The 526,492-nt window shown below is 42.9% G+C and overlaps 4 protein-coding genes and 3 pseudogenes across 7 annotated transcripts; all 7 read left to right on the top strand.

Moving 5' to 3' along the window:
- Nucleotides 1-12,892: 12,892 nt before the first annotated feature.
- Ranbp17 (RAN binding protein 17) lies at nucleotides 12,893-326,714 on the top strand. 3 transcript variants are annotated; one of them, XM_085829032.1, is made up of 29 exons: nucleotides 12,895-13,285; nucleotides 22,104-22,250; nucleotides 33,134-33,224; nucleotides 39,542-39,708; nucleotides 41,578-41,643; nucleotides 47,845-47,949; nucleotides 49,517-49,682; nucleotides 52,348-52,421; nucleotides 55,173-55,292; nucleotides 57,067-57,213; nucleotides 58,060-58,232; nucleotides 61,100-61,293; nucleotides 84,000-84,105; nucleotides 91,669-91,804; nucleotides 199,875-199,934; nucleotides 207,800-207,873; nucleotides 208,815-208,895; nucleotides 218,137-218,200; nucleotides 218,281-218,389; nucleotides 233,837-233,940; nucleotides 239,351-239,439; nucleotides 247,222-247,329; nucleotides 252,823-252,905; nucleotides 271,825-272,039; nucleotides 273,284-273,422; nucleotides 295,378-295,544; nucleotides 319,735-319,833; nucleotides 321,611-321,738; nucleotides 325,633-326,714. In XM_085829032.1, exons 1-29 carry the CDS (start codon nucleotides 13,268-13,270, stop codon nucleotides 325,727-325,729), a joined length of 3,327 nt encoding a protein of 1,108 aa, XP_085685158.1. In that variant the 5' UTR covers nucleotides 12,895-13,267; the 3' UTR covers nucleotides 325,730-326,714. The 3 variants fall into 3 exon arrangements, with proteins under 3 accessions (XP_085685159.1, XP_085685158.1, XP_021031482.1); XM_021175823.3 differs by lacking the exon at nucleotides 199,875-199,934; XM_085829033.1 differs by lacking the exons at nucleotides 273,284-273,422; nucleotides 319,735-319,833; nucleotides 321,611-321,738; nucleotides 325,633-326,714 and having other exon boundaries at nucleotides 12,893-13,285; nucleotides 295,378-295,538.
- Nucleotides 132,903-133,858, top strand: LOC110304429 (putative acidic leucine-rich nuclear phosphoprotein 32 family member C pseudogene; annotated as a pseudogene).
- An 8,750-nt stretch (nucleotides 326,715-335,464) lies between the features above and the next one.
- Nucleotides 335,465-337,759, top strand: Tlx3 (T cell leukemia homeobox 3). Its single transcript, XM_021178113.2, has 3 exons — nucleotides 335,465-336,026; nucleotides 336,385-336,628; nucleotides 337,549-337,759. Exons 1-3 carry the CDS (start codon nucleotides 335,465-335,467, stop codon nucleotides 337,757-337,759), a joined length of 1,017 nt encoding a protein of 338 aa, XP_021033772.2.
- A 16,850-nt stretch (nucleotides 337,760-354,609) lies between these two features.
- Nucleotides 354,610-355,539, top strand: LOC110305992 (copper chaperone for superoxide dismutase pseudogene; annotated as a pseudogene).
- A 23,826-nt stretch (nucleotides 355,540-379,365) lies between these two features.
- On the top strand, nucleotides 379,366-389,521 carry Npm1 (nucleophosmin 1). Of its 2 annotated transcripts, XM_021178462.3 has the most exons (11): nucleotides 379,366-379,540; nucleotides 380,828-380,907; nucleotides 381,233-381,352; nucleotides 381,531-381,624; nucleotides 382,062-382,168; nucleotides 382,456-382,517; nucleotides 384,999-385,056; nucleotides 385,293-385,376; nucleotides 385,955-386,056; nucleotides 387,951-388,025; nucleotides 389,175-389,521. In XM_021178462.3, the coding sequence occupies exons 1-11, from the start codon at nucleotides 379,483-379,485 to the stop codon at nucleotides 389,211-389,213; spliced, it is 879 nt and encodes a 292-aa protein (XP_021034121.1). In that variant the 5' UTR covers nucleotides 379,366-379,482; the 3' UTR covers nucleotides 389,214-389,521. The 2 variants fall into 2 exon arrangements, with proteins under 2 accessions (XP_021034121.1, XP_085685160.1); XM_085829034.1 differs by lacking the exons at nucleotides 387,951-388,025; nucleotides 389,175-389,521 and adding an exon at nucleotides 386,838-387,135 and having other exon boundaries at nucleotides 379,367-379,540.
- A 4,855-nt stretch (nucleotides 389,522-394,376) lies between these two features.
- On the top strand, nucleotides 394,377-425,467 carry Fgf18 (fibroblast growth factor 18). Its single transcript, XM_021177853.2, has 5 exons — nucleotides 394,377-394,802; nucleotides 394,963-394,999; nucleotides 407,724-407,904; nucleotides 417,777-417,883; nucleotides 424,506-425,467. Exons 1-5 carry the CDS (start codon nucleotides 394,771-394,773, stop codon nucleotides 424,770-424,772), a joined length of 624 nt encoding a protein of 207 aa, XP_021033512.1. The 5' UTR covers nucleotides 394,377-394,770; the 3' UTR covers nucleotides 424,773-425,467.
- A 69,401-nt stretch (nucleotides 425,468-494,868) lies between these two features.
- On the top strand, nucleotides 494,869-495,754 carry LOC110305557 (small ribosomal subunit protein uS2 pseudogene; annotated as a pseudogene).
- Nucleotides 495,755-526,492: the final 30,738 nt, after the last annotated feature.

Consider the following 526,492-nt stretch of genomic DNA (forward strand, 5'->3'; position numbering starts at 1 on the left):
CATCAGTCTGCACATTGTTGTGTCAGGGCTGTTCCTCTCCAGGCTGGCAACTGGTGCTAAGCACTACCTCTTTCTTCCCTCCCTATCTCTGAACCTTTCAACCACACCCCTCCTCCCTTCCCTGTCAAGCCTGCTGCTTTTATGAAGCATTCAGCGGTATTTGATACCTAGACCTCAAGTGATCAAAGAAGACATGGTGCCAAATCGAAGAAAAATGACACTCACCCTCGGAAAAACCAAAGTCAATTCCCTTTCCTCCCTCTTCCGTGAGCTTCCCCCTTTTCCCTTCTGTGATCTGGCCTCATCTATCACACTTAGGCAGAAATCCATGCGTCTCGTTTAAGTCACTGTTTCTCAGGCAACAGCTAGGTCACTTAGCAAGAGTCTAAAGCAAGCCAATACAATATTCTCAGAGTAATATTTGGCCAAAGGTTACTGGGCCAGAGTAACTTAATTATTCTAAGAGGACTCACTTTTGCTATAACTATTGATTGCTATGAACTAATGAAAAAAAAAAAACAAAAACAAAACAACGATGCTATTTATTAAGGTCTCCGGCTCCCTCGGAAGCTCTCACATACGGATCTCATTTTGTCGTCATCACAATTCAGCAACGATTTTCCTAACTTACAGGAAATTTTAAGATCAAGTTGGTGAGTTTACCTGAGGTCACTTGCTGGTGATGTCAGAGTCAAGCTTCAAATAAGGATTGTGTTTTCTTGCTATCAATTGTAATGTAAAATGTATCTGAGCTAAGGGGTATGTGTGTTATCTGAAGGTTGTAACTCTCAGATAAGTTAGTGTCCCAACAGAAAGGTCCCCCACTTTGTCACTCAGAAGATGAAACCTGACCACTTGCCTCCTAAGATTCCAGAAAGAAAACAAGGCTGAGGGACCCCTATTGAAGACACGGAGACTGACATGCCCTGCAGGAATGGCATGCTATCCCTGGACACCTTTTCCTCTTTGCTGGTTTTCCTCCTTCTTACCTCGTGGTGGGCTATCTGCAAAGGGCTCTTACTTTTCTGTATTATTATTTTCATGACATCTCATTCCTGTCATAATCCTATCTCCAGAGGTTCACAGATTCACATTGTTTTTAAGTCTTTTCATTCAAGTGAAATACATAATCAAAACCAGATGTCTGGTATATTTATTTCTGTCACTTTAATGTGTGTGTGTGTGTGTGTGTTTATTCAGTTGCAGAGTAGCTTCTAGATCACTAAGGAATAATATGGCTGGCCTTATGACATACCCCTTCCTAGATGTTTGCATCTTTGTGGCCCCACCCTCTTTCTGAGTTGCTACATAGTTTCTGTTGTTTTCCAGCTTCCAGCACCTCTGAAGTTCTCCCATTTGCAACTCAATGGAGACATCTCCTCTTCCCTTTGTCCTTGTTAATTCTTGTAATTCCTTCAGTGCCCTGTTAGTGGGATTTGAGAACACGTGAGAACACATTTTACCAATATCCTGTTTTATTACTGCTTAGCAGGTTCTCTTAGAACCAGACCTTGTTAAATCATGTCCCAGATCCTCACTAGATCCTCAGAAGATGAATAGAGGCCAATTAGCAGGACCACAGATATACTCTGGTATTTCATAAAATATATTTTACAAGTTATTATTATTTTTTGGCTAAGACAGAGGGAAGGAGGGAGGAAGGAAAAAATGGAAATTCATTCCCTATAATAATTTTTTAATCACATATGATAATAAACTTTATACTTTAAGTAATTTTTCTTCATTAATATGTCCCAGGCTTCACTATTAGGTGGTAAAGCAATTCTATTCTCATACCAATAACTGTCTTGGGATTTGGCTTCCAAAGCCACCCAGGAGGCAAAATGCACAATTGCACCGTCAAGAACACAGTCTGTTTTAAACCCAAAAGCTGTCCCTATAAAACTTGCATCCCAGAAGACCATTTGTGAATTTTTAAATATCCTATTTATCTTCTCTAGATTCGGAATCCGATACCAATGTTGGCTTAAACTTATTGGCGTCAGATTTGGAAATGTGTTAGAGGGAAAGGGGGTGGGAGAGGAACAGACACGGGTATTTTTCTGAAAAGCAGAGGTTCAAGGCTGCAATTCATTGCCTCAGAAATGAAACAAAGGTCATGGCAAGGCAGTGGTGTTCAATGCCTGGCTCTGTGCTTGGTAAAGTCTCTTCTCTTTGTGCTTATGAGCCCTGGCTCAGACTGTTCTGGAGAGGGGAGTGGTGGGTTACAAAGTGTGGTTTAGGACTCTATTCCCAGCCTGCAAACTCTCTGTCTGGAAACTGTGTTGATTCGTGTGATCATCTGTGCCCACCCTTCCCCCACCAAAACAGCAATAACATAAAACAAAATCCCGTGAGAATGTCTGTACATTCAAGGAGCCAGACTTGCAGGTGAGCACCCGTGTCTGAATGGAGCACTAAGGCCCTGTGCTGTGATCATAATTTGACTTGATCTCTGGGTTAGTAAGCTCCCGGAGGATCTGCAATCCTCAGCCATGTAGTCAGCTGCCCAGAACTTGGTTCGCTGCTCCACAGATACAATCATACAAGCATAAGAAAACTCCCGGGCTGGTGAGATGGCTCAGTGGGTAAGAGCACCTGACTGCTCTTCCGAAGGTCTGGAGTTCAAATCCCAGCAACCACATGGTGGCTCACAACCATCCTTAACGAGATCTGACTCACTTTTCTGGAGTGTCTGAAGACAGATACAATGTACTTACATATAATAAATAAATAAATCTAAAAAAAAAAAAAAAAAAAGAAAACTCCCTAAAATAGAATGGCACTATATGACTTCACTGAGAGACAGGAAATGTTTTGGTGCTTATAAATTTCAAAGCAAAAATGGAATTTTTGTACTTCTTCTAGAGGTGTGCAAAATCACCTAAGATTCTATTTAATGACATTCAGATGGAATTAAAAATAAGAAGAAGCAATAAAAGATAAAAACAACTTAATATATATAAAGTAGGTCTACGCTAGACTAACATTTTTAAAAGAGCAGACAGAGTACATAATTAATTGGGTGAAAGCTGGCTTTGGTGTGAGAGTCAGAAATATCTATCCTTTGATAAACAGATGTGTGCAGGCTGTAAATCCTCGTTGCTTGATAAGTTAGTGGAAAAGACTTTGAACGTCAATGGGAAATCATCCACATTAATTTGGGAGCACTAAAAAGCCATAAGAAGGCAAAATAAAGTTCCCCATACAGTTGTGTTTTCCTTAAAAGGATAAAGAAGCCAGAGCAAACAAAAACTTGGATACTTCTCTGGAAGGTTGAAGAAAAACAAAGTTTTACAGCCCTATTTTAGTATAATTCTTTCTTGAGAACTAAGGCTCTCCAATCTCTTACAGGTTTTCCAAGTCCTAGCATATGCTCTGTGCCATTCTGAAGTGTTCATCAAACACTCAACATGGGATTCCAGAAACAACTGTTAACACATGGGACAAGCTCAGCTCAACAGTTCCCTCATCACTGGGGATCCACAGGATTTCTCTCTTTCTCTCTCTCTCTGTGTATGTGTGTGTCTGTGTGTCTGTGTTTGTCTGTGTGTGTCTGTGTTCCTGTCTCTGTGTTTCTCTCTCTCTCTCTCTCTCTCTCTCTCACACACACATACACACACATGCACTATAACACACATACATATATTCAGGATATGATCACTTCACTTAGTTTTCAAAAGTCCTCTACAGATGCCATTTTCCCTCCTACATCACATTTTTGACCAGGGAACAGTCAAGGCTACAGAAAGCAGATTCTCAGAATGAAATATGGCTTTATAAGCAACACTTCCCATGTAGTAAGACCAGCCTGCCCTAATACAGCATCAGAACTTTATGTACTGTGAGCAGGTCTTGCAGCACCCTACAGTGAAGTATGTGCTGATGTGCTGAATGAAATCAAACCTCCAGAGAATTACACGGTTTGCATAGTTTGGTCAGGGAGAATGTTTTTGCTTATGATCTACATATTCAAAATAAAAGCTCGAATTAGCTCTGACCTGCTATTATGAATGAGTTCCGTTGAGAGAAACAAATCATTTTGTCCAGAGGGACAGAACCACAGTGACACATTGTGATTCCAGAGACCCCAACACCAGTGACATGTTTATCATTAATGATTTCTCAGAAGGCTAAGTTTTCCTTCCAGCGTCTACTTTGTAATTTTTTAACTCATTAAAGTTCACCGATGATCACTTTTGAAGCTCACCCCATCAGTTTGCAGAAAACTTCTACTTTGTTTCTCTCCCTTGATTCAAAACTTCTCTAAGTGAGCTGAGAGTCCCTCAGATAAAAATGATGGGTCTGAAAGACATCCTACATGTTAGGGACTCAGACTTTCATAGTGATACCAATACAATGTTCAGGAAGATGTGTTGAAAGACAGATACCACAGGGATCCAATCATCCAAACGTGAAATGCAGCATAGTCGAAAAAGATTCATGTATCTATTGCCAAAGGAAGTAAGAGCAGGAGAAAAACCCTGATGTGGATTGAGAGAGTTAAAAATCATTTTCTAAGCCGGGCGTGGTGGTGCATGGGAGGCAGAGGCAGGCGAATTTCTGTTTGTTTTTATTTTATTTTTTATTTTATTTTATTTATTTTTTTTTTTTTTTTGGTTTTTCGAGACAGGGTTTCTCTGTGTAGCTCTGGCTGTCCTGGAACTCACTTTGTAGACCAGGCTGGCCTCGAACTCAGAAATCCGCCTGCCTCTGCCTCCCGAGTGCTGGGATTTAAGGCGTGCGCCACCACGTCCGGCTTTTTTTTTTTTTTTTTTTTTAAAGATTTATTTAATGTTATATGTAAGTACACTGTAGCTGTCTTCAGACATACCAGAAGAGGGCATCAGATCTCATTACGGATGGTTGTGAGCCACCATGTGGTTGCTGGGATTTGAACTCAGGACCTTCAGAAGAGCAGTCGGTGCTCTTAACCACTGAGCCATCTCGCCAGCCCCGGCAGGCGAATTTCTGAGTTTGAAGCCAGCCTAGTCTACAAAGTGAGTTCCAGGACCGCCAGGGCTACACAGAGAAACCCTGTCTCGAAAAAAAAAAAAAAAAAAAAAATCATTCTCTAATGTGGCTTTGTCTGGCTCCTGATTCAGACAAAGCAGATAAATGTGAAGGCATTGGAGAAATCTGAATAATGCCCAGCTACTAGATGATACTGCAAAAAGTTTGTTTTTTTTGGGTTTTTTTTTTGTTTGTTTGTTTTTTGTTTTTGTTTTTGTTTTTTGTTTTTTGAGACAGGGTTTCTCTGTATAGCCCTGGCTGTCCTGGAACTCACTTTGTAGACCAGGTTGGCCTCGAACTCAGAAATCTGCCTGCCTCTGCCTCCTGAGTGCTGGGATTAAAGGTGTGTGCCACCATGCCCGGCTTGCAAAAAGTTTTAAAGCCTATAGAGCAAGTATGATATGTGTGTGATATTTAATACATCATATATATTAAAAAATAATCCTGAACATTTAGACACACCCACTAAAGCATTTATAATGCCTAAAATCTGCTTTCTGTTATTGTTGTTTTGCTTTGCTTTGTTTTGTTTTGTGAGATAAGGTTTCTCTGGCCTTGGCTGTCCTGGAATTTACTCAGTAAGCTAGTCTGGCCTCGAACTCAGAGAGCCTCCTGTCTCTGCCTCTCAAGTGAGTGCCACCACCACCTGGCTAGGACCTACTTTGTGATAAAGCAACAAAGGATAAATTTGGATGTGTTTGCTTTCAGTCACCCTGACAACCCCCCTGGGGGAATGAAGAAGGATCCGTTAATTCGGGGTCACAGTCTGAACTTTTGGTCCTTGCTGCTGTAGGTGTTAAGGGCACGGTCCATCATGGCAGAAGTGTGGGCTTGAGGAAAGTGTTTACTCCCTAGCAGGTGGAGGATAGAGAGATGTGGGAGACAGAGGAGGGTCTGGGTCCCAGGGTCCTCTTCAAGAGGATGCTCTCATAGGATTCAAAGACTTTCAACCCAGCTTCATTGACCAGTTTCACCCCTAATTCCAATCACGCTGAGGATGAAACATTTAACACATGAACCTTGGAGTGTTTATCCAAACAGCACCCTAGTATGTAATCAACTGACTAATTACATTGTCAAGTCATTCTCTATAAGGATATCTCACCCTCCTTGGGCCCTGACCCCCTTTGATAGAGCCTACCCCCTCCACATAAACACCTCCCCACATACTCAGTCTCTAAATCAGCTAGCTCCTCTCTACTCCAGCATAACCGCTCTTCTCATACCCGTTGGGATTCAGATACAAATATGTGTATATTCCAGTCACACCAACTCAAGAGGTCAAAATGCTCATAGACACTTGAGCAGATGTCAGACAGGCAAGCAAACTGCGTAAAGAGAAGAGAATGAAAACCCACTCGGGTTGACTTTGTTATCCTGAGTCAGATCTTGGGGCACTTCACTGTGAACATACTTAAAACACACACAGTACAGAGTAAGACAGGGTACAATTGGAAATAACCAGTCCAGTCAGTCCAATTTCTGGTGCACAACAAAGCTTAAGATATGACTATATAGGAAATCTTTTACAAGCTGGAGAGATAGCTCAGCAGTAAAGAGCACTGACTGCTCTTCCAGAGGATCCTGGTTCAATTCCCAGCACCCACATGGCAGCTCACAACTGTCTAACTCCAGGAACTGATACCCTCACAGGGACAGGCATGCAGGCAAAACACTGATGCACATAAAATAAAAATATATTAATTGCTTAAAAAACAGAGAAAATCTTTTAGTACATGTGACCATGAGGGTGGGTTCTATAGCTACAAGGCCTAGAATCTAGTGTGGACTCTGACCATAGCACAGGGGTCATCAGTCCATAAAGCGACTGCTCCTCTAAGGATGGGTGACAGTTTAGGGAGGGAAGAGTCTGGGATAATCACTCTGGGGAACTTGGGTGAGGTCTGCCTCCACAGGTAGCAAAAAGGTCACCAGGTCATTAACAAAGTTCACTCTCAGCTTTCTAGACGAAATGCAGGCATTTGGGTTTTTTGGTTTTTTGTTTTAAAATAGTTAACTTTTTATTCTTTGTGAATTGCACATCATATATCCCAATTCCACTCCACTCATCTCTCCATCCCTTCATACCCACCCTCTGCCCATGCAACCTCCCCATCAAAAGAAAAAAAATCTTGTGGAAGCTGTAGTGTGTCACAGTGTGACACACAGTATATATACCCTTTGTCCATATATCTTCATTTGCCAGTGCTCATTGCAATGAGCCTTTGGTTGGGTTTGAGGCCTCTGGTTTCTGCTATACTATCATTACTGGATCTTCATCCCAGGATTCTCTTGGATATTTGATTTTTATCTCTTCCACTGAGGCAACACTCCTGCATGATTAACATTCCTGGTTTCTCTTAGTGCTTTTCTGTGAGTACAAGGACTTCTGTGTCCCAAACAGACACTCTCCTCTTCAACTTAGACTCTGATACCCCAACAAGGACTTCTCTCACGTGTAGGTACTTTCCTCACTCTGTGGAGACTTCAATATGGAAGAAAGAAAGAAAGAAAGAAAGAAAGAAAGAAAGAAAGAAAGAAAGAAAGAAAGAAAGAGAGAAAAAGAGAGAGAGAGAGAAAGAATGAGTTTTTAAAATATCCAACACAAGGACAGAAGTTTGTCTTTCCTGCCCCTAGCTGCTGGTGTGCTTCACTTCGCTGCTATATATGTTATTGAAAGTAGAGGAAGAATGAGACAAGCCTGTTTCTCTGCAGAGGAATGATTAAATAAATAACTCATAGTAAATCCATACAGTGGCATCTGATAGAGGGGCTACAGTACTGATGATGGATATTTAAATATATTCTCAAGCAGGAAAGTCAAGGTGCAAAATGGCATCGTAGTTTGATCTGTTATATAAAAGAAAAATGCCGGTGCGCATGTGTGGAGGCAAAGTGCTGCATGGAGAGGTGTTGGGATGTAAAGACTGGCCATCTCTGAGGGATGCTATTGTTGGCAACCTTTGTTTTGATTTTAGACAATTCTGTGTTGTTACAACTTATGCATAAATTATTAAATTCTTCCTTAATTAGGAAAATGCTAAAAAAGCCCTATACAGTAAGTTATAGCAATTTACAATTGAAAGGGATTAGTGAGGGTGTCTACACAGGTTAACAATTTTTAAGCTCTTCCATATGACAAAACTCTATCTTGTGAGGGGACCACTGGGGGACATGAGAAGGTGCTGAGGAGTTGGCTTGCTTTCTCTCTCTCTCTCTCTCTCTCTCTCTCTCTCTCTCTCTCTCTCTCTCTCTCTCTTTCTTTTTTCTTTTTTCAAGACAGGGTTTCTCTGTGTAGCCCTGGCTGTCCTGGAACTCACTTTGTATACCAGGCTGGCCTCGAACTCAGAAATCCACCTGCCTCTGCCTCCCGAGTGCTGGGATTAAAGGCGTGCGCCACCACACCCGGCTAGGAGTTGGCTTTCTTGGGCTTCTTTAGTTTTCCTTCCCATAAGAAACTTTCCTGGTTAGCTGGGTATCCTCACCACACTGTTGGACAAGGTTAGCCTTAATTTTTAAGAAATGGTATGTTTTTGCCTGTTCAAGGCCTATTACCATGCAAAGTACCTAAATGTATTTTACTCTGAATTAATTTTACTTTAAAAACAATTATTGTTGTTATGGATTGATACAACCTAAATTAATTTCATAAAATTTTTTTAGAATAATTTATTATGAAATAAGGCACTTGAAAAACTGGTATGTCTATTTGTGGGGGCAAACATTTGTGCATAAAATAGGCTTTTGTTACAATAATTTTTTTGTCTAACTTTTTCTGTACATTTTATTTACTCCATTTCAATGTAAAGACACATTATTTTTTTTAAAGGTGTGTGTTTGTGTGTGTGTTTACATACCCATGTGCATGCATACTATGTTTTAGTGAAAAGCATTGTGCAGCCAGGCAGTGGTGGCACACGCCTTTAATCCCAGCACTAGGGAGGCAGAGGCAGGCGGATTTCTGAGTTCGAGGCCAGCCTGGTCTACAGAGTGAGTTCCAGGACAGCCAGAGAAACTCTGTCTCAAAAAGCCAGAAAAAAAAAAAAATACTGAGACATTGAAATGAAACTTAGGAAATAGGAGCAAGAGACTTTGGGGAATAAGAAAGAGCACTAGAAAAAGAAAGGGTAATCTCCAGGAAGCTCACATACTCAGCCCAACGGAAACTATAATAGAAAGCCTGCTTCAAAGGAAAACTAAAGCGAGAAGTGAGTCCCCAAAAGGTGTCCTCTGATCTCTACCCATATACTATGGCATGCGAATGCTTGCGCCACCACCAAGAAAAAGTCGTCTTTTAAAAACGGAAGGATGAGCATACTGAAAATGTCACGGTTTAGAAGTTGAGTGGCAGGCTGGAGAGATGGCTCAGTGGTTAAGAGCATTGACTGCTCTTCCAGAGGTCCTGAGTTCAAGTCCCAGCAACCACATGGTGTAACAGAATCTGATGCCCTCTTCTGGTATGTCTGAAGACAGCTACAGTGTACTTATATAAATATAATAAATAAATTTTTAAAAAATCTTAGACGCTGAGTGGCAGATGTGAGGATCCATGGGCTATGGATAGACTGAAAGCTGAAGGTCACGAGTGGGTCACGAGTGGAAGCCACAGTCAATCAACTAACAACAGAGTGCTCTGGAGTAGAGTTCCCACTGGAAATGGCATAACTACAAATTAGGACAAATTGTGTACATACTTTATTTTGCATACTATATAGACATAAAATTTGTCTATGTTTATGAATATGAATATACATATATTCAACAATTATAGCACACCTATATGTACACATACTACACTAGACAAGTAGAAAGACTATATTTAATGGCTTAAGGCACTAGGGAGCCACCAACAAGAACAGAGCTTAATTGGCCACAATCCTTGAGAGAATAAAAGCACTGTCTCCAGCCCCCCCGCCCCCCTCCACCAAGCATTTTCTAAGTGGCAGCCAGAAGCAACAGAGACGCATAGCCAGTCAGTAGTGTCAATACACTGAGAGCAGATACGATGCTAGAGAAGGGGAACAAATGACTCTGAGATTTTTTTTTCTTTTTTTTGAGACAGGGGGTTTCCCTGTCTGTCCTAGAATCCACTCTGGAGACCAGGCTGGCCCTTGAACTCGGAGACATACTTGCCTCTGCCTCCAGAGAGTTGAGTTTAAAGGCCTGCACCACCATTGCCTGTCTGCCTTTGGGATTTGAGACACAAAATTTTAGAGAGAGGAGTGCACAGATATGAACTTCAAGATGTATTTACACAGTCTTTGACAATCATCAGTTCACTCCTAAGACATACTTGCAAAGAGAAAGACTTCAGGAAAGCTACTGTAGCTGTAGCACCTAAGGAGTTAAAGAAAGCTTCCAGCAGCTGCACATTGCTGGCAATAGACTAATGTCCAGGCTGTACAAGGGAAATATACCAGGAATCAGTTAAAAGACCTGGCAAAGATCATAGCCCAAGAGTAAGGATAAATTGAAATAAACCTGTATCATAGCCTAAAACAAGCATTACTGGATGAAGAGGAGCTCTTCTCTTATTTGCTTAGTAACATAAAAATGCAGAATGCTAATATAGCTCAAAGCCTCTATAGTTTTTCTTCTACATTATTTGAATTAGATGAGACATTAGACTAGGGGAATAGCTAACACACAAGACCAGGCCAAATACTCAAAATGGAATGACTCAGTGGTTGAGATATTGGAACTACTGTATAAGAATTCTACATGTGATCAAAATATTAAGAAAATAGTAAAAAGGAAAAGAATTTGATCAGAGTCATGAAAATTATTTAGACAGTAGAGGGACCCAAATGAAAAATTTGGAATTGAAACTATAATAAGTAATCAATTTAGAAGGGGGGGGGCTGGAGACATAGCTCAGAGGTTAAGAGCACTAACAGCTCTTCTCAGAGGTCCTGAGTTCAAATCTCAGCAACCACATGGTGGCTCACAACCATCTGTAATTAAATCAGACACCCTCTTCTGGTGTGTTTGAAGACATATAAAAAAATTAAATAAAAAAAAAATTTAAAAAAATTTACAAGATGTTGTATAGCAGTTTAGACATAGTAGAGTTGAATTTCTCCTGAATGGGCAACAAGTCAGTAGAAAATATCCAGTGCATATTAAGCATGTGCGTATGCACACACACACACACACACACAAGAAATATGGAGAACAGTTCAAGAAGAATAATGTAGCAAAAAGTTTTAGCATACATGTAACACAATGAAAGAAAGGAGAACAGGACAGTATTTAAACAAAATACTGGGGGTTTGATCGGTGGCTCAGAGGTTAAGAGCACTGACTGCTCTTCCAGAGGTCCCGAGTTCAATTCCCAGCAACTACATGGTGGCTCTCAATCATCTGTAATGGGATTTGATGCCTTCTTCTGGTGTGTCTGAAGACAGCAACAGTGAATTCATACACACACACATACAATCTTAAAAAAAAAAATAAGCCGGGCGTGGTGGTGCACGCCTTTAATTCCAGCACTCGGGAGGCAGAGGCAGGCGGATTTCTGAGTTTGAGGCCAGCCTGGTCTACAAAGTGAGTGCCAGGACAGCCAGGGCTACACAGAGAAACCCTGTCTCGAAAAACCAAAATAAATAAATAAATAAATAAATAAATAAATAAATAAATAAAATAAAAGAAATACTGGCTAATATTCAAAAACTGATGAAGATGTCAGATCACACGAGAACAACTATTAATTTCAAGTAGGATGAATATAACACATAGACTTAGTGACAAACTCAAACTGGTCAAAAACAAAGTGAAAGAAAAAAAACTTCAATTACTCTAGAATATATTATCTAAAGGTGCAATAATTAAGATTGATGGCTAACTCTTCAACTGAAACAATGTAAACCAGAAGACAATGAAATATCATCTTTAAAGTATCAAAAGATTAAAAAACTAAAGCCCAAAAGGCTATTATGGAATTTTATACCCAGCAAAACTACCTTTAAAAATTGATGAAATGAGCTAGGCATGGTGGTGCATGCCTTTAATCCCAGCACTTGGGAGGCAGAGGCAGGCGGATTTCTGAGTTTGAGGCCAGCCTGGTTTACAGAGTGAGTTCCAGGACAGTCAGGGCTATACAGAGAAACCCTGTCTCTAAAATCCAAAAAAAAAAAAAAAAAAAAAAAAAAAAATTGATGAAATGAAAATGCTTTCAAATTAACAAAAGCTGAGAGAATTTGTTAATATACCTAAGTTGTAAGAAACATTTCAGGAAAATTTCCCCTTAAACACAAAAATAGGCTGTCAAATAGAAGCATTGAACTCTGGAGAAATGAAGAACACTGGTAATGAGCAACTCCTATTCAATATATCTGCTCAATAATTCCTATTCCTATGAAATAATTTGGTGTAAAATATAAGTTCATGTGAAAGTGTAGACAAGGAGTTACAGACAAGCCAGAATTTTATAATTTTAATGCCTCATACACAATGTCAGCTTAACTTACTCAAAAAGTTAAAAAAATAAACAATGGGAGTTGGGCATTGGGAAACAAGAGTTTAAGGATAGCATATGGGGGGTTAAAGGCTGTGTGTTAGAGGACAAGAACATCTGTGCAGATGTGGGATTTGGGAGTCATGTATTTGTTTCAGAGTTCTGTCAGGAATCAATATGGCTTGTGGTAGACTTAAGATTTATTATTACGTGTATGAAAGCGATGCAGGTGCCGGCTAAAGCAGTTGGATCTCCACAAGCTGGAGCTACATGCAGTTATGAACATGTGGGAGGGTGCTCTCCACTGCTGAGCAGTCTCTTCGCCTATCTACCACAGATTTAGGAGCCAAAGTGGGCAGTAGCACACACCACCTATGCCTGCACTCAGGCTGCATGCAGATGACTGTGACTTCAAGTTCGAGACCAGCCTGGTTCACGTATTACAGTATTCATAGAGAGACCGACGACCCAGTCTCCAAAACTAAGTTGGTAGCCGAGGAGGTCCGCAGTTGGGTCGTGGTGGTGAGTTAAAAGTTAAAGGTCAGAGGTCAGAGGCTCACTCTGAGGAGGCAGCGGTTGCAAAAGGAGCGCACCGGCGGTTGGGCGGAGGAGCCCGAAGGACACGCCCCCTGCTCCCCGCCGGCCCCGCCCAGTCCCGCTGCGGGCTCCGAGCGGAGCGCGCCGAGCACTGGGAGCGAGCGGCTTGGGGGGATCCCGAGGCGGCCGGGCTCGCGCGGCGCCTTCGCTCCCCCTCCCCTCGGCCCTCGGGCCGCGCGGCCTGCAGGCCGCTCCGGGAAGATGGCGCTGCACTTTCAGGTCAGTGCGCCGGGCTGTGGGCCTGGAGCTCCAGGCCGCGACCCCGAGCTCAGCCCCTTGCCTGGGAACGGTGTGGGGCGGGCGCAGAGGAGCCGGCTACGCTCGGCCGCGGAGTACGCTCTGGTTGGCGCGGCTGAAGCGGCGTCCCGGCAGGTGGGAGCCGGGGCGGGGGCCGCCATCCGGCCCTTACGCCCAGCCCGCGGTCGCTGTTCGTCCCGGGAGCCTGAGCTCGGAGGCCGGGACGGCGGGAGCCGGGCAGCGGGGCCAGAGGACTGTCATTGGCCGGAGGCGGGCGCGGGTCGGGGCGCGGCGCGACCGGGAGCGCGCAGCCTCATTGGTGGAGCCTCGGGGCTGGGCGCCGGCTACGCTGGAGGGATGCGGGTCTGTCCGGTGGCTCCCGCACTCCGCCGGTCTTCATCCCACAGAAGTGTAACTGAGCCTCTCCGCTGTGCATCTCCTGTGGCGGAACGTTTTCGGGATGCAGGGCGACGTCAGCTACCACCCTTGTCCTTTTAGCGCGCGCGGTAATTGCTGCACACGTGAAGACTGTTATGGTAGAATTAGTCACGGGATATCGCGGGAGCACAGAAAGGGGGCAGTCCATCCGTAGGTGGAGTGGAGTCTCCACTTGTTACTGGGTTCCTACTGATGGTACTTAAAGCCTCTGGGCGAACTCGCTGCCTTGTACTCTCAGGGACGTGGGACTCTAGCGGGAATTGTAGGAACTGTATGTAGATACCCAGGTAGGGAGGAAAGAAAGACTACAGACTAAAGACGGTGTGGGCAAAGCAAAGAATTGTGGAAGACCGTTGCATACTGTGAAAATCTGTTCTTGCATCCTAAGATTGATTTGAAAAGTTGTGGATGGCAGAAGACCTTAGAGAAGTAGGCGGGATCTTGGTGACAGTGTATCTGAATGCCACCTTCCCCTTGTAGATTTACATGGATCCGATGGTCCCATGGACTTATTACTTCTAAAGTAATTTAGAACCAGTAAATAGACCCACATTTTATCTTTTTTACTTACCGTTATCTTTTTACTTACTGTTTTGTTTTGTTTTATTTTTAAGGGTTCCCCAGCTTGGAATTAGCTATTTGTTATCACTTTAGTAAATAGATGTCTTGTGCAGAACTCTTGCAGGAAGAATCACAGTGATTACTTACTGTGAATCGGAAATAGATAATCAGATGTTCATAGTGCAGGTAAATCAGAAGGCGTAGAACAACTTTGGAACCTTAAGTGCAATATTAGACAAATGATATGTTGGTGCCCAAACTGGTCGTATCATTCCCAGAAATATACACTAAGGTGACATTTTTAAGGCATTGTTTCAGTGTCTTCTTCACACTTGGTAATTATGTAGCTCCATGATGTAACTGTCCACAGGGCAGTGCTGCATGTGTAGACTTCCAGTTCCATGCTTTTACCCTTAAGGCCTTGCTTGCCTCAGTTTCCTGGAAGGCAGAGGAAGATACCATTCCTAGAGATTCAATCATGATCATCCTAGTTAGGGAGCAGTAAGAGACAGAGCTGGATGATCTTTTCGGAGGCATTCTAAGTGGAGGATCAGGATGAGGAAAGATAGAATTATTATAGTATTATGACAATGATGTTGGTAAAAAGCTTAGTGTTTTAGGATGTCAGCTTAGGACTCTTGCGTGTTTTGCTTGATGAATGGTTGTGGAATCAAAGACTGTTAGTGATGATTTAGCCCCCCCTTGGGCTGGGTGATCTCGAGGTGACTGAAACACACACACAATGGTATTGTGAAGAAGAGTGATTTGGGAAAGGTAGGCGTCAGTGTGACGAGTGTGGCAGTCGCTGGATTACTTTGCTCTTCAGTCTTCACCTTCACGTTTGCTACATCTGTCTGTAGTTCCAGTAGTGAGTCTGGGGAAGCTTTGGTTGCTGTGACTGTCAGATTCTAAAGCTTGTGCCAACTCCACCGGACAAGTGACTTTTCCAAAGATGTGTCTTTTTTTTTTTTTTTTTTTTGGTTTTTGAGACAGGGTTTCTCTGTGTAGCCCTGGCTGTCCTGGAACTCACTTTGTAGACCAGGCTGACCTCAAATTCAGAAATCCGCCTGCCTCTGCCTCCCAAGTGCTGGGATTAAAGGTGTGCGCCACCTCTGCCCCGGGGAAGATGTGTCTTTTAAGACCCTCACTACTTACCACTCATTCCTAAGCAGCCTACGGAGAAACCCAGGGCATTAGATTTTACTTAGTTCCTCTAACACCTACAGAGAAACAGTTTAGTAGAACTGTCTAAGTAAATTGGTTTGAACCTGGAGTCTGCCAGATTGGGGTGAGACACAGTTCATAAAACTCCTTCTGGCACCAGCGGCCGATTGAGGGATCTAAGGGTCTGACAGTTCATCAGAAGCTATCAAATTCTGCCAGGCACGGTGGTGCACACCTTTAACCCCAGCACTCTGGAGGCTGAGACAGGTTGATCTCGATCTCTGTGATACAGAGCAAGTTCCAGGACAGAACAAAATTTCCATAGAGAAACCCTGTCTCAGAAAAAACAAAGCAAAACAGAAAAACCCTATCAAATGTATAATTGTGAGTTGTTATAGGGAAAGAATACAGATTAAAATTGGATTAAAGGGAGGATACACAGAGGATAATCTTAATCTATGAAGGTTCTAAAATGTAGCTTCTCTTTGCCACAGGGTAGGATGCTCTCCTGGCTCCCATATGTGTGTGCCACTGCAAGACAGTAAGGTTTAACCACTCTTTAGTACCTGCAGTATTTATTGAGGCCTCATTACTTAGGCATGATTGATAGTTTCTGCTTCCACTCATAATTATGACCCAAAAATCATCATTAGAACCCTGAATCTGTGGCTATCAGGTGTTGTCAATGCTTGTCCTAAACAAAACAAAACAAAACAAAAAAACAAAAGAACAACCCAAAACTGTCAACTATGACATAGATTATCTACCAGAAATTGAGGGCAAAGGCCAGACCTCTTTTTGGACAAAGCCACCTTTTTTTTTTTTTTTTTTTTTTTTAATAGTTATGCATGAGGAATTGAGAGAGGAAAGCAGAAGGTAGCATGGAGCTTGTGACTCTGGTCTTAAAACTCCAACACCACTCTACTGGAGAGGGGCACATGGAGTAGAAATCTGCTGGAGCCATGTGTAATGGTTTTTGCCGATCCAGAGCCATGTGTAACGTGGTTTCCACAGTTCTAGGGCCATGTGTGATGTGGTTTCCACAGTTCTAGGGCCATGTGTGATGTGGTTTCCACAGTTCTAGGGCCATGTGTGATGTGGTTTCCACAGTTCTAGGGCCATGTGTGACGTGGTTTCCACAGTTCTAGGGCCATGTGTGACGTGGTTTCTGCTGTTCTGGGGTTACTTTTAGTACCTTTCTAGAGGGTGTTGTAGACATACAAGAGGAAGTTAAAAGTAGGCATTGGACATTGTTGGCAGGTGGAGATAAAGGATGGCCCATGGTGAGGGAGATGTGCCTGGTGAATCATGGCTCTGTGATCTTGTACACCTTACATGCATGTACTCTGTCAACTTTAGGTTTTTTAATCTGAAAAATGAGCACACTAAATTTATGTAGTATGTAGGAGTCTAGTTTTTAGAATTGGCTTAAGAAAAGATGAAAATACTCTTGTAAACTGTGGAGCACTTAAACAACTATTTTGTTGGTGTGGTGTCTGAATATGCTTGGCCCAGGGAGTGGCACTATTGACCTTGTTGGAGGAAGTGTGCTACTGTGGGCTGGGCTGCCTCCTAGCTGCCTGAAGACAGTCTGCCTTTGGATCTAGATGAAGACCTCTTAGCTTTACCAGCACCATACTTGCCTGGATGTTGCTTTGCTTCCTGCCTGATGATAACAGACTGAACCTCTGAACTTGTTAGCTAGCTCCAATTAAATGGGGCTTAAATTGTCCTTATAAGAGTTGCCTTGGTCATGGTGTCACAGCAGTAAAACCCTAACTAAGACAGTTGGTACAAAAGTATTTTAGTTTTGCGTTGTGGAAACTTGTCATTTGATACTCTTTAATGTGGTTATGTTGTAAATCATTTTACTATGCATTTCTCACTGTATGCTTTTTGCTAGTGGCATTACATACTGTTTATTTTAGATTTATATTATGGAAATGATGAAGGCAAGCAACTTTGAACAATTGTTTAAAAATTGTCTTGTTTTATACTGTGTGTACACACTATGGTGCTGTGTGGAGCTTTATGGAGCTTTATTTACAGCTTTATGGAGTAGGTTTTTCTTTCTTTTTACATGGGTTCCACCACCTGCTGAGCCATGGTTTTTCTTGTTTGAGTATAAAATGGATCAGTAACAGCAGCATGTAAAATGGATCTCTGCTGTTGTTGGCTCAGGGATTTCTAATGCACTGATGCAAAAAAGTATTGAGAGCCCTAAAGTTGAGGAGAGCTGTGGTTAGGTCATCAGAACGTAACAGTGATTTAATGGAAAACAGCCACTGAAAGTGATCCTCTTACAACTACAGAAATTGCAGAGAACTCAGTGTGGACCATTCATGGTTGTTTAAGATTGGAAGAAAAAGCCGGGCGTGGTGGTGCACTCCTTTAATCCCAGCCAGCACTCAGGAGGCAGAGGTAGGCAGGCGGATTTCTGAGTTCGAGGGCAGCCTGGTCTACAAAGTGAGTTTCAGGACATCCAGGGCTACACAGAGAAACCTTGTCTCGGAAAACCCAAAAAAAAAAAATAAAAAAGATTGGAAGAAAATTGGAATGGCAAAACACACACACACACACACACACACACACACACACGCGCACACACACACAGAGTAAATGGATCCTCACGACCAGATGGAGATGCTTTCAGAGAACTCTGTGGATTTGTGGCTCTCTTACTCTTTTTCAAGTCATTTTGTTTTTTTAAATTTCTTTTTAAAAACTTCAGTGAATTCATTTCTTGATCAGATTGTACCATGTGACAGGAAAATGACAATTCCTGATGACCAGCTTAGTGGTTGGACTAAGAAGTTCTAAAGCACTTCCCAGAGACAAACTTGCACCAGGAGAAGTCCATAGTCACTGTAGGGTGACCTGTCCAGCAGGTCCAGTTATTCGAGGGTCTCGAGGGGACCTTCTCCTAAGAACCAAATGGGAGGGGGGGGGGAGAAAGACGGAAGCAGTCTGAGTAGCATCAAGGTGTCACTGTATTCAGCAAGGTTCAAGGCTTAAATGCACAAGCAAAAGGGGAAATACTTCTCAGCAGGAGGAATGGGGCAGCGGAAATGCACAAGCAAAGGAGGAAGTACTTCTCAGCAGGAGGAATGGGGCAGCGGAAATGCACAAGCAAAGGAGGAAGTACTTCTCAGCAGGAGGGATGGGGCAGCAGAAATTTTTCTTTTGGCGACTACACGGGAAGCAGGAACTTGGTGGTATCAGGGTACATCTTGTGGTCAGGCGCTGACTTAGGGCTGGAACAATCTGTGGTTGTTCTCAGAGCGGTGCATTGGTGGCCCGCTTTTGACCCCCTTTTCTTCTGGGGCTGGGGGAGAGGCCCAATTCAGAGATCAGGACAATTGTGTTGTCTTAATAGCTCCCAACAGTAGGGTAGTCTGCTACCTAGCACACTATCAGTTGAATCCTACCTAGTCAAACCACTGTATTTGAGAAATGTGCTCACCAAATCCATTCCATGCACCGAAAGCTGCAGTGCCCTCAGCATTGGCCATCATTTAGGAAAGATCTGCTTCTCCAGGGCAAAACTGGACTGCGCACTGCACAATCACAGCATCAGGAGTTGAATCCATTGAGCTTTGAATTTCTCCCTCATTCACCATGTTCATTGTATCCATTTGACCTCTTACCAATGACTACCACTTCTTCAGCACCTTGACAGTGGGTTGTTGTTGTTTTTTTTTTTTTTTTTTTGAGACAGGGTTTCTCTGTATAGCCCTGGCTGTCCTGGAACTTACTCTGTAGACCAGGTTGGCCTTGAACTCAGAAATCCACCTGCCTCTGCCTCCCAAATGTTGGGATTAAAGGCGTGCACCACCTCCGCCTGGCATTTTTTTTTAAATGGTTCCTATTTTGATTAATAAAATTGTTATGATTATTTAACATTCACAATCCAAATCTCCTTTTGCACCAATGTAATACTGGCTTCATTGTTGAAGGAAGAGTTAGTTCCAAGTGGCTCAGGAAGAAGCCTTCAGGGATGCTCAGCTAACAGAAGAAGGAACAGTTTATAGGAGATAAGTAACCTCAAAATGAAGACAGGAAAGAAGCTTGATTTCAGAATGCAGACAAGAGATGAGGAGATAATTTATCTGTAATTTATCACACACACACACATATATATATATATATATATATATATATATATATACATATATACATACACACACACACACACACACATATATATATATATGAGTATACTGTAGCTGTCTTCAGACACACCAGAGGAAGGAATTGGATTCCGTTACAGATGGTGGTTGTGAGCCACGGTGTGGTTGCTGGGAATTGAACTCAGGACCTCTGGAAGAGCAGTAAGTGCTCTTAACCACTGAGCCATCTCTCCAGCCCATCATTTATCTTTTTAAAATATTAGTTTTCTAGGTCTTTTGTAACACATTGCCACAACTGGGGTGGCTTAAAACTCCAATTTGTTCTCAGTTCTGAAGGCCAGAAGGCTGAGACAGGGGGCAGATGGCTTGCTTCCATCTGGAGGCCTTTGGCCTAGCTTCTCATAGTTTTTGGCAGCTTTAGAACTTCTTGGTATTAGATATGGCCTCCCAGACTCTGCCTGTCTTCTTATGGCCTTCTCCTCTGTATCTTTTTGCATCTGAAGCCCCATCTCCTTTCCCTTTCCAGAGAATTCGTCTGGGTTTTAGAGAGACTGGTGAGAATGACCATCACAAGCATGGCCAACTGCCATGGTCCCGAGTGTTTCCTTTGCAAGGAGTTTGGGGAGGGGTGCAAATGGCACTTTAGGGACGGTAACATTTTCAAGAACATTTGGTGTTTGGGCCTCTGTATTTTACACTCACATTTCATAGTGCTCCACGAGTCCCAGGCAGGCACTCATGTGTCCCCATGTGTTGGTGGGTTCATAGAAGGAACGTCCTGCTTCATGACTAATCCTTAATGTTTCTATGCAGTTTGGGGAAAGTTCAACTTGACAGGAAAGGGGCCAGTGCCTCCCACCTGTCAGAGAAGACTTTTGCTAACTTTGTTAGAAATTTTGTATGTAGCCCACGATGGCCTTGAATTCTCGGTCTTCCTGCCTCAGCCTCCTGAGTGCTGGATTGTAGAAATGTGCCACCATGTTCTTCCTCTCCTATAAGGATGCCAGTAATTGGGTTTAGAGTTTAGAGCCCACTCCAAATCTAGAATGATTTTTATCTAAATCCCTTAACTAAGGATTTATAAAGACCCTCTTTCTAAAGATTATATTCATAGGCTCTGGATCTGTCTTTTCCGGGATATAGACATCTACCTTCCAGTGTTATTACAGTCGTAAGTGTAAGGTAAAGTATGCTGTGTGCATGCCACTCTGCTGCCTCATTTAACTCTGACGGACGCAGTGAGCATGGACGGTACTCATGCCTCCTCCCACCTGGGGTCACCTCAGGTAGGCACCAACATGCCTGACACTGAAGCAGTGAGCATGGACGGTACTCATGCCTCCTCCCACCTGGGGTCACCTCAGGTAGGCACCAACATGCCTGACAAGGTCCTGCACTTTAATGAATCAATTTGAGACTTCATCTTTGCGCTCTTTAGCAGAAAATTCCCGAATCTTGGCTATGGGTTGTAGCACAGATAGGGAAGTGGGGAATGTGCAGGAGCTAAGGTGGAAGGAAACAAGGGTGGGCGCCAAGGCCGTCTCAGGTCTGCTTGTGGATTTGAGGGGTGTGAAGCTATAAGCTGCACACAGAAGTTCAGGCCAGAATTGAACAAAATTGGCATTTCTTTTGGAATATCCCATTATGTTCATTTGGCTACCTGTTTTTTAAAATCTCTGCCAGTATTTTTGTCAAGTATGTAATTCAAGTTCCAAGTGAAATAATTTGTTTTAATAAGTGGCTTTAACAAGATTCTCTTAAGCCAAGAGGGTGGTCGGACTCACTTTGTAGTTCGTCGTTTCCATGTGTTCTAATTATAGATAGAACCAGTTAGTCTTTGTACTTACAAGATGAAAACCTGTACTTTAGTTAGAGTGTTGTCGGAAATTCTGTAAGATCAGAAGTCATGCCATGGTTCACCTGAAGCACTGAGTTCAGAAGGCCCAGACTAGCACATACAGAATTAGCATTAGATCTTTTGTATACGTGGTAGGGTTGAGAGCAACAAAAGAGCTGTTGGCAGCTTGTGTGAGGTCTTTCTCCCCACCCCATCTCTTTGCCCATTATCTCGCAGCTGTTTACTGGCCACTGTTTAATGTCTTGAAATGAGTACATTCATTTTATCTGAAGCCCTGTAAATGCTGCTGCTTTGCCTGTGCTGCCTTCTAGTCCATTCTTCACTTGGCTTACCCTTTAGGTGTAAGGCACTCTTTGGTTTTGAGCCTTTTAGCATATATGTACCTTCTTTCAGACATAACTTTGTTAACTTTGTAAAGGAGGGGATGCTTCTCCTTTATGTGTAGTTGCATTGTGTAACTCATTTATAAGTAAATAATTTGGGAAGTAGGGAATGTGCTTCTTTTGCATGGTATTAAGTGAGTGGTATTACTGCTGAGTACCTAGGTATTGCATGGATGTATAGAAGCATTATTTCTGTATCTGTTGTTTTTGTGTTTAATTATTATTTCTTCATTTAAGTCAAACGTCTTTCTTTTTTTCCTCTGAAGAGTTTGGCTGAGTTGGAAGTGCTGTGTACTCATCTCTACGTAGGGACCGATCTCACTGAAAGAATAGAGGCTGAGAAAGCACTCTTGGAACTGATTGACAGCCCAGAATGTCTCAGCAAGTGTCAACTTTTACTAGAACAAGGATCAGTAAGTATGCGATGGGTGGCTGACCCTGACAGGCCAGTGTTGATGATAATAGCGGTGGTTTAGCTGCGGTACTCAAAGCTTTTGCCACATCTTGTTGTTGTTGTTGTTTTCTGTCAGCGGGGTTAATCAGGAAGAACTGGAAAAGCTGGGGAGACATACAGGAAACAGCCACAAAGTAGAAATAGGCATATGGTGAAATAGTTTTTTTTCGTTCTTCTTGCCCTGGTTTTATGTCACATTTTATATGTTTATTTTAGCAGTGCTGGGGAATGAACCAAGGCCTCTTACATGCTAGGGGAGCTCTCTACTGCCAACTTACATCCCTAGCCCTAACAATTACATTTCAGAAATAAAAGAAAAAAGAAAAAAAAAAAAGAAAAAGAGAAAAAACAACCTGAGTCTCAGGGTATTCAGAAGAGTGCTCCTGCTTCTTCATACCTGCACTGTAGATACTCATAGCTCTCCACTCAGCAGCCAGCAGCTACTGAGGACCATACCAGACTACTGACTCGTGCATCTATGTGCACGAATTAAAGTGTGCACTGTTAGAGAGCCAGTCTGAAATGAGAAGGAGAATATACAGAGAGAAATTGTTTGCAGGAAAGGTGACAAACTTTTCATGAAGAGCCATGTAGTATTTTAGGCTTTGTCAGTATTTCATAAGTATTTCTATAACAATAGAGAAAACAAATATTCATAAAATTTTGTTGGTAAAATTGAAAATCTAATCATATACTTTTTTTTTTTAATTAGGTATTTTCCTCAATTACATTTCCAATGCTATCCAAAAAGTCCCCAATACACTCCCCCCTCCAGTCCCCCACCCACCCACCCCCACCCCTTGGCCCTGGCATTCCCCTGTACTGGGGCATATAAAGTTGGCAAGTCCAATGGGCCTCTCTTTCCAGTGATGGCCGACTAGGCCATCTTTTGATACAAATGCAGCTAGAGTCAAGAGCTCTGGGGTACTGGTTAGTTCATAATAATGTTCCACTTATGGGGTTGCAGTTCCCTTTAGCTCCTTGGGTACTTTCTCTAGCTCCTCCATTGGGGGCCCTGTGATCCATCCAATAGCTGACTGTGAGCATCCACTTCTGTGTTTGCTAGACCCTGGCATTGTCTCACAAGAGACAGCTATATCTGGGTCCTTTCAGCAAAATCTTGCTAGTGTATGCAATGGTGTCAGCGTTTGGAAGCTGATTATGGGATGGATTCCTGGATATGGCAGTCTTTAGATGGTCCATCCTTTCTTCACAGCTCCAAACTTTATCTCTGTAACTCTTTCCATGGGTGTTTTGTTCCCAATTCCAAGAAGGGGCACAGTTTCCACACTTTGGTCTTCGTTCTTCTTGAGTTTCATGCGTTTAACAAATTGTATCTTATATCTTGGGTATCCTAAGTTTTTGGGCTAATATCCACTTATCAGTGAGTACATATTGTGTGAGTTCCTTTGTGAATATGTTACCTCACTCAGGATGATGCCCTCCAGATCCATCCATTTGCCTAGGAATTTCATAAATTCATTCCTTTTAATAGCTGAGTAGTACTCCATTGTGTAAATGTACCACATTTTCTGTATCCATTCCTCTGTTGAGGGGCATCTGGGTTCTTTCCAGCTTCTGGCTATTATAAATAAGGCTGCTATGAACATAGTGGAGCATGTGTCCTTCTTACCGGTTGGAACATCTTCTGGATATATGCCCAGGAGAGGTATTGCTGGATCCTCTGGTAGTATTAGGTCCAATTTTCTGAGGAACCGCCAAACTGATTTCCAGAGTGGTTGTACCAGCTTGCAATCCCACCAACAATGAAGGAGTGTTCCTCTTTCTCCACATCCTCGCCAGCATTTGCTGTCACCTGAATTTTTGATATTAGCCATTCTGACTGGTGTGAGGTGGAATCTCAGGGTTGTTTTGAGTTGCATTTCCCTGATGATTAAGGATGTTGAACATTTTTTCAGGTGCTTCTCTGCCATTCGGTATTCCTCAGGTGAGAATTCTTTGTTCAGTTCTGAGCCCCATTTTTTAACGGGGTTATTTGATTTTCTGGAGTCCACCTTCTTGAGTTCTTTATATATATTGGATATTAGTCCCCTATCTGATTTAGGATAGGTAAAGATCCTTTCCCAATCTGTTGGTGGTCTTTTTGTCTTATTGACGGTGTCTTTTGCCTTGCAGAAGCTTTGCAACTTTATGAGGTCCCATTTATCGATTCTCGATCTTACAGCACAAGCCTTTGCTGTTCTATTCAGGAATTTTTCCCCTGTACCCATATCTTCGAGGCTTTTCCCTACTTTCTCCTCTATAAGTTTCAGTGTCTCTGGTTTTATGTGGAGTTCCTTAATCCACTTAGATTTGACCTTGGTACAAGGAGATAGGAATGGATCAATTTGCATTCTTCTACATGATAACCGCCAGTTGTGCCAGCACCATTTGTTGAAAATGCTGTCTTTTTTCCACTGGATGGTTTTTGCTCCCTTGTCAAAGATCAAGTGACCATAGGTATGTGGGTTGATCTTAGGGTCTTCAATTCTGTTCCATTGGTCTACTTGTCTGTCGTTATACCAGTACCATGCAGTTTTTATCACAATTGCTCTGTAGTACAGCTTTAGGTCAGGCATGGTGATTCCACCAGAGGTTCTTTTATCCTTGAGAAGAGTTTTTGCTATCCTAGGTTTTTTGTTGTTCCAGATAAATTTGCAGATTGCCCTTTCTAATTCGTTGAAGAATTGAGTTGGAATTTTGATGGGGATTGCATTGAATCTGTAGATTGCTTTTGGTAAGATAGCCATTTTTACAATGTTGATCCTGCCAATCCATGAGCATGGGAGGTCTTTCCATCTTCTGAGATCTTCTTTAATTTCTTTCTTCAGGGACTTGAAGTTCTTGTCATACAGATCTTTCACTTCCTTAGTTAGAGTCACGGCAAGGTATTTTATATTGTTTGTGACTATTGAGAAGGGTGTTGTTTCCCTAATTTCCTTCTCTGCCTGTTTATCCTTTGTGTACAGAAAGGCCATTGACTTGCTTGAGTTAATTTTATATCCAGCTACTTCACCGAAGCTATTTATCAGGCTTAGGAGTTCTCTGGTGGAATTTTTAGGGTCACTTATGTATACTATCATATCATCTGCAAAAAGCGATATTTTGACTTCTTCTTTTCCGATTTGTATCCCCTTGATCTCCTTTTGTTGTCTAATTGCTCTGGCTAGGACTTCAAGTACAATGTTGAATAGGTAGGAGAGAGTGGGCAGCCTTGTCTAGTCCCTGATTTTAGTGGGATTTCTTCCAGCTTCTCACCATTTACTTTGATGTTGGCTACTGGTTTGCTGTATATTGCTTTTATCATGGTTAGGTATGGGCCTTGAATTCCTGATCTTTCCAAGACTTTTATCATGAATGGGTGTTGGATTTTGTCAAATGCTTTTTCAGCATCTAACGAGATGATCATGTGGTTTTTGTCTTTGAGTATGTTTATATAATGGATTACATTGATGGCTTTTCGTATATTGAACCATCCTTGCATCCCTGGGATGAAACCTACTTGGTCAGGATGGATGATTGTTTTGATGTGTTCTTGAATTCGGTTAACGAGAACTTTATTGAGGATTTTTGCATCAATATTCATAAGGGAAATTGGTCTGAATTTCTCTATCCTTGTTGGGTCTTTATGTGGTTTAGGTATCAGAGTAATTGTGGCTTCATAGAATGAGTTGGGTAGAGTACCTTCTGATTCTATTTTGTGGAATAGTTTGTGAAGAACTGGGATTAGATCTTCTTTGAAGGTTTGATAGAACTCTGCACTAAACCCATCTGGTCCTGGGCTTTTTTTTTGCTTGGGAGACTATTAATGACTGCTTCTATTTCTTTAGGGGATATGGGACTGTTTAGATCATTAACCTGATCTTGATTTAACTTTGGTACCTGGTATCTGTCTAGAAACTTGTCCATTTCATCCAGGTTCTCCAGTTTTGTTGAGTATAGCCTTTTGTAGAAGGATCTGATGGTGTTTTGGATTTCTTCAGGGTCTGTTGTTATGTCTCCCTTTTCATTTATGATTTTGTTAATTAGAATACTTTCCCTATGCCCTCTAGTGAGTCTGGCTAAGGGTTTATCTATCTTGTTGATTTTCTCAAAGAACCAGCTCCTCGATTGGTTGATTCTTTGAATTGTTCTTCTTGTTTCCACTTGGTTGATTTCACCCCTGAGTTTGATTATTTCTTGCCATCTACTCCTCTTGGGTGAATTTGCTTTCTTTCGTTCTAGAGCTTTTAGGTGTGTTGTCAAGCTGCTAATGTGTGCTCTCTCTAGTTTCTTTTTGGAGGCACTCAGAGCTATGAGTTTTCCTCTTAGAAATGCTTTCAATGTGTCCCATAAGTTTGGGTATGTTGTGGCTTCATTTTCATTAAACTCCAGAAAGTCCTTAATTTCTTTCTTTATTCCTTCCTTGACCAAGGTATCATTGAGAAGAGTGTTGTTTAGTTTCCACATGTGGGTTGGCTTTCTATTATTTATTTTGTTATTGAAGATCAGTCTTAGTCCATGGTGATCTGATAGGATGCATGGGACAATTTCAATATTTTTGTATATGTTGAGGCTTGTTTTGTGACCAATTATGTGGTCATTTTTGGAGAAGGTACCGTGAGGTGCTGAGAAGAAGGTATATCCTTTTGTTTTAGGATAAAATGTTTTGTAGATATCTGTCAGATCCATTTGTTTCATAACCTCTATTAGTTTCACTGTGTCCCTGTTTAGTTTCTGCTTCCATGATCTGTCCATTGGTGAAAGTGGTGTGTTGAAGTCTCCCACTATTATTGTGTGAGGTGCAATGTGTGGTTTGAGCTTTACTAAAGTATCTTTAATGAATGTGGCTGCCCTTGTATTTGGAGCATAGATATTCAGAATTGATAGTTCCTCTTGGAGGATTTTACCTTTGATGAGAATGAAGTGCCCTTCCTTGTCTTTTTTGATGACTTTGGGTTGGAAGTCAATCTTATCAGATATTATAATGGCTACTCCAGCTTGTTTCTTCCTACCATTTGCTTGGAAAATTGTTTTCCAGCCTTTCATTCTGAGGTAGTGTTTATCTTTTTCTCTGAGATGAGTTTCCTGTAAGCAGCAAAATGTTGGGTCTTGTTTGTGTAGCCAGTCTCTTAGTCTATGTCTTTTTATTGGGGAGTTGAGTCCATTGATATTAAGAGATATTAGGGAGAAGTAATTGTTGCTTTCTTTTATTTTTGTTGTTAGAGTTGGTGTTCTGTTCTTGTGGCTGTCTTCTTTTAGGTTTGTTGAGGGATTACCTTCTTGCTTTTTCTAGGACGTGGTTTCCGTCCTTGTATTGGTTTTTTTCTGTTATTATCCTTTGAAGGGCTGGATTCGTGGAAAGATAATGTGTGAATTTGGTTTTGTCGTGGAATACTTTGGTTTCTCCATCTATGTTAATTGAGAGTTTGGCTGGGTATAGTAGCCTGGGCTGGAAATTGTGTTCTCTTAGTTTCTGTATAACATCTGTCCAGGCCCTTCTGGCTTTCATAGTCTCTGGTGAAAAATCCGGTGTAATTCTGATAGGCTTGCCTTTATATGTTACTTGACCTTTTCCCCTTACTGCTTTTAGTATTCTATCTTTATTTAGTGCATTTGTTGTTCTGATTATTATGTGTCGGAAGGAATTTCTTTTCTGGTCCAGTCTATTTGGAGTTCTGTAAGCTTCTTGTATGTTCATGGGCATCTCTTTCTTTAGGTTTGGGAAGTTTTCTTCTATAATTTTGTTGAAGATATTTGCTGGTCCTTTGAGTTGAAAATCTTCATTCTCATCTACTCCTATTATCCGTCGGTTTGGTCTTCTCATTTTGTCCTGGATTTCCTGGATGTTTTGAGTTAGGATCTTTTTGGATTTTGGATTTTCTTTGATTGTTGTGCCGATGTTCTCTATGGAGTCTTCTGCACCTGAGATTCTCTCTTCCATCTCTTGTATTCTGTTGCTGATGCTCGCATCTATGGTTCCAGATTTCTTTCCTAGGGTTTCTGTCTCCAGCGTTGCCTCAATTTGGGTTTTCTTCATTGTCTCTACTTCCCTTTTTAGGTCTTGGATGGTTTTATTCAATTCCATCACCTGTTTGGTCTGGTTTTCCTGCAATTCTTTAATGGATTTTTGTGCTTCCTCTTTAATGTCTTCTACCTGTTTAGCAGTGTTCTCCTGCAATTCTTTAATGGATTTTTGTGCTTCCTCTTTAATGTCTTCTACCTGTTTAGCAGTGTTCTCCTGCAATTCTTTAAGGGATTTTTGTGCTTCCTCTTTAATGTCTTCTACCTGTTTAGCAGTGTTCTCCTGTATTTCTTTAAGTGTGTTATTAAAGTCCTTCTTGATGTCCTCTACTATCATCATGAGATATGCTTTTAGATCCGGGTCTAGCTTCTCCGGTGTGTTGGGGTGCCCTGGACTGGGCGAAGTGGGAGTGCTGGGTTCTGATGATGGTGAGTGGTCTTGGTTTCTGTTATTAAGATTATTACGTTTACCTTTCGCCATCTGGTAATCTCTGGGGTTAGTTGTTATCGTTGTCACTGTTTAAAGATTGGAGCAGACGCTGTGTTCCACTCACCAGAAGTCTTAGGATCCTGTGGCGGGTGTTGTGGGTAGCTGGCGAGTGTCAGCCGACCCTGCGCCCTAGCTATCCGGTGCTGGTCAGACCGGAAGAGGCTTGTGGCCCTACTCAGGCCGGTTTTCTGCTTCCCCAACCAAAGCAGTCTCAGGTCCCACGTGATTGGACTGGAGCAGAAGCTGTGTTCCACTCACCAGAAGTCTCAAGATCCTGTGGCGGGTGTCGTGGGTAGCTGGCGGGTGTCAGCCGACCCTGCGCCCTAGCCACCCCTGTGCTGGTCAGACAGGAAGAGGCCTGTGGCCCCACTCAGGCTGGCTTTCTGCTTCCCTAACTAAAGCCTGAATATACTTTTTTATGTCATACTGGTTAGCTGATAAAAAATAGAACAGTTCTTCCGGGGGTTAATTGAGGTTTAAGGTTGGTGTTTTCTGTTATTAGACTTGAGTGCAGATATTCATAGTTAATATATTCATGCAGATTTGTAATGGAATTCTTTAGACAAGGCCTCACTGTGTAACCTTGGCTGACTTGGAACTCTGTGTATAACAGGCTGGCCTTGAATTCACAATAATCTACCTGCTTTTACCTTGAACGTGCTGGTATTAAAGGCGTACAATTAGCTAAAATTTTACATCATTGAAAATCTCTTCACAAACCTGGGTGCTGTCAGATGGCATGCCAGCAGTTTTTAGCATCTGTTTTGCAGTGTATGTGCCTTGAGTCAGTTGGCATTTTTATGCTTGTCGAATTAAATTCTCTTGATATTTTCTGTCTTGCCTATCATTATTGCAAATTAATAATACTCTTCAATTAAAAATTAGGTAGAAGGTCCTTAGTTGAATAGCAAAATGGATTTTCAGATACAGAAATTTTCTTTATATTTGGATCCCTGGCTGTGTGCTACTGGCAGTGTCAGTGGAGTTTAGAACATTTACTGGTGTTACTACTGATGTTAGCTTTTCTCAGTGTAGGAACTGTGAAGTGGCTTGGCAGTGTGTGACACACAGTGTTCATTGTTGCTGGAGTGACCCATCTACCACTTATCCTGACATCCCTGTACGAGTACTAAGGAAACATTAGTTAATGTTTCCTCAGCTCCTTTAAAAATATTCTGGCCAGGCGTTGGTGGCCTTTAATCCCAGCACTCGGGAGGCAGAGGCAGGCGGATTTCTGAGTTCGAGGCCAGCCTGGTCTACAGAGTGAGTTCCAGGACAGCCAGGACTACACAGAGAAACCCTGTCTCGAAAAACCAAAAAAAAAAAAAAAAAAAAAAATTCTGGTCTATAGTTGCACAGATTCTTCATAAAAGGTAGCAGTTCTTGAATTACTTGCCATTCATCCCTGACTTCTAGAATGAGTGGATGGCAGGAGTCTGTAACATTAACCACAGGAACACGTTTAGTAACGTCAATCCATCTTTTGAAAGTTAACACTATATCAGGGTCCTGTTGGCAAAATCTTGCTGGCATATGCAATAGTGTCTGGGTTTGGTGGTGATTTATGGGATGGATCCCCGGGTTGGGCAGTCTCTGGATGGTCCTTCCTTCCATCACTTGTGAGGCAATGCCAGTACCTTGCAAACACAGAAGTGGATGTTCACAGTTATCTACTGGATGGAACACAGGGTCCCCAATGGAGGAGCTAGAGAAAGTACCCAAGGAGCTAAAGGGATCTGCAACCCTATATGTAGAACAACAATATGAACTAACCAGTACCCCCAGAGCTCGTGTCTCTAGCTGCATATGTAGCAGAGGATGGCCTAGTCAGCCATCAATGGGAGGAGAGGCCCTTGGTCTTGCGAAGATTTTATGCCCCAGTACAGGGGAACGCCAGGGCCAGGAAGTGGGAGTGGGTGGGTTGGGGAGCAGGGTGGGGGGAGGGTATTGGGGACTTTCCGGATAGCATTTGAAATGTAAATGAAGAAAATATCTAATAAAAAATTGTTTTTGAAAAAATAGAAAAAAAAAGAAAAGAAAAGAAAGCTAACCCTAACCTTCGCAGTTTCCCTGCCTTGCCTTTAAGGTGACCTCTGACCTTGTTTCAGTGTCCTCATCTCTGAGCATTTGTCATCTCTGAAAGGCTGTGAAGTTTGTTTTTTCTTAAGTATAAGTTCAGCTGCTATAGGGAAACCAGGTGATTAGCTCATCATTAGAAAGTAGCTTCCCTTACTTAACTAATGGATCATTTGTAAACTTAACTTTGGTTTGTAGACTCACTTTCTTTTTAGTTTCTTTCTTTTTTTTTTTTTTTTAAGATTTATTTATTTATTACATGTAAGTACACTGTAGCTATCTTCAGACACACCAGAAGAGGGAGTCAGATCTCATTACGGATGGTTGTGAGCCACCATGTGGTTGCTGGGATTTGAACTAAGGACCTTTGGAAGAGCAGTCGGGTTCTCTTACCTGCTGAGCCATCTCACCAGCCCTTAGTTTCTTTTTTAAGTGCTATTCTGATACAGTTTATCAAAGTTCAGAAAGACTACTGACTTTCTTTGAGTTGGGAATATTGCTATGATTGCTTAGTTTGAAACTTTCACCGAATATTCTTTTTTTTTTTTTTTTTTAAGATTTATTTATTTATTTATTATATGTAAGTACATTGTAGCTGTCTTCAGACACCCCAGAAGAGGGAGTCAGATCTCGTTGTGAGCCACCATGTGGTTGCTGGGATTTCAACTCCAGACCTTCGGAAGAGCAGTCCGGTGCTCTTACCCGCTGAGCCATCTCACCAGCCCCTCACCGAATATTCTTTTAGGACAAGGTTACTTTCCTAGAAGGCAATTGAGGAAGTATTGATTTGCCATCTAATTTAATGATGTGCCTTCAAAGTTAGATATTTAAAGCCCACTTTTACTTTTTTTCTTTGGCTTGGGGGATATATATTGGTTTAATGGAAGGTATGTGTCACGTTGGCTCAGTTCCCATGACACTCTAGAGGCTGAAGTCTCTGGCACCTAAGTAGCAGCTGCATTTCAGCACACTCAGGGGTGGTTTGAGCTGCTGAGGTCTGCCATTACACACAAAGTCAGCCATGGACCACAGGTAAACCCTGGGCAAGGTTTCCTTTTTTTTTTTTTTTTTGTTTTTTGAGACAGGGTTTCTCTGTGTAGCCCTGGCTGTCCTTGCACTCACTTTGTAGACCAGGCTGGCCTCGAACTCAGAAATCCGCCTGCCTCTGCCTCCCAAGTGCTGGGATTAAAGCCCGGCTAAGGTTTCCTATTTTATAAACATTATCACACTGAAATTCACATGGTTTCTATTTATTACATGTTAACAAAATAATGTTTTTAAATTTTGTTTTGATTTGTTTTTCGAGACAGGGTTTCTCTGTATAGTCCTGGCTGTCCTGGAACTCACTTTGTAGACCAGGCTGGCCTTGAACTCAGAAATCCTCCTGCTTCTGTTTCCCGAGTGCTGGGATTAAAGGTGTGCACCACCACGCCTGGCCTTTTAAATTGTTTTCCAACTGTTTAAAATTATGGGAACCATTTTTAGCTCACAAGCTATGTTTCATGGATTTTTTTTTCTTTTGCCAATTTATATTCTAGAGGGAAAAAATATTTTGGCAAGAACTTTGTAGGAATAGAATGAGTATATGAATCGAATTTTAAAAGATGGACATATATTTATAGAGTTGGAGAAAATTGGAGAGGCTAGAGAGATGGTCAGTGGCTCTAGAGAAAGGCAGAACTCGAGCTGCTTCAGAACTACCTGTGGCTCCAGACGTGGAATCTGGCATCCTCTGGCTTCTGTGAAAGCTGCACACATGTGGTGCACAGAAGCTCATGAGCACACATGCATATACTCAAGTTAAAAATACAAATCTTTAACAGAAATGAAAATTGATGGCCACAGTGTATTGTCAGACATAAATCTGAAGGAACACAGAAATCATTGTGGGAAAGGCATTGAAACACTCTTGTGGACACGGCCTTCTGCAGCATGGAGCCGGGCATATTTGGAGGTGGAAGGAGAGAGCAGATTGTGCAGAACTGCTAGTCCATGTTAAGAGTATTTTAGTTGAACTTTTTCCCAGACATTTCTTTTTCCCATTTACTTGCCGCTGTTGAGATGGCTATGTACACTTCCTTCAGCCATGATCTTTTATGAGAGAGGAGTGTGTGCATTTGTGTGTCTATATAGGTGTATTTCAAGTACATCTATTTTATTCATCATAACTTGCTGGTTTGGAGAATTAGAATTGTTTTTGCTTAGAAAAATTTAGTATAATATTTTGACTAGTCTGTTTTTGTGATGATAATAAAAATTACTGTTCTTTACAGACATCCTATGCTCAGCTCCTTGCAGCAACATGTCTTTCAAAACTTGTTACCCGAATCAATCCTTTACCTATTGAACAGAGGATAGACATCAGTAAGTGATTTGTTAATTTTTTAAAACAAATTATATTTTAAAAATAAAAAGTTTCTTTTTATTGTTGAGCTTTTATTGGGATTGTAATTTTAGTTTTATTAGTAATTTAATGTGAGTAGTTAAGTCTTATTCATGCAGTGATGATGATACAATAGATAAGACAATATATAATTATAAAATTTTGTTAATTTAATGATAAATTATTTTGTGTATGTGGTATTTGATTTTTACTATTATGGTTTATCCTCCAAATAAATTGATGAATTATTCTCAGTTTGCAAATGAGTAAATCAGATATGATAGGCTCTGACTTGCTCAGGATCACACAACCTGGAAATAGTAGAGTTCTTTTAAAACTGCTCAATCTGTATAGAGTCTAATGCTCTTAATTGATTGGCAACTGAATGCCCAGAAAGAAACCAGCTCTGTAGTGTTGCTCAGGTTGCTATACCATAGTCAGTTTGGATACATTTGAAACCCACAGCTAAGAAACATACAGTAAGAACATAGAGACTGTAGAGTAGCCATATATATGTTTTGAGAATAATACATTTTTATTTACGCATAACCTTGAACCTGTAGACAAATCTAATAATTAGGGTAGGAGATTACTTTTTGTTTATAATAGAACAGATTATTGTCTCATTTCTGTTCTTCAAATTCAAAATTAATGCAGTTTATATTTTTATATTAAAAAGTGAAGATATCTGATGTGTTATCTTTAAGATCAAAATTAGTAGTCAAAGCCAACCTGGGATGTCATTTGCTTCATTTTCTGATAGTTTCTGCCAGCCTTCAATATGTAGAAAGTTCTACATTTAAGATGGCAAAAGATGCATTTGTATTTTTCTTTAATTAAAAAAAAACTGGTTCAAACTGTGTAAACCCAGTCCTGACTTAGGACATATCTTAAATAGACTTACATTTTTTAGAGTGCTTTTAGATTCTTAGCAAGACTGCACAGGTACTATAGAGTTCCCCTGTAGTCCCTGCCTCCACTATGGATAGCCCCCCCTGCTGTCTGCTCAGTGTATATGCTCTCTAGATTTGGAGAACTTACAGAGGCGTGTGTCTGCTGTGTCTGCTGTTACAGCAGTGTATGAAGTAGCTTCACTACACTAAAATCCTGTGTTCTGCTGGTTCTTCCCGCTTAGCTCACCCTGATCTTTCAGTGTCCTCCACTGTTTTCCAGAGTAGCATAGAGTGAGAATTGTAGAGAATGTAGCTTTCTCAGATTTCCTTCTTTATTTATAATAAGCCATGTCTTTTCATGACTGGACTTCATGATCTCATTTCTTTTTAATTATGAATAATATTCTTTATTGTCTAATTGTTCCTAAGTGAAGAATGTTTCGGTTGCTTCCAAATTTTGAAATAAAATGTGAGTAAAGTTGCTTTAGACAGAAGCAGGTGTCCATGGTGCCTTGTGCATGAGACACCGAGGTCAGAGGCCATTTGAGACCAACCTTGGCTAAACTGAGTTCATGCTACACAGCAAGGAAGGCCCTCTCTGTGCAGGTCGGGCAAGGAGCACATGAGCTAAATGAATCCTGAAGTAATGGCGACAGCACTTCTTGCTTTGTTCCTTACTCTAACTTTTATTCCTGATGTCATGTGTAGTTGCTGTTTTCTAGTGGGGTTCCAGTTCAAATGGAGAACGTCCCGCTTTATTCTTCATTGAATTTTATCATAAATGGACATTGCATTTGTTAAATGCTTTTCTTACATCTATTGATACTGTCATGTGGTTTTCATTCAGTAGGCTGTTGATCTTATGTGTTGAGCCAGCCCTGCACATTGAGGTGAAGCCTGCTTTTCCTGCTCCTTAATTCTTAATACATTGTTGCATTTAACTTCCTGAAATGTTGAGAATTTTCACAACTCTTTTCAAGAGAGACAATTGTTTCTTGTAGTGTTTTCAGTTTGTATATTAAGATAATTTGTAGTCAGAGGTTGAGTGTTTGCCTCACATGCTTGAGGGGCCTGGGATTCATTCCTGGATGTGCAGTAAAATAGATAATAAAAGAAGATAACTTTAGACTAAAATAAGTTAAATAGATTTCTCTCTACTTGTTTTTCTTGGCAGATATTTCCTAAAGGTTTGGTAGAATTTACCAGTGAACTCCTCTGGATCTGGTGGACGATAACTATTGTCTTAGTGAGGGTTTCCATTTCTGTGAAGAAACACTATGACCGTTTCAGAGGTTCAGTCCAGTACCATTATTATATCAGGAAGTTTGGCAGTGTGCAGACAGGCATGGTGCTGGAGAGGGAACGGAAGTTCTACATCTTCATCCAAAGGCAGCAAAAGGACAGACTCTCCTGCAGGCAGCCACCCATACAGTGACACACTTCCTCCAAAAAGGCCACACCTTTTTTTTTTTTAAAAAGATTTATTCATTTATTATATGTAAGTACACTGTAGCTGTCTTCAGACACTCCAGAAGAGGGCATCAGATCTCATTATGGATGGTTGTGAGCCACCATGTGGTTGCTGGGATTTGAACTCAGGACCTTTAGAAGAGTGGTCAGTGCTCTTAACCACTGTGCCATCTCTCCAGCCCCCTGGCCACACCTTTTTAAACAAGATCACACCTCCCAATAGTGCCACTTCTCATGGGCCAAGCATATTCAAACCACCACCACTGTATTATTTACTGTTGTGTTGCTATGGCCAGACTACACAGGAGGATGGGGTAATTTGGCTCATGGTTTCATAGCATTCATACCATGGTTGTCTGACCCCATGTGCCTGGGCACAGTTGGCATTGGGGTTTGTGACAAAGGTTACTTCTTTGTGGATGGGAAGTGGGAGGAAGAGTAATGCCAGCACTCATCTGGCTTTCTCCTTCCTCTTCTTTCATTCTGTTAAGGTCTCAGGTCCATAGGATGTTGCTGCCCAGATTCATGGTCCTTCTTCCCCATGGCCAGTCCTCCCTGGAAACTCCACAGTGTGCTTTACCAGTCTGAGGTGACTCCAAGTCAGTCAGGTCGACATGGAAAACTGGCCACTGTACTCTTAATTGCTGAACAAATTTCCTTAGTAGTCACAAGCATTTAGATTATTTATTTGGCTTATAAATATCTTTTTAGAGTACGGAACATGGATATTAATTTCCAATGATTTGACTTTGGAATTTTTTTTTACAATACTTTGATTCTATGTAAACAATACTTCAGAATATGAATTTTGATCTTTTCATGTGTCGGTGATGTGAGGTATTACACTCTTGTGATACAGGACAGTGGCAGTAAGCTGTTGGTTTTTGTTATAGATAGGGTAAATAGGGATATTGTACACTGTGTTGCTACACCGTGCTTGTAGTTAGATGCAGTAAGTAAAATCTCAGCTTACGATAGTTTATTAGGGTTTTACTTCATCACAAGCTGAGCAAGGCTGGGATGTAGTTCAGTTGGTATAATGTCTGTCTCACATACATATGTTTAACTCCCACTGCACAAACTGGGCATGTGGTGAAAGGCTGGAATCCCAGGACTTGGGAGGTAGAGGTAAGATCATCAGAAATTCAGGGTCATCCTTGACTGCATAGCAAGTTCAAGGCTAGCCCGGGACATTTGAGACCCTGTCTCACACACATACAAAAAGTTGAATAGCATCTGTACTCTTTGGGAAAAAGTGATGAGCTGGGCAGTTGTGGGGCACACCTTTAATCTCAGCACTGGGAGGCAGAGGCCTGGTTTACAAAGAGAGTTCCAGGACAGCCAGTGCTACACAGAGAAACCCTGTCTCAAGAAACAAAACAAGGATGAAATATGAGGAGAAAAGAAAGTAGAAATGTGTAAGAAAATTTCACCTAAGGAATGTTTTCTTTTATACTTTTTTTTTTTTTTAATCTTTTTAGTTTGAGTAAAGAACTCTTGTTTTCTGTCAGTCAATTAGAATTTTTTTTGTCATGACATGCTATATCTAATGGGCATGTATAATAATAGACTTGTGGTTAAAATAAAAAATGTGTATAATGGCCTGACTAGTCACTTCACGTTTTCAGATCAACTCCAGTCCTCTGTCTGAGATGGCACACTTGTAGTCACCTCATTATCTCCTATAAACACTGTTGCCCACTTCTGTGCTCACCACACTTAATTTCTACCATTACAGTACCATTAACATTGGCTACCCATTGATTACCAATCAGATCCATTTCCTAGCACACTACTGAGTCTCCTTATGAGCTTGTCATTGAAGAGCCGTTATTTAGGTGACCTTATATCGTCATGAGTTCCACCCAGGTTCTTGTTTGTGTCTGAGGTCTTCCTCTCATGCCAGCTCAGCCCTGCCTTGGCGTGTGATCTCACGCGGCTTCGCTGGGTGTTCTCCTTTTCATCTCAGGCACGTGCGTAGTTTAGGTGTGCTTGCTTTATAACTCAGTCCCCTTCCTTCCCTTCTTTCTTCTTTGCAGCTTACCAAGCCATGATACATATTACATCATAAAATATAGTTCAGTGCTTGCAAAACAGTCAGCATAGCAGAATCAATGTGTTACAAGCTTTAGTAGAACGCTTTAGATGTAGTAAATTTATGGTTGTATGAACAGTCTTAACAATTTGGCTATAGAACACTTTCATCACTATAGAAACACCATTTAGAGGCTGTCTCTGTCCCCACCCCTTTGTACTTTCTGCTTTTATAGATTGATTATTTTTTGTAACTGTTCATAGGAATGAGATCATAGCATATATAGTGCTTTTGTGCATACATGATACCTTTCCCTAAGCAAAATGGTGTTTCATCATGCCCATTGGTATACCCTTCCTTTTTTTTTACATATGTCTTTAAAAGATTAGTTATTTTTATTTTGTTCACTGGTGTTTTGCCTGCATGCATGTCTGTGTGTGGGGGTCAGATCTCCTGGAAGAGGAGTTACAGACGGTTCTGAGCCGCCATGTGGGTGCTGGGAATTGAACCCAGCTCCTCTGGAAGAGCAGCCAGTGCTCTTAACTGCGGAGCCACCTCTCCAGCCCCTATGTATGGCTTTCAAACATCTGTTTACTAGTTGATGAGTTTGTTGGCCATTTGAGTTTTGCTTCTTGTCACCACGAGCACTTACACTTGGAACATTTACATCTGAGCCTTTTCATGGTTCAGTTTTCCCTGTTTTTCTGTGAAGAACCCTAAGAATGAAATTGCTGAGTTATACGTAAAGTTTGTGCAAACTTCTGTGAAGTTCTCAGCTTTCCCAACTGCCTGTGGTCTAGCCAGTGTGTAAAGGTTCTGGTTGTCTCCACCTTCCCCTTCTAATTCTTTCTTTTCCTTTTGCGTGTGCATGTGTGCAAGTGCTTTACTCCAGAGCCATCTCTCTGTCCTACATACTTGCTGGTCTTTGGTTTTCAGTATATCCTAAGCTCCTCCAGACAGATACGACCACTCCTTTCTTAGTGTGTTCTTAGGTTTGGAGGCGTTCCCATTGAAGTATTTTTAGTTGGGTAGCTTGCAATTGATTTTGCTGTGTTAACTTTTTTTGTAAGTATTGCTTTAAATGCTTCAAAAAATACATTGTGTGCAAGCTTATCAATATTGTATGCTATTATATCTTTATGTCACTTAACTAAGATCAGGTTTTAAAAAAATGGTTATAGTCTTTTAGCCTCATGGTAAGCATTTACTTATTTAGTTATTGTAATATGATGTATGTGTTTCTAAAGTGACTTGTTATACAATGCTGCACAGTCTTCACGAGAGAAAGATGATCGTGGGAACAAGGATAGGATTGCAGGAAATGCTTGTTAGCGTCGTACAGATGAAGAGATTTGGAAGCACAGGCACCGTACAGCAAATGTGGCGCTTTTGTCTTGAGAAGGTGCGAAGGTCGCAGGACTCATTAGAGTTGCAGTTTGTGAGGTGCTGGGACGTTGTGGTCAGATGGAAAGTCATGGGCCAGACTAGGATGGTGTGATGTAATGCACAGGTAATGACAAACAGTGGGTCGTAGCCATCCGAGGCGTACGTACGTTCTGTGCTCTGTTATATTGTACTGCTTATATAGTCCAGTGCCTCTTAAATAGCTGGGTTCATTTGGCTTGCAGTTTTCTGCATTGACCTGTCAGGTTTTTGCATATGACATCTATAAATACAAACTTGACATTCATATTAGACTTAAATTAACCTAAGATTTATCAGAATGTAGTTGAATGAGCTCATGTTTTCCAAATACATGTCACAGAATCTCCTGTACTGTAGGTGCACATTGGTGACAGGGGTCAGCTCGCTTATCAAGTTGCATGTCATCGCCCCTCCTTCACAAGAGTCACATTTTGTTTCTCAGAAGTTGAAGTGTTCACCGATATTCTCTTGGTAGGAAACTACATCCTGAATTATGTGGCATCCCAACCTAAGCTGGCGCCCTTTGTCATCCAAGCTCTGATTCAAGTCATCGCTAAACTCACCAAGTTGGGGTGGTTTGAGGTGCAGAAGGATGAGTTTGTTTTCCGAGAAATCATTGCTGATGTGAAGAAGTTCCTCCAGGTAAGAAGGCTCGGGTTAATGCCATCTTAGAGTAGTAGGGCTTTCGCTTAGCGTTACTTGGTTCTCTGTGGAAACATTCTTACTTATTATTCATTATTTGTCCTTTGGCTCCTTTGTTATTTGTCAGTTAAGAAAAATACTATACCAGAAGAATGAAAATAACCATTGTTTCTAAATTTAAAATGTGCTTTTATTTATGACATATATGTGTACATGCAATATTTATGATGATTTTCATAATTACCCAGTTTTCAGAACAGCCATAGGAAGTGAGTTCACTGTAGAAATGAGGAGTCTGTGCTTTATGTTGAGCAGCATGCACAGGTTCCAGTGACTCCGTGAGGCAGCACGGGAAGCCGGCAAGTCTTCTGACAGCGTTTATCCCACACCAGGTCACCTAGGACAGTTTTCTAAGAAAATGTTCTCAAGTGAATCATGAGAGCATAGCATATGATATAAATATAATTAATACATGATACAAATCATAACATTTCATTCCTAACTTACGCCAGTTTAGTTAGATATTTAGACTTGAAAAAGAAAGAACAGAGCTTGCAGAGATTGTTGGAATTGTAGCTTTGAGACAGAAGAGGGACTAAGAAGCTGTCCCTGCTCCTGTTTGCCTCTTGCTTCCTTTGTAAATAATTTAGGTATTTAGTGATAGATATTTTTATATCTGTGTCATTTCTAATTGCAAGGTGGTTAACTTTAAGATTTCTTGGGCTGGAGAGATGGTTTAGTGGTAAAAGTGCCTGCTGCGCCAAGTCTGATGATTGTTCTGAATCCTCAGAACCCATGTAAAGCTAGACACAGTAGCACAAGCCCCTGCCATTCCCGGTGTTTAGAATGAAAAGAAAGAAAAAAGGAAGGAAGGAAGGAGAGTCTTCAGACTATCAGTTGGTTAGAGAGCCACCCCATGCAGCTTTTTGAGCGAATGCACACAGAGTAACCATGATTCAGTGCATGGGAATTAGGAGGACCATAGGGAATTAAAATGCATTGTCTGTGCTCCCAGAGTTGATGGTTGGTGGTCCTGAGGTAACATGAACTTAATTATACTGAGTAATCACGTTGCTTAGTTTTTGTGCAAGTTAGCAGGGGTGACAACTGTGAGATGAGATGTACAGAGCACATCTGGGCACACTTTTGTACTACTGCATTGTAATTTGATGCTGCATTTCTTAATCCCATGCTTTCTAGTATGATTTTGTAATAGGGTAATTTGTTAGTAATGTGCACATGAGATATGAATTGAAGGAGATTTTACAATTAAATTGTAAGCTAATTAGAAACATCGTGGAAACTCTGCCATATTGACAGTCATATGTTTACCTTACTACATTGAGTACTCTGAATGTCTTCATTAAGGCACCTAACGACTCCATACACGTGCACTGTTCAGTGATATTAAAAGAGCCTAAGTGATCTTTTCTGATATTAGATCAAGAGATTTAAATTAGTTTCTAAGCTACTTATTAATTATTGAATGCAGCTATCACAGTAGGCCGCAAGCAAATTTCTAGAACAAAAACCATTTTTCCCCATTCTTAAGATTGTAGAAAAAGTACTAAATTAAATGTTATTTTGAAGCTTAGTTTATTATGGGTTGTAAATGCTGGGAAACATTGTATAGAGTGATGTGCATTTCTAAGGTAGGTATACATTTTCTCCTTAACTACATGTACCAAAATTTATCCTTCAAAAATGAGTTCAAAATTCTTTTAGTTATAGAAATAACAATACTTTTCCCCACATACTTTTACAGACCATTACTAGGCAACTGTGATGCCTTGACATTTCATTTTTAAAAGTATCACTTGGTTTACGCTTAAGAACTAATCATGTCTTCACTTGGTTATTTTTCCAAAGGGCACAGTGGAACACTGCATAATAGGAGTGATAATCCTTTGTGAATTGACACAGGAAATGAACTTGGTAAGTTTTTCCATGTAATAGGACATGGAATTTTCTTAGTTTGTTTCTTTGTGGCAAAATGTATAGTTGTTGTGGTATGAAACCGGTAACTGTTGGTCAAATCTTTAAGTTATCGTTTTACTAGTTGGAGAATTATTTCATTAAAAATCACAACCATAGGAAAAAGCCCACAGTGCTTTTTCCTTGGATACTTGGAGAATGGGCTTTTCACTCCTGTAGATAATATATTAACCATAAAAATGAATGATACAGATAGAAAGGAACACAAACTGTTACGTGTTTATAAGTAAAGGGCAAACAGTTTAGAAATTGATTGTTAACCTTGGGTGAATGGCAAGACCTCTCCAGGAACAGATGGTTTGGCTCTGTCACTGTCTAGCTTGCCTTGTTCATCCTGCACAAGGAGCATTTCCAGAAACTACACCTCCCCCAACAGGGCTCCTTGATCTCAGCAGCTGAGGCATGTCCCCTGTCATGTCCCCTCTTGTGTCAGCATGGGTTTCGTAGGAGAAAAGTAGAAGTTGTGTTCTACATGGAGTAATTTTGTAAAGGGGCGTTTGGGCTGAGAGGCTGGCGTCCTCCTGACTGCTTTGTGAGTGTGTGCATAAGCAGAGCTGCTGCCCAACTCCCTTTGTAGTCACAGTGTAGCCACAATATTGTAGAATTGAAAAGAAAAATTGATTTCTGTTCAGTGATGAATTAAGACAAATTTTATAGAATTTCCACATCTTAAAACCACCTTAGTTTCTGTGCCCATCAGTTTTGCTTCTCACAGTTCTGTGGCGATTGTCTGCTATGGCAGGTCCTCTCTCCATGTCAGCAATAGCCAACTTGTGGGCAGGAAGATGATGATGGACCTTGCCTCATCTGTGAATGAGTTTGAAGAACTGGTGCTCTCTTTTTTTTTTTTTTTTTTGGTTTTTCGAGACAGGGTTTCTCTGTGTAGCCCTGGTTGTCCTGGAACTCACTCTGTAGACCAGGCCTCGAACTCAGAAATCCGCCTGCCTCTGCCTCCCGAGTGCTGGGATTAAAGGCGTGCGCCACGACCGCCCGGCTTGGTGCTCTCTCTTACAAGTTAAAAATAGTTTTACTTCATAAAAGTGAGAGACTAGTGTAGGAACCACAGGCATCCAGCCTTCATACTTGCTAACTGTAAAACTGGTTCATTGGTTGTAAAGTGGGAAACTTTACAAATAATGGCAGTACAGGCTACCCTGAACGTAAGGGCTTCAGGGCTCCTCAGTTCCTCAGGACTTCCTCACTTAGTTCCTTATTAAATGGCAGTGTGGATTCTAATAAACGTGTATCTTGGAGAGCAACCAAGTATCTTTTAAAAAATACAAAGGAACTTTCAGTAACGTTTGGAGGGCAGAACAAAGATGTCTCTTGATCACTTGATAAGCTGACATCATGATGCCCTCCCCCTCCATTCTCATGGCCCCAGAGAATACTTTTACATTTTCTTCTACAAGCACATTCTTTCTCCTACATGATCATGATACTACCATTATATTTTTAAAAAGTGACATTTTGCTATTTAGTCCTGTTTCCCCCTTCCGCCCCAGCGTGTCCTTAGGGTTGGTGCCTGCTTCCAGATGTTTGCTTTTCACACTGTGTTAGTCCTCCTCAGGCTGGGAGGGTTGGTCAGCAGGATTCCCTTTGCTTTACAGCCTGTCTTAGTCAGGGTTACTATTGCTGTGACGAAAGCCAGGACCAACAGCAACATGGGGAAGAGAGGGTTTAATGACTCAGTTCCATGTAAAGGTTCATCATCAGATACAGTGAGGGCAGGAACCCAAGCAGGGAGGAACCTGGAGGCAAGGGCTAATGCAGAGGCCATTGAGGGGTGCTCTGCCTTGCTCTCTATGGCTTGCTCAGCCTGCATTTTTATACAATTTAGGACCACAGGCCCATGGATGGCACCACCCACAATGGACTATGCCTCCCCTCATCAATCATGAATTAAGAAAATGCCATACAGCCAGATCTTATGGAGGCATTTCTCAATGAAGGTTCCCTTCTTTTAGATAACTCTAGTTTGTGTCAAGTTGACATAAAACTGTCCATCACACAACCTGATACATAAAGCTTACATGCTAGTTGTTTTTTAAAATATCTTTTGTTTTGAGATTATTTAGCGTTTCCTCATTATTAAATCCAGATTATATATATATTTTAATCAGGAATATCAGCAATGATTTAGAGACAGGGTTTCTCTATATAGCCCTGGCTGTTCTGGAACTCACTTTGTAGACCAGGCTGGCCTCGAACTCAGAAATCTGCCTGTCTCTGCCTCCCGAGTGCTGGGATTAAAGGTGTGCGCCACCACGCCCGGCTCCTTTGATTTTTTTTTTTTTTTTTTTGGAGAAGGGGCCTCCTGTAGCTCGGGCTGACCTCACACCCTCCCATTTGCTATGAGCAGCAATGATCCTCCTGCCTCCCAAGTACTGGGATTTTAGGGATGTTCCACTATGTTCGTCCTCTTTTGTTTCTCTCATACAAGATGTTCCAGGTTATCCACAGATAACAAAGCCACACTCCTTCGATTTTACAGCTGGGCGGCTGAGGTAGGAGGATTATGAATTTGAGGCCAGATTGGGCTGCGTAGAGAGATCTTGTATTTCCAAAGTAATATTGTCTCCTTCCAAACTTTAAAGTATGATTTTTGGCATGCTGGCATATTTTTGGCATATGTCTTCTTCTTCTTCTTTTTTAAATATTTGTTTATTTATTTATCATATACACTGTAGTTGACTTCAGACACTCCAGAAGAGGGCATCAGATCTCGTTACGGATGGTTGTGAGCCACCATGTGGTTGCTGGGATTTGGACCTTTGGAAGAGCAGTCAGTGCTCTTACTCACTGAGCCATCTCACCAGCCCCCAGCATATGTTTTCTATAGAGCAGATTTTACTGAGCTTAATTTGGAGGTGAAGGCATTAGTAATTTTCTACTTCAACTAGTATTCTGCTGATCAGATTTACACGCATTAAGTTCCATGTTCTGCAATGTTCAGAAGTGTACTATATATTCATTTGGTGTGGTTCTGTCTTTTTCTTTTCTTTATATTTATTTTTTTATTTTATTTTTAAGACATGGTTTCGCAGTGTCATAGCCCTGTCTGCCCTGGAGCTCACCAGATAGATAGACCAGCCTGGCCTTGAACTCAAAGAATTCTGCCTGCCTCTGCCTCCTGAGTGCTGGGATTAAAGATGTACAGCACCACACACTATCCATGTATGGATGTATCTTTTAAGAAAAAGATCTAAACTTAATTTTCCTTTTTTTTTTTTTGGTTTTTCGAGACAGGGTTTCTCTGTGTAGCCCTGGGTGTCCTGGCACTCACTTTGTAGACCAGGCTGGCCTCGAACTCAGAAATCCGCCTGCCTCTGCCTCCCGAGTGCTGGGATTAAAGGCGTGCGCCACCACGCCCAGCTAAACTTAATTTTCCTAAAAGTTAAAAGAAGATTGTAAATGTTATCCTTCATTTTTAGAAGCTGAATCCGCCATTCCTTGAATATATATGTTATATAGTTATCAAAGCAAACTTGACATGCCTGCATGGTAGGTACATACATGTGCAATATGAAATAGTTCTGCAGTCTCTCTCAAAAGAGTGTCTACACAAGTAACCCTCATGCAGTGAGCATGCGAGCCCTGAGGAAGGCACTGGTGAAGCCAGATTTGACTTTAGCTTTATGGCCTATTGCTTTGTACAAATTTCTAATTGTTTTCAGAGTTCTTAGAGGGTTTTTATTTATTTATTACAGTGTGTTTTGATTATATTCACTCTCCCTCCCCTGAGTCTCCCAGATACACCCCACTTTTTTTCCTACCTATCCACAGATTCTTTTTCTTTTCTTGTTTTTTTTTTTTTTTTTTTTTTTTAAGAATTTTGCCGGGCGTGGTGGCGCACGCCTTTAATCCCAGCACTCGGGAGGCAGAGGCAGGTGGATTTCTGAGTTCGAGGCCAGCCTGGTCTACAAAGTGAGTTCCAGGACAGCCAGGGCTACACAGAGAAACCCTGTCTCGAAAAACCAAAAAAAAAAAAAAAAAAAAAAAAAAGAATTCTGCATGGTTTTCTTCAAAGAGAGGTTATGATACCCTTTATTAAGAGCAGATAGACTGTTGGCATAGCATCTAGTATGTAGAAGGCACTCCATAAACTCAGAGTTCTTTCTTCACGTTCTAGATGTGATGAATAGTGTGCACTTTAGAGATTGGTTTGGGGATTAAGTGAAACGACATGCTAGGAAGACTTTCCAAGCAGGACTTGTGATGCTGTATACTTTTACTGATTTTTATGGAAAAGGTTTTGACGTTGTTTGTTTTTAGCATGAGAGAAGTGGGAGAGATGAACCTTAAAGTTTGATTTAGTGAGGGAGGGCTGGGGAGATGATTCTGCAGGCAAAGCACTTGACATGCAGACTTGACAACCGGAGTTTGCATCCCCAGAATTTGTGGCACAGCTTCTTGAGTATGGCAGCCTGCCCATAATCCCAGGGCTACCCGGCTAGATAGATTAGCCAAAACGGTGTACCCAGATTCATTAGGAGACCCTGCCTCAATATATAAAGTTGAGAGTGATCAAGGTAGACACCCAGTATCAACATCAGATCTCCACACATATGCTCACATGCGTGTGCTCATACATACATGCACACCAAACATACACACAAAGAAAGTTTGACTTAGAGCAGATGCTGCAAATGGTAAGTAAAACCACACATTAGCTACTTTCAGTAACGACTTTCTATAGTTCCTTTGGACTTTATTATGTGTATATATATATATATATATATATATATATATAGTGTTTTATATATATATATAACATAATAAAGTTAATATATATATAAAATCTATATATATATATAGAATATATATATATATATATTTTTTTTTTTTTTCCCTCCGAGACAGACTTTCTCTGTATATCCCTGGCTGTCCTGGAACTCACTTTGTAGGCCAGGCTGGCCTTGAACTCAGAAATCTGCCTGCCTCTGCCTCCCAAGTGCTGGGATTAAAGGCGTGTGCCACCACTGCCCAGCCTACTATGTTTAATATTTTATAAGTAAATGTAGTATTTAAGAATACTCTGAATTGTATGCTAGACTTTAGAAAGTATCAGATAATCAGTTCTTAGCTCACTATAAAAAAAAATATATATATGCATAAATATATACATTTAATTCTTAAAACAGCGGAAAAATGGTTTCCTACTGTCTTTCAAATAGCAAAAGAGATAAATAATAAATCTACAATAACTTTAGGCCACAGTGATAATAACTACTAGAACTGGACTTGTTTATTTCCTATTGATAAATGGAAATATATAGCATATATGTAATATATATGTATTATATATATATTATGATATATATTTATCAGAGAAAGGAGCCAGTGCTGGTGATAAAACCTATCATTTCATGGGTATTAAGCGAGTGTTTTTGGCTCTAATACCACTCTGTAAATAATTTTTACATTTTAGGCTAGGGACTGAAATTCTCTTAAAAATTAATTTCTGGCCAGGTGGTGGTGGCAGAGGCCTTTAATCTCAGCATTCAGGTAGAGGTAGGCAGATCTCTGTGATTTCCAGGCCAGCCTGGTCTACATAGCTAGTTCCCTGACAGCCATAGTTATGTAGTGAGACCCTGTCTTGGAAAAAAACAAAAACAAAAACATTTGTGTTAGCTAGTAAAATATTCTGAGATGACACACTGTGTGCATAATCAAACTCTTGAATCTGTTTTTACTTTTGTTTTCAAAATTTTAGTAGTATAAACCCTGTGACATTTAAATACTTTCATATAAAATATTTTGTAACTGATTCATTTAACTGATTCACACATTAGAATTTGAAGAGTATTTTAATAGAGGTGGCATTGTAGGTGTTCTGTAGAGGGCATTTGAGAGTTAGGGAATTTACGTTATATACAGTACCGGGCAGAGTTCATGAACCCATCATCTCAGTGTCTGTGGTGCTATTATGTGGGTCTTACATTGGCACTGAAACATTGATAGTCTTTGGGTGGGTTCTAACCCTGTCTCTGTCACGAGGAATCGCCATCAGGTCTCCCTCCCAGTCTTTGACAAGTGCTGTTTTCATGCTTTTCTATTTACTAGTGCATTGTGTTACATAGTACGTTTGCCTTACGTTCCATGGCCTTGGTTAAACTGAACTCATCTTGACCTTTTTAGGTTGATTATTCCAGACCTTCAGCAAAACATAGGAAAATAGCTACCTCATTCCGTGACACTTCTCTAAAAGACATTCTAGTGTTAGCGTGTTCTCTCCTGAAGCAGGTAAGCTGGCTGGTAACTTGGCTTCCTAGAGTAGCTTGGGGACTTTCAGTGCTTTGAATGAATTTTGAGTGCATCGTTTTCCTCTGATTTTTTTCCTTTAAGAGACTTGTGTGGTCAGTCTTAAATATGGTAAATCTGTACAAATTTTACTCCCTGAGTGTAGAAGATGACGCCATAGAGAATTCAGTGTTTGTGTTTAGGCAGTAGTTATTTCTACCTTCTTAGAATGTTGATATTTTCTTGGACAGACTAATTTGAGTTTTAATTTCCTTTTCTGCTTGCCCATATAGAAAACTACAGTTTTCCATTTTTTTTTCATTTTTTTCCCAAAATTCTTTTAATAGTTTCTTTGGGGAATATGAATTTCCGACTTGTTTTTAGAGCACCATGGAGCATACATGACTTCCCTAACTGTAAGGCTCTGCTGCACTGAGAAGGGTTGGCTCCATCACACTGCTCATGTTGTTTATGTGGTGGTGTGAAGCACTTTCCAGAGCATCGCATTAAGAGCTTCGCCTCATGTCTGTTCAGTTCTCTGTTACAGGCTAAGTGTCCTTTATAAACGCTTGGGACCAGAAGTGTTTTAGACTTTACAGTGTTTTAAATTTTAGAATATTTGTGTAAATTTTACGAGGTGAAAAATTTCAAAATCTGAAATGTGAAATCTACCCAAATGCAGACCTTGAGTGCTGAGGACGTTTTACACTGCAGTGTGGCCCAGGTTTACGTTGTGTAGATTAACATTGTAATCTTGTACGCTAACGTTGAGAATCACTGTCGTAGGCCTAATTAAACAACTATTTTAAGAATATTCTTGTAGTGTGGAAAAATACCATTTACAAAGGTAGATAAAATAGAGTTGATGTTCTTGAACTCCTCATCTGACTGAACGGTACTGCCTGTGGTAGTTGCTTACAGATATTCCTACCTATCTACCTCCCTTTCTTTGTATTACTCTTGGAGAGGTCTAGGCCTCTCTAGAAATAATTCATAATGTCCAAGAGGTACTTGGCGGCTCTGTGGGAAGCAGCCTTATGGAAAGCCTGGCAGATTTGTGCTGCAGAAGCTGTGGCCTGACCAACACTGGCGGCCTCGCTAGGTGAATGCATCTCCTTTACACAAGATGCTAGCTCAGATTTCCTTGAAGAAAATGAAGCCTCAGCTTTTGCTGTTGTTGTTGTTGTTGTTTTATTTGTTTGGTTGGTTTTGCTTTTAGAAACAGGGTTTCTCTGTGTAGCCCTGGCTGACTTGTAACTTAGCTCTGTAGACCTTGAACTCAAGAGACGCCGCCTCTGCTCCTGAGTGTGTGGATTAAAGGTGTGTGCCGCTACATTTGGCCTCTATCAGCTTTAGAAGGCAGTCTGCAATATCTAATATATTTTTATTCTCATTTTACAAGTGAAATTTAAAAGTAGTCTATTATAGAAATGTGTGGACAATGAATTTTACCATTTTATTTTATTTTTACTAATTTTTATTTCACATTAAAGAAATATTTAAATTTATGAAGCTACAATTCTTTTTTAGTGATAATGTTTTATTGTGATGTTTATTTTTCAATTTGAAGGTGTTGGCCAAACCTTTAAATCTTCAGGATCAAGATCAACAAAGTCTGGTAATGCAGGTCTTAAAGCTGGTCCTCAGCTGCCTGAGCTTTGACTTCCTGGGCAGTTCAGCAGACGAGTCTGCAGATGATCTTTGCACAGTACAGATTCCAACAACCTGGAGAACAAGTAAGAAGAGAGAAGGAAGGGTTAAGAGAGAAGGTGCAGGATTAACCCAGCATATGCTGTAGTGCTGCTTTATTCTCAGTGGTCTAATTCAGAACAGCTACTAATACTCAGTAGTATAATGCTTTGTCCAGTTCATATCATACTAACAATTATATTTTGATTTCAGGAAAAAAGACAAGTACTAGAGCTGCCCACATAGGTAGCATAGAGGCTCTGACAGAGTTTCAGGGTGAACGAATCCGAGTCTGGGCCTGAGCAGAGCAGAGTTGGGGTTTACTGTGTGACAGGAGGGACACCCAGAAGAAAGCAAGAGGAACTAGGCTTCCTCAGGGTAGATGTGGGGTAAGGACTGGAGAGTGAGCATTAAGGAGACTTTTATTCTAGTTTGGATCTTCACCTGTGCAACTGGGAGACAAACTGACAGCCGTTGGCTCTGTGGTTGGACATCTCCCTCCTATAGCTGTGTTTTTTGCAGAATTAAACTAGAAAAGCATCAGATTTGGGGATATCAGATAGAGGGTTAACATAAAGGTTTATTTATTTATTTTTTAAAGGACTTCCAATTTAGGAATAAAAGATTAATAAACAAGGGATTTAGCGTTTTACATCTTGATGGGTGATAATGTCATAAACCAACATGTAATAATAAAAATCACAGGATAAAAATATGTATGTACCTCTGAGTGCATATGAAACTTGACTCCATGGCTGGAGGATTGTGCTGGCCTCGCCAGCTGTGATGGTGGAGTGTTGTTTTTATAAGAGATCACCAGTGTGGTGATCAGCTCTTGGAACTGTATGTGAATCTCTAATTTATTAATCTTAGAAAGTTTAAATTTTAAGTTGGATGTACAAGGCAAAGACTAGAAATAAACTTTAAAAGGATGTGTTTAGTATCCCTAGAGATAGAAACAAGGTAAAGCACTCCTGAGACAAGAACAGACGTTTGCCACATAATTTAACAATTCAGTAAATAACTTGGAAGAGAAAGTTAATGAAATTTACAAAATAGAATTTAAAAAGCAAGATATAGACAGAAGAGCACATGTGAGGGAATTAGAAGGTAAAGCCACATGGCTGGGATTTGACTACTGGAAGTTCTAGAAAGAGAGAGTAGGGGAAATTAGAAGGGAGATGGAAACCCAACAGTGTTCTCATCAGCGAAGGATGGAATATGAATAGAAGTTGCACCAGGTACCCAGTTTTATGGGTGAAAAAAGATGCGCACTAGCTTCGAGTTTATGAGGTCCCAGAAAAAACGGCTTGATGTGCTCGAGGAAGAAAAAAATCCCTGTCCGTGGGTTTGACTCTAGAGTGGCACTAGGCCTCTCTGTAACAGCAGGGACTCAGAGTGGATTAGCAGCCTCAGGCCGCTGCAGGATTTCAAACTCAATGGAAATTATTAAAAGCAAGACACTTTTTCAGACCTGCAAGCCTTCCAAATCCCTCCTTTGAGTGCTAGCTTTCCGAAAACTGTTTAACATACAAGGCAAGAGACTAGAAGTGGGTTGGTAAAAGGAACCCTTCAAACAAGATGATGGTAAACACGTGAAAAGGAGACAAGATGTGACAAAGGGTCACCAGTTGAGGTTGATCAATAGGTGACAGGTGTAGCAAATGGAAATGATGTTTAGTGATATTCTTTTTTTTTTTTTTTGGTGAATTTGCCAAAACATTGGTAAAAATTAGTGGCAGATAGATATATACAACTAAGCCAAGCCACTGTCTTCCCTTAAGTACAGAGATCATTGTAAGTGTAAGATAATGATAATATTCTTCAGCTCATCTGTTATTTTTTTGCATGGTTATAAATCTAAGTAAACACTTTAGAATTGATTGTATCACACGTTGTGGTTGTAGTGGGAAGAGAAAGTATAGATATTTCAGAGATGGGATTGGTAAGTTAGAGAACTAAAATCTAACACAGTTAAGGTAAGGCAGGATCAAGTGAAACTGTATGATGACCATTTTTTGTTAAAGGTTTGTTTATTTTATATATATGAGTACACGTAGCTGTCTTCAGTTACACCAGAAGAGGGCATCAGATCTCGTTACAGATGGTTGTGAGCCACCATGTGATTGCTGGCAATTGAACTCCTAACCTGAGCCATCTCCCCAGCTCCATGGTGACCATTTTTTAAATGTAAATATATGAATGGGACAGGACACAGCTGCTGTTTTATAAGCTTCCTAGTACTCCTTACCCCATATTTATTATTTTAGGGTAAATACAAACTAACATTCTACTTAGAAGTGTAGATACTGTACTGAGACCCATCTTACTAGCAAGTTTTTACGTCTGTACTGTTTCATTTATCAAAGAAAAAAAGCCCATAAGAATCAGAATAGTCCAGCTGTAAGCAGGCTGTGGTGGTGGATACCTTTAATCCCAGTGCTCAGGAAGCAGAGGCAGAGGCAAGATCTCTTAATTCTAAGCCAACCTGGTTCATAGAGCAAGTTCCAGAACAACCAGGGGTACATAGAGACACTTGATCTCAAAGCCCGTATTAAGTAAATAAATAAATGAATGAATGAATGAATGAATGAATGAATGAATAATAGTCCAGCTGCAGTGAGTAGCCATATGTAAAGATCTTGACATTCTTATGTGTTTGATAATCTTTTAGTGAAATTAATGGTGTTAGAAAAATCATCTTTTTTCCAGTTTTCCTAGAGCCAGAAACATTGGATCTTTTCTTCAATTTGTATCACTCGCTCCCACCACTGCTGTCTCAGTTAGTAAGTATAAGTCATTTGTTAGTCCTTAAAGATATATAAGGCCCTCAGTAGTTGGTTGTTGCTGTTTTGTACTACTGGGGAATTGTACCTATGGCCCCGTACCTTTGATGTTAGTGTGGTAACTGAGCTGCATGTCTGTCTAGCTTCTGGTTTTGCTTTTGGATAGGGTCTATGGTATAGCCCAGGCTGCCTTCGAACTTGTCTTCCATCCTCATCCTCCTCGGTGCCGGGCTCAGCCTTGTCCGTGTGGTTCTTTTCTAATCTGAAGTAAGGATAATATACACTTCAAAATTCTTATGCATTTAACTGAGTTATATTTCTCTAGTAATTCTAGTGAGAACTTCTGAATGTATTTTGTTAAATTTACACATTTGTTAACAGAATTTATTAACAGTATTAACAGTCAACTCCACTTTGTGATTAAGCTCAGAATCAGTAACTGATCTTGGCTCCTGCCAAAGCCAGGACAGTCTCCAACCTCTACCAATATCTCCCTAACCAGTACTCACCTTGCTCAGGTCCAGCTCAGCACTAGGACTGTCCTTCTAGCTATCTCTACTCTTCTTTACCTGCTTAGATACTTGTCTTAGGTCTGACTCTGAGACAGACAAAGGTGACCACTCACTTGATTGGTGCTCATTACTCTTGATGCTAAACTTTTTAAAAAGTTCTTTGTTACACAGAACGTTGAGAATATGAGCATCATCTTTTTTGAGTCTTTAAGATCTAGCAGTGTTGGAAAAAGTGTTGTTTAGTATTCAAGCAACCAGAAATTGGAGAATTGTGTCTCTGGAAAAGTGTTCTAGATTTAAAGTGCTTTTGTTTAAATGTCACTTAAAAGGAAGACTTGTATTACCAAGTGCTTTACTATTGAGCTGCATCACTAACCAAACAAGTTCTCAAATCTAGAGTTGAAAGCTTTAATCTGAGTTTCACAGGGTACTTATCTGAGGTTGTGCCTTATCTTTTTGTCTTTCAACTAGGAAATTGCTTTTAGTTGTTTAAAAAGCATGAAGTCATATGATTATACTTTAGTATAAAGCAAAAATATACTCATGATTAAAAAATGCAGAAGAGAACTCTGCTTTGAGATAACTAGCCCAACGCCCTGTTATGCGCTTATCTTGCTTCCTGCTCACCATGGCCTTGCAAGGTTAATAATACTGTCCTCAGTAGGTTGACCTGAACAGAAACCATGCCCAAGTGTCTAATTGACTTTCCCCAGGGCACCAGAGTAGGCATTGAGATGGAATCTCAGGCCTCTTTATCCCCTAAACCCATGCACTGGTGCCTTGCTTTGATTAGACTGTGCAGTAGAATTGTTGAAGGAGGATCGTTGTTTTGTTTTTTTTAAACAGTAAAGAAAGTCAGAACCTGGAGTATGGTCCAAACAGGAAGATTCTCATGTTTTTTCTCACTCTTACCCTTACCACAAGATCAGACATTTTGTGTGAAATCTCCTAATAGAAATATTCTAACATTGGCAACTAGTGGTAATTTTAGCTGGGTAAGTAAATCTATGAACCCAGATTAAACACTCAGAGGTCAGTTTGTCCTCTATATGAGGACAGAGTGCTGTTGGAGTTAGGAACCTAGGTAATGAAATGGCCTGGAAATTTAGGGAGATAACTAGGTCAGAAATACTTCTTAGGGACTTTCAGAGAGTTACTAACACTTCCAGCAGCATTAACCAAGCTCCCTTGTAAGACACTTCTGAATGGCATAGAATAAGTACTTTATGACTAAATACATTTGTTATATGCCTGATTCAGTTAAGGAATTTTTCTCCTTTTCAGGATCCATAATATATAATTTAGGATATGCTGTAACTTTAGATTATTTTCTTTCAGACACCTAGGTCATTGGTTCATAGGCAGAATGGGTACCTTAAGCAGCTGGGCACCTTCTGAATATATCCATGCCTTGTGCCTGCTTGGGCAGATTTGGCATAGAGAGCTTATAGAATATGTGTCTCACAATCAGGAAGAATAAAGGGATTCAGCAAGGAGAGGGCAGATAGGGTGCAAATAAGAACACCCCCATAGTCATGAGAATGTCACAGTGAAACCCTCCTTCTTTCTCCTTAAAATGTCCTTGGTCTTTTGTGTGACTGTGGTGTGTGTGTGTTTGTGTGTATGTGCGCACGTACATATATACATACATACACTTGCACTTTCTCTGTAGCTGTTAATCTTAGGTTCTTGGGATAGTATCTCTCTGAACCTGAAGCTCCCTTCCTCTTCTGACTAGAATGGCTGTCTGTCTATCTGTACCACAATCCTGATATTACAGGCACATGTCGGTATGTCCAGCTTTGTATTCAGATGTTCATGGAAGTGTCACTACCCACTGAGCCATCTCTCCAGCGCTTGAGGCCCCTTCCTTTGTAAAATGCAGATCAAAAATTAAAACAAACATGTCAAGGTTTTTTTCTGTTTGTTTTTTTTTCGAGACAGGGTTTCTCTGTATAGTCCTGGCTGTCCTGGAACTCACTTTGTAGACCAGGCTGGCCTCAAACTCAGAAATCCTCCCGTCTCTGCCTCCCGAGTGCTGGGATTAAAGGCGTGCGCCACCACGCCCGGCACATGTCAAGATTTTGAAAGCCAGATAGAAAAATGCAGTGTCCAAGCAGAGGAGGGTGAGGGGAGAATATCTACAAGTGCTGTTTTAGTGTGGGACCGAGGCTTGTGGGTGGTGATAGTGGACATAGCCACTTTTAAAATTAAAATAACAAATTGTGTTGTTTTTCAGGCACTTTCGTGCTTAGTTCAGTTTGCTTCTACAAGAAGATCCTTATTTAGCAGTCCTGAGCGCGCCAAGTACCTTGGAAACTTAATTAAAGGGGTGAAAAGGATACTTGAAAACCCCCAGGTATTTATGAAATAACTTAATATTTAGCATATAGAAATTATATTTCTGCTCACTGGTACAGAATACATTTTTTAATATATTATGTTTTGGGAAAAACATTTAGTATTTTATTCACCTTCCTGAGGTCTCATTTGTTATAATCATTTTTTTTAATGAGAGAATGTCAATGTAGATTTAGTGTTCCTTCCAGTGTTTTACTTGTGTTTGTTTTAGGTGACTGTGATAGGAGTCATGTGTTGTGCTCCGAGTCTGTCTTTATCATTGTACTTCCTGTCCTTGCTTGTGCTCCTTAAGCTGCTGAGGTGACTGAGGAGTGTATCTGGGTTTTGTAGTAGGCGACAACTTAAACTTAATTGTTAATATTGAAATACATTGCTTTAAATTTTGAAATAATGTCTTTTGCCCTCTTGTGGACACCGAGTTTGTAGCTTTAGAAATAGACTGCGATAGCTCCAGCGCTTTGGTGTCAGCACACACGTGCAGAGACATTCATGAGAGGTGTAGAATGTCTAACAAGAATTGAATCACTTTCAGTTCGTTTTTTTATGGATGAAAACATTTGTAGTTAAGCCATGGACTGTAAACACATAAATGGTAGCTTGAAGAGCTGTCTCTATGCTTCGCAGTTACTGGCAATCAGTTATCTTTGTATGGAGATGAAGGCATTTGGTTTTTTGGGTTTTGTTATTGCTGTTTGCTTGTTTGTTTTCCTGGCTATTGAAGAGTTTTTTTTTTATTTTATTTATTTATTTTTTTTACAATATTTTTTATTTACTCCAACAATTTCATGTGTGCGTAATGTATTATGTACAGCCCACATAGATACCTTACTGCCCACACCCTCTATACCCCAGTAGTTCTTAGGTGGGGTGCCTTACCTTGCACACCTCTATATACAGTTTCAGGCTTAGTTCAGGGCTCGAGTTTACTCATTTTGCTTGTAGATGGGGCTTTATCATAAAATCAAAAGTCATTTGTGTTAGCTCACGATCATGAGCCGTATTGTGGGAGCTACTTGGCCACTATAAAAGTCAATGTGGTATTTTAGAATCATAATTGTGTATGAAAAGACTTGTTCTAAGATGTATTTTTGGAAATTTCCCTAGATAATATGTACTTTCCCCCCCTAGAGCCTCCATTATTAAAATTCTTTAGATTCTTTAAGTATTAGTATTCAACAAATTCATTTTAAAATGTGGTCATATGCCAGCTATTCTGCAAAGTGTTTAAATATAGAGGTAACATGAGTTTGGTATTCTAGCCACTCTAGAAAGGTCTTTCGTGGTCTGTTCTTTTATAAGTTTTCTTCAGAAAGTCACCTGTCAACTACATGCAGTATTTATCTGAATGACTTGTCATTTAGAGACAGGATGTTAACTTGGGACGACAGAACACAGGTAGTTACATTCAAATAATTTTCTGTGATTTGTGCTTGTGCATTTGTATAATGTGTACATACATACATACACACACACACACACACACACACACACACACACACACACTCTGACCATAAGCTTTTTGTGTAAGAGTTTCCAAACATATCTTGTCATCTTGGTGTGATGCTGCTTCTAAAAGCTCTACTTTAGATTCCTTGCTGTAATTAACAGTGGCTAAGCTTAGCGATGCACTTGCTTCCCGTCCCCCAGTACTGTGATCCCATCGACCCGTCTGCCCCAGTCAGTGTGCATGAAAGCCTGGGTTCAGAACAGAAATAAAGACTTGGATTTTCATCAGTTTCTTTAAAGAGCCTTTCTTTTGTATTTTAACTTAGGGTTTGTCTGATCCTGGCAATTATCATGAATTCTGTCGATTTTTGGCTCGTTTAAAGACAAACTATCAGCTGGGAGAGTTAGTTTTGGTGAAGGAGTATGCGGAAGTGATTGGATTAATTGCCAATTTTACTATTACTAGCCTTCAGGTAAGTACAAATGTATAATCGAGGTTAAGCCATAATTTTAAATCAATTTCTTGGTATAGGTTTGGTGGAGGTGGTTTTTTTTTTTTTTTTCTAAATACTTTTTTGAGTACTTAGGGAATTACTATTCTTTACAAAGTTTTTAGGTAAAATAGTCATTGCAACACATAAAATAATAAAAATTGATATTCTGTTTAAATTTCTAGTAATGAAAGAGTGGTGGATATCTAATTAAGTCTAAATAAATAAATAAATAAATAAATAAATAAATAAATGCTTTTATAGATTGTATTATGGGAAAATTCCTTTGGAAGTTGACAGGAAGCCCTGTTCCCATTTGATTATACTCTTACAGAATACTTGTGTAATAGATTTTAAGGAAATTCAGAAACATTTTAATAATCACTCAAGTATGTCGCATAGTAGGAGATGTTAGTTTTTAAATACTTACTAGATTTGTAAAATTTGCTATTTGAAGAGAGCTTTGTTATCAGTAAAAGTTAATTTTATCAGGGCTGGAGATGTGACTTGGTTGATAGCGTGCTTGCCTGACAGCCATAGAGATCCAGGTTCTGTCCTAGCAGCAGGTATTGGGTATGGCAGTAAATGTCTGTAATCGCAGCACACAGAATGTGGAGACAGGAGAATCAAAAGTTAAAGGTCTGTCTTAGAACATAATGAATCCAAGGCTAGCCTAGGCTACATGAGGCCTTTATTTCAAATCAAAAATCCTAAACAAGAACAAGAACAACAACCCGTTAGTTTTATCTGTAGTCACTTTGCTATATGACTTCTCGTCTAGAGTGCTATAATGCCATCTTAAGTAACATTTGCTGTGTTTCTTTGTAGCATTGGGAGTTTGCCCCCAACAGTGTTCATTACTTATTAACTCTGTGGCAGAGGATGGTAGCATCCGTTCCTTTTGTGAAGTCAGCTGAACCCCACTTGTTAGACACTTATGCACCTGAAATCACAAAGGCCTTTATCACGTCTCGTTTGGAATCTGTTGCCATTGTTGTAAGGTATTTAAATATTAAATGTTTTATTTTTATCTGTCTCATGTTGTAATTTTTCAAGATTTTAGTACAATGTTAAGGTCCCCTGTCGCTGGTGTACAGTTTATAAGTTCTGACAAGTGTGTCCGGTTGTGTAGCCCCCACCGCACTGGCGATACTGAGTGTCACGAGTATCGTCCCCAACCCAAGAGACACAGCTCTGGCAATGACTAATCTTTTTATTTTCCTACAGTTTTTGCCAATTCTAGGTTATTGTACAGATGAAGTCTAGTGCCTTTCATTTGGCATCATATGCCTTTGGAATCCCTCCATGTTGTCTCCGGGGTTCCTTCCTTTTTATTGCAGAGTAGAATTCCGTCTGTGACTGTATCCGTGCACCCATGTACTGTTCATGACATTTAGGCTGTTCACTTTGTTAGCAATGTGAATAAACTGTTGACATCATTGTTGTGCACAATTTTATATGAACATAAGTTTCCATTTCTCTGTGCAAACTACCTTTATATGGGTTTCCTGGTGGTACGGTAAGTATGTATTTTCTTTATAAAAAGCTGCCAAACTATTTTTTATAATGTCTGTAACATCTGCTCTTACATATGAACACCTAAGTTTGATCTGCTCTGGACTTGATTGCTGGCTGTTGATGGTCTTTTTAATTTTATAGTAAGTCTAGTATGTGTGTAGTGGTATCTCATTGTGCTTTTAATGAGTCATGATGCTTGTAACAGTGAACATTGTTTCATATGCTTATCTGCTGTCTGCATTTATTCTTTGCCAGGTGTCTGTCAGATCTTTTTTTTTTGCCATAAGGTTAAGTGGCTTCTTTTTCAGAGGACTCAGGCTCCATTCCTAGCAGCCACATGGTGGCTCACAGCTGTCTGGCTGTAACTCCAGGAAAGCTGAAGCTCTCTTCCGGCTTCCATGGGCACAGACAGACACAGGCAAAGTTCTCATACACATAAAATAAAATGAAAGTAATTTTTAAAAATCTGTTGCCAACCCCTTTTAAAAAGTGGGTTATTTCTTTAGATTAAGATTTTAGAAGTTTATATATTCTGTTCACAAGTCTTAGAGACTTATATTTTCTTTTAAGTTATATTTGATGAACTCCCGCTTATTGTTTTTGTTCTGTGGGTGTTTGCTGCTGTCTATAAGGAATTTTTACCTCATTCAAGTCAGAGCTTTTTTTTTATTCATTATAGTTTTAAGATTTACACTTACGCGTGTGATCTACTTGAAGTTAATTTTTGTTTTGTGTGTGAATACACCCATTTGTATGCCCAACTCTTGTATGCTGAGTCAGGAAAGTCACAAGCTCTGTGTAATAATGCATGGAAGGCCAGCTTAGGTTATTCAGGAGGACTGTGTCTCAGAAAAGAAAAATGAACAATCAAACCCGCAAGTTTTATAATTGTGTTACAGGTGTAATATGTATGTATTTATCTTTCTGTTTCAGGTTAAGTCCAGGTTCTTCTTGTCCCCATGTCCTTTGCTTTGGATCATCAGTTAGTTACACAGCACCCTTTGTGGATATAGACTATCCTTTCTAGTTGAATTCCATTCACATTGTTGTTAAAAGTTAACCCACCCCATATATGTGGCTCCATTTTGAAACTCTATTCTTACTAATCCATATATCTTTCCACCTGTGCCCTGTCTTAGTTATTAGACATAAAATAAATGTCGAAATCTGATGGTGTGAGTCTTCCAATTTGGTTTCACTATTCAGAATTGGCAATTATGCTTCATTTTTTTCTCCATGTAAAACTTAGCATTAGTTTTTCAGGCTTTTATTTTATTTAAAAATATATTATTGTATGGGGGAGAGTACATGCGTAGCACCTATGTGCAGGTCAAAGGACATTTCATGGGGTGTCTCTGTCCTTTTATTTATGAAGTTCTAGGGATCAAGGTCAGGTCCTTGGGCCTCACAGTAAGCACTGTGCCAGCTAAGCTCTCTGGCCCAGTCTTGGAATTTCTACAAGGAAATGCCTGCTTTGTTGGAATTTTGCTCAATGTCATCTGTTAATCTGGAAGAGGGACTGAGATTACGGCAGGGTCAGGTCTTGTGGTCAGCAGACAAGGCACATCTGCCCTTCTGTTTTTCTAGCTCTCTAGTGTCCTTTTGTCAGTACTTTATAATTACAGCCTTTAGATCTTGAGCATATTTAGTTAGATTCAGTTAGTACCTTTGTATTAAACATTTATTTTTACATATTTACTTTTGAGAACAGTGTCTCATGGGCTCCAAGGTAGCCTTTAAATTTACTTGTAACTGAGGCTAGGCTTAACCTCCTGAGCCTTCCGTCCTCACTTCTTGAGTGTTTGAGTTAAGGAGGAACCCTCACCCCACTTACCGTGCTCCTTAATTCGTGCAACACTGCTATTTAATAGTCCTCATTCATTTCTTTCTTTGCCGTTATAGAGCAGCAGGTTTGTATTTTGAACTAGTTTGCTATGACTTCAGTAAATTCACTTCTTAGTTCTAGTAGCTCTCTCTCTCTCTCTGTCTCTGTCTCTCTCTCTCTGTGTGTGTTAATTTCTAAGTGCACAATCATGTCAACTTTATATATGGGATTTTATTTTATTTTATTTTGTCTTTTTGAGACGGGGTTTCTTTGTGTAGCTCTGGCTGTCCTGGAACTCACTCTGTAGACCAGGCTGGCCTCGAACTCAGAAATCTGCCTGCCTCTGCCTCCCAAGTGCTGGGATTAAAGGCGTGCACCAACACTGCCTGGCTGGGATTTTATTTTTTATCTTCCATATTCATTTGTCATTTATTTCTTGTTTCATCATAGCATTTTTACATTGCAAAGTTTCTGGGTTGTGATTAAGATGTTCCACATTGTAAGTGAATGTCTTTCATATTTCAGAGATAATTTAGAAGACCCTCTGGATGACACTGCTACCGTGTTCCAACAGCTGGAGCAGCTGTGTACAGTTAGCAGATGTGAATATGAAAAGACGTGTACTCTTCTTGTACAGCTCTTTGACCAAAATGCACAGAACTATCAGAAGCTTCTGCATGCTGCTCCGGGGCTGGCTGTTGACATGGCGATTCAAGAAGGTCAGTCTGTGTTAGGCAGTTGTGAGCAGTGTGCCATAGGGAATTGTTGTTAGCATCCTTCGGTAAGCCAGGTGCGGTGGTGACACCTTTAATCCCAGCACTCTGGAGCAGAGGCAGGTGGATCTCTGAGTTTGAGGTCAGTCTGTCTTGAGGTAAACTACTTTTATGTTTCTCCCGTTGTCTGTCTAGTCCCTTTTTAAACCACTGGTCATATGAATCCATTTGATATTTTGGTGACTTGACTATTGACCTTTAATATTTTTATGGGACACACAGGCAACAACTCATCATGGACTCCTTAGGAACAGTTGTTTAATGATCCTCAAGCAGGCAGTGTGATGTCATTGTCTTTGAAGTAATATTTTCTCCTTCTTTTTAATAGTAGACTGGACAATTGGCTAAAGTCAGCCTGTAAAAGAAGCCTAACCAGATTTTATTTGTATTTATTCATTAGTCTTCACCATGGCTTTTAATTAATTAATTAATATTTATTTATTGTTTGTTTGTTTTTTTTTTTTTTTCGAGACAAGGTTTCTCTGTGTAGCCCTGGCTGTCCTGGAACTCACTCTGTAGACCAGCCCTGGCTGGCCTTGAACTCAGAAAACCTCCTGCCTCTGCCTCCTAAGTGCTGGGATTAAAGTGTGCGCCACCATTGCCTGGCCCAGCTTTTCAATTTTGATCTTTATTATTTCATCTTTAATCTTACTGAGGGAGGGTGCACTTTTACATTCCTTTAAATACCTTCAGATAGTTAGCAGGGAATAATTGTTTTCAGATTTTTAAAATGCAATATAAGGATGAAATCATTTATAGCTTTTATTATTTGTTAGGTTAGTATACAAAACAATGGGTTCCCTGGCATAGGCACAGGTTGCTATACTCTGTTCTGTCATTCCCATCCCTCTTCCCCACGGATCCTCCGCTCCTCTGCTCCCTCCTCTCCCTTCTGTCTCTGCTCCCTTCTTCACTCCCGAGTGTCACTCCTGTTTCTGTGTCTCATACCTTCCACTCCTTTTCCTCCTTCCTTACCGTTTATGACCCTGTGTCATATGTTTTATGCCATATACAACACCCACAGATAAAATATGCCCTATAGTCATATGTTATACATACAATTTTAAATCTACAGTCTGTGTACGGGACAAAACAAGCAATGTATGTCTTTTGGAGTCTTTTAAAACGATTTCTGGTTCAGTCCCTTTCTACCAAATTTTGTGATTTCATTTTTTCATTTTTCTTCATGGCTGGGTATGTGGGCACTCTTTTCTTATGTTTGTCGATGGCCATGTAGACTGGTGGCATTTCCAAGCCATGGCAACAGGCACAGCACTAGATACACAAGTGCCTCTGTGGTCCCTGAGGAGTAGATCCAGGACTGCTGTATTCTGGTCGTATCCCATTTCTGTATGGGCTGCACAGGTTTACATCCGCAACAGCAGCAAATGCCTGCTTTTTCCAGTTCACGTTGTCCTTTGTTGTCTCATCCTAGTCATTGTAAAACTGGTCAAGGACTTCTCAGAGCAACTTTACCTTTCTCTGATTGCAAGGATGCTGCGCTTCCTCATGTGTTTCCTGGCCATTTGTGCTTTTCCTTGTGATAGTTGTGTGGCAGTTCATCTACCCATGGCAGAACTGATTGGCACGATAATAATTTTTTTTTTAGTGTTTGTGTAGCTTTTTTTGTATTCTAGAAATATGAATGACCTTAAGACATGTCATATGAAAATGCATGAGATTAAAAGGCTTATGCAGGCATCTGGAATAGTCAGCAGAGTGAGGGAAAGTCTACACAGGAAAATATTTGAAAAAACCCCACCAGTTGAACAAAGCAACTAATTAACTACAGTAATTAACCTGAGGTTAAACACTTTGTTACCATCCCCGGGCTCATTTTGCCGCATAAGTACCTGACACCCCAGCCATTCATGGTCTTCTTTGCGTCCACATGATTTTTAGGAGTCTTTTCTAGTTAGTTGAATACTATCTCTGAAATTTTGGTTCGGGTTACAGTGTTTCTGTAAGTCACTTTAGTGATGAAGCTGTTGTCATAAAACTAGTGATGGCAACTCATGAGCATAGGAAGTCCTCATCCGCAGCCGCTGGGGTCACCAGCTTCTCCTTCCCGTCGTCTGTAAAGTGTTCACTGTAGTTGTGTTTGCCCTCCTCAGTTAAGGTTGTTATTAGGTTTTACTTATTTAAAGTTACTATGAATGGGAGTTTTAACCTCCTTATTTTTCCCTTTAGCAAGTGCATCATTTTGTAAAAAAAAAAAAAAAAGCTTCTGAGTATCGGATGTTGGTTTGTGCTCTGCATCTTGTTGAAAGGCTTTATCAAGTCTGAGTAGTCCTCAGGCACTTTTAAAGATTTTACCATCTGTAAATAAGAATATTTGACGACTTTTCTATTTGTATTCTTTAAGTGCTTTCAGGTAACATTTTAAGGACTATTGAAAAGGAGTGTGGACTATATACCCTTGTCTTGTTCCACATTTGAGGGGAAGTGATCTCGGTTTCCATGTTTGTTTAAATAGTCTTCCATCTTTGAATAATTGGGACTGATTTGCTGTGTAATCTCTTTAATATGTTTTAATTTCTTTAATATGTTTTAATTTGGTTTGTAAGAATTTTATTGACAATTTTGTTTTATTTATTAAGGTCTTTGGTTTTATTGTCTTTTGAATCCATCTGGTCTTGCTGGTAGGGTCATGCTGGCTTTATTGTGTGACTTTGATGTTTCTTCCCTTCTATTTTCTTGTGTATGTGTGTAGTATATATGAGTGTGTGTACCTATGTGTATTCGTGCAGGTCCACATTGCCTGCATGTCAGATGTTGATATGGACTGTCTTTCTCAATCACTCTCCCTTTAAAGCTTTTTTTGTTTATTATTCTTATGTGTGAGTGTCTTGCATGCATGTATATCTGTGCATCACATGCAGAAAACAGAAGAGGACATAGGATCCCTGGAAGTAAAGATACAGATAGTTTTTAGCCACTTTGTAGGAATTAGAAAACAATTCCAGGTACTCTGGAAACACAGCCAGTGCTCTTTAAGTCCCTGCGCGCTCTCTCCAGTCTCCCCCCCCCCTTTATTTATTGAGATAGGGTCACTCACTCACATGGGGCTCCTTTACCTCCCTACTCTGCTCCTCTCAGTGAGATCCCAGGTATGTGCTACAATGCCCACCTTTTACATGGTACTGTGGATTGCGATCCAGGGCTTCATGCTTACGTGGCTGTCACTTTCCCAACTGAACTGTCTCCTTAAATAGCTGTCCGTCTCTGTGTTATGGGAGACACTGAGGAGCAGTAGTATTAGTCCTTCTTTAACCTGGAGATAGCAGTCAGTGGGGACCCATCTGCCTCCAGGGTTTTAGTCTTTGCCTTGCCTTGCCTATCTCCCTCCCTCCTTTCCTCCCTCCCTCCCTCCCTTTTGAGAAGCTTCTGATTATTGCTTCAATCTCATTGATGTTAGGAATCTGCTTAAGTTCTTTATTTCTTCTTGATTGAATCCTTATAGATCATATGTGTCTAGAAATTTATTTCTTCTAGATTTTTCAGTATGTCGGAATAAGATTTCAAAGTTTGTTACTTTTTCATCTTTATTAATTTGTGTCTTTCTCTTAGCTAAAGGTTTGCCAGTCTTGTTTAAAAGAACCAACTCTATTGTGAATCTGATTATTTATTTTAATGGTGGTTTTATTAATTTTTTCCTGTTTAATGCTGTGGTCTGGGAATTGTCGTCTTTTTCTAGGACTTTGTGATATGTCATTAGGTTGTATATTGGAAACATTTTCTGATTTATTCGTGCAAACCCTGACAGCTGTACATTTTTTGATTAGGAATTGCCTTACCTGTGTTTCAAAAGGCCTGGCAAAGCGCACTCTCACTTCTATTTGATTCTAAGAACCTGAAAGTTTCTTCTTTAATAACTCAGTGATTATTTAGGAGTTATTCAGTTTCTGAATATTGTGTTATTTTTGAGCTTTTTCTTACTGAGTTTTATTTTTATTACATGACCCAATATTTCATGTAGTATGCAGATTCTATACTATCCTGCTGTAAGCTCCTGGCAGACCGTGCTAACATCCACCACTCTGGTTCCTTTGAATCCATGGTCAAAAGACACACACACACACACACACACACACACACACACACACCCCTACACCTGCCTTACAGCTCAGCTCAGTGACTGGGCTCTTTTAAGCCTCTTGCAGCAAGCGTGCCCTTCCCTTTATTCCTTGCTCTCAACTTAGTTTCACGATTACCTTCTCCTTTTTCGGCAGCCTAAATCTGCCCTCAGTTTAGTTTTTTACTCTCCAGCCTGCTACCCCAGGTCCAGTCAGGGAAGTGGCCAATGGCCACTCAACCCAAGACTTCATATGGCTCGTGGCTCTCTCTCTCTTCCTACAAAGCATGAAGCCTGCAGCATGAAGCACGTCCATTTCCCTTTCCACCTCCTATGTCTCCTAGCCTGCCTGCAGAAACCGGGAAGTCCTGCCTCTTCTGCCCAGCCATTGGCTGCTGGCATTTTATTGATCAATCAAGAACCAATTGGGGAACAGGACCTTCAGCATTTACATGCCTGATTCCCTATCAAAGCATCAGAACTTCCCCCTACAATTTCACAAGAAATTATTTTGATTCTTTGAATTTTTAAGACTTGTTTTATGCCCTAGAAAGAGGATCTATTTTAGACATGGTTCCATCAGCTACTGAAGATATTTGTGTTTTGTATCTTTTAAATGGAGTGTCATGTATCTATCTGTTAAGTTCATTGTATTTTAACTCTGAGAATTACTGATTTGAACTTTTATGATCATTGGTGTTTGTTTTATGAAATTGGGAGTCACAGTATTTTTTGCATGTATATTTACAATTGTTACAACTTTTTGATGAACCATTCTCTTTATTAGTATGTATCAGTTTCTTCTAGCTTAGAGTCTACTTTATCAGCTTTTGAAATAAATTTGCCAGTTTGTTTCAGCTTTCATTTGATTGTATATTGCTTTCCATACTTGATTTTGTGAGTGTCTTTACTACTGAGGCATGTTTCTTGGACACACAGATAATTGGATCTGATTGATTAATTCAGTCAGGTAGTCTGCATCTTTTATTAGTAAGTCCAGTCCATTTACATTTAAGTTTATTACACAGGTATCTGATGTTTCTTCCAGTTGCATGACTTTTCCTGAGGAGACGTGAGCAAACACCTAGTTATCACAAATAGAAAACCAACAACAGGCCAAAGTATTCCAACTTGACAAACTGATGAGTTCATTAGAGTTATTTACAGGAGTACAAATAAGTACAGGAGGAGGCTGACTCAGAGACAAGCGCATCATGGAAAAGCCAGTTCTAGTGCAGGTGATGAAGAACTGCCGTGCTGGTGTTCTCTCCTGACTTCAGGCAGCCAGGCTGGTCAGGCTCGAGATTCTCCGCAGCTGTTCACAGCTTCCATGACTTTCCTGGGAGGAAGTCTTGTAACTCTTAAATGTTTCAGTTTCTTGGACTTGTAAGGTTTCTTTCCTGAGTCCCATGAGCCTTGCCTACAGAGGTGAGTTAGCATATCTCTTTACGTTGTCTCATTCTGTTCCCTTACTTTTATTTTCAACATTTTCTCCATCATGTTTATTTGGAGTGATTCTTCTCTGCCCATGTCTATTTGCACATCTCAGTGCCCCTTGTATTTGGATGTCTGTTTTCTTTCTCTGAATTTGGTGAGTTTTCAGTATCAGTCAGATTCTTTGCCCTTAGAGTTTGTTTCAGTTTCTTCTATTCTGTGACTTCTAAGATTTGATCTCTTTTTTTCTTTGGTTTTTGAGACAGGGTTTCTTTGTATAGTTCTTGCTCTCCTGGACAGCAGTCTGTAATAGATCAAGCTGGCCTCAAACCCAGCAATCCACCTGCCTCTTCGTCCTGAGTGCTGGGATTAAAGGTATGTGCCAATCCTGCTTGGCAAGGTGATCTCTTGATCATCCCTGAGTTCTGGGGTCTTGTGGTCCTGTTTTCTTTTTCTTCCCCCCTTTATTGATGTTTTCATTTGGTGTCATATCACCCTGTCCTCCAGCCCCAGGAACTGCTTTCTTCTAATTGGTCGAGTTTTCTTGCTATTTTTTTTTTTTTTTAGTTTTATTTCATTCATTGAATTTTAATTTATTTTATTGCATTCTAAAGTTTATGTAGTGTGTTTGTGTATGCGTATATATGTTCATGCACTAAGACCACAGCTCTTACAAAAGGATCAGAGGACAGCTTGTAGTTCTTTTCTTCCATCTGCAGCCAGTGGCAGGTACTTTTATAGAGTGAGCTACCTTGTTGACCCTGATCCATTGAGATTTTTTTTTAAAAAAAAATTTGTTTGTTTCTTTATTTCTTTATTTTATTTCCTATTTGTTTCCTTATTTTATGTTGCTGTTTGGTTTCCCCCTTTTATAATCTGGGCAGTTTCCTTGCTGATTCTCTTTCTTCTGCGTTTATAATCCTCTCGGTTCCAGAGCTGCCTTTGTCCACTTGCTTATATTCTTTCCTGAGTCACTGATCATTTTTACCAAAGCGTCATGTTGACTGACATTCTACCCTTTTTCAGTATCTTGAGTTCAGCAGTAGAGGAATTACAGTCTCTTCAAGAAATCATGCCACTTTGTTTGTTCATTTTTCCTGTGTTTCCTTATTGTGATTTGCATATCTTTTGGTTTGGATACCTCTTCTGTTTTCGTTTGTATTGAGGGGAGAGAGAAGTCTTTGTGAACCACCTACTCTTGGTCTTGGTTTCTTTTGAATTTTGCCAATCTGCTGGGTGTCCTAGTGACCTAGTGTCCTAGTGTCACTGTAATTGGCTTGCACCTACTGCTTAATTACTTTTGACATCTTTCAGGTGCCTTTTTAAACCATTCATATATCTTTTACCCATTTTTAAAGTGGGTGGTTGGCTTTTTTATGTGTACTCATTGTGGGATTGTAGGAGTGCCTTGTGTTTTGCACCACGTCTTCTTTCACTTGTATTTGGGAAAGTACTTTTCTCAGTCTGTGCTTTGCCTGTTTAATGATTTTTAAAAAAATTTTTTTATTACGTATTTTCCTCAATTACATTTCCAATGCTATCCCAAAAGTCCCCCATACCCTCCTCTCCACTTCCCTACCCACCCATTCCCATTTTTTGGCCCTGGCGTTCCCCTTTACTGGGGCATATAAAGTTTGCATGTCCAATGGGCCTCTCTTTCCAGTGATGGCCGACTAGGCCATCTTTTGATACATATGCAGCTAGAGTCAAGAGCTCCGGGGTACTGGTTAGTTCATAATGTTGTTGCACCTACAGGGTTGCAGATCCCTTTAGCTCCTTGGATCCTTTCTCTAGCTCCTCCATTGGGGGCCCTGTGATCCATCCAATAGCTGAATAATTTTTAAAGATCTAAAGTTTTTTCTTTCTTTCTTTGTTTTGTTTTGTTTTGTTTTGTTTTGTTTTGTTTTGTTTTGTTTTGCTTTGCTTTGCTTTGCTTTGGTTGGTTTCTTTGTGCAGCCCTGGCAGTCCTAGAGCTTGCTCTGTAGACCAGGCTGGCTTGGAACTCACAGAGATCTGTCTTCTTCACCATGCCCTGCTAAGGCCTAATGTTTTCAGCTTTGATAGTTTACTTCCCTCGCTCCCATAGGGCTTGTGATTTCTGTATTTAAGAAATCCTATGTAATAGCATCACAGAGATTTTTTTTTCTCTAAGTTTAATTGTCTGAGCTGTTATGTTTAGGTCTGTAATTCATTTCAGATTAATCTTTTGACTATTGTGAGTTGTCAAGTTTTTCTTTTTTATAGTCAGTTAGGTTGTTCTAGTATCACTTGGTGACAAAATGATCTTTCCTTCATTGAATTACCATGACATTTTTGCCAGATAGATTCCCTTTAAGAGAGAAGTTGGTTATCACACCATTCTTCTGTACCATCAGTCTCCATATATGTTCTTAGGCTAATGCAATCTTATGTTGTTTACTGTGGCTTTACAGTTGAGCCTTCAAGTTAGGTGATAGGAAACCTCTAATTTTGTTCTTTTTCACAGTAGGTTTGTCTGGTGTGTAAGGCCATCAGCTTCCCATTATTTTTAAAGGATAACTTGCTGGAATTATTTTTTTTGCCTCAGTCTGTATTGCAGATAGGAACGATGACTGACTACTGTGGGGTCTGCCACTTAGTGAGTTTTACATTGTTTTGGATGTGCAGTTATAAAACTGATCCTAAGTTTAGTATATATTTTGATATTTCTTTATTGATTAATTAGGATATGTCTTAGTCAGGGTTTCTATTCCTGCACAAACATCATGACCAAGAAGCAAGTTGGGGAGGAAAGGGTTTATTCAGCTTACACTTCCATACTGCTGTTTATCACCAAAGGATGTCAGGACTGGAACTCAAGCAGGTCAGGGAGCAGGAGCTGATGCAGAGGCCAAGGAGGGATGTTTTTTACTGACTTGCTTCCCCTGGTTTGCTCAGCCTGTTCTCCTATAGAACCCAAGACTACCAGCCCAGAGATGGCACCACCCACAAGGGGCCTTTCCCCCTTGATCACTAATTGAGAAAATGACTTACAGTTGGATCTCTTGGAAGAATTTCCCCAACTGAAGCTCCTTTCTCTGTGGTAACTCCAGCTTGTGTCAAGTTGACACATAAAACCAGCCAGTACAACTGACCCCTTGTCAACTTGACACACAAACACATCACTATTAAGTCTCAACCCTTACTTTTTTTTTTTTTTTTTGGTTTTTGGAGACAGGGTTTTTCTATATAGCCCTGGCTGTCCTGGAACTCACTTTGTAGACCAAGCTGGCCTCAAACTCAGAAATCTACCTGCCTCTGCCTCTGGAGTGTTGGGATTAAAGGTGTGTGCCACCACGCCTGGTGACCCTTACTTTTTTATTCATCCCCAAGATGTAAATAACTTTAAAAGTCCCACAGTCTTTACGTATTAAAAGTTCAATCCTTTTAAAATATCCAATATCTTTTAAAATCCAAAGTCTTTCATAATTAAAAGTCTCTTAATTGTGGGATCCACTAAAATATTTTCTTCCTTCAAGAGGGAAAAATACCAAGGCACAGTCACAATCGAAAGCAAAAATTAAACTCCAACCGTCCAATGTCTGGGATCCAACTCACGATCTTCTGGGCTCCTCCAAGGACTTGGGTCATTTCTCCAGCTCTGTCCTTTGTAGCACACACATTATCTTCTAGGCTCCAGCTGCCTGTACTCCACTGTTGCTGCTCTTCTTGGTGGTCATCTCATGGTACTGGCATCTCCAAAACACTGCATGACCCCTAAGACCCCTTCAGTCCTGGGCTATAAATTGCAACTGAGGCTGCACCTTACCAATGGCCTTCCATGGCCTTTCACAGTGCCAAGCCCCAGCTGCTCTGCGTGATCCCTTCATGCCTTCAAAACTAGTACCACCTGGGTGACCCTTACACATTACCAAGTCCTGCTGCAGCACGAAGTAAAACCTTGGTTATCTCTCTCTCTTTTTTTTTTTTTTCTTGGAGACAGGGTTTCTCTGTATAGCCCTGGCTGCCCTGGAACTCACTTTGTAGACCAGGCTGGCCTCGAACTCAGAAATCCGCCTGCCTCTGCCTCTCGAGTGCTGGGATTAAAGGCATACACCACCATTGGTTATCTCTGGAACACAGCCTCTGCTCTCAGAAAACACATCCCAGATATCACCTCAATGATGCTGGTCTCTTCTTAATCACTGCTAACTTCTTAGCTCTAGCTAACCAGCATCAATAGTCCCAGTAATGCAAAGGTTTTGCTTTAGTAGTTCTGGTATTATGTTAATCACAGCTTTCTTCAGCCCCAGCTAACCAGAACTACAGAATCTTCACAATCAAAATAGCAATGGCCCTGAAAAGAGTCTTTAATCTTCCATCTGAAATTACACAAGCCAGGCCTCCATCTTCTGCACTGTTCTCAACATTATCTTCCAAGCTCCTATACAACATCCCACAGAGCTCTTAACACAGAATGGATCTTCTAGCCTAAAGTTCTAAAGTCCTTCTACAGTCCTCCCCAAAACATGGTCAGGTTGTCACAGGAATACCCCACTATGCTGGTACCAATTTGTCTTAGTCAGAGTTTCTATTCCTGCACACACATCATGACCAAGAAGCAGATGGGGAAGAAAGGGTTTATTTGGCTTACACTTCCATACTGCTGTTGATCACCAAAGGATGCAGGACTGGAACTCAAGCAGGTCAGAAATCAGGAGCTGATGCAGAAGCCATGGAAGGATGTTCTTACTGGCTTGCATATCATGTGAGTTCTTTTGTGATTGTGTTACCTCACTCAGGATGATACCCTCCAGATCCATTCATTTGCCTAAGAATTTCATGAATTCATTGTTTTTGAAAGCTGAGTAGTACTCCATTGTGTAAATGCACATTTTCTCTGTTGAGGGACCATTCCTCTGTTGAGGGATATCTGGGTTCTTTCCAGCTTCTGGCTATCATAAATAAGGCTGCTGTGAACATAGTGGACCATATATTCTTATTACAAGTTGGAACATCTTCTGGATACCTCAGGAGAGGTATTGCTGGATAGTAAGTACTATTTCCAATTTTCTGAGGAACTGCCAGACTGATTTCCAGAGTGTTTTTACCAGCTTGCAATTCTACCAGCAATGGAGGAGTGTTCCTCTTTCTCCACATCCTCACCAGCTTCTGCTGTCACCTGAGTTTTTGATCTTAGCCATTATGACTGGTGTGAGGTGGAATCTCAGGGTTGTTTTGATTTGCATTTCCCTGATGATTAAGGATGTTGAACATTTTTTTCTGGTGCTTCTAAGCCCTTCGGTATTCCTCAGATGAGAATTCTTTGTTTAGCTCTGTGCCCCATTTTTTAATGGGGTTATTTGATTTTCTGGAGTCCAGCTTCTTGATTTCTTTGTATATATTGGATATTAGTCCCCTATCAGATTTAGGATTGGTAAAGATCCTTTCCCAATCTGTTGGTGGCCTTTTTGTCTTATTAACAGTATCTTTTGCCTTACAGAAGCTTTGCAATTTTATGAGGTCCCATTTGTCGATTCTCAATCTTACAGCACAAGCCATTGGTGTTCTGTTCAGGAATTTTTCCCCTGTGCCCATATCTTTGAGGCTTTTCCCTACTTTCTCCTCTGTAAGTTTCAGTGTTTCTGGTTTTATGTGGATTTCTTTGATCCACTTAGACTTGAGCTTAGTACAAGGAGATAAGAATGGATCAATTCACATTCTTCCACATGATAACTGCCAGTTGTGCCAGCACTATTCGTTGAAAATGCTGTCTTCTTTCCACTGGATGGTATTGGCTCCTTTGTCAAAGATCAAGTGACCATAGGTATATGGGTTCATTTCTGGGTCTTCAGTTCTATTCCATTGATCTACCTGTCTGTCACTATACCAGTACCATGCAGTTTTTATCACAATTGCTCTGTAGTACAGCTTGAGGTCAGGCATGGTGATTCTACCAGAGGTTCTTTTATTGTTGAGAAGAGTTTTTGCTATCCTAGGTTTTGTATTATTCCCTTTATTGTTATTGTTTTTTAAATTGCAAATTGCCCTTTCTAACTCAGTGAAGAATTGAGTTGGAATTTTGATGGGGATTGCATTGAATCTGTAGATTGCTTTTGGCAGGATAGCCATGTTTACTATATTAATTCTGCCAATCCATGAGCATGGGAGATCTTTCCATCTTCTGAGATCTTCTTCGATTTCTTTCTTCAGAGACTTGAAGTTCTTATCATACAGATCTTTCACTTCCTTATTTAGAGTCACACCAGGTATTTTATAGTATTTGTGACTATTGTGAAGGGTGTTGTTTCCCTAATTTCTTTCTCATCCTTTTCATCCTTTGTGTAGAGAAAGGTCACTGGTTTGTTTGAGTTAATTTTATATCCAACCACTGCACTGAAGCTGTTTATCAGGTTTAGGAGTTCTCTGGTGGAATTTTTAGGGTCACTTATATATACTATCATATCATCTGCAAATAGTGATATTTTGACTTCTTCCTTTCCAATTTGTATCCCCTTGACCTCCTTTTGTTGTCTAATTGCTCTGGGTAGGACTTCAAGTACTATATTGAATAGGTGGGAGAAAGTGGGTAGCCTTGTCTAGGCCCTGATTTTACTGGGTGTCTTAGTTAGGGTTTCTATTCGTGCACAAACATCATGACCAAGAAGCAAGTTGGGGAGGAAAGGATTTATTCAGCTTATACTTCCATACTGCTGTTCATCACCAAATGAAGTAAGGACTGGAACTCAAGCAGGTCAGAAAGCAGGAGGTGATGCAGAGGCCATGGAGGGATGTTCTTTACTGGCTTGCTACTCCTGTCTTGCTCAGCATGCTCTCTTATAGAACCCAAGACTGCCAGTCCAGAGATGGTCCCAACCACAAAGGGGCCTTTTCCCCTTGATCACCAACTGAGAAAATGCCCCACAGTTGGAACTCATGGAGGCATTTCCCCAACTGAAGCTCCTTCCTCTGTGATAACTCCAGCTGTGTCAAGTTGACACATAAAGCCAGCCAGTAGAGTGGGATTGCTTCAAGTTTCTCTCCATTTAGTTTGATGTTGGCTACTGGTTGCTGTGTATTGCTTTTATGTAATATATGTGTGTGTGTGTGTGTGTGTGTGTGTGTGTATGTACATACATATGTATTGTATGTATATGTATATATGTATGTATATAGTAGGTATAGATATGGGCCTTGAATTCCTGAAGTTCTTACCTTGATCTTAATTAAGTGTTGTTGTATACATGCTTTGTCTGGTACAGTGCTGTCCTTGTTTATGAAGGACATTACTGAAGAGCACCCTCTACTATTGGCACTTTTTCTGCCTTAATGCACAGAATTCTAGCCAACCTAAGTTTTTTTCTTTTGGTCTTTTTTTTTAATGGAAATTTGTACTTTATTAAAATGGATTGGCAGAAAGTTATTCCTAATATTCCATTATTGTTTTATCATATCTATAGGATTTGAAGTAGTATGCTTTATTTTGTTTTTTTTTTTAATACTGCTTTTTAAAACTTTTTCCTTTAATTGATCTAACTAGTTTTGCTGATCATTTTAGAGAACCAAATTTTAGTTTTGTTTAGTTTTTAAATTGCTGCTCTATTTTCTGTTATTTCTGTTTTAGGGTCCAGTTTTGTTTTATTTTCTAGTTGTGGTGCAGACTCTAGGCTTTCTTTTTTTTTTTTTTAATATTTTTATTACATATTTTCCTCAATTACGTTTCCAATGCTATCCCAAAAGTCCCCCATAGCGCCCCCCCCACTTCCCTATCCACCCATTCCCATTCTTTTGGCCCTGGCATTCCCCTATATTGGGGCATATAAAGTTTGCAAGTCCAATGGGCCTCTCTTTCGACTCTAGGCTTTCATTTCAATTTTCGTTGTCTTTTTAAAATTTTTGTTGTCTTTTTAAAAAATTAAACATAGTTTTTATCACACAAATCTTTATTTTTTTTTTCTGTTCAAAAATGTTTTCTAGTTGAGTTTTTTCTTTGTTGGTGGAGCATTATTAGGACGCGCTCTGCTCTCTGTTGTTTCCCCTGGCCAAGTGTCCATGCCAGAGTTGCTGGTCTGTAGCTTCTCTGTACCACACATGGCTCTGCAGGAATATCAACTGTTACAGGAAATGTAGCAAGTAGGGGAGGGGTAGCAAGGTGGTTCAGCAGATAAAGGTTCTTGCCACCAAGTCTGATGACCTGTGTTTTATCCAAAGAACTCAGATGGAGAAAGGAGAGAAGGATTCCTGCAAGTTATATTTTGATTTTCACACATGTTCTGTGGGAGATATCATGTATGCACATGCATGTGCATGCATGTGCACACACATTAAATGTAGCAAGATTTGGTTGTAAAAATCAAAAGCCTGTTTTGCTCCAGAAGGAAATTTTATGAAACTATAGATATTCAAAGTCCTGGATAGGATCATCTAAAATGAATAATATATTGGTGTGATATATATTGTAGTAAGTTACACCCAATTCTTTATGTTTACAAATAGAACATTTTATAGTTGGTAATGCTTTAAAGTCCTTACATAATAATATTTAAAGGTCTGCCTAGCACACACAACAATTTTAATAAATGTTTGTTTTCTATTTTTCTAGTCCAAAAAATCAGTGAGATGAAATTTATCTGCCTTTTAAAGATACCTATAATGTAGTCAAATGTAATTGTTACTCTTACAAAGGATGCCCAGCATTGCTCTAGCTTATACATTGTATGCAGTAGTATTCAATTTCTTTTGTGCAGACTCAACAGTTCAGTTAATGTTGAACAAAGAAAATTATATGCTTTAGTTATGTGTGCTTTAATTTAGATGCTTAATGGCTTTTAATGTTACAAAATAAGTTTATTATTATATTATGATCTCATTTGTATTATATTGTCTTGCTCTCTCATATCTGTGGTGATATGGTCATGGTTTACAAAAACAATAATCCCCAAGAAATAGGTCATTAACAGTAGTTAACGATTACTTGTGATCTATGGTAATGACTGATTTCTTTGGGATTATTGCAGTTATAAACCATAATTACAGATTATTACAGCAATAATTATTTTGTTAAGGAAAAATGTTCTATGCTTGAACAGCTGCTAAAACAAGTGCCTTGAATATTTCAGAATAAAGAGAAAAATGGGAAATTATAATGAAATTTAATCTTATAAAATGAGATTCTAAGAGATTTATAGATATGAATCTTGTGTATCAGATATGTTTTTCTAAGTTTAGTTTAGCTGTATTGTTGACATGGTTCTTTGAATTTCTGGATGCAGTTTAATTTTCTTGGCGAGTCCTTAAGGTGTACAGCAGGATGTTTTGATAGGCATTTCCATAATGGAATGAATACTATAGTTAGGGTTGTTATCCTGTCCACCCCATCCTGCCCTAGTTTTGTGTGCCTTGGGAGAAAGAAACAAGAATGCCGCTTGAAGCATGTGCCTTTATGCTGTGCAGTGCTCTTCCCCAGAGTTCCCATGTGTCTTCAGTCTTTAGGTGCAATCATTCTATGACTGCAAATTTGGACCCTTTGCCCTTTTTCCCCTTCCCTGCCTCTGATGGAGTTCTACTTTTGTCTATGTAAACACTTTTTTACTTGATTCTGCGTATAAGTAAGAACATGCAATATTTTTGCTTCCATGCCTGGTTGATTTATCAATGTGACTTTTCAGTGTTGCAGTTTAAATAGAACTTTGGGAGAATGGTTTGATTTTTATGAGAAATACCACTATACCTTTAGCTGAGTCCCAGAATTGTATCTGACAGCTTACTGATAGCTCTTTACTGTTAATTGCTAACACCACCTTCAGCTTGATCAGTTCCCAAGAGAAGGTTTTGCTTCAGTTCCCCAAACCTTAGCGATTGTGACTTTCTCAAATAAAGGAAAGGGCCAAGGCACATACCATGTTTCAAAGTGTACCAGTAAACTTCCATTTAAATGTTCCATTAGTTTAGTGAAATGCCTATAATTTTGTCACATGCTTCTTTTTTTTTTTTTTAAAGATTTATTTATTTATTATATGTAAGTACACTGTAGCTGTCTTCAGACATTCCAGAAGAGGGCGCCAGATCTCGTTGCGGATGGTTGTGAGCCACCATGTGGTTGCTGGGATTTGAACTCTGGACCTTCGGAAGAGCAGTCGGGTGCTCTTACCCACTGAGCCATCTCACCAGCCCCACATGCTTCTTATACATGGTATTATTTGATAACCATGGTGTCATTTTGAGGTCATAATGGAAGAATTAAATTGTTTGGATGTTGAGATGTCTTATGTATATCATTAGTCTACTATTAGACAATAGTGTTCTTGCAGAAATCATCCCGACTTAGGAACACCACGCCAGTAGATTCAGCTCTTGAACACGGAGTTCTTGCTCCCTCAGACCTTCACACATTGAGATAGACCTTCCAAAACCTTGACAGTACTCAGTATTTTCTGAATGTCTCCTCTTGGAGAATTGTTTTCAGTCTGGGAATGTTTGTTTATCATACAGTCAGCATTAAGGAAGCTATGTGATGAGTTTTATCTAACTTTTATGATAACAAAACATTGTTAGAGTGGGAGCGACTTAAAATTCTTAAGTAATATGTGATTTCATTTTTTAGTATAGTTTCTGAAAGAAGACAGAATAAAAATGTAAATGTTAGCATATTTTTATGTTTTGCCTGTGTGGCAATGATATGGAAGTGCCATTAAAGGGGCATTATTCAACAGTGATAGTAATAAGAGCCAAAGCAGGCAGGGAGAGTGCCTACAGTGCTGACTCGTGTGAGTTATTAGCATACTTAGGAAGCAGTAAATTGCTAATGTAATAAATATTAGATCTAAGACTTGAAGCTAGCCCTTGCTTTTGGTGGCTGTTGGTATTGCTTAGCATGCTAGTTCCCCCTTCCTGCCTCTCTCTCTTGACATAAGGTCTCCCTGTTTAGTTAACAGACCTGTATCACATTCTCAGCAACTTCTGCTTTTTAAAATAAACATTTATCATTTGATAGAGAAATATGAAAATTATATCCATGGGATAATTTTGATCTGTTTTAAATTAGGTTTCTGATATAAGAACTGTTTGGAAGATGGTTCAGGTCAGATCAGTGGGAAGCCTCCCTAGTAAGTTTTAAAGCAGCAGGACTAGTGTGTAGTGTGTAGTGTGTTATTCAGTCCTGTAATCTAGCACCGAGTAGGTTAAGATGAAGACTGTGAACTTGGGACAACGTGGCCTCTATATGTAATGTACTCAAGGATGGCTTGAGTTAGGTAGTGAGATGTAGCTCACACTACACCAGCAACCCCACTCTCCAAGGAATAGGGACCATAGCTCAGTAACAGAGAGTTTAAAAAGATAGTGTTACCTAAATAATATCTAAGTATCTAAGGTTATAAAGTGTAAGGTAGATAATTGATGATTATTTACTCTTAAGTTATATGTTTTGCTGTGAGAAATAGTGTTATTTGGAGGGGGCGAGTACACAGGCTCTTGCTGTGAACCTGACATGGTTCCTAAACTCAAGGCAGTATTTCTGCCTCAGTCCTCCCAAGTCATGGGACTGTAGGCAAGTGCCATCATGCCTGACTTATAGTAGAATATTTAAAAAATAGTCACTCCCTGAGGGCAGGTAAAATGTTACATTCAATAAAAGTTATGTTTGCAGTATTTCGGAGTTACTTTTATTTTAGAAGAGACTAGTATCATTTACACACAGTGCAACTGCTAGTCTGGTAACTGGTTAGAGTCACTGTTAAGAGCTTCATGATTCCTAGGATTCTAGGAAATTGAGCTGATTCTTGTTATTTGCTGATTATGGTCTATATAATCAGAACAGCATATTCACAAATATCAAATCATTATATTGGGTTGTAACATTTCTGTCAAAGTGTCGACATAGAACCATTGTTTTATGTGTAAGTTTTCGTAAGACTATTTAAATGTATTGTGGTTCATTAGCATTGAACTCAGACCCAACAGCACTATTGACTTATACCTAAACACAGCTTATCCAGCACAGAATTTGCTATATAGAAGGTACGTGCCTTAGTTATTTCTCTATTGCTGTGAAGTAGACAGCAATACCATTACCAAGACAACTTAGAGAAGGAAGTATTTTTTAAAATTTATTTATGTATTTACATTCCAAATGTTGCTGCCCCCCACTATTGGTCTCCCCTCAAAAGGGTTCCCCCCTACCTTTTGACTCAAGAGGGTAGTCCCCTGTGTATCCCCCCACTCTGGTGCATCAAGCCTTTGCAGGATTAGGTGCATCCTCTCCCACTGAGGCCAGACAAGGCAGCCCTCTGCTGAATATGTGCCCAGGTCCTTGAACCAGCTGGTGTATACTCTTTGGTTGGCAATTTAGTCTCTGGGAGCTCCCAGGGGTCTAGGTTAGTTGACATTTTTGGTCTTCCTGTGAGGTTGCCATTGTCTTCGGGGCCTCCAGTCCTTCCCCCAACTCTTCCATAGAGGTCCCCAACCTCCATCCAAGGATTGTCTGTGGGTATCTGCATCTGTCTAAGTCAGCTACTGGGTAGAGCCTCTCAGAGGGCTGCTATGCTAAGCTTCTGTCTACAAGCACAACATATTAATAGTGTGGGGGATTGGTGCCTACCCATGGGATGGGTCTCAAGTTGGGTAGGTCACTGGTCAGCCATTCAAGAAAGAAGCATTTAACTGGGTCTTCTAGTTCTAGTGGGCTGGGAGTTCATCACTATCATGGTTATAGAATGGAAGCTGGCATGGTGTTGGAGCTGCAGCTGAGAGCTCATATTCCCATTCACAAACAGGAAGCAGAAAAAGTACTGGGATGACCTGAGGCCTTGTGACAAATGGCCACCAACTGAGGACCAAGTATTCAAGTGCCTGAGATTTAGAGGGGCATCTCATTCAAACTCCTAGAGCATATAATGCCCCTTCCCCATTCAGAAACACTGTATAGCACAACTGGGCTATCTCAAAGATTGAAATCACTCATGGCATATCAATGGGAAAAGCAATAAAGAGACTGAAAGGAATGCTGCTTAGAACTGAAATAAGAGGGTTGCATTGCCAGGAGCTGGAATCCAGTGCACCAGACATCTCAGCCATGTGAATTATTTTGAGTACTAATTTGTGATTTCAAATAGGTTTTAATGAAAAGGTAAATTTTAAAAAAATCAGGGAATTTACAAATAATAAAAATTAGTTGTAGCACATCTAATGTAGAATGGACAACTTAAAGAATAGAAATATAATTATAGTTTATGTTTATTCTTAGTGTGTATTTTAAGAGATCAACTCATTGGTAATGTTAAACCAGTAAAACATGGCCAGGGTGGGATTTAGACCCTGGAGTTGAGTACAGAAGCTAACAGACGAAAGGCCTGTTGTCACGCACTGTAGTGTGCTGGAGTTAGCAGGCAGTAAGAGCAGCTATATAAAATGTGTTGCATGTTAGAAATCATTCTGTGCTAAAATAAAGTGCAGCCGCCCAGAGGGGCCTGGTTCTACTTATTTGTCACCAAAGTTTAGTGATTTGTCAATTAATGGTTGCTTTTTTAACCACAGTTTTCTGGGCTTTTTGAAGTATTGCTGTTAGCTGATAGCTGGGGCTAGAGTTGCCTATATTAATCTTCCTCATTAGTCTGGTGTCTATGCTGGAATTCTTGGACCTAAACATAGGAGGTCAAGTAGGATACATATGTAGAAATGTTTATGATTTTGAGTTAGGCATTTCTTTCTTATCAACTGTCACTAAACTGACAATAACAAGAATAGCTAAGTAGTTGCAGCATTAGAAGTGAGCACTTTGTTCATTGAATAACAACACCAAGAAGGAGAAAATGAATCTCCCAGAAAGGCAGCGACAGCTAATATATCTGACAAGGGACTCACACCTACAATACATGAGGGGCTTTTACAGCCCAGGAATAGTCACAGCTCTGAAAGATAGCCCAAGGACTTAAGTAGACTCTTCTCCATAGAAGGCATGAAAGTACCCAGGAAACACATGAAACTATGCTAAACATCATGCGGCATGAGGGAAGGCATCTTAAGATAACAGTAAGCTGCTACCTCACACCTGCCAGGATAGATGCAAAGAGAGAAAACCAGCAGATAACTATAAGTGCTGATGAGAACATATGGAGACCGCAGGACTCTACATTTCAGTGGGAGGCTTGCCAAGTGGTGCATCCGATGAGAGCAATGTGAGAGTTTCTCCCAGGGCACAGCAGTCCACTCCTAGGTATGTGGATGCCCAAAGGCATGCATCTACATGGTGTGTACCATGTCTATCATAACTTGGTAATAGCCAGGAGGTGAAGATGTCCCTAGCATCCAGCAGCTGAAGGAGCATATCACATATAACCTCTCCAAGCAATGTCAGCAGTCTACTGTGAAGTACTGGCACAGTACAACTCAACTTTGACATTGTGTGACATAAGAAATGTAGTCACAAAGTACCATTGTAAGATTCTGCGCATCCAGAGTGACCAAGGCAGAGCCACAAAATGCTTGCTGCAGTTGGGATGAGGGGAGCAAACAAGTGATGCCACCATACCTAATTGTCAGGTTTAATCTTAGCACACTCCATCTTTGTTAGACTTAATTTTAGAAATAAGAAAAAGTAAAAAAAATTGTAGTGTTGGTTGCATAAACCTGTGAATTTACTCAGAAGACTGGCTTAGTGTTTTAAGTGAGTTGTATGGTATATGAATTTCTACTTCTTGTATGGTATATGAATTTCTACTTCAGCAAATCTGTTAAAATATAATAGACCCATGGGTTAGAAGTCCCCCAGAACACAGAATTGTCAGGCTTATAAGATTTGTTTTTATAGATATTGAACTTGGCAACTACTATGATAAAATATTATTGCAGAAACTGACGGTGAGCTAGGATCCACTTTTTAAAATAAGTCAAAATAATCTACAGGCAAGTTGATTATCAGCAAAGAGTGTTCACAATTTGATGATGTAAGAGGTAAAGATGAGTATTTTATGATTAAGAAAATACTCTAGAAATAGAAGTGAGGATTGTGAGTACTTCCTCCATTCTGTGTTCAAGATGCAAAACTCAAAGGTTTGGTAGAGGAAGCCATATTACCTGTTAGCATGCTTGCCAGGGGAAACTATATTACTTTCTAGACTTTTCTAGTGAGCTGGAAATATGTTTGAAGCATAAACGTTAACTCAGCTTCTTACATGAGCTTTGTGCTAGTATTTTATTAATACATGGTGTGGAACTTGTTTTGTGATATGTTTGATCACATTAGATCTTCACCTTTAGCTGTTTCATGTTGCTAATGGATACACTGCAAAATTGACAGCTTCTGAGTTGTTCAAGGTTCTGTGCTAGACAAAAGAGGGTGTGTATTTGCCAGATTATATTTCTCATTTATGGAGTTTTTGTCATTGAAGCAGGTTGCAGATTGTCTGCTGTTACCAGGGAGTGCTTTGTTGATTGTGCAGTATAATCCTGAGTGCTGACATCTGCAGGAAAAGCGTTGTTGAATGTATTTGTTCTCCTCAAGTCCTTCAACAAGCACGGACTTTTTCCTCAACTATTCCATGTATTTAAACAACTACAAAGGTCACATGGAGAGTTTTTTTTTTTTAAATTTGCTTTTATGTGTATGAGTATTTTGCCTGCACATATGAATTTGCATTATGTGCATGTCTGGTGCCTATGGAGATCAGAAGTGGGCATTGCATGCCCTGGAACTGGAGTAATAGGGAGTTGTGAGCTACCGTGTGGATGCCATAACCACCAAGATTTCTTAATAAAAGAAACATAATTAATTTTGGAATTGTGAAATAGTTTGCTCATCTTTGAAAAATCAGTTTTCAATAATGACAAAATTTCTCTGTGAAATGACATTTTTATATTCCTGCAGGTCTCAAAAGTTTTAGAGAATCTCATACTTCTATTGATAAATCTAGAGATCTAACATAATACTCTTTAAAAATAATTTAGCAAAGAATTCCATCCCCAGAGATATTAATTTTGGCTTCTCTAAAGTAAAATTTGAGAAAACTACAGATGTTTCCATTTGGGAGGGATCTGTCTCTGTCTCTCTGTGTTGATTTGTGCCCATGTACATGTGTGCATGTTTATGTGGAAACCATGGGCCAACCTCAGCTGTTGTTCCTTCTGTGCTGTTTGCTGTCATTTGAATCAGGGTCTTTCAATAGCCAGTCAGCACCTTACCCAATAGGCTAGGCTGTGGCTCACCTGGGAGCCCAGCAGTCTGCCTGTCTCTGCTTTCTGATGCTGGGGTTATAAGCACGTGCCACCACATCCAGCTTATTTTACAAGTCCTGAAGACCACTCAGGTTTTCCTGCTAGGATTCAAGCACTTTACTAAGTTAAGTTCCTAGCTCTTTGTTTCATTATTTAAATCTGTGTAATCTTTTGATATTTTTAGCCATGAAAATTGCATAGCAAACTTGTGGATTTTAAAATATAAATAAGTCTAAAGAGTAAGTTCATTACCACCCATAATGTTACAAGTAGAAGGAGTTCCCAAATGAAAATAGTTAGACAGACACCATGAGGAAGTTGACCACTCAGAACAGATGGTCATTGTTGTTGGTAAAAGTCTTGACAACGTGCTCAATACCGACCGAGAATTCTCTGGACTACAGCCTGACCTCAGAGTTGCCATCCTTCTGCCTCAGGCTTCGAAGTCCTGTCATGACAGTGTATACTATCAGATTCAGCCCACGGTGATGCATTTTTGTGACTTTGTGGGGGTGGTGGTGGGCAGAATCTCTTTGTTGAGCTCAGGCTAGCCTGGGATTGATGGAGGTAGTGCTCTCCTCCTGCTTCAGCACCCACCCTCCTGAGTGCTGCATTTCCTTATCCGCAACTCGAAAATCCACGTGTGTATCACCACACCCAGATCTATTAATTTTAATTTTAATCATGTCTTATTTTACCCCATTTGCAAATGAAAACCTTAAGGCTTAAAGAGGTAAGTAAGGAACTCATGCAAAATTGCAACAGATTGTTGGGACTGGAATCTCTAAGTACTTTTTTCCCTGCTGAATCCCTGTTAACGTCACTGCCCTGGTAAACTGTCTGTTGAAAACTGACTTTTATAATAGTTAATCATTTGTTTAAAAAAAAAATAGATGATTTTTCTGATTTAAGTATTTTCTGAAAACTAAGCTTATTTCTATTAATACTTCTCACCGTCTTTCTTCTTTGTTGTAAGGACGTCTTGCGTGGCTGATTTACTTGGTTGGCACAGTTGTAGGAGGGAGACTAACATATACCAGCACAGATGAGCATGATGCTATGGATGGAGAACTCTCCTGCCGGTGAGTGACAGCTACTTACTGAACAGTTGAAAGAACTTCCACCTTTGTTTTAACTTTATATGGCCAGGTGTAAACCAGTGCACGTGGCCTTTGGGTGGTAGTTTGGATGGAGATTGTGATTAGAATTTGATTCTTCAACAAGTAGGCTCAGATTTACTTGGTTTTAACCCCCTAGTGCTGGTGATCTCAACCTAACTAAGCTACTGAATGGCTCTTCACACACTCCTAACGTGAGGGACATTCTCGTGTGTGAAGACTGGGAATAGCTTGCTTTCCCACCGACCTTGACTAAAGAGTTATTTCCTGTACACTTGTGCATGGTTTTTGTTTCATTTTGTTTTGGTGAAGACTTAAACTTTTCCAATTTTGTTCCTTCAGACAGGAATAATTCTGGGGACAATTCTGGGTCACATCTTTTGACCATGGGATGGTAACCTCATCCTTCAACTTGATGTCCTGTCCCTCCACTGGAGGGGGACTCTACAGGTTTCCTTTCCCCACTGTAGAGTGCTTCATCTAAGGTCCCTCCCTTTGAACCCTGAGAGTCTGTCACCTCCCAAGGTTGCCTGTTTCCATTCTTAAGGCTGGCCCTTGGGGCTTCAGTCCTGCCCCCCCAATACCTGATCATGGTTCCCCCTTCCCATCCCTGTCACCTTCCCCTCCCATTTCCCTCCCTCCCTCTAAGCTCAGTGGCTGCTTTCTTTTCCCTCCTAAGTGGGACTGAGGCACCCTTACTTGGGTCCTTCAGCTTATTAACCTTCCTGAGTCCTGTGGGTTGTGTCCTGGGTGTTCTGTACGTGTTTTGGCTAATGTCCACTTATTAGTGAGTGCATACCATGCATGTCCTTTTGGGTCTTAGTTACCTCACTCAGGATGATATTTTCTAGCTCTATCCATTTACCTGCAAAACTGGCAGCCTACAGGAAAAAAATCTTCACTAACCCCATATCCGATAGAGGGCTAATATCCAAAATATATAAAGAACTCAAGAAGCTAATCACCAAAAAAACCAAACAACCCAGTCAAAAAACGGGGTATAGAATTAAACAGAGAATTCACAACAGAGGAATCCTGAAGGGCTGAGAAGCACTTAAAGAAATGTTCAAAGTACTTAGTGATCAGGGAAATGCAAATTAAAACAACCCTGAGATTCCACCTCACACCAATCAGAATGGCCAAGGTCAAAAACTCAAGTGTCAGCAGATGCCGTTGAGGATGTGGAGAAAGAGGAACACTCGTCCATTGCCGGTGGGATTGCAAGCTTGTACAACCACTCTGGAAATCAGTCTGGCAGTTCCTCAGAAAATTGGAAAATACCTGAAGACCCAGCTATACCACTCTTGGGCATATACCCAAAAGATGCCCCACCATGTTACAGGGGCACATGTTCCACTATGTTGATAGAGGCCTTATTTGTGATAGCCAGAAGTTGGAAACAACCCAGATGTCCCACAATGGAAAAATGGATACAGAAAATGTGGTTCATTTACACAATGGAATGCTACTCAGCTATTGAAGCTATTGAGAAGGAGGGCATCATGAGTTTTTTAGGCAAATACACAGTTCTTTCAAATCTGAAATTGAATTCCAACACAACTAACAAATATTCCAAAATCTAAAAAGCTTGGAGATCTGAAATACTTTGTGTCTCAAATATATATGATATTTCAATGTTCTGATTTATCCTCTAAACTGAAAGCCTGTGGGTGTCACCATATCTCTTCTGTTGAACACTATATAATAGAATTATTATTATTGATAAGATAACGTAACAAATGGCTTGTGTTAATTTGTATTTCTTTGGTTCTATATGCCATTCAGAATTTTTCTTTTCAGTTTTTAATTTTATTTTTTAATTACTGATATTTATATGTATCACTTACTTGTTTTTGCGTTTTAGTATGTGTATTGTGTGTGTGCTCGTTCCTCTGGGTGGCTGCACATGTGTGTGGGTGCATGTGCAAGTGCTTGAGGAGGCTCAGAAGCTGACATCAGGTACTCTTATCACTCTCTAGTTATTTACTGCAGCAAAATCTGTCACCAATGTTTAGCTATCAAGTTAGCCAGTTTGCCACAGGTTTGTCCTGTTTCTGCATCCTGTGTGTGTGGATGGCAACTGGTCTCTGGTAACCTTGTTTTGTGGATTCTTTAGATTCCAAATCCAGTGCTATTTGTACAACAAGCTCTTTGTTTACTAAGTCATCTCTTTGATTCCTACCCTACTTTCTTTTGTGATTTTTTTTTTTTTTTTTTTTTCGAGACAGGGTTTCTCTGTGTTGCCCTGGCTGTCCTGGAACTCACTTTGTAGACCAGGCTGGGTGATTATTTTTTAAAACTACTAATAATTAAGTTTAAAGTTTTTAATATTTTACATTCAAATTGTTAATTAAGGCCAACTCTATCTTGTAATGGCGTGTAATGCCACATATCTTACACAGAATTCCTAATGTCTTTGACAGATTTTTCTTTTTTCTTTTTCTTTTTTTTTGTTTTTTTGAGACAGGGTTTCTCTGTGTAGCCTTGGCTGTCCTGGAACTCACTTTGTAGACCAGGCTGGCCTCGAACTCAGAAATCCACCTGCCTCTGCCTCCCAAGTGCTGGGATTAAAGGCATGCGCCACCACCACCCAGCTTGACAGATTTTTCTTATGTTTGCATTGATCCAGAAATCTGTTGTTGCAGTAACATTACTCTGTGTGTGTGTGTGTGTGTGTGTGTGTTGGGGTGGATGAGTACTATTGAGGCATATGTATGTGCAAGTGTGCAAACTTGTCAGACCAGAGAAGGACATTGGAAGTGTTCTACTCTATTGGACCTGGCTTTTGAAACGGTCTCTCCTTGAACCTGAGACTCACTGTTGCTCACTAGCTGACCCACAAGCCTCTGAGATCTGGCAGTCTTTGCCCTGCAGCACTGAGGTTAGCAGGCAACTGTGTCCATCCCTGGCATTTATGTGTTTGCTGGGGATTTGAACTCTAATCTTCTTTCTTGCATACCAACTACTCCTACCCCACCAGGCACCTCACTATCCTTAAATGTATTCCTAAAATTTTGGTAATATATTGTAATTGTGAATAGAATTTTTTCATTGCATATCCTTTATTCTGTGTATTATCCTTTTAATAAAATTTGAACCTGTAATTATATTTTAATTAAAAAATTTAAAAGATAAAACTTTTAACCTGAATATATAAAAATATTCTTAGCTTTATCAGCACTTGTTATTTCTTATACCAAATTAAGTTACTTGAAAATGTGAGTATTAACTGTTTAGGGCCTTTATTAAATGCTTATCTAATTTTTAAGCACACGAAAAGAAAATAAGCACCTGTGTCATCTTTTAACCAATATTGTGTATTGTGTGAGGTAGAATTGGGTGTTTCTGTTTTTGTTAGTTTGATATTTTAAAAGTTTTCATCGTGGGAGTGGGTGGGTTGGGGAGCAGGGTGCGGGGGAGGTTTTAGGGAGCTTTGGGGATAGCATTTGAAATGTAAATGAAGAAAATATCTAATAAAAATGCCTTAAACTTTTTCATCATTATACAAAAAGTATATACTGGCACTATTTCTAGAATAAATATATAATGGGACAGAAAGCAGATATCTACCTGCTCATTTGAAGAGAATTCATTTTTTTAAAACAATAATTTTTGTTGTTGTTGTTGTTTTGGTTTGGTTTTCGAGACAGCCTTGGCTGTCCTGGGACTCAAACTCTGTAGACCAGGCTGGTCTTGAACTCAGAAATCCACCTGCCTCTGCCTCCCAAGTGCTGGGATTAAAGGTGTGCACCACCACTGCCCGGCAGCAATAAAATATTTAATTCAAAAGAAGACTTATCTTTTTACTAGCCTACATCCCCTACAAAATACGGTTAAGTGGAATTTATGTGCTGATATTTTATTACGATGTTGTGATAAATTGCAGTTTTTCAGAGAATTAAGAATGATGGAAAATAGTTGATAAAAGAAGAGGCAATGTTTATCAGCTCTTACTGTTTGGATTTCTGGTTTTTAACTCATCTTAGTGATACATTGTCTATAAACTTCAAATCAGTTCTCATGGTGTTTTTGCTCTCATTTACAAGCCTGAGCACAGAATAAAACAAAACAGAAAAAGAAATACGGAATGTTTGTGGCTCAGTTTCTCAGCTGAGTCTAATGACAGCCTCTGGCTTCTGGTTTGATTGCTCAATGCCTAAATCAGTGTCAAGTAAATGGAAGAAGATGTCTGCATCATTAGGGAATGTTTTAGTTTTTGTGGTGTGTGTGGTGTCTCTGGGATTGAGGAATATAAGAAAGTAAAAAATATGATAGACGAAAAATGATCAAGAGTAATGCCATGAACAGAACCTATTTTGCTATGGTTTCTCAGCTCCTTAACCCCATTTAAGCTGCACCCCTCCTCCAGATTATTCTAACCACAGACCCAGAGGCCACACTGTTAAGTTTGACTCTTCCCTTTGCTTCCTGCATTCTTCCTAGAGCAGCAGGGTTCTGGTTAGTTCCTCAAAGTCTTTTTAAGGGCTTTGAGAAACTAGTCACTATAGCTTTATTATTGATGTTTGAGCTGCACGCTCCAGTGTAGGAGGAGTTCACCTATTGTCCCCATTCCTTCCATTGCTCCAATATTGGTGTTTGTGCCTTTGGTGACATCAAATCCCAAGGTTCTTACCTGGCATTATTATAATGGTGGATTCTAGAGTGAGTAAGACTTGCATGTAGCACCTCCCATAGTTACATGTCCCAACTATATGTCTTTATCTCATGGATCACAGGTTTCCTTAAATTTGTCCCATTGTCACTGCAGCATTTCTTCTTGATGTTGCATTTCCTCCTTACAGATCTACACTTACCACTCGTCCTAAACTCCAGTTGTCTGTGCTTTGTACCTCTTTCTTGTATATCTCTCCTATGCTGTTCTTAGAGCTACATCAGATTCTGTGTTATTGGCATTGTCTGGTGCTGCTGGTGAGCTGTCCTGCAGATCCACTTAGCTTTGCTTAAGCCTGATGCTGTGGTCAGCACACTCAAATTCAAAGAGCCAGATGGTAGACATCAGAGTGGCTTCCCTGGGAATGCAACAGTGTCTTCTCCTGAGGGTCCTCTGTAGTCATTCACAGGGACTATAGTCCACTTGGCTACACAGAAAAGGCTTCCCCAGATTGAGGAAGTTTAGGGCGTAAGGAATACACTGGCACTCAGAGCAGGCAGGCAGTGCTCTTCTCAGCATGCTTGTTGTCCCGTTCCTCTTTGGCAGTCTCCCTGGGTTAGCATCTTTTAGTGGAAATGCTTCCAGCTTTCCTCTCTTAGTTTTGTCCTTTTCTCCTCATTGATGTTAGGAAATTGTTTACAGAGTGTATAGTCTTTTCTCCTAGTTTTATAAAAAGTTTTACATTAGTTAATATATGATGATTTATTATGGTTTTATACAGTCATTGGAGGCTGTCCATTTGCCCATTTGAAATTATTGGCAGGGTGTTACTACTGGTAACGCTTTCTTGGAATGTAGTTCTCTTCCAAGCTAAAGTCTTTATTTCTTTTCATTTTTTTATTAATTTATTTACTTTACATCCTGATTACAGCTTCCCCCCTCCTCTCCCCCAGTACACCCTTTTACCTTCTCTCCTCCATCTCCCCTCCCTTTCTCCTCAGAGAAGAGGAGGCCTCCCATGAATATCAACCCACCTTGGCATATCACAGGTGCAGTAGGACTAGGTGCATCTTCTCCTATTGAGCCAAGATAAGATAGTCCAAATAAGGGAAAGGGGGTCCAAAGGCAGGCAGCAGAATCAGAGAAAGTCCCTAATCCATTTTGTTATGAGTCCCACATGAAGACCAAGACCTCTTTGCCTACTTCAATCTCCCCCCCCCCCCCCCTTCCACAGGATTCCCTGAGTTCCACCTAATGTTTGGCTGTGAGTCTCTGCATATGTTTCCATCAATTGCTGGGTGAAGCCTCTCTGATGACAGTTATGCTAGTCTCCTGTCTGCAGGTATAGCAGAATGCCATTAATAGTGTCAGAGGTGTGCTCTCGTGGCTTGGGTCTTAAGTTGGGCCAGTCTTTGGTTGTCCCTTCCCTCAATGTCTGCTCCATCTTTACTCCTGCACATCTTGTAGGCAGGACAAAATTTTGGTCAAAGATTCTGTGCATGGGTTGGTGTCCCAGTTCCTCCCTTGGAAGGTCTTATCTAGTTACAGTGCATGGTTGCTTCAGACTCCATATACCCCATTGCTAGGAGTCTTAGCTGCGCTCACCCTCATACATTCCTGGGAGTTTATATCATCATGGGGTTGTAGCTTGTCCCAGAGTTGCCCCCAACTGACTACAGTTTTCTCTCACAGTTCTCTCTCCCTCTGTATTTCCCACACCTGATCCTTCTTGTTCCTCCTCTCCCCACTTTTCTTCTTTTTTTTTTTTTAATTTTTTAAAAAATTTATTCACTTTACATCCTGCTCACTGCCCTCCTTCCAGTCACCCCTCCCACAATCCTTCCCTTCTTACCCCTCCCCTTCTCTGAATGGATGGGGCCCCCCTGTGTATCTTCCAACCCTGGTACTTCAAATCTCTGCAAAGCTAGGTACTTCTCTCCTATTGAGGCCAGATAAGGCAGCCCAGCTGCAGTGTATTGATTTGTTAATGCAAGGTACTTAGCAATCACCTTCTCAGAAAATCTCATAAAAATGTTGAAGGATGCCTTCAATGAAAATGCAAGGCTGAGAATTACATAGTCTATAGAAATAAAAGTTAAGAAATTTTCTCTTAGCTTATGATTTGCTAGTAGTAATAGTTTTTAAAAGTATTAAATTGAAAATTTATCATTTGTGACAAATAATAATAGTTAATAGTGGTTGGATATTGAATATGGTTGACGTATCCTAGTATTGCTTGTCTCTAATCCCAGCTACTCAGGAAGATCACAATTTTGAGGCCTGCCTGGGCTACAGAATGAATTCAAACCAGCTTGGACAACTTAGTGAGATCCTGTTTTAAAATAAAATGCAAAAAGAGGAATATAAATTGTAGAATGCTATAAAGACCCAGTTTCAGCCTCCGGTCAAATTTTCTGTCTATACACAGCTTGACTTTCTGAAAAAAATTTTTTTTTCAATTTTTTTGTACATTTTAGGTAAAAATGTAATGATTCATAAAGAGTACTGACTATACTAAGAACTTAATAGATATGAAATTTTGAAGAATTGAGTCTGATTTTGAAATATTTATAAATACAAAGTGAAGAACATTTAATATCATCTACTAAAAATATAAGGGTATTTACTTTTATATCGGTATATTATAGATTTATACGTATATGTCATGCATCTATAGATAACCTTTAATAGAGTAATATGTATATTCTCATCTAGGAGGTTTGTATTTATATGTAAAGGCCAGGAGAAACTAGACCAATTGAGTCTTACAAAGGTAGGATTTCAGATGTTTGAAAATTTTCTGGATGTGCTTTTGTAATTTCTTAGTTTTAAAATGATTATATGTTTGCAATAAATACCTCTATATTGTGCCTCTGAGAATTTATACTAAAGCTTTCATTTTTTTTCATGGAAAGTGTTTTTCAGCTTATATCTTTAATGGATACCAGATTACCTCACCGCACCAATGAGAAAATAGAACTTGCAGTTCTCTGGTTCCTGGATCAGTTTCGTAAAACATATGTTGGTGATCAGCTTCAAAGAACCTCAAAGGTAGGTTTTTACTATGAGAAAGCCTTATTGAGAATGAACATGGATATAAACATATAGCAGGTGGGAGCTGAGCGACAAACCTTGTGACTCTTTATCACAGACATATAATTGATAACTAAATTCATCTGTTGGATTGGTATTGAAACACAATGCAAACTTAATTTACTTGTTTCAAGCATACATTTATCATTTTCTCTAAGGGAATAATATTTTTATTTGGATAGTAATTTAAATACTTTGGATTTTTAAAACGCAACTCAATAGATAAATGTCTTTTTACATTTCACAATTGGAAACAAGATTGGCTGTTTTAATAGTTCTGAGGCTTGCAGGGGTGGACTGTGTAAGTGATTTCCAGTATATTTCAGTCATTCCTTGACATTCTTATATGCTAAGTCATGTGGACGAGCCGAATTTAGACACAAACTAAACAGACAGCAGCTAAGTCACTGTAATGGTGGAGTCGTTGTAATGCGATAATTGAAAGGTTAGCATTGGCAAGTTTTAGATCAATTGATTTAGAGACATAATAAAAGATTATTGAGGGTGTTTATGTGAGTCCTAAGGGAATACTTAGGAGTATACACATGCTTCTATATTTATGCATTCTGCATCCATGGGTTCAACCAACCATGCATTGAAAACATTGCATTTGTATTAAACATGCTTTAACCTTTCCCTTGTCAACATTCCTTAAAAACATGTAGAAATTACAATGACACTTGTACATGTTGTATATAATCTTGAGATGACTTAAAATGTCAGGGGAAGATGTGTGTAGGTTATATGCAAATACTATGGAATTTTTTTTTACTAATTGCAAACCATTATTTGATTTTCAGACTATGTTTTCTGGGGTTAGGAGCACAGTGTGGGGTAAAGCACTTGCTTAGCATTCATTAGGCCCTGGGTTCAAGCCACAGTGCCAAAAAATGAGAGCAAGGTGGGGGTGGGCAGCTGAAAAAGAAAAAAAGACTGAGGGTTTTTTTCTGGTTGTTGTTTTAGGATAAAGTTTCAGGTAAAAGTTTCTTTACCTTTAAAAGAAGTTACACAATTTCATACTTTCTTACGTAAATATATATGAAATTTTGGTCAGTGAGCAATCTTTCTAATCTAGATCTTGACAGTTTTCTAAAAACTTGCATAGAATGTAAAATATAACATATAATATTATAAATATATAAAACATATAAAACATATAATAGTTCAGATATCAAGGTGGATTCACCAAAGAGTCATAAGTGTTAGGTCTGTGCTGTCAGTGGAAATGAACTAAGCTGTAAGTCACACTGGTCATTTAGTGAACAGTTAGTTTCTGTTAGATTCTTTGCAGACAAGTATTATCTAATTGATTCTCATAAAACCAGTATGAAAATAGTTATTTTGATAACAGTTTCCATTTTATCAACGTGGAAACTGAGTCTTTGAATGCTTGAATAAATGTCTGTGCATTTTGGATCTGTAATTGATTGGATACCTTCTTGAAAGCTTGTCCTGCCATTGCCTGTGCTATATTGTGGCTTTCCTCTGGGGCACTGAACAGACTCTTTCATGTAGGATCTCTGTTGTAAACCTTTTTTGCCTTCTAATATTCAGGAAGCACTATGTTGGTTTCCGTTGTCCTTCTTGTGTCTGCTCTGTGCCCTGATTTTGCCGGTTTAATTTTCTAAGTGTCTGAGGTCCACCCTTGTCTCCTGCCTCCTCCTCTTCCATGCATTTGCATTGCTTCTCATTGATTTAAAAAGATTTGGATTGTAGTCTTTGTTTCTCCCTCCCTCCCTCCCTTCTTTTCCACCTTGTTCCATTATCCATTCTGCCATCAGTAATCTTGATGGAAATGAGAGGGTTGTGGACTTCCCGAACCTGTTGTCCCAAGTGATCAGGTCTCAGTGCTTTGCTTTCTTGGCTTCATATCTACAGATTTTACATTAAACGTGGAGGACACTGTTGCTAGTTTCATTGTTATTTTTTTAACCACATTTGCTCAAAAGTAGCAGTTGTCATATGTTTTGTGTTATTGTCACCTGTGAGTTTGATCTTTGTTCATGTTTCTGTGTATTTGTGCACAAAATACAATGTGATTAACTTTATATGAAATTAGTTTGCAGTTGGAATCTGTAGTAACTTGCCTGCTTTGAGAATTCCTGGTTTTGAATATTTTTTTAATAAAAAAATTATATTTACTTAGAAGCATTCAGAATGTCAACAAAACAGCCACAAATTTTTTTTTTTTGCAATTACAATTACAGTGTTCAGTTAACAGAACAACAATTATCTTCGTATAAACTGCATCAGAGACAACTGAAGATGAAAAAAATAAACCCCAAAAATAAAACCAAAAGAAAACAAAAACAAGCTACTGTCCCCATATATAACTATTTTGTGCTGTGTACCAACAAGAACCTGCTTTAAATTTCCATGCCAATTTACAACCCCCAGACTGTATCAGGCAAGGTTAGTGACTATTGAAAATACCACCAGGACGGAGCTATCTAAAGACACATTCGGTTGTATGTAAACTATACAAAAAAAAAAGACACTGTACAGTTTAAAAACAAATCTTACACAGCCTTACATTTCATTTTTTTTCTTTAAAAGGAGTGAGTTGTGTACAGGGGGGGTTAAATACTTTATAGACAAGAAAAAAATTGCGCTAGAACCAACTTATTCATCATCTTCTTTATCTTCTTCTTCATCCTCCTCCTCATCTTCCTCTTCCTTCTTTTTCTTGCTCTTTTCAGCCTTGACCACCCCCTTTTTCGCTGCATCAGGTTTTCCTTTAGCTTTGTAGGCAGCAATATCCTTCTTGTACTTCACCTTCAGCTTGGCAGCCTTCTTCTCATAGGGCTGCTTGTCATACACTGCAGCGTTGTTCCACATCTCTCCTAGTTTCTTTGCAACGTCACCAATGGATAAGCCAGGATGCTTGCCTTTGATTTTGGGGCGCTACTCAGAGCAGAACAAGAAGAAGGCCGAAGGAGGCCTCTTGGGTGCATTGGGGTTCTTGAACTTCTTTTTGGTCTCCCCTTTGGGGCAGATGTAGGTTTCATTTCTCTTTCATAACGACCCTTGTCAGTCTTTGCCATATCTTCAAATTTCCCCTTTTCTTTAGCAGACATGGTCTCCCACCTCTCTGAGCCCTTCTTGGAGAACTCTGGGAAGTTGACAGAAGCATCCTGGTGCTGCTTCTTGTGCTCCTCCCAGCAGGTTTGCACAAAGAATGCATATGAGGACATTTTGCCTCTTGGCTTCTTAGGATTTCCTTTGCCCAGGTTTAGTTGATTTTCCTCTGCGAGGCACAGAGTCGCCCAGTGCCCGTCCGGTCTCACTTGCCCAGGCGCTGTCTCTATGGAGCTCAATGTACTGCAGTAGCTACTGGTTTTGAATTTTATTGATAATGAGGCACACAGATTTATTTATTACACTTGAATGGTAGGAACATTAATGTATTACTGTGACATTATATTCTCATTTTTTCTTGTTCATAAGATGCACTATTTCTAGTTTTTCAATTCTGTAGTAAATACTCTTTTTCTTATCTCTTAGAATTTAAAAAATAACATGTCTCTAGCTTTGTTAGATTGTTCAGTTGTCCTCATAAGTATTATTACAATTTATTTTCATATCCCAGCAAGTTAGATATGTTTTATTATTCCTATCATTCCTTTTGTAGGCTTGAAATTTTGGCAGTCTATGGGAAGCGTGCTCTCTCTCTGTCTCTGTCTCTCTCTCTCTCACACACACACACACACACACACACACACACACACACACACACACACACAAGCTTAAAATCCTTTAGTGGTTATCCTTGTTCACATGATGAGTTTCTTCAGTAGTCAAACTTTGTCCATTTTACAATGTTTTCTGTGGACAGTTGATTCCCCTCTATGACATGTTTTGTACTGGAAATGTTGCTATTTCTTTTTTCTTGCATATTTATATTCAATATGAAGTGACTGCTATTATGTGTCTACTATGTATTAAGGCCAGGTATATGAAGGAAATTCAGATGATCTCTTCAGTAAATTGTGTGTGCGTATACAAGTCCATATCCATGTATATATGCATGCTGTGGAAGCCAGAGGGCCACCTCAGATGTCATTCCTCACTTGACACCCACTTTGGTTTTGGAGACAAGGTCTGTTACTTACCCTGGAACTCACAGATTAGTTTAGATGGGCTAGCCAAGGAGGCCCAGGTATTATCCCGGCTCCACCTCTCCAGTGTTAGGAGTGCATATTAGTCACATTTTGTTGTTTATGTGGATTCTGGGGATTAAATTCAGGTCCTCATGCTTGTGAGGCACCTTACTGAGTCAGCTGTATTCCCACTTCCTCAGTAAGCTTTGATTTAAAAGGGAGTACAGGAAAGTAAAATAATTAATTATAATACACACATTTATGAATTCAAGTAGAACATAAACAATAAACTTTCTTTTATATAGTTATAACTACTGTAGAGTTCAACATGAAGACACAATAACACACTCAGTAATAGAACAACAACAAAAAAAACCTTGAATACCACTACAAACTAGCTATGCCAGAAGACATCTATAGTATATTCCACTTCTAAATATCAGAATACATATCCTTAAGTGCCTACACCATATACTATACCATTAAACAACAACAACAACAAAATCCTCAATACATTTGAAAGGACTTGAATATGAAAGTATATTCAACAAACACAAAGGACTTTTGTTGCTAAGGTTCAAATTCATAGCCCTGGTGGGTTTCAGCCATCATAGAGAAATCTAAAAATACTTTCAGATCAATAAAAATGAAAACACAACATAATAAGGTGTATAAAGAATAGTATTAAAGTAGTAATGAAGGCCAACTTAAAGCTATAAATACCTACATTAAAGAGATGAAGCTATGAGTGGTAGTGCACACCTTTAATCTCAGTGATTGAGAGGCAGAGCCAAGGGGAACCAAGAAGACATCTATGATTCCAGACAAGCCTGTTCTACATAGCAAGTTCCAGATCTGTCTAGGCTACATAGTGAGACCCAGTTTCAGTCAATTCATCAATCACTCAGTCACTCAATCAATGGAATAAGTAAAGAGAACAGGATATGGTGGTGAATGTAATCTGGCTTTGAGGAGCCTGAGGGCTGAGTTCCAAAACCTTGCAGAGAAAAGGAAAGAGTCAGCCTCAAGCCAGCCTCCCTATCACACTGGGAAACATGGGAAAGAAATTAAATCAGAAGAGGAGAGGAAGTAATAAAGACAGATAGAAATCAATTGAATGTCGATTTTAAAACAAGGGTAAAGTATTCAAAGCCCCAAATAGTAGTAGTAGTAATAAGGACAGTTGTTCTTTAGGGATAACAAACTTTAAGGTGGTTTGGCAAAAGGAAAAGGAGGTGAACACTGAGATGAAAAATGAAATAGTTGCTATTTTGCCAACTTTAAAGAAATGAGCTATCCTGAATACTGTGAACAGCTGATTACAAATGTTCCTTGAAGACAAATGCCTGGAGGAACTCACTAAGGTACAGAACCTTGAATAGACGTGTAACAACAACTCATGAGGCTGTTCACAATCAAAGGCTGCCTCAAAGAGTGCAGATTAACATAGGCCCCTAGTTAATTCTACCAAATAGTAGATAATCAAAGTAACTGGAAAAGAATCATCTTTTAAAAGCTCATGTTCCTATATGAATATGGACAAATACTAAAATTAAAAATCAGACAGAAGAACTGAACACCATATAAAGCCAAGAGTTCAGGGGCACTGCTTAGACTTGTGTTAGATTTGGGATGGAGGTACTGGCCAGGGACGGTGACCACACCAGTAAGTGTGCAGCATACAATAATATCACTAACTACACAAGAGAGGATTCAAAAAAATATTTGAGCCCAGCATGGTGTGGTTTATGCCTATAATTCCAGCATTTAGGAGTTTAAGATAGGAAGACTACAAATTTGAGGCTAGCTTGGACTTCAAAGTAAATTCTGTGTTGGCCTGACCTATCCAGCAAAACACTGCCTCAAATGGAAAGAAAGAGGAAGGGAGGGAAAGAGGGAGGGAGGGACCCAAACTATTCAATTTGTTTGAAACAACCAAAACAAACCAAAAAAGAGAAATCTATGATTTTAAAATAATATCAACACTAATCTAATACCTTAAATTATATGTAACAAAAGAAGTGTAAAGTTTATAATCTGAAAACTAAAAAATATTGTTGCTGGGTGTGGTGACTTATGTGTCCAATCCCAGCACTTTGGAGGCAGAGGCTGGCAGATCTCTGAGTTTAACACCAGCCTGGTCTACAGAGCGATTTCCTGGACAAGCAGGAATACACACAGGAAAACCCTATCTCAAATCAAACAAATGACAAAAACCAAAAAAACAAAAAACCCACAACCCCCCCCCACCAAAACCAAAAAAACAAACAAACAAAACAAAATAAAAATAATAAATAAATATTTTCGAAAGAAGTTAAAAGGGCCCTTATAATGGCAAAGAGGATCCATTGATCTTGCGTTAGGAAACTTAATGTTGGCAAGAAGGAACTCTGCAAGTTGATCCATACATTGAGCACATTGTCTGCCAAAATCTCTGCTTTCTTGCTTGCAGGAATTGACAACCATATCCTAGCATTCAGGAGATAAAAAGTGTCTAGAAGAACCATAACACACTTGGATAAAAATGGCATAGGAAGGGCCATATTTTAATTTAAAAATGTTTATAAAGCAACAGTGACGACAGTGTGTGGCATGTCCAGGAACAGGCATTTAGGCAACAGTGGATGTTTGGATGCCGCTCTGAACACTGATGTTTTTGATAAGGATGCCATTAAATGGGAAGAGAGAGGCTGTCAGTGAAGGGTGCTGGACAAGCGCACCACCAGTGAAGGATTGCACTTTGCTTTTCAAGAAGGCTCTCAAGGCCCTGGGAGGCTCTGGCTCCAAAGGAGGAAAGACAAGTTACTGATTTATAAATTGGGTGGTGCCACACACTCACAGTCTGCCAGCGATTTACATCCTGACACTTGTTAACATTATTGATAGCCTCATTTTCTGTTCATTTAAGCTGTCCCTATCTGAGGGTCAGTTGCATGACCATTTTGTATGTAGAACACATTCAGAAATGGGAGATTATAGAAATAACTCCTTAAGATGAGGCAAGCATCCTTCCCGTTTAGACCACTGTTTCTCAGTATTGAGTAAAACCCATTTTTGTAAACATGGACGTGACTTATCTGGGTACCATATTTTTATAAATTTGTGGGATAACAGGATTGCCTTAGGAAAGCAGTACCCATTGATGTCTTTCAAATTGCCAGAAATAAAAACAGGAGTCCTAGTTTTCTGTGTGTGCCTTTCTAGGGTTTGGGTCACTGGGTGTTTCTGGTCCAATGTCTCCTGCTGTCGAGTCCACATGTGGAGCAGCAGATGGCATTCTCTCCCTACAGTTGTCAGCCTCGGGAACCGTGGGCTGCTAACAGTTACTGTGAAACTGATAGGAAAATGCTTAGAGAGACGGTGAGTCTGGAAATCATAAATTAACTGCTGTTTCCAGGTACTTGAATATATTTTAAGTGTTAGTAAAATTTATGATTGTGTTTGATAACACTGTTTTTAGGATAAAAGAATTTTCATTTAGGTTAGAATATAAATAGCAGCTTTAAAACATTTTAAACAGTACTTTAAATATCCTAATGTAGCAAACATCGTGGAGTTTATAGAGGCAAAGTGCCTAGGACATTAAGATTACATTTTGAAGTTTAATTATTAGGGAATAATGCTGAATGACTTTGGGGAACTTTTAAGTATTTTAAAAGTTTTCAAAGTTGAATTCTGGCACATTGTCAGGTTGCTTAAATTCTGTAAATTTATTATAGTATTTTTTTGTATATTATTTGACCTAGTTAGTTTTTCCTTCTTGGCAGATAATAGTAATAGTGTAATACAGAATTGCTTTATTACAAAGGGATTTGTTCTTTTTCAGTGATCCATAACCTTAAAAAATGTTCAGGAAAGCAAAGGGCCTCCAGTGTTTTATAATTTTTAAATCTCTTCACTGTATAAATGGAATTGCTAAGTTAGACTTTGACGTATTAACTCCCTGAGTACATATGTTGACTGAAAAATATTAAGCAGTAGATAAGAAGGTTTAGAGCAAAGAAACCTGCAGTTGAAGTTTTAGCAGCCATGGGTCACTAAGATTATGATATCCATTGGAAAAATATCTGATGCAAATTGGAAAAACAGACATTGGATTTTTTTTTTTTTAGAAGTTGACTTTTATTATCTGTCCTGCCATTAAACATACCATCACTGGACACCAAATCCCATGTGAATTTTACAGTTATATCTCCCTGAAAACACATTTTCACCTAAACACATATTGATAAAATTGTGACTATTCACAATATTTTAAATCCATGTTTTGTTCTCATTTAAAATTTATTTTTAACGATTACAAAATATAAAGTATTCTTAATTTTTTGAGAACTGTGGGTAAATTATATAGTACAATCTTATATTACAAGTGACTTTTTGTATTCTCTTGGGTACTCAGATTTTGCTGATGATTTTACAAAGTTAGGCAGTGTTGTGGTATTTCCTGCAACAAGGCAGAGATGACAATTTCTTCTGGAGTGGACTTTCAAGTGTCCTATTTTCTATTTATTTACCATAACTTAGGATGATTGAATTTGTAAATGGTTCTAAGAAATTGAGATAGAAAAAATAATAAAGTATCAGGGGCTATATTAACTATGATGTATCTTTAAATCATTTTAGCACTAAAAATCATGTAATATAGAAGATATCTCATTAATGAAATTATATTTCTTAGTTATTTCTCCATATTGGTTGTAATTTTTTAAAATTGGGTTTGAGTCTCAATAGAAATTATGTACAAGATAACCTCTCCCAACAATCCAAAGGTGAGATGCATGGTATATATAATATATAATGTTTCCCTTCAGAAAACCAATTCCATGTATATGATAGTCCTTTCTTCTGGGCGTTAGTAGGTAATGTTTAAAATTCAGACACTCCTAAAAGCATAACTTATCTGTTGGTTGATGAAAAAGGGAAATGTTCAGTTTTGAAGTTTTGGCTGGGATTCTGCTCTTTAAAATATTCTCATTGCTTAAAGGAAAGTTGAGTGCGAATAAATCTTGGAAAAAGCTTTGTTTTGTCCATGATGGAACCATAGACAGATCTGAATACCGACTAGAAATATGTCAAAGTATGAGTGCTGCCTCTCTGGGTGGATTTGTTTTCTTTTGCTTATAACCCTTGAAAGTAGGCTGTTGAGGGGAGTCCAAGTCCATCCTCCTTGTGCTCCAGAAACCTGAAGCCACCCTCTGCGAGAGCCCCTCCCAGCTGTGTTTATTCCTCTTTGACTGCTGAGGCTGCAGTACATATTCTCATGATTTGATTCTTATTTAAATGGCAAGATAAAAATTCAAATTAATTTGCAAATAAGAATTTCCAAAAGGAGTCTATGCTTCAAGACAGTGATCCTATAGTGTAGACTTTTCCTACACACCTCACTGAGGAGTATTAGGCATTATTTCACTTTTTTATATAATTAGAAGCTTTTGTATTAGTTATTAACTGCTTATGTACTAGTCCCTTATAATTTTGCACTCAGTGGTTAGAGCAGGGGTAAGCATGGGTGCTAGTCTGACTCCTAACTTTCTGAGTGATGAGTATGCTCAGCGCAACTTGGTGCAGCAGTTTGATATTACGAAAACATTTCCTGATATATATTGGGGGCTTGTGTTTATTTCTTCTTCAACTAGATACTATCTTTACTTCTGACTAGTGCTTTTGTCTAATATACAAATAGGAAAACTAACATTCTGCTTCTTAAGAACTATGTGGGACTATGAAGCCAAGTTGCAGGTGATGAACATGACTGTATTTACTATTGTGATAGTGCTGCAAACAATAAAAGCCTAACGGTTAGCAAAATGCCAGTGCAGGTGGCAGCAATGGGTTCCTCCTCTACTGTCACCTAGAAAGAATCTGTCGGATCCTAAATTCCACCTTTTACTTATATATTTCTAGGAAATCCTTATCTTATATAAATCTAGGTAAAGTCCAACTGAAAGTACTGCAGTATGATTGCTCAGCCTAGAGTTCTGACTTTGTTCAGCTGACACTATCTAATCTATGATATACGGTGGTCAGTTTATTAAATAAAATGTAAAAAATATTATCAGCAATTATAACTTCATTATTCTGTATTCATAGTCTTATAAAGGTAGCTTCTACATTACATAAATGGCTAAGTGCATTTTTAATTCCTACTGACTTCAGAAAAAAATGTCTTTGCTCTGTATTTCTACTTTGACCATTCTAGGCATCTCTAGGTTACACAGTACTCTTTACTGCTGTGGCAACAGAACAGATAAATACAAACCTGAGTGGAGTGAAATATAATAGTTAATTTGTAAGTCTGTTACATTTCATTTTCTTTCTGCCCCATGACTGGACCAGATTTTTGTTTTGCTTAAACAAAGGATAGATGAGCATTGTGAAAATGTTTTTTACTGTCCTAATGATTAATGATCACGGAATACTTTTGAAAGATTAGCATTTTTCAAAGCTGCTAAAAAAAATATACTGTTTTATTTAATTACAAGAAAGTAAAGGCTTTTCACACTGACAGGTGGTGGAAATTAGCAGGCAGTTTTGAAATTGTGCTGTGCACGAGAAATTAGATCTCATTTTAATTCTGCTTTTCTCAACTAGCAAATGAGGTTAATGCCATACATATTCAGCTGATATGGATGAAGAAATTGATATAAAGTAGATCAACATAGCTACAGGGCTAGATTAATTTATAGGTAAAGAGGCAGTGATAAATGAAAGTAATGTAGTAGTGGTCACTAAACTCCTCTGCCACGAGGGATTCAATAGCGTTAGTTCCTCATTAAAGGCATTGTCGGGGTGCATCAAATAGAAATTTGAAAAGGAATAGCCAACTAACCCCTAATTATCAAAATACAGAAAATACTAATTATACCTTAATTAGCTTTTCTTTTAATGTACTGAAATTTGTTACTTTTTGTGTGGCACAAATGGATAGTTATATCAACAATAAATAGGTTGTTTTAATAACTTTCTTTTACCTCTGGGAAAACTACACTCCAATTTTTAATATGCAATAATGCTTCTCTCTAGCCTGTAGGAGATGAAAATTATTAAGTAGCTTTATTTTTTTGAAGATTTTACAGCAGCTTTGGGAAGAATTATTTCACCATGCATCAATTACTTTTAATTGAACTGAATATTTTTCAGATTGCACCAAATGCCTCTCATTTAAGTTTCGCAGTTAGAGTTTAGGAAAGCAGCGTAATGAGGGCTGCCGATAACCTCTGTCATAGAGTGTAATAAATAAGGATGATTATTTGTTTTGCTCAGGCTTAGAAACGGCTCAAGATTGAAGCTGTAAAATCTAGGCAGTCAGTCACCTTATCTGGCTCGTCAGCATGGGGATGTAAATTAAAGGCTATGTATTCATGACATTTTGTTCATGATTCTTTTCCTCCTGCTAACTAAGGTGGGTTTTCACAGTCTAGTTAAGAAAGGGTGACGGATTTAGAATAAAGAGATACAGTGTCATGGGGAAGCCACTTGGGTTTTAGTGTGATCATATCTTAAGGCAGCTCTAGGCCCTTAGTAGGTTTTGCTGCTCTGGGGGAATTCATGAGCGCGCCTGCACATCTGCTGCTTTGCCCGTCAGCTGCAGTGATACTTGATGTTGTGTGATTAAGTAAAATAGGGCAGATCCCTAGCATTACATTTAATGCTCCAGAATAAATAGTTGGCTGTGATTGATAATAAGAAAGCTCTTAAGGAAATTCTGTGTGCTTCCCCCACCCCCCAATTTTAAATATCATGAAACTGTTTTCCAAGGGGTTGCATGTAATTAGGGCATTTAAGATAATTATCAAGTTGCACTGAAAACTATATAAATTACTATAAGTTTATTGTTTGGCAAAGAATTACAAGGGGTTGTAGTGAGGCTTTCAGAGGACCTAAGTTGATGTTGCCTCCTAGATGTGCCACATATAATTGGGAATTAAAGCTAGATAGTCTTATTCTACAGCCACAACTCTAGAAAAAGAGAATTGTGTGACTTCTCACCTCATTAGTTTGCAGGAGTCCAGATGTCTGCAGTCCTCACTGTGACGCTTAGGTTGAATCCCGCTCCTCCCGCTCAGCCTTTCTGCTTTTTTTGTTACCATCTCTTGAAGGACAGTGTGATGGTTTGTATATCCTTGGACCAGGGAGTGGCACCATCTGAAGGTGTGGCCTTGTTGGAATAGGTGTGACCTGGTTGGAATGGGTGTGTCACTGTGGGTGTGGGTATAAGATTCTCACTAGCAGCCTTTGGATGAAGATATAGAACTCTCAGCTCCTCCTGCGCCATGCCTGCCTGGATACTGCCATGCCCCCACCTTGATGATAATGGACTGAACCTCTGAACCTGTAAGCCAGCCCCAATTAAATGTTGTTTTTTATAAGACTTGCCTTGGTCATGGTGTCTGTTCACAGCAGTAACACCCTAACTAAGACAGACAGTAACCATGTAATATAGTGTTCATCAACAACATCCTTCAAGCTATACCTCTCTTCCTTAGTTTTCCTTATTGGTAAAATTCTCTCTGTCTTGCTCATTTTGGTGATTGTACTGTGTTATGACTGTTCTTTCATCAGCTTTAAAACTAACTAAACCAACAATTTGGAAGGAAAAATAAATAAGTCACCCAAAGAATAGAGCAGGAAACCATTTCACAATCATTGGAAACATTACTGAACTATCTTTCAAAGTGAAAACCCAATGCTTTAAATAAATAAACATGCAAACAAATAAGTACATATGGAAGAAGTCATAAACCACATTGCCTTTCACCTGTTTACAAAGTAACCGTGATCAGTGGCCCCAAGCAGGGCCACTGGAAGCTTGTTGACCACAGTTTCTAATGTGCTCCTGCAGATAGACCCAGTGACTCAGAGCATCCAAGGCTGTGTGGCCTTACAAACTACTTGGGCACTTGTGGTTTCTGTTATAGTTTGAGAACCCCTGGGTCCCTTACTTGAAGACAGGTGGCTGGTTCTATCCTGTTTCCTTTGACCAGGACTGGGAGTTTACTCTGGGTCAGGAGTGGACAGCCTCCAGCCCCTTTAGTCACAGTGCTATAATCTTAACTGAAAATGTAGAGAAAGGAAGTGCAGCAAAGGGCATTTGACTGTTACATGTTAAAACACTGTGCTTAAATATTCCAAGGCAATGGTTTAGGGCAATAGGATTTGTGTTTTGCTGGCCAATGACATAAAAAAAAAAAAAAAAAAAAAGCATTTGACTATACATACTGTATTCTGTAAAGACAAAATGTTTTAAAATAAAATGTCTCCTTATGTTTTTGTTGTTGTTTTGAGAAATTACAATCTGAATGAACCAGCATCTTTTCTGTTCTTGTTATGTCATGTGTACTTCACTATTCTTCAGCTACTGTATCAAGAATCTGATTATGTATATATTTTCAGTCACCTCGAAGGCTAGTTCCTCCCACCCCCATACCCCCCAGCCTCATCTCCCCCCCCCCCCCCCCCGTAGGAAATGGGACTGATAGTGTTAGGAAGATTTGAGAGTCAATGGATATGTATTGAAAGTGATTGGCTCAGTGCCTCACATGCTGGTGTTGAGCTCACTATCTGTTCTCATGCTCATTACAAAGTGTTCGCTTTTGTACTTCAGTTCTTAGAGTTACAAAATGTTAGCCTGTCTTTAAATCAGCATGAGCAAAGCTCATATGAACTCACAAAGACAGAGGTAGCATGCACGGGGTCTGCATAGATCTATACTAGGTCCTCTGCACATATATTAGGCTTTCCATTCAGTGTTTTCATGGGATTCCTGAATGTGCAAATGAGTTGGTCTCTGGTTCTTATGCCTTCTCTTGTACTCTTTGCTTTGTGTCGGTTCGTCTTGTACATAAGTTCTATGTGACTGTTTTTGCTTTATTACATTTTATTTTGCTATTTTTAAAGAAATGAATGAGTGAATGACAACCTAGTCACTAGGTGTAAATATTAATAACTAAATTGTCATTTATTCCTGCTGGGAGAGAGAGAATCAGTTTTCTGGGTCTATCAACACTGGGCATATCAACCACTCCAGGACAGGCCTTGTGTGCAGGAATCTTTGACCAACATTCAATTGTATTCCAGTGTGTGTGTGTGTGTGTGTGTGTGTTTATTTGGTTATGGTGTGGTTTGGTTTTTTCTTTGTGGATGTGGTGTCATTTTGTTTTCTGTGGAGTTTGTTTTGTGTTGGGTTTTGTTTGTTTTTTAGAAAGAACATAAAGTTGGGTGTGTAGGGAAGGGGAGAGGATCTGGAGGGCTTTAGGGGAGAGGAACAATATGATCAAAATTGTTTGAATTTGAAAATTGTCTTAAAAAGGATATAATAGTAATCACACAAAGGCATACAAACCCAAAAACTGTTGGTCTAGAAGAGGTTGTAGATAGACTCTAAATGAGTATTTTCAAACTGTTTACTTCAAACAGGGCTCTGTGAGTAAAATTTACTGAATTTATAGTACAAGTTTAGATTTATGTATTTTACTTAATGTATAACCTGCATGTATATATGTGTACCACACATGTGCCATTTGGATTCCCTGGAAGAGGAGTTATAGGTGTTTCTGAGTCACTGTGTGGGAGCTGGGACTTGAACCTAAGTCCTGCAAGAGCAGCAATTGCTCTTAACTGATGAGTCATCCACTCGCAAATCTGCATGTGTGAGGTTTTTTCCCCCAGTGAAATGAATTTGAGAAACTAGCATAGATGTAGGCAGTATGTGTTTCTCGCTTGGAAATTTACAATGCATATTTACATGGGCTTGAGGGGGTCCTGCTTGAAATAGTTCATGTAATTTTAAGAAATAAATGGATAAGATGACAGTAATCTAAACTCAAATCTATGTATGAAAGCAATCATTTAAGAATTTATACCTGAATTCATTTGCAGGTATTGCTGAGAATCATGTAACCAGTCACTGTCCCTCTCGAGGTCTCAGCAGCAGTCAGGTGCTGCTGGCATGCACAGTGGTAAAGCACTCACCAAGTCCTCTCTGGTCAGGGTTCCATCTCCATCACAGGAGACAAAATAAGAAGATGGGAAAAGTTCCAATCAGATAATCATTGCATCTGGTATATGTGAAAGTATCTACTTTCAAATGAATATTCATAATCAAAACATTCAATTACAGAGTACAGTTTGGGAGAAGTAAATGTATGCAGAGGTTTATTGTCATAAAAAATTTTAATCTGGTTTGGGAATGTCATTGTTTGAATTGAGACATTTCAAAAATTTATTTTATACATATCTTTAATGCCTTGGAATTTATGGCTGAGCTCCCATTAGCCTAAGAAGCAGCTCAGGGAGTCCCAGGAAAGCCAGATTGATTGGGAGGTGACAGAGGACTGCCCTCAGGGTGTGCAGACCTGGAGAACTATGATTGAGGGGTAGATGCATCCTCTGAGAAGTGGAGAAAATGGGACTTAGAGATGAAAATGAGAACTGTCTAAGTTACTTTGATATAAAGACTATTGTTTCACCCGGCTAATGGCAGAGCCAGTATCAGACCACCAGAGGAGTCTGCTTGCCAGCAAGTGTTCTCCAGTGTACACTACTGTGCTTCAAACTGTGGTGTCCTGCCAGAGTGTCCAGACCTGTGCATGAGGAAAGGACTTTGTTTCCTGTCTTTCTGGCTGTTTTTAATTAAAGATTTGCAAAAAGGAATACATTTTAATATGTTGGCCAATTTGTTGATACACATGTTTTGTTTCATATTGCCCAGTAGAATGTATTGTATGAGAGTCTGGTTGGAAGTGCTAGCGTAGTATTTTTGTTCTCCAACTTACTCGGTAATCCTACTTTTCCTTTATGCTTTAACTGCAACGAAACCAAATTGAGTCGGGGTGAAAAGACCTCTTCTCAAGCATTTATTGTCTTTTTTTTTTTATTACTTTTTATTAGGTATTTTCCTTATTTACATTTCCAATGATATCCTAAAAGTCCCCCATACCCTCCCACCCACTCCCCTACCCACCCACTCCCACTTTTTGGCCCTGGTGTTCCCCTGTACTGGGGCATATAAAGTTTGCGTTCCAATGGGCCGACTAGGCCATCTTTTGATACATATGCAGCTAGAGTCAAGAGCTCCGGGGTACTGGTTAGTTCATAATGTTGCACTTACAGGGTTACAGATCTCTTTAGCTCCTTGGATACTTTCTCTAGCTCCTCTATTGGGGGCCCTGTGATCCATCCAATAGCTGACTGTGAGCATCCACTTATGTGTTTGCTAGGCCCTGGCCTAGTCTCACAAGAGACAGCTATGTCTCTTTGTGGTAATAACGTTAATTATCCTGTCTTAGTGGTGTATCTGAAATATACAAGATTGTTATCTGCAGTTACCATGTTGTTCAGTGTTAGCCAGTGTTTCTCCACCTCTTCCTCCTTTCTTTCTACATTGTCCAGCCTGTTGTAGACAATGTTTCCTCTTAACTTCTGGAAGGAATTTCCTAAGATTTCCCATTTGAATTGAGACTACATGGCTGCATTTTTGTGTCTGACTAGTTTTGTTCTAAGAACAGCTTATGTGTGAAGTGTTGCCTCTAGCAATCTAAAGGTTGGAAAGAATGCTTGGACCAAGACCCTCTGCATTACTCAGTTGTTACTAGATCTAAATCATGCCTGAAATTAATTTTTTCTGAAAGACAAATTAAAAGGACAAGGAATGAGATAGTAAAGGGACTGGGTTATAGCAGTATCGATGAAATGGCCAAAGGAATGTAAAATTGCTTATGAAAATCTGAGATGAAATAAAACTGGGGATGTACTGGAGGAAGCAAAAGTGGTTGTCATAAAGTCAGTCAGCAGTTATTTGGAGTCGGGAACTTGGTTCTTTCAGGCTCATCTTTTCATCCATTAGACTGGATAGCTGACTATGAAGAGAGTTCTTCCGTAGTTACAATTTGCCAAAAAGCTCTCACACATAAACAGTAGCTAAGACAGAACTTAATTGGGTAGGGTTAGTCATGTTAGAGAACACTTACTCTGCAATGTAGTTAGGTTTCTGGTCTTTGCCTAATATCTAATCTTTTTTATGATGATTAAAAATTATTCTAAAGCTAAATAGTCAATCATGACTTTTAACAAAGGGCAATTCTCTAATTTTATAAAAGGAATAAGAGTTTGTGTTTTTATAATCATTTCTTTGAATATTGAAGAGAATTACTAGCCGAAAATGAAGGAAGAAAATGTTTGCAGAATTTGAGGCTGAGGGAGAGGTTGTTGAATATAATTTCTGTAATTGTCAGAAGTCCCTAGAGATATGGAAGATGACTTGAAAATCTACATTCGAAAAGCATTACTGGTGGTCTGTAGGTCATTGTTGAAATATACTTGGATCACTAATTCAGAAGTTCCGTCTTTCAGTTCACACAGTGGAGGTCAACCAGGGATAGCAGCTCTGTTTCTTACAAATGTATATTTCTAGCTTTATTGATTTAGGTTGCTTATTTAGTTATGCACCAATTCTTTGGTTAACCAAATACTACTTGACATTCCTGTCATTCTGCCTTTTATTCCAAGCAAACAACAAACTAGAACATACATTTAATATTTTATTAGGCTACATGCAACAAATATTAACCATAATAAGTGTATATGCAAGCATGGAGTGTTACTTCTAGCACTGTGTATGTAGAAGCAGCATAATCAGGAGTTCAAGGCCACCTTCTACACAGCATGTTCGAATCTAGCCTAACCTACTTAGGACTATGCCTTTAAAAAGCATTTATCCTGTTTGATCTAGTAATACAACATCTAGGAATCTCTCAGGAATCCTCATTCCTTCTTACATTATATGTGTTAGTAGTAAATTTAGTTTAAACAGACTCGTAGCTATCATGGGAATTCAGAAAATTGCTTGAGAAATGTTTTAATATGATGTAAATAGAAAGTAGTATGCAATATTAAATATGTAATAAGGTTTCAACTGTATGAAAAAAGAACAAAAGAATTCTAAAGAAATGAGCCAGCTAGGTAGTGGTGGTCTTTAATCCCAGCACTTGGGAGGCAGAGGCAGGCAGTTTTCTGAGTTCGAGGCCAGCCTGGTCTACAGAGTGAGTTCCAGGACAGCCAGGGCTATACAGAGAAACCCTGTCTTGAAAAACAAAATAAAATAAAATAAACAAACAAAAAAACTCCCAAAAACCAAAAAAAAAAAAAAAAAAAAAAAAAACAACAAAAAAGAAGTGAGCCCAAATCTTCATTTTCTTTATCTCTCAGGACAATTGCAGTTTATTTTCCTGTATTCTTTAGTAGTATTTTTTATAATGATCATAAATCACAGTTTGATTATTTAGAAAAAAATCTAGAGTTCACACTCACTTTTCAAATCACCATTGCTTTGGTAGTATGCTGTGACAATTGGAGTGTGTAAATTTCACGTTAATTTGGTTAATTTTAGTTATATGTGCATGCACACCTTTTAAGTTACAGTGTTTTAATAGCTCTGTTAGGGAAATTGTCATTTCACATTCTTAGAAACATTCATGCTGTTTTTGGAGTTGAGATGTTGGAAAAAAGATACAGAAACTAATTTATGCAATCTTGTTATTTTTAAATATTTCATTCTTAAGCATATATGCTATGTATGAAATATTTCTTTAATAATAGTAATATTATTTAAATGCATTCATTATCAAAAATATAATCACATAAAAATAGTACAGTAAAAATACTAGTACTTGGGAAGCTGAGGCAAGAGAATACTACTTAAGCCTACAGAGTGAGTTCAAGGCCAGCGTGGAGAACAAAGAGAGCCCTGTCACAAATTACTAAAACTAAAATCAGGCCCAGAGATTGAGCTCAGTGGTAGAGCATTTGCTTAACATACACAAAGTCCTAGGCTTAATTCCCAGTACTGCAAAAACAAAATAACAGAAAAAAGATTCTTAAATCAGAGGTTTGATAGCATAGATCCAGTAATGATTCCTTTTAACCTGATGGCCCAACAGTTGTATTGCATAAGGCGACTGGTATTTCAACCACTACTAATTAAAAAACAAGCCTAGTGACTCTTCTGCCTTGCTTTACTCCAGTGTTAGGTGTCTGTCTGGATCCTTGCTGCTGAGAAATGATATCAAGTATTGCAATTTCAAAGGAAAACAAGTTAGGAGGTTACAGGTTCAGTTCTGTAGATTTAAATTTGTATAAAATAGTTTTATTTTCCAAAATAAAAGTCTAGGATTTTTAAAAAATCATTTGTATCTTTTCTATACAGAAAATGAATGATCATAAATCTAAATAAACATGCATTTATGTGATTGCTCTCAGCTTTCCTTTTAAGTGTCTGTAAGCTATAATGGCATTGTAAAGTTTAGAAGTAGAAACTCATCAGGCTTTCTGTCCCAGGCTTTGTGGCCAACCCACTAAATCAGCCATATGGCTGTCTCAGACCCACACATGGGTTGAAAACCACAAATAAGAAACTAGGGACCTGAATGCCCTCATGTTGGTTACATGGAGGAAGTGGCAGTTTCTCATGTAGTGACTGGGTTTCTTTGTATCTTGGCTTAGGATTAGAACTGCAGGGTGCTATGGCAGATTCTGTGTCACCCACTTTGTTGCTGAGATGGGTTTTACAACCACATGAAATTACCCCCACATGAGAATCTGTGAATAAGCCTGTGGTAAATCTCTTCAATCCCAAATATGCCCCAGCAATGAAAACACAACTCACTTAATATGAATACATGCTATGCCTCTAGATTGGACAGATCTACCACTACACTACCATCTTCCACCTCTATGAGACCCCTTAGAACCTTCGGTTTCTCCAGGCCATGTGCTTCTGCTCCACTTTTCTTCGTTTTCCTCCTCCTCTGTGTCCTCTCCCTCTTCCATTTTCTCCTCCTCCTCTCTCCCCACCTTCCTCTCCACCTTTCCTTTTATCTGCCCAATCAGCAGCTCTACTTTATTTTACAAATTAAGGTGGGAAGCAGGTTTACAAGAAATCACCTGAGTGCTGACTCATTCCTTGGTCACAGCCACTCACTGGAGAATGGAATTAACATCAAATATAATTAGCTCCAGGGCTATCCACAACAGCCTTGTAATTGATGGCACTGAAGATAGTCTCCCCAAAAGTCTGTCAGCATGTTAGAGATTTTTAAGGTGTGAGCAAAGGATTTAAAGAATATTGATGCTAGATCACTAGGATATACTGATATTGGAGAAGGTCAGAAAAGGTCTGATGTAAGAACTAGAACTGGTACTTAGAGCCATCTGCATGCTAGGTTAGGTTCTGTGCTAGTCCTGGGTCCAGGAGACAATGTCAGTTGCATATAACTGATTTTCCAGAATCTTAATTTAAGGCTCTTCCTCTGTCAATTCCCAAAAGGGGCTGACAAAAGACAGTTTAAAAACTTTAGCCAGGCAGGAATGTAGTTCACTCCGTAGAATGCATATATAAAATGTGAAAGGCTCGGGTTTGATTCCCAGCTCTATAGTATTATAACAGCAACAGCAAGAGTAACAGGTCTGCCTAGAGCCTCATAGCTATTAACTTTCAAAGAGAAAAGCAGAATGTCCACCTCTGCTTTCCCAGTACCATGATTTTTACCTAGTTATCATTTTCTGAACCATTGCATGAAACTATTTTTCACAGGTACAGCATATTATCACAGATAGAGCTTAATTATCTTTCTAAGAATATTTCTGTATTTGTAACCAGGGTCCAGGGGTTTCCTGATTATGTATTTTTACAATGAAAATTAAGCAATTATAAAAATAAATAGCTAAGGTTTTCAGTTGTCATAGCTGGCTTTGTTTCATGCTGCTAATAATGTCATGGTGGTCAAGCATCAGCACTGAGGGTCGCCTCCATTAACGGAAACCTAAGCTGAGTGTACTTACTGTCTAGAGCCAATGTCTCTGTGAAGCTGCATCTACACTACTGTTATATAAGCAATATTTTTAAGCTAATAATTGAACGATTCAGAATTTATACCATTTTTTTCAACCATAAAATGAATACTATATACATTCATTTGATTTTTGTGTGCTTAGAAAAATACAAAAGTTTTCAATATGATTGAAATATGTAACTTGAGACAGATGAAATGAATATAATTGCTATTTTTACCAGAACATTTTCCTTTGGTAAAGTATGCATCACATAAAATTGACTGTCAAGTTCGTTGTTGTTTGCATTTTTTGATTGTTTTTTTTTTAAATTTTTTTAAAAAGATTTATTTATTATTATATATAAGTACACCTTAGCTGTCTTCAGATGCACCAGACGAGGGCGTCAGATCTCATTACGGATGGTTGTGAGCACCATGTGGTTGCTGGGATTTGAACTCAGGACCTTTGGAAGAGCAGTCGGTGCTCTTAACCACTGAGCCATCTCTCCAGCCCCCATGTTTGTTTGTTGAGACAGGTAGGGTCTGTAGTTATGGCTCTCATGGAACTCACTCGGGACCAAGCTTGTCTTAAAGTCAGAGATCCATCTGCCTCTGTTCTTGAGTGAAGGGTGAGCAGAACTATGCCTGCTGTCTATCAAATATTTTTAAGTGTGTGTGTCAGTGAAGTAAATTCTCACTGTTGTGCAACCATCTCACATTTCTCTCTGGACCTCTTGTAAAACTGTAAGTCTGGGCGATCCAGTGTGCACCAGCTTCCCATGCCTGCTTCATCTTTGGGACAGTTGCCTTAACACTGGGTGTCCGTGATCTGATGGCTTTAGGATCTTTATATCAGTGTTGCTATATAATGTTTGCTTTTGACACAATTCCTTTTAAGGAGGGTCAGATACTAGTGTTCTAATACCCCACAGAGTGCTTATCTTTTTATTCATTGATTATAGTTGGATTGTTTCCATGGTTTAGCTTTACTTTATTTAATAATACTGATACAGATATAGATATTTAAATATCTCCTTGAAAGTCTGCTTTTATTACCAAGAAGTATACTGCTGGATCATATAGGGGTTCCATGTTGAAGTTTTAAGTAGGCACAGTTTGCCCATTTGTGAGGTACAGTGTGCCATTTCAGTGTGTATGTGCACTCTTTACTGATCAGCAGGCTATTAGACATATCCATCACTTCAAACCTTTCTTATTTCTTCATGCAGAGGGTATTTAAAATTCTCCCTACTGAAAGCAATTTGTAATTTTGAATTGTATAATTTGAAATACACGACTAATTGTTGTCAGATCGGTAAGCCGTGTGCTGTAGAAGGAGTCCGTTCTCCTGTACCTGTTGTACACAGAGCATCTCCCTTTCTTAGTGGCAGAGCCCCTGTTCTGCTCCTCCTCTTTGAGCTCAGGGTTTCTAGTTTCACATTTGTCTCTCTGTGACGGATGTCACCTCACTTAGTGTAATGACTTATGCATCTTGGACAGACATGACAGGATTCATACTTTTTTATGGCTGAATGACATTTCGAGGTTCATACATTTTGCATTTTCTATTAATACTTTGTTAGTAAATATCTAAGTTGACTCCCTGTCTTGACTCTTGTAAATAGTTATGTTGTTTTGTATTTAATTTTTTAGATCCAACTATTCTAATTTTACAACCTCAATGCAAGTTTTCTATTTTCTTTTATTGAAGTTCTTTATGCATAAAAATAAACATCACCCTTATGGTACAGTAGAATCGTGTAATCAGGTCTTAACTTGGAAGATCTTTTGGCTTATACTGTCAACAGTCTGGTTTTTTTGTTTTTTGTTTTTGTTTGTTTGTTTGTTTGTTTTGCAGCCTTTACTGCCTGTCCGCATGGTAGCCATATTGTGTTTTTGACAGCTACTGCATAGAGATTCCTTGAGGTTCCTCCAGGGTTCCTTTCTAACCTGTATAACTTCCATATTAAGGTACACTGTAGGCTGCCAGGACTTCAGTTCTTTGGATTTGGAGTACCATGTCTTGTGTGTGGCCTGGTGGATATGTGCAAAGCTGCAGCAAGGAATACACTCAGTAAACTTACTGCCCTCTTTGCTCTTTATATGAATTCTGAATTTTGTAAGGGGAAATATTTTAAATTTAGATTCAAGTGGGCATGATATCAACAAGTAGGACAAGTACCTTAGGCAACTTACCTAACTTCTCTTTTTCCAAATAAAACCACTGTGCCAGACTAGAAGAGCTAGAAATAGTAAGAAAGAATAAGAGCTTCTTGGGTTCTCTAAATCTTAGCTCTTAGATCTCATTAGTTAAAGAACCTTGGGTGAGTTAAGTATTGATTTATCTTGGGTAAAATGAAAGGACTCAACTAGATTAGGAGAAATGAGTCTTCAGATCTTTTTAATAATATGCAGGTATTTTTATTTTGTGCCCATCTTGGGGAAAGTATTTTGTGTTCCATAGATTTGTAAAATTACTTATCATTCTCCAGGAAGGATATACTGAGGATGATGGTATACAAGTTCTTTGCTAATGATAAAAGGTCGTAATTATTATACTGCATCTCAGTGTAACCAGAATTAGGAAAATTTTTGATGTGACAGGGCAGGTTGGTAACCCAGTGGAGGCCTCCTCTTCTGAGGGTGGGGCTTTGATCAGGATTTAAATGAATAAATAACTAATTTAAAGGAGAAAAAAAAGATTTTCTAAGACCTTGGCATATGTATTTTTTTTCCCCCGAAGGTAATCATAGTTTTTTATTAATGGCAGTGATGGAGTAGTTTGTAAGCATGTATCAAATGACCATCTTGCTGAAAAAAATGCCAACATTTTGATAGAGACATTAACAAAACAAATTGATGTCAGTCTGGAGACTGGTACAAAATATATAGGGTAGATATGCTTTGAAAGCCAGGCTACTTTGTGTGTGGACTCCACACTCCACAGTTCTTTGGTTTTAACTTTGAGGAGTGTAGAGGAATGATTCAAGGCATATCCATCTTTCTTTTTACTAAGTTGAAAATGATACTTTGACAGATCACAGCTCTCGAAATTGAGAGGCATCGTGGAAATGAAGATCTTCAGATTTCGAAGACAAGACTCATTACAGAGTTTTCTGCCACGTTTCCCTCCCCCAGTTTCCCTCCCACACTGCTACACACCTACTTTCAAATTGCTGATCCTCCATACTTCTCGCCCATCTCCTCTCCTATCTGAACTGGCCCCCCTTTCCCCTCCCCTCTCTTCTCCCTCCCAGGTCCCTCTCTCCCTCTTCTTTATTGTTTCTACCTCCATTTTTAGATCCTGGATGGTTTTGTTCCATTCTTTCACCTGATTGGATGTGTTCCCCTGTATTTCTTTAAGGGAATCATTTATTTCCTTCTTATGGTCCTCCATTGTCATCATGAGAAGGGACTTTAGATCATATCTTGCTTTTCTGGTGTGATGGTGTATCCAGGACTTGCTATTGTGGGAGAGTTTGGTTCTGATGATGCCAAGTAACCTTGGTTTCTGTTGCTTCTGTTCTTATGCTTGCCCCCTGCCATCAGATTATCTCAAGTGCTTGTTGCCCTCAATATATCTGATTGGAGCCTGTCCTTCCTGCAATCCCAGTTGATTCAGAATTCCCCAGAGTCCCGTTTTCTCTGTGATCCTGTGAACCTGAGATTCTGGGTGTGTCAGAGTTCTTGGCAGTCAAGCTTCCTCTGAGACTCTGAGATCCTGGTGTGACCAAGCTCCTGGGACCTTGGGATTCTGGAATACTAAGATCCTGGGCAGGTTACAGTGCCTGGAAGTGGTACCTCCTCTGGGGACTATGGAGCTGTCTGCTCTGTTCGAAACTAAGATAGACCAGAGGCTGACCAGAAGGAACCTGAGCCACTGGTCAGGCGGGGCTCCTGTGTCCTTGCTCCTGACATCACAAGCCCCTCACGATTGTTTTGGAACAGATATTGCATTTCACTCACCAGTGACCCTAAGATCCTAGGTGTGGTAGAGCACCCACGGTGTGGACAGTCCTCTTGGGGACCTTGGGACCATCCACCAAGTTTGTGTCAAATACATTTTAAAAGGGCACACAAGGCTCTGTGCGGTTGGAACAATCGGATTGTACTTGATTATCCTGAAATAGCAATCACTAATCTCTGTCTAAACGCAACCACCCTCATTCTTCAACATATTATTAACAGTTGCTTTTTACAGAATTGAGTCTTTGGCTTACAAGTATAATAGAATTCTCGTTTGGTCTTTACAGGGAAACTTTTGCCAGTCTCCTGCATAGAGGAAGCGCATGGCCCTTCCTGTGTGTGCTGAGGTAGCATGGATAGCAGCACCTATAATGCTGGGGACTGCCTTCTAGCCTGACCACAGGAGCACAGTTAACCTCTGCCTTGAAACTATTCTTGAGCTTGGCTTCTCTAACACTGTGGTTTTGGTTTTCCTAAACTCCCTTCTTAATTCCTCTTCTGCCTCTTTTGTGCTAATTTTCGCAGTTTGGTCTTTAATGTTTGAATTTCTTGGGTTTAGGTCTTTTCCTTAAACAGCTTCATAGTGTCTGTGATTATCATGTTAGGTCATGATTTCTAAACAAACATTGACTTAGCTATGTCTTCTGAACTTGAAATTTAAATTTATCATCTACTTGGCATTTAGGAGGCTTTAAAAGATCTCATGACACATCCTGCAAAATGTTTATTTTTATCATATGATTACTGTTTAAGTGTAAATGACAGTAGTTGCTCATATTAATAACCCATTCCATTAATAAAATGTCTTTATACTTTCTTTTCAGTGTTTCATTCTTTATACTTCTGTGAGTCATGCTCCCAGTTCAGCCTTCTCTCCATGACCCCTTAGGTTGAGTTGTTTCCTGTTGATTTTATGCATCCATTATTGCATTCACAAAAGTTGAAAAGTTGTGACTGTTGTAAGGTGAAAACCAGGAACTTTCAATTGCTTTTCCTGATATAGTAAAATCTTTTCCATAGTCTGAAGAGTCTGCTGGTCTCAGTCTCCCTGCATACTTAGCCTACAACAGTTTTCTTTGTTTCTCCATCTTCCAAAGAGCTTTCTTTAGTTCTTAAATTCTATAAATGTTTTGTCAGAGCCTTTGCATGTGTTGTTCTTCTACCTGTTTCACTCTCCTCTTTGTCTCCCGAATTCCAATTCTGCGTTCTCCAGGCAGCCTGCCTTCCCTAGTTTATTTAAAGTCTTTTATCTATGTGATGGCATGCCACTTTAATGTACATTCCACATTTGTGATTAATCATAACTATAATTGATGTAGTGCCTTTCTCACAAAATATGGGCTTCATTTTAAATTTTTTATTTTATTTTTCACATTCCATAGTCCATTCCCTGTAACCCCCCATCTACCCTCTGTCTGCTTCACATACCACACCTCTTCCCCACCCCACCTCTCCATGTGGATGCCCCACCTCTTAAGGGGAAAAAAATGTACCTGTCCTGTTGACCATGCTATTTCTGGTATTAAGTAGTTGATAAATATTTGTAAAATGAAATAGGATATTTTATGTTTTAATTGTCACCAAATTCTATAATTTATAGTTCTTTGGGGAGATTAAGTTCTTTGGAAGAATTAGGTCAGGAAGAATGGCAATGCTGCTGTTTACCGAGCTCGCCCTTCTCTGTGCTGCACGTGCTATCTGATTTCAGCCCTTACAACAGCACCACAATGGACTTATTAATATTACGCTTATTTTTCATCAAGAAAAAAAAAAAAACAGGCACTAAGAGGTTATTTCACTTGCCCCCAAAATAGCAGAGACATGATCTAAACACAGGTTGGTCCTTGTGTTAAGGTCCTAAAGTCCTACCACTAGGTGTTGCAGCCTCCTGTTTCCTAAGATCACATGGAAAAGAAAGTATTTTAAAAAAAGAAATATGTTTTTAAATTTTGACTGAATTGTAAATGAATTTATAATAACAACCTGTGTTCAGCCTTGTTTGTGAGAGGTAATGTGTAGGCTCTCATCTAGTTAAATTTTACTTATTTTGCAATTTTTATTGCTGCTGATTTGTTCTATATATTATTTAGAGTTGATATTTTAATATTAATGTATTTATTAACATTAGTTACATTCATTGAATGTTCAGAAACAGGTTAAAGCTTTTCAAAACGTTTTGAACCATAGAGGCCAGACTGTTTGTTTCTTAGATGATGAGCCCGTGAAATGGGAAGAAAACAGCATGTTTCACAGGCATCATAGACTTCAATGGCAACCTCAGACTTCAGGGAAATCTAGAAATACATGTTTGCATTAAGATTTTAGTTTCATAAAACTTAAAAACTACAGGTAACAGTAAATGAGAAAAGGAAAGCATATGGGAACTTTTAAAATTGCTTTCTTCTTAAATCTTGTGACATTTAAGTGTGTATGCTTGGGTTGTCAAATATGAAAGCTAAGTAAACTAAAGGGAAATGAGCCAATTTGATAATTATTTAAGCCACCATGCCTACTTTGTTCAGAGTAGAATACAATTAAGTCATTCCTTCGTTTTCTTTGCTCCCCCCAAGTCCTTCCATATACCCCTCTTTGCTCTCTTTCCGATTTTCCGATTTATGGCTTCTCTTTCTCCAATAATTGTTTATATGTGTGTGTATACACACACACACACACACACACATATTCATAAATGCATAAACACAATCTGCTTAGTCTCTATAATGCTTCTGTAGCTATGCTTCCAGCGCTGACCATTTGCTATTGCATAGCCAGTTTGTGTGCTCTTCCCTAAGGAAGACAGTGGCTCTTAGTTGTCTGTAGTTCTTCATGCAAGGTGGATGCCTCGGGGCTTTCTCCTGCCCACTTCAGTATGGCTCTTCTTGACCTTTTACAGATTATTTTTGGGCAGTCATTTTGGTGAGACTATGGGTATAGCTTTAATTTTACTGTAAGACAGAATCTCACCTGTTCTCTGGATCTCACTTTGAGAAATTCAAGGGCTGGTTGAACCCTAGATAAATTTACTCTGATCTACACAATTGGTGAGATGAAGGCTGGAATCATATCTGAGTTTAGTAAAGTGACAAAGATGGAATAATGAGTAGTTATTTTTTAAAATAATAGATTTGAAGAATTTGAGATGCAACTGAAACTATATTACTTATAATGTATAAAAGATGAGAAAATCATACTAAATAATTTGGAAAAGAGATTTAGAAAATTGCAGACAGTCAAAGTATCTTAATATTCTGTGCTATGTGGATAACAATGTGCAATCCTCCAATTCAACTGAGATGAAAGATTTAATGCTAAAAGCTTCCCATGTAAACATCTGAAAAGAAATATGGAGGGACCAAGCATGTTTCAGTTATTGGGGGAGCAGTTGCTCAGCATGTGGCGAGCCTCTAGACTAAGATTAGGGAGTCTATAACAGGAGTATTCCTCCATTTTGGTTGAGGAAGTAGTCATGGTGAACTCTGTGAGTTTGGATTCATGGGTATATTGAACTCCTCCATCACCTTTGTCCTTGATAAGCTTTGGTGCTTGTACCATCACTAATAGCTAGATATCTGTCATCTGTTAAATACAAGAGACCATGGAAAAAAGATCTCTAGTATCTATTTCAGTTCAAAAATCTATTATCCAACTCATACATTTTCAGTGACTTTATGTAAAAGATACTGAAATAAAAGTAAAAATTGAGGTTTACTGTGGGAAAAAAAAAAAAGAAAAGAAAACTTCTTAACTTTATCCAGGATTTCCAAGTACAGGTCCCCATTTCACTTCATTTAACTGAATTAAGATTGATCCTGTACATCGAGCTCATGTGTTCATTAGCAGTGCCCCTACTCAAGAGCTTTAGATCACCCAGCGCCTGTGAGGTAGTGAAGATTTGCTGATAGTGATTCGGCCTGATCCTTTTTTGGTTTTTTGAGACAGGGTTTCTCTGTGTAGCCCTGGCTGTCCTGGAACTCACTTTGTAGACCAGGCTGTCCTCGAACTCAGAAATCTGCCTGCCTCTGCCTCCCAAGTGCTGGGATTAAAGGCGTGCGCCACCACTGCCTGGCTGGCTTGATCTTTATAAGTGCTCTAGTATGTGACTTAATGAAAAATCACACCTAGTTTACAAAAGTATTCAGGCCATTTGATGTTCAGTCTTTAATTTTCAGCAGTAAGTATTGAACTCCCAAGACGAGAAATCATTCATAAATTCAAATGATTCTTTTTTTTTCTTGAGAGCATACAACAAAACTAGAGTGAGTTCAGTTTTGAAATGAGCTTATCACATGAAATAAGGTGGGGCACTGCTTTGAAACATACATTTTCTTTTTCATTTTGTTAGTTCTGCAGAGGTTGGGATTCTTAAGGAGACAACAAAGAATTCTCTTTTGTCTTTTCACTTCATCTTGATGGGCGCAGTTTTGTCCCAGACTTCTTAGACCCTTTTACTGCTCCTGAAATGCAAGTAGAACTAGTTGCTTACCTTTTGTAGCATCAGCACGACATCGTCAGGTGAGCTCTGCAGTGTTTCAGCTCAGTTTTTAAAGTTTTTGTTTTATAACTTGCTTTATGTGTGTACGAGGGCATGGGCGAGATCTTTGAGTTAATCCCTGGAGCACTATGCTGCTGTCAGTGACCTTACTTCCTTGCTGTCAGGGCCTCCTTCACAGGAATGGTGCTGTACACTTGGTGTCTTGTGTGTAGTTGTTTTCATTACAGAGATCACCTTCTCTATTTGCCCCTTGAACTGGGTTGAAGAAAGTAGGCAGGCAGACCTAGTGGTTCCTAGTTAGTATGGAGAATGGGATGTGAGAGCTAAGCTGTGGGACTTGCCATGGGTTGCTCTTCTTTGTTTGGTTGCTTGTTTTTGTTTTTGTTTTTTTTTTTTTTTTGGTTTTTCGAGACAGGGTTTCTCTGTGTTGCCCTGGCTGTCCTGGAACTCACTCTGTAGACCAGGCTGACCTCTGCCTCCCAAGTGCTGGGATTAAAGGCGTGCACCACCACCGCCCTGTGTTTTGTTCTTCTATTAATTAGTCACCTGTGCAATTGCTATAGTAGCTCCTGTGCTCTTGGAGCCAGTCCTTACCGGAAGTGTTGCTTGTTAGCTTGCCATGTCTTCTCACCATATGTTCTCACTCACAGGATGTGAAAGTTTTTGTTTCTTGATTTCTAAATGAAAACTGATACACCCAAATTAAGTGATACCCATAAGCACAGAGCATTGACATTCCCAGACTTGCACAACATATTTGTTTGTGCAAAGGGCAGAAAGCTTAATAATTTATTAGATGTGCTAAAATGTAGTGTTAAAGAAGGACAAAATGAGCCATTTTAAAACCTTGGAGCTTACTACTTCTGTAAAATAGTACCATTTAAAAATATTAAGTCTAATGTTTAGAAAACAGTCATCAATTTTGGAGATAACTTATTTTTAGAAATCTTGGACTATAATCTATATTCACAGAGAGTAGCTAGAAGGGTATATGCTTCAAAATTACCACTAGAGGAACTGTAAAATGCAAAGGCAATGTAATCATTTGGACCTAGGCGAGATTGTGAATATACAAATCCAGACTCGAACATTTCAAAAACACTTTAAAAGCAACTATTTTGTCCATGCAAATAATACCTTGATGTCTGAACTGACTCAAAGTGCCTTTGGAGGAGTTGACAGCCGTGTTACAATTAGCATCCTTATAGCTCTGCTCTCATTCAAACACTGATTTCAGATTCAATACCTTTGTGACTCCCAACATTTGCAGCAACTTTTCTTAGCCTGTGTACACAAGAGAGCTTGTAGCTAATGGGGAATTTGATATCTGACCTTTTCCTCTCCTGAAAGAGGAGACTTTGTCCACTGCCACTGTACCTTTTCTGTTCTTTTTGTCTTGCACAGAAGACTGGCATCTTCCTGTGAAGGGCTTGTGGCAAACCTATCCAACTGGGGTTCTTCCTCCTTGAGAACGATCTGACCCATCATCACCTGACCCAGGGATCACAGTCTGAGGGTCCAGGTGAGGGCAAGGCAGTCTATGTATTAAGCCAGTTTCTTTGTCAGGTAAGTCACACTCAGGCATGGTCTTGCTTCAGTCAGCCATAGCATTTTAGTGCTATCCAGGAAGATAGACACAGCTCATTAGTACCCCCTCACCTCACTCCGCCCCACCCCACTCATTCTAAAGTCAGCCTTAGCTATTCAGAATTTATTGTCATTTAAAACTTTTTGTTGCATAATGTGATCATTTCAGCCTCTTAATTCTACAAATGTAAAAAAGAGGGATTGAAGACAGCAGGTATTCATATATAGGATTTTAGTGCTGATCCTGTCTTTATTGTTAGTGAGCCTGAAGTGTTAGCAAGTTAAAGCCAGTCTAGCATGCATGCTCTTGTATGGCTATGATTTTAAGATCTTTCACTGTTTACTTGTAAATGGTTGAAGCCAGAAGGGATTTGGAATATTATGGCTATTTATACCATTGTCAGGGAGATCTTTGTTGTAGATTCTCTCATTTAATCAAAATGTTTAAGAGGCAGATTTTCTCTGTTCCATACCATAAAAGAAAAAGTGGGAGTATTCTCTATAAGTGGTCACTGCTAGTTGAAGCCTGAGTTTGCATCTTAAAACGTTACAGGTGAATTACAACTTATTTTTCAAATAAGTTTTTTTTAATTTTATTTTTAATTGAATGGGAAAAATCTCCTTTTGTTCTCAAGAGTCCTTCAAAATGTCGTTTACTTTCATTAGTGCTGAATTGCATACCACTGTAAGTTTTCAGTCTCATAAAACAGTTTATTTCCTCATGATAACAGTGTGTGATTTTAATCATGTGTCAGGGCTGGGTATCTCTTAAATGTACCTCGCTTTTGCAATTTGACAACATATAAACAAATTTAGCTTTATTTTCTTGTACTGACGAGTTCTCCAGATGGTTCCTAAGTGACCTCAGCCACTGGGAAGTAAGGGCTGTCTTCTTCTAAGTTTCTTCCTGTCAACTTTTGTTGCTGGCTGAATTTTTATTATTTGAAATTCTCTAAGGTTTTAGCAAGAGTGCTCTCTTTTCTAAGTTGGAAAGGTGACTTCTGACAAGTTTTTTTACTTGGTCCTGTGTCAATCCCAGCAAGTTAGTATGGACAGGCCTACTCACAACACTAGCTATTAGTCAAAATCCCCATTCCTGTTTATTTGGGCTTAGTGTAATGTTTACAGAGAAATAGGAAATATTTATTATATATTTAAAATCTTTAAATGGTATTCCCCTTGAACAGAGAAGGTTCTGTGCTTCAGATTCTAATGGAAAGTTATTTCCCACTAGATAACTCTTTGAAGATGATTAGATTCCTATACGTAGATTGTATTGAGGATGTAAACATAGTCTAACCCAATCATGTAAATATATAAAGTAATTTAAGTGGTTAGAAATTTGAGTCATATTACTATGCTGGAGTCTTGTGTGTGTTTTATTGAATATTAGGTCTGTCTTGTGACAGACTCACTGGGCACATTTTGGAGGCTGCACAGCAGCAACACAGATGTCCTGGTGCACCTGGGGTAGGTAAATTGAATATATTGTTGAAAAATTAGAACTTTGAAGAAACCTGCTTGAAGAACTCTTACTGAAATGTGTGGATTACATCAGACTGGCTCAGGAGTGTGTGCACTTAAGTGTGAAGTTGATAGTGACTTATCCCATTGTGTCTTCCACTTTTGCCTTTCATACAAGTTCACCTTTGTAACCCGACTGTTCTAGATAGTTGCATATGTAAACTTTGGACGTTTTCTATTTCTTCTATGAAGCCACTGAGACATCTGCCCAATTAAGAATGAACTAAAATTTAGAGCCTTTAAAGATTAGTTTGACCAGGCGTGGCAGTCTGTGCCTTTGGACCTGCTGCTGTGTGTAGCTAACTATGAACAAACTTGTGAGAGAGCCTTGGCTCAACTAAATAAAATAAAAATCTGTTTTAAGCATTTAAAATCAGGTTACCATTCTATTGTCCCATGCTGTCGCAGTGCACACATGACAGAGAGAGGCAGAGTGAAAAGGGAAGGGCAGATTTGCTAAGACAAACAAGAGAATTACAGATACAGTAGTTGGCTGTGGAGTCTTTGACATACATTGACAGGATTCATAGCCCTTCCTAATCAAGGGTGTTTTGCTAATCTCCCATCAGCTTGATGTTCCTTTAAGTGTGACATGTTTCATGTAACCTGAAGTTACTAGAAAGAAGAAAAGTCATATATACTAAGAGTCTACACATCCTGAACTTTTAACTCTTAAGAATTGAAGTGTTGCAGGCCAGAGTCCACATATCTTAGGCTGTTTTTAGTCCTTTTGTGAAGCATCCTGTCCACCCTGCCTTTGGCCTAACATCCTTGTGACTGTGAAAACCTTAATTCTATGTTAAGACAACCAAGAACTTCTATCATCCAGAAGCTAGTAATGTCATCAGAAACTACTGCAGTCTGTCACAGACTTGCTTACCTTGCTGTGACCACCGTCTGTGGTTACCCCGTGTCTATCTGACCGAAGCTTCATTTCTGAATGTATTTGCTCTAAAACTAACACCTTCTCACACAGCTACTTCCACGCTATCACCTATCCTTCTGGGCAACCTGAATTCAGGTTCCTGGGCTGTGATCACTCACATTTAACTTAAGAATAAACTTCCTTCTATTCCCTTTGAGATGAGACCTGTATTTTTACATCAACATTTATTTCAAGTAATGCAGAGGCTGGACCCAGCCATGACAAAGATGACCTCTTGACTGCTTCCCTCCTCCTTGTTTCCTGCCCAATCAGGGTTTAATTGTTCACTGTGAAAAGCATTAAGGTTGCATTTTACATTTCTTTGTGTCCATTTTCTGTCTTCTGTAAAATTAAAAGTAAAAACGCAAGAAGACTGATTAATGTTGTTTCCTTAAAGAATTTCTATAGATGTTTTTTTCATGTCCCTTAAGTGGTGGCACTGTGCAGTTAGGATGGGGTTCTCTGCTCTAGCTTTTGTTTGAACTGTGTCTACTACTAACTCAAAGCAATGTCTATGCTGTTATTATTTCTAACATAATTTCCTCCCGTTGGTTGGTTTGCTTGATGGCCACTAATGTCTCAAGTTAATAACCACAGAATACTTTAGAAATGTGCTGTGTGCTTCATAAAATGTATCTGTGGTCGCTAAAATATTTTTTTTTGCTTAGAACAACCAAATATAGTTGGCTGTAAAATTATATATTGTTAGAAAATGCTGCTTAAAACAAACAAACTGATTTACTTTCTGTTCTGAAAATATTCAGAAGGATTTGTTATCTCTTGCAGACCTTTCTGCAAACTACTAATGGGATGAACACAATATATCACTTTTATAATAGTGAGCTATTAAAGGCAAGCAGAAAGCAGTCTGAAGCCCATAAGTGCTGCCAACAGCTCCTGCTTTAATGAATTCCCTTTTAGATGTCCATTAAATGCTCGTGGCAAATGTACTCATAATGGAAATGGCAAATCTAAATGGGTGATATGAATAATCCATGGAGTTTAAATTCTGTTTATGATCATCTTCACATTTAGTTTTCAAGACAACGCAGTTTAGTTTTCATTACAGTTTGGAATAAAGAGGACAGGGAGTAATTGATTGCTTCAAGTAGATTAAAATCAATGGGTTTTTTTTCAAAGAACCAGTTCAATGCAGTAATTCCAACTTTAAACATTGATTTAGGGTACTCAACACAAAATGTTTTGTGCTGTGTGAACTTTTATATAGAAAGACTAATATTAATTTTATTTCCCTATATATCTATATAGTGAAATATAGAGCTTGTTAGGAGCATGTGGATGACTTAATAGTGATCTATATTAAGTCATTTTTGTATTATTGCAGTCATATAACGAATCAGTGAGATTCCCGTCATCACTGTAATACTGTTTATAACCCATTAGCACAGAGAAATTACAACCCATCATACATCATTACCATGATTGAGGCTTTATTACCATATTCTCAAATTGCTGGCTTGCTATAAAACTAAACAGACACAAGGCAACTATAGGTGGGATATAGACAGCACATTATTGTGTTGTAATAATGGGGCTAAAGGTGTGAGGAAAACACTGCTAGCAGTGATAGAAACTCAAGCTTTTATTCCTGTAAAGGTCAAATGTGTATGGTATGTGAAGGTTATTATTTTTGTATTGCATGAATCATGTCTTAATGTTTCCTTAAGATCATTTTCTTCTTAGTGTAACTATTCAGGACAGCTTTAATATGCTTTGAATTTCCTAGACAGGTGTTGGAATCCACATTTTGCGATTTGTGAGGTTAGACACGTCACCACCAGCCTGGCTTGATGTTCAGGGGGCAGGAGGTCAGTGTTCTCTTGGGCCCTAGTTGATATGATGGATAAATGCACGGCTGTCATGCATGCATTTATCCATCATAACAGTGAAGAGGCCTGAGTGTGGCCCTGGCCCTGGCTGGAAGGCCCTCTGGTGTTGCAGTCTTCACTGTTTTACTCACTGAGCACGTTCATCCTCTGCTGAGTGTTACTGTGTGGCTCTGACAGCATTGCCTAGAGCAGCTGGAGCCCACTGCTGAGATGACTTGCTTGTCTGGTGCAGACTGTGCCCTGATCTATGTTCCTACAGTTTAGAACCTGACAGCATGAACATCAGACAATATACAAGTTGGATACCAGAATTATCATAAAATTTTTTCATTATTATAAAGCTTTTTACAAATAAGTAACCAGAGTAAATTAGCCAGAGTAATCATGACTACCTGGAAAAATTTAAAAGGCAGCAATCTAAAAAGGAACTTTATTTTTAAGTCATAATACACTTAGAAGCCAAATTTATACACTACTCTTGGGTACATCATAATGTTGTTACTATACCATTTATAAAGCATATTTTTTATTTTGCAATCTAGTGTTTGTGGGTAGAAAGCCTGAATGCTTGTCAGGCTGGGTCTTGACTGTAAGGAGAACACTGCATGATGGGAAAGCTCAATACTGTTCTTGCCAAGAGCACTAGGCCTGACTGCATCTAGTACCTTCCTGGGTGTGCCCAACCATACCAACATCCTTATACCGAGTGGCAGTCGATGCTTGCCCGAATGTATATGCTGAATTACTCGAATGTTTTTGTAATCTGGGTCATTTCATCACTTCTTGGCAGCCCAGTCCATGTTACAAACCAAGTAAGCAGTGCATAGTAATAGCATAGGTATTATGTAGGACTGGTAGAGAGCCAGGCTGAGACAGAGAGAACCCCAAGGTCCTGAGTCCCTTACGATACTCTGGGCTCCAAAGTATTTCGCCGCTAGAATCATTAGTGTCCTTTAATTTCCTCAAGACCTTTTTTGGCATGGAGGAGGATTTGAATAAATAACTTTAAAAATAGATTAGTTGGGCAGATAGTAAATCAATAATTTAAAAAGTACAATAAGGAATCAAAATGAGTACTAACAGGAAAACTAAAATGGGATAAAGAGCACAGTGATGCTGTGTGCTGTATTAATATAGGTTATTTATGGAAGGCCTCTTTTTCTTTAAATTATTTATTCATTCACTTTACATCTCGATCACATCCCCCTCTACACCTCCCAGTACCCACTTCTCCTCTGAGGCACTTCAAGTTACTGTAGGACTAGGCAGGTCCTCCCCCACTGAGACCAGAGAAGGCAGCCCAGTTATGGGAACAGGATCCCTAGGCAAGCCACAGAGTCAGGGACAGCCATTGCTTTAGATAAAAACCAAGGGACCTGCATGAAAACCAAGTTGCACATCTATTATATATGTGTAGGGGTTTGGTGGGGGGAGTTGGGAGGATCCAGCCCATGTATGCTCTTTGGTTGGTGGTTGAGTCTCTGGGAGCCCCCAAGGGTCCAGGTTAGTTGCCTCTGTTGTTCTGGAAGGCCTTTCTAGTGAATAACATTTAAGTAAATATGTAAATAAAGTATAAGGCAGATCATGATGGTAGTCTGTGGCAAGCACGTCCCAGAAAGTGATATGGACGTTGTGAGATCAAAGGGTATTTGTAGAATAGCAAATGTACTGGCTTGCAAAGTGTATGAGGGATGCATAATAAGTTTAAGATGTACTAGTAGTATTTCAACTTATAGTTAATCCAGTACATGAATTTCTGTTTTTTTGGTTTGATAAGGATTTTACTATGTCATAGTTGATTCAAAGTCAAATAAATGATTCAGGTAGTTATGTTTTTGTTGTTGTTGTCTGCATACATGTGGGTGTGGACTGAGGATGACCTACAGGAGTTGGGTTTCTTCTTCCCCCATGGGTCTGACAGATTGAACTCAGTTTCTCAGGCTTCTTGCCAGTTTCCTTTACTCACTGAGCCATCTCTGGTTTGTTTGTTTGTTTGTTTCTTCCTTCCTTCCTTCCTTCCTTCCTTCCTTCCTTCCTTCCTTCCTTTTCTTTCTTTTTCTTTTTCTTTTTCTCTTTCTTTTTCTTTTTCTTTTCTTTTTTTCTTTTTTTTTATTTCTGAGACAGGGTTTCTCTGTGCAGCCCTGGCTGTCCTGGAACTCATTCTGTAGACCAGGCTGGCCTTGAACTCAGAAATCCGTTTGCCTCTGCCTCCCAAGTGCTGGGATTAAAGGCGTGCGCCACCACCGCCCGGCTTTTTTTCTACTCTTTTTTTTTTTTCTTCCCTTCCACCTCTGGTTTCTAACAGCTCTCATAATAAACTTGTAGTTATATTTGTTTTACTTTGAAATCTATTTTAAATATATTAACCCAACGTAATATATCATCTGTGAAAACCAAGTTGTTTTGTTTTGATAAGTTGTAGCAAAATGTCTCCAGTTTTGGACTGTGGACTTTTCTGTTAACTTTTACTGGTTATAGTTATTATGTCTTACCCAGGCTTTCTATCCACACCATGACCAAAAGCAACTTGAAGAGGAAAGCGTTACTTCCATCTCCCAACTCTGTGGGCACACGCCATCACTGAGGGAAAGCAAAGCAGGGACCTAGAGCCTGGCGATGGAGGAATGCTGTTCCCTAGCTTGCTCAACTTACTTTCTTACACCACTCAGGAGATTACCCAGAGTGAGCTTGGCTCTCCCATGTCTATCATTAATCAAGAAAATGCCCCCCACAGACTAGCCTACACCAACCTGATTGAAGTAATTACTTAATTGAGATTCCTTCTTTCCAGATAGGTGTACGTTTGTCGCAATTTTTCAAACAAAACAACCAGGTTGTAGTTGTCAAATGTTTTTGTGTCTACCATGGCATTAGTAGGTTTTTTACTTATTTATAATACTCATAAAACTAAGTGTCCTTTTAGTTGCCCTTCCTGGGCATATATCCAGAAGATGTTCCAACCGGTAAGAAGGACACATGCTCCACTATGTTCATAGCAGCCTTATTTATAATAGCCAGAAGCTGGAAAGAACCCAGATGCCCCTCAACAGAGGAATGGATACAGAAAATGTGGTACATTTACACAATGGAGTACTACTCAGCTATTAAAAAGAAAGAATTTTTGAAATCCCTAGGCAAATGGATGGACCTGGAAGGCATCATCCTGAGGGAGGTAACTCAATCACAAAAGAACTCGCACAATATATACTCACTGATAAGTGGATACTAGCCCAGAAATTTAGAATACCCAAGATATAAGATACAATTTGCTAAACGCATGAAACTCAAGAAGAACGAAGACCAAAGTGTGGACACTGTGCCCCTTCTTGGAATTGGGAACAAAACACCCATGGAAAGAGTTACAGAGATAAAGTTTGGAGCTGTGAAGAAAGGATGGACCATCTAAAGACTGCCATATCCAGGGATCCATCCCATAATCAGCTTCCAAACGCTGACACCATTGCATACACTAGCAAGATTTTGCTAAAAGGACCCAGATATGGCTGTCTCTTGTGAGACTATGCCAGGGCCTGGCAAACATAGAAGTGGATGCTCACAGTCAGCTATTGGATGGATCACAGAGCCCCCAATGGAGGAGCTAGGTGAAGTACTCAAGGAGCTGAAGGGATCTGCAATCCTATAGGTGGAACAACAATATGAACTAACCAATACCGCACCCCCCCACCCCACCCCGGAGCTCGTGTCTCTAGCTGCATATGAATCAGAAGATGGCCTAGTTGGCCATCAGTGGAAAGAGAAGCCCATTGGTCGTGCAAACTTTATATGCCTCAGTACAGGGGAACGCCAGGGCCAAGAAGTGGGAGTGGGTGGGTATGGGAGTGGGTGGGGGAGTGTGTGTGGGACTTTTGGGATAGCATTGGAAATGTAAATGAAATAAATACCCAATAAAAAATATGAAGAAAAAAAAAAACCAAAGTTTTAAGCATACTAAAAAAAAAGTAGCTAATAGCTCTGTTCAAACTTGGAGAGTCCTGTTTTATTTATTTGGGGTGCTGAAAATGGAAATAAGTGGTATACAAAATTTGGAGAATCTAATTGAATGTCTTTTTCAGTTGTAAATATGTTTTGAGAAATGGTGTATGTGTGTATATGTGTGTTTGTTATATGCCCGCATGTAATGCCAGAAGTCAGTGTCCTTTCCCAGCTGTCTAGATTTCCCCCTGGACATGTCCGCTAGATTTTTTTAGGAGAAAATAAGATGAAAGGTGCTATGCTTCTTCTTTTTATTCTTCTTCTTTTTTTTCCTTGCTGACTTTGCTTTTTTTTTAATTTGATATTTTATTTATTTATATTTCAAATGTTATCCCCCTTTCCCGATTTCCACCCCACCCCAGCAAGGCTCTATTCCATCCCTCTCCTGCTTCCTTGGGTTTGTGTCCCCACCCACTCCCACCTCCCTGTCCTCGCATTCCCCTACACTCGGGCATCGAGCCTTCACGGGACTAAGGGCCTCTTCTCCCATTGATGTCCAACAAGGCCATCCTCTGCTACATATACGGCTGGGGCCATGGGTCTCTCCATGTGTACTCCTTGGTTGGTGGTTTAGACCCTAGGAGCTCTGGTTGGTTGATATTGTTATCCTTCCTATGGGGTTACAAACCCCTTCATCAGCTTTAGTCCTTTCTCTAACTCTTCCATTGAGGACCCCGTAATCAGTTCAGTGGTTGGCTGTGAGGATCTGCCTCTGTATATGTCAGGCTCTGGCAGACCCTCTCAAGAGACAGCTATACCAGGCTCCTGTCAGCATGCACTTCTTGGCATCCACAATAGTATCTGCATTTGGTGACTGTATATGGGATGGATCCCCAGGTGGTGCAGTCTCCAGATGGTCTTTCCTTCAGTCTCTGCTCCACACTTTGTCTCCATATTTTCTCCCGTGAATATTTTGTTACCCCTCCTAAGAAGGACTAAAGCACTCACACTTTGGTCTTCTTTCTTCTTGAACTTCATGTGGTCAGTGAATTGTATCTTGGGTATTCTGAGCTTTTTGGCTAATGTCCACTTATCAGTGAGTACATACCTGTGGGAAGCCACATGTGCCGTTGCAGGGTGGCACTGGCTTCTGTTGGCCACCACGCATACATAGGCAGTAAAGTATTTTTGCCAAGATGAGGTTTTGAGAATTAACCAAAATTAACCAATCAGATGAGAAAGAAGTTAACCAATCAGATGAGAGAGAAATTAACCAATCAGATGTAGGCATGCACATGAGGTGGTAAGCATCAACCAAGCACACCCAATCCGGGTGTGAGACACGCCTCTCCTAGGCCTATATAAAGCAGTACCAGTTCTGGGCTCGGGGTCTATTCGCCTCTACAATCAAACTCTCCCAATAAACGTGTGCAGAAGAATCCTGTTGCAGCATCGTTCTTGCTGGTTGAGTCGGACTCGCGCAAGACATACCATGTGTGTTTTTTTGTGATTGGGTTACCTCACTCAGGCTAATATTTTCTAGTTTCATCCATTTGCCTAAGAATTTCATGAATTCACTGTTTTTAATATGAGTAGTACTCTCAGATCAAGAATTGACAAATGGGACCTCATAAAATTGCAAAGCTTTTGTAAGGCAAAGGACACTGTCAATAAGACAAAACAGCAACCAACAGATTGGGAAAAGATCTTTACTAATCCTACATCTGATAGAGGTCTAATATCCAATATATCCAAAGAACTCCAGAAATTAGGCTCCAGACAATCAAATAACCCTATTAAAAAATGGAGTGCAGGGAGAACTGAGCGGAGCTGGTTGAGCCTTCAAAGTCCTAAAACGCACGGTGGTGGATTCAGGGTTTATTGATTGAATTCCACTGACGCAGGATCCTCTGCAGAAAGAGAGAGCACAAGAGATGGAGATGGACAAACGGATTTATTTAGAGCTGCGGAACAGGACACCCTCTGATGTGAAAGAGCTGGTCCTGGATAACTGTAAGTCAATTGAAGGCAAAATTGAAGGCCTCACGGATGAGTTTGAAGAACTGGAATTCCTAAGTACAATCAACGTAGGCCTCACCTCCATTTCCAACTTACCAAAGTTAAACAAACTCAAGAAGCATGAATTAAGCGAAAACAGAATCTCAGGGGACCTGGAAGTGTTGGCAGAGAAATGTCCGAATCTTAAGCATCTAAATTTAAGTGGCAACAAAATAAAAGATCTCAGCACAATAGAGCTGCTGAAGAAGTTAGAGGATCTCAAGAGCCTAGATCTGTTTAACTGTGAGGTGACCAACCTGAATGCCTACCGAGAAAACGTGTTCAAGCTCCTGCCCCAGGTCATGCACCTTGATGGCCATGACAGGGACAACCAGGAGGCCCCTGACTCCAATGTTGAGGGCTACGTGGAGGATGACGATGAGGAAGATGAGGACGAAGAGGAGTATGGTGAATATGCCCAGCTAGTGGAAGAGGAAGAGGATGAGGAGGAAGAAGGGGAGGAAGAGGACGTGAATGGAGAGGAGGAGGAGGAGGAAGGTTACAGTGATGGGGAAGTGGATGACGAGGAAGATGAAGAAGAAGCTGGTGAAGAAGAAGGGAGTCAAAAGTGAAAACGAGAGCTGGACGATGAGGGCGAAGAGGATGACTAAGAGGGATTAACGCGTTTGGGGAAATTCCTATTGTGATTTGACTGTTTTTACCCATATCCCCTCCCCTCCTATTCCTGCCCCCTGAAACTTATTTTTTTCTGATTGTAGCATTGCTGTGGGAAGGAGAGGGGAAAAGTGTACTGGGGGTTGGTGGGGGGTGGGGTGGGGGAATAAAATACTATTTTTACTGCAAATGGAGTACAGAGCTAAACAAAGAATCCTCAACTGAGGAAACTTGAATGGTGGAGAAGTACCTAAAGAAATGTTCAACATCCTTAGTCATTAGGGAAATGCAAATCAAAATGACCCTAAGATTCCATCTCATACCAGTCAGAATAGCAAAGATTAAAAACTCGGTGACAGCAGATGCTGGTGAGGATGTGGAGAAAGAGGAACATTCCTCCATTGTTGTTAGGATTGCAAGCTGGTACAACCACTCTGTAAATCTGTCTGGCGGTTCCTCAGAAAATTGGACATAGTATTACCTGACGACCAAGCTATACCACTCCTGGGCACATACCTAAAAGATGTTCCAACATATAACAAGGACACATGCTCCACTATGTTCATAGCTATGCTTATTCTTACCATGTTCTGTCTGTTAGACATCAGTCAGTCTAGCCCATCCTCAGCCAGGTTAGAGTCTAGTTCTAGCAGATTAAATGATTATCAAGTCTCTGAACCCCTAAAGACCACTGAATTTCATATACTGAGATCCGCATAGAGGACCGTGTAGTGATGGTAGCCAGTGCTTTGTACAAGTGTTCTAGAACCCAGAGGAAATGCAGATTCATTCTTGATCTTTCTCAGTTTCCTATTCCTCAACCCTACAGTGTAGAGTTTTCTCCTCAGTGCTCATATCCCAGCATCATGTGGCTAGCCAGCACTAGAATTTCAAGGGTGAAATTTAGAAAACTGTCCAAAAGAAGCTTTCTGTCTAAAGAGCAAGACTTTGTCATTTGCATGTAGTAGAGCCTTTGTTAGTCACAGGAGTTGATGACCTCATTGATGGTAGGAAGAGGTGTGGCACTGCCTCCTGGTCTTCCATGATACCTATGATAACTTGCAGTCAAAGTACTGGTCAGAGTTCCGAAGTTCCTGATAGAAACTATTTTATCTGATTATTAAAACTCTTCTGAACTCAGGGCTTAGGGAATCAGAGCGATGACAAAACTCGCACTAGTGGAGAAGTCTTCAATTTTAAATAGAGGTGGTGAGGTGGTGGTGCATTCATAGTCCTTGAAGAATTCTTTCAACAGTGTTGTATGTTTGGAAATTCTAATAATGAAATGCTGGGGGAATAAAATCTTCATCCTCCCCCCCCCCCCCGAGACAGGGTTTCTCTGTATAGCCCTGGCTATCCTGGAGTTCACTTTGTAGATCAGGCTGGCCTCGAACTCAGAAGTCCACCTGCCTCTGCCTCCTGAGTGCTGGGTGACAGCAGATGCTGGTGAGGATGTGGAGAAAGAGGAACAGTCCTCCATTGTTGTTAGGATTGCAAGCTGGTACAACCACTCTGGAAATCTGTCTGGCGGTTCCTCAGAAAATTGGACATAGTATTACCTGAGGACCAAGCTATACCACTCCTGGGCATATACCTAAAGGATGTTCTAACTATAACAAGGACACATGCTCCACGTGTGCGCCACCATGCCCGGCTAAAATCATCCTTTTAAAACTACTTTTAGCTGCTCTTCTAAACGATGAACCTCCTGGTCAAGAGTTGGTACTTTTTTTTTTTTTTTCTGGGCTGAACCACTTGTATAAATTGTGAATTGTGATCTCAAACAGGGATTGTTAACTGAATGTGGGATCCCAGACAGTCTGAAGAACGTAAAAGGTTTCTGAACCTTCAACAAACAAAAATTAATTCCAGTCAAATGAATATTGAATCTGAGGTGTCTGGCTGTGTGTGCCCAGATTGACTCCAGTTGAGCTTGTCTGTGAGCACTTACACACCCTGTGAGCACACACCCTGTGAGCACACACTCCGTGAGCACACACTCCGTGAGCACATACTGCACTGCGTTAGCACCGTGCAGCACCCCCCTCAGGTCAGATGCTGCTGGACGTCATCAGTTCCAGCCTTTCTACTGTATGCCCTTTTTGTTCCTGTTTTTTCTCTTACAGAAAGATAACAGTTTACTAGCATCAGGTTAGTATATCTCTGGTTCTAGCTGGTTCTGCCTGTCTAATGTTTCCAGTGGTGGGAAAACAATGGCTCCAGCTCTGGTGTCCTCTCGTCTATGACTAGGGTGTGAGTCGCAGCATGAGAAACAGACTGCCTGTTAAGTAACAGCTCCAAGTACTCTTTGCCTTGTAGCTGACACTGCACTTGATGCTTCCATTCCCATCTTAACCCATACAAAAACCTGAAGATGCACAAAATGATAGTTGAGAAAACAATGCTGTTGCTTTCTAGTGCTGTCTTAGCCCAGGAAGGTACACTGCGGAGAGTGAGAATATAGATGACTCTGTCTCGCCTGTACTTTTTGTATGCAATTTTGTGTATAGTTAGTGGGCTGCATATGTTCACTAACATATTGTCTTCTTAGTCAGGGTTTCTATTCCTGCACAAACATCATGACTAAGAAGCAAGTTAGGGAGGAAAGGGTTTATTCAGCTTACACTTCCATACTGCTGTTCATCACCAAAGGAAGTCAGGACTGGAACTCAAGCAGGTCAGAAAGCAGGAGCTGATGCAGAGGCCATGGAGGGATGTTCTTTACTGGCTTGCCTCCCCTGGCTTGCTCAGCATGCTCTCTTATAGAACCAAGACTACTAGCCCAGAGATGGCACCACCCACAAGGGGCCTTTCCCTCATTCACTAATTGAGAAAATGCCTTACAGTTGGAGCTCATGGAGGCATTTCCTCAACTGAAGCTCCTTTCTCTGTGATAATGCCAGCTGTGTCAAGTTGACACAAAATTAGCCAGTACAATTGACCCCTTGTCAACTTGACACACAAATACATCACTAGTAAGCCTCTTATTCATCCCCAAGATCTTAAACAACTTTAAAAGTCCCACAGTCTTTACATATTCTTAAAATTTCAATCTCTTTAAAATATAAATCTCTTTTAAAATCCAAAGTCTTTCTACAATTAAAAGTTTCTTAACTGTGGGCTCCACTAAACTAGTTTCTTCCTTCAAGAGGAAAAATATCAGGGCACAGTCACAATCAAAAGCAAAAATCAATCTCCAACCATCCAATGTCTGGGATCCAACTCACGATCTTCTGGCCTCCTCCAAGGGCTTGGGTCACTTCTCCAGCCATGCCCTTTGTAGCACACACATCGTCCTCTAGGCTCCAGATGCCTGTACTCCACTGCTGTTGCTGCTCTTGGTGGTCATCTCATGGTACTGGCATCTCCAAAACACTGCATGACCCCTCCAGTCCTGATCAGTCAATTGCAACTGAGGCTGAACCTTCACCACTGGCCTTCCATGGCCTCTCACAGTGCCGAGCCTCAGCTGCTCTGGGTGACCCCTTCATGCCTTCAAAACCAGTACACCACCTGGGTGACCCTTACACATTACCAAGTCCCTCTGCAGCAGTAGTACAACCTTGGCTATCTTTGGAACACAGCCTCTTTGTGCTTTCAGAAAACACTTCCCAGAAGATGTCACCTCAATGATGCTGGTCTCTTCTTAATCACCGATAATTTCTTAGCTCCAGCTAACCAGCATCAATAGTCCCAATAGTGCAAAGTTTTTACTTTAGTAGTTCTGGTATTTTGTTAATCACAGCTGATTCTTCAGCCCCAGCTAACCAGAACTACAGAATCTTCACAATCAAAACAGCAATGGCCCTGAAAAGAGTCTTTAATTTTCCCTCTGAAATTTCACAAGCCAGGCCTCCATCTTCTGTATTGTTCTCAACATTATCTTCCAAGCTCCTTCACAACATCTGAAGGAGCTCTTAACAATGAATGGATCTTCAAGCCCAAAGTTCCAAAGTCCTTCCACAGTCCTCCCCAAAACATGGATCAGGTTGTAACAGGAATACCCCACTATGCTGGTACCAATTTGTCTTAGTCAGGGTTTCTATTCCTGCACAAACATCGTGACCAAGAAGCAAGTTGGAGAGGAAAGGGTTTATTTGGCTTACACTTCCATACTGCTGTTTATCACCAAAGGAAGTCAGGACTGGAACTCAAGCAGGTCAGAAAGCAGGAGCTGGTGCAGAGGCCATGGAGGGATGTTCTTTACTGGCTTGCCTCCCCTGGCTTGCTCAGCATGCTCTCTTATAGAACCAAAACTACCAGCCCAGAGATGGCATCACCCACAAGGGGCCTTTCCCCCTTGATCACTAATTGAGAAAATGCCTTACAGTTGGAGCTCATGGAGGCATTTCCTCAACTGAAGCTCCTTTCTCTGTGATAATGCCAGCTGTGTCAAGTTGACACAAAATTAGCCAGTACACATATAATGTGTGTGATGCTGTAAGAAATAACTTAATTTGAGAGCTTGATGACCTGACCAGTCCTGCTTCTTCCACTGATGGCCTTGAACCCTGTTGATCAAGTTTTGTCATGTTCCTCTTTTTCTTGGATTAGTGAAGTAATTAGTACCTAAAGATGTTTCCTGTAGAAAGCCATGGTAGAAACTCATAGTGTGTTATAAAATAGTATTTTCTAGTTTTGCTTTTATAGTGTTTCACATTTTTCCCAAACTAAAACTATTACTAAACTAAATGGAAAAATCTCAAAAAAATCAAGAAGCCAAGCAGGTGAAGTGGTTCATACCTGTAGTCCTAATGCCCAGAGCCTTAGGCAGGGGACCTCAGGGTAAAAAATATACAACTTAAGGCCAACCTGTGCTACATAGTGGGAACAACAGCAAAATCTAAGCTGCCCCACTGCCTTCACTGTCAGACTCCTGATAGAATGATCTAGTATGTTGTTATTTGTTGATGTACTCTCCTTCCCATTGGAATTCTTGTTAGCAATGTCATTGTAGGTAAATACATTTGTTTTCAGTCTTAATGAAATATTTGTGGTAAGAGACATAATAACTTAATATTGATGAGTTGTTTGGATCAGAGAAGTCTCCTTTGCTAATATTTTGAAGGTGATTGGAAACATGAAGAATGAGTTTACTACAGTAACACATACTGTAAGTCAAAACCTGTAAAACAACAGGTTCACTATTTTCCAAAAATCAGTTAATAGGGCAGTACTGGTATGGACTCCATTAATCCCAGCACTCTGGAAGCAAATGCAGGCAAATTTCAGAGTTTGAGGCCATCCTGATCGACATAGTGAGCTCCAGGACAGGCAAGAGTACATACAAAAACAACAAAACAAAACACTGTCTCAAAAAACCCAAACAGCAACCCTCAATCCCCAGTATCACTTAATAATTATATACTCAAGAAGGAAGTAGTACACTTTTTTGTCAGCTGAACCAAATTACAGTTTCCTGCCAAAGCTTGTGCTTTGTACAGAGGCCATATATATTACAGTTGCTGGCATACTTTTATAGTTTCCTTCAAAAGATATCTTAATCTGTCTCAAAATTAACAAGAATATTTTTTAATGGGCATAGAAGTGGAGGAATCCAAAAAGAAGTGAGCAAAAAAGTATAGATGTTAGATGTTCTGTACGGGGCAGGTTTCACTGTGCAAAGATTGACCTTCAGCATATGACCGGACTTTCATGGAGATGTCCTTTTAATTACTTTGTTACTAACTCTTTTAAGGATTTATTATCTTTATTTGTTCACATGTATGTAGGTATATGTGGAGGTCAGAGATCCCCTGCAAGTGGAATTACAGGCAGTTGTGAGCCAACAGCTGTGAGTGTGGATTACCAATGTGTGTTTTTAACCACTAAGCCATTTCTCCAGCCCCTGCTAGTAATTCTTCGCAGGTAAATGTGTAAACTGAAACATCCTTTGCAAACTATAAGTTGGCTTGTTTTTTTAACCTAAACTATTTGATTATGAAAGTCCATGAATATATACAATATAAGATTGTGCTTTTAAAGTGACTAAGAACCTGTGGTACTGCTCCTTAAATGATACCTGCTGGAAACAAGTACCTCTCCTGGGAATGTAGCTATGTGCCTGCATCTAGTCATGGGTTCCTTTGGCTTAGGTACAGCCTTTCCTTGGTGCTCTGGGTTATCCCTTTAGCATCCTAAACCCTGGGGACTCCACTGCGGGAACTGTGACATCTGTTTGTGCTATTAGATGACACAGCTTCAATATTATTGTTACATGACTACATCAACCTACATAAACTGTTGTTCAACTGGAGTGTGGTTGTCAGCCTGCTTGTAATCACCACTGACAGTTAGCTATTTGATATGATAGCAGATTCTTCTGGTTTATTCATGTGTGAAATAAGGGAGAATTTGGCTGTGTGAAATTATAAGTCTCAGTCATTCTGAATGGTAAATATTCATTAAACATTAGTGAAGTCTCAGTTTTATTCTTTTGAGACATTATCTTGAAATTTGGTCTACAGCTATGAGGGATTAAAGCTTATTGATGAGGAAAACTAATAAATAAAAGCCTGTTAGAAACAATCCTTTAACAAATTGTTAATAAATAATTTTGGACTCTTAAGACCCAAAATTATAAAATGGAAATTGAATATAGAAAGGATCTATGTAAATAATACTACAAAATCCATGCTTGGGATTTATGTTTTGGGTAAGCAAAACATGTGTGCACCTGCAGCCGAGAGAGGGCTAGAAACCAAGTGTGTTGTACCACTCCAACCTGATGTCTGCTCTGCACACGTGGAAGGTTTTTTTCTTCCTCAAGCTGACTGTAAGCATTGATGCGTATGATATTTTCATTTTAATGTATTCTGTGAAATGTGTATTTTAGGAAAAAAAAAAAAAACCAGGCCTGTGAATTCTTAGGCTTCAACAGGATTCGCAAATTTAGTTGGCGTGTGATTAAACATTAAGGTTAAAATGACAAACACATGACAATTGTTTATAAGCAAAATAATTTCCTCTCTATCTATTTTTAGAATGAAGTTTTCAGATAACTTTATGGTACCCTAAATGTTCCTTTAGCATTAACTTTCATATTGAAATTTTATTTTACTTTATCAGCAACTCTTTAATTCATTGTCTTATTTTTCCTATTTTGATAATACTATATTTTCTAACCATCAGAGAATTTTGTATTTATTTGATATCTCACTATAATACTTGAATTGGTTTTGTTTTACTCACAAAGGTAAAAGAATTCCAAATTTACTCATAATAAAAGTATTAGAGAAACTGTCAATAAATTTACTGTTCTAATTGAATCATATGATATCTAAATTGTTGATAATACGATCTGCTCGTTAAACAATAGTGTCTGGAGAGAATGATGGATTAATTGACTGATGGCTAAAGTTTCCCTCAAATATAATGGTTTACCCAGTTTGATTTGATTTGTGTAAAATAACTTTCTCTAATAAACAATTTGCTCAGAGGCAATAGAAGAAATGAATGGTTATCAAACCAAACTTAATTAGTCTATCCTAGATTGATATTACTTGGGGAGTCTTCATTTTAATTGTGGAGTGCTGGATACAAAGAGTTTGGTTCATTATTTTTTCCTGTATAAACACTATTGTGTAACTACCTATGGAATAATAACATGTGAATTCATTTTAATAAATGCTTGTAAAGTGGATTAGCTAATTATGCCAAGCTAAAAATGATTCCTTTAATTATTTTGGATATTTAACTGGTACTCAATTTTATTATTGTTAGTCTGTAAATGTGATTTGTATTAGCTCTGCCAAGCTAATTATAATGTATAACGTAGCAATTTGAACAGTTTTGTAATGCGCACAGTGCTGTCCTCTCCTGTGCAGAGAAAACATTTCTACATTACATGAAGATAAAGGTTTGACATGATTTCAGACCAAAGGGATGGCAAATATCTATCAAGAGAAGAGAAACCCCTGTCAGTAGCTAGCTTAATCCTTTTATAATTATATGTATGGAAAGAAGAAACAACTGCCATTCAAGAGAAGCTAAAACCATTGATTCATTAATGTATCTTAAGATGTGGTACATCATAGACCCTGTCCTAATACCTTACAGTCTAGCAAAGTGTGTGAGCTTCATTCCTTTCTGTGATGAGCAGACTTCCTTCCTCATCCTCAAGTAGAAAGGTTCTTAATAATGACATGGCGGGTATGGCAAACGGTGACCGACACCCCCACCCCCCCACACCCCCACTGCTTTTACTTAGGAGACTAACAATAATTTTGAGTCTGAAATAAATGAAAACAAAGGCTTTAGTAATAAATAAACAGCATCCAAATTTAGTCCTGGAAGAAAGCAAATAACCTTGATGAGAATATCAGCGTAAATCTATTTTATTTTCTAAATTAGCACATAGTAAAGTTAACATTTTCTCTTTGGAGTTACCTGTTTCTAGCTATTGTCATCAAGACCTTGCCCTGCTTTTGTATTTCTCTCCATAGCAACCACTGATAGTCCCACTGCTGTCCCTGGACCTTTTCTAGGATGTCAGTGATGTAAGTGTGATCCTCCATGATCTGACCTGTCTTCCCTCTTCAGATTCAATTTAGCAGTGTTAGTATCAGTTCTTAGTTAATATGAATGTTCTGTCCTATAAAGGCATTAGTGTGTCTGACAGTGAGGATTATATTAGAACTTGATTTTTCCTGTAATTTACTGCACACTGTTGCACTTTCCCTGTGTGCCAGGCTAGCATTAGGTCTCTTGCCTTCTCCTCCTGCCATGCTGGAATCACAGACAGATGCCACGCTCTAACAGTTGTACTGTTAGCAACTGAATTGTAGTTGGATACACACCATACTTTGTTTAAATGCCTGCCTGCCACACAGCAATTTTGCTGCTAGTTAGAACAGTAGCCATGCTTGTGGATGCCTGTTCTGCATGTACTATCTGGCCTGTATAGTCCTGGAAATGAATTTCATAGGGGAAGATACACACACAGAGTGTGTGGAGGACAGAGTCACCTTACACATAAATTGCATAAAGCAGTTTTTACTTCCTTTGATTACCTTGCCTTCAGTATCCTTTTTATCTTGGTAAATCTAGGTATTGGCTTTTTAAATTTTAATTTACATTACTTTAAGTAGTATGATGCTTGCACTAATACTGCTAGGTCACTTCTCTAATGTGATCTGTGTTTCAACACCATCTTATTTTTATAAATCCTAGACCCTCATTAGTTTGTTTTGTAGAAGTTAGATCTGAGTCTTTCTCCTAGTCCCATGCTCCTAGAAATAAGACTCAGACTCAGAATATAGTTACAAATACCTTGGCCATATTTTAGGCTTATCAGATATTAACTAAAATAACCCATTTATTTAATCTACATTATGCCATGTGACTGTGTTCAGGTGCCATGCTCCTGTCTGGTCACATCTCCTCCTTGAATCTCCCACCTGGCGCTCTCCCAGATTCTTTTGCCTCCTCTTGTACCACCTCTTGTTTCCTGCCTAAGCCATAGGCCATCAGGCATAAAATATTCTCTCTATATTATTTGTTGGAATTAGTTTGAGATTGAAATTTTTCGTTTTGTTTTCTTTTTTTTCCCCTATGCAATAGAGTTGTTAAAAGTCTCATAGTTTTAATAATATTGAGTTTTTTTATACTTAGCTCTTTGCATGTATGTACTGGACAAGTATCAGCTCAAATCTCTGACCTGTTTCTAATTAGGTAATTTCTTTTACTGCTATTATCATTTTATATGCAAATTGTTTCTTTCATGGACAGTTTACAAATGCTTTCTTTTCAGATATTGCTTGTCTTTGGAGCTTCACAGTGGCAAAATCATTAACTGTTGTTAATTTACATGCAGTTTATTTTACTAGGTTGTCATTTATGCAGTAAACTTTTTCTCTCATGGCCAAGAAATCATGTTCCCTTGTCCCAACTCACGTACATTTATTCAGAAGTTATATAATTTCCACATTTCTTTTGGAGCGTTCACTTTCCGTTATTTTTAAATTTGCATTTGACTGTTGTTACTGTTTGAGTTTTGTCTACCCTCATGTACTTCCTGTTTGATCTCCGGGTGTAATTTTCTCCAGATTTACCTTTTCCAGACTGCACTAGCCACAACTGTATGTATACTTTTGACCAATATCCTTTGAAATTTTATCAGTCTACTTCCAAATGTGTTTGCTAAGTAAAGTGCAAGTACAGTGCCTTACTCGACTTTGTATTTTCGCTGCACTGTGCATCCCACAGGTAGGTAATGTTGGATATTGCTTGTAAACTTTATACATTCAAAACTCCTTATACTGTTATCTGTACATTTAGCCATTGTACAAATTCACAGTCATTTCAAGATTTAAAAAATGCCAAGGGCAATGGTTGTCCTTCACTAGACAACCAGCCAGACAAAGAAAGTTAGTTGGATTTACTATTCTACTCCAATTTGCCTTTTATTGGTGAGTTTCCTCTACTAGTATTTCAAGTTATTGGTAATAATTAAGGTTTAGTTCTGCCATTTTGTTGTTTTCTATGCATTTACTTTTCATTGCTCAGTTTCTCTCATCCTACCTTCTTGTTGAATGGATTTTTCTAGTGTCAATTTTTATTCCCTGTTTAATTCCTTTTCTGTAATTTTTAAATCAATTTTGTTAATGGCTACCATTGAGATTAACAGCTAGCATTTGTAATTTATAACAATCTAATTTGAATTGATACCAAGTTCATGTCTGTGGCATCTTACTCCTATCCTACACCTTACCCTTGGTGGTGGTTGTTATTTTGGATTATATCAGAATTCATTATGTCCTCAATGACATTCTGCACGTGCTCTTGTGCCACGCATGCCCTGCTTCTTTGTGTGTCTGTCTGGGATGCCTGGCCAGCTCTTCTTTCACCACATCTGTAAGGGTCTCCATTAATACTACTCTAGGTCCCGCCCACTCTTGGCTGTCCCTCTGTGCCTGCTTTCATTGCTGTGACTTTTATGATTGTTACTGCCATTGATAAACTGTGGGAGGTCAGATTTTTCTCCCTCAGTTGTGAAGGGGAGTTTGTTTTCTTCATCCATCTTTCCTTTCAGCATTTTCAATGGATGATCCTTTAATGTTTTCACCACCATCCTTCTGAGAAGTCTGCTGTCAATCTTGTAAGTGGTCTCTGTATGTGACCAGTCACTTATCTCTTTCTAATCTCAAGTTTTCTGTCTTTTGAAGTTCTCCCTGTGTTTCCTATTGAAGCCTTTACCTATGTTTTACTCACCCAGATCAGTATATCTTACTTGTAGAATCTAGGATCCATGTATGAGAGAAAGCATTCCGTGTGCTTCTCTTTCTGAGCCCTGCTTCCCTCACTTAATGTAATGTTTTTCAGGCTTGTCCATTTTCTTGCAAATATGTAATTTCAGTTTTCCTTATGGCTGAGTAGAATTCTGTAGTGTATGAGTATACATTTTCATGTCTATTCACCTTTTGGTGGCCATCTGTCTACACTGTCCACTTTCCTACTCGCCATGGAAAGCTTGGTAATCAGCACAGATGTGCTACCAGCTTTGTAGTAGAATATTGTCATGGGCATCTGCCTAGAGCTGTTCTAGCTGAGCCAGATGGTAATTGTAGTTTTAGTTTTTCTCAGAAGCCTCCCTAGCAGTTTCCATGCAGGCTGTACTACCAGCAGGGTATCAGTTATTCTCTTGACCCATTTGTATGATCATTCTTCTAATTGTGTGGTAGTTGTTCAGACTCTGACTCAGCCCATCTCAATGTAGCTATAATTTGCATTTTTCTGATAGTTAGGGATGTTAAAAACTTTCAAAATATTTATTGATCATTTACATTATTATAAACATGCAGAGAGAGAGAGAGAGAGAGAGAGAGACACGCAGACATATGCACACTTTGTCTGACTTATAGCTAACAAAGATTTCACCCATTCTGTAGGCCGTCTGACACTCTGTTGATAATTTCATTTGCTGTCCAGGAGCTCTTTAATGTCATATAATCATGTTTGTCAATTGATGGGGCTGTTTCCTGTGCTGTTGGAGTTGTACTGAGAAATTTCTTATCTATGTCTATATATATCCTGAAGGCTTTTCCATTAATAGTTTTAGTGTTTCTGGTTTTATGTTAAGGTTTTTGATCCTGAGTTGTTTGTACAGAGTGAGAGATAAGGACCTAATTTCATTCTGTGGATGGACATCCAGTTTTGCCCACACCCTTTATTGAAAAATTTATCTTTTTCTTGATCATGGTTTTGCCACTTTTATTAAAAATTAGGTTTCCTTTGCTGTCTGGGTTTATCTTTGAGTTGTTTCATTGATCTATGTGTCGGTTGCTTGTGCCAGGATTATGTTTTCTTTGTCCCTATTGTTCTGTAGTGTAGTTTGAGATCAGATAATAAGATGTTCTTGACAGTTGTCTTTCTGCTTAAAATTGCTTTGGGTATCTGGTATTTTTGTGCTTCCAATGAATGTTAGGATTTTTTTCTAGTTATGTGTAGAATATCATTAGAATTTGTAATGGGGATGACATTGAATCAGTAGAGTGCTTTTGATAATTCAGTCTTCACAATACTGATTATACTGGTCCAGGAACATAGATGCTCTTTCTGTTCTCCAGTGTCTGATTTGTTTTTTCAGTGACTTACATTTTATTTATATAGGTCTTTTACTTCTTCCTTAGCTAGGTTACTCTTGGACAGAGTCTAGAAGGAATGCCAACATAGATGTATAAAAATACATTCAATAGTGAAAACATAAATCCATTGTGAAGCCTCATAGCTTCAGAATGGTTTTCTAACTGTATCGAGGTTAATTCAGATGTATAGACTTTGGGTCTGGCTAATTTTAGTATGAGATGTTTTAAATTTGCAAGGCTTTTTTTTATATAATAAAATTCATTTTAAAATTTTTACTTGTTCGGGACACAAGTAGATGTTAAACATAGAGGAAACCCAAGTAGATAAAGCTATGTTAAATTACATATTTAAGCCTCAGTGGTCATCAGTGAAAACACGCAGTTTATGTGGTATGCTATTTTAACGCTGTCATGCTTTTTAGAGCTAGTTTGATCTTCAGGTGAATTGCTATGCAGAAATCATTTGGATGTAGCAAATTGAGGTGAAGATTTGCTTAGAAGTCCATGAGACTGAAGCAAGTGAGGCCCAGGCTGTTCTCCGGTCCGTTAATGTCTGATGTCAGCACCTAATGGCCTTTGTGTCTATGTTGTCTTTACTTGTGTTTTTGTAATTTGGGTTTTGCTACCTACTCCTCTCCTGCCTGTGGTGCTTCCCATTGAACTAAGTCCTCAACCACCCATGCAAGCTGTCCATCCTTTAGTGAAATCTAGCCTTCAATCTTTTAAGTGCTAACTAAAGTTTCCTTACGTTCTAGGAGACTCTTTAGAATTTAGCTACTCATATATGCGTTTGGTAACAGATCTTATATAATAACCTAAATTTTGATGGTTTTTATAAAAGACTGATTTAGCCTTTGTTTTTCTTGTCTGCTTACTGGACTGCTCCAAGATGTTTTGTGTCGAGGTGTAATTAAATCAGTGCTGTTCACGACTGCTTTCCCTTTGGCTGAGGGCTCATTAGGATCTAGTTTTAGGCTGAACAATGTGCTTTAGATAGCAATAAAACAGACTATGTTTCCGACTAGAAGTCAGGAACTCCTGCTTATAACTGAAAACAAGTGTGCAGATGTCACACACAGCTGTCAGCCACAAAGACAGTGTGCTGTGTAGAGTATGCTTTATTCTTATTGGGTCAAGGACGACAGCGGGTTTGTCACTTAAATTTTGAGAAGCCACAGAGGAAAATGAAGATTGCAGCCATAATATGAAGCAGTATTGAAAAGAATATATTAGGTTGTCTGGGCTCAGAAAAAGAGATGACCACAGGTTGATCTGCCATCACACTATTGATGAGCCTTCACAGAGGAACTTCAAAGCTCCAGCATGGGACAGTGTTATTATCAAGATTATCCAGTGACAAAAGGAAACCCTGGCCCTTTAGTAGGTAGTCAGATTTGATGAAAGATACCTTTAAAGGCCAAGGAAGAAATCATTAATTTAAACCAAAATCGGCCAGAACTCAAATGGATCAAGTCAAGGAAATGCTACTTGTTAGAGGAAACAAAAAGACAAAACTCAGTAGGATTTTCCGAGTGTTCTTTTTTGTTGTGAAGTAAGCTTGACTCAAGTCTTACCAGAGTCCTAGCAGAATTGCAAGTGATTGTGGTTTCTATGTCACTGTATCCAGTTGTCCTTCCTCCTAAATACTTAAAAAGAAACTTCTAGCAGAAAGGATGTTTTTCCTCTTGGAAATATTTTTGTTTCTGTCTATAATGTTATTAAGTATGATGCTGAAACATTCATAAAGACCAGCTGGTTTTGCTTTGGGAATTTTGGTTTGTTGAGACACAGTCCCACTGTAAAACACTGGGTGACATAAACTTGATGTGTAGACTCGACTGGCCTGGAGTTCATGGAAATCTTCCCATCTCTGCCCTCCAAATGCTAGGATGCTAGTTAGCTCCTCCTCCTGCCGCGCCTCCAGTTACAACATAATCAAATCAGTTTCCCTTGCCATCCCCTCCCACAACTCCTCTCCCCTCTAAAGTTCATGTCCTCTTTTTCTTTAACTATTATTGGTGTGTGTGTGTGTGTGTGTGTGTAAATACATTGTGCTGAATGTTGATATATGTTATATGAATGATTTCAGGACTGATCACTTGGTATTGGATAACCAGTCAAAGAAAGCTCACCCGGGGGAAGAATAACTCTCCTTTCTAAGTATTTGTTAGTGTTAGTTAACTGTAGTTCCTTGTCTAGGTGTGGGGCCCCATGAGATTATTATTATTCAGGTATCTATTTGTATTGTCTTTGTTCTTTCTGGTTTTATTTAGGCAGCCATATTGTTGAGGTTTCATAGGGGAAGCTTTCCTGTCATTTCTAGGAGATGTAGTCTCACAGAAGATTTTCTACCCACTGGCTCCCAACACTTTCTCCCTCATTTTATACAATTCCCTGTGGTCGAGGAGTTGGGGAGGTGTTAGAGATGTAGCATTTCCTGGTCCCATTGGTCTCTCTGTCCAATTAGGCCATGTTGACTGCCCACTGTTGCACCTTTGGGGGAGATTTTGCCATGCTGATCTAATTGTAGTTCTTAGGCATCAAAAGTGGGAAGGGCATAGCACAATGCTGTGACAGGAAAGGGAAGGGGGCGGTTAAAGTGTGGAGGGGAAGGCACAGCAGTACAGTAAGAAAAGAAAAAGAGGGTTAAGTAACACTATAGATCTTGGAAAAGGTCACAAGAAATTGTATTATTTTATTTTTTTTTTCAAGTTTGACAAAATTTATTGTGATTTTAGTAAAGACATTCAGCTCAGTCATCGCTCTCCATCTTGACCTCAGGTTAATTTGTTATTCGAGTCAAGTAAAGACTATGTAGGAGAGGTGTTACTTCAACAAACAGTAAAATGGACAAATGGACAGTTTGCAGACATAAATGTTAAATTTAAGCATCTTGATATACTTAAATCATGTATGAACTAATAGTGCTATGTACATTTCCATCGTTTTACTTGGGGCTTATGAAGTAAACTAAACTGTAGTGAACCAAGTGTTAGGAATATCCGCAGGCTGCTTCTTGAAGTCACTGCATTAAAAACTGCCCAGTGAATCATCACCACCCAGGAAACTCACTGAAGCTGCCTCCAAACTCAACATTGCCATTTTCAAAGGACATTTTATCATCTCTTTTGTCCGTGACTATTAAAGATGCATTTAACTGTCACATTTAAAAAGCCCATATACAATACAAAAATACAAAACAAACATCCTACATACAGAACTCTAAGAGCATATGCGATGAGAGGCTCGCAATGAAGATGTGTCTAAAGAAGCATTTCTGTCCTATTGCAGTCACTAAATGTGCTTTTGAAACCAATGGTCAGGATGGATGAACTAAAATAAGCCATGGAGTTGTACAAGTAAGAAACCTTGTAAATTCAATTCAAACCGGATCTAGTAAGTTAGTAACACAAATGCTTCAAACGTCACAGAACGTGTGTCGCCTCATCTGCCTTCATACAATGTTATACCTTTTTTTTCTTTTTTGTTATTTAAACCTTTAAAAAAATAAAAGCCAGCCAAATACATAAAGCAGTATGTACACTGATCTTTTTGGTGGTGTTTGTATTTGAAAAGAAACAGCTTCCTTATGTTTTGCCTCAAGTTCTGGTGGAAATGCTTCTAGGAACTGGAACAGAAACCAAGAGAAGCACATTCAGAATACTGGTTCACTTTGGTAGCAAATAGTGTCCTCTGAAGGTCCTCAACGGAGACATGCTCCGTTAGAGTGGGCTAGTCATAATACTCAATTCTTCATATAAGAATTTTTAACGAAAAAAATTTATTTTTACAGAGCAAAGCATTGGTACCCACTGAGAGCGAAGCAGTACTAGCTAGAATGGTCCAAAACAAAACGAAATGCCCGCAGGAAAAGGTTCACTTTAACCTCATCTAAACTTCCTCTCAGCCAATAGTCCAGTAACAGTGTCTTCTCAAGCCAATACTCCCTCCCTCTCGGTAAGGCTGTGGCAGGGAGCCGGACAGTCAGGTAACGAGGGGAGGAGTCCGGAGAGGTCTGCTTCCAGTTTGAAGCAGACAATAACTTTTGGCTTCCCTCTTAATGTGCTAATACTTGTGTCTAAAAAAATATGCAATTCTTAGAAAGGTACCACTTGTGAAGGAAATCGTATTATTTTATGTTTTTCTACTATTACATATATATATGTATGTATGATGCATATATATATATATATGCATATTTGTTCAATAAAATTATGCCACTTGAAGTGATAAAAATGCTTCCCCGAGAAAGAAAAGAAAACCTAAGAAAAAGAAAACAAAAACCTTAGTACCAGGCAGGACAAACTCCCTTTCTAGTTCTTAGTCAGTAAGGTACAAGCCCTGGAGGCTTTTGCTGCTTGCATTGGTTGCCTCCCAGAGAATGAGAACAAGGCCATATTTTTGAAGACACCATGCACTGTGGACATAGCACTGTGAGGATTTAAAGGCCTGAAAGCCGCCTCCTTGCTGATTAGTTTTCAACATGCCTGAACAGAAGGTGCTATGGGAGCTGGCAAGGAGGGAAGCAACGACCCACCCCCACCCCCACCCCACCCCCCCCCCCCCCGTGCTTTAAGATCAGTGGGTAAAGTATTTTCCTATGTTCCATCCAAGGACCATTGGCAGGGTGAAGAGTTTCTGACAAGAGGAAACTCACTGCTATGAGAAACACAAGTTATTTTTCAAAATCCCAGCAGCAGAATCAGGATGGTTTGATGTGTTGGTTCTTTATAAATGGACTGGTGCTATAGGAGAGAGGCAGATGGATGTAGCATCAGGACCACTCAGGCTCTGCTTTGCCAGAGAAAACAGACCTACTGTAGAATTTACAGGGCAGAAAACAGTCTTGCTGGCATCTTGATTTTAGTCCAATAAGACCTGAGACAAAGTTGAAACCAACGGAGTACATGTAACATAGCAAATTGCATTAATTTATTCATTTTGTAGTAGTTTTACTAAACATCAAGAACTAATACAGTAAGAAAATGATGGCTGGGCGGTGGTGGTGCACACCTTTAATCCCAGCACTGGGAGGCAGAGGCAGGCAGATTGTTGTGAGTTCGAGACCAGCCTAGTCTACACTGCCAGCTCTAAGACAGCCAAAGCCACATAGAAGAACCCTCTCTCAGAAAAACAAAGGAAAAGATCTATATTGATTTCCAGAGTGGCTGTGCCATTTTATATTCCCATCAAGAATCAATGAGGGTTCTGTTTTTCCAAGGCTTTGCCAGCATTTGTCAGATGTCTTGTTGATCCTAGCCATTGAAATCTCAGATGTGTTTTAATTTGCATTTCCCTAATTGCTACAGAACCCCAAGACATTACTTCCTTCTTCAGTTGAGTACCTATTTGTATCTATTCCTATTACCTTTGTTCTGGTCTTGTTTAGGCAGACATATTGGTGAGGAAACATAGCCATTATTTATTAACTATTTTTTTCTTTTATTAAGAATTCTCTCTTTAGATCTATAGCCATTTTTTGTGACTTCATTTGTTTTATTGACTACTTTTTGAGTTCTTTGTATATTCTGGATATTAGTCCTCTGTCTGTCACATGTTAACTGGCAACGACTTTCCCGTTCTCTAGGTTTTTCCCACACTCCGTTGATTGCTTCCTTAGCTGTACAAAAGCTTTTAAGTGTATGAGGTCCCACTTGCCAGTTGTTGGCCTTAATTTCTGGGCAGATGAAGTTTTATTAGAAAGCCCTTCACTCCACTGATCTCATAATAGGTTTATTTGATTTTCTAGAGTCCAGCTTCTTGAGTTCTTTGTATATATTGGATATTAGTCCCCTGTCAGATTTAGGATTGGTAAAGATCCTTTTCCAATCTGTTGGCTGCTGTTTTATCCTATTGACAGTGTCTTTTACCTTACAGAAGCTTTGCAATTTTATGAGGTCCCATTTGTCTATTCCCAATCTTAGAGCACAAGCCATTGCTGGAACAGAACTTTTAACTGCAGACAGTTTCTGTGGCATGGAATATATATAGTTAAAAATTTGGTATAAATGTCCAAAACAGTTTATAGCATGCCATTGTTTTCCACTTGGGTTTCTTTTTCCATATACTTCCTGGTCATGTTTTTTGGTTATTAGCTGGCTTTCATCATTTTTCATATTTTTTTCACATTTTTATCACATTTTTCCATTTTTCACATACCTATAAAATCTGTCCTATTACAGCTTTCTCTAATTTATTGTTTATATTATAACTTTTTAGAGTTTTTAATAAGTAAATAAATAGATTTTATTAATAATTCTACTTTTGAGATCATAATCACATCATTTATCCATTCCATCTCCTCGGTACAAACCCTCTTTTATATTACTTCTTACTATGTGCCAAACTTAGGACCTGTTTGTCTGTAATTGCTGTCATTTAAAAGGAATAGCATGTTAGGAAGAGGTTTTTAATAAATAAATAAATAAGATGGAAAAAATAGAACTCGTAGATTAAATAACTTGCAGAAATTTAAAAATTACCACGAGAAATTCTAATGTACAGTTAATTGAAGGATAAGAAAAATGAGTGCTGATGTTGTGGCCTTGAATATATGTAAAAATTATTCATTGAAAATACTCCCTAATTTGCTGAAAATGTAATTATTAAATCCAAGTAAGATAGTATCTTAGTCAGGGTTTCTATTCCTGTGCAAATGACCAAAAAAGCAATGGGGAGGAAAGGGTTTATTCAGCTTACACTTCCATACTGCTGCTCATCACCAAATGAAGTCAGGCCTGGAACTCAAGCAGGTCAGAAAGCAGGAGCTGATGCAGAGGCCATGGAGGAATGTTCTTTACTGGCTTACTTCCCCTGACTTGCTCAGCCTGCTCTCTTATAGAACCCAGGGATGGCTCCACCCACAAGGGGCCTTTCCCTCTAGATCACTAATTGAGAAAATGCCTCACAGCTGGATCTCATGGAGGCATTTCCCCAACTGAAGCTCCTTTCTCTGTGATAACTCCAGATGTGTCAAGTTGACACAAAACCAGCCAGTACAGATAGGAATACCAAGAAACCTAAGACAGGATTTCTGACCTCCCCAGCCTTCTCATCTCTGCTGCTGACACTTCTGAGACTGGGTGGCATCTCTTGACTGTCCTGTAGGTCATATAGTCAAGACTGGCCTTGAACTCACTGAAATCCTGCTTTTGCTTCCCCAGTACTGGAATTACAGGTGGAAGGGAACCACCATTCCTGGCTTGAGTTTATGTGGAATGTTTGACACAAAAAGATCTCAGGATTTTTAGAAGAAATAATTGAGGATGAATAATCAAAACTCAATTCTTTAAAATATAATAATAATAATAATAGCAGCAGCAACAAAAACAATACCTCAAATGGCCACTGTTTGGCTCCTGAGACTAGGGAGATACAAGGACTTCTGAAAGTTAAAGTGAAGAAAGAGTAGGAGTGTGTCTATGGGTGGGGGACAGCCTTCAGACCGCAGAGATCTTTCACACACACTTGAGGCAGTTCTGTTACCAGGAACCCCCTGAGCTGAGGGAAACTCTTAGAAGACTCCTGGAGCTCTGCTACCAATGGCTGCAGCCTGGGGCCCACAAAAGAGTAAATCAATCCTGGCTCTGCTGGTACTGAAGCAGTGCCTGAGCATCCTGTCTGAGGAGCACCAGGCCTGGGGGAGAGCACCACTCTGTGAGCGGTGATCAGGCAGTGACTGTCCAGAGGACTTGGGAGAGAAGTGGATGAGCCAGCAGGAAAGCATAAGTCTCCTTGTGGCTAGTTCCAAACCAAGAAAGAACAGCTGCAGAGTAACCCATGCCAGGCTTCTCTCCTTCAGATCTAATAGAAGGTTATCATGTGTTGCTTTTTTGATAAAGAACTTTTACACGTTTCTCTGGGGATGTGTAAAATGTTCAAGTCATGTAAGGTACTACCTAAGTAAAGTTTAAAATGCACACATTCTGAAGAGGAAACGGGTTTGATTTGTTAGAATTACCAAATTGTCTGTAAGTTTCTTTCTGTTTGATTGCTTTTCTTTTAGAAAGGATCTCATGTAGTCCACATTCACCAATCCATTGTTTTTCTCTTACCTCCCAAGTGCTAGAATTACAGGCTATGCCATCATGCTTGTGTTTAGAAATTTCATCTAAGATCTGTCTTTCCAAAAGGGGGGTATTTGATCAGCCATCAACTTTATACTATGTGAATAAAATTTATGTACATTATAATCCTTACATGTAAATATAAGTGCAAACGATTTTTATAATGGTACAAAGAGCCACTTTGTCATATACAGAGCTATAGATCTGGCACTCTTCTCTACTGATATTACTCTTTGTAAGAATATCTTAGGAGACCCCATCTCCTTGCATCTGGAATGAAAACATACCTAGGCCTGACCGACCAATCAGTTCACTCTAATTTCACCAGTCATTGCTGTAACACAGCCATGTGAACCTGGGAAGTCCACGTTAAGTGTACTTCACTTCTGAAGCATGCTGAAATTGGTTGCAAAGAAGCTCTGTTCCCTGAGTTTGTGGTTGGCAAATGTCAGAGTTGTCAGCAGTTTAGGGCCTTCTGTATTGAGAGGGAATAAAAGAAGTGGGGGGAAAAAAGCACTGGAAGGTAGACAGCCATCAGGTATTGATCACATGGGTTTTTTCATACCTGCACAACCTACCAATATTCAGATACTGGGTGAATGGTACTCCATCCACCCATGGGGTCTTTAAAACAAGTCCATGCTGTCTCTGCTAATGATTTGGACATAACTGATAATGCCTTATTCCTCCCAACCTGTCCACTTCACCCCTGTGGGTGTGTGGGTGCATGGGTGTGTGCATGAGAGAGAGAGAGAAAGAGAGAGAAGCAGAAACAGTGACAGAGAGATCAATTTGAATCTAGCATGGTATCCTAATGCTATAATAGAATATGAAAATGCAGATTTAGAAAGGAATAAGGGAGTGTTCTGACCTGTTGCCAAGCTTTACCCCACATTTCCAGTGTACCCATATTCTGTAATGGTCACTGCAGCACTATGCGGCCCTCTACACACACACACACACACACACACACACACACACACACACACACACATTTCCAGTGTACCGATATTCTGTAATGGTCACTGTAGCCCTTTTTTGTGTGAACTGTTTACATGTCTGACTTCGTGTTTGGATTTTACTTGGTGATTTGATATGAAATTTTAATGTGAAAGCACTTAGCATTAGGAGTTTGACATTTTGTCTGACCTTAATCACCAAGAGGATCATGAGAGGTTTATTCAGTGGGAAGAGAACTGTTACAGCTCTGACAGGAATGATGGGAAATAAGTAAACAGCCTTTTAAATCTTCACCAGAAATCAATAGGGTTTAAAGATGATGGACGTTGGTGTTTTTTGCTGCTTAAGGACTTCAACCTTTTACGGGAAAATATCTTGTATAGGTGTCAGCAGTTTCTCCATGTCCGCAGTGAATGGCTGCTGCAGATACAGCGTTCTGCATAGAACACCCTTCATCACTATTAGAAGGGAGAGATTGGATATGACTGGCCATGGTAATATAGAGCCTTTTGGGGCATTTTTATAAGAAAAAGGAGGCCTATATCTCAGAGTTTTGCTCTAGTCTTAAGTATAATTTATACAACAAACTTTTCCTTCAAAAAAAAACAAACAGTACTAGTTTTCCTACGCTGAAAACCTCTACTGTGCTGACATTGACCATAAAGTGGTAACTTGGATGATACAGCTCTGTTTTAGATGGTGAAAGTGAGGTCTCCAGGTTTCTCTGCATTCATCTAATTAATGACAGAAGTGGCATTTAAAATCAAGGTCCTCCGGACTGTGAAGCTCATCCTTTGCTGTTGTCCAGGCTGTATCTCTGAGGCCACCGATTCGGTTGCTCTCACTCCAGCCATATTTCTTTAGCCAGTGTTTTTAATGTCTTTCTTTTCTCTACTCTCCTTAGATAGTAAAACTAACTGAAGTGACAGATCTCTACTTCATTTAATGAGAAAAAGAGCTATGCCATGGTCATTGAATAAAGGAATATGGGCTGAGAATGCTTCTCAATATACTCTGCAGATTTGCTTTTTATGAATGATTTATGAGCTATTAGATTGATGTAGCATTTTGCAGTAAATTCACAATCAGCTGCAGTCTGATACAAGTGTTCAATATTAACTGAGTGTGTCATGCACTGTTCTTTGTTTTAAGATAAAAATTTCAAGATTACAAGATTTAAAATGATAAATTTCTATTAAAAATTTCAAATTACAAGATCTTACTGTGAAGAACATTCCCATCTGGATGTGATAGTGCATTCTTGTCATCGTACTTAATGGGGAGTAACAAGAGAATCGGGAACTTAAGTCTAGCCTTAGCTACATGGTAAATTGAAGGCCAGACTGTGAATTCAGTTGAGACCTTACATAAACAGATAAACACAAACACATACACCTGTACTTCTAAATCACAGTGCTTCTACGATGGGCGTGGTGGCACAAGCCTTTAATCCCAGGACTTGGGAGGCAGAGGCAGGTGGATCTCTGTAAGTTTGAGGTCAGCCTGGTCTACAACACCAGTTCCAGAACGGAGCTACACAGAAAAACCCTGCCTTGCAACAATAACAACAAAAATAAAATAAAACAAAAGTCAGTGCTTCTATCTACTTTAAAGCATAGTAACCTTGCCATCTTCACTTAACTTTCAGTTGTTACATTGATACATACAAATAAGTCTATGTAGAAAATGGTTTCATTGTGTGATTTGGAAATATTCATTGCAATTCAAATTAAAAATAACTCAGGCATTTGTTAATAAATGTTATAAAACATGTTCTGTTAGACAAAGAACCTCACATACAATCTATGTGTTTGGTTTTAGGTTTAAGAGTTCATTATACGTCAGTTAATTTATTGGAAAACTTACAAAAGAAATGAGCTCTTAACTAATTCATGTTTCATAGATTTTGTCATCCTTCATTTCTGTGTTTAAAACTGAAGTAACCTAAATGATCAAAGAGGTCTTCTAATTCTGAAGTTCTGTAGCATTTTAAATTTGGAATTTGGGTAGAAGCCATTTTTTATTACATTAGATAAACACGTATTAGTAGGCTGATTTGTAGCTTAATGATTGAGTGTTTGCATGGTATATGCAAATCCTTTGCTCAGTTTTTGGCACTGTAGAAAATAAAATGTATTTATTATAGCATTTCTAAATGTGCCTCCCTGATCCCTGAACATGGGTCCTTCCTAGTTTCTGTTTCCTTCCCTGGGTTGGTTTGACCAAATTGTCCATAGCTTGTCCTCCCCCTTACTGGACAGATTGGCCTTTTCCCATTTTAAAGGTTCGCGGTGGAGACAGGGCAGACACTGTTCCAGGCACTCTGAGGACACTAGATTCATCAGCCTTTCTCTTGTGCTCTCTGAGTACCTAAAGGTTTCAGATAGCTAATGATTTATTCTGAATTTGTCTAAATGTATAAATTCGTAGTTGTGAATAGGTCATCTCTCTACATGTTGGATCATTTCAAATAAAATTGTGACCCCCTCACCTGCCTTAGTTCAACATTCACACTGACCCACAACCTTTGAAAAGAATGTTGGAGAACTCAAGCTCTCTGATTTAGTGTGACTCATTTCCTAATTTCCAAATATTGTCAATTGGAGAGTCATAAAAACCTTGAGAGTCCAGATTTTTATATGAAAAATGATGATAAATAGGATTATTGTAGAGTTTAATACAAACTAATGTATATGGAAGAATTTGAACTCATTTGTATGACTTCATTAACCAATAATTTATATTATTTGCTAGTACATATACCTATATTCTCAAATTCTTTTTTTCAATATTTATCTTTGATCTTTTTTTACTGTCCAGTCTTATCCCCCTCCCACTCCACCCTCTGACAGGTCCCCATCCCATTCCTTTCCCTCCTCCCATCTCCAAGAGTGTGACCCCACTTCATCTCACCCTGCCAGGCCTCCCCACTTCTGGGACATCAAGTCCCTCGAGGGTTAGGTACATCTCTCACTGAGGCCAGACCAGGTGGTCTTATGCTGTATATGTGTTGGGGGCCTCATATCAGCTGGTCTATGCTAGCTACTTGGTTGGTGGCTTGTTTTCTGAGAGATCTCAGGGGTCCAGGTTTGTTGAGACTGCTGGTTGGAAACTGCTATGGGGTCACCCTCCTCAACTTCTTCCAGCCTTTCCATAATTCAACCACATGGGAACCCATTGACTGGGTACAAGCATCTGCATCTGTCTCGGTCTGCTGCTTCTTGGGCCTCTCAGAGGATAGCCATGCATCAGTAATAGTGTCAGGCCTTAAAGCCTCCCCCTTGAGATGGATCCTAAGTAGGACTGGTCTCTTTTCCACTTTGTCCCTATAGTTCTTTTATACAGGAACAATTCTGAGTCAGATTTTAGACTGTGGGATGGCAACCCACCCCTGTGCTTGATGCCCTGTCTTTCTACTGGAGGTGGACTCTACAACTTCCCTCTCCCCACTGCTGGGCATTTCATCTAAGATCCCTCCCTTTGAGTACTGAGAGTCTCTCAGCTCCCAGGTCTCTGGTGCATTCTAGAGGGTCCTCCCATCTCCCACCTCCCAATGTTGCCTGTTTCCATTCATTCTGCTGGCCCTCAGGGCTTCTCTCCTGCGTCCCCCATACCTGATCATGCTCCCCTTTTCCTCTCCCCCTTCCCTTCTCCCACCCAGTTCCCTCCCTCCCTCCTGCCCTCCTGCCCTCCGTGATTCCTTTCTTCTCCCTCCTAAGTGGGATTGAAGCATTTTCTCTTGGGCCCTTTGGCTTGTTAACCTTCTTGAGTCCTGTGGGTGGTATTCCGGGTGTTCTGTACTTTTTTTTGGTAATATCCACTTATTAGTGAGTACATACCATGCATGTCCTTTTGGATCTGAGTTACTTCACTCAGTATATTTTCTAGTTCCATCCACTTGCCTGCAAAACTCATGATGTCCTCGTTCTTAATAGCCGAATAGTATCCCATTGTGTAAATGAAGCACATTTTCTGTGTCCATTCTTCTGTTGTGGGACGTCAGGGTTGTTTCCAGCTTCTGACTATACCACTCTTGGGCACACACTCAGAAGATGCCCATGGTGCCACAGGGGCATGTACTCTGTTATGTTCATAGCGGCCTTATTTGTGATAGCCAGAAGCTGGAAACAATGCAGATATTCCCATATTCTTACAATCTCAAATTCTTAGACTGTAACTTTCAGGGTACTTCCAGGAAAATGAGGCCGAGGATATGGTTCAACTGACCAAGAGCTTAGCCTGTAAGCATAAAGAGTTTAGACCCTCAGCATACATGTAAATGATGGGGGATGTGGGAGCAGATCTGTGATCCCAGCAGACATGGGATTCTTGATGAGCTGACTAATCATTGTAATGAACTGATCAGATCTTAGTTATAATGAGAGACCCTGCCTCAATATATGAGGTGGAGAGCAATCAAGGAAGATACCCAGCGACCCACCTGGGCATCACTAGTACTCACTCCTTCTCATCTACACACACACCATTTCTTTAACATGATAAAGATTACAAAATGAGCAGACTGTTCCCTGAGTACAGTCCATTTCTTATTTTTCTTTGGACTTTTATTACTATTAATAAATAAAGAAATCTCCTACTTTGAATATATTTTTCACATTGGTTGCTCATGATATGTGAGCTTGTCTCCCCATAACCCCCATCCCCAATTTGTGTGTTAGCATCAATGTTATAGTGTTCAAAAGAGGGTCTTTAGGAGATAGTTATATTAGGAAGTAGTTACATCAGGAGAGAGGAGCCTTCGTGAAGAGCAAAGGCCAGAGAACTAGGTTGCTTTCTCAACCATAGAAGGATGCCATGGAAACATGCCATCAGCTGAAAGTTTTCTTTCATCACTATGACAGATACCTTGTTACTGCATGTAAGGCACCTACTCTGTGTATCTATAGCCTGAACTCGCTATGGCAGATAGTAGGTTTTTATGTTTTATGGTGATGAGATGTGGCGTAATGTTTCATTCTAATTACATCAATTTAAGAAGCTAGAAAGCTTTGTAAAGACATGCTTTACCAATAATTAAAGTCTTCTTGGGCAAATGGATGGATCTGGAGGATATCATCGTAAGTGAGGTAACCCAGTCACAAAAGAACACAAATGATATGTACTCACTGATAAGTGGATATTAGCCAAGAAACTTAGAATACCCAAGATACAATTTGCAAAACACATGAAACTCAAGAAGAAGGAAGACTAAAGTGTGGATACTTCGTTCCTTCTTAGAATAGGGAACAAAATACCTATGGAAGAAGTTACAGAGACAGTTTGGAATTGAGATGGAAGGAAGGACCATCCAGAGACTGCCCTACCTAGGGATCCATCCCATAAACAACTACCAAACCCAGACACTACTACATATGCCAGCAAGATTTTGCTGACAGGACCCTGACATAGCTGTCTCTTGTGAGGCTATGCCAGTGCCTAGTAAATACAGAAGTGGATGCTCACAGTCATCTATTGGATGGAACACAGGGATCCCAATGAAGGAGCTAGACAAAGTACCCAAGGAGCTAAAAGGATCTGCAACAACAACAACAACAACAACAAAACAATAACTAATGTCACTGGGAAATGTAGTTTGATACTTAAAAAATGTAATAAAGGGATTATTTATAATAAAATTGCACTTAGCGCTTTTAGTATCATTCTCACCTGACTATGGATATTACTTTTAAAGAACATAAGCTTTTTTTTTTTTTTTTTTTTTTTTTTTGGTAAAAGTCTACATTTGAATTTTAAAGTAATTTTCATTAACAAGTATCATATATCCCCACTAAGACAGAAGTTATTGTTCCCCCAATTTCACATTATTTTTCCTCAGGCTTTTCTATGCCTTTTTTGATATAGCAATTACACTGTGTGCTTACCTGACTTTCCTGTTCACTAAGAGGAGCTTTTTGGCTGTGATATTTCTTTCTATCTCTGATTCTTAGACTTAGCCTTTGGCATTTGATATTTTCCAATAATATGTTAAATAATGTTTCAGATTATGTTTAATACAAAAAATAGTTGGCAAATTAATCCGTGGCTCTATAGTGTTACAGTAACTTTTATAGCAAAAATATTCCTAATCTGGGACTGATGGTTGATGTCACATTTATTTCTATAATAGTCACTTCTTCAAATAGTGGCAGAATAATAAACTGCAATAGGGTACTACTTCCTGAGACTCTTCCCGCCTTCAAAATAAACTATGCAAGACACCATGCCTCCGGTTCCCTGCAAGGCCAGACTTCACTCAGATCTTATTTGCCAAATGAGACCTGACACTGCATTATTGCTATAGTTCCAGCTAGGTGGAAAAATTCTCAAACAAGCAAATTTAATACTTTCTGTCACCTGTATTTATTTTTCCTAAAAGTCCTTTCTCATGTCATTGAGATGTGACCTTCTGAAGTCCTACTACTATCAAAGCAGATGAAACCTAGGTGGTATTGTCCCAAGCAATCAGGGGACCCATCCTAAAGTTTTCAAGAGCTTCTCAGATTCTGAGAAGAGTTTTAATCCCTCTCCCTCTCCCTCTCCCTCTCCCTCTCCCTCTCCCTCTCCCTCTCCCTCTCCCTCTCCCTCTCCCTCTCCCTCTCCCTCTCCCTCTCCCTCTCCCTCTCCCTCTCCCTCTCCCTCTCCCTCTCCCTCTCCCTCTCCCTCTCCCTCTCCCTCTCCCTCTCCCTCTCCTCCCTCCCCTCTCCCTCCCCCTCCCCCTCCCCCTCCCCCTCCCCCTCCCCCTCCTCCTCTCTCTATTTTTTTTTTTCCCCAAGACAGGGTTTCTCTGTGTAGCCCTGGCTGTGCTGGAACTCACTCTATAGACCAGGCTGGCCTCAAACTCAGAAATCTGCCTACCTCTGCCTCCCAAGGGCTGAGATTAAAGGTGAGTTTTAATCTCTTTAGCTCAGTATTTGGCATTTGTTGTTGACCATGTATATTAAATTGGTTTTGGAAAAAAATTTGCCTGTAAATGTTTGTAGTTCTTTCATCTGTATTTGCTGCCATCTTTAATTCTGCTATAGTGTTTAAGTGTCCTAATATTGTTATGAAAGAGGGAAATAGATTTTCTTGAGAACATAAGTAGTCAGTTTCTGTTTAGTTGTGTTTCTTGTTACTCTAACAAAATTCCTAGGAACAGCTAAGAGGATCCCACTGAGACAAGCACCATACTGATTCTATTTTTTGCTCATAGTTTTCCCCAGAGTTAATTCTAATGGGAAGACAGGACAGAGAAACTTAGTTTATATTCTGGCAGGCCAGGAAGTAACACCTCACCAATGATCCTTCTCTAGCTTGGGCCCAAGTTTCCAGAACTCTTCAATGTAGCCCTAGCATCTAGAGGGAGGCATTGAAAATTTCAGCCTGTGGGGACTGTGTAGACCCTGTGTTCTGTCAGGTTTAAGCTAGTCGAGGACATAAGCTTTTACTTTACAAAACTGTATCTCCCTCCTCACATGTTTAGTATTTCTGAGCATGTATTCAGCAGCCAGTTGCATATGTGTAATTAATGCTTATATAAAAATACCACATTGCATAAAAACTAAGTTGTCAATGGAAAGAAATTCTGCCCTGCAAGGGGATAAAAATCATCAGGAACTCAGGTTTATGTTAAGAGGGAAACTTTCAGAAAATACTTAATGATTGCCACTATTATATTTTCAAGGAAAAGGATAAAATGTACTCCCAACTGCTGCTATGAAAACCCTAAATAATAATTTTAAATGGTTATAAAATTACTTGCTGTTTGGATTTTACATAGTCTAGTAGTGGAATCCTATTGAAGGTGAATGTGCTGCATCATCCACTTTGTGTTCGTAGCAGTGAAGCCCTTTACACCATTTCAGTTCAGCGCATTGGGCAATGAGGAATCAAAGCTGGGTTTAAGCTAGAATAATAAGTTGGAAAGACCCCGGGTTTATAATTAGGTGGACTAAATCCCCATTAGTCCAGCTAAAATGCATAAAACACACAGTGTCTGTGTAGCTGGTAGCTAGTTGCACCATAAATGATAGCTAACTTTTCTAGTTAAATTACTTCATTAAAAGTAATATTAGTTGAGAAAAACAGTCTAAAGGGAGTGAGGGTTTTTTTTTTTTTTTAATTCTTAAAAGTACAGTTTGCTAGAGTGCAGTGTAATCTACATGTATATACTCTATTGAAATGTTCCTACCTTAAAACTTAGGGATCTGAACCAACCAGGTATCAGCAAGCGAGGCAGCTACATTGTGATTTAATGGAAGACAGTAGTCATCTTACTGAGCACAGTGTTGATGGGAGCAGATTGTGTGTATGGTTTTTAATTGTGTGTTGGATGACAAGAAATGCAATGCCTTAGCAAGTCTCTGGGTTAGCTGTAGATGAAACATGCTGAGGTTACATTTCCTCCATGGAAAGTAAGGCAAACGGACTTCCAGTGTGATGCTGTTGTAAGGACTGGTGACTATGTCTACAAAATGCTCAGTGCCCAGCATTTTGGTAAATATTTCTAAAAGTGTGACCTTTTTGTATTGTTGTCAACATCATTTCTGCCATTGTCATCAGTCATCATTTTATGTTCTGACCGGCATTGAAGGTTAGTTTCTCCTTTGTAGCTCTTCCTTGTGTTTGTGTTCCTGACCGTCAGAACCTTTCAATGGCTATAATCATTCTCAGGTACCCAAAAGAAAAAGGTTTCATCAGATTCCATGGTCATGTGAGTTTTGGCTGTTGTCATCTAAACCTGTCTTCCAACATTGGTTCTTCTAAGTTTTCAGAACTGATTGCTCTTCGTGTAAATTGTAATTGGCCCAAGAAAAGTACATTTACTTTCTACACACCTTTCATGAATATTTGGCCTAATTTACTCAAGTTTTTAGCTTTCTATCCCCTTTTCTTTTCCTATAATAATTTTATCTTGTTTTACTTTCCCTTATTTTTGTCAGGTTTCAGTTAACCCATTATGGTCAGCTATATGAGTTCTAAACTCATTCTCTCTGAATAGTTCATATGGTGTAGGTTTATTTTAGTCTGAATCCTTCATGTGGTGCAGTGGGTTTGTTTTAGTCCTATGGTAACTTTGTGTAAGATCAGCTGATGGCAATGAGAATGTAGAGGCAGCAGCAAGAATGAGCTCCAAGGTTCATGTGCCTATACAACCTTTCCTACACTGTAATCTTAGAAGTCAACTCTTGGAGGACTTACTGGCTGCTATTTTTAAAAAGTGCTGTAAAGAAAGGTTGTTCTGTCCCAGTTTCCTAACAGCCTTACAGCCTTCAGATGCCAGTCATGAAGATTTGAGTGGTCTAGTGACCTTAGCAGATCATAGGCTACTGGGCCTTACTGTGCTCTAGAACAAGATGTGCACAGTCTAACAGTGTAACAGTCCTTGCTGTTAGTGAATTGTACGAAGATCTGAAGAAATTATGTGAATGGCAGATAAAATTGCTACTGGTCTTTCATGTTTATTAATGCAGTTATGCTTCTAGTCAAGTAAGATAAATATAGCTCATTGGAGAAGTCATTAGGTGTTATTCTTTGTTAAGAGAAATAAAGTCTGAGGAGCACTAAGGAGGAGATGTTTTGTAAGGATGATGACTTCATGTGGCAGATCCTAGGTAGGATGGATAATGTGTGTGTTAGATTGTAGTGGGCACACTGATTTTCAAATACTCAGAGAATATATAAATATTTTCTGAGATAAAATACAATTTTAAGAAGTAAATATTAGATAAGAAATCATTATTTATTATCATGTTATTTCTACTTAATACTTTTCACTTTGAGTTCTTAGGAGAAAGGTTACAACTTACTGAAAAAGAAAACAATAATGTAACTAAGAAAGGGTCTGTACTTTGTACTTCTGAAGAAGATGCTAAATAGTAATCAACCTTTCTATAGACCACGTCGTCCTGAGGGACAGGTTGTTAGTGCAGGAGCCTGGGTGCTCCTGAGACTCTAATAAAAAAGGAATGATGGAAATTTTAGAAATGCACTAGTACAAATAGGATCTTAATAGTTTAAATTATAAAATGTTGTTCTTGGCACATTAATTAAAACTTAGTGATGACTGACTTCATGTTTTATAAACTTGGAGTTTATACAGTACTATATTTCCGTAGACACTTTAAGGAAATTTCTCAGCATGCTTTTTCAACTCTAATATTGAGATTTTTGCAAGCCGAATATCAGATATACAAAGAACTTCAAAGTGGGGAGGGAAAAAAAAGAAGAAATATATTGTTAGACTTATCAAACTTGAGTGCACCCTGACCTTACACCATTTCATTCTGTGTAATTGCACTCAGATAGTGTAAGAGAAGGAGGAGGTAACAGTCATTGTGTGCTTCTCTCATGACAGATGCTATGACCATTTGCTAACTGGGAAATTTTTATGCTATTTTGGTCATGCAGTCAGATAAATAGACATAATAAGCTATAGAGATGGCTCAGCAGTTAAGAGCACTGGCTACTGTTGCAGAGAACCTGGGTCAGTTCCCAACACTCACATGGCAAGCCACATCTATCTGTAACTCCAGTTCCAGGAATTCTGATGCCCTCCTGTCCTGGCCACCTCAGATACTCATGCACATGTGGTAAATGAATGGAGGAAAAACACTTGTACACATAAAAGTCAATCTTTAAAAGTTTTTAAAATAGAATCAAACACAGCAGTCAAGCATTTTCTGATATTTTTTATTTTGAATTCATTTTTAATAATCATTTATTTATTTATTTATTTATTTTAAACTCCAGATTTTATTCCCCTCCTGGTCCACCCTCCATCTGTTCCACATTCCATACCTCTTCCCCACCCCCATCTCCAAGAGGATGTTCCTACTCCCCAACCCCAACTCTACTAGACCTCTAAACTCCCTGGGGCCTCCAGTCTCTTGACAGTTAGGTGCATCTTCTCTGACTAAACACAGACCTGGCAGTCCTCTGCTGTATATGTGTTGGGGGCTTCATATCAGCTGGTGTATGCTGCCTGTTTGGTGGTCCAGTGTCTGAGAGATCTCGGGGGGTCCAGGTTAATTGAGACTGCTGGTCCTCCTACAGGGTTGTTCTCCTCCTCAGCTTCTACCAGCCTTTCTCTAGTTCAACCACAGGACAGAAGTCCATTGATTGGGTCCCCTTTTCTGAGCGTTCCATGGCCTAAGTAATAGTGTCAGGTTTTGGGCCTCCCCTTGAGCTGGATCCCACTTTGGCCCTGTCGCTTGACCTTCTTTTCCTCAGGTTGCTCTCCATTTCCATCCCTGCAATTCTTTCTGACAGGAACAATTATGGTTCAAAGTTGTGACTGTGGGATGGCAACCCTATCCCACACTTGATGCCCTGTCTTTCTGCTGGAGGTGGGCTCTACAAGTTCCCTTTCCTCAATGTAGAGCATTTCATCTAAGGTTCTTCCCTTTAAGTTCTGAGAGTCTCTTAGCCTCCTAGGTCTATGATATATTCTGGAGGGTACCTCTAACCACCTACCTCCTGAGATTGCCTGTTTCCATTCTTTCTGCTGGCCCTCAGGGCTTCAGTCCTTTTCCCCCACGTAATACCTGATCATGTTCCCTACCGTCAGCCTCATATCTGAAGTCTGCTTGAAGTGCACCAGGCTGCTTCTCTGCTCTCCTTCAAAGGAGTGATTTTCTTCTTAGTTTTGTCACATGATTTGTTCAAGATTCTCTCATTATAGATTGTGTATTTTTGTTCTAGAGCATTCTTGGTTCCAGTAGGAAGTGCTTGTAGGACCACAGGACCCTGAATTGATTCTGTGTGTGTTCATAATTCAACCTAACTCTTCTTGTTTGTATCTTCTTGTCATTATGGCCTATGAAATAGAAAGCAAGCACAAGTGGCTTTCATAGACAAAGATGCTGATATTTAATGGCTTCTGTACTAGAGCAGTAAATCTACATGTAAATTAAAGATTTGTGTGACAAATGATAATGCATGTCATTAGTCCAATGTCTTCTTAAGTTTCCTTGGTATTGTTAATTCAAAACATAGTTTGAATTGACTTACTGTTATTGATTCCTTTACTCATTATACATTAAAGAAAAACCTTACCTTTGCGAGGGAAATATGGTTATCAGATGCTCTAGTTCTCGTAGAATAGAAAGACCTAGTGGGATATAAACGGGGAGAGCGACAGTAAAATAGACGTGGTGAAGGTTAATGCTTGCTTCCTGCATTGATATCGGAGGTCCCAATCACTTGTCAGTAGACTCTAATACGTGCAGTACATCTTCATTAGGAAGGCAGATAGCAATCAGTTTCAGGTTTCCAGATGAGCCTGTGGCCAGGCCATAATTAACCTTTTGAACTTGAAATTGTAACAGAATGTACTATTGGCTTAGGTTATCAATTATGGTCAGAGTCAATTGATACTCACTCAAAGGGGCTTATTGTTGATTGATATTATAATTTACTCGTCTTCCCATTGTGGTGATTAAAAAGCAAAGGTGACATGGCATGCTATTCTAATTTCTATTCTTGGAAAGAGAATATTTTATAAGCCAATACCTTGCCAAACAGTTATTTAAGTAAAAGGGTTTCTTCTTAGTCTCCAATTTTACGTTATTTTTTTTTCTGCATTCCCAAAGCTGGTAAGGGAACTTTTCAAACTATATGACATATCAACTTATAGCAGAATTCTCTTATAGCCTTTCAGTCTATTAGAGTTTAGTCAAACCTTCTAGGGTTTTGTTGCTGTTGTTATTGTTATATTTCTAATACATTTTATCCAGTATTTCATTCACGCCAAATACTATCAAAAATAATTAATATAATTTTACTTACTGTGGAAAAACTTAATAGAAAATGTGCTAACATGAAAAATATTAGCAGTCCAAATTAAGGAAGCATTGTCTTAATATATGTCCAATAAACCCTTATTTTAAATTAAATTAAGCAGCTTTTTATTCTTAAGTATATTTTATTTTATTATTAATTATAGCTTTATAATTTTAGGAAGAATTTTGTTGATATCAAATGATGTACCATGAAAGTTATTTCTTGGGAACAGTTGCACCTAAGGAAGTTTGGGCTTTGATTTGCCATGTTGTGTTGTTGTTGTTTGCTTGCTTTATTTTTTAAGATAGAATATGCTGTATAGCCCAGGCTGGACTCATGTATGACTGACTACATTGTTTAAAATTATTTTCAATGAACTTGTCTTCAATTAATTTCCTTTAAGTTTCTTATGAGTAGAATGAACATTGTATTCAATTATGTTTATTGTGATATTTTTATAATGGTGATAAGTCAGAGACAATATAAAGGCAAATACATTAATGAAGTGAGTTATGTACATTGGTCTGATATAAATTCATCAACAAAGTGATAGCACAGAATTATATTAAAGTGAGAAAATTGTTATGTTACATTTTTTTAAGGAAGTCTATAAAATTTTCTACTTAGAAATGAAAGGAAGATTATTGAAAACAAACTAAGGAAGTGTAGGAAATTAAAAGTGGAAATGAATACACATACAGTGTCATGGATATAGCAATTTTTAAATCTCTCTTCTGGGTAAAATCCTTCTGGTGATGTACCGTAGCACCCAGCCTCTTTCCTTACCTGCTTGGTGCTCCCTGGCCTTTCTCCTCGGACATCTCTCTTCCCACTGATCTCCTATGTACAGTCTCATGAGCCCTCTAGGGCAGGAGGAAACCCTTTACTCTTCTCTTAGGTTTCCTAGTTCTGGATTCATAAATTAGACTTTCAAAAACAGGTTAACAGAAGAAAGTCATGGAAACTTTATTTGATAATTTTCTTCTGTACATAATAACAGCTTTTATAAGATAATTAAGGTCCCAAAGAACAGTTAGGACCCAAAGCAAAGTTGGGCATGATGTTTGAAATAATGAAAACGTAATGGGTCAGATGGGTTTAGACCAGCTACAGTTAATTATAGCAGGGGAACTAGGAAGGCCAGTTGAACAAGACTTGCTTGTTGGTCCCTTTCCTTCCACTGGTATAGAGAGAAGAACATGGGTATTCTCCTACTATGAAGGAGAAAAATGAAAGTTAAGAACACTTGTCCTGCATCTGCTGTTTCTAAAAAGCCTCTTTAACTCAAGACAATGTTGTTTCAAGGTGTATATTATTCTGCCACCCAGTTTCCAAACTCAGGCATTTCTGAAATACAGAAAATGGGAGATGTTTTCCATCTTCTGAGTTAAGTACAGAAATCATTTGGACTCTTTCACTATCTTCCCAAAAGTTTTTTTGAAAGGTGCTGTAAATTCTTTTTCTCCTCTCCTCTCCTCTTCCTACCTCTCCTTTCCCTCTCTAGTAATGGAGATTAAACCCAGGCCATGCTAGGCAACCACTAACTTATACCCCAACTCTCCATGGCCCTTTATTCCAGTCTTGGCTTCCTACTCCCTGGTTTCCTAAAAAGCTGATAAAATGTCCTTTAGAGTCTGCTCCTGCCTTTCTAGCAAATCTCTACCTCCAAGAACAGAGGCTCTAAGATACTCAGCCCCTCTCAGATTGACTCCCTTATATGTTTGTCATTTTCCCAGCCTGCTGTTGTCCTTTACTACTATGGGCCCTTTTATATAATGTTTTGTCTGGAATGCAATCTTTCTGTAATTTCTCTTTGCATTATTTACTACTCCATCACGGGAAGGTCTTACCTTTACATGTTATGTCTGTTTCACTGGCTCTTCTACTCTTAATTTAAATAATAGAGTCACCTTTTCTCCACCCTCACAATTCTTCTTCTAATGTCTTTGAACAAAGTCATTCTCACCTATATGATCATAAGTGTGATCCACAGTGTACATACCTAATGAGAAACTTAGAAAGATGATAGTAGCTAAGCTGTGCTAATGGTAGTCTATAATGCTCACACTTCTCTTATGCTGCTGCTACTCTTCCAGATCTGCCACTCTGTGCTTTTCATGAGTTTATATAAATTATTTCAAAAGAGGTTGTATAGTATTATAGTCTTCAGTTTCCATGGTAACAGTCACTTATTTACTATACATCCTTTGTTTACATGGTGCTGCATTTCTTTTAATTGCACACCCCTCTTGAGTTGATTAGTATCTATAGAGGAATTTTAATCCAGCAACCTGGCAGCTCTGGTCAAGGATCACATCCAAAGTCCTAAGTCTATATGATCTGGCAAGATTTCAGACACACCTAGATTGCAGTATGATCTGGCTAGAATATAGACATGTCCTTCATCCACACCTTTAATCCCTAACAATGACAGTGAGGTTAGTTTGTAGAAGGAAGCAGACATGTTTGAAAGTCATGTCTAATTGAGGGGCAGACAAATTGATGAGTCAGAGAAAGATTTGACAGAGTGAGTTAGAGATAGGATATGCCCAACTTGCCAGAGAGCAGCACGGGAAAGAGGGGCTACTTAAGAGCAACAAGTGAGAGAAAAAAAGGGGTGAATGTCTGGCAGTTTTACTGGGACAGTTTTATGGAGACAGGTTGCACAAAAAACAACCTCGACTCTGGTGAAGACAGAATGAGCCAGAGAATGAAAAGGAGCCAGAAGATTAGAACATATTGCCAAAGTTAGTCTGAGGCCAAGCATAAGTTAGTCAGAACCCAAGAGAAGCCAGATTGAATCAGTCAACTTGGAAGATTAGATTGTATGGAGGCTAAAAGCTTCCAGACCTAGGCCTAGGCATAGTTAGAACAGAGAAAGAAATACTCTGGACTCAGCCCATTCCATGTATTCACACAACTCTGGTATGGCTCTCATCTCATCTCATCATCTGAGGAAATAAAAGCAACATTTACAAGTTTCTTCTCTCTTCATCCTCTAAATAATGATTAAAAATAGAAATTGCTAGGAAGTGAAAAAATTGGAGACATTAAAGGAACACACTAATATAGGAAAAATCCAGGCCATTCTTGCCTTGTTAAGCCTGTGCCCATAGCTAAAGTGTTTATCTTACCTGAACCTTAGTTTCCACTTTACAATTTGGGCATAAAATTCTTGCTTCACCACCATGCCTGTCATAGTAGATACTTAACCCACACTGTTCTTTCTTTTTCCCTTGCTATTCCCTGTGGAGTCTACATAGAATAATCCTAATAAGAGTCCAACAGAACTGCAAGTGGCAGGTAGATGATCTCTTAACAGTCAAAGTCCTCACTTCAACGGTGCCTGCCATATCATCTGCTTTTCGTGTGGTTGCATGTCTCTCTTTTTTAGCCAGAAAACTACCAGTGATTAATTTCTTAGATTTGAGAATACTTGTCAATCATTTATCCAAACTGTTGGTGTTAAGAAATGGAAAAGAATCGTTACTATTGGGATATGAATTCACCATTGTGTATGAGCAGACATTCATCCATTCACTTATTCACAGAAGTGTGACCTGTGTTTACATGGTCTAGACTGCATTACATATCAGCTGCTCTTTGATCAAATAAATAGCTGGTAGATAGAAAGATGTTCTTAACACTCTCCACACAATGGGTATCTTCATTTTAGCTTTTTAAAATTCAGGATCATTCTATAGTAGGCCAAGCATTTAGATTCAGTTACCTCAGTTAATTCATAGAACAGTTCCTCCAAGCTATAATTATTGCTCTTTTCAAGGAGGAAATTAAGTCTGTGATAAGTTAGATGTTGTCCCCGAGTTATAGCTAATAAGAGGAGGATCTGGGAGTTCAGCCTAGCTTCTCCAAATCTAGATAGAAGCTCCACTTTTAATCTCTGTGCCAAAAGATTTCAGAGATGGTTCTAAGAACCTTTTTGGTCTCCATGACCCTTTCAGGGGCTCAATAAAACTCTAAAACTATTTTCAAAATAATTGTAGAACAGTTATTTCCTTTTAAAATCTCATGCCTAATTGTGCAATGGTACTCTCAAGAAGCTATATGCCATGTTATATCACCAAGGATTGCATGTAAAGGCAGGTATAAAATCTACCTTTTTCATCTATTAAGCGAGCTGTTGAGGTGTAGAACAGTGTTGTATACAATTATCTCGATTCAGAGCCTTCCTTTATGTATGTGTTTTGAGTGTTTTAAGTTAAGCTCTTATTTGCAGAAGGCCTTACCATTGTGTTAAGAATAGCATATTTGTTTTAAAACTGGTTATTCAGTTTGTTATAGTAATACTTGAAAGTGTAGAATCATAAATTGTCTGCAACTGATACAACTGCTTGAGCACAAATGCAACCCAGAGTTTCAAAGCTAGAAAGTCAGTAGTAGAAACTGGCCGGAGATCAGAGGGCAGTGAGGAGACTATTTTACCCTTTGTTAGAAGTGCTGATTGTTGGGATATCAGTGGAAGGAAAGACCCTTGGTCTTGTGAAGGGCCCCAGTGTAGGGGAATGCCAGGACAGGGAAGCAGGAGTGGGTGGGTTAGTGCACAGGGGGAGGGAAAATGGGGAGGGGAAATGAGGAAAGGGCATAAAATTTGAAATGTAAGTAAAGATAATGTCTAATAGAAAAATTAAAACAAAAACGTGCTGATTGTTATAGTGAAATGAGTATGTTAGTTAGTCTTGGCTCGGCCATAAGTAATCTATAATTAAATTGAAGAAATTCAGTTTATGTTTTGGTAGATGAAGGCATCAAAGGTAGGCAGTGATGTGTAATGTGGGTGTGTAATGTGTGCTCGCTTTCTCCCTCTTTTTTCCCCTTTTAACTCCTGTGTTTTATCTTTACACAAAGTCTGCCCTGGTCAGTAAATTCCTAACCCCACTATGGAGGAAGAATGGTCACAGAATTATAATGCTGTAAGCTTAGCAATCCCTAGTTTTGAAAACTAATCAAAAGCAAAATAGTTCGATCAATTGGCTTTGAAATTGTAATGGAGGCTGGTTTGAACCAATTTTTTTTATGGTTCCATTGCTATATATTTATAATAGAATGAAATACAGCTTTACTGGTGTGAGAGGCTGCATGTTTTGAGAGCTGAGTTCTGCAGACTTTTTACTTGGAGCGGATGTTTCTTCTGTCTACTTGCATGCTCACCACTGGCTCAGCTTGTTCCTGTACTTGGTATTCTTGTTTATGTGGACGACAAGGGAAGGTGATGGAAGCACATTGACCCACGGCTAACATGGGCAGTGTCCTGGGTGAGCTGCAGCCTGAGGCCTTTACATAGAGTAGTCATGAGTTCCTCAAAATAAGACATTAAAAATATATATTTGGCATTGAGACTTTACTTTAAAAAACAAAACAGTTCTGAGGTTTAAAAATAAACAGGATTTACATATTAATCAATAGAATGATTAGTATGTATTCTGGGGAGTTTCAATATTTTGGATAAAGGTTGCTTTGCCTAAGATGATAAAAATTCTTGGAACATTCTCCTGCCTCATCACTGCCCAGCAGATTCTAAGAGACCAATACTAAATGCCCTGCTTTCCTTACAAGGAACATAGAACATCTCCAAACAGATGATAATAAGAGAGTCTTTTTGTTCATCTTATCTTATTAGTTTTCTTCTTGTAAGGTATCATCATTGTCTCCTTGCTCTAACATTTTTAAGTGTGCTCATTCAAAATACTTTAAAATGTTTTGTATAGAAATTCCATTTTATTTTTAATTATAGCACAGTTTCGTTCGAATCGCTTAGAAGATGCAGGAATGCATCATGAAAGAGATAGTTGTAGGCCTATGCAGAACTGACCTTGTGTGGTGAAGAGAAAAAAAAGCTTTCAGTTATTTCTTTGATTGATAGACATTAACAGCTTTACACAATTTTATTTGTTCTGGAACAACTCATACAATTTTATTTATTCTGGAAATATGTATTGTATTAATGTTGTTTGTGTGAGCAGTCTGTCATGTTTCATATATACTTAGACTTTTGTTTTTAGAGTTCTTTTGTTAATTACCAAAGTTGATGGCTTGAGCTTTTTCGTTGTACAGACATTGATTAAACATGATTATACCATTTGGCATCTTTGGGTTAAATTTCTGACACTTAGATCTTCAGCTTGTTTTCTTTAAAGCTAGAATTAAGCCAAGCTATTTAAGAACAAAGGAGATTGTGTATCATAAATTCAAAATATTCATTGTCTCTGTAGAATGTTTCCCTTTAAAAATAAGATTGTGCCTCAAAGGTATCTAGGCATTGGAAATTGAACTTATTTGTATCTGCTATTGATTGATTCAAGATCTGACAGTAGCCTTCAAATAATGATTATCTTGTAAACGAGGCAGTGTTAATTTGTCTAGCTCCGTGCTACTGGATTGTAGAGCCTGGGAAATGTGCTGCTTTTGCAGTCTCTTCATTCCGACGGTTGATGAATTAAGAGCAGGGGCCTAGCATAGCCTAAGATCCTACAGTTCATTAGTGCAAAACAAAGTATCCGTTTATTAGGAAAGGATTGCCTATGATGTCTGCAAGAGTAAACAGAGCCACTCATAAGAATAAGCATTGTCTTCAAATTTATACTGAAGTGTGCTGAAGAACATGTATGCTATGGCTGTGATAATGAGCAGTACAGTAGAGAGAGGTGATTTATGATGCCTGTTTCTGACAGCTATAGTGCGGAGATTCCCAGGGTATCCGATCACAGCATTAGCATGCTGACAGCTCAGCGTTTAGAACATTATGGTAATTTATCCTGCCTATGCTGTCACCTGCACTGTCAGAGTTTCTTTTTAATGATGGTATAACTATTTTGTTTGTTTGTACTGCATTCTTTTCATTTGGCTAATGCTTTCTCATTAGATTGAACCTAGTAAATGAGAGTAATTAAGTGCTTCCTATAGCTCAGATGCAGTGATTAAGCTGCGGAGCTGCTACTGACTATGTTTTGTCATTTATCTCTATTAATCTGAGAATAATCCAGATGATAAACACATGTAATTTTTTGCTAATGTTCAATAGATGAAATTTATAGTTCCTCAATGGAACCAAGCATTAAGTATATATTCATATAGAAGTAATAAGTTGGTACATGTGGACCTGCTTTAAGTAAACATACAAGTAAGAACTAAAGTTAATGAAAACTATTCTTTTAATTGCCACACTGAATTTCCTCCTCCTAAAGTGTCCTTTCCTCCTTACCAGAGAGAAAGGGAAAGAATACAGGCTTCTCTCCTTTTTGTGGAGCAGGATGTTTCTCCAAGTCCCAGGACAAGATTGGCCTGTTTAAATGCGTGAATGTTAAGTGCTATGTTGGGATCACTCCCTTCTGAGTCTGTCAATTCTCAAGGACTCTGATTCTCTAATTATACTAATTTATCAGTGTTTCAGAAAATATTTTAAATATATTCCTAAATAACTAATGGATTATTCTCTTAATAAATAAGTTAAACTGTAGAAAAAGTAATTTAGAGTCATAGTTGGTTTTAAAAAATACTTTTTATGTCTCACATTTGTTCTGAAAATAATGGTGCCTTTAGAATTTTGATATTATTATCTACAAATAATCAATTAGCTTTTAAAAAATGTTTATAAAAAGAAATGCTTAACCAAATGATACATTTTGTATATAATGAGAAAGTAATAAATTCCAAGTTCATGTGTTTTAAGCCATTATTATGAAAAGATTTGTTCCTCTTTGTGATTTTTTTAAGGTAAAATTCCAACAGTTTTTCAAAAATATTGAGAAGATAGGATTATTTGTAGATTATAATATTGCAGTACTATTTTTATAAATGTTTTTAATCACAAAATTGCTGAGTTTGTTAATATTTATTTGGGTTGGCTATGCCAGATTTTCATTTCCTGTACAAATAATAGGAAAATTGAAGGGAATCTAGTTGTTGCATAAGTTACAATTCCTCTAAGTAGTTATGAATATAGGCGCTCTGAGCTTTATCTTTGTGGAGCTGACTTTCAGCCATTGTACTGCATTAGGAACTGCTCACGCTTTATATAACAAAAGATCTTTTGAGTGTTTATTCATGCAGTATTATTGTGCATAATTGGGTTTTTTGCTGAATTTTGTTATATTAACAAATGATATCACTTAAGTACTGGAAACATTGATTCTGAGCCTACCTTGTTTAATTTTAATAAAATAATTAATTTTTGAAGTTGAAGACATCGTATAAAACTTGAATGCCACTTGATGATTTGTTTATTCTTTAGACTTATTTACAAAAGAACAAAGTGCACGTAAGAAGTGGGTTTAGACTACACATTGAACTTTTCTTTACCTTTGGGCATAGAACGTCTTCATGTAGACTTATTCAGAATTGAAGTGATCATAAATTTTAGAGCGTATTAAGTTCTCTGCAGGCTTCTACCAGTTGTTGTATATCATAGTGCTTAGAAGATTGAAAACTTGACCTAATGTATCTTCACCTTTTTTAGAAATCAGGTTTCCAATTCTGTACTTAAGTCTGACTTTAAGGCTGAGTTAAAATATGTGTTGAAAGTATCAGATTACTTATGAAGCAGTGATTTGTTAATGTTAACTTAATAGAAGACACTGGGTGTGCATGGGTGCTGGGTTGGGTGGCTCTCGCGCGCAGTGCCCTTTAACTAAAGAAGCAGAAGCAGAGAGGCCTAAGTTCCAGTTCAGAGATGGTTCCCTAGTAATTTCTTTATAAAAATCTTTCCCTTTCTTTTGCATTCCAGGATTTTAGCTGTGTAGTATTAATGCAAAGTGTTAAGCTAATATAATGTTTTTTAAATATTAAACTTTAAAATGGGGGGCCACAATACTATTTTAGAAGTCATGAATATATCCTATCTTTGTACTGATTTTTAAGTAAAAATTAGATCATACTTGATGGAATGTTCTCTTATCAGTGGTTAAAAGATAAGAGCATTGGTGTTGATAGACTGCAACATTTTGATACTGTTGAAATAATTTCAGAATTAACTATCATTGTCCTGTTTGTTTCCCTGCATAGTTTTAAATGCCCTTTCTTAAACAGTGGTAGTCATTACAGCTGTTAATGCCCCAAACCCCCACTCTTCCTTTAAACAAAGAGCTATTCTGCGCTGTTAATGTTGAAATCACAATATACAAGTGTTTCTTTGTTCTTAGCTTTGAAAATAATTATGTAATAGAGTAAAGAGGTTTTTTTCCTCCTTGTTGGTCAGTTCTGTAGAAGTAATTTAAAATACTGTATATTGAATTCTTTGATCATTTCTCCTGGGTGGACTGAGAAAGAACTCAAAGCCAAGGCAATTGCTTCTGGGCTCTCGCTCTGTGTGCCTGGTAAATGAAACACAAGGAACCCCACAAACCACATGACTAATGGCCACCTCCAGTGCCGCCTGCAATCAAAGATTAATTTGCTTTATCAAGTTTAAAGAATACCGGGTGATAAATCATGTCAAAAAGAAATAATCAGTCAAAGGCTGATTCTTTCCTACACTCGAGGACAGGTGCTGCACCGAACGCTTTTGCCAGTCACAGTTAATTCTGGTTTTATACATTTACATGTTCATCTTAATTTGTGTTTGGATGATACTTGAATCAAATAATTTCTGTCATTAAGACCAACTAGCATCTCAACTGAATGAGATGCAAGAGGTATTCCCCTTTACTCTGTGAGGAGCGTATTCTCATGAGTATTACTATAGCTGTTTCTTTTATAAGATGTGAGTTAGCTGATGTCATATGGAAAGCGAGGTTGTGATTTTGCATGTCAGGATGCCTTTTATGAACTGGGTATTCAAATATGGGATAGAAATTGGTGTGTGTGTGTGTGTGTGTGTGTGTGTGTGTGTGCGAGCACGCGCATGCGCGTGCGACACGAGTGCTCTTCTATAAAATATTTTTATCCTCACATCTCACCTTCTTTTAAAGTGAAAGAGAAAGAACTGGAGTCTGACTTAAGCTCCTTGCAGGATTCATTCCTGTAAGGAAGTGGCCTTCCCAGGGTTGGAGCAGTAGATACATATTGAGTATCTAGGACTAGGCTTGTGCTGTGGTGGCAGAAGTATTGCATCATTACTTGGAAAACAGCTCCATATTGTTTTTAGCAGAGCTACCTGCTGCTTGCTAGCTACAGGCTGTGCTCTGAAACTTTAGGTCGTGCTTGGAGTGGGCAGCCATGTGTGGGCCTAGATCCTTACTGCCTCACTCTACCCTTGGTGGGAACTTAGTCCTAGTCCACTTCATGTGCAGAATTAAATAAACGTTCATCGGGTACTCAGAACTCAGAGCTGTAAAGCTACTTCTGTGTGAAAGCAGTTGTAGAAAATCTTTCTAGAATGGGTCATTTTCTTTTTGGTTTCAGCCAATCTTTCTGCTTAGACTCTCAGCCCAATTTTCCTCCAAGTTTCTTGTTGGTGACACAAGGCTTTTGTTGTAGCTGTCTTTTGTTTTTGTTCTTCTTCTGATTCCTGAGAATTATCTTAAAATATTTATAAAGGTCCATTATTGATCTCACTAGCATCCCAAAGAGAAAGTGCCTTGTCAGATTCCACTAGGATTTAAGACTTCTTTTTAACCTGCATAGGAATCTATGGTGCCTGTTCACTGTGGCTGGAGTGTGAAATGTCCCTATAGACTCAGGTGTCTGGAGGCTGCTCCACAGCTAGGGGAGCTATTTTGGGAGGTTGTAGACTGTTTAGGAGATGGAGTCTCACAGAAGGAAGTGGGATCATTGAGGGTAGGCTTGATGAATTACAGTCGAGCCTCACTTCTTGTTTGCTCTCTGCTTCGTGACTACAGAGGCAATGTAAGTAGATGCTTCACACTTTTGCCACCATGCCTGCCCCACCATCATGGACTGTGTGCTCTCCAATGGAAAAATTCCCTTTAGTTGCTTTGTACTGGGTATTTGGTTACAATAAGAAAATTCAAGTACTTCACATTATTTCATGTGAAGGTATAGTTAATGTGGTATTTTTAAGTTTAAATTTATGGATCATGATGGTAAAGTCCCTTGTGTTTTGGATTTTGTAATCCTGATAAGACGCTGATTCACTGATACTCACTAGCAGTTGGAATAGTGGGATTCTCTGCTAGAGAATTGCTAGTTACTGTCTACTCACTCACCCCGCAGCTGCCACTTGCTCAGAGAAGTCCTCCTAGGTTTCCCAAAATAATATTTTATAACTGCTAGCATCTATACCTATAAAACTCTTTGTGTATGTGAACGATTGTTAATATCTAAAATTCTGTAGAAGAATTGCAGGCTTTGTGGGATGGAATAATGTTTTACTTTGCTTGTGCCAGGATCTGGAGCAGTGTCTACTGCACCTAGGTGCATTTTATCTATTAAATAAATAAAAGGGCACACTATGTGCTAAGTTGCAACTGCATGCTCATGCCAGGCATTAGGTTGCCTATCTCTTGTGCAAGCTGAGTTTGGTCTAGAAAGAACAGTGATCATGCTGCTCTTCAGCTTGAAAACCTACAGATCTTGTGGAGGTCAGTCTTGTGGGTTCCTGTTTACTGGCCAGTCCTCCTGGATCCAAGAGCACAGCGGCAGGAATTGGACAAAGAAGAAACATGACAAGAGGTTCTGTCTATGTGCATTTTCTGGAATTCATAAAGCTATACATGCTTTTGACAAGATTGAATTTTATCACATACATAATTATACTCAACTTTGAAACAGAGAGGATCTTTGAGGGTTTGAACCCAGGCAACTGTTCATCTTTTCTTTACCATACTGCACAGGATTGATTCAGCTCCAGCATATGCAATACTGCCTGTCATCCATTATAGCCAGTTTAGTTTCATAAAATGGAATGAATAAATGAAGGAACAAATGAAAGGCAGATGCCATTGTTGACTACTTGAAGATTTGAGGACAGCTGTGAGGCCTAAGTAAACAAATTAACAAAGGAATCGAGAAACATCCCATGAGAAACTGTATTTGAACTCGTCTTAAGGATAAAGATGGTGCAGAGTTAGAAAGGACAATTTGCAAATTCATTTGGAATAGCAAAAAACCTAGGATAGCAAAAACCAATCTCAACAATAAAAGAACCTCTGGTGGAATCACCATCCCTGACCTCAAGCTGTACTACAGAGCAATTGTGATAAAAAACTGCATGGTACTGGTACAGTGACAGACAGGTAGATCAATGGAATAGAGTCGAGAAACTCAGAAATGAAGGAACTCATTTGTTCCTTGGATGGATCACAGGGCCCCCAATGGAGGAGCTAGAGAAAGTACCCAAGGAGCTAAAGGGATCTGCAACCCTATAGGTGGAACAACATTATGAACTAACCAGTACCCAGGAGCTCTTGACTCTAGCTGCATATGTATCAAAAGATGGCCTAATCGGCCATCACTGGAAAGAGAGGCCCATTTGACTTGCAAACTTTATATGCCCCAGTACGGGGGAATGCCAGGGCCAAAAAGTGGGAGTGGGTGGGTAGGGGAGTGGGGGAAGGGTATGGGGGACATTTGGGATAGCATTGGAAATGCAAATGAGGAAAATACCTAATAAAAATATTTTAAAAGAAGTTCAACATCCTTAATCATCAGTTAAATATGCAAATCAAAACAACCCTGAGATTCCACCTCACATCAGTCAGAATGGCTAAGGTCAAAAACTCAGGTGACAGCAGATGCTGGCGAGAATGTAGAGAAAGAGGAACACTCGTCCATTGCTGGTGGGACTGCAAGCTGGTACAACCACTCTGGAAATCAATCTGGCGGTTCCGCAGAAAATTGGACATAGCTCTACTGGAAGATCCAGCTATAATTCCACTCCTGGGCATATACCCAGAAGATGCTCCACCATGTAATAAGGACACATGTTCCACTGTGTTCATAGCAGCCTTATTTATAATAGCCAGAAGCTGGAAAGAACCCAGATGTCCCTCAATATAAGAATGGATACAGAAGATGTGGTACATTTACACAATGGAGTACTACTCAGCTATTAAAAACGATGAATTTATGAAATTCTTAGATAAATGGATGAATATGGAGGATATCATCCTAAGTGAGGTAACCCAGTCACAAAAGAACACACATGATATGCACTCACTGATAAGTGGATATTAGCTCAGAAACTTAGACTACCCAAGATACAATTTGCGAAACACATGAAACTCAAGAAGAAGGAAGACCAAAGTATGAATACTTCGATCCTTCTTAGAAGAGGGAACAAAATACCCATGGAAGGAGTTACAGAGACAACGTTCAGAGCAGAGACTGAAGGCATGGCCATCCAGAGACTGCCCTACCTAGGGATCCATCCCATAAACAACCACCAAAACCAGACACTATTGAAGATGCCAACAAGAACTTGCTGGCAGGAGACTGATATAGCTGTCTCCTGAATGGCTCTGCCAGTGCCTGGCAAATACAGAAGTGGATGCTCACAGTCATCCATTAGATGGAGCACAGAGTCCCCAATGAAGGAGTTAGAGAAAGTACCCAAGGATCTGAAGGGGTTCGCAGCCCCCTAGGAAGAACAACAATATGAATTAACCAGTAATCCCAGAGCTCCCTAGGACTAAACCACCAATCAAAGAAAACACTGGGAGAAACTCATGGCACTAGCTGCATATGTAGCTGAGGATGACCTAATGGTCATCAATAGGAGGAGACACCCTTAGTTCTGTGAAGGTTCTATGCCCCAGTATAGGGGAATGCCTGGGCCAGGAAGCGGGAGTGGGTGGCTTTGGGAGCAGGGGGAGGGGAGAGAGATAGGGGATTTTCTGAGGGGAAACTAAGAAAGTAGATAACATTTGAAATGCAGGAGTGGCGCATGCCTTTAATCCCAGCACTTGGGAGGCAGAGGCAGGCGGATTTCTGAGTTCGAGGACAGCCAGGGCTACACAAAGAAACCCTGTCTCGAAAAACAAAAAAAACCAAAGAAACCAAAAAAGTAAATAATGAAAATACCTAATAAAGAAAAAGGACAGAAGGGAAAAAAAGAAAAAAGGGTAGAGATGGTGGCTCCCTGGTAAACGTGGAGGGTGATAGTTATTCCCAGCTGAAGGAAAGGAAGACACAGGCTGTGAGGATGTGAAAGCACGAGATGGTCAGCCGTGGGGTACATATAGTGATGGAGACCATGGTCACAGGAAGATGATGCTGCACTCTGGAAGAGACATGGCAAAGCAAGAGAGGAAAGACAGTTTTGTCTTAAAAAAAAAAAAAAAAAATATATATATATATATATATCAACAAAGATTTTTAATTATGTAGCTAAATATTGATTGCTTGTGTATTAAATTATGTTGATTTGGTAACCAGTGAGTTAAAGTACTTATTGCCAAGTCTAGCAACCTGATTTCAATCCCTAGTACCCACATGGTAGGAGAGACCCAATTAATTCCCACAAGTTGATCTCTGATCTCTACACACATGTGTATGTCAGCATGCATGTGCACACATTAAAAATAATTGTAGTGACAATAGTTTAGTCCTGGAAGGGAAAGACAATTAAAAGGAAAATGTAAGTTGCCTGCGAGACATCTTTGACATTCTGGTGAAAGGAATATTTATTGTTTCTCTGTTTCTCTGTTTCTCTCTCTCTCTCTCTCTCTCTCTCTCTTTCTCTCTCTCTCTCTCTCTCTCTCTCTCTCTCTCTCTCTCTCATATTTAAAAACTCTTGCACTGAATGTAGTATCTAAGGAAAAACACAACCTAGCTTCACTGTCCGTTCAATATTCTCCATTACCAACCTTACCCTTACACACACATTTTAGTACATACTATGAAGACTAAACACGAAGTACCAGGATTTCTTTGCATCCAGAATAACAGCTAGAGTTTCTAGCTTAAATTATTTAATTGGTAGTTTTAGCATGAGCTTGTGGAATAACCCAAGGGTTACAATCCCATCCATGGCACCCACAGGTTTTTTGAGGCTATTTTCCTGGGCTTTGCTCTAGATTCAGTTAGCCCTCTGGGTTAGCCATCTTCTTAGCATCCCCTGCCTGCAAAGCCTGTATTTATCCTTTAGTTCACCTGTACTTTAAAACACAACCCATATTTCACCTTGGCCTAAATAGCAACCTTTTTTGTGTAGTAAGGCACAGAGCAGAAACTTGTTTGATTAACTTCTTAGTAATATTTTCTTACCTTGAAAGTTCAACAAGTTGACTTCCCTTTGCTTCTGTCCAGGATTTGTGCATTTCTTGAGCCCCCATAATTTCATCAGCCATTCTTTTGGGATCATTTAATGTTTGATACTAACAAGAGTAAATAAGTGTTTCTTTAACAATTGCCTTGAGAACGTCATCCAGGAGTACTGCAGTTACCTCATTCCCAGCCCACATCCTCCCCTCTTTCACTCCTCATATCCTCCATTTACTCTAAATTAATATCTTCCTCTTCTTTAATTTTATATGTGTATGTGTGTGCATGCATATATGCACATACATTTATACACATGTGCAACCTACTGAGTCTGTAGAGTGTTGCTTGTATGTATAAGTGTTTACTGATGACCACTTGGGATTGCATAATATATCCAAGGTCCTGCCTCTGCTCCCTTTTTTACTGTAGCAATAGAGATTGCGTAGGAGTAAACAGAAACCTATCATACAACCTCAAGTAATCTCATCCTAGACGTTGCTGCTGGCAGTGATAAAATTATAAAGTGAAATAGTCCCAAAGTATGTTATATCTGTTCAAATCCTTACATACTTAGCTTATACATTATTTCAGAGATATTGTTTCCATGATGTTTTATAGTACTTTGTGTCTTCTTTAAGAACTAACAAACTAAGGCATATAAAGTTTGCAAGACCAAGGGGCCTCTCTTCCCAATGATGGCCGACTAGGCCATCTTCTGCTATATATGCAGCTAGAGACACGAGCTCTGGGGGTACTGGTGAGTTCATATTGTTGTTCCACCTATAGGGTTGCAGATCCCTTTAGCTCCTTTGGTACTTTCTCTAGCTCCTTCATTAGGGGCCCTGTGTTCCATCCAATAGTTGACTGTGAGCATCCACTTCTGTGTTTTACAGGTACCGGCATAGCCTCACAAGAGACAGCTATATCAGGGTCCTTTCAGCAAAATCTTGCTGGCGTATGCAATGGTGTCTGCATTTGGAGGCTGATTATGGGATGGATACCCGGGTGCGGCAGTCTCTAGATTGTCCATCCTTTCATCTCAGCTCCAAACTTTGTCACTGTAACTTTACATTAATGGAAAAAAAGAAAAAGAAAATAACTAACAAACTAGGGGGAAATATAATTCCTTTAATTATTTATTTAGTGAAGTAGATTTTAGTTACCACAGGACAACCTTTGGGGGACAATCCCTATTGTGTGTAATAGGTCATAAGAGGAAGAGTCAACATTTATTAATCACCTGTAACACAACACCAAATGTAATCGCAACAGTCTCCTGAAGTCACACCTCTAGTGATGCTTGGGATGCATCCTAACTTTGCCTTTGCTTTCTGCCCTTTTTTCTTTCACCTTCATCATTTGGTGAATTGAACAATCAGTAATTATAGCTGACAAGTAAAGATACACCTCTAGTTTATACAGCGTTCTTACACTAGCTCAAAAACAGAGAAGTGTGTGCAGAGCAAGGACAGACAGGGAAGACTCCTCTTGTAGAAAAGGCAGGAGATAGACTTGATGCCATCATTCGGTCTGGGAGTTCTCTGCCTGTGGTTCACAGAGAGAGCCTGGCATCAGCAGGGTTGCATAACTTTTTGAAAGTCACACAACTTAGCAGTCCTTTGGGCAAGCATTAAATTCGGGGTCTTCCCAATACCACAAAAAGAAATGTGATGTGATGTGACCATCAACATCTTTGATCAGATTTACAAAGAATTTTATAACAACTCTGCCCATCCAAAGCCAAATCATCTGTGTTGCTTCACCTTAAGAACTACGGGGGGAGGGGATTGGTATTTTATGACCCTTCTGTTTATTTTTCTTTTAGATTCATTTATTTTATGCTTATGAGTATTGTCCTTGCATGTATTATTTGTGCATGTACATACATAGACCATACATATGCAGTGTGGTGTCCACAGATATCCGAAGAGGGTATTGGGTTCCCTGGAAATGGAGTTAGGGAAAAGGATTGTAAACCACAATGTGGATACTGGCATCCAAACTAGGGTCTTCTATAAGAGCAGCAGGTGCTCTTAATTGCTGAACCATCTCTCCAGCCCTCTGTTTATGTTTTTAAAACTTTTTTCTTGGTTAATAATATCCAGTTAAATTAATTCATTGTTAGTTCTTTGAGCTGGGAAGCCCCACTTTGATTTTATTCTTAGTGTAATGTGTTTGATTAAAGTGCAAACCTGGACCAGCTTTGTAACTCGACTGCTTAGGTCTGTTGCCTTGGTAACATTCCTAGTCGCTCTTTCACTTTCCTCATTTATACACCTCATCACAGTGGTGATGGCCCTTCTGATAGATGTGAACATTGGTGAGTTTGTGTAAACTGTTTAGTACAGGCAGGAGTTCTTTCCAGAGGTGATGTTCACTTCCCAAGGACATCTGAGCATATTGGATGACATTTTTGGTTGTCATTTTGCAGAGGGGGTGCTATGAGCATTTTATAGATAGAGACCCAGGATACTATCACATCTTTCACAAGGATGAAAATAGGCTCCATATCTATGTGTTATCTGCCTCCAGTTGTCAGTAATACTGAGTTTGAAAAACACTGGTTTAGCACAGTTCCTGCCATATGCATTGTAAAATATTTGATATTTTCTGATAATGTCTAAGAAAAGCATTAGGGAATAATTATTATATATTCTTCTAGTCAGCTAAAGAAAAGTAGGTAACAAATAGAATATTAATATGGGGAACACCATTTAAAGAATGTGAATTTTTGAAATATGAATGAATATGAAATCATATCTGATAACCTGTGTAGGCAGTTTTAGTACCTAATTCTACCTAGCACTGATATACCTGTGCATATGTGCTTTTCAGAGCATTCATGTTTATATATGTATGTATGAGTGTTAGTTAAGAAGATGCTCTTTGGAGTTATTTGGAATTATTCTGACTTGTATTCATATCCCAGCAGTCATTTGATGACTCTTAGTACACATGTAACAGTTCTCTGAAACAGTTTCTCCAATAGTAAAATTGTAAGACATCTATGCCTGCATCATAAAATTGTGATGTTACACTGAGCATAATGCTTCTACTCCATGCACACTTTACAGTACTCATGATCCTTCATCTCTACCATCCATGATCTGGTCCATGTGCACGCAGTTAAGTGGTTCAGAACTATAGGAGCGAGGTAAGGCTGATTGTCAGTAGCGTGGCTCTGGCCCTGGGTTCTTTGCTTAGCGTAGACACTGTATACAGTTTTACATGCTGATATTACTAGGTATATCCAATCACTGTTGTCTGGTGACTCGACAAGGTCTCCTTCCTTGATTGATAACCATCAGTGTCTAGTTCCCAGCATCCCACACTTTTTGGAGATATTCTGGTTTGTTTTTTGTTTTGGTTTTTTTTTTTTTTTTTTTTTTGACGTGCAAGTTATGCTTCTTTTTAAGAAGTGTCCATTAAAGTGCCAAGTTACATGCCCCATATGTGTTTTATATATGGAATTTCACCCCATCTCCAAATCCCCTATCACACCAAGAAGGGATTCTGAACTAGGAAAACAGTGTGACCATAAACTGTATTCTTTTCGATTATATTTTCATCTTCCTTTCAATTATATTATGAAATTGCCTATGTGGTTTGTTCAGAGACAAACTCAAAGCATGACAGTTTGTTTTTAAAATAATATATAATTAGATTTTGCATGTAGTAACAGACAGTGGTTACTGCCTGTGTTTCTAAACACTAATTTGTAGTAATTTCTTCCATTGCCTTGGAATAATGCAGTCTGTAATTGTAGACATGGCTTAAACTTTGAGGTAATTTGCATCTGTCTATATTAATGTTTTCCTTTAACAAGGTAATATGCTCTTCTTTTGTTCTTTTTAAAATAATTATATTAAATATAAAGAATGTATGCTAATTTTGAAGAAAGAATTTTTTTTTTTTTTACCATTCTACAGTTAAAATAGTGATAAGTAAATGTTGCTATAAACTGACAGCAGCTGCCTTGGCAGCCTCAGTAAGCTCCTGGTTTCAGGTTATTAGTCTTGTGCATCGGTTGAAGACATCACATGATCACCAGTAAGCAGAGGCAGAGATTGCAAGGGAGACAAGCCGGATGTAGAACTGTAACCAGAAGTGTTGGCAAACCACAAGTTTCTGTTCTGTTGTGCACCTGCTTTCTATATACCAGTGGTATATAAACCACAGCTAAACCAGCTAAACCAGCTGCTTTTATATTCCCCTACCTACCTACTCTCAGCCATCTTAGAATTTGAACCATTTTTTTAAAAAGATGTCCAGAACTGAAGGAGAAACCATGTTGTAAGTATTATGGGGTCATTCACAGTAAGTCAGGGCTCCATGCCACCCTCTCAGGGCCTGTGCTTTTGGAACATTCCAGTTTAATCTTTGACAGAATAACTAATTTAAGTGTAGTATATTGTAAGTTATGGGGTTAAAAATGTTTTTCTCCCTCCTCAACTACTCATTCTAAGATATCAGAATGTAAATTGCCTGTGTAGATGGTTGGCCACAGTGTAATACACTACAAACAGTTTTTAATATAAGCAATTTACATGTACCTTGTCGTTAGAGATGGGGAGGGGAAGAAGAAGAACACCATTTGGTAAAATATCCTAATTCTTCCTAAACTAGATATACCCCCTTTATTATCAATTCTAAAAGTAGCATTTATAAAGTACCTATTGTGTAATGGCTCCTATACTAGGCATTTTCTTCTCAGCAATGAAATGTCCTCTTCAGCCTTGTCCAGATAGGCATATTCCCTTCCATTTTGTAAACGATAAAAATGATTTTCAGACAAGTTTCAAAAATGGTTCCTGGATCCCATGTGAGCCTGGAGACTTGACCTCTGTGTGGTTCTCTAGACTGCGTGCACGATGTTGTCAAAGTCCAAGCCACAAGTTGGGCTGGTAGTTTTTCTGCCAGAGAGACAGTATGTTTTACTTAGGTGGATCTGAGTAAGCCTCATGATTTGTGAAGGGCCTGGCTCCTGTCTGTTGTTTGGTACCCTGTGGCACATTTTAGGCTTGTTTTGTTTTGTTTTCACTGATCGTTAAGAAATAGTTGGCCCTTGTTCTTCCATACTTCTTTTCAAAATTAGCTAAATGTTTAATTACTTAAGGAAGAAAAGGAACAAGGTATAGTCTGTTTCTGAACATGTACAGTACTTCTGTTTGAATATGTATTTGTCATATATGAGTGTGAGTTTGTATGTGTGTGTGTGTGTGTGTGTGAGAGAGAGAGAGATAGAGATAGAGAGAGAGAGAGAGAGAGAGAAGATAAGAGGAGAGAAGAGGAGAGACACCAACCAAAGGACCTGAGGTCAGTGTGTGTTGTCTCCCTCCATCAGGCTCCACCTTTTGTTTTGAGATGAGGTCTCTTACTGAACACAGATTCCGCTAGACAGCAAGATCTCGGCTCCTTCTGTCTCTGCCTCTCTACCTGGAAGGTCTGCACTGCTTTGCTCAGCTGAGGACAAACTCAGGCCCCCATGCCTGCATGGCAAGCAGTTCACCAGCTGAGCCTCTCCTGATCCTTACTTTCTGATAGGGCAGGTGAGAGAAAGGGACTGGGAGGAAAGGAGGGAGGGCAAGCTGCATTCAGAGTATAAAATAAATAAATAATTAAAGAAATGTGTTTGTATAACACTGCTAGCTGAGCCTGTGGTGTCTTTTAAAGACTACAGTTAGAATCAGATGACCGTTTGGCTACATTCTTTTAGACCTTTATAGCTGCCTAGAAATGGAGTATGCAAGCCAGACCCACGAATACAACAGAGAAAGTTCAGTTCTGCATATCGCAAAGCAGTGCTAACAGATGCAGTTGATACTTACTAAAAGCAAAGCACACATGAAAGTCAACATCGCCTTAAGTCTCTTTGGCCTAGAAAGCCGAATACTTAAGAAGGAGGGTGTTTTATTATATTGTTTTTCCTATGTTCATGAAAATTAGTAAGATGTGAGAATTTTTCTGAAATATTTTAATTTGAGCTCTTAAATCTAATTAAAGACTCTTCAAGATATCTAGGCTACTGAAGTTAACAATCACTGTTAGAGAAGAGTTTATTAGCGCCTTAGAGAGTTGACGGATCTGCCGACTTCTCCGTCTGGGCCTTTCCCTCCTAACCTCCCTTATACTTGTGTTGATTCTGGGAAAGAGGCGAATTGTCACAGTTTTCTCGTTACAGTAGTTCTCAACCCTAAGTTCCTAAGTGCTACAGCAAAGGAGTTAAGACTGCCATTTCCACCGTCAGTCCTTGCTTCTGACGCTATGAGTTTAGACTTCTTTTGGTGCATATTTAAGTGAACTCCTTTGAGTAAATGAACTCCACCCCACCCCGCCAAAGAATGGGTAGACAAAATGGAGGGTACACACAGTTCAGAATGTGAAAAGTAGAAAGTTCAAATTGAAAATAAGAATTATGAGATGTCTGGAAAGGCCATAATTTCAAGGAAAAGCAATCCGTGGTATCAGAGATGGCAGAGAAGCCCAGAATCAAAATGGTTGACACCTGTCTTTTGTGTGCAAATAGGTAGATAAATCATTTTTTGTTTTGTTTTTTGTTTTTTTTGAGACAGGGTTTCTCTGTATAGCCCTGGCTGTCCTGGAACTCACTTTGTAGACCAGGCTGGCCTCGAACTCAGAAATCCGCCTGCCTCTGCCTCCCAAGTGCTGGGATTAAAGGAGTGTGCCACCACGCCCGGCTAGGTAGACAAATCTTAAACCACATTTTGATCTTCATTCTTGCCACTTATATAACTCTTTCCTTCCAGGTGCACAGGAAATGAGTACATTTTGTGAGTGATCCCTTTCAGAATCCAGTACACTTACTATCTAGTCTTAGTCCCCACTCTCCCTTTCATCTTTTTTTTTCCATTTTCTATTTGGACCACATTGTTGTACACACATACTATCCCCATTCAACCATTCACACTCACAGATATCTCATTTAAATAATAATGATAGTGCTAGCATTCGATTCTAGTTCATCACATGCTAAACACTTCAATAACAAACTTTTTCATCCATTAAATCTCATAAAGTGTTATTAACCCCAATTCTACAGAAAAGTACTTAAGCTAAGAATATACAAGTAGGAAATGGCAACACAGGATTTGACCTCAAGTGTCGTCAATATGGCTCAGCAGGTTAAGGGGCTCTCCATGCCAAGCTGGCTACATGATTTCCATTCCCTGAGCCCATGTAACAGTAAAAGAGAGAGAATGAGCCCTATTAAGTTGATCTCTATACACATGTCATGGCACAGATGTTCACACACAAGTAATACATATAAACATGGTAAAAATTATAAACGATTTAACCTTAGCTCTACCTAGCTCTCTAAATGCATTAAAAATGATGGGATTTTATTCCTGAATTTTTCCTTGAATTCCTGGGATTTTTCCTTGACTATTTTATGCCCTGTGTCTTCATTTTCTTACCTTGTTTGGGATTCTTGAGGATAAGAGCAATGGCAAGCAATACAAGAACATAACTTGTGTTTTTCAGTACAACTAGCTCATGGCTACATTATCAACCATTTTCTTTATGATTGTTTTTAAACAAATCAGGCAGGATGTGGTGGTCAGATTTTTGAGTTATGAGGGAACTTTAATTCTGATCCTACTAGATTTTTTGAGATAGGCATTGCTGATTCTGCAGTGTTGTGTAAGGAGCTGGCAAAGTAGACCAGCCAGTATTTAGGTTTTAGGGATTTTAAACTAGAAAAAGATCATCATATTGCCTACAAACTGTGTTATTCTTGGCAAGAAACTTATTGCTTTTTGTCTTTTCTTTCATTATACATATATTTATCACTGCAGATCTATTTAGTTCCGTACACTGTGCTAAGCAGCAGTCACCTTTGTGACTAGAGAGAACTAAGCTAGTCTTGCCATCACAAATTGGTAAAGAACTTAAAACCAATAAGTACTCAATTTGATGTCTCATAAGTGATGTGTGTGTGTGTGTGTATGTTTATATATAAATATATTTAACTTGGTTTTGCTTCTTTTTTTAATAGAAAATGCTCATGTTTACTGCACTGGGAACCTGTCAGAATACTCTTTTTTTTAATTTTTAATATTTTTTATTACATATTTTCCTCAATTACATTTCCAATGCTATCCCAAAAGTCCCCCATAGCGCCCCCCCACTTCCCTACCCACCCATTCCCATTCTTTTGGCCCTGGCATTCCCCTATATTGGGGCATATAAAGTTTGCAAGTCCAATGGGCCTCTCTTTCCATTGAAGGCCGACTAGGCCATCTTTCGATACATATGCAGCTAGAGACAAGAGCTCCGGGGTACTGGTTAGTTCATCATGTTGTTCCAACTATAGGGTTGCAGATCCCTTTAGCTCCTTGGGTACTTTCTCTAGCTTCTCCATTGGGAGCCCTGTGATACATCCAATAGCTGACTGTGAGCATCCACTCCTGTGTTTGCTAGGCCCCTGCATAGTCTCACAAGAGACAGCTATATTTGGGTCCTTTCAGCAAAATCTTGCTAGTGTATGCAATGGTGTCCGCGTTTAGAAGCTGATTATGGGATGGATCCCTGGATATGGCAGTCTCTAGATGGTCCATCCTTTCATTACAGCTCCAAACTTTGTCTCTGTAACTCCTTCCATGGGTGTTTTGTTCCCAATTCTAAGAAGGGGCACAGTGTCCACATTTTGGTCTTCATTCTTCTTGAGTTTCATGCGTTTAGCAAATTGTATCTTATATCTTGGGTATCCTAAGTTTTGGGCTAATATCCACTTATCAGTGAATACATATTGTGTGAGTTCCTTTGTGATTGTGTTACCTCACTCAAGATGATGCCCTCCAGGTCCATCCATTTGGCTAGGAATTTCATAAATTCATTCTTTTTAATAGCTGAGTAGTACTCCATTGTGTAAATGTACCATAATTTCTATATCCATTCCTCTGTTGAGGGACATCTGGGTTCTTTCCAGCTTCTGGCTATTATCTAAGGCTAAGACTTTTTTGTGGCTTGTCGCTGAGCTGAGTAATGTAAACATGTAAGAAGGAATTAGGAGCTGCGTGGTGGGGCAGCTGGGCCTTGAGGAACTCGCTCAGCCTCACCCTTTCCACGTTCCCAGCTACAGATGCAAATCATAATGTCAACTCAGTTCAGCCTGTTTGTCAAATTAAGAAGGATAACAACAGCCACTATAACATTCCAGCCAAAAAGATAAGTTAAAGCATTGACTTCTCAGATGACACCATGACGCAGACACTGTCTGTATTCTGTCACATAGGTGCAAAGCGTAATTCAAGGTTGTTTTCCATGCACCAAATGAAAGTTCAATTAGAGTTTACTGTACTGCAGAAAGTGTGAGTGAACAAACATGTTATGTGTTTTGGCCCTTCCCTTTGTCACTGAGAATATTAATATTTATAGAATGGGGAATGATCTTAATTTCAGCAAACATGCTCATTTACTATTAAAAAAAAGCAAGAATAAGTTGATTTTATTTATAAGTATAAACAAATATCTGCATGTCCATAGAGAAGTATAAATGCTGTAGAATGTCATTATTACTAAGAGTAATGATTACTTTCTAAATAACATGCTTTGAAATAAACTCAGTTTATTGAACTCTTTTAAAAAAACACTTACCTGGTCAATAAGATGGCTCAGTAGCTAACAGGCATCAGGATACAAGCTTGACACCTGAGTGCCACCCCCTGAAAGCCCCCCCCCCAATATGCACTGTGCTCCTGCTTTCCCACATTCCATGGACACACACACAGTGATAAGTTAAAAATCTGTAAATCTTCCACACGATCCTAATTATTAATCATGATAATTATACCAATTCAAAAGAAAGAAATTGGAAACGCAGACTGCTACAGAATGCAAACCTCATCTCTGAAGAAGGCTGGGGCTGCATTGTTGGTGCTTTAAAATTTGAAGCAATAGTCTCATAAGATATAATTAAATAAAGTTAAAATTTTGTAGGTATGGAACAAAAAGTCACAGATATTATAGCTATTGCAGGATATAGAGGAGATTAATAATTTTATAAAAGCACATTACCTCATATGTATTTTCTTATCATGATTAGAGGATGAGAGCATTAAGTAAACACGCTTATTAATTTAACAATTTAATCCTGGAATTGGAGTATAAATATTCCCAAACTGATTTGTATACAGAAGAGTCAGAGAGATGGGGGACAGAGGAATTACAAATTACTTACTTTTATAAAATAAAGTTTTCATGGTGGTGTTTGTGGATATGTGCACATAATTTAAAATACATGCTATGTGTGGGAAAGAGAAGGGGAGGAGCACAGAATGCATCTGATACGGACACTCTGTAGCTACATGACTAATCTGATACGGACACTCTGTAGCCACATGGCTAATCTGATACGGACACTCTGTAGCCACATGACTAATCTGATACGGACACTCTGTAGCCACATGGCTAATCTGATACGGATACTATGTAGCCACATGGCTAATCTGATACGGATACTATGTAGCCACATGGCTAGCTTCTTATAAATACAGTGCATAGGAACTGAATGTGCACTTTGTCCTACATCCAGTCATCTCACTATTTTAACTTTGTTTTAGGTAACTGCTGGGAGCTATAATTTGTAAAAGAAAGCATTATCCTAAGAACATAAATTAGAAAAGGATACTGTGTTGGCACTCAGTAACTGAGCAAAGTTTAAATTAATCCTAGTTAGAAGGCCTTAAATATATTTGGTGCAAAGAAATAATATTTTAAAGTTTATTTTGGAAGCATTTTTAAAAGGTTTAAATAGCATGTATAGATTTCATGCATAGCTTTCACTATATGTTGTAGGCATTTGTAGATCACATTATTTTTCCTATCAGCTGTTTGGCAGATTACACAATTTGCTAAGATGGTTAATAGGACACAAATATAGACATTTTGTGTGCTGTACCATGTAAATGTAAACCTTTGTAGTTACATGTTTTTGTAGCAAGAGAATTGTTTTAAAAGGCATGTAATTTATTAGCTATCGGTAGCTGCTTTATTGCCTTGCCGCGCTGCAGTAATAAATAAAAGAAAGTGAACTGATTTTACAAATGGCACACAAGGTGCACATTTTGTGGGGGAAAAGTCTTTTTTTAAAGAATTGGCATTAAATCCTTTTTTTGTGATGACAAAGAGGCTAAGAGTGCAAACTGTATTTTCTGTTTATCGAAAACAGTCTTTTTTTCTCCGGGGCATTTTTTCCTATGATCATCAAGGGATTTCAAAAGCAATAAAGTGTGGAATCATTGTTCGACTTGAGCAGTATTAAAACTTAGGTTTTAATTTCAGTGAAGTAATAAGATTTGAACCTGTCTCACATTACAGCACTGTAAGGCATTTAGCAATTGTATTTTAAAGGAGGTTTTTAAAATGCAGCTCACTTGTAAGCTAACTGTCTTTCTGTAATTAATAGTTTTTCTTTAGCCTAGGCTGCTGTGGATCAGACCAAGAAATATCTGAGTTTTTAGTAACACATAGTAATTGTAAGTCTTAACTCCTAATTAGCCTAAATGTCTAATAATTTTCTATTTGTGTCCAAAGCTGCTAAAACGTAGTGGGGAAAAAGAGTGGTGTTTAAAGCTAGAGCGTGTCTTTGGGCTTTTAAAAATACAACTGTACATGTGCATGTACGTTTTTATGAGTTGTTATATGGAGCAAAATTATGTCAGTATTTTATCCTTCGATATCATTTACTAGCTTTTATGCATCACATCACATATATATGTATACAAACACATATATTAAGCATATATGTATGTATTTTTGTATGTATGTGTATGTGTGTGTATATATATATATATGTATGTATCTTAAGTGCAAGATAAAGCTAAACACAAAGTTATAGTCTAGATTCTTCCATTGTAACATTGAAACTCATAGTTATGTTCAAAAAAAGCTTTAAAATATGAGGATTTCTATTAGATCAGTGTGAGAACATACTTACTGATAAAAGATTGTATTTACCATTTTGAATTGCTATTGAAAATAATTGCCTCTACAAAAGGAAACATCTGTATGATGGCACATGGTTAAAGCTGCCATCAATTTTTAACATTTGAGGGTTGAGCTATGACCTTTTATGATGACTGTGAACAGTAACTGCCTCCATTAGCCATAAGTTTTGTTTCTTTATTTTAGTAGATGGCCCAGACTGTAAATATTAGAGAATCTAAAATAAATCAACATATTATCCTAAGGATACAAAATGTAAGAGCTATTTGTGGCTAGGAACCTTTGACAGATAGTTTGGATGAAGCAGACAATTGCCTGCCTAGCGTATCTGGTCTCCATTGCTATGCCTGGGGGCAGTTTAGTGCTATGGTTGTATATTGATGTCAGGGTTAGTACTGAGTGGCTAGCAGTGACAGATGTCTATAATTACAGGCAATGCTTCCAGTATTTCTGAAAAGCCAGCCTAAGTTGAACAATTATCTTATTTCTGCCTTGCCAAAGAGCATGTTCCAATTGCTAGTATTAGCAGTGGTGGGTATATAGAGCTGCTGCTGCTGCTGCCTTGGGACAAATGTGGGGAAAGCAGTTGGTTATAAAACATAAATGCAAAATATTTTTCAACATTTTAAATTAGTTAAGTACAGTGTTTCCCTAATTTTTATCTCCCCATAATGTTTCTGTTGAAGGAGTCTTGATATATAAAAACACATTTGGCATACTTACTGGGATTTTGTTTTCCCCTCGGCCTGTGTGGCTCCCCAGTGCCAGTATCCCTTGCTTTACTGAAGAGATGTTAAGCAAGCTGGCTTTGAAACAAGTTTCTCTGATGTAGATTGTATGCTCTGATTGATTACCATTACAAAATTGGAAATGCATTTCCATGGAAAATTTCTCAAACTCAGTAAGTTTATTTGGAAAACTTAATGGCAAAATTATAAAATGATAGGAAATGCTAAACCATCAGGCTGGAGAAGTGGCTCAGTGGTTAAGAATTCTTGGCTGCTCTTGCACAAAACCCAGTTCAGTTCTCTGAACCCACATGGTGGATCTCAACTGTCTGTAATTCCCATTTCCAGGGGATCTAGCACCCTCTTTTGTTTCATAGGATCATGCATGCAAGTGGTGTCCATAAATTCACACAGTCACCAACATGTACACATAACAAAAAGAAACTGCTAACAGATGCCAGGTAATTTAGTATACCAGCGGTTTTACATTTGCTAAGAATTACAATTGTTTGTTTGTTTGGCTTTGTTTTCTGTTTTCCTTGTTGCTTTTCAAGTTAGGATTCTCTGTGTAGCCCTGGCTGTCCTGGAATGCACTCTGTAGACCAGGCTTAACCCCAGCCTCCTACTCCTACCACCCAGTATTTGGATTAAAGGAATGCACCACCACCACCAAGAAAGAATTATGATTCTTAAATTCTGTTTTAATCTCCCAGCTTCAAAGATTTTCGCTTTTTAAATACTTATTGCCATTTCCAAACTCCGGGTTTTGATAACCACTTCTTTTCTTGCTCCCTTTGGACAAATTTGCTGGCTTATTAGGAATGTTTTTATTCTTTGTGGTACAAATGTAAGCCTGTCTTTTTTATCTGGAGGTACAACCATTCCAACACATTTCAACCTACTTAAAGTTGGGCATTGTATAGTAATACAATTTATATGCATGGCATGGGTTTCAGCCTCTTCGTTTTCAGTTACTGTAGGATTAGAAACACCTAGGAAAAGGTTGAGATTGCAACTGCAACTTAAATCGTATCTCAGCCTGTAGTAAGGTTTCTCCTTGCAGCTTCAACACTTGGATAAATTTTTAATTTTTTTCATTTAGCTTTTTTTTAAACTAGATATGATTATCATCATTGTAAAGACTAGAATTTCACAAAATCTTCCTACTGTAAACCAACCCAGCTTGCTTTTCTCTGTGTCATGTTACCTGTCATGTAAGGATGGGTTTTGGGCATGATCAGTTTCATAGTGTCTGAACACAACTAACATTATGACTTCAACAACAGTTGGAAGCAGTGGTCCTAGCTGGCCAACAGTGACACGGAAACTAAACTCGATCCTAAAGCAGGCAATCTGCCTCAGAACGGAGAGTCGGACATAGAAACCACTAACACCAGAATCCTATGTGTATGACAGTCCTTGCTAGGCTCACTGTAACGACTGCCCTTAGGCACCCTTACAATTTTTATTTTAAATAATTTAAACTTCTCATTTTATTTTGGAATCCCTTTTTGTTGGTGTACTGAAGGGAAAAGTTGACAATTAGTTGGTTTCATTGATCTGAATTGGAAAGACTTCAATAATTGATTGGATGTGGAAATATAATTCATCCACTTGTCAGTGTGTTGAAAATTTATGTCAGACATGAGAAATAAAAATCTACAATGACTCAAACCGTTTCAGAATTGAGAGCTCAGGTGATGCAGGCAAGCCTTTAGTTAATGGCATGGCCTGCCATTCTGTTTTCTTCCTACTTCCTGTCCTGCTACTTTTCTTGCTGCTCCTCCTACAGGCCCATTATAGACAAGGTGTTATGCTGCCTTTCATGAGGCCATTCTCTCTTGTAACCATTCTTGTTTAACCATTACTAAAGCTCTTCACAAATACCTTAAAATACACAACTATTTTCCAGCATCCAGTCCAGATAAAGTACAAGTAAAAGGGATTGTCCGCTCAGCATATGCCAATAGTAGTAACAGCAGCTTAGACATACAAGAGTTTTCTGTGTCAGGACTGTCTTGCATACGCTGTATAAATTTACTACTTTAATCCTTTCAAAAAGCCAATGAAAATTAGGTCCCATATACATCCTTAGCCTAAAGTTAAGAAGCCAAGCTTTAGAAGTTAACTGGCTTAATTAATTATTTCAGTCACTCTATAGTTGGCTAAGTCCCACAAGTCTTCCCACCAGCCCCTCTTGCCTCCTCCCTAGTGATTTTATTTTTGATTGTTTTAGATTTATTTTTATATAGCAGTGTCTTTGCTTGTATGTATGTATATATGTATGTATGTGTATCCCATGTATAACTGATGCCCTCAGAGATCAAAAGACTGTGTCGGATCCCCAGGAACTGGAGTTAGATGCTTGTTAGCCACCATGTGTCCTGGGAACTGAAACTAGGTCCTCTGCAAGGAACAGTAAGTTCTCTTAATTAACTCTGAGCCATCTTTCCAGCCTCACATACTGTTATTTATTACATTATATTTTGTATTCTTATGTAGATAAAAATGGAGACTGTAAAAAAAAAAGTAATTTAAAATTGTAGAATTAATTCATTAAATAAAATAATTCTGAGTGACTCTCTGCACCACAAGGCTGGTAAGTGGTAGATTTCCAGTCAAAGCCTCCTGTGTGCAACACTGTGCATTGTTTGTGGGCTTCCTCCTGGGTGAAATTACCTTAAAATATGCTCAGTAAATTTTGGTCATTTTGTTTTCTTACTGACAGAAGAAAATGTTTCCTGAGCATTGTGTACTGTCAAGGTCCACCAGTTGGGCTTTGCATGTTTATGGATAATTTGCAAAAAGAAGACTTAAGATAGAAACAGATTTAGATTGTTGTTGCAAATATTGCCCGCTCTGAGTTGGAGGTAGTTTTCATTAATTAGGCTACGATAGGAGACTAATTGAAAATTAAATGAAGGACCTTCTTAACTATGTAGAAAGACTGGGAATGTAGAACAGTTTATATAACACTTGCCAGCATGAGAAAGCCCTGAACGTGAGCCCCTGGCACCACATAAAACCAGCCATGGTGATACATGTCTATAATCTAAGAATCAGTTTATATCCACTACATAGCAAGTTCAAGACCCACTTTGTCCACTTGAACCTCCATCTAAAAACAAAAAGCATACTTGACCCAATGGAAAAATGTGAATGTCACTGAAGATTGTCATTTCTGGATTATTATTTCATTCCTTACCATGTCACAGATTTCCTCCCACACATAAAGGACAAAGAATTAAGTGTCTCTTAATAGGAGGAAGGGAGCTACAAACGCTGTTTTTGAATATAGGAAGTGGGACATGATTTTAGAGAGAGTGTATGTAAATAAAAATAAGAGAATCATGAAAATAAAATAAAGATGCTAAAAAGTAGAGATTGCTTCTGAGTAATTGTCGCAGACCCACCACAACTATAGGGAGATACGCTTTTTTAGAGGATTGGGTGTATCCAAGAATTGGATTAAGTGCAGAAGATTCACTATGATTCTATAATTTACCTTTCTTTTTGAATGATTTAACAATTGAGTTTGTTGGTTTTAAATGTGGTTCTGGCCATTGGGAGGTCATGTGGCTACCAACACCATTAGCTGCACGTGTCCTATCCCTCAGTTCAGGGACATCCTGGAAGACAGCAGTCCGTATTTAATGATGCCTTAAATAGGTCTGCCACCTTTGTTTGTTCCTTTTTTAGAGCTAGCCCTGAATAATTTTGAATTTTTTTTTTGTTATTTTTGAGTTATCCTACTGCAAAAAAGCCATGGTAATTCATATCATCATATTCAGAGTTTGGAAATTACTTCACCATGCCACTAGGCTACAGAATAAAAATCAAAAATATTTTAAGTGACAGCAATAGACTTCTGAGCCATTTTTTTCCTTGTACCTGAAATTGGGAAGGCTTACTGCTCTTCTCTTAGATCTGACATCAGGTGGCAGGTCCATAAACTCTGTGCTTTTTAGGTTGTACGCCCGAAGAATGATGTTTCCAGAGTTCCCGAGAAGGCTTGGAAAATAGTTAAGGTGAGTTGAGTAACTGGTCCCGGTGATGGGCTCACCTATCTGTCTGCTTGTCTCCTGACATGTCAGGTTACTCAGGTGGGGACCACTGCACTGACTTGACTCCTTTCTATATGCTCTGTCCTCCTAGTGTATAGGTCTTAGAGCCAGATAGTCAGTAGGCACCTCATTAGTAGGACCAACTCTAAAGACTGGAGTTACTGTGAAAGCAACCTAGGACCCTGATTCTAGTATTTCTGAGTCCTAATGCCTGAGAGGGTAAGCTTTACTAGATGGGAAAAGGATACACCTGTGCCAAAATGCATTTCTGGCTGACATCTTCTAGAAGCATGAGGAATACACAAAATTCTTTGCTTCCCAGTTCCTCTCCTCTGCCTTTATCCTCTCACAAACTTTATACAGTAAATTTTTTTCCTTTAAAATCTAACCATACCTCCCTATAGGCTTAGTGATAAAAGATTTTGTTATAATACAAAATTATAAGTAAACCTGTAAATGGCTAAAATGCCTCATTCAATCCATGGTCTCAAACATTCCAACAAGCATTATTCTTTTGCCATAACATTGTTTGTAATTTTTTTCAATGGGTTTGGAAAAATAATACCTAGAATTTTAGTGTCTCTTTATCCGTAGAAGACTGTTGTAACAGAAGCTTGGCTTCAGACATGGAGTGAGTTGGCAGCCAGCAAGAGCAAAGCTGTGTCAGGACAAATGTACTCTTCATCTTCTCTGGTTGGCTTTCAGCTGGCTGCACCACAGGAGTCTCTATGAGCTGTGTATCCTGTGACCAATAACTGGTGCGCTCCACCCGGGTCCCTCTTGGCTAGGGACAGCCTGTCGGGAGGCATTAGGTTCATGCTGGTGAAGATCCTTAGTCAGTGACTCCCTGAAGGAAAGAGAGGCAAACAGCCAGATTCTGTTGAACAGGTGGTAGTTAGACCTTAGCTCTGGTTATGGGGGTGGAAAGAATAGACTCTCTCCAAAATTACCAGTCTTACTCATTTTCACGTGATCGTTATGTACTTCTCTACCCAGTAAGTGACTGGCTAGAAATGTATCTGGGAAAATCTCTGGCAGCATCTGGACCTCCCTTAACTTTTCCACCTTCGTTTATCAGTCTGGATTTGGGCCCATGTCAGGAATGGAAACCCCACTGGGATGCAAGCAAAAGAGGAAGCGAGTTCTTAGCCATGCATCAGTGGAGGCCCCTACTGGGAGAGGGGATTATCACAAGCAGCAGGCAACCCTGCACCCCAGCCTGCTGAGCTCATGCTCTGCCACAGGATGTGAAGCAAAGGGAACGTGAGGCCAGAGTGCTTGCTCCAAGTTTCCTTATACAATAGGTTATTCAAGCAGATTGGGAATGCTTCTTAAGCCATTTCCTAGATCCATGTCCCCTTAGGAAGGTGGTCACCACAGATGGTGAGTTCAGATAGTCTTGTTGCAGTACAAATTTAACATTCATATGGCACTTCCTCACTGGCTTTACTCTGACAGATACTTTCAGGTCTTCTGACCCAGGCAGCAGCTTGCTCTGCCATTGCTACGTAGTTCCCAACTTAAACTATGGTTTTAAATTAAATTCTGCCAAAGGATTTCTTTGTTCTAATTTCAATCCTATATTTATTAATTTTGTGTTAAATGCTATGGCAAGGTTAGCAAAGATTAATATAGAGCTTATTCAATATCACTATGGGTACATATTTAATATGCAGCAATGATGTTTGTACCATTAATTTCTTGCTATAATGATACATTTATTATAATGTTCCTGTTTTAGTCAGCCCCAAATGTCAATGAAAGAGCTCAATGTTCTTTCTTCCAAATGGTTCAGCTACGTAATTAAATGCTTTATTAGGTCACTAGACTCCACCTCAGTCTGCTACCAACCCCTTCCATTTTAACAGAGTCCTCTTATAGAGAGGACTGAATTGACTACAAGACAAAAATTAGGGAGATTGCTTTCTTATTTATAATATACAGTTCAATGGCAAAGTTCCAAATCCTTTCCTAAGTAGTACTGGTGGCTTTGTCACGTGAGTACTGTCTCCATACTCCAGTCAACTTTATGGAACAGGAACCGCCCTGTGTGGGGCGCTGTCTCCATGTGGGTACCATGAGCACAGGTTTTTCAAGTTACAAGTGTCCAGGCCTTAGCTGATAAGTCAAAGTCACTACGGTAAATTAAGATAGTGCTTTAAAATCCAATTGGGGATGGGTTATGTTACCAATTTCATCTTATTTGATGTAAGTTTATGAGAATTAGGTGGTTCAAAGAAGGTATGTCACCTGACGGCAGGAGTCTGTGGTTGATTTCCACAGTACTGTGCACAATATGCTAATGCCTTTGAGATGTTATAACATCTTAAACATCTATAGAGTGCCTACATGTATTAACTCCCTGTAATTTTCTGAAAATTCATTATCCAAAAATCTTAATTCATTATAACAGCTCATATGAAAACCTACAGAACTGGGTTTCTTTTATTCTCATATTTGCACACAATGAGAGATTCTCATTGTTTCTAATTTGTTTCATGTGGTGCCTCTGAGTGCATCTCACAGAGAGCTGTTATTGAATCTCTGTGACTATCATTATATCCATCAACCTCTAGGAACTAACATTCTGGGTTTCCCAGTTCTATAATCTACTTCAGATGTAAGGACTGACATAATTAGCTTCTTGCAACTTATAATCAGAATGCAGCAGACACCCAATTGCAAGTCCCAGACTGCGGGGGGGGGGGGGGGGGCAGTGTACAGATCGGCGTAGGCTTTACCTTTGCTCTTTATTAAATCGAAGCCAACTAGCTGGCTGCAGATTTTCTGTTGATTTCCTTTTCTGGTTGTCTAATTTGACTCCTTTGAAAAATTGTATATAAGATTATTGAGGAAAGCCAAAAAATGAAAGGATGATTGAAGCTGTCTACCTGTAAAAGCACAAGTAACATCCCGCATTAGATGAGTTCAGAAGTTGGCGGTGCATTGCACCTCTGAAGTAGTATATTCACATGCAAATGCTCGTTCCTGAATTTTAAAAGAACCCTTGCAATAAAATAACAAGAATTTATTAAAATGATTTTTAGGAACATGTATTCTCAAACTGTAATGACAATTTCTGACATTTCTATAAATTTCATATATTTCATGAGCTGTTTCAGCGTCTGACTGTTAAAATGGGCACTTCTGAGGCAGGTCCTGTTTAGATGCAGTAACAACTGGTGTTGCGCAGGCTATGCTGAGAGCAGTGGCAGAGGCTCACTCAGCCTGCGTGAGGTGCACCACAGACCACAGCACTTCTGTGTCGGGAAATACTGCAGTCATTGTTTTATTCCTTTATCAAAGACAATTTCTGTGAACAGAATGTATTAATTGGTTCAATATATACATGAAGATTTTAGAATTAATAATGCAAATTTCAAAGGTTTATTGGTCTTGATGTTATCTTTATGCTATTAAAATCTCCACGAGTACTGGAGAAATGGCTTAGTACTTAAAGCAATTGCCACACAGCATGAAGAATTTGGAGTCCCCCAAACCCACATAAAAGCCAGGCAGGTGGGATACTGAGAATCCCCAGGGCAAGCTGGCTAGCAAAAACCAGCACGTTCCAGGTTCAGCAAGAGACCCTTCCTCAATCAATGAAGTGGAGGAAGATGAAGGAAGCCACAAATGCACTTTTCAGGTCTCTGCACGTTTCAAGGAACACTGAGTTAGTGGCAGATTCAGAAACCAAATCTAAATGTCTTTAGAACCAAAGCCTATTCTTTCTTTTGCTGAGTTCAAGATGTTCTAAGAACTGCTGACCAGACCTTTCCCCTCCCCTCCAAAAGCACATGCTTAAATGATTGGTGAAACTTTTATTCGCATGAAGAACTGACACTACAAGATCATAATTATTATATGATATTAAAAAATGTCGATAATAGACTTGGAACTCTGGAATATACCCAAGTTTCCAAAAAAAGAAAGGTCTTAATCTTTGAGAAAGCTTTCTCTAGGAAACACTTATGTAAAAGTCTGGCAATTCCCATGCTTAGTGACTCGGATTTGGAATATGAGATCCTGTGTCCAATAAACAAACAAACAAACAAATAAATAAAATTTGAAGTAGAATTGGCAAAAGTATCCACTTGACCATGAATTTAACAGGCACTGGTAAAGTGGTGGCCATAGTTGCTCAGAGGCACACTGAGGGGGGGAGCAAAGGAGGGATGAAACAAGAGAAGCCTGTTTTCAAAGTATGTGTCTGTGTAAAACGCACCAAAGTGGGGGAGGGGAGTGGGGGGAGGGCTTGGGGGACTTTTGGGGTAGAATTGGAAATGTAAATGAAGAAAATACCTAATTAAAAAATAATATAAATAAATAAATAAATAACCACTTCATAAGGAAACAACAACAACACCACCAAAGGTATGAGTGTGCATTGGTTGTCATTGTATTATCAGCCTTGGAAGAGCAGCTGGTGACTTTGGTGGCAGTGGTGGTGGAGGCGGTGGCATTGGTGTTCTGAAGTAGTATTACTGTGTAACCCAAGTTAGCCTCCAGCTCACAATCTTCTGCCTGTTTGACAGTTGGAGTTAGAGGCATTTGCCACCATGCCTGGCCTTAAGCTCTTATTTCTTCTGTATTTCCATGTGTGTCATTAGAATCAAATTACCTTAGTAGCTTCTGAAATCAAAAGTTAGTTGTCTGTGCTGCTGTCTCCCCTTGAGTCTCTATGCTTCCTGGAAAGGAATTGTATAGTATGGTTTTTTTCATGTTATTACAAAGGTATTTTGGTAAAAATTATTTTTAAAATCATCTTGAAGTGATAAATGTTGTAGGAAGTACTTAGAACTCTAAATATTATATTAGATTTGATTTCATTAGAAACCTTTTTTTGACTGATGCTTTATGATAAACAGTTTTGTAGATATGCCTCATTGGGCAAGTTATGTCTTACCTCTTAAATAGTCTGTGTATGTCACATGATTAAATTCTAAATGTTAGAAGATGTTTTCCTATTATCGTCATGTTCTCTGACTGGCATGAGGCCTTGAGAAATGTGAGGCAGTCTTTTAAGAGAAACGATGTAATCATCCATTGATTTTAAGTGACCCTGTCACATGTGAAAACAAATCAGATTGTTGCTCTTAATGAGCTTTTCAATTTACTATTCAGTAGATCAGATAAGTGGATTTAAGAGGTAATGCTCCTGTTTAGTACTCCGGCTTGACTGTCAGATCCTGGTAGTGGAGAGAAGTCCCCGAGGACAGAAGCGTTGACACAGCTCTAGATGGGATAATGGGGATCAAAGCTAATGGATGCTAAAAGGAATGGTGCAGGTTACAAGGAGGATTGTGGGTAAAGCCCTGCCAGTGCCAGTGCTGACTGCTTGCTCTTTCGTGGTGCTGCCTCAGATCTGATGCTTGGAGAAACTGTTTTGACAGCAGAGCATGGCAGACCTGCCTGCCTGCCTAGCAAACTCTCCCAACAGGAAAACAAACAAACAAACAAACAAACAAACAAACCAAAACCCTGCTGGTGGGATCCTCAGTTTTCAAAATAACACATTAGTTACTAGGTTCTTCACCGTGGCACAGTGACACATCTTGAGATGTAAGTTTTCCTTTTACAGAAGTGCAAAGTGGTCATCGATGATCCAGAAGAAGTTAACTAATGTTAACAAAAACAGAGGACCGTGTTATGACAATGCCACAGGGATGAGCCGCGTGGAAATGCCTAGAGGACTTATGGGACATTTTCTTTGTCTTTGACTGTGATCGTGAACTCAGGAGACCTAGAGGAGCTAGTAGCTTCATCCATGTTTTCATCCTTGGTGAGCACCAGGGCCTTCCAAATTCCAGTCAGGATGAGGAACATAATGTGCACCCTGCATTGAGCAGAAGAGAGCAGACAGCAGCATGTCAGGTCTCCACTGCATGTGCCTTCACACATTGGTCTTAAATACAGGCTCTTACGGGATAACCACAGATAAAAATAACAATCCATGTTGCTCTCTAAAAAACTTTTTTTCCATATTTTTTGGCCACAGAATTCAATATATCCTAAAATGTAAGAGGGCACATTTCATTGTTTGATTATTCACATTGTAGTAAGTCTCAGTAGGCTTTTTCTCTTACATATTAAGTGTACATGCCATAGTCATTAACAATTGTCATAGATGCTGAGCCAATGAGTAAGGCATAATATCAGTCTGAAACGATTTTCTAGCAAAATGGGAGAAGTGGACAACTGAACATCGGGAAGTGAAAGGACCAGGGTAGATGAATGAGGCAGATACACACAGGAACATGAAGCTCGCCGTGCCTGGAAGGCTAGGGAGGCCTTGGAGAAGACAGCTTTTGAATAGTGGGAGAAGAGGAAGGCTGCTGCTGACAAAATGAAGAGCCAGAGAAGTCCTAGCGATGATTCAGTTCTTCTGTGCTTCCACTTGAGAGAAATGGTTGAAAATGGGTGTACATGGGGTCAAGGAATGAAAAGTTTTTATACCAAAAGTCATATTGATATCAGCTTTTCCAAGAGGACTGACTTGAATCTTCTTGGCCATGGCCATGGGTCATGGTAAATTAAGGGAAAGTTCCCTTTGTATACATCATTATTCCTTTGAGCCTTCTCTGTGCTTACAGTTTCTGATTGAGAGGACTGGTGGTGACTAAGTTCCTTCAGCTACAAGTATCTTAGGACACACAGTGATCACAGCAGCCACTGGATAATCTTTGGAATGCTGTCGTGGAGGGCTCAACAGTCAGCAGAAGAGACATAGGAAATCTTAATAATACTTTTCATTCCCCTCTCTCTGCCGCAGCTTCTTCCCACCATTCTTCCCTTCTCTCTTTCCTTCCTCCTCCTCCTCCTCCTCCTCCTCCCTCCTCCTTCTCTCTCTTTCTCTCATCAGTTATCTTGCTAGCCTGAGGAAGGGGCTTCCAGACATAGGACCCAGGTGGAAAATTTGTATCACAAAGTTCTGATTTGCATAATTTTTAAAACTCAAATACAATACTTCTGCACTCCTCTCCTGTATGACCCTTTAACTCCGAGTGATTTATTATCTTACTGTGACCTGTGGCAGTATATCAAGCTAATGTGTAAATAAAGCTTAGTTGTCATACGTAGCAAATAAACAGATTAGAGAAGGTGAGACGACAGACAGTCACTGGGGATGAAGTGACAGCTGTGTCTGGCAGGGAGAACCTGCAGTCCCAGCAGAGCATAGGGATGTAGAGGTGCTAACTGTGCTCAGCTCACCAGGCTCCCGGGGAATGGTCCTTTGACTGCTGCTGGTATGTGTGCCTGAGGTTGACACAGAAATGTCACCCAAGCTCTGCAGCCAGCTGTGCCCACTTAAAAGCTCAGAGGATCCTCATGTGCTGATGATGTTCAGTCCCACAGTCCACAGTCAGAGTTGTCTCTGTCTCAGCTCGAGAGTATTGCAGGGAGTGACTGTAACTGACTCAGACTGTCTGTTTCCTAAGAACACTTTTTCATTGTCACCTTGAGTCATCTTGAATTTTATTGATGCTTTGCTGATATCTAAAATAGATAGATTCTTTTCTTGAGTACTATTTTCCAATTTTTTGGTATGGAAAAGAAAAAGGTAACCCCAATGTTGAGCTGTTATGGGTGGAAATGAGTGTGGCTGTGTTTGTGTGTTAGTGTGGACACATTCCAAAGCAGGAGTGTTTCCTGTGGGGAAAGGCACTGCAGTTGGGGATGACATAGTTTTCATCTCATGAGCTCTGGACTCATTCCCTGTTTCAGTATGGATGTAGATCTTTGAGTTGTAGACTTGTTAACTTGAGCAGCCTTTTGAAACTACCTATGAACGATAAAGCTTTTAACACTTACATTTTTCATGCATGCAGGTGTATGCTCGTATGTCAGAAGTCTTAGGAATAACAGATGATAACCATGTTCTGGAAACATTCATGACGAAAATGTGAGTATCTGTTTTGGGTTTTTTTCTGTTTTGATTCACATATCATCTTGTTGTATTTCCATCTGTTTATAGATATTAATTTTTTAACTTACAACCTTGGCTTTAATTGTTAGTGTGTGCATTGCGCTTCACTAAAGCTTCTCATACTTAAACCTCACCATCTAAAGGGCACTATTATTTGTCTGGATGGCCACATCACTATAATATACAATATCATAACACTGTCCTAAAAAGATATATAGATATTTACAGGATTTTTTTTTTTGCTTTATAATTAAAAACAAAACACCCCACCTCAAAGACCACTGAAGAATGAATTGCAAACTATGCTCATAATTGCCTTAAACTAAGCATCCCGTGGCTCCAGCAAAGACGTGTTTATAGAGCTCAATGGCTTCTCCTCACAGACCCACCAGTGCTTGTCAAACCAACATCAAGGCTTCTGCTTGGATACCATGTGCCTCACAGGCAACCCTGGCCTGCTCACAGGAGCGAAGCCGGGTCAACACCAGGACGTAGATCAGTTTTGGAGCCCCCAGGTGATGATTCATTTGGGGCAGTGACTGGTTCACCTTCATGAACTCCTTTATGACGATATTTCCTGTTCCCATTCTGTTTGGCTTGATTCCAGATTTGTTTCTTCTGTGAAACACTTAACATTATAGGCTGACTTATTTAAAGAATTATTTACTATTAAATTAAATCAAATTAAATTAAAATATTTACTATTTTAAACTTACAGAATTTCATGCTAATGTACATTATATGTATATTATTGTATAAAAGTTTAAATGTGCTATTAGAATTTTTCTAATATGTTGAAATTTGAACATGCTTTTCACTTGGTGATCGAAGGCACCTGACTTACATGTATTCCTTTTCCGAGGGTCTTCTTATGCTGGTAGCTTTCTAACAATTGAACCCATTTCCTTCATGTTTAGTGTTACAAACCTGAAGTACTGGGGAAGATGTGAGCCTGTACTCTCCAGGACGCTTCAGTTCCTGAGTGACCTTTCAGTTGGATATCCTTTTCTGTGGCTATGTGCTGCACCTACTCAGCAGGCATGGCGGCATGGCCACGTCGTTCCCTTGCTTCTAGCTTTCCAAAATAGTACAATAACTGTTTGGTCTGTTTAGCCTTATCTATAAATGTGTTTATAGTAACTATGATATGAAAATAGATAGATAGATTCATTCCTGTCTAATTGTGTTTTTATTAAGCTAGGCTAATTAATGATTACATAATAAAGTATGCAGTACACATGTATTTCAATCCATAGTTTTTATAATTTTCCGAAATTTCTCTTTCTGAAAGAAAGCATATGACTAACTTGAAGGCAGGCACAGGCTGTGACAATCCCACCTCATGAAGCCTCGTCCTTAGACACACAAAGGAGGAACAGAAAGAGCTTTGACCACCTCGCTGATTGCCGGCTTCCTCATCCAGTTATCATCAGACGTACTCTAAATTAAGATTTCCTCTTACGTGTTCAGTGTTTACATTTTTGCCTCTAGAGAGCATATAAAATTTGAAGCCAGAAATCATCCTTATTATTAGATTAGTTATTGTATTTCTACCAATAAAAACCAGATTGTAGATTGTTCCTTATAATTTAGCTGTAAGACACATAGATGTTATGCTAAATAAATAAATAAATAAGCAAGCATTGTTTTAGTTAACCTGTAAGATTAGCTGATATTTTCATATACGGACAAATTCTGAAAATGGTTAGCTTTGGATGGAAACCTTTAATGTAGTTTCGTTCCAGGAATATGCTTGTATTAGTTAAGTTTAAGATTGTGTTCCTCTATAAACCATAAAAGATTTCCAAAGTATTAGACACCCACTTTTGTGCTGGAATTTAATATGCAACTTTTTATTGGAAAATAATCGTCCTTGTCTGGCAAAATCCACCATGCAATATTTCTGTTAGTAGGTATAATGCAATAAAGACAGGGAGGGCTATTTATCACTACAAATTTTGAGGATTTCAGGATTCTTTTTATTATTTTAATATATTTCTTTGATATTAAATCAGAAAAATGATAAATTACACCTGTCTAGGCTGTTTTTCCTCTTTACTGGAAAGTGATGTACAACCCAATTCCAGTGGTCATTTTGGCTTTTTAAGATATGTATTTTTTTCTTATTAAAAAAAAAATCAACCTGTTTTTTTTTTCTAATAATGGTGCTGAAATACTCTTTATTTCTAACATATGAAGTGGTTTATAAGTACTTCATAGTATTGCAAACTCTCCAGGTTTTCACAGTGAATTACTATGAAAGGCTTTGGTTGTAGAGCACACACCTATTGTTTAGATTCACTCTGATTTTAGTTTGATATTCATATTTGATATAAAATTAATTTGATTTGTATTTTCATTTCATATAACTTGCATAATACCTAATTTTTGGTAACAATTAAGATACTTTTTGTTATCTATTTTTAAATACACATAACCTTTTAATTTATAAGCTGTATATTCCTTTTGAATAGTTCTCAAAATTAATTTTTAAGTCTTATTTTCAGAAAATTTATTAGACAAAGGTTAAAGGTTATAACATGTAAATTATTTCCACACAGGTACATTGATTTATATTTTTTAACAATTATTTCAAGTTTGCATATTTAGAAATATATATTAGCTCAATTTGATTTCAGTGCTCAGTTATTTGAATTATAAATCATTATGTCCCTTCTAGCTGATCAGTCAGGAAGTATCTTTGAATTCATTTACATAATGGGATATGTGCTTGCTGTATCCAGTAGCAATGCAGTTGCTACTTACCAAATGTGTGTCTTGTTGTTCTAGCCAATTTCATTATTATATGAGTTTTTTTAATTGGGATCTTAAAATACCTTTTTGTTACAAATAAAATTGTATTATTCAGCTATAGAAAGTATGCAAGGTAGTAATGGTCACCTATTGGTCTTCAGTAATAGAAAGTCTTATTTTGATACTCAACATATTTTTAAAATATAATTAGCAAGTCAGTGAAAATCATTTTATCTTTTCATTTTCTGTATTTCTAATGTGTGTCATCAGCACTTTGAGGTATTTTGTTTTGTGATTGGTTTCTATTTTGTGTGCTTCAGGGGACTGTCATTCAGTGTTTATGATGTGTAAACCAGTCTGTGAACTTTGATTATCTGACCACCTATTTGGAAATTAAAATTACCAAAAATTATTTTTAGGGATTACAGAACAGCCTAAAGTTTCCTTAAAGTAATGGTCAAGTTTATTTAAGTATCAGAACTGGATGTCTGATATCACATCATTAGGCCCCACACAGCACGTCTCTCTGCAAGGCTCTGACCAGGAGCTGAGAATCTGCCTCTTCAAGGCTTATCTGGACTGACTGGGCAAATGTTGGAGAGCCAGGCATTTCTCCCATGGCACATCTTCATTCAGCTCTGTTAGCATTAAATAGGGCAGCTGTGACAGATGAGAGGTCATCTGGCTTCCTATGTGATAATGTGGAAATTGATCCTTCAAGACTAGAGAGCCTCTTCTCCTTCCCACCGAGGTACTGTTAGCTTATCTGAGCCCTCTGTATCAGTGAGGCTTTGTAATGTTTAAGCTCAAAGACCCTTTGAGAAAACTTTTATACTTTCCTATCAGATTCATTGCTGTGGACGGATGGATGGATGGACGGATGGATGGATGGACGGATGGATGGATGGATGGATGGATGGATGGATGGATGGATATTGCATCTAGCAAATATATTTAGGTAACTCTTTACCATACTCTTATAATTTCCACAAGTAAAATTCAAGAATTCTTCATTCCAAGTATCTTGAGCTAACATGCACAGAGCTAACCTGCTCCATCTGGGTCCAACCCTCTTCAGTCAGGGTCAGTACCTGAGATCTCTCCTCCCTGAAATGTTTACACATCTGGAATTCTAGTTTGTATCTGAACAAGCTATGATGAGACTGTTGAAGTGACTGGAGTAGGGAAGCAGGAAAAGAGGGCGTGAAGGTCAGCAAAGCACTCTAACGTACCTTACCGTGACTGCCATAAAGGAGTCTCCTGAGTCCTGGGACCCACTCCTTATCACTTGAAGCTTTCCTTCTTTTGCAGAGTAGCTGGTCAGGATTTCTGCTGTAGTTCATCATCCAGATGATAGCAGTAACACCGCTGGCTGTGGCCTCACATTGATGGTAGTGAGTAGTTAATGCACTTAAGAGTCTTGATGAGGACCAGAGTTGGACACCCCACACCCATGGCCGGGGGTTATGGTACCAGTAACTCCAGCACCCGCTTCTGGCCTCCCAATGCACACATACATGCAAAATGTGCAGACACACACACTCATACACACAAATCAAAGTAAGTATTTTAAAATAAAAATAAACCCCACCGGGCAGTGGTAGCTCATGTCTTTAATCCCAGCACTGGGGAGGCAGAGGCAGGTGGATTTCTGAGTTCAAGGCCAGCCTGATCTACAAAGTGAGTTCCAGGACAGCCAGGGCTACACAGAGAAACCCTGTCTCAAAAAACCAAAAAAAAAAAAAAAAAAAAAAAAAACCATAAAAGAGCTCTTTGTTAATTTTTTTCCCTTGATTCTCCTCAGGTTGCCAAACCAGTAGTTTCTGTATTATCACAAACACTTATAAATTTTTAAGACCTAGCTCAAAATGAAAATTGGGAGTCTCTTTGTTCAAATCATTGATCATATCACAACTTCCAACACTAAAGCTTGAAACCAACATGAGGCATTTCTTTATATTATTATTATTGTTGTTGTTATTAGCTATTTTCTTCATTTACATTTCAAATGCTATTCCCAAAGACCCCTATACACAATTCAATTTCATCCTACACTCACTTCCTTTACTGTGGGGTCTTGTTCTCTTTCAATTCAGCTGGGCATCTGCCAAGTCCAGGGTCAATGAGCAAATAACAGACCTGCCCCAGAGCTTTCAGTTCTAACAGAATCAACCTGACTTTGAACCTCCTTCTAAGAACCCAAGTCAATAGCTTTACTAACATAAAACATATTTTAATCTAACTCAAATTATATACCAATTATATAGAAATCTATACATTAAAAATAATGATGTGAGCCAGGTATAGTGGCACACGCCTTTAATCCCAGCACTCAGGAGGCAGAAGCAGGTAGATCCCTGTGTTTGAGGCAGGTCTGGTCTACCGAGTGAGTTCCAGGACAGCCAGAGCTACACAGACAAACTCTCTCAAAAAAACAGGGAAAAACAAAATAAAACTTACTTGAAAACGTTATTGTCACTTAGAACATATTGTCACCTGTCCTAGAGTTGACAAAGTTTAACTCCTGCCTGGTGAAGAAAGTTCACGAGCACAAGCTTCCCCCAGAATTTAACTCATATATCTGACATACAGTGTTCTTATCTTTTGACTTCTTTCTGTTTTCAAGATCTAAATTATCTATAAACACTGAACATGTGTGGCCCTAAGAAATCTGCCTAAATCCTATCATTGTGTGGCCCTAAGAAATCTGCCTAAATCCTATCATTGCCCACCCTGCTATGCTTAGTGAATATGGAACACACTACCCAATTCCAAAACTTTTTTTTTTAACATTTTAACAGTCTTTGTAATGTGTACCTTTCAATTAATATTATTCAGAATTCCTTTTTGGGGACTAAAAATGATAGCCCAGATTTCATAGGACTTAATGAACTTGCAGAGAATCCATGTCCAGTCTCCAGCACACATGGCAGCTCACAACTGTCTTAAACTGATGTTAACTGCACACACAAGGGTACCCTTAGCATCATGCAAGCAAAACTGATGTTAACTGCACACACAAGGGTACCCTTAGCATCATGCAAGCAAAACACTCACAAATATAAAGTAAAGTAAAAAATAGAAGTACTTTTGAAGTACTGATGTACTTTCCTGATAGTACATAAAAAATGATTTTCTTTTTGTGTTTATACTCCCTGGCCTTTAGATTGATAAAATGTGATAGATCCTTGTGCTGGATGGTCTTATGCCAACTTGACACAAGCTAAAGTCATCCGAGAAAAAGGTATCTCCTTTAAGAAAAGGCCCTCATAACATCAGACTATAGGCAAGCCTATAGGGTATTTTCTTAATTAATGATTGGTCGAGGAGGGCTAGCTACCCATTGTGGGTGGTTCCAGGGTTCTAGTCTAGGGCTGTTGGCCCTAGGTTCTGTAAGAAAGCAGGTGGAGCAAGCCATGAGGAGCAAGCCAGTAAGCACACCAATCCAGGGCCTCTGTATCAGCTCCTGCATCCAGGTTCCTCCCTTGTTTTGAGTTCCCATCCTCATTTTCTTTGATGAGAACAGTGATGCAGAAGTGTAAGCCATTTAAACCTTTTCCTCCCCAACTTGCTTTTTGGTCATGGTGTTTCACTGAAGCAAGAGAAATCCTAACTAAAACAAATTGTTACCAGGATTGTGACGGACCTCACCATGCTGTTTTGGGTAGGAATTTGGGGAGGCTTTGTGCAAGAAAAGCCATTGATTGTTCAGTGCTTGGTGAGATGTTCTGTAGGATCTTGGAAGGCAAGAATGTTGAGGGCAATACAGAAGATCTAAGTCTGGCTTGTGAAGTTTCAGAGGGAGAGGTTTGGTGTTTTGTTTTGAATTAAGATTCTGTATTTCTGGTTTGCTGGGACTGAAGTGAAACATTTCCTTTGCTGGAATACTTGATGCTAGTCAATTAGAGCTGGTGGGGGTTAAGAAAAGACCAGTATCCTTGAGGTGAAATCTTCTAGGAAGTGTTTCCTGAGTGTCAGCATGCAGAAGCTGTGTTCCATAGGTGACCAAGGTTGGACTGGCAGCTGAACTTGATAGTGTAATAATCATCTAGGAAGCACTGGCTTAAAGGCATGAAAGAATCATGAAGAGCAGGAGAGGCCATCGGTGAAAGTACAGCCTCAGTGGCAGTTGAAGACCCAGGCCTGAAGGAGTCATACAAAGAGATTAAGGCAAATTGAAGAGAATCTTTGAAAGAAATTGGTGAAAATGCAGCCCAGTTGAACAGAAGACTCCAGCATTTTGGAGATTCCAGTACTATGGGATGACCACCAAGAATAGTGGCAGCAGTGGAGTGTAGTCAGCCAGAACTAGAAGACATGCTGTATATGTTTCAGAGGATGGCACCAGGGAAGGAACTCCAGCCCCTTGGAGGAGCCCAGAAGATCAAGAGCAGATCCCCTACACTGGATGTTGAGTCCTTTGATTTTGCTTTGATTTGATGTGCCTGTGTTCTGGTTCTTAGCTTTTGAAGTAAGAAAGCATTTAATTTAGTTTTGATTTTACAGGTGCCCACAGTTGAAAGGCTTTGGATTCTAAAAGCAATTGGCTATTTTATAGAGACTGAATTTTTAATGTGTTTGACTTTATAATGACAGCAGGACTTTTAAAGTTATTTATGTTTTTAATATGAAATCTTGGGGGATGAATGAGATAGGTAAGGTGGCTTACCAGTGACATGTTTGTGTCAAGTTGACAAGGAGTCAATTGTGCCTGATAGGTTTATGTCAACTTAGGTTTATGTCAGCTTGACAGGCAGGAATCTCCACTAAGAAATGCCTCCATAATATCAGGCTGTAGATACTTGATGGAAAAACCTAAGCTAAATAAGCCCTCTCCTCCGCAGTTTGCTTCTTGGTCATGGTATCTGCAGTAGAAGCCCTAAGGTATTGCTCATGAATTGGAGCCCTGCTTGTTGTTCCTGTGGAGATCGCTACTAACCTGTATAATACTCACAACACAGGAAACCCATTTGTTCTCAGCTTAGTTATCTTCTGCAAAGAGAAGTCACTCAGAATTTTAGCAGTGTGTAAGATAAACCATTCCTTTGACCTCTTGCTTTTCTCCATCATGGTTGCTAACTTCATGACTAGCTTCACCTGTCTTAATGTTTTTATAACCACTCAGATGCAGAGGAATTTTCTGGAAATTTGCTAAGTCAGATGTCGTAGTTGGCCATTAACAAATTTGCCTACTCCCAAAAGATAAGATTCCCCCTATCATATGTGGGGCCCAGTTCTAATTATTTTATGTTAGACAGAAGAACAGGTGCTAGTCTTTAAAGTCAAGTAGATATATATCAGATAGTGCAAAGAGGTCCAGAACTGTAGAGTCAGCAGTCCTGGGGTTGACCCTTGACTTTACCATATGTTAGTGCATTCCCAATGTAGCCTGTGCATGATTCCCAGGACTGTTGCAGTGACTGTTACCATGCTGTCCTCACTGATAGGAGCTGCAGGCCTCTGAAGAGCCCAGTACTGTGTTAATCCACCCATCCTGCCCTCTTGTCTGCTAGAGAAGAGTAAAAATAAAGGACCATAAAGATATGTCCATTTAGCCCAGCGGTGGTGGTGCACGCCTTTAATCCCAGCACTTGGGAGGCAGAGGCAGGTGGATTTCTGAGTTCGAGGCCAGCCTGATCTACAAAGTGAGTTCCAGGACAGCCAGAGCTACACAGCAAAACCCTGTCTTGAAAAAAAAAAAAAGAAAGAAAGAAAAATATATGTCCACTTGCCTTTTCCTTTTAACATTACAAATCTTAAGACCATTAACTAGTTCCGAGCTTCATTCCCGTAAAGGGATGTAAATATTCAGATGAATTCTCATTATTGTATTTTTTCAAATTTTTAATTATTTTTCTTGAGAATTAATTAAAAGGCAGTGGGTGCTGACCTTGGTTCAAAGTGCACAGATGTGGTTCTGCAGAAAATATCTTTGGCAGCTGATATTTTTCCTGTGGATGTTCTGTTTATTGCTTCATAAATATTCTATTGTCTAAACATGACTTGCTGTTTGTTAGCAGTGCTGACAGGAGGGTTCCTGTTAATGGCAGCATTTATACTACCCATATACCCTGTCACTTTTAACTTAGCAATTTTAAGAGAATTGCCTTTGGTAATTACTTAAGATATTTCTAAGTTTATTGATCCCCACCCTTGTTTAACTGAGTGAAGTTTGAGTGACAGTTCATCTGCTTAAAGATTGATGGTTTTGAAAAGTCGTCAAATCCACATCTTCAAATCTAAGAAAAAGCTTGCTGCTTGTCAGTGCTGATCTTGTCCTTTGGTTGCCAGAAAATACAGTGCACTAAGGAAAGTGTGGCCGGCTGCCAGGCCTGCCCTGGTGGCGTTTTCAATCTGTGGAAGACCTATGCATAAGACGCCACTCTACTGCTCACCTGGAAGGCAGACACACTTCAATCTAAGTCATGCTAACAGTTTGTGGTTCGGAAAGCATTTGCCTGGTAGAGTTGTGAGAGTCAGCCGAGTAACTAGTCCCCATGTCACCCTCATGCCCTTTCCCTGGCTTGTACTCAGTAAAGATGTCTGCATCATCTGACCCTCAGAACAACCTTGTAAAACAGAAAAAAAATCAAGGTCTTTTGGCTCAACCCTTGGTTTTTTTTGTTTTGTTTTGTTTTGTTTTTAAGATTTATTTATTTATTATATGTAAGTACACTGTAGCTGTCTTCAGACACTCCAGAAGAGGGCGCCAGATCTTGTTACGGATGGTTGTGAGCCACCATGTGGTTGCTGGGATTTGAACTCTGGACCTTCGGAAGAGCAGTCGGGTGCTCTTACCCACTGAGCCATCTCACCAGCCCCTCAACCCTTGTTGAGAACTCAGCAGTGTCAGCCACATCCATGCAGTCTTAGATGGGCAACTTAACTTCTTTAAGCTTCTGTTTTCATATCTACAGAATAGAATTAATAACACTGTCATTGTGAAGACTAGATAAAATAATATAACATGAAAAAGCTCTTCCACTTAAACACTTGAGAAATATTAGTTATATTAAGCTGTCTTTCAACATTTAATGACGTGAAATTTGCTATATCTTTCTGACTAGATTTTGGTTTTAAACTTCTGAATTCATTGTTTCTTAAAATTGAATAATTTTCTCTTTCTTGATAGTCCATTATGAGTCTTTATAATAATTTTATTATGAAGTAGAATTAGTAAAAAGAAATTCTTTAGCCATACCCAGTGTGAAAAGGGTCAGTTTCAATTTTCTGCTATCAAGGCTTTAACAGTGAGGGGTTCTTGTCCTAATTATAGGTTTCACTCTTTCATTTCATAACTAGAATATGTATAAGATGGAAAAGTAATTGCCCTGGTTAATAATGGATCATCATTCTTAGCAAAATGAAAGGCATTTCTATAGGAGTACTCCTAGACTTAGTAGTCTCTTTACAAACTAAAGTGCAGTTTTAGTTATGTTTTATGATTTATTGTGTATATTTGTCCAGATTCCTTAACATTATTACCTATATCCTTTTAAAAAAGCTTGTGAAAATAGATGCTGTGAAATTCATGCTGAAAAATCACACGGTATGTCTGGTTCTCTAGTAACTAGAACCTTGTGAGTAGGTGGACACTGGTAACCTTGAATACTCCTTTGCTTTCATCAGAGTGAACACTTCCCGTTTCTTGGCATCAGTGATACTTACAATGTGGGTGACTTCAGGTGCCGGACAACCTTCTACACAGCCCTCACTCGCCTTCTGATGGTAGACCTGGGTAAGTGGATGGAGCTTTGCTGACAGGTCAACAGCAGTGCAGATGAAAGAGTGCAGTGTTGGTTGGTGAAGCGTCTCACTTGTTAGGATTCCTTTCTGCTTATCCTTGACCATTGATCTTACTTTTGCTAATCTGGAAACTGGGCCTGGTGGCTCAGGGGCCACAGGAGGACTGGGTCAAGGCCTGAGCGGAATACAGAGTGAGCTCAAGGTCAGCAATTTGGCAGGCCCTCTCTCAAAATTAAGGTTTTTTTATGGCCAGGGATATAGCCCAGTGGTAGAACTCTTGCCTGACATATTTCAGTCCCTAGGACTGCAGAGTCAAGAACAGGAAGTGTAGGAACAGTCTTAAGGACAGCTATACTATAAATGTTTGCCCTTGTTCTCATAGGTTTTTTGCATTTTGTTTTCTTTTTTACATTTTAATTTTTAATTTATTTTGAGAGTATATACGTGTGTGTACCTGGGCCACAACACACAAATGGGGGCTAAAGGACAACCTTTTGGGAAGTTGTTCTCTTTTACCATGTGGGTTCCAGGGATCAAACTCAGATGATCAGGCTTGGTGGATTAATTTATCCACTGAGCCATCTTGCCAGCCCAACAGGAAAGATCTTCCCTCTGGTGTTCTGAGATAGTCTGATGGTTCAGTTGGGCCTCAGGCTGAAGTCGAGAAGGGGCTTGAAGTCCTGATCCTCCACTTCTGAAGGCTGAGAGGACATTACAGGCCTGTGTGCTGAGGGCCAAACCCAGGATTCCTCATGTGCTCAGGCAGGCCTCTTTCCTCAGCTCCGTCCACAGCATTCCTATAGTTGCCAAATCTGCAGAGGCAGAAGTTGTTCTTTTATTTTTGTTTGAGAAAGTCTTAGGAAGACCAGGGTGGTTTTGAACTCCTTTGTAGTTGAAAATGACCTTAGACTTCTGGTCCTCTTTTCTCTAAATCTTACTTGGTAGGATTATAGGTGTCTGCAACCATGCCTAGTTTTATGTGATGGCAGGAATCCAGTCCAGGGCTTTACACATGCTGAGGAAATGCTCTTCCAGTACTCTATCTCTAGTGCCACAAACAGGCTAGTGAGGCCACTGCAGTATATGACCTGTGAGGAGCGGGTGAATGATAAGGCATTGCTGAGCTAATAGGGCAACTGCATACATCGGAGCAAATGCATCAAAGCGGCTGAGGAAAACTGAAGGGGCTTTTTCAATAATTACTGTAACCATTTTGAAAACCATATGGAAATGCCTTAAATAATTAAAAGTAAAACCACAGCAGGCTTTGGAAATCCTCCTAGTGAGCTGTACACCAGAGGGAGTGAAGTCAGCATACAGAACAGACACCTGCACTAGCATGTTCATTAAAGCAGCAGTCACAGTAGCCAAGAGATAGAAACAACCTTGGTATCCACTGAGGCTTGAATAAACATGCACTCACGCTCGAGCGCACAGATACACACACACACACACAGACGAATCCTCTTTAGCCATAAAAGTAAGAAAATGAATCCATTTGCATTGCCTTTGTTGGGTGGATGAACCTGCGTGGTTTGTATTGTGTTAAGTGAAATAAGCCGGGCATAGACAGACAACTACTGCAAGATCTCACTCTAGGCAGACTCCAAAAAAACAAGGGGATTTCATAAAATTGGATAGTAGTAGTTCCCAAGGACTATCAAATTTGGAGACAGTATAAAATGATGTCCTGACTTTGATATGCCTTTTCAACTAGTTACGGGAATAAAGTTGAAGAGCTGTGGCATGCAGTCGCAGTTGTAGAGGTTTCTGGCCAACAGTCTCAAGCATGCTACAGAACTTACGGAACTCCCAGCATGTTGTTGTGAAGTACTTTTTACAAGGGTGTGTAAAGTGCTCTCATCCCTAAAGTGATATGTGCATGAGATAATATTATGCTAATTAAATGCTAGATTTAATTATGTATTTGTGTGTTTTACAGTGTTTTAAAAACATTTCTGGCTGAGCAGTGGTGGCGCACGCCTTTAATCCCAGCACTTGGGAGGCAGAGGCAGGTGGATTTCTAAGTTCGAGGCCAGTCTGGTCTACAGAGTGAATTCTAGGACAGCCAGGGCTACACAGAGAAACCCTGTCTTGAAACAAACAAACAAACAAACAAAATTCCGCTGGGGCACTCTCAGAGAAACCCTGTCTTGATTTTTAAAAATTTTAATTTACTTTTAGCTGATATAAAGAGAGTGTATATATTACCAGGGTACCATGGAATGTTTTCATATTTTTATGTATTTTATGATTATTCATGTTAAACAAGTCTTCTTTTCTTAGTTTGTGTTGATTTTGTTTTATTTTGGTTTTGGTACTGTTGAAGGTCAAATCCAAAGGTCCCATGCATAGTAAGCCGGCAGTTTACAACGGAGCTACAATCTAAGTTCATCATTAAATACCTATCTTTTTGGACACTTACAAGTTCCTCATTGTTAAATACTTCAGATAGTTTCTTGTAGATTTTGAAGTGTCCAGTGTGCCATTAGCATCCTATAATGCATTAGCACATGAGGACTTAAGTTCTAACTAAAGGCCCATCGACAGGCCTCCATCCAGCTCTTCCCCTCCTCTACAGGGCCCAGCCTCTAATAACCACTATTATTATGACATTTTGAAGTTCTGTCGGGTGTGAGGGAGTTGTCTTTGTGTCCTGACTTACTTCACTTGGCATCAGGTGTACTATCTGTATTGTCTCATATGACAAATTTTCATTCTTTTTGTGGCCAAACATAATATGGCGTGTATAAACGCCCTCCATATGTCCCTCATTGTTCATTGGTGAAAGTAAGCCTGCTTCTGTTTCTTGATTGTGCTGAATAGTGATGTTGAAAGCATGACATTGCAGTGTCTTCTGTCCTTTTGGAGGTGTACCCAATCGTGGGATTAGTGGGTTTTGATAGTTCTTTTTTTTAAGTTGTTGAGGGCTCTCCATATAGATCGGTTTTCATAAGGCCTGTCCTACAGATAGTAAGCAAGGGTCTTCGTTTGCCTCCATTGTCTTCAGCATTCAATGTCTTTCATCTTTGTTAGATACCACTCTTAAAATAATGAAATTCTGTATCATTGTATTTTTTGTTTGATGGCATCCCATTTGCCTCCCTCAATTCCTGGACTGTTGGTGTTGGAGTCTTGTTTTCTAAAAACATTCCTTATCCCATTTTAATTTTTTTTATTGAAAAGCTCTGCTTAGTAAGACACACACACAAATTTCTACACATAGGTAGAACTGTGAAGTGGGCACTTTTCTGTGGAGCTGTGTTACTCTAGATTCCTGTAGTTCTCATGTCAGTCAGCTGGAGACAATCAAGAGATTTTGGCCAGTGACACTGTTAATTCATAGAGAATATAGTATTGAAATTTGTCTTTTTTTCTTGCAATATTGATGGGTATACCATCCACATAAACAATTTTTAAAGTGTGATCTTATAAAAAGAAAGAAAAGTTTTATCTTACACAAAAGACATTAAACCTTAAAATGGAAAAAGCAGTTAACCCCTCCATGGCTCTATCATTTTCATACATTTCAACAGAATGAGTCATGAGAAAAACAGATAACTAAAAATTGAGAAAATGCAACTAGAATTATTAAGGAGCTGTGTGAAATTGATTTCTAAGGAGAGATTAAATGTATAACTTGGATAAGTGACAACTAGAGCTTGAGGCAAAGAAACGTGTCTATAAATATTTGAAGACTATAAACCAGGCATGCAAAACCCAATGCAGTAGGAGTTCTGATAACGGCCTCCTGTGCTGAGCACTGGTCTGTTTACCTCTGGGTGCTGCTGTGGAGAGAAGCTGTAAACGCCTGCTCTTCTGGGCAGTATTTACCAAGCTCATGGCTGAACTGAGATCCATGTGTCAGGCTTAGTGAGCCCTGCCTCACCTTGAGGAACTTGATCACTTATTTTCCTGCATCCAACAATTAAAATGCTGAATACACTTCGCTCTTTTAATGGCCTGGTTGCATAGTGAACGAAATGGAGAACCTAAAGATAATATTATTAAATGCCTTGGAGATTGGCTTTGCCATCTATTCAGAACCTGATAATGGAACTGGATCAAGACCTCTCTTTCCATTGAGTCATCAACACAAAGACTCAGCCTTATCTTCTGTTCGTCATAAAAACAGCAGAGCATATCAGAGCCTTACCACAGTGTGGACCCTATCCCACAATACTTGGACAGTGTGTTAAATTGATAATTGGTATTCATATTGATGACAGAAGGACCGCATTGCACACATTTAAAGGCAGATTTACTTAATTTTGCTTAATATAAACTTTTGAGGCATAAGGAACTTAAGTAAACCTTTATAATTTGAATAATAGAATTTCATTATTTTCCAAATTATATTCCTTTTAAATATCCAGCCTATACAATATAAATTAATTTACATTTTCCATTCAAAGTTTATATGGACAAAATGTTCTATTCTAGTACTTTTTTGTACACCTTGAGTGAAACAGAAAGAGGCTATAATAGAAGTGTACCTCGTACATAGTAGATACTCAATATAAAACAGTTGTGTCTGAGTTACAGATAAAATTTAAAACTATAACAGCTATCCTTATGAAACACTATGGTATAACTAGGCTTTCTTGTCTTGTTAAGAACCAGAGCCATTCTCTACAGAGTATGTTGAGATTCTTCAGAGCACTGATTTTGTCTTTTCATATTTCTTTAGCACCAAGCTCACTATAGTTATTACTAGGCACTTGTTGAATAAAGGACAGGCAGCTTTACAGCAACCTGGATGCCATTATTGTGGCTTCTGGAATCAGCCCTGCCTGCCAGGATCTCTGTGGAAATGTTTTCGATCATTGTCCTCTCCAAACAGAATTTGTCAAGTGTCTGATCACTTCCACAACCAATGAGCTCCATGCAGCCACTCCTAGCCCACTTAGTCCTCTCTTGCTCTCTTGAGCACGAGAGTGTTACTACCTCATGTTTTTTGTTGTTGTTGCTGAATGTTGTTGAACACAGTTTTGATTATTTGAGCCCTTGTCTCACAGCCTAGATTGAAGAGATTGTTGATGTCAAAATGTAGTATATATGGTTTGATAGTTTCCTACTGTGTTCACTGCCATGGAAACAAAGAAGAAAAGATAATATTATAATCAAGAGTAGCACAGACCAGGTGTTCAATGAAAGAAGCAAAAATAGTGGGTGATGAGAACCATCTATAAATTTAAAAAAATATTAATAAGGGTAAACTTTGGAGTGATAAGAATCAAGTAGAAAAAATGCTTAGCCAACCTGCTTGCATAAACTGGACTCGATTCTTGGCTTGAAATACAAAACATTCTAATTGAATCCTACAAAATGAATTGAATATTTTTATATAAGCCATGCACATTGGAGTAATTAGAAAGGGGGACAGAAATTGGGTGTCACATTAATTGGTATTTACTTTGAAATGCATTTTGGATTATATTCAATAATTTGCACTTTGTATGAATTTAATTAGATGCTATGTGCCCCAGGTTGTCTTTCCAATGAAAATGAGGAAGTTTTTGGCAATAAACAGTTATCAAATTGTTTTAAATAAACTAGACAAAGTGCTCACTTGTATGGCGGACAGAATTGGAAGCCTTTGATCAGTACAATGATAATGTTTCAATGTGGAAAGGATGCTAGTTTTGTGCTATTTAAGTCCCCAGAAATTACCAAAGGGATGCAGGAATCCTCCTTGCAAGAAAATGCATGTGAACAAAGAAATGGGTGGCTGGCCTCAGTGCATGCATGCCACCCTTCGGAGAACCTCTTTAGAGCTCCCTGGGTTATTTTACAATTAACTTGTTGATTTAATAAGCTAAAGGAAAGAATAAATGGAGAATCTCCAACAAGCTGTTCAGTGTGAAATATTTGAACAAACAAAACCCTTCTGTGTTGTTTAATTTAAATGGAGGTAAATTAAGTTGACAAACCCTGAAGAGGAGAAGCATCGAAAGCCTCAAGGATGCTCTTTGTGTTGTGAAGAACCAAATATTAGTTGCAAATGTTTTGCCACTTATAAATTTGGAATTTCAGTGTCAACAGCCATATCAAACCATATATGCAGAAATTCTAACACTGAACTACTCAGAAGTATTTGGGTTAGGATTTGAGCAAGCGTTACATTCCTCCGATATTTTAAACTGTAAAAAAATGAGTGGTCTTTTCAATGATGAGAAAAATATTAATATTTCAATGGTGCTTATGGATGGTAAGATAGTTCTGTCTTTAGGAGTGATGGTGACGTAGTATGTGTCTGAAAATGGTAATTGGTACTTAAGGGTGTTGCTAACCTAAAGTTGAGAAATGTTATGTAACAAGTTAATAACTTGAGTAACAGAGAAAGAGTAGTCTCCAGGTAGCAACTAAAGGTAGAATTTTTAAATACCCAGAAAGGAACTTTTCCCCTTTTATATTACGTGTGTGTGTGTGTGTGTGTGTGTGTGTGTGTGTGTGTGTGTCTATGTGTATGTATGTACGTACGTATGCAGGAGTGCTCACACAGTGACAGGCTTGTGGAAATAGAGGACTTCTTTGAAAAGGCAGTTCTCTCCCTCTGCCGAGTACCAATCATTCCATTGTTTAATAGTGAACTGAGGTTCAGAGATACACGGACTTGCCCAAAGTAGCCAACAGACCGTGTATTTTTATTCATTCTTACCAAAGTGTCCCTTCACCCTTCACCTTCTCAATCAAGTAAGAAATATAACTTTTCTTCTTCTTTATTTGAACTGTTTGAAACAAAGGATTGATTCAGGGCTTGGGAGCAATGAGGAAAAAATGAGAGATTACTTTCTAAGAGTCTGTGAAATAGAGTCACTTCTATGGTTTTTTGTGTGTAGAATTTGCTAATTAATCCAGTGAAGGTCAAGTGAAATTTGTAGGTGGTGTTCCGTGTCTACTAATTGGGCAAACTGTATTTCTTTTCATGGACTGAGGAAAGGCTTCTCAGGAAACCTTAGCAGGTAAGGGGCTTGATCAGAAATAACTAATGTTCTCATGGATGGAGAATACATCATCATTTCACCTGTGTCCATGACTTGGCAGAGACTACTTGGAAAGTAGACATGGGAGAAGGGTGGGAGAGTGGGCAGTTGGGGTAAAGAAGCAGCTGGAAATACTTAGACTCCATAATGAGATAATTAAGACTAATTAGCTGGCCCTGTAGGCAGAAAGCAGCCCATTAAGTCCAGATACAGTTTTAATAATGTACCTGGTTTTGAGGGTAGAGTCCAGAGCACCCCAGGGAATAGAACACTCAGGGTGAAATGTCTAGGTTAGGGTTCTTACCAAAGGAACAGCAACTCTGCCCTGGATGAGCTGTTTTTCTTCTAGAAAGGAAAGCAAGCTTTGTGGTTTTCTAGAACTTCAGGGGACCTCAGTTTTTCAGTCTATTAACTGAAGATAGTGACAGGATTGCCATGTGAATTGAATCCCTAGCATCAAGTACTTAGTAACTATTAACTAAGATACATTTATTGAAAGTCAGAAGCAAACCACTAGTTGGACCTCAGACTGAGGCAAGTTCCACAGTTTTACTGCATCCACTTTCCCACTGGTGACACTTCTGAAGATTCTAAAACAACCTGTCCTGCCCAAAGTCACAGCTCATTTTAAAAGTGACCAGAACTTGTAAATCAGTGTACAAGGATAATGGATTTGTTTCAGGGACCAGCCAAGCACATTCCTTGAGCCTTCTGCTAAACAGAGCTTGTGGAAGTGGCATCTTCCTGCAGTGCTGCGCACAGCAGGGCCGTGGGTGTAGACATGGTGGCATCACCCACCGCTCCCTGCCTTTAGTTGACTGTTTCCTTCATGCTCATCATGCTCTTTCATGCTCTTGTATCTCCTCGCATTGGTCTTTTATTAGTTGCCCCTAGTTTGGACCAGAACTTATAGGCAAGTCTTTACTTGCTGTGTTAAATTCTTATTACTTAGGTAACAAATAGAGATTGCATAGTTCTAGATATCAGATATATAAATTGGATCTCAGTGAGTAGAACTAAGGTATTGGCAGGGCTGTGGTCTAAGCAGTCTGTCCTGCTTCATGGCTTCAGGAGTTCCTTTTGAGCCAGTCTCATGCTGCTGACCTTAGGGTTCGCTCCTGCCTTTAAGGACTCTTAGGACCCAAGTGTACTCCTTCGAACAGATTAAAATAACTTTCTTTCTCTCTCTCTCTCTCTCTCTCCCTCTCTTCTTCTCCTCCTCCTTCCTTCTTTCTTCTTTCTTCTGCCGCCGCCTCCTCTTCCTCCTTTTTTTTTTTTTTTTTTTTTTTTTTGGTAGCGGGTAGGAATCTCCTATTGAAGAACTTGTTTACCAAGATGGACTGGAACTCAACAGAAGTTCTAGGACTTTACTCTAGAACCCCAAATACTCACATATTCCCATGTCAGAATGGTATCCAGCTTGCTGACATAAAAAATGCCACAAGCATTTCACAGTGTTTATCATTTATCAGGCAATAGATTCTTACCAGCTGTCAGCTACCATCGTCTAAAGTTCCTGCAATTGCTTGTCTCTCCTTGCCCACTTTACCAAGTCCGCAGGCCCAGCCCTGTGTGCATTCCAATCTGAGGAAGTCAGAAAACTCGCTCTGTGTGTGTGTGTGTGTGTGTGTGTGTGTGTGTGTGTGTGTGTGTGTGTGTGTGCTTAAAGGAGAGGAGGGCAAACTCAGATTTCTGTTGTGGTAGTGGTTTTGTTTGCTTTTTAGGCTCTGGTGCCATATAATTGATCCCTTTAAATGTCAACCCAAAGGTATTTATCCCTTTTAGAATATTTGCAGGGTTGTATAACCAGCACCATCATATCTCCAGAGATTTTCTTCTCTCTACACCTCTTCTCCTGGCAACCACTTAACTGCTTTCTGTTTGGATTTGTCCTAGAGGGGACATTGAATATAAGTGGAATTGTGGCCTTTGTCTTTAACTTGATACGTTATTTTTGAGGCTTATCCATGTTTTAGCATATATCGATAGTTTTTCCCCTTTTGATAGCTAAATGTTCCTATGTATACACACATATATGTAGCTCATCTATTCCTCCACTTAAATGAGCAGTTGGGTTGTGAAATGTTTCTACTTTTTTGCTATTATGAAATGGTGCTGCTATAAACACTTACAGACTTTAGTTTTGGTTAGTTGAGACAGGGTCTTCCTCTGTGACTTAGACCATCCTGGACCTGGACCTCCTGCCCCTGTTGCTTGAGTGCTTGGTTTATAGTGTGAATCCCAGTGCCCGGCAGCTCTCAAGGTTTTGTGTGGTAAAATGCTTACGGTTGTCTTGGAGTCAGATGGCAATTCTGCCCAACTCTTCCACCAGGGCTCATTCCCCATGCTGCGCTGGTTGTACCAGTTTACACCCCTGGGGGTCAGTTCTTGCTTCTGGGAACAGGAGTCAACAATTTTAAACTCACCACCACTCAGCGTGGGGGGAGGGGGGTTGCTTTGGTTTGGTTTGATTTGGTATTAGGCTTATTATTGTTATTGTTTTCGGTTTTTTGTTGTTGTTTAGTGTGAGGTTGGTTGGGTTAGGTGGCTTTTGTTTTGGTTGTTTGGATCTTAGAGCCAGGTTTCATAGAATGCAGTCCAGCTTCAAACTCAGTCTAGAGCTAAGAATGTCCTTAGTCCTCCTCTATTGAGGAGTTTGAAACTGTACACAGAAATATATGTATTGAGGGTTTGAAACTGTATACAGAAATATACAAAATGTAGGAAAAATCAAATATCTGACAGCCAATGTATTAAGAAGGTCCCTATGCTAAAAGTGCTTTCTCAGAAGGAAAAAAAAAATTGGTAGCATACAAAAATAATAACTTTTCTGTTTATCCATATCCTTGGAAACTCAGTAAAAGTGATTAGTTTGGGAATTTCCTAAAAGCCAACCAAAAAATCTCTTCTTTTAATGGGTAATAAAGAAGTTAGAATGTATATTAATACAATAACTTACCATTCAGAGTTGGGGGTCAGTTTGTTAATTAGTACTTTACCTTCAAATCATGTTGCTTTTGTGCCCTTTGACTTAATAGAAAAAAAAGTCAGCCTTAATTATTATTCATAAAAGCCTGGCGCGTTCACTTAGCATAGTAAAAATATGACTACATCCTTGAATAGGACGCTCCAAGACATCCAATGCTTTCTTCTTTTGCATTAGAAAGAGTGAGTGGTACCTCTGTAGACACTACAGGGAGGGAGAAATCCTTAATGGATGCTGACAAAAGTAGCCAGGTCTCCATCTTAGGCAATAAGATGTACCTTGCAGTCACACAGGAGCAGCAGTAAGTGCGATGGAGACACTGTTGATGACCCCCCCATCCCAACACTGGTCTGCTTGGAACTCCCTGCTTGCTTAGGAGTCCACTTTCCTCACCAGCACCGAGCTGGGTTTGCCCTCTCCTGACTTAAGCAACTTCGAATCCACAATTCTGTGCCACTGACTGCACAGTGGCATTTGATGTCTTCCACTGCATCAGAGATAGGGGAAGAACATAAGTTTGAGAATACAACAGACCTGATCAGGATCTCAGACCATCGCTGCCATTTATCAGCTGGAAGATACTTGGCATACTACTTAACTCTTTTGGGCCTTTCTGTTTCTGCGGGGGGGGGGGGGGGGCGAGATTGTATAATTAAGTGGGATGGTCAGTTGCAACAGAATATTGAATATAATAAGGACCGTGAGCATGTAGTTCTTTGAACAAATTCAGTGCCAAATTCAGCCTGACCATCTTCTAAATACTAGACACACAGCCATAATCAAAGTAGACCGCGTTCTGCCCTAAGAAGGTTATATTCTAATAAGACACACAGTAAATGACAAAGTGTATAAAAAGTCATAGCCAGTCATAGTAACTCCAGTAAGAAAAGGAATGCAGGCCAGGCAGTGGTGGCACACGCCTTTAATCCCAGGGCTTGGGAGGCGGAGGCAGGCTGATCTCTGAGTTCCAAGTTAGCCTGGTCTACAGAGTTCCAGGACAGGAAAGCCGGTTGGAAAATGCAGGTGCAGGAAAACTTTTGTGACACCATTGCCAGCAGCACCTGCTCACATTCCTATTTTCATTGTGTTTTATTTTTTTGTTTTTCATCTGATGAAATCTTTTTTTATTTTTATTAAAATATAATTGTGTCAGTTCCCAAGTCCCTTTCCTCACTCCAGCCCCCCTCATGTCTTCCAGCCTCTCCCATGTCACAGTGATGGCCTCTTTTCTTTGATGACTATTGTTAGATACACACATAAGCTGAGTCCACTTAATGTGGTCCATGTACCTGATTATAATTTTAGGGCTCATAAGCTGATTCTCCCTTTCGCAGTGGTCATCAGTTGCCTACGTTATTTGTTTAGACCAGGTCAGACTGACCCTTCCCCACTATGACATCTGTTAATATTGTTGTCACTCAGGTCTTACTTAGGCAGCCAGCCGTTTCATTGAGGTGGCATGGTGTAGCTTCCGTATTATCTCTGAGAGAGAGATGCAGTGTTCCTGATCCTCTGGTTCTTACAGTCTATGTGGCCTCTCCTCTTCTCTTTCCCCTGAGCCCTTGGTGTAGGAGTTGCACTGAACACTCGTGTTCTGTTGATGTCTGCATCATACCCAGTTGTAGTTTTCTGTAATGGTCTCATTTGCTGTAAAGAGAAGCTTCTCTGAGGGTGGGAGATCCACTTATCTGTGCTCTAGTAAAGTAGCAATAGTATGTTCTCTTCTAGGATCCAGGACCTACTACCAGGGATTTGGTTTCTAAGAGTAGGCGTGCTTTCCTTCCTGTTGAGTGGGCCTCAAGAATTTTAGTTGGTAAAATAGAGTCAGTAAGTTATTTGGTTGTTTTTTTTTTTAAATCTGTAGCTTAAAATATAAAGTTGCAATACAGAAGCTGTAAATTTGTATTTGTTTTGAATAAATATCTCGTTGCCTTGGAAAAGTGGAAGCTTTATTGCAGAAATCATTCCCAAAGGAAGGATATTTATTGGGCTGGCAGTTGTGTGGTCACACTTTATTTAATTATCATAATCACCTTCTAAGTCCATGCTGAACTCAAGACAAGGAGAATGCTAATGTCTGTCATTTATGAAGTGCCAGCAAGGGAAGTACAGATGCTTCCTCATTTAATCCTCACAGCTAACTTTATAAAGTAAATATTATGTCTCTTAATTACAAATGAGGACACTAAGGTTTACATGGCAGACAGCTAACAGAGCAGAGCCAGGACTGAGTGGTTTCAGAGAACGCGTTCACTCTTCCTGGCACCCTTTTGCCTGTGCTTACATCAGCACCATTCTTCTTAATAATCATTTTTAGAAAACACTTTATCATAGAGTAAGGTTGGGTTTTAAATTCAGTGTACATATATATTATGTACCTAGGATTTGATAATGTTCACTTCCACTGTTTACTACATTGGCTTTTGTCTTTTTTTCAGTTTTGTGTTCATTTCTTTTGTGGTTGTGTAGTTTGAACCCAGGGCTTTCACACATGCTACCCAAGGACTCTACCACAGAGCTACCGTCTCAGGCCTTTTTAAAAATTTTTCTCTAATGTATTACATCCTGACTGCGGTTTCCCCTCCAGTCCTTCCCGCCTCAGTCTTTCTCTCTGACTTCCCCCTCCCACCCCACCCCACTTTACTCCTGTCCACTCCCTCCCCTCAGAAAAGAGCAAGCCTCTCAATGACCTCAACTAAACAGAATATAACAAGCTACAGTAAGACAGGCACACATATCACATCAAAGCTGGGCGACGCAACCCAGCAGGAGGACCAAGGTCCCACAAGTAGTCAACAGAGTCAGGGACAGCCCCCTCCCCCCGACCCCCACCCTGTTCCCACTGTTAGGATTCCCACAAAATCTACCACTAAGCTGCACCTTCCCAGGCCCCCCCCCTTTTTTTTTTAATATAAGGTGTTTTAAAACCTTGAAGTAACAGATATTCAAGTAGCTGGGCCTGGCAGTTAACTCTTAATCCCTGAGCCTCCACCTCTAATGGATGTCACAGGCTATAATTTGCACCTATAATCTGACCCACCCAAGACTTTTAAAATTTGTTGAGCAACTGTTTTTCATTCAAACAGGTTATCTCCCTAAATACAGAAGGCACTGTTTTGGGGGCTGATACTATAATGCTAGTACCACCATTGCTATATATACTGCTACTGTAATAATAGTACCACCATAATTCTGGAATAATGCTATTGCCAACAGTGCTGTGTATATACTAATACTGTAATACTAGTGCCACCATTATTATATAAGAAACACCTACTTTTCGTGTATTTTATCATTTCATCTTTACAGAAACCTTAAAGATAGTTTCATCCTTATTTCAAAGATGAAGAAGGTGAGACTCAGTGATTAGTAAAATATTTAAGGTTAAATAATATGTGGAAAAGTCAGATTCCTGAATCTGTGCACTCCAGAGCCCTGCGTCCTCATCCTCCACAGGAAAACAGCGGCACACTCTGTCAGCACTCCAGAAGCTAAGCCCGCTCTAGTGACCAGGCTAGGTTAGTAGTTACTAATTCACATAGGAAAAAGTATGAGTTTCCTTCAGTCCCATGGACACCTTGATCAAATGGTGATGGTGGTGGCATGATGTAAATGGTGGTGGCATGATGTAAATGGTGGTGGCATGATGTAAATGGCCACAGTGCTGGTGCTGTTACGAGATCCGTGCTCTAAAGTGAAGGGGATGCAACAGAAATAGAAGGGAGAGAGGAGGCCCTTGCAGAAGGTCTGGGAAGGGTGTGGCCATTTTAGATGACTTCTTTGGATGCAAGCCTTAAAAATGCAAACTTCTGTGACAAGCTGTTTGGCGATGAGGAATGATGTGGTCACATAACAGCTTGACAAAGCATAGATTATAACTTGCTCTGCTTCACTCTTCACCCAAGATCTAGACCCAGGACTACACCACAAGGAAAGATTCACTGGCTTGGTAGCTTTTTCTGTTCACTATTCTGTTGGACTCTGAAGAAAAGTTATTATGTAAGTTTTAAGGGAAGAAGCAAATCATAAAATTTAAGGATCAACCAGATCAGCCACCACTTAGGAGTCAAAGGACCCACCACTGATAGCCTCTGTGTGTGGCCTTGGACTTGGTCTGTATAAGGATGAATGTATCTGAATTATCTGGAGAGCTGCAAAAACAGAGTGACTTCCTATGCCCTAAGAGTCTGATGCAGGAGAGCAGATCTGGGTTGGAACCTGGAAGTTGGAATTTCATGAGCCTTAGGTAGTGGTCCTTCTTCTGTACCAACATGGGGTCTACTGGTCTCCTCTCTGTCGTTTCCTACAGCATGCTGTATTTAAACCACTGATAGCACTGAAATCAGAAGATTTGAACCATATGGTTCTCTTCCAACTTAGTGGGGCCTTCAACCACACATGTAAGCCTTTCTGTGGCTTTGTTAGTAAATGGTTCTATGTAGCAGAAGATGAATGAGACAATCGATCTGATTTCAGAGAAACCGATCTTGAAAAGAATAGCATACAAATTATCAATGTGTAAAGATTCTGTTTTGACAGAATCATTAAGGACAATATAGTCTACCTTTATATAAAAAATTAAGGAGGAATATCTAATTTTACTCTTTGCTCATAATGAAGAGGAAGTGAAGAGGAAGAAGAGTGGAAATCCAAACATCCTGTGAGAGAGCCTCATCCTTTTTCCATTCATTAAGAAGTCCATCTTTTTTTTTTTTTTTTTTTTTTTTTTGGCGCACGCCTTTAATCCCAGCACTTGGGAGGCAGAGGCAGGCGGATTTCTGAGTTCGAGGCCAGCCTGGTCTACAAAGTGAGTTCCAGCACAGCCAGGGCTATACAGAGAAACCCTGTCTCGAAAAACCAAAAAAAAAAAAAAAAAAGAAGTCCATCTTTAAAGATTTGTCCGTGTGTATATGTGTGTTTCCAGAAGAGGGGCTAAGGCCCATGGAGCGAGGGTTAAAGGCGCCTGGGCTGCCTGATGTGCTCCAAGCAGTACTCAGGTCCTCTTAACCACTGAGCTAGGGAGCTTGCCAGCCCCTGGAAGTTAATGTTTTAAAGAATATAAATGAAGAAGAAGAAGAGACAGAGAGACAGAGAGACAGAGAGAGACAGAGAGAGAGAGAAAGAGAGAGAGAGAGAGAGACCAATGTCTGTAAAGCTTTCAAAGTAGCCTTTCCTGAGGGATCAGGGAAACTGTGGGGCCCCCAAATCTAAAGATGGATGGAGATGCCTGGGGCCTGAGTCAGTTAAAGCCAGGGAGAAAAGTGGCTCTTGAGTAATGTTGTTGTTTCATTTGGTATAGAGTAAAAACCAGAATATGCAATGAGCCCAAGCACCAGCTGTGGCATGGATACAGATGCAGGGTGGCTTCTTCTCAGGAACATCTCTAAACCTGAGTGACCCACTCAGTGGTGAGGCTAATGTACATTAGCGTACATTTTAAACTGTGACCCTTTTGTCTCTTTCATAGGTGAAGATGAGGATGAATTTGAGAATTTTATGCTGCCTCTCACAGTCTCTTTTGAAACAGTGTTACAAATATTCAACAATAACTTTAAACAGGAAGAAGTAAAGGTGAGTTTTGTTTCCATACATGAGGAAAGACAAGTTTTTCCTTTAACACCAGAACAGGCATTTGTGTATCTGTGTACTTGTATGTATGTGAGTTTTAAACCCACATCTCTAAGTGATATGCTTATGAGTTGAGCTTTAACATAAGCTTCTCTAGTTTCTGATACAAATAGACTTTGAGGTCAGTGAGTGTGGCTAAGGACTGTCACTTCACAGTTAGGTGGTGCAGATGTGTCTCCAGTGATGCTGTCTGTAAGAGCAGAGTTCTCATGGGCACATACTTTCTTTAACCAAGCTCCCACCTACCCGGCCGACTCTGGGTCTCAGCATGTCTGTATAGATACACACACATGTGCCAAAACCCTACATCTCTGAAGATTTTTAAACAAGAATTTCTATAAATCAGGACTTTATTAAATGGCTAGGCATATGTGTATAAACAGGAGCTGGTCTTCAAGTATTGCATCCTTAAAGTGAACAAGTGATTAGGGTAACTGATGGCTAAATAAGGCTTTATGTGCCTGTGGGAGCCATATTAGGATTGATTTGACAAGTCACTTCAGCTGTGGCAACAGTCATAATATCTAAGACAACATTATGTTTTATTAGTAAAATCCTTAAGTGTACCAAGCTGTTTGTGACAAAACAGCCCCATATTTTATGGAGGGTTGGGGGGATGGGAACAGGAGCTTCGCCAAACAGAAATAGTATCTCCTGAAATTATACGACATTAGTGCTATAGCAAACAGATAAGCACTGATTATTAGTCTTAAGAATAATAACTACACTTGAGAGAAGTAGGTACCTTTGTTGGTGGTGCCCTGGTCATATGTTACTGTTATTTGAAATACGTTGAAATATTATCCATCTTTCATGGCTTCTCTTTTCCTCTCTCCCTTTTCTCTATCATTCATATATATATATATATATATATATATATATATATATATATATATATATATACACATACACAAACAAATACCATCAAGTCAACTAGAAAAGGGATAACCTTTGGTGATATTTATATTATTCTGAGGGAAAAAATTATGGAAATATTATACCTTTTATTTTAAAATAGAGATTTTGAACTAGATACCATTAAATTTTTTAAAAGTAAATAAGATCTTAATTTTTCTTTGTTTAAATGGTCTTCCTAAATTCTGTGTCAGTGACCAGTCAAATTAACTGTAATTTTTAGATGTCTTCTAAATTCTTCTGACCAACAGAATCTTTACAGCTTTTTAGTAGCCATTGTTGCCCCTTATCAAAAGAATCAGTGATGTTGAAAACTGCCATCTTTATAAAAATTACATTTGTCTCATTTGAAGATTTCATTATATTCCACGCCTGTTTGGATGTAATTCCATCTAGTTTGATAGAAACCATCTTCCTAGAGTCATTTTTAATGGAGTTCCAGTGATATATCCCTAAACTACCGAGTTCTTAACGACCCTGGAAAGTGACTGCTTGATTACACTTTAACGGTATTTGCAAATAAAATCACAAGTAATTAAGGGGAAATCTCCAGGCTTTTGAGCAAGTTTGATGCATGATAACTGCCTGATTCAGCTTCATCTAGAGTAATGCTGTGTAGGCAACAGCTACTGAGATCAATAGCAACGTAATGATAGTGGCAGAATTAAGTGAGTAACCTGAGCGCTGCCTCAGAATGCATGCAGCTGCCACGAACCAAGGCCACACAGTGCACTCCTCGCTTCCGTCCTAAATGTTCATCAAAAGACGCCCTGCAGGAAAATGGAGTTAGATGCTCTTTATTGCTGATCGTGTCTCTTGCCACATTTATCAGGGAAATTGGATTAGCAGTTGGCAGCTGCAGGTAGACAAGATTCTGCAGTGATTAAATATGCAGCTTGGCTGCATTTGTTGTGACAGACCTTTAGTAAATTCTACTGTAAGCACCATCTGTCTAATTTGTATGAAGAAAACTTGGTGCTTACAGCTGCCGGTAAAGAACGAAGTCTGTTGCTTTATCATAAACAAAACTTTTGTACTAAATGGTCTTAAATGTAATTTATTAGGTTAAGGCTATTTTTTCTATCATGGTGAATAAATAATGCATGCAAAGGTGCTTTCAGGTCCTTCATTCACACGTACTAGAGATGAAAACAGTTCTGTTTTGTTCTCTAGTAAAGTATTTAGTATTCCAATCCACAGGAGGTGATGCTGCTAAAATATTTTTATGAAAATGCTGTAGGACTGCCAAATTCATTTAATTTGCAACCTTACCAGGATCATCTAACTCTCTATTTATAGATATTTTTCAAATGCAGATTTTAGGTTGAAGTTGAACATTAAGTTCTCTCAAACCGAAACACTGTGAGGAAAGAATGCTCTAAAGCTCTTATTTATGACTGTGCTTTCTTTGCTTGGTCCTAATAAAATTTAAGTGAATGGTAAATTTTTGTCTTTTTTTATTTTTCTCTTCAAAATCAAAGAAAGAAAGTGGGGGGTGGGGAATCCCGGTTCTGGGATATTATTTCAAAATGTCTCTTGTCCCCCAGCCCCCATTATTTTATAGTCAAATATAATGTACTGTTCGCCTTGCCCTGGCATAGTTTTCAATTCAGCCATGACGTCACGGGTTTTAAGGAAAATGAATGAAAACTTCTCGGAGGAAGAGGAGCAGTTAAATAGAACCTGCTATCTTTAGTCCCTTCGTAAAAACTCCTCGATGTTAAATTATTTAAAATCCTTGATTTTCAGCATGCGCACATTAAAAGTTTTCGCACTAAGTGCCAAATGTTGCAAACAGCACTTTAACAGAATGATTTTGCTTTGATCCCTGTAGCAGTTCCTGAATAATTTATCACAGGTTATTGCCTTAATTCTGGAGAGGGATAGAGCAATAAAGGCAGATGAAAACACTCCAGTTGAAACACCTTGGGGCCTGCTCATTCCTCTGACACGGCTCTTTTGTTGGAACTATTTAGAGGTTATTAAGATGTGTCTCCAGAATTAAGAGTATGCTGTAAGGATGAAGACAGCCATCTTAATTCTAAAGACAAAGCGCAATGACCCTTCACCTTCTTTTTCTTTGTTGTTATTATATAGTAGAATTATGAGGATAATATTATAGCTGCCCCAGTAGTGCCACTACAGTAAAGGGTCTGTCAGCCTTCCCATTAGAAACCCTGTTTGGGGGTCAGGGTGGAAGGAGCTGCGCTTCAGCCGTTTCCCAGCCCATCCGTCTCACACTTGGCACACAGACAACTGTTCACCATGCTGCCGACTGAAGCTCTCAGCAGTTTCTTCTTGAACTCTCCAAAAACGAATCCATAGGACTAGATCTCTAGACTTACCCCACTTGTCCAATGCACCTCCAATATTTATTGGAGCCATCACCTTCTAGATCTGTCCCCCCTAAAATCCCGGGTTATTTGCTAGCTAGTGTGAGCTCCTGGTTCCGGCTGTGTGTCTCGTCCGAGAGCTGAGTATTGAGGAAATTCTCCTGTAGCTTTTATGTATCTGTGTAGATTCTGTGCTGTGCTAAGAGGAACGCTATTTTTTGAATGTAATGAATCTCTTCCATTAACATTGCACTTTATTGCTTGAGTGATCTAAACTTATGCTTACTATATACTTTCTTTGCTCTGAAGTAACAGTTTCCAAAAGTAAAACATTAGTATAATTTTATGGCCACATTTTACTGTATTAAAAAGACAATAGATGTGCTTGTTTGGAGCGTTTGTATCAAGTTAGTACCTTTAAGGAAGAAAAACTGTGATCAAATAAAAACTAACCTTTCGTGTAATGACATTTTATTAAAAGCCCTTTATATAAGGCAAGAAATAAAATTCATGGTTTTTGTTCACTAATTTAGAATTGAATAGTGGGCCTTTCATATGTGTATGGAGACTTAAAATCACTTGAAGAGTAGCCTGTGTAAGTGTACATAATAAAAATAGAAATTTTTAAAAGCACTTCAATAGATGGCAAAGCCAAATAGAAGCCATCTTACAGCCTAGACAGCATTCAGAATCCAAGTGTTTAGAGAATAGATTTTGTTTTAGAGGCTGCAGGAAGAAAGGAAGCTGAGAAAGAAGACAAGTTGGTGAGGGGAAAAAAAGTGTATAATAAGTGGAAGCTATGTGAGTCATTTTAAACAGCAAAAATGAAATTAGGAGTTTTCATATTCAAAACCTTGGGTTTCTGTCATTCTGTCCAATCAGTTAGAAGTAGAAATTGAGTAGTTCCATAGACAACATCCAGGTACATTGAATCACCGTATAAATAGGAGGGGCAGTGTGTCTAACTGAAAATTATGATTTATTACTTAGAAATGTTCACTGTAATAAAGATGGTCAGAATTCATTGCCTACTTGATAACTTACTCTTTTTAGTAAACAGGTTTTCATTTATTACCAAAATCAATCTGAAATGGTCCCGAGACCATTTTTGGCTTAACACTTCTCCTGAAACAGTATATTCAGAAATCACAGTTGCATATCTCAACTATCACACCTCCTTGTTGGGCAATTATGTTTATTTGTGCTCTTTGCTCTGACATTCTAGCATCTGTTCATGGGTTTTCTTTTTCTCTTCCCAAGCATCATCCTAAGGACAGCTTAATTAAGAGTGCAGAGTATGAGTCAGATGTCTTTTATTCATGTCAAGGGGGTTTGTTTCACTCTCCCTTCTAAAACCATTTATGACCCACGATTACTAGTCGTCAGGCTAGTGCTATGCATTTTTGCAAACAAATATATCTCTCATAATAGATTTGTAGAATGGACATAATTATAGTTAGCCCCTGTGATAGATTTGGACATTAAGACTGATTAATTGCCTTGTCTTTAAGAATTAAACAAAGCTAGAGTTCAGTCCCAGAGTCTTATGACATTAAATACAGAACTTTTTCCTTACATTGTTTCCTGACTTGAACAGTGTGGCTGCTGTTCTGGTTGTATCATAATCCTGTAGATCGCCTGGACAGTTTTATCTTGTCCTGAGTTAATGCATCTTTTGGGGGGAAGATCTTTAAATGCCAGTGCATTTCTCAGGCAGACTAAACTATATAGTGGAGTTGATTTGAGTCAAGTCAATCAGTTGCGATTTGCTATTAAATAATATCTAGATTATATATCTTGTGAAATTATGAATCCTGCTCTTTTTTTTTTCTAATTTGTCAGTATTCAGTTACAAAAAAGAGTCTCAATGTGTTATACTCCTGGAATTAAGATTCAGCTCAGTTTATAAGAAGCAAAGTGGAGTTGCTCAGCAGATTGATGGTCTGTTTATTAAAGAGCCTATGGTTTTCTATGGAAAGGGATCTAAGCGAGACATTTTAGCTAATGAATCAGAATCAGATATGTGGTCATTATTGCCTGATTATTACTCCATCTGCTCTGCACTAACGTGAAAATCAATTACTGTGTCTCTTTCCCACTGACAGCGTATGTTGATCGGGCTGGCAAGAGATCTTCGAGGGATTGCCTTTGCACTGAACACAAAGACCAGCTACACCATGCTGTTTGACTGGATGTATCCTTATTACACTGTGACAATACCAGCTCTGTGCACAGAGGGATGCCAGGCCCCTCTCTTTCGTTTAATAGTGTGGCGCAGTAGGGAAGAGGAAACAAAGCTAAATGAACTAATGTGTAATCAGCTAAAAATTACAGCACAGTGGCAGCAGTGCAGATAACTGAGCGCAGCATTTGAGACCCGGCTCACAGAGGTCACTTTCTTGATAGATACCATTAAATATTGACAACTTGAAGATCACTTCCCCAAATGGTTGTTTATGTTACAGGCATCAAGTAGCTAATATTTGTCAGTGATTTGTACATTGTGATATTTTCTAAGGAAATTCGAAGTCTCTGTTCCATCTCGATTAGCAGGGTTAGTTTATCTTTGAGATTTTACTCACAGTGTCACAGTTGAGTCATCGTGATGAGGATATTAGTGACCATGAAGAGGGGAGGAGAGTTGTCATTTGCTATAGTTACTAAACTCTAGTGTAGACAGGGGGACAAATCCCTATACAGAAATGTCTTGTCACATAAGAATAGGTTTGAAGTCACAGCACTTCAATTACAGTGTAAACCTCAGCCAATCATTCTATTTCTTGGACACTTGATGTCATCATCCAGCAAAGGAGACAATCCAGTACCCTAGCTTACTGTGACCTCTAAGATAAGTAACACACTCTGTCTGGTGTCTGACACTTACCCAGTGGCCAATAAACATTTATTAACATGTTAAGAGTACTCTGTGAGTCATCTTTAATCTAACAAGAGATGACTGTTTATACAAGTCATTGAAGTGTGATAGCGTCATGTTCTTTATATTTGAAACCAGCAGCCTATAAGAAAATTCTACTTTAAAGCAAAATGATTTGTTTTATGGCTTTCTTTCTTAAAACAGTATCTCATTTGCCCAGTTTTGCCTTAGACACCTAAGTATTGGAATTACCATGCCCATGCCCATGCCCAACTTAATTTATATTTAAGTGGTACTCTTGCTTGTTTTATTTAAGCTTTTTTTATCCAAACTTTATATGTTGTAAAGGAAACTTCTTAGAAGCAGTGGTTAGTGGCTACCAAAGCTATGCCCCAAAACATAACAGCTGAGCATGTTTTAGAGAGAATGCTACACATTATGAAATTTTTAAATGCTACTATTTAGAGTACTGGCTTATGGTTTTTAGTTGGTATGGAAACCTGCTTCATCATATATATTTTCTTAAAGATCAAACAATTAAGGTTTTTTTTATCATGGTCTTGAAGAATCAACTGTATAACATATATGTGTGTGTGTGTGAGTTTAAAGATTAATTTAATCATAATCTTAAATTCATCCACAACGACCATGTTATTAAACACCCACTTCCAAAGGCAAAACTTTCATTTATTTGGAAAATCATAATAACCCACTTTTGGTACAATTTACATGAGACCAGTCTCTTAAAGGTAGCCTGTCCAGCAGTAAGGAGGTTTTTTTCTTGTTCACCAGTTGTAATGAAGAGTCAAGGTCAGAAATTTCCTTGTGTCAACAAATATAATCTGGTTTCCATTTCAGCATTTGTCCAGCAGATGGCAGAAATGGAAAAATCTTGGGACTAGGTGTTTTATTTTTTACACTAGAAACTGATATCTCCTCCCTTTGACCATAGCTGTTGAAGTTATTGGGGTCAGGGGCAGAGAGCAAGGTGTCAGTTATGCAGTAAGCGGTGCTACATTGCCAAATACAGTGGCTTGCTACTGGCCTTGCTTATAATAATTGGGTTTCAGTAGCAAATCAGCTTCCTTGGGAAAAGGCCAAAGGCTTTTCATAATTGTATTGACAACAAAATGAATATGATAAATGGTGTTCATTCAGTTGAGACAAGATTTATAGTTTTCCTTTGGGCAAAGGATGAAGAGCAAATATTTATAATAATAGTAAAATTTGTTTAAAAGTTACATTATTTGATCATTCAAAAAGCTTTATTAAAATATTTTGAAATAACTTTTAACAGTTTCAGGTGATAAAGTACAGATTCTTTCTAAAGTATTCAAGTAATGCAAAAATGAATAAGTATATGATTTTTTAAAAAATACAGATATGAAAGTCATTTATTCTTCCTGAAATATTGATATGTCAAACTGTCAGTGAGGATACCACATTACTGCTGGGGAAGTTTATTTGCCTTTTATCCACATAGATGTGTGTTCTTTAATTTGTTATGCAGTTCTTAGCTTATAGGACAAACATTCCTGTAAGAGCACATGTCATCGTAAAGTCAAAATGCATTTTATTTATGGTGATTGTTTGATAAAATGCTATTTCCATGTTTAGCTATTTAATTCACAAGCATCTCTTTGAATGCCTTAGCCACAGCATTAACTGCTGCACAAACTGCATGCTTACCACTGCATCTGTCCCAAGCTGCACACACTGCATGCTTACCACTGCATCCGTCCCAAGCTGCACCCACTGCATGCTTACCACTGCATCTGTTCAAAGCTAAATGGCCTGGGACTTCACAGCTACCATCTTGATAATTTTTTTCATGACTTGAGAATTCAGCAAGAAATCATTCGTTTACACCTTTGCCCCTAAAGTAAGGATGCAGCAGTAAGAAAACGGCACATTATTCCAACGTTCCCTAGGTTGTACTTAGATTAAGGTTTCAGATGACCAGAGGGAAACTAAAATGTCCACGTGTAAATATTATTTCCAGGATGTGGTCAATCATTGAGCTCACACAGGCAGGCAGTAGTTTGTCAGTGAATATAAACACAGTACACAAAAACAAAGGAAGCAGTGACCAAAATTAACAACCTTAAACTCCAGCCTTGTCTCACTGCCTCACAGCCTGTGGGTCCTGGGTAAGTTATTTGGAGTCTTGGAGTCACAGTTTTACTCCCATGACCCAGGGTTAATAACCCCATCTCACAGCTCCCAACTGTAGTGTGTGGGACAGAACAACTACTTCACTGCTGTCACTTCCCCTCTTAAATCAGTTAACAAGGATGTGGACTGTGTATCTATTCAGCAAAGCTGGCTTCCGTTGCGTAGTGTGCTTGGCTTTATGAACACTATAGGTTACTGGGACACAATTCTTTTTTTTTTTTTAACACTCCAGATTTTATTCCCCTCCCAGTCCACCCTCCAACTGTTCCACATCCCATACTTCCTCCCCACCTCCCTGTCTATTCTTACCCCAAATGAACTTTCAATTCAAAAGAGTCCTCTGCATGAATGACTTACAACAACATATATAGAAAGCTGTAAATGTGGTCAGGAAAGGCTCTGTACAGGTGACCACGTAACACTGAGTCTTGCTAGGTTAAGTAAGACTAGACCCTACGAATTACAAGGGACAGAGTTTCAGGTGATCGTTGTTTAGGGGAAATAGTAAAGATGCTTCATTAAGACACAGCTTATTTCATGGTTAGAAACAGGTTGTCCGGGACCCTTCACTATCAGACTCCAAAATGGATATTCATATTCTTAGGCAGTATGAAGCCTGAAGAATAAATTCTGGAAGCTTTGAGTGACCCACCCACATAATCAGAAGAATATCTTAAGAAGAAAATAATTGGTGGTATATGTGAACCAAGTGGGACTGCAAAGGACTAACTCTGAAGACCCACTGTGAGGCTGGCCTGCTTTGAATGTGTGTTTTATGCACAAGAAATATAAGAGTACATTGCGGCGCACGCCTTTAATCCCAGAACTCGGGAGGCAGAGGCAGGCGGATTTCTGAGTTCGAGGCCAGCCTGGTCTACAAAGTGAGTGCCAGGACAACCAGGGCTACACAGAGAAACCCTGTCTCGAAAAACCAAAAAAAAAAAAAGAGTAGATTGCTTACATTGCTGCTCTTCATAAGCTTAACAGTTATGTGAGCATGCAAAAGAAACCCTACTGACCGACCAATTACACATGTGTTATAAAAGACACATGCGATGGGACCACAGGAACATTTGTGAAGAATTTACTAATACTTTGCTCAAACTGAGAGAGATTTCTTAGGAAACCAGAAGTTGCACTAAGTTTGAAAGATGGATTTCCAGCCATGAGAGAGGAAGGGCGTCCTGAAGTCTGTCCCCTCCTAAACAAAGCACAGGCGTTGGCATGTTGGTGCTGCACCTTAAGCTAGCCTCTGCACGTCTCCTCCTCTTCTGGAACCACAGCCCCAACCCTGAGTCCTAATAATTTTAATGAAAACATTTATGTTGTCATAGGTATTAGAATGCTTTCTTACCTTTTTATTTTCTAATTATATTCATTGGTCTATTTTGTGTACATATGTGCTCTTTCCCTGACACACATGGAAAGTAGAGGACAGCTGTGGGAGTTAGTTCTTTTCCTACATGGCAAGGGTCCTGAGTTTGGAGCTCTAGTCAGGGGCACCAGAAGGGCCTTTACACAGTGCGCCCTCTGGCTAGCCTTTGCATTTTCTTTCATACTATTAAATCCTAGAAGGAAATAATTGTGGTGTTTTTTCTCCTGATTCTGTTTTTGTGGTGTAGCATATTCAAACTACTAAATCACAGGATGGATGAATGAGATGTGTGGGTTAATCCTGGATGGATGCAGATCCGGTGCCTGCCAGTCCCTCACATTGTCATCTTGTGCACTAATGTCACCATTGGTGCCTTTGATTGTTCATTTATCTGATGTGGACCTTTGGTTCTCATTGAGAAGTCCAGGTGACAGTAATGAGATCCATGCCTTTCCTACCTAAGGGCTCCTGTTCTCTTCCTCCTGCCCATACGTATGTAGTCCTCACAAGGCCACTGGAAAATTAAAGCTGGGTTTTGATTCTCACTCTGTAATCTGAGCCTGGCTCTCTCGCTCTGCAGCCCTTTAACCTCCCTGCTTAGTAGACCTCTGCTCTGCTTCCCAGTAATCACTCATTCTCTCTGTGGCAGTCACCTCTGTCAGAAGCATATTAGAATTGTCACTGCTCTCATTCCACACAGAAAAGGGAGCATCCTCTCATATCCTCTGCTCTTAGCCCAGTGTGAATACCGTGTGCTCTAAAAACATCACGGTGCTCTGTCTAGAAAGTAGTTTGCACAGTGGCCTGTGTTAGGTTTTGAGGTTTGTGTCTGTTTCCTAGTGATGCTAGAGTTTGTGCTTGAGCTGTCTCTTTCCAGAACTGGAAGCGTGCTTTACACCCCTGCCACCCTGATTACGTATGACTCTTGATCATAAAAACCATATCTTCTATTTCTAAATCAGTCCTTAACACAGTTTATAATATGTAGCATCTCCTGTCTATTAAACAATAACAACTTTTTAATACTTGGAGGAAAATAGTAAACTATTTGACAGTTCAAAGGAAGTTAGCAGTCAAGCTAGGTTTTTCTTTAATATTCATGTATGTGTATATGTGAATGCATATGTGTACATATGTGTCCATGTATACACATGCATCACAGTGCATACATAGACATCACAAGACAACTCACTCTTTCCACCATGTAGGTTCTGAGGATCAAACAGATCTTTTGTTATCGTTTTTTATTGAGCCTACTCTTGAGTTAAACATACCCACCCTCTTCCTGGCCTCACTCCCTGCTCCTTCCTTGGTGTTATTTTTTCCCATGTATCTTTACGTTATCTGTGGCCTGTCTTATTAGAATGTAAGTCCCGTAAGGGCAGGAGCTTCTTAGTGTTTTGTCACTGGTAATCCCTGGAGACTTTAGGACAGGGTGTGTTTGAGGACGTCAGCACATACTTGTTAGAGAAGCTGCTTTTCTGAGTGCAGCCTGAGCACAGTGTCTCTCTGGGAACTACTGCTTTCTTGCTTGGAGGGCCACAGCACTCCTCGGACTTTGGCAGGCTTATTTTCACTTTGACAGAGTGATTTCTTAGAGCTCAACATGAAGTACAGTTCAAACAATCATAAGGCACTTCTACCATAGGCTTTGCAGGTTCACAGGTTTACAATAGCAAATACTGAGCTGTGCTTTGTATTGAGCCTATACATAGGAGAAGACACTGGTTTCTACACTCAGAGAACTTGGAATAGAGAGAGAAATTCTGTAGTGGGGCTACCACAGTCATACATAGGCCTTTCCCAACCCAGGTGGGGTAGCAGTATAAGTGGTGAGAAAGGCTTTCAGGAATCATTGTCAACTCTTTTGGAATATGAGGGACACATGGTCATTAAGAAGGAGATCCTAAGGAAGTGTGGATACCAGCCCTTTCCAAGCTAACAGAACAAGCAGTAACTACAACCAGCCAGCCCTGCTTCTCAGACAAATGTAGTCAGGAGTGCTCATTGAGCATAGACAAGGAAGAGATTGGTGCCATATGACAAGATAGGAAAAACATCCCAGAGACATGAAATATGAGCTATGTATTGAAAGATGGGATGAGGCAGAGGAAGCAATGTACAGAAAAAGGGACATGACCACTGGAGTCCAATGGTTTATTTGCAGGGATTTGGAACAAGCCAAGTTCCACATAGAGCAGAAATGGAAGGATTGGAGGCAGAAGAGCCTCTATTGATGAGGAATTTGACTGGGATGCAGAGGCTGGGTTTATGATGAGCTTTTCCACCAGGAGCTCTTTGTCCAAATCACGGCAAGCATTAGTGATCCCATTCAGCACTCCCATTCAACAGCATTCAGTGTGTTGGAAAGAGACTTGGCAGCTGACGAAATGAAAAGGTCAAGCTTTCCTGCTCTAGTTTGAAGCTTTAATCCATATTTCTCTGTTTGCCAAGAAGGAGGCCCAGTGTGGTCTGAAGGTCCAGCAGGGATGGTGCTTTGCATTCCTGGCTAGGCTCCACAGAGTGTGCACCCCTAGTGTTAACAAGAATGCCTGCAGGCAAGGCGTGGTGGCAAACACCTTTAGTCTTTGCACTTGAGAAACAGATGCAGGTGGATCTCTGTGAGTTCAAGGCCACCTTGGTTTACCTGACAGCCAGAGTTACATAATAAGAGGACCAGAGAGAGAGAGAGTAGGAGAGAGGGGAGGAGGGAGATTATTGTACTGTGCTTAGCAACATTGGCCTTGGGTGGATTAGCACTAGCACCATCTTACAGAACTAATAAATGATTTAGTACCAGGAAGATGATACATTACTAGCAGCCCAGAGCTTTTATACAGGGTAACTGCCCAGATGTTTCTTGTAACTCCAGTGATAGCAAAGTGAAGAAGCCAACAACTTAATTAAAAATAAATAAATAAATAAAACAAGTGTAAGTAATCTTGAAGGTGGGGTAGATCTGTAATAGTTACTGTTCCTGTTTCTCTGTGCTTTTGTGTTTTTAATTTTTCATAATAAAAGTTTTCTTCTGAGTATAATACTCAGAAGCCCCAATAATAATGACTCAAATATATTTTTATTTCTCTTTAGCTAAATTTATTTTCCTTCCCTATAATATTAAGCATACTTCTTTAAGCATATTACTTACATGATATTTAAAAGTATATCTTTCATTTATGCTTAATACCAGAAATAAAACAATTTAACTTATGGGGAAAAAATAAGTTCAAACTTTGTGACTACCTCAAAAATTTACCTGTATAGTTAAATAGGGTAATTAATCCAGTTGCCATTATGTATCAAGCAGAAGACATGTGGGCTTCGGTTTGTTTGCTTGCTCGATGTGAGCTTCTGTTTGTTTGCTTGCTCGATGTGGGCTTCTGTTTGTTTGCTTGCTTGCTTTAAACTGCCATTAGTTTTCAGCACTATGGGTTTTGTTTTGTTCTTATTTGGGGGATGGTACCAAGGACTTGTGCACGTTAGTTGGGTGGTCTGCTACTGAGCTCTATTCCAAGATCTTAGCCCTTACATTCTTTAATGATGTATAAAAGATACCCAGCCTATCTCCCAGCTCTTCAGAGAGCTATTGAACGGTGGTATGGAGAACCCGCATGTACTACTCCAATCTTAAAACTCTTGGCAGAACTGATGCAAAACAGGTAAGCAGCCATGACCAGTCCACAGAGCTTGCCTCTGCCTTGTGTGTATTGTTGTAACTTAGCAGCAGCACAGGGCAGAGATCAGTTAAGCCGACGGATAGGAGCTTTGAAAGGAAGGAACAAAGGCTTCAGACTGCTGTAGCATGTGAGGCTGAGAAGAAGGAAAGTGGGTGGGTAGTGCACTTCATAGTCAGAAACATTGGGAAATGGAAAGAGTTGAACAGCTACAGCCACTGTCGTTTAAAATATTCAGTCACAAGATGGAAAGAAAAAGGCAGTTACTGTTTTTACTATTTTTCTGCTTAGCTACAATTCTGTAAAATTTTAAATGAGGAAGAAATGTGGGCACTGACTGCTCTTCCAGAGGTCCTGAGTTCAATTCCCAGCAACCACATGGTGGCTCACAACCAACTGTAATGGGATCGGAAGCCCTCTTCTGCTGTCTGAGGACAGCTACCGTGTACCCACATACATGAAGTAAATAAATCTTTTTAAAGCATGACCTGCAGCTCGGTTTTACCCTGTGGCTGAGTTGTTGTAGCAATAGCTCAATTAGTTACCCTTAAGTGAGAGATGGAAAAACATTTATGACAGAAATATATTTTCTTTACTTTTTTTTTAAAGCTCTTCGGGTTCTTGTTTTTGTTTTTTAAGTTTTCTCACGGGTACCTTAAATATTCAGAGAATATGGACTTTGTATTTAATATTAGAAGCATGGTTTGTTTGTTATTGAATATTGATATTTAGATATAGGTAGTTAGTACCAAAAAAGCATTTAAGACTAAAGGAAAAAATAGTATGCTATGTTATAAAGCATTTTGTGTCTGCCATGGCAGGTAATTATACATAGCACAAATGACTAATTGCCATATAAAAATTTTTATTTCATCAAATGCTATGTATAAATTTCTCTAGAACAGTGTGAATATATATTTGCATTTTTCTAATCAGATATGTCATACCTAATAATAAATTAATTTTGAAAAGCAGCACTTGTTTTTTTTTGTTTTGTTTGTTGCAAAATTGTTTAAAGACATTCCATTGTATCTTAACAGCATAGCTTCAGGGCATGCCTGAGCCAGCTGAGGCCAGAGAGGAGGCTAAAAGCCTGCATGACATCAGAATGGCTTGTCTGTCCCTTCCTCTGTTCAAATTGTTCTCCACCTGTGGGGAGCCAGGAGAACTAATTTTCTCAGAACTTACAGAGCTTGTTTCTCATTAGCTCAACTGTGTACAATGAACAGGGATCTGGAATTATGGAGTGTGTTTGAAATGTATTCCATTTGTGAGGTGACCCAGTACACATTTGTGCATTATTAAAATTCCCTGCATCTCCTGTCACTCTGGAATTTGTTTTAAAGATATGACTCACACGGTGGGACTTGGGAAGTTTGTAACTGTTGTTTTTAACTAATTATCCATCAGTCACTTCTCCATGGAAGGAGAAAAGGTAGAAAATCTGTGATGTAAAATGTCAGGATATTATTTTAATAAATAAAAAAATGAACCTGCTGGGCGGTGATGGTGCACATCTTTAATCCCAGCACTTGGGAGGCAGAGGCAGGCGGATTTCTGAGTTCGAGGCCAGCCTGGTCTACAGAGTGAGTTCCAGAACAGCCAGGGCTATACAGTGAAACCCTGTCTCGAAAAGAAAGAAAGAAAGAAAGAAAGAAAGAAAGAAAGAAAGAAAGAAAGAAAGAAAGAAGAAAGAACCCTTAGATCAACAAATAGTAAAGAAATTATTGTACATATTTTATCAGTAGCTTTTCAATTGGAGTGGCTCTTTAAAGAATAATTTTTTTCTTATATCTTTTTATTAATTAAATGCATTTTATACATTAAACATTAATGATATTGAGTATTTTGAGAATCAAATAATACATAAAAATTTTTCAACTTTTATATTCATATCCTTTCATACCCTAAAAATATCACTAATGAATATTTAATACTACCCATAACTGAGGATCCTATATCTAATGCTGAACACTAAATTGTTCCAAAACATACAAAATATTCTTTGGGATTTAAGCATAGTAAAAAGGCATGAAATGTTAAAAATGAATCATTAAGAAATATATTCGAAAGCCCTTCTATGATACCACCTAACATAGTAAGAGAGTATTTAAAAGGCATTCTATATCTGTGTACATTGTCTAACAATCAGTTTACTTTAAAAAGATTATCAGTGTTTCTAGGAGAGAAACTATTTTATCAGTTAAGTATATTTTAAAACTTTCAAAATAGCAAAAACTATATGAAGTTAAACATTAAGAAGATGCTAATTTCAAGCACAGTGAGAAAAATGATCAATAATATTTCCATGATGGTTATACAATATTTTCATATTTTCAACTGTTAATATTAAAAACCCAAATAATTATTTTAAGATATATTTCATTGTAATGTCTCCCTTTTCATTACTGATTTTATTAATTTGGATACTGTCTCTGTGCCCTCTGGTTAGTCTGGCTAAGGGTTTATCTATCCTGTTTATTTTCTCAAAGAACTAGCTCCTGGTTTTGTTGATTCTTTGTATAGTTTTTTGGTTTTGTTTTTATTTTGTTTTCTTATTTGGTTGATTTCAGCCCTGAGTTTGATTCTTTCCTACCACCTGCTCCTCTTGGGTGTATCTGCTTCTTTTTGTTCTACAGGTTTTAGTTATACTGTCAAGCTGCTAATGTAAGCTCTTTGCAGTTTCTTTTTGGAGGCACTCAGAGCTATGAGTTTTCCTCTTACCACTGCTTTCATTGTGTCCTATAAGTTTTGGTATGATGTGTCTTCATTTTAATTAAATTCTAAAAAGCCTTTAATTTTTTTTCTTTATTTCTTCCTTGACCAAGTTATCATTGAGTAGAGCATTGTTCAGCTTCCATGTCTGTGTGTGTGTGTGTGTCTGTGCTTTCCACTGTTTTTGTTGGTATTTAAGACCAGCCTTAGTCCGTGGTGATCTGATAGGGTGCCTGGGATTATTTCAGTCTTCTTGTATCTGTTGAGGCCTGTTTTGTGACTGATTACATGGTCAGTTTTGGAGAAGGTACTGTGAGGTGCTGAGAAGAAAGTATATTCTTTTGCTTTTGGATGAAATGTTCTATAAATATCTGTTAGATTCATTTGGTTAAAAACTTCTGTCAGTTTCACTGTGTCTCTGTTTAGTTTCTGTTTCCATGATCTGTCCATTGATGAGAATGGGGTGTTGACATATTATTGTGTGGGGTGTGATGTGTGCTTTGAGCGTTAGTAAAGTTTCTTTTATGAATGTGGCTGCCCTTGCATTTGGAGCATAGATGTTCCGAGTTGATAGTTCATCTTGGTAGATTTTTTTCCTTTGACCAGTATGAAGTGTCCTTCCTTATCTTTTTTGATAACTTTTGGTTGAAAGTTGATTTTATTCAATATTAGAATGGCTACTCCACCTTGTTTCCTGGGACCATTTGCTTCGAAAATTGTTTTCCAACCTTTTACTCTGAGGTAGTGTCTGCCTTTGTCATGGAGGTGTGTTTCTTGTATGCAGCAAAATGCTAGATCCTGTTTGTGTATCTAGTCTGTTAGTCTATGTCTTTTGGGAGGAATTAAGTCCCTTGATGTTAAGAGATATTCAGGAAAAGTGATTATTACTTACTGTTATTTGTGTTGTTAGAGGTGGAATTATGTTTGTGTGGCTATCTTCTTTTGGGTTTGTTGAAGAATTACTTTCTTGCTTTTTCTAAAGTGTAGTTTCCCTACTTGTGTTGGTGCTTTCCATCTATTATCCTTTGTTAGACTAGATTTATATAAAGGTACTGTGTAAATTTTGTTTTTTCATGGAATATCTTGTTTTCTCTGTTTATGGTAATTGAGAGTTTTGCTGGGTATAGTAGACTGGGCTGCATTTGTGTTCACTTAGGGTCTGTATAACATCTGTCCAGGATCTTCTGGCTTTCATAGTCTCTGGTGAGAAGTCTGGTATGATTCTGATAGGTCTGCCTTTATATGTTACTTGACCTTTTTCCCTTACTACTTTTAATATTCTTTCTTTGTTTACTACATTTGGTGTTTTGATTATTATGTGTCAGGAGGAATTTCTTTTCTGGTCGAGTCTATTTGGAGTTCTGTAGGCATCTTGTATGATCATGGACAGTCTTTAGGTTGGGGAAGTTTTCTTCTATAATTTTGTTGAAGATATTTACTGGCCCTTTAAATTGGGAATCTTTGCTCTCTTCTATACCTATTATTCTTAGGTTTAGTCTTCTCATTGTGTCCTCGAATTCCTAGATGTTTGGGGTTAGGAGCTTTTTGCTGTTTTGCGTTTTCTTTGACTGTTGTGTCAATGTTTTCTATGGTATCTTCTGCACCTGAGATTCTCTCTTCTATCTCTTGTATACTGTTGGAGATGCTTGCATCTATGACTCCTGATCCCTTTCCTAGGTTTTCTAACTCCAGGGTTGTCTCCCTTTGTGATTTCTTTATTGTTTCTAGTTCCATTTTTAGATCTTGGATAGTTTTGTTCATTTCCTTTGCCTGTTTGATTGTGTTTTCCTGTAATTCTTTAAGGGATTTTTGTGTTTCCTCTTTAAGGGCTTCTAGCTATTTACCTGTGTCCTCCTGTATTTCTTTTCTTTTCTTTCCGTTCTTTCTTTCTTTTTTTTTTTTTTTTTTTTTTTTAGATATTTTCTTCATTTATATTTCAGATGCTATCCCCAAAGCCCCCCTATACCCTCTCCCGCTCTGCTCCCCAACCCACCTACTCCCACTTCCTGGCCCTGGCATTCTCTGTACTGGGGCATATGATCTCTAAGGGGGTTATTTATGTCCTTCTTAAAGTCCTCTGTCACCATCATGAGAAGCAATTTTAGATCTGAATCTTGCTTTTCCAGAGTGATGGTATATCCAGGACTTGCTATTGTGGGGGAATTGGGTTCTGATGATGCCAAGTAACTTTGGTTTCTGTTATGTTCTTATGCTTGCCTCCTGCTATCTGATTATCTCTAATGCTACCTACCTTTGCTATATCTGACTGGAGCCTGTTCTTCCTGTGATCCTGGTTATGTCAGAACTTCTCAGAGTTCAGCTGCCTCTGGGATCCTGTGATCCTGAGTTCCTGGGTGTGTCTGAGCTCCTGGGAGTCAAGCTGCCTCTGGGACCCTGAGATCCTGGTCTGACCAAGCTCCTGGGATCCTGGGATCCTGGGTGTGTTAGTGCGCCTGGGAGTGGAGCTTCTTCGGGTGTCTTGGGACTAGCTGTGGAGTTGGCACCCAAGGTCTGCTTAGGGCACTGGCCCACACAGGGAGGAACCCGTGCCACTGGTCAGGCAGAGTTCCTGGGTGCCCAAGTCCTGCTGGTCCCAGTTACTTCTGGTATTGGGGCACATGTTGTGTCCTCCTCCCCTCTGATCCTATGATCCTCAAGAGTAATTGGTACTGAATGAAATTCTTATAAATGAAATTGCTAAACATGCTGATACTTGGTTTCTTTATCTGCAGAAATAAGAGTAAATTTTGCAATATTTCTTAGGTCTCAGCGTTTGAATTTTGATGTATCCTCTCCTAATGGAATTCTTCTCTTCAGAGAAGCCAGCAAAATGATTTGCACCTATGGTAAATACCTTTCCCACATTGGGTTGTCTCTGCAGCATAACTTACCAACTTCTGGAAGGAAAGACATTAAAGTTTTGTTCATTTGAAACTTCATGTCTATATGGATTGATGCAGTGGATAATAATGCAGAAAGCAGGACCCTTTCCTGAACAGCTTCAGGCAAGAGAGGGAGGGACATCCTGGCCAATTTGATATAATTTTGGGGGGATAAAATTGTTTTGTCTGTAGTAAAGAATACAGAGGATAGTCTTTTTAAAGTTACAGTATATTCAGAATTATCATATTTTATCAAGGAGTTTCTGGTCTTGGGTCTGTGAATGCTCAGACAGCTTTGTTGGGAAATACCCTCACATATCCTCAGGCAGGAAAAGTTTTATTGCCAGGTATGTTTGGGTTCTGTACCCCTAGAAGCAGTGTTCCCAAGTCAAGATTGTTCTAATGGCTCATAGTTAAAATTTTTATAATTTATTTGACAGTTTACGCCTAGGAATTACCATTATGCCTAACACTTGCCAGTTAAGACAACTTTATTAATAACATTATCTGAGTTATAAGCATTTGTTTCTTTTGTTATTTAGTAATTTCATACATGTATATGTATTGTAGTTAGTCTCTTTCATTGAGCCTCTTTGTTTCCCTGATAACCCCTTCCTTATGGTTCTCTTACCGACATTTGTTTTTGTTCTGCTTTGTGTCCTGTAGAATCTGTGTGATGCTGGGTTTGGAAGCAAGCTTTAGAGCTTGACAGGCCCACTGGTGGGGACAAACTGGACACTGCCTCTCTGCTCCCAGATCCAGTCAGTTTTCAATAGGCTGCAACAAGAGGCAGGGTTCCATAAGCCCCTTCCACATGCATCCATGGTCATGAGGATGGAGCAGACACAACCCCTCTGGTCTAGTCTAGCGGGAGGCGACTGAGGCCAGCTTTGAGCGAGGTTCCTATGTGGTACATCTGTTGTAGATGTTGTCTTGCATCCCATCTTCTTTTCCGTTGTAGTTTTGTGTGTTTAATTTTTGAATTTCATCGGTAGCCACCTCTGAAGTGTACTTCATCTCAGAAAGCTAGTGATGTTCATCTGCCCTGAGTACGAGAGATGAATTTTACAGAGTGCTGTCAAGCTTCCTTTTTGTAGTTCTGTATGAGTGTGTGCATGTGGAAGCACCTATAGCTCTTAAAACATGAAAGCGTATTTTAAAGTACATAAAATAGGCATTTTAACTATTCTTATTGTATTTCAGAGCACAGTCTGATATTCTGAGCTATCTCTTTTGTAAGCTTCCATTAAAAATGCTTCTTTTTAATTGTACATTTGAATTTGAGCTTGCAGTGCACATAGGTGAGTGCACTGTCTATTAGGGCAGCACGCTACACTCTCATTTTGCCTTGTACCAATGGCTACATTTTAATGTGTATTTTGCTTTCATGTGTATATGTGCACCATGTGCATGCCTACTGTCTGAAGAGGTCAGAAGAAGGCATCAGATCTCCTGGAGCTGCAGTTATAACCAGTTATGAGCTGGGACAAAAGTCCTCTAAGAAAGTAGTAACACACTTATGCACTGAGCCGTTACTCAGCAATTATCACTGTGAAGCAATATACATAGGCATTACTTGGTAACTGGCAGGGCTTGCATGATGGAAATGTTGGGCTCCCTCTCCAGATGCTTTGGAGCTTATTAACTGCTGCAATGGGTTCCTGAAAGTAGTCACCTCAGCCCTTCCTCTGTGGTGCAGCTGGCTTTTCATTGTAGAATGTAACCCTGGCTAGTGACACCAAGAGGAGGCCTACACACACTGTCAACCCTGTGATCTTAAAAGCTCTCTAGTGTCCAACACAGTAGTCAGGCACAGGAGAAGGCATTGCCGTAAAACATGAGAAACAGAACAGTGTGAAGATTGCATTGGAGGAGGAGAAGAAGCGAGGAAAGGCAGGAAGCCTTGAAAGCATGCAAGTTGAAGTAGGTCTCACACAGCCCAGGCTGGCTTCACTGCCTTCACGTGTGGAGGCTTGAGCTTCTTTTCTTCTCCTGCCTCTACTCCCAAGTAATGAGATTACACCCAAGTATTGCTGAACAGACATTCAGGAATGGACTTTGTTGCTTAGAAGAAAGGCTAGAAAATTAGAGTCAGGATCTGCTTCTCAATTTAGAATAATAATGTAGGTAGTTTCTGGTTTTAGTGGCCATTGTGTGCTTCCTCCTGTATTAAGTCATTTGTCATATATTCCACAAGCAATACCTCAGGGCAGGTATTGCTAGTTCATGACCTTGGTTAAGTTTCTTCAGTTTCTTCTTAAATGGAAAGAATAATACATAGCTTATGAGGTGGTTATAAAGAATTCACTCATACTGTCCTGAAAGGCCTTAGACCAGTTAGCCAGACCAGCTATTGTGATTACTGTAACAAGAAATTGACATTGAAGTTGTTGGCGTGAAGAAGCTTACCAGGTATTAGATAGCTAGCCGTTGGTGGGATTGGAAGTCAGTGTGACCGTAGATGGTAACTTCTCCATATCCCTTTACTGCTCCTTAAGAAGAATTAGGACCTTTATGACAAGCACTTGTGTTTTGGTGATTTTTGTCCCAAAGCTTGAGAGAAAGCAAAGTACAAGTGGGAAACTATCCTTCAACTGTGTTACTACTGGCTCTAACACGTGCATTTCACATGAACTCGTAGAAGACTCTCCCTATCTCTGCAGATCCCATCCTGGCTTCCACCAGCCTTTTGGGGCCTGGCATGGTTTTTACCATGCTTTTCCTCTGGAGAGTCTGGAATGCTAGTTGGAGGGAGATTGTGCTGGAACCCGTTGGAGGGCTGCCATCTAGGAATCTGGAAGATGGAAGAGTTAACAGGAGAGACTGGGCAGAGCTTGAAACACTTCTTTGGGTTATCCAAGGTGAAGGAAGCATATTCTACAGTCCCTCTGTCCCCATCCCCACTGAGCTTCCCTTTGCTCCCCTCTCCTAGACAGTGCTTGGAGTCAGGGGAGGGGTGGACCTAGAGAAGCTCAGTTCTTAATGCACCTGATTTATTGCGTATTTTGAAGACTATCTCTTCTTCACTGCTCTGTGAGACTGGCAGAAAAATAATACTTTTGATATGCTGTTTTATTTATCTACATTCTGTCATGATATACTTTGATGTAAGTTTTTAATTTTGCTTCAGCTCTCAGCTGCTCTTGCCGTTACAGCTCAGGGTCAGCACTGAGGTTAGCCACAGTAGCACAAAACAATTTCCTGTTTGTACAGCCCAGGTAACATTTGGATGAGGATTAAATTTTACCACATTTTCTACTAGCCCTAGCCTATTATTTCTAATGAGTTTTAAATTGCTTCAAGAACATGTATTTCAAAACTTAGTGCAATGGTCCTTCAGCCTGAGCAACTTAATAAAAGAAAGCTCTTCTCGAAATTTTTGATTAAAATGTTGCATGCAGTGTAATAAATGTTATTACTCTGGAAACCTACTTCTCAGTTTTAAGAAGTGGATGTTTTTATGCTCAATTTCCATTTGTTTAATCTTTTCTTCCCATCGCCTCTGGGCCCTGGTATCTTCAGTGGCGTGTATTGGTTGAAGAGTGCACAGAGGGAGAAATGCTGCTCGTTTTCACAAGGCTGGCTGACGTGGGGTCGCTTGTATTTTTTCCTTTTGTAATGGACTTTAGAAAGCTTAGGCTGTAACAATTTAAATTTTAAAAATAGCTTGAGCAAAATACGATTATTCCATTTACCTCTTGGGCTGAGGTAAATGGCTCTGCAGAGGGCCAGGGTTTCATTTCCACACTAACATGGCCACTCTAATTGGCCTGTAAGTCCAATCCCAAGTAATCCAGTCAACTATCTGGCCTCCAGAGGCACCAGACACACAGAGTTCACAAACGTACATGTAGTCAAAACACTCATACGCATGCATAGATAGATGGATAGACAGACAGAATCTCAAATTTTTATTAAAGAATAAAGAATTTACATTTTTGAAGCAACATGTGCTTAACACATAAATTGAGTTTGTACAGGTTTTTTTGTTGTTTTTAAAGATTTATTTATTTATTTTATGTATGTGATTACACTGTAGCTGTACAGATGGTTGTGAGCCTTCATGTGGTCTGGCCGGCCCTTCTCACTCCGGTCAGCTCTGCTTGCCCAGTCCCTGCTTGCTCTGGCCCAAAGATTCATTTATTATTATGCATGAGTACACTGTAGCTGACTTCAGATGCACCAGAAAAGGGAATCAGATCTCATTACAGGTGGTTGTGAGCCACCATGTGCTTGCTGGGATTTGAACTCCGGACCTTTAGAAGAGCAGTCAGTGCTCTTACCCACTAAGCCATCTTGCCAGCCCATTTGTAACATTTTATACAAACCATTGGTACTCCTTAGGACACGGGTAACAAACTAGTGGTTTATTCACTGAGTTTTACAGAGCCCCAGGAGTCTGTGAAAGTCCCACAGAAGTTCTCTAGGGAAAAAAAAAGAAGGGGGAAGAGGAGGCCTGGCTGGCTACATAGTTGTAGTATTTGTTTGTGAAGGGTATCTCCCATTAAGAATTCCTGGAATGCCACATTAGGAGTAGAAGCTTTGGTCATATATTTATATTAAGATGATAACAGGACAATAGATGAAGACTGCAGAGGTCCTGAAACACTTAGAGATCTTGTAAGATGCCAGCAGGAAATAATAGTTGTAAGAAACACACAGTCCAAGGCCATGGGCGTGGTCTGGGCATTATGGTTGACATGCAGATGGTAAAGGTTCCGAAAGTCTTGTGGAGGCACTAAAATGATTATCCCTCAAAGACCCCAAAATTCGTAACAGCTAATTTACCAAAAGAAAGTCCTTAAAGTCTACTCCATGGTGTCTCAGAAACTACAGGGGTTAGACTAAACCTCCTTTGCACAAGAACACTAATGACTTCTTTCATGGTGTGGCAAATGTTTGTTGAGCATGTGCTGTGTGATACTGGAACTTATAAGGGGTGAGAAGATAAACACAGAAAAACACACAGCTGTCTTCCCTAAGACAGCTTGAGAGCAGCAGGATGTTTAGATGGATGATTAATGAAGAATCCACTCAGCTCATGCTATGACTATGCTTCACGGTGCTCAAGAAACCTGAAAGAGATTTCTCATTCAAACTCCAAGGGCAGAGCAGACACATTTCTTTTGAAGGGATAAGAAATGGTCCCTGTGAGTGGCACAGCCACGCACAGTCCCCTTAGCACCATTGTCTACCTCTGGCCTTGCCCGATATATCCAAAGGAGCCTTGCAGGACCCAAGAGCATCTTGCCTGCACATGGAAACCTACAGGGGCCCCAAAACTAGCCAGCTTGGAGCCCTACCCCACCACCTATCCTAGTTGGCTCCACCTGTCACCCCAGCTGCTCTGTCTGTGACAGTCTGCAGAGACAGAAACTTAGCATAACTGTCCTCTAAGAGGCTCTCCAGAAGCTAATGGACAGAGATGCAGAGACTCACACGCAAACATTAGATGGAGCTTCTTACAGAATAGTTGGGAAAAAGACTGAGGAACCCAGTGAGGACAGAGTCAGCTAACCTGGATCCGTGGAAGCCTTCAGAGACTGAATTCACCAACGAAAGAGGGTGCACAGGCTGGACCTAAGGCCCCTGCACACATGTAACAGATGAGCAGCTTGGTATCCATGCAGGTCCCCCATATAACTGCAACAGGGGATGTCCCTGAGCCTGTTGCCTGCCTGCCTGCCTATAGATCCTGTTCCTGATCCCCTAAATGGACAGCTTTGTCTGGCCTCAGTGGGAAAGGATGTGCCTAGTCCTTCAGTGATTTCAAGTGGGAGTGGGAGGGACCAACACCCCAAAGGGGGCTCCCCCTTCTCTAAAGAGAAGGAGGGATGGGGGGGGGGTGCATGAAGGGATACTGGGAGGAGAGGAGGGGCTGATTCTGAGTTGTAAGAAGAAAGAAAGAAAAAGAAACTTTGTCTCTGTAACGCCTTTCATGGGTATTTTGTTCCCTATTCTAAGGAGGAATGAAGTATGACCTGTTGGTCTTCCCTCTTCTTGATTTTCTTGTGTTTTGCAAATTGTATCTTGGGTGTTCTATGTTTCTGGGCTAATATCCACTTATCAGTGAGTGCATATCTAATGACTTATTTTGTGATTGGGTTACCTCACTAAGGATGATATCCTCCAGATACATCCATTTGTCCAAGAATTTCATAAATTCATTGTTTTTAATAGTGGAGTAGTACTCCATTGTGTAATGCACCACATTTTCTATATCCATTCCTCTGCTGAGGGACATCTGGGTTCTTTCCAGCTTCTGGTTATTATAAATAAGGCTGCTGTGAACATAGTGGAGCATGTGTTCTTATTACCGGTTGGGACATCTTCTGGGTATATGCCCAGGAGAGGTATTGCTGGTCATCTATAAGATGGAACACAGGGCCCCCAATGGAGGAGCTAGAGAAAGTACCCAAGGAGCTGAAGTGGTTTGTAACCCTATAGGTGGAACAACAATATGAACTAACTAGTACCCCCAGAGCTCGTGTCTCTAGCTGCATATTTAGCAGAATATGGCCTAGAGCCCATCACTGGGAAGAGAGGCCCCTTGGTCTTGCAAACTTTATATGCCCCAGGACAGGGGAATGGCAGGGCCAAGAAGTGGGAGTGGGTGGGTAGGGGAGCAGGGCGGGGGGAGGGTATGGGAACTTTTGGGATAGCATTTGAAATATATATAAAGAAAATACCTAGTTAAAAGAAGAAGAAAAAAGAAAGAAAGAGAAAAAGGAAGGAAGAAAAGAGAGAGAAAAGGAATGAGAGAAAAAAAAGGAATGAAAGGAAGGGACCCCATGAGAGAGATGACTCAGTGGTTAAGAGCACATGCTGCTCTTCCAGAAAACCAAAATCGGGTTCCCACCACCCACATGGAGAAGTTCACAACTACCTGTAACCCAAGGTCGGGGAGTTCAGCACCCTCCACAGGCATGGGGCACTCATGTCATATATACAGATAGACAGACATATTTTTGTGTTCAAGAATATGTGAGCAGACTCTCTGCTCCTCCCTGTTCCAGAGACAGCCACATCTTCTTGTGCAGTGCCAGTCTCATGCCTTAGACAAAATGGTGAAGGTCGGTGTGAACAGATTTGGCCATATTGGGCACCTGGTTATCAGGGCTGCCGTCTGCTCTCCACTTGGCAAAGTGGAGATTGTTGCCATCAGTGACCCCTTCATTGACCTTCATACATGGTCTACATTTTCCAGTATGACTCCACCCATGGCAAGTTCAACAGCTGAGAGTCAAGGCTGAGAATGGGAAGCTTGTCATCAACGGGAAGCTCATCACTATCTTCCAGGAGTGAGACCCCGCTAAAATCAAATGAAGTGGTGCTGGTGCTGAGTATGTCCTGGAGTCTACTGGCATCTTCACCACCATGGAGAAGGCTGGGGCCCACTTGAAGGGTGGAGCCAAAAGGGTCATCATCTCTGACCCTTCTGCTGATGCCCCCATGTTTGTGATGGGTATGAACTATGAGAAATATGACAACTCACTCAAGATTGTCAGCAATGCATCCTGCACCATCAGCTGCTTAGCCCCCCTGGACAAGGTCATCCCTGACAACTTTGGCATCGTGGAAAGGCTCATGACCACAGTCCATGCCATCACTGCCACGCAGAAGACTGTTGATGGCCCCTCTGGAAAGCTATGGTGTGTTGGCCATGGAGCTGCCCAGAACATCATCCCTGCATCCACTGGTGCTGCCAAGGCTGTGGGCAAGGTCATCCCAGAGCTGAATGGGAAGCTCACTGGCATGGCCTTCCATGTTTCTGCCCCCAGTGTATCCGTTGTGGATCTGACATGCTGCCTGGAGAAACCTGCCAAGTATGAAGACATCAAGAAGATGCTGAAGCAGGCATCTGAGGGCCCACTGAAGGGCATCCTGCGACTTCAGCAGCAACTCCCACTCTTCCACCTTTGATGTTGGGGCTGGCATTGCTCTCAATGACAACTTTGTCAAGCTCATTTCCTGTTATGACAATGAATATGGCTACAGCAACAGGGTGATGGACCTCATGGCCTACATGGCCTACAAGGAGTAAGAAACCCTGGACCATCCACCCAAGTAAGGACACTGAGAGCAAGAGAGAGGCCCTCGGTTGCTGAGGAGTCCCTATCCCAACTCGGCCCCCAACACTGAGCATCTCCCTCACAATTTCCATCCTGACCCCCATAATAACAGGAGGGGTCTAAGAAGCCCTCCCTACTCTCTTGAATACATTCCATCAATAAAGTTTGAGCACCCCTCACAAAAATAATACGTGGGCAACACAAATTGGACTTGATGAACAGGAGGGAAAAGGACACAATGTTGGGTCTGGAGGGAATCTAAGGAAGAGATGGATATGATCAAAAGGCATTGTGTGAAATTTTCAACGAGCTCACAAAAAGTTTAAAGAACCCCTTTTATTAAATAAGAGAAATAGGCTGCCAAGCAATGGTGGTGCACACCTTTAATCCCAGAGCTTGGGAGGCAAAGACAGGAAGTTCTCTGAGAATTCGAGGCCAGTCTTGTATACAGAGCAAGTTCCAGGATAGACCGGACTATACAGAGAAACCCTGACTCAAAAAACAAAGGGAAAGCCGGGCGTGGTGGCACACGCCTTTAATCCTAGCAGAGGCAGGTGGATTTCTGAGTTCAAGGCCAGCTTGGTCTACAAAGTGAGTTCCAGGACAGCCAGGGCTACACAGAGAAACCCTGTCTCGAAAAACCAAAAAAAAAAAAAAAACCAAAGGGAAGGGGTAGTGATACAGAACGAGAAAACTCCAATTTGCAGAACTGCTAGAATCCTAAGTAAAAGTCACAGTGTTGAGAAGTGACGGAGCACTGGTTATATCTTGAAGCTAAATAGAGTCGAGTAGTTGAATGAACAGTGTGTGGAAAGAACATAATCAAAGAAATTTAGCAAAGCAGCAAGAGAAAGGGAGTTGCTGCTCACTGGGATGGAGAAACATTGACCAAGTTTGAGATGTTGGTCCCATCCAAGTATAGATGCTGAATGTAGATGTGACTATGGAGTCTGGAAGGTAGTTCCAGGCTAGAGAAGTATCTGTGAGTTGTTGATTCTTTTTTTTTTTTAATTGGGTATTTATTTCAATTACATTTCCAATGCTATCCCAAAAGTCCCACACACACTCCCCCACCCACTCCCCTACCCACCCACTCCCACTTCTTGGCCCTGGCGTTCCCCTGTACTGAGGCATATAAAGTTTGCAAGACCAAGGGGCCTCTCCACTGATGGCCGACTAGGCCATCTTCTGATTCATATGCAGCTAGAGACACGAGCTCCAGGGGGGGTATTGGTTAGTTCATATTGATGTTCCATCTATAGGGTTGCAGATCCCTTTAGCTCCTTGGGTACTTTTTCTAGCTCCTCCATTGGGGGCTCTGTGATCCATCCAATAGCTGACTGTGAGCATCCACTTCTGTGTTTGCTAGGCCCCGGCATAGCCTCACAAGAGACATCCATATCTGGGTCCTTTTAGCAAAATCTTGCTAGTGTATGCAATGGTGTCAGTGTTTGGAAGCTGATTATGGGATGGATCCCCGGATATGGCAGTTTCTAGATGGTCCATCTTTTCGTCTCAGCTCCAAGCTTTGTAACTCCTTCCATGGGTATTTTGTTCCCAATTCTAAGAAGGGGCAAATTGTGCACACTTTGGTCTTCGTTCTTCTTGAGTTTCATGCGTTTAGCAAATTGTATCTTATATCTTGGGTATTCTAAATTTCTGGGCTAATATCCACTTATCAGTGAGTACATATTGTGTGAGTTCCTTTGTGATTGGGTTACCTCACACAGGATGATGCCCTCCAGGTCCATCCATTTGCCTAGGAATTTCATAAATTCATTCTTTTTCTTGAGCAGTTTAAAGTTACAAAACTCAGGTGGAGGCAATAGAAGGGAATATAAACATAGAAACCTTAGATTTAAACCCGAGTATAGGAGGTAAGGGGGGTGGGCAGGGAGGAATCTGCATAGAAGAGTGCTTGCAACCAGCACTGATGTAAGAGAAATAAGACTGGTAGGACTGAAAGAAGAGAAAGCCAAAGCCTGTTAGTAAGAATGGGAGGAGAAATGGAGACAGTTTTCCAGTGTTACTTCTTTTTTAAGGAGTCTTGCTGCAAAAGAAGCAAATCTTGCAGCAGCCAGGGAGGTCTTATGTTGTTCCCCCTTTTGAAATGGAAGAAGTCTTAAGAGTGTGTTATTCTGATGATAATGATCTAATAGCAAAAGGGAAATGATTGCTGCAGAGAAAGAGGAAGCATTTGTTACTTCAGCCTTAAGCATAAAGAGCTTCAGCTGATGGGATTGGCCGAGGGACTCATTTGCTGAGGCAGCCTGCCATGTGGGTTCAGGGCCAGAAGAAGGAGACAACCACCAAACCCAGACACTGTTGCACTATTGCATACGCCAGAAAGATGTTGCTGAAAGGACCCTGACATAGCTCTCTCTTGTGAGGCTATGCCAGTGCCTGGCAAGTGCAGAAGTGGATGCTCACAGTCATCTATTGGATGGAACACAGGGCCCCCAATGGAGAAGCTAGAGAGAGTACCCAATGAGCTAAAGGGGTCTGCAACCCTATAGGTGGAACAACAATATGAACTAACCAGTACTCCCAGAGCTCGTGTCTCTAGCTGCATATGTAGCAGAAGATGGCCTAGTCGCGGCCATCATTGGGAAAAGAGGCCCCTTGGTCTTGCAAACTTTATATGCCTCAGTACAGGGGAATGTAGGGGCCAGGAAGCGGGAGTGGGTGGGAAGGGGGCTTTGGGGATAGCATTTGAAATGTAAATGAAGAAAATATCTAATTTTTTAAAAAGGATAAGGATGGTAGGGAAGTGTAGAATTCGGGACTTGTTCATTCCTACAAGATTCCTAGCAATCTTCTGTAAACACTCTACTAATTTTACAGTCCTAACAATTTGCTTAATTTTCTATAGCTTTATCAATGCTGCATTCATCGCTTGTAATTTGAAAGGGAAAAACATTATTCCCGTCCAGTCTTCACTGTTAATTTTTTCTACAGACCACTTTTCTCTGGGCACGTTGGATGGTCTGTAGAGGCAAGAGTAGATTCTGTGACCTGAGCCCTGGAAGTAAGCAGCTGTCTTTCACAGTTGCTCTGCTCCATCGTTTTGATGCAGTCTCTCATACACTGTTCAGCCAAGCTACTAAGAAAGGCTTCAGCCTGTGCTCTACTAAATATCAACTTTGTTACAAAGTTTTAGAAAGAGGAAGAAGAAAATATGAATCATTGTGATGGGTATTTTTCTAAGTCAGGATGCAAGGTTATCCATAAGATGATAGTGTGAGATATCTTACCCCTTGCATCTTCCTTCCCTCCACTGCCACTGTCCCCCCAACGGCATAGAGAACTAGTAGGATGTGCACAGACAGCTCACTTGAGCTGATTGTGTATGAAGGGCCAGAGAGCAGGCAAATGGTAGAATACTGGCTTTACCATGAATTATGTAATGGAAGGGATTAGAGGGAAGTGACATTTTCTGCATTGTACATAGCTAGCTTCACCTGCTCTTTTCCAGACCACAGTTCTTCCATAGGCGTAGACTAGAGAACAGGTGAACATGTGTGATGTCATGCTGCACGTTTATTGGATGCTTACTGTTGGTAAGCCTTCACATTTGCTGTCTTCTTTACTCCACGTAAGAACCTTGGGTCCTATTATCTTCATTTTATTGATAAGGAAACAGGTACTTAGAAAGATTAGTAACATTCCCAGATTACCAAAGAGTAAGTTGGGTGAGCTAGCCATTCAGCTCTCTTCTCCTGAGCCCTATATAGCTTTGACATGTGCCATATCCAGGCCCAGTGTTAGGGAGAGGGGCTTTGCCCCTACTGCTAATTATGGCAGGGTGTTGATTTGGTTCTGAGCTTGGAAAGTCTCATTTCCTTTGGTGCTGCTGCAGTAATAGAATAGAAGCAACTCTTACGGCTTGAGTGGCTGCCAGCCTAATGGGGCCAGTTGCTTCCCACTATAGTGCTGTGGGACAGATCTTGCTCTTAGATTGGAACTGTACAGACTTGAGGTACAACAAGCAAAACAAAACATATCTAAGAGACTCAGAAGAGTCTTCTAGTAATGTCAATCTAATTACTAGACTTTAAGCCTTTTGAAGGCACAGTCTCAATTTTGGAACATATTACTGAGTAATCTATGCTGGAGAGAGAGAAGCTGGACTGAAAACAGTAATGCCTGAACCAAGCCTTTCCTTCCATGGTCTTTGGTAGCAACCATCGAATGCTGGGACACTTGAGTAACGCAAGATAGTTTCCTAATTCAGACATATTAGTCATGATTTTTAAAGACCATAATAGTGAATTAAGGAATCAGTTCAGACTTGTCTGCCACAGTTCAAAAGGCAAGTGTGCCAACATTGCAACATTAGCATAGCAGAAAAGATTAGGCTCCTGAATCTCACTGTGAGTGATAGATGCTCTAGTCCGTTACATTCAAAACTGTGGAGTCACAGTCTAATCTGAGGGGAGAGGAGAGCAGGGGAAGGAAGGCTTCACAAGACAGCCCTGCTGGCTGTGAAGGGACACTTGCTCTCTACCTCTCCCTTGAGGATGGCAGTATAAGCCTTCACCTTTCTTTTCTTTGTCTCTGGCCCCCAACAAACACAAGATGTGTGAGAGCCTTGTTGCCTCCAGAATTTTACCCTAGCTCTTGCTTTTGTCTATCTGCAGTGTGTTCTTCTTCAGAAGGAAGGGTGGGGATAGGACCCTGATTTATATTTATATGAGACAAGGCAGTACCCTACTTTTTTAGACCCAAGTTTTTGTACTTTATCCAGAACACATCACATCTTCTGAAGGCACTGAGAACTGTAATTGGCCTTTCCAACATAAGCTGTTCCCACAAGTCTTTCCTATTGTCCTCTGTCTAAACAGAGCTTGTCTCTTCCATGGTCACAGCAGCAGTATTACAGAGTTAGTGATAATTCTCTTCACACCATCCCAATGAACTCCTCAGAGCACAGGTTGATTATGTTCATGTGCTTACCCTAGCACTTCACAAGTAGTACCTGTTAAACAAATGCTGTCATAGTGCATTCTGTATTTGTGGATCTATAGTATCTGTCTCTAAGGTGAGTTAGAAGAAGGTCAAGAAAGGGTACAAGATGTGCTACTAAGTTACAAGACAGACTTCTGCTTTCCAGACAAAACTTTTGTTCTCAGAATTATAGGCAAAAGCCACATGGACGTCTGAGACCACAAGAGAAGTGGCAGTGCTTTAGTAACAGATCAAGAGGGACTCTCTGGACTAGTTCTATTCCATGCTCCACTAGGAAAATGGTCCTTTTTAATCTCTAAGTATCATGTGGTTATCATGATATGCCACAGTGTATCAAGTGGGAGCAGGTAGGGTACTTGCCTAGAATGCTCAAAGTCCCAGTATGATCCCCAGCATCTCATAACCTGGATGTGGACATGTAGCCCTTTGATCTTCTAGAGTCAGAAAAGTTAGAAGTTAAAGAAAATGAAGAGGAACATATGATATTCTTAAATCGCAGAAATTTTAGGTACTATATCTTGTACGCCCATGATTGGGATGAGTAAGTAGGTTCAAGGGAAGAGTTGAAGGTTGGGGCTCAAGGGGCCACTGGCTAGCCCTCTTAAAGTAATGACGTGTATGAACATGTTGGACCTTCAAAGGACTCTAAACATTGGGCACATCAAGAAGCTGGAGCAGGCCGGGCGTGGTGGTGCATGCCTATAATCCCAGCACTCTGGAGGCAGAGGCAGGCAGATTTCTAAGTTCGAGGCCAGCCTGGTCTACAAAGTGAGTTCCAGGACAGCCAGGGCTACACAGAGAAACCCTGTCTCGAAAAAACAAAACAAAATAGAAAAAAAAAAAAAAAAAAGGGCTGGAGAGATGGCTCAGTGGGTAAGAGCACCCGACTGCTCTTCCAAAGGTCCAGAGTTCAAATCCCAGCTCACAACCATCTGTAATGAGATCTGACTCCCTCTTCTGGTGTGCCTGAAGACAGCTACAGTGTACTTACATATAATAAATAAATAAATAAATCTTTAAAAAAGAAAAAAAAAAGATGGAGCAGGATCAAAAATGATGAGGTGTGAGAAGAAACTGATGTGTGGTATAGAATGCTGTTGTTGGTGTGTGCTAAGGGAAGCTGTTGGTGGTATGGTATAGATGGTGTGGTAAATGCCTGCCTCTTGCCAGGCGTTTAGTTGCAGGCTTGAGATCATTAGCAGAATTAGTGGTTCTGAGCAAGAAACAGGAAGAAAAAGCGCGGTCCAAGCCTAGCAGTCATTTTTCACCATGGCTCATTCCAGCATGTCCAGAAAACCTTGCAGATGCTTCCCTTCCACCTCCTCCAGCTCCCAGGTGGCCTCTGGGGCCGCTTCTGCCTCCGGCCAGGCCAGGTGGTGGGCGCTCGGAAGCTTTCCTTCTTCAGTCAAGTCGGCAGAGACTAAACTCTACTACACCTCTAGAGTTTAGAAATTTAACTTAATTTCATATTTAAAGGCAACACTCACTTTAATAGTAAAAAGAAGAGCTAAGAAAGAGTGTGTCTATTGCTTAAGCTATACACTTTCAGAACACATTTCAGGTACAGAAACTATTGATTATAAGTGCTAAGTACTACTAAAATGTTAAAGTGATTATATAACCAGTTCCTTGTCTTGTTATTGGTCAGCATATGTATTTATTCGTCGGGGTTCTCTAAAGGAACGGAACTGCAGCATGTGATGGCACACACCTGGAAGGCAGAGACAGGTGGTCTGAGTTCAAGACCAGCCTAGTTGTTTGGCTGAGTTCAAAAACAAACAGAAGACTGAACATAGGGCTGCACACTTTACTCCCAGCACACAAGAGGCAGAGGCAAGCAGATAGATCTCTGTGAGTTTGAGGCCAGCCTAGTCTATGTAGTGAGTTCCAGGACAGGACTACATAGAGAAATCTTGTAAATGAATGAATGAATGAATGAATGAATGAATAAATAAATAAATAAATAAAAATTAAAGGTAAGGGAACAGAATTGATAGAATAATGTAAATGAAAAGGGGGGTTTATTAGAATGTCTTACAGGCTGCAGTCCAGATAGCCCAACAATGAGTTGATTAATTAATAGGTAGATTAAGATTCTGGTATTTGTTCAGTTCGGTCTACGAGCCTACATGTCTCAGCAGTGCCAGTATGGTACTGAGGTCCTGAAGGATTCCTAGAGAGAAATCAATCTGTGTTAGAATCCTGGAGAATAGGTTCTAATATCAGCAAAAGAATGTTCCAGTTCCAGGTTAGATGAACTTGCCAGCAAGAGTGAGGGCAAACTCACTGGCATGCCCAGCGGTTTGGGTTTTAGATGTGGTCAAGTTGACAACCAGGGTTAGCCATCACAGCCTAGAATTTCAGTAGAGTTTTTAAACTAATCATCTTAAGATCTTCTAAGACCTAAAGGAAAAAAAGAAATAACACAGTGATTATTTTGTATAGTGCCAGTAATTCTGTGTCTCATCTAATTCCAAATCTATAGGGCTCCTAGAAATAAAGTAACCTTAGATTAATTAAGTTCACATAGGAAATTAAACCACCCAGAATTTAGAATCATTTACATCTCAGGCTTGCTTTCTCCTCTCCCTCTCTCCCTCCCTTGCTCTGTCCCCTCACCTCCGGCTCTCCCTCTCCTCCCCCTCCATCCTTCATGACTTAGCTGGTTATTTTTAGTAATTTTAAAGATAATTCTTTGAGAATTTGCTGCAGTATCTTTTAATTTAATTTAATTTGTAATTCATTTTTTACACTCCATATTCAGTTCCCCGCCCTTCCCCATCCACCATCCGACTGCTCCACATCCCACACCTCCTCCCCACCCCACCTCATCTCCATGTGGATGCTCCCACCCCCCACCCCACCCGACCTCTAAACTCCCTGGGGCCTCCAGTCTCTTGAGGGTTAGGTGCTTCATCTCTGAATGAACACAGACCCAGAAGTCCTCTACTGTATGTGTGTTGGAGGCCTCATATCAGCTGATGTATGTTGCTTGTTTGGTGGTCCAGTGTTTGAGAGATGTTGGGGTTCCAAATTAATTGATACTGCTGGTCCTCCTACAGAGTTTCTCTCTTCATCAGCTTCTATCAGCATTCCCTAATTCAACGACAGGGATCAGCTGCTTCTGTCCATTGGTTGGGTGCAAATAACTGCATCTGACTCTCAGCTGCTTGTTGGGTCTTTCAGAGGGCAGTCATGATAGGTCCCTTTTGTGAGCATTCCATAGCCTCAGTGATAGTGTCAAGGCCTTGGGACTTCTCCAAGAGCTGGATCCCACTTTAGGCCTGTTGCTAGACCTTCTTTTCCTCAGGCTCCTCTCCATTTCCATGCCTGTAATTCTTTCAGACAGAAACAATTATGGGTCAAAGGTGTGACTGTGGGATGGCAACCCCATCCCTCACTTGATATCCTGTCTTCCTGCTGGAGGTGGGCTCTATAAGTTCCCTCTCCCTACTTTTGGGCATTTCATCAAGGGTCTCTTCACCTCCCAGGTCTCTGGTGCATTCTGGGGGGTTCCCTCCAACCTCCTATTTGCCTGAGGTTGCCTGTTTACGTTCTTCCTGTTGGCTTTTAGGGCTTCAGTCCTTTTCCCTCACCCAATACCAGATTAGGTTCCCCTCTACCCCCCACCCCATCTACATTCTCTCCCAAGTCACTCCCTCCCTCCCCACTTGTGATTGCTTTCTTTTCTTTCCCAAGTGGGACTGAGGCATCCTCACTTGGGCATTTCAGCTTGTTGAGCCTTTTGAATTCTATAGACTGTATCTTGTGTATTCTGTATAGGTTTTTTTCTCTTCCTTTGGGGGGAGCTAATATCCACTTATTAGTGAGTACATACCATGCATGTCCTTTTAGGTCTGAGTTACCTCACTCAGGATGATATTTTCTAGTTCCCTCCATTTGCCTGCAAAAGTCAGGATGTCCTCATTCTCAATAGCTGAGTAATTACTCCATTGTGTAAATGAACCACATTTTCTGTATCCACTCTTCTGTCATGAGACATCTAGGTTGCTTTCAGCTTCTGGCTATCACAAATAAGGCTGCTATGAGCATAGTGGAACTAGTGTCCCTGTGACATGGTAGGGCATCTTTGGGTATATTCCCAAGTTTGGTATAGCTGAGTCTTCAGGTAGCTCTATTTCCAACTTTCTGAGGAACCTCCAGATTGATTTCCAGAGTGGTTTTACCAGTTTGCAATCCCACCAGCAATGGAGGAGTGTTCCTCTTTCTCCACATCCTCACCAACATATGTTGTCACCTGAGGTTTTGATCTTAGCCATTCTGACTGGTGTAAGGTAGAATCTCAGGGTTGTTTTAATTTGCATTTCTCTGATCACTAAGGACTTTGAACATTTCTTTAGGTGTTTCTCAGCCCTTCAAGATTCCTCTGCTGTGAATTCTTGGCTTAGTTCTATACCCCATTTTTTGATTGGGTTGTTTGGTTTTTTTGGTGATTAACTTCTTGAGTTCTTTATATATTTTGAAGGCCCAGCAATAAAACCACACACTTACTGTCACTTGATCTTTGACAAAGACATCAAAAATACACAATGGAAAAAAGAAAGCATCTTCAATAAATGGTGCTGGTCGAACTGGCTGGCTGTATGTAGAAGGATGAAAATAGACCCATATTTGTCACCTTGTACAAAGCTCAAGTCCAAGTGCATCAAGGACCTCAACATGAAACCAGATACACTGAATCTAATAGAAGAGAAAGAGGGAAAGAGCCTTGAACTCATTGACATTGAGGGAAATTTCCTAAACAGAACTCCAGTAGCTCATGCTCTAAGATCAAGAATTGATAAATGGGCCCTTATGAAACTGAAAAGTTTCTGTAAGGCAAAGGACATCGTTGATAAGATAAATCAGCAACCTACTGATTGGGAAAAAAATCTTCAATAACCCTACATCCAATAGAGGACAATATATTTTGCAATATATATATTATATGTATATGTATCCTGCAATATATTTTGAGTATATTCACCCCTCAGCTCCTATTACCTCCCTCCCATCTCTTCCTACTCAACTTGCAAGTTCATCTTCCCCATTGAATCCAGTTTGTGTTGCCCAGGTACTCTTGGGAGTGGTTCCTGCCCCGCCATGTGGTCAGCCTACCACAGGCCTTAACACTAAAGGAAACTAATCCTCCCTCTCCCAGAAGCTCTCAAATGTTGTAGCCCCTCAAGCAACGGAGGGATTTGTGCCTGCCTCCCCTCTATACTGGGATTCTGCTTAACTAGTTGTTTTGCCCTCTGTCTCTCTCTTTTTTAAAACGTTTGATAACTCAGTTTTTCCCTCTCCTCTTCAGCATTTGTGTATGAATTTTTGTGCACTTCTGTATATGTGTATATTCATGTGTGCACACCTAAACCACAGCACGTGTGTAAGTAAGGGGGCAACCTAATACCATGCAGTCTCTCCTTCCACCACCTGGGATGGATTTCAGGCCCTCAGACTTGGCAGCAAGTGTCCTTAACCACCAAGACATCTTCCCACCCCTTACCCTAACATTTACATTGAAGTACATATACTAATCCTAAGAGTATATGTCTCCCGTGCATTGCTTCAGGTCTATGTATGTATCAGCGTAGTCACCGTCCAAATAAACAATGTGAACCTTCAATGGTACCGTTGATTGATTGTTTTTTCCTTGGGGCCTTCATTCTTCCTAAGTCAATGATCTTGTTTATTTATATTTTTTACAATGGATAATTCATTTTGGGTGGAGGTGCCGGAGGAAATGTACTCACTAACTGCAGGGTGAAATGCTGGTATGTCTCACAGCTGCGTTAGATTTTGTCTCCTCATACCACTTTCTTTCTGCTTTTACCCTACTACAGGAAATCAGATCCTGTCTCTTGGAAGTCTCTCCAAAGATGAGATTTATCCAATGAAACTCAAGGGCATCTCCATCTGCTACTCAGCTCTCAAGTCTGCATTGTGTGGAAATTATGTCAGCTTTGGCGTCTTCAAGTTGTATGGGGACAACCATTTTGACAATGTACTCCAGGCCTTTGTCAAAATGCTGCTTTCAGTGTCTCACAGTGACTTGCTGGTAAGTGCTACTGTGCAGGAAGGCCTTCCTCTGAGACATGAAATGCTAGCCCCACAGGCCTGGAATTGTTGCAGGGAAGCCCAGGGAATCCAAATCCCACTACATTTCAGTGCAACATCCTTTCTCTGGATTTAACCAGCTCTGGACAGCAATAGTGATGACTCATAATTCAACACACAGGCTGAAAATGTCAGAGCTGTCACCCCTGACCACTGGTCATCCAAAGTGCTCCAACTTCCTCATGAAAAGTAGATTTAGTAGTGTCAGTGGACTGCTTTCAGCTATGTTCATGGTTCACAAGGGAAATACAGAATTGGGTGCCGAGTCTCTGCCTGTCATTCCACTCTAGCTCAGTGCTGCTTGACCTTCCTTTGTATTAAGATGTGGGTATAGCAGATAGTGTTAAACTGAAAGTTAAGCAATCTCATGTATTAAATGGTAGTCATTTACCTTGAGTTAATCGTCTCTGTCCTGTAGGCCACACTTTTTAAATGAGTGAGCTTTAAAATGTGATCCCTCAGCCTCTTTTTTGCTCTGACATTGATTCTGTGGTGTATGTTAATGACCTTAAACTTTGAAACCTTTCAGAAATGTCTGGGGTGCTCGTTGGAGATGTGAATGTCTAGACTCGTCTCACCAGATCTTCTTTAAAACATTTCTGCCAGTTTATACAAAAGCCATTGTATGTTCAATGTGTTTTCAGTACTTGTTAAAATAACCAAATTCAGCATTGAGACTTTCCACCTGCACCCACCCAGAGGTTTCATGGCTTAGCTGGCGAGCTCGTGTGAGTCATGTTCCTAGACCTTAGCTGAGAAGCCTCCTGCAACAGAGTGAAAAGCGCAGAGTCAACACTTTGCCTCAATGACAGAGATTACAAAGTAGAAATTGGAACCCATAAGTTACCATGTTCAGCAGCCTCATTGACAGGGCTTTTCACTACAGTTGTGGTCCACCATGAGAACCCTTGAAAGTTCTCAGATCCAAGGGTACATGAGACTGGATTTACCATGTATGAAAAGAAAGGCTTAGTTGAAGGCCACACTTCAGCACTTTTTATTGAATAAGTCTGAAGTGAGGATCAGAAACCACATCTTAGTAAGCATGCTTACAGAGATGTTGTCATCTCACGAGATGCCATACTGCTCTGGGTTAGCCATGCCATGAGTGTTATGCCTTGATAGTGTGTACATTACGTGAGATGCCATATCCAAGAGCTTGACATTTCCTGTCTGTTTGTGTAGCAATACCGGAAGCTGAGCCAGTCTTACTATCCACTGCTGGAATGTCTCACTCAGGACCACATGAGCTTCATCACCAACTTGGAGCCTCCTGTGCTCCTGTACGTTCTCACGTCTCTCTTAGAGGGACTCACCACGCTTGGTAAGGCTCATAGCCAAGACTGTTCTCTATAGGAAAGACTTCACTTCATTCTCTTAATGTATGTGTTCATTGAGATTCTCGTCCTGTTAGCGGAAAAGAAATGTTATCAGACCAACTGAAAGGTTATTTTACAAGATATTACTTGCCAATGAAAAAATACACTTTAATATTCTATTAATTTTATCAGTTTTGAGATACAGTTTAAATACCATAAAAATCCAAAACGTTCTAATCAATGCATACACAATAATGAATCACAACACTATATAAAGTATTTGTATCATTACAGAAAGTTCAAGTATGTCCTCATCAAATTTTTTCCTTACACTTGACCCTACTCCAAGGAAACTACTATCTTTCTCTTTCTAGAATCTCATATAAGTGGATTCTTTATATAGGAAATAGTTTGTATCTTGTTTCTTTGATTTAACATAATGCCTTTGAGAATCATCTGTGTTGTTTTTTAAGTCAGTTCACTTATGCCTTTCTTCTGATGAGTATGATTGCATTATATGGATTACCACACTTCCTTTATCCACAGATTAGCTAATGACTCTTAGGATTGTTTTCACTTGACAGTTCTTTGTATTCCCCTTGAACAAATACCTGGGGTAGGATTTCTGGGTTGTATGCTGTCAGTTTTGCAGTGCTGAGATGCCGTTTTCCAGTAGACCCATACTGTTTTGCTACAACCGTGTAGAAAGCTTACAGCTGCTCCCCATCCCTGAGTGGTTTGAGCGATTCTTTTCATGCTGAGCCATCATAGTGTATACGAAATGCAGTTTCTTTGTGGTTGTAATTTCCATAATACCAGTGAATAATTTGAAGATATTTCTATGCTCATTTCTTATTCATATATTGTTAGTAAATTATTGCTACAACAAAATGCTTGAGAATAGACATGTTAACATTTTGGTTCATAATTTCAGAGTTTTCAGTTTGTGGACTCATGTTCCCCTCACTTTAGGCCTAAATGGCAGGAAACATTTGACAGAACCAAGTTTCCAACCTCATAGTGACCAAGAAGCAGAGAGATGTAAGATAACATAAACCATTTCCTCCTCAGGTTGCTTCTGGTCATGGAATTTTATCACGGTATAGAAACCTAAGTGGGACAATACTAGTAAGAGAATACACGGGGGTTGTGTGTGCTAATATACTAATATTAAAGGTCATATTTAGAGGTTAAACTGACCATGCATTCCTTACTCAGGATGATAAGATTTTGATACAGATTTTTACATCTTTATTTGTGTCATATATTGGTGTATTCTTTTATACTAATATATTCTCCTATAAATCTTATATACTTTTCTATTTTCTTTTTCTTTGTTTGTTGTTGTTGCTGTTGTTTTGGATTTTTGGTTGGTTGGTTGGTTGGTTTTTCAAGACAGGATTTCTCTGTGTAGCCTTGGCTGTCCTAGAACCTGCCTCTGTATCTCAAGTGCTGGGATTTAAGGTGTGAGCCAACACCACCTAACTTGTTCTGGTTTTATAACCCTGACATGTGTTAGTGTTAGTCTTGTACCTTCATAATATGAGCTCAGAAATGTGTCCTCCTTTGCTGTCTCAGAGGTTTGCATAGAATTGTACAGGGGCTGTTTAATGTTTACTAGCATTCTCTAGTTCAACCACCAGACTTAGAATTTTCTTTGGGAAATTTCCAGCTACAAACAAAATTTCTTCAGTGGCTCTTCTGATTATTTGTTATATCACCAGAGTATTTGACTGTTCATGTCTTTAAGAATTTGTCCATTTTACCTAAAGTTTCTCTTATTGTCATAAGGTTGTTCATAGTAGCCACCTGCTACCCAGTGTGTCTGAATCATCTGTCTATAGGAATCTACTTGTTTGTCTGTCTGTAATGTCTGGCAGCTGTGAGGATGTCTGTGATGGCTACAGTGATATCCTGATACTGCTCATTGAGTCCTGTTTTCTCTCCTCCTTATCATTCTAGATGGAGTTACCAGTTTTACTGCAAAGCTTTCATGTTGGTGACTTTTCCATTTTCTCATTTTTACTTTACTAAGTACAATCTCTTCCTTCTGTAGTTTAGTTTGCTTTCTCTTATCTAGTCTGGTTTTTTGATAAATGTATTGCTCATTGACTTTAGACCTTTTATAATGTATTCATATACTAAATCAGCATTATTATGAGCATATCTCACAGAGTAAACATTCTGACTTTACTACTATTCAATTAAATATTTTAATAATATTTTATTTATTCTTTGAGGATTTCATTATATACACTAATTTCTATATCCACCCCCTACTTGACCTCTCAAATTTCCTCAGACCCCAGCCAACATGTCCTTTTTCTTACTCATTTTAGTAACCCACTGTGGTAGTTTGAATAGGTATGGCTCTCATAGACTCATGTGTTTGAATGTTTGACCCATAGGGAGTGGCACTATTAGATGTAGCCTGTTGGAGGAAGGGTGTCACTGTGGGGCGGGTTGGGCTTTGAGGTCTCCTATGCGCAAGTCATGCCCAATGTGGAACACACTGTCCTACTACCTGCAGATCAAGATGTAAATATCTCAGGCATCTTTCCAACACCGTGTCTCCCTGCATGCTGCCATGATGATAATGGACTGAACCTTGGAAACTGTAAGCCAGCCCCAATTAAATGTTGCCCTTCGTAAGAGTTGCCTTGGTCATGATGTCTCTTCACAGCTGTGAAACCCTAACTAAGACACCCTCCTAGGCAGTGCTGCTTGCCTATATGCTCATGGAGGGTACATCTACTAGAGCTTGAAAACATACCAGTCTAACCCCCCAAAACAATAATTGTCTTCCCCAGGAACTGTCAGCTGCTTGTAGCTCATTGGCTTGGGTGGATTTCTTGAGGCTTACTCCAGGCTTTGCTTGAGTTTTGACTGGCTTATCGTGCAGATAGCCATAGCTGCTGTGAGTTCATGAGTCCAGTGGCCACATCCTATCCAGCAGACAGCCTTTTCCAGCACTCCTTCATATCCTTAATTCCCCTGCCCACTCTTCTGAGATGTTCCCTGAGTTTTAGGGATTGGGGACTTAATACAGATGTCCCGTTTAAGATGGAGCACCCTTAGTCACTCATTCTCAGCATTTTGGTCAGTTTTGAACCTCTGCATTAATCACTTCCCCTGGCAAAAAGAAGCTTCTTTAACCAAAGTTAGGAGTTCAGGTCTATGGGTATAAACCTAAGTACCCTGAAGGCTGTCTGACAGGACAACCAGAAAAATCTCTTCATTACCCTACTGATCTTCATGTGATTATTAGGTGGTTCCTGTGAAGGATATTGCTTAGATTTCAGTTATTTGAAGATGCTTTTTGTTCTATTATTGAGTGTAATTTTATTTCATTATGTCATAGAATATACTCAATGATTGGTCAGTCGGTCTCTCTCTCAGCTGGCTTGGGTTTTGTTTTTTCAAGACAGGTTTCCTCTGTGTAGCCCTGCCTGTCCTGGGGCTCTGTAGACCACACTGGCCTGGAACTCAGATCTGCTTACCTCTACCTGAGATTAAAGGACAGTGGATTAATGACTTTCTGATAATCTATATTCTTACTGGTTGATTGTATAATTTCTTTTATCTATTTATCTATGAATTGGCAAGAGAAAAATACTAAAGTCTAACTAATTATAGCTGTGTCTTAGCTCTCTGTCTCTGTTTGGTTCTGTCAGGTTTTGAATTATATATTCCAAAGCTCCTGTCAGGTACATAGATATTGGAAATTATGGTATTCTTTTGATGAACTTACCTTTAAATTATCACAAAATGACCCTCACAATCTTTGGTAATACTTTTTTTTTTTTTCTGGAAGTTCTGTCTGATAATACCATGTTTCCTTATTACATGTATTTGTTTGGGGGTGAGGTGCATGTGCCGTAGTGTTCCTGTCAGAGGACAGCTTGCAGGGCTTGGTTCTTGCACTGCACTATGAGAGCCTGAGGGATCAAGCTTGACAGCAAGTATCTTCACTCACAGAGCCATCTCACCACCCAGCATCCTTTTCTGAGTTATAAAAAGTGCCTTTACATTTCCTATTGGTTATTTATAGAGCACGTGCATACCTTATTTCTAAGATATCAGAAACTTGATACCTTAAAGCATAAATCTTATACATTCTATGTCTGGTATGAGTTAAAGTTAGAATGTCAGCAAGGCCTATTGTCTCCAGCTTTGAAATATTTAATACAGAGGCAGAAAGCATTGTAATCTCTCAGAATTCTACAAAGAAAACTCCTTGAGTGACTCTCTCCAGTTCTAAGGACACTTGAGTTTACACTGTGTCTCACTTGGATAACAGTACCTAACTCCCCACTGTGAATCCTAATATGTTCACAGTTTCTGGGGATGAGGACATGGACATTCTGCAGCATATATCTGTGATTAGACGTGCTTATTAGAGCTGACTTTTCTGCTTTTAATACAGTATCGGGTGTTTAACTACCCATGGATTGTATTTAATACAGTATCGGGTATTTAACTACCCATGGATTGTATTTAATACAGTATCGGGTGTTTAACTACCCATGGATTGTATTTAATACAGTATCGGGTGTTTAACTACCCATGGATTGTATTTAATACAGTATCGGGTATTTAACTACCCATGGATTGTATTTAATACAGTATCGGGTGTTTAACTACCCATGGATTGTATTTAATACAGTATCGGGTGTAACTACCCATGGATTGTATTTAATACAGTATCGGGTGTAACTACCCATGGATTGGGGTCTGAATCTGCAGAGTCCATGTGTGCTTTCCCACCTGATCTTTGTTCTTACTTCCCTTTCTCTCTCATCTCTTTGTTTAGAGTAAAGCCTTTACTTGTTTTAATTTATTGGGTTTAAGTCAGTAGAATATTGGTGGTGGTTTTTTGGTTGTGGTTTGGTTTTTTTTGGGGGGGTGGGGACTTGTTGTTGGTCTGTTGTTTGATTGGTTCTTTCTCAGACTACTGTGCTTCTCTGTATAGTCCTTTCTGGCTGTCTTAGACAGGGTTTTTAGTCCTGCACAAACATGACTAAGCAAGCAAGTTGGGGAGGAAAGGGTTTATTCAGCTTACACTTCCACATTTCTGTTCATCACCAAAGAGAGTCAGGACAGCAGCTCACACAGGGCAGGAACCTGAAGACAGGAACTGATGCAGAGGCCATGGAGGGATGCTGCTTACTGGCTTCTCCTGGCTTGCTCAGCTTGCTTTCTTATTGAACAAAGGCAGGACTACCATCCCAGTGATAGCACCACCCACAATAGGCCCTCCTACCCTTAATCACTAATTGAGAAAATGCCTTACCTGGATCTCATGGAGGCATTTCCTAAAAGGAGGCTCCTTTCTCTGATAACTCCAACTTGTGTCAAGTTGACACACAAAGCCAGCCAGTACAACTGACCCCTTGTCAACATGACTCACAAACACTATTAAGCCTTAACCCTTGAGTCCTGAATCAACTAGAATTATAGGAAGGACAGGCTCCAATCAGATATTTTGAGGGCAGCTAGCACTTGAGATAATCTGATGGCAGGAGGTAAGCGTAAGAACAGAAGCAGCAGAAACCAAGGTTACTTGGCATCATCAGAACCAAACTCTCCAACCATAGCAAGTCCTGGATACACCATCACACCAGAAAAGCAAGATGTGGATCTAAAGTCACTTCTCATGATGATGATGGAGGACTTTAAGAAGGAAATAAACAACTCCCTTATAGAAATACAGGAAAACACAGGTAAACAGCTAGAAGCCCTTAAAAAGGAAACACAAAAATGCCTTAAAGAGTTACAAGAAAACACTACCAAACAGGTGAAAGAATTGAACAAAACCATCCAGGATCTAAAAATGGAAATAGAAACAATAAAGAAATCACAAAGGGAGACAACTCTGGAGATAGAAATCCCAGGAAAGAAATCAGGAACCATATATGTGAGCATCAGCAACAGAATACAAGAGATGAAAGAGAGAATCTCAGGTGGAGAAGATTCCATAGAAAACATGGACACGACAGTCAAAGAAAATGCAAAATGTAAAAAGATCCTAACTCAAACATCCAGGAAATCCAGGACACAATGAAAAGACCAAACCTAGGGTAATAGGTATAGATGAGCATGAAGATTTTCAACTTAAGGGCCAGTAAATATCTTCAACAAAATTATAGAAGAAAACTTCCCAAACCTAAAGAAAGACATGCCCATGAACATACAAGAAGCCTACAGAGCTCCAAATAGACTGGACCAGAAAAGAAATTCCTCCCAACACATAATAATCAAAACAACAAATGCACTAAATAAGGATTGAATAGTGTACTGGCTAGTTTTGTGTCAACTTGACACAGCTGGAGTTACCACAGAGAAAGGAGCTTCAGTTGAGGAAATGCCTCCATGAGATCCAGCTCTAAGGCATTTTCTCAATTAGTGATCAAGGGGGAAAGGCCCCTTGTGGGTGGGACCATCTCTGGGCTGGTAGTCTTGGTTCGATAAGAGAGCAGGCTGAGCAAGCCAGGAGATGCAAGCCAGTAAAGAACATCCCTCCGTGACCTCTGCTCAGCTCCTGCTTCCTGACCTGCTTGAGTTCCAGTCCTGACTTCCTTTGGTGATGAACAGTAATGTGGAAGAGTAAGCTGAATAAACCCTTTCCTCCCCAACTTGCTTCTTGGTCATGATGTTTGTGCAGGAATAGAAACCCTGACTAAGACAAATAGTAAAAGCAGTAAGGGAAAAAAGTCAAGTAACATATAAAGGCAGACCTATCAGAATTACACTAGACTTCTCACCAGAGACTATGAAAGCCAGAAGATCCTGGACAGATGTTATACAAACCCTACAAGAACACAAATGCCAGCCCAGACAACTATACTCAGCAAAACTCTCAATTACCATAGATGGAGAAACCAAAGTATTCCATGACAAAACCAAATTCACACAATTTCTTTCCATGAATCCAGCTCTTCAAAGGATAATAAAAGGAAAACTCCAACACAAGGAGGGAAATGACACCCTAGAAAAAGCAAGAAAGTAATCCTTCAACAAACCTAAAAGAAGATAGCCGCAAAAAACAGAATCCCAACTCTAACAACAAAAATAATAGGAAGTAACAATTACTTTTCCTTAATATCTCCTAATATCAATGGACTCAATTCCCCAATAAAAAGACATAGACTGGCTACATAAACAGGACCCAACATTTTGCTGCATACAGGAAACACATCTCAGGGACAAAACAGACACTATCTCAGAGTAAAAGGCTGGAAAATTTTTTCCAAACAAGGAACAAGCTGGAGTAGCCATTCTAATATCGAATAAAATCGACTTCCAACCCAAAGTTATGAAAAAGGCAAGGAAGGGCACTTTATACTCATCAAAGGTAAAATCTTCCAAGATGAACTCTCAATTCTGAATATCTATGCTCCAAATGCAAGGGCATCCACGTTCATTAAAGAAACTTTAGTAAAGCTCAAAGCACACATTGTACTACACACAATAATAGTGGGAGAGTTTAACACCCCACTCTTATCAATGGACAGATCCTGGAAACAGAAACTAAACAAAAACACAGTGAAACTAACAGAAGTTATCAAACAAATGGATTTAACAGATATCTACAGAACATTTTACCCTAAAACAAAAGGATATCACTTCTTCTCAGCACCTCATGGTACCTTCTCCAAAATTGACCACATAATCGGTCACAAAACATGCCTCAAAAGATACAAAAATATTGAAATTATCCCATGCATCCTATCAGATCACCACAGACTAAGGCTGATCTTCAATACCAACATAAATAATAGAAAGCCAATGTTGACGTGAAAACTGAACAACACTCTACTCAATGACAACTTGGTCAAGGAAGAAATAAAGAAATTTAATACTTTTTAGAGTTTAATGAAAATGAAGCCACAACATACCCAAACTTATGGGACACAAAGAAGGCAGTCCTAAGAGGAAAACTCATAGCTCTGAGTGCTGCCGAAAAGAAACTAGAGAGAGCACACACTAGCAGCTTGATAGCACACCTAAAAACTCTAGAACAAAAGGAAGCAAATTCACCCAAGAGGATTAGAAAGCAGGAAATAATCAAACTCGGGTGAAATCAACCAAGTGGAAGCAAAAAGAACTATACAAAGAATCAACCAAACCAGGAGCTGGTTTTTTGAGAAAATCAACAAGATAGCCTTAGCCAGACTAACTAGAGGGCACGGGGACAGTATCCTGATTAACAAAATCAGAAATGAAAAGGAAGACATAACAACAGAACCTGAGGAAATCCAAAGCATCATCAGATCCTACTACAAAAGGCTATACTCAACAAAACTGGAAAACCTGGATTAAATGCACAATTTTCTAGCCAGATATCAGGTACCAAAGTTAAATCCAGATCAGATTAACGATCTAAACAGCCCCATATCCCCTAAAGAAATAGAAGCAGTCATTAATAGTCTCCCAACCAAAAAAAAACCCAGGACCAGATGGGTTTAGTGCAGAGTTCTATCAGACCTTCAAAGAAGACCTAATTCCAATTCTCCTCAAACTATTCCACAAAATATAAACAGAAGGTACTCTACCAAATTCATTCTTTGAAGCCACAATTACTCTAATACCTAAACCACACAAAGACCCAACAAAGAAAGAAAACTTTAGACCAATTTCCCTTATGAACATCGATGTAAAAATACTCAATAAAATTCTCACAAACCGAATCCAAGAACACATCAAAAAGATCATCCATCATGATCAAGTAGGCTTCATCCCAGGGATGCAGGGATGGTTTAGTATACAGAAATCCATCAACGTAATCCACTATAAAAACAAACTCAAAGACAAAAACCACATGATCATCTCGTTAGATGCTGAGAAAGCATTTGACAAAATCCAACACCCATCCATGATAAAAGTCTTGGAAAGATCAGGATTTCAAGGCCCATACCTAAACATAATAAAAGCAATATACAGCAAACCAGTAGTCAACATCAAACTAAATGGAGAGAAACTTGAAGCAATCCCACTAAATTCAGGGACTAGACAAGGCTACCCACTTTCTCCCTACCTATTCAATACAGTACTTGAAGTCCTAGCCAGAGCAATTAGACAACAAAAGGAGATCAAGGGGATACAAATTGGAAAGGAAGAAGTCAAAATATCACTATTTGCAGATGATATGATAGTATATATAAGTGACCCTAAAAATTCCACCAGAGAACTCCTAAACCTGATGAACAGCTTCAGTGCAGTAGCTGGATATAAAATTAACTCAAAGAAGTCTTTGAGTAGAGAAGCCTTTCTCTACTCAAAGGATAAACAGGCTGAGAAAGAAATTAGGGAAACAACACCCTTCACAATAGTCACAGATAATATAAAAAACCTTGTCGTGACTCTTAACTAAGGAAATGAAAGATCTGTATGATAAGAACTTCAATTCTCTAAAGAAAGAAATCAAAGAAGATCTCAGAAAATGGAAAGATCTCCCATGCTCACGGATTGTCAGGGTTAATATAGTAAAAATGGCTATCCTGCCAAAAGCAATCTACAGATTCAATGCTATCCCCATCAAAATTCGAATTCAATTCTTCACCGAGTTAGAAAGGGCAATTTGCAAATTCATCTGGAATAACAAAAAACCTAGGATAGCAAAAACTATTCTCAACAATAAAAGAACCTCTGATGACCATGCCTGGCCTCAAGCTGTACTACAGAGCAATTGTGATTTAAAAAAAAACAAAAAAACAAAAAACAAAAAAACTGCATGGTACTGGTACAACAACAGACAGATCAATGGAGTAGAATTGAAGACCCAGAAATGAACCCACACACCTATGGTCACTTGATCTTTGACAAGGGAGCTAAAACCATCCAGTGGGGCAAAAGATAACATTTTCAACAAATGGTGCTGGTACAACTGGCATTTATCATGTAGAAGAATGCGAATTGATCCATTCTTACTTCCTTATACAAATCTCAAGTCTAAGTGGATCAAGGAACTCCACATAAAACCAGAGACACTGAAACTTATAGAGGAGAAAGTGGGGAAAAGCCTCGAAGATATGGGCACAGGGGAATAATTCCTGAACAGGACAGCAATGGCCTGTGCTGTAAGATCAAGAATCAACAAATGGGACCTCATAAAATTGCAGAGCTTCTTCTGTAAGGCAGAGGACACTGTCAATAAGACCAAAAGGCAAACAACAGATTGGGAAAAGATCTTTACCTATCTTCAATCCGATAGAGGGCTAATATCCAATATATACAAAGAACACAAGAAACTGGACTCCAGAAAATCAAATAACCCCATTTAAAAATGGAGCACTGAGATAAACAAGAATTCTCAACTGAGGAATGCCAAATAGCTGAGAAGCACCTGAAAAAAAGTTCAACATCCTTAATCATCAGGGAAATGCAAATCAAAACAACCCTGAGATTCCACCTCACACCAGTCAGAATGGCTAAGATCAAAAATTCAGGTGACAGCAGATGCTGGTGAGAATGTGGAGAAAGAGGAACACTCAACCATTGCTGATGGGATTGCAAGCTGGTACAACCACTCTGGAAATCAGTCTGGCCGTTCCTCAGAAAATTGGACATAGCACTTCTGGAAGATCCAGCAATACCTCTCCTGGGCGTATACCAAGAAGATGTTCCAATTTGTAATAAGGACACATGTTCATAGCAGCCTTATTTATAATAGCCAGTAGCTGGAAATAACCCAGTTAGATGTCCCTCAACATAAGAATGAATACAAAAACTGTGGTACATTTACCCAATGGACTACTACTCAGCTATTAAAAACAATGAATTTATAAATTCTTAGGCAAATGGATGTATCTGGAGGATAGCATCCTGAGTGAGGTAACCCAATCACAAAAGAACACACATGATATGCACTCACTGATAAGTGGATATTAGCCCAGAAACTTAGACTACCCAAGATACAATTTGCAAAACACATGAAACTCAAGAAGAAGGGAGATCAAAGTGTGGATACTTTGTTCCTTCTTAAAATGGGGAACAAAATACCCATGGAAGGAGTTACAGAGACAAAGTTCGGAGCAGTGCCTAACGGAATGACCATCCAGAGACTGCCCCACTTGGGGATCCACCCCATAAACAACCATCAAACCCAGACACTAGGCAGATGCCAACAATAGCCTGCTCACAGGAGCCTGATATGCCTGTCTCCTGCGAGGCTCTGCCTGTGCTTGGCAAATACAGAAGTGGATGCTCACAGTCATCCATTGGATGGAGCACAAGGTCCCCAATGAAGGAGCCAGAGAAATACCCAGGGAGCTGAAGGGGTCTGAAGCCCCATAGAAGGAACATCAATATGAACTATCCCGTACCCCCAGAGCTCCTTGGAACTATACCACCAATCAAAGAAAACAGATGGAGGAACTTGTGGCTCTAGCTATATATGTAGCAGAGGGTGGCCCAGTTGTTCATCAATGGGAAGAGAGGCCCTTTTTCCTGTGAGGGCTCTATGCCCCAGTATAGGGGAATGCCAGGACCAGGAATGGGAGTGGATGGGTTGGGAAGCAGGGGGATGGGGGAGGGGATAGGTGATTTTTGGAGGGGAAACTAGGAAAGAGGATAACATTTGAAATGTAAATAAAGAAAATATCTAATAAAAAGAATTTCAATCTCTCTTTTGAAATTCAAAGTCTTTTTACAATTCAAAGTCTCTTAACTGTGGGCTCCACTAAAATACTGTATTACTTCAAAAGGGAAAAATATTAGGGCACAGTCATAATTAAAGAGGAAATCAAAGCCGGGCGTGGTGGCGCACGCCTTTAATCCCAGCACTCGGGAGGCAGAGGCAGGCGGATTTCTGAGTTCGAGGCCAGCCTGGTCTACAAAGTGAGCTCCAGGACAGCCAGAGCTATAAAGAGAAACCCTGTCTCGAAAAACCAAAAAAAAAAAAAAAAAAAAGAGGAAATCAAACTCTAACCTAACCGTCCATTGTGTGGGATCCACTCACGATCTTCTGGGCTCTTCCAAGGACTTGGGTCACTTCTCCAGCTCTGCCCTTTGTAGCACATACCTTGTCTTCTAGGCTCCAGTTGCCTGTACTCCACTGCTGCTGCTGTTTTTGGTGATCATCTCATGGTACTGGCATCGATAAAACACTGCTGTCTTCTACTGCAACTGGACTGCACTTTCACAAATAGCCTCTCATAGGCTCTTTTCATGGTGGTAAGCCTCAACTTCTCTCTGCATGACCCCATCAGTCCTAGCCTTCAACTGCCACTGAGGCTGCCCCTTCACTAATGGCCTCTCCTGGCCTCTCACAGTGCCAAGCGTCAGCTGCTACCCCTTCATGTTTCAAATCCAGTACCACCTGGGTGACTCTTATACATTACCAAGTCTGGCTGCCAACACGAGATACAACCATGCCTCTGGAACATAGCTTCTTTATGCTCTCAGGAATCACTTCCCAGAAGATTTTACCTTAGTGATTCTGGTCTCTTCTTAATCACTGCTAATTTCTCAGCTCCAGCTAACCAACATCAATTTCCCAGTAATGCAAAGTTTTCCCTTTAGTAGTTCTGGTATCTTGTTAATCACAGCTGATTCTTCAGCCCCAGCTAACCAAAAACCATAGAATCTTCACAATCAAAACAACAATGGCCCTGATCAGTCTTTAATCTTCTCTCTGAAATTTCACAAGCCAAACCTCCGTCTTCTGCACTGTTCTCAACATTATCTTCCAAGCTCCTACAACACATCCCACAGAGCTCTAAACATCCCAATGGCTCTTCTAGCTCAAAGTTCCAAAGACCTTCCACAGTCCTCCCCAAAACATGGTCAGGTTGTCACAGGAACACCCCACTCCCAGTACCAGTTTGTCTTAATCAGGGTTTGTATTCCTGAACAAAACATAATGACAAAGAAGCAAGTTGGGGAGGAAAGAATAATTTATTTGGCTTACACTTCCACATCTATGTTTATCACCAAAAGAAAGTCAGGACAGCAACTCACATCGGGCAGGAAACCCAGAGGCAGGAGCTGATGCAGAGGCCATGGAGGGATGCTGCTTACTGGATTGCTTCCCCTGGCTTGCTCAGCTTTCTTATAAAACCCAAGACTACCACCCAGGAATGGCACCACCCACAATGGGCCCTCCCACCCTTGATCACTAATTTAGAAAGTGTCTTACAGCTGGGTCTCATGGAGGCATTTCCTCAAGGGAGCCCCTTTTTCTGATAACACAAAGCCAGCCAGTGCACTGGCCTTGAACGTTTAGTCTTCCTGCCCTTGCATCTGAGTAGCTGGGATTGACTTGCTCATCTGTAATTAAATATTTTAAATGACTCCAGCTTCTTTCTATCTTTATGGGTTTATGAGCTGCCTTTATTTTTATTGGTGCTATGTATATTCAAAATGAGCATCTTCAAATAATCTTATCAAAGTTTGCTTGTTTGTTTATTGTTTGTCACTGTAGCTCTGACTGTCCTTGAACTCTTATGTAGACCAGGCTGGCCTCAAACTCACATAGATCTGCCTGCTTCTGCCTCCCTAGCACTGGAATTTAAGCCATGTACCATTACACCCTTCCCGTTATATGCTATAGGACAATCACAGTCTGTGTCTCCATGTTATCCCTAAACTCCAGTTACACAAGCTCTAAGCCTCTTGGGGGCCTGCAGCTCAATTGTGCCTTTTGGAGGGCAGTTCTTTCAGTAATTTCTATGATTGTATGTCAAGTTCATAGATGTTTTTCTACAATTTTTAATCTGCTATCAATGTTGTACTTTTTTTTGCCTGGCCCCATGAGCTCTTAGTGCTGTGACTCAGCCTCCTCAGTAGCTGAGCCTTTGGCTTTTTGTATCTTGTTTTGTATTTTGTTTTGAAGCTCTGAGCCTTTGGCTTTTTGTATCTGGTACTTTCTCACCAAGCTCATGGTTTCCTTTAAATTTGATACTGTTTATAAGTTTAATAAGAAAGTCATTTTAGGTCTTTGTCTACTGGAATAATTTCTTACATATTTTCCTACTTATTTATTTTTCCTTTCTGGATTATATATTCATATGTATGTCTTGATTTTTTTCATTGGATATCACATATTGTGAGTTTTATTGTATGTAGTGTTTGATTAGGATTTTGGATTCTGTTCTTTTAGTTGAGTTACTTTGTGATTAATTTCATTCATTAGAGCTGGGGTGACAGCATTTATTTTAGAGTTGTTGAGCCACATACTAAGAGTTAGCCCTTAGAGAACACTGCCCTGCCAGCGTGTTACATGCTTCCCAGGAACTGTTCTGGCCCTTTGGATTAATTAGGAATCTTTTAGCCTTCATCTTTTGCAGCTTTGGGGAGTTTCTTCTCTTGTGTGCAAGGAAAGCAATAGAGACTCCCTTACAGCTCTCTGTAACTGGATCCCTCTGAGATTCCCACACTCTGGCACTTTGCACACATTTATAGCTGCCTCCGTCTCCCTCATTTCAGTCTTGGCTTTATTTGGACTGCCCTTCCTGTCCTGCAGTCCAGACTGCTTTGGGCGTGTGCTTCAGCAATTGTAAGGATTACCTCATTCATTCCCCTCTCCTCAGGTTTAATAGTCCTATACTTCTTGTTGTGCAGTAATTGAAAACTGTTGTTTCATATATTTTGTCCTGTTTCTGGTTGTTCATGGCAGGAGGGGAAATCCTCATAGCAGTTAATCCTTTTCGGGAAGAGGTAGAAGTCTTGTCTTTCATTATTACAGGTTAGCTTGACATTCTGTTATCTTACATTATAGTAATACTAAGGGTTTTGAATCCGTTGCAACAGCTCTGTTATTCTCAAAGTGTGATAGTCATCAGACCTGGGATCTGCATTTCAGCAAGATGTTGACAAATTAGCATATGAAGGGTGCTGAGCACAGTCCCATTGCTGCTGTGGACACAGGGACAGTGGACACTTACTGAGTGACTGATGTGTCAGAGTGGTTCTTGTGTTTGCTCATTTCACCAGAAGAGGGCGTGGGATCCCATTACAGATGGTTGTGAGCCACCACGTGGTTGCTGAGACTTGAACTCAGGACCTCTGGAAGAGCATCCAGTGCTCTTTCATTCTTAAGAACAAATGTATACCAGAAGTGGGCAGGATAATCTAGGAACACTGTGTGTCCTCATTCCCTTCTGGATCATAGCCATCTGAGGAACAGGAGTACTGTTTTGTTTTTTATTCTTTATTATTCTTTGAGATTGCTTCTCAGCCTTTTCGCTAAGATCAAGTGTATTACTCTTTGAGAATCTCATTCAGTATATTTTGACCACATTTTAATTCCTCCTTAACTCTTTTCAGGCCCTCCTACCCCTCCCTGCCCACCTTAATTCCTGTTCTTTCTCTTCTATTACAAAATAAAACAAAATAGACACAAAACAAATTTTTTAAGAAAGACTGATTATATTGGCCAACTCCTCATGAGCATGGGGCCTGCCCTGCGTGTAGTTGATATACCTAGGATTAATCCATTGAAGGGCACTGATTTTTCTCTCTTCCGGCAACTTGGTTAGCTTTTTGGTTATCTGTGTGACTTTGTGCCTGTTCCCCCATTCTCCACACTGGGATTTTTATCTTTCTTAACCTTGTGTCGGTCTTGTGCAGTATCTATGAGTTCATATACATATCTGTTGTGTTGTGTCGAGAAAGCACTTTCTCAGAAATCATCTACCACCCTGACTGCATAGATCTCTGAGCGCACAATCTCTGGAGATTGTGTGATAATGACATCTCACTTAGAACTGAGCACTCCAAAGTCTCTCCCTCTCGGTACATTGTCCAGTCGTGGGTCCTTGTGTTATTTACTGTGTACAAGAGAATACACTTCTCTGATCAGAGTTGAGTGAGACACTGATCTGTGGGTATAGAAATATGTCATTAGGTGTCATTTTAGTGCTGTGTCCATTTCTCAAACTAATATTATTTTCTCATTAGGCCCATGGTCATCTCAGGTTCATCCTCATTAACAATGGTGGATTTTATCCCATTGAGTGTGCCTTAAGTCCAGTTTTTAAACGTGATTGGATGCTCTCGTAACATCCACACCACTCTCACACCAGTGGGCCTATCTTATAAGCGGTATTGTTGTTGCTCACAGGGTTTGTAGCTAGATAACATTGAGGATTATTTTTTTTCCTTTGATAACCTGCACAAAATCTTCCAACACTGAACACTAGCCAGTAGGGATAAAGCTTTCAGTTAAACCCCAGCTAGATTTCTTAGTTCTATGCCATATGTATGTGGTATCTTTAGCAATAGTCTTACCTTCAAGCTGTAGCATCTAACCAATAGCATTAGGAATACTCAAGAATATTTGCGGGAAAGGTGTCTGCTGGACCCTTTTGGCCAATTGGCCAATAAAAGAGCAGGCATTCTTAACCATTTCTTTATTCCCAGGCACGGTACAGAAAGCACTTGCTAAGTACTTACTAAAAGAGTTAGGTAATATTTTCAGTATGTAGGTGAGTATAGTATGGCTCAAAAAATTGTCTCTAAGAGTCTTTCCCATTTTTCTTTGTAGAAGTTAAGCTTGGTTCTTCCTTCCAGCCCCATGCTCCAAGAAATAAGACTCAGACTCAAAATGTATTTATAAATACCTTGGTCATATAGCTAGGCTCTTCTCTAACTAGATCATAACTTAAAATATCTCATCTATTTTAACCCACATTCTGCCCCATGGCCGGTTACCTTTGTTCAGGAGCCATGTGTCCATCTTGTCACAGCTTCCTGGACAAATCTTCCATGCCTGGCTCTATCCCAGAATTCTTTCTGTCTACCAGATGACCCACCTCTATTCTAGCCTTTCCTATAGGTCATGGGTTTTTTAATTGACAAGTAATATATTCATACAATACACAAGATATTCTCTCTACACCTCTTTATCATACCTTCCTGCTAGATCTACCTGATAGAAGTTGCAGCTTTGACAGCTGGGAGCCTGGTAGAAAAGGTTCTTGTTGTATGTATGGTTTTGCCTTCAACCTCTTATGTTGTCATTTAGGTAAATGACAGGTGAATTGGACCCTGTGCCTTCAGGATCTAATTGTATGTTGAAAGTAGCCACTTGGATTTTTTTTCTCTCTTGCCATGATACACAAGCAAAAAAAGAGAATTACTGGTTGTGTTTGGACCCTACATTGGTTTCAGTTCTATAGCTTTGGTGTAAAGTAATGGGATAGAATCAGAAACTTGAATCAGGAGTGTACTAGTTGCTTGCCTAGTATTCTGAACATGGTATTTCTAACTGTAGTTACCTAGTATCCATTAATGTTTATAGTTTCAAGCTACATTTTGTTTGTCCGTTTGTTTGTTTGTTTTGGAACAAAATCTTACTATGTAGCAATGGCTGGCCTAGAACTCATTATGTATGACTTGCCTGGCCTTTAACTCACAAAGATCCCACTCCCCTGTCTCTGCTCCTGAATACTGGGATTAAAGGCATGCACTGTCAAGTTGGCTTTCAGCTAACTTTTTGAGCACCTCTCTTCCACTACCTTCATTCTTTTACAAATACAGAGCAAGCCTAGGACCTGCAAAAGGCTGCTTTTAATGAGTCCTAATTCATTGGTTCCATAGTTATCATTTATTCAAATGCTATGTACTAAGTAGTATTCTAGGCCTTGGCAGTGCTGAGTGGATTAAGACAGGAAAGCTTGTATTTTCGTGGTGAGGGATAAACTAAGTAAAGAAACGCTCACACAAGATGATGCCAAGTCATAACTGTTAAATAATTCTAATGAGGCAATAGCTAGAGGAAGTGTACAGTTCCTGAAGCCATGGTAAGGGAAGGCCCTGAGATCAGCTGTGGGCGATGCTACAGTCCACAGGGAAGGAAAGAGCAGCACAAAGCTAACCATGGATCAGCTGCACTGACTGGCAAGGCAGCGTAGTGGCACGGGTACTTGGCTATTAAAAGTGAGGGCAAGCAAGATGTTCAATCAACCACACACCACCTATAAAATGTATCGGTAAAATGTATGTCAATGTCAGGATAGCTATCTTGCCATTTCTAACATTCTTGAATGGGTCTTCAGTGTTACTATAATATTAATAGTGAAACATTGAAGAAGTACATTAGAGTTTAGTGGGATTGTACATCAGTTTTTCCCTTCACAAATAGTTGATGCTAAAGAGGGGAGACAGCTATGAGTCAGTTTAGTAGATAGGCTTTGTGTTTAAGGGATTGAAAGCTAGGAAAATGCTTAGAAAATGAAAGAGGGTGAGCCTGCCATTGGGGGAGCACTGTCCCAGTCTGTGTGAGCTGGATCCTGGTACGCTGCACAGCAGTGCAAGCTTGGGCTGTGTGTACTGCACACCATAGATGTGAAGTCAGACAGCTCAAAACAGCCACCTGCATTCATGCTCACCTCCTTCCAAAGCTACTATTCTCCTCCTTTCAGACTACATTTTTCCAAGACCTTCATCCCTGTGCTATGATGAATTTTGAGCTGAAGTCAGATTTTAACTCTGCCCCATAACATCTTCCTGACTCTCTGTTGTGCAGGTCTTGTACACAGTTAAGCTTCCAGAGCGCCTTTCCATTGATGGGCCTTAGTAAGCAGGAGGGCTATTAATGATGCGTTTGATTCCTATGGAGACCACTTGTAAGAGAGTCAGAGCACTTGGCTCTCAGTGCTAAACAGTGAATTGCTAGAGAGATCAGAGCACCTAATAGGCATCACAACATTCCCAAGCATGTCCACCTTATACATGGGATCCTTTGCAGAATAGTCTAAAGATCCAGAAGTGGCATCAAATCTAAACATCCGTGGGGTCTGCCCACTCTCTGAGAAGTCACTGTTTGACTCTGACTCCTGCAAGATAAAGATGGGACAATGCTAATGTCTCATCTTCAGCACTGTTCATCCTGTTTTGACCAAATGCCTGTGATCCTTATGATTCCACACATTTAAAACTACCTAGAAATAACATTTATCCTTTTCAAAGCCCCAACCATAAATCAACCATAATGGAACCCCTTGCTTTTATTGCAAAGCTGTGTGCTCCAACCTTTGAGTCTAAAGTGTTTACCTGGCTTTTCTGCAGCTGACTCAGTGGATTGGACCCTTTTAATGCAACTTGCATGGCAGTGTGGTCACCAAATGATGTGAAGTCTTTAAATTTTATATATGATTGATAGCATATTGCTCTTTACTTTCATGACCAGGGCTTCAAATGTAGAAAAATGAAGGAGGGAAAAACTCAAGAAATGAGTGTTTGATTCCTGGGCTGCCCCCAAGTTAGCAGAGCATGGGGTTTCTTCCTGCAGAGTACCCTAGGGCTTGGGCCGTGGGGAAGAGCGAATACATACATCATCCTGGAGCTTTGAGAAGCTGGGGGTTGCTCCTTTCTTAAAAGCTGTCTTACCCTGGTGAACTGCTGTCCAGACCATGACCGTCCTTCAGCCTCTCATTCCTAAGGATCTTGTCTGGGAAACCACCATCCTGTCTGTATCTCAGAAGCCCTCAGACCTCCTCTTCTATTTCTAGAACACAGCTCCATAATTATGTGACCATTTTCAAGCTGGGATGCTTTTCCTTGTTAAGTATTACTAAACATGGGCCCTACCTTCTCTGGAGTACTACTCTCTCAGGGTAGTTTAGCTTCCCATTTTCCAAGTCCTTCCCAGACCTCAGATCTATCGGACATTCATATCTTAAACATAAGATGAATAAGACACTATTTCTCAGCTTCCCCTCCCCTTCTTGCTTTTTGTTTGTCTCTGTTTAGTTTGACTTTTTGGGTTTTTGAATCAAGATCTCATATAGCCTAGGTCAGATCTTCCTGCGTCCACCTCCCAAGTATAGGAATTACAGGCTTGTGCTGCCAAGCGTGGCCTCTCAGTCTGATTCTCTTGTGAGGCTACACTATCTGCCATTTTTGTTTCTCTTTAGTAATCAAAAAATTGCCAGGGATTGTCTCGACATGTCTTCAATAACCAAAAAATGAGAGTAGTAGCACACTAACCATACTAAGCTTCTAAATCACTGAAATGGGATAAACTAGAGAATCTCTGGACTTTTAGCTCCTCCTCCCATACTCCTGCTTCCTCCCTCTCCCCTCACTTGAGTATGCTAGACACGTGCTATACCACAGAGCTTCATCCATAGCCTTTCCTTATTTAAAAATGTAAATGATACCTAATTCTCAGTAGTTAGAAGTTGATGTGGTAAGGGCTGGGGGTGTAGCTCAGTTGTAGAGTCCTTACCTAGGATGCATGGAGTCCTGGGCTAAGTCCCTAGAACTGCAGAGGATCAGCATGGTGGCTTGGACCTGTTAATCTCAGGACCAGCACTGAGAAGGCAGATGGAGGAGGAACAGCAGTTGAAAGTCATCCTTGACTCCATAGCAAGTTAGAAGACAACTTGGGATGTATGAGACCCTGTCTCCAAAGAAAAAATGAAGAGTCAGTAATTCTAGTATATAAAGGAAATTATAAATGGTTACATAATGATTTCTTGCTTAGAAAACTTTGAATAACATCTCTGTTAATTCAAATTAAATGTATCTCCATCCATTTTTGAATGCTCTCATGTAGGAACCCAACCCACATTGTTAACCTTCTATCCTCATTCCCTACCCATCTCATCTGCAAACCAAAGTCTCACTCACCTTCAAACTGTACCCTTCTTCATACTGTGAGTGACAGCCCAGTAGGAAATGCAATCTGTGTTCCTCTTATGGGGCTGGTGGCTAGTTTGGTTTAGTTTTGTGGGTACCAAGGACCAAATTCCCAGGGCCTTATGTTTGCTGTACCACAGACAGCACCACCTCCATTGTTATAAAAAAAAAAAATTGATGCTTGTGTGTATTTTTACATAATACTTGGTTTTAATATAGTTTTGACGATACAGATTCATGGTCCAACTTCTTATTTCTTGTCCAACCCTAATCTTACTGTGTTCTAAGGATATGTCTTTGGACAAGTCACTTAAATCTCTAAACCTCACCTCTCAAGTAAGGAGAGCTATTCCATGCCGTGGTAGAAGATTAAAAACAAGCATCCGTGTAAACCGTTCAACACTGTCCCTAACATGTAGTAGCCCTCTCAGCACGTATCAGCTATTTGTTGTTACGGAAGAACTTCTTCCTCATTCAACTCTGCAAAGTGCTTTACAGAAAGTAAAAATCTCACTCGGAAGTAACAATGCAGTCAGTAAACCGAAGCTGTCCAGTTCCCACCATGCTGATAGCTCTTGTCCTCTCCCTGAAAGACTTCCTCTTTCTATCTCATTGAAATAACCTTTCCAAGCTATCTCAAGCCATATCCTTTGACCACCATTGAAATTTGATCTTTCCCTCCAAATACAGCAGTTAGGACTGGGAGAGGAGGCCATTTCAGGAAGTACTTGTCGTGCATGCACATACAAGGACCCGAGTCAGATCCCAACTCCCCCTATAAAATGCCAGCCATGGCAGGCAGCACAGTCCTGGGATCCCAGCTGTGGGACGGTAGAGACGGGAAGATCCCTGGGACTTGCAAATCAAATTAGTAAGCTTCGGGCTCAGTTAGAAGTCCCTGCCCCAAAATTAAGTTAGCAAGTGATTGAATAAGATGCCCGCATTGACCTCTGGCTTCCTGATGTGTGTCCAGCAGCAGCAGTGTGTGTGAGCATGTGACTCTTTCATAGATTATTTTATACTATAGTGACCTCTGTGGAAAGCTATGGCAGGGTTTAAGTGTGCACCTATTTCCTCTGAAGTACTTTACACTAACTAGATGCTTAATAACCAGTCAAATTGAACAGGGGTGTTCAAGTCCCCAACGGGGACTTCTGTCCAGTTCAGACCAGGAATCATTTTCTTGCTAGTGTTTCTCTATGCAAGACTCTGTAATAGACACAAGGCTTAAAGTGAGAAAGAAGCCAAAGCCCTTCTCTCAAGGATTTAGGTTTCAGAGTGTTTTGAAATCCTAACTCTTTTTAATAGAGACAATGTATCGAATAAGCAAACAGTTGAGTAACGGGAGTGAATTGTTTTTTATTGTTTGTACAGACACAGTGGTCTCCTCCAGCTGCTGTACAAGTTTAGACTACATGGTCACCTATCTCTTCAAGCACATAGCAAAAGAAGGGAAGAAGCCACTTCGAAGCAGAGAGGCTATGCAGTCTGGTCAGAGACTGTTACATTTTATGCAACAAAACCCAGATGTTCTGCAGCAGGTAACCTCACTTAAAGTGTTTCCCAGAAGCCAACCCTACCTCTGGTCTTATATGAGCATTTATCAAGGTATTTAGCAATTATTCTTGTTGAAAGTTTTCCTGAACAGTGGAGAGTGCACAGGCTGACTTCAAGGATACCCACCCATTAAAATCCCAATGCTGCTGAGTTCACTGCAGAATTCACGGAGGGTGGTTCTTTTGAGGCCAAGAAGAGTGGCGCAGAAGACCTCAGTCTCCTCCCTGGGCCCTGGGCAGCACCTGCTGAGGAGAGCGTGAAGGACCTGGCTGCTGGAACAGCCCTGCTGCTCCTGCTCCTTGCAGACAGCCTGCTAGGAGGTGTCCAGTCCTGAGAGTGTAAGGAGCAGTTGTTCTGTAGACATTAGGGAGTCCTGCTGTTCTGATAGTAGGCAGTGTCCCCACACATTTGTCATATGTCATAGTGCTGCAGTTCCCTTGTCTTCAGCTGTGGTTTCTAACTGGCTAACACAGGCCAAGTCCAAGTTTATGATTATTTTAAATAGGTCACTTCCACCAATCTGAGAAACTACATAGAGAAGAAATGAAATGCCAAGAATATTCCAAAAAGAATAAAGCCATTTTGCAGATATACCATCACTACGATTGATGTTTCTACTTCTACAGAATTTAGGAAATGTCTGGTACACTGTTTTCAGCTTTCTTTTGTCACAGGTACATCCATAATCGTCTGATTTGCAGAAGTAAATACTTCACCTGACTCTATTGTCATCTTAGTCTGCACACTAAATCACTGCACACGGACATGGTGAAGCAAGAGCAGGAAGCCCAGAAGAGGCTTCCTTCCGACTGTGATGGCTTTGCTAGTACTTAAATGAAATTAGGAAAGTCTTATGTGTGGTGACGTTTCAGCTGACAGATGACAAGAGTGTAATTCATTCATACTTTGAGTAACTAGACAAGCGCTAATTACTGCAGGCCCATTACTATTTGCTATGTCCCTGAAACTGTTCAACTAATTGATAATGTTTGAAAAAAATGAGTAGACTAGAATTCATTGAGGATCTGGTCAGTGCAATTTCTAGCTTCTCCATGGGTACCTGTTACTCATGATGGCATGCTCTAAGTCAGTGAAGCTCAGCCTTCTCTACGGAGAGCGAGCACATGAGGGCTGTCATGTACTCCAGCCTGTACCAGTGGTGACTGGCTCTGCATGGGACTAGAGGTGTGGGGCTCTTCAGGATCTGAGTGATATGCCTCATTTAATGTGTGCAAAATGCAAAAACAAGTAAGATTTGTAAAGATGAAATTAATCAGCCAGCTCTGTTAACATAGAAATGATAGGAACTCACACAGAAGGGGAGGACTATGAAGGAAGTCTTTTTTTTTTTTTGAAGATTTATTCATTTATTATATGTAAGTACACCGTAGCTGTCTTCAGACACACCAGAAGAGGGCATCACATCTCATTACAGATGGTTGTGAGCCACCATGTGGTTGCTGGGATTTGAACTCAGGACCTCCCAAAGAACAGTCAGTGCTTTTAACCACTGAGCCATCTCTCCAGCCCAACAGAAGTCTTATTTAACTCCAGAACTGCCTAGAAATGTGACTGTCATGGTCCCCAGTTTTACAGATCAATACACTGGGTGCCTGAGTATTCACCAGAAAGTAAAGGAATTGGAATTTGAACCCAGATCCCTTTAGTTCCAAAGCTCACATCCTCACAGCTCACACCACTGAGTCAGGGCATGTCAGAGTTATCCAGATGGCTGCCTGTGCAAAACACACATCCCTGTAATGGTGAGGATGCACTTCTCCCACACTGCTGCCTGCAAAGCACTACTGTGCAGGTACAGACAGGAGTCTACCGGCTTAGCGAGAGAATCGAAGGGTACAAATACCCAAGGGTACGCTAGAATCAGGCCCAGCCTACCATGATAAAGGACAAGTCCACAACCGAGTGAGTCACTCCTGTGCGAAGTCAGCCATCGTCCAGTGTTGTCCCTTTAGCTGTGGCCAGGCACTTCAAAGTTGGTTGAAAATTTTAGCAAAAATCAATAGGTTGCAAGCAAGTAAGATGGCTGTGCAGGAGATCAGCCAGTGCGCCCTTACTCAGAATCGCCATGCATTTGTTGGTTTAAGTAATTTCTGTGTGTTAATAAGACTTGGTAACCTTTCACTTTACAGCACATGACTAAGTAGTGATATATCTTTATTAAGCAGTGGAATACATTCTATTTATTTGGGATGTAAGCTTTCAGATAACACTTTAAATATTAATGACTGGTCTCTGGTAGTCAGCATAAATATGATTTGCATTAGCACTAGGTTATATCATCTTGAGTGCCTCTGATGTCAACTATTGGGTATACTAATATCTGACATCATCTCCTTAGGTCACTGACAACTTTGACCTCTATTCTTATGCACAGTTTCTGTCATCTCAAAAGCTCTTTTGAATTGATTTGAAATTTTGACTCTTCCCTTTATGAGGCAGTAAAATTGATAATTATTCAGATGGGAACTGAGCACTGAGTGAAAAATCAATTCCACCCGCTCTCTGCTGCGTATAAAATTACTTCTGAGTCTGCTGGACTGAACGGATGGCCAGAGTGAAAGCAGCAGGCAGGAGTAGTGGGAAGAATTAGCTGGACAGAGCTAATAGCCTGGAGGGCTGGACCTGGAAAGGAGGGAGTGGGCCAGTTGGGGGTTATTATGAGCAGGGATGGGCCCATTGATCATCTGTTTACATCAGCTTTCCAAGACCTTATAAATCAGCCCTGAAGAGTGGCAGACCCAAGATTCAGACTCTCACCAGTGGGACTTGTATTAGATTATTCTCATTTTCACACTCAGATGAAAAGTGAGCCATTGATTATTCATTGGCTGCCCATTAAATGCTGTTTTTATAGATGATTTGCCTATCACAGAAGGTAATGAACAAGGTTGCTGCTTCATAACTGAGGTCTCAGTTTTCAAGGCATCTGTGTCATTAAGTAATGCCTAACCCTATTAAAAGGAATGGGTTACAAATTGCTTAACAGTGCTGAAAAACTAGACCCTAATGACTAATTGTGCCTGGAGTTTAGAGAGGGTTTGTCAGCTCTTTAAACTAAACGGATGCAGTGATACTGCAATTATTTACTGGTTTGAACTGTTTCCCCGCACCCTGGACATATTTGGCTAGAAGCATAACTAGCATGGAGAGTGTCCGTTCCCAGCTGCAGAAGGGATCTTCTCAGGCTTCCGCAGAGAGCCCGCACCTGGTGGGACTAGCCATTTGTGTGCCGGAACCAGAGAAAGACATCCTACATGCCTCTCATGGAAGTGTGTTGGTTATGGCCTGTCATGTGACTAGAGACCTTGCACGGTTCGTGACAGACTTTTCAAGGATTAAAGTTTCTTAGATGTGAAGAGTCATTGAATTTAAGTTAGCCTGTTTGCGTAAGAATTGTCCGCTTACTAGTGTTGCTTCAACTTAACATCTGAGTAAAACCCAGACTGCATAAATGAGGGGAGAAGAATTACCCAAGTATATTTAAACTAAAAACTTAACAAGAGACCAGCAGTAGCAGTGCTCAGATTGCTAATCACCACTGATTAGCAGTAGGTGAGAGTGAACTGCATAGGAACTTAGAGATAACATTTGTATATGATTTTTTCTATTTAATTACTATTCATGCTACATGTTTACATTCAAAACCAATAGATCAGCATTCATTTGGATATATGAAAAGACAAAATGCTGTGCTCAAATTAGGTGAGTGTAAAATTGAGGGACATGATGAATTCTTTTAAAACTTTAAGGGCACTTGATACAGAATCCTCTCTGCATAGAATGTCCTTAAAAGCACTAGCACGGCCGGGCGTTGGTGGCGCATGCCTTTAATCCCAGCACTTGGGAGGCAGAGGCAGGTGAATTTCTGAGTTCGAGGCCAGCCTGGTCTACAGAGTGAGTTCCAGGACAGCCAGGGCTACACAGAGAAACCCTGTCTCGGAAAAAAAAAAAACAAAAAAACAAACAAAAAAAAAGCACTAGCACCTTGTGCTTCAGAAGAACAGTAGCTATGGCTTCACTGTCACTGAGTGGGTGCTGGTTAGCATGTTGATAAGTTACATTGAGATTCTAGTCTCCAGAGTTGGAGCAGTTAGGCTTGGGTGTCTCTTTCCCAGCCTTGGCCAGCTCCCGATTTGGCTCAAATCAGCTCTACTAAAAATGCAGAGAGGTTCTAAATATGCTTTTCTTTCTCTTCTTTTCTTTTTATTTCATCTATTTTTGTATTCATTTGTTTGTTTGCTAGCATACCATTTAACTAGAAGGTGTGAAGAGCTGTCAAGAGCTATAAGAATCATACTTCAGTAGGGATGTAAGCGAAAAGAACATTCAGCCTTTTCCTCAATCAGTCAGTCAATCAATGAAAATTGCTTTTGTATAGTGCTCTTCATGACTTGCATCCCAAAGTGAATTACAGCGAAAGGGAGATCATCTGCTCTTTTTTTTCATCTCCGTATTTAGACTGAAATGATATCGCTCAACATTTTGACATACTATTCAAGACATCCTTCATACTTAAGAATCCATTCCTTAATACTGAGTAGGAGAAAGTGCCGACACATGTTTAACTGGTGTGGAGGCTTTGGCCTGTGGACTTACTTAGCAAGTGTCTAAGGACAGAAAACATTGAGACAAATAAAATACACTCATGTTTCTTATTTAACTCTTTAAAAAGTAATTAGCTATATTTTCTAATACTAATGAAAGTATTTCTCATGATCCTTAAAATTTAAAAAGGTGCCCTCCACTTAACGAGCTAGTTTTGGCTGGAGTTTTGACTTCATTCCTGAAAACGTGGTAGTAGACTGAAACAGGCTGGAGGAACATCCATAACTTGGCAAATAGTCAAGAATAGTTACTTAGATTTTTGTGGCAGCTGCACTCATAGATGTTACCTTAGTCCTTTTCATAGAAAATTTATGCATATACTATGTATTCTTTTTAGGAAAAAAAACAATACTAACAAAATGTCAGACCCACGCAAAGCCCACGTGCAGACACTGCCTTCAGTTCCTTGTGTATGGTTTCTGACATCATCATCAAGTGTCTCTGTGTGAGTTTTTAGCATCAGCATTTCACAGATGTAGGAACTGAGGTAGAAAACGTCAAGTATATTTCCCATGGTTACGTTCTGCAACTGAAGGACTGCACCATTCAACCCTCCTGTGCGTCTTTATTTTGCACTCTTTGTAGATATTAGTTATCCCTAACAATGGCTTTCATTATGACAGTTTTGTACAGGTCTATAATGCATTTTTATCATGTGCCCACAATCACACTCTCTTGTTCCCCTTGCTGAAGAACTAAGATGTTTCCAGCGGTCTCTCTAACCCCAGGGTTGATGGACTCACCACAAATATCTGCTCCCACAGCTGGTGGCCCTCCCCTATCATACTGTGTTTTGAACACTGTAAGTCCCACTGGGTCATCACAAGGTAGAATGATTTAGAGTGGTCATCCTTTTAGAAAACAAAGCATTAGGTGTGTATCTAGGTGTTTGTGTGTTTGCACATGAATGCAGTGCCTGTAGAGGCCAGAAGAGTGCACTGGGTTCCCTGGGCCTAACATGGGTGCTGGGAACAGAACTTGGGTTCTCTGCAAGAGCAGCAAGGGCTCTGAACCATCAAACCATCTCTGTAACCCAACTATGTACTGCAGTTGGGACAAAGTAGACGGACAATAGCCCAAAGAGGTAGTGTACAAGGACAAGGGAGTTTTTCAACCAGCTGGTGGGGGAAAAAACAAGGCTCAGTGGCTCCAGTATCATCTCTGAGACAGAGCTGAGCTTCCTCTCCCTTTTTATTGTACACCCAATGCCTTCACTAATTCTGTAGGTAGGTGAGGAGGGTGTAAAACTTAGCACATGTTTCCTGAAGAAATGAGTCAGATAGTGTGACTGCCTAGGGGTGAGTGGGGATCTTTGTGACTTTACCTATAATATCTTTGAGGTTATTTTGAAGTTTCTTTTCTTTCCTTAATCTTTTCTATTTTTTTAAAGATTTATTTTTTATTATTATACATAAGGAAGAGGGCATCAGATCTCATTACAGATGGTTGTGAGCCACCATGTGGTTGCTGGGATTTGAACTCGGGACCTTTGGAAGAGCAGTCATTACATCTCCAAAAACTAGCTAGCCATTGCCTTCCCAGACACATTGGAATTTGTCCTAAAGCAATGCAGAGATTTGTGTCTCTTAGTATTGCCCACTGACTACTAATTAAAAACAAAACAATGAAGAGGGAAAAAAAATCAGAACAGTCAGTGGACCCTGTGTGTGAGTGTGGGTCTCAGTTTCTTATCTGTACAGTCTGGGACTATAAGAACAGGTAGAGCTGAGCCTTCCAGTGTGGAGTGCACAGTGTGGACTGTGCCTCGCAGCTCAGTCCCATAGCACTGCCTTAGATGGCGTTGTAATCTGATTTTTTTTCCATAATTTTTGAGCACTTTTGATTTGTTCTCTTTTAATATAGTTATTTTGGTTTTCCTTATCCTATTTTGCTTTTTTATTACCAGGTTTGTTTGAGACAAAAATCAAGAGTGTTCTCTATCTGTGAGAAGAAAGAAAGGGAGAGAGAGGAAGGGAGGGGAGAGATAGAGAGAGATCTAACTACTAAGAATAAAGTTAAATAAGAAGGCCAGGACTAAGCCAAAACATCTAGGTAACAACAAGGCAATAAAAGTCTAAGAAAGAGGGAAGCTGGAGAAATGGCTAAGAGTTTAAGAGCACTAGCTGCACTTCCAGAGGTCCTAAATTTAAGTCCTAGCACCTACATGGCAGCTCACAACAGTCTGTAACTCCAGTTCCAGAGGATCTCCTGGCCTCTGTGGACATTGCACTTACATGGTACACAGAAATATATACAGGCAAAACACCTGTATAATAAAATAATTGTTTAAGTTCAAGAGGGAATAAACCTTTAACGAATGAAGGACTCTGGCTGGAGAGAAGGCTCAGTCAATAAAGAGCGTGTCTCGCCTCATGCTTGCAACCACAGCACTGGACAAAGGCAGGGCCCTGGGGTTTAATTCCTAGCCAGCCTAGCCTATTTGGCTGGTTTCAAACCAATGAGAGACCCTATCTCAAAAAGGCAGGCTGTTTAACACCTCGATAATTAACAACCAAGGTTGACCTCTGACTTTTGCACACACATGCAGACACACACACACACAAAGAAAACATGTGAGTATTGCCACCTAAGACAAGTTGGTAAAGTCCATGTTTTAATTTTCAAAAATAGAAATGTCGGGACCTGTGAGACGGTTCAGGGGTAAGGGTTCTTACCACTATGGCTGTTCTTTGATCCCAGGGATTCACGTGCTGGAAGAACAGACTTCTACATATTGTCCTCTCGTCTTCACGTATGTGCAATGGTGTGTGCGTGTGCACAGATCAATGGATGATAGATAGATAGAATTTTAATAGTAAAAGCTAGTAATTTTTATTAAAATGATATTTTACCTGTAATATAGAATTACCTGTTCCTTTAGACTAAGTCATGTTTTCTTTTAGAAGAATAGCTATTGTCTTAATCTTTTTCTTAAGTATGTCTGCTACTTTGATTTTGGTTGTTAGGCATACTTGTTGAGTAACTATTTAAGCTGCAATATAGATGTCATCATATTAATGTAACTATAACAGTCACTTTTATGGTGTGCCACCTTGCCTCTCAAAGATCTCGTATATCTTGACACCTGTCCAGGCCTCCACACAGTGTGATTCTTTACAATGGCCCGTGGGCATCTATAAAAGAAATACCCAAAATAATAATTTTCCAAATCACAGTCTATGGGCATCATTTTTAACTGTAAGTCTATAATTGTCGTACACTACCAAATAATAATTTGAATAAGCCAAATGGCAATGCCAAGATTCTACCTCAATATAAAATAGCCCTTCTGAAACTGCAGGGAAAACGTCAGGTCTACATGTGGGTCAGGGAAGGAAGAAGCACTGCCAATATTGTTCAAGTTAACAGAGCAGAGAGGGCTCCCACCCCATGAGGATGTGTGTTCTCACCTCTAAGCACAGTGGAAGGATGCAATCCATTGATAGCATAACTTGCCTTATTAATTGAAAGGAATGGAATCCACCAGATGTAGCCCAAGCCAGCAGAGAGTTGGGTGACTAAGCAACAGCAAAGAGACCATATTGAGCGAGCCAGAATCCAGTCTCCAAGTCATTTATTTCAGCCAGTGACAGTACATTTAAACTCCTGTGCCTCCGCAGTGATTGATGGTTTAATATCATATATAATTTTTTTAATGAAGGAAAACCATTTAAATATGTTACCATTTGCACTGGTATTCTCCTATGTACATAACTGCATTTAATCATTATGGGGATTGTTTTTATACTTGTGTAATTTGTATCCACGAAATAACTGTCAAAATCATCTCATGCTGTTGCTGGAAATGGTACAGTGTGCTTCATACGCGAATAGATCCATTCTTCCCTGCACATAATTAAGAGTGTTGGAGCTTGCACCGCCACCACGTAGGAATTCCGTGTTTACATTTCAGAGAATGAAAAATAAGCCATGGTGTTTTTGCAGGTTCTTGTTTTCCGAGGAAACGACATTTAAGGGCCTTAGTTTTGTACCAGTATATGATTTGAAGAGTCTGATTTTAAGACTTTTAATATTAAAATACATAATAAAATTTTATTATCTAATTACAAGAGGGTTTAGCCTCTTATTAAAGTTGCTAAATCAGGCCTATATTAGCATTATAATGGCACAGTTTGACATGGAATACTCAAAAGTCAAGTTCAAACGGGAGGGGTCTCTTACCCCTACCCCTCACACCAAATAACAAGGATGAAATGCATGTATGGAAGCAAACAAGGAGCAATTTGGGATGCTAGAGAAGGAGTGGAGGTGTCAGCCCAGGATGGTACCCTTAGGCAAGGCAGCTGGTCTATGTAGCCTTTTGTTTATCTGCTACTGGTTTATGTAGCCTTTAGGCCGGCACCAGAAACAATCGCTCCAACAGGGTCAGCTGCTGGTCAGAAGCAAAGTAAGAAAAGATTTTGCTTCCAAACACAGCAGCCATAATTTCTGTACAGCTGGCACCTGCTACTGGTGCACAGCATGAAGGTGAAAGGTCAAAGAGGCAGTTGTTCAAAACTCAAGAATGGCTTAAAGGGACTTGTAGATTAATCTGCTTTATTAACTTCTGTATATTAGATAACTATTGCTGTGAATGACAGTACATCTTTTTGAATAAGTCACATCCCTTTCTCTTTTAAATTAGCTTTTGAGTAATGAATATTAAATAGAAAGCATTTCAGAAGTAATTAAATGAAAATAGAATGATGTCATTTTACAGTTTTGTTTGTGTGTTTATAGAATAGGAGAATTATGCTTTCCAAGAATCCTTAGAAGGAGAAAAAAGGAAGGAAAGGGATAGGAAGGAAGGAAAACAGTCAGCTCTTCATAAAGAAGAAATTGGAATAAACAAGCCAGCCATTAGCCTTTGTCTTTAAACTGAAAAAAGATAATGTCTCTTGTGCCTTAGCATGGAATCGCTGGGTGCCAGTGGCTGGCTTTGACATTCCCAGGGGCTCCGAATGCTTTCTTTATGAATTAAAGTGACTGCAATCTGTCATCATTCTTTTATCTACAGTTTAGCACAGTCAGTTCTGCGACCAGTCTGCAGCAAATGTTCTCAGAATAGTGAAGGGGTTGTGCGAAGTGGAAGCAGCCGCTCCTTTTCCTCCACGCTCATATAAGGCAGGGAGGAGGAGTATTTTGTGAGGGAAAATGCACAGCTTTATACACACTTAGACCGATGATAATTAGGCATGCTCTGTAATAGCCTCTTCCCCCATTCTGGCAAGTAAGATGGTTTTTAGCCTCTTCATTGATAGTGATGAGTGTAATTGACTATCTGTGTAAATTAAAAAATAGAAAGAACTCAGTGACTATATCCTTTTTTAAAACCTCTGCAAAAAATCAGTCACTATAGAGATTTTCCATAGGTTAAGTGCTGACACAAACTCTGGCAAGGTTTTAAACAAACTCTTCAAACAGGATGGCTTTGTCTGTTGACTGACAGTGATTTTTCATCCTCGTTGTTTGTTTTTAAGGTTTCTCGTAAAATAAAAGCACTGTAGAGGACATGTGGGTTTCATGGTAAGAGCAGCATTCATACATATTTCACAAAGAAAACTACATCAAGTCTTTATGCAAGTGTAAGCTCCCACTCTGAGCAGTACTTCTCTGAAATACAGAGGTTACACCTAACATCATCTCGCTACTCCCCCCGTCCATCACCCACAGTAGAGCCATGCAGCTTCTTCTTGAAGATCTGACTGACCCTGTTACCACCCTGCAGCGCCCTGTGTTCTCTGGGCTTGCTGGGACCTAAAACATCACTGTGGAAGGAGTGTCTCTGACCATTAGAAAAATGTGCTAAGGAATGAGCACAGTGTAAATGGGGTAGAAACAATGCCAGTCTGTGCTGAGTGTGAGGCAGACACACACAAGGGTTGGGTATGTGTGGGATTCACATGTGTGCTTGCACATGATTCTACTTAACCCTCTTATCTCTGAAGTACTTGTATAACCATTTAATAGTCTAAAGAAGTCAGCCTGGTCTACAGAGTGAGTTCCAGGACAGCCAGGGCTATACAGAGAAACCCTGTCTCGAAAAACCAAAAAAAGAAAGAAAGAAAAGAAAAGAAAAAAGAAGAAGAAGAAATCAGTGCAGATTTAGACGCAGCAGAGCTTGTACTCTTCCGGCTGAGCTGAGGAGTCCTTCCCCCTTTGAGGGTGCATGGTTCAAGACAGGGTTTCTCTGTAGCCCTGGCTGTCCTGGAGCTCACTCTGTAGGCCAGGCTGGCCTCGAACTCAGAGATCCACCTGCTTCCGCTTCTTGCGGGCTAGGACTAAAGATGTGTACCATAAGCTGTGGACACTTGACCCAACCTGAGTTACTTAACATCTCTACTGAGTTGATTTGTTGATTTGTTTGCATTGCTAGGGTCAAACCCAGAGCCCCATACATGCTAGGCAGTCTCCCTGCTGCTGAGCTGCATCCCCTGCTCTTCCTTCACAGATTTAGAAGCTGGCACTTGGATGATGGTCAACCTTCAAGACTCACATAAGCTGAACATTAAAATACTCAAAGGGCAAAGCATCCATTCCTTAAGCTTAGAGAGGCAGCTGCTCTACAAGGAGAGGAGGAGGCAGATGCCCTAAGAGGTTCTCCAAGGAAAGACCTAGTCGGGAAACAACACATTGTAGACCTAAGATCCTCACATGTTAAAGTTTCTTGACTTAAATAGAGAGCTCTGAGGACCCACTAAGCAAATGAATATGGACTCACTTAACACAATATAGTCAGCAGAGAATGTGACTTCACGTTTGAGGCATGGCTACCACTAACCTAGGTTTGCCCTTGAGAAATCACGTGCTATTTAGAAACATATTCTTCCAATGTGCATCTCAGCTTAAGACTTCTCTTATAAGACCATGTAATTTGAAGTCTGTAACATCAGGCATATTGATCAAGGACTGCAGGCATGTTGTCTGTGTGCTTTGCCCTTTGAGAGTTTTTTCTGTGATACGCATTCTCAAAGTCATATTCACTGGACTGAGGGGAAGGAAATAAGATGAATGAAAATAAATGCCATGGGCTGGAGAGATGGCTCAGCGGGTAAGAGCACTAACTGTTCTTCCAAAGGTCCTGAGTTCAAATCCCAGCAACCACATGGTGGCTCACAACCACCTGTAATGAGATCTGATGCCCTCTCCTGGTGCGTCTGAAGACAGCTACAGTGTACTTATAATAATAAATAAAATCTTTGAGCTACAGTGTACTCGCATACATAAAATAAATATTAAAAAGAAAAGAAAAGAAATACCATAAATCTACTCACTAAGACAGTACCATCATACCTGAAATCTACTGTAACTCTCATAACAGCAGTAATGGGCGTGGGTTCTTTAAACATAAAAATAGCCATGCATCAACCAGGTGGTGGTGGTGCACACCTTTAATGCCAACACTTGAGAGGGAGAGACTGGTGGATCTCTGAGTTCACAGCCAGCCTGTTCTACAGAGTGAGTTCCAGGACAGGCAGGACGATTAAACAGAGAAACCTTCTCTCAAAATAACAAAAAAAAAAAAGGAAAAAGAAAAGTTGGGGGAGGATTGGTACATCAAGAGTAAACTAGTGGGGGCTGGAGAGATGGCTCAGTGGTTTAGAGGACTGACCACTCTTCTAGAGGCCCTAAGTTCAATTCCCAGCAACCACATGGTGGCTCACAACTATCTGTAATGGGATCAGTGCCTTCTTTTTGTGTGTCTGAAGACAGCCACAGTGTACTCACATATATAAAATAAATCTAAAAAAAAAAAAAAAAAAAACAGCAAAAAAGAGTGAACTAGTGGAGGAAATGTGCAGAGACTCAGAGTTGAAATAACTTGTTCAAAGTTGCACAGCCAGTGGTAGTGCTGCCAGACACCGTGGTCCCACATGGGGTCTTGTGATTAGAAACTACATTCCCGGGGCTGGTGAGATGGCTCAGTGGGTAAGAGCACCCGACTGCTCTTCCGAAGGTCCAGAGTTCAAACCCCAGCAACCACATGGTGGCTCACAACCATCCGTAATGAGATCTGGCGCCCTCTTCTGGAGTGTCTGAAGACAGCTACAGTGTACTTACATATAATAAATAAATAAATCTTTAAAAAAAAGAAAAAAGAAAAAAAGAAACTACATTCCCAGAGTGGCAATACTGAAATAAAGGGAGAGATTACCAAAAAAGCCTGGTCCTCCCACCCTGTTTTCTGGCTTGAGATGTGCTTCCCTCCTCTGTGTGTGCCTACTAAGTGGTACCATTAAACATCAGGTTCTCACCAGAGGCAAACCAGTAGAATCCAGTATAGGACTGAAAACCTGCAAAACTGTAAGCTAAATAAGCCCCTTCAAAATTCGCTTTCCTTAGGTGTGTCATTAAAATAGTAGATCTCAGACTAATGGTCTAAATAAGAGCTAAGATTGCTGGTCCCTAGATCTCACCCAGTTTGACCAGTCAAGACCTTCTTGGGTTATGTAGTGATACTTGCAGGTTTTTCTGTGACTCCTGAAGCACATCCCTATGGTAAGAATGTGAAGCTAACTTTCCTACACATTTGCCTGTTAACTCTGAGGCAGTTCAACCAGCAGCAAGCCTTGTTTGTCTGCAGGCTGGTCACCTGTCATTGCTTAAGCATGCCCCATGTACTTGTGCAACCAACCATCAGAACCCAGGGGCCCATGAGTTCTATATGCCTTGTCATGCTTGTGGGATATACCATACGGGCGTGGGCTCCTGAAATTCCATCTTCATTTAAAGCCTTTTCTTTGAAAATGCTCTACTTAGTAAAGACTTACATGCTGTGTGACCTGTAGGACCGCACCATTCTACAGAGGAGGACTTCTAGCATAGCTGAATTGGCTTCTGGGACCAGTTAGCTAAGCGACTCATAGCCTAGACACCCCAAGACTCAAGTCTTAGAGTCTCTCATTCCATTGTTCCCTCGACGTCCTCCATCACATTGGGACCAGAGATAAGTAAACACCTCTGTATATACTTCCTGGTGGTCCTGTGAGCCGGGAATGTAAAATAATACACCACCATGAAAGATAGCAATAGAAAGTGCCAGACTTGAAGAAAGGTGGCTTGGGCGACCATAAGGAACACCAAAAGCAAGAGCTCTCTGTTAATGCCCATACTTAACGTGGCCTCTCAGTTCAGATGGAACACAGTGGCTCCACTCAGCAGCAATTAGAGATAAGTGCATTCGGGATGATTTTTCCAAGATTAGAAGGAACAGCTTGATGGGTGGACAATAAGAGATTAATAAATACATGAGCTCCTTAAGGCCTGTTATGGTGACTCTGAAATGGCCTCCACAGGGCCATGTGCTCACTGCTTATTCCCAGATGGCAGCATTATTTTAGGGGTTCTAAGACATTTAGCAGGTAAGACCTAGCTGCAGGAAATAGGTCACAAGCGGTCCTTGGATATGTCTTAACGCCTGGCCCATCCCTGTCTCTCTGTTTCCTGACCACTGTGAGATAGAAACCCCCTGAACCATGTGGTGTTCTGCCCAGGCCCAGAAGCCAAGACACCATCAACTGAGCCCCCTGGCCATGAGCCGATATAAGTCATTGTTGCGTTAAGTTGTTTGTGTCAGAGCAGTTTGGTCACAGTGATAGGAAGCTAACTAATGCAAGACCCAGTTTTATTCAGTTCTATACCAGAAGTAGTCAACACATAATGAGAGGCCAGTGATTCTTTGAACAGTGACTAAGTGTAAGAAACAAAAAGGAAGGGGAAAGAAGGAAAATCCTGCAGAACAATACCTGTATACAGCAGGCATTCCATGTGTATACAGCAGGCGCTCTGTGCGTGCTATAGAGCTTGTGGTTAAATAGTGGTGACATGTGCAGGTGATAGCTTTGTAGAGACGAAGGAGCCATCATCCCCACAGAGGCCCAGCCTGTTTTCGAAACTGTGGAAGTTCCATTCCAGGTGCATAATGTGCTCTTACCCCACAGATGAAGAAAGCCTTCCCTCCCCACTCCACACTGCTCTCCTGGGCTCCCCTGCATTAGAGAGAGGCAGGAGACAAATTGACAGAAATCTGGAGGGAAGTAACTCAAGTGATTTAGGAGAATGGAAGGGCTGGCTTATGGGGCCAGATTAAAGAAGCTAAATATGTATAGCTTGCCTAAGTGACAACTAAATGGGGCATTTGATAAGTCTATAAATACTTGGAAGATGTAAATGCCAGGAGGAAAGGGAATTACTTAGCATGGCACAATGGAGTATTGGCATAATGGGATAATATTAAGAAAGGCAAGATGAAGGTTGAACATCAATAAAAAGCTTCCTGACAAGAAGAACCATTCCTGACAAGGGACACTATTAGGTTATGTGCTGTGGGCCAAAGGAAATAATGTCAGTGCCCTTCCTCAGGGTGCTGGCAGCAGAGCCAGCAAGGTAGCAGATGATGAGCGTGTCCTAACTGGGGCACAGCAGCCAAGCAAGTGACCTTCTGCCTGTGGCCTCCCCATCTGAGAATAGGAGGAAACTGCTGCTGCTTGGGAGAAATGAGATAGCCCAGATGTCCCACAGGCTGAGAACCCATAGAGGAATGGTTGTCAGTGGTTCGTACTGTACCACAGCCAGAGAGATTACCATTGTCTTGTAATGACATTCATTTCATACAGAATAGAAAGCTACTTTCTCTTGCAAACATCACTAGACCTTTGACAAGATACAACCCCTGAGCAGCCTCCCCTACACTCCCTGCACAGTCCTGCAGGCAGCCCCTATTGCCCAACACTGCTGTGCACGTTTGTACTCACACCCCTCTCTCCTGACAGGTCAAACTGCTCCTTCTCTATAGCAGATCAAATGCCCCCTCTCTAAGCCTCCCTTGCCTGCCCCACCCAGACCCTGGCACAATTGGGAATCCTCTGGCCTCTCAAAGCCTCCAGTGTGGGCTTGTTTGCAGCATTTAGTGTACTGCACTGTGGATCTTCTCCTCACTTGGCTGCAAGCTCTTTGAGAACTGGCACTGCCTTGCTCACCTCTGTCCCCAGGACCTGGGTCAGAGCCTGGTCAAGGTATGTATCAGCAAATGTGAAGTAAACCAAGGAAGCAGGCTCAGCACTCTTGGTTTCTCTCATGCATTGGGCCCATGCATTTTACTGGGGGAGAAAGAACTTCCAGCTCTTAACATCTTTGAGCATTCTCCCCATGTCTTGGCCAGTCCATTCCATGTTATCAGACAACTGTAAATAAATCCCTCCTAGCTCATGTCCTACTTAGGCAGCCATGTTGCACATGAATGTAGCTTCCTTAACATTTCTAGGAGATGCAGGATGACAGCAATAGACACGCTAACATGAATAGTGAAATCTTACAGGGACCCAGCAGTAAACAAAGAACTACAAGCAAGTAAGGGATGCCGAGAGCAGATGAGATAGTGTCCCTCGGGGAACTCCCACCCACCCCTGCTGGTTATCTACCACCAAGTATTCAGCTCTGAAGTCATTTACACAGAGGTAGCAGTATAGTCCTGAGCAGGTTGTTTTCATATATTTAGGTAGCATAGTGTATGTGTCTGTGTGAATTTGAGACTTAGCAAAGGGGAGGCAGCATGGAGCAGGAAGGGGGATGTGTGAAGGGAAAGGCAAGGGAGTTATATAATTGTATTTTGATGTGAAAATATCAATAATGAGGGGACTCATTTCTGAAAAACCAGAGTGCCCCCACAGTAAATGCTAGGCTATGTACATACTGTGTACATGCATACACAATGGAAATGCTAGGCTTAACTCTTAATGAAAAATGCTTTTGAGGTGGCCCCATGAGTTGTCCACAAAAACACATTTTTCCCATAGGAAAACATTTTTAAAATAAGTAACATAATCCTTCACTAGTAACTGGAAATCTTTGGGGCCATCTAACCGAATCTCTTCAGGAAACAGGAAGACTGTCCCGTCGGATGAGCAGTGAGATGCTGAGCCTCCTTCTATGGGGATGACAGATGTGTGATGAACTAGCACTCGCTGCCTTGATAACTACCAGGAAGGCCCTCGTGCCATTCTGTTTATATTGTTGTGTTGTGACATATGATACTCACTGGGCAGTGTTGTGGTGACATCAGAAAGTAGCCTGTTTTTCTCACTCCTTTTGACCTTGAGCTGGCCTGCGCCAGCGCTGAAGTCATTGTGGCCCTGTGTGCCTGAGCTTCAGTGCTGCTGGTTCCATTGGTGATGTGTATGGATGATCCAAGGCAGGGAGTGGCTGTCATTACTGAGTGCTGTTCCTCAGGCCACATGCACAGAAGATAGAGAAATGTGATCCTGCTCAAATTAGATATTAGCCCCGAACACCTGCATAAGAAGCAGCATTTCGGCTGTCTGGCTGCTGCTCTCTATTATAGAGTCTTGAATCTGGGCACCTGTTCTTATGTTCTGAATCTATCTGTGGTTTCGGGTTCCAGTTTTCTTTCTCAGAACATGAGTTGAGGATCCTGACCATTCTGGCTGCTGATGCAGTCTTGTTCATCTTTACTGTCTTGTCAGTGAGCTCTCACAGGACAAGCTGGGAGCCTGGCCTCTGCAGTTTCTCCACAGCAAGGTTAGCTCCTGCTCTGTATGGCAGACCCCAGCTGATAACTACTCTCCATGTGCTGGCCCAAATGCCCATCTGCATTTAGCATGCATAAAAGATCTTATGTAGCCTGGCCCTGGTGAGGGTCTGCACCTCACCCTAGCTCTGCCTTGTGCCATCCCTTCCATACAAGGCTGTTCATCCTTCAAACATGCTAAGCACTCACTGCCCTGGATGCAGCTGTGTGCCGCTGTTCGTGCTCAGCCGCACCTGTCCAGTGCAGCTAGGCTGGCCTCTGTAGGCACTCAAGCACATGAGTCTTCACTAGGCTCTCACGCCACTATAGATACCTTTGATCAGAGGCTGCTGTAGGACATTAGGAGTTCTCAGATATGGGTCCATGTTAGTCATTTAGATCCTACTATGAGCTAGACATGTATCACTTGAAGGAAAACTAGGAGGAGTGACGTTACAGAGCACACAGATCTTCTTAACATTCCTTTCTACAGGAAATGCAGATGGTGGTTTTGACTGGGAAGGCTTAATTTTAACATGACATTGAATCAAATGCTGTTTGGTGTTGGCAAGGAGTCGAGGGAGGGTGGGGGAGACTGAGAGGGGGAGAGAAGAGAGAGAAGACCAACCCAGATCGTGCTGAGCAGCACGCCCCGCAGCCTCCAGTACCCCAGGTTTTCTGGTTTATTTTAATGTGGCGAGCTGCTCTATGAGATCTGCAGCCACTTGAAATATGATTTACTATGTGTAAAAGTTTCCGATGGATAATGAAGATTCAGGGTTGAGCCTGGCAGTGTAGTGTAGTCAATTCTCCTGCTGTTGCTCTCCAGTACATCTCTGCCATTGAAATGAATAATTTATTATAATTTATTTCAACCCTGGAAAATAAAACTGTTTTCCTAGTGATGTGTGCTATAACATTCAGAATAGACACACTGCATGCAGAACTCTCAATTAATTAATCCTGAAGTTTCATTCTTGCTTGACCTTCTCCTAAGCTGGGAGACTGGCAGGTAATTCTTTCCCCAATAAGCCATGATTAAAATGAATGTTTTGAGAAGTAGGGGTAAGGTTGGTAATGGAGAATATTGAAAGAACAGTGAAGCTAGGTTGTGTTTTTCCTTAGATACTACATTCAGTGCAAGAGTTTTTAAATATTCTGGACAATTCATCACTTAGAGCACAAGCGTCCCTTAACTTTCTGTGAGAGGAGCCAAGGATACTATTTCCAAATAATTCAGGTTCATTTGTGACCAGAGCTGGCTGAGCTTACTGGACCTGGGGTGCCTTTAAAGCAAGGCTGACACTGTATAAAGGCCAAGCAGGTAGGCCTCATCAGGTGACCTCAGGAGCGACAGGTCACCCATCACTGACTGCAGGCGTCTTCAGAGGAGGCTTATCTTACATTTCATCCCATTGGTTTGCATTTTAAATGCTAACTACTTCAATACCAGCACATCGGGATGGCGTGATATAGACAGGTATTTTAAATTTAATGTAATGTAGATGGTAGTTCTCGGTTCATCTGGAGAGGCAGAGGAATTTAACAAAATATGTGCTTATTTACCCACTGTGTTCATTTCTCATACCATCTACTAATATCACAAAGGAAGATGGCAGATGAAGGGAGCAATTGATTCCCCTTCCCTAAAGACGGCTAGTATCTAATTTGAGCAGGATCACATTTCAATATCTTCTGTGCATGTGGCCTGAGGAACAGCACTCAGTAATGACAGCCACTCCCTGCCTTGGGTGCACTGCAAACCTGGAAGCATTTCCTCCTTCAGCTGTGTTCTGACTCCCCGGGCCCGAACCTCTATCTAGGGTAGGTACTCTGGAGAAAGCACCATGGAGGTGGAGAGATTTCCCTTAGGTTTTCAAATCCTGCTGCGTTGCTCAGGCAATTGTGTGGGGTGGGGTGCTTGGGTTTGTTTTGTTTGTTATGTTGTTATTGGTAAGGTCATCCTTCCTCTCATCTCTTCCTGGCCTTCTGAAAGGCTGGTGCATTCCCTAGACACAGGGTAGCTCTTAAGACTTGGATGCATTTATTATTAGCTGTTCCTCAGAACATCATCAGAGTACCGCACAGTCAGGACACTGTAGCTTGGCTGGGGTGAGGATGACTCCGTGTCCTCCATGCATTAGCACACAGACTGGGTCCCTCACTGGGTCCCCTTGCTTGTCCTTCCTGGTCTCCCCTCAGCCCTCGGGGCTAAGGCATAGGGCTGCTTTGTCTCTGTCTCTCACTCTTCTTCTTCGGCCTGGCTTTGCTAGGTCTCCTCTGTGTTAACCAAAAGACAAGGCCCATTTTTCACTTGCCTCACAAGCAGACAGCAGAAGTGCAGCGTTAGGAGGGATCGTGAGCACTAGCAGGGGCTGGGGACAGCAGAGTTCCTAAGTGGACCTCACCCTGCATGGCCGGCACTCATCCTCCACGGCCCCTTTATCTATGGGGCGCTGAATGGGCCAGGGTGGGAACCTGAGTTTTACTGGGGGGTTGCTTTTGTTTACGGGGTCCATTTATGACGAGAATGTGTGCTAGTTACAGTAGTAAGCATGGTCAGGTGCTAGCCATGGAAATATCTACTTTATAGGAAGCGTTATGTCCTGGAGAAAATTAACCTAATTTACTAATTCCTATGGTGTTAATTTAAATTGTACTCTCAGTGGGAGGAAAATCATTATTTCCCATGAAATGTTCAGTGGATCAATTTCCAAAGACATTCTTACGTTTACTGTTGTTCACTTTCCGAGTCTTGTCAGTATAGTAACTAAACTTGTAAACATTTCGGGTGGGAAGCAGAAAGGCTTGCTGAAAACTTTTCAGAAGCTGCTAGAGCAGATAGGTGCCATGTCCAGGCCCCTAGAGGCCTGCAGTAGGGCCAGAGGCTCTGAGCCTCACTCAGAACAGCCTGGGCCCTCGTGGCCATAGGCTGGCAGAATGAAATCTCGCAGACGTTTGCATTTGACTGTTACATCCTAGCAGCACCTTAACCAAGGGTGTCCTGGCCCTTTTTGTGATAGCTAATGCTCTCCAAAGGTTTACCTGAGAATGGAGACAGCATGGACAATAGACTCCATAAATGCTGGCTTTGTTGGATGGTGAGAAAACTCATCAGGCCCCGCCTGCTGTTAGGTAGGGCTGCTCTTTCTCTCTGGCTCATTCCTCCTTGGCCTGGCTTTGCTAGATGATGGTGGTGCCTCAGACGGTGGCCTGGTAACCTGAAAACCCCAGCCATAGGCCTTCCTCGAATCTCCTGGCTTAGAGATCTTGGTCTGAATTCAAAAACAAGGTCCTTTGAAGTAACGGGTCTATGTTAAGACATTGAAGCATTCTGTGTGGGGGCCATAGATTGAACCACAGCTCAGTTTTCTGCATAGTGCTCTCCATCTTAAAGTGCTCGCTGTCTTAGCAGGAAAGTGCCAATGTGAGCTAGGACTTGGCTTATTTTACTTCAGCAAACTGCAGAGCAGGCACATGTGACATGAGGGTGTCCTAGTAACTGTTCTACGTGGCCCAGGGCTTCAGGTGGGGTCTGCTCTGCTCTGCACTTGTGTCTCACAGCTTTGTCAAAAGCATGATGAGAAGTCACACACTGTCGCTTTCTCCTTCTGGATCACACTTCTGGGTGGTTTTGTGCTTAGATGCGTTTGCTTGCATGGTTGCACTGTCACACAATCACTTAAACCCATGCTTTCCGGGCTGCCTCCTGCTAAGCTGATTTCTGGGACTACAACTCCACATGACGTTACATAACTTTGAGGAGAATATAGTAATCTCGTTTACCTGTCTAACCTAGGTGTGAGTTGGTATTCTTCCCTGTGCCATGAAATTTCATTGGCTTAGGCCAGCAGAAGCTACAGTTACAGAATAGGAACATTGTGTGTAAGGCACACTGTGTGGCAAGAACAGGATAGATGTTTTGTTTGTGCAGAGGAAGTTCCTCCTCAAAGCATCCCTTTTACCCCAGCTGCCACAGTCCCTGCTTCCTATCCGGATAGAAAGGCAAATGCCGTGGGAGAATGAGCAGGGTCAGACTTGGGCTCAGTTCTCAGGCTAATGCCTGTTGCTGCCTCCTCATTGAACAAAACTCCAGCCAAACTCTGGAAGGAAGGAGTGGGAGGGATGAGGATCAAGTGTAGTGGTGTAGAGTATGATTTTCCTGAGGAGGCAGCCCCATTGCTACATAACCCCATCCCTGCTTTGGCAAAACAGCCACTTACATTACAGTGGGTAATGCATATGGTTTGGAGTATAGGCCCTGGGCAGCGTAGCCAAAGCCAATTGAAAGTGGCCTCCCACCCACCCTGCAACTGTGTTGGGAGTGAGTAGACAGTGGAGAACTAGATACCGGTTCTCTAGCCACTGCTGCACAGAGTACTCGTGGTCTCTGGTGACAGAATGTGGGCAGAGACAAGATGGCTCCTTTCAGTGTCCTTGACCTCAGAGACCACGCCCTAACCATCTCACTGCCTGCAGAGACCACGCCCTAACCATCACACTGTCTGCAGGGACCAAGCCCTAACCATCACACTGCCTGCAGGGACAGGACTGTGCTTTAGCTGTGCGCCCAGCCTTCTTCCTCTGTGTGTGTGTGGGGGGGGGGGGGGATGCCTCAGAGTCCAGAGGAATTTACACCACTGTTTGGGCTGTTTTAACACTACTCTAGGATTATTAGAAAAAATAATTCTGGAAATTGGCTGCCACATCAATGCCATTTAAGAAGATTACTCAGTACTTTACATATTTCCAGAAAAGTAAAAAAGGAAAAAAATCATCCATTTTTGCCAACTTTATTTTTAGAAAAGTATTTTATTCAAACATCCCCTTTCTTATTACAGACATAAATACATGCATTCAGACAAATGAATACACGAGAGGACCGTATAAAGTAATTGGCACATCACTCCAGGATGCTTTGTCAGTTACTGGAAGAATTTGGTGCCTCTGACTTTAATCTTCTCCATTAAAATATCCATTCTGCTTCAGCTTGTGAAACCCATAATATTTTAGACTGTCTCTGTGGATCTGTTAGTTTTGCTTGTCAATTTAATTTGTGCTCTATGACTTTGGCTGGCTCACTGTACTGTTCATGGGAACATGTGGTCTACATGAATGTTGAGCATGTCAGGCATGGAGTTCCAGCCTCTCCAGAGAGACTGGACATGCAGTCTGTGTTGTGTATAGGCTGGCAGATTCCATCTGTAACCAGCCTAATCACTGAGGTGGTGACAGAATGGCAGCTGTGGAACTACGGAGATGCACACTGCTGGTGTGGCTACACCTTCAGAGTCTGCAGGATGCAGACTCAGCAGCGCTTTCCCAGTGCCGTCTCATTTCATGCTCAGCTTCCTTGAGCTAGATTATTCCCTTCCCTCTTCAGAGTTAATAAAAAGAGACATCGCAAGCGCCGTTCAGTTACTTGCCAAAGATCACAGAATAAATTAGATTACCAAAACTTTTTGCCAGAGGCAGGGAGATGACTCTGGAGGTAAGTAAGCACTTGTGCAAATGGACGAGCAGATCCCTAGCAGCACCTACACAGTGCACAAGTGCTGTGTGAGTGCTGTGTCCGCCTGTGAGTCCAGTGCTCGAGAGGCCAGCAAGCTGGCTGGCTGGATGGATGGATGGATGGACGGACGGACGGACGGACATTATCCTCACGCTGTGGGTTCAGCAATAACTAACTTAGTAGTACCTCAGTAAGTACATTTGAGAACATTTGAGGGAGACACCCAACCTCATCCTTACATACAACAAACACATGCATGTTACACATTCATACTTGTACAAAAAAGGAAGGATGCTAAAAGCATTCAAAGCAAAGCAGGTCATCAAAGCCCAGCAGGGGTGGCATCTGTGGGGTCTGACTCTACCACCACCCTTCGGTTTGCCCTGCATTTTTTGTTTTCTCTAGAGCTATGGGAGCAGATAGGCTGCAGCAGGAGAAATCAGCCCACTTCACAGCCATTTGCCTGGACTCCCTCCTGTCATGGCTCATGCCCAGGGCACATTCCCCATCCTTCATCATGCCCACAAGCCCATCACTAGCCACCTTGCATTGAGGGTAAAGTCTAGACTCAGTGGTCTTCTATTCTGGCCATGGGGTTTCCCTTCTGTCTCCTGCCACCCTAAGTTCCTTACTCTTCATTCCCACCATCTTTGCCTCCTGTCTATTTACGATGAACCTTAGATGTTACCTGTCCCGTGGCAGCTCCCTGACCGCCTTTGAAGAACTCAGAGGTTTTCCCCTCCACATGCTGCTCTTCTTTTCCCACACCTATTCCCCATTATTTTCTTCCTGTGACTTCCCTAGCAAGCTTCGAGGGAAGCTCAAAGAGTCCTATTAGCCAGGCGTGGTGGCGCACGCCTTTAATCCCAGCACTTGGGAGGCAGAGGCAGGCGGATTTCTGAGTTCGAGGACAGCCAGGGCTACACAGAGAAACCCTGTCTCAAAAAGCAAAAAACAAAACAAAAACAAAAAAAGAGTCCTATTATCTCTTCTGTGTGCCTTAACCTCGGGAGTTAAGAGTGTGGATAAGTGAGTACTTACTTGTAACATAGCAGTGAGTGAACAATTGGTAATGGATGATTTGGTAAACAACCGTCTGAGCTAGCAGGAAACATCACTCTGGAGTCACTTAGTGCTGAGCTACAGAGAGACGTCCATTAACATCATAAACTGTTTGGTGAGGTAAGCAGCAGACAGGAAAGTGAGTTGGGCCTTTACCTGGTACCTAGCACAGAGCAAAGCATATAAGGCGTGTGAAGCAGGGAATGAACCTCCTGGCTCACCAAGAAGGCTCTCACCAAGCTTTTTGGTGGTAGAGACTTGTCCTTGAGGAGGCAGGGTCTGCCCAGAGTTCACATTGCATTCTAAGCTTCCAGAGTGAGAGCCAAGTGTCCAGGGAAAGCCCTCTGCCATCAGAAAGGTGGCGGGATGGAAGGAGTACACAGAAAGTCTGGGATTCAGGCGAGCTCTAAGCCAAGGGTCCCAGTTTTCATGTGCCTCTGTCTTCTAGATGATGTCTGTCCTCATGAACACCATTGTCTTTGAGGATTGTCGGAACCAGTGGTCAGTATCCAGGCCTCTCCTGGGGCTCATCCTGCTCAACGAGAAGGTAAGTGTCCTTACAGAGAGTGCCACAGGAGGAGGGAGAGGGACCCTGAAGACCACAGGCTAGCAGGCTGAGGCCTTGAGAGCCCTGAAGGCACTTTTCCCCAAAGATCTTCTGGCATTAGCAGAGGCCAAAGAGGCCCACCTGCTGCACTGTGTGTGGCTTGCTCAGCAGTATCCCAGAGGCATCCTCACCTGCCTTGCCATTCTAAGGCAGTTCTGAGCCACGGCTCTTAGGTCTTCTCCTTCAGCCTTTTTTTATATCTAGGGACCCCAGACACAACCACAGCTGATGACAGTGGCAGCCCTTGAGGGACTGTGGGTAGAGCCATATCCCTCATCTAGAGAGTATGCATCCCAGCCTCCTCTGCTCTGCCCACCCTCAACTGCCTCCCAAACCCCTGGCTTCCTTTGGAAATCACCCTGGCCCCTCAGCAGTCAGTGGAAACAGTGCATTACTGCTCAGGAGAATGAATTGTCTATACAATAAGATAGTACTGGGGAAAAGACAGTGAGATTAGAGGCAGCCGCATACATTAAAATTCAAACTAAAATCCCAGCCTTGGAAGGAAACTAATAGAAGAGGAAAATCTATCAAAAAGAGAAGCGCTGTCTCATCACTCACCTGTGCTGAAGGATCCAATTTTAGCCACATTCAATAGCACTGCCGTTCATCTTCCCGCGGTGTTACTGTGATTTAAATCCAAGCTCTATAAAGGAGAGCAGTTCTTTTAAAATGATTGAGAGGGAATAAGGGCAAATTCGGTGTTTAGAAAAAGCTTATGACATCACAATATTATACTTTACTGATGGAGGCAATATTTCATGGCTTAGGATGAAAAACTAATAATTTTCTATTTGGTGAGAGTCACTGCATCATTATAAAAGGGGAAATAAGTAGTTTTGTGCATTCCCAATCTTGTTCAGGAAGACATTGTGGTTTAAGTATAATGCCTCTGATATATAGTATTTAAGTATTAGTCTGACTACATATTAATTATGTGCGTTTTTTTATGTGAGCTGTTTTAATGCATGATGGGAATTAAATATCATGCAGCTTTGGCTTGAAGAGATAAACATACATGACTGGCAAAATGTTGTCTTTGGCTGAAATTCGGCTGTTTCCAGTGATTAGGAGCTCTGCTCCACATCAGAGCTTATGTCTGAATAAAAGACCACGGACCCTAGCAGAAAAAAGGGGGGCCGAGCAGCTATTTGTGCCCAGGTATGACAGATACTGTTCTTAGAGCCAGCAAGAGCTCCCAGAGCCGAGCAGGCCCCTCTAGAGCCCTGCCTCAGCAGAGCAGACCTATGGAACCCAGGAGGCCAGACTTGGAACACAGCCCAGAGCTCTTTGAGAAGTGATTCACTGAAGCCAGGAAAGATGATGAGGCCGGAGGGGAGACCCTTGGCCTTGCCTTCAGTCACCAGAGTGCTCCCTGGGCATTTCCAGTTAAGTTCTTCTCCTCAGCCCTCCTGTGACAAGTAGAGTTGAGACCCCAGAAGATCATGGGTTCGTGCCCCACAGTGGAGGCAAGGGCTCCATCAGGCTAAGCAATGACCGTACAACAGTCACAGCACGGGATTCTTATAAGCAGGGGTGTGGGGCTGGCACATGCCCCTGGGTACACTGCACACCTCTGCAGCTGGATGGACCTGGATGCAGACCCCTAAGCACCCGTGAGCCCAAGTAGACCCCAAGTGACCTGGCTTCCTGCCACTCCCCTCCCGCCAGGTTTGGAGTTAAAACCTGAGCCTGACACTACTCTGTCTCCCAACAGTATTTCAGTGAACTGAGGGCCAGTCTGATAAACAGCCAGCCTCTCCCCAAGCAGGAAGTCCTTGGCCAGTGCTTCAGGAACTTGATGGAAGGAGTGGAACAGAACCTGTCTGTGAAGAACAGAGACAGGTGAGCATTGCCCAGTGGGGGCACTCCACCTCTGGGGGCACTCCAGGTCTGTTGAAAAGAATTGGACTATAGTTAGCACAGCTCATGGATGGATGCAGCCCTCCTATTATACCTTGTGGTCTTAAACCCAGGTCAGCTCCAGTCACTACATCTTACCGAGTATTTGCTCAGGGATGCAGAGATTAATAAAATACAGTCTTTATCTTTATGCAGTTTACAATCCAACAGGAAGGAAGTGAGGAACACCTAACTAGAAAGAGCGTTGAAGGGCGACTCATGCTGTCATTGGTGATGAGAAAAGCCTGCCTGGCCTTTGAACAGCAGGCCTTGGGGCAGTAGGCCCTGATGAAATGGCATTCCTGCCTGTGCAAGCTGTGACAGAAGAGCAGGCAACTCCGCTGCTGAGTCTCCTCAGCGGTAACATGGAACTGATGGTGGCACTGATTGTGGCGGGCCAGTGTTGGGTTCTTCCCCTGCCTATCCTGAGAGTGCTTGGTACTATTGTCCAGTAAGATCTAACCACAGTAGGCCTGAGTTAATTAATTGATTCGTTCATTCATTCATTCATTCATTCATACATACATACATACAGATGTTCAGTTTCTAGAACTGCGGCACTGGTAACCTGGGGTGAACAAATTGCTCTGAGTCCCTGCCCTCCTGGAGCTTATGTACTGTGGATGAGACAGACGGTAGTCAGTGATACGGAAGAAACTGTTCAGTGAGAGAACTGCCCCTCCCACACCTTCATCAAACACTGTATGGTTTACAGTACACATTGCTAGCCATCCAGGAGGCAGTGCATCTCAGGTAATGAGGTGAGGTCAGCTGCGGGTGCCTTCTCTTGGCTCCTCATCTGTCTCTGAAGCAATCCTTTCAGAGACCGACTCCATCAGAGTCAGAAGCCAGGGGGAAAAAAAGATGCAAGATGTTTATTTTTTGTTTTGTTTTTCCATTAATGTATTTATATATTTATTCATTTTAAATCCCAATTGCAGCCCCTGGTTCCCTCCCCCCTCACATTGTCCCTCCCCCTGTACTGTATCCCCCTCTCCTCTAAGAGAGTGGGTGTCCCTTCTCGGTATCCCCCCACCCTGGCACATCAAGTCTGCAGAGCTAGCCATATCCTCTCCCACTGAGGCCAGACAAGGCAGCCAGTTACAGGAACAGATTCCACAGAAAGGCAACAGCTTTAGGGACAGCCCCCACTCCGGTTGTTGGGGAACCCACATGAAGACCGAGCTGCACATCTGCTACATACATGCAGGGGGTAAGGGGTTAGGCCCAGCCCATGTACGCTCTGTGACTGGTGGTTCAGTCTCTGAGATCCCCCAAAGGTCAAGGTTAGTTATTACTGTTGGTCTTCCTGTCAAGCTCCTAACCCCTCTGCGTCCTCAATCCTTCCATAAGACTCCCACAAGTTCTATCCGATGTTTGTCTGCAGGCCTCTGCGTCTGTTTCAGTCAGCTGCTGCTGGGTGGAGCCTCAGAGAAGACACTTATGCTAGGCTCCTGTCTGCAAGCGTAACATTAATAGTATCAGGAACTGGTGCTTGCCCATGGGATGGGTCTCAAGTTGGGTCAGTTATTGGTTGGTCATTCTCACAGTCTCTGCTCTATCGTTGTCTCTGCATTTCTTGTAGACAGGACAAATTTTAGGTCAAAAGTTTTGTGTGTTTTGCTGTCCTTGTCCCTCCACTGGTGGTTCTGGCAGGCTACAGAAGCTGGCCACTTCAGATTCCATATCCCCACTGCTAGGAATCTCAGTAAAGTCACCCCATAGACTCCTGGGAGCCTCCCCAATCCCAGGTCTACCCCTCCATCTCCAGCAGCCAATGATTTCCATTCATTATCCCAGCCTTCTGGCCATCCTTCCTATCCCTCCCCACACCTGATCCTGAACCCCCCCCCACTCCCCTCCCCATTCCCTTTCCCACCCACTTTCCTTTGTTCGCTATGACTATTTTATTCCCCCTTCTAAATGAGATTTAAGCATCCTTGCTTGGGCCTTCCTTCTTGTCTAGCTTCTCTGGGTCTGTGGAGTGGAGTGTGGGCATCCTGTACTTTATGGCTAATATCCACTTATAAGTGAGTACATACCATGCATGTCCTTTTGGGTCTGGGTTCTCACTCAGGATACTTTCTGGTTCCATCCATTTGCCCGCAAAATCCATGATGTCCTTGTTTTTAATAGCTGAGTAGTACTCCATTGTGTAAATGAACCACATTTTCTGTATTCTTTCTTTGGTTGAGGGACATCTGGGTTGTTTCCAGTTTCTGGCTATTACAAATAAAGCTATTATGAACATAGTGGAGCATGTGTCATTGTGGGATGGTGGAGCATCTTTTGGGTATAGGCGCAGGAGTGGTATAGCTGGGTCTTCAGGTAGATCTATTCCCAATTTTCTTAGGAATGAGGCGCTGCTGAGCTGGTCTGTGAAATAGGACTGGCAGGTCTCTTAGTTTCATGAAAGCAGCTGTCCTTGTGCCTAGTACTGTGTAGAGAAAATGTTCTCTCAATCTCTCTTATATCTCTCTATTTCTCTCTATATATATATTTCTCTCTCTCTCTCTTTCTCTTTCTCCCTCCCCCTCTCTCTCTCTTTCTCTTTCTCCCTCCCCCTCTCTCTCCCTCTCCTCTCCCTCTCTCCCTCTCTCCCTGACTTTTTTGAGACAGGGATTCTCTGTGTAGATCTTGCTCTCCTGGAACTTGATCTATAGACCAAGCTAGCCTTGAACTCACAGAGATGCACCTGACTCTCAAGTGCTGGAATTAAAGTTGTGTACCACTACCACCTAGCTGAGAGAATGTTTCCAGGCATTGTCTCGCTGACTTGATAAAATTCATTCTTACATTCCCTTAAGATAGTTAGTTACTCTTCCTAAGTACCGGGACAAGTGGTCAACTCTTCATTGGGATACCTAGCTAATACTGGTGAACCAGATTTTGGACCAAGGTCTTCTAACTCAGTGCCATTTTTAGGTCTTGTTTTGTTTTTTGTTTGTTTTAAGGATGATATATAAGGATGATATATCTCACCCAGGCTTGTTTTAAACTCTCTATGTACACCTACGGTGACTTTGTATTATTACAATTATTTGGGATGTTAGGGGGATCAGAGAACCACTTGACAGAAGTTGTTCTCTCCTTCCCCCATGTGGATCTCAGAGATCTAACTCGTGTTATCTGGCTTGGCAGCATGTGGGTTAGTTAACCTGCTGAGGTATCTCACTGGCCTCCAGGTTTCTTATCTTCCTATTCCCAAATGCTTGGATTGCAGACTTGGACACCATCCCCGACTTAGGTAGCACTGGGAATCAAACTAAAGGCTTCAGCATAGTACACAAACACAGTACATGTGTACACACATACACACACACACACACACCACATTTGCACCTTTTGCTAAGATAGGATTTCACCACATAGTGCCAGCCAACCTCAAACTCAAACTCACGGTCCCTCTACATTGCTTTCTCACTTCAGGTATTTTATTACAGACCTGAGCTACCACATTCCATCCCCACCCCCCTGTTTTTCATTCACTAAATTCAGTTCTAGTTGAAGATAATAATACCTACTTTTGGGGAGACCTATAATGATTAAGTACTCATATGTAAATTCAGTCTAGTATTTGAGACATAACTAAATTTTGTAATGTTTTAGATAGTAGAACTTCAAATGCTCTCCATCCCTAAATTGCTGAGAGTGGCTTTAGTGGGAGCGCTGGTATTCAGTGGGAGATGGTGCTGGTAGCAGAAGAGCAGTGGCTGCTGGAACTCCCAGGACTGAGGAGCCTCCTCGTACAGAGTCCCCTCCTGGGTCCTGTGCCCCACGGTGCCCTTCCTCTAGAGGTTTTTACGGCCTGCGTGTTCACTGCTTCTCTTTCCACAGGTTTACCCAGAACCTCTCCGTCTTCAGAAGAGATGTGGCAGAGGCCCTGCGTAGCGATGGCCACACTGACCTAAGCAGCCTGGACATGATGAGCTGACCCAGCTCCTGAGCATGGGCTGTGCAGCCTTTGTCAAGAGACTCTGGAAGGTCTGGGTTCCAGACTACGATGCTGGCCAGCCCAGAAGAGTGTATTTTTCAGAACAAGCAGCTAAAGCCCTACATTTTTATAAGTCTGAGCTAATTATAAAAATTTATAATAGTACGCATACAATGTAAATTCAGTATTCAAAGCAGCACATGTTTCAAGTCTATCTGGATCCCCACAATGCTGAAAGGTCTAGAAACTGTATTTAACCAAAGAACATAGGAAACCAGGCTAGTGCCTGTGACCAGCCCTCACTTCAGTGTGGGTTCTGGATCGAGACAGATGCCATCTGAACCTGTTGAATTTAGTCTTTACATCTGGAAAATGCAATATTAGGGCCTCAGGGCTGTGGGCATTGACAAGGAGCTTGGGAGGAAGCACCATAAAGCCTCCCCCAGAACTGCACACAGGCCTTTCTGCCTCAGCAATATCTGATAAAGTTCAGAGACAGTAACACAATTAGATGACTAACAAACAATGTTTGCTTTCCACTGGCATAAATCTAAAGTGGTTCAGTCTAGAAGAATTAGCTCTGCAATTGCTGTCTGCAGAGAGATGTGTTTAGGACTCTGGAAGCCTAGTTAGAAGTTCTAGGTGCACAAGCTCCATTTAACTTGAAGGAAAGCTGAGGGTGGCAAGTTGTATCTGGAAGCAGCTCTGCCTTCTGACCACCCAGCAGAGTTCAGCTGCCACCTTCTGCCCTCCGCCTTCCACAGGCTTAACCACTGTTGGATGTGACTTCATCCAAACATAGGAAATGAAGGCCTTTACAGCTTGTGACCCATCAAACCTAAGCTATTAATTTGGAATTGCCACTGTCAGGCGGGTTTCCTATCTCACTGCACTGACTTTGGCGTTCAGGCTTACAATAAACACTGCGGCCATAATGTCTGATCAGACCTGAAAGGCTGACCTCACTGTTGCAGGGGAAAATCCACAGGCTCTTGTTGTAATCTCATTTCTCAGACTAGTGTTTCTTCAAACCTTTCTTGATGGTTGAGTTTTGCAACAAGCTTGTCGTATGAAAGCCAGTCACCTAAGTTCATGCCCAAGTGTTTGTCTTCCGTGTGCAAAGGGAGGAGGGGAAGCGGGGGTCTGGATGAGAGTTCCTGTGGTGTTGAGCAGGCAGGTAAGCCTGAACCGGAAGAGGACTCTCCTAGAGAGACTAATCCTGTACTTAGAAACATCAGCTTTCAAGGAGCTTGACAAGAATTTCTCTTTGGTTTTTGTTTAGTTTTTTTCTTGTTTAGTTTTGGTTGTCTGAGCCTCCCTATGTAGCCCAGGCTGGCCTGGAACTCACTGTGACATTTCCACAGCCTCCTCAGTGAAGGTTGAGAGGCATCGGCCACAATGCCTGGCTTGTATGCTTGTGGGCAGGGTGGTTGTAGCTGCCCTCTTCCCACAGCACGGCACATGCTTCCCCGCTCCAGCACCGTCTCTCACAGATGCCTCTAGTCGACAGCACTGCATCATTTGCATTAAAGTGTTCACAAGAAAAGAACAAAGCTGTGGGCTCCCTTCTCTTTGCCCTGTGACCAGAGATCACTGGGACCTTAACAGGAGGTAGAGAGTCCCCTTCAGAGTTGGCCTTGGGAATCATTTTGAGAAGCAGGGTCAGCCAGTCTCCTCCTGCCTCTGTGAGCTTGACTGCTTGACTTACAGAGTGTTCTGTGGGGGCCAGCTTAGGAGAGAGGACAGTCAGCGAGCATGGAGCCCCTACTCTTACCCACACTTCCCTCACACTGCAGCATCAGGAAGGGCGGGCCAGAGATGGTGCATAGCTTCGCCCAGCTCTGTCCCGAGGGAACTGTGCCTGCTCCATGGAAGTGGTGCTAATATTTAGGTCCATTCTGCTTGTTTTTCAGAGCTTGGTCATTAACAGTAAATGACTCCAGAATTTTAGCCTGGAGATATAGGTGAGAGGTAGAGAGCGCTTCCATACTGTTCGGGATGCCTGAGTGAGGAAGGCTCATAAGCTAACGTTTGTGTTTAGGGGTAGGCTCGGCACAGGGCTCACCAAGGAGTATGGCTCACCACACAGGTCTTACTTAGCTTGTGGAAAAGAGCCAGAGACTTCAGAGATCTGAGGGTAGGCTTCGCCACCACCACCACCCCACCCCACCACCACCCCCTGGCTCTAAAGGGCCTCCATCCACTGCTGGGAGAACACTAGTCCTGCCCCACGCACTGGGAAGGAGCCCATGATGACAGACTGAATACAGGGATATTGGCAGCAGTATCCTTTAAAGCCGTCTGCCACAGCCTACCTGGCCTTGGCTACATAGGTTTCTCCCTTGAACTATCAATTTTTCTAATCTGTGATGATCCCCCTCCTCAGAGAGAAAACAGAAGTGGGGGCCAAGTGTTCAAGGATCACCTTCATGGCATCACAGACATAAACCCAGGTTGGGACTCCCAAGCCCACCAAAGCTTTGAAGGTGCGTGGGGACAGAGACCCCAGAGGTTTAATGCAGGAGTGGCCTCTGGAGACATTCTATCCCAGTATTAAAACCGGCATGTTAGGATACCCAGCAAACCAGAGGGCACAAGGAAACAGCAAGTGCCACTATTCATGTGATCAGATAGCAGGTGTATCTGTCTGCCTTGGTTCAGCAATAAGGAAAAATAGCGCTGACAGTGCCACAGGGATCACCACTTGGTAAAGGCATCAGTGGAATAGGGGTATGGGATGCCTTTGCACGCCACAGCCTTCTAGAGAGATTCTAGTGTACAAACATGCATACAGTATGCGCTCTATGTCAAGCCAGCTACAGAGTCAATGCTCAAGCAAGAAGTGGTCTGTGGATATACTGACTGAGATGTGTCTCACTTTTCAGTGCCCTTCCATCAACATGTAAGGGCAGGACACCAGGGAGCACATGGTCCCTGCACTGTGTGTCATGATCTGAACAGCCCAGAAAAACCCTCTTGGTTCCCTGGACTCCCTCCCACTGGCATGGCAGTCTACACATACCTTGGGATTGTGGTCATGGGGACCCCTTCCAAAATGCAAAGCTGGGCTGGCTTATAGCTGGTAACTTAGATGAGTGACCAGATTATCTCGGTGCAGCTGAGCATCAGAATAGGGCAGGCTGGTAAGAGAAACTGAAGAGCAAATGACCTGTCCTATTACCCTATTCAGATATAGTAGCCAGCCTGGCACTTTGAAGGGAGGCACATTTGAGGGCCATGAACGAGGAAAGGAGCCTCTGGAGAGAGAGACAGGACTTGGGGTATGGCTCTGGTGGAGCATGTACAGGGCCCTGTGTTCCATGCTAGCACCACAGTGAACAGGAACAGTGAGTCGGAAACAATTGCAAGAGAACTGGATCCACTGTAATACACTGGATTCACCTGCTAGGCCTTGCTTCTCGGTAAGAATGCCAAGTATTGTTTTCCTTGTTTTAGAGATGAGAAAACAAACTAGTAGACTGAGAAAAGGCTGCATAGCTAGACCCTCCCATACTTAGTTCAAGAGTAGAAATAAGAGGTGATGGGGAATGGAGTTTGTGGTCCACACAGTCTAGGCACATCCTAGTTCCAGCCCTTCTCCGAAAGCATGCTGTGGGTCAAGGGCCTCTCTTCCCTAAGACAATAACCCTTGAAGCCTCAGGCCTTTAGACAGCCTGGAGCCATTTTCTCCTCTGCGCCAGAAGTCAAGAGAGTTTCCTAACTACACACCTACTTTGTTTTTCTGTTTAATCCCAAACTGGGTCCTCTGTAGCTGTCACTGATGAGGTAGACAGGGGCCCCTTCAGGCCCCTCAACCGTTAAGACTAAATACTTAGACAGAAAAGCCAGTCTACCCAGAGACTTTGAGCTGAGTCTGTGAGCTCTGCCATGATTCATCCTCCTGCTGTACTTCATAAAATCGTTCTTGAGACTTTTTAATGTTTTATTGAGGTGCAAGTTTATGAGGAAGCGAGCCTTTCCAACTACAGCAAGAGTAACCTACCTCCTTGGCATATTAAAAAATAATGTTAGTGTTGGGTTTTACGTCCCACAGTTTGGATTGCTGATAAGAGCGCTTCCCTTGACAAGATTCTTTTTGAGGTTTACAGAAAGCGTAATAAAATATGTAAGTTACATCTCCACAAACAAAAGCTATAACATAAGTTATTTATAAGCGTGAGATAGAAACAGTATCATGATAAATAAGCCATAAAGGGTGCCTGCAACATTCATCTTAATGTAATTTGCCCAACAAAAGGGTTGAAACGAAGTCAAGTTCAGCAGAGAAAATTTGTCAGGAAGAGGGAGGAAAGCTGTACAACACAAGATGTGGAAAAGGCCAGTGGATGAGGGACAGACAGGTAAGGTGTGGCTTGGGGGTCTCTAACAAGTCCAAAGCATATGCCTGCCCACAGACTACCCCACCCCTTCCAGCCCACACAACCTGCCATCTGCACTTAGTCCCCTCTCCAACACCTCTGAGCAGCTACCAGTCTACCCAATGCCCAGGGCAAGGAATAGCCTAGACCTCTTCCCTCTTACCCATGGCCTCTTGTTACTGCCAGCTCCCAGGATAGGCTGTGGTCTGAAAGTGACCAAGCCCAAGGGCCCTAGGAGCCTTCATCTATTCCAGTGATTCTCAGTCTGTGGCCCGTGACCCCTTTGGCAAACCTTTATCTCCAGAAATATTTACATTACAATTCATAGCAGTAGCAACGTTACAGTTATGAAGCAGCAGTGAAGGTAATTTTGTGGTTGGAGATCACCACACCATGAGGGACTGTATTAGAGGGCTGCAGCATCAGGAAGGGTGAGAGCCAATGGCCTACTTCTTTGTTTACCCACCAGTGAGCCAATGAATGAAACCAAGTCTCTGCCCTCACAGAGCTGGCAGGCTGTGTCATCAAGTCCAGTATAGCACAGTCCAGCAAGGACCAGAAGAAACAGGGATAGGGAAGGTCCAGGACCAGGCATGCTTTGGAGGATGGACAAAGAGGTGAGAGCTGGCCTAGATCTTAAAGGTTGCAAAGCCATGGGGTGAGCAGAAAGAAAAGCCTGAGCGGGGTCCACAAGCTTCTAAACCCAAACTCTTATATTTTCCCTTTTCCCCCTCATCTGCCCTGAGTAGGTGCCATGGTCTCATACCACAAACTTAATGCACTGATCCCAAACACAGACTCAGGCATCCTAAAGGAGCTCCCAGGCCAAAAGGAGAAGCAGGTTGCAGCCCACCCCAAGAGCCCTCACCTCTTGGGTGAGGTCCAGGAATAGTGGGCCTCACAGTCCACACAGGAGACAGCCCAGTTCTAGACATTTCAATCCAGTGGCAGTATGAGTTGAATGAGCACCTTACTTCCCAAAGCCGATTGTCCTTGAAGCTTCCATCCTGTGGTGAGGTCACCTAGGGCCTTCTGCTCCTTCCAGCTGGCAGCCTTAAGCCTTTTTAGATGCCCCCCCCCCAAGGAACTTTCTTCCCAAAGCCCTTCCCACTGTGGGAAGCTGTAATAAGGACTCAAATTTCATTGTGCTTGCTCTCAGATAAACTAAGTCCCTTAGTCCTATGAGACAGACTACGTAGATAAAGTCTGGATATCTAGGAAATTTGAATATGAGCACAGTAAATATTTTTTAAGTAAAATGGAGTAGGTGTAATTTCCCATCCTGAAAGCCAGAAGGACCGTAGGTCTCCTACATTCTCTGTAGGATAGATAGTAGGCAGGTCAGCAACCTGGCACATGGGATGTGTGCCAAAACATGTGCTGATGCCTTTTGTGGAAGTAGACCAGGGTATTTCCTTTACTCATTCAAATTGGATAACTGACCCAAATACATTTAGGAGCCTGATTCAATCCCTACACCATTTTAAAAATAGGAATATTGAATCCCAAATCACACAGGAAGTCAATGGCCGACAATCTAAGCTGCCTATATCCAGACTCATGGACCACTTGGAGATTCCAGCAACTGCCACTCATCCCAGAAGCCACACCTCTCCTATTGGACTCCCAGCAAGACCACCCTTTCTCCCAACTTCACTTCCGGGGGACCAGGAAAAGATTCCTGCAGACTGGAAGTCTCTGGATCCCCAAGAGTCCTGACCCCAGTTCCCTAGGTCTTATAATCTTCGTTTTTTCTGACAGTTCTCTTCCGTGCCTGTGGCCTCTCTCTCACCTTGATGTTGAATTAATAGCAGATACAGAAGAACAGCAGCTTTACAGTTTGAGGAACACCAGATACATATCAAAACGTACTCAACCAAACCAGGCTTGAAGGAGATATTATTGCCTTGAGTACAATTATTTAACGAAGGGGGGAAATGGAATTTTGAGGGGAAAAAAAAAAACTTTAACCATAACAAAAAACGAATGTAGCAAAACAAAATATTTGTGGAAAAGATGACTGAAAAAAAAAAAAAACCAACAACAACAAAACTGACACGGGGCAGGCATGTGGCTCACTCAGTTGATTGAGGGCTTCCCTAGCACTCAAGTAGCAATAACCAGCCCCACATAAGCTGGGCATCGCGGTGCATGCCTGTAACCTCAGTGTTCAAGAGGCAGAGACGGGAGATAGGAAGTTCAAGGTCTCTCTCAGCCACCTTGCCAGTTTGTGGCCAGCATGGACTATATGAGACCCTGTCTGAAAAATAAAAACAAAACCAAAAATAGGATAGCGAGCCTGACATGGTGGCACATTCCTGTAATCCTAACCCTTGGGGAACTAGGGATCCATGAGCATGGGAGGGCCAGCCTGGGCTCACAATAAAAGAGGATAATAAAATGAAGCCTCCTTTCTCCCCCCCACCCCCACCCCCAGTTCTAGAGATGAGCCCAGAGCCTCCCCCATGTTAGGCAAGGGCTATACAACTGAGCTAGATCCCATCAAGGGCATTTTTCAAGACCAATAAAAGACTTTGGCAAGCATTATCTACAACAAGCACAAATATGTACGAGAGGGTGAGAAGCAATGTCAGGACCAACAACCAATCCACATGTGTTTATTTCCTGGTGCATCTGAAAGCTAAAACATAGACAGGAGTCTGCCCACTGGTTTCTAAACTTGAAAGGCACCAGACTCACTAGGTGGCTTGTTAGCCGGCTGCTCAACCCCACCCAGAGTTCCCGACCCCAGGATCTGAGAATGCCAAGAAATGGCCTTAGAAAAACAAGTGCCAAGTGCTGCTGACTTTGCTGATCCAAAGACGCCCTCCGCTCCCCTGACCTAGACAATGACCTCTCCCCACACCCCCACCTACCAATCTACTTCCCTTCTTCCTTTCCCGGGATACCCTCCTTTGTCCAAGAAAGAATGGACCTGGAGCTCCTGAGTGGTGAGGCAGAGAAAGTCCTCGCCTGGGGCCCCAGACCAGTGCTTCCCACTGGACCTGCTCCCGACAGTGAGTTTGGTACTGTTTCTCTGGTACACACAGAAACTGAGGCACAAGGATGCTCAACACAGTAAAATGAGATGTTTCTACACATACCCCGGAGGCACTACTGACCATGCCCCCCATGTCCTGGTCATCTCGTACCATTGGACCCTTGTGCTACAGTCTGTTCGGTGGTTTTTCAGCTCCCGGAAGTGTCCAGGCCTGGAACCCAAGGCTCTGGGCAGGCAGGAAAGTAGATGTGAAGCACCCTCAAGTCTGACCATCAATTCCCTCAGTGAAAGCCCTGTCCTCACTGGGTGAGTGGGTATTTAGTGCCCACCCCACCACACAGTGTTCTCAAGGATGAGAGAGTCACCTCTGTCCTTAAAGGCGCTATTATATAATCCAGAGTGTGGACCCGTGCAAAATTTCTTATGGGCGCTTCCAGGGATCCTATCTCGTTTTGTTCCCATGGCCGCCCTGTGGGTGGCTAGAACCCTCTCTGTTTTACAAATAAAGCAAAGGAGACTGGATGGGGGGCAGTGGGAGCCAAAAGCGGAGCTCCAGCAGCAGCCTGCTTTAGAAGAGAGAGCCTCCCGACTCTCACGCCCAGAGCCAGCACAATGGTATCTCTCCTATCTAAGGGTCCTTGGCCAGGGCCAGGGCATCCTACACTTGTCAACCTCAACATTTCCAGGCCTCCCTGTCCCAACCGAGCACAGTGGTTCTGCCAGAGCCAGCAAGCTGCCCAATGTCAGACAACTGGCAGGTGACCTAACTGCCCACTAGAGCCCGAGTCATCCATATTGTTGAGAGCAAGGAGACTGACTAGGGAATCAAACTCCTGCTGCCTCCTGCCTGTGCTCTGACCCCATTGGGGAAGAAATCCACCTGTCCAAGATACCTCTGCAAATAAAAAACTACCAACAAAATGAACACCTACCACCTACCATAAACATATGCTGGGTGTGGGGGTGGGAAGGGAGCCGAGCGATGTGCTCTACCTACTAAGTGTAGGGCTCTATGCTCTTAGCACTCTCAATATCTCTCTCACAGTGCTCGAATACACAATGCACGCTTTGCCCCATTTTACAAATAAAAACCTAAAGTCTAAAATGAATTTCAAACTTACTGAGCTATGAAGTGGCCCGCCCAAATCTACACACAACTTCTGACCAACATCACAAGCATGGCTTGGGGCTTTCATAGTCAGGGAACCAGAGGAAGAGGCCTTGCCGCGAGTGTAGCGCTCAGAGTTTACAGCCAACGACTTTACAATCGGCCGCTAAGAAATGACTCTGGGTCTCACCCAGACCGAGAGAAAGGTGACCGCTCCCCATGTGGTGCTGGCCACGGTGTTACCGGGCTAGTGTGGACATTCCCGAAGGTGATAGCAGATCCTAGGGTGGTCAGCGTCTGGACTGAACTGCAGCCGGTAGGAGCTCGCTGCTCAAATTTCCAAAGGAAATTTCTCCATCTGCTCTAGATGGGAACCGCCCCCTTCTGTGCCACTAAGGACTGAGGTCCCCAAACCTGCGTCACCTCGGAGGGGTCCCAAACCAGCGACCATGGCCCTAACTATCCCGCAACGAATTTCAAGGGGCTGTATCCCAGCTCCCCACCAGTTGACCTCGGGTCCCTAGTCCAACCGGGCCCGTACGCGTGGGCACCTGCAAGTCACCGCTCAGTCCTCCTGGCTGGGGCCAGGAAGCATCTCCAAAGTGTCCGCGACGCCTCGTTGGAAGCCCAGGCGAGGACAAATTCTCCCCACGCGGGTCGGTGTCCTAGGTGGCGTGGAGAACGCTCCGGTTCTCCCCTTGTTCCACGGGTGGACAGCGCCGAGCTTGCACCCCACAATGCTACGCTTTCGTTGCTCCGAAGGAGGGCGAACGGCCCGATAGGCTTCCGCAGATTTCGTAGGACCGTTCTTGGGTTGCATCTCTGCTGTGGCTGAAGATTCATTTTGTTTGGGGTTTACGCAGATGAAAATATTTAGAAGACAACGAAAACCCCCGCGGCAAAAGGCCATTTCCCCAGCAGCGCCTACAGGCGGGTGCGGCGGCGGGAAACGGCCGAGCCCGGAGCGGGGAGCGTCTGCTAATTGCAGCTTCGTTAGATTTCGGGTTTGAGAAGCTGCGGTTCGGGCGCTAATATCCGCCGCCCATTATCCCGGCTAATAAATTTGACCTATTGTTCGTTTGTTAAAATGATGTCACCTTGGAACAGTCCCTAAGCTCCTATTTCCATGAATTAGGCCTTTATTGAAAGCCGGGAGCCAATGAGAGAAGAGAGGCTTGTTGATCGCAGCCAATGGCTGCGGCGGGAGAGGAATTAGCAGCGGAAACTCCAGGTTCGGTTCAAGAAAGATGACACAGAGCCTGTCGGGCCCGCGCACTCTTGGCAAAGTTTCAGTGCGACTGGAGGCGCCGGGCGCTCCATGGCCGCGCCGTAACGGGGACCCAGCAGCCTCCCCGCCCAGCCCAGCCCAGCCCTTCCGCCCGCCCAGGATGGAGGCGCCCGCCAGCGCGCAGACCCCACACCCGCACGAGCCCATCAGCTTCGGCATCGACCAAATCCTCAACAGCCCGGACCAGGACAGCGCGCCCGCCCCGCGGGGCCCCGACGGCGCCAGCTACCTGGGAGGGCCCCCCGGGGGCCGTCCGGGCGCCGCGTACCCGTCTCTGCCCGCCTCCTTTGCGGGCCTCGGCGCGCCCTTCGAGGACGCGGGATCTTACAGTGTCAACCTAAGCTTGGCCCCCGCCGGCGTGATCCGGGTGCCAGCGCACAGGCCGCTCCCTGGGGCCGTGCCGCCGCCTCTGCCTAGCGCGCTGCCCGCTATGCCCTCCGTGCCCACGGTCTCCAGCCTAGGCGGCCTCAATTTCCCCTGGATGGAGAGCAGTCGCCGCTTTGTAAAGGACCGCTTCACAGGTGAGCAGAGCGAGCCACCAGGAGCCAGGCCTCGGCTCTCCGGGGGCCAGGGGCGCCGCGCCCTGTGCACCCCACTCCCAGGATCGATTCCAGAGGCCCAGGCATGGCGGAGGCCTGGGCACCCAGGGCTCGGGGCGGCTATGGGGGGTTGAAGGTAAATCGGAGAGTTACGGGTCGGGGGAGGGGGGAAAGAAACCAACGTCCCGGGGAAGGGGGGGGGGCGTCCCTGCCTGGCTTGACGCTGCGGAGGGGACTCGCGGGACGAGCTAAATAGTGGAGCACTGTGTCCCACGGGGCTCCACGTGCGGCCCGAACGGTGGTAGAGCTGGGCTTCAAGGGGCCTCATGTGTCTCTGCAGCGGCGGCCGCGCTCACGCCCTTCACCGTGACCCGGCGCATTGGCCACCCCTACCAGAACCGGACGCCGCCCAAGCGTAAGAAGCCGCGCACGTCCTTTTCCCGGGTGCAGATCTGTGAGCTGGAAAAGCGCTTCCATCGCCAAAAGTACCTGGCCTCGGCCGAGAGGGCGGCGCTCGCAAAGTCCCTTAAAATGACGGACGCGCAGGTCAAGACCTGGTTCCAAAATCGGAGGACCAAGTGGCGGTGAGAGAGGCCTGGCCCGGCCCACCACGCACCTGCCCTGCACCTGCCCCGCCCTGCGCGGCAGTCCAGCATCACGCCCTCTCCTGTGCTAGCTCCTACCCGCGCCCCCTGGACCATGCATCGCCCTTCTTTTCCAGATTTGTTGTCCTTTCTTCCCACCGACCTGTATCCCTCTCGCCATCTCTCCCACGCCTCGGCGTCTCCATTTTCAGGCCCATCTCGCCAGTGTTTTGTTTCGCCTCCTTTGCTCGTTTGGGTTCCTCCCACCTGCCCCCACCACACACACCCCGGGCCTCCCACACTCTCCTCCCTCTCCCATTCTAGCCCACCCACTCGGATTTCGGATTGATGGCCAGGGCTGTTTTAGGGTCCTCTCTCCAACTCTGCTTTTTTCTTTTCCTTTTTTTCTTTTTAATACTATCTTTGCTTCCATCCAACCCGTAAACGACGAAGAAGCTCTATGTTCTAGAGAGGGCTTCAAGACAGTGCCTGGTAGACACCCCATCAGGTGTCGCCCAGCTGGTGGTGCACAGCCCGCCAGTCCACCGGTGGGCCCAAGTGACCCCATTGGCCGCAGGGCCAAGTCAGTTATATACTGCCCTGCCGCTCTTATCCCGCAGAGAGTAACAAAACACACACACACAAAACAAGATTTATTGTTGACAAAGCCACAAAATCCGGGTGTGCAGGTGGACTGGCGGGCAGAGTGCCTTCCCAGCGCCCCCGGGGTGCACAAACAAAACCCAGTGGTCCCACCCGTCCTCCTGCCCCGCGGACCTCGGGGCAAGTGTGTGCGGGCCGCAGGCGGCTTCGCGCCTCGAGGGGCCGGGAGGCTCTGTTCCCGGGAGGGCTGGGGCCCGCTGGTGGCCTAGCAAACCCCAGTGCGTGACGGTGCTGTCCCTCTCCCTCCCCGGGTGCAGGCGGCAGACGGCGGAGGAGCGGGAGGCGGAGCGGCAGCAGGCGAGCCGGCTCATGCTACAGCTGCAACACGACGCCTTCCAGAAGAGCCTCAACGATTCCATCCAGCCCGACCCGCTCTGTCTGCACAACTCGTCGCTCTTTGCTCTGCAGAATCTGCAGCCCTGGGAGGAGGACAGTTCCAAGGTCCCCGCTGTCACCTCTCTGGTGTGAGCCACCGGCGTGCAACGTAGCTACGGATCGCTGCCCCCACCAGGCGGGGCGCCCGGGTCCCCCAGCCGGGCTGGGGAGGGAAGCTGGGCCGAGAAGGGTAGGGCGGCCCGACTCGCGTGGGTCTTGGGGCGCGCCGCACAGCGCCGGCCGCGGAGAGGGGCTGGGCCCAGGTCCTCGCGGCTGCACAATCCGAGCCCCCCGCCCCGCGCCCCGTCCCGCCCCAGGCCCGGGCCTGACAAAGAAGCGCCTTACGTTACTCCGCCCCGCACCCGCACCCCCGGGCTGGGCGCCTGTATTATACTTTGTACTTTTGCCCAAACGTGTAAATAATAAAAGTTTTGGCTTTTTTCTTTAGAAACCGGCCACCTGCTTCCCCTGCGGGGCCGCTGGAGGAGGGGCAGCCGACCCGGCGTCTGGGGGAAGCGTGTGGGGCCGGGGGCACCCAGCGTTTAGGCTGGATGCACGCCTCTCCTTTTCCGTTCCTTTTATTTAAGTCGTTTTATTTAATAAAAAGTTAGCTATTTCACTTAATGCCGCTTTTATTTCGTTTTCTTTCCTCGAACGCTCGGCGACCCCGGCCTTTGCGCCCCACCCCTTTGGCTATCGCTACCGAGCGGCGGTGTGCGCGGGCGCGTCCAGGTCTGCGAGCTGCACTGGTTTCGCCCCAGCCCGAACCCCGGCCCGGGGCCCCGCGGAGGATGTGCGGTGCAGGTCAGTTCCAGCCGGTCGGCCGAAACCGGTTGCCTGTGGGATAGGGAGTAGACCTGGGACCCAGCCGCGCGCTGCTGGGAAAGGACTGTTCTGATCTGAGCCGATTCTGAGTCCGTCCCAGATGAAATTCACCCAGTAAGTGGGTGACCGAGCAGAGGGGAATGTTTTGCAGCCGGAGAGGAAATGCTGGACCTTCTCACAGCCAGATTTTGACTCTTTCCAGAGGCCCCCTGCCACTCAGGGACCCAGCTCTGAGGGATCTGGGCACCCTGAGAGCACAGAGCCGAGACCCAGTCCGGACACTCAAAGGCCTGGGGTTTAAGCAAACCCCTAGGTTGAGCATGACGTTATACAACGTCACAGCGATATTCTCTGCATCACTTGACAGAGGGGCCGAGAGTGCCCAGCTCCAGAATCCTAAGGCTGAGTGTGGCAGCCAGTTGCGTTGTCCTCTCGAATTTGCTGAACTTTGGAAGTTTTTAGATTGCGAGAGCAAAGCAAAGGGCCCCTTCCAACCACAACAAACATGCACCCTTCCTTGTCCCTTGTTTCCCATTCCCTTTATCATTCTTGTGATCTTTTAAAAACATTTTTTTCTATCTTCTGGCCTCTCTATTCTATCTCTACCCTATCGTCTCTTCGCTCCGTTTGTTCCCCTGCTCCGCGGATGCTGTTTGGTGTGTGTTGTTGCGGTTTCTTTCCTTTGCGGTTTCGTGCTTTCTCTTTACAATTTGTTCTCTGTTGGCTCTCATTTCTCCGAGCCCGTTTATTTTTCATGGCCATTCTTCCTCCCGATTCTACTTTGTTCTCTTTTCACTCGGTTTTTGTTGGTGGTGTTGGGTTTTACTTGTTTATTTTTTTCCTCTCCTCCCTTCTCAGAATCTCTTCGCCTCCATTTTCAGTCTTTGTCTTTCTTTTTTTTTTCCCTGTTCTTTATTTCTTCCGTTCCTTTCTCCTCCTGACTCTGCTCCCCGATAGTTCTCAGAAGCTAAACATTTGGGAGACAGTGTTCTAACCCCACCTCAGCAGCCCCACCAATCCCAATGTCTCTCTCCGAACCAAGCGCCACCCTGCGGGCTGTGGCACTTGGGAGTCTTCGTTAAAAGCGGGCTGCGAAGCCGACAGCCCTTGTGTGACTGGAGGTGGCAGGGCTTGGCTAAGAAACTCCTATTCCCGACTCCTGCCCTCGCTTGCACTTTCAAGCCCTTCTAACCCCGAAATCTGAGCCTCTGGGAATTTAACAGACAGCGTGGTAGAAACTAGGGTGACTCAGTCTTCGGATCTGTTTTCAGGACGTTTTCTTGAGCGGCTTTTATTCACTCTGCTAAGAAGCCCGGAGAGTTGGTCAGGCGGTGGGAAAGGTTTGCCCTTAGGCAGGGAAAGAGTCCTTGCCCGGGCAAGCAGCTCATCCCTCCGGGCTGGCGTCGCTTTCTGGTTCCTCCAAGATTTCTCTATTGCGCCGTAATAAGGTCTACCGTTTTCGTTTTTCTAAATTATTTGTATTGCTTTGACAGGGTCGACCTCGAGTCTTGAGTCTCTGGGGGCACACAAACACGTTGTCTTTTTCTCCCTCGCAGGCTCTTCCTATTGCACAAAGTGGGTCTGGTTAAGAAGCCCGCGGTTGGTAGTTGACCAGCCAGAGTTAGGTTGGGGGACTGGGGTTCCCTCAGTCCAATGCCAGCCAGCTCCTGGCCTCTGAGCCATTTGCCTGAACCAAACATTGCTGAAGTAGATTCCGGCTACCTGTCTGATTGAATCAGAGGACTAAACCGGAACTCACCCACGAGTGTAGGCCGAGGCGACCAGCTCACTCAGAGCAGGGTGGCCGCCCCCAGCGAGTGGGAGCGATTGTTGAGCCTCTAGGGTAGGTTGCATCTTCCACTCAAGACATGCCAAGTCTCTTGAAACCTTTTCTGCTATCATTGGGCGGAGTGAAAGGCAGAATTAGAAGCTGAGGGCATCGTTAAAGAACACTACTTGCGGTCTTCCCACTGGAAGAGCATTGGGTTAGGGTCTGGGATACAACCAGGGTTAGGCAAGCTGAGCTGAAGGAACAAAGCCTCTTAAACCCTGTCAGTGGCCTTCCGCGTTGCACCCATTTTACAGATCTGAGGCTGCCTCACTGGCCGAACTGGTAGCGCAAGGTTTCGAAACGGTACCTAGTGCCCACATGAGAAAAGCCATAACCAAGGCGACCAGGGACAAGGACAAAACCTTCAAGGACACAGCCAAGAGTTAGGTATGGGACTGAGGGACGCAAGGCCACCCGCCACATCAGATCCCTACAGAGGGAGCAAAGAAAATTCCTGGTCAGCCAGCCACGTCTCCAAGAGAGAAGACTGCACGGCTGAGTTTGGTCAGGGCGGGCTTTGCCAGCACGTTCACGCCTCGAGGTGTGGGTGTCCTCCCCATTTTACCCATGGATACACAGAGGCCCAGAGAAGATCCGAGGTTAGCTCTGGCTACTGTAGTCAAGATACCTGGACACTCTTGCCCAGCAGCAACAGCTCTGCTCAAGGCTTGGCATGGAGGCTGGGAAGGGCACAGAGCTTAGTGATCTGAAGGGTAGGAAGGCAGTCTGAGGCCTAGTGCATCCGCCCTAACACAAAATCCCCAGGTCTCTCGGTGCGGCTGAAGTGCCTTTCCACTCACGTTTGAGCGAAGGACAGGGTCTCAGAGTTGAAAGGACATCCAGTGTCTTGGCGCCCCCAGCCGTGCTTCCCGGGCCATTGTCTCTATACGTGAGCAAGCTAGGAAGCCACCTTGTGATAGATCCAACCCAAGCTGGGCAGCCTCTGTGGGAAGTGGGCCAAGCACAAAGGGCTCCAAATGGCTACCGCACCGCACCGGCTCAGGAACCGTCGGATTGGAGCTCCAGTTTAGAAGCCACAAAGTGTGACTCCAACCTCCTCACCCCACCGCAGAGACCTGCAAGCAGAGCAGGGCCTAAAATTTCCAGCAATGTCATTCAGAAGGTTCCTGGGAACCTACCCTCAAATCCTGATCTCCGTCTGGACTCAACTAAAACCGAGGCGGGAGAGGAGTGTTTGGTGTATGATCTCACATTAAGCAATAAGTGAAGATTTCTAAAGGCCTGGTGTGAAATTCATGCGCCCCCACTTTTCCAATCAGCACTCCTGTGACCAAGGTCTCAGCCGGGGTCCGTCTGAGCTCAGTCTGACAGACTCCTGGTGGAATCCACTCCCTTTCCTTGAGAATCACCCTGGCAAGGGTGGCGAGGTTCTGCTGTCCCGTTCGTTGTAGGTGGCCCTGTGTGAGTGACTTCTACGCTCTGCGCCTCGTTTTCTGACTCGGATAAAAATATTAGTCTACGAAGACTTTCCAAGAAAAATAAGAGCAACCGTGGTTTACGGTACAGCCGCTTATAAATTTGTCACAAGAATAAAGGCATTTAAAAGTACTTTTCAGTCTACGAAGACTTTTCAAGAAAAATAAGAGCAACCGTGGTTTACGGTACAGCCGTTTATAAATTTGTCACAAGAATAAAGGCATTTAAAAGTACTTTTCGTACAAAAATCTAACTGAACCACAGAGTTGCTTGTAGGGGAAACGGCAGGCATGGAGCAGCGTCCTCCAATGCTGACCGCACTGCCGAGGTGGGCACCTCAGACCTGGGCAGGGGCAGGCTTGCCAGTATCCTGGTATTGCCCCTACGGCGCCCTCGGTGACTGGACCTGACCCTCATTTCAAAAGAAACGGGTGTTGTCCTGTCAGACAGGCTGCATGGTAATGAGAGTGTTATTAAACCAACCCCTTCGGTGCGCTCCCCGTTGATGCGGAGAGAAAGCAGAAAGGGAAACTAAAGCTAAACAGAATATTTGAACACTTTCCCCTTCCCATCTTCCACCCTACATCTGTAAACAGTCTTGCATTCCAGTTCTGCCAGTAGGGAGCTGACAGGCAGAGAAGGCAAGGGACCGGCCGGAGACCCTCACTCTGACCCCTTAACTGTCTAGACTTCAGAGCCCGCTTTGTGATTCTCTCTGCCCTACCACCACGCGGTGCTGCCTATGAGGTCTGAACCAAGCTGTGAACCTATCCAACAGAAATCGTAGCTGGGAAAGCTCCTCACTAGACAGGTTTGTGCTGATCCAGGCTCCCCTGATTTTGAGAAGCCAAATCTTCACGTGGAGTAAAGGTCTCAGGGTAGCTTTAAAAGCTTGCAGAGAGGCCAGGCACAGCCCCGGATGCGCATGGCCGCTCCCAAGCCCTGTTGATGGGTGGACTCCTTTGGAAGCTCAGAAACTCTTGAAGACCTGGGACCTGGGTGAACAGGGATGCACTCTTTGCCACCTTCATCCCCCAGCCCTACCCCACCCTGATTCAAAAAGAATCCCCTCCTTGCTTTTGCCAACAAGGCGCTGCAAATAAGAACGACGGACTCCTAGGAAAGACTTTAAGAAGGCGGCTGGGTAGCTCCCTACGGGCTAGGTTCCCCGGGCAAGAAAACGTGGTGCTGGCTTCAGACCGCTTGAGTGAATATGCTAAGTAGCCCCGGGTTCGCATCTGCTGCTTGGGCACCACAGCTGGGGCACTTTTGTTCCTAGGACCGAGTGAAGATAAGGAAGATGGGGGTGGGGAAAGCAAAATGGAAACCCAACCCCGGGAGGACCTGTGAGCCCCCGGGCAGGGGTGGATTTTATTAACGCCTCCAGTTTCAGTTCGTTTGGGGCGGAGGAGTAAGGGGGGCTTCAAGCAAGGATGGCAAAACGCCAGTTCTCAGCTCTGAGAGCCCCTTCAGAATTGCAGCCACCTGTACCCTGACATGGTGGATGGGGAGGTGGGCTGTGGATGCCCAGCAGTAGCTGTGTTGTGGGTGCCTGTGCCATCTGACCAGCCCTCAGATAGCCTAGGTACTGCTGTATATAACCCCATTTTGCAGATAAGAAAACTGAGGGACACCGCAGCATCCCAGAGCCCCGCTGGTGCCAGGACATTAATGGAAGCCAAATAACACCATTTCACCAGCTTTATGCTTGAGGGGCCTCAGACCTCCTTGTTATTAAAACCGAAGTCTTTGTGTGCCTGCCAAAGGGAATTCTGGCCGCTTTGAATATCATTATCTTTCAGCAGCCCGGGATATAAACCAGAAAGTGCGGGTCTGTTTGTAAACATTATCCTGGGCCATCTTTACTAAGGCCTCACCATCCACTCTCTTTAGAGCCTCTTGAAAGCAAGTGGGGGTCCTGCTTCTTAGGGTTTGAGGGAGCCGAGGGACCTCCACTCCCTGGCCCACTCCTCCTACCACAGCTAAAACCAGGCTCTAGCAGAACCACGTGAGTGTGGATGCCACAGGTGGGGGCTTCGAGCCCAGACCTTTCTTTCCTTCCAGGTCTAAGGAAGAGTTGTTGCTCAGGCACTGACCCTCGATACACACACAGGACTCTTTACAGGCCCTGCTTTGAAAGGTCAGCTTTACAATTCAAGAGAATAAGCAGTCTTGTTCTGAGCATGGGCCTCTTGGTCTGCAGTCAGGACAACATTACTGTGACAGTCATTAACTAGCGGGCGACTTCTCACACCAAAGGTCTTATGTTGTGCTCACAGAGGAAAGAAAGCAAAGCTAGGGACTCACAGCCACAAGAGGTGGACTTCAGGAATCCAGGCCTGTGTGCTAGCACCCTCATTTGTCTCAGCTTCCTGTGCATAGCATCTCCCTGGAACATGACAACCTTCCAGAGCAGCTGTTGACTGACAATTGAAAATCCAGAGCCAGGCGGTGGTAGCGCACTCCTTTAATCCCAGCACTCAGGAGGCAGAGGCAGGCGGATTTCTGAGTTCAAGGCCAGCCTGGTCTACAGAGTGAGTTCCAGGACAGCCAGGGCTACACAGAGAAACCCTGTCTCGAAAAACCAAAAAAATAAAAAAGAAAAGAAAAGAAAGAAAGAAAGAAAATCCAGATTATTCTAAGGGAGAGAAGCTTGGTCCTGGTGCCTTTTGTGGTTTGTTCTTTTGGGTTGCTGAAGTTTAGCGCACTGTAGGTGCTCAGTGCATGCTTACTGAACAATAATTAATAGTAAGTGGCATTTGTAGATTACCTACTGTGGGCCAGGCAGTAGGCTAAGCATTCTAGTAAGTATCTTATACACTACCCTTGGAACTAGCCTAGGAACTCAGCAGACATTAATATTTCATTTTAGAGAACAGAAACTTAAGGTTTTGGAATATTAAAATACTTCCTGATATCTGATAGAACAGGACATAGGTTGAAATCTGGCAGCTTTGACTCCAGAGAAGAAAACTAGTTTGTGCCAAGCACCTACTATGTGCTGAGCTCTGGGCTCAAGATCACACTCAGTCCTTCAATAATCTTACCAAGGTCTAAAGCCCACTTTTTCAAACCAGGAGACAAGGGTCAGGAAACTTTCCTGCCCGTTTGCCCAAGGTCTGAGAACTGAAGCCGGCGCTCCTCCATCTAAATACCCAGTCCCTTTTAAAGCCAGCTTTGAAGTCTTCGATCCAGTCGGGCTTTCCGGGCAGGAGCAGCTGCAGGAGTGGGGTGGGTCCTACCCAGACAAAGCACAGCTTCCCTAAGAGCTTCTACTGGGCTCTGCCTGAGGGGAGGGAACTGGAAGTGTCTGGAGATGAGAAGGAACCCGAGAAATCAGAGTCGGGATGGGCAGGGGCTGCAGAGACTGCGCAGCTGGGGCTCTGCTGTTCCCCAATCCCTCCCGCCGCCTCCTCCTCCTCCGCCCCTCGACATTCCCTCCCCTTTCTCCACTCTTCCTCTCTGCTCCCTTTTCTCCTTCTTTTCCTCTTCCTCCTTATTTCCTCCCCTCCTCTCCTCCCTTTGCCCTCTCCTCCTTTCATCCCTCGCTGCACTTTCTGGAATCTTCCCCACCCACCTCCATCAGGGGCTTCTTTGATGAGGTCTCCAGGCCTTTTATACAAGTCATGTCCAAAGCTGAGGAAGTTGGCATCTATGTTACCCAAATACATCTGAGAATTTTGAGATCAAGTAAGATGGATTGCTTTATGGGTCCTCAACTTCATCAGGTGGAAAAGCCAAGGCCTTGAACCTGGAGTTATTAAATCCTGGAGGGCAGAGTCTAGTGTGATATCTTGGATTTCTTTCTTTCTTACACACACACACACACACACACACACACACACACACACACACGAGGCCAACCTGGCTGTGCACTGTTCCAGCGCCTATTACCAAGGCTCTGAGGTGATCAGCCAGGTGGTGAGCACTTAGTGGGTGGCTCTTGGAGTCTCGGTGACACGCCACCCAGAGTGGGAGATCCAACCCTTGAGCTGGTTGCCTGCACTTGGTTAGCTGAGGTCAGGGTCTATGGCTACCCTGCAAGAAGGCCCTGCGTTTCCTGGAGAAGACATTGAACCTGCACTGCATGTAGTTTAAAAGCAATTTGTCAGTGGTGACAATTTACAGAAATATATTCCTGTAGTAGCATCTCCCAACCGCTGGGATTTATGGCTTCATCTCCCGGCTTTGAAAGCACACTCGCATGCTCCAGCAAATGGGAAAATGTATGAACAATTTGTTGGCTCCTTTTTTTTTTATCAAGTTTCCCCAAATATGTAAACTCTGAGAGCGCCTTATTCTTTTTAAATGATCATTCATTTGTCTCCAGACTCTATCTTTTGGCACAATTTATTATTCTCTATTTCAAAAAACTTAAATGCGTTTTGCATATTAGCGCGTAACTCTTGCTCCTGTCTCCTCAGTCGTGGAAAGGACTGGATTGCTTTTATAAAGAAAAAAATGGCTAATAAAATTGGCCTCAGCACCATTGCTCTGCAATTCTTATGAACAGTAAAGTGGTACTTACCGTCATTGATGTTAAAAGCTATTTCTAAATTATGGTGCCATTTATTATCTCTAGTGTCCAAAGTAAGTTTAAATGATGCTTATAATTCATGTTTTACCAAATTTCCTTTTCCCCCCGAGGATACCTCTGATTAACTTATGCACATTAAAGCGCTTTTTAAATTCTTCTTTTATTGCTATTATGTTCTGAAAATCTCAGCGATTCTCAAAAATGGGTAATAAACTTGAGATAAAATGCTGCAGTTTTAGATCAATGCTGACATATCACTGTGGTGATTTCTTCAGAGCTAAAGTGATAACGCCTCATATTTACGGGATATATACTAGGTTATTACTACAGTATTACCATTTTGTTCTAAGATGAAATGAGTAATTTGCCAATTTATTAAACAGTTACATTTAAGTATTGCTTAGGACATTACCACCCCAGTCTGTTTACTTAGCTTGAAGAGTCACCATTAAGATACCCTGTTTATTTAGGTGAAATTTGTAATCATCACGCCTTCCATTAACCAACTTATTTTTCTGCAAGGCTAATTGTCTGGAAATGAGTTGTTTCTTATTTACTGTGCTGCATTCTGCTTAGCTGGCTAAAAATGTCACCCCAGCAAGAAGTGCTCAGGAAATTAATAATACATACAGAGAACAGTTTTAATTAGTATAATACCAAACGTTAATAAAAGATTTATGACGCTGTAAGAAAATTCTAACAGAACAGATCTGATCAGCTTCGGGCTGGGTTTGTCCAGAGGGTTTGCAGCAGCCATGCCCTCTATGGGAGGTCAGAGTGATTCCCCATCTCTGCAGGGGTTCCTAGGAGTATGAACTAGAGGTGGGGAGCAGGGTGCTGGGCAGGGAGCCCAAGCCAGGGAAAAGGCCTCGGGGCCTAGAAATGGGGTGCCAATGGTGGCTGCTCTTCTGCAAAGCTGGAGGGGAACCATGCAGTCACTTTCTGGGGTACCAGTGATCTTTGCTCTGAACTAGGACCAGAACTTTGAGAAAGAAGCCAGGCTGCTGTTAGTTCAAAAGCCACAGAAATCTGGACAGCTTGACACTCGGACAAAAGCCATGTGAAGCTTCTTGAGCTACCTGTTGTCTGCACACATACCTAGGTACACACACACACACACACACACATATCTGTTTTCACCCCAAGGCATGGAGAGTATGGTTTCCTCATCTAGCAGCAGGAGACAAAGTCTGAAGACTCAGCTGCAGTTGTAAGAGTCTACAACAGGGCAGTGGAGAGGTTTTGAACCCAGTGTGTGACAGCCTCCTGAAATGTAAACCCTGCTACCTGGTTGTCTGCTGCAAGGCTTCCTCATCATTTGGCCAAGTGCAGGTGCAGATGGGGACATTGAGTCGAGCAGTTAGCTCTTCCTATTGGCAGTGTTGTCTCTTCAAGTCCACACCTTTCTTGGTGTGGAATGATCTGGGAAGTACAGGGACTCTTTCCTGCCTTCATTAGATCAGTGTCTGGTACATAGTAGGCAGTTTTAGAAGGCCTTAAGGGACCAAAGGAAAAGGGAATTAAAAAATAATAGTGAAGCATTGCAGTGTGGACAGGAAAACCACCAACCCTGGCAGCTGCTGGAACTTGGGACCAGCATAGCACACACCCCACTAGCTGAGGTTTAAAGAGGTTATTACAGTCACCAGTTTCCAGCCCCCGAGGGTCAGGTCTCAGGAGCAATGAGAATCCTTTGTACAGTAAACTTGTTCATTTTTAACACACATAATAAAAACTGACCAAGCCACTGACTTTCCTAAAATTCTCCCCAACTCAAGACACTGCATCTCATGAGGCACTTGAGGACCAATGGCTCTTTTATCCATCTCTTGATTAAAAAGAAAAAAAAGACCAGCAAAAGTTCTTGGAAAGAACTGTTCCAGGCTATGTGACAAAACAGTTTGGGTGACTTCTAGAAAGACAAACTCAATGTCTAAGACCAGGGCTACCCCGAGGAGGGCCTAGGAGGTTCCCCTCCACCACCCTGCTTTTCAGGAATGAAAAACCAAACTGTGGTCCATCCCTGCAATGGACTACTACTCAGCAATAAAAAGGAACATAGGACCAAAACATGGTAAAGCATGAAAGGACCTTGAAATCATGTGCTATGTGAAGGAAGGTGCACATAGAAGGGCACACGTGGTATGATGTCACGTGTGTGAAATGTCCTGGATGGGTAGATCCATACGTGTGGATGGGAGAGTGGTATCAACAGAGACAGGCAAGGGGTGAATAGGGAATAGTTACCTAATGGGCAGAGGGCATTTTCTAGGTATCGAAGATTGCAAAACTTGATATTTAGTGATGACTGTGCAGTATCATAGAGGCTCAAAGGCCATGCATTAAAACTTGAGTGTTGATTTTAGTCTTCAGGGCCTGGCTGGAACTCATCACTCTCCTGCCTCAGCTTCCCAAGTGCAGGGATTAAAAGAATACACCTGACCTGATGTGATGTGACATGTTTCACCTCATTATACATAGATAGATAGATAGATAGATAGATAGATAGATAGATAGATAGATACATAGATACATAGATAGATAGATAGATAGATAGATAGATGATAGATAGATAGATAGATAGATAGATAGATAGATAGATAGATAGATCGCTTTTTAGGAATACCAGTGTCTAAAGCTACATATTCCCACCTTAGCAGTGACTGCAAGAGTGGGAACCCAGAACTGACCATTTGCCTGTCACTTTGAGGTGAGTCATCCAAAATCAGCTGTTCCATAGCTATGAAAACACTGGGGACATGACATATGCACCAGGCAGCGGGGGAGTTTAGCTACAAAACAGCTTGCATGTTACATGCCATTAAAACACGTGTATGCACACACACACAAGCATAAACACACACACACACACGCACGCACACACGCACATATGCTCACACACACACACAGCCAAATAGTGGTAGCACACGCCTTTAATCCCAGCACTTGGGAGGCAGAGGCAGAGGCAGGCAGATTTCTGAATTCAAGGCCAGCCTGGTCTACAGAGTGAGTTCCAGGACAGCCAGTGCTACACAGAGAAACCCTGTCTTGAAAAGCCAAACTTTCTCTCTCTCTCTCTCTCTCTCTCTCTCTCTCTCTCTCTCTCTCTCTCTCTCTGGAAAACTAGGAGGACACACAGGACAAACTCTGCAACAACAAGAGGCAGGAAACTGATGTTTCACAGGTCACAGCTGAGGGGAGGGTGCTGGTATGGAAGTTCACTCTGTGAACTGTGAGAAAGGGGAAAAAAAGCACTGAAGACTTTTTTTTTTTTTTTTGGTTTTTCGAGACAGGGTTTCTCTGTGTAGTCGTGGCTGTCCTGGAACTCACTCTGTAGACCAGGCTGGCCTCGAACTCAGAAATCCGCCTGCCTCTGCCTCCTGAGTGCTGGGATTAAAGGTGTGCGCCACCACGCCCGGCTGCACTGAAGACTTTTTGAAAGCACAAGAATAATTTTTTTTTTCAAGACAGGGTTTCTCTGTGTAACAGTCCTGGCTATTCTGGAACTCTATGTCAACCAGGCTGGCTTTGAACTCACAGAGATCCTTCTGCCTCTGCCTCCTGAGTTCTGAGATTAAAAGTGTAAGTCACCATGCCCAGCTTGGAGTGTATTTTTTTAAAAAGATTTGTATATTTATTTTATGTATATTGAGTACACTGCAGCTGTCTTTAGACACACCAGATCCCATTACAGATGGCTGTGAGCCATCATGTGTTTGCTGGGGATTGAACTCAGGACCTCTGGAAGAGCAGTCAGTGCTCTTAACCACTGAGCCATCTCTCCAGCCCTGGAGTAACTTTTTTGAGAATTGTTTTCTGCTATTTTCTATTATACTTTATGTGTGCCTGTATCTGTGTGTGGGGATGTAAACAGGAACAATGGTACCCTGTGTCAGATTCGCTGGGGCTGAAGCAAAAGGTGATTGTGAGTCACACTCCATGTGGAAGCTGAGAACCGAACCTGGGACCTACCTCTCTGCAAGGGCAGCAGACACTCTTAACCACCAGGCCATTTCTCTGACTGACGGGAATATATTCTCATTAAATCATGAGTTAGGGCTGGAGAGATGGCTCAGCATTTAAGAGCACTGACTGCTCTTCCAAAGGTCCTGAGTTCAAATCCCAGCAACCACATGGTGGTGGCTCACAACCATCCGTAATGAGACCTGACACCCTCTTCAGGTACATCTGAAGACAGCTACAGTATATTTAGATATAATAATAAATAAATATTTTTTAAAAAAAAAATCATGAGTTAAGGGCTGGAGAGTTGACTCAGAGATTAAGAGCACTGACTGCTCTTCCAGAGGTCCTGAGTTCAATTCTCAGCAACCACATGGTGGCTCACAGCCATCTGTAATGGGATCTGATGCCCTCTTCTGGTGCATCTGAAGATAGCTACAGTGTACACATACACACACACACACCAACAGGTAATTAGGACAAAAGAAAACATCCACTATGCTTCCACTGGATGCTGCAGCTTTCTTTGTATGATTCCTGGTTTTGCTATTGTTGCTTTTGGTGTGGGGATGAACAAAGGTTTGGGGATTGTTGGTTGCTGGGCAACTGCCACACTGAGCTGCTCCCTAGGCATGCTGGATATTTTTGGATACCAAGGATTGGAGGGGTGTTTTGTTTTGTTTTGTTTTGTTTGTTTCTGGTTTTTTGTTTGTCTTTTGGTTTGGTTTGTTTCACTATTTCTTTTTTGTTTTTGTTTTTGTTTTGTTTTGTTTTTTCGAGACAGGGTTTCTCTGTGTAGCCCTGGCTGTCCTGGAACTCATTTTGTATTCCAGGCTGGTCTCGAACTCAGAAATCCGCCTGCCTCTGCCTCCCAAGTACTGGGATTAAAGGTGTGCGCCACCACCACCTGGCCACTATTTCTTTTTTTTTTACTAATTTAAAAAGGAAAAAGAAACAGCTGTAGACAGAACCAGGCCTTCCTGCACTGCCCTGCTATGTCTGTTTTGTCATATTTGTTCTTTTGTTTAGTTGGTTGGTTTGGTGTTTTGGTTTTTGGAGACAGGGTTTCTGGGTGTAGCCCTGGCTGTCCTGGAACTTACTCTGTAGACCAGGCTAGCCTCAAACTCACAGAGGCCCTCCTGCCTCTGCCTCCCAAGTGCTGGGATTAAAGGCCCCATTCATGAACCACCACTGCCCAGCCCGCCCTGGAGTTTTTAAATGAACTACATTTGCTTGCACTTTTCAGAACGAAAAATAGAGACTCATGAACTGTTCATGAGTCTATGGCTGTGCCACGCAGCAAAGCTCCAGGGAAGACTCCGTTAAGCACCTGGCTGAGTGCTCAAGGAGGCATTTTGTCACTTTTTTGGAAGGTGTTTTTTTTGCCCTGAATGATGGATTGGCAGGATTTCCTGTCTTCATCTTGTCTGGCCTAAGTCTCAGAGTGGTGAGAGTTCAGGAAAGGGGCCAGTTACTTGAACTGTGTTTCCAGATGGCTGACAGCAAGGTTTTCTGCAGCTTCTTCTGATACACACAACCAGCATTTTCTTTTGTCTTTTGGTTGGTTTTTTGAGGCAGGGTTTCTCTGTATAGCCCTGGCTTTCCTGGAACTCACTCTGTAGACCAGGCTGGCTTCGAACTCAGAAATCCGCCTGCCTCTGTCTCCCGAGTGCTGGGATTAAAGATGTGCGCCACCATGCCCGGCCCAACCAGCATTTTCATCTCGGCTGCTTCATCCCTCTTTAAATGATAGTATTCTTAGATGCTAGAGGAATAGAGTCAATGGGCCATGTGGACTTCAATGTTTGTACATTTCAAGTATATGTACTGTGCATATCTGTAAGCACACACCATGATGGCCTGGTGTCAAAATTCTTCAGGCAGAAGAGAGCCAAATTTTCTCTCTTGATTTCAATGTATTATTTTCTCTTGGATCTAAATAATTAATAAGGAGGCCCTTTGCCATAATTAAAATGGATGTTCCTACATGTCAACACCAATAGCTTTTCCAGTAATGAACACACTGAGAGATCCTTGTTAAGTATGGCTGCTCCTCAGCCTCTGTGGCCACACGACAGAGTGCTGAGGGACTGTGGAGGGTGACAGAAGCCTGAGAGCTGACTCCAGCTTGGACCAATTGGTGAGCCAGGCTCAAAGGGGCCTTGTAACAGAAGGCAGCTTGATGACTCAGGGCCTCTGGCTAGATCTGCCCCCTAGGGTCCTCTTCCTCCACCAGAATCTGCAGTGAAACCTCTCTGAAAGAGGGTGGGGAAGAGCAGCCACTGAAACCTTCCAGGTAGAGAGGACCAGTTATAAATAATCAAAGGCTCAGAGTCAAAACACTCTTCCCCCTTCTCCCCTGTAACCATCCAGAACAGCCCTTCTTGGGGACAGTACTTTATTTTAGCTCAGCAGTAGAGAACTAAGCTCCAATGCACAAGGACCTGCTTCCATCCCTAGTCCCATGGGTGAAGGGTGATGGGACCCCCATGCTCATTGCAGCCCGACTTCCCAGGAAGCAACCTCATGAACGGAGACACGTGATGGAGAAGATATAGTGAATGGATATATGGAATCCTGCTGAGCCTTGAAAGGGAAGGCAATCCTGTCACTTATGACAGCATGGGTGTACCTGAAGGGTAGTGTGTTAAGTGACTAAATGTGGCACGGGGAGAGAGATGCTGGGTGAAGTCATCTGAAACCCTGGAAGTAAAGTGGGCAGGTGGGTACCACAACTGGGAATGGCGAATGGCTGCAATCCTGTCGGTAAGACAGCTAGACTGCTACATTCACAGCAGCATGGCCGACACTGCGTTGCAATGTTTACATTTCAAAGTTGTAAAGGAGGAGATTTCAAATGTTTTCACCACAGAGGAATGGTGAGTAGCTAGAAGTGACAGGCATGTACATTCGCTCATTTATCATGCATGCATATGTTAAAATGCCACACCGTACCCTATAAATACATGCCATTATTTATCATGTACGTATATATTAAAATGTCACACCGCACCTCACAATATTTCAATTGGTATAATTAGTTATAAAGAAGAGGACTAGACATGTAGTGAGAGAGTGCCAGCTTAATGCCTATAAAATCTTAGGTTACAGAGGCAGGGCCCCATACAGTGGGGCTGGAGAGGTGGCTCAGCAGCTAACAGCACTTGCTGCTCTTGCAGAAGACCCAGGTTCATCCCAGCACCCACATGACAGCTCACATCCCTCTATAACTCTAGGTTCAGGGGATCCCATTCTCTCTTCTGACCTTTGCAGGTACCGTGTATGTCCATGACACACATGCATACGTGCAGGCACATTGTGGTGGTTTGAATGAGAATGGTCCCCAGAGGCTCATGTATTAGAATGTTTGACCCCCAGTTGGCAGAAGTGTTTGGGAAGGATTAAGAGATATATAGTCTGTTGGAGATGTGCCACTAAGGGTGAGCTTTGAGGTTTCAAAAGCCCCTGCTATTCTGAGTCTCTGCGGATCAAGATGTAAGCTCTCAGCTACTTCCCCCGTGCCATTGCCTGCCTACTGTCATGCCCCTACCATAAGGGTCTCGGACTCACCCTCTGAAACTGTCAGCTCAAAATAAGCTGTTTATTCTCAGTTGCCTTAGTCTTGGTGTCTTATTGCAGAGAGAGAAAAGTAACTAGGACAGACATAAACTAAAAATAAATAAATTCTTAAAGAGGAAAGAAAACGAACACACGTACACACTGCCTCTGCAGTGCAGAGCATCAGTAAGGCATGGGAGATAGATGTTGACCAGGAGAACAGGATATCCAGGGACGAGGCTCAAGAGAAATGATGGTCAGAGAAGTTTACTGACCAACAATGCTGGTACCCTGGAATGGAAAGTGAGACAGGAGGGTGGAGGGGACAGAAAGTGGGTGCAAGGGTCATGTCAGCAGTGTGAAAGGGCGCACTCAACAAGATTCCTGAGTCTAGGGGTCAGAGGCCCTTTTGTGTGCAATAGTGGTCACTGATGGATTTGAAGCCTGGAGCATGGAGAGGTGTGAAATTTTCTAGGCAAAAGCCAGGTGTGGAATCCTAGCACTCGGGGAAACAGAGACAGGTGGTCTCTGAGAGTTCAAGGCCAACCTAGTCTACATAGTGAGTTCTAGGACAGCCAGAGTTACATAGTGAACTCCTGTCCCAGAAAGAAGAAAGAGCCGGGCGTGGTGGCGCACGCCTTTAATCCCAGCACTCAGGAGGCAGAGGCAGGCGGATTTCTGAGTTCAAGGCTAGCCTGGTCTACAAAGTGAGTTCCAGGACAGCCAGGGCTACACAGAGAAACCCTGTCTTAAGAAGAAGAAGAAGCCCCGAGACCCCGCCCATCCCACAAAGCAGAGTTGTGTTGGTCTCTGAACCCTACCGGTTCTGTGCGGCCTAGGCAGTGACAACAGCCAGGATGGCTTCGAAGTCAGGGGACGGTGGGACTGTGTGTGCGCTGGAGTTTGCAGTGCAGATGAGTTGTCAGAGCTACGTGGACGCTGTGCACAAGACCCTGAAAGGGGTGGCAGGTGTCCAGAATGTGGACGTTCAGTTGGAGAACCAGATGGTGTTGGTGCAGATGACTCTGCCCAGCCAGGAGGTACAAGCACTCCTGGAAAGCACAGAGAGGCAGGCTGTACTCAAGGGTATGGGCAGTAGCCAATTACAGAATCTGGGAGCAGCAGTGGCCATTCTGGAGGGCTGTGGCTCCATACAGGGGGTGGTCCGCTTCCTACAGCTATCCTCTGAACTCTGCTTGATTGAGGGAACCATTGACGGCCTAGAGCCTGGGCTACATGGACTCCATGTGCATCAGTATGGGGACCTTACGAGGGACTGCAATAGCTGTGGGGACCATTTTAACCCTGATGGAGCATCTCATGGGGGTCCTCAGGACACTGATCGGCACCGGGGAGATCTGGGCAATGTCCAGGCTGAAGCTGGTGGCCGAGCTACCTTCCAGATAGAGGATAAACAGCTGAAGGTGTGGGATGTGATTGGCCGCAGCCTGGTTATTGATGAGGGAGAAGATGTCCTGGGCCGGGGAGGCCATCCCTTATCCAAGATCACAGGGAATTCTGGGAAGAGGTTGGCCTGTGGCATCATTGCACGCTCTGCCAGCCTCTTCCAGAATCCCAAGCAAATCTGCTCCTGTGATGGCCCCACTATCTGGGAGGAGCGAGGCCGGCCCATTGCTGGTCAAGGCCAAAAGGACTCAGCCCAACCCCCTGCTCACCTCTAAACAGAGCCTCATGTCAGGTTATTTGGTCCTCGTAGCTGAACATCTTCTTGCAGAGGGAGCTCAGGGGCCCTTGCTTGTAGGCCTAAGTACAGGGCAGATAAGTGTTGTAGCCTGAACAAATTAAATTGTTACTTTCATATGGCAAAAAAGAAGAAGAAGAAGAAGAAGAAGAAGAAGAAGAAGAAGAAGAAGAAGAAGAAGAAGAAGAAGAAGAAGAAGAAGAAGAAAATAAGAAAGAAAGGAAAAAAGAAAGAGCTCTTATTCTTGCTTCCTGCTTGCTTCTCTTTTGCCCTCTTGGGCTCTTCCCTTCCCCACTTCCCTTCCCCCTCTCTCCACATGCTCATGACCATGGTCGGCCTCTACCTCTCTATTTTCTCCCTCTCTCTGCCTCTACTATCCTCTTAACTCCCCTAACTCCCCTCCCCATTCCCTGAATAAACTCTATCCTATACAAAAAAAAAAAAAAAAAAAAAAAAGGAAGGAAGGGAGAGAGAGACAGAGAAAGAGAGAGAGAGAGAGATTATTTCTCTAGGCAGGTCTCTGTTGTGGCCACAGGACCAAGGCTCTACACCAAGGGTTCCCAACAGGTTCCAGAATCTTCTAAAGAAAGTAGACCCTGGCCTGAATGAAAGGAGTGGCGGGTCTGAGGGACAGACAAGACAGCTGAAACAGTGCTCTGCAGGGCCCAGACCTTCTGACACTCAAGTCACCCCTAGGTGGGAGGCAGAGGTGAGACTGAAGTCCAGTGCTGCCACCTGGTAATGCTGTGACATTGAGCTGGTCATTGTCCACTGTGGAGTGTCGCCTTTGTTTCTGTAATATGACGACACTTGAATTACATGTTCCTGGCAAGCTGGGCGTGGTGGCGCACCCCTTTAATCCCAGCACTTGGGAGGCAGAGGCAGGCGGATTTCTGAGTTCGAGGCCAGCCTGGTCTACAGAGTGAGTTCCAGGACAGCCAGGGCAATACAGAGAAACCCTGTCTCGAAAAACAAAAAAAAAAAACAAAAACAAAAACAAAAACAAAAACAAACAAACATGTTCCTGGCAGCATTTCCTCGGGGCAGTTTGTAGTGCTGATAAATATGATCTGAAAGCATAATCTGATATCCCCCACAAGTAGCTGTAGAGCGTGCCTGGAGCCCTGAGGATGGGAAACTAATCCCAGAAGCCCCTTTTGAAGAAGACTTTGAATGAGGAAAAGAGAGCCAGGAACTCCAGCCTGGGTATACTTCCTAGCAGACTCCTGTGAACGTTGGAAAAACAGAACAGGAAATGTAGTGGTGTGTCCTGGAATGGCCAGAAGTCCTGGAAGACCCACAGCTCGCTTGCCCACGGTCCTCTCTGTACACCTCCCTTCAACACCCTCTCTCAGATATCTTGACCTTGAACTTGTCACCTGGTTCCAGAGGAGGCCAGAGATGATTGCAGGAGATGAACCTGTGGCTAGGAAGGAGAGCCATTCTTGGAAGAAGGTCGCCCACCCTGCTGTGCTGTGTGTATCTAGCTCCTGAGAACAAACAGGCCTCTTGCTGCAGCCAATTTGTTTTTAAGTGTTTTGTAAACAGACATCCTGGGATGCTAAATATTTATTTTATTTAATTCTTTTCATGTATTCAATGTTCTGTGATGGACTTTTTTTTTTTTTTTTTGGTTTTTTTTTTTTTTTTTTTTTTTGGTTTTTTGAGACAGGGTTTCTCTGTATAGCCCTGGCTGTCCTGGAATTCACTTTGTAGACAAGGCTGGCCTGGAACTCAGAAATCTGCCTGCCTCTGCCTCCCAAGTGCTGGGATTAAAGGCCTGTGCCACCACTGCCCAGTTTTTTGTTTTTTTTGGTTTTTTTTTAATGTTATGTGTTTGCCCGCATGTACATCTGCACCTCATGCATGCAATACTCTCAAAGTCCAGGAGGGGTGGTTGGAGCCCTCCAGGACTGGAGTTACAGATGTTTGTCAGCTACCATGTAGGTGCTGAGAATCAAACTTGTGCCCTCTAGAAGAGCAACCAGTGCTATTAACTCCTAAGCCACCTCGCTAGCCTTCTAGCAACATTGAAGGTTTTTGGTTTTTGTTTGTTTGTTTGTTTGTTTGTTTGTTTTTGAGGCAGGTTTTCTCTGTGTAGCCCTGGCTGCACACTCCAGCCTGTGGAGCTCACTCTGTAGACCAGGCTGGCCTCAAACTCAGAGATTCACCTGCCTCTGCTTCCTGGAGTGCTGGGACTAAGGGTATGAGCCACCAATGCCTGACTGAATCATTGTTTCTGTTTTTGTTGTTGTTGCTGTTGTTTAAATCATCTATGGGTCAGGAAAGATGGCTGGGCAGTTAAGAGCACCTGCAGAGGCCAGCATTTAGTTCCCAGCACCCACATCAGACTGTTTACAACCACCTGTAATTCTAGCTCCAGGGGACCCAATGCTCTCTTCTTGCCTCCTTGGGCAACAGGCACGGGTGCTCATCCCTACATACAGACACGCTAGCAAATAATTGAATATAAATAGCAGGGTTTTTTTTTTTAAATTACATTTAATTCTAGTGTCTAATAGTTTCTTTGAGGAAAAGCCCAAAAATGTCTTAACTCTCACAGAAGGGCAGGTGGGAGGCGGGTGGGAGTGGGAGACAGGATGGCTTTAGGTTCTGACTACAAAGGCCTTTCCTATTAGTGGTACTGTGGTAGAGCTGGAGATCTAGATGCCAATGGCTTGCTGTGCCCGTCTTTTGGTTTTGTAAGAATCTCAATATATGGCACCGGTTGGTCTATAACTTATGATTAGTGTCCAGTCTCCAATCTCCTGGGTGCTGGAATTACAGATGTATACCACTGTGCCTGGCCAAAAAAAAAAAAAAAAAGAGGTCTTTGAGTTTTGAGTCCTCAGGAGGCTACGAATGTTTTGCCTCAAAAGAGAAACTATAATTATGGGGGAAATCCCAGGGGCTGTACCTCCAAAGTTGTGTGTAATACATGGCCTATTTGCAAAATATTGCAAAAGAAATCTGGCAGATTGCTGGATGCCCAAGCCCGGGGGCTACACCACCAAACACCACACACATACACACATACAAGCTGGGTCTCAGCAAGGCTCCTCTTTCCTCCAAAATGCACATTGTGAAGTATTGAGAGGGTTAAAACCTGATCCACCCTGGGTGGCATTTAGAAGTTCTGAGAGGCGGTTAGGGCTAGATAAGGCCAGGCAGGGAGACTCATTAATGCATGCTGTCCTTTTAGAAGGGAGAACAAAAGTCAGAAAGTGTACTCTGATGCTGTCTTTTGCCCTATGATGTCCTGACCCTGCCAGCAAAAAGGCCAATATCAGCTTTGGTCCCTCCACCTTGGACCTGACCTGTGGGCCTCTTGAAACTGTCAAAGTAACTCAGCAGTTCAGGTCGGTGGATGTGGAGTCCTCCCTGGGCCTGCATGCTGCACAGATGACTCCTATGTGGGTCACACTGGGCAACCGTGAGAGCCCACTCAGCTGTCAAAGCAACCCAAGCCAGGAGATGCTTGCTTGCAAGACGTTGGACACAGCTGAGGGTCTGAGCTGAGGGTGTTGTCCGGAGGGATGGTTCCAATCCTTTCCGACACTATTGTGTGAGTGCAGGATCCGGGACAGCAATCCCCTCTCCCCCAGCCTCACCCCACTTCCATCCTGGATCCAGACTTCTTGCCCGCCCCTCCCAGGTCTGCTCAGGTCCCCCCCTCCCACTCCCACCGCGATCCGGAGAGAGTTTTTCAGGTCCCCTCACTTCTCTCGAATCTACCCTTGGCGAACCCCACCTCCTTTGCCCAAACTATGCGCGCGCGCAGGGAGCTCCAGGGTTTAAGGGCGGGTGCTCCTCTCCCTCTACCAAGCTGGGCGGAGAGCTGGAGGATTAAACCCTGGTTCCTTGCCCCGCTGACAGGCTGTTCCAACTTCTCGAAGCCCGCGGGAGGTTCGCGACCCCTCCGGAAGGTGCTTGCACGGGTGTCTGACTCCCACTTAGCCTGCAGCGCAGGCCTAACACAGTGCTTGCACCCAGAGTCCTTTAATCCATCAAGCTGGGCTTAGCCACATGGAAGTAAGCGCTCGCCATAGCAAGTTCCTGTGGCCTCACTAAAAATTTCTGCGTGCACAAGCTCCGTTGTACCGAGCTGCCCAAATAGCACATCTGTTCCCCATGTTGTGAAGCGACAAGCTGTGAGTAAGAACGTCTTGACAGTCCTTTCCTCGTGTTCCTCTCCTGACGGAAGTCTCAGGCTTGTCATTTTTAATGATTCCCTGGCATTCCCTTGCTGTTCCGCCCCGTGTGCAAGGCCAGCTCCTTGGCTGCTCCCAGTGCTCAGAGACCTGCTACTGTCTTGAAATTCCTAATGGAGCAAGGGATTCCACATTTTCATATTGCAGTGGGTTCTGCCTGGTACCAAATCCAGAGGGCCGTGGCTTTAAGCGTTATAGATGGAGCAGTGACAACAATCAAGAAAGAGATAAATAAAGATAAAAACAACAATAACAAAAGATTATATTCTGCCTCGGCAAGAGGGACCAAAACAGACACCCTAGGACACTATTGACAGGACAGATAATTGTTCAGCCTTCTGTAGTACAATCTGACAATGTCTTTCCTAATTGAAAATATTTGTTATCTCTAAATGATTTCACACTCAGTTTTTTAGTAAATGGTTGCACTTCTACTCAGAGAAGTATGTCCAAGGTAACTAACTCCTTACAGCATCACTGTAAAAAGCAATTGATTGTAAACGGCCTAAATGAATCTCAGTAGGGACTCATTTAATAACACAGATTACCTATGCCATGAAATCCTTTGTTAACCATTTAAGAAAGTGTCTGAAAGGATCTATAGATCTGGAGACAAAGGGGAAAGCCAGATACAGAATGGCACATTTACATATCAATGTAGAAGGGCCTTGTGCATAGACCAATTCTGGAAGCCTGGAGGAAGAGCTGGTGTCCTGACCTTTCTAGGAAGGACGGTTGGAAATATGAATGGTCACCAGATTTTGTGGTAGTTATCCCTTTTTGTTTTGAGCCTAGCTTTTAATGGCTGAGCCATCTCTCTAGTCTGGTACCTACCCAAAAAAAAAAAAAAAAAAAAAAAAGGCATGGGCAGGGTGTTGTGATGTACACCTTTAATCCCAGCAGATGGGAGACAGAGGTAAGTGACTCTGTGAGTTCAAGGCCAGCCTAGCCCACAGAGTAAGTTTCAGAGCTTTGTAGCCATGTAGAGAGGTCCTACCATATATATATACACACACACACACACACACACACACACACACACACACGAGGGTATGCCTCTCTGTGCGCACATATGTGAGGATAACCAAGAGTTACAAGTGCTTTTTTTTTTTTTTGCAATTTTCTTTCATTTTTATTTTTTTACATTGACAAACATTTACTATAATTAAAACCTCTGGATGAGCATAAATGTTTGTGACTATATATATGTGTGTATATATATGTATATATATATGTATATATGTATGTATGTATATATATGTATATATATGTATGTATATATATGTATATATATATATACTTTAATTATAGTAATTGCATACAAGTGCTTTTAAACCACCTGATCTGAGCTCTGGGAACTGAATTGCCCCCTGCAAGAGTAGCAAGCACTCTCAACCAACTGAGCCATCTTCCAGCCCAGTAGCCACTCTTTTTTCCAGTGGTTTTACTTTCCAGAGTTTTAGTTAGTTAAAACCACCCATAGTTCAAAAATATTAAATGGAAGGACTGGAGAGATGGCTCAATGGTTAAGAGCACACTGACTGCTCTTCCAGAGGACCAGGTTCAATTCCCAGCACCTACATGGCAGCTCACAACTGACTGTAACTCCAGTTCCATGGGATCCGATACCCTTGCAAAGAAAACACATACAGGCAAAACCACCAATGTACATAGAAAATATATTAAATGGAAAGTTCTAAAAAGAAACATTTCATAACTTTTAACTGTGCACCTTTCTAAGTATGCTATCCTAGTGCCTCCCATTGAAAACATAATCTTTTCTTGCAGCGTATCCATGATGCATACTTGACAGCCACCTTGGTTATCGAATATGAATAAACCTGTTTGGTTTAGAAATGGCGTCAAAGTGCAGGGGTCTTGATACCATGGAGGCTCTGTACATGAAGCACAGAGGGACAGGGCACTCTGTGAGGATGTTGCTGATCTAGGAAAATAACTTAAGTTTGAGGGTTCATTTAGACCTGGGATTTGGGAGTTCACTGGTGAGAGTTCAGATCTAAAGTATGTATCCCCACGGCCAAGGGAGCCTTCTGCACCTAAACCCCTCCTGTGCATTCAGACTCCCTGTTATTTTCCTTGCATGTTTTTCATCAACGCCAAACATTTAATACTTAAACAGGAAAGCCATTCAAGCAGACTATCAGGAAACCAAGCCCACTGAGCCGCCCTGCTGTGAGCTCTGGCTTCAGTGTGAAGTGACAAGGTCTTAGGAATCGCTTGAGTCTTGATGACAAGTTATCATTTCCCTCTGGGGTTGCCATAAAGTCACAAGTTGAATTCGGAGCAAAAGAAAAACCTTGAAAGGAGCCCATGCATTCTCTATGTTTTGAAAGCAAGAGCATAAAATGACTGTCCCCTCTCCTCCTGCCAGCAGCCAGGAAGCCCCAGGACAAATCTAAGCATAATTACTGATTAGCCACGTCTACTGTATGATGTAGGATTTTTCTGTTCCCCAGACTTGGTTTTTCATTTCTATTGCATATTCATTGTTCTGGCTTCCCTATTTTTATTTTGTATTAAATTTGTTTTATTATGCATGGGTCAAAATAATATTTATGATTTTCGATGAACTTTTTTTTTCTCCCTGACATTTTCTTTTCTCCACCCTACACCCCCACCCCATCCTCTTTCAGTCATCAAGACCAGGTGGCACCCTTGCCTCAGGGAAGGGATGTCACTGTAGAAGGATGGGGAAAATCTCGTGCATTTCAAAGCCCAAGCCCCAGGGATAAGGGGCCAGAAGAGTGGATTTGAAAGAGGTTCAATAGACTTCAGAACCTTTTCAGACTGGAGAAGGCAAAGCCCATGGAACACAGCAGACCCAGGACAGAAATGGCTTTACAGTTAGCCGGATGCACCTGAGAGCAGCTCTTCCAGCTCCCTACACCACGGCTCCCATAAGTCAAGGAAGAGGGCCAGGGATTGCTGCTCTGAGCCTTGCAACTGATAATGAGGACCACGCGGCAGCATCCTTTATCTAGGTGCAAGGCCTAGAGATGATGGTCATCACCCAGATGCTAGTCAGCTTAGACAGTGGACAGAGAATGGGTGTCTGACAGGACCCAGAATTTAGATCGATTCTAAGAATCCATAGCTAGATAGAGGTGAACAAGTTGCTATGTAAATCAGAGCAACGGGGTTGCTTTGTAGAGAAATACAGGTTTCATGACACCCCAGTTTTCCAGAGTTGCTACAGCAAAACTCTCAGAATGTAGAATTAGATCAAACAAAGAGCTTTATCCTGAAAGGGATCATTTCTGGAACTTTCTGCAAGAAGATGCCCCAGTTCATACTGTCCCTTTGAGAACCGGTTCCAGTGGGCGCTCTGCTGAGGACAGAGTCTCTATGCTTGAGACACAGCTATGAGTAATGCTCTCTGTATCAACCAGCAGGATCTGGTCCTGCACAGGGTGAGGAAAAGCAACACTAGGAGACAGCTCTTCCGACCGACCGCCTGGCTGCTGCCACCGTTTTATGTCGTCTTTCTAGCCTGGAAGCTTCTGCAAGCTGGGCTCCCGAGCTTTCTGTCAGTGGAGAGTGCTTTTCTCATCTGCCCCTGGTTGTCTCACCCGTCTGACCGTTTCTTTACCTGTCTTTCAAATGAGCATAAGAATAATTTCTTCGTGGGGGACTGATGCTGAACAGATGTTCACAAAGCCCCCTCAGGATCGCCATGACAGGTCCCTCAGTAGGAATGATATCGTGGTTATGTAATAATTTCTCCTTCTAGTTTTGATTAAAAAATGATACATGCGCATCTATGTGCACAAATGTGTCAGCACTAATGGGGACATGCGCAGTGGAACCGGTTGCATACATATGGAGTAGAAGGACGGTGTCCCCAAAGCAATATCTCAGAAAAATCACATTACAGAAAATGATCGGGAGAAATTGTCACTTTAAAAAGTCGAGATGTTTGCAATCTATGGATACCAAAACATTCCTGGTGACAGAGACCTGTGACCAGGACAATCAGAGGCCGCTGAGCTTCATGGAGCCTTAGAGCATAGCCATGCGGTAGTCTCTACTGCCCTCTGCTGTAATTCGGGAGACAAACGCTTCTTTGGGGAGCGGTAAACCTTGATGCGGGAAAATCACTCTCTTCCCTCACAAGTTTCTACCTGGCTTGTTTCACTTACCATAATATCCTCCCCTACAGCACAGTGGGGCTACTAAAGCTTACAACTTATACATTTTATCGAGAAGAAGAGGGGGTGTTAGATATCTCCCTATACAAAGAAGGGACAGGATTGCCAAGAGACCATCATTGCGCATTCTAGCGGGCATTGGACTATTTGTCGATTTGTATGATTGTATATGTGAAGTACTACATGGTCAACTTTTTGAAATGTCTCCACATGGACTTGACCTTACTACTACTTTCAGTTAAGTGGGTCCGCGACTGTTTTCCTTGTCATCACAAGGAGGAACCGAGCAGGGAACGGGTCCGATTGAATAGGTTGGGATCTTCTGGCAACATTTAAGAAGGGAATCAGGGTCAGTTTGTATAATCCCACGCTGTTGTGTTCTAGGGCTTAATTCTAAGATTTCTCTTCTCTTCTCTTCTCTTCTCTTCTCTTCTCTTCTCTTCTCTTCTCTTCTCTTCTCTTCTCTTCTCTTCTCCCCTCCCCTCCCCTCCCCTCCCCTCCCCTCCCCTCCCCTCCCCTCCCCTCCCCTCCCCTCCCCTCCCCTCCCTTCTCCTCTCCGAAAATCAGGCCATAGAGTGCTTGCATTTGGTCCTACATGGAACATTCTTAGCTGCCTTTGTCCCTCTGCCTGTGACTTTCTGTCTCACCTGGGTATGGTTCAAAGATGGAGTGCTCATTTAGTCTGTAAGTGAAAAGGATATTTGCCCATTAATTTCAACTCCAGCATGCCAGGCCCCACATAAGGCACAGTTAATATAATCTCACTTCAGATGATACTCGGAGGAACAGGAAGACAATTTGCGAGGGGAAAGGAATAAGAGGCAGCACACATTTACCAGGAATGTTAATATTTACTCCTGCACGCCTGGTATCTGGGAGATGGCATAGTCACTAAGTGGGGATTACATCTTCAATTAAGTACTGGTGGCTGGGGACACGGTGATGTTTCACAGAGGGAAACTGCCGAAATCATACTTTAAGGAGAATAATTTTTTTAAAAGCTACAAAAAAATTGAAAGAGAAACCCTAGGGAAAAAATAGAGGGAACATTTCTGTTTAGGGAATCTTAATATTTTGGCTGAACACATTATGTAAAATTAAATACTATTTTAAACCAAGGAGATATGATATCTAATTAAGTTTTTGTGGTTGATGAGCTTAGAGAGGATTGTGAATGTTCCATCCATTGAAGTGCAAGAAGTAGAAAAATTAAATAACACTGTTCTATAGTGACTCCAGCCAGACATCCAGGCCGACTTCCGTGTTCTGCCTACAGCCTGCCCCTCCTTACAGCTCACTGAAGACAAGGACAATGAGTAACAGAATGTGCAGAGTGAGCTCCTGAGATCTCAGGACAACCCAAGGAGTGGCTAGCTAGGTTGTCAGCCTCATTTCCGAGCTGTGACTATAGACTTCAGAGGCCACGGGACTGTCAACCCAGGTCATGCCAGAGGCAGAATATAAGAAGAACCAAACTGCAGGCTCTCAAGTAGTCAGCTGCGCCTGCCTAGAATGTTGTTTGCAGGAAGGCACGATGGGAAACCAAGGCTTCTTTTTGTGATGAATTGGTTACCAGACAGTGCTAAGGTTAAAGGCTATTTGGAGATGTAGACCTTTAATGCAAGGTATACAAACACCAGAGGTAGACTTAAAAGAGATACTGGCTTTTTAAAAATTACTTTTGAGATGTCTTTTAAGATGAATGTGTGCTCAGTCACTTTATACAATAACTTTTAAAGAGCAGGAATCAAGGCTGGGTGGTGGTGGAGTATCCTGTTAATCCCTGCACTCCGGAGACAGGGGCAGGTAGATCGCTGTGAGTTTAAGGCCAGCCTGGTCTACAGAGCTGAGCCACGGCTGTTCCACAGGGAACTTCTGCCTTGAAAAAACAAAACAAAAAAGTAGAAGCCAAGAAACTACTCTGTGGGGCTGAAACATGGCTGGGAGGTTGAGAACTTTTACTGCTCTTGCACAGGAAGGACTTGTGTTCAGTTCCTAGCACCCATATGGTGGCTCACAACCATGCAGAACGCAAATTCCAGGGAATCCAACTCCCTCTTCTAATCTTCTTGGGCACCAGACGTGTGTGTCTGTGTCTGTGTGTGTGTGTGTGTGACATAAATACAAATGGACAAAATGCTTACACATAAAACAAATAAATCTAAATAAAACAAAACAAACAAACAAACAAAAAAAAACGATTAAGAAACTCTCATGGACCAGCCTGATAGGATTAGCTTGTTCTTGCAGTTACTTAGAAGGCTGAGGCAGGGGATCACTTGAACCCAGCCGCTCAAGATCAGCCTGTGGGCTGGCATGGTGGCACACATCTTTAATCCCAGCACTTGGGAGGCAGAAGCAGGTGTGTTGTATATCATTGAGTTCCAGGCCATCCAGGACTGTAGGTTCTGTTTCAAAACAAAACAAGAAGGAAAAGACCAGAAAGGAAGGAAGAGAAGGTGGGGAGAGAAAAGGGAGGGAGGAAGGGAAGAGCAGCGTTTACTACATCATTTTCACCTTGGGTCATAAACTGAGGCAGTGAAACTGCCTACAGGCCACAGGAAGAGACAATCCTCCAGGGCCAAGAGTAAATATTTTAATGACATTTCATTGACTTTTCCTTTTAAATCAACAGTACAGGAAGCATAACCAAAGAACTCACTCACCACTTTAAAGTTAACTTCGGGGCAATTAAGACCACTGGCTGCTTTTGCAGAGGACCCAGGTTTGAACCCCAGCATCAACATGGTAGCTCAGTCACCTGTAACTCCAGTTCCAAAGGGAACTGAGCCCCTCTTCTGACCTCCACAGGCACCAGTCACATACATGGTGCAATGTAAACACGTGGACAAAATACCCAGATATAGAAAATGAAAATAGTTCTTTTTTTTTTTAAATTAGCTTTAGTATTGTGTGTTTGCTCCCTAGCTCCTAACATAAAAAAACAGGGCCACATTTAATATTTGAGGGAAAGGAGAAAAAGAATTCTTTTTTAAAAAAGATCTATTTATTTTAATGCTTATGAATACACTGTAGCTATTTTCAGACACACCAGAAGAGGGCATCGGATCCTATTACAGATGATTGTAAGCCACCATGTGGTTGCTGGGAATTGAACTCAGGACCTTTGGAAGAGCAGTCAGTGCTCTTGACCACTGAGCCATCTCTCCAGCCCCGAAAAAAAAAAAGAATTCTTAAGACAATTCAAGTGGACTTAAAAGAAATGTAGTCAGAGGGTTTTCTGAAATTAGGATATTCAAATTATATCATGACAAGAGGAAGTTGTTTGAGTAATTACAAGTTACGGAAGCTTCTTTTCTGTGCCTGTTTTGTTCCAAAAAAAATTTTTGTTTTTTGAGACAAGGTTTCTCTGTCTAGCCCAAAATTGCTGTGAGTGAGAAGGGTGTACACAGAGATGGCCAGGCCAGGCATGCGTCTCTGACAGGCGTGGGCACTCTCAAGCAGGATGCTAGAAATGCCCCTCATTTAACAAATTTCACCATTAAAAGTCATAATAGGTCGAAAAGCCATTCTTGGAAGAACTCACAAAGTAATTTGACCCGCATAATTGCCTTGTTAAATTCATCTGATATCATGAGACAGTTGGTGAAATACGCATAGTGCATTATATTAAAGAGAAAAATACCCTTCAATTGGTATCTGACGTGCACTTTGCAAATGTAGCTATTAGTTGCCTATAAAACTCCTAGACATGATTTGATTTGATTTGATTACCGTTAGATCATTTTGCTTTGTAACGTATAGGGAGGAGGGGGAGGGATGTTGCAGGTCTGTCCCTGCTTACTAGGAAATATTTAAGGAAGAATGTTTTATTTATTAGCATAAAGAGACACTGTGGGTTACTGGGTGATTAAAATGACGATTCAGCTGCCACACTTGTCAAAAATACATCTGTAATTCAATAGCAAGGCGACAGTAAGTCTCTGAGTTGATCTATGCTTCAGTGGACTGGTTCTGAAAGCAGACATTGCCTTCTCAGAGTGACCTCCACAGATCCCGATAATTGCACATTATCAAAAAAACAAACAGCAACAGCAGTAAACCCACAGAGTGATTCTCAATTATGAATTTGCTTTCTATCTGTGGGAGGCCCAGTATTTTATCTTCCTCTTTCCAACACTCCAAATCAATAACCAAGAATGATATTTAATGTCTCTAATCTTTGTGGGCAACACAATTTTATTTTTTTATTTTGGAAAACAGAGAGAAGAGTCAGTGGATGTGGTGCATGAGAAGAAGGACAGATGAAGGGGTCCAGGGACCCCAAGTCCATCCCGGGGCCCTGACAGGAGCCTCACCGTTAAGCAAGGGAAGAACCAGGCAAGGGGGGCTGCGAGATCAAGCAGCCCAGGGAGGAGGGAAAAAGTTGAGTGGAGGGGCTGGGGATTGGGCATCTGAGTCCACACAGGACCACACTGGATGGCCTTGTCTCAAAAACCAAAACAGAACAAAAAAATTAAGACAGCAAATTAAGAAGAAAATTCAATAAACACAGGAGTACCAGCACTTACAGAGTCGCTAAGTGCTATGTTCGGTAAATACCCTGTCCCATTTAATACAGAAAGCTCAAAAGTGAAAAAGGAAAAGAAAATTGCTTTTTAAAACATCGAATTGAGCACGATTATTATTTTGTGCTCATGTTCCTTTGTTTTGTGTCAATTAAGCCCCACAAGTAACCTGTGTTCTTTGAACCACTTCTAGCAGGGTGGGACATGAAATTGGCTGGTTTCACTTGTTAGTAAAATAATTTAGTGCAATCTCACTGCCCCTATTTTATCAGCCAGGCAGTGGAGGTGCACACCTATAACCCCAGCATTTGGGAGGCAGAGGCAGGTGGATCTGAGTTTGAGGCCAGCCTGGTCTACAAAGTGAGTTCCAGGACAGCCAGGGCTACACAGAAAAACCCTGTCTCAGGATAAAACAAAACAAAACAAAAGCTGGGCGTGGTGGCGCACGCCTTTAATCCCGGCACTCGGGAGGCAGAGGCAGGCGGATTTCTGAGTTCGAGGTCAGCCTGGTCTACAAAGTGAGTTCCAGGACAGCCAGGGCTACACGGAGAAACCAAAACCAAACCAAACCAAAACAAAACCACCAAAAACAAAAATACAAAACAAAAACAAAAAACCTTACTTTTTAGAAGACAATATCTGATGATAATTTCACCTTGCTTACACGTAGATATGACAAACCAACTCTATAAAACAGCTTGTTGCATGTTCCTTTTCATAACGGGTTTATAGTCATGAGCCACAAAGTAAGTAATCAATTTGTTCTTTATTCTTCCACACTGTGTTCTTTGCCATTCAGGATGAAGTTAGTGATACTTCAAGGTAAAACATTATAGGTTCTGATTTACTTTAATTCCACTTCAGGATGCGTACTCTACAGACTCATCTCCATTACTTTAATGCAGTAACTGGTTCTGCTGGTCAATAAACCTTTGCGGGCAAAGGAGCGGATTAGCCCTACAGCGCCCTCTGCTGTAATTGCCGGACTTTACTGCTCTTTCTGACGATGTGGCCCGCAGAGGAGAGGAACTCATCTTTTTGACAAAGGGTGGGTCATTCCAGATGCAGATCAGGATGCAGAACCGGAACGCTGACAGTGGGCCCAAATCCAAGCCAACTTGGAGGTTCCCTGACTGAGTCCCAGGACTTTCTATCCTCCCTTCCAGCTGCCTGCATCCATCACGTATTGGGCCTTTTACATTTAAGGCTTCCGGACCTGACTCTTGCATTTCATCATGCCCAGCCCAGTCAGGACTTATCTCCCTATGGTCTAGTCTCCTTGAGGGGATCATCTTCATTCAATTGTTCAGCCCACACTTAGGAGCTGTGATTTCTTTCTCTTCTGTGACATTGAGAAGACAATTCCCAGCCGGGTGGTGGTGGCGCACGCCTTTAATCCCAGCACTCAGGAGGCAGAGGCAGGCAGGTATCTGAGTTCAAGGCCAGCCTGGTCTACAAAGTGAGTTCCAGGACAGCCAGGGCTATACAGAGAAACCCTGTCTTGAAAAACAAACAAAACGAGAGAGAGAGAGAGAGAGAGAGAGAGAGAGAGAGAGAGAGAGAGAGAGAGAGAAGACAATTCCCCAATAGATACAAAGGACTAAAGAAGAAGCAGGAGGACAGAACACAGGATGTATTTACTACAGAAAGTGAGATGTGCTGATGAAAAAGAGAGAGTGTGGATAGCCCTGAACTAGGACCAGTTTGTACTATCCCAGACTTTCTCTGGGGGGTGGGATAGAGTTGGGTATTTTTTTTTTGACACCCTTCAGCCTCTGGGGGTGGGGGGAAGAATAGAGGACCCTGTTGTGAATTTCTCAGACACACTCACCTCCTCCCCTACTTTCTGACATGGATGTTGCTTATGGCTCACATTAGCGAAGGATTGCTCCCCGTCCAACAATCTAGTTCATGATGTGACCCATGGCTTCAGAAAGGACATCCGTGTCATAACCTGAGGGGTCACACCCGTACCAGTATCACTCACTCACCAGTGGCAAATTTTCCCATTCTTGGAGGCCATAATCTTCATTCATTAAACATGCTAATCAAAAATGGCATACACAAACAGTTTTCTAAATTATCTTGGCTACATCAGTGAAAACAGACACCCTGACTTAAAATATAAGTGATATACATTTTGGACAACACATGTACAATTCAAAATCTGAACAGGCTGAGGTGGGGGGGTGGCTCAGGATAAAGACCTTCTGCATTCCATGGGCACTGTATGCTTAGGTGGTGTACAGATATACCTGCAAGCAAACCATGCAGGCATACAAAAGAAATACGATTTATTTCATTTTAAAATTATATGTATATGTGTGTATACATAAGTCCTGTGTGTGTGTGTGTGTGTGTGTGTGTGAGAGAGAGAGAGATTTTGGCAAAGGATGTGACTGCTTTTTGCCTTGTTCCTAAAAATCTGCCTGAGGCTAAATTAAAGCACTTGGGAGGCAGAGGCGGGTTGATTTCTGAGAGTTCAAGGCCACCCTGGTCTACAAAGCAAGTTTCAGGACAGCCAGGGCTGGCTGGTCCACAGAGGAAACCCTGAACCAGGACAAAAGAAAGGGATTATGGGATCTGTCCCTGTGCCTAAGGAAAGCCGCTGAGGTCAGGCATGTGTCATCTGTGTCTCTGCATGGAGGCCTAAGAAAGCCATTTCGTGGTCTGGTGAGATGGCTCAGTGGGTAAGAGCTGCTCTTCCAAAGGTCCTGAGTTCAAATCCCAGCAACCATATGGTGGCTCACAACCATCTGTAACAAGATCTGGTGCCCTCTTCTGGTGTGTCTGAAGACAGCTACAGTGTACTTACACATAATAAATAAATAAATCTTAAAAAAAAAAAGACTTATTTAAAGAAAGAAAGAAAGAAAGAAAGAAAGAAAGAAAGAAAGAAAGAAAGCCATTTCGTGAACTGCGAAGCTGAAGCTCGGGTTATACTGGAAACTGCAAGATGTTGGAGATGCCAAAGCTGTGAGAGAGCTGCAGCCAGGAGTGGGACCTGCGAGAGAGAGAGAGAGAGAGAGAGAGAGAGAGAGAGAGAGAGAGAGAGAGAGAGAGAGAGAGGAGTGGCAGTCAACAAAGCTGAAAGGATTTGGAGACCTGAAGAGTGGTTTTACGTGAGACATGAAGATGCTGAGTTTGGCGTTCGCCCTGCTGGGTTTTGGTCTTGCTTTAGTCCAGTATTTCCTCATTCTGCTCCTTTATCCCCCTTTGGAATCAAAATGTGCCATTTATGTTGGAATTCTGTGGTCTGCTTTTTTAAATTTTATAGGGCTTACAGTTGAGATTGCCGTAAGTCTCAAAACTTTGAACTCTGGACTTTTAAAGTGTTGTGACTGTGATAGACTATGGGGACTTCTGAAGTTGGACTAAATGCATTTGTGCATTATGATATGGCTATCAGCCTATGGGGGTCAGGGAGTAGAATGTGGTGGTTTGAAAAGCCACCCATAGACTCCTCTAATTTAATACTTAGTTATCAGGAAGTGGCACTATCTGAATGGATTAGAAGAGTTAGGAGCTGTGCCCTTGTAAGAAGTGCATCACAGAGGTTTCAAAACCTATATCAGACCCAGTTTCTCATTTTCTTGGTCTGTAGATCAGTGTGTAGCTCTCAGCTACTGCTCTAGCACCACGAGTGACATGTCCTACCATGCTCCAGGCCACTGTGTTGATGAACTAAACCTCTGAATCTGTAAGCAAGTCCCCATACTTTCTTCTATTAGAGTAGTCTTGGATCTCTTCACAGCAATAGAATAGTGTACACATGCATGCACATGTGTGTATGCATGTGCATGTTTGTGTAGGCATCTGTACGTGTCTGTGTGCATGTGTGTGTTGTAGATGGCTGGGTTGGGACAGGACTACTACGAGGATAGGACCCAGGGACCACATAAGACAGGCACAGACTAGAGCCTCCTACTCTGCCTCTGGAATGCTGGGATTAAAGGTGAAGCTGAGTAGCCTTTGAATTCCTGCACCTCTGGCCTCCATCCCCACTCCACACCCCCACCCCACTCCAGTAAGTGCTGGACTACAGGTGTACACCACTATGCCAGCCAGCACCAGGAGGAACTGCCTCAGTTTTCTACAATGGCTCTTCTAACTTACATGCCCCAAAACAGTATATAAACTTTCCATTCCAGGACTGAACAACAAGCACTGGCTACATTTTGTCTTTGTGGATGTCCCAGACTATTTATGTGTGTGTGTGTTGTGGATGTCCCAGACTATTTGTGTGTGTGTGTGTGTGTAAAATGAGGTTTGTGAGTTATTTCTCCACTGATGCTGTGCAGATGTTTTTAGTGTGAGCAGTCCTGTTTGTTTATCTTCTTTGTTGAACTATAACCTCAGCTCCAGTTTCTCTCTCTCTCTCTCTCTCTCTCTCTCAGACAGGATTTCTCCATGTAGCTGAAATTCATTCTGTAGACCAAGCTGGACTTGAATGCAGGGATTAAAAGCACATGCCACCATGCCCAGGTCTGACCCTATCTCTTAAAAAAAAAGTCTCACATGGAAGAAGATAAAAGAGTGGATAGAAACAGTTCAGATAACAAGTTAAATTCTTCTAAACTTGATGATATTGAATCTCCAGTCTCCAGGACTCAGTGATCCCGGAGACAGAGGAAACACAAAGGGAAGCATACTGTTTTCTTAATGTCAAGGGTCCCTTTGTTTATCCCTCTCCTCTTTTCCCTAACCTCCAACTCTTTGGACAAGGTCTCATGTAACCCAGGCTAATCCTGAACTCTGACCCTTCTGCCTCCATTGTCTCAAGAACTGAGATTATAGGCACGTCGTCCAGGCTAATCTGAGTGGAAAGCATTTTAGAATCAACCAGGGAAACCATGTCTGAGCCCAGCACTTTAGAGGCTGAGGCAGGAGGATTGAGTTCTAGTCTTGTACTGTAAGACCCCCGAAGCTGGGCCTCCTCTGCTCAAGTCCTGGGATGAGCTGGCCGGCAACCCAATGAGAAAACCATACCTGATGTAAACTGCAAGAGGCTTTATTATCAGCTAGCTGAGGACAAACTCCTTCCAATGCCAGGGCAGGGGAGTTTGACCCCAAGCGGTAACAGTAGGGGGCTTTTCACAGCTAGCTGAGGAATTGGGTGGAGTTGGGAGGAGTCTGGCTACAGCTCTTCTCTGGCGGTGGCGGTGGGGCAGGGTGGGGGTGGGGGGGTGTCCTTGGCACAGGGAGCCAGACAATCTCCTGGCTAGGTCTTTTTACAATTATAGCATCTCTGATTGTAAGGTATTGAAACAAAAAAAGCTTTTTGCTGGCTATAGAGAACAAAGAGCTTCTTTCTGGCTGTATTTTTAGAGATCAGGGAAAACAAGCTTGGGGGAATGTTTTAGGGGCCTTACCTTTCAGGGAGAAACTTTAAATTGGGGTCTCACAGTACTACATAGGGACACCTGTCTCAATAGCCATGGAGGAGGGCAAGAAGGACACATTGCACAGAGAAGAACAAATACAGAAATGCAGGCTGGAACACTCAGGGTCCTGGGATTAATATCCACTGCAGGAAAAATGAATCAAAACCAAAGCAAACCACAAGCAAAACCTCCAAATGAGACCTCCTGCTTGAAAGCAACAACAACAACAACAACAACCCCCAAACAAACTCTGGAGATAATGTAGTAACTTTAAACTATTGAAAGAAAAGGTTTTGTTTTTGTTTTTGAGACAGGGTTTCTCTGTATAACCCTGGCTGTCCTGGAACTCACTCTGTAGACCAGGCTGGCCTTGAACTCAGAAATCCGCCTGCCTCTGCCTCCCAAGTGCTAGGATTAAAGGTGTGCGCCACCACCGCCCAGCCTGTTTGTTTTCTTAAGAGACTTTTTTTTTGTTTTTGTTTTTGTTTTTTTGGTTAAGGGCAGATATGTTGGCTGCGACATTAAAAGCATGGTCGGAGCTGGGCGTGGTGGCGCACGCCTTTAATCCCAGCACTTGGGAGGCAGAGGCAGGCGGATTTCTGAGTTCGAGGCCAGCCTGGTCTACAAAGTGAGTTCCAGGACAGCCAGGGCTATACAGAGAAACCCTGTCTCGAAAAAAGAAAAGAAAAAAAGAAAAAAAGTGTGTATGTGCACGAGCATGCGTGAGTGCGTGTGCACATGCGTGATGTGGGACATGCGCAGATGTGACCGAAGAAGGGCTTTCAGTATCCCACTCTTTTACCTTCTCCCTTGTTCTTTTTTTTTTTTTTTTTTTTTTTGGTTTTTTGAGACAGGGTTTCTCTGTGTAGCCCTGGCTGTCCTGGAACTCACTCTGTAGACCAGGCTGGCCTTGAACTCAGAAATTCGCCTGCCTTTGCCTCCCAAGTGCTGGGATTAAAGGCGTGCGCCACCACGGCCGGCTCTCTCTTGTTCTCTTAAGACAAGGTCTCTCAATAACCTGTAGTTACATTCCCCCCCACACACACAAACACACACAGTGCTGCGGTAACATGTGTATGTAAATTTTGAATGTGACTACTGGAGACTTAGACACAGGTCTTCATGCTTGCACCAGCCAGGCATCTCCCCAGCCTCCTATACATCTGCCTCAAGCCTTTGCCCCTCTCTTTGTCTTGTTTTTTGTTTTTTCGAGACAGGGTTTCTCTGTGTAGCCCTGGCTGTCCTGGAACTCACTCTGTAGACCAGGCTGACCTAGATGTGCTTTGGTTTTTTTTTTTTGTTTTGTTTTGTTTTGTTTCTTATTTTCTTTGGCAGGGAGGTTGCAAGGACAGAAGGTGAATATAAATGGGAGATAACTAGGACTGGGGCACTCAATGTGAAACTCACAAAGAATCGATAAAAAGTTTTTTTTAAAAATTGTAGAAGAGGCTAGCATCAAACTCAGAGATCCACCTGGCTTTGTGTCCTGAGTTCTGGGATTAAAGTCAACACTAAGCTTGGCTTTTTTTTTTTCACTACAAGGTCTATGTATTTTTTTTTAATACATAGCACTGGCTGACCAGCCTGTAATACACAGAGATCCACCTGCCTCTGCCTTCCGAGTGCTTGGATTAAAGGAGTTATCACCAAGCCTTGCTCACCACAAGGTGTTGTTAATAAAAACAATAACAACAGAAGATGTTAAAAAGAATGAGATGACAAGTTATAGGCTGGGAGAGACTACCTACAAACCACAGAAATGAAGAGAGACTTGATCCAGAATACATAAGTTCCTCCCCTAAGTTAGTATAAGATGAAAAAATAAAACTTAGGGCTGTGGGTAGCTGTAGCTCAGAGGAAGAACACATAAATAATACAGCAAGCACTCAGGGGGCAGAAGCAGGCAGATCTCTGAGAACCAGGACAGCCAGGGCTTCACAGAGAAACTCAAGTCTCAAAAACCAAATAAACAAGACAAAAGCTGGGTGGTGGTGGCGCACACCTTTAATCCCAGCACTTGGGAGGCAGAAGCAGGCGGATTTCTGGGTTCGAGGCCAGCCTGGTCTACAGAGTGAGTTCCAGGGCAGCCAGGGCTATACAGAGAAACCCTGTCTCGAAAAAACAAAAAACAAGACAAAGAGAGGGGCAAAGGCTTGAGGCAGATGTATAGGAGGCTGGGGAGATGCCTGGCTGGTGCAAGCATGAAGACCTGTGTCTAAGTCTCCAGTAGTCACATTCAAAATTTACATACACATGTTACCGCAGCACTGTGTGTGTTTGTGTGTGGGGGGGGGAATGTAACTACAGGTTATTGAGAGACCTTGTCTTAAGAGAACAAGAGAGAGCCGGCCGTGGTGGCGCACGCCTTTAATCCCAGCACTTGGGAGGCAAAGGCAGGCGAATTTCTGAGTTCAAGGCCAGCCTGGTCTACAGAGTGAGTTCCAGGACAGCCAGGGCTACACAGAGAAACCCTGTCTCAAAAAACCAAAAAAAAAAAAAAAAAAAAAAAGAACAAGGGAGAAGGTAAAAGAGTGGGATACTGAAAGCCCTTCTTCGGTCACATCTGCGCATGTCCCACATCACGCATGTGCACACGCACTCACGCATGCTCGTGCACATACACACTTTTTTTCTTTTTTTCTTTTCTTTTTTCGAGACAGGGTTTCTCTGTGTAACCCTGGCTGTCCTGGAACTCACCTCTGTAGACCAGGCTGGCCTCAAACTCAGAAATCCGCCTGCCTCTGCCTCCCGAGTGCTGGGATTAAAGGTGTAAGCCACAACCGTCTGGCCATTACACACTTTTTAGAAAGATATACAGACAGAAAAAAGCACAGGAAAAGATACTCACTGAACTCCGTCATCAAGGAAATGTGAATTAAAACTCTAAGATGCACCACACAACCAGCAGCCCTTCTATAAGGAGACTGTTGGTGAGGATGCTGTTCTCAGATGCTGCTGGGGGTAGGGCAAAGGGAGATGGAGGTGGGGCAAGGGGGATGGAGAATGGGCAAAGGGGGGCACCTTTTGAAAATAGCTTGGAAGTTTTTTGGGAAAAAATTCTATTTATTTATTTATATACAGGGTTGCCTATTTAACCTGTGTAGCCCTGGCTGTCCTGGAACTCACTGGCCTCAAACTGAGAGATCTGCCTGCCTCTGCCTTTTGAGTGCTGGGATTAAAGGTGTGTGCTACAACCACCACAGCAGGATCGTGAAATGGAGATTTCTCAAATGCCTTTCCTTTCCTATATGTTTATATAAGAGAAACTTATAGTTTCTCTTACAGTATACCTTCTTGGCTACTGTCTACAGATATACCCAGAAGCTCAGGGGGAAAATTTTTCTCTCTCTTTTCAATTTATTTTTATTTTTATTTTTTTTTCTAAAGATTTATTTATTTATTTATTTATTATATGTAAGTACACTGTAGCTGTCTTCAGACACTCCAGAAGAGGGAGTCAGATCTCGTTACAGATGGTTGTGAGCCACCATGTGGTTGCTGGGATTTGAACTCCAGACCTTTGGAAGAGCAGTCGGGTGCTCTTACCCACTGAGCCATCTCACCAGCCCTTCAATTTATTTTTAATTGATGTAAAGTGCATCTATCTATTTATGATGTATGGCATACTTGGGAATATGTATAATGCATTGAATGGCCTAATCAGTGTGAGTCTGGACATTTCTTCTCATATATCTATAGTCATGTGGTGTAGTATGAAATACAGTTGTATAGTTGTCACTTGGTATCCACAAGAGATCAGCTAATTCCAGGATGATTCCTGCCCACACCCAAATATACAGATGGGAAGATGTGTATTAAATAGCATGCTGTGTGTGTGTGGGGACAACTGTTGAAGCTGGGCATTGGCCATAGGATTCTGTTTTTATGTTTTATTTGTTTTTTTTTTTTTTTTTTTTTTGGTTTTTCGAGACAGGGTTTCTCTGTATAGCCCGGGCTGTCCTGGAACTCACTTTGTAGACCAGGCTGGCCTCGAACTCAGAAATCCGCCTGCCTCTGCCTCCCGAGTGCTGGGATTAAAGACGTGCGCCACCACGCCCGGCTTCTGTTTTTATGTTTTAAAGCATGCTAAAAACTAATAGAAGCATGGAATCATAAAAAAAAAAAAGATAGTATTTTGTTGTAAGGTAATATACACAGCTCTTACTCATTGTACCTAAGCATGCAGTGACAGCCAAGGCACCTAAAGTTGCAGGGAGGCAGGAAGAGCTGAGTCTCTTGTGTAGTCCTGCCTATCCTGGAACTTACTCTGTAGACCACTGGTCTTGAACTCCTGATCCACTTGCCTGTGCCTCCTGAGTGCTGGGATTAAACCCGCATGAGCTGCATTTAAATAAGCTTCAGAATTCAGAAACTATCAAGCTGTCTGGCTTGCACAGGCTCACGGGGTATCAATGCTTCCTCCTGCACCTTCTCAGTTTGGATGGTCAAATTCTGTTCACCTGTTCTTTCCCACACCAGTACCCAGTCCATCTCTGTTTATTTACACACACAATTCTTCCAAGTTTCATGATTTTTTTCCTTATAGTTGCAAAGTGAAATTCACATATTGATAGATGTCTCCGAATTTAGGATTTGATACATAATGGGCTCACATGCATTTAGAGCTCACACACGTCTCTGGAGTGAAGAGTCTACAAACATTGGTACCATTACCTACATTCCTTCCCCAAATTCTTAAATATGCTAGCTCCATGTCGAGATAAAAAGATTAGGGCCACTGTCAAAAAGCACCCAACGCTGAGGGATGTTCCTCAGGATCCAGTTTAAACCGCTAATTCCCAGCCAAAGATTCGTATTAAGGCTCATGAATTTCTTAAAAGCGATAGGCCTTCATTTGGAAATGAAGACGGCCTGCGTTTTCTCAGTTCTGCACGCACTAAAGTTTTAGAAAGATGCTCTTTGGAGGAGACTGACTGGGTCTCTCTTTGATCCCCAAATGACATAAAGCTGATAATTTCCATTTTGAAAATGCTGCCTCAGAAAAGAGGTGCAAAAGCATGGCTGCGGGGAAAGTAACCTATCATTCTAATGATCCAGCCACTCCGCCCTGGGCTCCTTGAAGCTACGTGAAAATGATGCGCTAAGAACAAGCCTTCGAGCAAGCCAATTCTTGAGGTGATTATGCCTGTTCCAGGCCTACGGGGAACGGAGAAAAGAGAAGAGAGACGCTCTGTGGTTCCTTGGCTGCAGCCGCCATCTTTCAGGGTGGGCTGCGCACGCTCTCGGGCCTGGGCCCGCGAGCACGAGCGGAGAAGACGTGGAAGCCCTGAAAGCCCAGAGCGAGGCCACAAAGAGAAAACGCGCCTGCGCTTGGGCGACAGTAGTGGAGGGGCGGGGCCAGAGAAGAGGGCGCCTGCGCAGTGAGAGCCCGCCAAGCACCTGGAGGAGGAGGGGGGCAAGGTACCTAGGCGTGAGGATGAAAAGCGCATGCGCAAAAGCGCGACGGTGCGGGAAGTGGGAGGACTCCAGAGGAGACTCGCGGAGGCAGGACTAGCGCAGATCTCGCGAGATCTCCTGCGACTATATATACGTGCGGCGAGCCCGCGTCCTTTCCTTGGCGTGATTCCGTCCTGCGCGTCTGTTCTGTGGAACAGGAGGCAGTTGTTTTCCGTCCGGCTTCTCCCACACCGAAGTGCGCGCCTCCACCTCATGGAAGACTCGATGGATATGGACATGAGTCCTCTTAGGCCTCAGAACTACCTTTTCGGTAACTGACTGGAGGGGGACGCGTGTGCAGGGCCTGGTGATGGGGGGGCGGGAGGCCAGCCGAGGCCTGGCGTGTGGGGAACGCGGCGTGGGTGGAGGCCGGAGAGCGGGGAGGAATCTCCCGAGCCTTAGAAGCCGCGGCATGAACACTAGGAGAGCAGCCGGAACATGGGGCGGGAGCGGCTCAGCCTCGAGACTTGGGTGTTAGGAGCGGCCGGCCGGCGAGTGTGCGACCTTGGCTGTGGCGCGAACATAGAGGAGAGGCGTTTCTCCTGTGCACGAAAGCCCGCACGATCCCTTCCGGGCTCCTTTTCTTGTCCTGAGCCACGGCAGGCGGCACGGGAGAAAGGGGCCTATGGAGCGAGGCAAGGCCTGCCTCCGCCCTGTTGGGGAGGATACATCTGGAAAGCTGGGCTTTCCAGGGTCCGCGTCTTGTATACTGTGGCGATCGAGGGCTTCGCCGAGTAACGGGGACTGGTCCGAGCAGGCGCCCTGAGGCAGAGGGGGGCAGCAACCTCTAGGAGCACGTGGTTGCCACGTGGTTGGGGGTTAGGGAGGGGGTGTGGGCTCTACATCCGGGCTCTCCGACTCTAGCCAACCCTCAGCGGTGGGATCTTGCGGCTTAGTTAAAAGTCCCGGGAGGGAAATGTTTATTTCATAGCCGGTGGTGTACCGGTTTTGGAGGTCTTTGTTCCGATCTTTCAGTATCCAGAGTGATGGACCCCCATCCCCTTTTTATTGGCCTCTGGTAGGCGGAATCGGCCTCCTTGCAGATGACTGTACTGATGGCCCACGTGGCTTAACTTTGGAGTACCCTTAAATCTACCTGGCTCTATCTAGAACTACTTTTTGTTGGGGTGGGGAGAGGGAAGGATCTGTTGAACAGACAAGATTCACTTTAGCATCACGGCTTTTGGGGATCCCATCTATAGTCTTGCTGCCTACCCCACACTCAGTTTTTGTTTTAAAAAATCAGTTTGGTTTTCAGTGATTCACGTTTTAGCTTTTTAACAGTCCTGAGATTAAATGAACAGTGAACTGCCAATAAAGAAGTTACCTTACTCATTCCTTAATTCTAGTAGTGTTTATACCGATTTCACCATACTGCTTTAAAGAGTCATTACATCTACAGTGAAAACCGGCAATGTTGCCTCAATGTAGTTAGTACTGAGAAAATGAAAGATTTTTTTTTTAATGTTTCATTTGAGTTGATTTCACAGAACTTTAGGCTTTGGGTTTTGATGTAAGTATCCTTGCTAGGTTTGCTTTCTTATTTTTTGTCTTACAGGCTGTGAACTAAAGGCTGACAAAGACTATCACTTTAAAGTGGATAATGATGAAAATGAGCACCAGTTGTCATTAAGAACGGTATGTAAACTCTAGTATATAAAAACATTTCGGCCATTTCCTACTGATGAACTAGGAGTTTAATCCCAGAAAAGATAGGGGATCTTTGTCACTTGTAATTTTGTATAGCTTGGTCACTCTAAGGTGCTACATGCTTCGTAGAAGAACAGTGCTTGTTTTTAATCTGCCAGCTTTATTCATTTAAAGGAACAGTTGTGTATATGGTAATACCAGTTGTAAAACACTTCAATTCTAGTTCTAATGGTGAGATGATCAGTTTTCTTTTCATCAGCAGTGGTGAAAGACTTCTTTAAAAGTTTCTTTGAAACATTTTTATTGTTCACAGGTCAGTTTAGGAGCAGGGGCAAAAGATGAGTTACACATCGTAGAGGCAGAAGCAATGAACTATGAAGGCAGTCCAATTAAAGTAACACTGGCAACTTTGAAAATGTCTGTACAGCCAACAGTAAGTACATTTCTAAATTTTGGATTTCATGTTGGTGCAGGTCTCTTTTGAGCTCATTTGGGGTCCGTGTGATTTAGGTTTTACAAAGATGTATCTTTTACCAAGGTTATTTCTGCTGCTATTCTATTTCGTTGTAGAACTTTCTGGTAATATCTGTTGTAAAACTCTTTATTTTTAGGTTTCCCTTGGGGGCTTTGAAATTACACCACCTGTGGTCTTACGCTTGAAGTGTGGTTCAGGGCCTGTGCACATTAGTGGACAGCATCTAGTAGGTAGGTTTTTTTTTTCCCCGTCTGTTGTAGTTATAGCTTATTTTCAATATAGGCTAGCTTTTTTTTTTTATATTTTAAACATTTGTGTCTTGGCACATCTGCCATGGAATGCTTGTCCTGGTCAGACAATTTCCCTAGCATCTCTTATTGCTATCACATGAGTTCTGGGGATCAAACACTAATGTGTTTGGGTTCAGCTATTCAGGACCCTATGACCAATGAGGCTATCATGCTATCTAGACTTCCAATTTGGACTTTGTAAAGTATGTCTTAGTTCTACTAAGATACTAGTTTTTAATATCTAAAAAGACCTGATTTCTGTCTTTAAAATACAGTAAACCTTTTCTGTTCATTTGCTACCTTTAATAGAATCTTAAAAATACTATGTTATTTTCTCTTGTGTTCTTGTCGAGTTAGTATGTCTAATTCTATTTTAGCTGTAGAGGAAGATGCAGAGTCTGAAGATGAAGATGAGGAGGATGTAAAACTCTTAGGCATGTCTGGAAAGCGATCTGCTCCTGGAGGTGGTAACAAGGTTCCACAGGTAAAGATTTTGTTTTTGTTTTGTTTCGAGACGGTTTCTCCGTGTAGCCCTGGCTGTCCTGGAACTCACTTTGTAGACTGAGGCTGGCCAGGAAAGATTTTTAAATTATTTTTGGCAGGGCATGGTGGACACCTTTAATCCCAGCACTTGGGAGGCAGAGGCAGGCAGATTTCTGAGTCTGAGGCCAGCCTGCCTCTGCCAGCCTTTTTTAAACCAAAAAAATTTCTAGCATTTACTTTGGCTAATCACCAAAGATTTCTCTTGCTAATGGATGCATATTCTTTCAGAAAAAAGTAAAACTTGATGAAGATGATGAGGACGATGATGAGGATGATGAGGATGATGAAGAGTGAGTATAAGTAGTATGATCTCAGACTTGATCTTACATGTACTTGTAAGGGTTTAGGAGGATTGACTTGCCAGTGGTTGATGTTTGAAAGTAAAGGTTTTTGTACCAATAAAGGATTTTGACCTATGATTCTATATTTGCCTTACAAACAAGCTATTGTATGTGGGATGTAATAGCTGAAGATTGTTTACATATTGGAGAGTTTAATCACATTGCCAGAAGTTCTGGAACAAAGAATGCAAAGAGGCTTTAAAAACATACACTGTATACAAGCCTATGGATTAAAATCCTGGATCAGAAATCAATGTTTGGGGGAGTAGCCAGGCAGTGGTGGCGCATGCACTTGGGGCAGAGGCAGTCTGATTTCTGAGTTTGAGACCAGCCTGGACTGCAGAGTGAATTCAGGACAGCCAGGGCTACACAGAGAAACCAAAAAAAAAAAAAAAGTTTGGGGAGTAGAGCAGATGGGTTATATTGCAAATAATGGCATTTATGCAGAGATTTTTTTTTGACTATTTTGTCATTTAAGAGCTTAGATTACCTTGTGGAATGCTGTTAGAACTAAGTAATGAATGCTGCTGTACTAAAGGACAAATATATATGGTCTCATGGTATTACCTTTTGATTTTATTTTTACTAGACATTTTTATTTACATTTCAAATGTTATCACCTTTAGTTTCCCCTCCAAAAAACCCCTATACCCCTCCCCATGCTCACTGACACACATTCCTGCTTCCTGGCCCTGGCATTCCTCTATACTGGGGCATAAAACCTTCACCAGCACCAAGGGCCTTTCTTCTCCCAGTGATGACCAAGGAGACCATCCTCTGCTACATACGAAGCTAGAGGGGCCTTTTTAATCTTAAGGCATCTTAATCTTTGGAATAGTTTTTTTGGTGGTATGACTGATACTACATGGTTTAGGATAGAAGAAAAGAACAGTTTTATAGAAATTAGTATTGTTTCTGGTACCAAGCGTCTCCATGGATTGGGTGTAAGGTAAGGTCATTTTTATACTAACCTGTAGTGTTAAATTACCAAAACCACTGGATTTACATGTAGTTTGACGTGATACAGATTCTAACAAGACGGAATCCCCCTACTGAAAAGGTAATTTACATGAAGTTCAAGCTTTTGACTTAACACTAGTGTGGAAAATATTGTAGTCACTGTTGGTGATTTTGCTTACAGACTTTGTATGAATAATTGGGCATTATATACTTAGGTATAGACATAATGGGGATGGTTCAGTGGCCATACTGAATGTGATTTGCCCCCTTCTAAAAAATCACAGTATGCCTGAAGAACATTTTGTATTTATTCCTCTTAAAGCAAGTGCCGTGTGACTTTATATCATAATCTCAGCTCTAGATTGGAAGCGATAAGCAGCACCGCTTTTGAGCTAGGATGTTACACTATTTGGAGGTGGACTGCTAATTACAATCTGGCAGCTTAATTCCAGTGCCACATGTATGTCTTTAGGAGGAGCCAATAAAGTTAGCCTTGTCAAATACTGCACATTACACATTAGAATGAAATGTAAGCAGAAACAGCTTTACAGTAAGACACAGGTAGAATCAACAAATGTAAAATTTTTACTACAGAAGTTTTGGTCAGTCTTTGGCTACATTTAAAATTATTTGAGTATTTTGCAACATTTCATCACCATTTCCGTCTGGCTTTGATTTTTGACAGGATTGATCCCTGTAGTTTTTAAGGGCTGAAAAGTCATGTGCATATGCCATTGACTGTAGGTATCTGGGGTTGGTGTCACCACCTTGTGGGAGTTCTTCCTAAATTTACATCTTGAAGAGTAATGTGTGAAGCAGTATCTTTGGTTTATTCTCTAGGTGACTAACAGTCTTACATGTTTACTGACCATATGTTGGGGAGAAATGGTCTGTTAAAATTTCTTGCATAAATAATTAGTATCTTTGCTCTAGTTAATGGGATGTAAAAGTTAATCCCTACCCTGCAGAGGAGAGGACACTAAAGGAATGTATATACTAACACCTGGCTAAATGTTAATTTTAAAAGCCTAGTTTCTTTATGGTTTGGTACAAAGCTGATTTGGTTGAAGCTATTTATTTGCTACTAACATTGGAAAATTCAACTACACAACCCTTTGAAACAATACTAAGTATTAGATAAATTATATATTTGTTAGGTTTCTTTCTTTTTTTTTTTTTGGGTTTTTGCAAGACAGGGTTTCTCTGTGTAGCCCTGGCTGTCCTGGAACTCACTCTGTAGACCAGGCTGGCCTGGAACTCAGAAATCCGCCTGCCTCTGCCTCCTGAGTGCTGGGACTAAAGGCGTGCGCCACCACGCCCGGCTTGTTAGGTTTCTTAAGTGATCCACTCATACTGGTGCAAATTCACTTTTATTAACATTGTGCTACAGTGGATGAATACAGTTTAGTTTTTTTGTAAAGATGACTAAAAATTTAAGTTCTGTGTGTCTTGCCATATTTCGTTTTTTAGTGATGATGATGATGATTTTGATGAAGAGGAAACTGAAGAAAAGGTCCCAGTGAAGAAAGTGAGTACATAAGATACTATGAGGTTTATCACAGGTAGCTAGTAAAGGATGGGAATTTTAGTGCTAGTAGTAAAAACTGGCTGAATTGATCTTAAAAATTGGTTCTGAGCTAGACAGGAAAATTTGAGGATGCTATCTGTGAGTTACAATTTATTAGTTTGTTTTAGGATAGTTTAATCTGAGTTGATCTCTCATCTAGAGAGGGCATACGAATTAAGGCCATTTTCTAATTCCAGTCTGTACGAGATACCCCAGCCAAAAATGCACAAAAATCAAACCAAAATGGAAAAGACTTAAAACCATCAACACCAAGATCAAAGGTAAGTACCCAAAAACAGACCTACTAAATTCAGTGTCTGCCTAAAACTTTGTGCTTGCGATATAAGGTTAAGACCTTGCCTACATAATAGACTGTAGTGCACACTAAGATAGTGGAATACATAAATTTGTGAAGTGTGTCATGTTCTGTGGTGGACTCCAACGTTGACTTATCTGATCTGTATATTTATAGCTTTCATGATCTAGGTGTGGTGTGTGTGTGTGTGTGTATTTGTAGAGGCCAGGAGTTAATTGTCTTAAGAGGCTTGTCAGGATTGACTTTACTTTGAAGCATTTCTTCCAATCTTTAAGATTTATTTATATAAGTACACTAGCTGTTTTTCAGACAGATGGTTGTGATGTACCATGTGGTTGCTGGGAATTGAACTCTGACCTCTAACTGCTTATGCATATTCAGCCCTCTAGCCCTGACAGGCTTTCTGGCTAGGAACAATTAGCAACTTCTCCGTGCTTTATAAGGGATTTTAGGGAGGAGGGAAATCTTGGTATTTACTGTGTTAAGAACTGTACTAATCTTGAAAACTAAACTTTCAAACTAATCTTTGAAAACTTTTTCCAGGGTCAAGAGTCCTTCAAAAAACAGGAAAAGACTCCCAAAACACCAAAAGGACCTAGTTCTGTAGAAGACATTAAGGCAAAAATGCAAGCAAGTATAGAAAAAGTGAGTAAAATTACCTTTGAATATTAAAAATTGTACTAATATGGGAATTTGGGTTAAAAATAGATTAAATAAGAATATTCATAAATTACTCTAATAAAATGTACAAGCGTACATTTTTTTTCCTGGGGTTATGCTGTAGAACAAGCAGAGGGCATTTTGTTTTCAGTAAAATTAAAAACAGCTGGAAAAGTAAGAGTAAGTGGCTGCCTTTATAATAAGAGATTATTTTATAGCTAAGAAAAAAAAATCACCTTTTAAGTATTTCACAACAATTTGAGTTATTTCTGTGCCCTCTGTACCATGACGTCAGTCCATAACCTGAAATTTGTGTGTGTGGGTAATAATAGGGTTTCATCTAGTTTGAAATAGAATTTATCTTTCTTGGCACTTGGCTGGGACTAAATACATTTATATAAACCTGGGTTCTGTAGAATGGAATAATACAAATGATTTTTTTGGGAGAGCTAAAAGTTATCTCCATTATGGTTCTAACATGTGAATTACTTGAATACATGTGGAATGTTACGGAAATTGTCCATTCTTTTTCCTATTTTTTTCCTGTCCTGTAGTTCTCACATGGCTTCAGAAGATTTTCTTCCTTTGTGCAGCCACGAATGGATTGGAATTTAGCACTTGGCAGCACATACATTTCATATTTATTAAACTGCAAACTTAAGTTTCCTGGTGTCACTGATTTATTTTTTATCCCTTGCATACACTGCTAAAATGATGCCCCTCCCCCCCATTTTAATGTGGTCCTATCTCCTTGGTTTAATTGCAGGCGCATTGAACATTCCTGGGCACTACTGGTAAATTAAGCCCAAAGATGGGGAAAGAGGAAAAGGAGAAACAAATATAGTACCATCAACAATCCAGACATCTCAATCCCCTTTCCTGATTGGCCATCCATTCCCCCTTGCAGGCTGGAAGCAATCTTGTTTTTCCTAAAGCATTTTTCTTTTACTCTTGTGATGCAGAAAATTTCTCTACCACTTGTGCATATGCCTCATTTCTTTGACCATGTTTTAACCTTTGTATCCTTAGCTGCTCTCAATAAATTTTTAAATGAACCAATAAGGATGTATGTGACAATATTTTCAAATTACTGTAGTGAATTATTTTCTAAGGCAATTGAGTACCTTAATACTCAAGATGATTCTGGAATTTGGAAGCCTTAGTCTGGTTAAGTGCATAGAAATGCAAGAAGGTTAAAATTTAGAGAAGTGGATTTTATATGAAATAGGGGGTAATTTGTAGTGACACTTTATGCTGATAAGTTAACATTTGCAGTATCTAATTTGTTAAGAATTTTGGCAGCAAAACTATTGCTGATAATTGTGGCTTAGTCTATATTCATAATTGGAAGCACGCCAAATTGATGCTACAGTATAAGGTAGCTACTTTTAAATCCCTTCAATTGCGTGCTTTCCTAGGTAATTGGAAAACACTTATGAACAGGTCGGATCTAATTTGTTTTTTGGTGATAGGTGATAACATGAATTTGTATATTAGGCACTCAAGTGGCTGTACTTGCATGCCAGTAGAGCCCTCTGTAGTTCAAATTGGCTCTTTGGAATTGGGCATTAAGCAATAAAAAACCATGGTCTTTCTGAGGTTTGGGCCAGAGTTTGTTTTTTTTTGTTGTTGTTTTTCCAAGATAGTCTTGGAACTCGCTGTAGACCAGGCTGAACTCTGAAATTAGCCTGCCTCTGCCTCCCAGATGCTGGGATTGAAGGCATGCGCCACCATGCCTGGCTTTAATGTTGGATTTTAATCAAATGGGAATGTTAAAGGGTTATAATTTGTGTAATGGCATGCAAAACTTGGGGAGTTTTTTCTAATGATGTCTCAAACAATTGCTGTTTGTCCTTAATGCTTTTTTTCCCCTCAATAGGGCGGTTCTCTTCCCAAAGTGGAAGCCAAGTTCATTAATTATGTGAAGAATTGTTTCCGGATGACTGACCAGGAGGTAACTGAATTTTCTGTGGACGTGACCAAATCTAAAATTTTCATTGTGATTTATTATGATTTTTAGTCTCAAGTTGTTGGCTCCTTGTAAAAAGTTCCTAACCACAGACAGTACTTAAGTACATGGAAAGAATTTAATTGGCAGACTGAGCAAATAATTTTTTAGTGCACATTTTTCCCAGGTTTTAAATAGTTGGTAAATTATCTCTTGGTTACTGAACTTAGTTTTACTCTTGGTAGTGTATTGGCTAAGGAAATAGGATATGGTTTTTATTTGCTCCATTTGGCTGCTTTACAGTCTGATGATATTTGGACTCTTGGGAGTGGTAGTATCTTCTCCAGATAGCAAAGGAGGGTAAAATTGGTAGAATCAAGCTAGATGGGTTAAAGCCTCTTGCATGTGAAAGTACTGATAGTTTATTGTGGTATGAGGATACTTACTTGGGCCATGCAAGGGCAAGGCACTACCAGTGATGGATCTCTTCCCAGTGGTGTGAATTTACAGTTGTTAAATAGTAAATATAATGGGTTAATGTTAGACCTACTGAATGAACAGTTGATTTAATGGGTTTCATCAGTATTAGCTATATAGGTGTCTATTCAAAAAGAATTAAAAGGAACAATATAGCAGGAGAGTATTAAATGATAGTATTGCCTATTTAAATTTTAGCTCCCAGGTTTGTAGTCAAAAGTGGTTAGGATTGAGGCAGACTGTTGACAATTGGAAGTAGTGATGTCATCAAAATCAGTCCTTTCATGTTTTGCTTGATAGTTAGCTACAGATTGACCTAAGTTGAGTGTTGAGAATTCACCACTGAAGAGAATACTTGACATTCTTAAGTTTTTAGAAACATACTGGCTTGTCTTAGAATAGGTATGTCCCTTCGGGTTTTTCTAGGTTGTGATTTTTGCTTTGTAATACTTGGCCTAGACTTTAAACATTCTCACTCAAATTCTGAAACCTAAATAGGGTTGACCCACAGGCTGAGGAGGCAACATTGGCCATAAAGTAATTAAGCCATTTAATTAAGGAACCTCATGCTAAGAGCTAATTCTGTATTTTTCCTTTGTAAAATGAAAAATATTTAACTGAAGAAATGAAATTTGTTCTATAAAGTTAACATTTCTTTACCATTTTCCTCCTTTACAGGCTATTCAAGATCTCTGGCAGTGGAGGAAGTCTCTTTAAGAAAAGGGTTTAAACAGTTTGAAATATTCTGTCTTCATTTCTGTAATAGTTGATATCTGGCTGTCCTTTTTATAATGCAAAGTGAGAACTTTTCCCTACTGTGTTTGATAAATGTTGTCCAGGTTCAATTGCCAAGAATGTGTTGTCTAAAATGCCTGTTTAGTTTTCAAGGATGGAACTCCACCCTTTACTTGGTTTTAAGTATGTATGGAATGTTATGATAGGACATAGTAATAGTGGTGGTCAGATGTGGAAATGGTAGGGAGACAAATATACATGTGAAATAAACTCCGTATTTTAATAAAGTAGCACTGTTTCTATTTGCTTATTTAACTCTAATACTTTGAAGTTAACATCAGTGCCCTCATTTCTGAGCAGAATCACTGCTCATACATTCCCATACATTTAGGGACTAACACTTAAACACTTTTCCTCTATTGATAGCCAATCTGTTGGACATAACCATAGGATTTATTCATCCTGTTTTGCTGTGGTATATTACTGTAACAATGCATGGGAAAATACATACTTAAGACTTTCACAAACACTCTCAGGCTGTCTGTATGGATGCTTTTCTTGAATCCTTTTAAAATCTGGTTTGGAATTGAGAGTTGCCTAGCAGGTCATGGGGTAGGTTAAAAAGTATGGTATAGTTTGTCTATAACTGCTCAAATTTGAAGTAACTTTTTAGTCAAAAACTTTGTGCCTGACCCTCTTTGTTTTTGTTTTTGTTTTTTTTTTTTTTGGTTTGGTTGGTTTTTTTGAGACAGGGCTTCTCTGTATAGCCTTGGCTGTCCTGGAACTCACTTTGTAGATTAGACTGGCCTTGAACTCAAAAATCCACCTGCCTCTGCCTCCTGAGTGCTGGGACTAAAGGTGTGCACCACCGCACCTGGCTCCGGAACCTCTTTATAGTGAGGAAATTCTATACATATAGGTGTATTAAACTATTTGGTAACAGATTAAACTAAAATCTGCATATTAAGCTAAATATGCTTGAATTTTGCATAAATAATGCTTGGATAAATACTTGCTTAGGGTGATTATTAGTGTGAATGTAATTTCATAAATACATATGGTAAATGAGGCCAAATCAGAGTTACCAGGAATTTAGTTTTTAAGCTGTAGGAGCAGATTTTTGTCTAGGCAGATTTAAGTGCAGACCTAGTCATGGGCTGTTTGTGTGACTGTACAGGGTGCAAAATGATCAATGAGCATGGCTGCATGGAAATAATGATGTGCTTTGGTGCTAGAATCATGTGGTTATCAGGATTCATATAGAATATGGTAGGCTATTGATATGAATACATTTTCAGAAGAGGTAACATTTGAATATTGTAATCTTTTATGGGAGGAGAGATTTAATAGATTCTAATTTGAAGCTGCTTTTGTCTAAAGTTAAAATGGAACACCATATAAGTATGAAACAACTGCTTGCTTATGAAAAGGCAAAATTCATGTCATTTTTATCTTTTTGGTTTCTCTGTATGTAGCCCTGGCTATCCTGGAACTCACTTTGTAGACCAGGCTGGCCTCAGAAATCTGCCTGCCTCTGCCTTCCAAGTGCTGGGATTAAAGGCATGTGCCACCACTGCCCAGTGTCTATAAGCTTATTAAGCTTTCCTAGGTAGCTCACTGGATGACTGAACTCTTAATTTCTGTTTGCAGTACAAGCTGTTGGTGTAAACTACCTCTGTGTAAGAACTACAGAGCTCAGTTAAAGCAGTTTTTGCTGGAGCACAGGCAGAGATGTTAGGTTATGCAAACTGAACAAGAGTAGCTTTATATGGTGTTATCAAAACATGCAAGTACCTTGATTTGGCTTAAGGAATCAAGTTTTTTTTTTTTTTTTCATTTTTTAGGTTTGGGGCTTAAAGTGGGGTTTGGATTCTGGGAATGGGTTAAAATTGCAGGCTATCACCCAATAGAATAGTTGAGTAGTTAGAAGTACCTGATTTGTTTTTGTTGGTGGTGAGATTATTCTCCATGTAATAACCCTGGCTGTCCTGAATTTGTAGACCAGGCTGACCTGGAATTTAGATTTTCCTACCTCAGCCTGCCCAGTGCTGAGATTTTGTGCATGCCACCACACCTGGCCGAGTACCTGTTTTAGTGGTCAAGCATGTCTAGTAGCAGCAGGTGACTCACTGGATTCCACTGGAAGGGGGAAGGAAGAGTCCTGTGGAGCACTTGTAGAGGTGGGGAGATTACCTGAGGTGATTGTGATTTGTCAAAATTGATGCATTAAATTGAATGTGAACCTTAAGAAAGAATGATGGCTACCTGGTTCCTTACTAAGGCCTGCCTGCCTATAAGACCTGTTTGTTCTTCACTACTGTCCCTGATAATGCCTGTCACCCAGAAACTTTCTCACTTGTCTCACACATGAAATATTCCTACCTTTGTTCTTAGCTTCATGTTGCCAAGTTCTTTGGGCTATCTGGCGTTAACTTTGTATTCAGAACACTGGATAAAAGAAAGGTCTAGTATCTCTTCATTGGTCTTGATAATCTCGAGGTTTAGTGTATACATGTGGGGTGTGTGTGTGTACACATGAGTGTTAAGATCTACATGTGGAAGTCAAAGAACAACTTGGTTAGATTATTTCCTGTCATTACATGGGCTAAAGTGAATCCTATGGATTCATCTTATTGCCATCTCCTCCCACCGGTTTTTTTTTTTTTTTTTTTTTTTACAAACTGGGTATCTTGACTCAGGACTGGCAACATAATAGGACCACAAACAGCAAACAGCAGTGGAGTGAGTTTCAAATTAGCACTTAGTGACATTTTGAACATTTCAAAAGTCTGATGAATATATTAACACTTAACAAACTGGGCTTCAGGGTGTGGGTAATTGAAAAGAGTGATCTAATAAGTGACTGAACTCAACAGATGCTTCCAACTCTAAGAAAAGGTCTGGTTTCTACATGAAATTGAGAAGTATGAAAAGACTGGGATTATAGCTATTAGACAGTTTGCCTTTGTCTTTATAATGTACCCCCATCTCATTGTATACTCAGCAAATCTTTTGGCAGGCAAGGAAGAACATTCAAGTCTAGGACTTGACTTTTAAAGAACTATGCCATGTGTGCAGGTACATTCAACTGCTGAGCCAGCTGTGTAGCCCCTATCCCTTTTGTTCTGAGACAGGGCCTATGTAGCACCCAGGTGGACCACTAGCTGGCTGAACCCAAACATAAGCCTGAGCTGATCTGGAGCTTCTACCTCCGAGTGGCTGGGATTGCATAGAGCTGAATGCTTCTATCCACTTTCTAGTGGGTGTTGGGAATTGAACTGTGAGTCTACCAAGCTACACCCCCAGCACCAGAACTTTTAATTTTTGAGTTAATGTTCTCAGACCACCACTCAATTTTTGGGACTTGGGACTGTCTTGTGTGATGATTGAGGTCATCATACCACTGTAGGTGGGACAATAGTTACCCATTGCATTCAAAGGTAATGAAAAACTAAAAAGTACAGATAGGAAAAAATTAGTTTTAGCCAGAAGATACATGAAACATGTCAGCAGATACACGTGTAAGTGCCAGTCTGTAAAGCAAGGTCACTTTTTGGTTCAGCCCTATTTGTGGTTTGTCATTTCACTCTATTGGTTGGTTTGTTCCAGAATTTAGGAAGTTACTAATAACTGTGAGGCTAGTTCAGGCAGCCCAGACAATAGACAAAGTCAACTTCGTTTCATGCAACAATTCTTTCAAAACACTCGATTTTGCAAAGGTTTTCAGGATTTGTTTTTAATACTGCCCCCTTAGCCTCAACTTTGAAAAAGAACTGAAAGTCGCTTACAGGGAGGTCTGGTCCTTGGAACAAATACTATGTTTCTATAACTTGAGAAATAACACCACTGAGCAGCACCTTCTTCACTGTGCTCCAGCGAACGGGGAATAGCAACCGCAGCTACGGACACAAGGCTTTTAAATCAAATAATCCGAATTCCTGAGTTTTGCATTTTGAGCTCCGTTCTCTAGTTTCTTGCCCACTGTGACCTGTTTGTTTTAGCATCAGTCCAAAGCAGAACTTGGCTGACCGAGGCTCTAGACAGAATGAGGCAGGCCTCTGACAACAATATCTACATTTTGGGGTTAATGGAAGGACAGAAAAAGTTCAGGGTTGGTGATCAAGGGCAGGAAAACTAGCTGCTTAGTTTGCGAACTGAAGAGGACCTGGAGTGAGCGCTGACCAGAGTCCTGGCTACTCCCAGGCATGTAGCCAGTCAGGGACGAAGTTACAGCGACGTTTTTGAGCCGCTAGGTGGTAGCCGTGTGCTTCCAAAACCCGGGTCACCTAACTAGAGAACGCAGCTGGAATCCCTAGAACCGACCTTAGAATCCCAGAGCGGGGGAAGGGAGAGAGACGCCCCTGAGACTTTGCCATCTCCCAAGGCAAAACAGAAGAAGGCGTTACTTAGCGTAGTCATCCCATGGTGGTGGTTGTGGTGGTGCATATGTCTGGGAAAAGGCCACTATCTTGCGTGGCCTAAGGGTAAGGGTAAACACGACTCCTTTCAGTTGAGTCACCCCACCAGGCGGGCCTCGTCTGTCCTCCCCTTGCTTCCCAACTCTAGTGGATGTGAATATGAACAGCAAATGTGAGCATTCTTTGGGAACCCCGCCTGCTCCATTCGGCCAATATTAGCCTTGTGGCGGAGAGCTCCGACGGCTTCCAGCGCTCACCAGGTCCAGCTTCGTGGGTTCTGCCATGCTGAACGGCCAGTCCCATCGCCGACAGTATTGAGTGCCTCCCCTCCAACCCTGAGCCGCCAGAAGGAGGAGGCAGTGGAGAGGCCGCGGCAGGCAGGCGAGCAGGCAGGGCCGGCTTTGATGTGGGCGCGGCGCACCCAGCCGCGCTGAGCGCCCGTCCGGCCGCGCCCCGAGGGGGGAGCCCCCGGGCCCCGCATCCTCATTGTGCCGGCGCGGGCCCGGGCCCGCCCCTGGCCCCCCGCCCCCTCGCCGCCCTCGCGTAGAAAACGCCCCGGCCGCCGCCAGCGGTGGGAGGCGGCGATGCGCACGGCCGGAGAGACACGGAGGAGGAGACATGAGCCGGCGGGCGCCCAGACGGAGCGGCCGTGACGCGTTCGCACTGCAGATGCGCGCCCCAGCCTCGGAGCGCTGACCCCGGCCCCGCCAGCCTCGAGTCCCGGTTGCGGCGCCTCTGCCGCAGCTCCCGCCGTGCATGCTGCCCCTAGACTGAACCCGCAGCCCGCGTCTCGCGAACGCCCAGACGGCCCTTCCGTCCGCCCGCTTCAGTCCAGCTTCCCCGCACCGGCCGGGCTCCTCCCGCACCGCGTTCGCCCCACAGCCCCCGCGCCGGCTCGGAGGGCGCAGCGCTCCGGAGGAGCCGCGCGGGGCGCTGATGCCGCAGGGCGCGCCGCGGAGCGCCCCGGAGCAGCAGAGTCTGCAGAAGCAGCCGGCGAGGAGGGAGCAGCAGCAGCAGCGGCGGCGGCGGCGGCGGCGGCGGCGGAGGCGCCCGGTCCCGGCCGCGCGGAGCGGACATGTGCAGGCTGGGCTAGGAGCCGCCGCCTCCCCCCCCGCCCCGCGATGTATTCAGCGCCCTCCGCCTGCACTTGCCTGTAAGCACCCTCCCGGGTCTGGCCACCCTGCCTGGATGCCTGTCCCTGTGCGTGTGTGGCTCTGTCTGTCTGTCCGCCCGACTTTCTGCTGCGTGTCTGTCTGTCCATCTGTGCCCCTTCCTCGGATCTTACTGACCTCCTCTCCCTCTTTCTCCCGCAGGTGTTTACACTTTCTACTGCTGTGCTTCCAGGTTCAGGTACGTGGGCTCCTGAGAGTCGAGTCGTGTCTCTCCCCCAACCCCCTGCCAACCCCAGCGCGCTCTTCTTCGAGGTGCCGGCCGACCCCCCTTCCCGGGACCGCGCCCCCTCTCGGTGCCCCACCCCTCCTGGGCAACAAGCCCAGTGCACCTGTTCCCAGGGCGCAGAAGGGCGGCTTCGCGCGCGTCCTGCGCTGGCGGTGTCAGGCCAAGGGCTAGGAGCTACTGCTTGAGCCAGTGCAGATTGTCGCGGCCTCGGTCGGCCTCGGTAGGGAAATCTCCCAGAGTCGGAGGGCTGACTCTGGCCCGAGTGATGTGTGGGACTCCAACCTCCGACCACAGCTGGCGAGGTAGGGACCTAGAGGTTTTTATGCCAACTGTCCCTTTACAGCCTGCTTGTCCCTGCAGACAAAAAGGTTGTTTTCAGCTGAGTGGATTTTGAGTCCAGAGAGAGAGCTTTAGTTGTAAATTACTCTGGGGGGGGGAGAGAGAGAGAGAGAGAGAGAGAGAGAGAGAGAGAGAGAGAGAGAGAGAGAGAGAGAGAGAGACTTCTCCCCATCCTGCTGCGCTCTGCTCCACATGTCCTTGCCCAAGGTGGTGCAGCCCAGGGCTTGTTCCCTGCCTGGTCCCCGTTCGCTCTCTGTGAATCAGAAAAGGGCTTGGCGCTCAGCCTGGAAAGCACTTGCTAAAATCTGATCTGTTACTTCAGCAGCTTTCAGACTCGGGAAGGTCTTGGCACACAGACAGTTGGAATGCTCTGGCTTCCAAAGCCGTGGAAATGAAGGAAAAGGGGGGGGGGGTAGGGAGTCGACTTCAGCCCCGATTAGAACCAGACCAGGGCTGCCTCAGCATGGTGTGTGTGGGGCGGGGTGGGGGGGGGTGGCAATAAGAATAGGAAACACCAGCTGCCCAATACCTCCACCTACCTACAGCTACAAGGGAGGGGACTCAGAATAAACTGGACATAGGCCAAAAGAGGATTATCTGTCCCCTCCCCCTCTCCGTGAAAGGCAGGTGTCCTTGCAGGGCTAATGGGAAGATGCTTGGTTGTGTAGCCTTCTGAGTTCTGGAGATGCCTGGAGACCAGCACCAGCTAGAGGTGGTTCTCCCAGTTTTCTGGTACAAGGAAGTGTGTGTGTGTGTGTGTGTGTGTGTGTGTGTAGATCCTAGTTTGATCTTCACTGTTCCTTGGGACAGACATGAAACTCAGGGTGAAACCAGTTGAGACTCTGGGCTGAAAGGATAGATGGATGGACAGACTGATGACTCTTTCCTTCTATTGGCCAGGCTGGGGTCCCCAGTGACTTCTTGAATCAATACAACTGGAGTCAGTAACTTAACGCTGGCTGTTTGCCAAAGCAGATGTGACCCTATGTGGTGAGGGGGTGGGGGACAGGGTCGGGGAATTGTGGATGTTAAAGAAAAGGGCCAGTTCCAGGCACGGGCTGCCTAGTCTTGTCTGCAGCTGAATTCCCAAGCAGAGGGCAGGTTCCCGGGTCACTCCAGGGGTTCTGCTTGTCTGGCTGGGCTGAGCTTGGGCAGGAGCTGAGGAAATGGGTGTGGAGGCAGAAAGGAGCCTTTCGGTCTTGCTGTCTAATCCTGTGCATGATGGCTGCTCTTGGTTCTTCTTTAAGTGGGACCCTGGAGGGGCTGCCGGGTGGTCTTTGTGTTCTCTGATGGGAGTGTGAGGGAGGGAGTCTGGACTCTGCTTCCCACCTCCACCTCCTGGCCGGAACTAAGCCAGCATCTTTGAGAAAGATCTGGGTGGTCTGCTTGGGTTAGGTCAAGAGGCAGGATTCATGCAGGTGAGGGAGCCTCCTCTTTTCCATCCCCCCCTCTTTTGCCCCTTTGTCCCCTTCAGCCTGTAGACTTCGGAACTGCATAGGGCCGATGTTTTTAACCCCTCATCTGTATCCTTGGGACCAGCTGGGGGTGCCCTTGAAAATCACTCAGAAAACAGTGTGCAAATTTGGTCTGTCTGGAAGAGGAGTCATAGTAGTAATCCTTAGTCTTTTTTTTTTTTTTTAAAACCAAGATTCCTAAAGGGGGAACAATGAGCAGGCTCGTGTTTGCTTTTACAGTTTATAGACTGATGGAGTGGCCCTTAGTGGAAGAGATGAAGATGGCTTCAAAGACGTGGGTTGCCTGGAGTCTGCATTCTGAGCCCTGCAGGGGCAAGTTTGTCTAATGTGCGTGTTGGTGTAGTCCCGGACAAGGTGCACAGGGACATCTACAGTCGCAATGATTCTGTTGTAAGGAGAGCAGAAGGCCTTCTTCTGTGGAGGAGGGGGCCCAGGGCTTGGCAATAGGTGATCTCTGCCTGGACCCTGGCTTCATTGCACCATGCTGTGCTTCTGTAGGAGTTTTCGTTTCCTCATTTGTGAAAAGTGGCTGATAAGTTAAAGTGCCAGAAGACGTGTTGCTTATTCTTATCCACTCAGGGAGGTATCTTGGCTAACTGAAAAACCAATTTACTTCCATCCTTACTGTTTTAGGGGATTGGTACGGTTTTAGCAATGGAATTTCTGGGTGCCTCCCCTCCTCCCAGTCCTCACTTCCCAGGCCCCAAATGGATTTCCTCCACCAAGTCAGGTTTCCATGAATACACTCAATGTAGATACTGTCCTCCGCCCACCACCAGTGCGCTGAGCCCCGCCTTCACCCACGGGCCACCCTGGGAAGTGGGAAGCTGGGAATTTAATAAAACCCCTTCACCCTTTCTCCACACGACTCAGAACAACACAGATAGCTCAAATCAGAAGAATTTTAAAAATTTCCGCGGGGAGCAGGCAGCGTGACCAGTAAATTGCTTTTCTGCACTTGGCTGAGCTCTGACAATGACACCGGGCCCGGCTTTTCACGAAGCTCCGCCGGCACCTGCCTGACATTGTTCCTGCCGCCAGGCTCCACTAGGTCCTTGCCTTCCTCAGACAAGCTAGCGTAAGGCCAGCCAGTGTTGGGAGAGAGGGGGAGGGCTTCCTCCAGCCTCTTATCCCCCCTGCCAGTTCCTTGTTCTTCCCATAGAGCAACTTCCTGTCTCACCAGGAGGTGTTGAAGTTTGGAGTTCCCTTCATACTCCCGATTGACCACCCACACCTACCACCTTCACTGAAACTTAGGCCAATCCTTTTACACTGGGCAGGTTGGAGAGGCTAGGTGAGGGTGCCCTTTGGGACAAGAGGAAGATGGAAAGTTGTCCTCTTGGACGGCACTTCTAATATCTCAAAGCAACATTATTCATTGGTCCATTCTCCCGAGTTTCCATTCAGCACTTAGCCTGTTTCTTGTTGGCCCTTGGAGTGAGACTTGGACAGTCCCTGGCCTCAGAAGAGAACACTGTCAGATATGCTCCTGACATTGTAGCATCTCTTCCACTTTCTGGGAAGAGACTCGCCTAGGTGCAAGAGAGGTGTCTTAGAATTTAAGAAGTCTCATGTAGGGAAGCTGATCTTATCCTTCTTGCTTTCTACAAGAAAGTCAGGTAGGATGGGGTCATATTCCTGCTCCACACAGAGAAAGCAGATACAGAACTAGCTAGGAAAGGATTTGCTCAGGGTCATGGCTACAAGCCAAGAACTGGATTTAAGACCTTGTATTAGTTCTATCTCCCCTAGAAGGAATCCTCAAGTTTGCTAGCAGGGAAAAGTCTCAGGAGGCAGGCTGAGGGGTCTTTGGTGGGAAGTCTTGTGTAAATTCTCAGGAGGGTAGGTGAGGACAGCTCTCTCCCTGCCCCTGTCAGGAGGCTCCACTCTCCTGGGAAAGTACTGATCTTCCAGGACCCCAGAGCTAGAGGTGAATTCTGTGTGTGCGTGCATGTGTGTGTGCAGGCATATGTGTGTGTGTGTGGGGGGGGGGTGCTGAGTGTCATAGGACACTTAATGCTTTCTTCAAGCCTCCTTCCCAGGGCAGAGAGAGAGGAGGGGTGGGGCACCCAGCCAGCATTCCTGCAGCCAGGGAAGGTCACCCACTTGCTTTGAGATAAGAAGGTGGATTCTTTAAATTTCTTGTGGTTGGCACAGCCAGTGTTAGTGGGCTGGGGGCAGTCTGTCGGAGTCATAGGTATAGCCTCCTCCCTGTGCTGGGACAGCTCTGTGATTCTGTAGGCCCCCAAAGGGAGGCTGAAGTGGAACAGGGAGGAGTCATCTATCCCCATTAGAACTCTGTCATGTATGGGGTGTTACAGGGTGCTGGCCCCCAGGCTGCTGACAGCAGCTCAAGCCTGCCCTCTTCCCTGCGTGTCTGTCGTACACAATCTAGGTAGAGCTCACAACCAATTTGGGATTAGAGAATGCTGTAGGTGAGGAACAGGAACCTCAGCTGTACACAGTAACCTGCTGTTGGTCACACTGTACAAGGGAGGTGAAGTTAGGGATTCGACTCCGGCTGCCTGACTCCAGGGCCCAGGTTAAAAGGCATTTTAAAGGTTTGAGATTCACACAGCCTGGTTCAAACTGTAGATCTGCCTTCTGTTTGCTGAGTGACCTTGGGACAAGTTACCTAACCTCCCTAGGGCTTAGCTTCTGTAAGTGTGAAATGGTAAAAAATGCCACTCTCTCTTCATAGACAAAAACCTCAATGAAATAGTCGCTGTCTTCTAAGGGGAGGGAGTAGATGACAGTTCTGGGCTTGACTGCCATGTCTCTGGTTCTAGGAGGGGTCTCAGCTGCCTCTGTTGCCTGTTGGATATAGCAAGCTTCATTGGTGTGTGTGTGTGTTTGTGTGTGTGTGTGTGTGTGCGCTGTTCTAATGAACCTGTGACTTTAAGGTTGTTGGGAGCCCGTGGCAGACTATTGGGTAAAAGGCATGCTAACATCTGTCCCCACAGGCCAGGGCAACTGGCTTCAGGATGAGCTTTGGTCCGCTGTTACATCATGGGCCTGAGTGTGAATTTGTTCTGGAACATCAGAGGGTATGTGGCTCCTCAGGCTGGGGTCTGGCTGGCTAGTAGTTCTTACACTGACATCCAAGTGACATTTAAAATGTTGCCATGTTGATGATGGGCAGAGACACTGCACTGGTGAGCTGAGGGCCACCAAATGAAGACCTCAGGGGTGCATGATGAGCCTCTATATTGGCTCAGTTAACCCTGGGCCTTTGCTCTACTTCAGTGGTCTTAACCTATGGGTCACTACCCCTTTGACAAACCTCTATCTCTAAAAATATTTACCTTATAATTCATAACAGCAAAACTACAGTTAGGAAGCAGCAACAAAATAATTTTATGGATGGGGGTCACTGCAGCATAAGGAACTGTAGGGTCATAGCATTCAGAAGACTGAGAACCACTGCTCTACTGGGTTTATCCAGTTATCCTGTTGGGTAGGAGTGGGCCACCAAAAGCTCCCATAGAACCCCAGGCACAGAGAGGCTTGGGTTTCAGTTCTGTAGCTCTTCAGCCCATGACTCAAGGCCCTCACCCACCTGCTCCTCTGTTTCCCTTATATCTGTAAAGTGGGATAATGCGAAGCCCCTCCTCAGGGTTAGTGAGAACTAACTAAGACTTATTATAGAGAGAGAGGCCAACACCCGGCAGATAATTGAGTGATTATAATTGCCTGGTCAGTATGCCATGTTGTCACGTGCTAGAGAAATTGAGGAAAAGGCGTGTTCCTTGGATGAGTGACCGTGGGTACTCCAGCCTGTTGTATGCCTGGCCTGTTGGTAGTGCAGGCTTGAACTTAGGCCCACATATCTTATTCCCCATTCAGGTAGCATGGCTTTGGGCAAGACTCTGAACCTCTTGGAGTCACTGATTCCTCCTCACTTATAAACAGGGATTGATTATACAAGTCCTAAGGCTTTGCATGGAGACACTCACTTGTAATTGGACATTGGGGAGACTGAGGCAGGATGGTGAGTCAGCTTGGGGTATATAGGGAGATCCTATTTCAAAGGTCAAAACGACTACCACAGACTCCTTAGGCATTCCCCAGGCTCACTATTAGGAATAATGAAGGTCATAGCTTGGGCCACATATTCAGTAGACACTCAAATATGGCACTGTTCTTTACTAGTCGATCATTTATGGCATACCTCCTGTATGTCTGCTTCCCAACGGGGTTTGCTCATCAAGGTTTCGGCTTACCCGTAGTGTACTATCCGAGGAGCTCCCCAGCACTTTGGCTTGCTTCCTTCCCCTGCCTCTCACTTGGCTTGGAATCTCTTGGCACTAGTCTACTGTCTTTGACCAACTGCATTCTTTGCTGGAATTCACGGGGATAGGAAAGAGTCTGGGGTCAGCTCCCAGCCCACTGATCACAACCTGTCTGGGGGCACTCACTGGCTGTATGATAAAGAGGATGGATTGGCCGCTCTGTCCTCATCATTTAATGGAGCACCAGGATACAGGTTTGCCCCTGGGGTTGCTTGGAGGGGGACTATGGTCCCTGGGGAAACCCTTGGCATAGAACCAGGCTCTTTGCCGATGTTAAGATGAATGAGAGCCCCAGCTCTCAGCTGTGGTACCTTGAGGCCTGCTTGTCCACCAGCCAGCTTGCACTTATTCCTAGAAATGGAGGGGAGGGCATATCCCTGCTGCAGGTTCTTGGGTACTGGCTAGACCTTCTTCAGTTCAGTAAGCAAAGGGCTTGGGGGGTCTGGAAGTGGACTTGACTTCCTGTGCCCACTGCCCCAATGCCAGGTACAGGGCTCCTAAGGGTTCATACCTGTATCTCAGTCCACAAGGAATGGGAACTGAGAGATGATGCTGGAGAGCAGAGCTTGAAGGACAATGACTTCTATGATGAAGGAGCCTGAGATTGGACCTGGGTCAGAACAGTCGGCAGATGAAGAGCATGCCGTGAACCTGCAGGTGACGTGTGCGGCTTGTGCACGTGTTTGTGAGGTTTTGGAGGCACTTGGAACAAGCTACCTGGAACAGCCTTGCCTGTTCAATGTGAACCTGTTGTGTTTGCTGGAGTATCACACCCAATAATGGGCTGATGGAAGAGGTCCTCATGGGCACCAAACACCAGGAAAAAAGCTTGTTTGTCATCTGGGCTTGATGGCTACCTGGTCCTCAGGGAGATAGAGTGGTGTTGAGATGCTGGCAGGGAGGAGGAGAAGGGAGAAAGACCTCGGTCCACACAGGCTCTGTCCCTATCCAGGCTATGTCCAGGATTGAGTAACTGCTCCATATTGACAATCTGTATGGAGATGGCTGATGTATGGGGAGAGGGAGGCTGGACCTTGGGCCCAGCCCCCATTCAGCAGTACCCCACCCATGCTGATGGCTTGGCGCTGCCAATCAATACATTGATAGCCCTGGGAGCTTAATGGACAGGCTGGGGGTGGGGAAAGGCCCTCTGTGGCCTCACTTTCTATCCAGGCTGCAGTGGGTGTGGGGAGCATGAGAGGAGAGGCCAATAAGCCTGAACTGTGAAGAGGATGGGGCAGGGAAGGGACTGTGGGGGGGGGGGCGTACCTTGATCCCCTTCGTACGAAGCAGGGCAATTGGAGGAAACAAATGCTTCAGAGCTGAATATGTTCAGACCTTGGCTCTGTGCACCCCAGCAAGTCCCTTGTCCTCTCTTCACCTCCCTGTGTCACTGGGAACACGGGGATGGTATAGTTTATATTTGCTCAGGCTGGGTGAGGAAGAAAGAAACTGATGGCCCCTGGTCAGTGTTTAGTGTATGTCTGGCAATTCAGTGCCAATGTGAGTTCTACTCTTGACATAACTGGCAGCTGACTCGGGTCCAGGCTACCCTTGAGGAGGCATTTGGAGCACTGCCTTCTGAAGTGGAGGAGGCTGACTTTACTGGGGTTCACTCTTAGATGGCCTGAAGTCTTGAGTTTGAACCTAGAATTTGGGAGAGCTCTAAAAGCCCTGTCTCCTGCTACTGCTTGAAGCCTGTGAGGTTTCCTCCTTGGGACCAGGGAGAGCCTTCACTCCCAGGCAGGGAACCTGGAGATGGGCATGGATATCGTGAGGCTTCAAGAGTCTGGGGGTAGGTGAGGCAGATCAATGGGACTCCATTTTCTCTTTTGCACAAGGCTCTAACCTCTTCATGGATGGCATTCCTCCCCTTCATCAGCGCATCCGTGGGTTCTGATCCAGCTCCCATCCCAAGTGCAGCTCTGTCCTTTTCCTTGCATGGTACATGTTTAGATCTTCCAGGGATGGCTACCCCAGGCACAAGCACCGAGACAGTAGATCTTATAGCCTAGATACTAACACGGGTGGGTAGCAGATGCAGCATGATACATTGGTCAAAGAATGCCACGGAATTTCACCATACTGCTTACTCATGACAGCTCTGAACTAGAAACAGGCTTGAATCTAGAATTTCCAATTTAATATTTTGGGTCCCTCGTTGTCCAGGTATAGCTGAAACCAAGGATTCAGGGACAGTGGTGGGAAGGAGGTGGTGAGAGTAAGGAAAAATGGTTGTAGATGGCAGGGAGTAGGCAGGGAGCTTGAACTCTAGATGCAGGGGTAGTTGAGTTTCAGTCTTGAGTCCTCTCCTCTCTAACTCTGAGACTTAGGACAAATGATGTGACCTCCCCCAAGCTCCACTTTCCTCAACTTGAACATGGGGATGATAATTGTTCCTGCTTCTGACATCACCCTGGTGATTATATAAGTCACCTCTGGTGGGTATTTAGAAAACGTGGCTGTTGAGCTGGAGAGACAGATCAGTGAATAAAGTGTTCTCTATGCAAGTGTGAGGACCTGAGTTCAAATCTCCACAAGGCACATAAAGTTGCACTCCTATGACAGCACAGGAGGTGGACTAGGAGGGTATCAGGAGCTCATGGGCCAGATAGCCTGGTGTATATAGCAGAGAACAATAACAGAAAGAGAGACCCTGCCTCAAGAGGTAAGAGGCAAGAACTGACACCCAAGGTTGTCCTCTGACTTCCACACATGCACCTTAGCATATACCTTCCCTCCCCCAAATATGCACACATGTACATACACAAAGATTAAAAGCCCCATAGCTATATTTATAAAGCAAGACTTAAAAAGAAAGAATGTAATGGCTGTGGTCACCAATGTAATTTTTCCCAAGGTAAATGCTATAAACAATTCCCATTTTGCAGACAAGAAAACTGAGGGTAAAGAGATCAAGTAAGTCAGCTGTTGTGGGTGGAACCAGGTAACCTGTAGGTTGAACAGTGCTACTTATGATCCTCTTGTCAGAGGTTCGTATGGGTGAGCTGCACCCTGGATGGAGACCTGAGGGAGATGCTAATGTGGCATGAGGAGAAAGGGGATGTTCTCAAGCATGCTCCTCAGAGCCAGGGGAAGCCTCGAAGGAAGCACAACTGGGTGGTGGGTGGCAGGGATTCCTGTGGGATGCCTTGATTGGCCTCTGGAAGCTGACAGAAATGCTTTTCATTACTGGTCAGATTATCAATAAGATGAAGGGCAGTAGACTTGGAGTACAGGCAGGAGCTGGATTCTGGAAGACTCTGGATAGTGTGCTTGGAGAGTTGGGGCCTGGCAAGTTTCTGAATAGGCAGGGACCCCCTCCCCTGAACTGAGAACACTCTAGATGAAGACAGGATGCAGGCAGAGCTCTGCCTGTGGGCTCTCTCTGCTGAGTGAGCACCCTGTTGACGTTCCTAGGTAGAGGCTTTGGGAGACCCAAAGGATCAGAATGAGATCCAAGCCTATAGTGCCCTTGTTGCTCATGCACAGCTCCTTGATTGGGGAGCAAATATTTCCACTGGAGCCCAATCTTTAGGGCGAGGGAAAGAGCGGGACTGGGAGAACTTAGAGTCTTAAGCTGCATGGATACGATCAGTCGTCGACTATGGAGGCTCCTCTTTGACCGGGGATCACCTGTGAGTGTGGCATTGAGGGAGGAGGGGCCACACTGTCTATGCATCAGGTCTTCTTGCTCTCTACAGTGTGTTGTGGCTTTTGTTCATCTTGAAGCTTTTCCACGCCTCTGATCATTGTGCACTTGGACGGATGTCAGGCGGACAGACTGCTCTTAGGCACCCTAGCCCAGACAGCTGTCATTCACTCAGATAGAAAGCAGGGACAGTGACTCTCCCAGACAAGCTTGCACTACAGGGCTCTGGTAGCAGAGCTTGGAATTCAATGTACCCATACCCAACCCTATGGTTCTTAGGGTTGGGATGGTCTCAATGTTCAACTTAGGAAATGAGCTCTCTCTGGCTCCCTGATATTCCATAGCTCTGGAAGCTGATGGGGCTAGAACAGGGCCACGTCTAGGGTCTTCTTAGCAGGGTGCCTAGAGGGAAGCAACGTGTAACCCCCATAGCATGGCATTTCTTGTTTCTGTCTATGGGGCACTTAAGCTGTTTGGATGGGAAGGGACGGAATGGTTGCTGGATAATTCCTTATTCCTGGTCAGTCACTGCTGGTAAGCACCACTGGTTTTTCCTGTGGACAAGCTGATGCCCAGGGGTGAGCCTGATTATCAGAACTCTGGGGACAATAGCATGTTCCTGATCCTACCCTGTGAGGTAATGTCAGGAGAGGGTCTCTCAAGCAGGCTTCTAATGGCAGGTAGAAAGGGCTAGTGCCCTGAGCCCACCAGAGGTTTCAATAGGCAGTCCAAGGTATCCATTCCATCCTTTCTAGAAGAGGGGCCCCATCTCTGGCAGAGACCCTAGGGATTGACCTGGTTAGAGGATGGCTTAAGTGGTGAAAGCTAGGCAAGATGGATTGTACCCCCATATCCTGGTGCAGGGCCACCCAATAGACCTTTCTGACCCTGGGTCACTCTACTGCTTCTGTCCAGTGGGCAAGGGAGAAAATCATTACTAGAGGCCAGCTTGAGGGGCAGGGAATGCCCTCTGGGGACTGGGGGTGAGGAGATTGGCTTGACCTCTAGTCAATAGGGTCTCCTGTGAGAGGAGGGGTGTTGGAAGACAGGAATACTTTGCCTACTTTCTGGGGGAGGGAACAGGACTAAACCAGCTCCAGGAATCGTTCTAGAAGGGTCAGTGGCCCCAAGTGTGGAGTCTTCCAGAAAAATGCCCTCCGGGTGTGGGCCTCCAGGATGCTGGGCCCTTTTCTCCCTAGGTGCCAGGATGGGAGGAAAGGTAGTCCCCAGTACTGTGGGCTGGCCATCGTGAGGAAGTGGAAGGAGGCACACAGTGGTGAGGTAGCTGCAGAATGGAAGTCTGTGAAGCTGCATTTCTGCTTAGCTGAGCTTCCCTTGGAGTCTGGTGTTTGCTCAGATGTGGAAAGTATCTCCATGTTGCCTTTTGGATTTAGTCTTTGTAGCAACCCCTGAGGTGGATGCTGTCTTCAAGTTCATGGTGAAGAAACAGGCACAGAGAGACCCACAGTCAAGGCTGAGAGGGATACTTGGGCAGCCAGGGTCAAGAGAGCTCTAGTGAAGGTCAGGTGGGCAACTCTTCTGAGATGGGGTCTTGTGTGCTAGCATTGTGTGTCAGGCTTGGTGAGTCCACAGAACAAACCCAGAACCCTACCCATGGTTCAGGACCTGTTCCTGTTTATAACGTGGGATGGATGTTATAAACCAGTTAACTAGCAGGCACAGGTGAACATAACTCAGTGCTTAATGGCCTGACAAAACTTTGTCTGTCATGTGCTGCTGGCCCTGCACGCTCTGGCTTTCATGGTGCCACCAGTGTATTCAGATCAGACAGACAAAAACTGAGTTAGGTAGATGGTATCTTGAATCACATATGCTAGAAAGAATCTCAAAGCAGGGTGGAGGCATAGAGAGAGGCAGGGTTAGGGCAACCCAAGGAGGCCTGTTTGAGGTAACACTTGAGGAAAATCTGAGTGTAGAGAACTGAGAAAGAGCATCAGAATAGAAGTGAGAGCACGTGCAAAGGGCTTGGGGTTGATGTGTACTAAGTATTAGGAAGGTTCCAAAGCCTTAAGGAAGGTGGTATGGCTGGCATGGAAGTAACAGGAGGAGAAGGAGGAGGAGAAAGAGGAGTAGGAGAAATAGAAGGAGAAAGAGAAAGAGGAGGAGGAGGAGGAGAAATAGAAAGAGGAAGAGGAGGAGGAGAAGGGAAGCACCAGGGGCTACCAGTCGGGTCTGGAAGCCCCAACCTCTGTTTGAGTGTGAGAAAGTCCTGAGGAGTGTGGACAGGGAGGATTCTATGGGAGGGCTTTGTTTGGTGGGTGAATGTGTTATTAGCAGGGCAAAAATGGAGCAGGCTGAGCAGGAGATGGGTGCATACCGTTCAGATGGGCAGCTGTATTCTCGGTGAGGGATAGGAATGGTGAATGTGGATACAACCTAAGAGGCTTCCTAGATTACCCGCTGATGAGGACTAAATGACTAGAGGTCCACGGAGTTAGCATGGGGGATACAGACTGGAGCTCGGGATATAGACCAGTCCCATGGTATGCGCGTGAGGGATCCCTATGGAGATCCTGGGGAGGTGGCATGCTGCCCTCTAGCCCAGTGGCAGAACTTAAGATGGCTCATCCTGTCCCTTCCCTGCTATGTGTCCCTCTGACCACAGCTCAGTGGATGTTGGGTCCCTTCCTGGTTGCTCAGGCACTCCTTGCAGTCCCAGATGTCATTGGGATAGGGGCCTCTGTCTCAAAAGGGAAACTGAGGCAGAGCATCCTGCATGTTGAGGTCTCAGAAGACAGCATATGTGGGCAAGTGAGGAGAGCTCTATACCCAGGCTTGAGTCTCAGCTTTATGGTTTCCCAGCTGCCTCAGTTGCCTTGTCTGTAAAATGGTGCCTGCCCGTAGGTAGTGCAGAGGAGAGACAAGGCTGACTTACCGTCTTCCCTCCCCTTGCATAGGTGTTGGCAGCCGAGGAGAATGTGGACTTCCGCATCCACGTGGAGAACCAGACGCGGGCTCGAGATGATGTGAGTCGGAAGCAGCTGCGCTTGTACCAGCTCTATAGCAGGACCAGTGGGAAGCACATTCAAGTCCTGGGCCGTAGGATCAGTGCCCGTGGCGAGGACGGGGACAAGTATGGTATGTGTCAGATCCAACCCATACCCTTTGCCCACACTCTCCCCTGCCTTGGAGAGCTCTCATTCAAATCCCCAGCTCTGTATTTACTGGATGCATGTTCTTGGACCCAGCATCAGCCCTCCTGAGCTTAATTTATCAGTCTATAAAATGGGGAGGCAGTAGTGACTCCTTAAGAAGCTCACTGGGGATATTAAGATGTGAATAAGAAGTGTCCCCTTACATGATGGCTTGGGTGGGAATGCCCAAAAATGAGTGGCTGCATCTTGCAACCATAGTCCTTCCCCAACCTCCCCCAGCCCCACTCCATCCCTCAGCCCATGTTCAGCTACTTAGAGGAGTAGAAGGCTCTGGTCATGTTCTCTGGATGCTCTGGGGGTCATCTTCATGAATGTGTATGGGAGTGTGCATGTGTGTGTATGAAAATGTACGTGTGTGTTTAATCTTGAACTTGTACACCCACAAGACGTGGGTGTATATAACAGCTTGGGCCATGGGCTTGGTGCCCTTCTGTTGATTCAGGAGCAGCTCAGTCCTCCTGGAGGGTTGAGGGACCTTCTACTGCAGAGGCTCATGTAAGGGACACTGGGATTCTTTCTCTTCCCAAGCCTCAGCTCCTGAAAGCCCTGGGCAGTGAACAGAGCAGACATGATTCCACCTTGTCAGATCTTTGGAGAGGATTCAGCCAAGACAGATGCTGGGCAAACCCTAAACACGCAGATATTTTAATTAAAATTGCTAGACAGGAAAGGCTCCGCACTACCAGGAGGCCTTCTGGTCCTTGCCCATCTCTGGGATGCACCCGTCCCCAGCCTCCTACCACTTTGGGCCCAGGTTCCAGAGGTAGTGGCTGGGGGCAGGGTCGTGCATGTGTGGTGAGCCTGGCAGCCTCGTCTTGCTGGGATGGTGCCCTGTCAGCCCTGCCCGTTGCCATCAGGTCATGACAACAAGACAAATAATTTCTTGGACCTTTTATCTTGGACACCATTTATTTTCCCACAGCCCCAGGGCAGGACTGACCTCATGGTAGGGCCCTGAGTGAGGCAGCTGCACCACACTGGGGGCTGGGCCAGGCTGGGTAGCATGGGCTGGGTCCCAGGCCCCGGCACCTCCAGGCCAGCTGCCTCCTCCTCGGCTTCCTGCACAGCTATTCTTTATAGTTCCTCTCCTTTTCTCCCCTTCCTGTCTCATGCCCCTTTCCATCTTTGTTTTGGTCCATCTCTGTTCCTCCCTCCCCATGGTCCCTGCTCTTCCTTGCTCTGACCACAGTGTCCCTCCTCACAGGTCCTCTGACTCTTGTTGGGGACACCCCCAGATGCTGGGCTGTGCAGGGCAGACCCAGGTGGTAGTTTTCCCTGGGACCCTCTGCCCAGTGCTGCCAGGGAAGGGGCAGCTGGCTGGCCAGGCGGGAGGAGGTGCCCTCCTGGGGTGTCCCCAGAGCTGACTCTGGCCCCTCCAGGCTGGAGAGTACAGAGAGGGGGGTCAGACTTTGGTTGAGCCATCTGTCCACACCCTGGGATGGGAGGCAGGGGCTGGGGAGGGAGCTGAGTCCCAAAGAAGCTCACCCTCATTTCAGAGGCTGCTACTGGCCTGCTGCTGACTTTCTCTGCTTCAACTGAGCCTCTCTGCAGTCTTCTAGTACTTTGCCACCGTCTCTGTCCCCATTTCTCATCTGTACAGTTCCAGGTTTAGATGAGCTGTTTACACGTGTGAGGGTCTCTGAGAGACTCTGGCTCTTTTCAAGATGTCCTCAGGGATTCATGGGGTTGACTGTTGTCTGAGCTCCTGCGGTTCTGACCAGCACCCAGGAAGCCTGCTTTGAGTTTCATGAACTAGCCTGGCTTGCTGTTCTTCTGTCTTCTCAAATTCTTGGTCTTTATCCTCTCTCTCAAGGAACATGTTTATATGATCTTCCAACCCCCCAATACCCAGGGCAGCATGGGGCCTTGCGGGCTGTCACTGTTCCATTTGAATGTCCTATTAGAAACGCAGATGAGGCTGGGAGCTCCCATCTGTGAGCCCTGGGAGAGGAAGTGAGACAATGGAGCCCGCCGAGGCTTCCAATCTAGATGATCAATACAAATATTATTGGGAGGGTGATTTATGTGACTATGTAGGGCAGGAGGATGGGCCGTTTCTCTGCACTGGGAACTGCCTTGCTGGGGGAGGGGTGGTGGGATGCAGGGGCTTCGGAACCTGCTCTGTCTTCTCAGGGCTGGGCCAGGGCACTCAGAGACTTGTGATTCCCACTTGACTACACAGCCTTGTGTCATCTGCTGAACCCGAAGTACCACAGATGCCAAGTGGACACCTGGAATCCTCAGAGCTGGGTCTGTTGCTCAAAGCTGGCTTCTGCTGGGTATAGGATCCCTGGTCTTTAGACCCTCTGATCTTGTTGCTTCTTTATGCTCATACTTTCTGGAAGATGGTTTGAGCCAAGAGTAAGATTCTTTGGGTCGGCTAGTGTGGTTGAGGCTACAGGCCCCTCTTACTGTCCTGAGTCTCTGAGTCTAATCCCATGGTCCATCTTCTGCCCACTAGTCCAAAATGCCACTCTATTGCTCAGAGACTCATGTCACTTAGAACCCAGGCTCTTGGGTCAGGCAGAGGCCTGGGATGGTTCTGCTCACTAGATGCTCCCATCCCTCCACAATCTCAGGCTGTACCACCTCTTCTTGTACACTGTGCTCCATCAGGCGTGGTGCCGGTCTTGGTCAGGCTAAGCGCCTTTCATCTAAAGGCCTAGGATGCTTTCCACCTACACAGTCCTGAGACCCAGCTCCTCACTTCACTGTCCTCTCACCAGGGCTCCAGTCTCTGCCCCTCTACTGCTGTGCCTTTCTCTTACAGTTTGACACCATTATGAACTTCCCCGCTCAGTCTCAGGAGAGGCTGAGCCTCTGGGGTTATGTGTGCTGCCCCATACCCAGGACACAGAGCCAGCCACAGAGATGTGATCAGGATGGCTTGAATGCAAGGACACCTCCAGGGTCCACCTAATACTGGGGACAAAGTAGTTAGCCCAGGACCTTAGAGCAAAAGGCTTATTCCATACTTAAGGGCTCCAGGCCCAGTGCTCAGGAAGGCCCCTCTCCCTTCCTTCCATCTGTTTGGCCTTGAGAATACCAAAATGAACAGACCTGGCTTTCCTAGGAGCCCTCTGAATGGGGTCTTTGCACCTCAGCTTAAGCATCCTATCCTCTGTCCTTGCCTCTGTCCCCAGGGAACGGTGGCCACCCACGTCTTGTGAATCTTGTGTTAAAGGGCTGTGTTAGAGCTGTTGTCAGGATTCAATAAAGCCTCTGATCAATCCTATTGATTTTTCTCTTCCTCTCTTCCTTTCTGGTAAGTCTATGTGGCCTAGAAACATCCTCAGGGACTTATGAGAAAGGGGACTCTGAGCACTTGAGCATCTGTATATAACAGCAACAGGCTAATGGCTCCAGAAAGGACATGTCACCTAGGCCACCTTCAGAGGGAAGAGAGAGAGAACTGGGTAGGTGACTTGACCTCTTGGTGTTTTTGGTGATAAGGACATTTCCTCATGGGAAGATGTTGTCTGGAGAGCAGCCAACAGCTCCCTGGTGTGGGAATATGTCAGCTGGTCCCTCGGGCTCTTCTGCACAGTGCTTTGCCCAGCCTTTCCCTGGTGTGTGTGTGTGTGTGTGTGTGTGTGTGTGTGTGTGCGCGTGTACACACACACACACACCTACTTGTGCTCTGAACCCATCCTGGGGATCTCCCTGGTACAAGGAGCTCTAACCCACCCTGGCTTTGTTCTCTGATTTGCCTATGATGAAAGCAAGCTCCCAAGTCCCTCTGACTCTATTTTCTGTATCTCCCCCTACCATTTCCCACCGTTCAAACTCACAATCTAAAAGCAGAGGCCTTGAGTAAGCATTTGGTAAGGCCAGCTGGGGACCTACATTTCAACGTCAGTCCATCCATAGGGCCACTTGTCCCTTCTTGCCATGAGGCCCATGTCTTCCCTCACTCTGCCCATACAGCTTTCTCTCCACCCTCTGCCCCGCCTTCTTGGAGGGTTTTGGGAGAAAACTTCTTTCCTTTCCTTTACTGTCTATGGCCTTAGCCAAGCCCTGGGAACCCCCATGGGTTTCCCTAATCTCTCCATGTTGACTCCAGGAGTCCTCCTCAAGGTGGCCTGGGGCTCCTCCCCTTTCAAGGGGGCCTGGAAGTGGCACTGGGAAAAGGTTGAGCCACTTGCTGAATTCTGTCCTAGGAAAGCAAGGCCAGAGAGACAAGTCCTACCACCACAGCCAGGGTTCATTCACCCCCGGAAAAGGTCCCAAGTGGGAAAAGGGAAGGGTGAAGTGGGCAGATTCAGACCAAGACTTTGTGGCCAGCTTGCCTGAGTTTGATTGTAGCCCCATGTGCATGCTGTTGGAGCTCAGTTTGTACACCTGTGAGATGGGGACAATGACATCAGTGCTGACCATTATAGGATGATTGCAAAGGTTAAATGATATAGTGCCATGGTCCAGCACATCCCAAGCCTGACAGAAAGGCAGAAGAAGAGGAGGCCCCAGAGTCATTTATTCCTGGCCCATGACTTCCCTTGTTAGACAGCAAGGAGTTTTCTCTCTGTCACTGTGGCTGGGGATGGGTGGGTAGTAGTCTAAAGTCCTGACAAGACCTAGCCGGGTAAGGAGTCATAGCAGGAAGGAATGGAGTGAGGACGGACATTGAGTCAGAGCCTGATTAAACTTGTCATCACCAACTATGTGCTCTGCAACACGTCCAGTCACCATCCTGAATCTTTGTCTAGCTCTTGAATCATGTTGGTCACTACCTACATCACAAGGTTTCTGTGCACTTATCATAATTTAATTAGTGGCCATTTACTATGAGCCAGGTCTGGGCTGAGGTTACAGAAAAGCAAGATTCCATCACTTACTCCAGGAGTCAGGAGAGCTGTCCTGTCTTCATGGAGATTACCTGCACAATAGAAAGGACAACACATCGTGTTAGCTTGCTATTATTGTAACAAAGTATCTGAGGCGATCAAATTAAAAAGAAGTAAGATCTATTTTGACTCAGGTTTGAAGACGTGGTCCATGATTGGCTAGTCCCCTTGCTCCTGGGTTTGTGGCAAGGCAAAATGTCCTGGCTTGGGTGTGTGATAGAGGAGGGTAAACTCATAATGGCTGGGAAGCAGAAAGAGAGAGAGAGACAGAGACAGAGACAGAGAAACAGAGACAGACAGAGAGACAGAGACAGACAGAGAGACAGACAGAGAGATGAGCACCTTGTGATGCTGTAGGCAGATAACTAAGTCTCCCACACATGGGCCTTGAGGAAACATTTAAGATCCAAACAATAGAAATGAACAGTTTTAGAGTGATGGAGTGGTGGAATGTTGGGCTGGAGAGACAGCTCCGTGGTTAAGAGCATGGTTGCTCTTCCAGAGGACTCTGGGTTCAATTCCCAACACCTACATAGGGGGTCACAAATGTCTGTAGCTCTAGTTCCAGGGAGGTCTAACAACCTCACACAGGCACAACAATGCACAGAAAAATAAAATGCTAGAGTGCTGGAATGTGGTGTGGGGGACTGAGTGTGCTGGGTTGGAGAAGGTGGTACTAACATCAGATAGTATAGACATGGAAGGCATCTGTTGTAGTCACTCTTCCATTGCTGTGTAGACACACCATGACCAAGGCAACTCTTTAAAAGAAAGCATTTAACTGGGAGCTGGCTTACAATTTCAGAGGTTTAGTTCATTATCATCATGGCAGCAGACATGGCAGGCATGGTGTTGAGAAGTAGTTGAGAGCTACATCCTGATCTTTTGAGAAGGAGCAATACAGTGTCTGGGCCTGGTGTGAGCTTTTAAAACCTCAAAACCAGTCCCCAATGACACACTTCCTCCAACATCTACTCTAACAAGGCCACAGCTCCCAATCCTTCTAATCCTTTCAAAGGCACTCCCTGGAGACTAATCATTGAAATGCATGAGCCCATGGGCCATTCTTGTTCAAACCACAGCATCTCCAAGGAGATGATGTTTGGCTACCTGGAAGATAAGGTTTGGACAAAGCAACCTCTAGATAGAAGGGAGAGCAAGCACTAAGGTCCCTAAGCAGTAACTAGGTGTGTCAGAGTGATGGGAAGGGAGTCAGTGTGCTTCGGGAGGTTGGGGAGAAGTCTAGGGAGATGGGACAGGAGGAAGGAGGGATGGAGGAAGAGGGGATGGAGGAAGGAGTTACAGGAGGAAGAAGGGACAAGAGGAAGGAGGGATGGAGGAAGGAGGGATGGAGGAAGGAGGGGTGGAGGAAGGAGGGACAGGAGGAAGGAGGGGTGGAGGAAGGAGGTACAGGAGGAAGGAGGGACAGGAGAAAGGAGGGGTGGAAGAAGGAGGGACAGGAGGAAGGAGAGGTGGAGGAAGGAGGGATGGAGGAAGGAGGCAGATGATGTGGATCCCCATGAAGAGTTTGAATTTTCTCTAAGTACTCTGGGAAACCCTGGGATGTTTTGCAGCAGGGAAGAGAGATGTAATTGTGCGTGTCTGCGTCTATGGGTAGCCAGAGGTCAACATTGCTCTCTATCTTTAATTTTGAGCAAGAGTCTCTCACTAAACCTGGAAATCACAGATCAGCTAGATCATCTGGCCAGTGAGCTTGTGAAGTCAGTGAATCTGCCTGTCTCTGCAGGTCCAAGGATCTAAACTCAGGTACTCACGCTGCACAGTGGGTACTTTACTGACTGAAGCATCTAAGATTTTTTTTTTTTTTTTTTTTTTTTTTGGTTTTTCGAGACAGGGTTTCTCTGTGTAGCCCTGGCTGTCCTGGCACTCACTTTGTAGACCAGGCTGGCCTCGAACTCAGAAATCCACCTGCCTCTGCCTCCCAAGTGCTGGGATTAAAGGCGTGCGCCACCACGCCCGGCGCATCTAAGATTTTTAAAGGATGCTTTAGGCTGGTGTGTGGAGGGAACACTGGTAGGGGCAAGAGTGGTGGAGGGAGATGGCTGTTGAGCTGTACAGGGGGGAGGGGTGGCCAGATAATGTCATCCCCTGGGCCAGCTGTAGTCCCTGACAATGGAACTGAACCAAGATGAGGCTTCTGGCTCCTGAGAGCTGCATCTTTGGAGTTTGGCTCTCAGAAGGGAGTGGGGAAGATGAGGAGAACCAGGAAGGGCTCTGGAGCAAACCTAGCTTGGGTGGAGTCTCTCTCTGTTCCTTTTTCTCTCCTGCTGTGGCTGCTGCTGGTCTATTACTCCCCAAAGACTTTACATAATTCTGGCCTGGCTCCCTCATTATGTCACTCTCTGAGTGGAGTCTAGGTCATTCTCCTGAATGCTGTGGTCAGGATGGGTAGGAAGACCAGACTGCTAGTGGCTAGGCTCAGACCCTCCTCAGGCTGGATGGGTGTGGCCAGGCCTTTGGAGGGTGGAGTTGAACTGAAGCCCTAGACTCTGCCCCAGATCCTCTGGATATCTACACCCACCCTGCGGATGCAGTTTGAGGGGGAATGTGGTGTCCAAGGTCCTTGCTGCTGAGAGGTGAAACAATGTTAGGAGTGGCTTTGAGAGCCAGCCAACCCTGTAGTTAGTCCCTCTGCTGGGCTGTTGGTGGGTATCTATCTCACTTGCTTACCCTAGGGAATGAGGGCTAGAGTAGCTTACTTCGTGTATGTGGGGGCGGGGTTTTAATTGTAGGGAGGCGGGGCTTTTAATTGTATGGAGGAGGATCCTCCTTACTGGATGTGTCCTTAGAGGATGTGCTGAGAGGAGGCGGATAGAGCAGCCTCCCTTACTTGGGTGGTGGTATCCTGGGCCCTATCCTCAGTACTTCCTCCTTTAATGACTGTCTTCCTACTCCCAGTAGAGCCTGGCCTTCTCCCAGGCTTGGCTTCATCCAGGATTCCAGAACTGAATAGAACAGGGTTGAGCTTGATGCCTGCTTGCACCAGGGACGAAGCTGAGGCTCAGAGAGGGGTGTGATGCTCCATTCAGGGTTCAACTCACACAGTGTGGGATAGTAACAGATCTGTGGGGACTCTCAGATGCTCTGTCTGGGGTGGGATTCCTGGACTTGAAGAAGTTTTAACTGGTTCGGAGCAAGGGGCTGGGCCTCAGGAAGTAGGCTACTGTGGGCTTGGCGCCTGGGCTCCCTTTTCTTCCAGGAAAGGTTCCACTTTGTAGCTTTTAGGAACTTAAAATGAAGGTTAGTTTCCCCTCTGGACCTCTAGAGCGGGGCGCTCTCATGCTACAGGCCTCCCAGGCCCTGTTGAAGGTCAGGACCATTCTCATTTCACTGATGAAGATCCTGTGGCTCAAGGTCACACAGAAGTCAGTGAAGTAGAGCCCAGGGGTCAAGTCCGTATTCAGGCATAGCAGACTCTTACCTTCCCTGTATACACTTAGTCTCATAGAGGCTTCTAGAACTTTCTCACTATCGGAGGTCTGAGTTCTGCCAGGAGATGGTAGAGCAGTCTGGGCAGCTGCTGTGACATTCCTCCTGGGGATCCAAGGACAAGGTTTTGAGCGAGGGTAAGCAGAGTAAAAGGGTAAGCAGCAAGCCCTTGGTCACGTTCTAACTCAGTGTTTCCTGGGGGTAGCGGGAGGCGGAAAGAAGAATGTGCCCCGCCTTCCTCCCAGAATTACAAAATTCTTGTTAGGTCTTTAAATTTTATGTAAATTCTTTTTTTAAGGTGGGAATCATATTTTAATTAGAAGTGGTGTCAAAGGAGGGCTAGATTAATTATAGAAATCCTGAGTTCCAGGTGGTTCCAATTTTCACAGCAGGGCACCAGGGCCTATATTTGTAAATGTTTTTTTTTTATTAAAATCATACCTAGTGTATTTTAGGGGCACTGAGGTACACTCCTTGTGGCTCCAAGGATACTGTACTTAGGAATTTGAGGTTATGATTTTGTTATGGAGAAGCAAGTCCCCTGTCACTGAAATGAAACTTTTGTAGCTGGGGGGTGGAGGGGGGCGTTGGGGGGGGGGTAGGTGCTGGAAGTGAAGGTCACAGCCGAAGAAAACAGCCATGGGGGAGGGGAATGGAAATGGAGGACAGGTCCAGGGTTCAAGACCAGAGTGAGACATCACTTGGGTCACACTGAATCCTATAGGGGAAACCTAGATTGGTCAAAGGAAGGAGGTCAATGGTGTCTTTGTCTGTTAGGGGTTCAGGGGAGCAGATCTGGACAATGGCATCCTGATTCAGAGGCGTGGATGGGCTCCAGTCCTGGGTGGGGAGAACTGGGTCATGAGCAGACCTCTGTGCTCTTGAAAATTAGTTACCCATCACTTTTGATGGCCTCAGTCAGGGGGGAGAGAGATTCTGAACATGGACTCTTTACCAGGGGCATAACACCATCACCTCCGTGTCTTCCTGTGTCAAGTAGCCAGGCCAAAGGTGCTAAAAGTGCATTAGTAGGGGCACCAGATGTTTGCCCTGGGGGAAAAGGACATCTGACCTAACTTTTGAAGGAAACAGCATGAGGCCCTAAAGGCTGCGTGTGCGCGTACCCGTGTGTGTGTGTGTGTGTGTGTGTGTGTGTGTGTGTGTGTGTGTCCACATGCAAGTGTACCCTTGGTTACTTCTGTGGGTATTCTGAATGACTGTTGGTCCCACTTGGGGAGTGGAATGGAGAGCCAAGAGATGTATGAGGGGGAAGGGCCACAGACAGAGCTCCCCTCAGACTGGATCATAGGAAAGAGGAGGTAGTTTCCCTCACCCTATCCAGGGTCAGAGCGCTCTCATGGGATCTGCCAGAATCCTCCCTCATGCTTGACTTTGGGGAAATAAGGGGCCAGGGGTCTGGTCAAGGAGCACATTGCTGGTTTAGACTATACCATTGCCTCTGGTTAAAAAGCTTATCTTATTCTTCTTCTGCCTTTCGAAGCCCAGCTCCTAGTGGAGACAGATACCTTCGGGAGTCAAGTCCGGATCAAGGGCAAGGAGACAGAATTCTACCTGTGTATGAACCGAAAAGGCAAGCTCGTGGGGAAGGTGAGTGGTGACGTCCTGGGCTCTTGGGGTCCGATTCAACCAGATCTGGAAACCCGGCAAAGCACACCCAGGGCTCTGTTGGTCTTACTTGGAACCCAGGTGTGGTGTGTATCTAGGTGGGAGAGAGCATCACCCGATGGCCTCTCTTCCTGTTACCATGGTTTTTGTTTTGGTCCCTGAAGTAATCAGGTCTATTTATGGTTGCCACTTGGAGCCAAGAGCCCTGGGTTCTGATGGGGAAGGATGTGGAATTCTGGGACAGCCAGCTCATGTGCTCTTGATGTCTGGGAACAGGGAACTTGCAGCCCAAGGGCTGTGACTTGAGGGATCATCATAATACTCACCAGGGGTTCCCAGCATCAGCTGCAGCCACCCCTGCCCGCCTGCCCCACCCTCCCGCCCGCCCGCTGTGCCTCCTCCAGCTCCGAAAGCAGTCGCCCCTCAGCTGGGCCCGCGGTTCTAGCAGTTCAGGAAGATTTTATTACTTTGGAACAGGCCAGAAAGCTGCATGTGACACAGTAGTGTATGTTAGTATGTGCACATACATGTGTGTGTGCATGTGTGTGCTTGTGTTTGCATACATGTGCATGCATATGTGTGCATTTGTGTGTATGTACACTCACTTGCCGGGCTTGGATACTCCCTGAAGGCTGCCTTTCATCTCTTTATATCCTCATGTGCTTGTTCATGAAGGTACTGAGTACCTTTCTCCCAAAGGGTCAAGAGGAACTTGTCACTCACCGTAGCTCTATTGCTAAGTCATCTCTCTGTCCTCTGATCTTTGTAAGGACTCTCTCTGCTTCTATACTGAACCGAGAGTGAAGTCAGTTGGGACAGGTGGCATGGGAAATGGGCTGCTGCTTAGGAACTTGTGCTGGGAAAATTGATTTCATTATACTCAAGATACCGGGAGAATGGTCAGTCCTGTTGAAGTGGTATTTGATTTCTTGAGCCTTTAGCTCTGCTCTTTGGTCCCTTATCTCTGGGTTGAGGACCAAGGAAATGTCACATAAATAATAACTGCTCCCTTTAATTGAGCACCTACTATCTCCCAGGCATTGGGCAAAAATATAACTGCTGATAATTTTGACGGGTTGGCACCACTACCATTCCCATTTCACAGGTGGCAAAGCTGAGGGTTGGCCACATTCCTGGGCGCTTGTCCCACATCCCATACTAGAGCTAGGCGGGATTCAAAGCCGGGTTTGGAAGGGACAGATTCCAGCCACACACCCATACCAACCCAAACTGCAAAATAATAGTAATCCGCAGAGCGTCGGATGCCTAGGAGTGGTTTCAATTAGTGATTCACTTTCCGCCGTCGCAGGCCGGTCGGCGAGGGGGTCCCTCGGCGGCTGGGACGGCGGGCAGGGGCGGGTGTCTGGTCCCCTGGCCTGGCCCGTCCCCGTCTTGGCCAGCAGTTTCCTGCGGCGGCTGCCCAGCCCCGCGTCAGGCGCTTTGTTCTCCTGCCCGCCTGGGCCTCCTCCCAGACCAACCTGCTTTGAGTTTGAGACTCGCTTTTCCCCTTTGCTCCCTCTGTGCTCTGTGCCCCCCGCGCGAAGTCCGGTGCCGCCTAGTGCCGCCTCCTGCCTGCGCTCTTCCCGGTATCCTGACCCCCAGGAGTGCCATCGCGGGGTCAGGAGAGCGCCCAGTCCCCTCTGGCTGCAGCCCCCGCCGCCTCCTGCCGGCTGGCCGCTGAGTCACCGCTTCCAAGGGAGCCGGCTCCGATTTCCTGCCCCCTTGCCCTCTCTCCCGTCATTAATATTGGTGACGGTTCAGCTGGCTCAAGGCACAGCAGCGAAGCGGGCCCTATCCCCTGCCTCCACCTCTGCACCCTCCTTCCAGCCCAGCTGCCTTGGCCACCCTTCTGGACACAGAGGCTTGGTGGCCCCCATCCCTGTGCTGGGTGGGGTGGGAATCATGCTTTTGGTAGGCTGTCGGTGGCCCCTCCCTGCTCACCCAGACTGTGTGGGGAGTCCCCTTTTTGATGGCTGGGTGTGCCTCTCCTATACAACCTGGGCTTACCCCTCAGCTCTTTCCACATATTGCTGCCCCAACCTTCATTGCCTGCTTGGGAAGCTTCAGGCTCCAAGGATCTATCTTCTCTTCCTCTCTGGACCAGTTTACGGCTCAGTTTGAGTTCTCTGTGCTGCTCACACCATCTCCAAGATGTGAACTTAGGGCTTCAAGCATGAGCCATTCCAGCCCTACCCTGCTCTCTCCATGGACCCTTCTTCTTGGCTCACCTTCAGTGGTCTCTAGATTTAGCTAGCCCCTAGCTAGCTCACTGTCCTCCCTCAGCTGTCTATGCCCCACCCCCACCCTCCAGACCCCACTTGCTCACCTGGATGTCATTCCATGTCCTCAGGTCTGCACTCTCCTCCCAGTCAGGAGCTCAAGAAGAACCTGAGGTGTGCAAAAGCAACAGAGGACCCAGACTGGCTCTTGCTCTCTGAGCCTCCTGTAGGACCGATGCCAGGGGGATTGATACCTTGTCTCAGTCTCACTGAACCTTGGGACTTTGTCTGTAAGGGAGACTCATGCTAGCATTTAAGCAGGCTCTGCCTGACTGTCTCTTCCTCCTTCCCCTGTGGAGACAGGTTTATTTTACTTTATTTTATTTATTTTTTGAGACATGGTCTCCTCCAGCCAAGGCTATTCTGGGCCTCTGGAATTCCCTATGTAGCCAAGGAGGACCGTAGGCTCCTGACCCTCCTCCCTCTACCTCCTGAGTGCAGAGACTGGGGGCATGTCCAACACCCCTGATGCGTGTGGTGCTAAGAATGCACCCAGAGTTCTGTGCGTGTCAAGTAGGCACTATATGGACTGAGCTACACCCCCAGCCTGAAGACAGGACTTGACATTACTTCTGCACCCATGGCGACTCTGACCCCTGCTGCCTTCGATGGAATACCTTAGCAGGTATTTCCTCTTTCCTGGTTAAAGGTGCCAGCCTCGAACATCCCTGGCCAGTGCTCTTTGGGCCCTGACAACAGCTATTTCAGATGCACTAGCCATTGACGGGAGCCATTCATTCCCTCTATCTGTCTTGGAGCCCTGCATGCTCTGGTGGCCTGCTCCCAGCCACTTCTCTCAACCATATCCACTTGGCCAGAAGGTAGCACAGTCCAGAAAGAGTTCCTGAGCATCTATCATATGCTAATCAGAACCTCCTCGTCTGTCCCTTCCTGTCCTTATGGGAGCAATGGAGCTGCAGAGTCTTTCAGGGCAGGTGGTTAAGACGATTTTAATTACAAGTTATGGAAAACTCAATGTTTTCAGCAGAAGGGGATCTCCCCCCCCCAAAAAAAGAGCTAAAAACCATCTCTCTAGGTTTTAGGTGAGGTGTGATCTAGTGATGACATCAGGATTCAGGTCACATGGAAGGACTGTGACTCTCTTAGGAAGTAAGGAGGTAGGAGGTGGGAGTGGGGGGGGGGACTGATTTCCATTAACTTCCAAGGTTCTGGAGTGATCTAGGTTGCTCTCTAAAAAACTGATACCCCTGCTTGTCTTGACCAGCAGAGTCAGAAGTTCTGAGTTGGGCCCCAGCATTGATTTTTTAAAAAAATGTAATTGTAGGTGAATTAAGGTCATAGAAGGAGCTAGAAACAGAGACAAGGGTCAAACTCAGGTGCACTCTTAGCCTTTCTGGCTGCGACCATGTTGGAGACTCTGCTCATCATAGGATCCACCACTGGTCCCCAAGAGCCCCTCTATGTTTTGGGGTGTTGGGATCAGCCCAGAGCCTTCTGAAGTAAAGGTAGATATGTACTGAGCCTGCGTGCTCTGTGCTACATTGTTGCACACCCAACTTTTACTTTGTGCCCAGTTATTTCTTATCCACAGTGACTATGCGGGAGGTGAGGAGTTTTGGGGGAGGGGTACCACTCACCCCACCTCCTCTCTGCTCCCCACAGAACTGGACATGAGACAAGTGTGTTGGGGGCCATTTTCCAGTACCAGGACCTTGGGCAAGCCCATTTGTCTCTTTTAGCTGTTTCCATTTGTCTCTTTTAGCTGTAGAGTTGTTCTCAGTCAAGTAAGGTGAAATGACATAACAGACACGGGAATGTCTGACCTGTGGTCAGCAATCAGTAAATACTGAATGAATGAATAGGGAGACCAAGTTGGGATAAGTCGAGGAGTTGGTAGCCAGAGATTTCCAGAGATGGAGTGTGTAGACCTGGAAAATTCTAACCACAAATGTTCAGTATATGTCTACATTTACTTCAGAGGGCTGGGAAGCTGGGATCTGGACTGGTTCTGACATCCGAGGACACAGAGGTCTTGGGACCCAGTGGTGAAGCCTACTATGAGCAGAGATTCTCCGCCATGAACTCAGTCAGAAAAGCTTCAAGGCTAACAGAGGGCTGCACCTGAGTTTGACTACTGCCTCTTGAGAGAATGGAAGGAACTGCCCAGAGAGAGAACAGGCAGTCATAGGATACTTCCTAGCAGTGGCAGTAACAGAGCTAAGCTTTGAAGGACAGACAGAATAGTGTTGTCTAGCTTTTGTTCAGGTTGCTTTCACTCATGAAGAGTTGGATGAGGAACTTCTAGACCTTTCCAAGAGAGAGAGAGAGAGAGAGAGAGAGAATGAGAGAGAGAGAGAGAGAGAGAGAGAGAGAGAGAGAGAGAGAGAGAGCCAGAGCTTAGAGGTCTCTCACCTCAACCTGCCTTACACATGTTTTCTGCCTTCCTTTCTAATGGTCTAAGTGCACTGTCTACCCAGGCTGTCCTTTGGGTATCATGTATGTCTTGAACCTGCCTCTGTCCTCCAGCCGTCTGGAAAGACTGCATTTCCCAGCCTTTTTCTGCAGAGTTCAGCATTCTGTCTGCAGGGAGTAAGCTTGCCCTCCTCTCAAAGGTAAATGTCCCTGGAAGCCCGGGCCAGCTTTCCACTTCAAACAAAAGGCTGGAACCCACACCTCAGTCTCCACACATAGCCAGACCGCTGGGCTTCCAACTTGGCTGGGCAGCAGTCCGGAACGAGGAGTGGGCCCGGCCTAAATTTGGAGATGTTCGCTGGAAACTTGTGCTGCTAGGTCAGCCCGTCCAACTCTGTGTTTCCCACTCTCTCCCATCTAGCAATCACTGTTGAAGAAGGAGGCTGCAAGCCGTCTCTTATTGTCTTTTGATCAGGGCAGTCCCAACAGAGCCACCTGCTCTTGAGGAACAACCTGGAGAGGTTCCCCCAGCCCCAACCCCCTTGTGTCAGACTCCTTTCCAAGAGTCATTCCTTGTGGGTCTCTGTGACGCAGAAGACGTTGTATTCTTTTGCCTGGTGAAGAATCTGAGGTTTGGAGCAAGGGATTGGCCAGCCTGAGGTCACAGGATGTGCCAGAGTTCATTTGGCTCTTGGCTCCAGAGTCAGTGCCCTTTGCCCTGCATATCTAGTCTCCCAAGACATCTGCTTCACAACCTGAGACCGCACAGTCCCCTTACACACGCTGCCTGTGGAGTTTGGCTATGCTACCTCTTATTTTTGAAGGCTCCTGGCTTGCTTCATACCAAGTATTAAAGCGTGCCACATCCCACACTGAGTGTAGTTTGTGTTGAACTGTGTCGCAGAAGAGTTGAGTAGCTGACCGAATGTCAGTTTTTGGGCAGATCTGCCAGGACCTGTTTCTCTTACAAATGATAGATTAAAACGTCAGCTGAGTTAAAGGAAATGAGACATCGTTGGCCCATATGGTGGTGAGGTAACGTGAACTGCAGATGCAGCTGGATCCAGAGCCCAAGTGATGTGACCAGGGCTTGGTTGTGTCTTTCATTCCCCAGCTTGGCTTGGCTTGGCTTTCTCGGGACTGGCATCACTGCGCAGCAGGATTTCCCTTCGTGTTGGTAAAATGGCTGCCCTCATTTCAGCCTTACAAATACCTCGAGTTTAAACCCATTTTCTTTTTTGTTTGTTTTGTTTTGGGCACTGGCAGTCGGACCCACATAGCACACTGATTGGTGAGCTTGGGTCACATGTCTGGGAGGGGCTACTATTTGATTGGCTAGATCTAGCTCAAGTAGGGATGATGCAGAACATACTAAGGATGAAGTGGATTTCTCAAGACAGTGGAACTCTGCTTCCTGGGCGGAGGATGGAAGAAGTTATAGGGACCCAAAATAGAAGACTCTGTGCATATCAGGAAGTAGAGGTTAGACCTGGTCTGCTATGCTGTCCCAGCTTGCCCTGTTCCAAGTACCCTGTGCCCTTTCCACAGAACTTCGCTCTTCCAATTTCTTTTTCCTTTTATTTTCTCTTCTTGGCAAAGGCTCCCCACTGGACTCTGGCTGGACTTCTGAATCTTCTCCTAGGCCTAGCTCCACAATGCTTGTGAAGTGCAATTTAAGTAGAACTCTCCTTGGTATCTGATCACCCACTATGTCCACCAGGCATACCCGCTCGTGCCTGTCTTCATGCCCTTCCCCTGGCGCTTCCGTCTTGTGCCTTCCCTGTCTGTGGCTGCAGAGTACATTTGCTGATGCTGTGAGGTTGGGAGCTGAGCAAAGCCTTCCTAGATCTGGTGGGGGGCGGGATACCTGGGTACCCAGTCATCACTGTGGTTGTCAGTAATGCTTGCTGTGGCACACTTCACCAGGATCTCTCTTTCTCTCTCTCTTGCAGCCTGATGGTACTAGCAAGGAGTGCGTGTTCATTGAAAAGGTTCTGGAAAACAACTACACGGCCCTGATGTCTGCCAAGTACTCTGGCTGGTACGTGGGCTTCACCAAGAAGGGGCGGCCTCGCAAGGGTCCCAAGACCCGCGAGAACCAGCAAGATGTACACTTCATGAAGCGTTACCCCAAGGGACAGGCCGAGCTGCAGAAGCCCTTCAAGTACACCACAGTCACCAAGCGATCCAGGCGGATCCGCCCCACTCACCCCGGCTAGGTCCGGCCACACTCACCCCCCCAGAGAACTACATCAGAGGAATATTTTTACATGAAAAATAAGGAAGAATCTCTATTTTTGTACATTGTGTTTAAAAGAAGACAAAAACTGAACCTAAAGTCTTGGGGGGAGGGGCGATAGGATTCCACTGTTGACCTGAACCCCATGACAAAGGACTCACACAAGGGGACCGCTGTCAACCCACAGGTGCTTGCCTCTCTCTAGGAGGTGACAATTCAAAACTCATCCCCAGAGGAGGACTTGAACGAGGAAACTGCGAGAAACCAAAGTCCTTTCCCCCCCCCAAAGGTTCTGAAAGCAAACAAAACAAAAACAAAAACAAAAACAACAAAAAAAAGGAAAGTAGTGCCCCACCCCCACCCCTCTCCCTGCCCTAGACTCCAACAAGAATCGCTCTCTGGTTTGCAGTCATTTATTTATTGTCCACTGCAAGCTGTCCCGCGACACCGCGCAGGGAAGGCGCCCTTGAGAATTCTCCGCGCCTCGACCTTCCGACGACAGACGCCCTCGTCCAATCATGGTGGCCTGCCTTGCCCGCAGTTCTGGAGGATGCTGCTGTGGACCTTCCGTGACTCACGTGACCTAGTACACCAATGATAAGGGAATATTTTAAAACCAGCTATATTATATATATTATATATATAAGCTATTTATTTCACCTCTCTGTATATTGCAGTCTCATGAACCAAGTATTACTGCCTCAACAATTAAGAACAACCCACAAATTATTTAAAAAAACAAAACAAAACAAAAAACAACAACAAAACTGGTGAAGAGTGTGGTGGCTGGGGACTGGGTTCCCGCAGGGCAGTTTTTTGTGCTTCTTTCCTCTTGGTGTTTGTGTGATGGCTGGGGCCATTATCATTCATTTGCTCTTCATTCAACACGGTAGCTGTGTGCTGGGGCACACTATTCTTTTTTTTTTTTTAATTATATATTTACTTTGGGACACACTATTCTAAGTATTGAACAGGCAACTCAGAGCATATGAGAACCTCAGAGAAATTAGGTTTCCATTGTCCCTGCTAGAGCAATAGACTCAACCATTTGTTCATAAGCCTTTAGAGTCTGGGCCCACAGGGAACTTCACCCTTAGTGATTCAGATCTAGTGCTTCATGTATGTGTTTATCCACTCACTCTTGCTAAGGGCTGGGAATCCATCACAATCTATGAGTTCCACAGTGTTTGGTCAAGCCGAGGCTGGAGCTTTGACCTCAGTTCCATCCCTGAGTTTCCTATGCCAAGAATAAGGGTTAATGCCTTGGTGACTTGTGAGGACCCCTTCTTCCAGGGTGACTCCAGGGCTTTGTCTGGAAGTAGACAAGGCTCCTGGGAGCCCTTTTCCTGGGGCACGGCATGGGACATGTGACGTGTGCAGACACCCCCTTTCTATCTTCTGCCTTCAGGATAACTGTCTCTGGAAAGTGAGGGGGGACCCTGAACCTCTGTTTTGTCACCCTCTCCTCCTGCAGAGACTGGCTGGAGGGGTCCCACATTGGGAGAGGATTTGGAAGGGAAGTCTTCTGGCCCTGGAAGGCTTTGGGTGGCTTCTGAAAGCTTGCCCTGAACTCTGGACAAGCAAATCTGCATTGAGATCTGCCCCTCACCCTCTCATGCCACCCCTACTTCCCCCCCGCCCTGTCATCTAAAGTTCTGTAGTTGTCCTATTTCTAGATGATGTACTGAGGCTAAGAAACAAAACTGCTTGGCCAAGATCATTAATAAGACAGAAGCAGGGCAGGCATCTTGCCAGCCCATGGCCTCCTTCCACACTTGATAGATCGATACTCCCAGGTTCAACAAATCACCAATTTGCCCAAGGCCTCAGTGAAAACCCCAGTGTGTGGGGCTAGGAGTTACTAGGGAAGCATTTGGCAGGCCACATGGAAGAAAAAGAGGGAAAGGGTGAAAGGCCTAGAGTCCTCTGATCCCCTCAAGGGTGTACCGCTGGGGCCTCCCATAAGCCTCTGCCATTTTCTAGTAATACTCCCCCCGCCCTGCCCCCAGCCCCAAACTTAACATATGACTTTTTGGGAGACCCAATCCAAACCTCACCCTTCTGTCCCTGTCCCCTCCCTCTATTCTTTTATTGTCTTGAAAACAACCACAAGAAATGGATGCCTGGAACCATAATTCAGTCATGCGTTCACCCATTCATTCAACCAGCTAAGACTCTTGGCTGGCTGCTGCTGTCCCAGAACTTGGTCACAGCAGTGAGCTGAGCAGTCTCCTCGGGCTCCTCGAGGAAATGGCTCATGATTAAAAGAGTTTGCTGGGATAAGCGTGGTGATCTGAGTTCAGATCTCCAGCACTCAAATAAAAGCCGGGCACAGCAGCACCCAGGAAGGGGACACAGGCAAACCAGGTCCAAGGAAAGGACTGTCTCAAAAAGTAAGGTGTGGAGTGATAGAGGAGGACCTGACTCTGATCTCTGGCCTCCATATAAACACACACAGGTGTGTGCACCTGCATATATAACATCCATGTGTAGCACACACAGCACACATGAGTGTGAACTATGGCATTAGGCATTGGGGAACCATAGAGAAGAATGGAGAAGGGGTGAGGGACAGAGTGGGGTGTTATTTCAGATTAGGCAGGTGGGGCCTCTGGGAGGGATTTGAGCAGGCCGGAAGGGCAGAAGGTGCGTATCCACACCAAAGGGAAGAGCATTTCTGGCAGAGGGAAAGGGGGACGTGAAACCATGAGCCCTGTCACGGAATCAGAAGGGACTTGGGGTCAAGAAGACTAACGGAGTCAGGCTCTAGAGGCAGCCAGACTCGGGCTCCCGTTCCTGTTTGGGCTGAGACAGGCAAGGGACTTTTGCTTCAAAGAGGAGAATGGCAGACTTAAGGCTGCCCTAGAGCAACCTGGGCTCCCATCGACTCTGACTGCCCAACAATAGGATCCCTGAGAAGGCTCAGACCTCCAAGCTGCACTGCTTGGTCCCCAGGCTGCACTGCTTCTATTCCCGGGGCAGTGGGTCTGAGGTGGGAAGATGCAGGCAGATGTGGCCCAGCTTCTTTTTTGCTCTAGACAGCACATTTGGTGTATTTCCTGAGTTAGGAGAAAAATGTGAGTGATAAGCATAGCAGGCTGGCGGGAAGACTTCCCTGCCACGGATGATGTCTTCTTAGGAACGATCACTCTTGGGAGGAGGCAGGACGGGCTTCCACAGTACAGCTGTGCAGAGAGCCTCAGAAATCACACTCACCATGTTCACAGCTCAAGCTGTGCACCATGGCTCACTCCAAGCTGCCTTTTTGGTGGGCATTGCTAACTATACTTTGTAGACCTAGATCAGAGAGGAGGAGTTTATTGCTTGAGAGTACACAGCTAGGAACCAGAAGCTAGGATTTGAGTCCAGCCCTGCCCATTTCTAAGTCTGGATGCTTGGAGGTGCCTATACAACTCCTGATCTCTGATTTGACTTTTGTGGAGAAGAGGAGAAACCTTGAATTTATGAAGCCTTCAAGTGGATGTGTGTTGGTGATATGAGCCAGCCATGTCAAAGACAAAAGCTTTAAACCTCTGGGAAAATGGCAAAGCCTTCCCTTGGGTGAAGCTCGGAGGCAAAGCCTTCCTTTGGTATGAGTGTAGAGGTTGATAGCGTGTGCAGAAAATGTCCACTGTAGCTTTCTCTCCCCTGATGTTTAAAGCCTGAAAACTGCCCTATATAGAGAGACTGTCCCTACAGAGAGAGAGAGAGAGAGAGAGTGCTCCTACATACTGCACACAGAGAGAGACTGGCTCTACACACACACACACACACACACACACACACACACAAAGAGAGAGAGAAAAAGAGAGAGACTGCCCCATACAGAGGGAGACTGTCCCTACACACACACACACACACACACACACACACACACACACACACACACACAGACAGAGAGAGAGAGAGAGAGAGAGAGAGAGAGAGAGAGAGAGAGAACCCCTACAGAGGTTAGCTAACTCGCCTCCCTCTTTAACTGTATATAATAAACACACTGAGCTTCCAGAATGCCACAGCGTCTCCATCCAAGAGTCCAGACTAACCCATCCCAGCTTTTCTCTTGCATCTCTGTGTGTTCGCCATTTTTTTACTCCTGTTAAGTCACTCTCTGGAACCCTGATGGCTGCAGTAAGCCTTGGTGCCCAGCATGTTCCTTCCCACTCAATGAAGCAAAGAGATGCAAACCCCATGTCCAGTGTCCCAGGCTAGTTATTGCTTCTCCTATTCTCTGGCTGGGACCTGCAGCCAGAGTGTGTTCCTGACTCATCAGCCTTGCCTGGCAGTGTGACCTTAGGCAAATCATGTCAGAGCGGGAGGGACTTCCGTAGGGGACACTGGTTCATTGCCCTACTCGGAAAGTGGGGATTTGTGGCTGGGCATTGGATAAGGGTACAAAGGGGGTCTGGACACAGTATTTCAAGATGATGGCAGGAGGTATGGAGGAACACTAAATGTGGGATAGAGTGAGTTTGGGGACAAGGTGCTTTCTACATCCACCCAGGAGTGCTGTGCTGATGAAGTCCCCCTGCTCGCTCTGCAGCAGCACATGTCTGGTTCTGACCTATGGCTCCAGCAGAGCTGTTGGCATCTCAGCTATTAACCGACCAAGGCATCACAGTGTTTCCTTTGTAGTCAGGAAAACAGACCAGAGTAGAAAGGTATTGTTTCCAGCACCCATGTTAGGAAATGACCAAGCTGAGATATGAACCCCTTTCCTTGATCCCATGTCTTGCTTCCAGGCTTCTTCCCATCCTCCACCTTTGTAGGGAATGGAGTTGGGGATAGAACCCAAAGCCTGGGGCAGGAAACTGGGCTGCAGATGGTAGTTGTGAAGCTTAGGGCTTGAGCTGGAAACCAAGGATGCTCTCCTGGCTCTGGGGTCAGCTGGAGCCTTGCCAGGTCAGACCAGGATTCCGGGGCATAAACTCCCTGCAAGCAGGCAGGTCCTTCCCTTGCAGGCAGAGAATGGGGCTTCCAGAGAAACGGTAGTGAATTAGGTGCTAAAGATGTCCAGGCACTGCCCCAACCAGGCAATTAGCTCAAGGTCTGTTGCAGACATTAGGCAGAACTGGGGACCAGATGGCTGCCAGGCTCAGCTCTGTGTGCTGTCCTGAGACAGAACTTGCCTGGCCTTCTGGCTGAAGTTTCCAGCTCTGGCCAGGAGGGAAGGTGGCAGGTAGCCTTGGGTGTGGCCCCCTGCTGGGAAAGCCAGTTATTCAGCAGGCATTCCCCTTCTTTGGGCAGTGTGCAGGCCTAATTAGCTCTTTTAGAATTTCTTTCCGCTGCACTGGGGGGGGGGGGGGGGCTCCCAATCCCGTCTGCTGTTGAGGGCTTGCTTGGTCTACTCCATGCAGGCTGAGGAGTCATCACACTGCAGCATCTTCATGTGGCCCTCTCCTACTTTTCTCATTTCTTTCTTTCCAGCTCTCTAAGTTACTTCTTACCAACAAAGAAGTAGGTGCTGGAAGGGGAGCTTGCTCACTTGAGGTCTTTTGTTTGATGTCCCAACCCCTGAACATGTTTATTAAGCCAGAGAGATCTGCCTTTCCCTCCCACCACAACAAGTTGGTGGTTTTCCTCCTTTACCTAAGGATAAAGGATCAGAGAGGCAAAGAGGCTTGCCCAGAGTCACACAGTCGTTAAAGTGGGGTTGGGATAGGGGCTGTAAGGCTGGGGGGGGGGGGGCGGGGATAGGGATAGGGACAGGGTGGTGGGGACAACACAACAAGGGACAGGGACAAGACATGGGAGGGGACACCACAGGATTTGAACTTAATGTCTATTAGGGTAAAGGACCTTAGCTCTTTTCCCACACCTCCACTCCTGACCTTGTGATGTTTGGGATTCTTTGGGCCCCAGGTGCTAGAAACACAGGAAGGCAAAGCCCAAAAAGAACTTCATTAGTATGCATGATATAAAAGTAAGCTGGTATCTGGCCAGCTTCAGGTGAAGCTTGATCTAGGTGCTCAGTTTCTTCACGCTCCATCCTGCTGTGCCTCCTTTGAGTCTCAGGAAGAGGTCTCTTGTCCTTCCTATCTTCCATTCAACTTCACCATTCTTAGAGGCTCCATTGCAAGTCCTGCTGACTCTGGTCAGATGAATCTCCATCATGCACATTTTCACACCAGTCACCCGGACACAGGAGCTGGGGTAGCCAGGACTAGATCCATCCGAATTGGGATAGGGAAAAGCCAGGCCCACTCAGCTACGATCTCTGAAAGGGGAACTGATGGGCCACAGAGTGATCTACTAGGAGAAGAGCCCCCTCCTGCCTGGGGTCCTTACCTCAGGGCCCATTGCAAGCCCAGGACACACATGGCTGCCTGGATCCACCCAACAGTCTCCTTCAGAAAGCCTTGGGACCCTTCTTGGATGTACACTGCTCACAGGTTCCAAGGATCCTGACACTGCAGGTTAACATTTTTCTCTTTTTGTGTTCCTACCCTCGTTGCATGTTCCTGTGCCATGTGGGATGTGTCCCCATGCCAGGCCTTCAACTTAGGATGCACCTACCATGTGATACTTTCCAAGAGGCCCAGAGACATAGGAGTCTCTTGGGAACTGACCCAAAGATCTCCATCCTCAGTACTGTGTCCTAGCTTGGCCTCCTATGCACCAATAGGATCTTCTTCCCTCCCCTCCTTTTCTCCACTTCCCTAGAGAAGGGTTAGGGTTAGGGTTAGGCCTCTATGGTTGCTCTTTGGGCCTTGCCCTGGGCTGTGGAGAATTTTAGATCATGGAATCCACAGGTAGGGATGCTAACTCACAATACCTTATCCTGTGGGAGGGACCTATGCCTTCTCTGCCTGGTACCCATCAGTTCTAAAAAGACAAAATAGGGCTGCCGGGCATGGTGGCGTACGCCTTTAATCCCAGCACTCGGGAGGCAGAGGCAGGCGGATTTCTGAGTTCTAGGACAACCTGGTCTACAAAGTGAGTTCCAGGACAGCCAGGGCTATACAGAGAAACCCTGTCTCGAAAAACAAAAAACAAAAAAATAAAAAACAACAACAAGAAAAAATTAGGGCTTGTGTCTTGACTGGTGGGCTGTTCTGAGCGTGGGCATAGCTGGGGTTTAGGAGTGGCAGCAGTTTTGTTTTGACTGACTGTCTCTTGTTCTCCAAATCTTGCTTTGCATTGCACTCAATGGTAGTCCAGGGTCTCCTTATAGGGAGAGAAATATGGATGGTAGGAGAAGCTTGTTTCAGAAGACACAAACTCAAGGTTAAGCATTCAGTTATCTATCTGCCTGTTCATTTATCCATTTGCCCATTAGTACTTCTGCCTTTTCCGTGCATCTGTCCATCCACCTGTCCACCCATGCATCTGTCCATCATCTGTCTATCCACCTGTCCACCCATGCATCTGTCCACCCATGCATCTGTCCATCTATGCATCTGCCCATCCACCTGTCCATCCACACATCTGTCTATCCACCTGTCCACCAGTTGGTGCCCTCATGCAGAGAAGCAGTCTTGAACATTCTTCTGGTCACTGGCCTCTTGCCTGTCTTCCACACAGTCACTTGGGAGGACTTCCTGGGGGGGAAACCCAGGGACACAGCAGTTTATAAGGCTCAGTTCTGTCTCCCTGCCCTCTTCCTCTCCTCTGCTAGCAACATGTTCTGAGGAATTCCTCAGAACTCGGTAGTGGGCTCCCTGGAATCCAAAAGTGAGTGTCACACATGCTGCTGAGCATCAAACCAGTCAATAGCAACCATAGTGGGGTTAAGTGCTACCATGGGAAGGACTGCACAGGTGCAACCAGAGAAGCCTGCCTGGAGGAAGCCACATTCATGCTGGAGAGAGGAAAAATTGGAAAGGAGAAAAGGGGTGGGGTCCTCCTAGGAAGACCTCGCATGGGAAATAACTGCTGAGACAGCAAACTGCAGCCTCTGTGTGGTCCTCCTTGCATCCCCCCCTCTTCCTCCCCCTCCTCTTCCTCCCCCTCCTCTTCCTCCTCCTCCTCCTCCTCCTCTTCCTCCTCCTCCTCCTCCTCTTCCTCCTCCTCCTCTTCCTCCTCTTCCTCCTCCTCCTCTTCCTCCCCCCCCTCCTCCTCCTCCTCCTCCTCTTCCTCCCCCTCCCCCTCCTCCTCTTCCTCCTCCTCCTCTTCCTCCTCCCCCCCTCCTCCTCTTCCTCCTCCTCCCCCTCCCCTTCCCGGCCTATCAGAGTGGCTGTATTTGTTTGCCTGGAGCCCCCAGATGGATCCCAGAGCAAATCCATCTTATGGTGGAAGAGTCTCAAAGGCTAGTGACAAAGACAAGCTCACAAGCAGGTTGCTTTCCACTATGTTTTGGAGTGGGGTGTGGCTTGGTGGTGGAGTGCTTGCTTGTATCTAAGAGACTCTGGGTTGTAGCCCCAGTATTTTAAAAAAATGTTAAAAAAATCAAACATGTATTTTGGTATAAGAGTAAAGTAATTCAATGAGACAAGATACACAAACAAATCGGGTGTGGAGGAGGAGCCTTTGTGCATAAGAGGTTGGAAGGAAAGACAGACAGATGTGTTTCAACCATTGTCTCTAAAGCTTTTGTTGGTCACAGGGCTTCTCCAGGTTCCCTGAAGGTATATTCATAAAGGGAAAGTGCTGGGGGAAATATGACTGACATCTCAGAGAGTAGTCAGTTCTGAGCACATAATGGCCATAGGGACCTCGGAGAGACTACACCCACTTGAATCTGCAAGACAAACCTGGGCTTCCTGAACGCTTCCGGCCAATGTATTCCCTTTGCCAGTAACTGGCTCAAGCAGGGTCATGGGATTCCACTCTAGCCAATGAGTTACAGTGGTGTGGAATCTCGTCTTTCTAGGGAGATTTCTTAACTCATAGACAAAAGGGAGAGACATAGTGACACATGGCTGTAATCTCAGTATTTGGGAATCAAAGATGGAAGGATTGTGAATTCAAGGTCAATCTAGTCAATACAGGAAAATCATTTCTTCAAGCAACAGCAAGGGCATGATAAAGTCTTGAATTTTTCTTTATCAGTTTGGGTTTTTGTGAGGATGCAATGGCTGGAGCTACTGCAACCATTTTGTAACCATAAGGAGAGGAAGTCACCACACTGAGGATGGTGGAGTGAAGAGAATGGAAAGAGGAAAGGCATGCAGTGTTTCTCAGATGGGGTGACAGAATTTCTCTGAATCTATTGGGTTTTATGGTATGTGTTGCTGAAATCCCACCTGCTGCAGAAGAGGAGGTAGTCCCAAAGAGAAGGAGGGGTGTGCTTCAGGAAAGAGGCAGAACCCACAGCTGTGTGGAGCGTACAGGGATAATATAGAGAGGGCAACACGTCCCAGCAGGCCCAGTTCTGAGGTGAGGTTGCATAGAGCTCAGCCCTGTCCTCCACAGCTCTTGCAAGGATACCCTTCCTTGCCTGTCCCCTCTCCAGACCTACTTGGGGAGGGACCTGCAGTTAGGAGCCACCCAGGCCTGGGTGTATCATGGCTATTGAGTCACACACTGTGCGGGCCCTGAGTTAGACTGAAAGGGTAAGCTGTGGTTCCCCTGCATTGAGCTCCCAGACAGGGGGCACGCTGGAACAAACCCGCTGTAAACATGCACTCAGCTTTGGAGGGAGGGCTGCAGCTGGCTCCAGGATGAGCCACTTGCCTTCTATTTTAACGCTGTGAGTATATTTTGATGACCAATCTCTATATATGGAAGAAATGAAAATTTCCCTTTTCAGTACATATGAGTAAAGGCCGAAAGAGTTAACTTAAGAAGAACTAGTTGGGAATGTTACTGGTGGTGTGTGGAGATACAGCCATGTGTGATAAGCAGTTGACAGGTGCATGTGCTCATGCATATGTGTGCATATGAGTTCATGTGTGCACATATTTGCAAATGTGTGCATATGTATGTGTAGCCGCCTGCGGCCACACTAACTGGATTCCTGAGTGGGAGGCCGGAGTGGTATGGGAGAGAATGATGAGGGAAGTAAGGAGACCAAGACAGGCTTCTGATCATGGCCCAAAGTTTACTAGGAGTCTATGCTTATAAAGTGGGAGGCCCATCCCCCGCCAATCCATTCTTGATGCCTGTCGCCAGCCTGTAGGTGATCTGCCGGACAGAACTGGTTTGGAAAGTAGGTGTAAATTACTGGATTGCTTGCAGTCTCCCAAATATCTTAAGGGCCTCTCAGCAGGTAGCAGTGTCTTGGAGTAGAGCAAGTGACAGAACAATAGAGCCATCTAGGTGAGAAGGCTCCACCCCAGGTGGTCTCATTCTCAGTGACATCGAGGGCTGAATCAGCCTGCTTCAAGGCTGGGGGAGGCTACAATTCTCAGACCTCGCTGCCACTGAGATGTATGTGCCTGTTTGTTGCATGTATGTGTGTATATGTGTTGCATGGAGGTGTATGAGTGTGTATATTTATGTGAGTGTATGTGAATGTGTGTGTTGTGAGAGTGTAAAAGTGTGTGAATGTGTATATATATGCATGTCTATATATGTGTGCACATGTATGTCATATCTGTTTATACATGTATGTGTTTATATGTGTTGCACATATGTGTGCATGTGCATGTATGTGAGTGGGTAATGTTTATCTGCTCAGTCCTTCCAGGCCTATAACAAGAGGTTCTCTTGGAATTAGTATTTCTGATATTTTACATGGCTTTCGTGGGGGGTGCCACGTTTTCAGACAAGTCTCTCTGCCCCTCTGTTGCTGGCTGGTCCTAATTTTGCACTCAGAAAGGGTACCTCTACCCCTGTAGGCAGTGCCAGGAAGCCCAGGGCAGCCAACTCTCTGCCTCACAAGGAGCTGGAAGCTGCAGTGTGGAAGGAGGAAGGGTGGCTGACAGACAGGAGGAGCAGTTGACAGAGTCTTGCTTGATGAAACCCAGAATGCAAATCTTGATGAGGTGTCTGTACGCTGAGAGTTGTTCCTTCACCAACCAAGTGACTAAGGTTGGAAAAAGACCTTACCTGTGGCATGGTCCTTTTAAACACCTTATTCAACACAGTCATTAGCAATGGACACAGAGGCCTTAGGTCTGTAAGTCCTGCTGGGTTACAACTCACTTAACACATTCCTCTCTCCCTAAAGCAGACTCTTGAGCTCTGGGTCCTTATGCTAGGGACTATTTTTAAACAGCAAAATCACCAACCAAAGGCAAAAATGTGCAAAGTCTGGCCCCAGATGGGTCTCTGAAAGATACTTTGTTTTTAGCAGGAGAAGTGAGAGAAGGCAAGGACTTAACCTTGTTTGATGCTCGCTGGAAATGTTTGCAAGGGTGACCTAAACATTTACAGTACTTTGTGCATGTCTATATCTGTCAGGACCTCTAGAGGGACAGACCCAAAAGAACGAATACACACTGTAAAGGGAATTTAGATGCTCACAGTGTAGTCTAGCAATGGCTGCGTGAACACTGGAAAGGCTGAGAACTTGCTCAGTCCACATGACTGGGTACCTCAGCAGCCCCAACCTGCTGCTAAAGGCCTGGAGCTACCTGAAAACTGCTGGTCTTCAGTCTACACTGGAAAGCCCAAGAAGCTAAGGACTAATGTCAGTGGAGGATGATAGCACAGCAGCAGCAGCAATGAAAGATGCACTCATTAGCAAGACGTAAAGGTAGGCAGGCAAAAAGCCTGGCTTTTCCTTCTCTTCCCTCCCTCCCTCCCTCCCTCCCTCCCTCCCTCCCTCCCTCCCTCCCTCCCTCCCTCCCTCCCTCCCTCCCTCCCTCCCTCCCTTCCTTCCTTCCTTCCTGGGAATGTCCTCATACATGTACCCAGAGCCTGGGTCTTTTACTTGATTCCAGATACAGTCAAGTTGAGAGTCAATACTAAGCACCACAATGTGTGTGACTGCCTGTCAAAGGGCTGCATTGATTTGGTCACTGTAAATACATTTTAGTAAGTAAGCAAATATTAAGTCATAGAATCAATCAATCAGCTTATCTGTTATCCAACTATTAGCCATCTTTGTCATCTGTTTATTATCAATTTATCTACATATCTGTCTCCTACCTGTCCATCCATCCATTTGCCCCTCAGCTCCGTGGGTATCATTCACCAGTCTCCAGCTCTACTTGTCTCCCTGTCCTGGTTAGAGCTTCCATTTGATTATAGGACTATTCCAATAGTCCTATCCATGTAACAAACATTTATGTATACACATATGCACACATCCACATATGTATACACACAGATTTGCAAATATGCACATACATACACATAAATGCACACGAGTTCACACGTCTGCTAAATTCTTTTTTTTTTTTTTTTTTTTGGTTTTTTGAGACAGGGTTTCTCTGTATAGCCCTGGCTGTCCTGGAACTCACTTTGTAGACCAGGCTGGCCTCGAACTCAGAAATCCGCCTGCCTCTGCCTCCCGAGTGCTGGGATCAAAGGCGTGCGCCACCACGCCCGGCTGCTAAATTCTTATTACACATGTTTTTGTACCTCCACATGCTACCTGTATCATTACCAACTAGTTTTTTTCTGTCATAGATTCACAACTTTTAGTCCCCCCCCCCCCAGGTCGATCAATTGTAGTTTTGCAGTGTGATGATCCCTTCTGGTCTTGTATCTAAAGCACACAGCAGGTCCTTGGAGAACTCAACTTCCTTCCTTGTTGGACTGCAGGATGGGCTAGTGGAACCGGATGTGCATGTGGCAGAGAGCAGCAGCGATGAGAAGCAAGTCCAAGTGATCAAAGCTGGGGAGACCACATAACTCCAACTTGCTCTTCACCCTCAGCAGCAGCCATTGCTGCTTGCCAGGTTCCAGAACAGATGGAAGTTGCTGGATTACAGGCTGATGGTAAGCTATTTTTGGTGGAGGGGTGTGTGTGTGTGTGTGTGTGTGTGTGTGTGTGTGTGTGATGTACGCACTGGGGTTCTTGGCCAGCGCCTCTGTTTGTATCTGCTGTCAGCAAATCAGAGGCGCCATCCACATTTGTCATAATTCATTACACTAATTAGCCACGTTTGAGAACTGGGTGCGGGCCAGCAGGGGCAGGAGGCCACCGCATTGTTGTGTCTCAGCCTCTTGGGTCAGAATTTCCACGGTCTGATGGGCTGCCATCTCCTGCACATGTGCCCCCTCACACGAGGACCCTGATGAAATCATCATGCTTACATCTGGGACTATTCTCTGCAGATGATGCCCATGGCAGGAAGCCAGAGGCAAAGAGCATTCCAGAACTTGGCTCTAGAGGCCCCACGCCATACCTAAATGAGTTTGGAATTACCCTGATGTCTGATACCAGGCTGAGCATCCTTCTGTGGTCTGTCCATCCCTGACTGGTTTCCTCGGCCTGGGCTTTGAGTTGGCTAAAAGGTACTGGCTGCATCAGCCCCACTGAGACCCAGGTTTGGAACCTTTGGTGGCTCTTCACTTTTGCCTCTTCCGTGTTCTGTATCCTGCTGAGTCTCTTTCTCAGTGTCTCTCAATCCTCAAGCCCTGTCTGGGAGAACAGTAGCAGCCTTTTCTTTGTCTTTCTCCCATCTCTGCCCTTTTGTCCTGCAGCCTGAAGTCAAAGGCTTCTCTCACATGCACACAGCAGCAGGAGGCCACTCTCCCTGACTCTGACACTGACAGACTGCTGGCCTGCCCTGACCAGGTCCTGTCAAACACTGACTGTTTGTTTTCAAGCCTTGTTTGCCAGCCTTCCCATCCCTTCTGTCCATGCATTTCTTTGGTTATAGTTAGTGTAATGGCTAATCTTATTTTTCGCCTTAATTGGATTAATATATACCTAGGAGATCAGCGAAGCACAACTCTGGGCATGTCTGAAAAGCTGTTGATAGAGATGATGGTTTGGAATCTAAACTTTAGATGCTTTGGTGCTGATAGATTCAAAACCTGAACAGACCATAAGGAGGTGCGACTTCCTGAACAGACAGACCATAAGGGGGTGGGACCTTCTGTTTGGTTGAAGGAAGCGTGTCACAGGGGGTGTGTCCTTGGAGATTGACTCTGTCATGGCCTGGTTACTTCCTGTTTTCCTTTTACTCACTTCCTGTCTGCCATGATGTGGGTTCCTCCATGCTGCTTCCTGTTCATCACAGATGAAGATTCCTTCCCTGTCACCTTCTCCCAAAGCTGGGGAGTCAAGAAACCATGGATGGAGCACTCCGAAAGTGTTAGACAGAAATAAAGAATTCTTCTTTTGAACTTGTTTATGTCAGGCAGTCCATCATTTATAGGAAGCTGATAGAGAAGATTGGTATCAGAAGGCATGTGTGCGGGCATGCATGCATGTGTGTGTGTGTGTGTGCGCGTGTGTGCGTGTATGTGCATGTGTGTGTGTGTGTATATGTGCATGTGTGTGTGTGCATGTGTATGTATGTGCATGTGTGTGAGTGTGTGTGCATGTGTGTGTACATGTGTGTGTGTGCGAGCTCGGGTTTGTGTTTATTGCTGACCTTGCATTTTAAAATTTTCTTTTTGAAAATTTAATTTCTGTGTATATGGTTCTCTCGTTAACCCTAGAGTTTGTTGAGTTGGTTAGCCTGGCGAGCTCCGGGGACTTGTCTCTGCCTCCGCAGTGCTGGGATTACAGGTGTGCTACTGGATGTTACACGGATGCTGGGAGCAGTGTTCGTCTCCGCTTCTTGCCCATCAGGAGCTGAGCAGCCTCTGCACACACTCCTGCTGCTGTGACCTTCTGCTTTGCCTTGGCACAGGCCCAGAGTCAACAAGACCGGGACTGAGGACTAGACTCTCTTAGTGTGGGCTGAAACACGTCTTTCATACTTAAAATGGGCAGCAACAATAACAGCAACACAGCGTTTGTTGCATGTAGACCAAACAAGCAAACAACCCTTGATAAAAAGCCAGTATTTGTTCTACATGTCAGAAGGGCAGTTTTCATTATTTGCTTTGACAAAACAAAACCCTAGTTTCTTCTCATGCGCTCAGTAAATGGGCCATGAATTAGTGTTTGGTCACCTAGTCTTTGCTTCTTAGAAACTAGGTGTTTGGTGACAGATCACAACCTCCCGAAGTAAATGCTCAGATTGTCCCAATGTCGAGTCAACACACTCTCCTGGCTGACTAAGCTGTTTTGAGTTCAGTTTTCTGGTTAACAAAGATGTTGCATCACACACTATGTTCGACAGTCCTTCTGCCTGCTCAGAGAGCTCTTGGGGTGGACTTGGTCTTCCAATCATCTAAAAATTTCACTAACTTCTTCCTTCCCTTACTGATAAGAGCTCCCTCTGTGTCTCATATCCACTACTTCATTTAAATCCATCAACAGCCCAGAGACATGCTTAGATTGTTTCCATTTTACACAAGAGAGAACAGAGACTCAGAGACATGCCAGAGACCACAGAGCAAGTGAGTTTGAATCCTATTCTCTAATTACAGACTCTCCTGTCCTCTCCCTTCCCTTCCATCTTTTCCCTCCCTCCCTCTCTCCTTCCCTTCCCTTCCTTTTCTTTCCTTTCTTAGGTCTGGAGACTTGAACTCAGGGCTTTGTGTATGCTAGGCAAGCACTCTACCACTGAGCCATATACTCAGACTTTTATGTTCATTCAGTTTTATAAGAACTTGTTGAATGCATACAGTGTGTTAAATGCAGCTTGCTAAACTCCAGTGAAAACATCAGTGAACTCAGCAGGGTGTCCTCCATCCACCAGGTACTTGAGGACACAGACAGTGGCAGTGTGATGACACAGAAACATCTGTGATAAGGTAGGTGTTAGGAATTGCCTCTTTATTCTGAGCTTGAACAACAGGACCAGAAGCCACCACTTTTGTCCCATGAGCCTCACTGCTCAAGGTTCAGGCTTGAGTATAGGGGGAGCAGGCAAGGAATGGCATAATAGAAAGTGTGTAATGGGGACAAGGTAATGCTCCAGGAGGAAGTGGGGACGCTGCTGGGATGGAGAATGATGATGGATGTCGGCTGTAGTTCAGGATGCTCCAGGAGCTAACCAGGTTCTGGCTATATAGTTGGGTGCTGCTAAATACTAGAGTTGCTGAGAATTCTAAACTGGCTTCTATTAAGTAGACATTTGGTTTTTGTCCTCCAGGTTTTTCTGGCTTATTTAACACCATCTTCTGTGCCTGTTTGTAAACATTTTAGGGAGAAAATAAAGACAGCAAGAAGGGCTAATCTTTATCCTAACTCTGAAGAGTATAAATACCTGTTGTGGGCTCTACCCCTGCCCATGGCAGACATGACTAATTGATCCCAGTCTTGTTTCTCATGGAGTCCTGATAAAACCTCTGCAGTCCCACTGCCCGGCAGGCGGCCACAAGCAATGGATCAGAGTTTGCACATGTTGTGATGCCTATTAGCCAGTCCCTTTTTGGGGATGTGAGGTCTTAGACTCTCAGTTGTCCCCTTTGTTAAATAATGGATATGTCAGGTATCTGTGGCTTTTGAGCATTTGGGGCAGGAAGGTTTTTCAGAGACTGGGTGAAGAATCACCTCTATGGAGTCTCCCCTCCCTCTTCTTGTGGCTTCAAGACTGGGGCACGCTTGTGATCAGGCTTACTGGTGAACACAGGGTGTGTTCTCCTCTCTGTCTGTCTAGGAAACTCCACTTCGGAAGTGGACTCAAGAGTCCACAATAGCCAGGACCTTCTGTGCATGCCCATCCCCCTCAGCTACAAGCAATAAACCTTTTGACTGGTGAGGACACTGTCCTAGAGGTGGTATATTTATCCAGGGACAAAGAGTAGGGTCTTTGTTACTTCCTGTGATGTGTCAACTGCATCCCCATCCAAGCCACCCTTCTCACGCTGCAACAGGGATGCAGATTGGGTCACATCTTCTGGAAGCGTTGCAGCTCCTATAGGCTTAGTTACCTCTCCTCTGCTTCCTGCTTATGACATACTTGCTGGACACCCATGAAAACTGTCTCTTCAGTTCTCACTCTCCCTTGTAGCTGAGTGGTCACAGGGTGACTGTCTCTGGCCAGTGAAATACAGGCAAGAGAAGTGTGCAATTTCAGGGCCAAGCTAAAAATGCTCATTTAGTGTTCTGTGACACCTCCCTCCTGCTTGTTAGCTCACACCGGGTAGAAAACTTCATAGAAGACTCTAGGGAGGCCTAGATCTCAGAGTGGGTGCATAGAATACAAGCCCCAGTCAGGGCACTGGGTCTTCAGGGGCAGCCCTGTGTGACTGCAGGATACCTGAGAGCAGAATCCTGGACGGTGCTGAGGGAATGAATGATAGAGTTCATGACTGTGCACCAGCGTGCAATGAAGCTGCCATATTAAGAGTCACGGTGGGCTGTGGCTCTGCCTGACCTCTAGAGGGGCAGCAGTGGCAGCAAGGAGAAAGAGAGAGAAAGAGAGACAGAGACAGAGAGAGAGAGAGAGAGAGAGAGAGAGAGAGAGAGAGAGAGAGAGAGAGAGAGAGAGAGAGAGAGAGAGAGAGAGAGAAAGAGAGAGAGATGCAGCAGCTGGAATGGGGGTCTCCCCCTACCTGCCTGTCTTCTGGCTCCTGCTCCCTCAGCTTCCTACCCATGCTGTGATCAGAGGACCCTCCTGGCCCTGCCCTGAGCTTTCTTGGCTGGAGGCCTTCAAAAGCTGTTTCTCTTGGATAAAGCATCCCCTCCCCAAATCCCTATAAAAGGGTCAAAGTATTTTCTTTGACTCAACAAAGCAGTGAAAGGCCAGAGATGTCTGGAGAGCTGAATTTGCACTTCCCTGGCTTGCTCACGAGCTCTGAAGCCTTTAGGCAATCTTTTAGGGCCTTCCCTGCATTATTGGATCAGCAAGCACAAGAGACAGAGGGTTAAAACTGGGTTGTGAGGATGGCCTAATTGGCCATCAATCGGGGGAGAGGCCCTTGGTCTTGCGAAGATCATATTCCCCAGTACAGGGGAATGCCAGGGCCAGGAAGTGGGAGTGGGTGGGTTGGGGAGCAGGGTCGGGGGAGGGTATAGGGAACTTTGGGGATGGCATTTGAAATGTAAATGAAGAAAATATAAAAAAGACTGGGTTGTGGAGGCAGTGGAAGGCCCAGTCTCGATGTTGGGTGTCTAGGCATCTGTCCTTTTCTAGGTTGCCCCTCTCTCTTTCACTTTAATTCCCTCAGTGACAGCACAGGGGCAGCTTGACAGTGGGTCCTAGGAACCCCGAGTCTTTCTGCAGGAAAGCTACAATGTGGCTCTGTGCATTCTCTGCTGAATAAGGTCATATTCAGACAGGAAAATGGCAGAGTAGAGAGGAGGGGCTGCCCCAGTGCCCAGGCAGGTCAGAACTGTGAGTCCAGGTGAGTGAGCAGAGCCAGCAGACAGATCTCTACCTGTGGAGACATGTGTACACCACCTGAGTACAGTCTAATGTCAGCAGCTCGTTATTGTAGCCATCTACGTGAGTGCCACGTGGGTAGCATCATTGCTATCTTACAGATGGGGAAACTGAGGCCAGACAGGCGACGGAGGTAGTGGTGGTGCCTGGACTTGTACCCAACATTTCTCAACACTCCAAAGAGCTTGGAGTCCTCTGAGTTTGGAGGGGGTTTGAGGTGGGAGGTGGGACTCAAGTTTGGGAAAGCATCAGACTGATAGGCAGCCAGGATGGTGCCAGGCAGGGCCAGTACTCACCTGAACCTGCTGTCTTCAGATGGATATCAGGTGAGTTCTGTCTGCTCTTGTGGGGGTCTGAAACCTCTTTGGCCAGCCATTTCTTCTAGAAGCCCAAATAACCATGTTCTCAGAGTTTTGTGTACACAGCTGATCTCACCTCACATCCTCCTGGTGGGCGGGACTGGCTCCTTGGGAAAGGGGGTTCCATTTTAGACAGTCTACCCCTCCGCCCTCTTTTGCACTCATTAGCCTTGGCCAGCCCCCTGGGCCCAGCTTGAGAACAGCCGCTTACCCTTCTGCCAAGCACGGAGTGGGAAGGGAAGGGCTGGACAGCCCAGCCAGGAGTCCCGGCCAGGGAAAGATCAGCTGAGATGACTGTGACTCGTAAGAGGCCAGGACCAAAGCATGGGGACTTAGGGCTAGGAGAGGCAGAGGGGTGGCTGGAAGGTCAGGGGTGAGCAGAGGCTCTCAGCCCAGCTCAGTCTGGGTTCATGAGCCCTGCTTTCACAGCTGGAGCTGGAGGGGCATGGGATAGAAAGTGGCCCCTCCCCTTTCTTCTTAAAGGGACCAGCTAGACCTCTGAAAGAAGCGGTCCTGGCTTAGTGGAGCCGTCTGAACTGAGGACCTCCTCACTAGTGAGTTATCCTGCCAGGAAGACACAAGTCCAACCCTCCTGCCTGCTACCAGTTTAGTATTCAGCAGGCTTCCCTCTAGTCGTGAGAACAATGGAGTTGGGCCCCTAGCTGCTTTGTCTGGAGTGTCTAGTCTTAAGTCTGTCCCAGAGTGGTTGCTTCAGAGGTAGCTGGTGAGCAGACTTGCCCAGGACTCCCAGGTTCCAAGAAGAACCCTTCTCAGACTCTCTTTTTGGTTTGCCAGGCCAGGATCTGTTCAGTTCCGACAGGTCCTGGTAGGGGCAGGAGTGTCTCATTCAGTGTGTTCTGGGGCCTTGCCACCTCACTCAGACTCACATTCCTACATATAATGGCATCTGTATGGTATTCACATGTCATTAGTTGACAGTATAGTTTAGTTAATGGGACCGTGAAGCTGTCAGTGATGGGGCATACTGAGATCCCAGCAGTGGGTGTGGTCAGAGCAACTAAACATTGCCTGGTCTCAAAGGGTTCAACCAAGGCAGCGTTTTTTTTTTTTTTTTTCTTCCATAAATACTTTCTGCAGAGGATGATACCTGTCACTTCAGGAAACTGGGCAGCTGAGATGTAAATGACATGCTTAAGGTCCAGTGAGTTCCCGGCAGAGCCGGGATTTGAGACGGCTTTCTTCCTGCCACCGTGCATGGCTTTAAGATACATTTAGCCCCAGTACACAGTCTGGGGAGACACTCTAGGTTGGTGGTTGCTGCTTGCTGGGGTACAAGATGGATGTCTGGGTCTAGAGGATGACAGATTCTCCTTCCTCATCACAGTTGTCTGGTTCTCAGAGGAACCTCAGAGGACAGCCATGGACAGTTGTGCTGGGTAGAAATGGCACAAGAGCTTGAAGCCGCTTCCTTTTCGGTGTCAGCTTCATCGTCATCTGTATTCTGGGTGATCCCATAAAAACATGTCGAGTATCCCGTGAGCTTCACCCTGCTAGAAGTTTTCTAGGACACATGGCACTAGAAGGGGGGCTGTCCAGGGAAGGTCTGTCTCTGCATCCTCCAGTCTGTGGCCTCAGCCCACAGCTGCGCCTGGCCTCCTGCTCTGCCACCCCCTCCCATGAGTCCTTAGGGATTTCTCTGTTCCAAATTGACCCTTCTTTGCTGAGGAAGTTTCTATTCCTCACCCCTAGGTACACCCACTCTGCTGGCGCAGGGTGCTTCTCTGTGGTGGTGTATGTGTGTGCATGGGTAGGGGTGGGGGTGTCTCTCAGATTCCAACTACACGGGATGCTGAGCACAGGCTGTGCCCCATACACAAAGCCCCCGTGAGTCAGCCTGGACTGGATCAGCTGTCCTTCCCAGAGCCCCGCAGTCCTCCTGGCTGTTGCTGCCTGCAAATTCCCGGCGAATGGTACTCTAGAGACCTGCCGGGCCCAGGCTGCGTCATTCCCATCCTCCTTGAGCCCAGGGACCAGCCAGGCAAGGCTCCAGCCCTGGGAACTCCGCCTGCTGCTTTTTCTCCTTCTTCGAAACTCTACTGTGTGATTCAAGGAAACATCCCAGCTTCTGTCGCCTGCTAGGCTAAGCTGACTTTGCACTGGAGGGCAGAAAGCATAGCATGGCTCTAGAGTCCAAGTGCTTCCGATGTCCTGGGCGATGATGGATCGAGTCCTATGACTCCTGTGGACCTTGGCCTGTACAACTCAAGCAGAACAGGAGGGTGGAGAGGGTGAGGGTCTACTAGAGAAAGGGAGAGTAAGTACTGCCTTTGGAGCCCTCATGACTTCCTCCCTATGGAGGAAGAGTGAAGAGTTCTCTAGAGTTTCCAGCGGTCCTGACTCAAACTTTGTACTGTCTCTCTATGTACACAGATCACCGCTCCTGGATTCCGTTGTTGTGGCCCTGGATCGGAACTCAGCTCTCGCCCTCGGAAAGCCCTTTTGGAAGAGTTAATCTACTGTGGTCCCTTTTCAACCCTCCCCCCAAGGCAGAAAGCTTCTGCACCACCACTGGGAGGGGCTCTACCACTAGAGGGCGCACATCCCCAACGTGACTAAAATAACAAAGCAGCTTACCCCAGGTGCATGCAAGAACAGCCTTTATTGCGTACTTCTATGCTCTGTGCGCTGAACTAATTCCTTCCATACTTCTGGGACATCATAGTACTGTGTCCCCTCTCAACACTGAGCTCCAGAGGAGCAGCAATGACTCACCAAGGTCACCGAGTTTCCAGTGACGACGATGGGACCATGATCAGCCAAGATAAAGAAAGCCCAGGCTTGGATGGTTTGGAGGACAGATGTTTATGTTCCTATAATCTCTATCAGTTTCTCCGTCAAGTGTCCCAACTAAGATCTCCTCTTTCCCTCTGAGCAGTGCGCTATCCCAGAGGAGCTTCCACGATTGCGATTGCGTGGCACCGAGTCTGGCTTGGGGAGTTGATGTGGGACAAAGGTCCTAATTCCCAGGAGCTTCTCCTTTGACAGGTGCACCTTGCTCCTTCACAGAGGTCCATTCTCTGGATTTTCTAGCTACTCCCATGAGCTGGGGATGATTATCTGGAGCTGCCGTGTCTCCGACTCCCTGCAGTAAGAGGATGGATTGGGTGGTCCCAGTTGATGCTACATACAAGCATTCAGTACGACCAATGCTGAGCAAGTTCACACCAATGTCTTCAAAGGATCCCGAGAAGCGTATGCTCGTTCTTTTAAATAGAACTGTAGAGAGGATGAGCGGGTGTCTCCCCGGGTGCCCAAGTCAGTGGTGCTAAGTCCGAGCTGGGCTGGACCCTGCTCAAACAGGTGTTTCCTCATGAAGCCTCTGGTGTAGACTGAGATTGGTCCCGCCACACATTTAGTATTTACGCCTGCTTGTAGGTCTTATGTTGTCTTTGTCTTGCTTTGTTCAGTGGACATCATGAAGCCTGGTGCGATCAGAGGCTTAAAAAGTGTTCTGTTGGAATCTTTCTTGGGACTACAATAAAAGGAGTTTTAGTTATTCCGTTAGAGGAGACGGCAGGTGTGTGAGTCCTGCTGCTGCTTTCTGGGGTTCAGCCTCAGCAGGCACCGCAGGAGCAGAAGGACCAGCCTTGGGGCCCTTCCAGGACACTGGACATCTGAACCAGTCCTCCCAGGGGCTGTCAGTAAGCTGCTGTTTGGTTAGAGCTCAGGCTGAGTTTTAGCTCCTTTCTCTGGGAAGAAGGAAACCAAATTTCTGTGAGCTTGGCACAGTTTCCCTACAATTCTGTCTTGAGCAGAAAGGAAGGGCAAGAGTGATGGGTGGAAGGGGAAAGGGAGAAGAAAGGAGGGAAGGGGAGAGGAGAGGGAGAGAGAGAGAGAGAGAGAGAGAGAGAGAGAGAGAGGGAGGGAGAGGGAGAGAGAGAGAGGGAGAGAGAGAGAGGGAGAGAGAGAGAGGGAGAGAGAGAGAGGGAGAGAGAGAGAGAGAGGGAGGGAGAGAGAGAGAGGGAGAGAGAGAGAGAGAGAGAGAGAGAGAGAGAGAGAGAGAGAGAGAGAGAGAGAGAGAGAAGCTTGTTCAGGCTTGTGTTCTGTTCAGTCCATTTCCCCTTCTCTATTTTCTCTCCAGTGAGGATGCCATGTGATCAGTTACTAGGCTGCATGTGGCGCCCTGATCCTATTGAAGATAAATTCTAGGTATCAATGTGTTCAATTGCCTTCTGAAAACGTTGAATCAGTTTATGTTCCCTGCAAGAATATGTGAGAGAAAAGAATGTATTTGCTCATACTCTAACAGCAGCCTTCCAAACATTTTCAGTGAGAGGCGTGAAGTGTCTTCTCTCCCTCCCCCTCCCCCCCCCCCCCTCCCCCTCCCCCTCCCCTCCCCCTCCCCCTCCCCCTCCCCCTCCCCTCTCTCTGTCTCTTTCTTTTTTTTTTTATTACGTATTTTCCTCAATTACATTTCCAATGCTATCCCAAAAGTCCCCCATCCCCCCCCCCACTTCCCTACCCACCCATTCCCATTCTTTTGGCCCTGGCATTCCCCTGTACTGGGGCATATAAGTTTGCAAGTCCAATGGGCCTCTCTTTCCAGTGATGGCCGACTAGGCCATCTTTCGATACATATGCAGCTAGAGACAAGAGCTCCGGGATACTGGTTAGTTCATCATGTTGTTCCAACTATAGGGTTGCAGATCCCTTTAGCTCCTTGGGTACTTTCTCTAGCTTCTCCATTGGGAGCCCTGTGATCCATCCAATAGCTGACAGTGAGCATCCACTTCTGTGTTTGTTTGGCCCCGGCATAGTTTCACCTCTGTCTCTTTCTGAGACAGGGTTTTTGTGTAGCATTGGCTGTCCTGGTACTTAATCTATTGACCATGCTGGCTTTGAACTCTGATCTGCTTGCCTCTGGGAATAAGGAAACCAAGTTTCCTTTGCTGAAGGGCTGGGATTAAAGGTGTGTGTCACAATCACCTGGCTACATTTTCTTGTTTAAATATGAAACTAAAAAATCTTTTATTTTAAGAATTGTGTGTGTGTGTGTGTGTGTGTGTGTGTGTGTGTGAGAGAGAGAGAGAGAGAGAGAGAGAGAGAGAGAGAGAGAGAGAGAGAGAGAGAGAGAGATACCAGAGGCATTATACCCCCTGGATCCAGAGTTAGATAGTTGTGAGTCACCTGGTATGGATACAGGGATCTGAACTTGAATTCTCTGCAATAGTAATATCCTTTCTTAACCTTGGAACAATTTCTCTAGCCTTCAAATGTAGCATCTTATGGTGACCAATGCAGAGGGGCTTCTTGTGTATTCATTGCACTTAAATTCCATGTCGTGTCATGGCGCCACATAGAACCATGGCCTTGGAGCTGCATCTCTTTTAACCCCCACTGAGAGCTCAGCAAAGCTTCTAAGGCATTCACAAGCGAGTGAGTTAGCGAGCGAGAGAATGAATGAATGACCCTGCTGGCCACTGCTGCTCTGAGAGACAGTAGAGAAACACCCCGCATCTGACTTCATAACTGATTTCATGCAAGTTCAAAGCGTCCCTAAAATATTCAAGTTTCTCTAAAATTCCAAAACTTCTATAAAATTTCAAAGTCCCTTAATTGTGGGATCCCATAAAATAAAAGTTAAATACTTTCTTACTCCAAGAGGGAAGAACCAGGGCACAGAAAGAACCAACAATCAGACCAAAGCAAAACCAAAATTCAACAGTATAAAAAGCTCAGTGCTAGCAGTCTAAGAGCCACTCCCCTGCCTCCAGGCTCTGAAGGATACTGATGGTTACACTTCTCTTGCTTTGCCATCCAGAGCCCACACAACTTGTCTCATAGTCCCGGCCCAGCTCCTCCGCACAGCTGTTGCTCTCCTTAGATATCATTCCACAGATTGGCATCTGTAAAATGCTGGAGTCTCAACTGCCACTGGACTGCACCTTCAGCAGTATCCTCTCTCGGGTTCTCTTCAGGGAATTTGGCAGGTGGTGCTAAGCTCCAGCTTCTCTCCATGGCCCCTTAAATTCTGGGGCTTCTACTGAAAAAGAGGCTACATCTTCACCATAGCCTCTCCTGACCTCTTTTTTAGCCACTCCAGCCCTGTCACACAGTGTCAAGTCTTAAGTGGTCTTCATGACTCCTTCATGCCTTTAAACCAATACCACGTGGATGACTCTTACACATTACCAAGTATGGGTGCCAGCATGCAATGCAGCCTTGGTCCCCTCTGGACCGTATTTTCTGTGTATTGACCCTTGGGAAACACTTCCCAGAGGGTTTCTCCTCAATGATGCTGGTCTCTTCTTAATTGTCCCTTATCAATTGTTCCAGCGATGCAAAATTCACTTTATGTCCATTGCTATTTTGGCTACACGTGTATCTGTGTGAAGGTACCAGACCCTGTTGACATTTGCTCTGCTGGTATGTATTGTAATGCTAAATCTTGTACTAGAAGGTCTAGGCCTACAAGTGATTTTTTTTCACGTTTATCAGCTTTTGTTGTGCAAACCTTGTTCCTTGATTTAAAACTATAGGTTAAGTAAAAATGGCTACAATCAATCACTGGAGAGATTAGAGGTAGGTGTTTTTTTTTTCAGTTATCTGATTGGAGGTGGAGAATCGAGGAGGAGAAGAATAATGAGGAGGAGGGGGGAGAAGACACCATGAGAGGAAAGGTGTGAGCTCATGGCTAGGAGAAACAGCAAGCATCTGGGTACACCATGGGGAGGTGGCCAGGCCAGCAGATAGAAAAGTAGATTAGGGGTTACCCCTCGTAATTGTCAAAGTCAAATACAATAACCACAGTCTTAGACTCATTTATTTTTAAGCTAGTTGAGAATAAGATTAAATTAATTCTACTACAATACCCCCTGGAACTGGAGTTACAAACAGTTGTGAGCCGCCATGTGGGTGCTGGGACCTGAACTTGGGTCCTTTGGAAAAGTAGCCAATGCTCTTAACTGCTGAGCCATCTCTTCAGGCCCCCATAATTTCACTTTAGTGTTTCTATTTCCTTGTTAATCACCATTGATTCATTGGTCTCAGGTGTCCAGAACCATGATCTTTAGTTCAAAATATCAAATGGCCTTAATAGAGTCTTTAAGAGACTTTCAGGCTTTCTTCTGAAACGTTCCAAGACAGGACTCCATGGTCTGCATTACTCTCAAAATTCTTGTTTTCCAGCCTACCTTAGAAGAATCCACTGAGCTCTGAGCACTCAATGGCTTTTCTAGTCTAAAGTTCAAATGCTACCACAATCCTCCTAAAACACAGGTTAAGTCTATCATGGTAATTCCCCACTCCTGGTACCAACAGAATTCTGTCTTAGTGTTTCTATTGCTGTGATAAAATACCATAACCAAAAACAATTTGGGGAGGAAAGGGTTATTTCATTTTACAACTCTCAGGTCACACCATATCACTGAGGGAAGTCAGGGCAGGAACTCAAAGTCGGAACCTGGAGGTAGGAGAGGAATCAGAAGCTGTAGAGCAGCAGTTCTCAACCTATGCGTCACAACCCCTTTGGCAAACCTCTGTCTCCAAAAATATTTACAACATGATTCATAACAGTAGCAGAACTATAGTTATGAAATAGCAACAAAAATAGTTTGGGGGTCACCACAACGTGAGGAACTATATATATATATTATTTGAAGTGTTTTTATTTAGGCATTCAATATGAGTAAAGAAATATTGATATTTGACTACTAAGTTTAAAACAGGGTACAATGCTAGACTGCGCTCCCCCACAACACTGCTACCAACTCTGTATAAGATTGCAAAGAGCATCTGATCCTATCACATTCAGAGCTGGATGAATGCTTGTGTTCTGCCTACTTCCTCTTTTTTATACAGTTCGGGATCCCAGCCTAAGGATTGGTGCCACCCACAGTGGGTAGGTCTTCCTAGTTCAATCAGCCTAGTGAGGATGATCCTACATAGGCATGTCCAGAGGCCCACGTCCAGATCTCATCAAGTTGGTAATTAAGACGAATCATCACATATGTCTTGGCTATGCTTTGTTCCCTAAATGTTTGAACATTGGAAACTTAGTTCCAATGTATTAAGATAGTAGAACCTGGGACTGTAGAGATGGCTCAGCAGTTAGGAGCACCGACTGCTATTCTGAAGGTCCTGAGTTCAAATCCCAAGCAACCACATGGTGGCTCACAATCATCTGTAATGAGATCTGATGCCCTCTTCTGCAGTGTCTGGAGACACCTACAGTGTACTTACATATAATAAGTAAAATAAATATTTTTAAAAAGGTAGGACCTTTAAGAAGCATGGCTTACAGTGGTCAAGAGTGGGTACTGCTCTTGCCAAGGACCTGAGTTTTGACCCCAGCACCTATGTCTGCAGCTCACACTCACTTGTATATAACTTTAGAAGCCTCTGGCCTCCAAAGGCAGATCCACACTGTGCACACAGAACACATCATTAAATGTAATTAATAATAACATCTTAAAGAGAGGTGCAGCATAGAAGGGGGTTTTGGCTCATGTCTTTTTCATGGTATGGAGTGAGTCAGGAGTTATGGGTCTGGATTAATTCCTACAAGATTGGGTTGGGAAAACCCAGCCAGGCCTGTCTCCTGAGTCCTCTGCTGTACACACTTCTAGCCTCCCTGAACAGTGTTCTCACCATTACAAATCTATCTATGAGGCCTTCCCTAGAGCCAAGCAGATGTTGGCATTAGACTCTTAATGGTCAGCTAAATAAACCTCATTTCTTTATAATGTATTGAGCCTCAGACATTATGTTTTAGCAACACAAAAATGACTAAAGCAACTTCGTTTACATAGCAGGTGCTAATGTGATAGTCAGAATTTCAGAATGTGGCTTTCACTGGGAGAGAGTGCAACAAAAGCAAAAAATGTGAATCGTGGTCCTTCGTAGAAACCACCCCACTCCCAAACCAAAGCTTGAATCATGTCATGATTTTACAGATATTCACTGAGTGAGTGAATGCGTGGGCCAGTCAGAAACTACAGAGAAATCCATGGAGGGCCATGGAAGGTGACAGGTGGTGACAGGGAGGGCTACTTCACTAACAGTACTCAGTGCCTGAATGAAAGGATAGAGGCAGGTCAAGTGGTAGCCCTGGGTTGAAGATTCAAGACAAGGATTGCAAGACAGTGCCGCCTCAGATCCTTTGCCCAGGCTCAGCTTCTTTGAGTCTTCTTTTCCTGCATGCTCCCTTACAGCTCTTGGTTTGGTCTCCCAGTCACCAGCCCACCAGCCACAGTTACCCAGCCCTGTGCTGAACCTCAGGGCATGTCCTCAGGGGCCAGCTCAGGAAGTGTGTGTGTGTGCGCGCATGTATGTATGTGTGCACGTCTGACTAATGAGTCTCCGGTTAAGCGGGAACATGCTGGCGAGTCCTCTGCACTGCTGATGGACCTGTTTGGAGAGCATGTTAGAAAAGCCCCAGGGAGCTGGCTTCAGTTCAGGCATCTTCCAGGAACACAGAAAACAGCCTCGTTTTCCTAATTATAGCAAGGGAAACACTGATTACAGAGAAGCTACGTGAGAACAGAACTGGCAGGCTCCATTATCTCTGGCTTAAATTTCCTTAGCTTAGGTGGTAAATTGAAGACATCAGTAGGTAGCCAAGAAAGTCTTGCCTGGAAGGTCTGTGGCCCCACTTCTGCTGAGACGGGGGGGGTGGTGTGTGTGACCATGGGACATCTCGGATCAGTCCCATCTTGGTCCTCTCAGGGAAGCACTGAAGAGACCCCCTTGATGCCTTGGGCTGGAGTAGCCAGCCCAGAGGCTGCCAGGCCACTCTCCTCTTGCAGCTCGGGATTAAGGTCCTGGGGTCACAGCCTTGGTCATTTAGAATGTAACTTGAGTGGATAGTTTTTCTGACTTCTCTATTTTGTGGTTGCTGATGTTCCTGTCAGGAAAGCTTTGACATATGCTTTGGGAATAAGGTACTTGGACCCTGGACCCCATTTTCTATGCAATGGGGTACTTATCTGATTCAAGCCCCATAGAGAAAGGAAAGAAGGAAGTGAGAAGGGAAGGAAGGAAGATAAGAAGGAAGGATGAAGGAAAGAAAGGAGGGAGGGAGGAGATGAACAAGAAAGAAAAGCCACCGAGGTTGGTAGTTAATGTAGTAATTGACAAATATACCGGAAGCTTGCTGGACCCTTGTAGAATCTTCCCTCAATTTTACAAGGGCTTTAGAGACTGGGGCCCAGTTCTTTGATGAGTCCTAAGGCTGTGTACAGTGCAAATGCCCAGCTGTAGTCTCAGCACTTCCGTGAGCAAGTCGGTAAAGCTTCGAGGCTAGCCCTATCCCCAAGTATAGAAGGGCTCTGGGGGATCAGCTGGCAAAGTGAAGCCATGATATCGCAATGCTTGAATCTAGCTTTGTTTGATTCAGATAGGCTTTCACTATGTAGCCCAAGCTAGCCCCGAACTCATACTTATTTTCCTGCCTCAGCCTCTCAAGTTCTGAGAGTACAGCATGAATCCTTCTCCAAGCTCAGCTATGTTTGGCTCCACAGATGGCATCCCACTGTGGGACTTGGGTGCAAGTGGGGCCCTCCAGTGATCACATAGCCTTCCATGAGGAGTGGCATTTTGGCTCCCAGCCCCTCAGTGGGGACCAGGCACATTGACCCTTCCCTCTAGTTTTCGAGGCACTATGCTTTCAGGGCATTCTGTAGTCTAACCTGCATTCCACAGTCTGGGGTGGCTTCTTACTGCCTGGTGTTCTGGCTATAGTCCTGGGACTCAGAGAGGGAAAGGGAGTTGGTTGTTCTTAGACAGCTGTTGAGGTTTCTACACTACAGCAAGCACACACTCCCAGCCAGAGACCAAAGGGCCCCTTTGGGGTTTGGTTTCTGCACACTCAGACCTGTTTGATGGCCAAGGGTGGGGTGCAGAGTGGGGGCCCTCCCTTGCTCTGAGCAGAGACCCATCATTGGCCTGACCAGGTCCCAGGGCTCAGCTCAGGACAAACATGCCAGTCTGCACTGGGTGTCTTTGGAACCTCCTCTTTCCAGGGCAACAAATGGTATGACCACGAGGCATGAGGAGCAGCTGGGCTGTGGTCTGCTGGCCCCTGTGCCCAGGCCAGCCTTGCCAGTGTTTGCAGCCCACGGTTCTTATCACCTGCTGTTATGCTTGGCCCACGAGTCCCTCTGCAGAACCCAGGGACTGCCTCTAGAATTGTCTTCTTATGCTTTCCAGTCTTGCCCTGCTGGGGCTGGGAGAGACCAACCCAGGATGTGGCAGGAGACAGGAGCCCACCTGGTGTTTGCTTGTATTGCTCACGGCTGTTTTATTTGCTCCCATAGCAACCCAGGACGGTGCACTTCCTTTATAAATTTTCTGGGAGAAAACTTAGGCCCCAAGGCTGAGGCAGCCTGCTGAAGTCATGTGAGAGGAGTTGGGGCTGCAGGTCTGGGACTTGCCCTCAGAGTGAGCAGCTAAGTACAGACGTTTTACAGCATAAGTGCTGAGCAAGTATTGGCCAGGGTGTTCTTAGGAGGACTCAGCACCCTGAGCTCTACCTCTTCTGAGACCTCGCTAAAGTTCAACAGCACCAGAGGAATAGGGCTATCCTGGGGTAGGGAAGTCCAGGCCTTGGGATCTCCTATCTGTACTCAGCCCCAGCCTGAGTGGCTGCAAAACACAGCCTTGCAGTTAAAGGTAGTGTTCCTCCGGGCAGCAAAGCTAGACCTGTCTTTTTCAGCAAAAAAAGTCTGGGCAGTCAGGCCTTGCAGAAGCCCCTGGCTCTGCCTGGTCAGGGCAGGTGGCCTGCTGGAGGGGATCTTGGGGCTAAGATGAAGAGTGGGAGACACTGAGGCCAGAAAATCTTGGCGTTCCCTGACAGAAAGGGAACATCTCTGTCTAGGTTAGTGTAGGGGTTCCTAGACCTAAGGAGACAGGACAGGTGCTATCCTGTTATCCTGATCAGTGACTCAGTGACCTCATTACACATCACTGTCTGGATTTCTCTCTCTCTCTCTCTCTCTCTCTCTCTCTCTCTCTCTCTCTCTCTCTCTCTCTCTCTCCCTCCCTCCCTCCCTCCCTCCCTCCCTCCCTTTCTTCCTTCCCTTCTCCCTCTGGCTCTCCCCCTACCTCTCTGTGTCTCTGTAAATATATATGTATGAGTGCTACACAGTCATCTCTTGGTACCCATGGAAGACTGGGTCTAGCATTACCTCTTGAATTTCCAAATCCAAAGATGCTCAAGACCCTTAGAGAAGATGGCATGGTATTTACTCATAACTCCAACACTCTCCTGTACACTTCCAGTCATCTCTAGATGACTTGTAATAGCTGGTACGATGTCAACACAGTGTGAATAGTCACTCTCTTGTATTGTTTGGGGAATGGAGAAAAAGAAAGTCTGCATGTGTTTAGAATAGACACTGAATATTTTCACCATGCAGTTGGTTGAATCAGCAGATGTAGTACTTACAGATAGAAAAGGATTGACTGTGTATCTACTTCTGTCTGTCTGTCAACCTATCTAGACACATGTATATTCTATCAAGTTCTCTGGGATAATACAAGCTCATCACACTTGCCTTGGACATCACAGTGTTATAGGATCACTTTGGCATCTTTTAAACATCGTACGACAGGAGGTTCACGTGCTTTTCTTCCCAGAGGCTTCAGCAGCTGTGTGCAGGATCTCGTGCTTTTTCTGCACTGCCTTGCTGGCATCTCACCTCATTCCCACATCCCAATTTAATAGGTAAGTAATCCGAGGCTCAGAGAGATAGAGTGGAGGCGTGGTATGCTAATATGAACTCTTCCTATCGGTGACACTGAAATGTCTCTTTTCTTTTACCTCCAGAGTCCTCTCCACAAGCAGGGTGGGTACTCTCAAAGATGATATGCTTGGAGAAACTGAACTAGACAGAAGTAGACAGCAGGTGGTGGCTGAAGGGGAACTAGGGCATTGTTGGATTCTAGTCCAGTCTCTGACTCCCAGGCCAGAGCTGTGCCTCTTGGGGTTGGGCCCTGAGTGGTTCATGAAGTCTAGAAAGTAATGAAACGGGGTCCTGGGAGGCCAGAGGCCCCAGAGTCAGGAGGTCATCACCTTGCCCTGCCCTGCCCTCAGTTTCTCACACCAAATAAGGGGTCACGGGGCGGTGTGTGTGTGGGTGTGCTTTATGGCCAAGGGGATTTATGGCCAAGACAACAGTTTGTACTCCTAAATGCCTGGCCTGAGCCACCCAGGGAGCATTTTAACACACTCCTGCAGCCCCCAAATGGGGTTTCCAGCTGGAGCTCTGGGGCCCAGCCTTTGGCCAGATCCTGGGATGGCCCCATTTCCCATCTGTGCATGAACCTCATGGGGCTACTTGGCTTCTGGGACCCCCCATGAGCTCCAGAGGAGAGGGGGCATTGCAGAAGGACCCCTTAGTGAGAGGGGGCACTGCAGAAGGACTCCTTAGTAGGATCCAGCTCTGAGTAGAAGCTGGGGTCCTTGCCACATGAGCAAGAACAGGGCTCCTCACTGCTCCTCTGGAGAAGTCTTCATGGACTGAGGTCACTTGGCTCATGGGTTATCATCTCCATCTTCCTTCTAAGTCAAGCTTCTACCTTGGCTCGCTGGTCCTTTAGCTCCAGTCACCCAGATCTCCTCATCCCCTTCCACCTTGGCAGAGGTAGCATTGCCCACGGCTTCCTTCCTCTCCCACCCACCGCTTTACTCTCAGCAGTGGGAGTTTCCTGGCATCCATCTCTCAAGCCAGAAATGTGGAGGCCTGTTTGAGTCACCTTCATCTCTCAATTGCCAAGTTGCTAATGCTTTGAAAACACTCCACGAACTCAGAGCCCTCTGCCAGTGGCGGGGGTCACCTCTGAGGCACACATCAGGGATGTTGTTTCCCGGTTTGCCCTCCTCTGTCTCTTCTTGTTGCCCTAGGGATAGCCTTCTCCAACTGGAAGCTCAATGTAGGTGAAAGGTATCAACAAGGTTCCAGGCAAACAAGCTGACCTCTTCTGCAAGGCCAATAGAACTCAAAGTTCTCCGGGGAGCAGGGTGGGGTGGGAAATCAACATTTGTTTAATACCCAAATATATACATTCTGTGTAGCTATACAGAATCTCTCCAAAGTTCTGCTGGGTGGACTGTTTGTAGGTGGTTGCTTTGCTGTATACATGTGTGCATAGCTGGGGGGGACTCTCTGTACAAACAGGGCAATGGAGTGTGGATGTACACATAGATACAGATGTGCGGACATAGATTTGTAGATGGGCTTACTTGATTATGGAACTGTCAATTTACAAAGTCTGCAGGCCAGACTGGCAGACTGTGCCTAGGGAAGAGCTGATGGGACTCTAGTGGGACCCTGGAGGCTGATTAGAGAATTCCTTTATTCACCGGGGACTATGGATATTGTCCCCTCCTCCAGAACCACCTGTAAGGCCTTCAACTGATGGACGCTCACATACACAATGGAGGGCAATCAGTTTTACTTTAAATCTATTTTTCTAAGTGTGAATTTTTACCAAAACAAACCCTAAAAGCCCTCCACTGCAACATCTGGACTGGTATTGGACCAAATATCTCAGTACTGTGTCCTGACAAAATTGACCTATGAAATTCACCATTCCACTGTACATGTCTTTTTCTATATAGTGAATGTGATGTGTGGAGGACTGGACCTGTTTAGATAGGATGATGGACTGATTGATGCATGGGTGGCTAAACCCTGAAAGAACTGGTTGATTGTGTATGTAGGTAGGTACATAAGTTGATAGGTAGATATGTGTATGGGTAGGTGATTGGTTGGTCAATAAAACTGGGAGTAGGTGGACCCCTTGGCTGGTTAGGTGGTGGATGGGCAGCTCACTATTGTCATGAGACCTGAAGTTAGATGAAGTGGCTGCATATCTGCATGGATGTGAGTTGCTATGGAAACAGTCATATGAGTGGAGCAATGCACAGCTGGATGCACAGCTGGATGCCTGGGTGCATAACATGCGGACAGGAAGCAATGGAAGGATGAGCAAATGGGTGGCTGACTGGCTGGCTGTGGGATTGGATGCACTGGGCACCGGGCACCCGTAGAAGATGTCAAGCTGAGGTGTCAAGTCAGCAAAGATGTCTCTGTGAAAAAGACTAGCAGAAAAGCAGGAACCTATCATGGGCTATGCAAGTGGTGCAGACAACTTCCTCCATTTCTCCCACTGTGTCTTCTCCTCCCTGCCCACAAGTTGGGGTGCAATGAGGTCACAGCCAGTTCTGCATGCATGTGCACTCTCCGGTTTCACTAAGCTCTCAAGTGTCTGTTTTCTGTGTCCTTTCCTTTTCTCCTCCCTCTTCCTTGTATTTCAGAGGTATAGTTTACAATGTAAAGGTCTCTTTTGTATGCTCATCCAAGTTCAGTGTGTGTGTGTGTGTGTGTGTGTGTGTAGTACATACCTGTGTGTACATGCTTGTGTGTACATGCACTTACAGTTGCCAGAGATCAAAATTAGGTCCTTCCTCAACTCTGTCGTATTTTATTTACTGAGTGTGTGTGTGTGTGTGTGTGTGAGTGTGAGTGCAGGTGTGCCATAGCACATGTGTGGAAGACAGGGGACAACTTTCAGTTCTCACTTTATACTGTGGATTCCTGGAATCACTCAAGCCATTGGGCGTATGCAGATATACTTTCACCTGATGAGCCATCTTAAGGCTCACACTTGTCTTTCCAAGACAGGATCTCTCGTTGGACTTCGAGCTTGCCAATTTGGCTAGACTGGCTAGCCAGCAAGCCCATGGGACCCTCCTGTCTCTGCATCTCCAGTGATTTTAGTGATACCAGGTATCAGAACTCAGGTCTTCATGTTGTCTGGCAAGCACTTTACAAGTCCCTCCAGCTCCATTTTAACAAAATCACATCCCTGGCACTGTTAATACCCATCTCCTAGCCTCATACTCTAGTATAGAGTCTTCTTCAACTTCTCTTACCCCAAAAAGGACACCACTGGCTGAATTTCTGACTCCAGATGGGATAATTTCTTAGTCCTTAAGGGACCAAAGACAACATCTGGCCTGGCTACTGATTCTCCTTGACATTCTCTCATGACATCCAAACATGATGAAAACCACATTTGTTCTCTTTGGCTGTAACAACATTTTCTCCCTGAGAGATGAGAAGACGAGAGACCTACGGGGCCACACACACTCATGTATGTGTGAACAATAAAGTTTCTATGGGGGCTAGTGTTGGGAAGGAAGTCTATATTATAGCTTAAGAGTCTGATGAAGCTGAATTAAAATCCCGGCTCTGACCTTTTCGGGGAGAGTAGTTCTGAAAAGATCTCCCACTTCTCTGAGATTCAGTGCTTAAAATGGAAATAACATTGCTCACCGTTCGGGCTTTTGCAAGAAAGAACTTGAGGTGTTTGGCATACAGTAGGTGCTGAATAAAGACCAATTCCTAGTCTCACTGGAAAATTATCTGGTTCAGGGAAAAGAAGGCTTCAAGTGTGTCAGTTAGAATTATACCTCGAATTGAAGACCCCAGTGGGAGGAGTTGTGAGGAGAATCTCATTGATCGATTCATCCATCAATTAATTAATTAATTAATTAATTCACTCACTAACATCTTTCTCTTCTCTTCTCTTCTCTTCTCTTCTCTTCTCTTCTCTTCTCTTCTCTTCTCTTCTCTTCTCTGGACTTATTTATTATTGTACATAAATACACTGTAGCTGATGCAGATGCACCAGAAGGCATCAGATCTCATTACAGGTGGTTGTGAGCCACCATGTGGTTGCTGGGATTTGAACTCAGGACCTTCAGAAGAGCAGTCAGTGCTCTTACGCACTGAGCCATCTCTCCATCCCCCCTTTTTCTAAGTCAACAAGCTTACTGAGGTGTGAGTAACAGACCGTCAGTTACTTTCTCTTAAAGTACACAGTGTACTGAGTTTTGGATAAATGCAGCTGTGAAATCATGGCTACAATTAAGATACAGAAAATTTTCTATCACATTTCATTCAAAGATCCTCAGTGCCCTTGAGTATGGTGTCCCTACCTTTAACCTCAGCCTCAGAAAACCACGGCTCTGCATTAGTTTGTGACTTCTAAAATTTTATAGAAAAGAACCATATATTCTCTTTATGTCTGACCTCTTCACTTGGCTTACCCATTTGAAGAGTCATCTGTGCCATTGCATAGGTCCGTAATTTTCTCTTTTCAAGACAGGGTTTCTCTGTGTAGCCCTGGCTGTCCTGGAACTCATGCTATAGACCAGGCTGGCCTCAAACTCAGTGATCCCCCTACTTCTGTCTCCTGAGTGCTGGGGTTAAAAGTGTGTACCCAATAACACCTGGCAATAAAATTTAACTTATAAATGAGAAAGGAGATCAATTAAAACAATGGATAATAGCAAGATTGCCGTCATTACTGGTCTTGTGCTTTGCAGCCGTTATTTTGTGTAAGAGGCGCATATGCTCAGGTACTCAGCCCATCTGACAACTAAGGTGGCTCTTAGGTGAGTCATAAATGTGTATCACATGCCGCGTGGATACATCGGATGAACGGATGGTCATACCCAAGACGGGCTGCTGTGGGATGGCACAGGACTGCATCTTACCACTTAGAACAGTAATGCAGTGAAAATGTATTAACTGTTTCTTTCTGTGAATTTCTATTTTTGGACATCTCTTGACAGTAAATAGCTATGCTCATTAGTTTTTGGTTTTTTTTTTTGTCAACTCAACACAAGCTAGAGTCATCTGTTAGGAGAGACCCTCAAAGGAGAAAAGTGTCTCCGTCAGATTGGCCCACTAGCAATTCTGTGGGGCACTGCCTTGATTAATGGTTGGTGTGGAGGAGCCGCTCGACTGTGGGTGGGTGGTAAGCTATGCTCTCTGCTTCAGTTCCTTTCTTCAGGTTCCTGCCTTGAGTCCTGCCCCGACCACCTTTCACAACAGGCTGTAAGTTGTAAGAAGAAACAAACCCCTTACTCCATCAGTTGCTTTTGGTCATGGTCATTATCGCATCGACAGGAGGCAAACTAAGACAGCAACTAAAAAGATGCGAATCCCGAGGTTGGATGGGGGTGGTGTATTGACTGTACCTGAGCAGTACCAGTTACTGTATAGTACTCCATCAGATGTATACAGGGAATGTGTGCTACTTTTCACTGTCGTGATAGCTGCCTGACAAAACAACCTAGAGGAAAGACCTATGTTGGTTTACGGCATTAGAGGTCTCAGCAAATGATCACTTGGCTCTGCAGCTCCAGGGGCTATGCATGGTGAGGCAGAACAACGTGGTGGGCAATGTAGGTGGAGCAAAGGAGCTCACCTCATAGTGGAACATAGCCATGGGAGTTTGTCTGCGTCTCCAGGATTCCTCCTTTCCCCCTTTATCCCATCTGGGCCTATTGATGGAGCTGCCCACGTTCAGGGCATGTCTTTCTCCATCACTGGCCTTTGTGGACATACCCGGAAGTATGGTTTATTAGACTCCTAGGCACCTACCTGGTAGTGAAATCAAACTCACAAAGTATATCTTTATTAAATGTGTTGGAGCTGGGTGTGTGGCATGTGCCTTTAATTCCAGCTCTTGGGAGGCAGAAGCAGGTGGATCTCTGTGGATTAAAAAACCAGCCTGGTCTACAGGGTGGATTCCAGGACAGCCAGAGCTACTTAATGAGACTCTGTCTCAAAAATAAGTGAATAAACAAACATAATAAAATGAAATAAGTGTGTCAAGAATAAAGCAAAGAAGTGTTGGCCCCTAAGAAGATTATTAGATACAAGTCTATTAGATAGAAGTCTATTAGATACAAGCAAATACAGGTGTAATGTGACAGCTTATGATAACTGACATGAAGAGAGACGACACAGATTTGAGGAACAGAATTTTTGGAAGTGAAGGAACCTGTCTATAAAGAGGACTATGTCTGGACACATCAGGTGGAGGCTGGGAAGGAGGAGGAGGGGCTAAAGGGAGATGTTAACTAGTTTGGATGGCCTTTCCCTCTGATTGCAGAAAGGACCAGCCAGCAGAGGGCACAGAGTGACTTGAACCCTCTTATTCTAGGTTGTGTTGGCAAAGGGTCAGGCCAGCTTCTCTCCCATGCTGAAGGCAAAGGACAGTGTGGTAGGAAGAGGACCAGACGGGAGCTGCATTCTGTGGTAGGGACTGGGGCAGACCCTTGGGCTGGCAGTATGCCTCTCCCTACCCGGTTCTACACCAGCTTTGTAGACCTAGACTCAGGCAATGGAAGGGCCAGTACGAAAGTCATGAGCAGCCTCACTTTCCTACCATCCCACTCTGGGCTGCTTGGAAGGGTGGGTGTGGAGCGGGAAAGCCCAGCATGTGACTTGGATTCCATGACATTCCCAACAGAAGACAGAAGGCAGAAGGAGCACCATCTTTACAACAGAATTCTCTGGATTCGGCTCTGATTGTTTCATGTCCTGGGGACGACCCCACCTGAAGGCAAACCCAGTTGTTGGTGGTGGCTCAGCTTCAAAGAAAATGGCTGTGCCTGAGAAAAAATTGTAGAAACTTTACTGTGACTCATCCAGACCTGGGAGGATCAGCATGGCGTAAGGGGCGGGGTGGGGAGAGAGACAGTATGGGGGGGGGGGGAGGGGAGGGAAAGGGGGAGGGGGAGAGAGAGGGCGAGACAGGATGGCGAAAGGAGCAGGGCAGGGCACAGCCTTCCCCACTTTTTAGCTGTGAGTAAGCAACTCATACCTCTCTGGGCCTCACGCAAAATAGAGATGTGGATCACAGTGCTGCCGGGTACAGAAGAGCATGCGCACATCTGGCTTTTAAAGTAGCTGGCTTCCTCGGTGTGAAGTAGATGTCAGTGTTGGGCTATCATTTGCAGTTTCACTTCTTAGAATGGGAAATTGCGACTCAGCGAATGATTATCCATTAACTGACTGAATCTGTGTGTGAATAGTGACTAGTAAGCCCCGAATACAAGATGATGAGGAAACCACCCACGCCTTGGAAGACGGAAGGGCCTGATGTTGCTTCCGGGACTGAGAAAAAAACCTCTCAGAGTGGATGACTCCTGGGTCCCAAGGCTGATTACACGTGACCCAGTTAAGCACCCCCTAGTAGAGGGAGCAGCCTGTGAAAAGGCAGGGGCGAGCGTGAACGATAGTTGCTTTCACACACAGCTCAGCTACAGTCATCAAAGAAAGCAGAGTTCTCAGGCGTAGGTGTCCTTCTGTGACTGTCACCACACACGTGCCTTTCATCTACTCTACTCTTCAGTTCTGGATTCCACATCCTGGGATCAGTGGCTGGCACACGGGAGGCGCTCCGGAAGTGTCTGCTGCCCACCCATCTGCTTCTCAGTGTGGCTGCCAGTATTATGCATTTCACACGTGCCTTCTCTTTTACCAATTACTATGCCCATTTTAAAGCTGAGAAAATTGAGGCATGAAATAAAGACATGTTGACATGAGATCCAAGAACTCGTGGGGAAGGAGCTGGCGTTCAAAACCAGAACCCAGACCCAGATTCAGCAGTTAACCGCTGCTCGCATGTTTCTTTGGTATTGGCAGATGGTACCTCTGGCTACAGCTCTAAGCACAGACGGAGGCAGACTGAACTTGAGGGTCAGGGTTTCTGCCACGTGGGGGGGAGCATCTGAGTTCAAGTAGGTCCTCATCGAGGGTCCCACTTCTCCAAGTGAAGCCTCCTGCTATGGGGAGTGGGCACAGGGGATGGAGAACCATCCTGGCTCCACGCTCCCTGTGCTGGTTGCCGGAAGCCCTCCTCCCCTCCTCTCTAAAATGCCTCTTATGGCATTGTTGAGAGAATCCGCGGAGTGACATGCATTGTTCAGCACAGGGCAAGCACCCAGTTCACGGGGGCCACTGTTATGACAACTGTCATCTTATTAATACAATGTTCTGTGCAGCTGCAAGCTAGCAGGAGCGGGGTACCCTCTAGACTCCTGGAGGAGTTTGACAGGTTGCCGCCTGGAAAGAGTTGGCCAGGTTCACATTTCTTTTTGGGAGCCATGGGGTTTTTGCATCGTTTATAAGTCTCCAGGAGCAGGAAGACTAGTAGGTAAAGACCAACCTTTGAGAACTCACTGTTGACCTGAAATGAGATGACCAACTAACTACCCTTCAAACTAGGCAAACTGAGATCTTGGTCACCCTGCTTCTGAGGGAGACAGAAGTCATAGCTAGAAGATAAAGAGCCAGGAGGGCTGGAAGCCGGACTGTGGAGCCCAAGCAATCTGCCTAAGGGACAGGCCTCCCTCAGGGATAGGAGAGCTCACTGTGGTGTGTGTCTTGTTGCTGGACACTTGGACCTAACACAAGTCAGCTGAGGCCTGCAACTGTGTGCCCATTGGGAACAGAAGGTGTGGCAGGCAGTGTTTGTTACAAGCATGCTGTGGAGGGGGCTTTTCCCACCTCCTGGGTGAGAGCCCAGGTCCTTGGAGTGCCCCCCCCCCCCGTTCCCAGCTGGATCTTGGAGGGCATCACCTTCCCTCCACCCCATGACCCCTGGGTCAGGGGCCTTCTCCTGGGGGGGCTGAGAGTTTGTGTCTGGCTCCTGCCAGTTGCCAGGAGGGGAGTAGGCCCCTGTAACGGCCCTTTCACACCTCAAGGAAAAACAAACCCATCTGCAAATCCCAGAGGTGGGAGGTGGGGGCTTGGCAAATGGGCTGGGAGGGAGGAGTGTCCTGTCCCTGCTGAGATGGTGTGGGAGGGCTGGGATCCAGCCCCCTCCCTCCACCATAGCAGAGCTCTCCTCCAGAGAGCAGTATTTTGCTGGATGGACAGAGACGCACCTGGAAGGGTAGGAAGCTGTATGAATGGAGACTGAGCTTTGAGCAGTGTGTCGGGAGACCTCAGTCAGTTCCTCAGAGTATAGCATCCCTGAGCACCTCGGGGTCCTCTCTCAAGGCCTCAGTTTCCCCAGATATCCAGTGCTAGTGTCCGTGGCCTGGGATGCTCTTTCTGGCTGGAGAGAGTGTTTAGGCTTTCCCAGTATGGGTGGAAGAGCCAGGCTGAGGCTGGGCACCAGGAGCAGCTCGAGTTCCATTCCTGAATATCAATGAGCAGGCCTAGGAATGTCTGCTACACAGCTGGCTGCCTGTCTGAGGGGTGGGGGAGAAGGGGATGGAGGAAACGGCTGGGCCCGGCCCAGCAGCTCTCCCAGACTCACCTGCCCAGCAACAGCAGGCAGAGCTTACAGGCAGGCAGGCCTGGCAGCCTCTGCCTATAAAACAGGTAGATGGGGGAATTTTACTAGGCATTTGGCACCAGGTAGGGAACTGGGGAGGACTGACTCTCTCTCTCTCTCTCTCTCTCTCTCTCTCTCTCTCTCTCTCTCTCTCTCTCTCTCTCTCTCTCTCTGTGTGGGTGTGTGTTTGTGTGTGTGTATACACATCCTCTGTAATCCACAGTCCAGTCCCCTCCACCTATATTTATTTGTACTCCGCACTGAGTGACTTACCCACTACCCACTTGCTGCTCTGGGAAGAGGTAGATTTCCAATTCTGCCCCAGGCCTCAAGCTTTGGGGCTCAAGCCTGTGAAAGGCTTTGGGGGAGGCTGTAAACATGGGCTGCCTAAAGACTTGAGCTGACTGTGTATTTACTTGGCAAGAAACAGGCTGTGGCTGTGTCATCTAGGATGCTGGGGTTCCACCTGTGAGCAGGTGAGTGAGGCTCGAGCCACGGGAGATGACAGAATAGCAGACATGAGCCTGGACTTCTCAACCGTGGTCAGCTCACAGGGGACATCTGAAAGGTTCCAGTATTGGGGTGCTTGCCAACAGTGTCATTCTGATGTCTCCAGGAGGTACAGAGCTGGAGTCTGTGGTGGCTACAGAAAAGGAGTTGGGAGCACAGATATGAATGAAGAGCTGTGGTTGTCATTTCTGACTCCTGGTCCCTCCATGAGTGGCAAGGAAGGGAGGCAGACTTTCATGGACTAGTGGCCCCACCCTCACTATTGGACTGCTTCCTGGAGAAGGTCATGCACCTAGCAGCTGGCATCTGGACATACACAGGGGTCAGTTCTGGGAGGAGGAGAAAGGCTAACCGGAAACCTTGACCCTTGCTGTCTCCAGGGTTACAAGATTCACATTCTAGCCCTGGAGCTATCTATTCATTTATCCATCCATCCTCTACACACCCACACTTCCATCTGTCCATCCATTTTCCACCCACTTACCCATTGACCAGTTGTGATGTGGTAGGATGGTTTGACAGGGTCCCTCAAATTGCCCGTGCTGGAAACTTAGTCTCCAAACCCCTATGTCAATGGTGTTCAAGATGGGACCCTTTGTAAGTGACAGGTTCATATTCATAGATTAGTGGGTGACAGATTGTTGAGGGGGTGGGCTTTGTTGTGAAAGTGGCTCTTGGGGGTGGCAGTCTTGTCACCCCCCATTGTCTTGAGACAGTGCATCAAGAAGGCCCTTGCTCAGCAGATGCTGAGCAGATGTGGATACAAGGTTGGCGCTACCCTCTTGGCTTTCCCAGTGTTCAGAACTGTGCACCCCATAAACCTCTATGGTTTAGTAATTTCCTGGTCTGTTATGTTCAGTTATAGCAACAGAGAACAGATGAAGGCAAACGTTATCCCTGCTGGAGAATGGAACCCATTCCCATTTAGACAACTCCCCAGCAATCTGCATGCCAGGGAAGCTGCTTTAGCCCTGTGAGCCTCAGTGTTTTCATCTGTATGATGGGGTCTAATGACAATCATCTCCTTTAAAGGCTGCTTTGAAAAAAGTCTGGTGAGATGATGGATGTAAGCTCCCAGCTCAGTACAATGGGCTCCACACAGGAGCTGTCACTGATATTTATCACAGCACCCTGCTGTCACTTCAAGCAATCTTGGCACTAGCCATGGAGAGGAAAAGAGGACAGTGTAGCTATACAGAGCATGTCATATCCCAGCTGTTCTGAAATGGGCAGCCCTTCAGTGTCCCTGCACCCACTCTTGCAAATCAGTGCTAATGATGGCTGCCTTGAAGGATTAGGCAAACCTGAGAATGTAGGAAACAGGGCAAGCTCTGTCTGACACGTTGGGTTCATAGGACATGTTAACATTAGCGGCCTTTCTTCTCTTCCCTGAGGGTTGGCTGGGGACATGCTGACTCCCTAGGGCTGCTCAAAAGGGAGCTGTGAGGCATTCAAGGAGGGCTGGCTGGCATAGTTCTCATCTACCTGCAGTTGTCTGCAAAGCCCTAGGATGGACAGATATCCTGTGTTTCATGAAGCCTCTAGGTGGGAGAACATCAAATGCACAGAGCACTGTATTGTAGGTATTCTATAGGAAGGCTCCAGCAGCTGTCATGGCTGGTTGGGGGATGCTAGAGCTAAGAGAAACTGTCCTAAAGGAGATGGCTTTGGGGTAGTGAGTCGAACAGAATGAGTTGTGGCTGTTTAAGTGTTGGATGCACTAGGAGATTGCATGTAGCCACTACAGTGGCCCCGGGGTTGCAAAGACTCTAGATGCTGCTCAGGAGGTCATGCTCGTAACGGGTTTCATGTGCTATGAGAATCTTGTAAAGTCAGGTAAGGGTCAGACCAGACAGGCAGGCTGTGGCAAGGATCCTATTTCCCACCAGGGGAAACGGGGGACTCAGGAAGTCTAAACCACCTGCCAAGAGTCAAGCTGGCTAGTGCTAGATCTCAGGTAGGTCTCTGGGGCCAAGAGTGCTAGGGTGCTCTGAGGAGCCCCCACCCTTGTGAGGTGGGGGGCAGGGCGGGGTAGGGCAGGAAGGTTCCCGGATGTGGAGAGAGAACATGGTGTCTGCGGGTGTGAGCCAGGCAGCAGCCTAAACACGACAGACCCCGGCCAGCCTTGCTGCCAACACAACTGCTTGTGCGACTGCCAAGGAGCCAGATGCTGCTTCTGGAAAAAATAGCTTCCTGGCTCGGCACTCCTGGCTGGCCAGTCGGCCAGCCTGCCATGCAGGGGAGGGGGCTGTGGAGTGTGGGTGCAGCACCCCAGAACACACTGCTGTGCCTTTGAAGCCAGGGCAGGAAGGGGGGGGGCTTGCAGGGAGGATTCAAGCAAAATATTTTTGCTAAAAATATTCTGATCGAGAAGAGCTTCCCCCTCACTCTTGCTGGAAAACCAAGTCTTATTAAAACAACACTAGAATATTTCATGTTGATATCAATTAGGCAAAGGAGAAAGAATCTCAAACCTTTCTCCCTGCCAGTTTCACATAAAAGAAATATTCTCTTCGAGGCCAAAGGATGAAGGGCTTTAGTTTTTTTTCCCCCTTTCTGCACAAAATTCCTGCAGTGTGGATGGAAAGTTTCTCCTGTCTGCAAGTTTCCTGAGAAGTTGGGGCTCTGGACCTTCAGGCCAAGTTCTCTGGGTGGGGCAGGGCAGGTGGCTGGTCCCCAGAAAAGGCCCCCCGAACTGGTCAGGAAGGGAGAGAGCCAGGCCCACCTGCACCTAGGCCCAGCCAGCCCGACCTGTGCTCTTGGTTAAGGCTTCTGCCAGCTGGACCACTCCGTTGATGGCCCGGAGAGTGGTAGATACAGACAGAGCCTCTGGCCTGGGCTGCTGGCTCCCTTCATCAAAGCTGCTGAGCAGCTTCAAAACAGGGAGTTACACCAAGGTGCCAGACCTGGCCAAGGCCACTCTTGGGCTTAGGCTTTACAAAACCACAGCAGTACCATCATTGCACACCTACTGTGTGCCAGGCACTTTAGAACTTGTCAATATATCTCATTTACCGGTCACAGTGGCTGCAGAGATGGGGACTATATTATCCCCAAAACTCCAAGGATGTTTGGACTTAGCGTCATGTAGCTAGTTGAAGTGACAAGGCTTGAAGCCAAATCTGTCTGGTCCTAGAGTCTGGGCTCTGTCCCCTGCTTCACTAACCTCTCAGAAGGCCATTGGCTCAGCCGGATGAGATCATCTCAGTCCTCCATCTCTAAAGCAGGGCTGGCAAATAACTCTCTCAGGCACTATGTTCTCTCCCATCCTGACTCCATTTGTTTAAACATGAACTAATTCTTTAGTTTATTTCTTCAGTCCTCCACTCATCCGCACACCTATCTACCCACCTATTGATCTGTCTGTCTGTCCATCTATCCACCCATCTCACTATCCTTCTAACCACCCACCCAGCAACCGTCCACCTATACACTCATCCATCTGCCCACTTTCTACCTAGTTTTCAGCCACCTGTCCTCTCGATCACCATCCACCTCCCAACTCTCTGCTCACCTTCCTGTATCTTCTCCCCTACTTTCTGTCTGCCCGGCCAGCGTTTGTGTATCCGTTCACTCATTCTCTTCACATTAATCTGCCTCCCCAGGGCCTCTCTTTACTCAGGAATGGAGAAGTAGCTGAAATGCTGTTCTGCCCAAGTCCATCCTGAAGCCATCGGATATTGGGTGTGGTCTTAGAAAGATCGCCATCCATGGTACGGAGGGTCTGTCTTTATTTTTTACAAGGAAGCTGCAGGTCTGGGACATCAGTGAGACTTGCTGGAAAGTTGGACATTTGAGCAGAAAGATTAAAAGCCTTGAAGTCGAACCAGAACCTGAGTTCTAGTCTTTTCTAATGTGAAGACCCTCCTAGCGACTCTGACCCTGCAAGGAAAAGGAACGACCTTATGAGGGCAGCAAGGCCCAAACCTATTGTGCAGAACTTGGGCCTTCACTCTGAGGATGATGGGCACCAGGCCAGGGACTGGAGCAGAGACATGCGCTCCAACTTAAGTTTTATTTTATTTAATTAATTCTCTTTCTTTCTTTCTTTCTTTCTTTCTTTCTTTCTCTCTCTCTCTCTCTCTCTCTCTCTCTCTCTCTCTCTCTCTCTTTCTTTCTTTCTTTCTTTCTTTCTTTCTTTCTTTTTTGAGACAGGGTTTCTCTGTGTAGCCCTGGCTGTCTAGAACTCACTCTGTAGACCAGGTTACCCTGGAATGAAAAATTCTGTCTGCCTCTGCCTCCTAAGTGCTGGGATTAAAGGCATGTGCCACTACTGAGTTTTGAAAGACCACTCTAAGTCTTGTGTACGGAATAACCTGTCAGAAGATACAAAAATGTGAGCGCCAGTTGGAAAGGTTATCTCAGTAATCCAGGGAGTAGGTGATGCTGGCTTGGTCCAGAGTGGTTGCATTGGAAGTGGCAAGAGCCATCAGATTCCATCAGTGAGTGGCAGGAAGTGAGGTCTCAGGAATGATTTCCTTGACTGATGTCTGAGTAGCCAGGAGAATAACGCCATCTCCTGGAAAAGGGAGGACTGTGGGTGGAGCCAGGTCTAGGGACATTTGGAGGTTAGGTTTGGCTGGTTGAATCTGAGATTCTTGTTCAAGTGTAGTAACCATGCCATGTACACAGGTCAATGGGGTACTCAGATCTCATGTACTCAGATCAGCAGCAGGTTTGGGCTCAAGGTATGTGTGTGGGAAGCCACTGGCATATAAATGGTGTTCACAACCTAAGGATGGACGAGATCAGAGTATAGGCAGAGAAGAGAAAAGGGCTGAGGGATGAAGTAGGGCCAGCCTCACTAAGGGTTGTTCCAGTCTGTGGTGAGTACTTGAGGCACACATGATGAAAACATGGTCATCGCCCTCTCCTCACAGAACATGCATTCTGAAGAGACAGCAGATGTGGGGGAAATCAGCAAATATAAGCTTGAGAGCTTTTAAAAAGAATTATTCTGGAGGGAGCCTTCACCCAGTTCAAGGCACTCAAACCTGGCATGAGCTATTATGCTTGGTAGGAAGGGGAGGAGAGAGGTGGGTATATGGGGCTCCAGCCCAGAGTTTGGGGGCTCACGTAATTCTCTGTGCAGCTCTTTAAGATTGTTCTTTTGAGACTGGCACTTCTCAATTGAGAAGTTGCCTCCATCAGATTGGCCTGTATTTTATCTGCAGGGCATTTTCTTCACTGCTCATTGAGAGAAGAGGGCCTAGCCCACGGTGGGCAGTGCTATCCCTAGGCTTTCTTAAGCCTGGGCTGCTTGAGAAATGTAGTTGAAGATGAGCTTGGGAGCAACATTTGTTTGTGGTTTTGCTTCACCTTGGCGCTCTTTGATGATGGACTATGACCTATAAAATGAAATCAACTTTTCCCTTCCCAAGTTGATTATGGTCATGGTATTTATCACAGCAACAGAAAAGAAAATTAGGGCACCCGTTTAAAGACCAGGAATGAAAGCTTAGAAAGAGGAGGAAGCCACTGGTCTCAGGCCACACACACACACACACACACACACACACACACACACACACACACACACACAGAGAGAGAGAGAGAGAGAGAGAGAGAGAGAGAGAGAGAGAGAGAGAGAGAGAGAGAGAGGCAGAAATGCTGGAAAGGAGATAAGATTCAGTCTCTATACTGGGATATGGGTTTTCTCTCCTTGAAGCATCCCCAGACCTGGAAGACAACATTTTCATGCCTTCAAGAGGCAAGTTGGGGATATCAAGGAGGTGCTGGGGTTGGAGTTGGGGTTGGGGCTGGATGGGAAAAGCATAAGTTAATGCAAGGGGCAGCTGCTTCTCTGCTTAGCCAATAGTGGCCCTCCGGAAATGTGGGCCAGATCTGGTTTCTAAAGAGAAGCCGGAAATCTGGATTTTTATGTGAAATTTCCCCCCTTTTAAAACAGTGTTGGGGCCAAATAAAACATGTGTGCATGTTGAGTTGACCTCAGGGCCACTGGCTACAGGCTCTAAGGATGTTAGACTGGTAGTTAAAATTAAAGGCTTTGAGATCCCAAATACCAGGTTCGAATCCCCCAACCCTCCCCACTGTCTGTGAGGTCTAGGGTGAGTGAGCGCATCTCCCGGAGTCTCTGTTTCTTATATGTCAGTCATTTCATGTTGAGAGCTGTGTGAGGATTGTGGGAGACAATGTGCCTACAAAGGATGAACATCCTGGTACCCAGTACCTAGCTAGACAAATTGTGAAGAGGTGTGTGTGTGTGTGTGTGTGTGTGTGTGTGTGTATGTATGTGTGTGTGTATGCTGGGATAAGGAGGCATGAAACTGAGCTGTGGCTTTTCGTGGCCTTCAAACTTCTGGCCTTACTGTATAGCTCAGAGGCTGCGAGAGCATCCTTTGTAGACTTGGGCTCCCAGCCAGCCTTTCTATCCTTAGGCTCTCTTTCCAGCATTCCCCACGGGCCACTGTGGTGTCCTGGGCAACCATGGCCTGCATCCCTGAACAGTCCTCACCATCCTGGCTTGCCCCTGCCAGGAGAGCCCTGGGGATGATAGATTCCTGCGGGATGTTTTCCACATTTCTGGAAACCCACTGTGGTTTGGTTTTCCATGGTACAGGGCTTGGCAGGGGCTCAGCCCAGTGCAATGGCTGGTAGCTGGGAGGGGCCAGAGTCGAGAACACATTCACTGAGCACCCACCCTGTACCAGGTCCCTGGGACTCCCAGATAATTAAACAGACCTGGGTCTCCATTATCTTGTTATGGATACAGACCTGAAATAGGAGACATTTAAAACATTTTAAAACCAATGTTCTATGACTCCAGCTGGCAGCCTCCTTCACCTGGCCTGCTTATGTTCTTCCTCCATTTGGATGCTACCTACTTCGGCCTAAAGCCTCTAAGTCTCTGGGACTTGCTCATTAACTTCCACTTGTCCCCTAAGCCTTGGTGTGGGGACCCATCTTTCCTCCCACTGATGGCAGCCGCCACCCATCTTTCCAGGCAGCCCCTCTCAATTCATTCCATCTTGGGATGTGATGTTGCATTGCTCTATTTCAAGCCCCCAGAGACCCCAAGGTCACTTTCAAACCTCCTCCTTGGCTCTCATCTTTTTCCGATCTCCCCTCTGTGTTTCGACAAGCTGGGCTTTGAGAAGCTACGGACACGCGTCTGCTGTTGCTCACAGTTCTGCACAGGCCTCTCACTCGCAAAGTGGACTCCTAGTTAGGTTTCTGGTCTCTACTTGCACATCACTTTCTGCAGGGAGTGTTGTCCACCCCTTCCCACCTCCAGGCTGCACTGGGGTCTTTGCTCTGTATCCCTAGTGCTTTGGATGTTTTGAAACTCACTCTGCAGAACAGGCTGGGCTTGGACTCAAAAATGTGTTGTTTTGTCTGTTTGTTTGTTTGCTTCCAGACATGGCTTCTCCATGTAGTCCTGGCTGTCCTGGAACTCCTTCTGTAGACCTGACTGGCCTCAGACTTGGAGATCCACCTGCCTCTGACTCTCGAGTGCTGGGGTGGAAGATATGTGCACCACCACTGCCCAGCTTCCCAGTGGCCATTCATAGTGATAGCAACACTAATGTTAAGTAAACTAACATGGTTCAAGCACTTGTACAGTGCATGCATGTTCTAAGTGCTGTTTTCAATGCTCCCTCCACGGCAGTCTGCTTTAGCTTTTCAGTGTGCTCCCAGCTAGGAGCTATTGTAATCCATGCTTCGCGGATGAGGAGATGGGTTTAGTGGGGTGCTGTAGCCAGTTCGGTATCAGGTAGAACAAATAGCAACACTGTGTTATAAAGATCTACTTTCCGGTCTGACTCCCCTCAGTGTGCCTGAAGCTCCAGGCAGACTAGGACCCCTGATCCCTTGTCTTGGCCTTTAGCAGTACCTTGGTGCTTTATAAATGGCAGATGGTAGAGGAAACCCAAGTTAGGTGATACAGAATTCCAGACCTGCCTGGGTACATACAGACAGTGGGCTCCTCAAGTGACCTGTTTTCATATTCTTTCTATTTTGGGCCTAGAATTCAGGGTCTAAAACAGCAATTCACAACCCCTTTGAGGATTGAATGACCCTTTTCACTGAGGTTGAATGTCAGATATTTACACCATGATTCACAACAGTAGCAAAATTACAGTTATGAGGTAGCATTAAAAACAATTTTACGGTTGGGGGTCACCACAACACAGGAAACTGTATTAAAGGGTTGTAGCATTAGGAAGGCTGAGAACTGCTGGTCTAAAAGCAACTCATCAAAGGGAAGTAGAGTGGAATTCATAGACCCCTGAACATCCTTGGCATTCATCATCTTATTATTAAGATAGAGAGGATGTTCCTTGTCAAGTATGAATAGAGTGAGAGGACTTGGTAGATGAGCAGTGATGGCCCAGAGACCTTGTACACATTTTACAGAGGAGGAGATGGAACCTCCAGTACTAGGTAGAGAGATGTCTGAGGTCAATGGCTAGTCTACAGGCATACCACCCTAAACATGTGGTTCACAAGGCCAGGATTTAGAGATTCAAATCCTTAAAACTGTTTCCCCCATCCAGGGATCACTTCCTTCACTGACATTTATTTAAATTTACATAGAGCTACATACACGAGTCAAGCTCACATTGCTCATGAGCAAACACTTCAGTCCCCCCTGATACTGTTTTTAGACAGCTTTTCAAGTGACCTTTTGACCTTTTCATTTCATCTGCCGTGTAATATTTCTAGATTCACTGTCTGAAGACCAAGCCGGAAGGGGTGCCGCGTCTCTCTGGCATTGTGTGGTTGGTGTTTCACAGAGCTCATCCACGGAGTGTGTCTTTGCCACACCCCTTCTGTGCACCGTGTGGATGTGTTGGCTTCCACTGCTACCATTCCAGCAGAGACAGGACCATGTTCTGGGGAGGGAGAGGAGGAGGGGCCAGATGTCAGATGTGTGCCTGTTTTCAGTTCATCTTATTTATCACTCATGACATAGATACTGGGTAGTGTAAACACCCACAACTTCGGTCTTTGTTGTCTATTTAAGCTGTAGTCTATTCCCTACACCCCTTGAGTTGTACAGTGTTAAGAATCTGTTATTGATTGACTATGATCACAGCCAGGGAATCACAGAGCCTCCAATTCCAGGTCCTTACATTTTGGGGATCTCTTTCCTGTTTAAGTTTTATTTTTATTAGGTTTGGATTATGCTACACATCCATCTTCATACCTGAGGTTTCTTAATATTATGTGATCAATACTTTATATAGGTCATATACACTTGCGTAACATTATTTGGCTGTGTCACCACAGACATCTTACTGAAGGTTTAAGTTGCTTTAGTTTTCATTTTTCTGTCTTTAGATGTGTGTGTGTGTGTGTGTGTATAAAATACTATATCCCAGGTTAGCCCCAAACTCATGTTTATTCTCCTGCCTCAGTGTCCTGGGTGCTTCGAATACAAGCGCATGCTAGTACACCTGGCTAATTCCTTTTCCCACCATGCACCTGGGTCCTGCTCATCTCCCCATCCCCTCATCTCCCCACTTTGCTCTTGCAACCTCCCTCACAAAATAAAACACACACACAAAACAACAAAAAGGCACAGAAAACATTTAATCATAGAAAGCTGTAGTATGTCATAGTCTATCCCTTTGTCCACACATCTGCACTTGCAAATGTTCATTGTAACAAATCTGGTCTGGTTTGAGATCTTTGGCTCTGTGACACCATCAATACCGGATCCCCATTGCCCCCCCCCCCCCCCCGTGCTCCTGTTGATGCCCTGGGTCATGAAGATCCTGCAGCTTTGTATCAGCAGGACTGGCCCCTTCACACACTCCAACAATTCACAGATGATATAGATGTGGGGGATGGGCCAATTCGGAGCTCTGGACCTGTGCTGGGTGGAAACTGAGCTGGTCAGCCCACCTGCTCTCCCTCATCTGCACAGCAGGGTGAGCTCTCCAGCTCTGCTCTGGGTAGGCCACCACCCAAGCAGGTGTTGGGACTGGCTCACCTGCACCCACGCCTCCAGAGTCAGTTCCACTGTGCTGCCCAGTCAAGGTTTGGGACCCACTCTCCTAAGTGCTGCAGCCTATGAGGGACTGGGCCAGCCCTCCGGATCTCACACCCTTAGGGCTGGCTCCCTTGTGCCTTCTCCATCAGGGTCAGCTCTACTGTGTTGCCCAGGTGAAATACAGGGCTGGCTCTCAAGTGGTACAGGCTTCAATCTCCTGTGCCTTCATTAAGCACAACTAGGAGCCCTAGGGTGTGCTGATTCAAGGGCAATGGCTGAGGTTAGCATGTCCATAGGCTGAGTACCAAATGGAGATTCCACCTCCCCACCACCGTTTTCTTGCGCCTTGGGTCAAGACTTCATCTGTGACTATGCCTTGATAAATGCCATAGCCTACTGGAGTCACCTCTGTGCAACCTCAGAAACACTCGTTTGTAAGCTCAACTATGGGTTTTCCTCACAATGACTGCCCATTCTCTCAAGTTTGTGACAATCATGGACTCGTGTGACATTACCATCTCCTCCAGAAGCGTCTGTGTGAAACAGTGTGACACCAGGAGGAAGCCCAGATCCTTGGCAGACAGGCATGGGAGAAAGGATTAGCTCTTCTGCCCCTCCTTTTCCCTTTCCCTCCCCATCCCTTTTTCCTTTGGCAAATCTTTCCCACAGTAGCACAGAGCAGACAACAATTCATGCCATAAACTAGCATCACCGTCTTCAAACTGGCTGAGGCAGGGGACTTGGATGTCCACAGCTGGAATTCCCTCTGCCTTTGCCATCTCTTACTTCACCATCCATTCCTCCCAGGTGTCACCTGAAGCTCAGCAGTGACCAAGGAGTACAGAGATGAGACACAGATGTTCTAATATGAGACACCCATGGCTTGAGAACACCTTAGCATCTCTTCATGGCTTTAAAACATCTAGCCCAGTTTCCTTTCCCCAGAATGATCCCACTGCATCCGATCAGTTTCCCTGTGGGCAGCTCCATTCAGCATGCCATCTTGGGTATCTGAGTGCTGCATTTTCTTTCATACCTTCAGTTCTGATGGAAGGTTGGTCATGGGTAGATAATGTGAAATGCAAGTTTCTGGCAACATTTCAGTTGTCCTTTCATTTGTATAAGACCTGATAGGAATGTGGGATTTAGATGCTTCTCCCCTATCAAAGAAGGGATACCTGTTTACATCATTCATTCTTTTACTCATCCATTCATTCATTCATTATCATTCAGTTTTTCATTAATTCATGTGTGGGCTTTCTGAGTGCCTATTTTGTACCAGATCTTAGCCACTGAAAAAGAAACAAACATAGATGTGAATTAGTTCTTTTCCTCCAAGGTGTTGGTGAGCAGAACAAGGAATGTGAGAGCAGCCCAAAGAGAAGAGGCCCAAGCTTGGGATCCTGAAGTAGGCAAACGTCCGAGAGAGATGAGCTTCCCTAGCCAGAATCACTCATGTTCTTGCTGTGACTCTGACCCTCCTATGTCAGGCCTTTCTTTGCCAATGCTAGGTTTATGCACATGACTTCCAGCAGCCCACACATGGAAAAAGCATTAAACATTTATATCATCATAGGCCCTAAGATTAAGTCTATAAATGGCCCTTGTAGCTGTTTTCTCCTGTTCACTAGATGTCATAAAAATGGCTCAGTGCAAACGGGAGAGTGGGCATTCCCTTTAACAGTTGGGTGTTAATGGCCACATGATGGATGAAGCCAAGATGCATCTGAGTAGCCTCAGATACAATCTGGAAGTCCTACTCTGATTAACTGCATCTGCAGGAGAGCCAGCTGGTCACCAAGTGTGGAGTCTCATCCATACTTGGTGATGACCAGGTAGAGTTCTATTGGAAGTTGCAGGAATGCACATGAAATAAGTTCAAGGGCTACAGCCTTACCTGTTGCCATGGCACTGGGGAAAGGTTCTTAATCTGGCACCTCTCAGCTTTGACTTGACTCCTGCTTCCAGCTTCTGCAGCAGAGGTGACCTTGAGTATTTCAACCTCTTGGGACCTCTGATTTATAGATCACATGGTAGACCTGTGGCAGGCACTGCTATTTGCCCATCAAATAGCTTTGCTCCACACCAAACACAGCTTGCTTACCCACTTGCCGATGCAGCTGTCCTGGCACGTACCATATTTGCTCTAAGTTAGTGATTTGATCAGGAACTGACATGTAGACAGATTCTGACCATTTAAAATTCTGACCAGAAGTTCTGATTGGAGGTTTATGCAAAACATTATTTCCTTTATTTTCTGCTTTGAGCATTACAGTTACAGCTACAGCTTACAATGAGGAGGCAATGAGCTTTCAAACGAAACCACGCACACTAGGAATGATGAAATATCCAATGATGAAGCTGACTTGCTATGTCAAGGGGACACGTGTTCTAGGAGAAAAGTTTTTGCTAGTCTGTGAGTGTTCTGTTACTCCAACCAGAGGCTTCCCTGACCGGTGAGAGGGAATAATAAGCACTTTTCAGGGTTCCCAGGGCAGACCTGGGATATGTGTGTACTGTCTGGTCATGCTGCTGTTACCTGCTTCCATCTCCGCATTGTCTGTAGTGTGATCTGAGAGCTACGCAGGAGGAGAGCGGTGTACTGGTCGGAGGATAATGCTGGTCTCATAAATCCTCTGTGACATATTATACAAAACATAATTCAGAGCAGTTGACAATACCTGCTTGAGTTTGCCTCTTCAATTATACAGTCATGAGAAGCTCACACATATTAAACAGATATGTAGCACGAAGAGATTTCTTTGAGCAGAAGTTGTCCCAAGGTGGAAGGCAATGAAATTGCTTGTCTTCATTCATTTAAGCATCCATTCAAGTAGTTGGTCTAAGTCAATTAATCTGAGTTAACCCTCATACGAGTGACTGGTTTAGGGAGTGGTCATGTGACCTACCTCGGGCCAATGATATGGGTGGAATACAAGGTGGGAACTTTGGGGGAAGTTTCATTTCTCCTGGGAGGGAGTCACAAGAATTGTGAGTATTCTGTTTCCTCTCGATACTGTGATATTTGGCTGACACATCTGAAACCATGTGGTGCCATGTGCTACCAGGATGAGAATGAAAGCGGTGTGAGCCTTAAGGATGGCTGGCAGAGCTCATCTGTCCAATGAGTAGATCCTGGGCCTGCCCTGTACCACTCCTGGAGTGCCTATCAATTAAATATTTACTTAGGGCTTACCCAAGTGACTTGCTGAAACCATTTTGATACTTTGAGTTGAATTATAAGATTTTAGTTTTGAAACTTTGAGTTGACTTATAAGATTTTAGTTTATTCAAAGAAAGTCCTCTATACAGTTTTTGTGGACCAGGCTCGTGTGGGAAGAAAGGCAGGGCTTTGGGAAGGAAGGTGGTACTAAGTTGATTGCTACAAATTGGCTAAAAGGTACCTTTCAGCTGAAGCGGGACGGGACAGTTGATTTCTGTGTTGGTTGCTGTTGTTCACTTTACAAGACCAATTAGGCAAGACCAAGGCAAGCCTCTGGCATGTCCAAAAGGGAGCATCATGATTGGTGCACTCCACTCCATGGGGGTGGGATTCTGTACTGAATAAAAAGAAGAAAGCCGTCTAAGCCCAGCAGCCACCTCTCTGCTCCTAACAGTAGATTTAGTGTAACCCGCTGTCATGTGCGCTTGCTACTGTGAGTTTCTCTCCATGACAATCTGGGCCCCAAAGAAACCCCTCCTTAGGTTTCTTTGCCAGGTATTTTGTTGCAGCCACGAGGAAAGCAGCTAATGCAGAAGATTGTAAAACTAGCTATGTGGATTTATGGGAGTGATGTGGAAGAACTTGCAACATTTACACAGGAAAAGCCCTGAAATGCTGTGCTCAGGACTTAGTGGAAGACCAGAATTGTAAGCATCAGTGCTCCTGACCAGGCCAAGGCTACCTGACCTCACTGAATCTTCAAAATGAGTCTTTGACTAGGCACAGGTTGAAGGGGGTCAACAGCAAGACTGGGGCTGTAACAAGTGTATTCCAAGCAGTTTGACTTTTTATACCCTTATCAAAAACAGAATACAATTGCCAGGATCAATACTATGGCAGTTGCCAGGATACTGTGATACTTGCAAGCTCTACAGGGTACACAAGATTAATGTCTAAGGTTAATTGTCCAGCCAAGCTTCTATATGATTCATTGATTTCTAGGGGACACAGAGAATCACAAGGCAGCCTGCATGCTTCAGTGTCTGAGGGAGTGCCTCGGGGTCTCGGAAGCTAAAAGGCACAGAGTGCCCAAGAGCCATGGACTCCAATCTGAAAAAATCCACGATGCATTCAAGAAAGCCAGGCCAGGCCAACTTCATGACTTCTTGCACAGAATACCAACAGAAATGAGGGTAGGAAAAGCCTGGCTTATGAGGCAATGGGGGTGGGGAGGCAGGGAACCTATCAAGGCTTGGCAGAGAGACCATTTGTGTTATAACCTGGCAAAGAGAGTGGCTGTGGTGCTCGTGTGTCCAGAGAACTTGAACAAGACTGAACTAAATATCAATAGACAAAATGGTTTGGCAAAGGATAGCTCAAGACAGGATAACATTCAGGTGGCACCACGATTGCCTGTGCCTACTTCTATCTAGGTGTACAGTAAGAGAGAGAAAAAAGGGCTGTTTGCTGGGGGAAAGGAGGAAGTTTAAACTTATGGACAAAGCTGATACTGAGGAAGCATCTGTCGTCATCAACGAGATGAGCACCATTACAGACAAACGTTATGCTCCGCACTGGGACAATAGGAAAGGTACCCTGAAGAAGAGCCCACCTATCACGATCCTCTGAAAGTGCAAATTCTCTTGAAAGGAGAGAGCCTAGACCTAGAATGTTAGTTCAAAACAAACAAACCCGAATCAAACCAAAAACCCAAAAATCAAAAACTAAAAACCAAAAACCAGACCAACTAAGCAAACAAACAAGACGCAACAACAGCGAACCTCCTAGGGAGTTGTGTCTCCAGGGTCAGTCTGGGAAGCGCAGAGAGGCCAATGCAGCTGTGCTCCAAGGGGCCAGGCTACATCTCGTGCTGGCCGCAGAACTCGGCAGTGTCTTCCATGACCTAATAGTTTTGTGAGTATGCAAAATGCAAGATGGAGGGGCTAGGGAGGCTTGCGCCAAGGTTCCAGAAGGCTACTGAGGCCAAGCACTACAGGGAAGGGTCAGATCCTTTAAAAGGAGTTCCTGCGATGCTGCTGTGTGACACCGGGAAGGTGAAGCTTAACCTGCAAAGGAGGCCATGGGATGCTGGAGATCCCAGACCTTAGGGTGTCCACCAAGGAAGGCTGTAGGAATGAACTGGTCCAAGAGAAAGGCGATGTGTGCTATAGGCACAGGCTTTGGAGCCCAGATGACCCCATTCTGAGTCCAAGGTGCCTGCCTGATATGGATCTGCAGGATTTGTTGTGTGCCCTGCTGGGTTTCAGTCTTGCTTTGGTCTGATTTTCCCTTGCTGTGCCCTGATCCTCCTTTTTGGAATAGGAATGCTTACTGTGAACCATTGTATCTCGGAAATATGGAACTTAACTTTTTTTGGTGTGTATATGTGTTTGTGTGTGCCTTAGTTATAGATAGTTACTATTGCTATAATGAAACATTGTAACAAAAAAAGCAGGAGAGGAAAGGGTTTATTTGGCTTATATATTCCGAAGGTAGGCATTCACCTGGGTAGGAACCCACCCAGAGGCAGGAGCTCAGGCAGAGGCCATGGAGGGGTGCTGCTTACTGTCTTGCTCTCCGTGACTTGCTCAGCCTGCCTTCTTATAGAACCCAGGACCACCAGTCCACCTCCTACACCAAATACTAAATAAGAAAACGTTCTACAGGCTTACCTACAGCCAGATCTTCTGGGGGCTCTTCTTAATGGAGATTTGGTCCTCTCGAATGGCTATAGCTGTGTAAAGTTGGCATGGAACTAGTTGGCACAGCATGTGTGCCTGTTTTCATGCATTTGCTCGTGTGTGTGGAGGCCGGAGGTTGATGGCAAGTGTCTTCCTCGGTCAGTCTCCATCTTATATTTGAGGACAGGCTCTCTCACAGAACCCAGAATCACTGGTGGGGAGATTCTCTCACGGAATCCAAAATCACCGATTTGGGGAGGCTCTCAAGCCAGGGGAATCTCAGGGACTCTCCTGCTTTGATTCCTCAGTACACGAACTGTACTGACGCTGCAGTCAGTGTCTGGCTTTTTACATGGAGGCTATGGATCCCAAAATCACATCTCGGTGCTTACCTGGCAGTGCTTCACCAGCCGAGCCACCACCTGAACCCCTGAATTTTATTTCTTAATGTTAAAAGAGCTCACAGTTAAGAGAATGCCTGTGTCTCAGAAAAGACTCTACACTTGCACTTTAAAATTTTATACTGTGTGCATGAGTGTGTGTGCGCGTGCGCATGTGTGTGAGTGTGTATGTGCATGAGTGTGAGTCTGTGTGCGAGTGTGTGTGTATGTATGTGTGTGTGTGAGTGTGTATGAATGTGTGTGTGTGTATGTTCAAGCATTTGAATATGAACAGCACATGTGTGAAGGTCAGTATACAATTTGAAAAACCCAGTTTTCTGCTTCTACTTTGTTGATCCCAGAGTTGAACTTAGATCACCAGCATTGGTAGCAAGTACCTTACCCACCCACTGAGCTATTTCTTCAATCTCTCCAGCCCTTTGAGTAACACCTTTAACTTTATTTATTTAGTGTCTCTGTGTGAGTCTGTGTGCGCGCACCTGTGTGCTTGCGCGTGAGCTGCATACACATAAGTATGCAAGTGCATGTGTTTGCATGTGTGAACGTGGAGGCCAGAGAAAGATGTCAGATATCTTTTTTTATTGCTGTCTGCCTTATTGCCTTGAGACAAGGTTTCCCACTGAAGCAGGAGAGAGCCAGTGCTGTGGTCCAGGTGGAGGGCTGCCTGCTCCTGGGTTCACACCTGCTTGGGGGAAGCATTTCTCTGTGTGGTTCTGGTCTTCCCTGGTTGAAGGAAGTCCACTTCTATAAGGAAGAAACTGTCTTTGCTCATATCCACTTATAGAAATGCTAATTTCATTCACAAATAGCCCAGAGGGTGTCTGATCATCCATTTGGTGGTCAATGGCCCCTCCAGTTTGGTACCTAGCATCACTTAACCATCACACCTGCTCTACTGAGGACCGAAAACTTGACACACGCTCAGCTTAGATGCTCAAAGATGCCCTTGGCAGAGATCCAGGACTTACACTACCCTACCTATCAATCATCACTGCCCTACGAAGTTGCCATCCCATTTTACAGATGTGTAAACAGAGGCGAAAAGGAGACAAGAGAGTCACCAAACAACCTAAGTTGCTACTTGGTTCTGATAGTGTGGCACCCAGGCTTGCTTGACCTAACGTCTTGAGCTCTCGGTCAGGAAGGGCAGGGCAGAGGAAAGAGGAACCGATGGTTAACTAGCCGGAACATGAGGGAATGGTGACCAGGAGCTTTTTGTAAAAGAAGTGAGCTGAGAGAGGGCGGTATGTTTAGAAGTGACATTGGTTTAGTGCAGGAAAAAGACAAGCCGAGTCTCCACAGTGACCTGTTTGCTAGAGCTGCCGGATTCAGTAGAAAATCATACACGCTGGCCCTGGCATGGGACCGTGGAAGGTATTTCCTCCCCAGGCTCGGGTCAAGTTTCATTCATAGGTACTGTCTAAAATTAGACCCTCGCCTTTCATTCTACTCCAAGTTCCTTGCCTAGCGTAATATTTGGGAGAAACAGGCAACTCCATTAAAAGCACGCCTTCCTCCCTCAGCCACTGGTCTGCAAAGGACTGCGCCCTGTCTCTGCTGGCGGCAGGCACGGCTCATAAACTTGGGTCTAAATTCAAAGCATCCGCTCTGACTGGTGACCCTGAGCTTCCAGGTAAACCTGGGCTGCCTTCTGCAGCTCACACCACAGGCCCGGCCAGGTCACGGCAAGGGATCCACTTCACGCCTTTGGCCTGTGAGGGAAGAGTTAGGGCAACTCCCCAGAGGCAAGAGGGGCTGGCAGCTGTGGTCAGTACAGGTATATGCTTGGTGCAGTCCTGCTGTCTTCCCCTCTAGCCTCAGGGGCCCTCCCCTCCAGTTTGGCCTGGGTTTACTGTTGGTTGTTATTTTCCAAATGAACACAGCCTCAAAGGACTCAAGGAGAGGGTGATCTGTCCCATGCTTGGTGTGATGCTCTGATTTTTAATATTCCCTGGGCATAAGTGTCTGGAGTCTTTGGGCTAGTGTTACAGAATGTGGGCACAGGAAGATGCTAGCCTTCAGGAGCTATGGAAGGGATTTCTGTCTTCATCTTTTACCTTAGCTTCTCTCCTGGCAAAGATACTCATTCTTCTCTTGTGCTCCTGTTTTAGTGGTCCCAGTCCACTGTGGCCCATTTCTGGTGGTTTCAGGGCTTGCTGTTGGATCAGAGACGGGCTCTCCTTCCTGGATTCCAGGTCAGAAGTGTTTAAGAACCGCCCCAGGTGACTTAGCTTCTCTGGGGGCCTGCTTCAGAGTGCATAACCTCGTGTGGTGGTTTGGATGAGGAATGTCCATTTCATAGGCTAATGCGTTTGAACGCTTGGTCTCCAGTGGTGGCACTGTTTGGGGAGGCTCTGGAGGCTTTCGGAGGAGGAGTCTTGCTGGAAGAAGTATGCCAGTGGGTTGGGGGTGGGGACTTTGAGGATTTCTATTTTATGTTTATATATTTAATGATTTCTATCTTGAGCCTGCCACCATTTTCTGTCCTCCCTGTTTCTTATATGTGGACAGAAACGTGGTCTCACACTGGGGCTGCCGTTTCCCCTGACTGTTGATGTGCCTTTCCCACCACTGTGGACTCTGCAGCTCTGGAACTGTGAACCAAAACAAGCCCTTTCTCCCTTAAGTTGCCTGCTTTGGGATTTTCTCTCACAGCCACAGAAAACTTGCACACTCAGGATGGGAACTCTGCTGTGGCCCTGTGACAGGCATGAAGGAGAGAGAGCCACAGTAGAGACTTTAATAGCATACCACTGTTGCTGAATAAGCAGCCCTTGGAAGCACAGAGGAAGCTGTTGCCTCAGGCTTGGCAGCTGATGAAAGCCTTCCTGGAAGAGGTGACTTCCCAGGTCACTGGTAATAGGTTTTATTTGGGATCCAGGAACAAAAAGCAGAGGTTGTTCAAAGACTGACACATGGAAAAATCCTCAAAGCAAGACCTAGAGTAGTGGGGGTAGCCTGGCAGTCCCAGAAGCCTGGCACTGTTGCTTAGGCTGTACTATAACCTTGGCTAGACTTTGTCTCTCTTAGCCTCAGTTTCCACGTATGTAGACATTTGAGCCAGCTAGGCAGCAGATTGAGTGGCACCGAATCTGCCCCCTACCCCGGGTTCCTTGTCCCCTATAGTCTCAGCTCAGACATTCAAGGGACCCCAGAACGTTCCTCCCTGACCAGCCTTCAGAACGGATTCCCTTTTCAGCACTTAGCTTATCATTTACTTTCTACCCTAGAGTTTCCCATTGGCAGCTATAGTGTTTAATTTCTTGTTCATAGTCCTTGGTAGACCAGGCGGAACCGTCCCTGACAGCGAGGAGAAGGGACTATTCCCTGTGTACAGGATTCAGTTGGTGATTGCAGGATCAGTGGATGTAGGCCTGCAGACGTGCAGAAATGAAGTCCTGGCAGCCTCCTGTGGCTCATGATCTCCCTGATCTCAGTCCATTCCCTTACCACCATGATCTGAGACTTTGTAGAGAGCTGCTCTGGTCTTCCCCTTTGCTGTAGTTTGGCTTCCCAAGAGGGCGTTGGAGTGAGCATGTATGAATCCAGAGAGCGCTAGGCAAGGGGGTGGCCTGAGGGACAGGAAGTCAATATGAGGAGCGTTGGCAGTGTGGGCTGCTCTGCTCGGCCCTGGCCTCAAGACTAGGTCTAGGCCTGAGGGGACCTGAGGTGGGTATTAACTCCCCAGCTCTAGTGTCCAGGTCTGTTGGTAAGAAGCCCTCACAGATTGCGGGAACTACCAGGTGTCCCTCTCAGGGCCCACGTGCAGGGGAGGGGTGAGTACCAAGGGCATGTGGGAGGGGCTAAGCATCTGTTTGTCTGTGATGGGTCATTAATAAAGCTGAGCTTAGCAGTCTAGGCCCTCATTAGGTTCCTTAGCTTCTCTTTGTGTCTGGGTTCAGAGGCAGAGAACACAGCGGTTGCCCTTTGCTGGGTGCTGCCGCATTGTTCTGAGGGGAGACAGACTGAGAGACAGGACAGAGGCGTGGCCATGTTGCTTCTAGTTCCTGGCTTCTGAGCCTCATGTTGGAACTCCGTGGGAGCATGAAGGATGGATGGACGGCTCTCTGTTGGGGTTGATCTGTGCATTTCCATCCATCTGGGCTTGTTTTATGAAGTTATGAGCATTGTGGCTCAGTGCTCCTGTTTAGAGTGGAAACGTCCTCTGGGGGGGCTGTTCCCTTACTGACCATCTCTCATTTACATTTCTTTTTTAAAATTTATTATTTATTTATTATATGTAAGTACACTGTAGCTGTCGTCAGTCACCTCAGAAGAGAGCATCAGATCTCATTACAGATGGTTGTGAGCCACCATGTGGTTGCTGGGATTTGAACTCGGGACCTTTGGAAGACCAGTCAGTGCTCTTAACCACTGAGCCACTCTCCAGCCCCTTGTTTACATTTCTTTCACAGTCTGTTTTGTCAGATAGACCAGCGATTCTTGCTTTATGCTTCCATTTGTCTGAAGTACCTCTTTCCCAACATTTTACCCCAAGATTGAATTGGTATCTGATGCTAAGATCTCTTCCTCTCCCTCCCTTGACCCCTCTCGGATATGTTTGAAGGAGCACTGGGCAGGGAGATCAGACACTGTCCACCTTTTGTTTTGTTTTAGTTTTTGAGGTGCAGTCCCTCACTGGCCTAGAACTTGTCATATAGGTGGGCTGGCTAGACTGTGAGCCTGTCTCTGCCTCCCCGAGTCTGAGATGACAAGCCTCTGCCACCACCCTTTCCTTTCTTAAGGAGGGTTCTGGAAATAGCAGTCAAGTCCTTGGGCTTGTAAGACAGGCACTTTAACTGCTGAGCCATCTCACCAACCCAAGGTCTGGTTAATCCAATCTCCTGGCCTGTGGCTTTGAATTGGAGAATCATTAATATGCACATTCCACCATTGCCCCTTCCCTTTTCCTCAGGGAAGGGGAACCCCCTTAGGTACCATTTCACCCTGGGGCATCTGGTCCCAGCAGGTGTAGGCATATCCTCTTCCACAGGCCCAACCAGGAAGGCTAGGTAGGGAAAAGGGGATCCAGTGGCAGGGAACAGATACTGACACAGCCCCGGCTCTACTTTTTAGGGAACCCACATGAAGACTAAGCTGCACATTTGCTACAAATATGTAGAGGAGCCTAGATCCAACTCCTGTATGCTCCATGGTTGGTGGCCTAGGTTCTGTGAGCCCCCATGGTCCCAGGTTTGTTGACTCTGTAGGTCTTTTTGTTCTGTCTTTGACCCCTCTGACTTGCATACTTCTGTCCCCAACTCCTCCATAAGACTCTCCAGGCTACGCCTGATGTTTGGCTGTGAGTCTCTGCATCTGTCTCCATCTGCTGCTGGATGAAGCCTCTCAGGAGACAGTTGTGCTAGGCTCCTGTCTGCAAGCATAGCAGAGTATCATTGATAGTGTCAGGGGTTGGCTCTCTCCTATGAGATAGGTCTCAAGTTGGGACAGTCATTGGATGGCTGTTCACTCAGACTCAGCTCCATCTTTATCCCTGCACGTCTTGTATGTACTCACTTTTAAGTGGACGATAGTCATAAAGTGCAGGATAACCAAGCTACAATCCACAGACCCAAAGAAACTGGGTAATAAGGAGGTCCCACGGGAGGATGAGCAAACCGTGCTCAGAACGGGAAACTAAAGACTCAGCTGAGGTGGATGGAGAGAGGGACTTGGGTATGAGAGGTGGTGAGGAGGGGAATGAAGATGGTGGTCAGGTGTGGGGAGAAGGGGTGTGAGAGAGGCCTGGGAGTGAGAACGGAAACAGGGGGTATCTGTGGTGACTAGCTAGAGGCCTAGGGTGGGAGAGGCTAGGGGGAGTTGGGGGGGGGTGAACTTTGCTTAGATTCTCAGAGTGGGGCTTAGAGACTGAAGTGGCCATCTCCTGTAGCCAGGCAGGATTTCCAGAGAAGAGGGGAAGACATCAATCTACCCACAAAACCTTCAACCCAAAATTTGTGTTGTTGTTGTTCTTTTTTAATATTCTTGGTTTTTAAATTCCTCTTTTGTTTGATTATTAATTAATTAATTAATTAATTAACTAAGGTTTTTTCAAGACAGGGTTTCTCCATGTATTTGTGGTTGTGGTGAAACTTGTTCTGTTGATCAAGCTGGCCTGGAACTCAGAGATCCTCCTGCCTCTGCCTCCCGCGTGCTGGGATTAGAGGTGTGATTCATGACGCCTGGCTTAATTTATTTATTTTTATATGTATATGCCTGAGTATATGCATATGTATCACATACATGCCTGCCTGTGCCTGTGGAGGTCAGAAGAAGGGGTTGGATCTCCTAGAACTGGAGTTACAGGTGGTGGTGGTTCAACATGTGGATACTGGAAACCCAAGTCTCAGCATGGTTATCCCAGCAACAAGTACTCTTAATTGCTGAGCCATCTCTCCAGCATCCGTAACTACTGTTTTAACAAGTCTTTCCTAGAGCCTCATGAGTGTATCTACCTTCTGCAGTACTGGCTTGACAATCAGCGATTCCTTTAACATGTCTACATTGTAGAAACATTTTTCTTTCCGTTACAATAAGTAGTTTTGTTCAGTATAGTATTCTCTCTCTCTCTCTCTCAATTAAATATTTTCTTTATTTACATTTCAAATGTTATCCCCTGTCCTGGTTTCCCCTCCGAAAACCCCCTATCCCCTCCCCCCTCCCTCTGCTCACCAATCTACCCACTCCCGCTTCCTGGCCCTGGCATTCCCCCACACTGGGGCATAGAACCTTCACAGGACCAAGGGCCTTGCCTCCCATTGATGACCGACTAGGCCATCCTCTGCTACACATGCAGCTGGAGCCATGAGTCACACCATGTGTCTCTTTGGTTGGTGGTTTAGTCCTTGGGAGCTCTGGAGGTACTGGTTGGTTCATACTGTTGTTCCTCCTATGGGACTGCAACCCCTTCAGCTCCTTGGGTCCTTTCTCTAGTTCCTTCATTGGGGACCCTGTGCTCAGTCCAACGGTTGTCAGACACTGGTAGAGCCCCTTGGGAGACAACTGTATCAGGCTCCTGCCAGCAAGCACTTGTTTGTATCCACAATAGTGTCTGGGTTTGGTGACTCTATGTGGGATGGATCCCCATATGGGGCAGTTCATGGATGGTCTTTCCTTCAGTCTCTGCTCTGAACTTTGTCTCTGTAACTCCTCTCATTCGGATTATGTTTCCCCTTCTAAGGAGGGCCGAAGTATCCACACTTTGTTCTTCTTTCTTCTTGAGCTTCATGTGGTCTGTGAATTGTATCTTGGGTATTCCGAACTTCTGGGCTAATATCCACTTATTAAAAAATGGGGTACAGAGATAAAAAAGAATTCTCAACTGAGGAATACCGAATGGCAGAGAAGCACCTAAAGAAATGTTCAGAATCCTTAGTCATTAGGGAAATGAAAATAAAAACAACCCTGAGATTCCACCTCACACCAGTCAGAATGGCTAAGATCAAAAACTCTGGTGGCAGCAGAAGCTGGTGAGGATGTGGAGAAAGAGGAACACCCCTTCATTGCTGGTGGGATTGCAAGTTGGTACAATCACTCTGGAAATCAGTTTGGTGGTTCCTCAGAAAATTGGACACAGTACCTCCTGAGGACCCAGCAATACCACTCCTGGGCATATACCCAGAAGATGTTCCAACTGGTAATAAGGACACATGCTCCACTATGTTCATAGCAGCCTTATTTATAATAGCCAGAAGCTGGAAAGAACCCAGATGCCCCTCAACAGAGGAATGGATACAGATAATGTGGTACATTTACACAATGGAGTACTACTCAGCTATTAAAAACAATGAATTTATGAAATTCTTAGGCAAATGGTTGTATCTGGAGGATATCATCCTGAGTGAGGTAACCCAATCACAAAAGAACACACATGATATGCACTCACTGTTCAGTGGATATTAGCCCAGAAGCTCAGAATACCCAAGGTACAACTCAGTATAGTATTCTCTGCTGGTGATTTTTTGTCTTTCAGAACTTGAAGCACACCCTCCCAAGGCCTCCTGGCTTATGATTATTTTGTTGAGAAATCAGCTGTTATTCTAGCAGGTCCACCTTTATCTGCAGCTTGCTTCTGCTTGCACCATTCAGCAGACGTTCCCAGTGTTTTAGCGGTGTGGTGATGTGGGGAGGTTCTTTTCTGGTCTTGTTTGTTTCATATTCTGAATTTCTCCTATACCTGCATGACCATCTTTCCCCCAGATCTAGGACACTTTCTGCTAAGATTTTATTGAAATTGTTTTCTAGGCACTTATTGTGAAATTCTTTTGTGCTCATGATTTACTGATTGTTTTAAAAGATAAAATTATTTTATTGTAATGGATTCACAAATAGAAACATTACTCAGATTAAGGGAGCCACTGAAATCCTCTGCCAGTCCCAAACTCTATATCTCAATGAACTTTTATACAGTTAGAATGGCCATTCTTCTCTAAGGGTTTTGCACCACCTCTATCCGTTATATTTTTAATGCATTTTTCTGTAGTGGGCTGGTCTGATGCTACTTGTATTCAAAAGCAAGCCAAGACCCGGTTGCTTCAAGAAAAGCAGATCTTCATGCCCATCAGTTTTTGCTGTATAAACCTTGCCCCTCAAGTGATCGGTTAATAAAGATGCTACAGCCTGTAGCTGGGCAGAAGATAGGTAGGCGGGGCTTTGGTTCCCAGGCTTGGGGTTTGAGGCTAGGACCATGAGGAGGCGGAGAGGAGGAAGAAGAAAGAAGTCACTATGGGGTAGGTGGATCATGACCACATGGCCATGAGGGCCAGCCTGTGGGAACAGGAGCAGCCCAAGTAGAATATTACAAATATTCTGAGTTACTGACAGAGTAGTAGACAAAATGTCTTAGAGGGTTGATATCTGGCTAGCTCTAGTGCTTTAAGACTTATTATAATTATAAAGGTTTTGTATCTTTTGCTTGGGAACTAAATGATCAAAGGTGGGGTAGAAACCATCGAATAATACGTACTGCAACACTTAACCATTACCAAAAAAGAAAAAAAAAAGACAGGTAAAAGAGAAAAACAACCAGCTTTATGTTCTCTTTACTGACTCCCGTACCCTTTTGCCTGCATTCCATCTTCCTTGTAACCCAATGTTACCCTTCCTTGGTCTCCTTTCTGCATGTTATGCCATATTTACCCTTACAGTCATTTACACAGATACATGTATGCACTGTGGGCTAGGATGTGCATATGGGGGAGTAAGTACATTTATTCTTTCTGAGTTAGGGTAAACGTGTTTAATATTATATATTATAAGTCCATTTATTTTCCTGAAAATATGGCAATTTTATTTTTCTTTAGAGCTGAATAGTATTTCATTTTATAGACATACATTTTTATTATCCATCTATTGATGGACATTTTCTTGCTATTATAAATAGAGCAGCAATAAACATGGTTGTCCAGCTATCTGTGTGATGGCTGGGTTATGGGAGTTCTCCGGGTACATGCCCAGGAGTAAACTAACACGGTCATATAGTGGTAATTCTTTGAAGAATCTCCAAACTGATTTCCACAATGTGTAACTTTAATTTTTTTTAAATCCTATTTTTAATGATGGCTCTTAAACGCTTTAACCTTCCTCGTAGCCCATCACCCAGCAGAGGTAGTGGGAAAGAAAGGATACAGGGGAAGTGGACCTGTTTAGAAAGGTTCTTTGGAGCAACTCCTGTCTATGCTGTCTGGAAACCAGCAGTTCAGTTCACAGGTTAGCAGTGGCAGCTCGATCCGTTTGTGAACACTTTACAGATACACCAGCAGGGTTAGCGAGTAGTAACACAACCTAGCAGAAACAGCCAGGCCTCAGCCTCAGCTGGAGTCAGCAAGAGGGACCCAGAGGAACACTAGGAGATGTTCTTAGCTGTGCCTCACTCAGGGAAGTGAAGACCAGAGAAGACGCGAGATCGACAAGCATTGCACAGCTAGCTGTACCAGCAAGCCAAGCTCTCTGTCACTCTGTGGAGTCCTATTTATACCCTCCAAACATCACGTGTCCTCCACTTGCCCTGCTCCAGCATGCCTCAGCACATGCATCCAATCAGCCCGAGTCTTTAGGGCAACAAACTGTAGCACATCACCATCTTTTTGGTGTGTTTCTCTTTATCCACAAATGCAGACAAATGCAGCTCAACTATGCAATGTAAGGCAGACCAATACATGTGTGTCGTTAGCAAAGAATCCTTCATCACATGTCCTTTCATCTGCTTGCCTAAGCAGAACATCCTCTCTCCTGTGTCTGCTTCAGTGAAGTGTTCCTTCATGAGTCTGCCTTAGCCTTTCACCTGTGTCCACTATAACGAAATGTTCTTTCAAGTGTTTGCTCCATCATTGTATACACTAGCAAGATTTTGCTGACAGGACCCTGATATAGCTGTCTCTAGTGAGACTACGCCGGGGCCTGGCAAACACATAAGTGGATGCTCACAGCCAGCTAGTGGATGGATCACAGGGCCCCCAATGGAGGAGCTAGAGAAAGTACCCAAGGAGCTAAAGGGGTCTGCAACCCTATAGGTAGAACAACATTATGAACTAACCAGTACCCTGGAGCTCTTGACTCTAGCTGCATATGTATCAAAAGATGGCCTAGTCGGCCATCACTGGAAAGAGAGGCCCATTGGACTTGCAAACTTTATATGCCCCAGTACTGGGGAACGCCAGGGCCAAAAAGTGGGAGTGGGTGGGTAGGGGAGTTGGGGGGAGGGTATGGGGGACTTTTGGGATAGCATTGGAAATGTAAATGAGGAAAATACCTAATTAAAAAAAAAGAACTAAAAGAAAAGGCAAAAAAATTATATGCTTTAGTTAAAGTGAGTTTCTCTTCTGCTGGAATCCTTTGTGGGACTCAGTTTTACTAAAAAAATAAAATAAAAAAAATTACTTGAAATATCAAATAAATGTATGACTCTTAAAGCAGAACTTTGACTAGCAATCCGCATCATGCAGTAGGTTGTAGGAACTAGGGATTAATAGACTACATTATATGGAGCAAAATTTTTGATAATAAATGTAACCATCTAGTATGTTCTCTGAAGAACTAGACCACTAGTTTAACTTTTTAGATACTATGTCTCTACTGAAGCTTGAAACAAATGTGTTGGCTATTATGTTTGAATTTTGTATGCCACACAATGAAGGAAACGTAACCCTGTGTCCAACTGAATATTCTGCAATAGTTGTCTGGAAAACAAACTTTTAGAAATGTAAAAAAAAAAAAAAAAAGTGTTTGCCCCAGCAAAACACTATCCAACCGACTTCCCAAAGAACCCTTCCATTTCCACAATGGCTGCGTTAATTTGCATCCCCGGCAACAGTGAGTAAGAGTTCCTCTTCTCCCTCACGCTCTCCAACACTTATCATTCGATTTCTTGCCACAACACTTCTGGGGAACCTCAAAGCAGTTTTGACTTGCATTTCCCTGATGACTAAGGACGTTGGACATCTTTAAAAACAGTTACTGTCCACTCATGCCTCCTTGGTTTGGAACTGTCTATTTAGACTCATTAGCCCACTAGAAAGTAAGCTGATCAAAACATGGAGTGCAAGCCAGGAAGCAGCACTCCTCCATGGCCCCTGCTTCTATTCCCGCCTCCTGGATCCTGCCTTAAGCTCCTTCCCTGGCTTCCCTCAGTGAGCTATAAGCTATAAGCTGTGAAATGAAATAAGTCTTTTTTTTTTCCCTTGGTAGTTATTCTGCAAGTCTTTGTAATTCTGTTATTAGGTTCTTGCTTGCAACGTGGCTGCTAAAGATTGTTCTCCCATGCTGAGGATCGTCACACAAAGTTCACACTCTAAATTCCTAACTATGGTCTGAAGCCTGTCTTCCCAAGGCTGCTCTCCCGTGTGACATATCTTAGCTGAAGGTCAGGTCCAGTCTCTAACAGAAGTCTCTTGGTCTGAGGGTCAGAATCCTGGGAGAGACCCTCCAGCTACAGGGCAGATGAAGGTGGAGTTTCTCCAGATGTGCAGAGCAAATCATTGCTCTTAGTCTCTGCTTAGATGGGTGCCATGGGATTCTAGGACTGTGTCTGGTTATCTGAAGTGAGTGATGTCACTGGCTTTGGTTATTAGGTAGAGCCTTGGGTATTGTGGGGATCCTGACTAAGCTAGTTTTATATGTTTAAAAGGCATTTTTCACTATGCACATTACAGCCCCTGTTCTTGTGGGGCTGAGAGGACCCACCCGGGGTTTTTTGCTTTTCTAACAGTAAGGGAAAGCCTGACTATGAAGCAGTCCCAGACAGCTGAAGGAGGTGTTTCCCTCCCAGCCACTCAGGATGAGCAGTTTCCTTGGCTCTTAGAATGATGGCCTCTTAGGGCCTTTTGTTCTTCTATTTGAATGTCAAGGCCCAAGGGCAGAGACCTAATTGGCAGCTGTCTCCTGCATCTTCCCTACCCAGTCCTCCCTAGGAGGATAAAGGAAAGCCATTTGTTTCTCACAGAGGGAAGGGGAAATGCCAGCACAGGAACGTGGGAGTGACATGTTCTCCTTCCCACTAGCTTGACGATGGGTGTGCGAGGCTGTACTTTGGAGTGCTGAAGAATGTTCTGGAATCACAAAGAGAAGCTTGCTCAACCTTGTAAATATGGTTAAAAAAAAAGGCACTTTCCGCACTACCCGGGGATGGGTCCATACTGCGTTGTTCTTGATTCCCATCGTAACTTACACAATGTCTGGAGCCCTTGATGCCCTTGATGAAGGAGGAGGGTGTCATCAAATTCCTTGCTGCGGGAACCCACTTAGGTGGCACCAACCTTGACTTTCAGATGGAGCAGTACATCTACAAAAGTAAAAGTGACGGTATCTACATCATAAACCTGAAGAGGACCTGGGAGAAGCTGCTGCTCGCAGCTCGAGCTATTGTTGCCATCGAGAATCCTGCTAACGTCAGCGTCATCTCCTCCAGGAACACAGGCCAGCGAGCTGTGCTGAAGTTTGCTGCTGCCACGGGAGCCACTCCGATCGCTGGCCGCTTCACACCTGGGACCTTCACTAACCAGATCCAAGCAGCCTTCAGGCAGCCACGGCTTCTAGTGGTGACCGATCCCAGGGCTGACCACCAGCCCCTCACAGAGGCCTCTTATGTCAACCTGCCCACCACTGCTCTGTGTAACACAGATTCTCCCCTGCGCTATGTGGACATTGCCATCCCATGCAACAACAAGGGAGCTCACTCAGTGGGTCTGACTCGGTGGATGCTGGCCAGGGAAGTACTCTGCATGCGAGGTACTATCTCCCGTGAGCACCCATGGGAGGTTATGCCTGATCTTTACTTCTACAGAGACCCAGAGGGGATTGAGAAGGAGGAGCAGCCTGCTGCCGAGAAGGCTGTGACCAAGGAGGAATTCCTGGGTGAATGGACCGCACCAGCTCCTGAGTTCACTGCTGCTCAGCCTGAGGTAGCCGACTGGTCTGAGGGTATGCAGGTTCCCTCTGTGCCCATCCAGCAGTTCCCCACGGAAGACTGGAGTGCACAGCCAGCCACTGAGGATTGGTCAGCAGCTCCTACAGCGCAGGCCACGGAGTGGGTTGGAGCCACCACTGAGTGGTCCTGAGCTGCTCTGCAGACGCCTGAGCAAAGGGAAAAAGATGGAAGGAAAATAAAGTTGCTAAAAGCTGAAAAAAAAAAAAGGCAACATGCCGAATTATACATGATGGAAAATCAAATCATATGGTATATGAGTTATATTTAATTTATGTATTTTAAGTAGCTGAGTTCACTCGTGTCTTATCTCGAGCTCTCGGTTGACCTGGGACCGGGCCTCTCACTGCTGTCTGTTCTTCAGGGAGCCTGGGCCTGTTCTCCTCCTGAGGAGCCTCCAGGGTTGGGTTGGAGTGAAGAGCCCTGAGCGCTTCCTGTCAGTCACAGTCCGGAGGAGCAGGGATGACCCCCATGCAGGCCACCCAGTGGAGCAGCAGCCACAGAGAAAGCATTTTTTTTCTGACGCAGGGAGGGAAAAGGTACAGGATTCTCTGGTGAAGCCAGGATACCTGGAGCTCGGCTGCAGCAGCTGAACAAGACCACGGAAGTCGTTTCAAACGAACAGACACAAGTCCATGATTGGGGTTTTGCTAGAATGATATTTACTTTATTTCCTAAAAATGTCTTATCAGATTTCTGGAGGCTTAGATTTTTCAAAAGCTTCTTTAATAAGGGTTCTCAAATGCTTCAACCTCCCTTCTAGCCCACTGGCCAAAGGTAGAGGGGAAAAGATGGTAAATAGGAGGACAAAGGGATGTGGACTTGTTTAGAAGTAATTCTTTGAGGTTTCCAATCTCCATTTGTCAGGAGACCAGCAGTCCTTTCTCTGGTCTTGCCATCACATGAGTCTGCATCACATGACACAACCAGAAATTTCCACTTCATTTCCCCCTTTTGTTTACAAATTGTTTTTCTCCTAACATTAACAATCTACACACAATAAAGAATTATAAAACCATAAGCTGGAACTTTACGTCACATTTTAAATAAACAGCTTATGTACAACACAGTCTAACAAAACAACCTTAAATTCCTATCAGAATATAATAATCCAAACAGAACAATCTACCACCCCAGATGAGACCAACCATAACATCAAATAACCAAAACCATCCATCCCAGCTTAAGGGATAGGGTGAGCTTATAATTGCTTCTTGCTGAATTGGGGTGAAGCACTCTTGTTTGGGGTTCAAGAAAAAAATGGTTTACCTGAAAAAAGCTATCTGTAGTATTTGCTGCAGTCTCTGTGTGCTGTAGTATTTGCTGCAGTCTCTGTGTGTCTGTCCAGTCTTTGTGTGATCAGTCAGTGAGGCTAGCCCTTTTGAAGTTGATTTGCGTGCATATTTTGGAGACATCGGCAACTGAGACAGTCTGTAGAGGGAATCGCCTGGGCTTATCTGTTTTGAGGAGACATTCATGTCTAAGCTGATAAGAGGTTTTCCCTGGTCAGATCTAACCGTTATAAATTTTGTTGCTAATTATACTTTTTTCATTTCCGTAGATGTGTAAGCATAACCATGCCCCCATCTTAAGCCTATTGCAGGATTCCTGTTAACACAGCCTTATACTTCTTCAGGTTTTGTTTTGTTTTGTTTTTGATGACCCAGTGTCTCTCAGCTGCTGTTGTTCCTTTTTTCATCAACATTAAGAAAATTAGAGTTAAACAAAACACTATTAAGTCTTTCCCTGGGGTTTTACTCTACCTTTCTGTTTAATAAGCATTTCTTTTAAGGTACATTTGGCTCTTTCTATAACGGCTTGTCCATGGGATAGTATGGATACTAGTAACATGCTTTATACTGTAATATGAAAAGAAATGTTTTATCTTATTGTATATATATATATATAATATATATATATATATATATATAAGCATTATCAGTTTTAACTTGGGTAGGTATCCCCATAGTGGGCATTCTTTTCATTAAGTGTATAATTACACAATCAGCCTTCAGAACTGAAAGCAGTTGCCCATTGAAACCCTGAGTACGTGTCAATGCTATTGTGTATATATATGTAAATATATATATATACACTTTGTCTATATAAATATATATATATATACACTTTGTCTCTCTCTCTCTCTCTATATATATATATATATACTTTGTCTTCCCAATTCTGTAAAATAGAAAACATCTTTCTGACAGACCTCATTTCTTTTGGTGTCCCTATCGTAACAGCAAGTAACAGAATTTGGTTGCATATAAAACACAGGACATTTTAAAAATTATTTCTTTGGCTTATTACCAAGTCATAGAAAATTTCTTCTTTAAACTTTTTCTATTAGTATGATGTTTTTCATTAAACTTTGAGGCTTCTAACACATTTCCTGTTAGTAACTGGTCAATTTTGTCATTTCCTTGAACTAAAGGATCTGGCAAACCTGTATGAGACTGAGTATGTTGCTGTGATAAAACACTCCACAAAGAGCAGCTGATGGAAGAAGAGGTTTGTTTGGCTTGTAATTCCAGATTACATCACAGTATGGGAGAAATCAAGGCAGGAACGTCAAGCAATCACATCACATCCACAGTCAAGAGCACACAAGCTTACTGCTCAGCTTTGACAGAGTCTGGGACCTAAAACCAGGAAATGGCGCTGTGTGCACTCAGGGCGAGTCTCTCCACTTCAGTTAACCTCCTTAAGAATGTCAAATATTTGGTTATAGCAATAGAAGATGGAGCAAGTTGGCTGAGGAAATGGGAGAGTTTGTTCCACAAACAGGAAGACACAAGATTTTCAGCACCCATGTAAAAGCCAGGAACCTTAATGCTGGGGGTATATGTGCAGCTGGGAACCCTAATGCTGGGGGTATATGTGTGGCTGGGAACCCTAATGCTGGAGGTATATGTGCGGCTGGGTGGGCAGAGACAGGCAGATCCCATGACTCACCAGCCAGCCCTCTAGCTGAAGTGCTGAGCTCTAGGGTCACTGAGAGAGCCTGGATCAAATGCTTAAGTAGACAATGATAGAGGAAGAGATCCTGATGTCACCTTCCAGTCTGTATGCAAACGGAAAAGTACACTTATAAATACAAGTTCATGTGTGCACATGTAGAGTAAGTTTCTGACAGTGCCACTTCTTACCAACTTGTCACTTCAAGGCCTCTCCTGGCTTATGTTCTCCTTGGCTTGTAAATAAATATAAGCAAACAAAGATGTGTTTTCAGTGGGAGAGACAATTTGTGTCTGGTGGTTCAGCTCGTGCATTGTTATGGGTAATGCAGAGCATGTTTAATTGTTAAAGTTTTTATTGTTTTTTTTAAAGTCTAGTCTTTTAGACTTTCAGTATTTTTTACTGCTTTATAAGAGAATATTATATATAACCCATAGGTATATATAATATAAAGCTATATTATATATTAATATATAAAGTTATATAAGATATAATATAAATAGAAAATTATTTTATTTAGAGACATATTATGAACTACAACACATACAGAAAAGTGTCTTTTCTCTTTCCTCTTTCCTCCTAGATGTAAATATTCAAATCAGCCCTGAGTGACATGAAGTGGATATGTTACTTAGAATTGCATGGAGTTTATGGGTTAATTTTAAGAGAAATTATGATATTGAGATTCCTCACTAAGAAAATGATCTTTGTCAAGACTAAACCATGAAGATCCATGATAGAAACAACTCATCCATAGAGAACAGCAACACTGAAGCCGAGATAAACTCTCCACACAAGCAAAAGTCCAGAACCTGATGGGGTTGATGCCAAATCTCACCAAACCTTTAAGGAAGAGCTAACAATAACACCCCTCAAGCCATTTTACAAGGTAGAAAAGAGAGGGCACATTTTCAAACTCATTCCATGAGGCCAGTGTTCTCGATGAAATACTTGCAGGCTGGATTTAAGAACACATTAAGGGGGTATATTATGATCACGTGAGTTTCATCACAGGGATGTTGCCTCAATACATGCATCAGTGAAAGTGACGTAATGCTGAAATATTCCAAAGACAAAAACTACATTGTCATCTAAGTAGACACAGAAGAGACCTTAGACACAGTTCAGCATCCCTTTCTATTAAGTCCAGAAAGAACTAGGCATAGAAGGAAAGACCCTAGTGCAATAAAGGCTACAAATGTCAATCTTGAGGCAACATTGTATTCAATAGGGGAAACGACGAAAGCATCTCACCTGCTGCCAGGCTTGAGACAAAGTGCCCACCCCCACTGCTCTTCTCCTGTACAAGACTTAACTCTTAGCTACCGAAACAGAACAAGAAAGAAACAAAAGGAACCAGAAATAAATGAAATCGGAAAGGGAGAAGTCAAAGTTTCCCTATTTACAGGTGGTATGAGCCTATGCTGAAGAATCATATGTGGAGTTTACCAAAAAACTTCTTAGGCCTGAAACAGACTTTAAATAAAGTAGTAGACTAGAAATCAATATGTAAAAATCAATAGCCTTTCTGCATAGCATCAGTAAACTTCCAAGAAAGAAAACAGGAAAATATCCCATCCACAATAATTTATTTATTTTATTTTATGTATATGAATGTTTTGCATATATGTAAATGCACCACATGTGTGCAGGGCCAGCAAAGGCCAGAGGTGTTGGATTCCCTGAAACTAGAGTTTTAGATACTGTGAGCCACCATGTGGGTGCTGGGACTGAACCCAGATCCATTGCAAGAGCAGCAAGTTCTCTTAACCACTGAGCCAACTCTCTAGCCCCTCATTCAAAATCATTTACAAAACACCTGAGAAATACAGGTAACTTAGGGGGTGAAAGTATTCCGCAGTGAGGACTTGGAGACATTGAAGAAATGAACTAAAGAAGACACTAGAGAATGCAAAGGCCTTCATGATGATGCATGGTGAGAAATTTTATGTAAAAATGATAATGCTGTCAAAAGACACCCATGGATTCAATGCAGTCCCACCAAAATTCCAATGATTTTTCTCATAGCACTGGGGAGTGTGATCTTAAGACTTAATGCAGAAGAATCAAAGACTCTTGGCAGACTAAACCATCCTGGACAGGGCGAGTACTGCTGCAGAGGTCGCAACCCCTCCAAATTACAGTAAATTATAATTGTATCATAAAATTAATTATGTTATGCTAGAATATCTCAGCTTATATCACAGAGTCATAGTAACAAAAACTGCACAGTAGTGAGACAGACATGGAGACCAATAGGACAGGAAAGAGGACGCAGAAAAAAATCCATATCATTCTCGCCATCCAATTTTTGGGGAGACTGTCAAAAACCATGCATTTAAAAACGAGAGCTTCTTCAACAGCTTCACTCATGGTTCTGGGAAAATGTCATAGCAATAACAGCAAAACAAACAAAACAAACAGAAAACCCACAACAAACTCCAGTCAGTCAATGGGCTAATGAACTGGCTGGACATATCTCACAGACAAAAGTACAAATAAATGATCAGTCTATGTTTCGAAAAGTGTTTCCTAGCCTCCGTTATCAGGGAAATACAAATTGAGACGGCTTTGAGATTCCATCCCAAAGTCAGTCAGAATGGCTGTCTTCAAGAAAACAAATTTTGGTGAGAAAACGTGGAAGAGGAGTCACTGTCCACGGGAGTGTGAACTTGTGCAGCTGCTATGAAAGTCAGTGTGGAGGTTCCTCAAGGAGGACTGTGTGGAAACCTACTACAATAGAACTTTCTTGAAATATGTACATATAAGAAAAAAATCTAAATGGAATTACCAAAATTCCCAAATGACCGGGAAGACAAAGATGTCTACCTTCTGCCATCAAGCGACACCCCCCAGTGCATAAAATGGGTTGCATCTAATTCATTTGTTGGCCATATGGGCCCCAAGAAAACACCCCCAAAACACAGGCTATTGGCGAGGTTATGAGCTGCTGTCTACAAACTGATGTTAAGGCCCTATTGCCTAAAATACCTTCATAACACATTGAACAAGAAGTCAAGCTGGTATCTACTTAAGGCCTTCACTCCCATTGAGTAGTGTTCACGGTTCTGGAAGGCACTCTGCATGCTACCAGGTGAAAGGTAAACACCAAGCTAGCTACCAGCTCTTTGATCTACAATATGACCCATCTGAAAGCTCACAGCACAGCAGTAGTGGCACAAAAGTGTGGGAGTGACCAACCACTATTTGATTGGATTTAGGGCCCACTTCAGCAGGTGGAACCCATGGCTGATACTGCTTGGGTGACCGAGCACCTGAGAGTAGATAAACCGTGAACCTAGGAGAAAACCAAACACTACTGTTCTGATTCGGGAACACAGCAATATAGTCGCCCCTAATGATATTTGGCTATACTCCCAGAGCATTGTCTTGCTCAGCTGTCATCAGAGGAGCTTGCCCCTGAAGCAGATGGAACCAATATAGAGATTCACCACTGGACAACGTGTAGAGGATGAGAGATTTTGGAATACTTACTCCTAAGTGGAATGTCTTTATAAATTCTTTTCCCACTGAAGCTCAAGGAATTCTGTAGAAAAGAGGGCAGACTGAAAGATTGTTAAGAGCGACTGGGAATCCAGGACACACAGAAACAAGCCTTCTAAGCCCACGGGACTGATGGCAGATATAAATTCACAGAGACTGAGGAAGTATGCACAGGGCCTGCATGGGTCCAAGCTAATGGGAGAGAGCTCAGAGGGCATACATGCCCCAATCCCTAACCCAGAAGCTCACAAGGGAAAAACTTATTTTCCCCAACTGAGTCTCACTGTGTATACAAACCAGACTTAATATCAGGCTGCATGCCTAGCAGTACATGACCAACACAGAATGAATTCAATGGTATAATTTTTTTTATTGTCCAATAATTCTTTGTCTGGGCATTAAAAAAACCAACCTTACAGTTTTTTTTCTCATCTATTATGTTTTCCAATCTTCTATTTTTATGGGGTTTCTGTGCGTGCAAGTGTGTGTGTGTTTACATCTGTGTCTATTTTTTCTTTGGCTTTGTTTTTTTCTGTTTGGTTTGCTCCATTTTGGTTTGTTTGTTTCTATCTTTTCTTATTTGATTTTATTTTTTGATGCCTGTTTGTTTTCTAATGACAGGGATAAAGAAAGGGGTTTGGAAGAGTGTGGATTCGGATGGGTAGAGAGGTGGGGAGCATCTGGGAGAAACTGGGGGATGGGGAACTGTAACCACAATATATTGTATGAAAAAAATCCATTTTCAACTTTAAAAATTAAAAAATTTAATTAATTTAAAAAAGAAAATTTGAAAGAAAGAAAAAACAAAATGTAGAACTCGATGATGGCTATATACTCCCAGATATCCACTCAAAGTAAGTTAACACTACAAAAAGATGCTCTCATACCCATGTTTACTGTTCTCATGAACAGCTTAGACAACCAACAACAGATAAGTGAATAAAGAAAATGTACATGCAATGAACACTCAGTGATACATGTTCAGCCATAAAGAAAAATGAAATCCTGACATTTGCAGGAAAACAGATGCAAATGGAGCTCAAAATAGGTTCATATGTTTGAAGGCTTAGTCAGAGAGAAGCACTACTTGAGAAGGGTTAGGAGGTGTGGCCTTGTTGAAGGAAGTGTGTCACTGCGGAGAGGACTTTGGGGTTTCAAAGGTCACTCCAGGCCCAGTTGCTTTCTCTTCCAGCTGCCTGTAGATCCAGATGTAGAGCTTTCAGCTACCTCCTCAGCACCATGTCTGCCTGCATGCCTCCATACTCCCCACCATGACATAATGGACTAGACCTCTGAAACTGTAAGCCAGCCCTGAGTAAATGATTTCTTTTTTATAAGAGTTGCTGTGGTCATGGCTTCTTTTCACAGCAATAGTACATAGACCAAGACACAACGTTCCCTGAGTCCTGGGTCCTCCTGCATCCACTTCCTTAGCGATGTAGTTACAACATTGGTCACCACACTCTATTTCCATGGTTCTGAGAAAGGTGCCCAGGGTTCTGTGCATGCTAGCAAGCCTCTGCCAACTGAGCTATAGTCACAGAAATTGTTATGTTAAGCAAATAAACCAGGCTCTGCATGTGTGTGTGTGTGTAACTCATGAAAGTAGAAAAGAAACCATTAAAGTGGAGAAAAAGATCCTGAAAGAGGAAAAAGGAGAGGGCAATAGAATTCAAGGGATGTGAAAGCAGAGGAGAGGACTGAGAGGAGGATCATCAGGAGGAATGGAGGAGGGCAAGGGGGACAGGAATAAATAAAATGGAAAAAAAATATAATGGTGTGTGTGCTTGTGAAAATGCCAGAATGAAAGCTATTATTATTATTATTATTATTTCTAAAATAAACTCTTTAATTGCACATTTATGTCTTGTGTTAATCTACTGAGTGTAAAGTCTTGCAGAGTAGAGTGGTGGTGCATGCCTTTAATTCCAGCACTTTGGGAGGCAGAGGCAGGCAGATCTTTATGAGTTTGAGGCCAGACTGGGCTACAGAGTGAGTTCCAGGACAACTAGAGCTACACAAAGAAACACTGCCTCAAAACAAACAAACAAACAAACACACACACAAACACAAGTCCTGTCTTTTTGCCCAGTCTGGGGCACAGCTTCTGTATGGTCCAGCTGTCAGTGAGTGGTTTGGATAAGTGCAGGACCATGCCAGCTCAAGGAGCTCAGACTGTGGCTGTATTCACACTGCCTAGGGATAGGTTACTCTGAATGGTCAGGTAGTCTGGATAACTGCTTGGTTTTATAGGTGCTGGGCAGGATGGTCAGGGGTCTGTGGGATGGCAGGTTGGGCAGACTCTATGTTTCCCTCTCTGATGGCCCTGTCAGGGTGCTGCCCAGGACTAGTGCCACAGTTGAGCCCATGACTATGCTTGTGGCTGTGGAAGGTAACTGATCAATAAGGCCTGGTTGTCCTGGGCTGCCGTTGATAGCAGTGAATACCCAGAGGGGTGATCTGAGCTTCTGGCTATTCCTCAAGGCCTGACAGCACAGGTGAGACTAGAAGCAGCAAAGAAAGAAGCATGGACTGTAACAAACACTCTGTGTGGGGAAACCAATTACTATGCTTACGTAAAAAGAATACAAAGGCTGGAGAGATGGCTGTGCAGTTAAGAGCACATGCTGAACTTGCAGAAGACCCGGTTTCCATTCTCAGCACTCATGTGGTGTCTCACAACCATCGGTAACTCCAGTTCTATGGGATCTAAGCCTTCTTCTGACCTCCATGGGCTATACATGCATGTAGACATACACACAAAACAAACACATACACATAAAGGCCCACTGCTCTGCCATGCAATGCAGGGGGATGGAAGACACTCAGAGGCCTGCTCACTGCATGGATGGCCCTTGGGAGGAGACATTATAATGTGCAAGGATGTGGGGAAGAGATGGGAGAGAAAGAGAAGAAGTACCGTTCTATGAAGTACTATGAAGAGAGGCTGAACTGGAGAACAAGGGTGGAAAGGAGTAGCGTGTTGTGAGTAGCTTGCCATGCTACCTGAGGCCTTGCTGAAGCCCCACCCCGGGCTGCCAATGGGGGCCATGGAGCAGCAGGGGTCTGTGTTAATATTAGTGGTTCATATTATCAACAAAGGCCACGAGTGCATCCCTGGTCAGGGTTGCCACCTGGGACCATGTTGATGTCCAAGTGCCATGCAGAGTTGCACCTTGACTGGACAGCACGGTAGAGCTGGCCCTGATGCTGTGGACACAGATGAGTTGGCCTGAAGGCATGAGAGCAGGAGAGCTGCCTTGCGCCTTGTTAGCTGCAGCATTGGGTGAGCTAGCTAGGGCCATGCTAGAGAGCTCCTCCTAGTGGTGAGGGTGTGGGAGAGCTAGCACCCAGGTCCAGATCCAAGGCTTTGAGTTGGCCCACCCCAACATCTACTCCATCTATGAACTGCCAGAGAGCATGAAGATCCTAGAGATCTCCGTGACACAAGGCAACAACAGCACATCTGAGAGGAGTCCTGGTGAGGTTCCAGTATTGACAGAGTAGCAGAAGCCAGAGGCCTCAAACCAGACCAATGACTCATTGCAGTGAACATCTGCAAGAAAAGATACGCGGACAAATCTGGGCACGGTGGCACAGCCAATTGATCTCAGCACAAGGAAGTAGATCAGGAGTTCAAGGCCAGCCTAGGCCACAGGAGATTCTGTCTCAAATAAATAAATAAATAAATAAATAAATAAATAAATAAATGAACAAACGAATAGTAAGAAGATCCTGGCTGTCAGGAACTGGCGTTGTGCACCTTTAATCTCAGCATTTGGGAGGCAGCCTGCTCTACAGAGTGAGTTCCAGGACAGCCAAGGCTACAAAGGGGTATATTGTGGGACACACTGCTTCTGCAGGTTCCATGATGAGATGGTTTTTTTTATTTTGGGGTGGGGTAGGGTGGGAGGTTTCAGAGGATGGATATGAAGGGATGGGAAGATGAGGGAGATGATATGAAGTTCACAAAGAATTAATAAAAAGTTAAGATGAAATAACATAACGTAAAACCACTCATTATGCTATCCCCCAGCCTCAGATAACAAGATGGCAGCCGTGGTGATCACTCTTGTTAAACTCTCTGGGGGCCAGCTTGAGAAGTGCATGTTCATGGACACAAGTTACCAAGTTTGTGCTTATCTGTGACTCTGTCATCTTATCAGATTGTCTCTGGTATTTCTTGTCTCTTTTCACTTTCCTCTTCGGTGTCTCTTTTCCTTTAGAACGTGGTGGTGCACGCCTTTAATCCCAGCACTCGGGAGGCAGAGGCAGGCGGATTTCTGAGTTCGAGGCCAGCCTGGTCTACAGAGTGAGTTCCAGGACAGCCAGGGCTACACAGAGAAACCCTGTCTCGAAAAAAAAAAAAAAGTTGTTGTTTTAGAAAGCATTTCTTTATATTTTACTAAAAAACGTTTTCTTAAAAGTATGCATTTCTGCAAAGCTTAGTAAAATTTTGTTGAGAGTTTTATGCATTTAAGGATGAGAGACATTCTGTCAATGTCCCATCATTTCCTGACTTTCTAATCAAGAGTAGATTAAACTCATAAAATGCCCTTTCATGTACTTGATTCTATGAAGAACAAAACATTTAAGATCAAGTTTTCTGGATGATAGGGTACTTACAGCCCAACCCCGAGTTTCCTTTGTAGGGAGGGAAGTGGCTGGTTCTGATTCACATACAGGCTTTCCATTTCTTCTTAAGTCAATTTTAATGAATCGCTTATGAAAAGAATTGTTCTTTTGTCTCTGTTTTTCAATAACTTGGTAAAGCTCTCCATAATTTTTGTGTTGTGTATTTAATATAAATTTTATATATATTAAATTTATATAATTCTTAATATTAAATTTAATATAATTTTATTTTTTCATTTTTTAAAATTGTTCATTGTGCTTTTTCTCCTTTGTTTTGAACAGGATGATCAGAGATGTGTCTGTTAGTCTTTTAAGAAGTTTTATTTCTCGATACTTTCTCTCATTACATCTGTTAACATATTCTTTGAGCTTATACTGTTATGCTTGTAATTGTGGTTATTTGAATGAAAATGACCCCATAGACCCACAGGGAATGGTACTATGAGGAGGTGTGGCCTTCTTGTCATAGGTGTGGCCTTATTAGAGGAAGTGTGTCACTCTGGGCGGGCTTTGAGCTTTCAAAAGTCCTCTCTAAGCCCACAGTGTCTTGCTTTTCTTGCTGCAAGCGAATCTCCATGTAGAACTCGCATCTCCTTCTTTAGCACCATGCTTGCCTGTGTGCTGCCATGCTTTCTGCCATGATGATAACAGACTAAACATGATGATAACAGACTAAACCTCTGAAACTGTAAGCCAGCCCCAATTAAATGTTTTCTTTATAAGAGTTGCCATGGCGTGTGGTGGTGGCACACACCTTAAATCCCAACACTTGGGAGGCAAAGGCAGGCAGATTTCTGAATTTGAGGCCAGCCTGGTCTACAGAGTGAGTTCCAGGACAGCCAGGGCTACACAGAGAAACCCTGTCTCAAAAAGAAAAAAAAAAAAAAAAAAAGAGTTGCCATGGTCATGGTGTCCCTTTGGCAATAGAAACCCTAAGTCATTTTGAGCTTTCTTCTGAGGTGATAGATACTTTAAATTTAATTAAAATTTAATTACCATAGAATGTGGTAATGCATCAATTAATCACATGCTACCTTATGAATATATACACTTAAACAAGTACATTTAAAAAACTAATTCAATTAAAAAATATAACTATTGAAGGTTGTGCCTTTCCCCAAGGGTTCAGCAGTAACTGCATTGCAGGGATTTAATATACAGAGAGTTTGATTATCTTTCAGCTTTTAATTTTTAAATGTTCTGACCTGCTACTACTTCTTTGATCAGTAAGATTTTTAGAAAAATTTTAACTTTTTGATTATTCCAGAAATTTCAGCATGCATCTTCTCTTATGCAAACAAGACTAAACTCAGCGAATATTTCTCCCTGCTGAACAACGAAGTCACCTGCAAGTGATCTTACCAGTTGTTTGTATTGGTATTTTTACTCTATCTTATTTCTCTCCCCAAACTAGATTTCACTGCCTTTTAAAAATCATCTATTAAGATTTACACACATTCAGTATTCTGGCTGACATTTCAACAGTTTCCTCAAAGATGATTATCCTCCTGCCTGAAGCTCATTTTTCAGATCTCAATGTAGTAAATTCTCTTAATTCCTGTGCCTAAATGTGTAAGGATTTCCCTTGTCTGTGTGTCTATATTTAGAATGAGTTGCTTGATTCTGCATAGTTTGCCAGAGCATGCAGTCAGCCCCAGACTTTTACACTGGGTTTATTGAGATATCACATGCCATAAAATGCACAGTTCAAATCACACAGCTGGAAAACTAAAGCCTAAAGCTGCAAACGTCCCTCAGGCCTCTGCCAGCACAGGTTCTCCTCTCCTTCCTACCCTCCGTTCCCTAGGCAACACTGACCTGCACGCTCTCTCAACCACATTAGCTCTCGACTTTCTGAAATTTTATATAAAAAAACTCAGACCATATAGAGTCTTTCATTTGACATTTTCATGCAAGAAAATTATTTTAAAACTCACCTGTGCTGTTTCAGGGTTAGCAGCAAACGTCTTTCATTGCTGTACTGTGCTCTGAGATGGTAACACTGGTGGAGAATCAAGGTGTTCTCAGCTTGGGCATAGTACAATTAAGGATGCTATGAACATTTTTTTGTTGTTGTTTTGTGGGTTTTTCTGTATTACTATTTGTACTGTATTTTATTTCTTTCTTTCTTTCTTTCTTTTTTTTTTTTTTTTTTTTTTTGGTTTTTCGAGACAGGGTTTCTCTTGTGTAGCCCTGGCTGTCCTGGCACTCACTTTGTAGACCAGGCTGGCCTCGAACTCAGAAATCTGCCTCCCTCTGCCTCCCGAGTGCTGGGATTAAAGGCATGTGCCACCACGCCCGGCGACTGTATTTTATTTCTTGTGAGTTCATATGTACGAGTATTGTGGCTGGATCAGACAATAGGAACATATGCTACAGATGGGCCTAACAGTTTAAAATGTTGCCAAACTGCTTTTCAAATTAGCTGTGTCACTTTACACACCCACTTGGGATGCATGAAGCTTCCAGTAGTTCCAGATCCTTACATATTCTTGGTATTAATGGTGAAGTTTAACCAACCTCGGGCTTCAACACACATGCAAACATACATGCTCACAAGTGTTGTCCAAGTACATGTGAGCATGCCTGTACACACCTCACACATATGCAAAAAGTTAGTTATATATATTGGCTTTTAAATCACAACATCAAATTTTTTTTATTACTGCTAGTCAGGGACACATTGAACATTTGCATATTTATCTTGTCTCTTGTAATCTTTCTAAACTTATTTATTAATTCTCATGGGTTCCTTGTAGAACTTTGGATTTTTTTTCTCTTTGTATGTGTGTATGTGTATTTCTGAAAGGACACATGCACGTGTGTGTGTGTGTGTGTGTGTGTGTGTGTGTGTGTGGTGTATCTGGGTAAGTGGGAGGACAGACAGCCTCTGGTGATGTTCTTCCTCAGGAGTGTCCACCTTGTTTCTTGAGGCAGATCTGAGACGAGGCTCAGCAGTTGGTGCATCCCAGAGATCTGGCTCCTTAGCCTTGGGATGACAAGTGTCACTATGACAAGCTCTTCATGGGTTTCAGGGATTGAACTCACGTCCTCATGGTTGCATAGCAAGCCCTTTAGTCATGCTGTTTGTATGTGGGATGAGACGCCCTCTTTTCTCCCCAGGTTTGGCACTATTTATTTTATTACCTTTGGTTCCTTGTACCACTTTTTCTTTCTATTGACACCTTGATAGATCCTCATTCCCAATGTTACAGACAAGTGTAGGCAGATGGCCTTATGGGATGCTGGTCCCAAGGATCCAGTGCTGTTCGATTGAATTTGATGCTAACTCTAGTGGATGTTTTTGTTGTTGTTTGTTTTGTTTTTCTATTCTTTATGAAACTGAGGAATTTTTTCACTAGTAGTGTTTAGAGGTTGCGCTTTAGAGTAAACGCTGAGATGTTTTAGGTTTAGTGATTTTTCTGCACCTACTGAGAATATATGGCTTTCCCTTTTAGTTTTACTATGATGAATAACATTGACATTTGACTCTTAAACTCATATATATTCTTAGAATTAAAGTAATTTTTATTTTATTTTTATTCTTCATTTTATTGATTTTTTTTGATAGAGTCTTACTATATAACCTAGTTTGGCCTTGAACTTGCATTCTCTTGCTAGACCCTCAATTGCTAGAAGAATAAGTGAATCAGTGTGCCACCACACCTGACTTGAACTCTATGGTGTCATGAGGCATTCTCCATTCTAAATGTTGGTGGTCTTGACAAGCTAAAGCCGCTGTGTTTACATCTGCATTTATGAGAGATGCTGGCTCTGACTTTGTCAGTTCTTAGTCCACTTTTTGTAGTAATGCTGTCCTTATAGAAACAGTTGAAAATCATTTCTTCCTTTTAATTTTCTAGATGTGTTTGTACATAATCAATATTACTTATTCCATAGTTGTCTTAATTAGTTTTTTTATTGCTGTGACAAAGCACCATGGCCAAAGAAACTTACAAAAGATGTTTAGTTGCGCTTACAGTTTCAGAGGGTTACAGTCTGTGATGGCGGAGCAAGGCATGGCAGCCGGACCAGCTGAGAGCTCACATCTTAATCCACAAATTGGAAGCAGAGAAGGAGAGAGAGAGAGAGAGAGAGAGAGAGAGAGAGAGAGAGAGAGAGAGAGAGAGAGAGAGAGAGAGAGAGAGCTCACTGGGAATGGAGTCTTTTGAAATCTCCAAGCCCACCCCCAGTGACACACCTCCTCCAACAAGGCCACACCTTCTGATCCTTCTTAAACAGTTCCACCAGCTGGGGACCACGCATTCAAATAGAAGAAAGTATGGGAGCCATTCTCATTCAAACCATCACAATAATGTTTGAGAATACTTACCAGTACAGCCATCTAGACTCAGGGGTTTGTTCTGGAATGACCTTGAGCCTCAAATTTATTTTTTAAAATAGTTTTAGTGATACAATTAGGAGTGAATGTCATTTATTTTGTTTCTGATAGTGGTATGTCATGTACTATATTCTTGTCCTAACAAGTTGAGCTAGCTACATATTTCTTAAGTTTGTATTTTGCTTTTATATATTTTGTTTGTTTATTTGAGACAGGATTTCACTATGTAGCCTAGAGCTCACTCTGTAGACCAGGCTGACCCCGAACTCACAGAGATCCATCTGCTTCTGCCTCCTGAGTGCTGGGATTAAAGGCATATTTCACCATGTTTGGCTTGTTTTTGAGGTTGTATTGGTCATTCAAAATAGACAGACTTTGGGTTAATTGATTTTTTTTTCCTAATTTAAAAAATATTTCATGAGAGTTGAGTGTGGTGGCGCATGCCTTTAAGCCCAGCACTAGTGAGGCAGAGGCAGGTGGATCTCTGTGTTCAAGGCCAAATTATTCTATAAAGGGAGTTCTAGGCCAGCTGGAGTTATACTGTGAGAACATTGTCTAAAAGAAAACCAACTAAACAAACAAAAACAGAAAAAAACAAAAGACAAAAATTTCACTGACTTTAGTTGAAATTTTCATTTTTTTCTTTTGTCTGGTGCCTTCAAATTTAACTTGTTCTCTGGTTTCTTAAGGTAGTTTGAGATCATTAGCTTGAAGACTCCTTTCTGTTCAAATATAAGCATGTAGTGCTGTAAGTTTCCTTAAATATGGACTCTGTGGTGGCTCATAAATTCTGACATGTTTTCACTTTCATTTGCTTTGAAACACTTACAGATTCCCTTTGCTTTGTCTATTTGACCTTTCAATTATTTAGTTTTAAATATTTGTGGACATTTCAGAGATCTTTCTGTTATTAATTTATAATTTGATTTCATTGTGGTTAAGGAACATGCTGTGCAAGACTAGGCTCCTTCTAAGCTTTATTGAGATTTGTTTTATAGCCCAAACTGTGGTGTATCTTGGTAAACATTCTTTGTGCATTTGAAAAGAATGTGTATTCTGCTGTTGGGTGGAGTGCTGTTTAAATGCCAGTTGGGTCAGGTTGGCTAATTCCGTTGTTCAGGTCTTATATATCTTTACTGATTTCCCTCTACTTATTCTATCCATTCTTGAGAGAAAGACATTGGAATCTTTGGACACAATTTCTCGTCTTAGTTCACTGATATTAATTTTCCAACATGTTTTATTTCATATATGCTCAATGTTTTATCTTGATGAATTTTTTCATGATAAGATGAATGTTTTATCCCTGTTAATATTTTTATGTTTTGAAATCTCACCATTCCAGTTTTCTTTGGACTGGGGATAATCAATCTCCTTTATCATCCTGCTCTGAAGTTTCTCATTAGATATAAACAGCAGTCTCTCTTGGCAGGATATAGCAGAGTGTTTATTTGTTTGAAAAACTCTAGTCTGAAAAATTTCTGCCCTTTAATTGCAGACATTTACAGCATTCATGTTTAATGTAATTATACATATGAGTTCCAGTGTATGTGTTTTCTATATTCCCATCTCATCTTTGTTCTGTTTTCCTCTTTTGTTCTGCTTTTTGAAATTTGATTTTTAAAATGATTTTCTGTTTTACCTCTTTTGGTTACTAAGAATAACTGCTTTGTAGTTAGTTGTAGTGGTTACTTTAGGGCTTACAGCACCCATGGCTTGCTTATCACACCCAGGTGACTACACGCCCCTGCACACATAGTATACATACTACCTGTCAGACAGTGTCCACAGTATCAGTGCACAGCATCAAGCAGCTTTCTGCCACGCCCCACTTATTCCACAGCCCTGATTGTGGTACACTGCTTGTGGTGATACTGTAAGCATTCTACACACACACACACACACACACACACACACACACACACACACGAGAGCATGAGTGCTTCTTCATTCACATGATACTAATTGTCATATTTTTTTACTTATATGTGTAAATTATAAGCCACACACTATTGGGTTTAATTAGAGCACACACTGTAATTTTAAGGGTCTTTCTCGTTATCCATCTGATTTCTACCTTACATATTAACATTGCTTGAGTTTCAGGTCCGTTAGTAGTTAATTTGTTGGAAAATGCCATTATTTTGCCTTAACTTTTAGAAAATGTGTTTTCAGAGTGTGCAACTACACATTCATATATCATTTTTCCTCTGACACTTTAAGATGTTCTTTGCTTTTTATTTTCCAAGAAAGAATTTTGGCATTATTTTAATTCTTGGACACATCTTTTCGGCTGGCCATTTTGGGGGTATTTTCTTTAACCCTGGCTTTGAGCTGATCCACTCTAATGTACCTATGATGCACTTTGATGCAGTTCACTGATGTTTATTGAGGCGGAGCTCAGTTGAGCCTCTTGGATGCTCCATTTATAGTTAATGTCACATGTGGAAACTGTGTGGCTGTTATGTCTTCAAGTATTTCCTCTGTCTGCATTGTTGCTTCAGGGACTCCAGTTACACATGTTACACGGCATGAAGATCCCCACAGCTTACAGATTCTTTTTTGTTTTTTTAATTTTTAATATTTTTTATTACATATTTTCCTCAATTACATTTCCAATGCTATCCCAAAAGTCCCCCATATCCTCCCCCCACTTTCCTACCCACCCATTCCCATTTTTTTGGCCCTGGCGTTCCCCTGTACTGGGGCATATAAAGTTTGTGTGTCCAGTGGGCCTCTCTTTCCAGTGATGGCCGACTAGGCCATCTTTTGATACATATGCAGCTAGAGTCAAAAGCTCCGGGGTACTGGTTAGTTCATAATGTTGTTCCACCTATAGGGTTGCAGATCCCTTTAGCTCCTTGGATACTTTCTCAACCCCCTCATTGGGGATCCTGTGATCCATCCAATAGCTGACTGTGAGCATCCACTTCTGTGTTTGCTAGGCCCCGGCATAGTCTCACAAGAGACAGCTATATCTGGGTCCTTTCAGCAAAATCTTGCTAGTGTATGCTATGGTGTCAGCGTTTGGAAGCTGATTATGGGGTGGATCCCTGGATATGGCAGTCTCTAGATGGTCCATCCTTTCGTCACAGCTCCAAACTTTGTCTCTGTAACTCCTTCCATATTCTTCTTGTCTTTGTTCTTTTCCTGCTTGCTTCTCTTCCCTCCTCTGCATAGTTTCTGTCACTCACCTACCTCACAGACAGGAATATTTCCCTCTCACTATCTTATTTGCCTTCAATTCTCAGGCAGTAGATTTTTTTTTTTTCGAGACAGGGTTTCTCTGTGTAGCCCTGGCTGTCCTGGAACTCACTTTGTAGACCAGGCTGTCCTCGAACTCAGAAATCCGCCTGCCTCTGCCTCCCGAGTGCTGGGATTAAAGGCGTGCGCCACCACGCCCGGCTCTAGATTATTTTTTTATCTTGGACATTAGAAATTTTATCTCTATAGGCTTGATTTGTAACTTTTTTTTTTTTTAAAAGAAACCTGTTGTTCCCTTTTCTTACTCTTTTGAACAAATATATTATAGTTGCAGTAACCAATTTAATGTTCTTGTCTGGTAACTGATGAGTTTGTTTCAGTTCTGACTGCATGAGACATTGTATCTTCCACTCCTTTGAATGCCTGGAAATAATTCTGGAGGAAGAATTTCCCTTAAATAATTACATTTAATATATGCACGAGGATAGCAGCTAACATCGTTTTCACTTTGTACACCACAATGTATTGAAATATCCACATTAGGAACAATTCAGCCTAGCTAACAAATAAACTAGTTACTCCAATTGCTATCATCTTGAAAAGATAATGCTTCTCTTCACATTTTCATTAACATAGTAACCTTGCTGTACAACGGAACTCCTAGCATCTGTGCTTCATCTCCTGCATCTATATCTCTTCTGATGAGCATCTTCACGGATCTTCCCAGGATGCCAATGCCCTGCACTTCGCTGCTCTCCCTGCTTCTATGACAAAGGTTCTACACATGATGAGGTCATGTGCTGTCTGTATTTCTGTGCTTGGCTTATTTCACTTAACATTAAGTCTTCCAGGGTAACCTCTATTTTCACTAATAATAGGATGTCTTTTTTTTTTTTTTAACATGGAGAAAAGACCAGTTGTGTGTATATGCTACATTCTGTCAATTCACTTATTTCTGGATGGCTAGTTAGGCTAGGTCTGTGTCTTCTGTTCTGTAGGTAATATTGTGATAAACACAGGGGTATAGACTTACTTTGATATAGTTTTTCCTCTGGATATGCATTCAGCAATGGGATTTCTGGGGCATGCAGTAACTCTGTTTTTTAAAGGAACCACCACCCTATCTTTAGCAATGGTTGTACTATAATTGTCTATTATAAATCACATGACACATTATATTAAATGCCTATAATTTTTATTGAGTATCAGATATTATAAATTTCATATTGTTGGCTGTTGTACACTTTTGTTTCTCCTCCCCTCCCCTGTGCTTAGCACAGAAATTAGCATCAACAACCTAAAGTTAAGAGACTAATTTGAACTGATACAAGCTTACATCCAATATTATTAAACAATTCTCCTTCCTCGCTCCTCTGCCCAGCCCTCTACAGTTTGTTGATATTGAGATGCTACATATTTTGTGTATTTTATGCCCCAGACCTAAACTAATGATGTTTTTAAATGCATTTATTTCTTAATAATGCAGAAAATGAACATAGAGTCACAAAATATTGCTATTATATTAGTTTTTAGAATAAATAGTTATATATATTAGTTACAATGGGTTTTTTGTGGTGTTTTTTGGAGGGGGTCTTTTCTGAGTAGATTTCTTTCACTAGACATATTTGGTCATATATTAACACATGTGGTCACATACTAATTCTAATTTTTTTGAACAGTCTAGTCTTTAATGTCTAGCTTCAAAAATGGGAAAGAAAAATGAAGAGAAAGGGGGCAGGGGCCATTAGTATCTTCAACCCAGGGCTGAAGAAATGGCTCAGCGGTTAAGAGCACTCACTGCTCTTCTAGAGGTCAAATCCTGGTGGCTCACAAACATCCGTAATGAGATCTGATGGGTATAGTGAACTTACATATAATTAAAAAATATATATCTTCAACCCCTCTGGAAGTGACTTTCAATGGTGGTAAGTTCCTGTCCCTCTTTATCCACATCTTTGTCATCAGAAGTAGAAACAGAAAATCTGACCGCAGGTGAACAAACTGTGAAGAACAGTGTCCCTTTCACCTGCCCGGGCTCTCTGAAGATGTGTGCAGGCTGCTCCGGGATCAGAAAGAGCTTCCTGCCATGGGACCACTGAAAGGGGTGAGTGGCCGCCCCGGGGCTGTGACCTCCCTGGAGCTTGCAAGTCTCCATCTGGTTCCAGGGTTTGAAACCCCTGTCTCAAAAAACCAAAACAACTAACCAACCAACTAAACGAAACAACAACAACAACAACAACAACAATAACAACAACAACAACAACAACAAACCCTGGTGCTTTCTACCCACCATCCTTCCATCCAATTAGCTTTGACTGTTACGTATGCTAGCTACAAGGTCCATCTTGCCATTTAAGTACAGCAGATGGTTCCCTGAAGAAATACCTAATCTCCTCGTGTATTATATCCTTATTTACCTCTGAAAGTTTAAATATGTTAATAACACTTGTTCTAAGTCCTTATCTATTGGTTCCAATCGTAACGTCCTTTGTGTTGTGTTTTCTTTTAGGTTTGGTTTTAGCTGCTTGCTTCCTGAGCTGACACATCTTTATTTTATTCTATATACTATGCATATGTATATGATGCATATGTATATGCATAGTATATGAAAGCCTGGGCCATTTAGTTCCTCAGATGAAAGATGCCTTATTCTGCCTGGCAGTTGCAGTGTCTGACCATTCCCCTGATCTGATTGTGGTGAAGCTGGGTTACAGCACTAACTGGATTGAATTAATCCGAATTTGACTCTCGAGTTCTTCCATTAGAAAAAAAGTCAGTCATATTGAGACCATGTTTGTAGTTTCAGTTAGTTTGGTGTGCTTTTGAATTTAGCTCTGTCAGGTGCAAGAACCTTTTTATCATGAGGCTGCTACCTCATGATAAAAATGTTTACCAACATTTTCTTCATTTTTGTTGTATCAACAAACTTTGGGAGAGGGAAGTTTCAGAGCAGAAGAATGTCTGGCTTGTGCTGGAAGTGGGTGCCAGGGCTCAGTGGAGTTCCCTGCATCTCTAATGTCACTGTACCTATGACAGATGTGCTTATGGTTAGATTAGGTTCTATCCCTGAGGTGTAGAGGTGTCATCATGATTTATTTTTGTCTATTATTTCTTACTGGCCCCACAGAAAAGTATTTTAGTCAGAAGGTGCTGTACAGGTTACAAGGGGGGATAAGGCAGTAATTGTCTTACCTCACTGGCTCCTGCATGTTACGAGACTGACCTGCTTGCAAAATCTGCTCCCTGGTACAACAGTGATGATGGTGTTGGTATAGCAATCACTTTCTGATTGCCCATGGGGCCTGCTCCCCAGGAGGGACTTTATGCCTGGTATTTTACACCTGGTCAAAAGCCCATGAGTGGGGCCATTGTAGACCCTAGGGATAACCCCATTATTAGTTTTGCTAAATGGTCACGCTGTCAAACTGAATTCTACAGTGTTAGGTTTATACCCATAGGTTTGTGCTAGTCTCAGGCCTGACAAAGAGGAGCTTATTTTTTGCTATGGGTTAATTAAGAGTCTAAACCTAGTCATAGTGCTGGCAATACATGGATGGATGCTCTGTTGGGTCATCTATATCAACTTCCTGAAATCTAAGGCCCAGAGGCTTCATGGAAGACAGGAAGGGAAGAATGTAAGAGTTGGCAGATGGGGAGAGCAGTGGAATGCTGGTCTCTGGACATGGCAGACACAGTTACAACATGGCCGTAATACATGCAAGTCCACGGCGCAAGATCTGCACAATGTCAAGTCAATCAAAATCCCAGCATGAATGGATCCTCCCTTATTGGTAGTTGATGGGTACTGAGACAGGAGGTGGGGAGGGGAAGGAGAAGAGGGGGGGCAAGAGGGAGGGAGAGGAAGAGGAGAGAAGAAGGGGGAGAGGAAGAGAGAGGGGAGGGGGAGGGGGAGAGAGAGAGGGAGAGGGAGAGAGTTGTTTTCCTTTAGGGATGAAGACACTGGTAGGCTGTTCATACTCCAGTGGATAGCTACACACTCATGCTCATATGGGCAGAACTAATTGGACTGGGGCATCATTAATAACCCAAACAAAAGCTTAAAAGAGGACTTGAAGTTGGGAGGAGGATGGGGCAGGGAGAATTAGGGGAAGAGGTGGAGTATGATCAATATTCACTGTATAAATGTATGAAACTTACAAAGAATAAAAAATATGTTATTTAAAGAAAAGTGGGGCTTTGATTTTTCCCCAGGTTTTTCTCACGATCACCACAGGATCAGGCATTTTTTCATATCCTAATTGGAAGTGAGAGACGCAGGTGGGATCCTCTAGCGCTGGGCTTTGCTGAGTCTTCTCACGCAGCCTGCGTTTTATGCTTTTTGACAGGAGCTCACATTAGCCCTGGATGCTCTTTGAGGCTTCGGCTGAAAGGTTCCTTCTTTTCGGAGTCTTCTGTGAGTTCTCTGGGGCACTAGGTGAGATCACTACCAACCAATTTTTGCTTTAGGGATTTCAGGTTTCATAAGTCATTTAAATTTATCTCCAAGTATCTGAGAGGACAGACAAATGGTTGAAGATTCTCATGGGAGACTTCATCCTCTCTCCCTAGTACATTCAAAATCAAGGGTGGCAGAGACAACAGTGCACAGTGTGTCTATGTGGGTACCATAGCTGTCTCCCCGAAAGGATCCTGAGCCTAAGGGTCTGACCTCTGTCTCCAGATGTGTAGCCATTTCAAAGCCAAGCACTGGCTCTAGAGACCCATGGGGGTGGGGAGGTGCCCTCGGGACAATGGCAGAAGCAGTGTTCATCTTTATGGCATGCGGGTTTGTGGCTGCTCTGAGATCTGCTTCCATCCCTCCAACCGTCTTGTTGGTGAATCTAAAAGGGGGTTTTAGTGTTTTATCCAGTGTTTCTAGGCACCACACTGAGGCGCTGGCTCAGTGCTGCTAACCCACCATGTTTTCTGGAAGGAGCATCTATTACTTCTTTTGATATTTTGAGGTAAGTCCTGTAGGCTCAGGAACTGCTAAGTCATACACAGAGAGCTGTGCATCTCTGTTTTAGCCCAGTATGTGTTGACCATAGCCCAGAAGCAGTTTCACTGGCTGGTCACCTTACTTTATCTTTTACGTTCTTCAGGAACCCATGCTGGCCCCTCCAACACCAAGATTCCCTTCCCAGTGTAACCTTACTGGGCTGTACTCTGGGGAGGTTCAGACCAGTACAGAGGAGAGGAACCATGGTTTTGGAACTTGATGTTGAGGCTTCTGAGTATGGAACTAAACAGCAATAATCCCCTCTGCCCTATCCATTCCAGCTGGGAATTGCAAGCCAGGGGCAGCTTCTGCCATCCTCCCACCACCCACAGCCATTAGTTTTTTCCTTTGGGTGAGCTCCCCACCTGGCCGAAGGTCCCATGGGAGCCAGGTGGTATTGAATTCGTGGTAGAGAACTCATTTTGTGACCCTGTTGTCAAGAGCCCATCAGCACCTTCCTGAATGATCTGAAAGACGTCCTTGCTCCTCTCCAGAGACAGGGACACTCCTGGCCGGGCCTGGCAGGAAGTGTAGCTAGTCATTTCACCACACACGACCCCAGTAGTGACACGGTTTCTTGTGTCGCAAGGCTCGCCCAGACACAGATCTTGATTTGCCCCGTTGCTCTGTTGCAGCAGGAAGGAAGACTGGGAAGACCAATGTGGCCAGCTCAGGAATTGTCCTGAACACTCGGAAGTCTTGTTCTTCATTTTCTCTCAACTCTGTGACTGTGATGGGCTCAGCTTGTGCCCTTTAGCCTCCAATCCTTACCCCTCCATTCATCTAAGCAGGCAATGTGCAAGGCAAGTTCCCCTTGTTATCCTCCTGGCATTTACACTTCAGTGGCTCCCTAGTGCTTCAGGACAAGCCAGCAACTTTTCTTTCTAATTCCAGCCCACCCTGTCCTCGTCTTTTCCTTACACCAGCCATGCAAAGCACCATTCAATCCTTTCACTGGATCTTACTCTCTCAAAAACTTGGAGACCAAGTTTCATTTCTCTGGGGCAGGTTCTCTGTGTGTGTGTCTCTCTATCTGTGTCTGTTTGTTTTTCTCTCTGTCTCTCTATATGTGTGTCTCTGTCTCTGTCTCTCTCCAGCCTAGGCTGACCTTGCAGGTCCTCAGTCCCCAACATCAGGTCTACAGATAAGTACTCAATGCCTAAGTTCCAGTATTTCCTGTCAGTTGCTTACAGGGTTTAGTTTAGGAGTCCCTTGTTTTGGCTCAGCTCAGCTCTGGGGCTCCCATAACCATTTACATGAGCATTGCTGAGTATTCACACAGAACTATGTACGTGTGGGCCACCACCATGGCACCAGGTCTTGGAATTCAGAGCGTGTGATGACGTAGTTGCTATCCCTGCCGTACAGAATAGAAGGGGGAGGCCCAGAAAGGCAGAGCCATTTGCTCAGAGTCACACAATTAAAAAAAATGGCAGCCTCGAGTCCAGTCCAGGCAGCCAGGTACCGGAGAGTCTAAGCACCATGCAACAGCAGCGCTGACTTCTGGAAGCCAGGCTTCTTGAGACAAAACTGAGATTCCAGTGTTAGATTCTGGGTGCCAAAAAATCAAGGAAGGAATGAGTTGGGGGCCTTGGGGAGGAGAAGACATTGGGAAAGGTAATGCTGAGGTCTTGGGATATCCTGGCTACACAAGGGCCCTGGAGGCGAGCTTCAGCCCCTTGCTACAATCACCCTGTGACCTTGGGCAGGAAGCCACGCTGAAGCCTAGTGAGGGAGACTCCCGAAACCCCTGGGGTGGAAAACAAGTGTAGCTAAATGTCAGAGTTTAGAGCCCCAGCCAGGCCTGTGTCCTGTTCTGGAGCAAAGCTCCGCTAGAGGCTTCACCAGAGCAAAGCAATTCTTTGAGATTGGCGCATAGGTCCCCACACCCACACGGCCTTCAGGGCGCAAGGGATGCTGCATGGGTGTCCTGGTGGCCAGGTCAGGGTGAGGCAGCCTGGGCTGTGTGGGGCAGCAGGCAGCTGGGCCACCCGGACACCTCTGACAGGCAATTTCCAATTTCCTATGGAATGAAAGTGTCAAAGTGAGTGTCCGTCACTGTCTGCTGCCTCCCTGGGAGGGGAGAGTGACTGCAGCAGGCTCAGCCCTGGGCCTTTCCCAAACAAACAGCATCTAAGAGAGCCACTGTGGGCAGTATGGTTTGGGAACCCCGGTTCCTACCTGCTTGGGTGACCCTGGGAAGGCCTGTCTTTCTGGGCCTGTTTCTCCCTTTGTGAAAGGAGGCTTGAGGGAGGGAATATCGAGGCCCTTTCCAGCGCCGGGATGCTCCATTCTGTAATGAAGTTGGGTGTGGGAAAAGATGAAGTCTAAGGGAAGAGGGGGAAGGGGCTGGAACCTTTCTGGGTTGGAACAGCTAAAGGAACCTCTGTTCAGCCCCAGCCCCAAGCTCCCAGATCCAGCAGCCGAACTGGGATCCACCCAAAATCAGCGCGGGGAAGCCAAAAGCATGAGTAAGGAGGGGCCGGGGCCAAGCATGTCACTGCACAAACAGCCAGCCCCCTCTGGGGTCCCATTGGCCCTGTCGGGGGAGGAGAAGGCTGTTGGGGCCCCCTCAGCCACCACCTCAAGCTCACTGGCTTGGCCCAGAGATTCAGGGTGGAGGCCTGACTGTGGACGTGGCCGGCCGGGGAGTCCTCAGGAAGAGCTGGGGGAGCCCAGGGGGCCCTGTAAGGCCAGGCTCTGAGGGCTGGACTTCCATGTGACACAGCCCAGGGTTTTCTGGGATTGTCCCCGTGCTGGATCGCCTAGAAGCTCCTGATTTTCTGGCCTCGATCATTCTTCAAACTTGCAGAACCCTAGCAGTCTTCTGGGCCTGCTCTGTGCATCTTCACAGGCATTCCCAACACACTTGTGGGTTTATTTCTGTCAGGTTCCTGGCTCCAGGATAGCCCCATTGCCCAGTTTCTCTAGCTGGTGTTCTGGAATTGATCCCAGAATCTCTCCCTCACTAAACCCTTCCAAGAGCTTCCCTTGTCCTGTCTGCTGCCAGTGCTGTTGGTCTGTTCTCTTGTAACATGTGACTCGCTGTTTGAACCTCAATCGTTTACAGTCTGCCTAATCATCGTCCAGTTTTCCTACGACTGCCTTCAATTTTTTTCCCTTACTCTAATAACAAAAACAAAGCAGTGGTAATAACCCACGTTCTGCATTCCCGTTCCCATGTCTCCTGCAATCCCAGGGAGCCAATCTCCTGCATTCTGTGTTTGCTGCTCCAGCGCTGCCTGCGTTAGTTAGCATTTTCATCACAGTGACAAAAATACCCGACATAAACAACTTGGTGGAGGAAATATATCTTGAGGCTCACAATCCATCCTGGTGTGGAGGGTGTGCTAGATGGAGCTCTGGAACTGACTATCCCAGGCTGCCTCTGCCAGGAAGCAAAGAGGAGAGGATGCCTGTACTCCGGGACTGGTACCCACAGCCTCTGTGGGATGATGCGACCCACTTTCAGGGTGATGTTCCCCTCAGAAATTTCTCTTAGGAATCATTCTCACAGACACACTTGTACTGGTCCAAGTGCTTTTCTTTCCGGTCAGACAAAACTTAATCATCACTGTTCCTTGACAACATGGACTCCTAGAACTCGCTTTTCAGTGCTATCAGAGGCAATCTTTTGCATGGAGTTTTCGGGGAATGGGCTTCTTCCCATTTATGGCTGTGCCAAGCAGATTAGGTGCTGTGTATTGTTTGTTACATTTTTAAGATTTTGTTTTTATGTTTTTGAGATTTTTTAAATTTTATGGGTATCTTGCCTGCATGTATGCACGTCTATACTGCAGTGCATACTTGGTACCTGTGACAGCCATAAGGGTGACATCACTTGGAAATGGAGTTACAGACTGTTGTGAGCTGCTGCATGTACACTGGGAATTGAACCTGGATCTTCCGAAAGAGCAACCGGGGCCCTTAACCACTGAGCCATCCCTTTGGCCCACAAGCAGGTTGTATGAGGCACAGAAGAGATGTATAGATCTCTCCCATGCTGGCTTTGTAATAATGCTTTGAAGTTCCCTCCATCCAGAGGCAGAGTCTTTCTCCCTGTCTGGTAAGTCTTTGCATGCACGCTGCTTTGTTCTGACTAAGATAACATGGCCGAGGTGATGGTGTGTACCTTTTGAGTTTAGGCCTTGCTATGGTTTGCATGCGACTCCCTCCACTTAATCCTCAAATTCCTATGTTAGTTGTATTTGGAGGCAGCAGGGACTCTGGGAGTGATTGAGCGGATGAAGAAGTCATGTGGTTCCCCCATAAAGGTATTAGAAGCGTCCAGAACCAGCACTTCTGTTCTTCCACCATGCTGCGTGATGCAGCAGGAAGACCCTCCTCACGTCCTTGTGTCATGCCCTTGAACTACAAGTCACTGAAAGTGTGTCCTGAACAGGCCTCTATTCTTCTTAAGTCATGGCAGCAGAAAATGGACCAAGCCAGACCTTAAGAGGGTCTGTGATCTTCTTTATTCTCCTGGGAACTCCCAGAGCATGAGATAAGTTGCTAGGTGATGGGAAATGTGGCCCCACTTGCCACATTGTTTCAGCCAACAGTCAATTCTTTTTCAGAAGGGTCAACAAAAGTAACTGAACATCTGTGGTGAGTGAGAATAAGGATTCTAAAGAAATAAGCACTGGCTGGGCAGTGGTGGCACACACCTTTAATCCCAGCACTTGGGAGGCAGAGGCAGGTGGATTTCTGAGTTCGAGGCCAGCCTAGTCTACAGAGTGAGTTCCAGGACAGCCAGGGCTACACAGAGAAACCCTGTCTGGGAAAAAAAAAGAAAAGAAAGAAAGACACTGCATTGCAACAGCACTCTACCATGTACTGGTAGGTGACTCCGGACTTGATCACTCTCTGCTTTCACATAATTTCCAACAATCAACCTCACAGGCCATGAAAGAACAGATATGTGGACCCTGGGGATGCATTTCAATTGTGTATACACCATAGTTTATGCTATATACACTCTTGGTATATATCATAGATTAAATGATGTGGATCCTTGTTGTATGTATATATCACAGTGCATGCTATATTCTCATAGTTTTTACTTGTTGAGTGTTTGCTTACTCCATAGTTTATAGTGTGTATTACTGTGCTATGCATGGCTCCAGGGACTGACCTAACTGGGGCACTGAAGGGATGGAAGTCTGGGTTCTTAGATGGAGAAGCTGCAGCAGCCTGGAAGCTCAGTGCATTTATTATTTACAGTTGGACAGAGAGGTGGGTGTATTGTATACAGCTGAGCAAGAATGTGTGATTATTACATATGGAAAAACAAGAAGGCAGGCTTAGCTAGTCTCTGTAGGAGCAGGCTCTGTAGGGGAGTTGTCTTCATGCCATATATATCTGGAGGTCATGGTGGAAAGAAGACTACAGTGGTTAATTTCTGCACACACTATCACTATCCATGCTTGGACCAGAGGAAGGTTTTGCCATCCTTCCGAGCCGTTCCTAGAGAAGGCTTTGTAATTCTGACGAGGCATTGGGGTCCTCGGAATGGCTGTGCCCACATCAATACCATACATTTACTCAGGACTCTGATTGCTCCCTGCAATGTATGTCCTCATGGTAAATGTATTCTGTAGTTTGTACGTGTGTGTACATACATGCATATACATGGACCATGTTGCAGAGAAGAAATAGCAAAATGGTTCTTTTTGAGCCTTTTTTCTTGGCTGAAGCAGAGGGAAAGCTACAAGCATTTCCCACTGTGGTGGTTTGTATGAGAACTGCGCACTGGAGGTTCATGTAATGGAACAGTTGGTTTCCAGCTGATGTAGCTTGCTGTGGACTGTGGAGCCTTTAGAAGGAGGAACCTTGCTGAAGGAAGTACATCACTGGGGGGTGGGTTGTAGCCTGGCCCTACTTCCTGTTCTTTCTCTCTGCTTCCTGTGTGCAGATGAAATGTGATTGTCTATCTTCTTCTGCCCCCATGCCATGCCTTCTCCACCACTGTGGACTCTGTCCCTTTAGAACACTGCTTCTTAACCTTCGTAATGCTGTAACCCTTTAATACATTTGTTCATGTTGTGGTGACCTCCAACCATAACATTATTTTTGTTGCTACTTAAAAACTAATTTTGCAACTGTTATGAACTATAATGTAAATATCTGTGTTTTCTGATGATCTTAGGGGACCCCTGTGAAAGGGTCATTCAAGCCCCAAAGAGTCACGACCCACAGGTTGAGAATTGCTCTTCTAGAACCTTAGGCTAAAAGAAACCCTTCCTTTCTTACATTGCTTTTGGTCATGGCATCTTATCACAGCAACAGAAGAGTAACTAAGACACACGTGTATTGTCTCATTTTTACCATTGTCGAAATCTCATGAAATGTGTGACGTTGGCCCCATGTGAAAGATAGGAAAATCAAAGCTCCCAGGGAGGAATAAAGATCCCATATCTAGTAAATGGAAAAAAAAGGGGCTTCAAAGGAAGGCCTTGGTGTTGATCAATTACACACAATTATTGCAAATCCTGGATAGGTTACTTATAAAGCAAAGAGAGGTTTACTTCAGCCTCTGCTGCCAGCGGCTCAAACCTGTTATTGCGAGCCCCTTGCTTTTATGCAGCGTGTCATGGCAGGAGTATATAAAGAAATGCTCATATGAGGGGACAGAAACAGAGGGATTTAGTGGGCTTCCACATTTCCTCTGAGGGCAGCACCCGAGATGGGCTAAATGTATCCTCCCATAGGCCCTATGACATAAAGGTTTCACCATCTCCCAACATCACCACCCCAGGGACCAAACCTTTATATCTGGGCTTCTGGGAACAGCCCTCCAAGCCACAACAATCTGTGTGTCTGTGTGAGCCACCCCCAGATCTTGGAGACTATATCCCCAAGTCTTCCATGGTAGGTCTGCCTTCAGACTGTTGAGCACACATTTTTCAGCCACCTGTAATTTTGACTAGGGGCACGCAGGACTGCTACTTCTATGCCTCTTGAGGCCACTGTCATCTCAAGCCACATCCCTGTTAGATAGACCTGGTCTGGGCTTTCTTGGGTGTGTGTTTAGGCTTCAGTTTACTCTATCAAGGGACTTCCTGCTATATTCTGTGCTGTTGCTTTCTGACCAGGGAAAGGCAAAGGCAGAGGTCAGGAGAGGCCCTGATGTTGGCTTACTCTCTGCAAGGGTTGATTTCCAGCCAACCAGAGAGATACTCAGTTGTCTTCTCAGCACATGCATGAGCCATGTGGTTCCCCTGACGCAG

Source organism: Mus caroli, unplaced genomic scaffold (assembly GCF_978045245.1).
Source record: "Mus caroli unplaced genomic scaffold, Mus_caroli_1 scaffold_13, whole genome shotgun sequence".
In the NCBI taxonomy this organism is placed as follows: domain Eukaryota; kingdom Metazoa; phylum Chordata; class Mammalia; order Rodentia; family Muridae; genus Mus; species Mus caroli.

What these genes read in the sequence shown, in the direction of transcription:
- Ranbp17 (XM_085829032.1), top strand. An exon ending in GGATACTTGAAAACCCCCAG is followed by an intron (nt 55,293 to 57,066) that starts GTATTTATGAAA and finishes ATTTTAACTTAG; the next exon opens with GGTTTGTCTGATCCTGGCAA. An exon ending in ACCCAGATGTTCTGCAGCAG is followed by an intron (nt 295,545 to 319,734) that starts GTAACCTCACTT and finishes TCTGTCTTCTAG; the next exon opens with ATGATGTCTGTCCTCATGAA.
- Tlx3 (XM_021178113.2), top strand. Translation starts at nt 335,465, where the DNA reads ATGACACAGAGCCTGTCGGGCCCGCGCACTCTTGGCAAAGTTTCAGTG. An exon ending in TGTAAAGGACCGCTTCACAG is followed by an intron (nt 336,027 to 336,384) that starts GTGAGCAGAGCG and finishes GTGTCTCTGCAG; the next exon opens with CGGCGGCCGCGCTCACGCCC. An exon ending in AATCGGAGGACCAAGTGGCG is followed by an intron (nt 336,629 to 337,548) that starts GTGAGAGAGGCC and finishes CCCCGGGTGCAG; the next exon opens with GCGGCAGACGGCGGAGGAGC.
- Npm1 (XM_021178462.3), top strand. Translation starts at nt 379,483, where the DNA reads ATGGAAGACTCGATGGATATGGACATGAGTCCTCTTAGGCCTCAGAAC. An exon ending in GTGGTAACAAGGTTCCACAG is followed by an intron (nt 382,169 to 382,455) that starts GTAAAGATTTTG and finishes ATATTCTTTCAG; the next exon opens with AAAAAAGTAAAACTTGATGA. An exon ending in CATCAACACCAAGATCAAAG is followed by an intron (nt 385,377 to 385,954) that starts GTAAGTACCCAA and finishes AACTTTTTCCAG; the next exon opens with GGTCAAGAGTCCTTCAAAAA.
- Fgf18 (XM_021177853.2), top strand. Translation starts at nt 394,771, where the DNA reads ATGTATTCAGCGCCCTCCGCCTGCACTTGCCT. An exon ending in CCCTCCGCCTGCACTTGCCT is followed by an intron (nt 394,803 to 394,962) that starts GTAAGCACCCTC and finishes TTTCTCCCGCAG; the next exon opens with GTGTTTACACTTTCTACTGC. An exon ending in TGCTGTGCTTCCAGGTTCAG is followed by an intron (nt 395,000 to 407,723) that starts GTACGTGGGCTC and finishes CCCCTTGCATAG; the next exon opens with GTGTTGGCAGCCGAGGAGAA.